Source organism: Episyrphus balteatus, chromosome 3, assembly GCF_945859705.1.
Source record: "Episyrphus balteatus chromosome 3, idEpiBalt1.1, whole genome shotgun sequence".
Lineage (NCBI taxonomy): Eukaryota > Metazoa > Arthropoda > Insecta > Diptera > Syrphidae > Episyrphus > Episyrphus balteatus.
In genome coordinates, this window is record NC_079136.1 from 64482115 (window position 1) to 65058830 (window position 576716).

General features: G+C 30.3%; 4 protein-coding genes, 2 long non-coding RNA genes and 2 other non-coding genes across 8 annotated transcripts; 5 read left to right on the plus strand and 3 right to left on the minus strand.

Moving 5' to 3' along the window:
- Positions 1–43752: 43752 nt before the first annotated feature.
- LOC129916533 (uncharacterized) lies at positions 43753–44951 on the plus strand. The gene is made up of 3 exons (XM_055996535.1): positions 43753–44044; positions 44108–44257; positions 44323–44951. Exons 1-3 carry the CDS (start codon positions 43970–43972, stop codon positions 44662–44664), a joined length of 567 nt encoding a protein of 188 aa, XP_055852510.1. The 5' UTR covers positions 43753–43969; the 3' UTR covers positions 44665–44951.
- A 4296-nt stretch (positions 44952–49247) lies between these two features.
- On the plus strand, positions 49248–50736 carry LOC129915822 (uncharacterized). The gene is made up of 3 exons (XM_055995511.1): positions 49248–49681; positions 49744–49893; positions 49947–50736. The coding sequence occupies exons 1-3, from the start codon at positions 49610–49612 to the stop codon at positions 50286–50288; spliced, it is 564 nt and encodes a 187-aa protein (XP_055851486.1). The 5' UTR covers positions 49248–49609; the 3' UTR covers positions 50289–50736.
- Positions 50737–53080: 2344 nt separating this feature from the next.
- LOC129915043 (uncharacterized) lies at positions 53081–53773 on the plus strand. The gene is made up of 3 exons (XM_055994498.1): positions 53081–53161; positions 53223–53372; positions 53432–53773. Exons 1-3 carry the CDS (start codon positions 53081–53083, stop codon positions 53771–53773), a joined length of 573 nt encoding a protein of 190 aa, XP_055850473.1.
- Positions 53774–159997: 106224 nt separating this feature from the next.
- On the minus strand, positions 159998–457930 carry LOC129916516 (alpha-2C adrenergic receptor). Its single transcript, XM_055996515.1, has 4 exons — positions 456607–457930; positions 243668–243838; positions 214700–215832; positions 159998–160225 (listed from the first exon to the last, which is right to left on the minus strand). Exons 1-3 carry the CDS (start codon positions 457453–457455, stop codon positions 214891–214893), a joined length of 1962 nt encoding a protein of 653 aa, XP_055852490.1. The 5' UTR covers positions 457456–457930; the 3' UTR covers positions 159998–160225; positions 214700–214890.
- Positions 253463–349451, minus strand: LOC129916518 (uncharacterized). Its single transcript, XR_008772486.1, has 4 exons — positions 349218–349451; positions 254747–254763; positions 254534–254647; positions 253463–254471 (listed from the first exon to the last, which is right to left on the minus strand). It is a non-coding gene; the product is annotated as an uncharacterized LOC129916518 (long non-coding RNA).
- On the plus strand, positions 310564–311871 carry LOC129916517 (uncharacterized). The gene is made up of 3 exons (XR_008772485.1): positions 310564–310676; positions 310751–310976; positions 311094–311871. It is a non-coding gene; the product is annotated as an uncharacterized LOC129916517 (long non-coding RNA).
- A 13034-nt stretch (positions 457931–470964) lies between the features above and the next one.
- Trnas-gcu (transfer RNA serine (anticodon GCU)) lies at positions 470965–471046 on the plus strand. Its single transcript has one exon. It is a non-coding gene; the product is annotated as a tRNA-Ser (tRNA).
- A 3390-nt stretch (positions 471047–474436) lies between these two features.
- Trnas-gcu (transfer RNA serine (anticodon GCU)) lies at positions 474437–474518 on the minus strand. Its single transcript has one exon. It is a non-coding gene; the product is annotated as a tRNA-Ser (tRNA).
- Positions 474519–576716: the final 102198 nt, after the last annotated feature.

Below are 576716 nucleotides of genomic sequence, written 5' to 3' on the forward strand. Positions count from 1 at the left end.
CTGTATAAGTTAATAAACGGTGCAAAAAAAAAAAAGGATTTCTATCCAAAAGTACTGAGATAACAATCATTATACTAACTTAAGTCCAAATTGCCATTTTCTCATGCCTATAAAGTACAATGAAACAACATCATCACATTTTCGTTGGGTTTTTTTTTCTCATTATAGTCACACAACCAATCTGTCAAAGAACTCAACACACGTTTAGAGAGGATTTTTATCTTTGCTATACCTGTCTTCTTCACATCAGGCATATCAATAAATTGCTGTTATTTCCTGCTTTCTGCTTTTTTGTTTTTGGGAGAAGTCGTATATATTTTCTGCAATGAACGAAAGAAAGGTTTGTTGTAATGTTAAATTGCTTGAGAATACTGATGGGACTTTGTCGTCGTCGTCTTCGTTGAATGAAGCACGTTATCTTATTTTCAAGATATAATACGTTACGTATTATAATCTTCTTAGCCAATAGTGTGACAGTGACAAATACAATACATTACCTGTGTTCTGTTCACGTTTGCTGCTTTTCCCCTTATATTATTGCTGTTTTTGCTGATGTGTGTGTGTGTGTGTGGTAATCTTGATGTGAAGGTGATTCACTGCATTTTGTTTAATATGATATCATTTATTTAAACCTGATGGTGAATGTGAATTTGGACAACATTGAATGAATAATATTGTAATGAATATAATTAACACGTAGAGAAAAAGGTCAAAGGACATCTTATTTTAGGTTTGTCGATGAAAGTTATCCGTTTTTGAAATTTAATTTCTGACGATTAATTATATAAAACTTGCTTATCAATGATATGAACGGAAGCCTTCAGATGTAGAGCCACGGACAGAGAAATAGTACATCTAATGGAACAAATATTAAAACAAATCTAAAAAAGTTTGATACAAAATATGGGCCGGAACCAAAATTTTACTCCAGAAAAAAAGGGGTTTAATCTGTGATCTTAATAATAAATGTATAAGAATCCAACAGATATTTCGCAATAATTGAAATGTTCAAGGAAAATGGTGTACAACGCAATATGGTTATAGCTGATCCTCTGGTGAAAGTTTAAAATAAAATTCAAAACTAAGAATAACTTCAGCATTTTGAGTAGACTTTTAAGAAGACGACTCCAATGATGCTCAAATATTTGGACGCATTAGCAGGAAAGATGTATCAACTAACAACCAGTTTTTATTAAACTTTAGTAAAGTTGATAGGCATGGCAAAAGGAGAACTTTATACAAGTTGGAGCCTTTATAACAATATCCTCCTAAGTCTATAAGAAGGTGAAATGAAGCTTTACCGAAGCACTACCGAAGCTTTACTGAATCTGTTTTTCTTGACTGTTGCTTGCTCAGTCTTTTTGCTGAAATATCAAATCAGAAATACCTAGCTGAACAAAATGGAAAGTTTTTTTTTAATATTGTCCAAACAATAGAAAACGGTGCACTTAGAATTTCTGCTGTTCTTTCATCTTTGGAAATGATCAATGATGGGAAAACTGTCATTGCCACCGGAGAAGCTGTTCAATAAATAGCTTAGGATCTTAGGAATCAAGGGGCACGGTAGTGCCCAGCCAAGTTCTCTAGCAACTTTGGCACTACACCCTTATTTACAGGAAACAACTCAGGCCATTTTCGACCCCCCTCTAACTTCCACACCAAAGATGCTAGAAATTTCAAACTCACTACATTTGTTGAGCTCGTCAAAACCAAACACCTCACAAAATTTCAGCCTCCTACGATGAGTAGTTTCTGAGATATAGGGCTTCAAAAATCGCAAAAACCGTAACTGACTCACTGACTCACTGACAGATCATCAAAATTATGGAGAACTTCCCGATATCGTAGAAACTTGAAATTTTACACGGTGATAGGACTTGTGGTGTATACAAAGGAAAAAATCGAAAATTTGAGATTTTCAATTCAGGGGGCGTGGCATCCGCCCATTTCCGCTGAATTTTCATCATATATTATAGAGCACTTCTGATTATCGTAGAATCTTGAAATTTGGTAGAATAGTAGAGCTGGTAGTTTATACAAAGGAAAAAATTTAAAACTTGAGAATTTCAGCCAGGGGGCGTGGCAACCGCCCATTTCCGCTGAATTTTCATAAATTATTATAGAGCACTTCTGATTGTCGTAGAATCTTGAAATTTAGTGGAATGGTGGTGCTGGTAGTTTACACAAAGGAAAAAATTTAAAATTTGAGAATTTCAGCAAGGGGGCGTGGCAACCGCCCACTCCCGCTGAATTTTCATTAAATATTATAGAGCACTTCTGTATGTCGTAGAATCTTGAAATTTGGTAGAATGGTGGAGCTGGTAGTTTACACAAAGTAAAAAATTTAAAATTTGAGAATTTCAGCCAGGGGGCGTGGCAACCGCCCATTTCCGCTGAATTTTCATAAATTATTATAGAGCACTTCTGATTGTCGTAAATCTTGAAATTTGGTAGAATGGTGGTGCTGGTAGTTTACACAAAGGAAAAAATTTAAAATTTGAGAATTTCAGCCATTGGGCGTGGCAACCGCCCATTCCCGCTGAATTTTCATCAAATATTATAGAGCACTTCTGTATGTCGTAGAATCTTGAAATTTGGTAGAATGGTGGAGCTGGTAGTTTACACAAAGGAAAAAATTTAAAGTTTGAGAATTTCAGGCAGGGGGCGTGGCAACCACCCATTTTCACTGAATTTTCATCAAATAAAGAGATTTTATATTCTACAGCCATACCTTGCAAAAAGTAGTGAAATCACAACAAAAACATTACTGTTAAAAAAAGAGCCAAGTTCTCCTATGTTGAAATTATGCTGGCACAAAAAGTACTGAGATATAAAAGTGTACCAAGTTCTAAAGTTTGGGTTCAAATTCGTATCAATAAAATTTTGATTGTTTACTTGGCAATTTTTGAAATAACTTTAAAAATCGATGGTTAAGAAAAATTGTCAAGAGAACAATCAAAATTTTATTGATGCGAATTTGAACCCAAACTTTAGAACTTGGTACACTTTTATATCTCAGTACTTTTTGTGCCAGCATAATTTCAACATAGGAGAACTTGGCTCTTTTTTTAACAGTAATGTTTTTGTTGTGATCATACATTACCTGGAACGTTAGAGGAAGGTAGAATAGAGAATATGTGCATAGTAAAGAGGAACTTAATTAAGTCGTAGGAGGACAGGAGCTCTAAATGAAATTGAAGACATGTCTAATATCAGCGACACCTATACCGATCTTCAAATTACATCGACTCCCATGTTAATTAAAAAACGTTTGAAAGAATTTTAATTTTTATATGTATTTATAATTTTATTTCTTAAATCCTTGTAGTTTCATTGCACAATAATTGTACGATGGATAAATTTTCATACCTCAACTTATTGAGAAACAATATGGAACCATTTGCATTTCATGTATGATAAGGGCTCAAAAATGCAGCGAAGATTGTAAAGGAGTCACTAACCACTGAGACGTTTTGACTTGGCAAGCACAAAGTTCGGATCCCAATCCCATAGAAAATCTATGGAATGATGTTAAGATTAAGATACGGCAACCAAAAATTTAAAAATTTTGAGGAACTTGGGATCGGAATTCAAGAAACGTGGAACTCTATTCTCCAGTGTAGGTGCTAAACATTTTTAGGCCACTCGACAGCTGACTCACATAATGTGTTTTGAAATACGAAATGGAAATAAAATTATAAGGCGAAATCCAACGTGTTTTTCGTCACGATATTGCAGACCGATAAGCATACTTTTTGAGCAAGAAAATGATTCGTTAATCTTGTCCAAAAAAAAAAAACAAAAAAATTGATGCCGAAATACAAAGTCTTCTACCATCGTTAATGATGAAGATTTCTCTTCTTCTTCTTCTTCTTCCTTTTTCTCGGCGCTCTTATGATCTCGATGTCGAGGGGATCATAACCTTCAAACGTTTCTGCTTCACACTAGTGATCCGCCTGTGGGGTTCGCCGGGTTGACCTCAGAAATCGGCGGCAAGCCTCCCGGTTTTGTATTGTTCCGTTTCTGAGGCCAACTGAATGTTGGTGTTTTTGCATTTGCTTGTACCAGGAGTTTTTAGGACTGCCTTTCTTTTTATTTCGTGTTGGAACTTTATATGATATTGCTTTTTTGACGGGGTTCTCAGGATCTCTCCTTTGAACATGGCAATACCAACTGAGTCGGTCGTGTTCAATTTTTTGGGAGATGGTATTTTTAACATGAAGGCTTCCTCGGATCTTTGTACTTCTAATTCTATCAAGCTTTGTTACTCCTGCTGTCATGCGAAGCATCTTCATCTCAGCTCCCGTTAACTTACTCTCATACTTTTTGTACATTGTCCAACATTGTGAACCGTATGTGAGTGCTGGACGCACAACTGCGGTGTAGAGCCTTCCTTTCAGCTTAGGGGGCATTTTTCGATCACAGAAGATAGCAGAATTTTCCCGCCACTTCATCCACCCTACGCTTACGCGATGATTGATATCGTCATCACAAGTACCTTCGTTATTTATCATAGACCCCAGATATTTAAACTTTTCACACTTGGGAAGCACTACACCATTCAAATAAATTCAATAAATGATGAAGATTTCTCTGTCCATTATAATTTAATTTTTTGTATGATTGATGGAAAAAATTGTACCTAACACTCTTGTAGGCTCTTGCACTCTTGCTCGAAAATGCTAATTGTGTCATGGTACAAGGAATTCAACGATTTAAGTTGCATTATAGAAAAACCAATCTGTGAACAATTTTTGACCTTTGGAACGTCTGTTCTTCACATGTGGATCTAAAAGTATGACCTATTGCTGCATGTTTTCTTCAAGCTGCCATTGATGCAATGGAGAACCACAAACATGTTCATTGAAACTTCCATTAAAGAGCAAAAACAAAAAATTCAAAATGAATTTAGAAGACGAACTGGTCTCATAAATGACCAGCCTTAAAATCTGTAGTGGATAATAACTCAGAAAGATTCTTCAGCCTGGAAAACAAAGTTGAATTGCTTTTTAAACATTTTATTGATCTGGAAGGTAATTTAGATAAAATAGAAAAAGTTATAGATTCCAATAGTAGAGCTGTATCACTTAACACTCTTAGCAGTGATAAAAACCACTCCAAAGTTGTTAAATCGTTAAATAACTTAGACAATACCCTTAATGAGGTATTGGATAGTAAAATTAATAAAATTAATTCAGAAAATTTAAAAAATTCGCGGCTTTTAATAAAAATTGATGAAAATTTGACTTTGATTAATAAAAATATTAATAATCACAATACATTTAATAACTCAACTAATAACAAAATTTCTGAATCCGTTCTCAAACTTTCAAATGAAGTTGAGAATTTATTAACAATAAGCAATAATAATTTTGATGAAAGCAACAATCATTTCGCAGCTTTGGAGAATGAGTTAAAAAGTACCAAAGATAGTTTAAATAAATTGATCAATATTGAAATTTCTAATTCCACGATTCCCACTACCAACCAAACTTCGGTCAATGCTCTTGAAAACCCTGTTTCAATGTCTATTCAGGAAGAAATGCAGTTTCATGTTCACAACAATAATCTTACAATAAACACTGAAAGTTTATCTAATAATAACATCAATGTAAACTCAATTCAAACTCAAAACCCAACCAACATCACTTTGCCTATTGCTAATACTAATTCTCCAGTAAACATATTTCAACCTAGAGTTGTACCCTGTCCCAAAAATATATTTATCTCTAAATTTGATATTTCAACATCTCATACAGACATTTTAGATCACATTAAGTCTGTCCTTATTAAAAATAACGTTTCTAATGACCTAAACTTAGTGAAATGTAAAAACATTACTAGGTCTAATGGAAGAGTAGCATCATTTAAAGTTTCAGTTCCCGAACCTATGTTTAATTTGTTGATGCACCCTTCATCATGGCCTGATAACACATTTATTCAAGAATTTGTAAACAAAAACACACAAGGGTCAAAAATCCATTTAAATGCAGCTCCAAAAAACTAATATGCTTGTCCCTTTATTATCAAAATGTAAGGGGACTCCGCTCCAAAGCTTCTGATGTATTCTTAAAGTCGCAAGAGCTTCCTTTTGATGTTTTTGCTTTAAGCGAAACTAATTTAACTAATGATTTTAATAGTAATGAATTTTTTTCATCAGACTATAATGTTTACCGTAAAGATGGTCAGTTAGAATTAGGGAATAGGTCTGGAAGAGGGGTTCTTATTGCTGTTAACACTAGTTACGACAGTTCTCTGATTGAAATTCCTAATACCGAAAACATTGAAATGATTTGTGTAAAAATTAAACTTATGCGAAAAAACATTTATATTATGTGCTGCTATTTGCGACCTTGCAGCCCCATCGAAACTTATCAAAATCTCATTAATGCAGTTGACTTCTTGGATGACACTATTGAAGTTCATGATAACTTATTGGTCCTAGGTGATTTTAATCTTCCTAATCTGTCGTGGTCAAAGTCCGATGATGACTCACATTTTATTGCAACTAACGCAACAACCGAAAAAGAAACTTTATTCACTGATAATCTGTCTGATTGCGGCTTACTTCAGATTAGCGATATAAAAAATAACTTGAATAGGCAACTCGATCTGATCTTCTCCAATGATGCTCATAACTGCATCGTAAAGGAAAGTAACCTTATTCTCTCAACTATTGACCTGTATCATCCACCACTATGCTTAAGTTTCGCCTATGAACATTGTAACTCAGAAGTAGAGTCTGAAAAACAATATTGTTTTAATTTCCGGAAGGCTAACTTTAACAAACTGAATGAGCTTCTAAGTAATATAAATTTTGATCTTATTTTAAATAGTGTCAACGATAGTATCGATAGTTTAACCACCAATTTTTACGTAGCCATTTTCGAATGTTTTTACCAGTCAGTACCATATTCACAAAAGAAAAATATGTCTTCTTCACCCCCATGGTATTCAAAGGAGCTTCGTTCTCTACGCAACTCCCGAAACGCTCTATGGAAGAAATATTTAAGATCTAGATCAGACATGGATTTTTCTCTTTATATGGATGTAAGCAATGAATTTTCGAGCCTTTCAAAACTTCTCTACGATGACTACATCAATCAAATGCAAATTGATTTAATTTCAAACCCTAAGCGTTTTTGGCAATTTATTAATCTAAAAAGAAAGTCAGACGGTTATCCTAATACCTTAAATTATTTAAATCACTCTTCTAGTGATTCTAAAGTTATAACTAATTTATTTGCCAATTTTTTCAGTCTTGCGTTTTCTGATAGTAACTTTGTGCCTGATAGTAACTATTTCACCTACATGAATAACTGTTACCAAACATCTTTAGTATCAATTAATATTACTGTTGAAGACGTGATACAAAAAATTCATAAACTTAAGAATGATTTCTCATCGGGTCCTGATGGCTTGCCCGCGATTGTACTAAAAAATTGTGTAGCCCATTTAGCCTCACCTATTGCCACTCTGTTTCAAAAATCCATAACTCTAGGGTTTTTTCCATCAATCTGGAAGGATTCATTCATCATCCCTATTCACAAAAAGGGATGCAAAAGTGATATTGCTAACTATAGACCAATTGCCAAATTATCGTGCATCCCAAAACTTTTTGAAAGTATTATCTTCGACACACTATATTTTAATTGTAAATCATTGTTTTCAGCCAGACAACACGGTTTTCTGAAAGGCAAATCTACGACCACTAATTTAACCGAGTTTGTATCGTACACTTTGAAATCATTAGAAAATAAGAACGAAGTTGATGTCATTGCTACAGACTTTAGCAAGGCGTTTGATAGAATATCACATAAAATTATATCGTTTAAACTTAAAGCTCTAGGATTTCCTCCCGGTTTTATTCAATGGATGAATTCATACCTTTATAATCGTAAATATCAAGTACTTTTTAGATCTTCAATCTCAGATCCATTTATTGCAAAGTCGGGCGTCCCACAAGGAAGTCATTTAGGCCCCATAATTTTTATTTTGACAATCAATGACGTAGAATCAGTCATTCAGCATTGTGAAGTCTCTACGTACGCAGATGATATGAAAATCTTTAGGACAATTTCATCGTCAAACGACCCTTTGCTTTTGCAAATTGATTTAGACAATTTCTTTGTTTGGTGTCAGAAAAATAACTTAGATCTTAATGTTGAAAAATGCCAAGCAATCACATATTCCCGCAAACGACTCCGTCCTCCACCACGTGACTATTTTATCAATGAATGTATTGTTTCAAGAGTAACAACCATTAAGGATTTGGGTGTAATTTGTGATAATGAACTTAACTTCAGATCCCACTATGACAATATTATATCTAGGGCTAATTCTGCTTTAGGTTTCGTCAAGCGCTGGTCTAAAGAGTTTTCTGACCCTTACGTTACGAAATCACTTTATACCACGTTTGTGAGGCCTTTACTTGAATATGCTAGCCAAGTCTGGTCCCCTTATCACCAAGTCCACATCAAGAGAATTGAAGCAGTACAGCGTAGATTCCTCCGTTTTGCCTTAAGAGGACTTCCGTGGGTTGATAATTTCAACTTGCCCCCTTATCAAGAACGTTTGCAACTCATTAACTTACAATCTTTAGAAAAACGTCGCGAAGTTGCCGATGTTATTTTCATACACCAAATTTTATGTAATGTAATTGAAAACTCCACCCTCCTCGAGCAAATTAGTTTTAACGTAAGTTCCTATTCTCTCAGAACGACCCCGCAATTTCATCAAGCTCTTCATAGAACTGATTATGGCAAAAATGAACCGATTACGAGAATGTTAAGGAATGTTAATAAAAATTGTAATATTTTTGATTGTAATAACAGCAAGATCACACAAAAAAACCTACTATATGGTATTTCATAGCCCTCTTGGACCTAAAGATTAGTAAAGATTAGTAAATAGTGAAATAGTAAAAGAGAAACTGAAACTGGACTTTTTATTTTTTTTACTGATCTAACAAGTGCATAAGCATGCTTTTTTATTTTATTTATTGTTTTTTTTTCTACACTTTTTTAATTTTTTTACTTATTTTTAAATTTTAACTTTATTTAATACTTTATTTTAATTCTTTTTCTATATGGTTGTATGTTTCCCCATGCTCCCATATAGTTACATATTTATTTTTACATTTTGTATCTGCTTGTAATAAGCAGCCCCGCTCTTATCTCGTGTTTATTTTTTTTCTTCAAAAAACTCTAATTTAAGTGCCGATATGACTAGCCACCGCAAGTGCCATCATACTCGGTGTAAATGGACCCCAGCGCGTGCGGTATCTGGGGGGGAAAGAGGCGTGGGATAATTTAACCAGGATTTTGGGAACACTAATAATGGAAATACGAATAGGCGATTTTTCTAAAATACGCAAATATCATCACTGGGATTGACGTTATCAGACGTTTTCATGTTAATATATCTAGTCTAAGAGCCGGCAGCATATTTTGGCAGTTTTGATATAACCGAAATTCGAGTGTGCACATATCTAGATATGCACTACAGTATGTCAACGGAACAAGTCTGGCAGTGATCTTTTTCAGCTTTCCCTTGCCAGACGCATCCAAAGTGCAGCAAAAAATCAATTTTTGGCGTTTTGGTATAACCGCATAAATGATACACCAAAAAATCATAAAAAATCCCCTGATTTCGAATCTGTGGGTACCGCAAGTTTCTTTTTCAGCTTTCCCCCCGCCAGACCGCTTTAAAGCATTTTTAAGTGCATTTTTCTAATAAAAACCCTGATTACTTATTTTCTGTTAGGTATAACCGTATGATGATAACAAATTAATATTCTATGTCTATTCCAGGTCTAGAAAATATAATTTTAAGCCAGCTATTTTTCAGCCTTCCCTCTGCCAGACGCATCCAAAGTGCAGTCAAAAATCAACTTTTGGCGTTTTACTAGGTATTACACCAATAAATGATACACCAAAAAATCATAAAAAATCCCCTGATTTCGAATCTGTGGGTACCGCAAGTTTCTTTTTCAGCTTTCCCCCCCACCAGACCGCTTTAAAGCATTTTTAAGTGCATTTTTCTAATAAAAACCCTGATTACTTATTTGCTGTTAGGTATAACCGTATGATGTTAACAAATTAAAATTCTATGTCTATTCCTGGTTTAGAAAATATAAGTTTAAGCCAGATATTTTTCAGCCTTCCCTCTGCCAGACGCCCTTAAAGGTTTCCCAAACAGGTTTTTCCATAGAAAAAACACCTAGTTTCTGTTTTTTTTCTTATAAAATTGAAATAATATTTTTTTGTTTAGAGTAACCATATGATGGCCAAATATTAACTTTCTCTGCCTTTTCCTGATTTAGAAAATGTAAGTTTAAGCCAGTTTTGTTTCAGCCTACCCTCTGCCAGATGCCCTAAAAGGTATCTCAATAGTACGGGAAAGTTAGATTTTTCTATATGGCACATGGGGGTCTAAGAAAAAATCCGAAATGCATTTTGACTTCAGGGCTCGAAAGCAGTGGTACCACTTTACTTCAATTGAAGTAGATCTACTTCTTTTTTTCAAAAAAAATTAAAATCTACTTCCTACTTCGCACCATTACAAAAATATCAAAATCTACTTCATTTTAAAATCTCTTTTCCAATCTACTTCAAGTTATCAAAATATAAGCTAAATCTACTTATTTTTTTCAGAAAACCAAAAATTTGACTAAAAATGGTTATTAAACAATATATAAAAATACATTTACACCGAAAATATTTAGTTGGAAAGAATGCAATTTTTGTTTTTAGTTGTTTTTACTAAATAAATTATTTAACTTAAGTAAAAATAGAATTATTTTCTTTTAATATAGATTTTTTATAAAGAAAAGGATATTTTGAAATCTACTTCTCAATCTACTTCCATTTTTTCTTCAAATCTACTTCGACTTTTTTTCTGCAAGTGGTAACGCTGCTCGAAAGGCATAAAGACACGAGTCGTAAACCAAATTTTGTTCAATCGCACTAAGAGTCATTTGGCCGCCATTTTTTTTTAATTCAAATTTTGGCTTTTCACATAACTCGCGTATTTTTGAACCTACAAAAAAAACAATGTATGAAAAACTTGAAATAATTTAATTTTCTCAATATATGTTAAATAACATTTTTCGATTATCCCTTTGGTTTAAAAGTAAGGGTGTTTTTTTTTTTAAACACGTCAAAAAGTGATTTTCTTATTTTTGTCATATCTCTTTTACTTGAGCGTTTTAAAAAAAATGTGTTCGTTGTAAAAGTTGTAGATCTTTTAATTACCTTCATTTGTTACAATATTGGTTTTTCGATTTGACAGACCGTTTTCGATCTGTAGGCAAAAAACTTCAAAAAATTGCAATTTTTTGTATAGGGACAAACAAAATGATTCTTGGTGCGGTTGTACAAAATGTGGTTTTAGACTCTTTCGATCCCTGGGTTAAGCTCTTTCAATCCCTGAAGACAAAATGCATTTCGGATTTTTTCCCAGACCCCCATGTCCCATATAGAAAAATCTAACTTTCCCGTACTATTGAGATACCTTTTAGGGCATCTGGCAGAGGGTAGGCTGAAACAAAACTGGCTTAAACTTACATTTTCTAAATCAGGAAAAGGCAGAGAAAGTTAATATTTGGCCATCATATGGTTACTATAAACAAAAAAATATTATTTCAATTTTATAAGAAAAAACCAGAAACTAGGTGTTTTTTCTATGGAAAAACCTGTTTGGGAAACCTTTAAGGGCGTCTGGCAGAGGGAAGGCTGAAAAATATCTGGCTTAAACTTATATTTTCTAAACCAGGAATAGACATAGAATTTTAATTTGTTAACATCATACGGTTATACCTAACAGCAAATAAGTAATCAGGGTTTTTATTAGAAAAATGCACTTAAAAATGCTTTAAAGCGGTCTGGTGGGGGGAAAGCTGAAAAAGAAACTTGCGGTACCCACAGATTCGAAATCAGGGGATTTTTTATGATTTTTTGGTGTATCATTTATTGGTGTAATACCTAGTAAAACGCCAAAAGTTGATTTTTGACTGCACTTTGGATGCGTCTGGCAGAGGGAAGGCTGAAAAATAGCTGGCTTAAAATTATATTTTCTAGACCTGGAATAGACATAGAATATTAATTTGTTATCATCATACGGTTATACCTAACAGAAAATAAGTAATCAGGGTTTTTATTAGAAAAATGCACTTAAAAATGCTTTAAAGCGGTCTGGCGGGGGGAAAGCTGAAAAAGAAACTTGCGGTACCCACAGATTCGAAATCAGGGGATTTTTTATGATTTTTTGGTGTATCATTTATGCGGTTATACCAAAACGCCAAAAATTGATTTTTTGCTGCACTTTGGATGCGTCTGGCAAGGGAAAGCTGAAAAAGATCACTGCCAGACTTGTTCCGTTGATATACTGTGGTGCATATCTAGATATGTGCACACTCGAATTTCGGTTATATCAAAACTGCCAAAATATGCTGTCGGCTCTCGGTCTAATCCGTTGTGAACACTTTTCGAGTTTTCGAAAACTTTTTACGGTGTGAAAAGCCTATTAGACAGGTCGATCGTATACGGTATTATAAGACCCATGACCACCAGGTTTTTATTTGTACAACACCACACATGAAGTTTTTTTCGATTAACAATTCAGTTTTGTTTAGATTTTTACCTTTGTTTCTCTTTGCTTTGACTAATCCTAAACAATTTCATATCCCATAAAAAAATGGCTTGAATTGATCTGATGAATTGTCAACAATTTCCCTTTTCATCGCAATAAAAATCATTTTTGAATACCTTTGTTAGTACGGTGCTATCAATGAAATTTTTCTATTTAATTTTCAGTCCTCAATTCGAAGAATTTAATTTTATTTTCATTTCATTTTTTTTTGTATTCTTTCCTGTGAATGTGTGAAATAATTGTTGCGGGTGGGATTGATTGGTAAAATGAAATGAAAAATACAAATCAAATAAAATTACGAATTCACATTCCGGAAATTTATCACCATCATTCACTAAAAAACTGAAAAAAAAAAAAAAAATAAATAACGCGTGGAAAAAAAAATAACGAACAGGTAGGTTTTCAAACGAAAACAACAAAAGGGATGCAACCGAAATGAAACTTCTCTCTGCTCTCTCTCATTCCTGGAATTGATTCTGAATAAAAATAACTGTTCACAGCGAAACAATTGGCCCTGTTGAAACTAAAAAAATGATACAAAATAAAAAGGATAACAAAAAAAAAAAAAAAAAAACGAATAAAACACTCGCTATTCGAAATCCTTTTTATACTCCCTCCGACTAAAGACAAAAAAAAAAATCTCCTGAAAACAGAAAAATATACCAAACATACACCGCTGGCTGGGTGCAACAGGATCTTTTTTTTTTTTTATTTTGGACGTATAAACCCATTCAAACGTTCGTCGGGAGGAATTGCAAATTAATTTTTAAGTCAAGAGGGAACCATTTTTAGTTACAGCAGCTCTTTCCTTTGCTCCAGGAGTTTTTGAAACATTTCCTATTAAAAAGCTTGTTTTTTATTTTTTTTATTGGTAGTCTGAGCGTATTTCTGAATAATTTTTTGGCTTTTTTTTCTATCACAGGATATCAACTGAATAGATATGTAAATCTCTCTATGTTAGAATTCATATACAAAAAAATTAAACCAACTGATGTTTCAAGGATTTGAATATGAAAATCCTGAATGAAAAAAAAAGCAGACACAAATAAAAGGATTTGTACATGTTTGTGTAGTTTACATACACCTATGAAGTTTAACAATATTTTTTGACTTGCCAGTTGTAGGTTTTAATCTAGGTACCTTGCCCATGTAGATGCAATAGTATAGCTTAGCCATTTGGTTGCATCCTCACGTACAACATTGCTAATTGGATTAATCAAATGGTTCTGAATTTCAGGTTTGTAAACGTGCATTTTGACCTCAAAATGGCAACGACCGAACGATCGACATCGACATGACCGAGGACGAAAAAGGACACGACACCGACCGACACAATGATGATGAAGAACAATAAAAGGGCTAATGGCGTCGGGTTTTGTTTGTTGCACAACAAAAACGGAAACTGATGCCATTGATGATGAAATAACAAAGGCAAAGGTGGTGTAATTATTGCGTGTTTCGAGTTTAGTTGGGTGTGTTCCTGTTCAGTTCAGTGTTGTGTTGTGCTGTTGAACTGACGATAAGCTGAGAATAATTAAAACAACTACCAACAGCAAACGCATTGTATTGTATGTAATCAGAGTGAAATTGAAGCTGATGTTTTGAAAACATGAAAATTAAAAGAGTTAACTCTTTTATATTTTGTACTTTTGGGAGTTGTGTTGAATTATAAAAGGATTGTTTTTTAGTATAATTTAATAGACTTATGAACTTCAAAAGAACATGGATCAATGTTTCAAAACGTTAATATTTAATTCTCAAAAATGAACGTATTTAAATATTGGCATGCATTACACAACTTCTGTGTATTTCATTACAATAAGTCAAAAATAAATGGAATGGATTCTTTGTTAAACCTTAAATCTTCCAATAGCACAAGTTTTGTATATAAATTAAAAATCTAAATACTACAAGCAAACAAAAATCTATAAGTGAAGTTTTGTTAAGAAATTATGTATAATAGAAACGTAATTTTTATTGACATAAAATAAGATTTCGAAAAATCTCGAAAATTTTGTTTCCTAGATAGATTGACAGCTGTCAAATATCTAAGATTTGGTGATTTTTAGAGTATAGCTCCGTAAAAACAGTGAAAAAAAGCTAAATTTAACGTTTTTTGTTTCCTATCATTTTTGTTTGTTGAGCTTTCAAGAATGATATGAAAATATTAATGATATGAAAATATTAATTCATCATATAAATTGAATTCAAACTTAAAATTGTAGATACTTCAGAAAAAAATTCAAGTAAACTTTCTTAGGAGGAAAAAATAGTCATGTACGTATAACTATTTGGATAGTTAAAATCGGGATTACTATTTTAATAGTTAAAAAAAAGTTATTTATAACTCTTTTAATAGTCAGATGAAGGGATAACCTATATACTTACATACTTTTTCTAATGGAAGGGGAGTGGTCTACATTAGGCCGGAGGGGAAATTATATAAAAAACGACTCAAAATGAAATAAAAACATTTAATATGTTTGGCTAAAAAAAAGAAGAAAATATAAGAAAAATTGTCAAGACAATTCAATTCAATTCAATTTTGGTTTATTGAATTTGCTATTTACAATTGACTTAAAATCATGGTATAAAAAGAGAAGGTATGATCATTAGAAAAAACTCAGTATCGAGAACTGTCAAAACTTATGGCTACTTAAGGTTTTGACAGCCCAGCCCATTGAAATTTTTGTTGTAAACAAATTTGTCTTGGAAATTGTTGTTGCTTTTGACTTTGCCAAATGCCAAACGTCAAAACCTTATTACCCCGTTTTGTAAGATGGCGGCTCTAATGATCATACCTTGTCTTTTTATACCATGACTTAAAATAACTTATTTCTAAGATACATTGATAGATACAAAATTTTGTTGGCAGAAAGGGGGCCTAACGTTAAACAATGACAAAGTTATAGAATATAAACAAATATAATACATAGATAAACTTCATTTAAAAAGTCTGCTGTCTAGGTTGTCCTCGGGGTGTTCAGACCCGGATGTCCAGTTGTTGGGTTGGTTGAGTTGGGTTGGTTTGGTTGGCGTTTAGCCGCGGTAGTATGCCGACTGGGTGTCGGCGTAAAAATTAACTGCTTCTTCGTTGTCTATTAAAATTATGTGCTCATCCAGTATATCCAAAGCGCAAAGGTACCTAGGTTCCGGATGTCGTTGTTGGGCTGTCATTATTCTCATCAGCTGATTGGGGTGATTGGCGATATTTCCTACTAGTATCTTCGCCGATTGCAGTAGATACTTGTCCAGTGGTATGATTTTTGCTTCCTCGTAGAGTCGCTTGTTGCTATAGTATTTCTGATACTGTCGGTCGAAGATAAGTCCGGTTCACATTCTCAGTAATTTTCTCTCGAACATTTGTAGCTCCTTCATGGCTGTCTTGGAGATGGTTTACCATACCGGAAAGCTGTAGGCAATGACTGGTCGCTTGTAGATCAAGAGCAAGAGTTTCGTTGGTTGATTTAATCATGTTCTTCTTTTTATCAGAGTGTGAAGGCGATGGAAGGCAAAGTTGTCTTTTTTGAGGACCAAACGGGAGTGATTGTTGAATCTGAGGAGCTCGTTGAAGTTGATTCCTAAATACTTGGCTTTGCATTTGGCTGGCAATCTAGTTCCATCTAGAAGTGTCAATGTGATGCTTCTACAGCTTCCAGCCGATCGACTGTCTCGTTCTCCTGGTCGTCTAAGGCACAATAGTTCCGACTTGGATGAGTTTATTCGGATACCTCATTTACTCATACAGTTTCCGAATGTGAGCTTCGACTTTCCTGGCAGCTATTGTTGGCGTAAAGCAGGTTCTCGGACTCACTTGCAGTTGGTTGGTCTGACGTCAAGATGCTGTAAAGGAAGGGGCCAAGTTTGGATTTGGATTTCCGATCCTCTTCTTGCACAAAAAAAGTTTCTGGAAGAGAGAAAAGAAAAAATCATTTTAATTAGTGCTAAAGGAAAGCCTAGTAAATGAAGTATATGGATTAGGGCCTCTATCCATACGCTGTCAAATGCTTTCTCGACATCCTGAAAGCATGCGACGGTAACTTGTTTGTTGTTTAAAGCTGAGGTGATGTCTTCGTGGAACTTCATGAGCGTATGGAGTGTGGAGTGCTTCTCCCGAAAGCCGAACTTCCCGAAAGTGGAACTTCATGAGCGGATGCAGTGTGGAGTGCTTCTCCCGAAAGCCGAACTGCATGTCTGGGATGATGTTGTTATCGCTGCAATACTTTTTCAGTTTCCTGAGTGTCAGCTCTTCCAAGAGCTTCTTATTAAGATTGTTGAGAAGAGAGATTGGCCTGTAATTGGAGATCATGTTTATAGAACCTTTCTTAGGAATCGCCACAATTCTTGCAGTTTTCCATTTAATTGTCAAGATAATATTTGACAAATATCTACGGGCTTACCAGGACATGTGGCCCATCTCCGATTTGTTCGATGAGCTGCAATGGTTGCGGCGTGGTAATTTGTCTCTTAATATAAACAATTTCATAAATTTTTAACAATACATATATTTAATTTAATATTCATCTTATCAAATTATTGGGCCTCCCAAACCACATCCTTGGATTGGATCATTGCCTGCCGCGAAACTAGATAAAAAAATAATATAAGTACAAACCAATTAACCAACATTAAAAATAATTAAACTTACATTTCTGAAAAAAGCTCTATCCATTAGATTTTCCATTCTTTGAATTCTTTTTTTCAATTTCTTTTTTTCTTTTTTTTCGTCGATGTCGATGATACTGAAAATATTCATCAATTTTGCTGCTTCGGTACAACTTTTGACAAGAAGTGGATGTGAATTGTAAAATTTTTTCCAAACAAATCGATATACCAAAATTAGGTTTGGGTCTCATCAGATAGTGCTCAGTGCATACAGGCCTCTTCGTCATTATTTATTTATTTTTGACTTAAAGTACTAAATGAGCCATTTTTAGCCTGGAACCTTTAACTCATAAATAATAAAAAAAATACTCAAACTCAATACTAAAAAAAAGAATAAGAAGAGGTTTGTGTACGGCTTTTCATACTTGCAGGGAAGCTGCCTGTGTAATCAATTTAATATTGAAGGTTTTCATAGGCTGGAGTTATAGCTATTTCACGGGAACCAACCCGATCATCAGACTCCTTTCAGTGGTGCTAAGTCGCTTATGTTCAATTGATTATTTCAAAATTTCCCGAGTGAGGCTTGAATCTTATTTTAAAAAGGTTTTGTTTTAGTTAAACAGTGTGTAGATTTTTTTTCAAGATTGATAAATTAAACATTTATTTAACTTGCCAAGGTTCGATCAAAACCTAGAGGCAGTTCATACTAAGAAACATTTGAATAATAAAATGAGTATTAAAATATGTAGCTTAATTTATTTACAAATTTACTATAAAAGCACAGAGAAAAATATGACCCGCTAAAAACTAACAGATTGCCATTTTGTTTTACCGTCCATACATTTCATAAGGAAATCTTATTAAAATCAACGATTAATAAGGTTTTTTTAAGGAGATTTCTTATTATTTTTATAGAGAAAATCTTATTAAAATTTGACTGAAAAGTTGATTTTTTTTGCAACTTAGCACTAGAACAAAAATCGCGATCAATAATTTCATGGCAGGTTGGTTCAGGTGGTAAGGTGGGCGACTAATGATTTGAAGTCTCCAGTTCGATTCTCAGCCTGGTCATCGTTTTTTTTTATTTTTTTGCAGATTTTAAAACAATAAGGAAAACCCGATTGTTTTAATAAGGTTTCCTTCTTGGATGAAAACCATAGAGAAATCTTATTGTTTTTGTTCTATTTTATGTGGTCTATTTTTCTCTGTGCGACAGTCTTTTGACTTTCAAAAAGTATACATTCCTTAATTTTTAGTATTGACGTTGATATTAAATAGTATTTTTTGTTTTTTTTTGTATAATTTCCTCTACGGCATTGACGGGGTCGGAACTCGGGAGGAGATCCCTTTCGCAACGAAGGGATCAGTTTTCTAAAAAAAAAGCCAAGGAATTCCAAATAATGATTTTTTTCATAAAGTTTTATATACGTTTTGTTAACATTTTTGTATTATAAGAAAAAAAACAAAACTTTCCTTTTAATTAAAAAAAAAAAAAAAAAATCAAAATATTTGCATCTCATTTATTCTTTATAAGAAATACATCTACAATGCATGTGAAGAGGTGGACTATTAATAATCATTAAAATTAAAAAATTAAAAAAACATATACAAAATAAATGCCATGTATACTGTAAAAAAATTATGCCGTTCTTAGGAACGGAAAAATAAATTTTTGTTTTTGTAAAGAGTTAATTTGTGTGTATTTCTTTAAAAAGGTTGGTAATCAGGGTTAATTAAAGAATTGGGCAGTTTGATAAATATTTAGTAAATTTTTTTTAAATTCGTCACTTATAAGATGTTTCACTTCAATCGTTTATTTTTTATTACTACTGCTATCGCGCGACTTCTCCCCACGAAAATTCACTGTTAAGTGATCAAAGTTAAACTCGGTCTCGCATCGCATCGATTTAAACATTCGCATTTGAAGGCTAAACATTTTTGTTAGCTAGACCCTCTTTTTAAATTCTGCGGTATATTATCTAACGTTTAAAGGCCCCAACCCATAGAATCCGTTGCGTCCGTTCCGTCAATCCATCAGTTGAAGTTTGGGACAGAAAGGGGTGACCCATAGAATACGTCGTACGACGGATTGCTTTTTGACAGCTCACTTCAAATTCCGAGGTGTGTTCGATATTTTATCGCTGAATGTGCACTAAGGAAGTTCTGATGCAAGAAATTTTTAACTTTTATTGTTGTTCTTTTTTTTAATGAAATAAAATGCGTGACTATAGTCACGCATATATAGATTTCATGTAGGTACTTGCTCTTCAGTTAAAAACAATTTTTAATAACAGATTATCATTTGTAGATATGACTTTGGCAGTAAAATTGAACTCTACAACAGAATTTTAGTATTTAATTGATATAATTTATTAGATATATCATTAAATGTTACTTTTATTACATTTTCTTCACAAATAAACAATTAAAGTTCACAATTCATAAAATCGGAGAAGAAAAGAACACAGTTCTTAGTTCTGAAATTCCCCGGTGTGCACTCTAAAACAGAAAATTGAACAGATCTATTGTTGACAACCAATGTCAAAGCATTCGACGGATGAAAAAGTAGAAAGTTGGGCAACTTCTTCCGTCGAATCCGTCCGTCTCCGTCCGATCCGTCGCTTATGGGTCGCTTCCCATAAGAACGTGTGTATTTTATCGAGCTGTCAGTTGAAAACTTCGACGGAACGGACGCAACGGATTCTATGGGTTGGGCCCTTAACCCATATGAACAAAAACATTGGGAACAATAATGTTTCAGGTGAGCCGATCTGGAGCTTGGATTTTCGAAGTATGATATGAAAATAAATGGATTTAAAAAACAATTTCGTTTTCTTTATATAAATCAAGACCACTCACTAAGAAACTGTCGTTTGTTTTTTGCATTTGGAGTGAATTATGCAGTCACAATTTCTTCTCTAATTTTGCAATTCCATAGTAAACAATATATAAAGTTTTTGTCTTCAATTATTTTTCAAATAAAACGTTTAACCTATACTATTTTTGGCTATTAGTCAGTTCGGTGGCATAAATGGTTCGGGCGGATAAAACTTCTTTGATTCCAATTTATTTATTCCATTTAAGTGAACGACTAACTAAATTTCCTGTCGGCCTAATATTGTTTTTAAAGATGATTTATTGACCAATTTAGAGTTTATAATCGAAAGAAGTGGAAAAGATTAAAATCTTATATTCCTTTGGCTTTTTTGTTTTGTTTTGTTTTTGACTTATTGGGGATATACGGAGAAACTTTTCCGAGTTTTCCGGAAGCAATTTTTTGAATTAAAATTTCCTGTTTAGTAACTACCGGAGCAGTACAAATGTGACGGCTCTTACATTCAAGAACTGTCTGTAATTTTATAAAAAAAAAACAAATAAGGGTCAATAATTTACCTTAAGATTGGATTTTACAACTTATAAATTAAACTTCTTCTGGATAGTTTGACAATGTTATACCTAATTGTGGTCTTTTGACTTAAAATTCCTTTTACATAAAAGAATTTCGTACATATAAAGATTTTGTTTTTTCGCAATGAAGGTAAGTTGTAGAATTGTTTCTTCTACCGCTAAGATAGCTTTTAAAATAAAAAGAAAGCTTCTTTTACCGAAAGTCATTTGGCCAATTTTTTTAATGATTTTGTCCATCCCTTTTCTTTTATTTTCTCTAAAACTAACTTCATGTTTTCATGATGACTCTTTCATGTTATTCAAATTCTTTCGTTTTTTTTTTTTATTAAAGACAGCATTTAACTATTATTTTCACGGTCATTTCTTTATTGTCTTTATTGGTTTCAATAAAAGTGTTTATTATTAAAGGTGTTCTATAAATAATTAAATTAATTTATTTAACTTACTAACACGCTTATATGGTCCCAGACAGTTAGCGATAGCATTCAGTGTAATAGCTTTTCATTGCAGCAAAGTGCGCCCGGTTTTATAGCAATGTCGGCAAAACACGATAGAAGACACTCTCATTCAAATAAAAACCCATCATCACAACTGTGAATGTAAACAATGTGACTTAACGAACAGTGGATCGTGCCAATTAAGTGTCGGATGCACGCAGACTATTCGTGCCCTTTTATACCCAATTATAATTGTATACTCTCGTACATTTTGTGGCCTCTAATTTGTTCCTTTTTGACCAGACTCTGAAATAGTCCCCCTCTGTTGGTTGTTTCTACTAGTCTCCTAGGAGAGAGAATATTGATTTTATTTGAAAACATGAGTTTTGTGAAGTTTCATGTATCGAAATTGGATTTTATGTGAAACAAAGTTTTATTTATATGAAAATGAACTCAGATTCTGTTTTTTTGAAGTTATACTTCTTATGGGAGGGTGGGTATGAAAATTTACTTTTTGACAAGAATGTCAAAGGGATTATGACGCGATCACCCTGGGTAGCAGGGCTGTCGTTTCACCTTTAGAGTAGGCAGTACTTTAGTATTTAAAAATGCAGTACGCCGCAGTACGGCAAACATTAAACACACAACACGTTCCAAGTTACATGTTTCATGTGGCAAGTTGCATGTGGCAAGTTGCATGTGGCAAGTTGTATGTGGCAAGTTGCGTGTGGCAAGTTGCATGTGGCAAGTTGCGTGTGGCAAGTTGCATGTGGCAAGTTACATGTGGCAAGTTGCATGTGGCAAGTTGCATGTGGTAATTTCCGTGTGGCAAGTTGCCAGGGTTGCAAAAAGCTCATATTTCAGCTCAGCTCACAGCTCAGCTCAAATTTGAGCTAGGTACCATAGCTTAGCTCATTTGAGCTGAACTAAAGTGAGCTGAGCTGAAAGTGAGCGCCCCAACTTCCAACGCCTATATCTCGGAATTTTGAAGAAAATGAAAAAAAAATGTTTTGATGCCAAAAGGTAGCGGGGACTCTAACCTACATTTGGGTACAACTCTCATTCCTGTAGGTCCACGCGTTCTCAAACCGGGAGTACTTAAAGTAAAAAAAAAAAATAGGCACGATTCTGAAAAAATAGGCATGATGTGGCGGTTTAACATGGAAGGCGATTTTTTAAAAATCTGACAATGTGCAAAGCGTAGGCCCATGACACAAGCTATCATTTGGCATCACTCCCAAAAATTGCTCTCAAGCGGTTTAGCTTCCAGGATCGTTCAAAGATCCGGGGATTTTTCGAAAAATAATTTTACCCCAACTTTCAAACGCGATTTTCTCGGAATTTTGAAAAAAATCGAAAAACCGGATTATACCACTATCGGCTAGCTGAGAATATAAGCTTTCATATGGCACCACTCCTCTGTCTCTAGATCAAAGCGTTCCAACGCCTATATCGCGGAATTTTGAAGAAAATGAAAATAAAATTTTTTGATGCCAAAAGGTAGCGGGGACTTTAACCTACATTTGGGTACAATTCCCATCCCTGTAGGTCCACGCGTTCTCAAACCAGGAGAACTTAAAAGTAAAAAAAAAAAATAGGCACGATTCTGAAAAAATAGGCATGATGTGGCGGTTTAACATGGAAGGCGATTTTTTAAAAATCTGACAATGTGCAAAGCGTAGGCCCATGACACAAGCTATCATTTGGCATCACTCCCAAAAATTGCTCTTAAGCGGTTTAGCTTCCAGGATCGTTCAAAGATTCGGGGATTTTTCGAAAAATAATTTTACCCCAACTTTCAAACGCGATTTTCTCGGAATTTTGAAAAAAATCGAAAAACCGGATTGTACCGGAATTTTTTTTTATGATAAAAAAAGAAATATTTTACTAAAAAAATGGAAATATATTTACTATTAAAAAAACCAAGAGAAAAGATCACGAAAAATTATCTGTCTTATTTATAAAAATATCTATGTGTTAAAATAATTCCATTAATAACTAGAACCAAACATCTTAAGCTATGGTGTTTTATAAAAGTTTAAAATATCTTCATATTTCATTATGTGCTGAAGCACACACAATTCTCATAAAATTACCATATCGCACATTTTATGCGCAATTCATTTAATTTCGTTAAGCATATACCGTACGTTCTGAACCGCACAACATGAGTAAATTTCACAGACAGATGGACGCAAGGAGGATGAAAGAATTAATTTATTGTTCACTTGATAAAAATGTAAAAAACGAAGTGTGGATTAATTAATTTAATAATAGAAATTAAAAATATCAAATGAAATTCAAATATATATTCTGAATGAGAAGTATAACTTCAGTCGCGTGTACATGTGTACACACACTCTTTTTTTTTTTTTTACAACTCAAATTGCAGAACTTTTTTAAACAATGCAAAGAACTGAATAGAATCTTGATTATAGGTAGGTACATACTCATAGTCACAATGTTCTGTCAATGTAACAGCTCTCATTCATAGTATACTAATTGAAAGTGTTGGATTAGAAGAAAGTTATTCGGATATATTTTGTTTGAATAAGTTTAACTTTTAACAGATAAAATATTGAAATCAGGGAATCCCATAGTTTGAGCTATAATAATGCCCTCGTTCGTAGGTACAAATATCGTTATCTACCTCCATATACACTGAGGGAAAAAACAACTTAAAATCAACGAAAACCACGTTGATTCAATTTTTTTTCGGAATGATTTTGCGTTGAAGATGAAAATTTTAAAATCAAAGTAGAACATCATTAGTTTAAAGTGGTTTTCCGTTATAAAACATTTTTAAGTGAAAGTTGTTTCAACATTGAAAAAAAAAAGAAAAAATTGGCAGCCACTGGGGATCGAACCTACAATACAACCATTGGATCTCTATGCGAATGCTTTACCAACATGCTATCTCACTTTTGAAAGTGGTAAAATGCAACAAAAGCTGATAACCGACAAAAATAAAAACAATTCTTATGTTTTTTCAATTTTAATTTAAAGATGTTTCATTCATTTTAGTTTTTTCAACATTAAATCAACGTTGAACATATTACATTTTACGTTGCGTTTTTTCCCTTAGTGTACATATATTGTTCAAGAGGTATAGGTGTATTGGTTTCTGTATTACTTTCCTTATCAATTAATCATAATCAGATTCCATTAAAACTCAATCTTTATCAACAGTATTGAGGAAAAATAGGTAATTGTCGTCCTCTTTTTCCCAAGTAGAATATTGGTCGAAACTAGCTTTCTTGAAAAATTTTGTCGTCAGTGTCCCAAGCTTTTCCGATGGTGTTGACGCATTTCCTTTCAAACTCTGTGGCGATAGTGACATTTTAAATTTTAAATCACTCTAAAACCCAGGGGTTGAAATTTTGAATTTGAGGAAAAACTGGTAATTCAATAGACTTCAGCTTTTTTTGTAGGTCTTGAGGAAGTGCCAGACAATCGATCATAAAAAGTAAAATTTTCCTCTCATTTTATAAAAATTTTTCATCTTACTTTAAAATCCATTCTTCAAAAAGGTGTAAGGTCATGCACGCTTCGGAATTTGGTTTGTAATCAACAGGTAACCTTTTAACACCCCGAAAACAACGAGGTTTTTTTGCTTCTACCTATTAAAAGAATTTCAATATCCTGTTGCTGTGTTTTCCCCGTGACATTTTTCGTTTTTAAATGTAAATGTAAGCAATCCAGTTTCATCCGCATTAAAAATGTCTGTATTATTGTACTTTTCTAAGAAATGTTGCAAAATTTTAAACTTTAAGTAGACAAACTTCCAATTGGAATTTTTTTACCAGTAGATGTACATGGAGAAAAAAGACCACCTAATAATAAACGGATTCCATTTTCTTCCATAAATATAGGAAAACTTGGGTCATCTTTTTGATGATATCCCGGGACTTGTGAGTTACTCTTTCATCGCTGATTGACACGCTTATGGGCTTATTCGTCGAAGCCTTATTTTTGATCTTTTCTGGCCCGACTGAGCTGAGCTCTCTCTCTCCAACTTCTTTATCACCACAAAATCGAGAGAACTTAAATGAATGACTTGAATCTTCGGTTTAAGAAAATGTATGATCAATTTCACTTTGTTTACTTTTGTTTTCCATAAGCGACAAAAAAAACGAACCCTCCCTTTAAAAACGATTCGCGAGCGTTTGCTTCAGAAAAAACAGAAAAAGCATCGATAAGAATACGCTGTGGCTCAGGCACAACACTTTGAAAGAAGCATGAAGTTTCTAAGAAACAATTTTGAGCTTGCCAGCTCTAATTACAAGTTCGAAGTACATAGAAACCTACACCAAAACCATTTCTCAATGATTTCACTATTAGTTTTAATTTTTCATTCAAAACTATTCTTGGATTTCTCAAACAAGTTTCTCTGGAAAAAGGAATTCCACTTTTTTTTCTAAGGAACACGTATTATGTTCGTAAAGAATGATCTCTGTAACCCATCAGACCGTAACCAGAAGTTAGAGACCTACCTCCCTGCCTTTCCCTCCTTTCTGTCCCCGTACCGTACACACATAGCTCTATAAATTCTCATTCTTCATCATTTTCAAAAGGACCCTAGCTGATAACACTCTAGAATTAACTCTAATGGAGGATTACTTGCCCATGCAACAACTATCTAGAAAACGGAATATTATGCATGAGTTGGTCATTGGCTATTCCAGGAATAAAAAAAAGACCGACGAAAAGGAAAAAAAGGTATGCATGTAAATACCCAGTTCCTACATACAAACCCAGAAAGAAAGAAAATTGAAAACCTCTCTAGAAGAGCAAAAATCCTTTATAAAAAAATGTATAGTAAAATAAAAGGAAACAACAATAGTTCCAGTGGCAGAAAATCGATCGGCCAGAGGATACCGTTACAATCCCTCAGTACTCTGCAAGCTGATGAAACCTGATGATGGTATGACGATGGCGACTATGGCCAACTGGTGTAGGTGATGGGATGGTGTTGATGCTATAAGGTTTTTAAGGACATATCAAGGGTGGAGGGTCCGTCCTGCCTGCTCTCTGCTACTAGCAACGAAGAAAAACATGGGTTGGCCGATGTCATTGACAGCACTGCTCTTATAATACTGTCACCTTAAGTGGCGTGTTCGTACATTCCTCCATATATATTTGTGTGTGTATATGAGAGTACCTATAGCTGTAAAACCAGCTGCAAGGATGAACTACAATCTAAAACAGGATACAGGAATACTCGAGAGCTTGTCGCACCCTACGGCATCCATATATAGTAAAATGATGGGGCAGTGTTGTAATGCGAGTATGTCTCGCATGTATATCATGGTTTAATATATCGAACAAAAAAAAAAGAGAGTGGAGGAGCACATGACCAAGGACAACTAAAATAATCTCTGAGGGTTGATTGGATATAAAAATAAATTGCACGACTGGGGTCGCACGTACTTGCTCTTATGCTTAAAGTAACTATAATGTTAAAGCTTTTTATTCAAGAAATTTAAAATTTGATATTTTGAAGAAATTTCATAGTATAAAAAAATTAAATCTGTTTTTATAATTAACTAAACTCCGTTTTAAATTATCTTAAAAAAAAAAAACAAATATGCCATTTTATTTCTTGTATAAAAAGGTATTTTTAGAAAAAAATTTTCGAAAATTGTAGGAGCCGTTTTTTAAAAAAATAATTTTTTATATATAAACATTTTTTAACATTTTTCAAAAAAAAAGTTGGTATGCCATTTTGAAGAAATAATTAATTTACACATAAAAACTAAATTTCAAAATTTTTCATTGATCCATTTTGAAAAAATTGATTTTTCAAAAAAAAATTTTGAAAAATTTTTTAAAAAACCAAAAATGCGTTTTTTGAAAATTTTCTAAAAATTTAATATTATCTTTACTTACACACTTTTGTATAAAAATTTTCATTTAAATCGGGTTAATGTTGTACGAGATATTCAGAAACGAAAAAAACCGTTCTATGACAGGTACCGTTAATAACGGTACAAAAAATATTTTTTTTATTTAAAAAGTTGGCTCTTATGTGTAGTACTACACACAAAAATTTTAATCAAAATTGTAAGAGCCGTTTTTGAAAAAAATTAACTTTTTTATTTCCGTTACATGGCAGGTACCGTTAGTTTTGGTCATTAAAAAAAAATTTCAATTTCCCCTCTAGGGAATCACCAAAAACTGCTAACTACCAAGTTTGAACAAAATATCTTCACTCGTTTAGGCTGCAGCTCCAGATAGAGACAGACACACAGACAGACAGACAGACAGACAGACAGACAGACAGACAGACAGACAGAATTGCCGGACTCACTTTTTTGGCATTCTCCATCATCGTAATGTCATGTAAAATTGTTATCTCGAGTTCGATTTTTTTTACGAATCCTAAACTTGCCCTATAGTACCTATATCGCAAGTAAAAAGGTAAAATAGTAAGGAAAATACTCAGCTAAGGTAGGTTAAGTTCTTTTTTCTGTTTTGCTATCCTTTTTTTTTTGTACTGGGTTAGATAAAAAGGAGTTGATAGATGTGCTTGTGTGGTTTTCAAGGTGCTTGAGCAATCCGAAACTTGTACAGATTTAGAAAATGACAAAAACGACTTTGGTACAAAGGTAAATGGAGATGACCGTAAATGAGAGTAACCTTTAACTAAATTCCTTTTTTGTCGAAGAATGAAATACCATTTTTCAATATTTATAAAGCTGGCCAAAAACCATACGTTGACGACTATTGTAGCAGCCGGAAGGTTGGTTTCTGGAATTTAAGAACGCTGCTCGATGCTGGGAATGAAGAATCCTATATCTGAACGCTAGGTCTCGAAAAGAAGGTACATCTACAGAACTAAAAGCAACAATTGAAATTGGATGATAACTAGGTTGTTCATTGAGACAGGAAACTTCAAAGTGATATAGTTGGGTCTGATACCGTTGATAGGCTGCCTATTGTTTTATCATCATCTGGCGAAGAGCAATTATAAGGAGTTAAAAAAACAAATTCTGAGATAAGAATAGAACAATCAACAGGTGTACACTTGATTCTAGATCAGTTGGGTGTAAGTCGATATATTTGAAAACAGTGTGCGTGCTTTGATAGTGCAGCTACTAACACAGGTGACATTATAAGATAATTCTAAGTTCATTCTAAGTATAGAAGATCCCGCTATTGATCAAGCTTTGTCAGACATCACTGGGGATTCCTTAGTGAGGAATTCGTTGGAGAATATTTGAAGGTAAGATCTTTGTTACCTTAGTGATTAATTTTGAATATCTTAAAATACCGTTGAGAAGAAATAAAGCTTACCAACTTGATCGGTTCAAAATTTATTAGTATTTTAGTTCAAATTCATTCAATATTTATTTCCTTTTCGACAAGTACTCGTATAAAATTATAGTTTAGTAAAGTAGCAAATCATCAGTTTTTTTTAGGAGTTGTTCCAAGAAAAAATTTTCGTTAAAAAGTCGAGGAGCTATGAGTCATTCTCGTTGGATGTCAATATATTGTTTAAAAATATTCATTTTTTAGGAAGAATTCAAACTCAGAACTTATGAGATAAATAGGCTCCGAGTAATATGCAAGTTTATGATCATAAAATATGTAAAATAACAAATTGTTTTTAATAGAAGAATCGAGATGGTGGAAAGCCAAAAAATTCGAGATGGGAATATTTTGAAGAATTTTTGAAAAAAGATATGACAAATGACTGTGTTTATTTTGACAGGGTCAAGAGAGTTTATTGGCTTGAGGAAAAGGGTTATCTCAGATAAGCTCATTGCTATTTTGCAGCATCATAAGATGGATCAAAATGCTATATTCTGAATGGAAGAAGATTATCATTCAAATGAGAATGGGAATTTGGGACGCTATTCGATCAAATTAAAACCTTACTCCACACGAATGTTTATAGTAGGTATTGAAAATTGAAGAATATTCTCGAGTTTCTAACAATGCCGATGTTTGTGTATTTTTTTAAGGTGTGTGGATTCTAACTAGTTTATACCAGAGGGACCCAGAATTTTACTCTCCCGGAACAAAAATCTGTGGAAAATATAAATTTTAAAACGAGAACCAAGCTAATTAACAATTACTTATTGTGGTGTGAGCCTCCAATCAAAAGTCTCCACCAACGGATGCAGGAATATGAAGAGGCTCGAAAACAATTTTTTAATGAAGAAGTAACCTTACAGAAAATGTGACAATACAAAAAAGTAGAAATTATGAAAAAATGGCTTGGGGAAAAAAGTGCAATCATTAGACGTATAGGAAGGTTAATAAGCGACAGTTTTGTCAGTTTCAGAAGACAATAAATAGGCCATATGCCAAAGTAAATGGGGAAAAGATGGCGACCTTATTGACAGTCTATATCAAAGACATGACATCAATAGTGCTCAAGTTTTGCACATGATGAGTTTTATGAAAGCCGTTTTACTTAAAACATCCATTTATTGATTTTGAAAATACATACATATAAGCATTATTAATGATCTATGTATTAGATTGGGATTTAGTCGTGAGCAATTCTACACTATCTTGGAACAAAAACCATCCATACATAGTTTGCATGCAAAAACTTCTTAAGCCATTTATTTAATGCTATTGAGAAGTGGTGAAAGTAATGAGCGGATAGCTAAACGCTCATTCAAACTATTAGGAGAAGAGATTGCTTATATGCCTAGTTCGTGCTTAGACATCTGGGTTTCGATTGCATCCATACAAGATTGCTCCTTTAAAGAAATCTTTCAGTCAAGAATCTTTTATTTGGAAACCCTACTTTAACATTAGAAGGAAGAAAAAGCAATAGATATAAAAATGAATGGAACCTTCGAGTTACAGAAAAGCAGAATATTAAAAACTTACAGTTACGAAGGTTTGAAATTTTCAAATTTGTTATCTCGCCAACATCTCATCCAACACAACGCCACAAATTTCCGAATACAATTGTTGAAGTTCATGTCCGCATCGTATCATACTTTCACGAAATTGAAAAAGCAGCCGCTTAGGGAAAAATTCTTTCGAGAGCAAGCTCCTCCTCGTGTTCGAAGTCGGTAATAAAGTTACTTGGCTACGCATTTCCATTCCCTCTGATTCTGGAACTAGCGCAAGCGTCCGGAAGCACGTTTCCTTTGACTTGTTAGGGAGCAAGCAAAACATAAAAGCTAACACTTTGTTTTGGAATTGTCCGTGGATGACTCAAAGCTGGTAATATATTCGCGGACACACTTCGAAGGTGCCATCCTGCAGACACGTCAGAGTCACACACCGATAAAGTCTTGTCTAGTCGGAAAATTAACCGAATATAATTATTATCCTCATTGCCTGTGTCAGCTAACAAATACGGTTCCGGGGAACCTGTTTTTGTTACCTACAGTTCGGCAGGAAGATTTATTTCGGACCGGCTGTGAGGAATAGCTCTTGGTTGTTGCTGTCGATGCCGGGTATCAGCCTTTTCAAGCGATCTCAGCTTTGGGCCACGGATTGACGCTTCCACAGAAACTCCTTGCTTACAGTGTGCAACAAATCCGAGGAAGTGGTTGCCTTGACTTTTACAATTTGGGAGATACGAGCAACTACAAATAAAACTAGGGAAGGGCCGTGGTTATGCTCACTCAGCAAAACCACATTTCTTTCTCTCGAAACAACCCTTTCTCGACATTTGAAGCTCTTAAACTTCTCGCACCTCTAAAAAGTTTTTCCTTCATCCCCTCTGTACTTCACGTAAGCGTAAGCATACCATTCAAAGTGTAGCTTGTCTGTCCCCCTTTGTGGTTTAATAAAATCAACCATGATTTCTATATCCACAAAATTGAAAAAAAAACTTCGTAGCGAACCAACAAAAAATAATGCGTCCCTACTCTTTGAGACTTAAAAGAGAGTGAAAGAAATATTTAAAATAAATTTAAATTAAAAATGAAAAAGGGATCCCATTTCCCACTTTCTTGTATGTATTTAAATACCTCACTGTTCTTAGGATCTAAGAAATGCAAAAATTATGTCTGTGGATAAACTTATATTTAAGAAAATCATCAAAACTGTTTGGGTACAAAATTTCAAGTTTTGTACTAAAATTGTAAAAAATTTGAAGAATTTCTCGAGCATAGACTTTAACATTGGATCCAGAATTTAAAAAAATTTTCAGCTGATGGTCGAAACAAAATTGTCTATCTGCAAACATTTGTAAATAGATTCTTCATCCTTTGCATATTTTGCCAAACTGACAAACACATTCTTGAACTTCGCTTTAAGATAAAAACTGACTTAAAGGCACTATTTCATACGCAAATAAACCCTAAAACCAGGGTCCATAGAAGCTGCGATAATAAAATGAATATCCAAAACCACATGGCAAACCACGAAAGCTTATACTTCACCATAAATTGCTACACACATACATTTTCAGTATAAATATACAAATAGACAATTGCTAGCCGCAATTGAAATTCCAAATGACTCTCTGCTAGCAACAACAGAAAAGCATCCAAGTATCCACCAGTCCTCCAGACTATTATCAACCAACCAAACTGCCCTTAGTCTCTCTTTCTCTTTCTACCAATTAAAATCACACACAACGAACGAATTCAAAGAGGAAAGTTATTATTGCCTTATCACAAACCATCACACACATCGCCAAACGACTTTGTCCAGGTTTAACTGGCCACAATCCTGTTCATTTTGGTCACTTCGACCATCATCATCAGCAGCATCATCAGGAGGAGCTCCCAAATATTCAACTATATGCCCAAAGGCAAATACTAGAGATACACAACATGCAAAACTGGCACTGGCACCGTCTCACCATATACCGCATCATACTACCAAAACCACGTTCTGCACCAACAAAACTGCATTGGTTTTCTATACTAAACGAATACGATATATCTAAGAAGTATGTGGGTGAGGTATTTATAGAATCAACCTTCGTGCCGGGAGGCTAGAAGGCCAAAAACTCATACCTACCACATAAAAAAAAAGGACGACGACGACAACTATAGTTGGAATTCATTTCCACTTTGATACGATGTAGGATGATATGCAAACCAAATGCCAGGTGATCCTTCTGCGGTGTTAAACGATTACTATTCCTTGCCACTTCAACGACCCAGGTCTAGAACTTAACAATATCTATACCTATCGCCGTCGTTCTTGTCGTCGTTGGTTGTAGGGACACAAAAAAAACTTCGACCTTTTATGTGTCCCTCCTTGCATACGTGGTTGGGGAATTTTCACTAGATACGTTTTTAAGTTTACTTCCACGTGAGATAAATCTAACAATACCCTTGTGCAGATACAACATCATCACCTTATTCCTTTGTGAGACTAGACTATTTCCAAAGTGTATGCTATTCGAAGGCAACAATATTTTTCCCAACAGATTTTACCTCAGTATCACATCAACCAGGGTTTCCGATTTCTAGCATTTCTATTATAAAGTATTATTTTGCATTTTAACCTTTCTTTTCGTGATAAATGGTTTGTGGTTGTGAAATTAAGATTTTTTTCAAGGTTGAAAAAATAAATGATTTGTCTTCCAACAGCAGTATTGTTTTTGAGAATTCTCAAAACTTATATTTAAAAAATCTTCAGTTAAATTTAAAGCTCAATACATATTCTGAAGCAAGAAAAAAAGGATGTGGAACCATCCAAGGAAGATGCCGCATGTGAAATGTATTTTGTAAAAACGACAAGAAGGATTTCAGATGGTCGATATGAAGTTGGCCTTCCTTTTAAAGAGGGGATCTAGTAAAGAGACCTTAATTAGGCGTTTTGAATACACCATAACAGCTGATATAGAGAAGATGTATAGCCAAATTCTCGTACAAGAATCGGACCAATACTATCAACTGATTCTTTGGAGAGAAAGTCCTGAGGAACCCTTAAAAGTCTTCAAACTCAAGACGGTTACGTTTGGCACAGTTTTTGCACCTTACTTGCACTGAACCAAATCCTTACCTAAATACAACGAAAAAATTCGTTGAGCCAACGAAAATTCAACTAATTTTCAGCCGATGAAAAATTTAATTGGCTCAACGAAATGGCTTTCATAGGTAAATGAAGAACTTCATCAATTAACCAAAACTGTCGTATTTTAATGAAATTTTTCATACAAATTTTTGATCGAGAATTAATGAATTTTTACATCACTTTACGAAGTTTTTTCATCGATTAACGTAAAATTTAATTGAACACGGTGATATTTTTCGTTAGTCAATGTATTTTTTGATTAATTTATGAAAGGAACACTAAAGGCTTGGCCACACCGGAGGGTATGCGGTAGCGGTACGGGTAGCGGTGAGGGTACTTGTATGAAAAAAATTCCAAACTGACACATCAACGTTCAGGTGTGGAATTTTTTTAGTACAAATATCGTTACCGCTATACCGCATACCCTCCGGTGTGGCCAAGCCTTAAGTATGAAATGTATGAGAATCAATACAAATGATTTGGTTTTAACTAAGCGAAGCTCCGACAATATCGATGTTAGGCGCTTATTATAAAAAAAAGGAAGCAAACAGGGTCTATTCTATTACATCCGGATTTTTTTCAATAATATAATTGCATCATTATACCAAAATCGCCTTTTTCTGGGTTACAAGGTATTAGAACTACAGCGACGATATGAAGAATTTTCATAAGACAATAATTTATTTTCATAAGCTTATGAAAATTTTCGTTATTTAATGTAGAATTTATTATTCTACTTTCCACTTTTTTGTGAAATCAGTGATGTTTCTAAGATCAAAATGGTTTTCCAGTCGTTTGTTGCAGTAAGGGAATGATTCTTCAATTTTGTTTTATGGCTTGAACTTGTCCAATTTGGTGGAGTTGTTAACGCCAGGGCTACCTTTGCGCCTCTAAAGAGGCGTTTTTCCTCTTTTTTTCACCCAATCCACTTTCCCTACACTTTTTAAAAATTGTCAAAAAATCCCTTTTTTTGATATTTTGGTTCCTCTTTTTCCCCTATTTTAAAATTATGTACGTTTGATTAAAAAATTGACATATTTTTGAAAATCAAGGAAAATATGACCTAACGACGAAATAACGACTCAATTGTAAAAAAAAATATACGTTAATGTTGTTTAGCGCTGATTTGATTTTTATAAGCTTATATTTGATAAATTTTGTGTTCTTTTTTGAAGAAGTTATGCACATGCAATGTTTTTATAATATTCTGTTTTTAAAATTCGTCGGCATAAAGCTAAATTGTTCTAAATCCACTTTTTACCGAAAACGAGTTAATGATGCAGTTTTACTAATTTGAGGGTGCTCTTTCCGAATTTGAAAACTGTTTTTGTCAAAAAATTTCATTCCGCAGATAATATAATTTAATGGGACATAGAACATAGTATTCTTGATTGTTCTAAGTCCCATCATATTTTGTTCTAAGACCACTTTTTATTTAAGGAAAAAACGTACTTGTATAGGAATTGTTCTATGTCCAATTTTGGGTTTTTATTTTTAAAAATAGTATGCACCTACTAATGAGGTAAACTTGTATATTTTATTCAAGAAAAAAGAACAAACTTTATAAAAAACATAACTTGAATGGCAAACGAGCAGAAAACTGTCGTTGTAAACCAATTTGAAACTTAAAATCGTGCCTGTAAAATTTGCTTTTTGTGACATAGAACAATTTTGCTTTACGGCGACGAATTGTATGAACATAATACAATTTTAATTTTAAGAAATTGTGTTAAAAGGTTTGTGTTGCGGTTCGGAAAAGGCGCAAATGAGTTTATTCGTGTGACTGTCGTACTTAACTTATTCTATTTTCATATTTTTTTATTAGGGCCTCTTTTTTTTTTATCAAAATCCTCTTTTTTGGCCTCTTTTTGAAAATCTACGAAGGTAGACCTGGTTAACGCTGCTATTTATTCGTCAGTCGCGGCGCGTCGTAGAGAAATTTAATCGGATTGCAAAAAGGAACTCGATTGAGTAATGTCTGAAATTTCTATTTTAAAATCTACTGCAACTTGCTTTATTTTTATTTCTTAGTTTCAAGATTATCTTGTGTCATTGTATTTCTTAAACGATTTTGTATATACTTTAATTATTTTGAGAATGACCTTTCATATGCAACTTGAGTACAATATAAAGTCATGATGAATCTGTATCCGAGAAAAATAATGTGTATGTTTTTACATCGAAATAATAGCGCTGCAAAACATTAAAACAACATTTTAATTTTTAAGCAATTACGGCAGGTTTTTTTTTTTTTGTTTTTATGTGTTTCTTGGCTCTGGCGTTCCTCCTTCTCCTCCCATTCATCTTCACTATCATTGGAATTGGCCACGATGAAGCAAAGTGGATCAATTCTGATCGCAACTGCGCAGAAGTAACTTCGCAAAATTTCCTTAGTAATTTTGAATAAATTTATGTCATACACTTCGTCCTCGAACTTTTTTTAGCATTTGTTATGGGCTCGTTTGTAGCCACAAACATAATTCTGTGGGCCTTGAAAGATTCATAGGAGATCTTTAAAGGGAGCGCAATAGATTTATATTGACTTAAAAGGCCAGCAACCGAATTGAGGCATGGCGTGAGTGAATTTTATGAGAAAGTTTTCTTTTTAAAAATAGAATTTCCACGCTTTTAAGAAATGCTCAATATTAAGCCTTGAAAAACTAGTATATCGAATACCAATGTGCGTGATCTTAGGTTTCGACACAGCACACTTAGGACCTTGAAGAATGGAAAGTCCTTGTGTTTCCAAATCTTTTTTATGGGGAAACAAGCTTAAATTTAATGCAGGAATACCGATCCTTATTAGAGCTTTATGACAATCAATTCAAAAATAACGGCAACCCTACTTCAAATATTTAAAAAGAAGGCATATACCATACCACGCCTACTATATTTGAATTAGATACAAACAATTTCCTCGTTCATATAAATTTCAGTTGGAAGTCCTTTGTGAATTTTTAATAGATTTCCATTTTTTTTTCTTCCTCTGCTAGATATCCTGTTTCACTCGAAGAATATTTTTTTTTGCTCTACAAAGGAAAAGGGACTGTCGCGTCTCGTCCCAAAAAAAAAAAAAAAAAAAATAGAGAATATTTAGTTAATCCAAGAGTTTGTGCATTAAAAATCAATTGCATCCACTATACAACCAACGCACACGTTGGCAATAGCTTCCGTTTGCTTATAGATCATATCGATATAAAAGGCCTGGTGTAGATGGTTGCTGGCTTTTTTTTTTGTTACTAACCTGAGGCCAGACATTGAATGAAATCGAAAAAATGGTATCCTTAAAGTGAAGGCAAAAGTAGTATAGTTGCAGAGTTGATTGAGTTTTTCTATTGAATCCAGAAAAAGGTAGTTTGCTCAGCAGGAGAGAGAGCAGAATGAATGACTGGCTGGCTGGTATTGGCTCTCGGTCGAAGAAGGAGCAGCAAGCAAGAACTTAAACTTACCATGATGAAAACTGGAATTTAGCCAAGATGACTATCCATCCTTAGTCCTGGAGGCAAATTGAATCTGTCCGAAACAATCGTTTTCAGGTTGGACAGGTGAGAGAGGAGTTGGTTTGGTTATAGGTAGGTTTATATTGATGATGGTGAAGAGTGTTGGTGACTCTCCGGGCCACCACTCTATATAGGTACAAAAAGAGAGAAGATGAGAAAAAGTGTGGAAGTGGAAGCGTTTTAAAGGAAATAATCCTAATGAAGATTATTCGGATTGAATAGATTTCAACAAGAGAATGAGAGAGCGGGAGCAAAAGAGTGTTCCAAGCAATCTATTGTAATGAATGCAAACCGATGAATAAGTAATTGGATTGATTCATTTGAATTTTGATCGGATTAAGTCGATACCGGAGATGAGATTAAAGCATTTGAAAAGATTTTGCTCTATTCTATTTTCGATAATAAATTTTAATTCAATCGATTGTATTGTATTTTTAGTAAAAAAAACTGTTTTATTGATTGATTTTGATTTTAAATTTTGGTTTAAGTTGTTTATACTTCCAGTGGACTCTTGGCGTGTTGTCATTTGAAAAAATTGTCTGAAAATAATATTTTAAAGAAAAATACAAAAACAATACTTTGTAGTGAAGATACGGACGGTGGAGATTTTGACGATTCAGAACTTATGTGCTCCAGCATGTGCAGGAGATAATGTGGTGCCTGAAAATGCACCACATCTTGGAGCATCTTCAAATGTCGTCATGCGGTTGTCAGGAAATATTCTAGATGAAGTAAACCATCTTGTCTATTTTGAAAATTTTTTTACACGTCTATATGACTGCTTACATACCTAAGAAATCAAGGAATTTATAGCTTGGGAAGAACTCGATCAATTCGAGTTCCAAATATAAAAATATCAAACGAAGCGAACCTGGCGAAGCGCAAACTTGAGCGAGGTTACTGTGAAGAATAGCAGCGTTTTGTGGATGGACAACAAGAACATTCGGCTTCTATCAACTTGTTGTGGTGTAAAACCTTTTCTATCGAACGTGTTAAGCCCAGGACCTTCCACATCATCACGATGGGATAGAACAACGAAGGAGAAGATTAAAATTGACTTTCCGTTTATTATAACAGAGTATAATCTACATATGGGAGGTGTCAATCTAATGGATGGTCCTCTAGGTCGATATATTATCCATCGTATTTTATCCATCTTTTGGATGTAGCGATGGTAGGTAAATGCTTATACATCCTTTATCATGGGTCACACAAGGAAATCAACATAGAATTGCCAAATTTTCGGACAGAAGCCAAATCAAGATGTCAAGAGGTCGACCAGTGTCATTAAATCACCAATAAACCAACAAAAAATTTTACTTTCCGACTCCAGAAGTTCCAAATGACAATGTTGGTTATTGGTGCATATTTCATGACCGCAATGGTAAACAAACTTCCAAGCAACCGTGACGGGATGCAAATCGGAGACACAAGCCTATTGCACAAAATCATTTTGTCAAAATGTAAAATAAACCTTTGTAATTCCACCCCAAATTTATCAAATTATGACCTTTTATAAACGTTTAAATAAAATATTTTTAACAACCCATTATGTTGCTATTGTGTTACTTTTTTTTTCTTGACAAAATTTGAGCGCGCCTCAAGTCTATATTTCTTACCTTTAAAAGCTGAATACTTTTATGTATTGAAAAATTGATTACCGATTCGTGATTATTACATCCATTTAAGTTAAGGCAGTGTTTGTTGGAACTGGAGCTTCAGGATTCAGGGCTTTATCCCTTAAACTCTCAAGCTATTCCGGATCACTTTTTAAGCATTTCCGAATAGTCTGCAATTCAACCTCACCAATTAACGACTCTTCAATTCTTCATCCCGATTCGTTGGCATTTAAAGATATCCAACTTACAAGTCAGCTTTCAGACACAGCTCCTCTGCTTATAGCTGTCTCAGAACTCAGTATTCGAACTACAAGCTATGCCGCTCACTCTTGCAATCATTTAAAAATAATGAGACTCACACATAATCGTGCTTCAATAACCCTACGCAAAAAAAAAACTATTTCAAGAAATTTCACCACTTCCAAAGATTCCGATACAAAATTTTTCAAGGCGTAGGCAGTTCGCAGAAGTTTAAGCTACCCCTACTTCGATTACAAAGGAAGAATCTCCAAAAGTTAAAAAATAATTAAAAAATCTAAAAACTCGTAAGCGAATGTTGAGTTGGCTGTACCGGAGCTGGCTGAGGATTACTTAATCACCCTTTCACGTTTTGAATGAAAGTGTGTTCTTTGTTAAAGAAATGATAAAGAATTAATACCACAAAAAATGGTAATTCTCGGGTCGTTCTTAGATACAGCTACTTTTATCCGAACTTTGCACTGCGGTTGTGAAAAGCATGTTCTGTGCTCTCAAGGGGATTGAGCGTTGTTGTGATGCAGGAGCACAACCACGGTCCTTACCCAGTGCTCCCAGACTGTGCGAAATGAGGCAGCTACTTGCTCTGATCCTCCCAGAGCAGTAGTTGCAAGAATGATGCAAGGGGTTTCATCTGAAGCCATCATCCATGGGCCAAAAACATCATCCCTCCAAACGGTAAAACGGGAACGTCCTAGACGGGACCATAGAAGGCCCATCCCGGACACCCTGGCTGACATTATGATTGCCGCTGACCTGTGTATGACAAGAACTAAGGTCCCCCGAAATTTCTTGCTGGCGGACACAGGAAGCGGGCCCTTGAGTTAATAAGATCATAAATTGGAATGGAAAAAGCGCAGCCAAGGGTAATCGTCCTCGATTTTAAAAAGGCTGAGTACCATGGCTGGTACTTCCACTTCACTAAAGCGGTCCACAGAAAGATCGTAGAGTTGGGTATGGGGGCAAGGAGTGGAAACGATAGGGGGTGCTACATGTGCCTCAAGAAGTTTATGGCGTTATGCTTTTGTAATACCCCTGACATCCGGAATAGGTTCACTCTTTTGGTGGAGGAATTCCTCTCAAGGTTTGGTGTGTGACGTGTCGGTTATTAAAAATTCCTATTATTTACTGTATCGTTAAAAAACATTTATTGATAACAATTCTTTTTTTTTTATATTTAACCTTATACTGCAGATGAAAATGTGTCAAATTAAGAACATTTTTGCATAAAAATCAATGTTTAAATAATTCAAAAGTCCCTTAAGCTCTGATTCTAAGGCATCTGTTTATATGCCTGAAGAATTACTCCAACCTCTCCAGAGTTCACCATCAATTAAATAGTACAAAAAAAAAAAGAAAGAAATAACAAAAGTACAACAACTTATATAAATGGCAATTCCAACACAATAAAAACGACTCCCAAAAATTCCATAAGATAAAGCATAAACTATTTTACATACACCTTCTCTATCCGAAAATCAAGTAACACAATGTGCAAAGATATCTACTACCTTAAATTTTTCAACTGCGGTTGCCGGGCCCCGCATCTCATTTCAAAAACAGTATACGACCAAGAAAGTAGCAGCGCAAAGCAACTTAAAATTTACATACCTAATGATCTTTTGAATATGCATGCGGCACAAACAGGCACAGTCACGCAAAATGTCCTTAGAAGTTGTTTCAACTTGCTTTATTGCCAAAAAAAAAAAAAATTATCAACAACTTTCGCTGTCATTTTGCAAATTGCTTCTTCCTTTAACTCTCTCTATCTCGTTTTCTTTCATTCTTTCTCTTTCTTTAGGCCATGTTGTTGTGTTAGCATAACTACGCCTAAAAGGCCTTAAGCTACAGCATTTTGGATAATTTTCTCAGAATATTTGTTAGCTAAATTATACCAAAGACACGATGGAATTAACCGGAATTAGAAGAGAGCATAGAAATTTTCAAAATGAAAGGATGGTAACAGCACCCATTTTGAGAGTTTTTGACATATTGTGATGCTGCGACAAGAACAGGACCCACAACTTGTGCTCTTGTCAATCAGTGTGTGTTGTTAATTTCCAACAATGACATTGCCTATGTTCAAACATAATCTAACACCACATACTCACGACAGTTAACCTACTCTTCTGAAGCCTCAAAAACGATAGGTAATGGTAAAGGGGTCTGAAAAGTTTAGTTCGATATGATGGGTGGTAGGAGCTATTTATGTTGAACGGAGTTAGAAGGTGCGACACAGACGACGCCAACGGTGAAATATAATACAAGTTTAACAACTGATATACCAAATTTAAAATACGGAGGGGATTGGAATCAAAGACTGTTTCCTCGGAACATGACTTCATAATTACATAACATTTTGCATAAAAGGAGGGTGAATACTGAATACAATTAGCTCATTGCAAAAAGTTGTTCCACATTTGTTCTTCCCCCCTCGGATCGGAGGTAGAAGAAGAGGTAAGGTGTGAATAACTTTTTAGATGCCAACGCCCCAAACGCCAATCTAGTGACAGCAGTATCGTATAGGTAACACCTACACTTTCATATACACATACGTGAAACTTTGGGAGGTGAATAATTTTGATTTCTTGAGTAAGAATAACTTGGCGGCGTCATATTTATATACAAAAATACCTACCCCCAAATGTCATAATTATTCTCCTTTAAGGACGGATACCTTTTATAATTTTAGAGTTCCTTGAATAACATGAAATGGATTATTATTATTATTTGGGGAGCCGCGTATTGTCGTGTCGATTGTCGTCAACAAGTAGGGGGTTTTCATGTAAACAGGATGATGTTTTTGTATAGTGATAGAAGTGGTAGGTTATAAGAACAAACGAAAACTGTTTTAGTTTTTTGATTACACGTTGGTGGATTATACAGTCATTTTTTTCACTAAAGTTTAAGAATTTGAAAAAAAACTGGTTATGTTAATTTTGAGCGTTAGTTAGAAACAGCTGAACATAAACATACATATGTATGTAAATTTAAAGTGCTGTGAGCTAGGGGGCAATTAGCGATGGAGAAAGATAATACATATCACCAAAAACATTTTCAATGAGCTTTTGGTAGGATGTCCATCTGGGACATTTCTAAAAAGATAACATTGTGTTCCCGAGCCCGAGAACTTCGAAGAAAAAAAAGAAAAAAAAAACCAGGGGTGGAATCGGCTAAAATGATATTTGACTATCATATTTTTTACTATCAAATTTGATAGTCAACTATTTTTTATCTGTGTAAGGTGATCGTCTTTATCATTTTTAATTTTGGTTTAGTTGGTATCACTTCGGTTTGACATCTGTCAAACGTCATTAAATTAAAAAAAAAACAATGCAGAGTTTCAGTTTTTCACTTCCATAGCTACAATAATTGAGAAGACAATTATTAAAAACGTAAGTTAATATTTTTTAAAACGCTTAAAATAATAATTTATAACTTTAATATCTATCCAGCAAACACAACTCGAAAAGGATCGCTTACAAAGAATCCCACAAAATATTGTATAAACTTTGAATTCAGATGGCAGATCCAAAATGTGTATTATACTCATAAAAAGTATCTTATGTTATTCGAAAATTTTGTACGAGCACTAAATATTATTTCAAATTATTTTTTTTTGTGTACAAAGGTGTGATTGCACATTACTTTGAGTCGGGGATGTAAAATATAATTTAATTTGTTCCTCAAGTCTGACTCTTCTATTTTCTATTTCATATTCAGTTACTTTATTTTAATTTTGTAGTCTTAAAATAATTGCACAGGCACAAAAATATTCATTTTTCCCAAACAAAGTAAAAGCACCACGAAAACCATGAAAAAAATATGCCACAAATGTTAAATTGTATCAAATTGACACCTAAATAGGTGTCAGCTGAAAAAGTCAAAAAAATATGATAGTCACTTTTGACTATCATCTTACACAGACGAATTTTCTTGAATTTGACAGTCAACTATCAAAAATCATCTTACACGATTCCACCCCAGTAAAAGCACCTTAGCGTTTTTAATCGTCAACCGCACTCATACGAAAAATAAAATACTCCTTCATATTTCTATCCAACTGTTAAAAATAACCATCTATAATCTCATAATTTCAAATCAAATTGTAAAACTTTTTTTTTTATTTTGTCCAGTTAGATTGGCGATTTACCACACTGTGCGCAGAGTTAAAGTTTTGCAAATATAAACAATAAAAATTTATTGAAAAGAAGATAAATTAATTGAAATAAATAAAAGTTTAGTTTGAAAAAATGAGACCAAAAAAAGATCAGTGGGGAAAAAGAAATAGATCGCAACCAAAAAAGAGAACATGTTCTCTTTTAAAGAGATACGATGGACCCCCTAGCTCTTTACACACCTGGTAAAGAGAACAAAGAGCACAACTTAAAGTTTTTTTTCTCTATTTCCGTTTAAGATTTTTGAATACTCGTAAGCTAAATGTCGTTGCCGATTGCTGTTTAATTTTGTCCCCTTTAAGACCTACAAAAGTTAAAAACGCAAATGTAGTTGTCCCCTTTACCTAATCTAATGGGACTAGAGAAGAAAGGCCAATAAGACCCCTTAACGCCTTTATCTGCTAAAAGAAAATAAAAACATTCAAAAACGTCACTTAACTGACTTAACCCCTTCACATTCGCAACACTTCAAAATTGGAAAAAAGTAAGAGGCATTATTTTATACTTTATTCTAAATACTGGTTACCTAAAATTCAAGTGTTGAATAAAACAATTTTTTTATTTAATAAATTCGAAAATTGATGCTTAAAAAATATTTCGTTTGGGTATTGGATATATAGCTGTCAAAAATTTGCACCATGAACAATGCAGTTAAATTTTGTTCCCCTGTCAAAGGCGGTACGGCTAAATGTACCTACAATCTACCTACTGAAAGTTCAACAATACTGAAAGTGTACTAAACAATATGTTTACAATTTTGAAAACTAAAAATTTCGCGTTATAATTTTTAATTCGAACTTCAAAAACCAATTATATTTATATAAAACATGATGAATAAAAAAAACGTCTGGTTAAATAAACTAAACTTAACTAAAAAATGAACTACCTACTCTTAAATATACAATCAAATTAATATTTAATTTCTTTTTAAACTGAAATATACACCTATTTTATCAGATATAAATTGTTTAAAAAAATCCATTAATAAATAAACATACCTTGTTTGTTATTTTCTACTAGAGATGTATGACTAAAATACTAGAAAAACTTGCAGTACTATAGACAACTAGCAAAAAACTTAACAATATCCACTCATGATAAGCCCTTTTGTAGGTTTATAATTTAAATCAATCCAATTATTTTACAAACCGTAATTTAAATCATGTTTTCTTTTTTTTTTAACTTGTAAATAGAATTGATTCTACTTAAGATTAAATAATAATACAATATTAATTCATAACATACAAAAAGTCACACGTAAAAAAAAAAACTGTGATTAAATGCCTGTTACTAGACTAATTTAATTGATAAGTATTTTCATATATAAATCAGAAGACTGAGGTCAGTAACAGAAGCTATTTAAAATGTGTCGGCCATTTATTCTACTTAACGGTTTTATATTATGTATCTGGTCTGTAACAGTACATTGTAATGTTCAGGTATCTAAAACATAAATTCAAAATGTAGCCCAAGTTATTCGATAGAAATTAAATACTTTTCAGGATTGGGAGTATGTTTTTCTGCGAGTTGAAAGTAACACTACAAATGCTGATATTCTCGCGTTTAACCTGCGTCCAATACGAGTGAGTCGAGGAGTTTACGCACTTAATGGATCCATTTATACTGGCAAACCATTGGACGATACATATTTGGTAAATATCCAAAATTGCGTATTAAGAAATTTTATACCTAATGAAAAAGTATGAATTATTCACAGGTTGATTTTAAATTATATCGAAGTGAAACGGGAAGTAGTGATTATAAGGCAACACCATTTGGATTTTCGCAAACAACTTTTTATAATTTCATGACTAAGGTTTATGTTAAAATGTTGCAAGAAGATTTGAAAGACTGCACTAATGTACCTCATTTTGAAGGGGAATTCGAAGGACCTATGCCTCAGAACACTTATACATACAAAAATTGCGTAATTAGAACTGATGGTATGCCAGGACATTTGCAACCGGGAGTGTATAGAATAACAGCTCATTTCGTTGGTCCGGATGTTGAGATGTGGTTATCTTTATATTGTCAAGTTAATACTAAAGCAATGGTTTAGAAAAATGTATTTTATAGTAAAAATTTTGCACTTGGTCCTTAAAAGCTTTAATCACAGTGCGTTTATTATATTCTTTCCTTCAAGGTGTATTTTGTTAGAAACTGACTCTTTACCTTCCCTTATTCGGCTCCTTGTCTAAAATTCTCAAATTTTAAATTTTTTCTTTTGTATAAACTACCAGCTCTTCCATTCTATCAAATTTCAAAATTCTACGATAACCAGAAGTGCTCTATAATATTTAATGAATATTCAGCAGAATTTGGGCGGTTGCTACACCCCCTATCCAAAATTCACAAATTTTAAATTTTTTCCTTGGTATAACTTACTAGCTCTACCACCATTCCACCAAGTTTCAAGATTCTACGATAATCAGAAGTGCTCTTAAATATTTGATTTAAATTCAGCGAAAATGGGTGGTTACTATACTACGACCCCTGAATTGAAAATCTCAAATTTTTAAAAATTGAAAAAAAGAACAATACCTTCGAAGGGGTAAGTGTGCGCAATATGACCTGTTTTGGTTTTCTTAGAAAAACATAATTAATTTTATAAATATTAGTTATATTTTACTTGAATTTAAGAAGTCAAAACATGTATCCCTAATAATAATCAATTTACTTTTTTTATGTTCATCATATATTTTGCTTGTAATACATCTTCAAAGTCAAAAGTGCGCACACTTAGCACAAACGACTCTACATATGCAATAGGGTGTGTCAAAATGCTAAAGTATGGAATTTTCAAATGTAATAGCTTTTAGAAGTTGCATTGCTTATCAATATTAAATCCTGCGTTTACAATTTTCATTTTAATTAATATCTTTGGCTCGCTCAAAATATAGGAAGAAATTGAAAAAATTTTAATTTTTAGAGATTTTTGAATTATATGTTTGGATACAAAAACAAATATATTAAATATTCCTGGGTTATTTTTATTTTAAATTATTAAAAATATAGCTTTTCAATAAAAACTATAGTAAATTCTTTTCCAACATGGTGGCGCCCATTTTTTTGTTAGATACAGTAAAACCCGGATAAGTGCCTCTCGCTTAAGTGCCTTACCCGCATAAGTACCTTTGTTTTCTTAGAACCAACATTTTAAGGGTTTTTTCATACAAAATTCATCTTTTAAGTACCTCTCTATTAACTGCATTTCCCGCTTAATAACCTGGAATTTCAAATACTTATACATAGTTGAATTTACTTGCAAAAAATTCTTTTAAGTACACATTTGAAACTAGTTTGAAAAACTTCGTTTCCTAAAGCGCTTTAAAATTCAAAAATTCTACTAAAGGTAGAAATTAACTAGCTAGCTATTTTAAACTTTCAAAGAAATTTTGTTTTGTGAAGATTATGTTTTTATTAATCAAATATGTATTTTTATTATTAAATAAATATAGAGATAAGTGTCTATGAGCACTTAAGCGGATTCTTGTAAGTACCTTACCCGCTTTAGTGCCTATGAAAATGGGGCATTTACGGTGAGGTACTTATCCGGGTTTTACTGTATAAACAATTTGCTTTATAGATAAAAATTTATCAAGATAAAAGTTGTAGTTTGTAGAACATAAAACTTTCTAGAAGTTTGGCCTTAATAATTTTGATCAAAAATGAAAAATGTGTCCAGTTGTTTACTAAAATTAGTTTTTCGTTAGATCCAAGATGGTAGCTTTGGCTCGATTTCGATTATCTCTACCGTTATAGGAAAAAAAACTTTTTACAATTAATTTTTTTTCCAGTTCAGCATAATTTTTGTATTCAATTGGGCTTCAAATTCAAGAACTACAATAATAAGAGATTGATGATGGTGAAATTCCTTATGGTTATCAGTTAGTAAGATCTGCTGGTGAAATGCTTAGAAATGTTTAAATTTTCAAGGATATTTCCTATTTTTATAAATCAAATGAAAGCACAAAGAAATTCTTCAAGCTGTTTGCACTACTATTATACCTCTTAACTGGGGGAAAAAGTGTGATGTGAAATTAAATACGATCGTATTTGATTTAACGTTGAAAAAAAACCTTGAAACATATTTGTTTTAACGTTGAAACAAACCTTTTTTAAGTTAAAATATATTCATTTCTACATTGAAAAATTTTGTATAGCATTTTAAGTTGACCAACGCACGTTCATTAAAAGTGTAACATGGTAATATTTTTCAATTTATAATTTCAAGTTTTAAAGTTCGTATTGAAAGTGCAGCGTAGTTCTTTCAAAATTGATTCAGCCTTGTTTTTGAATCCCACCCAAGAAAAAATTTTTAAAGTGGAAACAATTTAGGATCAATGTAGGCCATATTTTTTGCTTGTTCAACACACGACTGTTAAAAGAAGTCTAATTTCGTGCAATTAAAATATACAATCGCTAGAAGCTAGATCAAAGCTTTCAAGGTACATACTCGTGTAAGTGAGAGCTTTGTAGGTACATACATATATGAATTAATTTCTATAGAATAGAGAGAACACGTTGAGTCAGATCCAATTTGAGCTATTTTTGAAATTTTAATTAAATGTGCTATTGTGAACTGATTCATCAAAAGAACACTTAGAAAAATTTTCATACTTTTAGGCAAATTACTCAATCATTAATTTGTTTTTTTTTTTTTACTTCAACAGGTGAAGTACAACCAACCGTAGTGAATATCATGATACACTGATGAAAAATAGGGAATCCATAAATTCCTCAATAATATATTTGGGGAAAGGGTGTTTATTTTTCGAGGGGTTGAGGTATATCTAGAACTAAAAAACTACTCTGGCAAACTTTACTAAAAATTGATAGGTATTACGAATAAAATAAGTCTCGTCCTTTTTTCATGTAAAAGGGTGTTTTTTTTCGGTGTAGACAAAATTTAGCTTTATTGCAATAGCTATTGGAGCAATCTAAAGTGTCATGGTTAAAATAATGTTTTGGATAGAAAAAAGTAAACTCTTCAATGAATGGAAACCAAAGCATTTCATAAATTTAAATTTCTAATTTATTTTGAGGGAAATAGAAATAAAAAATGAAATTTTAAATATAAAAAAAATATATATAAATTAAAGAAAAATTGGTTTCATAAAAATACAAAAAAAAAAACATAAACAAATTATATAAAAACAAAATATTTTCAATTAAAACTACGAAAACAAAATAATGAATATTCATATTTTTAATATTCAAATGAATATTATTACATGTGTTTTTTTAGCATTAGCTTTTCACAAAATTCTCATCTCAAATTGCTCATTCCCTAATCTATTATTTTTTTGGTGAATCGAGAAGGGTCACATAGGAAAACAATCACTCCACTGGGCTGACAAAGATCTCACTGATGGAAATGCTGAAGATCCTCTAAGCTCGACGAAAAACTTCATAGTTTCACTTTCTTGCTGAGCTTTTAAAATGAGTGAAGATATTACATTATCTATCTATCTATTGCTCGCAACATCACCAAAGTCATCGCTGCTGTTGTCCGAATCATCGTTTACAGAACGATCTGTTCTCGGACCTCTGGTAAGTCTCTGCGCTAGATTTTTAACTTTCTCCTGGATCGAGGAGATTTATCCATGTAATTTTAAAAACGAGGGTGCGTCATCGCAGCAGTTGCTGCACATCCACCTCTATCATTTACCTCGAAAAAGTCTTTGAATCGAGTTAATAAAGAATTTTTTAACTTTTCAACTACAGCACCAGTTCCCATTTTTTTTTTGCACGGTCAAAATAGTTGGCAGGAGACACCCGTATTGGCAGTTTTCCTCACCTTGTAGAATATCAATAGCTTTAGGGCAGGCCAAGAAAGGTAGCCAGCTATGTACTCAAAACCGCTACTTACAAACAACATCAATTTGTTGGATATAGAAATGAGTTCTCGAGTCAGGAGCTTGTCTTTCAACTCATAAATTTGGTTAAGACTATCAAACAAACTATTTCAGCGAGTACTGGGGGTTTTTTCAAACCTCTCTTCTTTTCGGTGATCCCAAGCATTTCCACAGAGCCTCACCTTTCTTTACCAAGTTAAAATGTATCAGTTTTGTGGATGGATGGATGGATGGATGTGAACTCTCAAACATAACTCAATCCCTCAAAAAAACTACCTTTTATAAAAAATATCTTTATCTTCCTCGCGCCTGCTGTCATCTAAAACTCTAATCTCCAATCCAGGAAACTTTTTTGACAAATTTCATCTGAGTGACAATTTTTTGCATTGCATTTTTGGGTCATTTTGCGGAATTTAATCACTTATGAAGTCTCGTTTTCTATTCCGAATGTAACTTTTTACAAAATTTAATCAAATTTTTCAAAGTCCTTACGTGACTGAATCCATAAGCCACTGAAGAGTGGATGAAGCCATGTGTGATATTAAATTCGAACAATCCGGTTCCGTTCCGATATAAAACAGTGTCCCTTAATTTTGCCCTTCCATCTCCGATCCATAGTAGCTTGATCAGGCTGCATTCAAAGGTTTACAAAGTTATAATTTTCCTTTGTAAACAAGTGATAATAATATTTGTATAAAAAAAATGCACGTGTTAGTTTTTAGTGGAACTCTAGAAATTATATATAGTTTTGAAAAAATGGCTAATTAAATTCATCATCAAATTAGTACCCATTTAATTTCATTTCAAATTGAAATATAAACAATGCACATCGAAGATAAATTGTTTTAAACAGCTCTTTTAAAAATTAACAAATCTAGTTTGTTACTTTGTGCATGAAATTTATGTCTAAAAAAATTGCCCTAGTTAAGAGGCGACCAAAATAAAACACACGATAATTCTTTTAAACTGTTTAATGGGATTGATTCTATTTAAGATTAATTAATAATAACACCTAATTAATTCATTAGATCCAAAAAGTACGTGATAACTGTAATAAAATGCCCCTAATTAGACTTAAATGATTGATAAGTAATTGCATATATAAATAAGAAGACCTCATTGAAGCCGGCAACAGAAGCCGTCAAAATGTGTCGGCCATCTATTCTACTTAACAGTTTTGCATTATGCATCTGGTCTGTTGCAGTATATTGTGTTCAGGTAAGAAATAAATTGAAATTATACTTATTTAAAGTTAAACCATTCAAATTTCATGCTTTAAGGATTGGGAATATGTTTTACTGCGTGTTGAATCAAACACTACAAATGCTGATCTTGTCAAATTTGATCTACGCCCAATGCGAGTCAGTCAAGGAGTTTACGCATGCAATGGAACCATTCTTGCTGGCAAAGACTTTGATAACAGTTATTCGGTGAATTAAAATATCTTATAAATGACAGTTTTTTAAAAATAAATAATTTTTAGGTTGATTTTAAATTATACCGAAGTGCATCGGGAAATAATGATTTCAAAGCGACTCCTTTCGGACTTCCAACAACAACTTTTTACAAATTCATGAATTCGATTTATATTAAAATGTTGCAAGAAGATTTGAAAGACTGCACCAATGTTCCTCAGTATAAAGGTGAATTCGAGGGACCTATGCTTGCAGGCCTTTATACATACAACAAGTGTGTAATATCAACTGATGGAATGCCAGGACACGGTCAACCTGGAGTTTATAGGGCAACTGGTCACTTTTTTGGCGATGATGTTGACGTGTGGATTTCTGTTTTCTTGGAAGTTTTCACTAAAGCAGTGATATAAAAAAAAGAACAAAAGCTTTAATACATAATATAAAAATAATAAAATTTGCACTTGGGTCCTTTAAAGCTTTAAAAACTGGATGTGTATTATTTTCTTTCTTGTGACATGAATTTATGGAGTTGACTATATTATGGCTAGATTTGCATGATGAAGAGCTCTTTGAAGATCTCCCTTAAAGTTTCCAATGGGGTTTAAGCCAGGGGACTGGGCCATAACTTTAACCCCATTGAGACGAAACCACTATTTTGTCTTCGGAGCTTCGGACTATTGTGTTTCGGGCCATTTTTTTGCTGGAAGACCCATTTTAGAGGCATTTCTTCTTAGTAACATAGCATTTTTCAAGATGTCGACATGAACATTTCGGTCCATAATCCCATCGATTTTGAATATTGAGCATATACTCTGTAATACGAAAAAAGTGTTTGGAGGTTTTCGTTGTATATTGTAGTAGGTATTCGATTTTCGGAGGACGTCTGCCAGTGCCACCATACAGAACAATTTTCGACTTATCCGCCCATAAAATATTTTGCCATTTTTCCACAGAAAAGGAAGCAAGTTTTCTAGCGACCTGCAAACGTTTTTTCTTATGATTGTTTGTAAGTAAAGGCGTTTTTCTTGGGCTACGTGCTGGTAATTTTGCTTCCTATAGCCTTTTTCGGTCATATTATTCACTTCCAAAATTTTGATTTGCCTGATTTGTACAGCTGATTTTTTTGGATCCAGTTTGGCTGACCTCACAATCTTTCTATCATCCTGGTATTTTGTTTCATGCACTTAAATTAGATAACTTTTTGATAAACTTGACACGTAGCAAAAATTCAGTTTTTTTCTCAAGGAAGTATATCTAAAATGAAATAAAGTTATAAACACGAAGAAGAGTCTAGAGTCTTGACTGATATAAGGCATGCATTAGTTGCAGAGAGATTACGGAAATCAAGAATAACTGAGCTCTGTTGGTGGAAAAATGAAGGATCTTCTTAAACTAATCTTGTGCTATTCCATGAGTTTTTTTCTGTTATTTGTACTTTTAGTCCGGTCAAAAATGTTTAAACGCAGAAATAATTATGGCATAAACCTGACAATTTAAACATTGCATTGAAAGCGTTGAAACATATCGTAAAAATGCCAAAAGTCCCCAAAAATCCCATGTATGCATACAAAGTTATCAGAGGTGCAATGTCAAAAACGTAGGTTTTTTATATAACTTTGAAACGGGAAGCTAGGTTTTGTATTTCCCTAAAAAAAAAGTAATAACAATGCAGTACTCACTCGAGCTTAAAATAGGGTTACCAGATGTATTTTGAAGAAACTAGTAATCGAGATGTAAAATCCCGGACTTTCCCGGACAAATAAGGACACAAAAAAGAGTACAAAACTAGGACAAAAGGAATGCATAGTTTTATAAAAACAAAAAAAAAACGGAACAATCTTTTCAAAATTTAACTAAAAATCACATCTTTAACCCTTGTTCCCGTAGCATTTTTTTCTTATTTTTTCACAAAAAAAAAATAAAAGTAAAAATTTTAGCTAATTTTACAAAAGTTGGAATGTAGTTACAGTAAAAAAAAAATTTAAAATTCCATTAAAATCCAATTGCTGAAAATTTTAAACGATTTAGAGCCAATTTTTCAATCTTCTGATAGAAGGTCAGTTAACTGTTCGACGAATAAAAATATTAGGCTCATAAACAATCAGATAAAAACATTGAATTTTTCAATCAAGAATATTTTATTCAAAAATATTTAAAATTAAACGTCATTTTTATTCATGATTGTTTTTGTTTTCTTGTGTTCCACTGTATTTTTTTTAAAAATTCTTTCAAAACAGCTTTGACAACTGACACAATATTTTTGTTGAGTTTATTCCTTAGAATAATTTTTATTCGTCTCTGATAGAAGCAGATAGTTTTATTCTAAGGAATAAGCTATATCTGCTTGTTGAAAAATTGATTTTTTCTCTATTTTTTCTAAATGACTGTTTAACTGACTATTGAAAAATTGGCCCTTAGTTAAATGCTAATAGAATTTTTAGTAAATTACTATTTAAGTTAAGAAATGGTCTTTTTGACTTAGCAACTTACTTAAGCGGCCTTATATTTTTCTTAAACGTTTAAAATTTTGCTACTTGAGTCTTACAATAAGGTACCTACTGTAATAAATAATAAAATTTAAATAAATTATTAAAATAAATTTTTGTTGGTCAGAGAATTCACTAACCAGTACCTCATACGCACATTTTTGAGTTTTGATTATATTGGAACAGAACACAAAAAAGAATTGAGCAGATAATAGACCAAAATAAAAACGCCTCGCTTTTAATTAACTCGATTCGTTTTTTAAATAAGGAATGAATTAAGAGTAGCATACAAAAAGTGAGATTTTTAAAGGCTTCAAAAGAGTACAATCCCGGACAATTGATAGAAACTATCATGGACGTCCCCCACAAAGCCAAAAAAGAGTACATGTCCGGGAAAACCCGGACGCATGGCAACCCTACTTAAAACTAAAATATAGGTATGATAAGCCCTTTTATAGGTTAAAATCAAATGAACTTATTTATCACTGCGTAGTTTAAAACATGTTTTCTTTTTTACAAACTTGTAAATGGAATTGATTCTAGTTAAGATTAATTTATTAGGTAATAAATCAAAATTAATTCATGACATTCAAAAAATTCGTTATAAAATGACTGTTATGTAAAAGCCTAACAAGATTTAAATAAGTATGATAAGTGATTGCATATAAATCAGAAGACCTCACTGCTCACTGTAGTTGGTAACAGAAGCTTTTAAAATGTATCGAGGTCTGCAATTTATACTATTCAACTATTTTGTATTATGTATCTGGTCTGTAAAAGTTAACAGTCATAAAACGGTAAAACATTAATAAAAAATATAGGTATATTAAGTTATTTCTTTAAAATTTCATTCTTAAGGATTGGGAATATGTTTTACTGCGTTTTGAATCTAACTCTACAAATCCTGATATTGCCAATTTTAATGTACGTACACTACGAGTAAGTCGAGGACTTTACGCTATCAATGGAACCTTATTTGTTGGTAAAGACCTGGACAATACATATTCGGTGAATATCTCAAATTTTGAGATTTTTAGATTTAAATATAAAATAAATTATATTTATAGGTTGATTTCAGAGTATACCGAAGTGCATCGGGAAATAGTGATTTCAAAGCAACTGCTTACGAAATTCCAACAACAACTTTTTACAAATTTATGACTTCGTTTTATGTTAAAATGGTGCAGAAAGATTTGCAAAATTGCTCCAATCTACCTCAGCATAAAGATGAATTCGAGGGACCTTTGACTGCAGGCGTTTATGAATGTAAGAAGTGCATAGTAACAAATGATCGAATGCCAGGACACGCTCAACCAGGATTGTATAAGTCAGTTATTCACTTATTCGGCGATGATATTGAGCTGTGGCTTTCTTTATATTTTGAAGTTAGTACCAAATCATTTATTTAAGAAAAAAAAAAAAAAAAACATAGAATATAATAAAAAAAATTGCACTTGGGTCCTTTAACGCTATAAAAACAGGATGTGTGTGTATCATTTTCTTTCTTTTGACAGGAGTTTCTTCCTTTTTTTTTAATTATTTTTAATTATTGGATAAACATGTTGTGTTCTTTGTTTCGTTTTCTAAAATAAATAGGAGTCCTTACTTTTTGTCACTTATATTTGACTTTTGCTGATCCTAGTCAGAGATACCCAGAAGGTGATCAGAAACTTTCAAACGTTTTACCCCCCCTCCCCCCCCCCCCCCCCCCTATCTTACAACTAAAAAACTTATATATCACTTAAAAAACCAACACGGAATACCATCAATATTATTTAGATATAAATGTAAGCAACTCAAATGCAAACAAGTTTTTCACAATATACATGCATTAAGAAAACCTATGGTAAAACATGAAAATATCGAACAAGTAGATATTAAAAGCACAAATAATGTTAATAATAAAAATGATCCCATAATTTTCGAAAACATATGTGAAATTTCTGAAATAGAAGTTGAGGATCCACTAGAAAATCTGAAATCTTACTGAAATTATGGGCAGTACTGTTCGAAATAATAAGGAATCTATTTAAATGCATGTGAAAATCTGGTTTAAATCATATGGAAAGTTTTTAAAAATTTAAACTTTCAATAAAATTTCCGTTGAATTTCAATAAGAAGTCCTACTGAAAATTACGTGAAATCATCTTGTACAATTCATGATAATTTTAATAAGATTTTCTAAGGTATCCGTTTCGGATGTAAACCATAGAGAAATATAATTGTTTTTGTTCTATTTTATGTGGTCTTGTTTTCTATGTGTATCTTTAAAGGCATCTTAAAATGGGTTGATTCTCAACTCAAAAAATATACAAATACCTATGTACCTTGTAATATCGAGAAAAGAACTAGACTGACTTATCATACTTTTCTTCCAAAAACTAAACGAAAACGCTTTAGAACACTTTTACTATTACCATTTGCCATGCTTCTCATGTCTTACTCGTACATCCAAAAGACATTTAAAACCAAGTCAATTATGGTAGGATGTAGACCGGAAAACCTGTTGTTTTTTAAACCACCAAAAGCTATATTTCACGTAAAAATAAAATTCTTTAGCTCGGTCTAAAACTAAAATAGAAACTAAGCCTTTTTATAGATCAAAATTGATCCAATTTATTTATCACTGTTTAGTTTAAATCATGTTTTCTTTTTTCCAAACTTGTTAATAAAATTGATTGAAGTTAAGATTAATTTATTAGGTAATAAAACAAAATTCATTCATGACATACAAAATATTCGTGATAACTGTTATGTAAAAGCCTAATTAGATTAAAATAAGTATGATAAGTAATTGCATATAAATCAGAAGACCTCACTGTAGTCGGCAACAGAAGCTTTTAAAATGAGTCGAAGTCGGCCATTTATTCTACTTAACTTTTTTTTATTATGTATCTGGTTTGTAACAGTGAATAGTACTATTACGGTAAAACATACAAATTAAAAATATTTCTAAAGTTATTTCTACAACATTTCATACTTTAAGGATTGGGAATATGTTTTACTGCGTGTTGAATCCAACACTTCAAATCCTGATATTGTCAATTTTAATCTACGCCCAATAAGAGTAAATCGAGGAGTTTACGCTCTCAATGGAAAAGGCTATATTGGCAAAGACCTGGACAATACATATTCGGTGAATATCTTTAATTACCTACATTATTTCAGAATTGAGTATCGAACAAATTATTATTTACAGGCTGAATTTCAAATATACCGAAGTTCAACGGGAAGTAATGATTACAAAGCAACTCCTTTGGGAATTTCAACAACAACTTTTTACAAATTCATGAATTCGGTTTATGTTAAAATGTTGCAGAAAGATTTTGAAAAATGCGCCAATACACCTCATACTCCAGTCAAAGCGTCGGAAAAAAGGGCTTCACCTTGCGATGAGAGGCACTGTCAGTTTTTATTTCATGGATCGATAGGGGTATATTTAAAAGGCTTAAACCCAATTTCTCACCACCTGATCATTCTTTTTAGCGGAGTTATTCACAAAAATGCATTTTTTGGGATATTTTACTTCTAAGCTAATATCTTTGCTCCAGATTATCGTAGACCAAAAAATAAACATACATTCTCTTCCTTATAATATTTTCTATCGTTGTATGTAATTCCATTGTATTTGAGTGAGTAAATATAAAAAGGCAGCCATTTAAAGTCAAATTCCTGTTGTTAAAAAACACATTTTTGTCATTATTTCGAAAAAAGCTTATATCATGACTGACATTTTTCTAACCTATTTTGTAGCCCTGTTCATGTCCTGCATTTTACAGAAAAAATGAGCTCTTTATCACCAAAGATGGCCGAGCTATTGATAAATGAACGCATGCAAAACCGGTGCGAAAACACCCAAAAATATCGTTTTTTGGGAATAACTCGACTTCAGAATGTCCTACGGCAAAAAATAAAGCAATGAATTGTTCGTTACAACATTTTCTATCAATTTAGTGCACATACTTTTTGTTGAAACAAATAAAAAATAAGTAATATTAAGTCAAAGTAGTTTTTTTGTTAAGCAAACTCTTGCCTTATTATTTTGCAAACGGTGCGAGTATTGGCTAAGAAAATAAAATATTATTGTAGTCCTTTAAATTATCTACAATTCAAAAAAAAATTTTGCTTTCTACGACCCACGGGAGCCGAGCTATTATAATTTTAAGAAAGCATTAATCCGTACGAAAATTCAAAAAAAATTCCCTTGTTTATGATTCGAATACTAGTTCTCAGTGAGAGGGGTTGTTTTCATTGTTTCTTATTATAACAGAATTTGTCTTATGTTTTTTCGTTGGTCATTTGGACCTTTTTTAAAAAATTAATTACTCGGCTCGTGTATGTCGTAGAGAGCTAATTTTTTTTTTTAATTTTAGATAATTTAAAGGACTACAATAATATTTTATTTTCTTAGCCAATACTCGCACCGTTTGCAAAATAATAAGGCAAGAGTTTGCTTAACAAAAAAACTACTTTGACTTAATATTACTTATTTTTTATTTGTTTCAACAAAAAGATTGTGCACTAAATTGATAGAAAATGTTGTAACGAACAATTCATTGCTTTATTTTTTGCCGTAGGACATTCTGAAGTCGAGTTATTCCCAAAAAACGATATTTTTGGGTGTTTTCGCACCGGTTTTGCATGCGTTCATTTATCAATAGCTCGGCCATCTTTGGTGATAAAGAGCTCATTTTTTCTGTAAAATGCAGGACATGAACAGGGCTACAAAATAGGTTAGAAAAATGTCAGTCATGATATAAGCTTTTTTCGAAATAATGACAAAAATGTGTTTTTTAACAACAGGAATTTGACTTTAAATGGCTGCCTTTTTATATTTACTCACTCAAATACAATGGAATTACATACGACCATAGAAAATATTATAAGGAAGAGAATGTATGTTTAGTTTTTGGTCTACGATAATCTGGAGCAAAGATATTAGCTTAGAAGTAAAATATCCCAAAAAATGCATTTTTGTGAATAACTCCGCTAAAAAGAATGATCAGGTGGTGAGAAATTGGGTTGAAGCCTTTTAAATATACCCCTATCGATTCATGAAATAAAAACAGACAGTGCCTCTCATCGCAAGGTCAAATGACGCTTTGACTGGAGTATCAGTATAAAGATGAATTCGAGGGACCTTTAACTGCAGCCCACTATGAATTCAAGAAGTGCATGATAACAACTGACGGAATGCCAGGACACCTTCAACCAGGAGTTTATAGGGCAACTGTTCACTTTTTCGGTGATGATGTTGAGATGTGGCTTTCTGCATTTTTTGAAGTTAACACTAAATCATTAATTTAAGAAAAAAACAAAAACATAGAATATAATAATAAAATTTGCACTTGGGTCCGTTAAAGCTATAGAAACAGGATGTGTACCAAACTCTATTTTTTGACAGCTTTTTTTCTTAAATTATTTTTAATAATATTACATTTTGTATATTTGTTTTTTGTCTCGTATTCCAAATTAAACTGGAGTCTTTACTTGTTGGCAGTCTTACTTGAATTTTTATTTTTCTGATCCTGTTCGATTAACTTCCTCTTCTTTCGGAAGCCTTTTGTCTATCAGTTAGATTTAGAAGGACTGGTGACTTTTTATTGATTCGATAAAATTAAGCTTTAAGGCTGTATTGCTTCATAATGCAATAAATAATGCCAATAAATATCCTTTAATTCATCTCGCATAGACGCATATTCAACAAATATAAACAAAAACTTTTAAATTATTAAGTTGCTGTTGGAAAAAATTGAGAGTTTCATGCCTGGAGTTAAATAGCAGAACCTTTAATTCATAGTGAAAAGATATTTCTACCATCACTCCACATTGAGCTAGGTCCGATGATGAAGGTTTCTCGGAGAAAATAAGATTATGCTCCACCCTCTTAAAACAATTACATAAAGGGTTTTTGAGAAGGTTTCAGCAAGAGAAATGCAAAATCATCTACATATCTGTGTATTCCCTGTTTAGTTCACTGAATCGAGATTCAGAGATGGTTCTACTGCTATGATGGTACACATTCTGAACTAAATTAGACGGAAATTCGACCAAAAATGTATTACCTTACTTTGATTTCTCAAAAGCCTATGAAAGAGTAAAACATTGCATTCTTTGCGAAGTTACTTTGGTTTTAGTGAAAGTGTTTTAAGACTTCTTGCAAGTTTTCTGAAGGATAGGTTACAAAGAGTACGTAACGTCAAGGTGTTCCTCAGGGCTCAATATTTGGTCCCATTCTTTTCGGCCTCCATATAAATGATTCAAACATCGATACTATATTTTCAAACAATAAAAACACGTCAACCAACATATCTCCGCGACAAACACAGACTTTCAGTATCAAACAGATCAACGTCAAATATTGCCACGCTTCTTAAGCCTGACCTCAAAAAGGCACTTTAAACCAAGCCAATTGTGGAAAGATGTAGACAGAAAGACCTGTTGTTTTATTAACTACTAAAAGCTATTCCTGAAAGCCATATTTCACATTAAAAACAAATCTGCACTGCAGAAAGACTGCAAAAAGCTCTCTTATAGATTAAAATTGAACCAATTTATTTATCACTGGTAATTTAAATCATGTTTTCTTTTTTACAAACCTGTTAATGGCATTGATTCTAGTTAAGATTAATTAATATGTAATAAAATAAAATTAAACCATGACAAAAATTCGTGATAAAAGTTACGTAAAAGCTTAACTAGATTTAAATAAGTATAGTAATTGCATATAAATCAGAAGGCCTCATTTTAGTCGGTAACAGAAGCTTTTAAAATGTATCGAAGTCGACCATTTGTTCTACTTAACTGTTTTGTATTATGTATCTGGTCTGCAATAGTAAATTTTAGTATTGTTAAGGTAAAATATAAATTAAAAAGGTTTCTAAAGTTATTTCTATAAAATTTCATGCTTTAAGGATTGGGAATATATTTTAGTGCGTTTTGAAACTAACACTTCAAATCCTGATATTTTCAATTGTAATATACGTCCACTACGAGTGAGTCGAGGATTATACGCTGTCAATGGAACTGCCCATATTGGCAAAGACCTGGACAATACATATTCGGAAGAAAAATATAAGGCCGCTTAAGTAAGTTGCTAAGTCAAAAAGACCATTTCTTAACTTAAATAGTAACTTACTAAAAATTCTATTAGCATTTAACTAAGGGCCAATTTTTCAATAGTCAGTTAAACAGTCATTTAGTACTTATTCCTAAGGATAGAGAAAAAATCAATTTTTCAACAAGCAGATAATATAGCTTATTCCTTAGAATAAAACTATCTGCTTCTTTCAGAGACGAATAAAAATTATTCTAAGGAATAATCTCAACAAAAATATTGTGTCAGTTGTCAAAGCTGTTTTGAAAGAATTTTGAAAAAAATACAGTGGAACACAAGAAAACAAAAACAATCATGAATAAAAAGACGTTTAATTTTAAATATTTTTGAATTTGACAATTTTTTTTTTTGTTATTCTGTAAAATAAATTATTCTTGATTAAAAAATTCAATGTTTTTATCTGATTGTTTATGAGCCTAATAACTTTATTCGTCGAACAGTTAACTGACTGTTTATTAGAAGATTGAAAAATTGGCTCTTAATCGTTTAAAATTTTGAGCAATTGGATTTTAATGGAATTTAAATATTTTTTTTACTGTAACTACATTCCAACTTTTGTAATATTATTATTGAAAAAAATAAGAAAAAAACGCTACGGGAACAAGGGTTAAAAATGTGATTTTTAGCTAAATTTTGAAAAGATTGTTCCGCTTTTTTTTTGTTTTTATAAAACTATGCATTCCTTTTGTCCTAGTTTTGTACTCTTTTTTGTGTCCTTATTTGTCCGGGAAGGTCCGGGATTTTACATCTCGATTACTAGTTTCGTCAAAATATATCTGGCAACCCTAAAGCAACTCCTTTTGGATTTCCAACAACAAATTTTTACAAATTTTTCAATATCTTTTATATTAAAATATTGCAGAAAGATTTGCAAGAATGCACCAATCTACCTCAGTATAAAGATGAATTCGAGGGACCTTTTCCTGCAGGCCACTATGAATGCAATAAGTGCATAATAGAAAATAATCGAATGCCATCAGGACACGTTCAACCAGGATTGTATAAGTCAATTATTCATTTTTTCGGCGATGATGTTGATGTGTGGCTTTCTTCATTTTTTGAAGTTATCCGCAAATCATTAATTTAACACAGAGTCTCCACTGAGCATACAGCTGCCCAACAACACAACCGCAATCCAATCCACAAACAGAACAATTTTTTTCGCTGGGCAAATTATGTCATGTCGTCTCATTTTATCATTCGTGTAGGTACATGTAAGGTTTTCTCTTGAATGTAGAGGTAAAATGACTCGTATTACTTCTACATTCAAGAAAAAACCTTACACGTACACGAAACGTCAGAATCATGCCCATGATTTGAACAACGCTCATGTCATGTTCAAAAAACGAGATTCTTCGACAAGATGTCGGTGTGGGCATGGATTTTTCTGCCTCCATTGGATTTCTTCAAGACATGTTCATGAACAGGGCATCGTTCATGCCCAGTGGAGACTCTGTGTAAGAAAAAAAGAAGATTGTAATAATAAAATTTGATCTTGGGTTTATTAAAGCTATTGAAACAGGATGTGTATCATTTTCTATCTTTTGACAGGAGTATTTTGTTTTTTACTTTGTCAACAATTGTCAACAATATAAATAAAATTGGATGGTTCATAAAAACAAAACTGGTTCACGCGAAATATATGACATTTGACATAGAAAAATCTAGTTGTAGAATGCGAACGTTTGAGTCATTTTTGTCAGCAGTAAATACTTCGATTTGAATTCTTTTAATGTGAACAAGATCTACATATGAATACCTTATATCTTTCTATTATATTTATCTATCAATTTCCTGGCAACTTAGTTTCTCGCAACTTAAACTCATTTTTTTCTCATCATATTTGTTCCATTCCTACCAGTAAACGTCTTTACACGTTTCTATATCAGAAATATCAATCCAATCTTTGCAGTCACAGTCACTGCAAAATATTTTTTCAGCATTTTTAGTTTAAGGAAATGTCAAACAAATTTTGAGCCGCTTTTTCTTTTCTTCAATTGAATATGATTCGGGGGATCAAGAATCAAAGCTTCGACAGTTTTTGTCTATCCTCCAACGACACTCGAATACTCGATCATCAAACAACGCTAGCCCTGCCAACAGTTCACTTAAATACCATAAATATCCCGAAAATTTGTGTATGCCAATTCTCCAATTTTGTTTTATTAATGGTTTCGTATTGGTTCAAGTCTTTAAGCATTTGGAAATCATTTAGTGGTTCCAAGGTTTGAAAGATGCTTTTATTTGCGCAGAGATGTTCTTTCGTGCTTAGTTTCGTCTTTTTCAAATGGATGAGCTAGATGCTAGAACAAGACCAAATAGTATTGTTGGGGCGTAGCCGTACCTTTTTTTGTTAGTTTTCCATTTTTATTTTGTTTTTTTTTTTGTTTAATTAAAAGAATTTTCCTTGGTTTGTTAAATTTATCATACTCTTTAATTTGAATTTTATAATTTTAGTTTTTCTTGAATACCTTATATTATTTTATTACTTTTGAAAATCAAGCGATTGGCTCAAAGTTCCTATAATATTTGACGCATTTCTTTTACTTGTTTTGGTACGATCAAGTTCAAGAGACAAGCAAACACCATATCAGTCATAGCTATTTTTTTTTTATTTATTTGTTCCGCCTTTTTCTCTGGTGGAATGAAGTTGAAGTCCTTATCATCATCATCATCATCATCAGAAAAATCATTCGGATCACGATCGCTCACGTCAGAATCCAATATTATCTGAGAGCTTACAAAATTCTCTACAAAAAAGATCTTAGTAGTTTTTTTCATATCTTCATAAAAATACTGATAGTAGAAGATCCCGCCATAGGACGACCTATCATCATTGTTACTTTTTACTTTGCCATCTTTACGATCGGATTGCACATAACAGAGATATGATGAACAAACTAGATTGGCGCCTATTTTTTTCAATATTGCCTATCTGGCCCTGGAGGTAGAGGTCAGGACTTTTACTATGTTCAATAGTAGGCCTTAATTTAGGTCTTTACCAATTTTCAGCTTTTACCTAATTAATTTAGCTATTTTTGCTAATTTGACTGGACTATTTAAGTAATAGGTTTAATAATGTTTTCTTTTTTCCAAACTTGTTAACAGAATTGATTGTAGTTAAGATTAACTATTGATAATTAAACAAAAATTAATTCATGACATACAAAAAAATCATAATAACTGTTATGTAGTACCCTTACTAGATTTAAATTAGTATAAATAAGACCTCACTGCAGTGGGTAACAAAAGCTTTTAGAATGTGTCGAGGTCGGCCATTCATTCTACTTAATTGTTTAGTATTATGTATCTGGTCTGTAACAGTAAATAGTTTTACTACGGTAAATCATAAATTAAAAATATTTCTAGAGTTATTAACACTAATTTCATTCATTAAGGATTGGGAATATGTCTTACTGCGTTTCGAATATAACACTTCAAATGCTGATATTGTCAATTTAAATGTACGCCCAATACGAGTGAGTCGAGGACTTTACGCTGTTAATGGAAATGGCTTTGTTGGCAAAGACTTGGACAATACATATTCGGTGAATATTTTAAATTACGGTTTTTCAGAATTGAGTATCGAATAAATTTATTACTTACAGATTGAAGTTAAAATATACCGAAGTGCATCGGGAAGCAGTGATTTCAAAGCAACTCCTTTCGGATTTCCAACAACAACTTATTACAAATTTATGACTATGTTTTATGTTAAAATGATGCAGAAAGATTTGCAAAAGTGCACCAATATACCGCAGTATAAGGATGAATTTGAGGGACCATTGCCTGCAGGCCTTTATACATACAACAAGTGCGTAATAACAACTGACAGAATGCCAGGACATATTCAACCAGGATTGTATAAAGCGACAGTGCACTTTTTCGGCGATGATGTTGAGTTGTGGTTTTCTGCATTTTTTGATGTTAGTTCCAAATCATTTGTTTGAGAAAAAAAAAAAAACAAAACAAATAAAATATTATAATAAAATTTGCACTAAGGTCCTTTAAATCTATTGAAACAGGATGTGTATCATATTCTTTCTTTTGACGGGAATTTCTTGGTGTCGATGAAACTCTCCTTAGCTAGATTATAAACTTTCTTTCGGGCCGATCAACACAAGTTGTATTTATTTATTGAGTCTCTATTCTGTCTGTCTGTCTCAATGTTAATATATCAATCAAAACTGCATACTTGTTTTGTGGGGCAATTTGATTTCAGATGTTGTTTAATTTTTTTTTGAAAAACGATTTTTATATAAAAAGTCTTAAAAATTTAAGCAACTTGAACTCTAAGAGCAAGTTCTTACGACCCAGTCGTGCATTTTATTTTTAATGAAAACATGTTATTAGAATTAGACCTTTGACAAAGTGGCTATTATAGGTTGAGGAAATTTTTGTTGAAAATTTTGCAGAATATGCCATTGGAAAGTTAATAAAAAAAAAGGCGTCGAATACCGATTTTTTGTTAGGCGTTTTAAAGAGTTTAACTAAAAGCCTGTTTGGAAAAGAAACTGTATGTAATCTTTTTTTCAAAAATCATTTTTTTTTAGAGTCAACGTAAGTTTAAATTAAACTAAAATTAAAACGGATTTTTCTAAGAAATGAATTCCCGCAGGACTGCTTGTGATCAGCGTTACCACTTGCAGAAAAAAAGTCGAAGTAGATTTGAAGAAAAAATGGAAGTAGATTGAGAAAAATCGAAGTAGATTTCAAAATATCCTATTTTTAATAAAAAATCTATTTAAAAAAAAATTATTCTCTTAAATTTATTTAAGTTAAATAATTTAATTAGTAAAAACAACTAAAACCAAAGTTTTGAATTCTTTCAAACTCCATATTTTCGGTATAATTATATTTCTATACATTATTTTATAATAATTTTTAGTGAAATATTTGGTTTTCTGCAAAAAGAAGTAGAATTGGCTTATATTTTGATAATTTGAAGTAGATTGGAACAGAGATTTTAAAATGAAGTAGATTTCGATATTTTTGTGATGGTGCGAAGTAGGAAGTAGATTTTAATTTTTTGAAGTGAAAACTTCTTTAGTATCGTAGTGATTTGAAACAAGATGAAACGAAAACGCGACACGACTTCAACTTGTTATAACTTTTTTGTTTTAATAGATAGATGAATGAAATTTGTACTGTAGATAGGTAATTAAATAAATTATAATTGTACAAAGTTTCAATTAATTTCATATTCAAAATTCGGAGATAACGGTAAAAAGATGTTCTTTTCCAACACACGTTATATCTTTTGATCTAGTGCACATACAAATTTGATTTAACTTTAATACGCATGCTGATAACATAACCTTTTATTTGATATATCACACATAACGTTACGTGCTCTACAAGTTACACAATCTTAAATTGAAAAAAAAATTAAAAATACCTCAAAACACCTGAGGAGATCTGTTGGCGATGACCAGCTACCAGTGTAGGAAGTACCGTAATCTCAGTCTGGAAATTCGACGTGGTTGACTTTAAAAAATTCTAACTTCTCTTGTAGACATCTTTGAAATAAGATAATTACATCATTATACAAGGTGAAACAACAAGCTTTCACATGGTATAAAATTTGTTATAGGTTGTCAAACAAAAAAATTGATTTAATAGCATGAGCACATAAAAATAAATGTTTCTTTTGCTTTTTAGATGAAATTTCATCGAGTTTAAAAAATTCTAGCTCTTTTTGTAGATGTCTTATAGACCTGATCGATATATATATTTTGAGCTAAGACAATAAGCTTTCAGATTGTGTAAAAATTTGTATAGGTTGTTAAGGAAAAAAATTGATTTAATAGCGTGAGAAGATAAAAATACGTGTTTTTTCGCTTTTTTTTGATGGAAATTGATCGAGTTCAAAAAATTCTAGCTCTTTTTGTAGATGTCTTATAGACCTGATCGATATATATAATTTGAGCTCTTACAATAAGCTTTCAGATGGTATAACATAGTTTGTTATATTTATAGTTTGTTAGGGAAAAAAGGATTCAATAGCGTGAGAAGATAAAATTACGTGTTTTTTTCGCTTTTTTTGATGAAAATGATTGTTTTCAATAAATTATTTTTATACTTTTTGCGCATTGTAAAAATTTTAGAATGGCTTTATTCTTTAGGAACATTTTGTAAGCTTTTTAATGGTTTTAACTTTTTTTTTTTTTCAAAAAAAAAATGATTTTTTAAGGTTTCACTTCTACCACGTGTGAATGCACACATGATTTTTTTTTTTTTTTTAAAGAAGTAGATTACTTCAATTGAAGTAAAGTGGTACCACTGCTTGTGATTAATATTTGCAAGGAAAAATTGAAAGATGAAAACCTTTGTGATGGATTGACACCTGTAGCTGTAGCTTAGCATAACGAAGAAAAAATAACAAAAATAATAAAAAATTATTAAAATTATTTTTATTTTAAGTGGAGCGATTGAATATAATTCAATTTTAAAGTTCAAGTGACCTCAACTCCAAATTTATAAGGCGTTTCGCCGTTACTAGGCGAAACGCTTTATAAATTTGGAGTTGAGGTCACTTGAATTTTAAAATTGAGCTGTAGCTTAGCTGTAAGCTCACTGGATTGTCTGAGAAAATTGTTTAAAGGATTGTAAAGGAGTTCAATGAGTTGGGAACAGTGCAGTCTCCTAAGAAAAAAAGACATCTTCGTCGCTTGGTGACCGACAAAGATACTATTGATTTTGAAGCAATTAAAATGATATATACGTTCCATATTTTCGGTTAGCAAGTTGTGTTGTGACCCTAGCAAGATTTATGATAAGCTTGGACTTGCATTCTGCAAAACATATCTTTGAAAAATAAAAACATAAAAAATAAGCGATTTAGATTTTAAAAACAAAAAATAACAGCAGCATAATTTATGAACGAGTAGACAATTGGACATACAACTTTTAAAATTTAACTACATTCGGAGGATAAGAGAGTTAAAAAAAAATGATACATATGTATATTGATGAAACATAGGTCCACAGATCACAAACAAATCAAGTTCGTGGACAAGGACTAAAAAAACAATCGGAAAAGGACTTCAGTTAATAAATTGCAAATGTTAAAAATTGAGCTTTATGATTTAATCCTTAGAAATAAAACCAGTCCTAAAGCATCTTATTGATGACATTATAAGGTCAGCGGACCATGAATTTCTACGATTGCCACTATTCAACCCCGACTTCAATCCTATTGAAAATTTATGGGGAATTGTCAAGTCACAAATAGCAGACAGAAATAACAGCTTTAAGTTGACTGACACTAAAATATTAGAGGAAGAATAATTTCAAAAAATAACTACTTAAGAATGGAGAAGCAATGAAAACACTTATTTATCATTTGAAACTAGTTGCGGAAATATTGTTATAAGACCAAAATATCCAGCTTTTATGACAACAATTCAAGTTCCGATAATGAATACAAAATATAAAACTGAATTGACATCGTTTTATTTGTATAACCGCTTTCTTAGAGCTGTAAAAAAATATTACGTCGGGAAAAATGAATATATTTAAACTGCATACTTTTTCAAAATATGTGCTTCCAAAATCTGGATTACGGGACCAAAATGAACTTTCAAGCTTTTATCAAAATATCTTATAAATCCAAATAAAAATGAGTGTTATGATTGTTTTGATAGAAAAAAAAAAATCCCACACAAAAAACTAGACTAACATAAAGGGCCAAATTCTTAGTTGTTGTTTAACTAAAACTAGAGTTTTTTTGAATACGCCCCAAAGTCTATAACTAAAATACATGATAAGTCCTATTATAGGTTAAAATCAAACCATTTTATTTATCACTGCGTGTTATTTAAGGCATGTTTTTTTACAAACTTGTTAATTGAATTGATTCAAGTTAAGATTAATTAATTTGAAAACAAAATTACTTCATGACATACAAAACATTCGTGATTACTTTTCTAATATACCTTAACTTGATTTAAATAATTGATAAGTATTTCCATAGGTATAAATCAGAAGACCTCACTGTAGTCGGTAACAGAAGCTTTAGGAATGTGTCGAAGTCTGCTCTTTATTCTATTCAACTGTTTTGTGTTTTGTGTCTGGTCTGTAAAAGTGTTTGGTCTTACGGTAAGACATAAATTACACTGTGCAAGTTTTTTGAAAAAAATTTTTGAGACAGGCGCGCGATTAACTGTTTCACCCTATTTCGGACCCGAGAAATCCATTGGCATCATTAGTTTTTCGATTTATCGGTACGACTTCGAACAAAATTTCGTTTGAAAGTTTTTTCAATTATTTTGAGAATTTTCCACTGTTTTTAGTCATTTTTCAATCAAAAACAATGTTTATATTGCTATTAATTCTGCTCAAACGTTATTTGCTACATTGTAAACAATTTTGAACAATTTATTTGAAAGTTTAGTGATTTTTTTTTGAAATTTTTAAAAAAAATCGGAATTTTTTACATTGTTATCGTTTTTTCGCACAAAAACAAAAACATGTTCTCTTTTGCACAAATACATAGCATGTTTTCCATTAAAAATTAATTTAACTGTTAATTTAGTGTTGGTTAAACTTTGACATAATATCGATAGCATCGATAACAAAAAAATATCGAGTATATCGATACTTCACAAAACTATCGATAGTTTCAATACTTCCAAATTATTTTACCACAAGGCTACCGATATTATCGATAGCTTTGAAATTAATTAAACACAATTTGAACTACAAGCTAAGTTTTCGTTTGACATTGGATGTAAACAACGAATTAACATAGTGTTTGGTAGATATCGATAGTTTCCATTGTCGATTGTATCGATAGTTTTAAGAAAAAATATCGGTAGCCTTGTGGTATAATAATTTGGAAGTATTGAAACTATCAATAGTTTTGTGAAGTATCGATATACTCGATATTTTTTTGTTATCGATGCTATCGATAGTATGTCAAAGTTTAACCAACACTAAATTAACAGTTAAATTAATTTTTAATGGAAAACATGCTATGTATTTGTGCAAAAGAGAACAAAAACAGCGAAAAAACGATAACAATGTAAAAAATTTCGATTTTTTTAAAAAAATTTTCAAAAAAAATCACTAAACTTTCAAATAAATTGTTCAAAATTGTTTACAATGTCTTTCTACTGGTAGCAAATAACGTTTGAGCAGAATTATTAGCAATATAAACAATGTTTTTGATTGAAAAATGACTAAAAACAGTGGAAAATTCTCAAAATAATTGAAAAAACTTTCAAAAAAAATTTTGTTCGAAGTCGTACCGATAAATCGAAAAACTAATGATGCCAATGTATTTCTCGGGTCCGAAATATGGCGAAACAGGTATTCGCGCTACTGTCAAGAATTTCGACTTGCACAGTGTTATAAATGTGTCTTAAGTTATTTCTACAAATTTCATAATTTCAGGATTGGGATTATGTTTTACAGCGAGTCGAAAGTAACACATCAAATGCTGACATTATCAATTGTAATCTACGTCCACTACGAGTGAGTCGAGGAGTTTACGCTTTCAATGGATCCATCTATACTGGCAAAGAATTGGACAATACATATTCGGTGAATATATTTAATTGTTATTTTTAGATTTTAATATAAAATAAATTATTAATTTAAAGGTTGATTTAAAAATATACCGAAGTGCATCGGGAAGCAGTGATTTCAAAGCAACTGCTTATGGAATTCCAAAAACTACTTTTTATAAATTCATGACTTCGATTTATGTTAAAATGTTGCAGAAAGATTTAAAAAAGTGCACCAATATACCTCAGTATAAAGATGAATTCCAAGGACCTTTGCCTGTGGGCAACTTTGTATACAATAAGTGCATAATATTAACTGATGGAATGCCAGGACACTTTCAACCAGGATTGTACAGGGCAACTATACACTTTCTTGGCGATGATGTTGAGATGTGGATTTCTTCATTTTTTGAAGTTAGTCCCAAATCATTATTTTAAGAAAAAAAAGATAAAGATAGTTAAATTTGCGCTTAGGTCCTTTTTTTTTAAATTTTTCAACAATTGCTTTAGTTTTTAATCAACGTTTTGTTCAAAAATATATGTAATTGTATCTATCACACCTATCGTGAGTGAGCTTTTAAAAATTACCGACAATTACGTACATTACAAAATCACTAATCTTGGTTGGCGTCATGACTAAGTGCGATCACAATAGCTACATACTTAGAAATATTTATCGCATATAAAAACCATAATAAATTTATTCATTGTGAAGGCAGCATGTGCACCAAAAGGTTGGGCCAGATTTAAATTTTAAACTTAAAAGTTCAAGAGCTTAAAAGGCAATGGAGATTAGTAAGACTGTTAAAGTTCATGTTCTTTTAGATCACATTGATGAATGTGGATGTATATCTTCTAAGTCAAAGTGGATTAAGCCTTTGGTCTGAGTAGGCTGGCCAATCGAGAGATATCGCATAAATATTATTAGGGACTCATTAAGAAAAATGTTTAAAGACATATTGTCAATTGTCTAGACATATTTACAACATTAATTACACTGGTTTACAGCCAAAATGGACCCTCAATGCCACTATTTTTTTTTTCTTACGTAGTTTGACCTCAGGGACACGGAAATCACTTTAAGAAAATTACGATGGATACGTTTTCGAGATTTAATTTTCCAAATTTGTATGTCATTATTTTTCCCAACATACATAGTATTCAAGCTGTACCTTGATTAATAAACGATCAATCTGAAAGAAACACCGGCATCTGAAAGCTGAATAAATAAGCAAGAAACACAACAACAACTTTTCTTTGTCACTTCAGATTTTTAAGTGCACTGTATCAAAACATTTTTTTAAAGGAAAAGTTTGCCAAAAAAATTACTTACTGAAAGAAAAAATCAAAATCTTTCGAGTCCTCATAGTTTTAAATTTGGCATGTGTAGTACACTTTTTGGCAAAGATAACAAGATAATTTTCTCCAAAATCTATGGATAAATCATAAAGATATGACCATTTTTGTAAAGATCAATATTTTTGACTCTTTTTGTTAGTTTTTGAGTTTTTGTCTATAACTCGAAAAGCAAGCCGAATTTGAAAATTTCGTGTAGGTAATTTTTTGTATTAAATTACCTATCAATTTGTATCCTTTTAGAAAAATTGAAAATTAAAATATTGTAAAAGACTTAAGAAAATATATTCAAAAAAGAAAAAAAAAAAACAAAATGTTTGATGTTTTTTTTACTAAATAGTATATTTTTTAACTTCTGAGCTTTAATAGATATTGAACATGTAACGGAGAAAAAAAAGATACTTTATTTTTCATCATAATGGCCATAAAAATTGAATACGGCTCAAATTGAATAAAATATAGAATCTCAAAATCTACTGTTTTTGGTGTTTTTGAGCCATTTTTCTTTAAAACATGTTTTAAAAAATGTTGATAGCAGTGGTTTTATTGTATGCATTCGTTCTTTAAAATTACTTCTTTATCATTAATTAAAACCATAAAACCACTTAATGCAAGAAATATTTTCAAAACTTAGAAAATATTAAACATATTAAAAAAAAAATAGTAAATTAATTTCATTTAAAACATTTTATGAAATTAAATAGTTTTGGGATTTAGGATAAAGAATATAATATGAGATTGTTTTTTTTAGAAAATAGAGGTATAAATTAATAAAGATAAAAAGATACAAAACTCTTGATTACAAGTTGTAAAATGTGATAAAGAAAAATGGTTCAAAAAGACCAAACACAGAAGATTTTGAAAAAGCCTAATGGTTATTTAAAATTGATAACAAGCTTAAAACTAAAATTTCACCATGTTTAAAATTGTGTTCAAAATAATGAAGGCGCAAAAAAGAAAACACACAAAATTTCCAAAAAACGGGGTTTAAATTGAGGTGGCAGGATATTTGCGAAAAACTGATTTTCGTGACCTTTTGACGCTTATAACTTTTCAAGCCGGCACGATGTTAATGTCGATTTTTCATATCTTCATTATGTAGTATGCCAAAATTCAGCCCACTATGAATTTTTCCGCAGATAAAACCTTAAATTACTAGACTATAACGAATATCAAAAATTAAAAAAAAAAAAAAAACACGTAAAAATAAAAAGTTTTGTTTCTGTTTAATTAATTTAATTTTAATTTAGAATTAACTTCAAAAAACACAGATACCCATACTTCACCTTCTTCGCCCCAGGACCGACTAGTTGCCCTATACAATCCGGGTTGACCGTGTCCAGGCATTGCTCCAGTTGAAATTATACACCTATTGAATGTATACAAGCCTTTTGGAAAAGGTCCTTCGAATGTATCTTTAAATACGGGTAAAGTAGTGCACTTTGCCAAGTCTTTTTGCAACATTTTAATATAAATCTTATTCATGAAATTATAAAAAGTTGTTGCTGGAAATTGGAAAGGAGTTGCTTTGAAATCACTATTTCCCGCTGCACTTCGGTACAGTTTTAATTCAACCTGTGAATAGAATTTATGTATTTTATTAAAATCTCATAAATTGCAATTGAAAATATTAACCGAGTAAGTGTTGTCAAAGTCTTGGCCACAAAAGATTGATCCATTTACTGCGTATACTCCTCGGCTCACTCGTATTGGGCGTAGGTTAATATTGACAATATCAGGATTTGAGGTGTTTGTTTCAATACGCAGTAAAACATATTCCCAATCCTTGAAACATGAAATGTGTGTATTGTTAAACTTTATAAATATATATTTTTAGCTTTAAACTGTTTTACCGTATAACTATGTACTGCAACAGACAAGATACATAATGCAAAAGCGTTAAGTAAAATAAATGGCCGACACATTTTGTAAAAAAAAAAATACCTTCTGTAAAAAATGGGATGACTGAGACATTTATATGAATTAACTTATCAGTTTTTAAAATCTTACCACGGTATTAACATTATATTATAGCTGGTATTACAATATAATATATTTATCTTAAGTTGTATCAATTCTATTAACAAGATATAAAACAACAAATTGCATAAATATATCATGCACTAATTATCTCATTACGTATATTTATAACAATTCTGTTAACAGAAGATGTATCTTAAATTATCTTATTACAACTTCAAATTTTATTTTAGGCTAGTTTAATTTATCCAGCAATTATTTACTACTTTACTTACAGCCGTCCACTTTCGAGTCTACGTAATACTTCCATCCATATAAAGTGGAATAGAATAGATGGCATTATGTCAGTCTTGTAAGAAGCTAGCCCGTTCATGAAACATTTAAGTTTGTGTGAAGAATGTTTATTCGAAATCGTAAATCCACATTGCATTTGAAGTTTAATACAGGACCTAGTCGCGTAGAAACGATATTAAAAGGCAAAGAATGCTATTTTTATTCGATATCAAGAAAGTTTAGAAATATCAGCTGTGAAAAGTGTTAGAACTTATCTAAATAACTGGAAGAAATTAAAATACAAAAATAAATAAAATAAGTATGAACCAGAATGTAGAAGTAAAACATAAAGCTGCGTCCACATTATGTGGATCAACACGCTTGGTCAACAAAGTGGAGTAGATATGGATGTGTTGATCATTGATTAACTTATCAGACAGACGGCTTTTCATTTGGCCGGATTATGTTTTGTGTTCACACTTATCAGGACAATTTTCATCAAAACCCATTTTTCAGCTAATTTTTACTGTATTTTCGCCTTTTCTTCTCTCAAATTAAAGAAAATAGGTGTATCCAGCGATGCCAACTGAGGCATAATTATGCCTTTTAGGCATAATTTTATTAGCTAAGGCATTGAGGCTTATTTTTTGCCAAAAAGGCATAATTTTTTTCTTTCTACTCTTGATTTATATTTTAAAACTTTCTTATAATTTTTTAAATATTTTGAAAACTTATATTTTCTATATCTTTTAAATAAAGTTTGTTCGAAATTTTATATACAGAATTTGTTTTTACCATTTAACTCTTGGTAGTGTTTAATTTTTGGAAGAATTTTGTTCACATTAATCACTTTTACTAGAAAAGAATCTAATTTAGTTGCTGTAAAAAGGTCTAAAACGCTTGCAAATAGGCTAATATTTTTTATTGGTGAAAAAAATTGGCCGCTAATTTCTTCCAATTATATATACATCCGGCAAACCGGACAGACGCTGTTTGGGTGTTCACACTATTAGCATCCGATCAGACCAAATGGCAGCTAATCTGTGCACCAATGTGAATCCCATAAATCATGAATTATTATTATTTTTTTTCCCAATATTTTTTAAAATAGTTTTTTTTATTATAATACCTTTAAAGTTTTGGAAGATAAAAACCTGTTATTTTTCTAAATTAAAAAAAAAAAGAAAATTGAAATATGTAGACAAGTTAAAAACCCAAAAAATTGATCTATTGAAATTTTAAAGAAAAATCAATATTACTGCTACTTAAACGTTTTAGGTACGAATTTTATTTGAAATCGAAAAAGTCATTTTGGAGAATAACAAATCCATTATTTTTATTTATTTTAAAAGTAGGACCTTATTTTCCCAAGTAAGCTTAAATTCTGGTCTTCAATGTCATGTCTGATTGTTATCTCGAGTTTGATTTTTTTTTTTAATCCTAAACTTTTCTTCGCAAATAAAAATTCAAAAAACGATAATTTATTAAAAGGACCGAAGCCTTCAAATACATTAAAAAGTAAAAATAAATTAACAGTATGATGAAACCCATTGGAAAAGGAGGTGAATATGATAAAAATGATAGGAAAAATAAATTACGGAGTTTTTAACGGTTTAAAAAAATGGTTTATCTCGATTACTTTAAAGTTTAAAACCACATGTCATATTGGAAAAAATTGTATGGCAAAGTTGTGGGTAATACAAATATTTACAAACTTTGGATTAACAATTTTTTTCAAATAACCTCAAAATTTATCAATTTATGTGGAAAATTCAAATAACCAAGTTTTTGGTTTTTCATGTTTTTCTTTTTCAAAATTTTTTTATTTTTTTACGAAATTTGGTGAAAACTTACCTTATTATGTCCCAAATCTACCCTGTTATTTATTTGATTTAAAAAAACTTATTTTGTCACCTTATTTTGACTTAATATCAAAAAAACACACTAATTTTCAATCGAAAATTCTCGTGTAAAATGTCAGCTTTTTTCAAAAAGTTGGTGGGCATTGTGTTCGTTGAAATCTCTACCTACTTTCTGGTGTAAACAAAAAATTATATTACGAAAAGCATTTAAAAGGCTACAAATTTAGATGCCAGCAAACCTATTATTTTTAATCATTTCAGATTCAGTCCGCTAACTTCAGACTTATTTTGGCGGAAAATTCAATATCTCAAAAACCTTGCGAGCTACAAATGCTTGGTTTGGGCAAGAAATTGCAATTTTTGAGATAAATTTTTTTATTCCGCCACAAAGTGTCCGCCAAATTAATAGAAATGTTCTTTTAATTTGGTTTTTAAATTGTTATTTTTGATGACATGTGTCATCAAAAATGTGAGCCGCCCATGGTGACTTGTCTTATGATTAGCTGTGCAGTGATTTGTAGAAAGGCTTATTTTTTGCAGTATCATGTATCGGCAAGCTTGCACACTTCATTAAAAGCGAAACTATTTCAAATTGTTAAGTTAAAAAATGTACACCATGTACCTACAGTAAATTCTAATAGTCAGTTTATCATGTGATCAAATAGTTAAATGAGTGTTAATATACATTACATGCAAAGTAGTAGTATATTTCTTGATGCATGAAATCAAAATGTACGAAAAAAAAACCAGAAAATTTCAAAAAAAAAACTTACAGAAATCAACACTTGCCGAAAACAAAAAAACATGATACAGCCCTTTTGTTATAAATTAAAATAAATAAAAATAACACTGGTCAACAAGGTTTTTGCCACAAGAACCAAAATATACTTTTCTAGTAGTTTTTGGGGTGCTGAATCCGAATCTGAAGTCAGAAAAATTTGATTGGCCTCCGTTTTTTAAATACATATTACCGTTAGAAAATGTCAAAAAACGTAATTTTGGCTGTTTTCGAGGTTGTGGAGTAATTCATTATAAACAAATTTGTTACGGTTATTATAACAACATATATTCTTCTTTCAAAAAATGTTTAAATCTTTCCGATATCTCTTTTATTGCCCGAGATATGAATGAAAATTACCCCACATGAAAACAGAATCTCGAAAATAGCCAAAATGACGTTTTTTTAGCATTTTATAACGGTAATATTTAAAAAAACGGAGGCCAATTAAATTTTTCTGGCTTCAGATTCGGATTTAGCACCCCAAAAACTACTAGAAAAGTATATTTTGGTCCTTGTGGCAAATAAAAAAAGTTAAATTTTGTTGACCAGTGTACCTAATTATCACAGTGTAACTAATATAATTCATGCTTTATTAACTTGTAAACAGAATTGATACACTTCAAGATTAACTAACATTACAGTATAATACTTCCTGATATACCAAATTTATGTTAACCTGGTATAATTTATAAAATATCTACATGCAGTTAGATTTTAAATAACTGATAAGAAATGTATTATATAAATCAAAAGGGCTAAGTGAGGTAGGTAACAGAAGCTTTTGAAATGTGTCGGTCATTTATTCTATTAAACGGTTTTGCATTGTTTATCTGGTCTGTTGCAGTATATTGTGTTACGGTAATACATAAATTTGAAACTTATCCAAAGTTAAACCATAAAATTCCTCCTTCAAGGATTGGGATCATGTTTTACTGCGTATTGAACGAAACACATCAAATGCTGATGTTGTGGATTTCAATATGCGCTCAATACGAGTGAGTCGGGGAGTTTACGCAGTCAATGGATCTGTAACACTTGGTCATGATATTGACGACTCTTATACGGTAAATAACTTGAATTGATTTAATATTCCAATAAAAAAAAGAAAATAATTTCCAGGTTGATTTGAAATTATATCGAAGTGCATCGGGAAGTAGTGATTTTAAAGCAACACATTTTGCAATTCCAGAAACAACTTTTTATAAATTCATGACTTCGATTTATGTGAAAATGTTGCAAAAAGATTTACTTCAATGCACCAATTTGCCTGAACATAAAGACAGTTTCGAAGGACCTTTGGCGAAAGGTACTTATGTATTCAACAAGTGTATAATAACAAATGAAGGAATGCCAGGACATGTTCAACCAGGATTGTATAGGGCAAGTGGGCATTTCAATGGCGATGATATCGAGTTGTATGTTTCAGTATATTTTGAAGTTAGTCCCAAGGCAATGGTTTAAAGAGAAACAAATTTGTCTGTTAAATTTTGCACTATAAGTCCTTTTTTATTTTTACTTATAATAAAAAGTTTGAATCGAATTGTTCCAGCTATATAAACAGGTCGTAAGTATATTATTTCTTTTCTTCCTTATTTTTTTAATTTAGACGTATTTTGGTGCAGGAAACTAACTTCACGGGAACTACCTTCAGCTGGAAAATAATTGGACTTACCTAGAAGCTAGTAACCACTGCATGTAAAAAACCAACTTCACTTTTTTGTGGGAATGAAGTTCACTTTTATGTGACGTTAACCCGCCTAAGCTGGGATTGGGATCAAAATTTCACGTTTTAAAAGCGTGTTTTCTGTTGCAAATTATTTTTGTTAGCTTATTATCTATCCGAAATTCGAAAATCTTATTTGATGAAAATCTTATGAGATGAGAGGTTGAGTGTCTCAAAAATCTGTAACTTTTTTGAATATTTGAATGAAATTTGGGACATATAATCTTGAATATGTAAGGAACTAATGTGTATACTTTTTTTACGGTTTATAAATTTTATAAGTAAAAAAAATTAGTTCAAATTAAAAAAAAAATAATATTATTTAAATTATTTTTTTTTTTCAATGAAGCAATCGAAAAAAGAAAAAAAAAACTGGTACGGCAGGGTTGCCATTGTTACTTTTTACTTCTTAAATTTAAAAATGAAATAAAACATTTTTCATAAAACTTATAATCCAAAACAATTCTCGTAGTCATAAATCAGTTAAGTTTTTTTGCGAAAAAAAAAAATTAAATACTAATAAAGTATTGTGAGTAAGATACCATAAATAATAGTTTAATAGTGTTATTGCGTAAAAGTGGATGTTTTGAAAATTGAGTCCATAAAATAGAAATAAAAAATGTAATTCATAATAAAAATAAATAAATAACAATAGAAAAATTAATGACCAAAAAAATTGAGTTTCTCAAACATTTCTAAGAAACAATACCTTAAAAAATTCAAAACAACAGAGCTTATAAGAAAACTTTATGTAGGTAATTTTCCAAACAATGTCTTCAGGACTTGCAAATAACTCCAAACAAATTTGGAAAGTACCACATGACATCTTCTATTCACAAAATTCTAATACAAGGTGTAAAGAAGCATTAAAACAAAAATAATTCAGAAGTACACCCTAAGTACTTCCATTACTAGGTTATTTCTAATAGTTCTTTAGCCTCGTCACACAATACTTTGGTTACATCTGTTTTTACTTTACCCAGACTAGATATACTGTGGCCACAATCCTTAACCGCCTAAGTCGAGATAGGAAAACGAGGAATTAACGATTTTATATTGCCTCCCTAGGGTAAACCTGCGCTTGCATAATTTATTTGATACGAAAAACTATTAGGGCAAAACAACCTAAGTCGAGTTAAGAAAAATTTCAGCAAATAGTGCAGCAAATTAATAAATGGCAAGCATTTTAGTGAGACGATCTCTAAAAAATCCTATCTCGACTTAGGCGGTTAAGGCTTGTGGCCACAGGCGATCAGATGTATAAAGTAATGTATGGAGCACATCTTCGTTCGTGGCTGACCTAGAAAATTTTCTAGCATGATGTAACCTAAACTTTTTATAGTGTTTGTTTCTTGCCTCCTGATGGGCATCTTCGGAGAGCTGCCCGATTGGCAAAATAGCAAAGTGCTCAATGATTTTTTCACCATGTATAAGAATTTTGTGAACAGAAGATGGCATATGGTACCAGTTGTACCTAGGGTATATTTGCCAAATTTGTTTGGATTTATTGCAAGTCCTGATGACGTTGTTTGTAAAATTATATATAGTTTTCTTATAAGGTCAATATCCACCCCCGTTATTTCCGCAGAAAATTGGTAATTTTGAAAAAACCTCCTGGCTGTATTCCCGTCATTGCTATTCCCTGAACACTGTCGAGGCTTATCGATATGCAAGCCGAGGACTTCACGAAATCGTGCTTGAACAACTTTTTTTTTTGTCTTCTTTGAATTTTTTGTTTTCAGCTGTGGTTGCTTTGCTGCCCATTCTTCAAAATTCAAATTATAAGAAATATGGAGGATCATCTCCATGCATCTTATCCACGCATGTAAAGTGGAGAGCCCATATTGGAAAGAGTTTTCATTTAAATTTCTTGTCCTTACCTTGACCAAATCATTCATTTGCTTAGGAGTGGCACCGCAAACAGAACAACAAGCTGAAGGGGATGTCTGGGTCAGGACTTGAGCGACCTTTCCATCGATCATGGTCAAAAGTAGATTATGTTATATTATGCGCGCCGCCGGCCGCCCGGGCCGCAAGAAAAATGTGTATAGCAGCGTTAGAATAACAACACTCAATTAAATTTTGTATGCCCCTTTTATTTTTGGTTTTATTCTAAGCTGGAGCTGGAGCCCTGATTTTATTGGTAATAACATGCATCTAGTTGGATCAACAATGGATTAGATCTGGTAAATCAAGTTTCTACCATTAGTATTAACAGAGAAATGATCATTTACATGAGTAAAGGTATGCCAAAGTTAGCGTTTTCTTAAATCTTCGCTGAGGCTTATCCACGCATGTAAAGTGGAGAGCCCATATTGGAAAGAGTTTTCATTTAAATTTCTTGTCCTTACCTTGACCAAATCATTCATTTGCTTAGGAGTGGCACCGCAAACAGAACAACAAGCTGAAGGGGATGTCTGGGTCAGGACTTGAGCGACCTTTCCATCGATCATGGTCAAAAGTAGATTATGTTATATTATGCGCGCCGCCGCCGGCCGCCCGGGCCGCAAGAAAAATGTGTATAGCAGCGTTAGAATAACAACACTCAATTAAATTTTGTATGCCCCTTTTATTTTTGGTTTTATTCTAAGCTGGAGCTGGAGCCCTGATTTTATTGGTAATAACATGCATCTAGTTGGATCAACAATGGATTAGATCTGGTAAATCAAGTTTCTACCATTAGTATTAACAGAGAAATGATCATTTACATGAGTAAAGGTATGCCAAAGTTAGCGTTTTCTTAAATCTTCGCTGAGGCCTGGCGATGATAAAGTCCAGACTAAATGGTCTGGCTTATTTTTTCCCGTATTCTCCATACATCAAACTACAACTTCCCTATATAAATTACACATTGCCTCAAATATTAATTGTGTTCTATGAAATACCCCCTGAGCCCTGAATACAATGGTGTAACTGTGGCTGTAGCTTGTAGCGCAAGTTGAAGAATTCTCAACTTTTTGCTCAGCTACGGCCAACTTTTGTTGCTGTTTCCCTCATTAAAATTTTGACAGTACTACAAGCTACAGCCACAGCTACACCATTGTATTCAGCCAGTAAATCTTCACATGTAAAACCAAGCACTTTATAATGCAGGATTTTTTTTCAAAAACTGATAGAAACGTTTTTCGTAATTTTTAAAAGGCATGCTTCAGTTTGGCAGTTTTTCTTCTTTATCTCGCAGGTGATTTCTAGTCAACTTTCACTGAACTTAGGGACTTGCATGTTGCAGGTATTTTCTGTGTACAGCTAGAATGCATTTGGTACCAATTATTTTTAAATCCTAAAGCACATTTTGGACTGCCTATTTCTAATTCATTTGATTGTTTACACATTGTATATATGGTTTTTGTTGTAAGTCAAGGCTTTAGTGAACGGTTTGTTTTTTTTTAAACATCAAACTACTCTCAGCTGACACTGGCAGATAAAAATGTTTGCATTCAAAGTCCTTCCAGATTTGTCCAAACAAGTAGTCCAGTCAAGTTATACTTTTGCTGAGAAATAATTCGCAACTGCAATTTGTACTCAAAATATGAAAGTACACTAGTACAGGAACTAAACCCCCCATTTTCCGAACAAATGTCTGGACGACTTTGGCCGCCATTTTGTTTTGAACAGTTTTGCGACTATCGCTTTTAGTTCGGCTAGTTTTGGTCTTAGAGAAAAATGTTATGAGACAAAGTTGTAGCAAATTTTATTTCCCACAAAAAATGTTAAGTAAGTTTTTATTCTAAAACCTACCATTTAGGAGTTATAATGAATTTCGTAAAATGCTATGCTCACTTATTTTTTATATTCACCATAACTTTTTTTTCAAACTTTTATTAAAAAATTGTTGTTATAAAAGTTAAAGAGCTACTAATTATCTATGTTTGTCTCATACTAAGTTTTTTTGTCCAAACAAAAATTCAATAAAAAAAAAATTTGCAAAAACAGGGTGATTTGAGTAAGTTGAGTTGAGACAAGAAAAAAATCGTACTGGAGGGGGGGTCTATTCCCCCCCATTTAGCCAGAAGGGGAAATTTTCTAAAAATAATGGCTTAATTTGGAAACAAAATTATTAAAAATCAACGGTAACACCTACAATAACGTGTTATAAGTTTTTGTGAAGATAAAAACTTTGTCTTGTATTTCGTTTTTGAATGAAGCTGTTTTATGAAATAGTTTTTGAAAAATTAATTTTCAAAATCGAAATTTTGAAAAGAAAATAAAAAAAAAAACTTTTTTTCAAAATTGTGTGTGATAAAGTTCTAAATTAGTTTTCGAATTTCAATTCTCTTATTTGTTTTCAATTAAATACAGAAAACTCGCTGCAAAAATGTCTTGTAGTTTTCGAGAAAGTAAAAAATAAACATAACCAACTTTGTTGCGGCGACATAAATATGATAAATATTAGGGATTTATACGTGCCCCCATGGAGTTTGGGAGACAAAGGGTAATTACTTTTGATTTTTTTCTTGGATCTGAGGAGTTACTACCTTTAATTAGTGTGTAGGTTTTTTAAAATACCCTTTTTTAAATCGTTTGTTTACATATTTGAGAGTATTTTTTAATAATAATAATAGAGTGCTTCGATAATAGAGTGCGTCAATATGAAAAACCATAGAAACCTAAGATAGTAGAAAACCGCTTGAATTGTTATTTTTTATTTCCCCAATTTGAAATATAACGTTGAAATCAAAGCAACACAAGAAAATGAAAAAGGATCTCAACCAACAATCCTAACGGGACGCTTTTTTTTTAAACCAGCAGCTACAGCTGCGGTTAAGAAAACTTAAGGCACAGATAATATAATCATACAGATATCTTGTCTGCTCAGAAAAATATGAATCATTTTTTTTTTTCTTTATAAGACGATTCTTACCAGACAAGGAGCTTTCAAAAATAAAGCTGAAAAAAGCTCTTTTTCAATTGGTAATTTTTTCTCACTCACTCTCATAGGAAAGAAGAGGTTTTTTTTTAAGAAAGAAGATGAGCGAGATGATTTTGTGTGTATTTACTGAATATTTTAAAGCTTTTGGAAAAGCTTTTTTTGGTCAATTTCAGTTTCTAAGGAATTTAGGACGATAGACGCTATTTTTTGTTGGCGAGACATCTAGGATATGATTTTTTTGTAGGACATTGTAAGTTTTTCACTATCATTATCGTTTAGAGTAAGTTCACGTCGGTCGTTTCTCGAGTAACTAAACTAAGTGATATTTTGTGATTGCAAAATTGTGAAACTAGTTTTGTGTGATATAGATATAATACAAAATATAATATACAAATAATAATAATAATTTATTAAAAACTGTGGAGTGTTGAAAATGAATTCGTGTTTCGTGTGTGAGAAAACTTTAAGTGAAGGTGATGTTGTTTTTGTGAAACAAAAAGGTATTTTGTCACTCCTTAATGCCGCGATAAAAAGAAAAGATACAAAAAATGAGGAGTTTCTCACAGGAACTCAAAATGTTTCAATGCACCCAACTTGCTGGAAAAATTACGTGAACCAAAGGATGATTGAAGCTGACTTGCGTAAAAAAAGGCTCAATTCAAGCCCAGCCCCAGATATTCAAGTTGAGCCAAACTTTTCTTACCAGACAACATGTTTATTTTGCGGTGAGTACATTGAAGAACATTTTTATAAACATAAACAAGTAAAATTCGTGACTAGCAATTCCTTAAGAGACAAAATTATTGCCACTTTAACCAACCGTGGTGATGATAAGGCACAAGCTCTCTTGTCTCGTGTCATTGATTGCACTGATTTGTCCGTTGTTGGTGCACGATATCACATGAAGTGCATTTTTACCATGTATCATGAAAAATCGGATCAATCGGCAGGACGACCATTTTCGACTGGAATAGACGCGGCAATGGATGATATTTATTCTTATCTTGAAAAACATTCTGAAGAATGTCAATTCAGCCTTCGCTTTCTTTCAAAGCAAATAACTCAAGAACCAAAACCAACATTAACCAACAAATAGACCCCCCCTCCAGTACGATTTTTTTCTTGTCTCAACTCAACTTACTCGAATCACCCTGTTTTTGCAAATTTTTTTTTATTGAATTTTTGTTTTAGTGAGGAAACGGCAACTCGGACAAAAAAACTTAGTATGAGACAAACATAGATAATTAGTAGCTCTTTAACTTTTATAACAACAATTTTTTAATAAAAGTTTGAAAAAAAAAGTTATGGTGAATATAAAAAATAAGTGAGCATAGCATTTTACGAAATTCATTATAACTCCTAAATGGTAGGTTTTAGAATAAAAACTTACTTAACATTTTTTGTGGGAAATAAAATTTGCTACAACTTTGTCTCATAACATTTTTCTCTAAGACCAAAACTAGCCGAACTACAAGCGATAGTCGCAAAACTGTTCAAAACAAAATGGCGGCCAAAGTCGTCCAGACATTTGTTCGGAAAATGGGGGGTTTAGTTCCTGTACTAGTGTACTTTCATATTTTTAGTCCGAATTGCAGTTGCGAATTATTTCTCAGACCTCCATACAACCAAATCTAAAATGACTGGACTACAAGGAACCAAAACTAAAATCTACTAAAATCTGTCTAAAGTAGAAAACCTACCTATTCTATAATACAAAGTGTGGACATGAACATAAAGGAAAACAAAATACGATGCTTCCACGCAAGATGCCCAGCACATGTATCTACACTCTTCTATACTGTGTACTTGGTACACACATCAAAAACATTCAATGATTGATGGACAACCACATGCTGGTGCTGCACAGATATTGAATGACAGCAGAAAGCTATATGGTGACAGTTTGTTTATGACTTATCCTTATTTGTGAACACAAAAACCGCTCCTCCACAAAATGCATTGAAAATCCTTCGCTAAAATCCTGGCTGAACTCGAACTCGATCCCGCACAAAACTTTTACTCCTCTTTACGTCATTGTCATCGTTGCGTTGTTGTTGTGGGTTGGTTGGTGTGTTCGTTGGAACTATACCCGCCATTAGAAAACATGGCGCACATATTATATACGACCAGGGTTCGGACTTCAGTTTCAAAATTTCGAAGCAGATTTGAAAAAAAAAGTGAAGTAGATCCTAAATTTCGGAAGTAGATTTCAAAATTAAACTTTCAGAACATTTATTTACAAAAATTTATTCTAAAAAAATTATTTTTCAACAAAATTATTTTTCTTTACTTTTTTTATTATGATCTTTTCCAAAAAACCTTTCTCATCTAGTGGTTGTAACGGTGCTTTGGGGTAAAACGGTTAATTTAGCATAATCTAACAAATTTTTGATCAGGAATTCTCCAAAATCAGTCAAAATTACTTTCATAAACTTTATTTATATCTTGAATTTGAAGAATAATTGACCTCCATTCATCTTTTGAGATTTCAGTTGAGCTTTATTTCTCAATGCCTCGACCAGATTTAAAATTGAAGTTAAATCCCTTTCTCTAAATTTATTATTTGAAAAATATTTTTCAATCAAAAAATAGAAGTAGATCCTGAAAAAGAGAAGTAGGGAAGTAGATTTTATTTTTTTCCCAAAATCGAAGTAAATCTACTTCGATCGAAGTAAAGTCCGAACCCTGTATACGACGTAAGTATATCTAAAACTGCAGCTGCCAAAAGCGGATTTCCTTTCACAAAACCAAAGCCCAAGGACAAACAACCAAAAATGGAGAAGCTTGAAGGATTCAACAAATGTTGCCCTCATAAGAGGATATTTTATATGAGGGTTGGATGTTCCAATGTTCTTCATGTGTGTGCTCTATGCAGTTGTTGGTGGTACATTATGCTTTGTGATTTATGTTTAACATAGTTTTTGCCAAACTCAAACAAAGCTGTTGCTGTGCAGAGTTTCAAACATTAGAATTTATAGTTCCCCCAGGTAGAATTTTGAAGAAGGTTAAAGTTTTATTTATTTCTTAAATATTTTGTGTTGAAAAAAATGCTGAGGGGGAACATTGATACGAGTAATGTACACTTTTTTTTAAAATATACTTATCCTTGAACAGAGGTCAAATACACGGGTCTTGTTGTCATGTTAAGTTTAAATCTGGATACTTTGTTTTAAGGTATGGCCGGAAGAATGGGAGATTATAAACAAACCCCAGGAGTGATTTGGATTTGTACCTGTTCATTACCCCTCCTAAAAAATTTACTATAGCTCTTATAAAAAGGGTTTTTAGAAAACTATGTTTATTAAAATACATGATGTTTTGTGTTGATATGACTAACTTACAACTATTTCTAAAAGATTTAAAAATGAAAATTAATCCACTATTCCTACTATCTTGTATTGGAGATTCAACGTTCAACACCCAAAAAGATGTCGAATTTAAGCAGCTTATCGAAAAGATCATCGAGTACAACTGGATTCTAGTCGAAATTATGATCCGAGTTTTTCCCAAGATTTTCCGTGTAAAATTCGACAAAACCATGATCAAAAATCTGTTTCCATTTCCACAAAGAATCGAGTACACACCCTGTAGAGCACAGTGGTGTCTTTTGGTTCTGGGAGGAACATCCGTGAGGTTTTTTCCACCCCCTTTCTCTTGGATCCTTATATCCTCTTAGCCAGGTTTTATTTGATGATAAATGCGATATGAATGCATCCGCGCAGCATCTAGGATTGGAGAAAGAAAAGCTAAATCAAAATTTGATTTATTTTCCGATCTTGCGAATATTTTATATCTCAAGCTGTCCAATCTAAGACCTTCTTCATAACTTCCATAAAGTGATATAAAAAATAGTTCGTCATTGATGAATAATGAAATCCCTCCAGCAAGTTCAGTTTTTTTTTTTTGCAGCGGTTGATGTGGTATCACAACCTGAGAAGGCATGAAGAAGAAGCAGACGACCGGCAATTATAGATATCTAAGTGGATGAAACATGATAGATAGTAGGTTTTTTTTATGGTTTCATCCATTTCAACCATTATTGTATAGCTCGGTTTCCAAAATATCAATGAAATTTGTTTAGTTCTTTTATTTTCCAGAAATTTTTCTTGTGATATTGTATTGTAGAAACTGAGTACTTATCAAATATCACTTATGTTGACATTTGGCTTTTGGTTCGTCTCAAACTCTGTTCTCGCAATTACTGCATCGTCAGAATATCCATCAAAAATCGTTGGAATAAAAGCAATGGATTAATAACAACAGGTGATTTATTAAATTCAATCGTGGTTGACATAGCACTAAAAGGTAGAACTTTGTATTTTCGGCTGTATGATGGGATTTAAAAAGTTCCTTTAATATTTGCCAATAATTTTTCACCAATTTTCATAGCTTGATGGCAGTTTATATAACCTACTCCTTAGGGTGGGTCAAAAAAATCGAAAATTTTTTTTTTGATTTGGTACTCCGAAAAATCGATTGCTAGACCCCTCTAGAATATACACACCAAATATGAGCTCTTTATATTAATGGGAAGGTCCTCCGCTTTGCAATTTTCCATTTTTACATCAAGCTTCTACTAAAAAAAAATTATTTTTTTATTAATTGACTTTTTAGCAAATTTCTTTTCATATTCTTGTAGGAAATTGAACGCTCTACAAAAAAGGCCTTATACACTTTTTTCGTTTATTTAACCGTTGAATAGATATTTGAGGTCCAAAAATCGAGAAAATCTTTAAAAATTCGTTTTTTGTTCTTAATTTTGTAACAAATTGAAAAATTATAATGATTAAACGCGGAAGACATATTCTTGTTGGAAATTGATTGCTCCACAAAAAAGGTCTTATTAACTTTTTTCATTAATCTAACCATTCTAAAGATATTCGAGGTCAAAGTTAAAAAAAAATATAAAAACATTTTATATTTTTAAAAAATTTCTAATTCACTGAAACTTCATTATTTTCAAATTAACAAGATATATTCTTGTAGGGGCTTAAATGTTCTACAAAAAATTCCTTGGAATCAAATTGATTGCTTTAACCGTTTAAAAGATATTCGTATCCAAACCAATGCTCACTGATTTCAATAGTTTTCTTATGACCCGTATGCATTGCGATTTGGATACGAATATCTTCTAAACGGTTAAAGCAATCAATTTCATTCCAAGGAATTTCTTGTAGAACGTTTAAGCCCCTACAAGAATATATCTTGCTAATTTGAAAATAATGAAGTTTCAATGAATTAGAAATTTTTTAAAAATATAAAATGTTTTTATATTTTTTTTTAACTTTGACCTCGAATATCTTTAGAATGGTTATATTAATGAAAAAAGTTAATAAGACCTTTTTTCTGGAGCAATCAATTTCCAACAAGAATATGTCTTGCGCGTTTAATCATTATAATTTTTCAATTTGTTACAAAATTAAGAACAAAAAACGAATTTTTAAAGATTTTCTCGATTTTTGGACCTCAAATATCTATTCAACGGTTAGATAAACGAAAAAAGTGTATAAGGCCTTTTTTGTAGAGCGTTCAATTTCCTACAAGAATATGAAAAGAAATTTGCTAAAAAGTCAATTAATAAAAAAATTATTTTTTTTTAGTAGAAGCTTGATGTAAAAATGGAAAATTGCAAAGCGGAGGACCTTCCCATTAATATAAAGAGCTCATATTTGGTGTGTATATTCTAGAGGGGTCTAGCAATCGATTTTTCGGAGTACCAATTAAAAAAAAAGAATTTCAATTTTTTTGACCCACCCTACTACTCCTGTATTAAAACATATAAGCTCCGATCGAATAACGAATGGATCGTCGCCTGTCGTGTCGTGGGGCCCAAACCAATGATAAATATTTTCTGCATCTTTATTGTACCGTTTAATACGCGTGTCTGGGTAATCAACGTGTTGTTGTTCCGAAGTACTCATTGAAACATTGCAATATGCTGCAACTGCATTCATTAATGCTTGTTGATAGAAATACAGCAGTTGTTTGTTGTTTTGTCTTTTTGCAATCTCCCTTAAAATCCAGCGAAAATCCAGGTTTCGCTAATTTTTTAAACTCATTAAGTAAGGAAGTCAAATTTAATAAAAAAAAGCCTAATTTGAATTTTAGTAAGAATATGCGCAAAAAATGTTTTTTTTTTTTTTGGAAATCGGCGTAGATTCGTCATTTTGATTGGGGCACATTCAACAGGTGCCGAATGTAACCCAGGTTTTCAAAAGTTTCCATTATTTTTAATTTTACAGATATGGTAGAGGAAAGAAAAAAGAATAGGAATCTTATAAACGAAGAAAAAGAATCCATCAAAAAAGCAATTAAGGACGTATTAAATAAAATCGAATCAATTTTATCTGAGTCAAGAAAATACGAATAAAAATGTCAGACCTTGCAATCAAGGCTTAAGAAACGAGATCCTTTGAAAGGATCATCGGAATACGAGGACGAAAATGAAATCAAGTTTCAATCCAAATACACACATCTAAACAAGTTTTCACAAAGGCTCAAGAAGTAGAACTAGTTGCGTATGTAAAAAAGTCCGCTTTTCACCACTTTGGTTTAACATATTCTTCAATTTCGAAAACTTGCGTATGAATTCACAATAAAAAATAAATTGCCACATCCAAGCAATTGGAGTACACTTAAAAAAAACTTCCCAAGATTGGCTTTTTGGATTTTTAAAGCAGAATCCGAGAAAATATAAGTGTTTCTCAAGTTAAAGCGCTAAATAAAGCAGCCACTGAGACCTACTTCATTTCGCATTTGCGTAGTGATCATTTTTTCACGAATGAAAAAAAAATATTACTCTCAAATGCGTCGTCAACCAGGATTGTTTATGAGAATTTTGCACATACAGTGGTCTAAGACGACGTGTAAAAGTTGTGTAAATAGTTTCCAAGATTCCACACGCGCTCCTGAGATCGAAACAGTTTCAAATGAAAAAAACTGATTGCCATGAAATTAAAAATTCAAACACAGGAAACGAATTTAGTTCTCAAAATGATCTTATCAATTTTAGACAAATAACACTGTGCTACTAAAAAAAAAACCCTCCACGATAGTGCGTGATCTGGATCTCTCATGGAGACAAGCAGAAATTTTGGGATCACGATTAAAACAATGGAATCTTGTGGAAAATGATTTCAAAATAACATCGTCAAGGAAAAGCATTGACCGGACCATATTCAACAACAATTTTGAAATTTATGGCGATGATGAAAACCTCGGTTATTGCAAAATTGTTTCAATGCTTTGATACAGAACATCAGTCGACAAATTGGCGGTTATTCGTCGATGGATCATGCAAAAGTAAGATTTTAATTTTGTAAAATAAGTGAGAATTCTCTGTAAACATTTTAACCCTTAATCTTACGTATGCTTTTTTTAGGTTTGAAAGCTGTGTTATTAAACAATGAAAATTAGTTCCCATCCCGCCATCCGTACATTTGGCATATGCTACCAATATGAAGGAGACATACGAAACTTTGGCGAAGATACTGAGAGTGATTAATTACTCAAAACATGAATGAGAAATCGTATCTGACCTCAAAGTTTTAACGCTTCTTTTTGGAATGCAAGGAGGTTATACCTACTAAATATCATTGCTATTTTTTTGAATGGGATAGCCGTGCAAGCAACCACTATGATCGACGAGAGTGGCCATTGCGAAAGTTTTTCAGAATTGGAAAAAGCAATGTTGTACAGATTCCATTAGTTAGAGCTGATAGTTATTTTACCACCATTGCACCTGAAACTAGGCTACATGAAGCAGTTCGTAAAAAAACTGGATAAAGACAGTGAAGATTTTTTCTATTTAAAAGTGACTTTTAATAAGCTTATTGAGGCCAAAATCAAAGAAGGTGTTAAATTTCAAATATCGAAAAATTTCATAGGAAGTAGCAAACAACTATTTGAAATCAAATAAACTTTTAAATTATTTCAAAATTGTTTGCATGTTTATAAAAATTTTCCATTATTGTGCATGGATATTTGTTGGACCGCAAATTCGAAAAATAATGAATGATGAACATTTTACAGAGAAGTTGAATGAGGTCGAAAGAAGAGCATGGTGGAGTTTCTTTTCTCTTTGTCATAACTTTTTGGGCAAAACAAGAAGTGACGACTACGTTGCCATCGTAAATGAATTTCTGGAAGCCTACGGAGATATGGGATGCAGTATGCAGAATGTCCATAAGAATTAATTTTTTGCTTTCGCATCTGGACTTTTTTCCATACAACCTCGGTAATTTCAGTGATGAACAAGGAGAAAGGTTTTATCAAAAAATGTCATCAATTGAACAGTGTTTTGATGGGAAAAATAAAATTCACATGTTAGCAGATTAGCTCCCTCAAACGCGAGTAGAGCGATTCTTATCTTAAACGACGAAGATCGGCTAAGCATTTTTAGTTAAGGTTTTATGTGTAAAAAAAAAATAATAATAAAATCATATGTATATAAAATAGACTGATTCTTGTTTTTACTCTAAAAGAAAACAAATGTATCCCAATTTTTTAAATTTAAATAAAAAATTGAGACAGATTCTTTGTACACACTAAATACGCACGATGGGCCATATTTTCTAGTTCCGACAAAATAGCGTAGATTTCGCAATTTTGGTCCAAGTGAAGCAAAAAATACACCAATTTGTTCGTAATTAAATGTTCTTTTAGAATATTACCTAAATGTATTTATTTGTTTTTTAATTATGCAATAAAAAATTGTTAAAGTTGAGAAAGAAATCACTTTTTCAAGGTTAATGCGATAAAAACCTATAACTAATTTATTTAAAGAATACATTGTTATACATCATTCAAAAGGTCAAACAATTCTCTTTCTAAATCATATAAATAAAATCGGTAAAAAAATGACTAAGATATTTACAGATTACCGCGTAGAGTCTGTAAAAACAGTTTTTTGTTTTTAATTAAAAAAAAAAAAAAAAAATAGATGGTTCCAAAAATATAACAAAAACATTTTTCTCGGTTATATTTTCAGTGTCGCACCGTGTAATTAACAATTTTTCAAATCAAGCATTATGCCATGAGAATAGTCCATTGTAATGTAACAAAATTACATAAAAATGCCTGTGATATTGTTGACACGGCCCTAACAATTAACAAATGTTGAACTTCTTGTAGAACAGGCCAAATTGAAATCTGAAATGATTCGATATTAGCAATGATTCTTGCATTTATGATCTTAAGCAATTGGACTCATCTATAAGAAACAACTGACTTTTTAAATGAAAAAAAGTAGGTATGTAAGTTCGATTTCAAAAAGTTTTGGTGGCAGATGGGGAAAAAAAATTGATTCTTTGAGCGGAACATATACAAGGATATTTTTGTTCAATGTACTTTTCAGTACATTCCTATTCTAAACACAATTAAGTCACTTTTTTTTTAAATGAGTCCTTTCAAAGAGTCTATTTTTCAAAAGAACATAATTATTGTAATGATGAACATTTGAATAATTTTTGGTTGTGGAAAAGCATTTAAATATAACACTTTTTTCTTAGAAAAACCTAATGCTACACAGTTTCAATTATTTTACGATGATTTTGAAGTAGTCAATCCTTTAGGTAGTAAAACAAATATTCAAAAAATGTCAAAAAATACATCTGGATGTAAAGAAATGTCAAAAATAAATACAAATCCATAATCAACCTAGTTAAATCCAAATAAATTTAAACTGCTCTCTGGAGGTCTGTTTAACTTTATAAAATTTATTTTTTCAGTGTTCAGTTGTTTTGTCAAGTATTTTGAAACGGAAAAATAAAGATAAATGCAAATTATACAAAATTTATTGAATATAATCGCATAATATTTTTTGAGTGAAAAATATGAACAACAAATCCTTGAAATTCGGATTTGAGCGATTGGATTTAAAATTAACTTTAATCCAAACTAAATCCAGAGTGAATAATATGGCCGTAAGACTAAGAGGCTCATGTAAGTCTGAGTCATGATATTTTGAGTAGTTGCAAATTGTGTTTTAGGCTTTGTTGAATCTTTTAGAGCAACATTTATTTGTGTCGTTTATGTTGTATGACTCGAACAGACACACAACTATCGTTTATTGAAGATCAAAGTCTTTTAAGTTCGTCAGCAGACTATGTATTTGGTGAAAACAAACATTATTCCAATTTAAGATTTAAAGTTACTCCAACCACATTAATAACAACAGAAATTTATTTATCAAGAGATTAAATGTATTTAAATTTTTTATTTATTTAAATGAAAATAAGTATATTACATTCTCGCATATTTTCCTATGAAAAACATTTAAATATACTGGATCAATTGCATAAAACTAATTTAAATCAATTTAAGTGGCTTTGTGAAAATATAGCCTATTAATTGGATAACTCATTTAATGTGCTCTGATAATGAGTTTTGAAGCAACTTCAAAAAAATATTTTTGCTCTTTGGACAATTATATTATAACTTTCATTTCAAAAACATTCGTTTTATTTTGTCGAATGTCACACTTAATGAACAATCACGCGTGTCGTATCGTATATTTCCTTTAAAACAAATAAATATTAAATTACATTTAAAAAACCACTGCCCATTCATTTTGTTTTGTATTTGCATTCTTTTTTTTTAATCATTTTGTTTTATTTTATTTTGTTTTTGAATTTCTTTGTATGCAAACAATGAAATTTAATTAAAGTGGAATTTCATATTATAACCCAATTAAATTTCCAATAATATAAACTTATATTCCACGTAGTTTGAGTTGATGCAATTTGGAAAAACAAAAAATTAAGCATGCTTGTAACGTACATAAATGCTACATTAATTGAATGGTATGACAAACTTTTGGAATATTTAAACTTTTTCTTTTTGTCGTGTAAAAATGTTCTCTCTCAGTCTGTCGAAAGAATTAACTTAATAGTTGTTTACTGCTAAGTAGAAAGTAGAAGTGGCATTATTTCCCTTTGTTATTTTCTTCTGAAATCAATGGAAGATTGTCAATCGTATAATTTTTGTGTTAAAATTTAAATGCAACTTTCTTTACCAGACTATTACAGAAATTTACTGATTGAACTTGGAATGTTAAACAAAAAAACACAAAGTGTCAGTATTAATTTTTGATTAAATTCTTACTGGTTTTTTTTTGGGACTTTCCTGGAAATTGTTTAATGAAGTTCAATTAAACAAAAATAAAATTTAAGACTATTTTTTTTTTTGTTTGACTAAAATATCTACCTTTTTGATTAAAAATTATTTCAAATATAAATTTTTTAATCAAATGAAGTATAATGAAACATATATTGAAATAATTCAATTGGATTGTAAAGTTGATATCAAATCTGATTAATATAAGTAGGTATATTACTGTATTAACAATTATAATTTACTTTGATATTTTTAAAATTAACATTCAACTTTGTTTAATGAGCTTGTGATGACAGATTTCATATAACTTAGTGGTTTTACTGGCATTAAATATAATGACATACATTTTAATAGAACCTACCTTATGGCATAATAGTTTGTGAGATGGAATTGTGTATCAAATTTATAGAATTAGGTAAGGCGAGGAGGTCTCGACATGTAGGAGGTTTCATCAAACTCAAATTTCTCCCTTCCTTTAAACTTGATTGAAACGATTACTTCCTATATTTAACGCGTCAAATTATACCTTATTATTTTCCTCTATTCTGTTTAATTATTTTTCTTGGTGTGTTCTTAAGCCATATTTTTTTTTTGCCACCGTTACAAATTTATTCATAATGTATTACCCCACATAAAAACATAACCTCGAAAGCAGCCAAAATTACGTTTTTTTACATTTTCTAACGGTAATATTTGAAAAACGGAGGCCAATAACAATTTTCTGACTTCAGCACATCAAAAACTACTAGAAAAGTATATTTTGGTTGTTGTGGCAAAAACCTTGTTGACCAGTGTAATTGTAATCATTTAACGTGAATATCAATGAGTAAATTTTCTAAATAAATTTATAAATTTTCTAGTGTTGAAGGAGGTTTCGGCATATTTTGCGTAGGAGGTTTAGTCAAAATGTCGGAACATCCTTATTTTATTCTTATAGTACGTTTTAGCTTTTTTTATATTAAAACTTGTATAACCTTTCAGTGAAAATAATAACAAACAAATAAGAAAGTAGGTATCCTGAGAAGACATTTTATAAGTTATGTAGCTGCTGGGGTCCCGGAGCAAAACCAAATTTGGGCCCCTTTGCTATTTATTTTTCCTTAGATAGGTATAAGAAAATGTAAGTTTCTTTTTATTCAACATTTTGTATCTTGTGTCGGTCAGTTTTTATTGCAATTTGAAGTTTGATAAGTGCACTTTTGGAGCGTTTTTTTCACCGGAGCTCCTTTTTTTTTACAAAACCTTGAATATTTTAAAAAGCGTTTGACTGACAAATTTGCAAATTTAAAATTTCTCAATTGGCTTAAGCAAACTTGAAGCTCACTTTTTGAATTTAAAATTGGAAAAAAATTTACTCGTAGGAGGTTAAAAATTAAATTTTGCACAGCAAATGAGCATAACTAGCTAGAGTTCTTGAGATTGAATTTTTCTGATTTCTCTATAAAGTTTCCGCAAAAGGAAGGCTTTTTGGAGATAACCAAATTGTGACTCTGTAAATATTACTTTTTTACTACCAATACTTCTTATTTATTTTCTTGAGTCAATGAAAAGAAAGATGATGGAATATAGCTGTTCCTATAAATTTGCCTGCATGTCTCTTATTTTGTTTTTGCGGTTTAGAAACCCTCTCAAATGATCACCTGCACCGTCTTGCAGTGGTTTTGAAATTGAAGCAATATTAATTTTTTTTTTAAATTTTTTCTGGCGGCCCAAAACATTTATTTTTTTAGGACCCAATAAAGGTTACTGGCCCCACCTATTGTGTGGTTAACCAAAAAGGCCCCTAATTTGAATTTCTTATGTTCCTAGTTATTCGTTGATAAGTAATTTTTCAAACTGACGGAACCTCCTATCGCATGATAAAACCTCCTACTTAAAATTCGGAACTTCCTACAGAGTAGGATGTTTCGTCAATTTTTCTTTATTTACTAATTTGTAATAAACTCTGATATGGTTGGTAATTTACTTTCTAAAATTTGTTTTTGTATGAGCTTAAACCTTAATAAAGTGCATTTTATGTAAATAGATGGTTATTTATAAAAGGAAGTTCTTAATTTTTGACAATACCCGTTAACGTGTCGAAACCTCCTCGCCCTACTATCTTCTTCTTCTCCATTATCGACGATAGTCATGATCTCGGATGGGGTCACAACTCTCCCACTCTACTGCTTCACACTACGGCTCCGCATGTGGGGTTCGCCGGGTTGACCTCAGGAAACGTCGGCAGGCTTCTCGATTTTGAATTGTTCCATGTCTAAGGCCAACTGAATGCAGTTGTCGTTGCATTTGTCTTCTCCATGAGTTCTTAGGCCTGCCTCTTCTTCGCGATTGCGTTGGAACGTCGTATGCGATCGCCTTTTGAACTGGGTTCTCAGGGTTTCTTCTTTGTACATGACAGTACCAGCTTAAACGGTCATGCTGTATTTTATCCAAGACGGTATTTTTGACGTGAAGACTTCCTCGGATTTTCTTGCTTCTTATTCGATCAAGCTTTGTTACTCCTGCTGTCATACGAAGCATCTTCATCTCTGCTGCTGTCAGTTTACTCTCATACGTTTTGTACATTGTCCAACATTGTGAACCGTATGTAAGTGCTGGGCGAACAACTGCAGTATAGAGCTTTCCTTTTAGTTTCGGGGGCATTTTTCGGTCACAGAAGATGGCAGAGTTTTCGCGCCACTTCATCCACCCTACACTTATTCGGTGGTTGATGTCGTCATCACAAGAAGCTTGGTTGTTGATCATAGATCCAAGGTATTTGAACTTTTCGCACTTGGGAAGTATTGTGCCATTCAGGTAAATGTCCGGAATAGGGCCGTCTGGGTCAGAAAATGGACAGCAGAGATATTCTGTCTTTTTCGCGCTTATCCGGTACCCACTTCCCTCCAGACCATCCACCCATACATCAAGTGCTCGTTGCAGGGATGTTGGATCTTCACTTATGATGGCGCCATCATCAGCAAAGAATAACTGACTCACTTTCGGATCCGTCACTTTTTCTTCAAGCAGAAAGTCAAGGACGGTAATAAAGAGCAAAGGACTCAGGACGCTTCCCTGGTGCACACCGACTTTAATTGGGAACTCTTCGGTGACTCCTGCGGGGCATTTTACCTTCGTTTTTACTTCCTCGTACATGTCCTTGATCATCCGCACGTAGATTTCCGGAACCCCTCGCTGTCTCAGGGACACCCATATCAGATCTCGTGGTTGTCTATCGAATGCCTTTTCGAAATCAACCAGCACAATATGCAAATCCTTCGAGGAATCACGGTGTTTTTCCATTCGGATTCTTAAACTCTGTATGGCATCTGTGGTTGATTTACCCGAGACAAACCCGCACTGGTCATCAGACAGCCGTATTATTTTTCGTAGTCGGCCGTCCAAAATCCGCTCAACGATCTTCATGGTGTGTGACATCAGCTTAATCGATCGGTAGTTATCACAGTTTCGTGTGTCCCCCTTTCCTTTGTAGATTGGGAGAAGGAAACTTTCTCTCCACTGATTTGGCATTTGGTCACCGCTAATGAGTTTGGAGATGAGAATCGTGAGCCATTTACACCCAATGTCTCCCATCTTCTTCCAGAACTCAGAGGGTATTTCGTCTGGACCAATCGCCTTTCCTTTCTTGGATTTTTCACCGCCACGCTAACTTCTTCGACTGTAAGGTCGGGTACTTCTTCTAAATTAGGTTCGGCTGTTGGAAAGTAAATCCTGGGAAATTGCTCATTTAGGAGTTCGTCACAATACTGTCGCCACCTGTGGAGAATTTTGTCGTCATTCATAAGTAGTAGGCCTTGAGCATCGTTAATGAACTTTGGTGAACGTATTTCCTGAGCATTCCTTCTCCTTTGAGCGGCAATTTTGAAGATAGCTGCACCCTTGTTCATCTTGGCATGTCGCAGTTCCTGGAGAGCCTGGTTTGCATCAGCAGCTGGATCAGATATTTCCCCAAGCTCGCGATACATGCTTTCCGTACTCTCTGCCTTATGCTGGGCGCATTTCTTCTTTGCTTCCTTCTTGTAGCGCTTGTAGTCCACTTCGAGTCGTGCTTTTTCATCTCTATTATGAGAGGGGCATTTGGACCAAGCTTGGAAAGCGGTCTTTTTCCTTGATATCACTGCTTTGACTTCATCGCTCCACCACCATGTTTCTTTTTCCCGTTGGTAGGTTCCTTTAGATGTTCCTAGCAGTGACCTCGCCTTCACCAAGCAAGTTCTTTGCAGAGAGTCCCACATATTTTGTACTCTGCACTCTTCGTTTTGTAATCTGCTGGTTGTCTCGCACAGATAATTTCTCATAACAGAGATGAATGCATCGCCTTTTTCCTTCTCCAGGTTGTACCACTTGATACCTCCGGTAGCCTCTCTTTGTTTGTTTGCCGCCTTCGTCTCCATAAAAAATTCTGTCAGTAGGAGACGGTGTTGCTGGGCGATCGCTTCTCCTAATATCACTTTGCAGTCTTTCACTAGCGGCTTCATGAAACTAGATACCAGATGGTAGTCGATCTGTGTTTCATTTCCACCGCTGCTATAAGTGATAAGGTGTCGGCTTTGTTTAATGAACATGGTATTCAACACTATAAGACCATGTGACCTGCACATGCTTAGAATTTCTTCGCCAGGAGGGTTTCTAGCTCCGAATCCAAGGCCACCATGGCAGTCCTCATAGTCTTCGTTGCCGTTCCCTAAATGTCCATTTAAATCTTTACCCACAAACAAAAGCTCTTCCTTTGGGATGTCTTTAATGAGGTTGTGGAAGTCTAGCCAGAATGCATCTTTTTCCACCTGCTCACATCCAATTTGGGGAGCATATGCACTGACTATATTCCACACCTTTCCTTCCATCACCAGTTTAAGAGACATCAATCGGTCACTGGACTTCGAAATGGCCAAAACGCTTCCAAGAAGCTTTTCCGCAAGGATGACACCGATTCCGTTTCTACCTTGCTCTGTTCCGTAGTAGAACATCTTGTATTGTTTTGTCTTGACGTCTAAGAAACGGGCTCTGTTTCCAGTGTTTCGCCACTTGGTTTCTTGGACGCACAAGATGTCCACTCGCCTCCTCTTCATCATCTCTTCTAATTCACAGCTTCGGCCGTTCATACTACCCACGTTCCAACTCGCGACTCTCAATTTTCTTCTAACCTCGTGCATTACTTTGCTAGCCCCCGGAATCCGTATAGCTCTGACCCGATTATTTCTAATCGGTCCAGGATCAGTACCGTGTGTAGCAGCGGTACTGCCTGGCGGGGTAGTGCTGTTCGTGTTAGCAAGTACTTCCATAATGCTCGAAATTTTTCGGAAAATTTCGCGAAACGTTTTTCGCAAATTGTCGACACTGGCATGCTCCTGTTTTTGTAATGTGATCGTCTTTTACTACGCCGGTGATCTCCAGTCGCCTAACCCAAGGAATTGCATGCACGCTTAATGGAAAGCTCTTAGATGTTGGTGTGTGTCGCTAGGCTCACCTTGATGTTATTTTGCCTAGATGTGATTTGCTCCTTATAGACCTGTGCTCTGAATATGTCGGAGTAGCTCATATAAGGGGTTCACCAAGTAGTTCGGCCTAACTGGAACTGGTGACGCTACCGTTGATTCTGTAAATGAATTCTTCCGCTACCGTCAATTGTTGGGAGTGCCTTGGTGGGAACACTCCTTCGTTGGGGGGGGGTAATTAGTAGCAACAGCCTACTCCGCTTCGACCTGTCGACCATGGGAGGCCCTTCTGCGAAAACAAGTTTCGCGATCGCATAGCTCTTAGCTTCATAGTAGTAGTCACCGTAAGCCCATCCGCCACGACAAGGCTTACCCCCATGGATGGGGGTAAGCAGAGTAAAAAATGCCTTTACCATAGGGTTGGCAGATATATTTGGACGAAACTAGTAATCGAGATGCAAAATCCCGGACTTTCCCGGACAAATAAGGACAAAAAAAAGAGTACAAAACTAGGACAAAAACAATGCATAATTTTATAAAAAAAATAACCGAACAATCCTTTTAACTAAAAATCACATTTTTAACCCTTGTTCCCGTAGCATTTTTTTCTTATTTTTTCACAAAAAAAAAAAAAAAAAAAAAAAACTCTGAGACAAAGTTTGGCCTTCTCGGTATAGTATTATAATAAACATTTGAGCTATAATACTACAAAAGTTGCAATGCAATTCCAGTTAAAAAATTTTTTAAAATTCCATTGAAAACCAATTGCGCAAAATTTTAAACGATTTAGTTAAATGCAAATAAAATTTTTAGTAAGTTACTAAGTAAAGAAATGGTCTTTTTGACTTAGCAACTTACTTAAAGCCATAACTACAATAACCTAAAAAGTGAAAAAGTGAGAAATTTACAAAAGTAAAAAATTTTTATTTCTTTTTAGCGCTATTTGTTTTAGGAAAAAACTAACAAAATTGTTTTTTTTTTTTTACCAAAAAATAAGCTTTCTGCATCATTATTTTTAATTTTGTGGTTGGAAAAACTGTCACAAAATGAGTTTGAAAATTTTCACTTTTTGACTTTTTGCAAAAAGTGGCCGTTGTAGTTATACCTCAAGTGGCTTTAGATTTTCCTTAATCGTTTAAAATTTTGCCATATTCTATATTTTTTGAGTTTTGATTATATTGGAACAGAATACAAAACAGAATTGAGTAGATAATAAACCAAAATAAAAACGCCTCGCTTTTAATGAACTCGATTCGTTTTTTGAATAATAAGGGCCAATTTTTCAATAGTCAGATTAACCTCAGAGCTTATTCCTAGGAATAAAAGTTTTTTTTTATATTGACATTTATTCTTATGATAGTCTAACTGGACGATTGAAAAATTAGGGCTAAATGAATTAAGAGTAGCATACAAGTAGTGAGATACTTAAAGGCTAGAAAAGAGTACAATCCCGGACAATTGATAGAAACTATCCCGGACGTCCCCCACACAGCCAAAAAAGAGTACATGTCCGGGAAAACCTGGACGCCTGGCAACCCTACTTTATTAAAAGATTAACGGAGATAAGAGGGCCGATGAAAAGGCGTGGGAGGACATCTCCAACAAAATGAGATAGATGATCAGTGACGGATTGTATCGAAAAATGGTGTAACTTGCGACATTGGTTCGTTAGGAGTTTAACGCAAACTCCTATTTCCACAAATTTGTTTTGCCTTTCATTAGAAAGAGTCCCAATACATCAATCAATGTTGAGCCGACTGCCGACACCAACGCAATTGGAAAATAAAAGTGCTCGAACAGTTCGAACGAAAGAGCTGTGTGTTCAAATGAAAAACGTGAGAATTGTGTGGAAACTATTGAGCCGCCGCCGCCGCGCCGCCACTTCCGCCTTCTGGTAATATTATAAAAAAGCAATTTCAGCTTGATTTCCTTAAACAAGCGAAGTCTCTTCGAAGAAAATATCACAGATGCGAAAGAGAAATTCACCCTCGTTTTTAAGCAAATCATAACAAAGGCAGGAAAATGAAAAAAAAAAAATATTTCATTACTGATAGCGACTTAAGTTTGCAACAACCAGCATACCAACTCAAACTTCCCGAGTGCCTCCAAGAAGTGTTTTTCGAAGTGGAGTAGTAATGTGTTACGTGTAGATAATATCCATTTTATTGTTAAAATAATATGAAAAACTGTTATTGTTTTCACTTTATCAGAATACGAAATTATGTTAGCTTTGAGCTGAATGATCTTCAAGATTGTGTAACCGTAACGGAACCAGTAATTGAAAAGGTAGCTGCCCGAAGGCGAAAGCTAGAACTGGTCTGAGTATAAACGAATCATTTTACGTTTATAATATTTAGAATAAAGAATCAGCATCTGCAATATGGAATAAACTAGAAATGCTCTGTAAAGACAATGGATTTGAAAGTCTAGAAAAGTTGCACTTTTACGAAAACTTATTTCCATTCGTCTTGAAAATTGCGAATCAATGACAGAGAACGTGAATTAGGAAGCATTAAAATTCCTATATCTGGAGAATGGATTGGTGCTTAAGTGCTCGCAGGTCTAGTCTAACAGAAAATGTCAAGCCTTTCATAATGGTTATTGAAGGTAGTATGAAATATATTACTGGTGAAAATATAAAAGCTAAGCTATTGGACTTCGAATGCAAGGAAAATAAAACAGAAAATATGTTGTCCAGAGCTCAGAAGAAAAGAGATAATCAAAACCAACAAAAAACTAATACTTCGATACTACGAACGTAAGAAAAAAGGACCTTTAGCTAAAAATTGTTATAAAAAGAGGTTGTTGGTATATCGATAGCGGGGCTTCACGACACGACACAAAACTTTCAACAAGAGCTTATTATCAAATATTGAAGAATATACCTATTAGCTATTTCAACTTCATTATAATATTGAACCTCATGTAAGGCCATATAGTCAAAATTTTAAAAAAATCGACGAATATTAAGAAAAAATTATAGACCTATCTTTCTACCTATATGTTTTTGAACCCGCTGAATCCGAATTTCAAATCCGTTTGGCCCGGTCACCCTCCAGTTTTGAGCTGTGACTGCATTTTGTTTGAAATTTTATGACTTTTTAGGGGTTTTTGCATTTTTCTCAAAACTGGAGGGTGACCAGACAAAACGGATTTAAAATTCGGATTCAAAAACATATGAAAAGATAGGTCCGATCTAAAGTACATGCCACTTTTTTTTGTGTGCCGGGGGTGATATCCACAGTGCCAGCACACAAAAAAAAAAGTTGTATGAGCTTAAACCGGACCTATCTTTTATTTTGGACCCGCTGAATACGAATTTCAAGTCTGTTTTGCCCGGTCACCCTCCACTTTTGAGAAAAACTAGAGTAAAAATGGAATTCCGCCGCACCACCGCTGCACCACGTCCGCACCGTTTCATTTTGAAAAAATTAAAAATATGAAAAAAATTCGCTGTACCAACGCCGCCGCACCACGACTGCAGCACGTCTGCACTATTTCATTTTGAATGAAAAATTCGGTGCACGACCGCCGCACCACGACTACAGCACGTCCGCACTATTTAATTTTGTATGAAAAAAATTCTATTCTCGTACTTATAAAAATGTTTAAGTCGTCTTCAATGTTATTTTGGCTTAAGTAACAACTTGCCAGTTCATGCAAACATGACTTGGTGGTCGAGTGGTTAAAGCGTTGGACTTCTAATTGAAAGTGCTCGGGTTCGAATCTCCTTCTCGTCGGTAGTGTTTTTTTTTTTTATTTCTCCAAATTTCAAAATTATGAATCATGGTGCGGCGAATTTTTCATACAAAATGAAATAGTGCGGAAGTGCTGCAGTCGTGGTGCGGCGTTCGTGCACCGAATTTTTCATTCAAAATGAAATAGTGCGGACGTGCTGCAGTCGTGGTGCGGCAGTGGGTGCGGCGAAAATTCCTGCAAACGGCGGTGGTGCAGCAGTGGTGCGTAGGGTTGCCAACTTTTTTAACAAGGAATAGAGTATATTTGCTTTCCGAGACGAAAAAAAAGAGTACATTTGAAAAAAGAAGAGTATCATTTATTTCAAGTCTTGAAAATTTATTTTTTTTTTGCTTCTTATAGTACATACATAACAATTTTTTGTTGTTTTTAAAATATGTGTATGACTAAACGTTCAAATTACAAATTCATATACATTAAGAGCTCATTTTTGATCAATTTCAACGAAGCCCTATTCCACTCCTCTCGCCACTTCATATTCAAGACCGAAAATACTCTCTCAGTGAATACTGAAGTGGCAAGAACAGATAGAATAATATGGCTTACAATATCGAAATAAAAATATATAAGAAGGTTTACTCAATTTTAAATACCTTGATATTTTACAAGAAAAAATCTAATATTTTGAGGTCTTAAACAAAACCAAGTAAAATAGAGAACAAAATTTGAATTAAAAAAAAAATTTAAATTTTAATAAAAAATTAAATTTTAAGTTTGACTAATATAAGAAACAAACACAAAACAAATAGGTCGTACTAAAACAACGACAAAAATTATAGTGTTTTGTACTCTCTAAATTACATTTTTTCAAATTTAGAAATTATAAGGTCGAATATTTTAAGCCTCATTCTTTTTTTCATTCAATTCTATCTTTAGAAATATGAAAGTCATCCACCAATTTGTAAACGTTAAAATGCTTATGTTTATGTGGTGGCACACTCAGCCTTAAGTAAAAAAAGAGTATTTTGACGTACTCTATCAGAGTTATAGATTATAGAGTACACATACGTGAAATAGAGTACAATACTCTTTTTTAGAGTACGGTTGGCAACCCTAGTGGTGCGGCGCTCAAGATTTTTTTCTTTAAAAATTCAATTTCTATTTTTACTCGGGAACCCCAAAAAAAAAAAACCCAAAAAAAGGCAAAAACTTTCTTTTTTTTGAGTTATTTGCATTTTAATTAAAACTGAAGGTTGACCTGGCCAAACGGACTTGAATTTTGGATTCAGCGAATTTCCTGGTTCCTGGTACATGATACTTTTTTTTGTGTGTGCCGGTATAATTGATGCCAAATTGGACAAAAATCGTATTGATCAGAGGCTGTCAATACAGCTGTCGACTATTAAAAAGGCTTATCTTCATAACCTATCATAGATAAATGTAGGAAACAAATACCTTATCAGCACGTTTTAGCCCCTTCGTTTGCAGGGTACTTTATCATAAGTCTCTATGCTCTAGCTTCAAACAAGTCTGGAGAAATTTCTTGAATATTATCTTTAATGACAACTTTACAGCAAATTTTCGTTAAGGAAAACTTGCTATACGTTTATATGGCATTATCCTCACATTTGATTCCTCCTCAAATTGAACAAATTCAATATACTTTAAAATCTCCACACATCTTTAAGACTAAACCTTCAAAATTACATTCCAACTCATGTTTACTTTTCCAATTCAGAACCAATGGTGGATCAAATCTCATGAGGAATCTAAAAAAAATACCCAATTCCACAAAAGAAAGGTGCTGCTAAAAAGACTGCCTGCTATCGAAAACGAAATTCGTTTATTCAATCGATATCTAATTAACTTAAAATTATGTGCACAAAATAAATATAAACTCAAAAAAAAAAATAGAACACAACAACAAATAACAGATATAAAAATAACACAAGTTAACAAAAAAAGCCTTCAACAATGTGTCTTGTCTGGTTTTTGGGGTTGAACGGTGAAGTGATGTGTGACCCGTCAAGTTTGTCTCGACGATGCGACGCGACGCATAACTGATGTGACAATGAGTCAATTGAGTGATTCGGATTTTGGGTAAAAAGAACAATTTTCACATAGGATTTTCCTTTTCCCTGTTGTGGGGAAAATTGTAGGGTTGGAACACAGCTCTTTGACTTTAACACCATGTAATAGCTAGAATCTGTGAACTGCCACCCCCTCTAACAATGCTGATGCCAACTCAAGCAACATATAGATATCCTGTCAGCCATTAAGAAGTTGTTATGTCTATTTTTGCACCAAAACAGCCATAGCGTGACAAATTTGCGGTTGGGGAATCCACTTAAAATGTCTAGAGGTAATCAGCAACGGCAACGTGTCGGGGGCGGCGGGCGGCGGGCGGCGTCTGACCAAAGTTCTTAGTGTCTGTTGTTAGAATTTTGGGTGCTACCGCACAACACTACCAAAAACCAATTACCTGTGGTTTATTATTCAAGAAGTTGACCGAATAATGGTAATAGCGGCGGGATATACACTCCACAGGCAACACAATAAAAAAGTAAAAAAAAAAAAGTAAAAGTTTTTCAACATCTCCGTCGTCGTCGCGTGATATTTCCAATCTTTAACTTGAGTCATAAAAAATGAAGAAAAAAAGTCTGCAAAGGAATAAGAATAGGAATTTATGGACCTAAAAGGAAAAAAAAAGTTGCAAAATATAAAATATTTATGATAAAATGTATAATTAAAGTGGGAATTGTACAATGGCTATTTTAAAGCATTAAAATGGTTTGGAATTTCGGCAGTTATTTTAAATAACATAAGCATAGAAAAGGGTCCATTGGTAACTGGTAAGTATAAGAGTTTATGTATTTTTATGGAAGGTTGTTTGGTCTTCAGCAGAGGGCAGAGCATTTGTAAGTTATTGGTTGGTTTTAGCCATATATAGGGTTGCGAACTTTTTTAAGAACGAATAGAGTATATTTGATTTCAGAAACGAAAAAAAAAGAGTACATTTAAAAAAAGAAGTGTACCATTCATTTCAAGTCTTGAGAATGTATTTTTTGGTATTTCTTGCATTATATAACAATATTTTTGTTATTTTTAAAATATGTGTATAACTCTAAACGGTCAAATTTAAAATTCATATATGTAAATTAAAGCTGAAACACAATCACGCTTTGCCAGACGCGTCATCGCGTTACGTTGAGAAATCCTCAAAGCGCGCTTCTGTCACTTTGACTTTGAACAGCTGATTTTAACATAAAATCTGCTGTCAAATAAAAAAAAACACAGTCACCCCCAAAAATATTGGTCCAAGTTTTTATTTTGATTTAAAATGTGGAAAAATGAAGAGGGATATTACTGCGTCCGAAAATACATAGAAATTTGTTTATTCTTTAATCCTATAGTTATAAAAAAAAAACCAATCAAAATAAATTGTTTTTTAAACAGAACAAACAATAAAACTCAGTCTACATTATTAAATTATTGTTGTTTTTAATACGTAAATTGTTTTGATTTAAAATATCTCGATGTCGTTTTTTTGTGCAAAATCTATATAGAGAAATTAAAAAACACACCTAGGTTTGCAATAATTTATTTTTTTTTATTCACATTTGGCGCAGTAATAATGTGGGTGACTGTAACTGTCTGATAAATGTCAGAAAGGTAGCAAAAGTTCAGTCTGGTTGAACTTTTGCTCGCTTTCTTACGTTTCCTTACGTTTGTCAAAAAAAGCGTACGTAAGAAAAGCGTCATTGTGGGAGGTTATACAGATTTCGTATGGGTGAACTTTTGGCAGTTGTCAAAATCGACGGCAAAGCGTGATTGTGTTTCAGCTTTTAAGAGCTCATTTTTGATCAATTTCAATGCAGCCCTATTCCTCTCATCTCACCACTTCATATTCATGACAAAAAATACTCTCTCAGTGAATGCTGAAGTTGTAAGAACAGATAGTACATAGCTCACAATTTTTGCAGTTACCAATATAATTCATCGAAATAAAAAGAAATAAGAAGGTTAACTAAAACAAAAATACCTTGATTTTTTACAAGAAAAAATCTAATGTTTTGAGGTCTTAAACAAAACAAAGTAAAATAGAGAACAAAATTTGAATTAAAAATAAATTAAACTAATATTTCTGAAAAAGTAAAAAATCCTTTTTAAACATAATATTTAAAACAATTTTTTGTAAAGAAAATAAAGGTATAAATATTCTATAAATTTTTTATTTCGATGAATTATGTATATTGAAAACAGCAAAAGTTAAACCAGTTCAAACATTGGAAAATCAAGAAAAATAGCATCAGTTGCGTTTCATATTTTTCTATTAAAAAAAACAAAGTTTAATTTTTTGAAAAAAGCTTACTCCTTCCTTTGATTCAATTTCATTCCAAAACAGAATCAAAAAAACTAAATTTTAAGTCTGACTAAGAAACATACTAAAACAACGACCAAAATTAAAGTGTTTTGTACTCTCTAAATCACAATTGTTCATATTTAGTATTTATAAGGTCGAATATTTTAAGCCTCGTTTTCTTTTTCATTCAATTACCTATCTTTAGAAATATGAAAGTTATCCACCAATTTGTAAACGTTAAGATGTTTATGTGGTTGTACACTTAGCCTTAAGTAAAAAAAGAGTATTTTGAGGTACTCTATCAGAGTTATAGATTATAGAGTACAAATACGTGAAATAGAGTACAATACTCTTTTTTAAAGTACGGTTGGCAACCCTAGCCATATACGAGTGAACGAAACCTGACTACTGACCAGGCAAAGTGAGCTATCTTATTTTTTGTTAGTAGATCGTTGTTTTGTAAAACATGCTTCGTTACGTTTTTTTTTTGAAAATTTTGATATTAACCGTCACAGTTTGTTTTGCTATTAAAAAACTTATCTTAGTTCCTTTCTCTCTATGAGTTGGTGAAAATACCCTTGAAAGTTATAACTTCCAAGAATGAAAGGGATCTTTCAGCTAAGTAGAGATGCACTTTTTCATGACATTGATAATCTTCGAGGCTTTGTCAATTCTCGCATTATGCTGTACCTATCTACCCCTCCCATACAAACTATCGAAAACATTTTCTGAGCTTTTTATCGATAACTTGTTAAGGAGCTTAAGGAGATTATTACTTATTATTTGGCGACATTTTCAAGACATTTAATAAAACAACATGTTACATGTACCTATGTATTTATTTCCAATAAAATTTTATTTATGGTAGTTGTGATTTGATTAAGCATAATAATTTTTCTGCTTTATTTTCATAATTTCGTTTAAGAGTAAATTGTTAGAGTTATTATTACGTATTTTTAATCTTAGGAAGTTATTCATGCCTATTACAGAAGACGCAGTGACTCACTCCCCGGGAATCTACTCGATCCGCAACCGAATCAAATTTTAATCTGTGAACTCCCCGGGATGAACTGTATTATCGATCCACGAAAACACACTAAACTGCTTACCGACATACGTCATTGTTGACACTTAGGTACATAACCAAATGTCATTCTATCACTTCTGCATCGGCGCGGCGGCTTCGGTAATACGAAATCTTGTGAAAGTGACTCTCACTCCCGCCGCAGTGCATCTGCGTCTTCGATAATAGGCATGAAGCATGATTATTTCCGAAAATTTTCTGTGATCACCAGAAGTATAGATACAAATTTACTTTGAAATTAGTTTTCGATATGAAAGTATTAACTGTTATTTCAGTAACAATGCATTTTTTTTTAATAAAAAAAAAAAACCATACCATATGATTGAATTTTCTTCCACGATACGAAAAAGTTAAGTTCAAAACGGTTTATATGTTTTGAAAATGGACTTTAAAATGCATAGTTTAAGATTTCAGAGCATAATTGTGGTAAGATGGATTCACAAAATCAATTATAAAGTTCAAGTGACCTCAATTCCGATGTTTTGGGCGATGTTTACCGACACTTATAAAACTCAGAGCGCATGAATATACTGTGAATTTTCTAAGGGAATTTGTTTATATTCAATCGCTCAACTTAAAATAAAAAATAATATTTATTATTGGCTGTGGGTCCTAAGTCCATTATTTACGGTTGTTATTACGATGTCCTTTCAAGTCATTATATAGGTCTCATTTTAATCAGTGCTGGGTTTTTTCTCCATATATATTTTTGAGCATTCTCCTTTTGGGACATAATTTTTCTTTCTTATCTTGAAAGGAAAATTTGTCCTTTCATTCTTCCATAAACAGGAATATTAACTTCAATTTCCTCCAAAGCACTACCCACCTTTTTAAGTACATAGTATACAAATATATGAAAATGATATATTTGATAGCCTTTCTCATGCAAAGTTGTTTCATAAAACTTATTTTTCGTTTTGTTTTTTATCTTGATTAAATGGCTTTCAAAAATTTTTTTTTTAGCGAAAGACTTTATGCCACATAATTTTTTATTTGAAAAGAAAGAAGCATTCGTGACTTTGACATTTTGCGTGTCAAATATTTTGACAGTTAAAATAAATTATTCAAGCGAAGTTAAATATGTGAATAAGCCCGCGGGGCTGCTAATTAAGTCGTGGTATTTAATGACTTAAATGAAGAAGGGAAGTTACTGCCACTGCTACTTACCTCCTGCTTTTATAGGAGGGTTAAGGTAAATACTTATTGTAAGCTAAATATTGTTCAACGAGAAAAGGTTAACAAGGTGCGATTGTTTTTAATGGTTGTTTTGTGGTTTTGAATTATTTGAATAACGAAAAAAAAAAAAAAAAAAAAATCACAAAACGGAAGGGTTCCGTTTAGTCAAGAGTGTAGTTATTTCAGGACTTAATTATAAAAGGAACCTTCATAAACATGAAAAAGAAAACAAAACTCTTTTCTCTTTAAGAGTTGATGAATGAATAAAACATCAGTTTGTATAAAGCTACAATTAGGTATGATTAAATATTGAAATTAATATCACCTATTGTTTGTAAGGACCTATACCTATGATTAAAAATAAAGAAAAAGCAAAAAAAAGCTGACTTCTTGTGGTAGGAGAAAATTACAAGAAATATGGAAATATCTTGGAAGTGGTTGAATAAAAAGTAAGAAAAAAGTTCCCTGTTTATTACATTAAAAGGCTTGGTTAACTCTTTTAATTAATTTTGTAACTGATGGCTTTCGATGATTTATGATTATGGTTAGGGAACCAAAGTCAAATTGCTTTGGACAAGAATGCTAAAAAAAATTCATTAACATGAATTTAGGATAATTTTAACAAGATTACAGAATAAATCAAAATAATTAAATAGGTAAAGGTAGAATATCGTTATGTAGGTAGCAATTTTATTTATAGTACAGAAAAATAAGTCAAACAAATAAGTAAACCTTGAAATGAATGCTTAGGTATAGAAATTTTGTTTTGCTGAAAGTCTTGATTTGGCCTTCTATGACTTAGGTACCTCAAAAGTCTAGAAAAATTTTATGTCCGCATGTCGTGAGGTTAATTTTTCTGAAAACTTGACTTAGTTTGGTTAAAAAATATCGAAAATCAATTTCAATTGTGAGTTTCACGTGAACAAGATTCCACCCGGAAAAAATGAATTTAACTTTTCCGCTATACTATAAGATCTGGGCGAAAAGTTGTTAGAACCCGAAAACTTCTCTTATTTTGAGGTAGGTAACATGCGAGGCAATCAACAGTTTTGTTCTCACTTAAACTTTGGTGAAGAAGAAGAAGCCATCAGCTAAGCGAAAAATGCTAATTCCCTTTGGGTGAAACTCGCAATAGTTATGTATTTAAATTCTGGATAGACAAAAAACAAAGTTTCAAAAAAATTAATTAGTCTGTTTTCAAAAATAAATTTTGATATTTTGTTTTAAAAATCCAAAAATATTTTTTATTAGTTTACTTAAAAATGGCAAATACACTTTTTAAACATTTGCCCCCCATATTTATAAACATTGTATAACTTTATACCTTGGAAAATGTGATCAAAAACCTTGTTTATTGTTGTTTTATAGCTGTCAAACTTATACACAAGAATAGATTGTCTTAACCCGAATAATGTGATTATTGTTTTTATGAAATAAAGCATTTTTTCAACAATTTGAAAAAAGTTATACAGTATAATCTAATAAATACGACTGTTGATTGACATAAAAAATAAAAAAAAAATCATGTGTGCAATTCACACGCGGTAGAAGTGAAACCTTTAAAAATATTTTTTCTTGAAAAAAAACCGAAAATATCTAACTTTTTTTTGTTTTATCACCTTTAAATCCATTTTTATGACAACTTAAAATAACTAGAACTAGAATTGTTTGAACCTAATCAGTTTTCTCAAAAAAAGCAAAAAAAAATCATTCTTTTTTTTTCTTCAAACACCATTAAATCCATTTTATTAAATGGCAACCTATAATAAATTTTATATCATCGATTTTATTATTTCATCTTTTAAATGACGCTTCAATTATATTTCGTGATGCCTACAAAAGAAGTAAGATTTTTTTAAAGTCAACCATGTCGAAATTTCAAACTGAGATTACTGTACTTCCTACACTGGTCATCGTCAACAGATCTCCACATATGCCCTTAATTATGAAAGTGGACTAAGTCACTCCTAAAAATGGCATCAAATCTAGCCTAAAAATAATTATTATTTAAGGGGTAAAGTTTATTTGAAAGCGAAATTGCAGTAAATAGACTTCTTTATTGCTCCTCTAGTGATTTCATAAAAGAAATATAATTAAATCGTTATAAGAAAATTATTATGTAAGTTTTTCTTCAACCAATGCAAAAAGTGACTTAGTCCACTTTCATAATCATAGGCACACATGTGTTTTGAGGTATTTTTCAATTTAAGATTGTGTAACTTGTAGAGCTCGTACAGTTAATTGTGATATATCAAATGAAAGGTTATGTTATCAGCATGCGTATTAAAGTTAAATAAGTTTGTATGTGCATCACATCAAAAGATATAACGTGTGTAGAAAAAGAACATCTTTTTACCGTTATCTCAGAATTTTGAATATGAAATTAATTGAAATTTTGTACATTTAGTTTATTTAATTATCTATTTACAGTACAAATTTTATTCATCTATCTATTAAAACAAAAAAGTTATAACAAGTTGAATGTTCGTGTCGCGTTTTCGTTTCATCTTGTTTCAAATCACTACGATACTAAAGAAGTTTTCACTTCAAAAATATTTTTGTTAAATCCTCTCAAGATTTTGGTTTTCCAATTTACCTACATGGAAAAAAATGAAACAACGCAATGTACAAAATTTACTAAAATTGATTTTTTTTGGGGTTTTAAATAGATTCATATTTACCTTAAAATGGAATACATATTACCTCTTGTAAACATTCAACCAATTTTAAACAACTTTGCAAAATATGTTGAACTCATTTCTAAGCGACTTGAATCTTATTTGTTAAGTAATTTGGACTAATTAAATGCAATCAAAAACTTGAAATCGATTTGAAAATAATTTCAAATTGGTTCTTGACTTGTTTTATTTTTTTTTTAATTAGCTTGTTGTTACAAATTTTGAGTCACTAGCTCATTTTTAGAAAGTTGTCTTAAATCAATTACAAATATTATAATTAAATTCAGCAATGTCCAAGAAAAGGATATTGGATATTGGTGTCATCATTTTTGTGTAGGAAAACTGCATCGTTATTTCTTATAAACATCACAATTCAAGCCAATAAGATTTTGAGGAACTTTTTATTTTATAAAATTCTTTAATACCTATTTGTAAAAATGATTTTTTTTTGTGGTTAATCTATCAACGTGATAAAGTTTTAATTTAAATGTCTAATTAATGCCACCAGCAAAAAAATGTTTACTTATCAAAGTAAACTAATTTTACATTTTATAAATATTTATACAAACACATAACAACACAACTTTAATTTGTAGCTTGTTGTAAATCTACCTTTAAATAAAACTTCAAATAAAAATAAAAAACATATACAATGTATTTTACTTTTAAAATATGTATATTATACATATTTTAAAAGTAAAATACAATAATTTTCCTGTCCGTTATGAAATTGAAAATTTACATTCCATTTTGGATATCTTTTATATTTTTTGTATACAATGCAATGATATGAATAATTTAAATGTCAGCAAAAAACAAAAAAAACTGAAGCCTGTCAATGTTCACCAAGATACTATTTGTATTTTTGTTTGCTTTTATTATTATTATTTTTTTCAATTTTTTTTTTGCAAAAAAACAATACAAGTTGAACGATAAATAGACCTTGTTAAATTTCCATGCAATTTTGATTTTATTTCGCTTAAGCTTGAGTGAACAATTTTATTATTATTTTCGTTACATATTCATTCATTTGTTGTTGTTGTGCGAGCGTAAAACTATGAATTATTTCGTCTGCAAATGCAAATAATACATTTTGATTGTTTTGGGTATTAAAATTATTGTTGCTTTGTTTAATGGCGGGAATTCGAACTATAAATTCTGAATTAATGAATAATGGCAATGACGTGAGTAGTATGCGGTCCAAATATATACAGGGTGTCCCACAGTCACCGCCCCAAATGAAAACCATGGATTCCTGAGGTCATTTTAAGTCGAAAAACTTAAGAGGTAATTTTCTCGTTTTCGTCCCGTTTTCGAGTTACCACGGTTTTTATGATTTTTGCTCTCTTGTCCTTTAAATGGCCTTATCTTTGCCAAACTAAGTTTGATTGGAAAGATTTTTTTTACAACCAATCAAGAAATTATTACAGTTTCAGTTTGTCTCAAAACTTTTTTTCTGCGGATAACCATTTTTCCACAATTTTGCATCAAACACAATTTTCTTCGTTTTTTAAGTTGTTTTTTACACTTTCACATCATTTAAGTCAAAAAAACACGTTAATGAGTATTAATTTTGTCTGCTTTTTATTAAAGCCCAGTTTATTTTCATAAAAAAAAATAAGTTTTATTTCATAAAAAAGGCTACTGAAAGTAATTTAAAAAAATAAACAAACTGAGTGAATTAAAAAAAAAATAATTTTTAAATACAAAATTTATTTAAATGAATGAAAACTTTTTCTGAGCTTTATCTATTTGTTCTTTTCTTAACCACAATAGCTCAGAAAAAGTTTTTAATTCATTTAAATTAATTTTTTATTAAAAAATTATTTTTTTTTAATTCACTCAGTTTGTTTATTTTTTTAAATTACTTTCAGTAGCCTTTTTTATGAAATAAAACTTATTTTTTTTTATGAAAATAAACTGGGCTTTAATAAAAAGCACACAAAATTAATACTCATTAACGTGTTTTTTTGACTTAAATGATATGAAAGTGTAAAAAACAACTTAAAAAACGAAGAAAATTGTGTTTGATGCAAAATTGTGGAAAAATGGTTATCCGCAGAAAAAAAGTTTTGAGACAAACTTAAACTGTAATAATTTCTTGATTGGTTGTAAAAAAAATCTTTCCAATCAAACTTAGTTTGGCAAAGATAAGGCCAGTTAAAGGACAAGAGAGCAAAAATCATAAAAACCGTGGTAACTCGAAAACGGGACGAAAACGAGAAAATTACCTCTTAAGTTTTTCGACCTAAAATGACCTCAGGAATCCATGGTTTTCATTTGGGGCGGTGACTGTGGGACACCCTGTATATAAAAATTGATTTAATACTTAAACAAAAAAATTTATATACAAATAATGTGATTTTGATATTTTATTTTATATTTAATTTGAATATTTTGACGAAAAAAAATAAATAAATAATTGGGAATTATTATTTGTATCCAATTTAGGATTAAATGAATTAGAATAAACAAGTATTTTTGGGTAAAAAATTGATTAACTTTTTAAAGCAAAATTAGTTTAAAATTGATTTATGTATGTTATAAAAATATTTGTTTTTTTTTATATTTTATTTAACTCATCTAAAATAAATTATGATTGATTTTTTTTTCTGCTATGTGTCATAATATAATGTATTTTTTTTTTTGCTAAATTAATTTTCGAATTGATTAGGAAAAAAAAAAAATAAAAACTCCGACAGGGGGCAACTGTGTTATTTTATGATTCAATCAAATGATAATTTAAAAATATATTCAACCTTTAAGAATAATTTTATAGTTAATTGATTTAAAGGAAATCTACGAGTTAGAGTTAAAAGAAAAAATGACAAATATGTAACTAATTTTGTCATCCCTTTGTAGTTTGATCGAGAAAGAACATTTTTGAAATGCCGAGCTAAAGCATATAAAGTGAATAAAAAAAAAAATAATAATAAAATTATGTATGTTGGGGCCTACAAATATGGGAACCCTATTCTAAAGTGAAAAGCAATATCAAACAATTTTTACTTGCGATATAGGTACTATATATCAAGTTATGTATTCGTACAAAAAAAAAAAGTTGAGATAACATTTTTCCATGACATTACGATGGTAGACAATGCCAAAAAAGTGGGTCCCGGAAGTCCGTCTGTCTGTCTGTCTGTCTGTCTGTCAGTCTGTCAGTCTGTCAGTCTGTCTGTCTGTCTGTATAAGGAGCTACAGCCTAAACGGATGGACCGATTAATGTCAAACTTGGTATGTAGCGTTATTTGGCGACTCTCCAGAGGGGTTTTTGGAATTAATTTTTTTGGACCAAAAATAACGGTACTTGTCATATACCGATTTTAGTAAAATTGGAATATCTCGAAAACGGCTCCAACGATTTTGTTTAAAAAATTCAAATGTTAGTTTTAAGCTAAGGTCTATCTTTCAATGAAAAAATTTTTTTTTGAAAATCATTATTAACGGTACCTGCCATAGAACCGTTTTTTTCAAATCCGATTATCTCCGAAACTGCTTATTCGATTTCAACGAAACTTTTTGTGAAGAAGCATTTATATAATCTAAATATACGCCAAAAATAAAATTAAAAAAAAAAATATTTTTGGATTTTTAAAAAAATTTTGAAAATTTTTTTTTGAAAAATCAAATTTTCGAAAACGGGACATTGAATTTTTTTGAAATTTGGTTTTTAGATGTTGATTACTGATTTCTACAAAATGGCATACCAATTTTATTTTAAAACTTTTTTTCCAAAAAATTATTTATAAAAAATTAGTTTTTTAAAAAACGGCTCTAACGATTTTGAAAATTTTTTTTCTAAAAATGCATGTTAATATATCAATCAAAACTGCATATTTGTTTTGGAGGGCAATTTAATTTCAGATTTTATTTTATTTTTTTTAAAAAACGAATTTTATTTTTTTTTCCAGATTTCTATATAAAAAGTCTTAAAAATTTAAGCAACTTTAACTCTAAGAGCAAGTACGTGCGACCCCAGTCGTGCAATTTATTTTAACCGGAGTAGGTATAACGCTAAAAGTGTTTTTATTGAAATTTTTAAGGTAAAAGAGGGTCTTGGTCTCACCTAATATCTTTTAAATGTTTTAGTTCTTAACTTTTTTGGAATAATTTTTTTTACCAAATATAACGGTACCTGTCATATACCGATTTTGGAAAAGTTTAATTTTCTCAAAAACGCTTTTTTTTTTCTTTATACAGGATCTCTCTTTTAATGAAAATTTTTCGAAAATCATGACAGAACCTTTCTTTCCAAAACAACTCATTCAATTTTAATGAAATTTTTATACAAAAGCATTAATTTATAAAATTTTAATATACCTACCAAAGCCAAAAATAATTTTCAAAAATTAAATATTTTTTTTTTGAAAAATCTAATTTTTGAAAACAGGATATTTATTTTTTTTTGTGAAATTTTGGTTTAAGGTGTTGTCAATAATCGCTACAAAATGGCATACCAACTTTATTTCAAAACTTTTTTTTTTCTAAAAATTATTTATAAGAAAATATTTAAAAAAAAAACGACAGTTTTGAAATTTTTTTGTTCTAAAAATGCATGATTAAACTGCATTTAATCTCTTTTACAAAGAGATCAAAATTGAATGAAAATACTACCAAAAGCTCAATTTCATGCTCTGAAATCTTTTCATCAACATAGACGTTTTTTGAAAATTCGTTCAACAAAGTAACGTGTTTTTTAAAGAAATGGTAAGAATTTCTTGTGTGTTATGGTACTTCTTTTATTTCCCTAAACATGACCATGGCCATTTCCCTCCCACTCTTATATATAAAAGACTTTTGTTTAATTTAAAAATAAACACAATAAAATATTTTTCTAGCTTCAACTAAATAAAAAAAAAAACAAAAGGTCTTTGTCTAAGAGTCTTACTTAGTTCAAAAAAACATAAAACTTAAACAAAAAACCACATTCTAAAAGTATACCTTGCCGCCGCTCGTCGACGACGTTGCTTAAATTAATTAAATAATTACTCAAGACAAAATAAAGTTTAAACTAAACAATAAAAAAAAAAAAAAAATAAACAATTAAAAATCTTCTGCACAACGACGACGTTTATTATTATATTTTTGCCGCAAGCACTAAAATATAGCAAAGGGTGTCTGTTTGAAATTTACGAGCTCTCATGAAAAAGAGGGTTACCTTAATTAGTTACATTAATTTTTCATACCTATCCAACAATAATGCATTAACCAAGCAGAAGCACACTATAATATAGCTTTTATGAAGCTATACACAATACACGTTACCATGAGCCTTGCTCCTTATAAAATATTATACAAAAAAAAATAAAATAAAAGTAATACACAAAATTTTACATTTTGTTGTGAAGAGTTCGCCTGCAGCGCCTTGTGTATATCCTTTTATGATGGTGAATCCTGTTTGTGCACTGCTGTTTAAATGCATGCATACATCTGCTAATAATAATATAATTGACCTAGTTGTTCATTCCAAATTAACGTCGTGTTTCGCTAAATTGATTCCAAAGAACAAATTTTACACAGCCAACTTGAGCAGATAATATTGTATGTTGTTGTACGTGTCGTCGTCCTCGACGACGCGACGTACATTTTATACATAATGACTTACAAATTTATTTAACGCGAAGTCTTGTGCTTTTAGAACCAGCTAAATGGCCTTGAGAAGGATGACCGTTTATCCTTTTTGATATTATAACATTATTTGTTGGTCCATGTTTACTATTTACAAGGAGTTGTGCTATGCTTAATCTGTCTGGGTATAGATGAATTTTATCTCTGACACTATACGAACGAAATTTTCCTTTTATCTCCTTTTCTTTTTCTCATAGTTTGAGTTTTAAGGGATCGTAGAAGGAGAAGGAAGGGGTATTCCTACCAAGGCGTTTTTAGAATCAACAGTATCGTCACCAGTTCCAGTTAGGCCGATTTACTTGGTGAATACCTTATATGGGCCACTACTCAGACCAGAGTTCGGACCTTGCTCTGATCGGAGCAAATTTGCTCCACTTTTGAGGGAAAAAACAATCTACTCCAACGATCGCTCCAATTTTTCGAGATTTACTACACTTTTTCCACACACAAAAATTGTTTACCTAAACTAACCTAATTAACCAGGGTCCCTGTTCTGTAATTTTATCACTGGCGATAAACGTTTTTCAACGTCTCTAAAATCCATTTTCTTGTACCTATAAATAAAGCCAAATTTCGTTCAAATTCAGAATTTATAAATTAAAAAGTTATGATTTTGAAACAAGTTTCTTTTATTTTGATGAGATAAAATGGGTTTTAAAGTCATTCAAAAATTTTATCACCACTGATAAAAGTTACAGAACTTGGGCACAGATTGGAATGTTTCAATTTGAAATTGTATTTATTTGAGAATTGCAAACACATTTTTGAACTACCACTTGCATTAATTAGGTTTCTATAAAGCAATACAAATTGGTCCAGGGTGAGTTTATCACATAAATAATTCTTTTTTATGAATTGTATTGATTTTAATATAAGACTTATTTCGTTTTCCATTAGCTCTCCGGAAGCGACCGGAATCATCCAGAAGCATTCTGAAAGTGTTTTATTCGCACGAACATCACAGAAAGAACGCTTTTCGGAATAAAAATTCTCTTCTTGATTTCAAAACAGAATTCACTGAAAATCACTTAATTCCAGTAATTTTTTATTTGCTTCACTTTTTGTTTACAAAAAATTGTTGTTTTCGTTTTTTTTTTTACTAAAGGACCCCGCACATTTTGTATGGGGAGTGGCCCTCGGTGAAATTGTCTGAAATTTTAGTATGTTGTTCTCTTGGACTCTTGATCGAAAGTCGATATGGGCAGAAAGTTGATAAATGAACAGTTTTTAAAATAACGGGTTTTTTCCGATGACTATCTCAAACCTTTTAAAAGGGATAGAATCCCTCTATATTGTGTTTTGCGCTTATTTTTTTAGTAGAATCCATAGGTTTTTAGGTTCGTTGAATCCGACTCCGAAGTCCATGTTGCCCCATCACTTCAGGTTTTCAAGATAACCTCAAATTTTTTGTTTGAACTGGGAGTGTGACAGTGCTAAATATTAGTTTATCGGGTCACTGGTTTTCGAGATAACATCAAAAAAGAAACGAACATCATCTGGCGTGATGGGGCAAAATGGACTTCGGATTCGGTTTCAGCGAGCCTAAAACCTATGGATTCCACTAAAAAATAGCGCAAAACACAATATAGAGAGTTACTATCCCTTTTAAAAGGTTTGAGAAAGTCATCGGAAAAAAAAACCCGTTATATTAAAAACTGTCCATTTTTCGACTTTCTGTCCATATCGACTTTTGATCAAGGGCTTGTGTCAAAAAAGAAATTTAAGGTTTTAATCAAAACTAACATTACGATGATGGAGGATTCGAAAAAAGTGGATCTCGCAATTCCGTCCGTGCGTCTGTATCCGTACGTCCATCTGTACACATTTCCACAGCCTAAACGGGTGGATGGATTTTCTTCAAATTTGGTACAGATGATTTTTATGGAATTCTGAAAGTTGTTTTATTTTATTTTTTTTTTTTTTTAATATTTCGCTTAGAAAGTGTACCTCCCATAAAAATTTTTCAATTTAAACCAAATAACTTTAAAACGGCTCTAACGATTTTGATCAAACTTTGTAGACGTAATTTTCCAAAAAATTCAAATGAAAAGAGGTTGTCTGTAAAGCCAGTTTGCGGACGATGATTTTACGTGATAACGTCGTAAGAAAACAGGTTGTGTGCTTTTGTTAAAAATGAGTCAATTGAAGCGTCTTCTTATTTCAAACAATCATAATTTACAAGAAAAAGCTAAAAAAGAACACCTTTTGTATTTTCTCATTATATTAATTTTTTTATTTTAAAAGCTTACAAAAAAAAATATGCAATTTAAAAGCCAAGTATTTTTTCTTAAGAATAAAACCATTTTTAAATTTTTACAATGCGCAGGAAGTATAAAATTAATTTATTGAAAACAATCATTTTCATCAAAAAAAGCAAAGAAAACCTATAATTTTATCTTCGCACGCTATTGAATCAATTTTTTTCAATGACAAACTATACAAAATTGTATACTGAAAGCTTATTGTCCTAGCTCAAAAAATATATATATATCAGGTCTATGAGACATCTACAAAAAAAGCTAGAATTTTTTGAACTCCATATATTTTCATCAAAAAAAGCATAAAAAACATTTATTTTTATGTTCTCATGATATAGAATTAATTTTTCTCAATGACAACCTATATTAAATTTTATATCATGTGAAAGCTTATTATTTCACCTTTCACATGACGGTTCCATCTTATTTCCAAGTTGCCTACAAGAAAAGTTAGAATTTTTTAAAGTCAACCATATCGAATTTCCAGACTGAGATTACGGTACTTCCTACACTGGTGACTGTTCATGTTCATGGGGCAACAGATCTCCACTGGTGTTTTGAGGTTTTTCGCAAGTTTCTTGATTTAACATTGTGTAGCTTGTAGTTAGTCTACCGTTATGTGTGATATACCAAATGAAAGGTAATTGTATACGGATGCTCATAAAAGTTTAATAAAATTTCTATCTGCTCTTGGTCAAAAGTTATAACCTGTTGAATTCTAAAATTTTATTTTACCTCAATATAAGTTCAAGTGACCTCAACTCCAAAAATTTATAAAGCGTTTCGCCCAGGTACGACAGTGGGCGAAAAGCTTTATAAATTTTTGGAGTTGAGGTCACTTGAACTTATATTGAATTATATTCAATCACTCCACTTAAAATAAAAAATAATTTTAATAATTTTTTATTATTTTTGTTATTTTTTTCTTCGTTATTTTATTTTACCGTTATCTCAAAATTATGTTTACGAAAATGATTGAAACTTCGCACACATATAGTCGTAGTCATGGTCTATCATTACTTCTCATACTTTATTCCTGTATCTATTAAAGAAAAAAAGATAAAAATAAAAAACGATGTAAATCGGTTAAAAACGGTTAAAAAACGTGTTTTTTAAAAACTTGTTTCTTCTGTTATTCAGTCAAAACTCACTAAACCATTCCAAGTTTTTGCACATGTATGCATAAAACCTACATGTCCTATAAGTTTGAGATTTTTTGAACGCTCCAAAAAAAAGCTAAAAATCAAAAATTATCCAAAAATACTCCTAAAAAACAAGGTTTTTTCAAAAATTCATATTTCGCAACTCAGAGTGTTGGAAAAAATCCGTATGAGACCATTAACTTTTTTTTCTCTCATCTTTCACCTGGCATCTTTAGAATTGTCAAACAAATTTCCTTTACCCAAAATCATCATTTTGTCATAGCACCAACACGTGTACAACGTTCAAACAAAACATTATAGCTTAGTTTCAAATTTTTTTAGAATTTTTTCTCAAATGCAGTTATTCTTAAATTAGTCTCATCTATATCTATAGCAAAAAAATCAATTCTCTACGACTTCGTGTTTAGATTTTAACCCAAATTTCATCTTTCCGTTTTACCCCTGTTTACCCTATTAAATGAAGGAATTTTTAAAAATCCTTCATTTGGATTAAGCTGTAGGTTATTATCTTTCAAATAAGCTATAGAAGATTTTTGTGTCTCTAATAGTTTATTTTTAATTTTGAATTGAAATTTTTTGCCGCACTGCGAAAGTGCGAGAGTGTAACGTTAGAAAATGGCGTCACTTTTTTGTGGTGGCTGTCATGGTTCATCGATTTATAAGACGTTATCACGTCAAAAAAAAATTGTTTTCATATAAAAAAAATGGCCCTAAATGTCGGCACTTTCCCAGCCTCAACTAAATTTCTTTAAAATTTATACAGGGTGTCCCAAAAGTAATGGATCAAACGAAATATGCTGATAGGCCAACTTTAGGGCTCTCAGAATTTGGTAACTTGTTCATCCCAAATCCTTACGGTTTTCGATTTAATGCAGTTTTTGTGAAATTTCGAAAAATCCCAACTTGGCAACAGTATTTTGCTTCCTCTGCCCATAATTGATTTTTGTTTTTCACAATTCTTTCACTAAAACATTGCCTAATAATAAGAAATAACTAATTAATCAAAATATTTTTTATTTCATATGCCATTTTGCTGCAAATTAATTAACAGTTCCATGTTTAATAAAAACTCAATTTCTTACTTTTATTTCAGAGCATCATCCCGAAAAAAATTTGTATGGTGTGACACTGGTTTATTATTTTAAAAACTTGCCGTGTTATTGCTGTTTTCAAAAATGTAAAAAAGTTTATAAAGTTAAAATTAGAACGAAAGATATTACAATTTGAATGCAACAAAACAGGGCTTTTCAGAGAAAAATAACAAAGAAAAATAAACACATTTTCTCGACTGTTGTTTGTTTATTTATTTTTGAATAAAAGCATTGAATAATTATATATAGAAGTGACACCGGAAAAAACGTCCGCTATGTTTTAGGGGTGGAGCCACAATCGTTTGAGGAGTGGCGCCACAATCGTTTTAGGATTGTGTATTCGATGGCCGAAAAATCCCTGAAAAGGACTTTTGGTTACTAAGTTACAACGGCAACACTTACAGTAATAAATGATACCATTTCCAAAAGGCAAAATTGTGCATTTGATTCTAATTTTTAAATAAATATAATATTACCAATAGTTTTTGAAATAATCGATTTCAAAGTTAAAAATAGGGGAAAAAAATTTTTTAAACTCATTTTATACTATTTTTGTCCAGACTGCGAATTTTAGTAAAAAAAATTACTCACACAGAAAACTGCCTCAATTAATTCCTTATCGAACCGTGAAAACTATATGTTTCTATGTCTTCTAGTTTTTGGGAAAATTGAAAAATTATTTTATCAGATTTTTCTTTTTTCAAAATATTTTTTGTTTTTATTTGTTTTTATTTTTCAATTTTCTCAAAAACTAGAAGACATAGAAACATATAGTTTTCACGGTTCGATAAGGAATTAATTGAGGCAGTTTTCTGTCTAAGTAATTTATTTACTAAAATTCACAGTCTGGACAAAAATAGTATAAAATGAGTTTTAAAAAATTTTGTTTCCCCTATTTTTAACTTTGAAATCGATTATTTCAAAAACTATTGGTAATATTATATTGATTTAAAAATTAGAATCAAATGCACAATTTTGCCCTTTGGAAATGGTATAATTTATTACTGTAAGTGCTGCCGTTGTTTTTTAATAATTTTTTTTTATTTTGATAATTTTTTTTTTTAGAAAAATGCCCCTCCCACCTAAACGGGGGAGATAGACCCCCCTCCCAAAGAAAAAAATGTTTGTATTGAGCTCCTCTACAAAAACTCTTCATCAAATCCTGGCGCCCAACTTATCCTACTACGTGCCGAAACAACTTTTTTGTTCTATACCTAAAAGTTCGAATTTCTGTATCTGGGATGAAATCGAAAATTTTTTTTTCTAAGCCAATTTTGAAGTGATTTTCATAAAAAATACCTCGATCAATTGGGAAATAGATATAGTTTGAGAATATATTTTTTAAATAGCATGTTGTTTTGAAAACATATACTTTAAATTGATGCCGAAGTTGGGCAAATGACAAAAAAAATTGAATTTTTGAACTTTGACATCTTATAAATTCTAAGTGGTTTAACCGAGTTACATGTTTTATACATTGTTAAAAAGGTATATTTATCTTCTATCAGAAACTGTTAAAAAGTCGAAAATGGGTAAAAAATTGTCGAAGCTAGAATTTTTTCAATGGGTGAAGGTCCAAATAACCGTTTTTTGCCCGTAACTCCAGATTTTGGGGGTGTTAGGGGATTTTCAAATAGCGTTTCGTATTCAGTGCGACTAGCTCTACAAAACCTGATAGGTCTCCGCCCGCGTATATTTTAAAACCTCATTTTTGTAACACCGTGTATTCAATGTAATTTAAAAAAATTTTTTTTTTCACAAATTTTGACTTTGGAATCAATTATTTCAAAAACTATTGATTGAAATGACTTGATTTAAAAATTAAAATTAAGTGTACAATTCTGGCTTTTGAAAAAAGTATCATTTGTTACTGTAAGTGTTGCCGTCGTTTTTTAATATTTTTTTTTTTTATTTTGAGTAATTTTTTAGAAAATTGTGTCTGGCAAGGTGTTGCAACCATCAAAACTGTCTGGCTCTTGAGGTAACATCTTTTCATAGGACCCCAAATAACATATAAAAAATTTAGCTGGTATACTATGACGAAAGTAGGGTCCTAATTTTTGCAAGTTAAGGGGTGTCTGGCAGGGGGAAACAACCGCCGTAGGTGTCTGGCAATGGACGACTAGACTTCTGAAGTTATCCTTAAGAAAATATAAAAAGATGAAGCGGTATACTATGACGAAAGTAAGGTCCTATTTTTTACACCTTTAGTACCGTTTACCTGCCAAAGCAACCACAACCCAGAATTAAAAAGTCCCTGGTCGTTCTTACCTCTATGGGGGGTATGCACAGACAAACTTTCAGCTGGTATAAAATAACGAAGGTCTGGCCGTCGTGGGCTCTTAGTCTATAACCACATTTACAATATTATTTATATTTGGTGTATTTGTATTAGTTTTGTTTTGTGCTAGTAGTGTGTTTGTTTATTTTTTGTTTCTGTAATATTGAAATTGAATTTATTTTAAATTTTTGTATTATTTTGAATTGAATATTTATTTTTGAATGTTTGATTCTTATGTATGTTTGGAAGGATTTTGTTTTTTGTTTTTATTAACGAGAAGAAGAAGATTTTCTTCAGTTATAGAAGTGTTTATTTAATTTTGATTAGGGTGCTTTTTGTAATAATATCTAGGCCAAAGTTGTAGTTCACATTGTTTGAATGTTTCACATGCACTGTGGCATATACTTACTATTTTCTTAAACCGCATAATGCAAGAGTAGGTAGGGATCAAGTTCATACAATATGGCCATATTTCACATTATTTTAAAGTATTTTAATACGATACGAAACAACCTCGTTTATTTGCTTAAACTGATTTATGTTTGCGAACAAGGACTCTAGATATACGGCTTTGTTCAAATTTGCAACTGCAAATAAAAATTAAAAGTTTTTATAAAATGTTAAATTTTGAAAAAAAAATCTTTTCGTACCATTTTTGGATACTTTTCTTTATTTTTAATTAAAACATTTTTGTTATCTAAAATTTAAACGATATTTATAAATAAAATGTTCAAATAAACTCAAAAGGTAAAAGGGCATATTTTGATCGCAAATGCAAGAAAATGTGGTTTTGGGATAGTTCCAATGATTTTTCTATTTCACCATTTGAAATAGAATACATTACATTACATTACATTACATATTAATCTAATCCGAAGATAAATCTACGGACTAGACACACACTACAGCTTCGGAAACTTAGTCCATTTTGCTGATACAGCACAAGACATTAATACAACAAAGAGAAAGACAAAGAAAGAAAGAACAACAGAAACACATATAACACATAACTACGTGGCACAGAGGGGGAGACATCGTTGACAATTGTCTCATGTTATCGCACAGGTGGCTTCAGTTAAGCTGGCGATTTAGAAAAAACTTCTGAGTCGACCGTTGGGTTCGAACCCACGATGTCTGGCTCTGAAGTCATCTACTCATTCCTCTGTGCCATGGCCACCTGCATATAAAATACATATTTGGTTCTAAGATTCTAAAACTAGAAGAATGTAGCTACATGCTTTTTATTTTGTCATGATATAGTCAAGCTATGCATTCGTACAAAAAAAAAGTTGAGATAACAATCAGACATGGGATTACTATAGCCCTGTTCCACTGGAGGTGGTAGTCTGCTAATAGTAGATTTTTTGTTTAATCTAGTACTATCATCCACCTAATAATGCTCTTCTTCCCGAGTGGATACGATTTGTATTGAATTCGTTGAAAGTGCGTTCCATTGAAAATCGCTAGTAAACTACTAGTAGTACTTTGCCACCTCCCAAAGGAACAGCTAAATGGATCTACCGAGTAACATCAAACTTGGTATGTAGCATTTTTTTGCAGAATCTCCATAGGGGTTTTTAGAACTAATTTTTTTTTATCAAAAATAACGATACCTGTCATAAACCAATTTCGGAAATGTTTAATTTTCTCGAAAACGGTACCAGTGATTTTGTTTAAAAAAATTATATAATAGTTTTTGGGCAATCATGGACATTTTTTAAAATTATTATTAACCTACCGTAGAACCGTGCCAAACTACCAATTTAATTTCAACGAATTTTTATACAAAAGCATTTATATAGTTTAGATATAAAACAGAAAGAAAATTTGGGAAAATAATAGTTTTTGGATTAGTAATTTCTACAAAATTGCATACCAATTTTATTTTTGAATTTTTTTTTTTTAAATTTATAAGGTTCCAACGATTTTGAAATTTTTTTTTCTAAAAATCTATCTTAGTAGAAAAAATCAAATCGAATTGGTACTTGTTTTGGAGCTATCACGAATTTTCTTTTGTTCCTTAAACTTTTTGGGCTAGTGTATAAAAACAACTCAGGTTAAAAGCTAATGCTCGGTTAAATTTTATGGTTATGAAACTCAAGTATTAAATTAAGCCGAGCTTTAGCCTTTAATCTGAGTATTAAATTGTTTATATTGGTTGAGAGAAATATGTATAATTCAGTTAAATATTTAAGTGAACCTTTAATTTGATTATTGGTAAGGCTCGTAGAAAATCAAATTTACTAATGATAAGCTTTGGTGAATTATAGTAATAATAGCCTAATAGTAAGTGAATGTACATATAAGAGTGGTCGAATGTTCGGTATTCGACCGAATCATTATTCGCAGCATCTCTAGTTGGTGCCGTTAAAAAATTTCAATTTCCCCTCCTTGGAATCAAAAATAAACAAAAAGTTTGAGCCAAAACGACTTATTGTTTTGAGCTCTTACCTCATTTAAATTATTACGTTGAGTTTTTCTTAACGTTTTTCTTTTTTTCTTTAAGGGCCATTAGCTGAAACGAACCTTAAATAATTCATGTTGAACATAAACTTTTAGGCTCTATTTTAACTTCGGCGTAAACTGTCACATAAGGATTTATGTTGTAATTAAATGCTTAAGTTTCGATTCAGCAAAAAAAGTCTCTAATTGTTACGCATTTCATAATATTCCAAAACAAAATATAATATAAAAAAAATAGCAATCTCTGTGGGGATACGAACTCAGAAAGCAAAATTAAACAGCAATCACCTTGTCACCTACGCTAATAGGACTATTGAAACAAGGGTAACTTTCATGCCCTATAAGCTATAACGTGCCTAGGATATACAACAATAATATTTAATTTTGTTCAAATTCTCGTCGTTAATAAAAAATTTCTTGTTTTTAGTTTCGAGTTACTATGGATACATTTATAATGTCAACTAACTTTTCAATATTTTTGTTTGATATTTGTGTAATTTTGTATGTATGAGTAAAATTTCCTTATTTTATTTTTACTTGCTCTATAGGGCAAGTATTGGTTTCGTGTCGAAAAAAAAAATTGAGGTTTTAATCAAAACCAACATTACGATGATGGAGAATTCCAAAAAAGTGGGTCTCGCAATTCCGTCCGTGCGTCTGTACGTCTGTGCGTCTGTGCGGTTGTGCGTCCATCTGTACACATTTCCACAGCCTAAACGGGTGGATGGATTTTCTTCAAATTTGGTACAGATGATTTTTATGGAATTCTGAAAGTTGGTTTTTTTTTGTTTTTTTATATCTCGTTTAGAACGTATACCTCCCATACAAAAAAATACGATATTACGAATTTCTCGAAAACGGCTCTAACGATTTTGATTAAACTTTGTATACGTAATATTTAAAGCAGTGGCAATAAAACTGCATTTTTATTTTTTCTCAAAAAAGTCAAATAACAAAAAAATTTTTTTTTCATTTAACATAATTTTGCCCTAAATGTCGGCTCTTCCCCAATATCAATTTTTTTTTTAAATATAGATCCAGCTTTTAAAATCTACAAGTAGACTAACATAAAAGTGCTTTGAGCTGCAAGAGCAAGTACGTGCGACCCCAGTCGTGCATTTTATTTCATTTATGTGTCGATACGATTTATTTTTGTTTGATATTTGTTTTATGTTTTATGTGTGAGTAAAATTTCCTTATTTTTTTTTTCTACTATAGGATGTCGACGTGTCGATACAATTTATTTTTATTTGATATTTGTTTTGTTACGTTTGTATTTGTGAAATTTCCTTTTTTAAAAACAAATTTTTGGAAAAATAATTTTCTAAGACAAGCCCCATTCTCTCTGGGGATTTTTTAGTACATCTGATTGCCGAAAAAAATAAAATTGTGTAGCGCTAGAAACTATCGGTGTCACTTCTATATATAATTATTCAATGATAAAAGACTCGATTTTTGTTTGTTATTTTGCTCTGAAAACCCCTGTTTTGTTGCATTCAAATTGTAATATCTTTCGTTCTAATTTCAACTTTATAAACTTTTTTACATTTTTGAAAACTGCAATAACACGGCAAGTTTTTAAAATAATAAACCAGTGTCACACCATACAAATTTTTTTCGGGATGATGCTCTGAAATAAAAGTAAGAAATTGAGTTTTTATTAAACATGGAACTGTTAATTAATTTGCAGCAAAATGGCATATGAAATAAAAAATATTTTGATTAATTAGTTATTTCTTATTATTAGGCAATGTTTTAGTGAAAGAATTGTAAAAAACAAAAATCAATTATGGGCAGAGGAAGCAAAATACTGTTGCCAAGTCGGGATTTTTCGAAATTTCACAAAAACTGCATTAAATCGAAAACCGTAAGGATTTGGGATGAACAAGTTACCAAATTCTGAGAGCCCTAAAGTTAGTCTATCAGCATATTTCGTTTGATCCATTACTTTTGGGACACCCTGTATAAAGGCAGCTTTTAAAATCTTCAAGTAACTTTCAACTGCAAGAAGTCATATCCAAATTAAAGTCCAATAAAACTGGAGCTAATGGCCTTATTGGCTAACCGGGATTGATGACCTGGTCCTAAGTATGTAGGTACCAATTTATCTGCCAAAAGTGGAACCTTAGAAATGTCCGCTCGATTCTTAAGAAAGAAGATCCTCTAAACAAACGGAAAAACAAAGATATCAGTGTCCTTAACATCGCTAATAATATCTTCTCTGCCGTATTCTGTAAACCTCTAAAGCCCTTCGTCAATAATTTGTTAGGAACTTATCAAATCAAAATAGAAACTGTTGTGGGCATAGAAGCAGAAGCGGTTCTTAAAATGTGTCTAAAAAGAAAAGCAATGCAGAAATCGGAAATAGCAGTTATTCATACAGTTGCTTAGAAGAAGATCAAAGATGATCATCACCGGGTTGATGTTTTCAGGACAAAGTTCCAATAAAAAATGAAACTCCAGTATCCAAAAAGCGCTTGGAATCCCTTGAGGTTTCGAGGCGTTGCTGTTAATGGGATCGGTTACATGCTTGGTGTCTTCACGGTTGCTTGATTTCGCAATATGCAATAGTGGACTTGTTTATGGTGCTTTGGTGAACGAGGTGCATACTGAATTGTCTTAAAATATCTTCCAGTTTAAAAAGTATTAGCATCGAAACAAAATTAGATAGCATAGAACATACTTTATGCGAAGTGAACACTGAACACCGCAGGATAAAATCAACCGCACTGGGAAAAAGCTTAAATTTTCAAGACTTTAGGTACCTATATTTTAGTCCTTGAAGTGCAAGTAAGTGCGACCTACTTAAATATTTATCTTTTCTTTATCTAGTTTCGTTTAAATTTGACAACTTTTTAATAGTCGCAAAAAAGTTCTTCTCCAAGAGAAAAATAAATTCAACCGCACCTTGCAGGATTATCATACTCCACCCAAGCTAACTCGGCATACAATAATTCTTGGTATCCAGCTAAGTTATAGTTTTCTTTTCTCTCTTTTAAATGAATCCCAAACGTAATTTCGTTCCCATATACCTCCAAAAACTACTGAGCGCAGAATCTAAAAGATTTATGTTTTCTTTTCGTGCCCCCCAGTGCAATGCTATAAAAAAAAAATGTGGCGGTCGACTCGACTCTTAACCAAGACGCACACCGGAAATGAGAATATCCATTCGACTTTGCATAATTTTAAAGCTTTTGTTTCTCTGCATAGTCTTTTATTTTTTCTTTTCTGTGCAATGCTTTAGGCTACCGGTGGGGTTTGACGGTAAGTAGTTAATTCCGCTACTGCTTCTAGCCAACCAACTATAATAGTCTATAGGTTCTCCTGCTGGCAAACCTAGCTCACTTTTGTGGGCAATTAAAATGCAATTATTCTGCCACTAAGACATTAAAGGAATTCATGCTATGCCATCATGGTGACGATGAAGGCGATACCAACGCTGGATGGTGACGCTGACGGAGATGGTGGTTGCGGGTGCTGCTATCAGAATAAATAGATATATATATCCTTTAGTTTCTGATGCCTTGGAATTTATATATATACAATGTACTTTAACTCGTACATAGAGCTATCTTTAGTTGGCTTTAATATCTCTCCCCGCGCGCGCACTATATCTGCAAAAGAGGAGGTAATTAAATTTTGACGTTGATAAAGTGGAGCTCTATCTAATGTGCATGCATCAGGGAACGGAAAGAACTATATCTGTAGTCTTTTCATTTTCATACAACCATGTGTATCACTTGTTGGGGGAATTAAAACTGATATCCTGGGCTAATAAAGGAATGTTAAAAAGTTTCGAAATTTGGAAATGATGTTAATAGCAGGAAACTTCTCTACGAAAACTATATAATCTTTTTTTTTTGTTTTACGTTTATAATGAATGTACTACGAGAGTAGAGGAAGATTGATGATAAATGTGGAATATGATTTCTCTTGTGAAGTTTTTGTGAGTTTTTTATCATTTGAATTATTTCAGAAGAATGAGAGAATATTTTAAGAACCACATCCTAACGAACGAACACGTTTGGGACACGTACGGGACATGTTCGGGAAACATTCGGGACATGTTCAGGACACATTCGGGACACGTTCGGGACACATTTGGGACACATTTGGGACACGTTTGGGACACGTTCGTGACACATTTGGGACACGTTTGGGACACGTTTGTGACACATTCGTGACACATTCGGGACACGTTCGAGACACGTTCGGGACACATTCCGGACACGTTTGGGAAACATTCGTGACACGTTCGGGACACATTCGGGACACGTTCATTACACATTCGGGACACGTTCATGACACATTCGGGACACATTCGTGACATGTTCGGGACACATTCGGAACACGTTCGGGACACATTCGGGACACATTTGGGACACGTTCGGGACACATTCGGGACATGTTGAGGACACATTCGGGACACATTTGGGACACATTTGGGACACATTTGGGACACATTTGGGACACATTCGGGACACATTCGGGACACATTTGGGACACGTTTGTGACACATTCGGGACACGTTCGAGACACGTTCGGGACACGTTTGGGACACATTCGGGACACGTTTGGGACACGTACGGGACAAATTTTGGTACACATTTTTTTTTAAAACATAGAATGAAACCTTTTCCAATAATCTAGGATGTATTTTTATACATTAAATTAGCTTTTGTTTTTTGTCTAATTTTTTAGAAGAAAATTGTCGTAGCTACATATTCCCTAAACGACGACTGCAGTAATTTTTTGTAGAAATTGTATGTCTCATTACGGTATTTTGTTACCCTTTTAATTACCTCGTTAACACATTTTATGTTTGTTTCAAAAAAATATATTTACCTTTATAATTCTTGTTTACGCCGCCATTATGCAGTTTTTTTTTTTTCTTTCTTATTTTTGAAACCAACAAAATTTTTGACTCATAGTTGCAATAAGAGTGTTAAAAAAAAATTATACAAAAAAAAAAGGAATAAACAAAATGCAAAAGGACGACTTTTTAATCCAGATAAGAGGTTTAATTAAACACAAGTGTTGCTCTGTATATGTACGTAAATGTAGTTTTTTCTGGGGGTAATATAAAGTTGCAGTGTCAGGATACAGATACTATATGCCCTTATACTTTAGCTGCAGGATGAAGGTAAATGAATTGCAAAAAGACTGGAGGCAACAAGGTTATACTATTGTTGCAATATACCAGGATATTAAACTTTATATGGCGCTGCTTGTGTGTGGATGTGCAAACAGCATTAATGAGATTTTTGTTGATGCTGCAGGCTGTGTAGTAAGGCATCTGATGATGATGATGATGAGTTTGAAGGTATGTGGGATATTATGCAGTTTTACAGACAGACAAACACATTGATTCAATCAATGTGGAATTATTTAATTAAATTCACTTCAAACAGATGATGACAAGTGCGAGCATATTCTGCTGAGATTGCTATGTGGCTTCAATAATATCAAAATTAAACACACAAAATTATGACTTTTGATAAATTGTAATTCTATAGGTATTGGACCTCTTAATCGTTACCAATAAAATAATTTAATTTATTATTGTGACTTCTTAAAATTACGAATTTTGAATTTTCAAAAATTTTCTCCAAATTCATCGAATGAGCCATCAAAAGAAAGGACTCTTTCTTAAGACACTATTCATAACTGAAAACTAGAAGTTTGTAGGAATTCGGGTCTAAAAAAAAGGAATTTTGAAAAATCCATCGAATGAGACATCAAATGAAAGGACTCTTTAGACACTATTCATAACTGAAAATCAAAAGTTTGTAGGACTTCGGGTTGCTGAATTACTTGCAATCGAAATATGGTCGTATACCGATTTTAGTAAAGTTGAAATTTCTCGAAAACGGCTTAAAGGATATTGTTAAAAAAATTAAAATATAAGTTTTAAGACAAGGTCTTTCTTTTAATGAAAAAAATTCTTTTTTCTTGAAAATCATTATTAACGGTACCTGCCATAGAACCGTTTTTTTTTCTCCGAAACTGCTTATTCGATTTCAACGAATTTTTTTTTTTGTTAAAAAGCATTTATGGCTTATGGCATGGGTCAAAATCATGGAGATGGGGAAATTTCGAGGATCGTATTCTTAAAAAATCAACTTTATTTTATGTCAAAAATTTCATGCTTAACAGAATACAAAAATGTATATTTTTCAATTTACCGCAAAACCCGAAAAAATTGGTACTAGAAAAACTTTCCTCGAAATGATGGTGATCTCTTTAAAATGACTTTAGAGGTCTAGACTACATAGTATAGTCTTATATAAAGATAGTAGGTCTTAAATAAATCAAATATAACTTCATTACTTGGTTCAGAGACCAATTTATACAAAAAAAAAAAAAATGCTTTTATGCACGTCCGTATATTACAGCCATACTTAGATAGGCTACTGATTAAAAAATATCAAAAAAATGTAAATTTATGAGTGTAAGACCACATTATTTTTTCACATTCTAAGGGCGTTCCCGAAAATGACGTTCCCGGAAATGACGTTTTGTCCTTAATTTATTTTTATTTTTTATGTCACAAAGTAGAACAAAATATTTTTGAGATAATATTGTTGTGGTCTCGATTTTGGAACATAATATAAATAAATATCACAAAAAAATTTAGTCTAAATATACCCCAAAACAAGCGTTCCCGGAATGACGGTCAATTGATGTACGATACATAAAAATGAAACTAAAATAAGTTTATAACTTACACTTAATATATTTATCCATCAAAATAAGTGTAGATTGATAAATCTATATAATAACAACTGCTTGCAGCACCATTTTTACGTTAGATGATTAAAATATTGACACTTTAAGAAATGTTGGTACGATGCGTCATTTTTCTTGGGACAAATTTTATTATAATGTATAAAAATGAACACAATATAATTTTTTTGTTTTTTTTTCTGTTTCAAATCACGTAAAAATTGTCAAAATTTTACTTTAAGTAAATCCTTATATTCAAAAAATTGTATTATTTATATTAATTGTAATTTTGTGTTTCAAATCACGTAAAAATTGTCCAAACTTATCTTTGAGTAAATTAAAAAAAAAAAAAAAAACAAAATATTGTATTATTTTATAACTAGGAATTTTTTTTTTAACAACTTATAAACTAGTAGTTAAAAAAAAATTATTCTAATATTTTTATTTAAATAAGTTTACATTTTCTTTTAAATTTATATTTTTTTTATCACTTATGAAATGTCAATTCAGGCAGGCGGCAGTCAATGCCATGTCCATATTCTTACGAAGACATTGAAATTTTTTGAAATTTTGGTTTTAGATGTTGATTGGTAATATCTTCAAAATGGTATCCAAATTTTATTTAATTTTTTTTTTTCAGAAAATGATTTATAAAAAAAAAATTTTTTTTTTTTTTTTAAATGGCTCTAACGATTTTGATTTTTTTCTTATAAAAATGCTTTTTAACCTTCTGTCGGCACACGGGTGCGAATTTGGCAGGACAAAAATTAAAAGTGGTCACAAAAAAGTGTCTTTATAATGTATTTATATATACAATATTCGAATTCCTCGGAATATTCTACTTCAATTTCATATGTGATTCTCTATAAAATAGTGAGACCGAAAAAAGTTCTAGCGACATGAAAAAGTATAAACCAAATTCGCAAAAAAGAGGTGTGCCTATAGAGGGTTAATAATATAATATCTTGTTTTGGGGTTCAATTTGATTTCATATATTGTTTTTTTCCTTTGGAAATCGAATTTTAAGTTTTTTTTTCAAATACATTTTCTAAGTTTTTATAGGTACCTATACATTTTAAAAGTTTTAGCAACTTGAACGCAAAGAGCAAGTTCATGCGACGCAGTCGTGCAGTTTATTTAAATAGTTTTTGAAAAATTCATTGTATTTCTTTAATTCTCGTCTATGTTGCACATTTACGTTAACCATAACTCAATAAATACGTTTCCAAAAAACAAATTTATCTATCCAATTCTTACGAAAATAAACTCCTTTATAAAAAAGTCAAAGTTTATTATTCAAAAACTCGTTTACTCTTAACCTGGGTAACAAAGGTAGAGATTATTATGTTCACATTTTAAATTGCCTTATAGCTGAAAACAAAATGTCAAAACTTTTTTGTTGCATTCTATAAGGTAATAAAATTTCTCAAATGAATTTCAAACCTTCCAGCACTTTTTCATTGTTGAATTTTGCTTTTTTGTCTCTCTCTCTCTCTCTCTCTCTTCATAAATTGCATTTTGAAAAATTTGAATAATAAAAAAGGGAGAAAAAACTTCTATTCAAAAACTTATAATTTTTTGACAATCTAAGTGCATTATCCAAGAATTTGCCATATTCTCTATTTGACTTTTCCCACAAGATGTAGCTACACGCAAAGTACAACACTGCAACCCACAATCATACTTTTTCTAAGAACTGACTCAAAAGTAGGTACTACATTTTCCACAAAAACAAAAAAAAAAATATCAATAATTTCAACGAGCGAGGATACGACGCATTCAGCAAATTCACTTTCGGCAAATGGCAATAACGATTTCAAAATGCTAATTTCAAAGTTTGTTCCAGCTTTTCTGCGTCAGAACTTATGGTTTTAATAGTTCAGAATTTAATGTTGTAAATAATGAGCGTTTACATTAAGAAGATGTAGACTTTAGAACTTTATATCAAATTGGAGTGCATTTCCAATACATTCAGCAATATTTTTTTAAAGATTAAAAGATTTTTAGCCAATTGAATTTTGGTACCCTCCAGAAAGTTCAAAAACAAATTAGTCAATGTCTTATCTTAACTTAAAATACAACATTATCATTTCAGACTATTTGTGACTTTTAGACAACTACTCATAAAATAATGTTCCAACAATTTTCCACTTCATTGGAATAGAAACGAAAAGGATATTTGAAATGACTGCATCAGAGATGAGGGGCCAGGGAAAAGCGAAGGGAGGGGGGATTTGATAAGATAGAATCAAAAGAAATAAGAATTATTGGAAAGCTCTTGAGAAAAAAAGTTCACCGCAGTGCACTTATAGATAAGTATTTGAACAAGAATAACGAGGTAAGTGCTTTCAATTACATCTATGATCTTCATCGTCTTGGGGCGGATTATTATCTTCGATTTTAATTTTGTTTTGTTTTTTTTTTTTTAAAGGCAAATAATCATGATGCAAAAAAATGTATGAAAGGTAAAATGTAAATCTTATTAGAGGCACATACGCTGACTTCAGCTATAAATCGTAGAGCTGTTTGTTTCACAGATGCTCTCCCATGGTCAACCGTTCGAATGGGAGCAATTTATTGATACTTTCACTGTTTTTTCTTTACACATCATACTGTCAGTATTTTTACATGACAACCTATAATAAATTTTATATCATTGGAAAGCTTATCATTTAAAAACATGCATCAACTATATCTGTACGACACCTACAAAAAAAGTTACAATTTTCAAAGACAACCATGTCAAAATTAAAACTGAGATTTTGGTACACTGGTGGCTGGTATTGGCAAATGATCTCCAGCAGGTGTTGTTCTCGCTTGTATCAATGCATGCAAGGTGCGTACAGTCGTACCATATACCTACATATACGTTAAGCGACTCACCCAAGTGGTTGGCGTCAGGTTTTTTCGTTACGAAATTTCTTGATTCGGTCCCCATGCTAAGAACCACAGTAAAATCTATGCAATAGCTTGAAAAATTATTAAGAAAAGAACGGATTTGGCTAAAAAATGGTGTTAAAGTAGCTTAGAACCAGGAGACGGACGTAAGATACTTTTTATCCCATGCTCGTGTGACGTGAAATAAAACGTGGTATAACAAAATACAAAACCAACTGACATAGAATAACAATTTTTGCTCTCAAATATTAGTATAGTTCCAAGGAAGGTTTCTATGATGAAAAAAAAAATGAAAGACTTTACCGAAAAGAACATAAAAATACAAACATTTTCAAAAAAAAAAAAAAAAAAAAAAACACTTAAAATTTGTATTCAAAATTTCAGTCTTTAAAAAAAACGGCAAATGGGAAAGTTGTTAAAAAAAGTGAGTTTACAAAAATAAAAAAATAAAAATAAAAAATAATATTCTTAATATTTCTTACACCATTAATAAATAAAAGAACGGCTGGACCGATGTTTATGGTCTTGAATTTTTTTTTGAGTCGTCTTCTTTCTGAATAGCAGAGAATAGATAGCAAATTTTTTATTTTTTAGATACCATAGTCGGCAATGAAAATAGAACTAGAACCAAACTATACTTTTCTAAAGTATTTTTGTGTGCTGAGTCCGAATCTGAAGTCAAAATTTCACTGGCACGTCACGTTTTTGAAATACTCGAATATTAACAGGTCAAAAAAGCGTTTTTTTTTTTGGGTACATTTGACGTTGAATTACACCCCAGTAAAATATTTTTTTTTTTTGCAAATCTTCTTATGCAATCTTAAAACGCAATATTATATCGTTCTAAATATATTTACATTTTTTGCAAAATTATTTTTTTCTCAAAAATATTGGAAAAAGAAATTTATGATATCTCAAAATCATAGTACATATCATAATGAATGGTTTTTTTTTTGTATCCAAATTCCAGTTTGCGACTTCTGATTTGGAAAAATTGAGGAAAAATGTATTTTTTTGATTACCTAAACATCAAAAAGAACTTCATTGAAAATTAGTTTTTGAGACTTTATAGTGAAAATAGTGATGAGTATTGAGTATAGCTGAAAAACTAGACGTGATAGAACAAAACTGTAAACAGTTTTGAATTTAGCACACTAAAGTCAATTAAAATCACCTTACAAAGTTCTTGCTCCCTACTTTTTTTTATTTTTGCCGACCAGTGTTTTATTGAATCTCGAAATCTCTATATTGTATTAAAAAGTTAAATTATTTCCCACACTCTGTGGGTTTAATAAGTAATTCAAGAAATAAAATCTGTTTTTACCGACTTCCAAAAAGGAGGAGGTATTCAATTTGTCTGTATTTTTTTGTGTTTGTTACCTCACAACTTTGGACTGAATGAACCAATTTTGATAATTCTTTCATCATTTCAATTTCGTTCATTTTTGGCTATAGGAACTATTAGAAAAGCCATAAATTTATGGAAGTCGGTATTGTTTTTTTATTTTTGATAAAAATGATTATTATATTTAATTAAATACAGTTTTAAATGATCTTTGACACAAAACCAAGTAGCTATATAAAGAAAGAAAAATGTAAAAAAAGAAAATTTTTCATTATTTTCTATTTATATTTTGTGGACTTTGTGAATTACCAAATGCGTTTTGCCCAGGCACAACTCGATATTCATCGACCAAATTTTTGCGTCCTAGAAGGGTACAACTGCATCTATTTGGACTAGAAAGGTTATTTAAATTTTCAAACTGAATAAAAGCCAAGTTTGCCATTTGAATTCTTGCATAAAAAGGAATTTTTAGAAAAAAAATTTCGAAAATCGTTTGCGCCGTGTTTATACATAACAATACATATACAAATTTTCTAACGTTTTTAAATAAAAAGTTGGCAGGTATGGCATTTCAAAGAAAATATTATTCAATACATAAAAACGAAATGTCGATAAAATTCATCAACCTGTTTTGAAAACATATTTTTTTAAAACCCAAAAATGTGTTTTTTTTTTGAAATTTTTTAAAAAAATGTATATAACGTTTATTTTAATGTTTCTATTTTGGTTGAAATCTGCTTTGTGGGTTACGAGAAATTCATAAATAAAAAAAAAACCCTTCGATGAACCATGGCAGCCACCACAAAAAAGTGACGCCATTTTCTCCCGTTCCACTCTCGCACTTTCGCAGTGCGGCAAAAAATTTAAATTCAAAATTAAAAATAAACTATTAGAGGTAAAAAAATCTTCTATAGCTTATTTGAAAGATAATAACTTAAAGCTTAATACAAATGAAGGATTTTTTTTTAAAAATTCCGTCATTTAATAATGATCCTGAACTTTGCAGACAATTTGTCTGCTGAGGTTTGGACAGCCACCAAAGTCGCAAAACTGGTCTGATTTTGAAAAATTAAACGGCATTCGCTTCGTTAAATAAAAATCTAGGGGCGATATTTTTTAGTTTTTTTTTATTTGTCTTAACAAAAAAGTTATGGCCAAAAAACGCAAAACCCACCAAAAAATTAATTTAAAAATTTTTGGACTTTCGTCACCACTGTAATAATGGACACATTTTTATAAAATAAACGCCATTCGCTTCGTTAAATAAAAATACAATTTTTTGGTGGGTTTTGCGTTTTTTGGCCATAACTTTTTTGTTAAGACAAATAAAAAAAAACTAAAAAATATCGCCCCTAGATTTTTATTTAACGAAGCGAATGGCGTTTATTTTATGAAAATGGGTCCATTATTACAGTGGTGACGAAAGTCCAAAAATTTTGAAATTAATTTTTTGGTGGGTTTTGCGTTTTTTGGCCATAACTTTTTTGTTAAGACAAATAAAAAAAAACTAAAAAATATCGCCCCTAGATTTTTATTTAACGAAGCGAATGGCGTTTAGTTTTTAGAAATGTGTCGATTATTACAGTGGTGACGAAAGTCCAAAAATTTTTAATTTAATTTTTTGGTGGGTTTTGCGTTTTTTGGCCAAAAATTTTTTTGTTAAGACAAATAAAAAAAAACTAAAAAATATCGCCCCTAGATTTTTATTTAACGAAGCGAATGGCGTTTAGTTTTTAGAAATGTGTCCATTATTACAGTGGTGACGAAAGTCCAAAAATTTTTAAATTAATTTTTTGGTGGGTTTTGCGTTTTTTGGCCATAACTTTTTTGTTAAGACAAATAAAAAAAAACTAAAAAATATCGCCCCTAGATTTTTATTTAACGAAGCGAATGGCGTTTATTTTATAAAAATGTGTCCATTATTACAGTGGTGACGAAAGTCCAAAAATTTTGAAATTAATTTTTTGGTGGGTTTTGCGTTTTTTGGCCATAACTTTTTTGTTAAGACAAATAAAAAAAAACTAAAAAATATCGCCCCTAGATTTTTATTTAACGAAGCGAATGCCGTTTAATTTTTCAAAATCAGACCAGTTTTGCGACTTTGGTGGCTGTCCAAACCTCAGCAGACAAATTGTCTGCAAAGTTCAGGATCATATTTAATAGGGTAAACAGGGGTAAAACGGAAAGATGAAGTTTGGGCTAAAATCTAAACGCGAAGTTGTAGAGAGTTGATTTTTTTTGTTTTAGAAAGATAAAACTAATTTTAGAATAACTGCATTTAAGAAAAAATTCTAAAAAATGTTGAAACTAAAATACAACGTTTTGTTTGAACGTTGTACAGGTGTTGGGGCTATGAAAAAATGATGATTTTGGGTAGGGGAAAGTTTTTTGGCAATGATGAGGGAAAAAAAAATTTAGGCGATACGGATTTTTTTCCAACACTCTGCGTTTCGACATATGAATTTTTGAAAAACACCTTGTTTTTTAGGGGTATTTTTGGAGAGTTTTTGATTTTTAGCTTTTTTTTGGAGCGTTTAAAAAATCTTATACTTATAGGACATGTAGGTTTTTTTTATATATTGTCAAACAAAAAAAAAGATTAAATAGCGTTAGGACATAAAAATAAATGTTTTTTTTTATTTACTTTTTTTTAATGAAATTTGATCTAGTTCAAAAAATTCTAGCTCTTTTTGTAGATGTGTCATAGACCTGTTCGATATATATATTTTGAGCTAAGACAATCAGCTTTTAGATAATATAAAATTATATAAAAAATGTAATTAATGACGTGAGAAGATAAAAATTCATGTTTTATTTTGCTTTTTTTGATGAAAATAATTGTTTTCAATAAATTATTTTTATACTTTTTGCGCATTGTAAAAATTTTAAAATGGTTTTATTCTTAAGAAGAAATACTTGGCTTTTAAATTGCATAATTTTTTTTGTAAGCTTTTAAAATAAAAAAAAATTAATATAATGAGAAAATAAAAAAGGTATTTTTTTTTTAGCTTTTTCTTGTAAATTATGATTGTTTGAAATAAGTAAACGCTTCAAATGACTCATTTTAAACAAAAGCACACAACCTGTTTTCTGACGACGTTATCACGTAAAATCATCGTCCGAAAACCGGCTTTACAGACAACCTCTTTTTTGTATTCCAAAATTTGGCTCTATTGTTTATCGTTAGAGCCGTTTTTAAAAAAAAACTTAACTTTTCTATTACCGTTATGTGACAGGTCCGTTAGTTTTGGTCCTTAAAGCTGTGACGTGAAATAACGCCTTACTAACTTATTTGAAATGAGACCTATTTATTTCTGCGAGAAAATTATTTCCCCATTAAAAGCAAAAATTCGCTTGTTTACATCGTTTATTAAAATTTTGTTTTTCTAATACCTTAAAAAGTTTCGTGAATCGTGACAATGCGCTTATTTTATACAATTCTTTGTAATGATTTAAAAAAAAAGAGAGTATGAAAATAAAAAAATATAATAGTTTTATACCAACCGTAAATCCATCAAAGCAAATGTGAATATATTAAAAATATAAATTAAACAGAATTCCCAACATCCTGTGCTGTTGGTCTGTATGTAAAAAAACTTATTTCCATCATATTCCTGTCCTCATATAAAATCGTTTGAACATTAATTTATTCATTGTTTTATTTCCCCTGATGGAGAAACTCTTTGGCCCCAGTTTGCTGACTGCTGAGTTGTATGATGCTATACAAAAGTTATTAGTAAAACGCAGCAGCAGGTACCTATATAAAATATACCTTTGTAAAATTATGATCATCTTTTGTTATTTTACTTTCCAACAAAAACCATTAAATGTGTTTTGTTTTAATATTCCAGCCAGTAGCCGCCAGTAGCAATAAACCAAACTATGTCATGGTTTTTCACTATACGAATATAACTCGTAGGTTATAACTTACATTGTTTCCAAATTGAATTCATATTTTTGTTTAATTTTTAAATGCTCAATCATGCTTTCATAATATTCCTGTTCTCATGTTTTTAGCTTGAGGCTTTTTTTTCAATTTTACCAAAATGAAAACCAAACAACATTGTTTTTCTTTTTCATTTTTTTTTTTTTTATTTGCATGGAAATGTTAATTTTTATGGAATTATTTCTGTTAAAATAATTCTTTGGTCAATATAATGTAGGTATATGTGCTGAAAAATATAAAGGTAAAAAGCCTTATACATTTTGTTAACAACACACAAAAATGTTTTGAGGCAATATTTTTCTGTAGACAGGTCATGGTCGATCGGGTATTTTGATGTTTTGATTTCATTAAAAATGGACTAGATATATTATAGGAGGTCATCTACAAAAAAAATATATTTAATGCTGAAAAGTTATTCATTTTTGATCTTATTGTTCTTAGTTCACTTTTACAATGATGTTAGGTATGACGTATACGTACGGTGACCATATTTCTAGATGCGAAACCCGGGACAGATAAAAAATTCGTTGGATCGTTTTGAAAATATTGATTTTTTTAAAATGAATTATTTTTTTAAAATGAATTTTCATAATTTCCTTATTTTGATACGATGATTTCTTAGACGATTTGATGGGAGCCTTTTTAATTGAAATCATTTAAGCCGTTTCCGAAATCAAGAAAGCGGATTTATAATAGGTACCTACTGTTAATCTTCTTCTTCCTTTTTCTCGGCGCTGTTATGATCTCGATGTCGAGGGGATCATAACTATCCCACGTAACTGCTTCACACTAGTGATCCGCCTGTGGGGTTCGCCGGGTTGACCTCAGAAATCGGCGGCAAGCCTCCCGGTTTTGTATTGTTCCATTTCTAAGGCCAACTGAATGCTGGTGGTTTTGCATTTGCTTGTACCAGGAGTTTTTAGGCCTACCTTTCTTTCTATTTCGTACCTACTGTTAATAACTTCTAAAAAAATATTTTTTCAATAAAAAAATACTTTTCCTGCCATAGCTTTTCAACTCGACAAATACAAGCTGGAACTAAACAAAATGACAAAAAAATTTTAAAACTAAAGCCTAGTCTTGAAGTGAAACGAAAATTTTCATATAAAACCAGCACGACGAAATACGAAAATTCAGTTTTTTGATGCACATTTAAGCAGCTTAACCACCGAAATTCTTTACTGTGCTAAAATACAGTAGAGGAAATTCCCATAAAAACACATGGTTTTAAGGCATTTTTTGTTTGCTGAGTGCAAGTTAGCCATTTATTTTTATGAATTAAGAAAATGTACTGAAAGTTTTTAAAAAAAATATAAATTTATTCACTTTTAACTAAATTAAATAAAAGTTATTAACAAAAAAAGAGTGTGTGTACACATGTACACGCGACTGAAGTTATACTTCTCATTCAGTAAATGTAAATGAATTTCATTTGACATTTTTAATTTCTATTATTAAATTAATTAATCCACACTTCGTTTTTTTACATTTTTATCAAGTGAACAATAAATTAATTCTTTCATCCTCCTTGCGTCCATGTAGTTTTCAATTTATTCTGTGAAATTTACTCATGTTGTGCGGTTCAAAACGTACGGTATATGGTTAACGAAAGTAAATGAATTGCACATAAAATGTGCGATATGGTCATTTTATGAGAATTGTGTGTGCTTCAGCACTAGTAGTAGCAAAATGGAACTTGCAGGGTTGCTACAAAGCTCAAAAGTTAGCTGAGCTCAGCTCACAGCTCAGCTCAAATTTTGAGCTATGTACCATAGCTCAGCTCATTTGAGCTGAGCTGAAAGTGAGCTGAGCTGAAGGTTGAGCTGAGCTGTTGGGTGAGCTGAGCTGTTGGGTGAGCTAAGGTAAAGTGAGCTGAGCTGAGCTGTGATGGGTGAGAGGATACATTGATTTTTATTTGGAAAGTATAATGAAATATGAAGATATTTTAAACTTTTATAAAACACCATAGCTTAAGATGTTTGGTTCTAGTTATTAATGGAATTATTTTAACACATGGATATTTTTATAAATAAAACAGATAATTTTTCATGATCTTTTCTCTTGGTTTTTTTAATAGTTAATATATTTCTATTTTTTTAGTAAAATGTTTAATTTTTTATCATAAAAAAAAAATCCGGTACAATCCGGTTTTTGACTTTTTTCAAAATTCCGAGAAAATCGCGTTTGAAAGTTGGGGCAAATTTTTTTTTTCGAAAAATCCCCCAATCTTTGAACGCTCCTGGAAGCTAAACCGCTTGAGAGCAATTTTTGGGAGTGATGCCAAATGATAGCTTGTGTCATGGGCCTACGCTTTGCACATTGTCAGATTTAAAAAAAAATCGCCTTCCATGTTAAACCGCCACACCACGCCTATTTTTTCAGAATCGTGCCTATTTTTTTTTTTACTTTTAAGTTCTCCCGGTTTGAGAACGCGTGGACCTACAGGGATGGGAGTTGTACCCAAATGTAGGTTAGAGTCCCCGCTACCTTTTGGCATCAAAAATTTTATTTTCATTTTCTTCAAAATTCCGCGATATAGGCGTTGAAACGCTTTGATCTAGAGACAGGGGAGTGGTGCCATATGAAAGCTTATATTCTAAGCTACCCGATAGTGGTATAATCCGGTTTTTCGATTTTTTTCAAAATTCCGAGAAAATCGTGTTTGAAAGTTGGGGAAAAATTTTTTTTCGAAAAATCCCCGAATCTTTGAACGCTCCTGGAAGCTAAACATCTTGAGAGCAATTTTTGGGAGTGATGCCAAATGATAGCTTGTGTTATGGGCCTACGCTTTGCACATTGTCAGATTTTAAAAAAATCGCCTTCCATGTTAAACCGCCACATCATGCCTATTTTTTCAGAATCGTGCCTATTTTTTTTTTTTACTTTTAAGTTCTCCCAGTTTGAGAACGCGTGGACCTACAGGGATGGGAGTTGTACTAAAATGTAGGTTAGAGTCCCCGCTACCTTTTGGCATCAAAAAATTTTTTTTCATTTTCTTCAAAATTCCGAGATATAGGCGTTGGAAGTTGGGGCGCTCACTTTCAGCTCAGGTCAAATGAACTAAGCTATGGTACCTAGGGAGCTGAGCTAAAATGTGAGCTTTTTGCAACCCTGGCAACTTGCCACATGGAAATTACAACATGCAACTTGCCACATGCAACTTGCCACATGTAACTTGCCACATGCAACTTGCCACATGCAACTTGCCACACGCTACTTGCCACATACAACTTGCCACATGCAACTTGCCACATGCAACTTGAAACATACAACTTGCCACATGCAACTTGCCACATTACCCATGTAACTTGCAACGTGTTGTGTGTTTTATGTTTGCCGTACTGCGGCGTACTGCATTTTTAAATACTAAAGTACTGCCTACTATAAAGGTGAAACGACAGCCCTGCTACCCAGGGTGATCGCGTCATAATCCCTTTGACATTCTTGTCAAAAAGTAAATTTTCATACCCACCCTCCCATAAGAAGTATAACTTCAAAAACAAAAATTACTCAAAAAAAAGGAGGAAATTCCCATAAAAACACTTACATTTTTATTAAAAAATAACGGTTAATTGGTGATAAGAAAAGTGTTTTTGATAAAATCAATATTTTGTAGAGGCACCACTTGCTCTTACAACCGATATTATTCGCCTTGACATGGATTCCACAAGCCTTTCCAGTTCCGCGGTTGTAATTGCTGCCCATTGTTCAATGATTGCCTCTCGAATAGTGATGGGAACTATCGAATGATTTGAACTATCGATAGTTAGTAACTGAATGATTTGAACTATTCGATAGTTCATTCATTCATTCATTCGAATAAAAACTATCGAATAAAACTATCGAATAAACTATCGAATAAAAACTATCGAATAAACTATCGAATAAAAACTATCAAATAAACTATCGAATAAAAACTATCAAATATTCAGTTGCTATTTAAAAATAATATTTTATCAAGTTTTTCACTTTTCATCCGATTTCATTTTAAAGAAGCATCCATCATACATTGAAGTACATAATATAAAAATCGTAAAAAAAAAATAGTCGAGAAATGACCACTGGAAAAGATTTGTTTCCTTTTCTTACACTTTTTATTTTTGCTCGTCCACATGCAAAATTGCAAATATCAAAAGTATATACATACCTACCTACAATAATCCAAACCAACCACACAGTTGCATCATATTTTTGTCTAACCCATTCACAACCCTTTACAAAATCCACTTGTTGACACATATACCTGCTGTTTGTGCGTGCGCGAATGTTTTGCTTCTTCCGGCGCCATGTCTCGTCAAGTAATTGAAAAGATGGGTTTTCCCACTAATTAGGTTCATAAACTATACACTGGCTGAACAATGAACATGTTCCGCTTCCCAGGTCAAAGAGTTATTTTTTTCTCTTTTGTCACTTTTTTATGACACCGCACTGACCGACGGATAACTTCTTCTTTCATGCACCGTGTTGCCTTTCTTTTTCTTTTCTTTACCGCCTTTGTTTTGAAAATATGGGCACTCCAACATAAAACACATAAATTCAGTCCTGAAAAACTTTCAAGATATCATTTGGAAGATCGCACAATATGTGTATATCATTCATCTTCCTTCAGTCCTTCCTTCAAATGCAGATAAAATCATTTACAATTAAATTGTGAAATCAAGAGAAAAAGCAAATAGTAGAGAAATAAAATTATGACTGAATTAAAAAAAAAAAAAACAATCTAATAGACTGAAAGAAAACAGTATAATCCAGTTAAATAAGGGTTTAACCTCGGAATTAATGTTAGTAGAAATTTTTTTTGCTCAATATCTTCCTTTTGCCATTCTATAACATATCTCAAAAGTCTAGAAAAATCTCATGTCCGCTTGTCGCGATTTCAAGGTCAAATCGCGAAATGGAGATTTTCAAAATTAGCAAAAATAGGCTATGGTATTATATACACATATGATACATGATTTCAAGGTATTTTTTTAATGCTGATTCCAAAAAATTTAAAATCAAGACAATCTGACGTCTTTGGAAAAAGTTATACTTGTTTTTCATCTGTCAACTCATATTATTATAACAGTTGCAAACTTACTGCCGAAAAACCCTTAAAAGTTATGGTAGATGAACCAAATTTTGCATGAAGATTTTAGAATCCATCATTATTAAAAATCAAAACAGTCCCTTACAAAAAATATATATACCTACGATATAATGGTATTTTTTGATGGAGGGGCAAATTTTAGGATATGCACTAAAGAAGATTCTTGTTCTTCTTAGGAATAAGTGCTAATAGGCTAATTTTTTCATTTTAATCTTTGTTTGGATATTCTTTAACTACCCTCAAAAATCTAAAAATATCTCATGTCCGGGAGTCCTAATTTTCTTGGTTTGAAAATAAGGTGCAGATTTTAAAAAATTAATAAGAAAAGTTTAAATTTTTATATGTATACCAACATAAGCGACATGATTTAAAGGTATTTTTTAACACTAATTCCAACAAAACTCACAAACAAGTCAACCTGACCATCCCTGAAAAGTAATGCACCTTATTCATGTTGATCTGACACAAATATCTGAAGTGTAGTTTTCCAATTTTTTTAAATCTGCACCTTATTTTCAAACCAAGAAAATTAGGATTTTTTAGATTTTGAAGTTAGTTAAAGAGTATCCAAACAAAGATTAAAATGAAAAAATTAGCCTATTTGCACTTATTCCTAATATGAACAAGAATCTTCTTTAGTGCATATCTTAAAATTTGCCCCTCCATCAAAAAATACCATTATATCGTAGGTATATATATTTTTTGTAAGGGACTGTTTTGATTTTTAATAATGATGGATTCTAAAATCTTCATGCAAAATTTGGTTCATCTACCATAACTTTTAAGGGTTTTTCGGCAGTAAGTTTGCAACTGTTATAATAATATGAGTTGACAGATGAAAAACAAGTATAACTTTTTCCAAAGACGTCAGATTGTCTTGATTTTAAATTTTTTGGAATCAGCATTAAAAAATACCTTGAAATCATGTATCATATGTGTATATAATACCATAGCCTATTTTTGCTAATTTTGAAAATCTCCATTTCGCGATTTGACCTTGAAATCGCGACAAGCGGACATGAGATTTTTCTAGACTTTTGAGATATGTTATAGAATGGCAAAAGGAAGATATTGAGCAAAAAAAATTTCTACTAACATTCATTCCGAGATTTACCCCTTTTTTCTCCTTATTTTACTGTATTAGTAACTGAATATGAAAAAATTCGAATGAAAAAGCTATCGTTTGAAAAAACTATTCAAATGAAAAAACTATCGTTTGAAAAAACTATTCGAATGAAAAAACTATCGAATAAAAAAAACTATTCAAATGAAAAAACTATCGTTTGAAAAAACTATTCGAATGAAAAAACTATCGAATAAAAAACTATCGAACGAAAAAACTATTCGAATGAAAAAACTATCGAATGAAAAAACTATTCGAACGAAAAAACTATCTAATAAAAAACTATCGAACGAAAAAACTATTTGAATGAAAATAGTAACTAAATAAATTAATGAATAAATGATTTCAAACTATCGAATGAATGAATATTTTACAACTATCGATAGTTTGATAGTTTTTATTCGATAGTTCCCATCGCTAGTCTCGAAGCTCTTGAACGTTGTTAAATTGGCGCCCGTTGCCATAAACACGCCTGGATAGTATTCCCCAGAGATTCTCTATGGGATTTAAGTCGGGACTTCGAGACGGCCAGTCGAGAAATGTTATTTGTTTATCCTCAAAACAGTCTCTCATTCTTCGAGAGACGTGGATAGGAGCGTTATCCTGCTGGAAAATGAAGTCAGTTCCGCATAACTCTTCAGCTCTCTCAATTATAACTTCTTCTAACAACTCAGCATACATTTCTGAGTTCATCCTTCCAGGCACAAACGCCTGGCTTCACCTTTAGATGCAGCCCATAAGTCAGCGAGGCTTCATTTCGCTGGAAGTCACATAAGCTGGACCGAAGAGTGGAAAAAGGTTTTGTTTAGTGACGAAAAAAAGTTCAATTTGGATGGTCCGGATGGATTTCAGTCGTATTGGCATGACAAACGTCTTCAAGCTGAAGTGAGAATGAGTCGCAACTTCGGTGGTGGTAGCGTAATGGTTTGGGCAGCTTTTCCTGCAAATGGAAAGACTGAAATTGCGTTTGTGCCTGGAAGGATGAACTCAGAAATGTATGCTGAGTTGTTAGAAGAAGTTATAATTGAGAGAGCTGAAGAGTTATGCGGAACTGACTTCATTTTCCAGCAGGATAACGCTCCTATCCACGTCTCTCGAAGAATGAGAGACTGTTTTGAGGATAAACAAATAACATTTCTCGACTGGCCGTCTCGAAGTCCCGACTTAAATCCCATAGAGAATCTCTGGGGAATACTATCCAGGCGTGTTTATGGCAACGGGCGCCAATTTAACAACGTTCAAGAGCTTCGAGACTAGCGATGGGAACTATCGAATAAAAACTATCAAACTATCGATAGTTGTAAAATATTCATTCATTCGATAGTTTGAAATCATTTATTCATTAATTTATTTAGTTACTATTTTCATTCAAATAGTTTTTTCGTTCGATAGTTTTTTATTAGATAGTTTTTTCGTTCGAATAGTTTTTTCATTCGATAGTTTTTTCATTCGAATAGTTTTTTCGTTCGATAGTTTTTTATTCGATAGTTTTTTCATTCGAATAGTTTTTTCAAACGATAGTTTTTTCATTTGAATAGTTTTTTTTATTCGATAGTTTTTTCATTCGAATAGTTTTTTCAAACGATAGTTTTTTCATTTGAATAGTTTTTTCAAACGATAGCTTTTTCATTCGAATTTTTTCATATTCAGTTACTAATACAGTAAAATAAGGAGAAAAAAGGGGTAAATCTCGGAATGAATGTTAGTAGAAATTTTTTTTGCTCAATATCTTCCTTTTGCCATTCTATAACATATCTCAAAAGTCTAGAAAAATCTCATGTCCGCTTGTCGCGATTTCAAGGTCAAATCGCGAAATGGAGATTTTCAAAATTAGCAAAAATAGGCTATGGTATTATATACACATATGATACATGATTTCAAGGTATTTTTTAATGCTGATTCCAAAAAATTTAAAATCAAGACAATCTGACGTCTTTGGAAAAAGTTATACTTGTTTTTCATCTGTCAACTCATATTATTATAACAGTTGCAAACTTACTGCCGAAAAACCCTTAAAAGTTATGGTAGATGAACCAAATTTTGCATGAAGATTTTAGAATCCATCATTATTAAAAATCAAAACAGTCCCTTACAAAAAATATATATACCTACGATATAATGGTATTTTTTGATGGAGGGGCAAATTTTAAGATATGCACTAAAGAAGATTCTTGTTCATATTAGGAATAAGTGCAAATAGGCTAATTTTTTCATTTTAATCTTTGTTTGGATACTCTTTAACTAACTTCAAAATCTAAAAAATCCTAATTTTCTTGGTTTGAAAATAAGGTGCAGATTTAAAAAAATTGGAAAACTACACTTCAGATATTTGTGTCAGATCAACATGAATAAGGTGCATTACTTTTCAGGGATGGTCAGGTTGACTTGTTTGTGAGTTTTGTTGGAATTAGTGTTAAAAAATACCTTTAAATCATGTCGCTTATGTTGGTATACATATAAAAATTTAAACTTTTCTTATTAATTTTTTAAAATCTGCACCTTATTTTCAAACCAAGAAAATTAGGACTCCCGGACATGAGATATTTTTAGATTTTTGAGGGTAGTTAAAGAATATCCAAACAAAGATTAAAATGAAAAAATTAGCCTATTAGCACTTATTCCTAAGAAGAACAAGAATCTTCTTTAGTGCATATCCTAAAATTTGCCCCTCCATCAAAAAATACCATTATATCGTAGGTATATATATTTTTTGTAAGGGACTGTTTTGATTTTTAATAATGATGGATTCTAAAATCTTCATGCAAAATTTGGTTCATCTACCATAACTTTTAAGGGTTTTTCGGCAGTAAGTTTGCAACTGTTATAATAATATGAGTTGACAGATGAAAAACAAGTATAACTTTTTCCAAAGACGTCAGATTGTCTTGATTTTAAATTTTTTGGAATCAGCATTAAAAAAATACCTTGAAATCATGTATCATATGTGTATATAATACCATAGCCTATTTTTGCTAATTTTGAAAATCTCCATTTCGCGATTTGACCTTGAAATCGCGACAAGCGGACATGAGATTTTTCTAGACTTTTGAGATATGTTATAGAATGGCAAAAGGAAGATATTGAGCAAAAAAAATTTCTACTAACATTAATTCCGAGGTTAAACCCTTATTTAACTGGATTATACTGTTTTCTTTCAGTCTATTAGATTGTTTTTTTTTTTTTTAATTCAGTCATAATTTTATTTCTCTACTATTTGCTTTTTCTCTTGATTTCACAATTTAATTGTAAATGATTTTATCTGCATTTGAAGGAAGGACTGAAGGAAGATGAATGATATACACATATTGTGCGATCTTCCAAATGATATCTTGAAAGTTTTTCAGGACTGAATTTATGTGTTTTATGTTGGAGTGCCCATATTTTCAAAACAAAGGCGGTAAAGAAAAGAAAAAGAAAGGCAACACGGTGCATGAAAGAAGAAGTTATCCGTCGGTCAGTGCGGTGTCATAAAAAAGTGACAAAAGAGAAAAAAATAACTCTTTGACCTGGGAAGCGGAACATGTTCATTGTTCAGCCAGTGTATAGTTTATGAACCTAATTAGTGGGAAAACCCATCTTTTCAATTACTTGACGAGACATGGCGCCGGAAGAAGCAAAACATTCGCGCACGCACAAACAGCAGGTATATGTGTCAACAAGTGGATTTTGTAAAGGGTTGTGAATGGGTTAGACAAAAATATGATGCAACTGTGTGGTTGGTTTGGATTATTGTAGGTAGGTATGTATATACTTTTGATATTTGCAATTTTGCATGTGGACGAGCAAAAATAAAAAGTGTAAGAAAAGGAAACAAATCTTTTCCAGTGGTCATTTCTCGACTATTTTTTTTTTACGATTTTTATATTATGTACTTCAATGTATGATGGATGCTTCTTTAAAATGAAATCGGATGAAAAGTGAAAAACTTGATAAAATATTATTTTTAAATAGCAACTGAATATTTGATAGTTTTTATTCGATAGTTTATTTGATAGTTTTTATTCGATAGTTTATTCGATAGTTTTTATTCGATAGTTTATTCGATAGTTTTATTCGATAGTTTTTATTCGAATGAATGAATGAATGAATGAACTATTCGATAGTTCAAATCATTCAGTTACTAACTATCGATAGTTCAAATCATTCGATAGTTCCCATCACTATCGAGAGGCAATCATTGAACAATGGGCAGCAATTACAACCGCGGAACTGGAAAGGCTTGTGGAATCCATGTCAAGGCGAATGATATCGGTTGTAAGAGCAAGTGGTGGCTCTACAAAATATTGATTTTATCAAAAACACTTTTCTTATCACCAATTAACCGTTATTTTTTAATAAAAATGTAAGTGTTTTTATGGGAATTTCCTCCTTTTTTTTGAGTAATTTTTGTTTTTTGTTAATAACTTTTATTTAATTTAGTTAAAAGTGAATAAATTTATATTTTTTTTAACAACTTTGAGTACATTTTCTTATTTCATAAAAATGAATGGCTAACTTACACTCAGCAAACAAAAAATGCCTTAAAACCATGTGTTTTTATGGGAATTTCCTCTACTGTATTTGGAGAGTTTTCAATCGTTGTTCACTGACATTTAACTGTCCAAGTAATTTTTCTTACTCTAAAAGAGTTTTTTGACTTTGGAGACTTATTAGAAAAGCTTTTAATTTAAATCAACCAAAGACTGTTTTTTCTTGTTTTCCGTACAAAATTTTTAAAATTTTGAATAAATAATCATTTTTATCAAAAAAAAAAAAAAAAAACAAAACCGACTTCCAGGGATCGAAACTAGGTTTTATGGTATTCTCATAGATTCTATATCCAGAACTGGACCACACTGCAAGCACCAGCTTTCCAATACAAAAAGAATTAATAAAATTGGTTCACTCCGTCCAAAGTTATGAGTTAACAAACATACAAAAATAAATACAACAAAATTCAGAAGAATTGAATACCTCCTCCTTTTTGGAAGTCGGTAAAAAAATCAGAAAATGTGCAAATACGGGACAATCACGGGACAAATTCCAAAATACGGGACACTTATACGTCCCGGGTTTCTTAAATAAAAACCCGGGACAAGCTGATGAAATACGGGACAGTCCCGGGTAAACCGGGACGGATGGTCACCGTACGTATACGGTATATAGGACTCTACGATTTTGTACAGAATTTTTTTGTTCTGTGGGACACGGCGCGTAGAAATTTCCAAGATTGTTCCTTCGTTTGACATCTCCTCTGATGTCATTTTGCGGTGTTCTTTATATACCGTTAAAAAAGTACTTCGTAACGCAATGTGATGGACCGTGACTTCAGAGGTCTAACCTACACCACATAAAAATATTTTTTCCAAAGGTACTGCCTCATTCACAAAGTCTCCAAGAGTATCGTTTTCACGAAGAAGCAAATTTAACTTAAGTCTTTCGAACTCGCAAAACTGTAACTTTATCTACTTCGAAACACTTTTTCTTAGACTTCTAGTATCAAAAAGCTGGCCAACTGACCAACTTGAGGTAGTTGTGTAAAATTAGTAACAAAGAATCGAATTGCGGTCAAAATTCTCGAAACTGAAATCCCGAAAACCTGAAATCCCGAAAGCTCAGTTTCCCGAAAATCCAAAATCCAGAAAACACAAAATTCCGAAAATCCAGACTCTCAAAAACAAAAAATCCCAATACCGAAATCCCTTAAAATTATATAAAATGAAAAAATTGCGCTATTTATTTTCATTTTAATATACAGCTCTATTCTGCTATTCGATTCACGTGAAAGTCTAAAATATGAAGTGTTTAAAACGTGGTTTAAATTAAATCAGACAATTTTTTTTCTATAGAATTTCTTAAACAGACGGGAAAACACTTTGCTATCGTAAGTTAGAAGTTTTTCAAAGCCAATTTGACATGATTAAGAAAGGGAATCCTTCGATTTACGTGAATCGAATAGCAGAATGCAGAATAAGGCTGCTGATAACACTGGCCAACAATTCTCAATTTTACAGAAAAATGTATATGTATCTAATTTTATAGATTTGGGTTCAGTAAAGTCAAAAACCATATTAGTTTCTTTCTAGCAGCTCTAATTTTTGAGATATTCAATTTTTCATATTTGGAGAATATTCATACTAATTTTTCAGTTTTCTTTATTTTGAGCGTTTATTTTCCAGAAAAATTTACAGTAAACCTAATGTATTTAGGGTCAGTTAACCTAAAAACCACATTCATTTATTTCTAGAAGCTCTATTTTTTGAAATATTTAAGTTTTCCACATTTTGGGGGTAATTTCGTACTAATTTTCAAGCAATGCTTATTTTAAATGTTTGTTAAGATTTTCCAGAAAACTTTTTGTCGAGCCTATTACATTTGGGCTTACCAAGATTAAAAATTACGCTGGTTGCTTTCTAGGAGCTCTAGTTTTTTAGATATTTTCATTTTTCACATTTTGGGTTGATATAATAATATTTTTTTTTTAGATTTTTTTATTACAAGCATTTTTAAAGTTTTGCTGGAAAAATTTATTTTTAATGTATTGTATTTCGGTTCAGTAAGTAAAATAAAAATACAAAAAAAAATTTTGTACATAAAAAAAAATTTACAAAAAAAAAATTGTATGAATTTCTATGCCTTTTTTATGTATGAATAACTTAAGAACTAGAGCTGCTAGAAAAAAACTAATGTTGTTTTTGGAATCAGCACCCTTAATTTAGTAAGAAATGATAAACAACGCTCTGGAAAATTTTTATGTGTTGACTGGATTCGGGACTGGATCATCAACTCATACTCATGAGTAAACTACCACTTCCAAGGAACAGGGCAGTTACTGTGTAGTACTTTGAACATGATTAAATGTTCTTATTGTGCTTGCAGAAATGTAGAGTTTTTTTTTTTGCAATTAAAGTTTCAGTCAACAGGCAATTTTGAAGAGTTTTTTCTTTTTTCTGTCTTATTTTCAGGATTTTTGGCTTTCTGGATTCAGAATTTCGGGATTGTGTCTGTTTCCCCAAAAGATCTTAGCATCAACTAATTTTAAAAGATTTTTTTTGTATAAAGTTCGTGAGCCAAGCCGTTTAGAGCACCTTGCATGCCACAAAGGTGCTGTTTTTCTTGAACATATCTTAGAACTGAGTATGAGTAACTTACCCCATGACATGACTAAATTTTTGTTGGAATCCTCAGATGTTCAAATTCGAATTGTTGTGCATTCTGAAATGTCTTGAAAGAAATAAAAGAATTTCTGTTTTTTTTAGGACATAATTTCTATATATTTATTTTAGTAATAAGAGCAATTTTTAAAATGTTTTTGTATTAATTTCTTTGTTTGGTGTCTTGAAGACTGTTTAACATATTGTAAATATCTAAAAACGTATTATAATGATTTTTCTCTTAGTTTTTTTTTTTTAATTTAATTCTTTTTATTTTTTCTCTTTTTTTAATTTTTAAATTTTAACTTTTACACCTTTTTTTCTTATATTCTTATAATATTGTTTTTGTTGTTGTTTCTTTAACGATATTTTCTTTTATACTTAAGTCATACTTAAAACCATGTAAGGAAAACTATTCATAAGTATCAATTGAATTTTTTTAAAACATTTTCTAGTGTTTTTATTATATATATATATATTTAATCTCGTGTTTTGTTTAAATATTTTGTATATATATTTTTTTTTGTTTTTTTATTTTATTTAATTCCTTTGACATTAAGTATACAAAGCTTAAATTGTATTTTGTGAAAACATTGTTGATTTTTTGTTTAAAATATTTTCGGTGTTTTTTTTTGTTCTTATTTTTTTTTTTGCTAAAATATAACATATATATATATATTTTATTAGAATGGTTTAGTATGTGATAATTCTTTTAAAAAGATTTTTTTGTTTTTTTTTTTTTTTTTGTACAAGAATTTACAATATATATACATAATTTTTACTTTACATAGTTTATGAATAGAAAAAGTACCTACTTAGGTTATATTATTTATATATTTTTAATGCATTTTTTTTTCTTTTGTTTTTAGACAGAAGATAACAATAATAATTGCTGTTAATGTATGTGATGTGCTTAGAACTATATATTTTTTTTGTTTTGTTTTATTTACATGCAATGAATTAAATTTAATTTATTAATAAAAACACACATTTAAGTAACTACTTATATAAAACTAACACTTAAATGATTTTATTTAAAATATAAGAAAAAATTGCTGTTTGCCTTTTTAGAATATGGTTTTTTTTTTTAAATACTTATATTTAATCGTTATTTTGTTTTTATTTCTTAAACATTTAATTAATTTACAGTTTTTATATATTTATTATTCATTCAATTTGAATAAAATGTTAAATGTTTTTTTTAATGAATTTTAAATGATATTTACAAATTAATTCTACTTTTCGTTTTTTTTTTAAGTTAGAAATGTATTTCAATTCTTCGTAGAAGTTTTGAGGTCCCAAATTGTTTCATTTTTTTTTTCAAATTTATTTTACAAAAATGAGGCATCAAAACTTTTTTTTTTGAAAATTGGTTTGATACACAAAATCTTTTTTATATCATACCATTTTTTTTTTTTGATTCTACTAAGCAAGCCGATAATCGGGCTCAGGATTATCGATTTAATTAAGTGAATCTTTTTGTTTTGGTTTTCAATATTTTTGTGGTTAACTGTTTTACAATGTAAAATAAAATTAATTTAATTAAATTAAAATGAGATGAAAAATTGTTTTTTTTTTTTTTTTTTTTAAGAAATAAATTAAGAAAAGTAATTTTTTTTCATATTCCATTAAATTGGGGGAGGAAACCTCTTTTAATTTATTTTTTTTTATGAAACGGTTTTAACATAGCACCATGAATTCGTTGTTTTATTTTGTTAAAAAAAAATAAGAACTTAAACAAAATTAAAGAATTTTTTTATTTAAAGTTTAAATATGATAAAATTGTTAAAAACAAATATAAAACAAAAAAGAATTGAAAAACAAAAATATTTTTTCTTAATTTTAAACACTGATGTGGTTTTTGTAATCCTTATACGAAAGTAAGTTCTTCTTCTTTCAAACACCTTTTATTTTTTTGTAGTGATTAGTTCTTAAAATAATTTCGAGAAGAGAAAGTTCAGAAAGGAATTCTTAATGTCCATTTCAACTTCAAGTAATGTTCAATTTAACTTATCCAAAAGTCAGAATAATTCTAAAAACCAAAGTGCTTTTTATTGTTAAATGATGAAAAACAGTTGTCTAAACAAGAAAGAATAAACCCGAAATGAATTTACATATCTTAAACTTTAAAATTTTCCAAAATCATTGGATGAATACCTTAATTATTTAATGAAAGTTGCCTGCCCTTTTTGAAATTCATCGAAACTTTCATTAGTCAGGGAGGTAGCGATAGTATTTAGCGTTTTTACCAATGAGGCTAATTTTCCATTTTTTCATAGTTTCATTATAAAAGATGAAAATGAGAGATAACAACCTTGATGAAGCAAATCAATAAAAATGAAGCGACATTAAAAAGTACGCCTGGGTCGCTCTTATTGTAACAGTTGCTTTGAATGGTAATTTGAATTCGTAATTTTGAAAATGATAATCGAATAATCGATAATCGTTTCACAGTTTGAGAATCTTCAAAGCTATTTTAAATCATGCCTGATTCAATATTTCCAAACAGTTTTAGGCTATTGATTATGTCGAAAAAAAAGGAGGTAAGGAAATTTTTTTTTTTTTAATTCATGGACTCGTTTTCAAAGAATTGATTTTTCAAAAATTAAAATTGTATTTTTTTTTTTGTTTAAATTCAGAAATGTATTTGTTCATGTAAAATCAGTTGAGTGTTTTTTTTTGTTTTTTTTTGAAGATAGTGAGAAATCAAAAAAACAATTGACATGTACCTTTTATTAATAACGGTTAATTTTTTCTAATTTATTTAATCAACATTTTTCGAGTCGTTTTTGAGAAAAATCAATTTTTGAATGTGGGGCATATGAGAGTACTAATAAGTGCTCGTCGTCATCGTATTCCCTATCATCCGTATTTTTGCACATTTGCAGAGCCATCTCTTTTCGAAAAGTATTGAAATACGGTACAATGAAGCATATTATGTCGTATGGAGAATACAAAAAATCCAAATCAAAAACTCAAAAAATTAAAAACAAAATTTTTTAAAATTCATAAATTACCAAAAATTCGAATTAAAAATATTAAAATCAGTTGGAAAAGTATATTTTGGTTCAACAAACAAATAAATATTCAATTCAGTTTTATTTTAAATTCTGTTCTTTTTATTATTTCATATTTTTTAACTGCACCTTAAAACATGTTTGGCATTTATGATTTAGTGTGATAAATTTCATTTCTTTTCGTTAGGAAATGGCCGTGCAGATCATTTTTGACACATAAAAGCTCCAAATAAGACACCACATTTCGATCGCCTAAGCTAAACGGGTGGTGGGTGATACAGATGACCCTTATAAAATTTTGAAAGAAGGTTCTTTTTAACATCTCATTTAGAGGGAATACCTTTTATACAACATTTTCGAGGTATTTCAATTTTCGACTGTTTTTTAATTAGGTCTATCTTTTGATGAGAAAAAACCTTTTTTTTTGTCGAAAATCATTTATTAACGTACAAACATACCTCCCATACAACTAGCTTTTTAGTTTCCCACAAACGAAAGATCAATTTCAATGATATTTTTTACACGAAAAAAGCTTTTACAAAGTTGATTTTTTTTTGAAAAATCTTCTTTTGAAGAGAATATTTTTTAATTTATTTTTTTTTTTTACTTTTACCAAATTTTGTATCAAAAGTTTTTAAACTTTAAACAACTTGAACTCAAAGAGCAACTTTGTGCAACCCAGCACGGTAATGACAAGCAGACTCTTCCAAAGCCTGAAATTCTATGTTACCTGTTAAATAAATGAGAGTAATTTACTTCCCTATCGTTTTGTAAGGATTTCGATATGTTTGAATCCGAAATCTGAAAAAACTGCGTGAGATTGTAAATTAAATTTAAAAATTTACTTCTATATTGCAATATTTTGAAAACGTGATATTTCAAATTTTTTTGACTTCAAATTCGTATTCATCCTATGAAATTTTAATTTTAGTTTTTTTTGCACTTTTTTTTTCTTTTTAATAATCATGATTTTTTACACCGAAATAAATATTCCTTGCACAGTTTTTTATGTCATTTTTTGTAAATTTTTAACATTTTTAATATTTTGTTTCCCATTTTAGAATAGACGTTTTCTTTTTCATTTGGATTCAGCTCATATCGTGAAAACAACGCCAAAACCACGATTTGCAAAATTGTAGTTTTGAGAACAACGGCTTCAAAGTTTTAAAAACACATTTTATGGAAACTCGTACAACGAAAATTGATAGTTTAGGCTTTTAGGCAACAGATGGAGGATCGGGATCGACGAAAATGCCAAAATACAGATTCGCGGTAAAGGATTTGTGCCGACGATGTGCATCAAAAAGTCCTTGCTCTGAACTATCATTTAAGCGGAACTTATCATCTGTGTCATAATCCATGAGTGGCATTTGCATCGGGGAAGCTAATAAAAATAATACCTAATATAAAAAAAAACAAGAAAATTTAAAAAGAATAAAGTTATAAATAAAATTAATAAAAAATAAAATTTTTAAATTAAAATTTAAAATAACAACAATAGGATCTTTGTTTGTATAACCATTAAAAAAAGATTTTAAAACATTAAGGTAAAATATTTTTGTTTTTAATTCAAAACTAAAATTAATAAATAAGAATATTAAAGAAAACTAAATTCAAAAATAGATAACCAAAACTTTTAAATGTAAGAAGCTTCTCCAATACTATTTCTTTTCTTTTTGAAAATTATTTACAATTAACGAATGTAATGTGCCTAAAAAATGTATGTTATGATTTTGATATTTGAGTTATACTTAATTTTAATGTTTTTTTTTTTTTAAGTTATATTTTTATTTTAGCGAGCGAAACCTATTTTTATACAAAGTAATAAATATATATATATGTAAAATGTTGCTCATTTAATCTTATGATATACATAAATAATTGAAAGAATAAATGAATAAATTATAACAATTTATTTTTATATATTTTGAAAGTTTTAATTTTAAATTTAATGTTAATTTTGTTTAAGATTAATTTTCCTATAGTAGATTTTTACTAATAATTATAGTATAACAATAGTGGAAGACTTCCGCTTATAATTAATAAAAAATAAAATCTATAAACATATTTATATGTGTATTTTTTTTTGTTCGTATTTTTTTGTGTTTTTTATTTTATAGTGAATATATGAAAAATAAAAATAAATTAATTTAAATTATTTTCATAAATTTAAAATTATGATTTTATAATTTAATATTTAAATTACACATAGCGAGTTCTTTTATATATATTTAATTTTTTTTTTTATAAATATTTTCTTATTTTATACATTTTTTTTTATAGAAATAGAAAATTTGTCGTTTTTTTTTATTAAAATTATTCAATTCAAATCATTTTCAGTCAGACAAGAGTTCAATTTTTTTTTTTTTTTTCATTAAATTGTGTTTTTTTTTTTTATTTTCTATCTACGGAAGTTATTTTTTTTTATTTATTTTTTTTTTTTTTGGAAACGATGTGAGTTATTTTTTTGGATGATTTTTTAAAAATTTTTTCTTGTAACAGTCAGTTAGATAGGTAATAGTATTTTTTTTATAGTGAATATTTTCTGTTTGTATCGATGGGATTCGGTGCTGCTTATAAAATAATTTTTTTTTTGTTTGTTGGCGCTGTAGTTGGAAGATACATTTTGTTGGAAAAAAGCGATTATGTTGTTGTTGTGTGAGAAGATTTTTTTGTTGCCTGGAAATAAATTAAAATAGAAAATAATATTTTTAAAAATTGCTTTTGTTCAAGGAAAAGATTAAAAATATTTATTGAAAATTGTATAATGTTGTTTACAGAATTCCAAGAACTCAAAAAATGATATCTCAATGAATACAGATTAATTATGTTTTTGGTAAACTCATCAAAGGACTCGACACATCATTTGTAAATGATTGATTATACAATACGTCCAGTTTTGTAAACACACACACACACACACACACAATAAGGATTGGTACACACATTATGAAGGAAAAATAAAATTAATGTTGGTAATGAAATTCAGATACAAAGTGTTTGTATCACGGTTAAAGCTATTCATTTGGACTTTGGACCACCTGGTGTTTTTATTTTATTTTTTTTTTCACTATCACGAATATATATAGTTTTTTGGTGAAGAAGTATTAATCAGTGTATTCATTTGTTTCATTAATGAAATTGAAATATATGCCAATGATAAATTAATGATGATTTTGTTCCCAAAGAAATTCTAATTAATTTTATCTCTCTCCTCTGTCTTGAATTGATATTGAAGAAAACCTTGCACAAAATTATATACGAAATTCAACTCAATGTGTGGATAGAAAAATTATGTACATTGTAAGTAGTTGTTTACACATTGATTTTAAAAATTAGATTGATGGGTTTTCAAACTATTGAAATGATTTTTTGGATTATTTTTTGATGTTATATTCAAAATGAATTGGAATAATAAGATATAGAAAAATATTGTTTATTATTATATCAATCAATTGGATTAAAGAAAATTAAAGTAGAAGAAGAAAAATTATATTAAACAGGAGAAAGTGTTTACATTATATTTGAAAAAAAAAAAAAATCGTAAAAAAAAATAGGTACCTCAAAAGCTTAAGATTAAATAAAATTGACGAATTAGTCTTAAGGTAAACATTTCTTTGAGGGTTAAAGTTTTTTATGTTAGTATTCATTATTATAATTTAAGAATATGTTTTTTAAAACAAAGAATTTTTGATTTTTTTTAAGTTTGTATAAAAAATTTTCAAACATTAAAAAAAAAAATGGTGTAGGTACTATTGTGGAGGAAATATTTTAAACCAAAACATAAAACGATATTTCAAGACCATTTAAAGGCTTGTTATGAAAATATTGATTTAAGAAATTCAAAATTATTTTTCTGAAAATTATATTCAATCTTAAAATAAGGTATACCAAAAACCTTTTTTTTAAATCGGTTTCATTTTCAACTAGATAGTTCTAGAAATGGATATACTGTTATTAACGGCTCCAAAAATATGTTTGTTATTTGAAAAGTAGGGCCTTATATTAAATTTAAAAGTTAATATTTATTAAAAATAAAAATTTGAAAAAACAAATACATACTAACATTTTGGTCATACGGCAAAAAAAATTCAATATTTCCTCAATGGAATAACCCACAACTATTAACTACAAAATTTTTAAAGTTGATCGAATGAGTGGTTAGGGCTGTAGCTTTTGAGACAGGCAGACCAGAATTTGTATGCATTCTCCATCATTGTAATGTTATTTGGAGTTCGATTTTTTGTACGCAACCTTAACTTGTCCTATGATATAGTATCTAACAAACAGTTTTAAAAAACGAAAAAATTTGATTTTTTTTTAAATCCAAAACTGTATTTTTCGCTTTTGTTTATTTTTTTTTTTTATTGAAATCAGTAAAATCGGTTACGAATAAATCAGAAATGATAAATGTCTGATTGTTTTCTCGAATTTCTATTCGAATCCTAAACTTGCCCAATAGCTCACGGAAATTAGTCAAAAAAAGGGCATCAAAACCCATTTTCGCGATTGATGAATATTTAACCATATACACTTAATCTGAGTGAGTTTCAATGTTTTGCAGTAAGAGTATCAACTCTAAAATGCACTTTCAAAGTACCTACATCATCATGTTCTTACAATTTCCAAAGAGGAACAATTAAATCGCTAAGAAAAACAAAGAACTAGAGATTTAAAACAAAAAAAAAATCAAGTCCAATAAACTCTTGCACCGTTTTTGCCCTCCTTTTAAAAATTTTAAAATACAAAAATAAGAACAGGTTTATCTCGTATCTGTTTTAAAGAAATAAATTTTTTATTTTCTCATTATATTAATTTTTTTATTATAAAAGCTTACAAAAAAAATTATGCAATTTAAAAGCCAAGTATTTCTTCTTAAGAATAAAATCATTTTTAAATTTTTACAATGCGCAAAAAGTATCAAAATAAAATTTATGGAATACAATCATTTTCATCAAAAAAAGCAAAAACAAACATTTATTTTTATGTTCTTAGGCTATGGAATAAAATTTTTTGTTTGACAACCTATACAAATATATATACCATGTGAAAGCTTATTATTTCACCTTTCATAAGACTTATCAATCTCATTTCAAAGATGCCTACAAGAGAATTTAGAATTTTTTAAAGTCAACCATGTCGAATTTCCAGACTGAGATTACGGTACTTCCCACTGTTCGGGCTGTTCGGGGGGCAACAGATCTCCACAGGTGTTTTGAGGTATTTCGCAAGTTTCTTGATTTAACATTGTATAGCTGGTAGTTAGTCTACCGTTATGTGTGATATACCAAATGAAAGGTAATTGTATCAGAATGCTCATAAAAGTTTAATAAAATTTCGAAGTCATGGTCTATCATTATTCCATATACTTTATTTCTGTATCTATTAAAGAAAAAAAGATAAAAATCGGTTAAAAACGGTCAAAAAACGTGTTTTTTAAAAACTTGTTTCTTCCGTTATTCAGTCAAAAACTCACTAAACGATTCCAAGTTCTTGCACATGTTTGCATAAGGCCTACATGTCCTATATGTTTGAGATTTTTTGAACGCTAAAAAAGCTAAAAATCAAAAATTACCCAAAAATACCAATACAAAACAAGGTGTTTTTCAAAAATTCATATTTCGAAACGCAGAGTGTTGGAAAAAAAAATCAGTATCAGAAACATAATTTTTCCCCTCATCTTGCAACTGGCACCTTTAGAATTTTCAAAAAAAATGTCCTTCATCCAAAATCATCATTTTGTAATAGCCCCAACACGTGTACAACATTCAAACAAAATGTTATAGCTTAGTTTCAAAATTTTTTAGAAGTTTTTCTTAAATGCCGTTATTCTTAAATTAATCTCATCTATCTATAGCAAAAAAAAAAGCAATTCTCTACAACTTCGCGTTTAGATTTTAGCCCAAATTTCATCTTTCCGTTTTAGCCCTGTTTACCCTATTAAATGACGGAATTTTTAAAAATCCTTCATTTGGATTAAGCTTTAGGTTATTATCTTTCAAATAAGCTATAGAAGATTTTTTATCTCTAATAGTTTATTTTTAATATTGAATTGAAATTTTTTGCCGCACTGCGAAAGTGCGAGAGTGTAACGTTAGAAAATGGCGTCACTTTTTTGTGGTGGCTGCCATGGTTCATCGATTTATAAGACGATATCACTTCAAAAAAAAAAAAAACACAATTTTACAAAACGTTAAATCTTATCTTACTATTTTATTAAGTCATAAGACTAGGCGGCCTTTATAATGAAAATGCAAACTATACCACAATGCTAACAGGCTCAGGTGCCACTACAACATAAGTCACGCTCAAATTCAATTGTTCCAAGGATTCATTCATTCAAACATTTTAAACTTATTATTATTATTATGACCCTCTTCCCTTTTCGAATTCCAAAAATCCATTTATTAATATTCGCATGCAGAAAGCAAGTACTTAATTTTAATTTTAAGAGCTCATATTTCGAAGGAATATTTTGTTTCAGTATTTCAAACAAAATTTGGAAACGGAAGTAAAAATCAAAATGGTAGCAAAAAAAAAAAAAAAAACACTCTAATCGTTGACTTTCCACGAAAAACTATCCACATATTGTAACAGATTTTTTTTTTAAGAACTATCACTATTTTTGCAAAATCGTCAAAAATTCGAAAAAGTGTTTTTTTTTTCCTGTTGTTTCCTTGTATTTTCGAAAGCTTGTAAGCTTAGGCTTTACTCTGCTTTCTAGATTGTGAGCCTTTCTCCTTGCTTTGCGTTCTTGTTCTTTCGAGATTTTGGACTTTATAGTTTTTGTCTTAATCAAATGTGGAGGTAAGTTAAATTATCATAAGTTTAAATTCGTTACTAAAGTAAATAAAAATGTTAAAAATCTGTCAATAAAAGCTACATGTTAAAAAACTTTCTTTCTTCTTAGACCGTTTAAAACCCAGTTTTGGGGTATTTTTACATAGAACGTCAAGCTGATATTCCTGCAAAAACATCGAATGAGTTTGAAAGCAACGTTTACTGATACCATGGTTGATATTTGTTTTGTTTTGATCAATATTACTATGATGCAAAAACATTTTCATCACAATAACAATTTCCAGAGGAAAATATTTTTCAAAAGTGTGATGAAAAAAAAAATTAATAAAAAAAAAAATAATAGTTTTTGTTTATCGAACTCAAAACTAATTAAGATAAAAAATAAACGATACAAAAAAAAAATTTGCAATGTTATCGATATAACAGAGAAGAGTAAATTTAAACCACAAAAAAAGAGTGTTTGTGTGGCTCTATGGTGAATAGCTGGATATTTTATGAATTTATTTTTTTTTTGTATCTCCTTTGGTCGATTAAATTTTTTTCCGTTGTATTTACGATGTGAAATACATTCATTTAAACGATTTCCATTTTTATTTTTGCCTTTTATGATCCTTCACGATGGCTATTTGCAAGTATTTGCATTTTAATTAAACTGCCTCGTCATATAAAGGGTTAACCATCAGTCTGCTATGAACTTTAACTGTTTTTCTTTTTTTGAAGTTATACTTCTTATGGGAGGGTGGGTATGAAAATTTACTTTTTGACAAGAATGTCAAAGGGATTATGACGCGATCACCCTGGGTAGCAGGGCTGTCGTTTCACCTTTAGAGTAGGCAGTACTTTAGTATTTAAAAATGTAGTACGCCGCAGTACGGCAAACATAAAACACACAACACGTTGCAAGTTACATGTTTCATGTGGCAAGTTGCATGTGGCAAGTCGTATGTGGCAAGTTGTATGTGGCAAGTTGCGTGTAGCAAGTTGCATGTGGCAAGTTGCGTGTGGCAAGTTGCGTGTGGCAAGTTACATGTGGCAAGTTGCATGTGGCAAGTTGCATGTGGTAATTTCCATGTGGCAAGTTGCCAGGGTTGCAAAAAGCTCACATTTCAGCTCAGCTCACAGCTCAGCTCAAATTTGAGCTAGGTACCATAGCTTAGCTCATTTGAGCTGAGCTGAAAGTGAGCTGAGCTGAAAGTGAGCGCCTCAACTTCCAACGCCTATATCTCGGAATTTTGAAAAAAATGAAAAAAAAAATTTTGATGCCAAAAGGTAGCGGGGACTCTAACCTACATTTGGGTACAACTCTCATTCCTGTAGGTCTACGCGTTCTCAAACCGGGAGAACTTAAAAGTAAAAAAAAAATAGGCACGATTCTGAAAAAATAGGCATGATGTGGCGGTTTAACATGGAAGGCGATTTTTTAAAAATCTGATAATGTGCAAAGCGTAGGCCCATGACACAAGCTATCATTTGGCATCACTCCCAAAAATTGCTCTCAAGCGGTTTAATTTCCAGGAGCGTTCAAAGATTCGGGGATTTTTCGAAAAAAGATTTTACCCCAACTTTCAAACGCGATTTTCTCGGAATTTTGAAAAAAATCGAAAAACCGGATTATACCACTATCGGCTAGCTGAGAATATAAGCTTTCATATGGCACCACTCCCCTGTCTCTAGATCAAAGCGTTCCAACGACTATATCGCGGAATTTTGAAGAAAATGAAAATAAAATTTTTTGATGCCAAAAGGTAGCGGCGACTTTAACCTACATTTGGGTACAATTCCCATCCCTGTAGGTCCAGGCGTTCTCAAACCGGGAGAACTTAAAAGTAAAAAAAAAATAGGCACGATTCTGAAAAAATAGGCATGATGTGGCGGTTTAACATGGAAGGCGATTTTTTATAAATCTGACAATGTGCAAAGCGTAGTCCCATGACACAAGCTATCATTTGGCATCACTCCCAAAAATTGCTCTCAAGCGGTTTAGCTTCCAGGAGCGTTCAAAGATTCGGGGATTTTTCGAACAAAGATTTTACCCCAACTTTCAAACGCGATTTTCTCGGAATTTTGAAGAAAATCGAAAAACCGGATTATACCACAATCGGGTAGCTGAGAATATAAGCTTTCATATGGCACCACTCCACTGTCTCTAGATCAAAGCGTTCAGCTCCCAGAAGTTTTTTCGCGCCCCCAACTTCCAACGCCTATATCGTGGAATTTTGAAGAAAATGAATAAAATTTTTGATGCCAAAAGATAGCGGGGACTCTAACCTACATTTGGGTACAACTCCCATTCCTGTAGGTTCACGCGTTCTCAAACCGGGAGAACTTAAAAGTAAAAAAAATAGGCGCGATTCTGAAAAAAAAGGCATGATGTGGTGGTTTAACATGGAAGGCGATTTTTTAAAAATCTGATAATGTGCAAAGCGTAGGCCCATGACACAAGCTATCATTTGGCATCACTCCCAAAAATTGCTCTAAAGCGATTTAGCTTTCAGGAGCGTTTAAAGATTCGGGGATTTTTCGAAAAAAAAATTTACCCCAACTTTCAAAACCGATTTTCTCGGAATTTTGAAAAAAGTCGTTAAGCGTATACCGTACGTTCTGAACCGCACAACATGTGTAAATTTCACAGAATAAATTGAAAACTACATGGACGCAAGGAGGATGAAAGAATTAATTTATTGTTCACTTGATAAAAATGTAAAAAAAATAAGTGGGGATTAATTACTTAATAATAGAAATTAAAAATATCAAATGAAATTCATTTACATAAAACTGAATGAGAAGTATAACTTCAGTCGCGTGTACATGTGTACACACACTCTTTTTTTGTTCATTTTTGGTTAATTTTTATTCGTTTATTTATTTTTTTTTCCTTTTACTAAGGATTGAACTATACTCTTGACAGTTCTGTGTGTCTGTTTTTTTTTTTTTTTGTAGACATGAAAACCAAAAAGGATCCATCATCGCCAATAAAGTACATACTCACCATATAATGGACTTAATATATGGCAAATATTTATATGGGTACTCTACGGTCACATACCTACCTCTACTCTACGTTATATCTGTCAGAGTACAAATTTTTTTTTTGTTGGTCACAAGCTTGCAGCTTTAAGTCACATAAAAGGGTTGACCATTGTGAAAGGATGGCAGGCTTGAGACAGGTGACAAATTATGTTAAAGCCCATTTCGACTGAATGAAATGAAATTAATTGCTACCAATAAACCTACGGGTGATGGGATATCATTTTAAAGCGAGGAAAATTTACAATTTACCTACATCAATTTAAAGGTAGACTCATTTAAAGGACATGCGAAGTGCTTTGCTAGCCATGCTTAAATTTTGTCCTTTTTTGTCCGGAACATTTTACGTCAGATAATTTTTTTTTTTTATTTTTGGTTCTTGAATAAATTTTAGGAAAATGCTAATTTAGGTTCATTTAGTTTTCAGTGGCATAGAAAATAATGTATTTTTGGAGTATAAAAAATGTTTGGACATGGTGTCTTACACCTACGTTAAAGTATAGTATAAATTAAAGAAAAACATTTTCAGGTAATACAAACTTGTTTAGTTTTGGAAACTGCACCTACCAAATTCTAGTTGAAATAATGAAATTCTTAGAACCTGAAGGCTTTGGTTGCAAACATTTTTAAAAGGTCGCCTTTGTGAGGCAAAATTGGAAAACGGATGAATTCCTCATAGAGAATAGAGTAAAAAAAAGTTGAATAAATAAACAAGAAACACTAGAATAACTTGATTGATTTTTTAAGAAAAATTTTTACAAACAAAATTTAATACTGAATAAATTTGAATCCTCATAGTCTTAAATTTTTCATATATGGTGAACTCTCTGGCAAAGATAACAAGATACTTTTCATCAAAATCTATGGATACCTTAGTTACAAAGATATTACAATTTTTGTAACGATCAAAATTTTCGACTCTTTTTGTTACTTTTTGAGTTTTTGTCTATAACTTGAAAAGCAAGCTGAATTTGAAAATTTCCTATCGATATGTATCCTTTTAAAATATTTTAAAATTAAAATACTGTAAAAAACTTAAGAAAAACTATTCAAAAACGAGAAAAAAACGACATTTATTGATGTTTTTAGTAAATAGTCTATTTTTATCCTTTCGGGATTTATAGATATTAAACATGTATAGTAGAAAAGAAAATACTTCATCTTTCAACATAATAGTATACAAAATTAAATACGGCTAAAATTGGAAAAAATACACACTTTCAAAATCTACTATTTTTGGTCTTTTTTAATCATTTTTCTTCAATTCCGAATTCATCTTAAAAAATCTTTTGCACTTCAATTCCGCTCTTTAAAACGTTTCAATTTACTCAGCAAGCCGTGCCCGTTCCCAATGCAAAGGGCAATCTAGATGCTCAGGCACCACAAGGTCCAAGCTCTATGATTGAGGGTAACGAACACGTCAACAAGCCCCAGCAGAAAGATTATTTCACTGGGGCTCAGAAGCGACGTATAGCTGCGCAGATAAGAGACGGCATTGAGCCCGAAGAAGCCAGGCGCAGAGAAAAGGCTAGATATGCTAAAATACTAGCAGACAAGCAGGCTGGCACATCGGTGCAACCAACTAACAAGGGCAAAAGGGAACGGTCAGCTGACAACTCCCCTGCAGGAGCAGCCTCGAAGAAGCATCGTGCTCACGAGAAGACCAGATTCAGCCCTAATACCAGCAAAGACAAGCCCAGCAGTGCCGCCAAAACTGGATCCAACCATGGAAAAGAAGGTAATCAATCACGACCAAGCACATCAGGGGGCTCCTATCGGGATGCCACAGCCCAATGTAAGGTCGCGATTATGCACTTTCTCCATCCTTTACAAACACTTACGGAGCGCGAAACCAAACTGGTCAGAAAAAGCGTTCTGGAAGAAATGGACAAAGCAGACAAAAACTGTCCAGCAATTAAGTTTGTAGCCGTCTCGGACAGAGACGGATGGCTCTCGTTTACCTGTCAGGACACAGAGACCAAAAAATGGCTCATGTCTACGGCAGAAAAAATAAAGCCATGGAAGGACGCAAAACTACGTGTCACTCAGGGCAACGATATACCCAAGCAACACGTTTGCGTTACTTATGTCCCGGAAGATGAAAATCTCACCAAAGACATTTTTCTAAATCGGCTTGGAAAACAAAACACCGATTTAAACACCAAAGGATGGAGAGTCCTCAGGATCATCAAAGAAAAAAGTGGCGGTCATCACGTCACTTTCTCTGTCGATGAGAAATCCAAGGACTCCATTCTGAAGTCAAAGTGCAAACTGTTCTTGAATTTCTCTCAGATCCAAATTAGGATCAAGGCAAACTCAAGACAGGAAGGCACTGGCACGCAAGGAAACAACAAGGGCGATAGTTCTAAGGACCTTGCAACAACAGAGGAAGCAAAAACAGATGCTCCTACAATCAGTGGGTCAACGGTAGAAGTTGCCAACCCCAGGAAGTCTAAGACGTCTGAAGACTTATCTCAGACCGACGAGACCCCTGGGGATAACTCTATCGCGGCACCTGGAACTGATACTGGCGCTCCTGCCAGTAAACCCGCTCAACAATAACATGGGATTGAGGTGTATCCAAATTAATCTGCAGCATGCGAAGGCTGCCTCGGCAGTACTAAGCCACAGATTCAATAAGGAACACCTTGATATAGCCTTTATCCAGGAACCTTACATAGTGAAAGACCAGATAAAAGGCCTATCAGGTGAGCTAATTTATGATTCTAGTAGTGAAGGTAGACCTAGAGCTTGCATTATGATAAATAAATCTATAATAACCATTCCTATTCCACAGTACACCAACAAGGACATGGTAGCAGCTATCATCCAGCTGCAGACCTCGGAGGGTAGGTCAGAAGCTGTCATCTGCTCAGCCTACCTGGCAGGGGATTCTGCCGACCTAAGCTTCACACCACTGCAGGATCTTATAGACTACTGTGGCAGAACAGGCCGGCAAATCATCATTAGTTGTGATGCTAACGCCCATCACACTGTATGGGGCAGCTCCAACATAAACAAAAGGGGTGAGTACCTTCTAGAATTCATTTTTAAAAATAATCTTGAAATCTTAAACTATGGGAATAGCCCTACCTTCATGAACAGAATCAGGGAAGAAGTCCTTGATCTCACCCTATCCACTTCATTCATAGGTAATGCTATACAAAACTGGCATGTTTCGACTGAAACATCAATGTCAGATCACCGGCAAATTTGCTTTGATATATGTATAGAATCAAAACTCCCCTTAACGTACAGACAACCGAGAGCGACGAACTGGGACGACTACTGCCTAGAAATCTCGCAAACGATCAGAAACTGTCCAAACAGCATCAGAGACATTGACAGCCTAGAAATAAGCTGCAACAGTCTTAATGCAACAATCACTACTGCCTACCATAACGCATGCCCAGAGAAAACGAAATCAGGCACACGAAAAACACCATGGTGGAATGCCAAGCTCTCAAAGCTAAGAACGCTGACCAGAAAACTATTCAACAAAGCCAAGCGCAATGGAGACTGGACCTCATACCGCACTTCTCTAACCAACTACAATACAGAGATTAGAAGAGCCAAAAGAGAATCATGGAAAAAGTTCTGCAATGATCTATCTGATATACAAAGCAGCGCTCGCATCCACAGAATTCTCGCTAAAGAGCACACTAATCATATTGGTCTCTTAAAAAACACGGATGGCACGCGTGCGGAAAATGGTCCAGATACGTTACAAATCCTTACGGACACTCACTTTCCAAACTCTGTAGTCATACCCTCAGATCTATCTAGTCCTTCTCCCCAGTTCAGGCTTACCAGACCAAACAGAGAGGATTGGAAAAGAGCAAGGGATATGTTCTATGAGGGAAATATAAAATGGGCAATAAATTCCTTCGACCCATATAAATCTCCCGGAGAAGATGGAATCTTTCCAGCACTCCTTCAGAAAGGAAATGAGTTAATTACACCTATGCTAATAAACATATTTAGAACAAGCTACGCATGGGGTTACTTACCAACAAGCTGGAAAGAAGTAACGGTCAAATTCATTCCTAAATCAGGACGAAGACCAACTGACCAAGCTAAATCCTTCAGACCAATTAGTCTTACCTCATTCTTCCTGAAACCAATGGAAAAGATACTAGACAGGCATATCAGGGACGGGCCATTGAAAACAACACCTCTTCACAACAACCAATATGCCTACCAGCCAGGAAAATCAACCACGCTTGCTCTTCAGGAATTAACAATGCGGATTGATAAATCCCTTAACGACAAAGAGACTGCAATAGGTTGCTTCCTAGACATTGAGGGTGCTTTCGATAACACTGATTATGCTCAAATACAACGCTGCATCCTCAGCACAGGGGTAGATCCTACCACATGCAGATGGATTCAACATATGCAGATGGATTCAACATATCTAGGGATTACCCTAGACGAAAAACTCAACTGGAACTCTCATATACAGAAAACCATTGACAAAGCCAGGACTGCCTTATGGACCAGCAAATGTCTAACTGGTAAAAACTGGGGTGCCAACCCCAAAATCTCTCGCTGGCTCTATACAGCCATTGCCAGACCAATTATAACATACGCTGCACCGGTCTGGTGGCATAAAACAAAACAAAAAACAGTACAAGCCAAGCTCAATAAACTACAAAGACTAGCTTGTATAAATATTACAGGAGCAATGAGAACAGCCCCCACAGCAGCGTTAGAAGTTATCACAGATCTACCACCACTCCATCTCCTACTAAAGAAAGAAGCCATGGTCAACGGCTACAGGCTCATCGCAGAAGATAACTCTAATTCCAAGATAATCCACTCTGATATTCTCACTGAATTAAATAGGGAAGAATTACTTAAAATATGTCTAGTAGACAATTGTCTCCCAAGATATAACTTCACCCAAAACTATAAGGTCACATTCCCCTCACGACATGAATGGGAACAGAACAGACCCATCTTCAATAGCGAGTCTCATGTATGGTACACAGATGGCTCCAAAACAAATGAAGGTGTTGGGGCCGGAGTATTCGGAATGAACACCAAAACTTATCTGCACCAGAGCATGGACAGCTTCAATTCCGTATTCCAAGCAGAGATATTCGCAATTGAACTCTGCCTCAGAGAAAACTTAAACAGAGCTGTAATAAACAAAAAAATTTATATTCTCTCTGACAGCAAGGCGGCACTCCAAGCTCTTAGGAGCAATGAAGTCACCTCAAAGCTGGTATGGGACTGTATACAACTTCTACACCAGCTTGCCAGTACAAACAGAGTTCAACTCATTTGGATACCTGGTCACAGCGGTCACGTTGGGAATGAAATAGCAGACACACTAGCCAGAAAAGGTTCCGCATCTACATTCATGATGCCAAGACCATTCTGTGGCATACCAACAAGCACTGCAAAACATTACATTAATAAATGGCTAAGAGATATGGCTAATCATTACTGGACGCATACGGAAGGTAACAGACAAGCCAAAAAATTTATACCAAACATCTCCCACGCCAGAACGAAACAACTCCTCACACTCACCAGGAGTCAGATTCGCATAACCACAGGCTTCCTTACTGGACACTGCTCAGTAAAAAAACATCTCAAGACCATGGGCATCACACAAGACGATACCTGCAGAATGTGTAACGAAGACGAAGAAACAGCAGAACACATATTGTGTCACTGTAATTGCTTAATCAATACACGTCGACGTCACCTCGGAGGGTATTATCTCGAAGCGGAAAACATTGCCGCTAGTTCACCCAAAAACATACTAAGTTTTCTAAACTCAGGATTTCTACGTGAACTCTAAAAAGAGGACATCACAATAGGCCCATCAGAGGCCGCAGTGATAAGGCGAATTATTCCCACCTCTCACCCTAATCTTAATCTTAATCTTACTCAGCAAAATTTTTGTGTTCAATGAATGAAATTTAAATATGATTGACAAAGGTTGTACATTATACTTCTGAAGTCATAAAAACTTTCCAGAAAATTCGTGATAAGACGTAAATGTCGCAATTTATTATTTCATCAAACTTAAAGTTTTTTAGCCTCTTGAAATATTTTCAACAAAATATTCGTTGAAAAAATATTCTTCGTGTCGGTTTTATTGAAGACTGTTAAACTTAAATTATCTTTTTTTTACGATGGAAATACAAAGTTGAAGGTTTTTCAACTCTTCATCGGTCACAACATCAAAAATGTTTGTACCTTGTGAGGAAAATTGTTGCTTTACGTGAAAATTATATTATACCTACACAAAAGAATTTACTACCACCAGCGCAGAGCAGAGCCATATAGTAATTTGGATGAATTGCGTTATTTCCAGGACTTTTACTTTTTCAAGCCACTTAACATTTCTGACACACACATGCAGCAGAAGTACAGTACAAAATTTTTCAAATAAACCTGAAACTAATAAAGTTCTTTAATGTCACCCAGCTCCTTTTTTTTTTTTTTTTTTTTTTTGATGAAATATTCATGCAATTTTCGGCACAAGTTTTAATTTTACTCACTTGTGCTTTTTTGGAATTACAAATTTTATATACTCTCGTATAAGTCACAACAGAAGCCGACAAGTCTGTCCATTCTTTCCGTTTTGTTGCTCGTTTTCTCTCCTCCTGCGCTGCGGTGCGGTACGGGTGTGGTGTAGGTGCATATTTTTATGTTTGCTTGCGCTATACTCTAATGCTGTGGTACGAGTAGGTATTTAATATAAAGAAGAGTAAAGTCCTTATAAAGCACAAGCTACCCCATAGAGGAATGAAAGGATATGAAAGTTGAAATTATTATATTTTTCCTGGCTAAAGAAGAGGATAAACTTTGTTTCTATGAAAATTACGATGCATTTGGAGAATTAATACAAAAAAAAAAAAAAAATGAGAAAACGGGTTTAGAATTGTAAATTTGGCCACCCATGGAATATGTTTTTGATTTGGTAGTAGGTTGTTGTAGCTAGTAGAGGTTCAGTCCCTCTTGTTTTGGGGCATATATAGAGAGAGTAACAAAGTTGCAAAGTGCAATCATTTCTTTTGAGCGTTCTTGTTCTTGTAATTTTTTATTTTTTTCATTTCCTTTTGGACTAAGTTTTTTAATTTTCTTTTTTTTTTGTAAGTAAAGTTAGAAAATATGTTAATGGAATTAAGTTGAATTTGCATTCATAATAAAAATGACCTTTCTTTTGAAAAAAAAAAAATGATAATGTAAACTGGACACTCATGTTAGTAGATAAGTTGGAGTGTTGCTAATGATGTTTATTCTGTTAGTTTTGCTTTGTGGTATTCGTACAAATAAATTTGGATTGGTAAATTAAACATGAACTTGACATAAAGTATAGGAAAAGAATATTTATGTACTAAAGGAATGAATTATGGAGTTGTGTGCCAATGTTTTTTTTTGGACTTTAGTAAGCTGCTCTGTCTGATTTGAGTATGATATTATCTATACGTCCAAGAAAAGAAAATTTTAGAACAAGAATCGATTGAAAATTTTAATGAGAGAGCCTTCAAATTTGGAAATATTGAACTTTTGTTGATTTTGATTTGCTTTTGGAAATACACAATATTTTGGGGCTCACTAATGAGCGTTTTGGTACCACACTGGTACCAAGAAATTTTATGGAAATAAAATCCATTCATGGAATCGAAGTAGATTAAGCACAGTACTTTTTAATTTTTGATAATGGCAAATCAAAATAACCAAGAAAATAAAAATCTGATAAAGAAAGTAGTTTTCCTATTTTTCAATTTTCTCAAAAACTAGAAGGCTTAACAACATATGTATGGTTTTCAGTATTTGATAAAGAATTTATTGAGGTAGCTTACATTATGGATTTAACCCGTATTGAAATCCATAGTCTTGACAAAAATAGTATTCAATGTATTTTTTCATACTTATTTTTCACAAATGTTTTGACTTTGAAATCGATTATTTCGAAAACAACTGATTAAATTAACTTGATTAAAAAACTTAAATTAAGTGTACAATTATAAATTTGGTATAAAGGTATCATTGATAACTGTAAGTGTTGCCGTTGTTTTTTAATATAACATAGACCTCGCCTGTCCCATAATAAAAAATTATTGTATTGAATACCTCTACAAAAAACCGGTTTTCAATCCTCGGCGCCCAAGTTATCGTACTCGAGTACTCTCGAAAAAAAAAAACCAGTTTACGGGGGGTATCTCGAGAAAGGAAGCTAATCCGATTTTGGTAAAAACGGATTATTATTGCTGAGGCCTTCAGGAACAAAGCCTCATTTTTAGTTTTTGTCGTCATTTTAGGTCAACCTTAAACTTGTTCAGGCTCACTGTGAAGCGGGAGTGCCCATTAAGTTCGTGTTATAGGGGCTTACACGAGAAAAATTATCGGTTGAAAACAACGTAAAACTCGTGTAAAATTTACAGAGAAGATTGCTAATAAAGCAAGCACCTGCAAACTACACGAGTCGACTCGGTTATTAAATGTTGTTTAATCTTACCCACTTTCTCGGTTAAATTTTAATTAAATCTCAAATTTTAACCCAAATTCTTGATCAATATAAACAAGTTAATCGGTTAAAATAACTTTCAAAAATGGTAATTTTAAACAATTTAACTTAACCGAGGCGACTACGTTGATTTTGAGCACCGAGAACTACGTAGTTTTTAGCCAAGACTACGTTATTTTTAACACATTTCATTTAACCCACTACTCGGTAGGTCCATTATTTTTCTGCGTGTATTCACGTGGCCAGTTTCAATTCAGTTTGGAATGTCTTAAGGGTGGAAGGAATAACGCTATTTTTTTCGGCTCAGGTCTTTTTTTTTTTGTGTTTTCCGGCTATCACATTAAAGTATTAAACTGATGTCAAATAATTTAAGAAAACAATGTTTTTTTCTTTTAATTTAGAGTTGTTTCTACTTTCTAGTAAAATCTGGGCAGATTCGGTACAAATTAAAAAAATCCTTTTATGTTTCTAAAATCAGAAAAAATTGAAAAAAAAAAAACAAATTGTTCATAGGTACAGATTTTAATTCGTAATGACCAAGTTATTTTTAATATTTAACGATAATAAAACTAGAAGTTTTTTTAAAATTATAATAGAAGATATTATTTTCTTTAATTTGACACCAATTTCATCCTTTAAGATAGAACTACATCAAAACATAAAAGCGAAAAAGTACAAAATAACAAAAACCAATTCATATTGAAAAGTTGAAGACTTTTTTTTGTATTTTTTCACTTTGTGATGTGTTGTAGGCTTCTCTACATAAAGTATAACCTGGAAAAAAATGTTGCACATACACCACAGTGAACTATGTTTTTATCTTTGAATATTTGAATATTTCTATCATTGAATTTAAAAACTAAAGTGAACCAAATGAAAGCAAAATATTAATATAAATAATTTGTATCAAGGGGCACGATAGCTCATAATGAACTATCGTGCCCCTTGATAGAAATCATTTATATTATACGATTTATGAATAGTGTTCTAGCCACTTTGATATTACTCCTTTTTTACATTCAGGCACCAACTGTCAATAATATTATAATCAGCAATTCAAAAAAAAAGCATCTTTAAAAATTTGAACAACTTATAAGCTTAGCTTATGAGGAATATACATATACAATTAATGTATATTTATAATTAAAACAAAGACCAAAAAGTACCAAAGTAGTAAAACACAATTTTATTTTTTGTTTAAGTTTGCACTTTTTTTTACTTTTTCTCTATTTATATTCATAAAAAATTGATTTAATTGGCGTTATATTGTTGCCAACTATGTTTTTATGAAAATAAATAGGAGAGAAATAAAAAAAGTTAAACTTAAACAAAAAATCCAAGAATTAGCATAAGGAAAGGTCTAAATTGTGTTTTACCACTTTGGTACTTTTTGGTCTTTGTTTTAATTAAAACATATTTTTTTTTTCATTGAATATGAACAGTTCTACATAAATCCAAGAGCGAACGTCTATTTGACATTCATTTAGTTAAATTTCTAACTTATGTACAGTTTTGAAAATGAAAATTCTGTTTACGCTTATTCTGTCCGCCATTTTGGAACCACCATTTTGAAAAATGAAATTTCATGACTTTTCATCAAGAAGTGAAAATGATTTTTGACGCCATAAAGCACCAAATGCACCACTGTGAGGCGAGCACAATGGTAAATAGTCAAAGCCAGCTAGACCGACAGATTTATGAATTTTCAGCAATTTATGACTTGATGATTGTGTCAACTTCATTTTATACTTCTTATTTGTTAAAAATAATAATTTATCAAAATGGTCCATAAAAATGAAAAAATTTCGTAAAAATAGGAATTTTGCATTATTTCAAAAAAATTTCAATACCCCAGAAGTCCGGAAGTCCTTACCCAATTTAAACAATTTTTTTAATTAATCGCTTACGAGAAATTCAGAAATAAAAAATCCCTCTATAGGAAATATCGTCAGAACAACGTTATTTGAAAAAAATAATCTTCGTTGCATGGCAGGTCCCATAAGTTTCTGTCATTAAAAAAAAATTTATTTCCGCTCTACGGGTGCACTCAAAATATATATTAAAGCAAGTATTCAAATTTTTGGAAGTTATTATTGAAAAAAAAAAACTTTTTTCAGCATCGCCACTTTATTTTTGATAACTTTCTATCACTAAATATCAAACGTTTTTCTATGGGACGACGCTGACTGAAAATTGCTTAAAGTCTTATGGCATTTTAATTGCTAAAAAGCTAAGAAGAGGCAAAATTAGTTCAGTGAATTAACTAATTTAGAACTCAAAGACATTGTAGGTTTTCAATTTGGAAGATATATTAGCCAATATAATAGAAACAAACAATTTTTGCTTTTTATTATATTTGTAGGTACCTATATAGAATCTTAACTGGAACACTTTAAAGGTTCAAAAACATTAATATTGGCTTGATGGACCAATTTAAAATTTTTAAACACTTCAACTACTGAAATTATAAAAGAAAAACTATTTAAAAGTATTTTTCTTGGAATAAAAAATAAAAAATAACTGTTACCAAGAAATCCCTTAAAAAATCCTTGCCTCCGCATCACCCTGTACTTTCATTTCCCTAACAATGCAAAGTGATTTTCATCAACAACAACAGTAATATAACCAGCAACAACTATAACAACTGGTTCATTCCCAAGAGTATTACCCTTTTTTTTTTTTGCAAGCCACATTCTGTTTCCTGTCAATGAAAATACGAGTAGAATGTACGTGTATATAGAACAAACTCAAACAAAACAAAAAATCCTTTTTCCTTTTTATCCATTTGAGTTTTTTTTTTTTTTTTTTTTTTTGTTATTTTCAAATGCAATCAGTTATCGCCTTGGAACTTATACCTAGGTACGGTACCTCTGCTATAGTTCTGAGGTCCACCGCTTCATCGCATTCATCTTCGTTTCCATCTCGTAAACGGGACGCAATATATTCGCTGGGTGCTTTGAATTTCAATAGATCCTTCTTCCAAACAGGTAGTACCAACCTACATACGTTTTTGTGTACTGAAAACTAAGGTACCACCCACTCGTGTGTACTTTTAGTTTTTTTTTTTTTTTTGTAACAAAAAATAAAACTTCTCCATAAACTAAACTCGTATACACCAATACTCGTAGACAATGCAAAAAAAAATTTTATTTCGCAAATGTGCAGCCAAGTGCTCGCAATCATAACATTCATTCTATAGAAATTTATATAAAGTATTACGGAAGCCGAAGCTATCAACTTGGTCAACAATGTTGGCACCAACCTTCAACCTAAAGTCCAGCCTGGCCTCATTCGTCCTTTCACCACATTCGCCTCTTCTTCAGCATACCACAATGCAGTTACTCATTTAATAGTACCACTACATTCTGATATATTTCTACATTCGCAGACAAATAAAAATGAAGCCAAATCGGATAGAAATAAAAAAAAGGACGAAATAAAAAAAAAAGATCCTGGCATTTGTGCTATTTTAATATTTCATTCAACGAAAAAATAAAGACCCACAGATGCTGAACTAAATAATATTCGAAATAATAATAGATTGGGTCAACTGTGATGGGCGTTTGGTGCAGAGGGAGCTGCTGCTGCTCTCTGTTTTGTTGAAGAGAGGTGAGGGTCATTCGACAACGTTCCTCTTGGTCCTTGTCGTCGGTAACTGTCGTCATCGTGTGGTTCGTATTCAAAACGCAAGGGAAGGAAAAAAAATAGGGGGTCTATTTTAGCTGGGGTTGTGGGTAAACTAGTGACTAGGACAACGACTATGCCGACGACGACGACGACGATGAATACGTAACGAATGCGGTAGGCTTGAAATACTGATTATGCAATATTTCACAATAACACAATACAAGTTAAATAAATTGTGATTTTTTTTTCTTCTCTGCTTGCTGTTTGCTTTTATCTGTGTACGGGTCTTCTTTTCAACGACGGTATACGCAGTCATTGTATTTGGGGAATTGAATGCGGGCATCTTCCGGTTTTGCGGAATATTTCGAAAGACATCCTGTTGTATAGGGTTGAATGTATGTCTATCTCCTCCTTTGAGATGTATAGTTTTCTTTTTTTTACGAGGACATTTAGAAAGGATTTTTTTCTTGTTCGATATAGATATTCAATATTCAAGAATTAAGGCTATGAAAATAGAAGAAGGTTTTTATGGAGAAAAACCGCAGTGAAGGGTATCCGTTTTCAAGTTTATTCAGATTTGAACTATGGAAGTAAGTCCTTAAACATTCGAGAATGTGAATTAAATTATGTTTTATTGTGCAAGACAACTTGAGCATAAAATTTTGACGTAGTTAAAGACTTAGATTCGAAAGAGGTAGATGATTGGTGCTTTCAAGAGAGCTTGTTAGGTTCCATAGAAAACGTAGAATTCAAAATTTGTCTACTCTCAAATAGAGGTCAATCTATAAAATATATGGTGCAGTCACGTACAGACAAATTACTCTTATTACTGTTAATATATCCAAATTAACTCGATCGAAGAGATTTCCATGACTAAGACATCATAGGACTTCGACAAACCTAATAAATTGAACTCCTTTTTTCAGATTAAAAGAAAGACACAAAAATGTCACGTACAGACAGGCAAAATCAAGCAAGCTATTGTATAGAGGTTGAAAAGCTTATGTTTTAACAAAACTATAAAATTTGATGTTAGCCCAGAAGCCCATACTTATGGTACATTTTCTGATTCAAATAAAAATAACTCGAAAAATTTATTAAAAACATATGAAAATTTTAACTTTTACGCTTAGAACTTAAATTTTTCTTTAGAATGCACCATATTTAGCTAACTGCTTACTGGATACGTATTTATCACGTTTGAAGTTTTAATTCCTGTTTAAATTATATAGAGAAAACTAAATTTTCTTGTTTACCCGAGTAAAAATGAAATTCCGCGGCACCACCGCTGCACCACGTCCGCAGCACTTTTTGACCGCCGCACCTACGCTGCACCACGTCCGCACCATGATCAAACATTTCTAAACCGCTCTACTACCGCTGCACCACTTCCACACCGTTTCATTTTGAAAAAATTTAAAAAAATCCGTGAACAACTGCTGCACCACGACTGCACCACGTCCGAACTATTTCATTTTGTATGAAAAAAATCCGTGAACAACTGCCGCACCACAACTGCACCACGTCCACATTACGACTGCACCACGCCCGCACCACGCCCGCACCATTTCATTTTGTATGAAAAAAATCCGTGAACAACTGCCGCACCACGACTGCACCTCGTCCGAACTATTTCATTTTGAATGAAAAATTCGGCGCACTACCGTGGTGCAGTCGTGTCACGTCTGCACCATTTCATTTTGAATGAAAAAAATTCTATTCTCCTACTTATACAAATAATGTTTAAGTCGTCTTCAAAGTTATTTTGACTTAGGTAAGTAACAAATTGCCAGGTTGTACAAACATGACTTGGTGGTCGAGTGGTTAAAGCGTTGGACTTCTAAATGAAAGTGCTATATGATATTTGGGTTCGAATCTCCTTCTCGTCGGTAGTTTTTTTTCTTTTATTTTTCAATAATCCAAAATGAAATGGTGCAGACGTGGTGCAGTCGTGGTGCGGCGGTAGTGCTCCTATATTTTCCACCAAATGGCTGTGGTGCGGTGGCCAGGATTTCTTTTTTTTTTTTTTCTTTAAAAATTCAATTTCTATTTTTACTAGGATAGATGGGATCACCCTGTAACCAAACCAAAATAAAATGCCAAACCATTAATAAGTTTCTCTTTGTAACAAAAGTTACCCATTGAAAGATTTTTCTGTACAAAAAAAAAATAAAAAAATTCTTAGATCCTGATTGAAGACGAAAGAATTCCTAACTGCTTTCGAAAGTTTATTTATGTAGTTGGTGTATGCAATTGGAAAGTTTCTTTTTTTTCACATAAAGATTAATTAGTGACTTGGGAATGTGTGAGAGAGATTTAGAAGAAAAGTGATGAGAAGTTGAATATGGATGTTGAGGGAGTTCTTATAGAAGATGGAATACTTACTAGTTACTGAATATGTTTGAGGTCAAAAAGAGTTTTGTCATCAAGTTAATTTAGTAAGACTTGTTCTTTCAAATCCCTTTTGTGATTGTGATGAAATGAACATAAATTTACATAAAACTTTCTTACTTTATCTACAATTTTTTAACTTTTCTTTTTGATGGCACAAAAATACTTTTAATTGCTCTTTCAAATTTATTTGGATTTAATTATTGACTTGTTTTGATTTCGTTGTTTTTTTGAGGTGTTTGAAATTTTACCAAAAGTTTGAAACTAATTGGTTTAGAAAGTAAGATCGAAATTGAATGTGCTGAAAGTTCAAAGATTCAACAAAGGAATTATTAGATTATTAAAAAAGTTATTTAAAAGATGTTTAGATATGAGCTTAGATCTTATAACCTTCTATTGTCAGGATGTTTCATCATGTAAAAAATTGTAAACATAATAATGTACGTAGTTGTAACGTTTTCTTTAACTTAAACAATGTGTTGTGGGAGATCCCTTGAGTGGTAATTGATTTTTCTTACGATAAAAATTAACGGCACTTTTCATATGACGAAAATGAAAAAAGTTGTTGTTCAAAAAACGGCTTTTACGATTTTGACTTAAAGAAATAGCATATTGTTGAACATCAGATTCCACTTTTAAAGTAAAAAAAAATGTTATGAACCCTTATTAATGCACCTGTAATATGACCATTTTCTTTATTTTTAACTTTCTCATAAGCGACTTAACCGATTTCAACGAAAAATTTTGGCACGGAAGCTTTTAAGTAATCTTAACTTAAAAACTTAGATCAATTTTCAAAAATAACAGTTTTAGTTAAAAACATTTAAAATATTACAAAAAAAAAAAACAATTAATGTATATTTTTGAAAAATATTCGAATTTTTTTACTTAATTTAAAATTATTTTCTAAATTTTATTTCTAAATTTTTTTTTACATGAAAAATTTTTTTTTTTAAAATAAAAAAAAACTTTCAAAAAATCTTTGTGATACAATAAAACTTCAATAAATTATTTATGTTTTCGTAATTTTAGAACCCACTTTTTATTCATTCTTTTAACATTTAATTTAAAATTAATGATGAAATTATACTTATACTTTTATTCTATAAAAAGTCCTAACACTATAAAAAAAACTTTTGCTTTAAGAGCAAGTACGTGTTACCCAGTCAGTGCATTTTTATTATAAAATTCGTGTCGATTTCAGATTTGTACTCATCAAATCCAAAACATTGAACTCTTAAATCTTAAATCTTGAAAAACACAATTTTATTGAGTTATAACAAGTTTTTATGCACACAGTTAGTATTTTAGACAGGGTTGTAAAAATATCAATTAAAAAAAAATGCATTTGAAATTACATTAGCTATTTAAACTATAATATTAAACCTAATTTAAGACCAAACATTCATAAATGTAAAAAATTTTACTAATATTAAAAAAAAAATTAATCTACACATTTTTTAATGCAGAAAGTTTTTTATTTGCAATAACATTTTTTTTGTTTAATGAAAATATTTGTATCTATTAACAATTAAAATTTTATTTTCAGTGCAAAAATTGTTCAATTGCACTAATTTTTATGACCCTGAACTTTGCAGACAATTTAACTGCTGGTTTTGGATTTCTGCCACTGCCGTAAAACTCAACTGATTTTCAAAAACTCAACGGCAATCGCTTTGTCTGAATAAATACTCGATACGTCATTTTTAAGTTTTTTTTTTATTTACCGTTTTTATGAAGTTTCGGCCAAAAGAGTCAGAAATACTCAAAAAAATTGTCGTCTAAAACTTCAGACCTCTGCCACTGCCTTAAAACTCAAGTGTTTTTCAAAAACTTAACGGCAATCGCTTCGTCTCAACAAATACTCTATAAGCCATTTTTTAGTTTTTTTTTTACCGTTTTTACGAAGTTTCGGCCAAAAGAGTCAAAATGCTCAAAAAAAAAGTGCCGTCTAAAACTTCAGACCAATTTTTTTCAGTTGCAATAAATATTTTTTTTCTACAATTTAAATTAAAAATTCATGATTAGTTTCCAAGAAAAGATTTTATTTAAGATGGTGAAATGTGTTCTACAAATGTTTCGACAATTTTTATAATCAATATCGATTTTGTGAGTCCACAATACACTAGTAGAGTGATGTACTTGACTTTACCTACAACTTCTACTAGTACGTTACGTGCATTCAAAATACTATCTACTTTTGCATAGCATTTGGCTGCGTGAAGATATAAGGTGGCAAAGCTAAAATTCGGATATAACACATCGAAATCTTTATAATCACAATTTTCAAAATCTCCGAAAAACTATCGAGGAAACCTCTTTTTTTTTTGTAACTAAATTACTAAATTATTTAAAACAGAAGTCTTAAAAATATCGATCAGGATTGTTAAATCTTAAATTAGTAATGTACAATAGTAATTTTTTTTTTTATACCTACCTACCATAAGTTGAAAAATTAAAAACAAAAATAGGATCTACCTACTCTACTTAAAAAATAAAAAAAAATATTTCAACTTCTGTTTCTTTTACCACCGATCCATCAACATTTATTTACCAATCTGAAACCACTTCCAAGTGCTAAAATCATAAACCAAGCAAAATACAATTATATATTTTTCTTGTTAAAATATGAACTTCAACAATTAAATAAATGTTACGCATACACCACAGTGACTTTTAAACTCATAAGGTTCCAAAACGTAGTTTTAAGCATACCTACAGTTAATTTATTAAAATAAAAAAAAAAAAACTGAAACCTGGCTTCTCTTACTAAATCAAGTTCTAAGATGTACGAAAGTCACTGTGGCGTATGCATAACATTTTATCATTGCCAAATAATATAACAACCAAATAATTTTTTTTTTTTAAATTTTCAGAACTTTTTTATGTAATTCAAAATTGTATAAATGTTGGATTATTTAAAAATAAGTCAACTTAAATAAGATTTCTGCCCAAAATCACAGAGACTGTAACGAGTATAGTATCTAGAAAATAAATAGATTTTTGAAAACTCAAATTTAAAATCCACTTACCAACCTCCTATATTTGGTTAACCTTTCATTTTAAGATATTAGCCTAACTCTTGAACTTTATTTTCATCCCCTTATATCCATTATTCTCCCCAAAAACTTGTGTGAAACCATTTAATTCAAATTAATATTTGTCTAAGAATTCCTACTTTCTGGTTTCGTAAGAAAAAACAAAAAAAAAAAAAAATTCAATATTTTGTTAACATAAGTCTTCAGTCAGAAGTCATAATATTGATTACTTTTGCATTTATAAAAATTTTATAAAAAAAAAAATTGAAACCCACAACTATGCAAAGGCACACACCGAACATTCACTGAACTCAACTCCGTTTCGAACGGTAGGTAAACGTGATTCCGAATTTTCGACGACGGGTGATACGGTACGATACGGATCCACTTCCAGAGATTGCATTTGAATTAAAATAAACTCAAGTTTTGCATCGGAATGATTTTATGCAAATTCAACATATGGTTCATTATACATTCCAAGGAACGAACGAAGGAATTTTTTTTTTTTTTGTGAAAAAAGCTAAAGCAGACATAGCAGCTGAGCTCTTGGCAAATATTGATTTCAATCTGTGTTTCATTTCGTAGCTTCAAGCTTCAAGCTTCAAACCGAACCATCATCATCATCAGAAGTACAGTATTGGTGGTACAAAAATACTTTATCACTTTATTGAATGATATTGAAAACTTTTCTAATGTTTAAAAGAGATGTTTTTTTTCTATCCTTACGAGTCCCTCCTTCGTCCAGTAACATTATATTGAGTCATGATGTATATCCTTGCTAGTATTATGCTCTTACCATTGAATTTACATGCTTTGTGGAAAATTTGTGTTCGAGCGCGGCAGCTTGACGAGGTAGGAATTTAATTTGCATTTTGTGTGTGTTATCCTTGATGTACCTTTATACAACTATATACGAAGGACCTGATATATGCGGGTTTTTTTTTTCCAAGTTGCGATTCGAGAGGATACCTAAAACCTGTGCTGTGCTAAAAAGACAGAAAAAGAGAACCCTGAAAGTTTTTTGTTGCCATGTAATGATGAAGGTAATATCAAATATTGAATTTATTATTTTGGAGCTCTTGTCAGAAGTCCAACATACTTTCAAAAGGACATTGAAGCTGTGTGTTGCTCGGCTTTTTGAGTGTGTGGCTAGGATATGGTATAACTACATAAGAGTTGTAAACAATACAGAAGCTGCTGGCTTAACATTGAAACTTGTATCAAGACACGACAGACACCTCATCCCCCAAAAAAACTGTGTCCATATACAATCTATATGCGGTGACATCCTGAATACTGTATATACAAAATAAGGACGATGAATGTAGGAGCTGTTTTTTTTTAGTTAGATCCGTGTTTTTTTGAAGTAAAAAACAAAAATTTATTCAGGAATAAAATGCGGTTTTCCTGTTTCGTGGTAGAGCAGAGAAAAAGACAGAGACACATTATGCAAATATAATCTTTGGAAACAATTTTAGGTTTTTCTTATTTTTTTTTTACTCTCAATTTTGTATCTAAAGTTTTGCAAAAATATTTGCATGAGGAAAACGAAATAAAAAAAATTATAAAACCATTTCCGTCCATTGCAGCTAAGTTTTGATAATGTTTTTTTTTTTTTTTTCTTACTTATTTTGTGTTTGTTAGAACTTGTGGAATTTTGGGACAAGAAATAACAACAAAAAAACAGGTATATTTATACTTATGTATAAGAATAGTGGTGGCTAAAGTTTTTGAAGAGTTTCAACACAAAAAAAATCATTTCCTGGCCAGAAAATTTAGTTTAACCACAAGAAAAAAAAAATTAAAATAAAAGACACCTGCCATTGAATTTCAATTGTTGCCAAAAAAATACAACGAAATACTATGGAAAAAGTTTTCTTAAAGGACATTGCAAGTTGTTGTCTTCGATTCATTGCATAACTTTCTAAACTTTGAAATAATATCAAAGTTAAGGAAATTTTGAAAAGGAGTGGTGAATGGTGTTGGTCCATATTGTTTTTTAGCGTGTGATTGTTTTTTTTTTTCAAAAACTACTGTTAAATTAATGTTTAAAGATTCAAGAAGAATTTAGAAAGTTATGAAATAAAAATTTTATGAAATGACAGTGATATCGGCAACGAGAAGTGGTAATTAACCTGAGAGAGTTGCATTTTGAAACAATGTTTTCTCAGATTTTTTCAGTTTATAATCAAATTACCCAAATTTTCGTTAACTTTCTTATAACATCAAAAAGGTTTAACATCTTACTTAAACAGTACTTCTGAATTAAAGATTTTAGCAAAATTTGACTCAAATAAAATACACGACTGGGTTTTTAAGACTTGAACGCTTTAAATAAAATTAATCTTAAAAATAAGTATGCAATTTAATTTCTTTTATTAATATGCATTTTCAGAAAAATTATTTTCAAAATCATTACAGCCGTTTTTTAAGAAACTTAATTTTTAAAAATAATTATTTTGGAAAAAAATGCCATTTTGTTTCAGTTATCTATTAATCAATACTTTAAAAATAAAATTTCAAAAATGTTCAATGTCCTGCAAAACAATAATTTTTTAAAAAATCTTAAAATTTATTTCATCAATTTTATTTCATTTGTATTTGAATTAGATTTATAATATAAATGTTAAACTGTATTAACTCTTATCCAGGATTCGAAAACTGGGTCACTCCGAACAGTGTCTAAACGTAAATAATTTCAATTTTGTGTGGATGTTATAATAAATTGTATCCAGAAAAAAAACCCAAAATTGGTCATAAGTAGGGATCGGATTTCCATGCAAATGCATGTTTTGCACCATGCACCAAATTATGTACCTATACGAATCAGGAGATTTCCTTTAAAATGGAATTCATATTTTGCATATTTTTTGCATATTTTACTATAAATGCATATTTTGCCTTTATTTGCATTTTGTTGGTATATTTTGAAAATAAATGTATTTTTTCGTGCATATTTTCCAAAACAAGGCAAAAATAACCAAATTGCAGGCTGCACATTTTTGAACAAAAGTGACTGAACTTCAATTGAAAAGAAGTCAAAAACGTAAGCAAGTACTGTGCAGACCAACGTTGTCCAAACTCATAAAAAAAATTAACTCCTACATGATGAAATGATAAATTGTATTTTGTATTATTTAGTAGTAAATTTTTTGAATTTTATTTATGTTTTTTTTAACAAACCTCAATGATTCCAAAAAGTTACATCTTTGATCTCGGAAATGGTTTCGCATAAAAATTTTCATAAAAGTAATGTAAAATGTTTTTATAATTTTAAAGAAATATTGATATTTTATAAAATTATATGGTTTTAAATGTATATTTTAAGTGCATATTTTTTATTTTTAAGAGCGTATTTTAAGCGCATATTTTTCATTTTTAAGTGCATGAAAATCCTATCCCTAGTCATAAGTCTAATGGACTATTAACTCACTTTTGTGGGTTAAAAGTCCACAAGTCAATTATGGGCTTACAACCCTTCCAAGTGTGTCAAAAATCCACAACAAATTAGAATGTTAATGGCGCTTTAAAAATATTTATTTGTTAGCAATTTGAAAACGCTCTATTTTTTTAAAGAATATTTTTATAAGATTTAAATTTTTTTTTTATTTTTTTTTTGAAAATTGTATGAATTATTTTTAGAAAACTGATGCTAGTTTCGTTTTAAAAACTTAAGTTTTTAAGTTTTTTAAAAACTCGCGCCAAATAAAGCAAATAAAGCTTTTTAAAGTATTGCACATACTTGGAAAATTGACGAGTGTCCAATTTTTTGAGAACTTAGTAAATTAATTTTCTAAAATTCGATCGAATTTTTTCGATATTTGCCTATTGAAACTATCTAAATTTCAAAACCAAAAAAAAGCCGCAAGTGCTCATGTTTATGGTTTTTCTTTTAATCACAGAGTTAAATCACAGAGTTATCCGAAAACTTCAGGCATTTTAGCCATACATACTAAAGGTGGTAGTCCTTAGTTTCTTTGAAGGCAACAGCAAATATGTATTTTAAGTATCTTCGAAATAATTTTTTTTTGTTTGCTTTTCTTCCTCAGAGTAAGTCATACAATTATGAAAATTTAGAAATTTAAAAACTCAGAAAATGAACAACTATACCCTCCTTTTAATTCATTTAAAAAAAAAATATATAAATGTTCATGGTCACCCTAACCATGAACCATGATGCTCAGAGGCATTGCTTTTAGGCAAATAAACTTCAAAAGCTGTTTCGTTTTCCAAGCATGTGACATTAGAAAAACAATGTCGACACATACAAAAACCCCAAACTCGAAAAAAAACCCCTAAACGCCCTTCGCCTCTTCAAAAAAAAAAACCCCACCCCAATTCTATCTCTTTCGTTCACTGACTGACAATAGTTGAATAGAACACGGAAGTGGTCACATTTTGTGTAGAAAATTAATTCTGATGCCTTGATGCCTGTGCAAATTGTGCTGAATAGATGATGGTAAACCATTTAAGTCCTCTGCACTTCGTTTCGTATATATCTACCAAAATATCTATAGTCCTTTTATTTTAGCTTAGAGGCACCACTATACTATACAATTGAATAGGGTGTGGGTATGATGGCCGTGTTGATGTATGAGTGAGTGCTGTTTTTATGGTGTTTTTGAAGGAATTTTGCTGAATGAAAATGGACAGAAACCTTTTTAGACGCTTTTAGAATCATTAAAAGTTTTAGAAAACAGAGAAAATACTGGGGTTTTAGAGTGTGCCTATATTCTTGATGCCGAAAAACTGAATTAAATTTCCATTAGTCACCATGATGTTGATGATGATGGTTTTGGCCTTTCTCATGTTGACATTTGAGTTATGTTTTGGAACTTGGATGTCAGATTTTGTATTTTAAAATTTTTTTCATCCCAAAAAGAGGTTCTTTAAACATTTTTTTTAGCGAATTTCTATTCCAAAGATTTATTTATATTAGTTAAACTTTGAAGAAGTTTTAATTTTGAGGTTGTAACAAATTGAAAAAAAAAAAAAAAATTCATTGGAAAATTGGAATAATCATTGTTTTTAAATGTCAATTAAAATGAAAAAAAAAAAAATTCCCCACAGGAAGTCAGAAAATTACACTTCCACATGACTGCAGCAAATTCACAAACAATTTTACGCCAGGAAAGAAAAAAAAAAACCTTGCAATAAATAACTTTGCTAGATTTATCATCGTTTACAAGATTAACTGCAACCGGAAATCCTTTAGCCGGAAAAGAAATATAAAGCAATTAAAAAATTGGAGGGAAAAATAAAAAAAAAATTGTATTAAAAGTGAAATAAAAAAAAAGCTATTTAAGCCCATATACGATTATTAGTCCTTAATTAAAATGTAAACGGTTTATTCGAAATAAAAAAAAAAAAAATAAAATTAAAAATAAAAATAAAATGTCGTAAATTTTAACAACCAGACAAAATTTATTTCATTTTCAAAATACCTTTATTTAAATTGCTAACTTTACCAAAAGCTGTATTCTTTAATGTATACAAAATAAATTGTAAACGATTAAAAACAAAAATTAAAATTAAAGCCCTTCATTAAAATAAATATTAAAATGTGTTAATTATTAGGATATGGTGGTTTGGCTGCTGTTTAATAGAATGTTTAGACCACGATTTAATCCTTATTAAGTACAAATACGTATAGAATTGAAAAAGTTTAAGCTTAATAGGATTAAAAATATAAATCGATATAGTCTTTAACTCCATCTGGCGAATTGACATTTTTCTAATTAAGGTTAATTAGATTGGTTATTATTTTTAACGTAGGTATATTAAATAAATATATATTTTTAAACTTAAAGGGGTGAATTCCGTGTAAAACATATTGTCCTTGCAGTTATCCTCTTTAAAATTATGTAAGGATTTATTTAGAATTTTGAGATTAGAGGAGATGACAAAACAAGATTAATCAATAATAATAATTTAATTAAATAAACTGTTGATATATCAAAATAAACAACAATACACCATGCATATCGTCTTAAATTTTGATTATATCTTAATTGGGGGAAGGATTAAGGTTATGAGAGCGTATATTAATTGCTCTGCATATCCTTGGGGATTATTTGCATAATACATAGAGTATTGAAGCATAACATATTTCATTATATAATTTGCAATGAGTTTTTTCATAAATTAATAATGTAAGCATAAATAGGGTCAATGTGGGTAAATGTAAACAATTTCATGTCTTTTTTTTCTTTCGACTTTAGATTTTTTTATGTTTTCACGGAACAACTTGAATGGTATCTTCAAATGCAAATATGAAATGATGGCAATTCTTCTTTATAAATATAAACAAATATTTCCCAAATTGTTTACATTACTGTCAAATATGGCATGTTTACAAATACCCCACCATGTTTGTGTTTTTTTGCAAATTCGGGGTAAATGTAAACGGTGGTATAAAATTTAGAATTTCCTCTTTATCATATCGTCCCGTTTCTGCTTGAACCTCGTAAGTACATTTTTTTAAAAGATTTTTTTTTCTGTTAAACATTGCTCTAAAACTTACAGATAGAATAGCTGCAAGGGTTTAAGTGTAGAAATAATTCAATTAATATGTCTAAAACATAACTTAATTTCCCTTTGTTCAATTCATATTTTTAATTTTGAGAAAAATGTATATTTATTTTAAGGAATGATAAAAATTTTTTTTGTAAATACGTGGTTCAGGCAGAAACGGGACGATATGGATAACAACTTGAAAAACGTTCAAGAAGGTATTTGACAAAAACTTTTTCAAATTCCAATAAAAGTTTTTGTTTTCTTCCTTTGATTCTTTATATAGGCGCCCAATATGCATCCTGAGCAGCTCTGAACGTAATATTTTTTGTTTTTTTTACGTCAAAGGCCGATTTTGCAACATCATCCACTGAAAATGATGGTGTTGGCTACTTTAAAATGTGACTCCGCGGCACTTTAGCAGTAGTAATTGACTTAAAATATGTTATTTTTATTAAAACCAATAATTTCACCAAAAATGTATGTTTATATTTACCCCCAGAATACGTTGTTTACATTTACCCATTATGAAAAATATTCTGGGGTAAATGTAAACACATGCAAATCGACATAAATGTCCTGTATTTTAAAATTTGCTTGTATCACATAGAATCTACATCAAAATTAAAAACAAAAAAATATTTGCAAATTATACTGACTTTATTGAATCTGCAAAAATATTTAATTTTTCTGAAAGACTAACGACTTGTTTGGCACTTTAAAAAATTATCTTTCACGGAAAATACGCTCGTCGAATGAATTCTCTCTTGACAGCAATGAGCTTGACGTATAAGTTAAAAGATACATGCGTCCGCGATTTGTACTTATGTATGCATCAAATAGATTTAACTGAAGCTTGTTATGAGCCATGTTTTCATTTACCCCTGTTTACATTTACCCACATTGACCCTACATTAATTAATATATGTACGCATTGCGTTGGACATTCTCGGCGTAATAAGATTACTTTTTTTTTTTTGTATATTCTTAAAACTGTTCGAGATTGAGTTTGTAAGAAAAGAAATAAATTATTTTGTTTGTTTTAAATAAAGACATTATTGAATTAAAACTTGTATTTTCAATATAATGGTGTTTCCATTTTTCATATGAAGATAATATTTGAGAGATTACGAAAATATATTAGAAAAAACTACAAACAAAATACAAAAAAAAAGAAATACACCGAAAAAAAAACCAATATCAATTTAACATTTTTTAAATATCAGCCAAAAATGCTCTATAAAATGTGTTTTATGATATATTTAAAATGTTAAAACAACATTTTTATTATCAAGATGATATTTAAGTGTCACATTTTGGAAATTTTTTTTGATATTTTATTATCATTTTTTTCATATCTATCAATTTCTCATTCCAAATTATTGAAAAATATTAAATAAAAAATTCTTAATGTGTACTAATTTAAAGGCGCTTTGTGTTTTTTCGAAGTAAAATGTATGATTTACTGAGAAAATTTGATTGGCACTAAGATTTTACTTCACATAGTTTGGGAGAAAATAACAAAACAATTATATCACCTATAATAGAAAAAATAATATCACCATTATTTTGTAAGGAATATTCCCTTTCAGTAATGTTTTGAAAAAAGAAAAAAAATTCTTAAAATAATAAAAATAATAAAAATGAAAAGGAAAGAAATAGGTTTCATTATAATAAACTAAAACGTAAAATCTAGTCAACATTGATATTTTAATTGTCAAAGTGAAATTTTCGCTATCCACTTAAACTTAAAAAAATGTCAAAATGATATTTTAATTGTAAAAGTGCAATTTTCACTATCCCACCTGAAATTAAAAAATGTCAAAATGATATGATAAAATATATAAATTGATATTTTAATTGTTGGACGACTTTTGTCACTGAAAAATGTTAATTTGATAGCTGTTATTATCAAATTTTTTTTTCGGTGATACAAATTTTGAATATAATAATTAAATGCTGTGCTACTAAACAACAAGAATTTAAACACTTTAATTCAAATTGTTAAATTTCAATGTTTTTTTTATCCAAAAATTAATTTTTTCAAAATTTTGTTCTTTGGCTTATATTATACCTACAGGGTACAGGGTGTCCCAAAAGTAATGGTTCAAACGAAATATGCTGATGGGCCAATATTTATTTATGGGGGAATAATTATATTTCCCTATTATTTTGCTTTTTAATATCTAAATCAGTAGTCCAAAACTAGAATTTACTTCAAATTACGTTAACCACTAAGATTTTGAAATATCATAAATTAATATTTCAAATATGTTTTAGAAAAAAATAATGTTGAAAAAAGAATAAACATATTAAAAACGATTAAATATGGCTTTTTGAGATTGCATAAATAGTTTAGTAAAAAACATTTTAACGGTGATTTTGCACTGAAGACGATAATTTTAAAATCAATGTAGAACATCGGTAGTTCAAAGTGGTTTGTAGTTATAAAATATCCTTAAATCAAAGTTGTTTCAACTTTGAAAAAAAGTATCAATTTTAATAAAAGAAAAAAGAAAAAATTGGAAGCCACTGGGGATCGATTTTACAACTCTTGGATCACTTGATAGCGAATGCTTTACCAACGTGCTATCTCACTGTTGGAAATTAGAGTGATAAAATGCAACAAAAGCTAAAGTCCGGCAAAAATTTTAGTTTTTTTTATGTTGTTTCAATTTGAATTTAAATATTTTTATGTTAATTTTTTCAACATTAAATCAACGTTGACCATGTTTCATTTTACGTTGCGTTTTTTTTTCCCTCAGTGTAGCTGGTAGGTATATACTGATAAAAACGGCTGCTTAAAGTTATATCGTCGCTTTCAAGGCAAAGTGGCATCAGTCAAAATTTGTCATTTTTGAGTTTAGAGCATAGAACTGATTTAAAAAAACGCAATTTTTCTGTGTAATCAGCGCTTTTCTACTTCTTCTAGTTCGCACGTTATGAAAAAGTGCCGCCGTTAATTTTCAAAAATATCCCTGTCGTTTTGTATACATTAATGGAATTTCTTTAGTTATGCCGTTGTCGTAGATAGGATTGGTTTTGTGTTTTCGAAGAAAACGGCACAACTAAGAATATGTCACATACATACGGGTGGCAATGGTGCAGTGGATGTAGTACTTGACTGCTAACCTGAAGGTTGTGGGTTCGAGCCCTACCTCAGGCAGCATTCTTTTCTTAATCCCCCAGCTTGGAAGCCACCCGTGGGACTATATGAGATATTAATCATCTTATTCTCAATTCACTGTACCAACAAAAATTCTTTCCTATCTTTCTATTCCTTCTAACTATGGCCGTGCAGTTGCATTTAAAAGACCTTAGGTCTTACAGGCATATAGTTAAATTATAAAAAAAAAAAAAAAAAAAAGAGCAACCCGGTAAGATTTTTTCATCATTTCGGCTTTTTTGTCGTATTAAACTGTTCATAAGTTCTGTTCTATAACTGAGTTAAAAAGATAAATTTAAATGAGTTTTTGTTTATGTTTTTCGTGAATATACCTATATGATAGAAAAATCATATTTTTTGTATCTTTTTCGTTATTAAATAAATAAAGTTGACTTAAAATTCCGACTTGAAAGCGCCGATATGTAAAAACATGTACAGAATAAAAATAAGAATCTTAGCAATGTTTTTTTTAATTTCATTTCAATCTGATTCAGACTCAAACAGAATAAACTCGTTTTGTTTAACAATTTATCCAAAACTAATTCGCATAGTTCAACTAGTCCATCAACTAAGAACATATCTGATTTCATTACCATTGTACGTGACTGAAAATATTTTTTTGCATTAAAATTACTTACATTAAATCCCCACCAAATTTATAGTTTTGGTTAACTAAACCACTACAATAAGAGATCCTTAATTGCAAGTTATACTAATGGAACTAATTACAATAATTCGTACAAATACACCCCACCGCCAGTTGCAACTAATGTTTGTAATTAAAGGCTTATAAATATTAAATGACTATGCAAACCAAAGGAAAACCATGGTTTTATCAACAATCACGCGTTTAACTTTTTACCAAATCGACATACATACAAATTAGAGTATATAGATACAACATTTATATTGATGTTAAGCCAAAATATTATATTCCAAAACGTAATTTGTTTTAATTAGTTATTCATGAATTTGTTGCAATTTGAGCATTAGAGCAGCACGTGCAAGTTTGCACAACACTCTAAAATAAATTTAAAATTCAAAACCCAATCCAATTTACATGTGGAATAATATAAACGGAATTTCGAATATCTCTAAACTCTTACACTTTGCAAAAACATATATAACATAAAGTAAACGTGTGCGTTTTCGATGCATTTATCGATTGTTTTATCCAAATCCTTTCTCTCCTTTCTCTTTGCCTCATATAAAAGTGCTTGAAAATAAAATTCCTGTTCAACACACACAAACATTATAGAGGCGAAAAGTGCTTTCATTTCAACAGTTGAGCCCTATTTGGGTAAAACTAAAACGGCTTTTTGCAATTTATTTCGACTACAATAAACAAAAACCGATTATACCACGTATACATACGTTTAGACTGTAGATGTTAGATGGCAGATAGATTTTAGATTTGCATTGAATCTGGAAATTGAAAATTCAATTAAAACCAACCACTGACGAACTGAGAGAGAGAGAGAGATAGAATAATGGCTTCAACTGCTTACAACGATCCTATTGTCGACAACGAGCATAGTGCAAGCCAACAAACACCAAGCCCCCGATAACCAAAACATTATGCCAACTTCAATTTGTTGCCATATCCGCAATGTGGATCCCCTAATTCGATTCGATTCGATTTTCTATTTCTGTTCTCTATCCTTTTTTTTTTGTGTTATTTTTGGTTTGTTTTTACTTTTTGGAATAATCAATTAAGCTAATATCAAATTTTACTTACACATACATATGCAAACATGGCTTTTAATAATAATTATTTGCAAAATTTCAATGTAAAACGAAAGGAAAAGAGGTAAATATTAATGTACTGCCTGTGGCAAAGTTTATTGTGATTTTATTTTCAAAATTTTTATTTTTGGGATTTTGATGACGGAAATTGGACGGGTTGGTCCAATAAATTTTACATCGACAAGGAGAGTGCGGTATTTTAATAAAATGCACGAGACAGGGTACATTCCACCCACCTTCTATATATTGCCTACAATTGCTAGAATTCTAAAGCTTTTATACAGAAAAATGTAAATCACTGAAAATGCACAATAATACATCTTTTCCAACTCATCTGAGAACTAATATAATGCTTCGAGAAAACTATAGGACCTCTCGAACAGTTATCCCTACAAGTAGCATCGTTGGTTTTGTTGCTAACTCGTCAATTGAATTTTGACTTGGTTGTTGGTTCTCCAGCTGAAATCTGTCAATCATCTAATTTGAACCCTTAAAAAAAGTTTACTCAATATGTATTGATTTTTTTGCTTAAATATTGGTAAAACGCCAGAAAAAACATCATTTCATTAAGATATCATTACGAGATCAAAGAAATTGGTCAACTCCTTAACTTTATGACGTAAAAATGACAGCAACATCTTTTTCAAGCATATCTTCAGGTTTACATATTGCATGCTTTACATATTGCAGGAAACGGTTCTCCTGCTATGCTATAGAAGATTTTGGGCATTGTACAGAGGAATTTTGGAATTAATTTTTTTTTTATACCAAAATGAACGGTACCTTTTAATGAAAACATTTTGAAGTGAAAACTTCTTTAGTATATCTTTTAATCTATGTATGCATGCTGATAATATAACCTATCGTTTGATATATCATACATAACGGTACATGCTCTACAAGTTACACAATCTTGAATTGAAAAACTTCAAAAATACCTTAAAACATCTACTGGGGAGATCTGTTGCCGATGACCAGCCACCAGTGTGTAGGAAGTACCGTAATCTCAGTTTGGACTTTCGACATGGTTGGTTTAAAAAATTCTTACTTTTTTTGTAGACATGGTAGAAATATGATTGAAACGTCATATAAAAGTTAAAATAATAAGCTTTCAGATGATATAAAATTATAAATTAGTTGTCATAAAAAAAAAATGGATTTACATAAATATGTTAGAAGAAAAAAAAATTTTTTTTTTCATAAAAAATGATTGTTTTGAATAAATTATTTTTATACTTTTTGCGCATTGTAAAAATTTAAGTATGGCTTTATTTTTTAGGAATAGATATTTGTAAGCTTTTAAACAGTGTATTTTTTTCTCAAGAAAAATGGTTTTTTAAGGTTTCACGTCTACCACGTTTTATTTTCTTAAATCGCTATTAGCGGTACCTCATATAACCGTTTTTAAAATTTTTCCCAAATACTTTGTTCAATCTTAGCAATTTTTTTTATGCAAAAGCATTTAAACTCCCTTAATATAAATCAAGAACACAATTTTGAAAAAAATAATTCTTGGATTAAAATTTTTTGATTGAAAAATTAAAATTTTGAAAACCTGACACTGCATTTTTTTGAAAATGTTGGTTTTTGGTGTTGATTAGTACTTGCTACAAAATGCCATACCACCGATTTTGATTTTGTTTTTCTAAAAATACATCATAGTAAAAAAAAAATAAACTGCATGCTATTTTTGGAGCTCAATTTTATATGTATTATTTTATTTGGCGTGTCGCTTTGTGAAACTTCTTTCTAGCAAGCGCCTTTATAATCCAGTCAAATAAGGGTTTAACCTCGGAATGAATTCTAATAGAAATTTTTTTTGCTCAATATTTTTATTTTGCCATTCTACCTCAAAAGTCTAGAAAAATCTCATGTCCGCAAGTCGCAATTTTCAAGGTCAAATCGCGAAGTGGAGATTTTCAATATTAAAAATAAAAGACAATGGTATTTAATAAACGTATGATATATGACTTCGAGGCAGAGCCGGATTAACCATGTCATGGGCCCCTAGGCAAAATAATTCTTGGGCCCTTTTCCGATGCTTTTTCAATATCATAAGCTATTTTTAAGTTAGGTTAGAAATTTGTGCAGGTAACTTACTAGAGACTAATCGGATATAATCTGGTGTCCTATCATGTCATTTTATAAATGTAAACTAAAAGTTTTGAAATAACTATTATAAATATTGCAGTGATATCTCAACAAAAAAATTTTAGCAGCTTGATGGTTCACAGATAATTTTAATTAACGATAAGTTATAAGAAAATGTCTTAGATTCAAAAGGTATAAGTAGGTATACCTATGCCGACTTTTCACGAGTCGATTTTAGCCACATGATATGTCTCACGTTTAAAGTCGACTCTAGTATGGGGATTGTCACTTTAGTCGCGTACGGCTTACGTTCACTAGGGCTGCCAGATAAAATTTAATTGATGTCGGGACAATAGGTCTTAAAAGTCGGGACAAATGGGGACACCAAAAAATTACTTGAAATCGAAAATTATTAAAAACAGATAAAAAGAATCACGTGTGTGATTGCAATATTTTCCTTGACTTATTTCCTACATTTTTGTGGATTTCACGCAAAAATATGAATTTTTCAAAATTTCATTTTTTGAAAACTAAACTTAGTCTCAATTTATTCACTCTCCATTTAATTCAAAGTCACCATATAAAATGGAAAGTTTTAATATTCGTATGCGATTTGAAAAATTTTTATTTTTTAATGGTGTCTTTAAACTTAATGGATAGTCAATACATTGGGCCTTATCCATAAAAAATCATCAACAAAAATGTCAATTGATGTATCTTTTAATAAATGTAGGCAACAATCTCAAATTTCCATAAAATTTAACGACGCGTCGCCTTTTAAAAAAAGAAGTTTTAAAAATTCTATGTGATTTGCCAGTTTTTTTTATTTGAGAGTTAATAAATTGAAGCTAAAAGCTTTTTTGCTTAAAATTTTTATTTTTTTTTCCCAAAGTTTTTGAAGGAAATCGGAATGTCGGGACAAAATCGGGACAGTTTGTAAATCGGGACAGATATCGGGACAGGGTCCAAATGTTGGGACTGTCCCCTTGAAATCGGGATGTCTGGCAGCCCTAACGTTCACTCGACTCGACTGACGCCGAAAAGCTTCGCCGCACGGCGAAAATCGACTCGTTATAAGTCGGCATTACGGTTTCATTATAAAACTGGAAAGAGAAATCATATGAAAAAGTTTCAATTTTGATTTTATTATTATAGCCAAGGAAAATTACTCAAAATATGGGCATGAAATCACATTTCTCAAAATTTTTTTTCATGGAATGTGTTTTGCTGGTTGTCCTTATCATAAAAATTAATTTGTTTGGCTGACAGGAGGTCGGGAGCAGCCGCCATCTTGGAAAAGAGATTGGTATCGTTTTTATTGAATAGCTCCATTGTTGTTCAAATAAACAAAAAATGACAAATTTAAGATTTATTAAAAATAAAATTATCCTAAAAAATGATATACAAACCAATTAGGTACGTGAGTTGATTAAATAAAATTTTATAATTTTCATACTACCCCAACAAACTTCGTCAGATATATGAAAAAATTCCATTTTGCTCCTACCTTGCGAGACAAACCCGCACTTTGACCAACTATAAAATTTTATTTAATTAACTCACGGAATTGGTTTTTATATTATTTTTTAGATAATTTTACTGTTAATAAATCTTACCTTTGTCAATTTTTGTTAAAATTAACAACAATAGAGCTATTCAATATAAACGATACCAATTTCTTTTCCAAAATCTTCGTGTAGAAGCAGACGTTAGAAATCATCAAATTTCTGTAGATTCTTAAGCTACAATACAAGTTGGGAACGTTTATTGGACAATTTTATCTAATATTATTTTGAGTAACTTTTCTGCATGCACAATCTCAGATTTTTCTGACATATTCACTGATTGCAACATGAAGAGCTTGAATGGCACCATCTCTAGCTAAACTCTGGTTCGATGTCGTTGGAATAATATTCGAATAGACCAGTAGGTAATAATAATGTTTTTTTTTAAGAAGAGATTTACAGTTTAAATATTAATGGTGAAGCACATGGGAAGAAGTAGTTTTTTTTTAATTTGTTGTATAAATATGATGAATTTTGATTTTAAATGTTGTAAAAAGAACGTTTGGTATTTAAACGTGGTATATTTTGAGCTGACTGTTTTCCCATTTTCTGGGTTGATTTTCCATTTTTCCCTAATCAAAAATACCGAAAAAATACAAATGTAACGCTGTTTTTTATTGAAATTTTTTTTGTTTCGTAGTCAGGGCGAGGGGCCCCTAGCTGAAGTGGGGCCCCTAGGCAGCTGCCTAGTTTGCCTTGAGGCTAATCCGGCACTGCTTCGAGGTATTTTTTAATGCAGATTCCAAAAAATCTAAAATCAAGGCAATGTCTGAAAAAAGTTATACCTCTTTTTCATCTGTGAACCCATATTATTATAACAGTTGCAAACTTATTACAGGAAAACCTTCAAAAGTTATGGTAGAGGAACCAAATTTAGCATGAAGGTTTTCATATCCATTATCATTAAGAATCAAAACAATCCAAGGAAAAAACATATATATCTATGAAAAAAGGTATTTTTTTTGGAAAGGGGGAAATTTTAGGACATGCACTAAAAAAAACACCCTGTACAATCTTGGAATAAGTGCTAATAGGCTAATTTCTTGGTTTCTATCTTTGCTTGGATATTTTATAGGTAACTTATGTCAAAAAATCTAATAAATAAATATTGAAAGTCATCAATTCATCAATCAATCCAACAATCAACCTATCAATGAATATTAGTCATTTGGTTAGAGTTTTATGGAAGTATTCTTTTGTGATTAAAATATTGAATGAATAAGAGTTTATTTCTGCTTAGCTCATACGTCTGTTTAGTTTATGACATGTCTGAAACATTCCATTAAAGATCAAAGCAAACAAAAATTCTTTTTTTTGAAAATGATATCTTTTCAAATATGTCAAAATTTGACAGAAAAAAATTCAAATTAATTAGTTAATTCCAATTAACTGAAAAGTTAATTACAAACTTGACGAAAAACAAAATAAGAGATCAATAAAATCTGTCGGCATTTTCTAAAAATTCCATCAGACCGCCACCATTCTGGCCACACAAAGAAATAAAAACCTGTCAAAACGTCAGAACACAAATCATCTCATTTCAATCTTTCCGCATGCCATCATTATTGCCATTGCCATATTGAGAGTATGCACAAACAAAAACATTGCCGCATGCAAGCGGCAAAAACCCACTCAATCAAAAATATTCATTAAATATATTTCAAAATATTTATAATTACCAGCTGTAAAATAGTAAATATTTCCTTCCACACAAAAGGATTCCGTAAAAATTTATTCCCAAAAGCTCATCAACATCATTCTCCACATTGGCATCTACATCGATTGAAAGAATTTCATTTTTGCCAATTATGATAATCGTCAATTATTATATATTACTGTGCGCGAGTCCCGTCTCGTCCCGTTCCGTTTCAATTGAATTCACTTGCCAAAAGCGAAATAATAGACGTATTGGATTTATTGGCCACTTGCCATAATGACTTGACTTGACTCTGTGCATTCGAAAGTGTGAAATATATCACAAACAACACAGAAACAGCACAGAGCTTAAAAGAATAAGAATGAGAAGAGAGTATCCTTCATCGGAATCTTGTGGTCGAATTAAATTATATTAACAGGATTTTCCTTCTTCCCCGTCCTTCTTCGTTTGCATTAGTCTATTTGGTTTGTAGAGCAGACGAATACCGCACCTAATCCCAAAGACTGCTGACATATTTATTTGTTTTTCTATACTTTACCCGCTTAGTCCGATCCACATCCCTTTACTCTGCTTCTGGCTCACTCGTTTTTATCTTTGCCAATAAATCAGTCATTAAAGATACAAAATTGCTCACCTAAAATGATGAAATGGAAACGGTTGAGTGTATTTTTAGAGGAGAGAGTCGACAAATTGCGCGAGATGCATTATTCTTAAGTTTACTATAACATGTGGCAAGTGTATTTTTAGATACAAGAAATGTCTACATTTAAGTAGTGATGGGAACTATCGAATGATTTGAACTATCGATACTTAGTTACTGAATGATTTGAACTTTAGAATAGTTTATTCATTCATTCATTTATTCATTCGAATAATAACTATCGAATAAAAACTATCGAATAAACTATCGAATGAACTATCGGATAAAAACTATCGAATAAAGTATTGAATAAAAACTATCGAATAAACTATCGAATAAAAATACTATTCGAATGAAAAAACTATCGTATAAAAAACCATTTGAATGAAAAAACTATAGATTAAGAAAAATATTCGAATGAAAAAACTATCGTTTAAGAAAACTATTTGAATGAAAAAACTATCGTTTAAGAAAAGTATTCGAATGAGAAAACTATCGAATATAAAACTATCGAATGAAAAAACTATTTGAATGAAAATAGTAACTAAATAAATGAATGAATAAGCCCTGATTTTTCAATCGTCAGTTAGACTATCAGAAAAATAAAAACTGCCAAATGTCAATATAAAAAAACTTTTATTCCTAGGAATAAGCTCTAACTGAGGTTTATCTGAGTATTGAAAAATTGGCCCTAAATGATTTCAAACTATCGAATGAATGAATATTTTACAACTATCGATAGTTTGATAGTTTTTATTCGATAGTTCCCATCACTACACTTAAGTGTATTTACAGTTTATGAATAAAAAATATGATGCAAATGCACAAGAGTGTGTTAAGTTCTATGAGAGGTCAAAAGTTTGTTTGACACAGGGTGTTATTGAGATTTAAAATGTTTGATTTGAAGCAAAAATTTTAATTTTTCAAGACTCTTCATGAACGCTCTTCATGAACGCTCTTCATGAACAAAAAGTAGTTAAAGTATGGTTACTATCTCAAGTAGCACACTTGTGTATAAATTGGTGTAAATTCATTAATTTTGGTGTAAAATTGAGAAAATTGAAAAAATATGGTGTATTTCTCAAAATTAGTGGTATAAAAATTATACCACTGTCTTTTCTGTACAAAATTTCAACATTTTTTTAAGATTCCGTGCAAAAAATACACCGATTTTCAGTTGTTTTTATAATATACCATTAATGGTGCATAAAATTATTTGATTCTGAAATCAACCAAAACGGTTTATTTTGTACACTCTGTTTGGTGTAGGAAGCACACCCTGTGGACATAAAATTCACCAAAATGCATATGTGGGAGACGCCATATTTTTCAATGGACGCCATTTAAAAATAGAAGACAGCGATTAATTATTTTATTAAAATAGTGTATTTATCGACCTAATAGTCCCGCATTCTTAGTTTTTTAGATTCATTATAAAAAAACTTTTCTTAAAAAAATGTAAAACAACACAAAAATTATAATTTTTGAAAAATGGATTCTTAAAATCGAAAAAAAAATCATTAATTCACTGACATTTTTCAGGCGCTCGATTTTTAGAGGGGGTAGCATCTTAAATTAGTAGATAGAATGTGTTTCGTTTTAAAATTTGGCAAACAAAATCATATTTAACCATTGGTTTCTTATGGCAATATTATGAAAGTGAATAAAAATTCATTTTCATTTATTTCATAAGAAATAGTGTGAATTAGAATTCATCAAACTGTTTGAGATAAAAAATAAACTTTGGTTCAAATTTTAAATCAGAATAATTTAAATGGTGTATTTTATCCATAGATTTACTGTGTATTTTTCAATTTCAAAGGGATAATTTTCACCAAAAACAGATCATTTAATATACCACTAGTGCCATTTATACACCAAAATCGGTATATTTTTTTAACCACCGGAGTTTATTTTATACGAAAAAATGGTGTATTTTTTATATTCAAAATGCATATCACGAAAGTGCAAAAAATACACCAAATATTTTGGTGTATCTTAGACTTTTGTGCTACTTGAGTATAATATCAACCATTTTATTCTCCTCACCATACACTCAACTTATTCTTCACTTTATCACTTTTGACATTGGGAGATGAGATATTGAGATCTTTTGACGTGATAACGTCTTATAAATCGATGAACCATGGCAGCCAACACAAAACAGTGACGCCATTTTCTCCCGTTCCACTCTCGCACTTTCGCAGTGCGCAAAAAATTTCAATTCAAAATTAAAAAAAAAACTATTAGAGATACAAAAATCTTCTTTAGCTTTTTTGAATGATAATAACCTAAAGCTTAATCCAAATGAAGGATTCTTAAAAATTCCGGCATTTAATAGGGTAAACAGGGGTAAAACGGAAAGATGAAGTCTTAGAGAGTTGATTTTTTTTGTTATAGATAGATAAAACTAATTTAAGAAACAAATCTAAAAAACTTTGAAACTAAGCTATAACGTTTTGTTTGAACGTTGTACACGTGTTGGGGCTATGACAAAATGATGATTTTGGGCAGGGGAAATTTTTTTTGACAATTCCAAAGGTGCCAAGTGAAAGATGAGGGAAAAAAAATTAGGCGTTTTTTTTTCCAGCACTCTGCGTTTCGAAATATAAATTTTTAAAAAACACTTTGTTTTTTAGGGGTATTTTTGGATAGTTTTTGATTTTTAGCTTTTTTTTGGAGTGTTTAAAAAACTTATATGACATGTAGGTTTTTGCCTTATGCATACATGTGTTAAGTCAACACAATTTTTGAAGTGAAAACTTCTTTAGTATCGAAGTGATTTGAAACACGATGAAACGAAAAAGCCACAGGAAAAATCAATTGATTATAACTTTTTTATTTTTATAGATAGACGAATGAAATTTATACTGTAGATTGGTAATAGAATAAACTATAATTGAACAAAATTTCAATTAATTTCATTTTCAAAATTCTGAGATAACTGTGAAAAAATGTTCTTTTTCTAAACACGTTATATATTTTGATCTAGAGCACATACTAGTTTGATTTAACTTTAATACGCTTGCTGATAATATTAGATACCTTTCTTTTGATATGTCACACATAACTGTACGTGCTCTACAAGTTACACAATCTTAAATTGAAAAACTTAAAAAATTACCTCAAAACACCTGTGGAGATCTGTTGCCGATGACCAGCCACCAGTAGTGTAGGAAGTACCGTAATCTCAGTTTTAAATTTCGAATTTTGTAGGTATCGTAGAAATAAGCGTCATATAAAAGGTGAAATAAGCTTTCAGACGATATAAATTTTTTTATAGGTTGTCATTTAAAAAAATGGATTTAATGGTGTTGGAAGAGAAAAAAGATTGATTTTTTTCTTTTATATTTGATGAAAACTGATTGGATTCAAAAAATTCTAGCTCTTTTTGTAGATGTTGTATAGACATATAAAATTTATTATAAGTTGTCATTAAAAAAATGGATTTAGTCGAGAATGAATGTATTGAATAAATTAATTATTTTTACACTTTTTTCGCATTGTAAAAATTTGCATAGGTATGTATGCCTTTATTCTTTAGGAAAATTTGTAACCTTTTTATTGGTGTATTTTTCTTCAAGAAAAACTATTTTTTAAGGTTTCACTTCTACCACGTGTGAATTGCACACATGATTTTTTTATTTAAGAACGTTCATTTTTTGGTCCACAGCATATGGATATTGAAAAAGGTCTTATAGATGATGTTTCTGCATCATTACTTTTTCAAAATAATAATAATTCAGATTTACAAAAAAAAATTGAAACTTGAATTTCAATTTTCCTCAAAACTACCTTTTCTGACTTAACCCCTTTGTACCCGGCGCCAAAGAAATATCAAAGACTTGATTTCATTTCTCAATGTGGTCTAAAAACAGCCTCCGGCTCGAGTTCTGAGCTGCTTTTCTATGTGCTAGTGCTGCGAGCAGGCTTTTAAATATGGTGAGCAACAAGTTTTCCGGGGTCTAGGCCGTGCCAATTGTTTTTTGAACCTTATACATTTTACAAATCCATTCATCTCTAGGTTACATGAGTTTCGATCAAAAAGGCAAATTCTGTGCTAATTTGGTCACCAAGCGATGTTGTGTTAACTGACTTCAAAAAAGGAAGAGATTTTCAATTCGACTGTTTTCAAACTCACGTAATGTTTCTAACCTCAGAAGTATCGACTTTGTGAATCGATTTAGATAATTCTTCTTTTATTTGATAGCTGGGGCCTCCTTTGTTGCCATTTCAATTTGGTCCAGTTTTTTTTTAATTTTAAAATTAAAATTTTTTTTTGTTAAATTTATAATTATGTATGTATTTGTTTTGACTCAGTTATAGAAATACATACATAAAACTTGATCTTATCGAGAAAAAATTTGCTTTTATTAGAAATTTACAAAAAACTAAAAAAATTAAATAATTTTGTGTCTTGTACCTACAACAAATTTTTTTTTATTTTTTTTTATTGTTGTATCCATTTAAAAAAAAAAATTAAATACAAAATTTTCGGAAAAAAATTGTTACATATGGCATTAAATGAAAATAATTTATGACACATAAAAACAAAATTTCAAAATAATTTGATTTCTTTTTTTTTTTTAGATCCAAAAATTTTTTTTGAATTTTTTTTGAAGACCGGTTAAGTCGTTTATGAAAAAGTTAAAAACATGTACCGTAACTAATAGTTGAAAAAATTGCTCTAAAAGTATGACTTTATTTGCTACAGTAACTACCTAAACGTATTTTTTTTTTTAATTAAAATCGCGAGGGACAAAAACCTTTTTGATTTTGGCAATGTAGCTTGAGAAAGAGACAAGAGACGATTTTGTTCAAGAATCCTTAACTTGTCCTAAATCGGAACCAAAAATTGAATAGGTTCGTTTCAGCCAGTCATAAATTTCATTAAATGAAGCTCACATAAAGAAATCTCACAAGCTTATACTTAATGCATGAAGAAATAAAATAAATAAGCAAATAACTGTAGGAAGTTATTTATTGACTAAAAATAAAATAATCTCAAGTAGCTATATTCACATTTAATTAAATTTCTCTTCAAGAATTATTCTTCCTCCAGTTTTTGAAGAAAAATATAAAATAAATACATATAAGTACGTATATATAATTTCATCCAAAATCAATAAACATTTGAAAACTCTCTGTCATATATACCAAATAAGTGTATTTCAAATAAATTCATCCATTTTATTATTATTTTCTATATCTCTCTTAAAAATGTAACGAAATAAAAAACCTTCCCACGCTGAGAAAATTTAATTAAAATGATTCAAATCGATATCCGCAAATAAATTCTTCTTATTTTATATAGAAAAAAATAAAAAAAATACATTTAAATAAATTCAATGCTTTAAAAATATATCCTAATTTTAAAGATGTTTTTCAAGGAAGAAATATCTAAGAAAAATAAAGATACTTTTATTCTATAAAAGCATGGTTTTTATCTATTTTTAGATAAATTCTTTTTTTTTTTTTGATATTTTTTTGAATGTCAGGATTAAACTAAGGACCTTTTTTATTCTTTTTGTTTAATTTTTGCTCTTTATTTCTATCGACGAAGCCTTTTTAATACGGAAATTCAAAGTGAAACCTTAGTGTTTCTGTCAAAGTTAAGATATTATATGTTCTTTGTTGTTGCCTTGAGACATCAATAAAACATACACACACACTTTTCTACTAATAGATAACTCCTACTGAATAAATCTTATACCTTTATTATGTTCATTTCTTGATAAAGAGCCAAGTTTTGTTTGATGGATACAAGGAAAACATATATAAATAAAATTGCCTTTCTCTTTTCCTTTGAATTTGCTAAACAATACTACTCTGTGGAAGACAATATACAGTATCAATATTGATAGATAGGAAATCTGCCTAAATTATCAATATTAAGGAGGCACTTTAAAAGCTCTACACTTATACATTATACATGTTTAATCTGAAAATCATTTCCTATCGATAATTGTTTTCCAAGCATCTTCCATAATATAAACAAGACAGACTAATAGTAAAGATAGGTATCCTCTCTCAGGACCACCATTGAGACAGATTGTCCTTTTTCCTCTTCGCCTTCTCCCACTTAAATAGAATTGAAGCATGTCTAATAAATAACTAAAAGAACAACAACAAAAACTGTATCAACTTTCATAAAATGTGTTGAGGCCTTTTCTTCTTGGATATTGCTTACAGTTTTCGAGAGAAGAGCAATGGACGAACTCTCTATGCCCCCAATAGACCATTATACTCGTTGATGGATACAAAATGGTACAAGTTAAGTAATAATCGTTACAGCCCCTATGCGGATGGATCAAACTTTTAAGAGAGAGGATGTTGTTTTGTTCTGCTTTGGTGTTTTGTATGAGTTTTCTCAAACCTTAGACAAATTTTCGATTGGAAAATTTACTACTAGTAGAAACCCCATTAAGAGTTATTTAGAGTTTTCTGAAGAAATTATAATCCTTTAAAATGAACCCATTAGCAATAAGAATATTGAGGCAATAAAGAACATGGATCATTCTTTAGTTTATAGTAATGTAAAAGTAGAGGGAGTACTACAAAAGTGTCTCCTTTATTATAGGTTTACGATAGATACTTTCTTGAATTTTGAATTTATTAAATTTCGATTTGGATTGACATTTCTTATGGATAATGCACAATTTAAATCAAATAATGTAAGGTGCTTCTTAATAATTATTTGAGGGTATCCTAACTTTATTTTAGAAATTTAAAGTTCAAGGAGCTAATTTTGTTAAGACTCATTTTGTAGAATGCAGTTTTGTTTATTGGCATAAAAACAAGAAATTCATATAAAAAAAAAACAAAATAAATTAAGAATTTAGAAATAAGACATAAATTGAATAGGTTATTTTGATAAGGGCTTAAATAAACTTTATAAATTTTCTTCAAGACAAACAAAAAATTTAAAACTTTTTTATATATAATATGTATTTGGTAAATGTATACATGAAAATAAAAATAAATAAGAAAAAATATAAAATTTATATTTATTAAGAAAAAACACTCTTTAAATCAAATCGAACTCCAAAAAAAGTATGCAATTTAATTTTTTATATGTATTTAAGATGCATTTGAAAAAAAAATGTATTTTCAAAATACTTGCTTGAGCCATTTTTTATAACACTAGTTTCATATAATATAAATAATTGAAAAAAAAAAATTTAATGAAATTGGTATTCCATTTAGTATTAATTTTGTCACAAATGTCACCTAGAATCAAAATTTCCAAAAAATTTTTAAAATTCAAAAATTATTTTTTCGAATTTTATTTTTGGCTTATATATATTTAAATTATATGAATGCATCTGTATAAGAAAATTCGATGAAAGTGTTTTTTTTTAGTTTGAGAGAAAATCCGATTTAAAAAAAACTCTTCTTTAGCATTAAAAAATAGACCCATATACATAAAAGCTAGAATTCGAATATTTCGAAAAAAAAAAAAAATTGTTGATGAGAAAATTAAACTTTTCCAAAATCCTTAATGAAATAAGGTGACTTTTCTTATACTTTAAAAATAAATTTTTTATTGTAAGCTTTAAGTCAAATTTATTTTTTTTTATAAAAGATAAAAATAAAATAAAATTGACTTTAAGCCTACAATAATAAATTTACCTTTTCAAAATCGGTATATATCAGGTACCGTTATTTTTGGTAAACAAAAAATTAACTCCAAAAACCCCTCAGGAGAGTCAATAAAAAACGCTATATACTAAGCATAGGATTTTAATGTGCTAGCGGGGCTCCGAACAGTGGTGACTTTGGTGCTTTTTGGCGTCAAAATTCATTTGCACGGCTATTTTTTGTTTAAAGAAAAGTCATGAAATTCGGAAGGATATTATCTAGTATGGAGAATACGAAAAAGCTGTCATTTTTTTTTCAAAATGGCAGCTCCAAAATGGCGGACAGAAAAAATTTTTTTTTTCAAAGCAGCAAATTCATGTCAAAAAGGTGTTCGGTGTTAGGTAAAGGTAGGTATAACTATTCAAAAATCAAAAGTTTTGAAAAAAAGTCCAAAAAGTGACAGATAAGTAAAACACACTTTTAGACCCCTTGCTACGCTATTTCATGGATTTTTTTATTAAGCATAATTTTGAGATTTTTCCTATTTTTTTTTTTCATAAAAATTGAACATATGGTTGCCAACTATATTTTGAAGTTATTAAGGTTAAATAAAACTGTGTTATTATTTTTTCGGCAACCATAAAGCCAAATAAATATATTTTTAGCATTTTACAACTACTTTTTTAAAGTTTTTTTTTTTTTAAGATTTTACCTGGGCCCCCGTTCTGTAACTTTATCACTGGCGATAAGCGTTTTTCAACGCCTCTAAAATACATTTTCTCCCATATACAGGGTGATTCAGGAGTAATGTGCCAAAAAGCTAGAGCGTGTAGGTTACGTCGAGACAAGAAAAAAATCGTATGGGAGGGGGGGGGTCTATTCCCCTTCGTTTAGCGGGGAGGGGCAATTTAAGAAAAAATTGACTTAATTTGGAAAAAAAATTATTAAAAATCAACTGTTATACTTACAATAACGTGCTATACCTTTTTGTAAAGCTAAAACATTAGACTTTTACAAAATTTTTAAACAAAGTCATTTCGAGGCACAGTTTTTGAAAAATTAATTTTCAAAATCAAAATTTTGAAAAAAAATTGGAAAAAAAATTTCAAACTAATTTTTTTCAAAATTTGATGTAATTAAGTACTAGTTTAGTTTTTAAAATTCGATGCTCTTATTTATTTTTAAACAAAAACAGAAAACCAGATTCAATAATACCTTGTCGTGTTTGAGATATTAACAAAAAACCAAAACTACTTTTTTCTAAAAAACCTCTTTATTTTCTGTTTTACGTGGCTGGACTTGTTGATAAATTAATTTAAGAAACATTAAACATTCGTCAATTATTTTTAAAACATTCAGACTTAAATAAGAATACAATATAGTGATACAATATTGGATTAACCCTGAATTGATAAACTTTTTTCATTGATAACACCTGAAAACTTACCTGACAATTTTTCTTACTATGTCTGGGGTGGGGTAGTGGAAATTGAATAACAAATAATAATGTACACCCAAAAGATTAATCGATGACAAGAGAAATGGCAAATACGAAGGAAAAATGATTCTCTTGAAACCTTTAAAAATCAAAGAATATGATTTAAAAAGTCCTTTTTTTTATTTTGAACTGCTTGCGCAAGTATTATTTTATTGTTTTTCATTAAAATAAAACAATTATACTGCCTTTAGACCCTTAGAGCCATTTCACACATCGCCGAAAACCGGCTCGGTTTCGGGTAAACGCCCCTTTTAGATTGTTGCAAAATACACAAAAGTGTATCTTACAACCTGCCAGAAGGGGCGTTTACCCGAAACCGAGCCGGTTTTCGGCGATGTGTGAAATGGCTCTTACATCAAGAATCCATGGGTAGCGAGCAACCCAGACATAGTATGAAAAATTCTCAGGTAAGTTTTCAGGTGTTATCAATGAAAAAAGTTGATCAATTCAGGGTTAATCCAATCCGGTATCACTTTATTGTATCCTTATTTAAGTCTGAATGTTTAAAAAATAATTGACGAATTGTAAATGTTTCATAAATTAATTTATCAACAAGTCCAGCTACGTAAAAACAGAATAAAGAGGTTTTTTAGAAAAAAGTCGTTCTGGTTTTTTATTAATTTCTCGAAAACGACAACATATTTTTAAATCTGGTTTTCTGTTTTTGTTTAAAAATAAATAAAAGCATCGAATTTTAAAAATTAAATTAGTACTTAATAACATGAAATTTTGAAAAAAATTAGTTTGAAATTTTTTTTTCCAATTTTTTTTTCAAAATTTTGATTTTAAAAATTAATTTTTCAAAAACTGTGCCATAAAATGGCTTTGTTTAAAAATTTTGTAAAAGACTAATGTTTTGGCCTTACAAAAAAGTATAGCCCGTTATTGTAACTATAACCGTTTAGACCGGGCGGCCACTGCAGAAACGCTCAACTCATCGAGCTAAAGAAAATTTCAAATGGGAAGTGAAAGAGGGCTATTAGTAGTTACGAAAACCACAGGTCTTCCCGTTCGCATCCTGGCACGATTGGCGTGGTAAAGTGCATTGTGCATCTCATAGAGTTAAAAGACAATATTGGTGTCAAATTGAAGGTGATATTGTCAGCTATCAAAATTCAGAGGTCTTCCGGGTGAAAGTCTGGCAGTTTTGTCATGCAGCCCGTTTTAAGGTTAGAAGCGATGAAAGTGAGTTTTTTCATAAAGTCTTGTTTTTTGGTATTTTGGTCGATGAGTTAAGGAGTTTTTTCGCTATAAAATAAAAATAAGAGTAATTAGCATTTAAATATAAAACGATGTTTTGGAAAAAGCTTGATAGATTACTAACAATGACCCAAAGTATATGCAAAACTACGAATATTTCACGAAAAAGTCTCAAATAATACGCTGCGCCCCTTACAACTTACCGAATTAAAAGGCGAATTTAATTTCAAATTAAAGCTAATAATGTCTTCTTTTGAAAACCAGAGGTCTTCCAAGCCAAAAATTGGAAGTTAGGTCACGCAGCTTGTTTTAAGGTTAGGAGCGTTTTTCTCTTATAACGTTCCCCCAGGCTGGGGGGGTGAAATGACAAGATGTGGCTTGGAAGACCTCTGGTTTTCAAAAAAGGACATTACTAGCTTTAATTTGAAATTAAATTCGCCTTTTAATTCGGTAAGTTGTAAGGGGCGCAGCGTATTATTTGAGACTTTTTCGTGAAATATTCGTAGTTTTGCATATACTTTGGGTCATTGTTAGTAATCTATCAAGCTTTTTCCAAAACATCGTTTTATATTTAAATGCTAATTACTCTTATTTTTATTTTATAGCGAAAAAACTCCTTAACTCATCGACCAAAATACCAAAAAACAAGACTTTATGAAAAAACTCACTTTCATCGCTTCTAACCTTAAAACGGGCTGCATGACAAAACTGCCAGACTTTCACCCGGAAGACCTCTGAATTTTGATAGCTGACAATATCACCTTCAATTTGACACCAATATTGTCTTTTAACTCTATGAGATGCACAATGCACTTTACCACGCCAATCGTGCCAGGATGCGAACGGGAAGACCTGTGGTTTTCGTAACTACTAATAGCCCTCTTTCACTTCCCATTTGAAATTTTCTTTAGCTCGATGAGTTGAGCATTTCTGCAGTGGCCGCCCGCTCTAGTTGATTTTTAATAATTTTTTTTCCAAATTAAGTAAATTTTTTTTTAAATTGCCCCTCCCCGCTAAACGAAGGGGAATAGACCCCTCCTCGCATACGATTTTTTTCTTGTCTCGACCTAACCTACACGCTCTAGCTTTTTGGCACATTACTCCTGAATCACCCTGTATAAAGCAAAATTTCTTTCAAATTCAGAGTTTTTGAATTAAGAAATTACGATTTTGATCGAAATTTCTTTTATTTCGATGAGATAAAATGGATTTTCAAGTCATTCAAATATTTTATCGCCAGTGATAAAAGTTACAGAACATGGGCAGTGGTGAAGGTTTTCCAAAGTACATACATACCATGAAATGTATAAGTTGTTTGGTGATCTGTGATGCACATTTTTGTTAATTACTATTTTCTTGTTAAGAATTCATTAATAAAACAATATTTATGCAACACAACTTTCAAAGAAACTTGGCCTCAAATTATAAAATTAGCATGGATAAGAAAATAATGAACAGCTTAAAAAATTAATATCTGATCAACCAAAATAGATATTAACATTTTTTAAACGCATTTATAAAGAATAACATTTTTTTCCAAAAATAAAGACCTTTACCAAGTTCCTCACATTAGTATTAACAGAGAAATTATAATTTACATGAGTATAGGTATGCCAAAGTAAGATTTTCTTAAATCTTCGCTGAGGCCTGGCGATGATAAAGTCCCGACTAAATGGTCTGGCTTATTTTTTCCAAACATCAAACTACAATATTTTTAAAATAGTATAAATGTTGTTTTAGACGCGCTACCCAGCAGCCAGGTGCCACCTCTTTGGTATTTTTTGGACTTTGTTTTAAAAATTTTTCGATTTTTTTTTTCATTGAATATGAACAATCATACCTAAACTCATGATCTTTCACCTTTTTTGACATGAATTTAGCCAAATTTCGAGCTTATATACTGTTTTGTAAAACACGATGCCACCAAGTCGCCATGTCGCTATGTCTTTTGCTTTTAAACTTTAATTAAAACTGACATAAATATTGGACAAATACATTTCCAATAAAATGTAACCTATATGTTTAGAATTCTCTAATTTCTGTATACTTTCAAAATAAGAATATTGTATATGATGTGTACATAAAATATAAACTTATGTTAAATTTGTATTCACTTACCACAAAACAACAGCACATATACACCAAAAACGGACCTCTTTTGTATGTTTGTAGATATTCGGAGCCGAAATGCCAATCTATCGCCGGTAATTGTACATTCCATAGCTCATAGGTGTGCCGCCCATAGCACGTTCCGTAGCCTTTTCGATACTGGCATGAACGCACCGGTAACAGCACACATAAGCCAAACATCACTTAAACAATATACGACGAAACGCCCTCCGAAAGTCTTTATTAAATATCGTATAGATGGCAGGATTCAAGGCCGAATTCATATACCCCAGCCAAAATGCAATCGCAAATGCTGAGTCCGGTATCGTACAATGTGTATTACAGGCAGGCATAAGGATATACAGAAAGAAAAACGGTAGCCAACAAGCGATAAAACTACCCATAATCAGCCCCAAAATTAGCGTTGCACGTTTCTCCTTTTTCCTCGCTATCCGACGTTTCTCCTTTTCAGGATCTCGAGGTTTTTGCACCTTGGGTATGGCCGGCTCCAGCTCAGCTGTTTCGGAGGGTTTGCTAACTTTGACTGCGGCTGTTTTCGCTTCATTTCGTCGCTGATTTTTGCGACCAAATATTGGCTGACACAGCCGAAATTTGAGCGGTTTCACAACCGCACATCGACTCACTACGCCCGAGTCCGAACTTGATGGATCGAATTCGCTAACCATGTCGGTGTCAATGCCAACGGAGAGTGCTCGACACCGACCTGCTATCACTGGTGATACTTTCAGTTCATTTGGGGAAGATGTTGTTAGACCGTTGTTATTCATCGGTCCGGCCTTTGTGGAATTGGACGTTGGTGATAAGCCTGATGGTGGTGGTAACGCATTGAATGCATTGTGCGTCGTCGCTATTGTGCTGACTTTTAGGGTTTCTTTGTCGTTGCCGTTCATCCCGCTATCGGGATGTGTTGAATAGGGCGGGGGTGGTTGGTGTGTCTCGACTTCGGCAGCCTCACTCGTTGATATATCGGAGGCTAGATCACAGGTGACTGTAGGAATGGCCATTATAGCATTTGGTTGGTTTTCGATTGTTGCTATTTGCCTTTGAATGTTCGCTGCTGATGTACCAGGCACACTTGGCATCGGAATTGTTCCCTTGGTGGATGTTGTGAAGCTTGTCATCTAGAAATAAATTAAAAAAATAGGAAAATAATAAATGAAATCATTATTTTTGAAATAAATTTTCAGTTGAATATTTAAAAACATATTTGTCATATATTTAAAAAATAATTCTTTATTCTAAAATAAAGTATGAAGTCGAAAAATGGGAGTGAAAAAGTCTTGTATAAATAATCTTTGTTTTATGATTAAAGTGTGATTATGTTTAAAAATGTTTTAAGTCATCATCACAATAAATTTCTAATATCGCACTTTTATTCCCAAGAGTTACTTACAAAGTCACCATATCATCTGCATGAAGCAGCAGCCTTAATTTTGAGGATTTCTATTTGGAGACCTTCTTCAAAAAGTCATCCAGATCGCTAATACAGAGCCCAAATAGAAGCGGTAATAGAAAGCAACCTTGTTTAACACCAAAACAGGTTTCAAAATATTCAGAAATCTCTTTTCGAGTATATTTGAGTTATACCAATAGAAACAATGAAACAAAATTAAACGCCTAATACGCATTGTTTTTCTAAAGCCCTTGATTTTCGAAATATGAATTTTGAAAAACAACAATTTTTACTTACGATTTAAGTTATATCAAAAAAAAATTGAGATGAAAATCAAACATGGCACAACGATGATAGAGAATGCGAAAAAAGTGGGTCTTTAAAGTCCGTCTGTTCGTTTGTCTGTCAGGATGTCTTTCGGTCTGTATAAGGAGTTACAGGCTAAACGGCTGAGCCGATATACTTCAAACTTGGTATGTACAGAGCAGTTTTTGGATCCCGTTCAAAATTAATTTTTTTGGACCAAATATAACGGTATCTGTCATATCGCAATTTTGAAAAAATTTTATTTTCTCAAAAACGGTTTTGATCAAAAAATTCAAATATGAATTAGTTTTGAAACAAGGTACCTACATATATCTTTTAATGATTTTTTTTTTTTCAAAAATCGTTTATAACAGTACCTCCCATAGAACCGTATTTTTAATTTCTGATAATCTCCTAAATTATGTTTTAATAAAAACATTTAAATTGCCCAAATATATTTTGAAAAACATAATTTTCGAAAACAATAATAATTGACACAAAATGGCGTGCCAAATTAGTTTTAAAACTTATTCTTTAAAAAAATATTTAAAAAAAAAATTGTTTTTTAAAAAACGACTCTAACGATTTAAAAATTTTTTTTCTAAAAAGTCGTATTAATAAAAGAAATCAAATTGCATACTTCTTTTGGGGCTCAATTTGTTTTCAGATGCTATTTTTGTACCTTTGAAAAACGACTTTTTTGTATTTTTTTCATATATAAATTTTCTAAGTTTCTATTTTAAAACTCTTAAAGCAAGTTCGTGCGACTCAGTCGTGCATTTTATTTATTGGTATTTTTGAGTTGTTTATTATATTAAGCAATTTTTGAAAGATTGCTTATAGATCAGATTGTTTTACGCACGTCTCAGTATTAAACAGTTTAAACAAAAAATATTCGAAAAATGTACTTCCCAAAAAAATTAGTCAACATATTTAAGCCAAGGCATACAGTTAAAAACATTACACTGTGATAGTTCAAAAAACCGACAGAGGGCTCTCATATCTACTTAATATAATTCGAGTATGCTGAACACGATGGCGGTGCTTAGTTTTTCTGGATTAGGTCAAATAAGAAAGATTTTTGCGTTTGAAATTTTGTTTGCACACGCCAAAACTGAGGGTATAAAACACCATATATTTTCCAATTTTTGATTTTTTATCGATGAAAAATGATGGATAATCTATTTTTTTGGAAGTATTATACGTAAAAGAAGTTATTTGAAAAAAAAATCTTTCGAAAAACTATTTAAATCATTATTTTATGGCAAAAAAACGTCGACTTTTCTTTCACTTTTTCTTACGAATAATACTAATAATAATAATAATACTTTTTTACGAATAATACTTCCGAAAAAATAGATTTTCCATCATTTTTCATCGATAAAAAATAAAAAATTGTAAATATATGGTGTTTTATACGCTCAGTTTTGGCATGTGCAAACAAAATTTCAAACGCAAAAATCTTTCTTATTTGACCTAATCCAGAAAAACTAAGTACGCCATCATGTTCAGCATACTCGAATTATCTTCAGTAGATATGAGAGCCCTCTGTCGGAAAAAAAGTTCCATTTTCGAACACAGTGTATTATCTTATATATAAAAATGAGTTCGTTTAGTGTGTGTGGCCGATAAACTCGCGTTTGGCTGGTCCGATTTTGGTAATTTTTTTTTTGTTTGAAAGGTATTAATATGTAGATGGTTTGTATAAAAAAAAAATAATACCTTTTCTTGCATCTTTACATAGCTGTCAATTTGTACGAGTAAAAAAACACTCTCGCTTTTTAAAAAATTTAACTTAGCTTAATTTGTAAACAAATTTATTAAGACAAACTTTCAAAATAATTATTAGTAAAACAAATAATTTTCAAAATTTACCTACATGTGTACATACGTACAGGTTCGCAGAAATGAACTTAATCATACTTTGTTGTGCCGAAGATTGTCTAATCAATATGCTGTGGATAGGATATGTATGCAAAATATCCTCTGCAGGCTTTATTTCCTTTTAAAAGACGCAATAACACCCACTTCAAAAAGTCATTAAGCCTCACGGTTGTTTTTTCATTCTGAATTTGAATAATAGGTAAGCACTTTCACTTGGAATAAGACACCCACCCTAAATACTATAGTGTGCCCAAGTAGGGGGGTTGCAGGGGGGCAGCATGTCCCCTATACCTTCCTCAAAGTGAAAATACAATTTTGTTGTTTTTCGATCTTATAAAGTGGGTCAATTAAAACTGGGAAAAATAAGAAAAGGTTAGGTATAACACACACGGGTGAAATTGGCATATTAAAAAGGAAATAAAGCCTGCAGGGATAGAAATTAAAGATCTTTTGTTGCCTGGATCGCCGCGCCGGCTGATAGGCATGATATAATGATATAATAGCGCATTTGTTTAAGATGAAGTTAAAATCATTAATGGATTTTATCATTAAACATAAAGGTTTAGTGAAAGTACAATGCTGGATGTACTCAGTAGAGTGGATTTACTGCATGCCCGCATTTTGATTTGGCTGCAGAAAAGTCTCCAAAACAATGTAGCTAAAACAACTTATATCTTGAGTTCCATAGATCGCATCGTCAAGGTTGGTGTCTTCAGGCTTAGGGGAAATGACAGAACATCAGTGTTTGTATTCAGAATGTGAATTTGTGTTAATTTAGCCTACTCACATTAATTGGAAAATTCGCGATATCTAATCTCCCAAAATCCATATAAGGCTGCGACTAAAAGCTGCCAGACTTTTGATTTCGTTATAAGGCTATAAATCTGCATACTCACATTTTGGTTATCACTCTATTCCCAAAATTTGCTGTAGGCTCTTAGACTAATAGTAATTCCCCGTGTGGTTGATGCAAAATGTTCGAAACGTTATCCAAGAGCTTTGATATCAGAAAAAGTTACTGGAACTGATGGATACCCTTTACATCATAGGCGTTCCACTCAAGAAAATGAGAAATCAATGATCGTGAAAGTGAAAAATGTGAATATTGAAGTTGTGCCATATTCACCGATATTATACAAGGCATTCAAAGCCAACATAAATTCGAGTATTGTAATTCTGTGAAGTCCATCAAATACATATGCAAATATGTGATAAAGGGCGCGATATAGCTTGTGTTGCATTAGAATCTTTTGAAAGGAATAACGAAATCACTATGTATCAAATAGAACGCTACATAAGCAGAAACGAAGCAGTTTGGCGAATTTTTTCGTTTCAAATACTTGAAATTTATCCAGCGCAGCGGTTCTTCATTGAGCAGTGCATTTGGAGAATGTATATTTTACATCTGAAGATTCTGCTTCAAGACTCAAGCACAGCGGAACCACCGCATGTAATTTTAACCGCATTTTTTTCGTTATGCAAGAAATGTTGTATATCAAAAAGCATTAGGTTCTATAAATTGGTTTCAAATTATTTTCAAAAAAGTTCAATTTTTACAAAAGTGCACTCAGCGAAGCGGGTGGGGGTTAGCTAGTCTTATATATAAAAATGAGTTCGTTAAGTGTGTGTGGCCGATAAACTCGAGTTTGGCTGGTCCGATTTTGGTAATTTTTTTTTTGTTTGAAAGGTATTAATATGTAGATGGTTTGTATCAAAAAAAATAATACCTTTTCTTCCATCTTTACATTGCTGTTAATTTGTACGAGTGAAGAAACACTCTCGATTTCTTAAAATTCTAACTTAGCTTAATTTGTTAATAAATTAATTAAGACAGGCTTCAAAATAATTATTAATTATTATCGTTTAAATCCTGACTTTAGCATTATTGTTAAGATAACATTACTCAGGATCAGCAAAAGCGTCGTCATTTAATCCACATTTGCAATACACACATTCTGATACTCGGTCTTATTTTTACAAAAAATATTGGAACAATGTTCGTGTTTAAATAAAAAAGTATAGTGGAAATGGGGTTCAAGACCGCCTATGGGGTCTGCCAGACGTCCCGATTAACAAAATGTCCCGATATTGTCCCGACATTCTGTTTTTTAATCTGTCTTTGTTTGAAATCGTTCGGCAAGAAAAAAATGTGACTGCGTAATGAATCACTATTGATGTGCAGCAATTTCAATTGATTTCGAGCAATCATATTCATCAAACATTTTGATCTTTTTTTTAAACCGTTAAAACAGAAATACAATGTTGAAATGTCAATGAAAAGTAAGTTTTTGAAACCTCAGATATAACACATTCATAATGGCTTTACCCTTGAAATTGATGAAAATGATTTTTGTTCTCTCTCGAAAACATTTAGCTGAGGTGACATTTTCTTCCTAAAAACATTTGCTACGTGTTGTTTCCCTTTTGGTGAAAATATATTACCACTTTTATTATTACATGTGTATAAATGAATAGTAAAACTACCGGCCCAAATTTACAAACATGTTTTTGAGATATTTTGTGGCGTCTTGATGTTTGTAAGCACTATAACTTTCGTTAGAGTTCAGACAATTGAAATCTGGTAAATGCCAAAAGCTTAGAATTTCCAAAATGAAAAACTTCCAGCTTTAGATAAAAAGCTGTTAGCAGGGAATTTTTACCATCCGAAAAAATGTATTAAATAAGTTTGTTTGGTGTCCCGATTTGTCCCGACTTTTAAAACCTGTTGTCCCGACATTAATATTATTTTATCTGGCGGCCCTAGGGCAAGACCATTTTTGTACTACGTTGTATGAAAAAAAGTAAAATTGGCAACACTTGCAATATAAAATACGTGCCTTTTAGTATAAACGAACACGTCTGTAAGTTTTACCAAGCTCAGTTAAGGCGCCGAAGAATTATGGTAAATTTTGTGATTTTTCATCAAATTGTTCATGTGTCATGTCAGTTGTATATATGTATATATACTCTACTACATTCGACCCCAGTACATCAGATATGATATGACTGGGGCAAGACTGCCCATGAGCGCAATTGTTAACATATTTTCACACAGGTTAAATTTTTTTTATAAATGAATCATTATTTTCAAAACATAATAAGTCCATGATTTAAAATTTTGCAGGAGAAGAAAAAAACGTTCTATTTTCTTTTGATGTGTGTAGCAAAATTTATAAAAAATATATTTTGTAGAACTTTTGCCTAGGTACAAAATACCGTTTCGTTTTTAATTTTTGGAGCGATAGTTCAAAAGATAAAAAAAAAAAACGCTTTTGGACTTATCATACTTTGAAAATATACGGATGTGAAATTACTTTTAAAATGGGTACACAATTTTGCTTTCATCTCCAGTCTATCACAAAATAGTATTTGAGATTAAAAAATAATGTATAATGTTCGGAGTGCTTCTTTAACTTTAAAGAAGCTTTAAACTTAAGATTTTCAGCCAGTAGCTTAATATAGCATTTACACATAAAAAGCTGTTGTTTATTTTCAAAAGATGATAAGTCCGGGACTTATCCTGTTTTTGATACTAAAAAAATATTTCGCTTAGCTGTAAGATCGGATATAGATGGAGTAGATACTACATTATTTTGAAGATAGACGTGGTTATCCCTAGAGTAACAATTTAGTCAAAAAAAAAACGAATTTTGAAAAAAAGTGGACTTATCATGTTTTGAAAATAAATGATTCAAATGCACTCAGCGAAGCGGGTGGGGTTAGCTAGTTGAATAATAAAAGAGAAATGTAGAGAATAAAGAGTCTAACAATTTTCAAATATATGTACGAGTAATTTCATTCATTAATGAAAATATAATACATCATTATAACCTCTTAAAATAATTTTATAATAAGTTAACCATGAGTATGGTGCTGTTGAAAATGCACATGAACTTTGCAGGTGGAAGGTAACCTTTCCATTTTATAATATCAAAGTAAAATTCTAAGTAAGATGTACCATTACAACTACCATTTACCACAAATAAAACACTTCATTTAATCTTACATCCTTTAAAAAGAAAGTTCATAGCCTTCACGCATTCAACATTCATGCAGCTAATAATTAAATAAAATACATGTTTGAGTTGCATGAACTTGCACTTAAATCAAATTTTTCAGCGTTTAAACACCAAAAATATTCAATTTTGTTCCAAATATCTCCTGAATTTTTTTAATACCAAAGTTTAAAAAAATACCTAAAATGGGATACAATACCTTCATTTTGAGGTTTATTCGGTCAAATAGATCGGCAGTATACAGAACTGCAAAAACTTGTATTATTTGTATTTTCATTTTTTTTTTTAAAGAAAAACTAATTAAAAAAAATAAATTGCACGACTGGGGTCGCACGTACTTGCTCTTATGCTTAAAGTAACTATAATGTTAAAGCTTTTTATTCAAGAAATTTAAAATTCGATATTTTGAAGAAATTTCATAAGTAGTATAAAAAAATTAAATCTGTTTTTATAATTAATAAAACTCCGTTTTAAAATATCTTAAAAAAAAAAACAAATATGCCATTTTATTTCTCGTATAAAAAGGTATTTTTAGAAAAAAAATTTTGAAAATTGTAGGAGCCGTTTTTTAAAAAAATAATTTTTTATATATAAAATTTTTTTAACATTTTTCAAAAAAAAAGTTGGTATGCCATTTTGAAGAAATAATTAATTTACACATAAAAACTAAATTTCAAAATTTTTCATTGATCCGTTTTCAAAAAATTGATTTTTCAAAAAAAAATTTTGAAATATTTTTTAAAAAACCAAAAATGCGTTTTTTTAAAATTTTCTAAAATTTTAATATTATCTTTACTTACACACTTTTGTATAAAAATTTTCATTTAAATCGGGTTAATTTTGTACGAGATATTTAGAAACGAAAAAAACCGTTCTATGACAGGTACCGTTAATAACGGTACAAAACATATTTTTTTTATTTAAAAAGTTGGCCCTTATGTGTAGTATTACACACAAAAATTTTAATCAAAATCGTTAGAGCCGTTTTTGAAAAAAATTAACTTTTCTATTTCCGTTATATGGCAGGTACCGTTAGTTTTGGTCATAAAAAAAAAATTTCAATTTCCCCTCTAGGGAATCACCAAAAACTGCTAACTACCAAGTTTGAAGAAAATCACTTCACTCGTTTAGGCTGCAGCTCCAGATAGAGACAGACGGACAGACAGACAGACAGACAGACAGACAGACAGAATTGCCGGACCCACTTTTTTGGCATTCTCCATCATCGTAATGTCATGTAAAATTGTTATCTCGAGTTCGACTTTTTTTACGAATCCTAAACTTGCCCTATAGTACCTATATCGCAAGTAAAAAATACGTATACACCTAGGTGACCCATTTCGATAGCATTTTGTTCATTAGGCTATATCTTGACCAATTCATTTTCGATTTTTAAGATTGAGGTATGCAATGAAAGGGAAAATAGCAACCAACCAATATTTGAAAATTATTAGATTGTTTGCATTATTGACATATAATTTTGCAAAACGAAACAGTTTAAATATAATTTCCATTATGCGTTCATGAACAAATCTATGTTTGATTTTTTTGCAAAAACAAGATTCGCCATTAGACAAAAAATACAAAAAACAACCTAAATATCAAGGTTGTCCTATCCTATACACAAAAAAAAAAAAACACACAGTCTATATCTATCTGTCATCGTTGTCGTCGTCGTCATTGCCATTGAATTCAAAGAGACAGCAACAACATGATAAACAAGCAAAAAGAAAAGAAAAAAAAAAAAGTAACAACTCGAAACTGTTTGCACCAATTATAGCGACAGGCAGTGCGTCATCAGTGGCAACAAAAACATCCTCCATGATGATGACGATGATGAAGAACCCATCCCCTGTGCTCTCTGTGAATGAACATCATCCCTACAGCCATCGTCCTGAATTATAATCAAGGCTTTTGCAGCATCATCATCATCATCATCGTTATTATAATACTATACTACATTCACCCTCCCACTTACACTACACTATGAAGCGCCCGTTCCCTTCGGCAACACAAGAAACTTCTTAAAAGGTGTGGCATAAACTGTACAAGTGGAGAGGGGGTGGAAGAGACAAGAGGGGGCAATAATGTTGGATGCCACCATTGTTGCTGCTAGCTGTCAATAACAGAAAAGCTCATTCACTCACGCACTCTTCCTCCACTTGCCTTCGGCTGCCTTCCCCGCACTTATAAATGTTGGAGTATATAGGATTTTGGCCATGAAGTGTTTGAAAGCCGATTAAATTTCATCTCCAAACTATATAGTCTGAGTCTGAGTTATCTCATGGATTTAATAAAGATTCCTTTGCTTGGAGCAGAATAAATTTCTCAAAAATACATAATCTACTATATTTTGTTCAAGACGAAATTCTTGCGTAGGGCGGCGGTGGACGGGCAAGTCCTGGTGAGGACGACACTGACTACGAGGACGATCTGATGAGGACCGATGCGATGATGTGATGATGAAAAAAGCGAAAGAACATACGCATACCAACAAAGTGCCTGGTATACATAATAAAAATTAAAGAGAATCTGAATTCTTAATATTGTGCGCATCCTTGCAGTTGTCAGATAAGGAATTCGATTCTTAAGAATTTACTAGAAGAATAAAAAAAAAAAAAAAAAACAACAAAAACAAAATATTCAAAAGTGTCTGAAGGCAAATTCCAAATGCCTTGATAATAAATTAATTTTTTTTTTTTTATTAATTTTCTTCTTCTTATTTTTTTTTTTGGGACAGCAGCATTAAGTGCTTTTTTGGATAAGACAGCAAGAAATTTTAATTAAACCATTTTCCTGGATATATGATTATAGCAAGTGAAAAACTTTTGGATAATCACACGAAATTTTGTTAGTAGTAAGCAGGAAGGTGTAGACTGTAGAGTGCAGTGTCGATTAGAGTATTGGATCAAATGCATGCAAGATTATAACAAAAAAATAGAAAATTTTGTTTAAATTCAGACATTTTTTGATCAAAACCAAAAAGTTTGTTATAAAGCAAAAACATTAAGCTTGACAGTTTAAAGCTGTTGTTGGATTTGATCGGCTGAATTAAGAAGATACCGATAAATAACACAGCCACAACAAAAACAAAAAAAAATAATAAAAGGTTCTGACCTGGAGTTGCGACTATGTTAATCATATTATAGTTTTTGGATCGCTGAATCCAGATTCGAAGTCAATTTTGCCAAATTTGTCACATCAGGTTTTCGAGACATCCTCAAAAAAATGTCAAAACAAAAAAAAAAAAAACAAAAGTTCTTATCTGGGGGTGCGAATATATTAGTCGTATGTTTTTTGGATCGCTTAAACCGAGTCCGAAGTCTATTTTGCCGTATCACGTCAGGTTTTTGAAATATCCTTAAAAAAATATCAAAACAAAAAAAAAGTTCTTATCTGACATTTTTTGAGGATATCTAAAAAACCTGACGTGATACGGCAAAATAGACTTCGGACTCGGTTTAAGAGATCCAAAAAACATTCGAATAATATATTCGCACCTCCAGATAAGAACTTTTGTTTTTTTGGTTTTGACATTTTTTTGAGGATATCTCGAAAACCTGACGTGATAGGGCAAAATTGACTTCGAATCTTGATTCAGCGATCCAAAAACTATATGATTAACATAGTCGCAACCCCAGGTCAGAACTTTTGATTTTTTTTGTGTGGCTGTCCCTACTAACAATTTTGCTTCTATAATGCTTTACAGAAGCAACAATTGCATCTGTAAAGCTTTATAGAACCAAAATTGTTTGACGGGGTGTAATGGTTTTGAAATTCATGCAAATTAAAATACACAGAGGAAAGTCTTGTGTTCCACATTCTTGCTGTACTGTAAAAGATATAATCTCTGTAGCTTTGTAGGACGACATGTTCAAAGTTAAGATAAAGGATTAAGTAAAGAATATTTATGCAATTATCTCTTTGCAATTTGCTAATTTACTTGGAAAGCTGGTGATGTGAAAACATTTTTTTTTTTTTTTTTTTTAAAAGAGCCAAGATCTCCTATGTTGATATTATGCTGGCACTAAAAGCACTTAGATATTAAAGTGTGCCAAGCTCTTAAGTTTGATTTTAAATTTGTATCAATTGAATTTTGACTGTTGAATTGGCAAGTTTTCAAATAACTTAAAAAATGGGTTACTAAATGAAAAATTGCCAAAAAAAAAAACAAACAAAATTTAATACCCAATATCTATTTTTAAAATATTTTTTTTGCATAAGTTTCTGCCAAGCTTCAAGATTCTACGATAGAAAGAAGTGCTCAATAATATTTGACGATAATTAATTGAAAAAAGATTGATACCCTGTCCACTGGATTAAATGTCTCAAAATTTAAATGTTTTCTTTTGTATAAATTACCACCTCTACCTTTTTATCAAGTTTCAAGATTCTATACGATAATCAGAAAGGCTACACATATCGTTGCCGCTGCCGGCTTCAAAGGGGTTAGGTCAGAAAATCCACTTTTCAAGCTTTGATCCGATAAGAATAAGCTCTATACTCTCCTTCATTCGGTATCAAAAACATAATTTCGTAAAAATAAACGGATCAATGTTCAAAAACTCATTGTTTTTCAAACATTTCTTAAAATTCAATCGCATTTTCTGGCAAACTATATTATATTCATGAATTAACCCCATTATATCCGATGGTAAAGAAATAATATACTATACATATAATGAAAATTCAGCGATAATGTCCGATAGCCACGCCCCCTTAATTGAAAATCTCAAATTTTCGATCTTTTCTTACATATACACCACTAACCCCATCACCTCGCCAAGTTTTACCAAGTTTCTAAGTTAAGGGGAAGTTCTTCATAATTTACGTTTTTTTTTTGATTTTTGAAGCTCTATATGTCTCAGAAACTACTCCTCCTAAGTAGATGAAATTTGTGAAGACTTTGTATTTGACTAGATCAAAAATTTCAGAAATTTCGGCCATTTTTGGTATAGAAGTTAGAGGGGGTTTGAAAATGACCTGAGTTATAACCTGGGCACTACCATGCCACTTGATTAAAAAAAATAATATTTTTTTTAAATTTTATTTTCTTTTTTTGACATTTTGAAATTAAGGCTACTTTCACATTTTTGTAAAAAAAATTTCAGTGGAATCGGTTACGTGACTTACCGAGTACTAGAAAGTTAGACATCATTTCGAAAGTAGGATGTTCTACGTCACAGAGCCGTTTTTTTTGTAAAGAAACATTTTTCTGTTTCGGTCATTTGGCAAGATTTTTTAATTTTGGCCCCAAAAAAACATGAAGTCTTAAAGAAATTTTAAATAACTTCATCCTTTTTAACCAGTGGAAATATGTACCTATAGATACAAAATAATTATTTTGAGCCTTCTGTGAGAACAGGAAGACAAAAAATGACCAAAACAGAATAAGATTTTCCGAGCCACATAAATATTGTATGATAAGAGGTAAGAAAAAAAAGTAGAAGAGACGCCACTTTGGAGGGCAACGCAACCACAACCATAGAAAAGCGTTTTCCACAAGCAGAAATAGTGTTTTTTTGAAGTTATACTTCTTATGGGAGGGTGAGTATGAAAATTTACTTTTTGACAAGAATGTCAAAGGGATTATGACGCGATCACCCTGGGTAGCAGGGCTGTCGTTTCACCTTTAGAGTAGGCAGTACTTTAGTATTTAAAAATGTTCGCCGCAGTACGGCAAACATAAAACACACAACACGTTGCAAGTTACATGTTTCATGTGGCAAGTTGCATGTGGCAAGTTGTATGTGGCAAGTTGCGTGTGGCAAGTTGCATGTGGCAAGCTGCATGTGGCAAGTTGCATGTGGCAAGTTGCATGTGGCAAGTTGCGTGTGGCAAGTTGCATGTGGCAAGCTGCATGTGGCAAGTTGCATGTGGCAAGTTGCATGTGGTAATTTCCATGTGGCAAGTTGCAAGGGTTGCAAAAAGCTCACATTTCAGCTCAGCTCAAATTTGAGCTAGGTACCATAGCTTAGCTCATTTGAGCTGAGCTGAAAGTGAGCGCCCCAACTTCCAACGCCTATATCTCGGAATTTTGAAGAAAATGAAAAAAAAATTTTTAGATGCCAAAAGGTAGCGGGGACTCTAACCTACATTTGGGTACAACTCCCATCCCTGTAGGTCCACGCGTTCTCAAACCGGGAGAATTTAAAAGTAAAAAAAAAATAGGCACGATTCTGAAAAAATAGGCATGATGTGGCGGTTTAACATGGAAGGCGATTTTTTAAAAATCTGACAATGTGCAAAGCGTAGGCCCATGACACAAGCTATCATTTGGCATCACTCCCAAAAATTGCTCTCAAGCGGTTTAGCTTCCAGGAGCGTTCAAAGATTCGGGGATTTTTCGAAAAAAAAATTTACCCCAACTTTCAAACGGGATTTTCTCGGAATTTTGAAAAAAGTCGAAAAACCGGATTGTACCGAAATTTTTTTTATGATAAAAAAAGAAATATTTTACTAAAAAAATAGACATATATTTACTATTAAAAAAACCAAGAGAAAAGATCACGAAAAATTATCTGTTTTATTTATAAAAATATCCATGTGTTAAAATAATTCCATTAATAACTAGAACCAAACATCTTAAGCTATGGTGTTTTATAAAAGTTTAAAATATCTTCATATTTCATTATACTTTCCAAATAAAAATCAATGTATCCTCTCACCCATCACAGCTATAAGATCACTTTACCTTAGCTCACCCAACAGCTCAGCTCAGCTCAACCATCAGCTCAGCTCACTTTCAGCTCAAATGAGCTGAGCTATGGTACATAGCTCAAAAGTGAGCTAGCTCAAAATTTAAGCTGAGCTGTGAGCTGAGCTCAGCTCACTTTTGAGCTTTGTAGCAACCCTGCAAGTTCCATATTACAACATAAGTAAATTTCACAGAATAAATTGAAAACTACATGGACGCAAGGAGGATGAAAGAATTAATTTATTGTTCACTTGATAAAAATGTAAAAAAACGAAGTGTGGATTAATTAATTTAATAATAGAAATTAAAAATATCAAATGAAATTCATTTACATATACTGAATGAGAAGTATAACTTCAGTCGCGTGTACATGTGTACACACACTCTTTTTTTTTATTGTGTGAAAGTTAAAAGACGCTAAGTTCTGGAATTGTTGTTTTGATAGAGGAAAGTAAAGTCTATATCCGGGGTGTGACTCTGGCAAAATATACATAGTGCGAGCTGAAGGGTGATCAAATGGGTTAAGCTATTTCTTAATGCAAATCTTTAGACAACTTTAAGGAGAACAACTACGGCGACCACATTGTGTTCATGAGTCATGACTGACAGTGTTACAAAATAATGTCAGGATTTGTAGTGGAACTCGGAAATTAATGTTACAAGATCTTTTTTTTGTAATTTAACTCGCAGTTAAAAATACTGGGTTGCATCAGTTAATACGTAATTGGAACAAAATCTATTCTACCAATTTCTACCTTAAACGACATTTCAATACATTCATTTATACTAAAAAAAAAAGTCAAAATATATTCTTTCATAAACTCTTCTCCTGTATCTTCACTTTAAACCATCACGTTCCATGTCTTTCTTATAAGCAAAATTAACTTCAGTAACAAGTATAAATTATCTGAATAGGTTTAAATCACTGAACTAAGCAGCTGCCTTTCCCTTAAAAACCATCAGCGACTTCCACATCGTTAGAAAAAAAATAAAACAAATTAAACCATAGATAACCGAATTATACACAACGATTGGGTGTGCCTGATGTGCATCAACCTCTTAAGCAATTTCCTTACTTTATTGGCTTGACTTGATAAAGTCAGAGCAAAAAGAGAGACAGTCGAAGCAGAAGCCAAATTGTGAGCATAAATCCAGGAAACTCAATCACCGCACCCACCATCACCACCGCCACCCTTTCCATCCCCTCCCTCCCTCCCTCCCTCCACCAACTCTATAACACCGTCATGGCATCATAAAAATCTAAATTCAATCTGGGAAAATGTATGACGGTACGTAGTCGTTTCCCAATACTTCCGCAATTTCCAGAAGATTGCACCAGTGTGCATTTGAAGCAAAATTGCAAAATGTACTCAAGTTCTCAATATGAACCTCTATATACCTTCTTTATAGAGGAGCATCAGCAACAGCAGTAGTAGTATCCGTACTCTTGCTTCTTTTGCGATACATAAAGACGAGAGACTTTGAGAAAATGGTTTTCGATTTTATACCCTCGGGGAATTTTGGAATCATTATGGAAGTGGGGTTTGGTTTTTTAGGAGTGGTGAGTGGGTGCAAGGCAGCGATAGAGGTATTCAAAAAGCATCACTGGCAAGAGATAGATGTACGAAAAGTTCAAATTAAAACTGATTCTCAAAATTGGATTTAATTAAGTGACACAACATTGGTTGTTGATTAAATAAAAATATGGTATCGTGTCATATTACTCTAAGGGGAATTTTGGAGTGAAATTTCAAAACAAGTATCTAATTGACTAGCTGTGGGGTTTATAGTTTAAACGTAGTTTTGATTTGAATTAACCGATTGAATGGAACATTAACAGTTCTCAGAATATGCATGTCTATTTCAAATAATTTTGAATTATAACATTCTAGAACTAAAATGATCAAATTTTGACATTTTCTCTCTTAGCTGAAAATGATTAAGTACTCACAGTCGGGATCTCTCGGGCCATCTGGAACGATATTTTTTGCTGAAGCTGAAGTTATATAGTAAGAGATCCTTCAATATGTTATTTATTTTCAAAAGAAGTGGGAGATCTGGAGATTTCATTAATTGAGATTTCATAAATGAGTAAAAAAAAGTAGAAACCAGGGGTCGAATTACGGCACACGATTACGATCATACGTTAACGTTTTGACTATTTCTGTCTCTATTTAATTATTAGAAAACGATAGGGACACATAGCAACCATTCGTTAACGAACGTATGCCGTAATTCGACCCCAGAATATGAATAGAATTTAAAGAGATCTTTTCTTTTGTTTTCTTTTTACTCGATGAATTTGGAGAAATTACAAAAAAATCCATATCTCTCCCTTGGATTTTTTCGAAAGGCAAAAAGAAAAAAAAAATAATTTGTAATTTGTTTACCTAAATGTAGAGGAACCAAAAATTCAAGAATATTTTGGTTTGCAGTTATGAATAGAGCTTAAAAGAGATCTTGAGGTCTCTTTTGATTTAGAGAAAAAAAAATTCACTTGTCCGGGTCCTCTACAGCTCAACTTACGCTTTCTAAAACAGTCTGGGATTATTAAGAAGATCACAGGCATTTAGTGCTTAAAAAAAATCATGTGTGCTATTCACACGTGGTTGAAGTGAAACCTTAAAAATCATTTAAAAAAAAATCCAACAAATATAACTTTTTTTTATTCCATCACTTTTTTTACATGACAACCTACAATAAATTTTATACCATCTGAAAGCTTATTGTTTTTGGTCAAAATATTTATATTGACCATGTCTATGCAACATCTAGAATTTTTTTAACCCAATTAGTTTTCATACAAAAAAGCAAAACAATCAATCTCTTTTCTCTTCTAAGGCCATTAAATCCATTTTTTAAAAGACAACCTATAATAAATTTTATATCATTATTATTTCACCTTTTATATGACCCTTCAATCATTATTTTTACCATGCCTACAAAAAAAGTAAGAATTTTTTAAAGCCAACCATGTCGAAATTTGTCTTTAGCTCAGAGCAAATACAATTTTTTTTACGAATGACAATACTTTGTATCAACTATAATATGTACCTAACTGCAGTCGATTCTTAATCCCACTAAAGCAAATGGTCATTAGAACTGTGTCGAAGCGAAAAACTTTACAATATCCTTTTTAAGTATTTTTTAGGAGAGGAATTAGTAGTTAAAAGTTTAAAATTCCGCGGCATCTTTAGTTTAAATTGCTTTAAAGAGTGATAAGTTGGTTGATATAAATTGCGAGCGTTAGCGATCAAGAACATTTTTTTGAAGAAACAAATTTTAACCATTGTTAGGCTTTATACAAAAAATTATTTCGTACAATTTTATATATAAAACATTGAAAAATGGACTTTTTTTCGCACTGAAATTTTGTAGCAGAAAATTGATAGGTATATTCTATCTATTGAGTTCTAAATGAAATTGACAATACTTAAAAACAAAAAAAATTTAATAATATAAGTTATTTGACATGAGCTAATTATACTTCACTTTGAAATTTAACAATAAACTGAAATTGTTTAATTTGAAACAAAAAAATAACGAAATGTTGTACATGTTGTACTACACTTTGAATAAATGGATACATTTATTTTCGCTTATATACCTACAGGATTTAAGCTTAACATAGAACAAAAGTGGGTAACAATAGGTCTGTTTAATGAAAAAAAATCTAGGACAGAACAAAACAGAGCAGCACAAGTTTGTAAATACTGTCAGAACAAGAAAGAACAGAAAAGTTCAACTTCGTATTTAGCAAGATTGACATGTTGTTTATATCAGTTGCAAAATTTGTAATTCAAAATAATTTCTTGAAATGATTTTTTACTAAAATAAATGATTTACTAGCACTTTTAACATTCCCGTTATCTTTTTTTTTTGTTATTTTTCAAAATCGTTAAGAAATTCGCTTTTAAAAATCTTATTTTCTCTTATTTCATCAAACAAACAGCTGTCAATTGACACTTTTAACTCACTTGCTCTACCCCAACAGTAGGAGCAAAAAAACTTGAACTTTTCTGTGCTGAAAAACTTCATGGAACATAAAATGACAGAATATAGAACAAGTTGGAGTGTGCTTTTTTTCATGAAACACAAAAACTTGTACTTTTTGGATATTTTCTGTACTTTTCTGTGCGAATCAGATTCATTAAACAGACCTAATAGTTGTGTTCACCGAGGATTTTTCTAAATCAGAACAGAATAGGACAGCACAGTTTCATGAGAAACGTCAGAACAAGTTAGAACAGTCATTCAAACATCAGTTGTCAAAATAAAAAAAAAAAAAAACAAATTGTAAATTATATGAATTTTTTGTTTATCGGTTTTGGTTTTTTTTTTTTTCTATTTTTTTGTGTTTTTACTGCGAAAAAAATAATTAAAAATTGTTTTTATTTATAAAAACCACGAGTACCCGAGAATAATTCGCACAATTAAATCAAAACAAAAAGAAAAAAATGACAGCTTTGCTTTTGACACTTCTCACGAGTCTGTTCTAACCTGATCTGACTCAAAAGCAAGAACAGAAAATCCTGTTCTAAACTGTTCTAGATTTGTCAATGAACAGCAAACTAGAACAGTTCAGCACAGAAAAAATCTCAATGAACAGCAAAAAGCTGTACTTTTCTGCCTAGAACAGTCCAGCACAGCGTCAGTGAACACAACTAATAACAAGCAACTGAAGATATCTCGGACAGCAGAAAAGATGTCAGAAAGATTTAAATAGATTTAACGGTAATATTTCAAAAACGAGATGTGATCGAATAAGTCTGTCTTTGGATTCGAGTTCGGCACACCGAAACCCTTTGAAAAATTATAGTTAAAGACTCGCCAACAAAAACCTTGCATAAATACTTGTGGTATTCAAAGGTTCTTAAAGAGCAATTTAAGGTGTTAACATGGTGCTTAAGAAAATGGGCACAGAGGCAAAAACTCATTTTTTGGAAAATCCCTTACCAAACGTTTTAATGGACCAAAATTTTTTTGTTTTCCTTTATAAAAACTTCATCGACAGCTTCTTTACAAAATTGGTAGAGACTTTAAAGAAGATTTTCAGGTAGTTAATCAAATCACTAAAATACAAAAACAAACCATTTAGTGCCACACGTATTAGACTTGTTCTTGTTAATAACACTGGTCAACAAAATTTAACTTTTTTTTGCCACAAGAACTAAAATATACTTTTCTAGTAGTTTTCGGGGTGCTGAATCCGAATCTGAAGTCAGAAAAATTTGATTGGCCTCCGTTTTTGAAATATTACCGTTATAAAATGCTAAAAAAACGTCATTTTGGCTGTTTTCGAGGCTCTGTTTTGATGTGGGGTAATTCATTATAAACAAGTTTGTAACGGTTATTATATCAACAGATATTCTTTTTTGAAAAACTGTTAACATTTTCCCGATATCTCTTTTATTTCTCGAGATATCTTAAGTTTCATTTAATAAGCCAAAGAGAAACTAAACTTAATCTAAAGTTTAAGTCACTGGTCACAGAATTTTTGCCACAAGAACCAAAGTATACTTTTCTGAAGGTTTTCGAGTTGCTGAACTCAAATCCGCAATCGAAAAAATTCTATTAGCCTCCGTTCTTGAAATATAACCGTTATAAAAAAAAACCTTTTTTTGCATTTTATAACGGTAATATTTGAAGAACGAAGGCTAATAGAATTTTTCTGATTTTGGATTCGAGTTCAGCAACCCAAAAACCTTCAGAATAGTATATTTTGATTCTTGTGGCAAAAAAAGTTTATTTCGGTTGGCCAGTGTTGTTTCTGATTCAAAGACCGCTACTTTAATTTTAAATATCTCGGGCAATAAAAGAGATATCGGAAAGATTTAAACATTTTTTGAAAGAATAAAACTAGCTCTTATAGGCACCATTACAAATTTATTCATAATAAATTACTCCACTTAAAAACATAACCTCGAAAACAGCCAAAATTACGTATTTAGACATTTTCTAACGGTAATATTTCAAAAACGAAGGCCAATCAAATTTTTCTGACTTCAGATTCGGATTAAGCACCCCAAAAACTACTAGAAAAGTATATTTTGGTTCTTGTGGCAAAAACCTTGTTGACCAGTGTAATATATCTTTTGATTTTCTGAAAAAAAATTTCGGGGGGGGGGAGGGTTAAACCCCCAACCACCCCCCCTAAATACGGCTATGCGTGGGCCTGATCCGTTTTGGCGTCTGTCCATTAGTGATACTGGCGATACTTCTTTAGAAAAACTTCTATTTTTTTCTTCAAGTCTGGTGATGTTTTTTGTACGAGCTCTTTTTTTAACAAGTAACTTCGGTGACTGGTAACTGTTATCAGACTATTCTTGTTCCTATCTTAGTAGGCAATTCTATCATTTCCATAGCTTTGGTCTTCCTTTCACTGTGGTTGGTTGGGTTCCAACTATTGTTCTATTTCGTAGGAATAACCAATAATTTGTTAATAATTTTCATGAAAGCTACTCTACTGATTTAAATGCTTTGAGTGTGGTGTACTCATTTACTACTTTTCGATGATCTAACGTACCTACAAATTTTATTTGATTTACCCCAAATTTGAATTTGTATTTTACAAAAATCCAAATTTTAAAGTAAATTATTTTTAAAGGAAGAAAATATTTTTTATGGACCTTTAAAAAAAAATTTCCTTTCATTGCCTGAAATAATTCATCGATTTAACGATCCATTTGGAAAGACTTTTAACTTTTTTTTGCAATCCCCAATATTTACCTTTCTGCTAATACAAAATACCTACAAAAAATAAAAGTTTACTCTCATAAAATGATTCACACACAGCACCATGTGAGGAATATTGGCAGGTTTTTTTTTTTTTATAAATCATCTCCACATTTCCTCCCAGAAAAACCATCGAACTTTAAAAAAAAAATAAGAACAAATATAAACAATAACTTCCTTGACAGCATTTTCCATTAACCCACAAGACGTTAGATACACAAAAGAATCTTGCAAACTTATATCAAAGTAAATTTACTGTAGATATTTACGCCAAACACATAAACAAAGAAACCGACAGAAAGAAAGAAAACAAAAAACATAAAATACCTTTAAAAGCCCCAGCCAATACCTTCCAATGGACTTGGTGTTTTTTCATTTTTTTTTCGCCAAACATTTTCTGCTTCATTTTTCAATGGTTATGGTTGTACTTTTCTGCCAAGGATATCATATCTCAAACAAAAGCATCTCTTTATACCCTCTTCGCGTCTTAAAATGCTGGCTTGCTGGAGGATGAACGATATAGAAGAAGAGGCAGGAAGATTGTTGAACAACAATTCGAATATCCTTGGAATAGCTACGTTTGGCATTATTCTCGCGTTTTATGGTTTCGAACGAACGAAAGAGTCTTTGTGTGACACTTTTTTGAGTAGGTTTTGTAAAGCATAGAAAGTACAGCAGCCAGCTGTTCAATATTTTTGTATACAAAAAATACAGAGAAAAGCTAAAATGCCTACCGAAGAGCATTTTGAGTCTCATTCAGACAAAAGAACAAGGAAATATTATATGAATCCTTAACAAAAGCACAACATTCGTGCATTATGTGTTCGTGTCCTTCGGGGCTTCGACAACGATATTATACGAGAAAAAAGCAGGAGGATGGACAAAAAAAAAAGGATCTTAGAGGCCAGGCAACATAAAATTAAATTCATTCGCTTCAAAATTATATATGTATTCCCCCTCGCTCGTTTCTCTCTCACTCTCTCATTATGCCAAAATGCATGTTGTGCTATTTATAGTTCATTAACTTAACGAACGATACTAAAACTCTGGCGGATGTTGAATGTCGGCCATGGTCATGAGAGGATGTGGAAGTGGATAATTTTTTTTTTTGTCGATTCATTTTTTAAGGAATCTCATTTTTCTGTCGAAGATGTACTTGGTCGTGTATATAAATATATACTCGTACGTTAGCCAGATGTTTTGAATTTTTTTTTTTTTTTTCATTTTATTGATTTTTGTTTCGTTCCTTGTTACTATTTTATTTTTATTTTTTACTTTTTTTTTTAGTAGTTTTTTGTTAAATGCCCTAGTTTTTGTCGATTTTTTTTTTGCTATTTTTATTACGTAGTTTTAATTTCAGAGTGATTGGAAGACGAGAGAGTCCTTTAGAGAGGATGAATGAGGAATAAAGAAGTAAAATAAACTATACCATTTCTACGAACTGCACGAACTAGCAGATGTATAGACTGCATATTTGCATTTTTATGAGCTTCAATGTTTTATAATTTATTGTGTGGAAATTTATGTATTCTGGTCATGAAAAGTCCTTATTTTTTTTTTTTTTTTTTATTTTTAAGTTCTATAAAGGATGAAGTATTAAACACAGATTTTTTTATAATTTTTTTTATACGTTAAATAAAACCAACTACTAATAACAGAATCCTTACAAATTATTATTTTTCTTTTTCATTTTTAAAAGTTTGGACGAAATTTAGATTCAGGTTTGGATGAATTTACTTGAAAGAAAATAGAAATTCAAAAACTAAAATTTTAGGAAAAATTACATTTTCACTTGAAATGATTCATGGACATGTTCCAAGAAAAAATCGTAATACATGAATATGGGTTTTTATTATGATTTTATATAAAGAAAAATGATTTTTGATTTATTAGCTTCATTAAATTGAGTATTTTATAAAGCGAAACAAATACGTATTAAAATTCAATTATGTTCAATAAAAGAAAAAGATTTGTATGGGTTTTAAAAAAATGCATTTTTAAAGAAAAACAAAATATTTATAGCAAATAAAAAAAAAATGCATTAAAAAAAATATTTATTGCAACCAAAAAATATTTGAGTTAAAAAAAATATATTTATTGCAAATAAAAATATAATGTATTAAAAAAATTATTGCAAAAAAAAATTGCAAACAAAAATTTCTGCATTGAAAAAAGATTCAATGCAAAATGTGTGCATTAAATATTTTTTTTTAATATTCGTCGAATTTTTTACAATTTTATCTTTTTCAGCTACAATATTGAACGTAAATGGTCAAATAGTCAAAATTGTAAGAAATTCGACGAATATTAAAGCAAAAATATTTAGTGCCAACATTTTCATTGAATTTTTTTTCTTCAATGCAGCAAATTTTTCGTATTCATTCAATCAAATTTTTTTGCAATAAAATTTATTTTTAAAGCAAAATATTTTTATTTACCTACAGTAAATATTTAGGAATGCGCCTAAAAATAAATATTAAATAGCTTTTTGTTTGAATTTTTGCATTTATATACAAAAATAAATTATTTAAACTTTTTTTTTACTGCGTAAATTTCGAAATAACTAAGCAAATTATGAATTTATTGAATTTTTAAAAAATACGTGTTTTATTATAGCTAAAGCCCTTTCGATTGACATTATTAATTTTAAAATTTACGATGGTGGGTTACAAGGGGTTAAATAACAATGCCCCAGGTTTTTAAACCAGCTTATAAGTGATTTTCTTCTTGAGTTGTTACACCCGGCTTCGAGAAACTACCATGTTTTAAAATTAGCATTAGGTACTCGTGTATCAGAACAAACTCGGACATTTTCATTAAAAACGCTAAAGCTATACTCCAGACAAACTATTTATTGGCAAAGCAGGCCTGGCTTTGGTTATACAGTTCAAAAACTACTTTCAAAATTTCTTATTTTCTCAAAAGAACAAGCCCTTCAAATTCGTGAAATTGTCGTGAACAAGAAAAAATGAATTTCACTTTTACCCTATTTTGAGTTCCAGGAACTTTTTTTTCAACGAATATGCTAGTCATTCGACAGATTTTTTCACCTAAATTTTGGCAGCGAACAAGAAAAACAGTACGCTTGGGACACTTCTTGTAGTTTTTAAAGCAATTGTAAAGAACATCCAGTCTTAAAATGTCCATATTTTGACGGAGCCTTGAGATAAAATTGACATTATACAGCATTTGATGGAAACCAGTTTTCAGAGAAAATTTTCGCTTTTTTGATCTTTATTATGACTTTTTGCCAAAGAAAAAAAGTTGCAGGGTTAAACTTTTGTTACGATAATGTTAAATTGGTTTGATCATTAAAAAAAAATCGATAAAAATTGATAGAAACACAACAAAAAGTGTTCTGCTTAAAAAAACACTGGAGATGAAAACACTGCAGCATGGGATGCAACATGCAACCCATGCCAAAGTACCCATTCTCCGTTTAAGGTTGGATGCAAGTTTGAAGTAAAGGATTTTCGCAGTTTAAACTTAATTTAAGTGAATCTTCAAGTTTTTATCTTCAAATCGTAAGATTTCATAGTATCTCACAAGTTCTATAATAACCATTATTTTAATGACTTCATTTTCTGTAGTTGAATAGATACCTATGTGTATATAATTTCACTCCATATTCAAAACATGTAAATAAATTAAACCATATCACAATCTACATCTACCTATTTCCCTCCCAAGTGTATTTTCTAATTTTATACAGTTAGATAGTAACACAGGTCAAATAATATGCTCTTAAGCTGACAACTATTATTTCTTCATGTCTTTGTTTCGCCCAATGATAGCATTTCTCTGTTACAATAATAATTATATAAATAACTGTATTGTGTACATTCGAAGCAAGTAATTTCATTATTTATTAAGGACTAATTTAGGTATATAGTCATAGGCGTACAACAGATTAAGTGCAGTGGGTATAACTTGTTCCCCTTTGGGTTAATTGTTTACCATGTTAATAAATATTGTTCTTTTGATTCATATATTTGGTTTTGTATTGAGTTATTAAAGAAACATTTGGATATTAAATAAAAGATATTGACTGCCCATATGTTAAAGTGGTCATGTGGTAAAAAAAATAACAAATAATATAATTAGTGAAGAAATTAATTAATTACAATATTAAGGTAGCACTTTATTTGAAAAATTAGGTAAGATAAACTAATAATTATATTTATCCGTTAAGTAAATATTAGGTTTAATGCATTAACTAATAAAATTGACTTTAAAAAAAAAAAAATATCCAAAATCAGTTTTCTTTTTAGATATTGAAGGGAGTGAAGTTTCACTTTTTGGTATTTCGTTAATATTTTAGCGAATTACCTATACAAAAATCATTTGCCACAAAATTATCACATTTCCCACAAAATAAGACTCAGTTAAATTTTTTTTTATCTCAAAAGCCCCAATAAATCTAATTTGGTTTTTACTCACCATATTGAAAAAATGCAAAACCATAGCATTTTTATAGATTTGATTTGACTTTATTAAGGAGTTATTAAAGTGTCAAAACAAACTTTTATATAAGCTTAATTAAGTGACCCAGGCCATATGACTCTATTTTCACAAAAAAAAAACCTTTTATTCATTTCTTCACAATACAATTATTTATTGGAAAATTTTTAAATATTGAGTGATGCATAGGAATCATAAAAAATAATAAATGATTTTACTTGAAAAATTATAAAAATAACCCTAGTTTATAATTTTATTTATTTCCTATTGCTAGTATTGAGTATTTTTTATTCATATCTACAGCCCATTGTCATAGACTAGGTCCTGCAAGAGTAAATTTTGCCAACTTAGATCATACAAATCAGTACAAAACAAGTCCAAATATTTATTCAATACTAACAAAACCTTGGCCTGCTTAAGGCTCAAGCTTCAGTACTTTCCAATTGAAAAAAAAAAAAAAAAAAATAGCCAACGCTAAACTTCTTTTTGCGTTTTCAATTTTTTGCAAAAATTTAAAACTAATGTCTTCTTTTGTCTCTAAATTCAGATTTCTTTCTATTAACATAAAAAATATTTCAAATACCTACCTTAAATGCTGATTTTTGACAAATTATTTCTCAAACAACGAATTTTGCGGCTATGTGAAGTAAGCTAAAAAAGTGTAAAAATATTACTCTTACCACTTTTTTCAATTAACCATGATAATTCCCACAAATTTCATCATTGTTTTCCTTCTTACTTCGTTGTTGATGTTTTCCTTCTTATAACGCAAAAATTTATGTTTTTTTGTCATAACTTTTGAAATTCTTAAAATTTGAATTTTTAAAAATCTTGAATATTAAATTTTTTAAATTAAATTTTCATTAACAATATATTTTTTTTAAATCCTTTTCGACATATCGTGCAAGCAGAGTAGCGTAAAATTAAAAAAAAAATTACTCTACAACGTGGCAACCTGGCAACCCTATGCCCTATGTAGTTTCTAAATGGTGAGTACCTATGAATGATATGTTTTTTTTTTTGTTTTTCTCGTATCTACTTTGAACGTGTTGCTCCCATACAAAATTTTTAAATTATTGCAAATTTTTCGATAACGACTGTTAAGATTTTGATTAAATTTTGCAAACGTTATATGTTTAAAGGAATTGCAATAAAACTGTATATTCGGTTTTTCTTAGAAAAGTTAAATAAAATTTTTTTTTAACAATTTTTATTTTTTTCTATCTGTTGGCTCTCACCATATTTCCTTAAAATTTATAAAGGGACAGTTTATCTTGAAAAAAATTTCAATTTGAGTAGAACTGTAGTGTGTTAGCTTATTGCAACTGATTTTTGAACAATTCTGAGAAAATAACTTTTTTTTTCTTTTTTTTTTTGACGGGAGGAATTCTTCAAAAGACACTTGGCAGTATTCGACACCAAGTAGTGTGGAACTCTTAACCACTAAAACCACCTCTTTATCAGGACCAATCTTGAGAGATCGACATCAGATTTTTCTTTCTTAACTTTGTAAAATCACTTTGGGATAAGTTTAAACTGAGAAAATAACTAATATGGATCTTTATAAGGCCAAACACATATTTTTTTATTGTGTTTGCTTTGCTCACCACTTTATTAAATTTCTTTTCCTTTGAGTATCTTTTTTTTTTTGAAATATTGAAGTATAATTCCAAATCAAACACAAACATTTATTGTGTTCAGGATACAAATTCACAGAAAAATCCTTTTTGGCAGCCAATCAGAATAATATGAATTTATTCATTTCAAAGTATGTAAAGGTAAACCAAAATTTATTTGAAACGAATTTTTTTTTCCATAGAAACTACAATTAAAGATTTCGAAAGGAAAATATTTTTGTTTGAATTGAAAGATTTTCTCTAAAATCATACACTTATGTATGTATTTATATTTAATAGTTTATGAATTAAATATAATTTCGCTTTAAGATACTTTTTTTTTCCTAGCAAAAGTTTGTATTTATCTTAAAATTTTGCTAATCAGTAGGTACTTCCCATGTCAAATTTAAACTGACCATTACATTATGTTAATGATTACAAAATGGATCACAAATTTTAACTGTTTAAGTTTAACAAAAAAAAAAAAAGAAGTAGATTGCAAAAAAAAAAAATTGTTACACATACACCACAGTGACCGTTTAAATTTGAATTCTAAAAATTAATACAAAACCTGCTACCAATGAAACAAAAATTGAAAATAATTGCGATTTATTAAATAATTATCTTTGTTCTTTTAAATGAAAATAATATTGAACAGTGTTGCCATTTCAAATTGCAAAAAAAAAAATTAACAAAGACTTGAGAAAAATCTCTATTTTAGCTTCAATAATGAATCCCACCTTATTTAATTTTTTCTTAAAACCTTAAATACATATTTAGTTCAAACATTTTAAACCCCTTTTTTCTCTTCTCGAAAACAAATTGCTGGCGCCTATGGCAAAAGTCAGAATACAATATCCATTTCTACAGAGGTCATTGTGATTTTTTTATTCTCTACCTACAATTGTGAATTGTGATACTCACTTTTAACGTACAAAAATATATATGTAAGGGTACAACAATAGAAGCAAAAGCAACATTGGAATGCACTATACGTTTTACCCAATGGACAGATTTAGAAGAATGTATGACCACACCATACAAATGTATTATTTGCCACCTGCCACATCTCAAGATCTAGGTGAAAAGCTTTTTGGAATTTTTTTTTGTTTTTTTTTTTCTTTCTTTTTTGTTGGAGAAGGTACATGCCATGTAGCGATGAAATATTGCGTAGTAGATTTAAGGGAAATAAATAAATAATTGAATGTATTTTGTGTTGTGTTCTGCACGAGAGACAATGGTAACGATAAATCTACGTTCCAGATATAGAATGTGGCATTTATTTGAAGCTTCAATGTAGTACTTTTGTGTGTCCCTATCCATGTCCATTGTCCATAGTGGGGGTGTCAGTTTCGTAAGAATAATGAAGGCATTGTGGTGGAATGGGTCTCTTGGTGGATTTTGGTTTGGGTTGGGTCAGAATCGAAAAATTGATTACCGATAAGATTTTATTCATTACCCTTGGGGGAGATTCCGAAGATACTAAAAGAATCTTCTTCTGTTTGGTGCCATTTCTAGGAAGAAAAATTAATTATTCTAAAAACGTTTTAATTTTTTAAGATTTGTGTTTGTATAAGTCTCAACAGATGGATAACAAATTCGATTGAAAGAAGAGACAGAGTGTGTTCCTTAGAAGTTTGAAATTAAATTTTTCCTAGAAAATGTCACATTATAGATTCCACATGTTTTTTTTTTTTTTTTTTTTTAGAATATATATCGTTTTTCACATTTAATTTGAATTTATTTTTTTCTCTATTAAATTATAAATGACAAAAAATGTTTTAATGATTTTTGTTCTAATGATATTAATGTAGGTATAAGTAAAAAAAATGATTTTGGTTTACATGCCTGATATTTTACCTGCTCGTTGGGTGGTTTCCTTGGTTGTTTTTTAATACCTCGTCTCGCTCTAGCTTTTGCCGCAAAATATATTCGAATATATACAAATACCATTATACAACTAGGAATGTAGAATGATCCTAATGCTGAATATAAAACGTAACCAATGTCTTCACTTAGCTGAAAATGAAAAGAAAAAAAAATATTATTAACAAAAAATAGATAGTATTAAATTTTTAATATTTAAGATAGGACATTTTTATTAAGATTTAATTAAAAATAAAAGTGTTGGAGTGAAAACTTCTTTAGTATCGTAGTGATTTCAAACAAGATGAAACGAAAACGCGACACGAACATTCAACTTGTTATAACTTTTTTGTTTTAATAGATAGATGAATTTGAATTTGTAGATAGGTAATTAAATAAACTATAAACGTACAAAATTTCAATTAATTTCATATTCAAAATTCTGAGATAACGGTAAAAAGATGTTCTTTTTCTACACACGTTATATCTTTTGATCTAGTGCATATACAAATTTGATTTAATACGCATGCTGATAACATAACCTTTCATTTGATATATCACAATCAACTGTACGAGCTCTACAAGTTACACAATCTTAAATTGAAAAACTTGAAAAATACCTCAAAACACCTGAAATTTCGACATAGTTGGCTTTAAACAATTCTTATTTTTTTTCCAGGCATGGTAGAAATATGATCATATTAAAGGTGAAATAACCTTTCAGATGATATAAAAATTACTATAGGTTGTCATTTGAAAAAATATATTTAATGGTGTTAAAAAAGAAAAAATATTGATTTTTTTGCTTTTTTGATGAAAAGTGGTTTGGTTTGAAAAAAAATAAGCTCTTTTTTTAGATGTTGTATAGACAAGGACGATATAAATATTTTGAGCTGAAACAATAAGCTTTCAGATGATATAAAATTAATATAAAGGTTGTCATATAAAAAACATTTATTTAAAGGAGATAGAATAAAAAATAGGTAGATTTTTTCTTTTTTTTCAAGAAAAATAATTTTTAAGGTTTCACTTCTACCACGTGTGAATTGCACACATGACTTTTTTTTCTTACTAGACCAATAAATATAAATAACATCAAGTTGTGAGGAATTTGGTTATATTGAGATACAACAAAAATTATTTGGATATTTTATCTATTATAATTACGATGACCATATTTCTTTAAGCCAAACCCGGGACGGATAAAAAAATCGTAAGATCGTTTTGAAATTATGGATTTTTCAAAAAAAAAAAAATTTTAATTTTTTTAAATGAGTTTTCATAATTTTTCCTTTTTTTGATATTAAGATTTCCTAAACGATTTTTCAAGAAAATGGTTTTTTAATAATGTCTGTTTATAACTTCTAAAAAAAATATTTTTTTAATCAAAATCGGGATAGCTGTTTTTTAACATTTTTATTTAAATGGTTTTGAAATTGTATGAAACTTAACACAAATTTTAACATGTCCTTAAAAGTTTTGAAACTTATCTGGGTTCTTTACTCTTCCATTTGTTGTTCTTTATTCGAAAACATTTTTCCTGGTGTACAAACCTGACAAACAGAAGCTGGAACTAAATAATAGACGAACATTTAAAAAATAAACTAAAGCCTAGTCTAAAGGCAAAACGATTTTGAATTTTCATACAAAACCAGCACAACGAAATCGTAAACGAAAATTTTGCTTTTCGTTGCACAGTAGGCAGCTTAGGCAACGAAATTCTTACCTGTGCTAGAATATATGGAGAGTTTTTAATCGTTTTTTTTTTTACTTTTTTACTTTAGACTTAGAAAATTTTTCGTTTTGATTCAGCAGCGTACTAGAAAAATTTTAATTTCCAATAACTGTTTTCTTGTTTTCCGTACAAAGTATTTAAAATATTGAATACAAAAATCAGAAAATGTGCAAATACGGGACAATCACGGGACAAATTACAAAATACGGGACACTTATACGTCCCGGGTTTCTTAAATAAAAACCCGGGACAAGCTGTAGAAATACGGGACAGTCCCGGGTAAACCGGGACGGATGGTCACCGTAATTATAATGAATTTCTAATTTTATTTTTCTAAATATTTTTTGAAATTTGTTTTTGCACAAAAATTACCACGACACCAAATGTTATAGAAACATATAACGTTTAAATCTTCATACAATTTTTTACTTGGGAAAGGAGCCCAATTCGAATTGTTCGTTCTATTTATTTTGAAAATATATTGAATTTTTATGAGTATTTAGATCTTTGTGCATCCAACAATAGGGAAACAAAAACCAACCATACTCTTAGTATACAAAGATATTTGATTTGTAGCATTTGTTAAAATGGTATAAAAAATTTAAAATAACTAGCCCTGAATAAGATTGTAAAACACAGTCGAAACATCGGATTAAAACGTAGACAAATATGTATATTAACCAAAGGTACCTCAAGCCCACTTAGGTCCAATTTATTCACTCTCCATTAAATTTAAAGTCTCCATTAAAAATGAAAAATCTGTCAAATCGCATACAAATTTTAAAATTTCCCTTTTTAAATGGCGACTTTAAATTTAATGGAGTGTGAATAAATTGGACCTTAGAATTGAATGTATAATTTGTTTTCAACATTAAATTTCATTTGTTTTACTAAGATGCATTTATAAAAAAAATTCAAAATCGTTAGAGCCGTTTTTTAAAAAAACTAATTTTTTTATAAATTATTTTATGGAAAAAAAGTTCTAAAATAAAATTGGTATGCCAATTTGTAAAGATAACTAATCAGCATCTAAAACCCAAATTTCAAAAAAATTCAATGTCCCGTTTTCGAAAATTTGATTTTTCAATAAAAAAATTTTTAATTTTCATATAAAATCCAAAAATTATTGTTTTTTTTTTTAATTTTATTTTGAATTAAAATATATTTAAATAATATAAATAGCCCAGGGAAATTAGTAAATTAAATCGCATTTTTCGCGGGACAACATTTTTCAGGGTTTGGGTGGTTGTCCTTATCATAAAAGTCAATTTGTTGGGATAATTGGAGGTCGGGAGCAGCCGCGCGCCGTCTGGGAAAAGAGATTGGTATCGTTTTTATTGTATAGCTCCATTGTTATTCATTTTAACAAAAAATGACAATGATAAAACTTTTTAACAATAAAATTATCTAAAAAATGATATGCAAACCGTGGGTTGATTTTATAGTTCGTCACAGTGCGGGTTTGTCTTGCAAGGTAGGGACAAAATGACACTTTTTCATATATCTGGCGAAATTTTGATTTGTTTGGGTAGTCCTTGAAGAATGACCTATAAAATGAGCTTTCAATCGTTATTGTAATCATCGTATTGTAAAAGTAATCTAACGTCGAAATTTTCTATGTACTAGTCAAAAATGAGAAAAAAGCAAGTTTCCTGCTACAAGGCCAAGCTAATTTTGGGAGTAGAGTTATAACCAAAATATATGTACGCAATTTTGTAGCCATACGCATTTTAATATCGAATTTAAAGGTCTGACAATACTGATTTTAATACGGTTTTCAGGGGGTTAAATAACGCAAGTTTTCCAGTTAATGGGAATGGGCTAAATTTGCACTATTCATTTTTCCAAAATCTGAACATATCAATCTCAAGATGCAGTTATTAGAACTCAAGATTATGTATAAGTTTTTTTAACTAACAATATCGGACTTTTCAGTTCAAAATAAACAAACAAAAATTCAAACACAAAAGTCTCTAAAATATCGTTTAAATGCAATCATTAGTTTACGAGAAAATCAGATAGAAAAAAAAAACGGTTCTATATTAGGTACCGTTAATAATGAAAATCGTTGGAGTAATTTTTGGAAAAAAGCTTTTCCAAAATCAGTATTTACCTATATCGCAAGTCAAAACGTTGTTTTTTGCATTTTCAAAAACGGAAGCTGATTGAATTTTTCTGACTTTCTGATTCAAGTCAAAACCTTTAGAAAAGTATAATTAGGTTTCAGCAAGAAAAACCTTGAATAACAAGTGTTATCTATTCCTGATTTTTCGTGTTTCAAGTGTTCTATTTAGGGTTTTGAACTGAACACAAGGCACTTATGTAGTTGGATTCAAAATTTAAGTAGCAACTTAATGGGATTTTTCATTGGCATATGCATTACTTAGCATCTTCATTTTGAATTGTATTCGCTATGGTGTTCAAAGTTTCTTATCAGGGACCAATTTAATGCCAAACTCATTATTTTTTACTTATTAAATTTTTATTAAAGATGTAAGTTATTAGGTATAAAAAAAAAAACAAACAAAATCTAAAATTTTGAAAGTTTGAAAGCTTTAAGTATTTACTATGTTAAATATTTTTTATTGAAAAGAAATTTCAATTATACGACACAATAACAGCTAGCTTTTTTTTTGCAAATTAGAGAAAAAAAAAAACATGATTTTAAAGGAATTTTCTAACAGTTAAATTAGAAACGTTCAATTACAAATTATAAAAAAAAAACTATTAAAACTACAAAAAAAAATTAAATCAATTGAACATGTGTGGTATAAATCCCTCACACCACAAACCTTCCCTATTTTAGAAATCAATTACATTCAACATGAAAAAAAAATTTCCATTTCACCAATAGTCAACAATAAAGCTAACATATCCTCCATCAAATTCAAATACTCGTACAAAAAACATACACAAAAATAAACAATATAAAGTAAAATAAAAAAAAACTAAAAAATTGTGAAGAGGTAATGCAATATTGGAATATACAATAAAATCATCACTTTACCCTTTTTTCATCATCGATTTACGAGAATATACATAAAATGATTTTCAATTGAAAAGTCATCATCATCATCATCCACCAGCTTCCACTCCCAACTTATCACAGCACAGGTGGTGGTCGTATACTGCAGTCACTAGGATTCAAATTCAAACACCAGAATTCAACAAAAAACCCATTGTAATACCTACAACAACTACTCTATACTCTGTGCTTGCTGGACACTCTAAAGAATTTTCAATTCAATTTTCAATTATCCTTTTCACAATGGAGATCATTGGCAAAACCTACATATATCCACACATTGCACACAAAAAACTGTATTCGCTTTTATCATCATATTAATGGTGTATGTCTGGCATGCAATATAATATGTTTGTATGTGTGCAATGTGCCAGGTAAGGATCTCTAGTTAACACTTGAAATGACAGAATATTTACATCTATTGGTGCATATTTTACATTGTTCGTTTTATATGAGCACACTGCGGGGGGACCTCTGGAATTGTTGAAAGGTTGTTATCGAAGCTTTAGCGAGTTGTAATCCATACTCTTACCTTTTTTAGTTTGAATATCCTTTATCTGGCGGATTTATATATTTTCACTTAAAGGACGATTTTCGTATGGTGAGGTTTTCACTACCTTAGGTCATAAGTCTTGGATAAAAATTTATCCATTTAAAAAAAAAAATGTTACCCTCATGAAAAGTAGCAAAAAGTTTGCTTTTGGGGTATGAAACAGTATCAAAAAAGTCTATAAAAAAATTGGGTTGAAGGGTGTTTTTTTTCGCGGAAAAGAGGGAAGGGTTGAAAGTCAAAAATAAAGAGCAAAAAAAATGTTTGTGGTTTATAATGATATGACACTTATTTTTAAGGAATATTTTTATACTGAATATAATGGCTTTTTGGGACCAATTACAGATTTAATTTTCTCTTCGAAAGAAACACCCTTTTATTTAAAATTTGTCTATAAAAACTGTTTATTCTCACTTTCTATTACAAATGCAATGATTTTACCAAAATATAGGGTGACCCGTCAATTTTGTTTTCTCTCATTTTTAAACCTGATATTCTTTTGGACACTTTAGATTCTTGTGTCCAATTTCAAAAGTAACATAATTGCTGAGTTTCAATAGGGTATCACTATTATTACTTAGTTTTTTTTTTACATCTAAATTTATATTACATTTAAAAAAAAAAACACTTTTTCACAAGAAACAAAAAAGGTATAGACTTATTTTATTCGAAATTCCTATGGATAAGACAACATTTTTCATAAATTTCGTAAGTATATCTTTTATAACATTGACTTTACAATACTTTTCGCGGATTTTCCTTATTTCCCCCACAAGAGAAAAAACACACTTTCACCTTACATATTTTTATAGACTGCCAAGATTCTTAGTTTCTGTTATAAATAAAACATTTGTACCAATTCCTATAGGTGTAACATTTTTATCCCAGGTTTTGTGGAACTAGTTCTGAATTTGATAATTTCATAAAAAAAAAAAACACCCTTTTACACAAGATAATTTTGTAGCCTCTGTAGATTTTTAGTTCTTATAACAAAAAAAATTTACATATTCACCAAGTTTAAAAAATTAACAAAATTTATATCAGCTGTTATGATACCTTTCTCACACATAACTCAACACCTAAAAAAAAAAACACCCTTTCACCAAAAATATTTTTAAGAACTTTGTGGATACTTTATTAAAAAACCAGCATCCTGGTTTTTGATCAGCAATAACTTTTCTTAGAGCAATCGTTTTGACTTTATTTTAATGTTATTAGATTTAGCATTAAAAAAAAAATTAAAAGCATGTGTCATATCATTATATTCCACAAACAATTTGTTTCACTATATTTTTGACCCCCTCCTTCTTTTCCGCAAAAAAACTCCCTTTTAGCCAAATTTTTTTCATAGAATTTTTTTATCCTTATTTCTTATTCTTACGGCAAACTTTTGGACAAATTTCATGAGGGTAACAATTTTGTTTACATTTGCTGATTTTTTGTACTATTTTACCAGGAAGACTTTTAATATATTGTAAGGACCTGTTGAAAAAGGAACAAGGACGAAATCCAAAAATATGTCGCTAAAATACCGAAGTTAAAAAGATTTACGTTGATATTATGGAACTATGACGCCTTCTTTTCTGGAAGAGTATATTGTCAAGGATTTACTTTGTATTATTGATTTTAATTACCAGGACTATCCTTCACAAGTTAAACAAGCTTAAAAAAGTTGATATAACTTGTTATCACAATCGAGTCGATTTTTTTTTTTTGTTTAACATAAAAAAAATCCAACCAATAAACGAAACCGATCCAATATTGTCCTTTTTATCCCCGTTAAACATAACTTTATAGGTATTCGCTTCTTTTTTTTTTGTGTTGATACCAGGATACATGTGTAGGTGGTACCCACAGATAAAATGAAAAAGGTTGTCAGTTGTTGCTCGGCAAAATTTACGGAAATGCAATATCGATTTATTATCCCGATGATGTCGGGACGCGATGACAACATAATTTTCCGCAAGTCCTTGTTCAGAATGTATGTATACCAGGTGTACCCACGTTTACCGGATGAAGCCTGCCAGAAGTCTCCTCTTCCCTGTCGGCCGATTTCTCGGCTATCCCACGCTTACCTGTTTGATGTTCCTTTTTTTTTGTAGGTACATTCACCACCAAATGACTGGTATACCAAAATGTATATATCGGCTTAAATGCACACGTATAAAAGGTATCTTTCGGAAATCCCATTAAATTTAATGTAGATATACCCGCAGTTCAATAGATTTTTATTTTATTTTGTTTTCTTCTTGTTTATCTGTTGATCGGGCGTGTAACTACTTGCCTTTGCCTTTGCTACCGACGAACATTGAGAACATTTTTATTTGAGTTTTTCTTTTTCAATAAAAAAAAAACGTTTAAAGGACACACCACCCGAGTGAGTAAGGTAAAGGAATTGCAAAGGACAATTTTAACTCTTTTTAAAAAATCCGCAAAAAGAGGAAGGAAACTTAAAAAAAAAAAAAATAAAATAAAAATAAATAAATAGTAAAAAAATAAAGCTATTTTTGCGAGGTAAAACGTGTTTAAGATATCCTTAGTGGCAGTTACCCCAACTTTATAGAAAAACATCATAAAGGTGTGTGCGTTTCAAAGGAAAATAATAATGCATCTCTAATTAGGTAGAAGAGAGAAAGCTATCAAAGGATAAAGATGGGGGTTAAAAACAGTTACAAAAGCAAGTACATTTTTATATAAATAGATTTATTGTACTAGAACACGTGTAGAATCTAGATTGTAAATATAAGTAGTATACATAAAAACATTTAGGGGTAAAATTAGAGAAGCGTGTAGAAAAAATTGAGAATTTTGACTGTGAGATATAGATCCTTAGCTTAATATTAATATTTGGTGTGTTATTTGTGTGTTTTGCAAATCAATTATGAAGTTTTTTTAAAACAATTCACTCTTTTTGGGTATGAATTTAAACCGCTCGATACACCATACACCACAGTTACCGTCTAATCTAGATTAAGTAATGTAACCAGGGCAAGTTTAAGAACTCGAGATAACAACCAGTCATGATATTACGATGGTAGAGAATGCGAAAAAAGTGGGTCTAATAATTCTGTCTATCTACCCGTCTGTCAGTCTGTATCTATCTTAAACTTGAGTATAAACTACTGAATAAATGTTTTCAAGCGTTGAAGTTATGAAATTTTTTGAGCTTTTCTAGAAATGAAATTGAAAAAAATTAAGCGTTCGTCACATTCCCAAAATTCTGAATCCAGATTTCGGGTTTTCTACATTTCTAGATTTTCGGAATTTTGGGTTTTTGAGATATCTTTTTTTGGGATTTTGACCTCAACCGTAAAATTAATGGTACCTGACATTTTCTCAAAACGTCTCTAACAATATTGATTAAAATGTTTGTGTGTTGTGTGCTAAATATTAACCATTTCACTAACGGTACCTACATTTTAAAGATTCGTTTGTTTATATATTTTCTTTATTTTGAATTTTTTTTTTCATAAATTTAAATTATAATTTAAAACAGGTAAAATATTTTAATATTATTAACAATCTAATGTTGCTATTGAAATTAAAAATAAAATACATACTCGTAAATGAATCAGTTTATTCCTGCGAATTTATTTACACAAAATCGTTTTAATGAAAAATAATTACTTACATTTTCGAAAAATAGTTTTTGAATTTTGAAAAATCAGTTTTTTATAATAACACTGGTTTACAGACTAAATGGACTATTTTTTTCTAACGTACTTAGACCTCAGAGACTCGTAAATCACATTAAAAAAAATTACGACGCATACGTTTACGAGATATGATTTATAAAATGTTTTTGTTATTGTTTTTCGAAGCTTACTGAGTATTGGGGCTTTATCTTGAGTAATAAATGACCAATTTGAAAAGAAGAACCGGCACCTGAAAGCTGAATACATAAGCAAGAAACACTAGAATAACTTTGCTGGGTAACTTCAGATATTTAAGTGAAATGTATCGAAGCATTTAAAAAAATTGATTTTTTTAAAGGAATTTTTTTGACAACAAAATTTCTTACTCAAAGAGAAAAATCGACATTTTTGATGTTCTTACACTTTGAGCATTGAACTTATGAAGGAGAAAAGAAGATATTTTATTTTTTACCATGATGGCCACAAAATGTGGATACCATTAAAATTGGATAAAATATGGACTTTCAAAATGTACTGTTTTTTGGTGTTTTTTGAACAATTTTTCTAAAGTGTCTATAAGAATATCATGGTTTAAAGGGTGTTTTTTTGAGTGAAAACAAATTTTTTTTTTCCACCCTACTGAAAATTTGGGATAGAAAGCCAGAATAAAGAGTTTTCAAAAAAAAAAAAAATTAGATGAAAGGGTGTTTTTTCAAAGAGACAGTAAAATCTAAAATTGGTACCAAAAAGTAAATAATTCGTATCAAACTTCTAAGAACTTAAGTATAAACGTTCAATTTGTCATCGAGACCAAAAATAAAATGAATCATTGGCTTCTTGGGACCAATTTTAGATTTTACTGCCTCTTCGAAAAAGACACCCTTTTCTCTTCATTTTTTTTTGAAAACTCTTTATTCTTGCTCTCTATATTATGTGTTTTAGCTGTATTAATATGTGAAACCATAACAGATGAATGATGGATGATCTTTACAAAAAAAAAACTATCTTATTTCTCCAAAGCTATGTGGTCCTATTTTAAATCACTAAAAAATACCTTGGATTATCTAAAAATATGCCAAATGTGGGTAGATTATTATAAGTACATCAATAAAACGATGTGAAACCAACATTTAATTTAAAAGTTATCCAACAGATGTCCCAAGGTTTTATGATCTTACTAAACACTTGATATAAATACCTCTTTCTATTTAATCTTTAGAAAAACATTTTTGTCTTTTTATCAAAGGTCAAACATTCTTTTGTAACAATATTATTGCTTTTTAATGAACTTGATGTTTCTAAGAAGACCCTCCTTAAAAAAAGTTCTACTACAAATTTTGTGTTCAGTGATTCTTTTTATTGCACAAACCGTTTAAAGTTCTATAAACCACACTTTTTTATTGAAACATATTTTCTCCTTAAAATGGTCTTCTACTCTTCCCAGAAAAAATCTTGTTGATTTTGAACCTTTTTGTGTTCAAGCAAATTATACCTTTTTTTTTGTTGCTTGTCTTTTTGTTTATGTCGTTTTCCGTCAGATGTCCATTTTATTGTCCTTGCTCCTTTCAACAATAGATAGAGAAAGCAGATAGGCAAAAACAACAACAACATCAAGAACAAAATAATATATATAAAAAAAAACTTAACGAATTATCTTTTATTTACAAAATTTGTTTTCAATTTTCTTTGTGAAGTTTATCTCGTCGTCGTCGTTGGGAGCAGTGGCAGAAGGCGGCGCGGTAGCGGCCTCGAGGACTTGAAGCTCGCTCATTCGTTTTTCGGTTGCCTTGTCTGTTTTTGAATCTTAACATGAAAATCTTATTATCCATCCAAATGGTAAGCTGTAAGTGAAAAAGGAAGAATGAAAACGAAAAATTGTTTACACAATAAGGAAGTTTTATACTCTTCATTCGGAAATTGAAGAACTTTTTTAATGGAATAAGAAAAAAAAAAAGTTAAACGTGCGGGCAGGCCAGAAGCTTCCATCTTCTTGTCGACTTGTATTCAATTTAAAATACTTTTTTTTTCAAAAAAAAAATCAAACAAAAAAAAAAGAGGAAAAAAAACAAGCCGTTAGATGTATTTCTAAGTTTTTTTTAAACAAAAATTGATTTACCTTGTCTAAGTGCTTTCCTGTTGATAATGAAATGTTTGACCCAGTTATATTGGCAGTTTTATTTAATTTTAACATTTTCATTTTCGATGCATGTAATTAAGAAAAGTTTTTTTTTTTGAATTTTATAAAGTTACACAAAGCAGTTAGTAGAGTTCAATTTTATGGAGACCTTAAGTTAGTCTAATGTGGAAGTTTTGGATTTTTCCATCGACTTTTTCTTAATGGAACAAAAGTTTGCAAAAATAAGTTTAACATGTTTGAAAATTGTGAATACAATTTTGTATGTGTGTTCTTTTTTTTTTTTTTTTTAATATTTTTGAATTAAGGTTTTACTGAAGAAAAAAGAGACAACAGTAGAAAGGAGCGATTTGGAAATATGGGAGAATAGGGTTCTGAAGTTTTACCAGAAGGATAAATATGCCTCATGTCACGAAAGAGACCTATAACCTATAAGGAAGAAAATAGACATGTCACGTTTTGGCAAAATCCAGAGATCATTTTTGTCTCCTAGCGAAAATGATGTCAAAGATCTTAAGATCAAATCAGTGGATACTGGTCAGTATCATAATTCATAATAATTTCATTTGATATGCCATTCGAGTTTCATTTTGCTGTGCATTAGCCATCCTTTAAATGGAGTTATAAGGTTATTGAAAATATGCAGTGAGAATTTGGAAAGTCTTAGCTTAAGCATTTTTAAGATTTAAAAAAAACTGACTGCATATTATTGTATTTTCGCGGTGGCAACAATGTTGTGAATCCATACAAAAAGATTTGAACAAAGTAGAAAAATAGAAAAATATATCTTTGAAAATTTAGATTGGATAAAAAGTAAAGTCAGTTCAAAAGAGTATTATTTTCATCTATGGATAAATTTAATGTAAAAGTGGATCACTATGGTGTATGCGTAATATTTTTCATAGAACATTTTTTAAGAAAAAAACAAATTTTAATCGCTTTAAAAATAATTCTTTGATGCCGGGTACAAAGGGGTTAAGTCAAAAAACTCGATTTTCGGATTTTTATTGGACTTCAGTCAGGTTTTTTTTCTCTTTCGTTTGGTCCTATCGCCATAGCTCTAGCGTATCTCCTTCTGTTAGAAATGATTCGGTACAAAGGGTTTAAGTCAAAATTTTTTTTAATTGTATGGTACTAATGGCGTAAGTTGACTTAAGTTCTTTGTTTTTGCATTCATTTTGATTTTGATTGATTGATCCTAAAGCGTTAAGTCAAGAGGAAGAAAAAAAACGAAAAGCGATTTTTCTACTGTATTATACTATTTCAAAAAGAATTTTCACATTTGGTAATTAATCACATTAATGTTTCCAACTTTCTTGTTATCAATGCAAACAAAAATTTTTCTTGACTTAACACCTTTGGACCAAGTTTATTTTTGAAGACTAAATGGCTCTAAAGTGTTAGGTAAGTCAACACAAATTTTTTTTTAAAACTGTCATTTTCTGGTCAACGGCATATGGATATTAAAATAGATCTTATAAATGATGTTTCTACATCATTACTTTTTAAAAATAATAATATTCAGATTTACAAACAAAAATTGAAACTTCAATTTCATTTTCCTCAAAACTACATTTTCTGACTTAACACCTTTATACCCGGCGCCAAAGAATTTTGTGTGTTTATTCTGTGATATTTTGAGTACATGAGTGTACTTTGATTAATAACAAATACAAATAAATTGCACAACTGGGGCGCACAAACTTACTCTTAGAGTTCAAGTTGCTAAAGTATTTAATAGTTTTTATATGGAAATTTAGAAAATGTTGATGAAAAAAAAAACATTCGTTTTTCAGAAGAAAAAAAAAAACAACATCTAAAATCGAATTGAGCTCTTTCTTATTAAGATGCATTTTTAGATTTTGTTTATCGTTTATTTAATGGTTTTTTGTTTTTACTAACTTGTTTATAAATACATACATTTTTGAAAAAAAAAAAAAATAAAATAACATTTTTACGCCATTCTGTAGAAATAACTCATCAACACTTAAAACCAAAATTTCCAAAAAAATCTAATGTAACGTTTTCAAAAATTTGATTTTTCAAAAAACAAAAATTTCTAAAAATAGAGACTTAGAAAAAATACAAACTAGCTAGGTACTTGCAATATAGGTTCTATGGGCCAAGTTAAAAATTCGTAAAAAATCGCACTTGAGATAGTTAACAGACATGACATTACGATAAGAATGTAAAAACATTTTAATAGCCTTATTTTAAAAATTAAGAAAAATTTTCATAAAATTAAATTTTGGATTTTTAAAAAATATTTCAATTTTCAAATTTTTTTAAAGAACAATTTTTTTTAAAAAATGGATCAATGAATTAACTTGAAATTTAGTTTGAATATTTAGAAAAATAATTTCTTCAAATGGGATACCAAATATTAAAAAAAAAAATTCGAAAATTGTCATACCTACTAAAAAGAATTATTTAAGAAAAAAGAATTTTCAAAAAAATTCAAAAATGTTTGGTTGTATAAGAAATCAAATGGCATACTTCATTTCAAACAATTTAAAAATGTGTTTTCGTATTAATTTTAACATTAACTTTTTGTATATGTTAGATTTAAGCTGAACTTAATTTCATTTTAATTTGAATTTTCATCCTAAAAATAAAAATAAAATAAAATGAAAATTCAAGAATTATCGTCAGACTTCACCTTTGCTTGCAGTTTAACATACTTATTTCCAACAGTAAGATAGAGTGATGGTGATGGGAAAACATTTGTGATTTCTTTTAAATTTGCACATTTAAGTAATAAAACATATGGACAGTAAAACAATAAGGCAATCTGTTAATTTGTAGGTGATCGTATTTTTCACGAAACAGTCGTTAAGAAAACAATGAAGAATACACACAATTACCAGAATCAAATAAAATTTATAAATCTATCCCACTTCAATTTTGAGACAAAGAAAAAAAAAATAGAAAATAAAACAAAAAATAAAAAAAAATATTACGTGATAACTTAACTCAAGGTGTTCATTCTTCAAGACAATATTGATACTTAACTTTCACAGAATATATGTATATAAATTCATAGCGAAAATAAGACCAATTTTATATATTCCATCATATTATTTTCATCAGCCAAGTTTTTTTTTTTTATACACAACACACTTACTTACCATCTTCAAATCAATTAACAGAAAATTTAATTTCAACAACGCATTCATGGTAATTTGACACTTTTCATGCTTAAAAGCATTACTTTATACTTGCCAAGAAGAGTAGGTACCAATATACTCTATCCCCTCTCAACAACAAGCTATATAAAACAACCTACACAAGGACATAAGACAAGCGGAATTGTATGTATATAAAAATATTGAGGAAATGCCAAATGAGAAGAAGATGAAAAATAATAAAAAACCATCTGTCGGTAACACCAGACCAGCAGGATTGACGTTGAAAGAAAATTAAATCAAGCCTCCTCATTACGATTATCATCACCATGCCGATGCCAATGCGATGGAAGATGGTGGTACTGTGGTATATAAGTTATAAGGGGGCTATGCCTCAGACAACATCCCCTTAAAACAAACCCCCACACTTCACGCCCGCCGCCTGCCACTCAGCAATTTTATGGTGTTTCGGTGATGAATTTGGCTTGGCGGCGGTTATGGTGACGGTAGCCCGGTAGCCGGGGGGGGAGTTATTATGTTGGAGTTCAAATACGCCAAAGAATGAGAATATGTCCTGGATTTTCAAGGTTTTTAATTTTATTTTCTCTGCAAACAGAACAGCCCTCTTGGCTCTCTCTCAGCTCTCTCCGGCTCTCTCAGTGAGAAGCTTATGGCCTCTTCTACTTCCATAATAATCATTATCATCTTGCTCCTGGAAATAATACTCTGCTCCTCTGCTGCTTCTGGTCCTGGTGTGTGTTTAAAATTCACAACTCGAAGTGGATTGGGCGTTCTGTGAAATATTTTGCTTAGCGGGATGGTTGACGATGCGAGATGCGATGGTGATTTCAATCGAATGGCATTGGCGCAGAATTTAATTGGAACATTTTCGAATCGAGTTTCCTGAAATGAGTCGATAATGATGGTGTGCGGTAGCGGTGCGGTGGTTCGAGGTGGGGTGGATGATGTTCTCTGTTCGTCGTCGATGACGGCAGCGGCGGGCGGTGCGGTGGTGACGGTGACGGTGGTTTCTCGCGGAATGGATGAGATGGTTTTGTTGGTCTGTAATTATTTGCAAATTATTAATTATTCCCCTTCATTAGACTTTGAGAAATGGATTTTTGTTTTGTTTGAACTTTTGCGAAACTTAAATTTTTCGCTTTTTTGTGATGTGTATACGACGACGAGGACAAGCGACGAATAACGATTAATCACAAATTGGAATTTGTTCTTGCTTGCAAAGAGTGAAATTGTTCTTGAAGTTTTTCTTTGCCTTTTTTTTTAATCTTAAAATGGCTTTAACTTAGTTGTGTGTGTGTGTTTGGATATAATTTGTTGCCATATTGAAAATGCCAGAGGGCAAGTTAGTGGTGAGTTGATGCTGTATTTTTTGTTCCTGATTGAAGAGAAATTTTCGTGTTTCAAATTTTTTTTTCCATATACATTTTGTTTGTTTTTTTCTTGAAAAACCCACATTATGCTGAAAAAGTGTAGGTATTTTTTTTTAAATTGTTTTCGTTCATCAACATTTCGTTCATGACATTTTTCAAGGAATATGTCAAAATTCGAGAATTTGTGGGCTTAGGATTCCACAAAGTCTATCCACATTTGTTTTTCTGTTTGTTTTCCTAATAAGAAGGATTTTTAAAATCTAAATTTAAAATCTGAAGTTTACTAAAATATCATTAAGCGAAAAAAAATTCACGGTCACTGACGTAATCAAATTTCAACATAATTTATCACTAGTTTATCACTAACCAGCTTCTAGGTACGTATGTACAATCAAGTTTGTTAAGGTCTTCCGACTCATTTAGGTCTCATGCGGTTCATTGTGATACCACAAAAGATTAGGTATTAATGAGTTACTAGTCAAACCAATCGGAGCTTCTTATGAATAGGGATAGACTTTTTTACGTCTTTTACACTGGATAACTATTATTTTTAGGAAGAATTCTCCTAGATGAAATTTTTTTTTATTGGAAAGAGCAGGTCATTTGTTGATGTTGAACTGTTTTCTCTTCTCCTTTGTCCATGTAACTATTTTTATTTAATCTTGTAATAGAAAATTTGTTAAAATACTTATAATTTTTCCTTTAACTCTTTGTGAAGTTGATCAAAACGCTCATTTATATTATAGAAAAATTAGGAATTATGTTATACATGGAATAAAATCCGATTTCTTCTCACATTTGAGTTTAAAAACAAAATATCTACCTTTTTTGCATGTACATCTTGTAGGTCTCTAAGCCTGTTCATTTTTTTTAATCAATCGAAGAGCACTCACACATTCAAAATATCACAAAATTAACAGTCAAAATCATTTCAATGGAAAATAGTACACATACACCATAGTGACCCACTTTTACATACAAAATGACATAGACAAATGATATAGTTGAAAATTCTCTTTTCGAAAAGACTCAAATACTTTTTTAACCTCCTATTTTAATTAACAAAAAAAATATTTTAATGGTTTTTCAAATAATAGCTCATGGCGTAAGTTATGAACGATATTTAAGAGAAAATGAAAACGTAATATTTCAAGCACTAAAAAATTATTTATGAAAATAAAGAATATTTAATATAAAAAAAATCATGTGTGCAATTCACACGTGAGGGAAGTGAAACCTTAAAAAATGATTTTTCACCTATAATAAATTTTATATCACCCGAAAGCTTTTTGTTTCAGCTCAAAATATTTTTATCGACCATGTCTATACAACATCTACAAAAAGAGCTAGAATTTTTTGAAACCAATCAATTTTTTCATCAAAAAAGTACAAAAATCATTTTTTTTCTCTCATTAAATCTATTTTTTTAAATGACAACCTATGATAAATTTTATATCATCTGAAAGCTTATTTCATTTTTTATATGACGTATCAATCATATTTCTATCATGCCTACAAAAAAAGTAAGAATTTTTTAAAGCCAACTATGTCCAAACTTGAAACTGAGATTACGGTACTTCCTACACTGACTGGTGGTTGGTCATCGGCAACAGATCTCCACAGGTGTTTTGAGGTATTTTTCAATTTTTTTCAATTTAAGATTGTGTAACTTGTAGAGCACGTACCGTTATGTGTGATATATCAAAAGGTTATGTTATCAGCATGTGTATTAAAGTTAAATCAAATTTTTTTGTGCACTAGATCAAAAGATATAACGTGTGTAGTAGAAAAAGAATATCTTTGTACCGTTATCTTAGAATTTTGAACATGAAATTGTACAATTATATTTATTTATTATATTTATTTATTTAATTACCTATTTACCAGTACAAATTTCATTCATCTATCTATTAAAACAAAAAAGTTATAACAAGTTGAATGTTGGTATCGCGTTTTCGTTTTATCTTGTTTCAAAACACTGCGATTCTAAAGAAGTTTTCACTTCAAAAAATTGAATTTCGGGATAATTGATACGTAGTTTTGTAACATTTATTCTAATTACTATTCTAAAGCTTAAAAATACCGTTTAAATCAAAAAGATATCTTTAATATAAAAGTTTTAAGAAGTGAAACTATAGTATCATAAGAATGACGTTTTCCAAAAGTTGGAAAATTACCATGGATGAACTTCCTTAAAGTCCTAGAAAACATCCTGACGAAGCTTAAGCAAATTCAAAGTGTTGCAACAACGATTTTTCCACTTTTAGACGTTTTTCCAACGACTTTATATTCTTTAAATACTTCACATTTCCAATGACCTTGCCTAGATTAACGGCTAATGCGACGGGTGGTTTCTCATTAAAATTAAAAGTACTATTACACCAGTAAATAAGTACTATTATACTGGTAAGCAACTGGTTTATGTTTTATGAAGTTTCTCAACTGAGTTTTAGTAATTTGGTACGCTGCGCTGATTAAAATCTATTGTTTCTATTGTTTGTGATTTTATTTAATAATATATGTAGGTACACAAAAAAATTACTTAAAACATGTTTGGCATAGAAAAATAAAATTTTTCTCATTTGACCTATTTTCCAAATGTCATTTGGTTAAGTCCTCTTGGTTTCAAGCAAATTATTTTACACATTATATTTCGACATAATTCATATGCCTTTCCTTTTCAAAATAAATCAAGATTTAAATTTTTACAAGCAAAAAATTAAATGCCTCAAAGTTCACTCTACAACCTTGTCTCTTCATCCATCGTAATAAAAATACCAACTTAATGATTGATAACAATCTTTAACTTAACTTTTCTTTATAGGTTATAATGTTTTTACCAACACAAATACATACATTCATATACCTACAACCAACAATAATATCAACATAAATTTATTTATATCAAAATGAGGTTTCTTAATTCCAAAATTCGTTCCAAAAAAAAAAATAACGAAAAACGAATAAAAGACGAAAAACTTTTATAGCTTGTCACAAAGATCCAAAATACAAAAAAAAAAAAAAAACACTGAATTAATTCTTGTAATGAGGCAATTAGGCATCCAGAGTCTATATCACTATAACGACAGCAAACAAAAAAACAGGGGCAAAACAGGATGAAGGATTACCTTCATGACACAGTCGGGTGAAGCTCAAGGTCATTTGTATAATTGCATGTTGTGTCCTTTTGTGTTGAAACTCTCTTAAATCATTATTATTTTGTCTGAAAAGGGACTCCTTTCGTCCTCGTTGAAGACAACATTCGTTCCACTTTGATTCTGTTTTCAGCGATAAAAATCTTCCAAAATTAAATTTCCACTGACAGAACACATCCAAAGGCAAAACTAAACGAAAAAGGCAACCTAGCAAGTGTTTGAATGCACAGAATCTACTGGTATACAAAATACATTATTATATGTATTGTCTACTGCGATGTGCTGGCACAGAAATGAAAATCCTGCTTAATAATTTTTCGTCCTTTAGTTTTTATATCATTTTGTGCTCGATGAGCTTTTAGAAACAGGACGACAAGAGAGAGGTAAATTAAAATGTTGGCAAGCACAATTTCAAGGCGGTCTGTGTTTTTAGCTCCTTTTTATATTATTTGTCCGCGTATTTTCTTAATTTGTTTTGTCTTTTTGTAATGAATTGTATTTCAAGAAAATCAAAGGGATGAGATTTTACAACGTTTTAACATCAGGGCGAGGGACAAATTGCCCTGAAGGGGAATCTTCTTGGAGTGATGGATGTTTTTTTTTTTTGCATTAATTAAACTTCAAACAAAGCTTACCTTCATAAATGTCCTTCCTTGAAATATAAGAAAACCATTAACTTTGAAGAATAAAAACAGAAACCCTCGATCGTTAACAACCAATTTATTAAATTTAATCAAATTAAAAAAAAAAAAAATATCTCAACATTATCGTTTTCTTAAAAAATAAACGACAAAACAAAACAAAATTCCATTAATGCATTAGTGGATAAATATATTGGAGAAACTCCCAGCTTGAAAAAAAAGACATTATTTGATCCTAGTTAAGTTGACTCATCATGATGATGTGCAAAGATAACTTGCCTTCGTTGCCCCAACCGCAAATGTAATCACTTGCGGAATTGTCATTGCCATTAAACCACATAAACTTTCTCATCCATTTACCTAAATCTTAATGACTTTCCAACAACGTCCTGGTGGATAGGAAAAACCCACAAGAATTTCTCTGTACATTGTACACATCCTCCTTTTGCCCCCTCTACCCCTAAATTCTTCTTTTGCTGCTTTCAATTCACATCCACCATAACCAACTCTCCATCAATGTTAGTTCTTTGGATGACAACATTAATTTCATTCATTTTGCCCCTCCTTTGAGCCTCTTCCCTGCTTGCTTATTCAATTTGGATAGATTTTTTTTTTCCATCTTAAATGCTAAACTATTTCGTTGACTAAACGAAAAATAGGGGGCAGAAATAAATCGATAAAAAAAAATAACTTTTTTTGTCTTAAATCCACAGGATTCACAAAAAAAAAAAAAAAAAACTTAAATATCCTTCGCAATATTCTTTTCACTTTTAATATAAATCCTCTTTTGCGGAGGCCAATATGCTGCCTTCTTCTCTTCTTTTTATCATATTTGTTGTTGTTATTGGTCGGAAGGATAGCATTTCCAGATGTCAACTTCTCCAAGAAGGAACATTTCAAAGGCTCTGTGAACTACCAACAAACAAACACACACAGAAAGAGAAATGTCAATAACCAAATCCTAGTGTCCAGTCTTGCATTCGAGTCATCAACATCTTTCTCCTTCTTTTTGGATTCGACTGTGACCGACTCGTATGCTTTTGTACAGGATCAACAAAAAAAGGATATATTGTATATGTTTGTTTATGGGATCAGTTCATGGTTAGGTGCATTAAACGAATGGGTTTTTGGGTTCAATTGAATTCTCTCTTGGCCCGCAATGGATCTGTGTGTTGTGATGTATATTGAAAATGAAGTTCTTTTCATGCCTAGGAGCAGCAAGTACATTATTTGTGTATATAAAATGCTCGTCTATGAGGACAAAGTTAATAATTGGTTTATAAATAGTTTAATTGAAATTTTGTTTGATGAATGCAAGAGTATAATATAAATATATTTGCAGTTGAAGAAAACCAAGATAGAGTATACCTACCTATTTTGATTAAAAATAATAAAATAAAGAGTATTCTTAAATGAGTTGGCTTAAAATATCATTTGTAGGAACTTTCATGGACATTTTTGATTTTAAACGAAAACATTAAACAAATTAAGTTTTTGAAATATAGAGACTCTATATTTTCTAATAATATTTCTTTTATCTTTGTGAAAGTTATTTTATGAAGAAATATTTGGATGTGGTTGAGATTTGTACAATGATATTTTGTAACGAAGCGTCACACTTTCCTTTCCACCGCAAACCAATTTAATTAAAGCTGTATGGAAACCAACCATCCCGGACTATAAACCCGAAACCAAATTTATAAAACGTCCCGGACTATGCCATCAACAGCAACAAAAAGAAATCAAATTAATTAAAACTATTTGGCAACCGCCCATCCCGGACTATAAAACCGATACCGAAACAACTGAACGTCCCGGATTATGCCATCAATAGCAACAACACAAACACGACAACATACATTTTGTTTTATACTCAAAACTATTGTTATTATTAATTTAACTTTAATTTTACCGTTTAATTTTATAGAGTTCACACTTGCTTTGTGTAAAAATATTACTAAGTAGATGTAAGAATTTCCGAATAAACCAGAGATCTTTTGAATCTACTTCGAGTAGACGATTTCTCCCTCAATACATCTATTTAAGCCATAATAAGATATACCGTATTGTTGTAAATTTTTGAATGTTGGCAAGTTTCCGTTTTTAAGGTAGCTAGGTAGATTTAGCGTCTCTTTCCGAGTCCCCCTTCTCACCTTGAGTTAAGGGCATTACTTCCGACCGTTAGTCATAATTTCCGTCTCTATCCAAAGCCACCATCTCATTTGGAGTTTGGTCATAAAGCCACCATCTCATTTGGAGTTTGGTCATAATCCCCGAAGCCACCATCTCATTTGGAGTTTGGTCATAATTCCCGAAGCCACCATCTCACTTGGAGTTTGGTCATAATTCCCAAAGCCACCATCTCGTTTGGAGTTTGGTCATAATTCCCGAAACCACCATCTCATTTGGAGTTTGGTCAAAATACCCGTCTCTATCCGAAGCCACCATCTCATTTGGAGTTTGGTCATAATTCCCAAACCACCATCTCACTCTGAGTTTGGTCATAATAGCATATTTTCGTCACCGTAGGGTTTATTTCTTCTATCTCCGTCCGAGATCCCCCTGCTCTCTTGGAGTATTGGGCATTATTTTTAAGTAGTATATAAGTTTTATATATAATTCTTATTTAAAGAAAGTAGAGAACAATAAAGAACGATTCTATACTGAAAATAAAGAATTTGGGTTTTTGTTTTCTTCTATAGCCGAGTTTTACTGTGCTTTCTTCGGCAAAACCCTGGAACCGGCGAGCTTACCTCAGCCTTTGATAAAAAAGCATCACAATTTCTCTACAACTATGTAGATTAGGGTGGGTCAAAAAAATTGAAATTCTTTTTTTTTGATTTGGTACACCTCTAGAATATACACACCAAATATGAGCTCTTAATATTAATGGGAAGGTCCTCCGCTTCGCAATTTTGCATTTTTACATCAAGCTTCTACTAAAAAAAAAACTTTTTTTTTTTAAATCGACTTTTTAGCAAATTTCTTTACATATCTTCTAAACGGTTAAAGCAATCAAGTTGATTCTGAGGAATTTTTTATAGAACGTTTAAGCCCCTACAAGAATATATCTTGTTAATTTGAAAATTTTTAAAAGTAAAAAATGATTTTATATTTTTTTTTTATTTTGACGTCGAATATCTTTAGAATGGTTAGATTAATGAAAAAAGTTATCAGGACCTTTTTGTGGAACAAGAACATGTCTTGTGCGTTTGATGATTATAATTTTTCAATTTGTTACAAAATTTAGAACAAAAAACGAATTTTTAAAGATTTTCTTGATTTTTGGACCTCAAATATCTATTAAACGGTTAGATAAACGAAAAATGTGTTTAAGGCCTTTTTTGTAGAGCGTTCAATTTCCTACAAGAATATGTGAAGACATTTGCTAAAAGTCGATTTATTGTGTATATTCTAGAGGTGTCTAGCAATCGATTTTTCGGAGTACCAAATCAAGAAAAAGAATTTCTGTTTTTTTTACCCACCCTAATGTAGATATATGTAAATACTAAATAATATTATTGTTATTGCTTGCCCGTGCCGTCGGTATGTAACATTGTTTGATTACTATAAAATTGGATTTTTATTTTTTTGACTTCGAGTTCAAAGTCAAAAATAAACATTTTCAATCAATTTAAAAAATATACAAAGTTTAAAATGCAAATCGAAAAACTAATCATTTGCTAAAGATACAAAGTTCGTAAATCTACTGTTTGCCAAAAAAAAAAAAAAAAAAAATATGGAATAACTTGTTAATTAAATAGCCAAAAAGACAATAAAAATCATAAAAAATGTATGAGCTAATAAGTATTTGAAAAGAATGTCCTGAACGTTTTTCAAAAATTTTATTGTTAAATGAGCGTAATATTTTTCCGACATCCATGCCAAATAGCAAAAAGGTATAATAAAAAACACTTTTTTTTTACTTTTGAAGATTTTGCAAAATATTTAAATTAGAACAATTAGAACAAAATTTTGATTTTTTTTTGTTAAAATATAAAAAATTGAAGGTAAAAAATTAAATAAAAATATGTTTTTAAAACTTTATTTTTGAAAATTTTGATTAAATTTTACATTTCAAAATAATAAGAAATATCTGTCAGGAAGTTTTGAATAAAATTGGTTTATCTTTTTGTCAGTGTTGTGTCGGTTTCTTACATCGATTTTTTAGAGGGTTTTTTTTACATGTAAAAAATGTAAAATACTCATTGATTTTGAGCAATTTGGGTTGATGAAACGGGCAAATTTAATAACCTTAAGGTATAATTTCGAAAGTTTACTACGTTTTATTTCAGCCGTGGTCCAAAAAACATCACATTTTTCAATCAGTCCACTTTTTTAAAATTATAAAAATTAGGACATTCTTCAATGCTCTCTCTCCTGACAAATTTCTTAGAAGAAAGTTAAAGTTATTTTGTTTTTGACAGAATTTTACTGTAGAAAAATGGATACAAATAATATAGAGAAAGAGCATAATCCGTGTTGTGAAAGGTTTGCAAAAAAATTTTGTATTGGATTTGAGGAGCACAAAATTCAACTCTTCGATGTTTATTGTTTATGGAACTGGAATTTCATAACTTGTTTTCACTAGAGCCCAAGTGAGATAATTTTACAAACTAATTCATTTTGAATGTCAAATCGTAAGTGAAATTCCTTTCAAATGAGATAATTTGCGAAATTATCTTATTTGGGCTCATTAAAAAAAAAAAACAGAACATTAATGGTTTTGGAAATATTTTTTAATTAATTTTGATTTACATAATATACGTTTATTAGAATTCAATGCCGCAAAATGAAATGATTTAAACAAAATATTATGTACTTCGAATGGCAACCCTGTTGAAATGAATGTGTTTTTTTACCTTTTTATACTGTTTTTTACGTTTTTTACATTTTTCTTCACAAAAAGTGTTAAAAATCACTTTTTTACACAAAATCGCCCATCAGTGCTTTTGATGAAATATACAATACCTATTAACTAAAAAAGGTCAATTTTTGCAAAAAAAAAAAAAAAACGAAACGCCATATTTACGTTCTCCGAATCTATTGAGAAAAACTAAAAACGCAGTTTTTATTAGAATTACTAAGACGAACATTAAATTTTATCTAAATCATCTGAGAGTTTTTGATAAAATTACATTGCCTCGAAAACGTTATGTGAGAGATATGCGTTAAAAAGGAGACATTGCAAAATTCAGGGAAACCGACGAAGTTACAAATACCAGAGTTACGGGCGACAGAGTTACGAGCGTGAAAGTTACGCGAAACCGAAGTTACGAAAAACTAGAGTTACGAATTCTAAAGTTATGTTAAGCTATGACATGTGATTTTTGGGTTGGCAACAATTGCGATTAACGATATGGAATTATGGAAATACAAAAAAGAGATTAACATTTTTCTCATTGGTCAGAACTAAATGAGTAAAGCGAAAATGGGTGTTATTTAATCTTGTAAAATTTTGATTCTATAGGTATAGATATACATATATGGTTTTGTTTTTGTGAGAAGATCGCAAAATCGTTGAAATAGAAAAAAAAACATAAGTATACTTATGTAAGTTTGAGGGACATAATTGAAATTAACTTCTTATAAGAATATATTTGCACCTACGTATCCATATTCTCTTATTTATGTTTCCATAATTCCATATCGTTCCTCGCAATTGTTGCCAACCCAAAAATCACATGTCATAACTTAACATAACTTTAGAATTCGTAACTCTAGTTTTTCGTAACTTCGGTTTCGCGTAACTTTGACGGCCGTAACTCTGTCGCGCGTAACTCTGTTATTCGTAACTTCGTTACCATTTCAAAAATTCAGAATGGAATCCACGAACTGGCTCTTATAGTTCAAGTTGCTTAAATTTTCCAGACTTTTTTTTTTTATATAATTTGGTAAATGTAGCTATTTGAAAATAAAAAAAAAAACATTAAATTCGGTAAACTAACATTTTAGTTTTTTTTTTTTGAAATGAAACCAATAAAAGAAATAATTGTAAAAGTAAAAATGTAAACAATTAATTTTTTTCACTTTTGAAAATTTAATTGATAAAAAAGACAAAAGGCAGCATTTTTGCAAATATGTAGGGTCAATGTGGGTAAATGTAAACAGGGGTAAATGAAAACATGGCTCATAACAAGCTTCAGTTAAATCTATTTGATGCATACATAAGAACAAATCGCGGACGCATGTATCTTTTAACTTATACGTCAAGCTCATTGCTGTCAAGAGAGAATTCATTCGACGAGCGTATTTTCCGTGAAAGATAATTTTTTAAAGTGCCAAACAAGTCGTTAGTCTTTCAGAAAAATTAAATATTTTTGCAGATTCAATAAAGTCAGTATAATTTGCAAATATTTTTTTGTTTTTAATTTTGATGTAGATTCTATGTGATACAAGCAAATTTTAAAATACAGGACATTTATGTCGATTTGCATGTGTTTACATTTACCCCAGAATATTTTTCATAATGGGTAAATGTAAACAACGTATTCTGGGGGTAAATATAAACATACATTTTTGGTGAAATTATTGGTTTTAATAAAAATAACATATTTTAAGTCAATTACTACTGCTAAAGTGCCGCGGAGTCACATTTTAAAGTAGCCAACACCATCATTTTCAGTGGATGATGTTGCAAAATCGGCCTTTGACGTAAAAAAACAAAAAATATTACGTTCAGAGCTGCTCAGGATGCATATTGGGCGCCTATATAAAGAATCAAAGGAAGAAAACAAAAACTTTTATTGGAATTTGAAAAAGTTTTTGTCAAATACCTTCTTGAACGTTTTTCAAGTCGTTATCCATATGATAAAGAGGAAATTCTAAATTTTATACCACCGTTTACATTTACCCCGAATTTGCAAAAAAACACAAACATGGTGGGGTATTTGTAAACATGCCATATTTGACAGTAATGTAAACAATTGGGGAAATATTTGTTTATATTTATAAAGAAGAATTGCCATCATTTCATATTTGCATTTGAAGATACCATTCAAGTTGTTCCGTGAAAACATAAAAAAATCTAAAGTCGAAAGAAAAAAAAGACATGAAATTGTTTACATTTACCCACATTGACCCTATGTGTATTGTGTAAATATGTTTTTTTGTTCTTATGTTTTTGTTCATATAACTTTAATGTTTTGTTTTTTTTTTTCTTAAGTTGATTCCTATTTGTCTTTACAATTTATTAACAAGGTAAACACCATAAAGAAAGAGAAAACAAAATAAAATTGTTAGCTTCAATTTGTATGCTCGTACTATCATATTATATGCCTAAAGATTTTATACTGTCATATAAATTTTAGTCTAGGAGAGGATATCTTATGTCTATGTATTCATACTAAAGACAACGGTTTATTTGTCATAAAGTTTTTATTTTTACGACAGAGTAGGTAGGTAGATACATTTTCTGTTATTTTTTTTTACAGTAAAATATATGTATATAAGAGAGATATATAAATTTCTTTAAGTTTTACTTCCCAAAGGCACCATACAGAGAGATGTCCTAAGTCCTTGTGCAGTTCTTATTTTTATCTCAAAAGAATGTCCTGGATTGTGGCGAGTGTTAGTGTCAGGTAGTACTTTTCTAAGAGAAGACTTTAATATATTTTTTTTTATATAGTAGGTACCAACTCACATATACATAAAAATACAAAAAACATACACTGCCAGACAGAATTTAATACAAAAGGACATTTCAAAAGAGTCTGGGTAAATGCATAAAATAAACTTTTTTCTTAGAAAGTATAGTGTATTGTGTTTTTGCGGTCATAACGCAGTGACAGAAAAAAGTGTGATGAAAAAATTAAACTTTAATAAAAATCCACAGTGTTGGAATTAAATTTACTGTTGTGTATTTTAATATTTAATGGATATGGTCGTTTTTAGTATCTTAATAATATATTTATGTACTTAACTTATAAAAAAAACTTCAAACATGAACTTTAAAAACATATTTTGAATATTGTATTAAATTAAAAATTGATAAACTTTAGTGATATTATTGGATGAAATGAGCTACAGAATGAAGTGACCGAATTAAAATGACAAAATGAAGTATTGGCTAATAACACTGTGGTACACTCAAAATATACGCGGGCGGAAACCTATCACATTTTGTAGAGCTAGTTTCACTGATTACGAGATTAGGAGTTTTTAAAAACACCCTAACACCCCAAAAAAAAGGGGTTAGGGTAAAAAAACGGGTTTTTGGACCTTCAGCCATTGAAAAAAATCATAAACAATGTATAAAACATGTGAAGATTCCAGGCTCCAGGAGAACAACGGCACATGTCGTAAGTAAAAAAGGAAAATAATGAGGTCTTGTAGTTTTACTGAGCACTATATGATAGCATCCTTACTTTTCGAAAACAAATGTAAGGCTTGCTAAAAAAATTAATAAATAATTTGCTTTTAGTAGGGGAAGGTGGCCTAAAATGGCCCCCCCTAAGGAAAATGTCCTATATCTCGAAAAACAGTAACATTCAAACTTAAATGCTATAAACTTTTCAAAGTTTAATATATTCCTCTCACATATTTTTCTTTTGCGAGTTAAAAAAATTGCAAAAATTATTTAATTTTTTTAATTTCCAAGACTTCTACAAATTTCACTAATCAAATTTACCCGGGTAAAATGGCACACTGTCCAAATATACGTGATTTTAAATGCAAAATTGAGCCAAAGGGCTCCTTTTCCATTTTCTTGGAACAAGTGGTGCTTAATCCCCCCAGATCTTTCTACGAGTCATTCAATATCCAGTTCATGTTGGTTGCTCGTCTCGTTACTGTAGTTTTTGCAACTTTGAATGTTTTTGATGCTTTTTTTTCCAGATTTTTGACAAAATCAAGGGCTTTCCGCTCATCTCTGTACTTCGTTTATATTTAGCAACTATTTTCACTTTAAAAAAATTAAAAAGTACAAGAAAGTATAAAATAGCATGTGAAAGTAAGTATGCCATTTTACCCGAGCACTAAGTGGGCCATTTTGCCCATTTTGAGTTTTTTGAATTTAATTTTTACACCAAAAAAATTAAAATCGTTTTAAACCACTTATGTATTTCAGTAAATTAATAAGAAATACTTCATGCTTACATACATTAACTTCTATTTCCAAAATACAATGTTTTTCATACTTTTTTTTTGCAAAAAAAATTTCACAAAACTTTAACGATTGTATTTTTTAAGGTAGATAGAGACAGTTTGACCTGTCAAATTTCAAATAATGGCTTGAAGTTTCTGAAATTTCGTATTATGTTGGTTTTGCTAGATAAACTAAAGAATCGCGTTCACAAAACTTTCTAATTATTTTCGATTCTACGATTTCTAGCAAGGGGTCCATTTTACCTTGGGGTGCCATTTAAGGCCACTTTCCCCTACTAAGTTGTATGGAAAACAAAATTTTAAATTGCATTTTTCTCGGAATGAGTTGAAATGGACTTGGGCTGTTTTTCCGCTGGAACCTTCATGCGGTTTGGTTAAACCACCTACAAATTACAAGCTGACAAAGTTAAGAAATTCGATTATTTTCATTTAGAACTTATTTTTTCAGAATAGCATACCTACTAAATATTAAAAAAAAAAAATTGTAAAAAAGGTTCCTACAATTTTTGAAAAAAAAAATCCAATTTTTTTTTCTATACAAAAAATTGCCAATCCGGTTTTCAGAAGGCAAAAGTTGAACAAGTTGAATGAAAGGGGAAAAATAAATTGCCCACAAAAAAATTGGTGGAAAGGGGGTGGGTGGGCGAAAAAGTGGGGTGGGTGTCAAAAATCATGGTTTTTTACGATTTATGGCAAAATTAGACGTGCTATCGAAAAAAGTCAAATGCAAATGTTGTAGGTAGTATAAATGTCTACAAGTTTTACTCAAACAATTTTTTTCTATAACCTCAAAAATATTGAAAAAAATGCAAAAATACGATTTTTTGATTTTTTATTTTCATCTTTTACAAAAAAAGTTGGATTTTATAACAAAACTTAGTTAAAAATTACTTTGTTATATTTTCTATCTATTAAAAATGTTTTTTGAGCAAAAAGTGAATTTTTGGATTTTTAAGATTGATTTTTCCGTAAATGACAGTAATATTGGCGAGAAATAATTTTCCATAGAAACCAAATTATACTTTTCTAATGGTAATTGACCTTTTTAATTTGAATCAAGCACTAGAATAGCTCTTACAGGCAAAGTTTTTGAGATATTGAATTTTGAACGTCCAAAACACTATTTTTCTGATTTTTGGCATGGTAATATGTCAAAAACGTGATGTGATAGAATTTTTCTGACTTCGGATTCAAGCTCAGCGAACCAAAAACCATTAGAAAAATATAATTCGATTTCTATAAAAAAAATGTTTTGACTAGTGAAATCGAACAAAGCATTCGATTTTTTCTGCCCTGTTTGTGATTGGATATTTAAAAACTGCTTAACTGTACCTGTACCTACATATTTATAATAGTTTAAGCTGCAGGTTGATTATGAATTTGATTATGAATCTGTTTACGTGATATTGCAATCTATAATACACTTCTATCGAGAAATGAAACATGAGATTCATCGAATTCGTTCCAGAGATCACAAAATCTCTTTGGGAACATTGACGTTTTGATCGATAGTTCAATATTTAAAGCTACGTGTAAGACGATCAGCCTGAGTTCCCTTTCGAAAGTGTTGTTTTGTCACAAAGATTTATCTGACAAAGTCAAACGAAGAATATAAGAGTAAATTATACTGCCTCAATTTTCGGATAATCGTAACGTCTTTTCCAAAAAATTGTGAAGAAAGTTTAGGCACAGTTCAGCTCTCTGGGTTGCAAAAGTCGATACGATTTGACTTTTTTCGATGCACTTGGCTTGGCTAAAGTACACAAATACAGTTTTACTAAATTCGATACGGTTTTGTCCTTCCGTTTAAATCACTTTAAAAGGTATACTATATCAATTTTTTTACTTGCGATATAGGTACTATATAAATCAAGTTATGCATTCGTAAAAAATAAAAAAGTTGAGATAACATTTTTTCATGACATTACGATGGTAGACAATGCCAAAAAAGTGGGTCCCGGAAGTCCGTCTGTCTGTCTGTCTGTCAGTCTGTCTGTCTGTAAACGAAGCTACAGCCTAAACGGATAGACCGATTAATGTCAAACTTGGTATGTAGCGTTATTTGGCGACTCTCCAGAGGGGTTTTTGGAATTAATTTTTTTGGACCAAAAATAACGGTACTTTTCATTTAAGTAAAATTGAAATATCTCGAAAACGGCTCCAACGATTTTGTTTAAAAAATTCAAATGTTAGTTTTAAGTTAAGGTTTATCTTTTAATAAAAATTTTTTTTTGAAAATCATTATTAACGGTACCTGCCATAGAACCGTTTTTTTCAAATTCGATTATCTCCGAAACTGCTTATTCGATTTCAACGAAACTTTTTGTGAAGAAGCATTTATATAATTTAAATATAAACCAAAAATAAGATTTGGATTTTTAAAAAACTTTTGAACATTTTTTTTTTGAAAAATCAAATTTTCAAAAACGGGACATTGAATTTTTTTGAAATTTTATTTTTAGATGTTGATTAGTGATTCTACAAAATGGCATACCAATTTTATTTAAAATTTTTTTTTTTTTCAAATTTCTATTTAAAAACTCTTAAAAATTTAAGCAACTTTAACTCTAAGAGCAAGTTCGTGCGACCCAGTCGGGCATTTTATTTAAATTCTACTAAGATATTGTTAAAACTGCAATATTAGTCAACAACATTCAACGGTCAAGGGTGAATTTAAAATCTTTATTTAATTTTTTTCGAAGAAATAAAATTTGCTTTAAGGGACATTGGCACAGTTTAGGTTTTTAATTTTTTAATTTTTTTTGGAAAAATTACCTTAATTTTCATAGCTATTGATTATAAGATTAAAGCCTATATTTTGAAGTTATATACACCTGCATGAAATCTGCAAATTTACATATTTAATCACGAAAGGTTATTTTGATAAGACCAAAGTTTTGAGTTGCAATGAAACATCAGTGTTTTGCAGTTGTAAACGACTTTTTCCTTATCACAGTAACAAAGAGCAAAATAAAAAATGCTCTCAAAAGTTTTTCCGAATTTTTGAAAAAAAAAAAAAATATTTTAGTTTTTGGTTAATACTAAAATAAATTTGTCGAATGTTTCTTTAATAAAATTTGAAAGATTCAAAAAGTACAATTCGATACAATTATTAATTCACTTTCGATACAATGCTCAAAGACGATTTTTCATCCTTCAGCTGCAGAGTTGTAAACGTTTCCATAATTAAGATGTATCTACGATTTATAAAACTTCATTTTCTTTATGGCCATGGGCCATTGGCCACCCAATACCTTCAAACTTTTGATAGAAAAATTACCGCTTTGTTTGTTATATTCATCTGCAAATGATCATTATAAGTTGCCGGGATAATCGTTTTTACTTGTCAAAAAAAAAAAAAAAAAAAAACTGAAAACTATCATGATGTATGTTTTTTAAAGTCAAGGTAAATTAAAAAAAAGTGAAAAAAGTAAACTTCTCACACTAAAACAGCAATTGAAAACCTCAAACAATTAAGTTAAAAAAATCTTTCACTGAAAAGCTTAATGTAAACTTCCTGTTAAAGTAGAGATTACTCTGTTTTGTTCCTTTTTAATCCATCGCATAAGACTTTTCAAAAATATTTAAGTACATAACAGCATTTTTCTCATTATCACACAATTCCATATTAAAAGAGAAAGAAAGAAAAGTTCAAAATGAAATGTATTCATAGGGTAAATTATGTTAAAGAACTCTGACTGATGGGAAAGTGAATGCAAACATTCGCCGCCGTTCGCTCGTCGTCGTCATCATCGTTTAGCCCAGAAAAGTGCACATACGCCCCAGTGCCTCTGTTGGATACACAAAAGAGGTAAACAATTTGCAAGAATATTCTCGTATAGAGTAAACTTGCTCCCAACCAAACACTCATACAAAAAAAAATTAAAAAAAAAAAAAACATAACTCAAGCCAGTCGTGCGAAATCGAAAAATAACGAGTAAAAATAAGAACTTCAAGTTACTTGCTTGGTTTTTTGCTCAGAGTATTTGGAAGGTTTGCTGTGAAAACTTCAGGGGAACGATGAATGTTAGCATATTCCTTGGTAGGATGTTTTTTTTTTTTTTTGGAATTTTATTAATAACAATAGTGCTCCAAAGTGCATGTGGGGAAACTTAGCAAAAAATGCATTTTATAGTCAGAGGTTGAGAGGTAGCGGTGATTTTTTAATGCCAGAAACGATGAGTTTTCAAGGTATACCTCTGTGTGTGGTTGGTGGCTGCCTGCGGTGAAATGGGTGGCTTTTTAAGGAAAATTGCGGTTGAGGTGTGCCTGTGAACGTGGGAACCCGGTCGATGGCACTTAAATTCCATTCCGACACTTAAACAGCTAGAAGTGTTCGTTATTTTAAAAGAAGTCACACTCTCCCGCAAGAAGTATGAAATCATAAAAAAAAAAAAAAAAAAAATGGAAAACTAAAAATGCATATTAAATTTTAATATTTTACATTTTTTCTACTTAAGTGGTTAGAGGTTGGTTGTTAGAATGTGAAGGTGCCCACTTGTTTGGTGCAAATGCATGAAAATTCTTTTTTTTCACACATAAACTTCTTGATTTGAAGGAGGTTTCGTTTTGATTATATTCTTTTTAAATTATTCCACATGAATAGATAAAAAGTGTAAGTTAATAATAGAAAGATTTTGTACTCAAGACTGATAAAGGTTTTTAAGCATATTTGTGCATTATTTGTATTGAACGGTTCTTTGTTAGCTCTTCTGAATTCGAGTTCTGAAATCTATTTGTTGACAGTATTGAAGATTTAAAGTTTTACATTTTAAAGTGATGACACCAAAAATGATTTCAACGTTATTTATGGAACATGGACGTCTTGTGTCAAAAGACAATTAGTTCAACAGTTCAACACCCTGAACTTCTCATTCTATAATATCTATGCGATAAGCTGTCTTAATTTGGATTTGCCTTCATATGATTTAGCCTTTAAGATGAAATTGCAAACCAAACCAAAAAGCTTATAGCCAATATCTTTTCCTCCACGTCGTTTTGAAATTTTTTAATTGACTGTCATTATCAAGGGCACGATAGTCTCCAAGCAAGTTCTCTAGAAACTTCGCATACTGAAGCCATTTCTGATCCCCAATCTAACTTCTATACCAAAGAAGCCAGAAATTCAGAACATTTCTGCTACTTATAGCATAAATAGTTCCTGAGTGAAGAGCACAAATCATAAAAATCGTAACTGACTCACGCACTCAAGGACTGATCATCACAATTATGGAGCACTTTGCGTTATCGTAGAAACTTGAAATTTTGCACAATGATAGTGAAAAAACTACCCGTTTTCGCTGAATTTTTATTAAATATTTCAGATTATCTCAGAATATTGTAAAATCTTGAAACTCGGTAGAATGATCGAACTGGATGTTAGTACAGAAGAAAAATTTTAAAACTGAATTTCTTTCCCAGGGGAGCCCTGTGCGCCAGTGGCGTATTGAGGGGGGGCTCAGGGGGCTCAAGTCCCCCCCCCCCCAAGCCTCCAAAATCATGTTACTATTTAGCTGATTTCATCATAATCTACATGATTAACTGAAACTTCTTCGTAAATCGTAGAGATTTAGATGCAGCTCAATGATCGAGCCCCCTCCAAATTCTAAAATGGTTGTTTGTGTTTGTTTGAGTAAGTGCCTTAGTTGACGTTGAGGTTTGGGATTTTCAGGATTATAGTCCAATTCAGAATTCTTCAAATAGTTTGTTTGGTATTTTGACGTCGAATTACATCACCGTTAAATTTTGCAAAGCTTCTTATGCAATCACGTCGTATTTTATTGTCTTGAGTATATTACTTTTTTTCAAAAATAATATTTTTCTGGAAGATATTGGAAATACAAATTTTTTATAGCTCAATATCTTATAGTGGTCAACATAACTAATGGTTTATTTAAGCAAATTCCAGTTTGTGCTTCTGATTTGTATTAAAAAAGGAACATATTATTAAAAAATATATATTTCGGATTAAACATCAAGAGAATGACATTGAAAATTAGTTTTTGAGACTTTTACGTTCTGCATTTCACTTTTTGAGCATTCACTTGCGTTGCCGATAGTGAAATTAGGTGTTCTAAATTTTTTCGCTCATTTAGATTTTCTGATCGAATTCAATTCGATTTGTTTCTGCTCGTGAACTTGGTATCTTTTTCAATGAATCTCCAATTTTTGGACAAAATATTATCAAAACTTATATTTTTTTTGTTTTGTAATGTTTATTTGTTGTTAATTTAATACAAAATACATAAAACACATGAGGCATGAAATATCATAATTCATCACTGCCTCTGTGTTTGCAACCTCTTTCGCTTTACACTTTATCTAATTCATTTTTCTTTGAAAATTTGCAATAATATCGCCCACGTTCTGCATTTCACTTACATATTTCATATGTCTCGCATAATTTGACTTCTTATTTTTTCTTTTAAATTCTGCTTTATTCCAATAAAGTTGCCAATAAAATTGCATCCATGTTCAAAGTAGCAGTGATTTAACTTTAGAAACAAAATAAAAATGGATAATCCTTTAGTTTTGACAGTTCGAAGCATTTTCGAAGTTTTCGAAATCGATCGAAGATCAATTTCAGGTGAAATTGAAAAGTGATGCCAGTTTACTTTCGGTCGAATTGCGGAAATATAGGCATTTATACCGAAAAAAGTGATGAGTATAGCTCAAAAACTAGACGTGGTAGGAATAAATCTGTAAACAGTTTTGAATTCAGCACATGAAAAAGTTCGAACGAAAAAATGTTTTTTTTTAAAGACTACTAAACACATTGCTGTTTGTGTAAAATGTTTGGGATACAAGAACTTGGAAAAAAAGCTACTTCGAATGTGAAAGGAGGAGACAGTAGTACGAAGTTGTCGGGAGCAGTAAAATGCTACTATACGACTTTCAGTACCGCAGCACAGCGCTTTTCTCTCGATCAAAGATGAATAAAAAAGAGACAAATTTGTAGTACATTAACTTATCAAAAATTTTTGAAAAATTTTCCAGCCCCCCCCCCCCAAATTTTTTTCTGGATACGCCACTGCGTGTGCGCCCATTTTTAATAACACTGTGTTACTATCAAAATATATATAAGCGGGTGGAGGCCTATCACGTTTTGTAGAGCTCGTTGCACTGATTACGAAACGTTGTTTAAGAACTCAAATAATAATTACACTGTGATAGTTCGTTTTTGCAACAGAGCGGAGACACATCGATTCTAGTTAATTCGAGTATGCTGAATTCAGTGGTGGCAACCGTTTTGAAAGTTTGGCTCAGGTTTTCGAGATATTTCGAAAATAAAATCTTAGGTCGGGACTATTATACTGATAATTTCTAAAAATTAAGTTTTTTTTAAGCCAGTTTTTAGTTTAGAGAAAAGCTTTTCCTGTATATAGCTATATATTTAACACTATTCCAACCTAGATTGTTATGTTTCGGTCGCTTACAAAGCATTTTTTGAACAAAAACTTCACTTGTTCATGTTTTTTTTAATTTTTTTTTGACTTTCAAAGCCTTTAATATGGATGCAAATTGAGTTTAAAAAAGGGTTACTTATAATTTGTTGGTCCTAAATAACTACCCAAAATGGGATTTTTTCCGATAACCGACTGTTTGAGGTCTTAAGTAGAGGTTATTTCCTTTAGGAATTAAGTGATATTTATGGTTTATTAAATCTTAATAGAAAATGTTTGGGTTTAAAACAGGTTTTAAATAGTGCCAAATGTTCGACTCGGGTTGCTTTAAAAATTATTTTCTGATGTTTTTTCTTGAATTTTTTTTTTAATTTTCTATAATACCCGATGGTATTTTTTCGTTAACATGTTCGCTGTTGACTTTGGAGACTTCAAAATTTTTCGTTTCGCTTCAGCTGCGTACTAGGCTTTACTAATGTTTTTAACACCGTTAAATCTTTTATTTTGCAGCTTAAGAAAACTTTTAAGCCACTACCAAAATGTATCCATTTAATATTCAACATGTGTGGATGTCAAAAATTTGTCTTGAACAAACAGCCTAAAATCAATTTTTGGTTATTTCTAAATATTTTTTACAAACCATCAGTGAGAGAAAAGTCCTTTAGTCATTTAACTCGCTTACGCTAGCACGTTAAAAAAAATTTTACTCGGTCTGAGCTAACCCCTCCCGAAGTAAAATCCTAGCTACGGCTATGAGGTAGGTACAGGCATTACTTCTAGTCCATTTTGGGTTTGATTTCTTTAAAGCGTCAATTTATTAAAAAGAAAAAGAAAACATTTTCAGCCGCTGCGCTGGGAATCGAACCTACAACTCTTGGGTCACTAGGCGAATGCTTTACAAAAGCTGAAGTCCGACAAAAATAAAAAAAATTTCTTAAGTTGTTTCAATTTTAATTTAAAGATATTTCATGTTAGTTTTTTTCAACATTAAATCAACTTTGAACATATTACATTTTACGTTGCGGTTTTTCCCTCAGTGTAAGTTCAAAAGCAGCGAAATTGTTTTACCAATTTGACCAATTGTAATTGAAGTTGATCAATAGCAAAATTTACAATGCATTTCTAAATTATACACCTTCTGATATACTGGGTTTTGTCAGTAACAAAATAAGCGTAGAAGGACTGTCTATGAGGCTTGAAATTTGGAATGACTAGGAATAGTGGGTCAAAAAGGAGAAAAGAGCACCAAGGAAGTGAACATGAAAAAGAAGTGGCCAAGTCAATTGTGTGATGCTATGGCAGGGTAAATTTTCAAACAAACAGATCGCACTGCCTTGTCCATTCCTATCGAATGTTAAATTAACAAAGCATGTTTTCATTACGGCCAGTCTTACGTGAATTTGTGTACCTATTATAGAGCCCCTATTGCACGTGTACCTACACATTCTACACGTGTATTCAAATTATTACGTGCTCAACTACATGCATTTAAATTTACCTACACGTGTACCTATTTAAATTTACACAAGTAAATATTATTCCAATTTGTGGATTTAATTTAATTTTTTTTTTTTATAATATATCTACTCAAAGTATCTTTTAATTTATAATGTGAAAGAATTTATTACTAAATCCCATAACAGACTGTTTAGGTCAAGGTCAAATTGCATTCCTCTAATATTGATTGAATTGTTTATTTATCGAAAACTGCTAAAGTGTTATATTTTTTTGCCGAAAAATGAAAGATGATTCATGAAATATTATGCCCATCACTATTACTCGAGCTGCAACCATCAGTTTCTCAGCGATTTTTTATTGAAAAAAAAAAACTTAAAAAAATATATATAGGTTCACACAACACACGACTACGACGTACGTCGTCGTGTCGGTGACGACATTGACTGATAGAATCAGACTTGGCATAAATTTCTATTTTTCCACCTTGACTCGGTTCGGTTCGGATATGGTTGAACTCTTAAATCAGGACGAAAAAGACTTGTTTATCTCACACGAAATAATATCTTCTCCTTTAATAAATTGACGCCATCTATTATTCTTAAAGTGAATTATTCAAATTTGTTTTCACACCTTTCTGGTTGGCTTGTGCAGGCAAAAAGGCAGGCCAAGCCAACAGGCACAGGTAAAACAAATTTTCTTTTTCAAACAAAAGATATTTATAAGAAAAAAAAAAAAATACTTTGCACACATAAATTCTTAAATTTTTGTAAGTATGTGAGCCCAACAAAAAAACACTAAGAAAGAATCTCCTCGAATGAGTTATTGTTCCTCACGTTTATCTACCTACTGTCAAGGTTTTCCTATTGGAATATTGAATAATTTTTTTCATTTCTTTTTTTTTTCTAAATATATTTAATTTGGAATTGTGCCAAAAATTGAAATTATGTGTTTATGTATATTTGTTGTGTTTTGAGAGTAATTAAATTGTGCACTTAGGATAATTAATGGTTGAAGGTAAAAATAGGAGACTTTTTGCATTCTTACATTTTATATTATTTAAACAAATCTTGACATGAGAATTGCTCGTTTATAATCGTTTTTCTTTAGAGAATATAAATATTTTTATAAGAATTTCAATAGTCTTTTGATAATTTCAATGTTTGATTTAAGTGATTAATTGGGTCAATTTTGTTTGAAGGTGGTAAAGAAAAGTAAATAAAAAAATCAATAATTTTGTGGTTTTAAGAAAGATAAAAGTGGCGCCCAATTGGAAATGCATATGGTTAGCCATTTGTTATAGAATAATATATTGGGAAATTTTCTCAATATAAATAAGATCAATAACCAAAAGGTTTTGCGTAATATCAGGTAGTGTAGGAGTTCAAAGAGCATTTGTTTTCAATCTCTAAGATAAACACTTCAAAGTAAAAAATGCTGTTTTTTTCTTGAACAATTCAGAAGTTTTGCTTACCATTAATAAAATTTTGTTTCATTAGTTCACTTACCTAGAAAGAAAAAATAAAAGGAAATATAAGTTGATTGTTTAAAGAATGCAATTATTTTAAAGAAGTTTTTTTTTTTTTGTCAGAAATAATTGAATATAAATTAAGTCAATATCTTATCCCAGTCTTCCTCTTCATGTATCAAAAATCTATGTGTTTCCAATCATTATTCTTGTCCAATGCTAAATTTATGTTTCATTTAACCACTTTTCATGAATACAATAATAAAAAAAATAAGGTTGCGGAAACCAATAAGTTGTGTTATATTTCAGAAAACCGGCAGCAGGTACAAGTCTATAAAAGATTATCATAGGCATGAAAACTGAAAATAGTTAGCATTTTTACTCTTTTGATAGATAATTTCTAGGTATCTTTTTACACCTAATATTTTTACCAGCAAAAAAAAGTAATTGGCTTTTTATGTACAGTCTTTTTTGAACATCAAAAGAAAAATTTAAGTCAACAAATAAAAAAAAAAATTAAAAAAAAAAATAAAATAAAGTTTCACTCAAAAAAGTAGAAAAACCTATATTTTTATTTGAAGGGCGAAATGCCTCTGGACGACAGCTTTTTCAATAATTTTTTTTGGAAACCCAAAAGCATTTATTGAAATATGAAAAAGTATATGATATTATTTACACTATGCAGTATTGATAGAATTATTTTGAAGTAAAAAAAAAAAACAAAATGACGGTTCTACAGCTCTATAAAGTTGACGCCTCTAGTTTGCGCCGTGCAATGCCCAGGTCCAGAAAATTATTTATAATCAAAAAAGAAATTTTTTTCAATAAAATATATTTATACATGAACCTAAATTTAGTAAAAAAAAGTGTAAATTAAAAATTAGAGACCAAAAAAAGGAAAAAACACAATGTTTTCTTATAAACAAATTGTTAAAAAAAATATTTATTGTAAAAATTTTATTGAACTTTTAGGTTCATGCAATGGCCAATGAACTAACGAGTAATTTGCAATTTATTTGAAGTCGATAGCCTCATTAATTTAGCCGTTGCACGGTGCGAAAAAAAACGCCTTTCGAGAAAAACGCATTTAAAGATTTCGTTTTCACTGTGGTAGGTTCGGAGCGCATGGGTTTCGGGACTATCTAGGGTCTTTTGAGGCTTCATTTAAGGCTAACCACTGAAAATAGTTTCTTCGGTTGATAAATTAATTTAGGTACTAGACAATAAAAAAAAATAAAGCAAAAAACAAAAATTCTAGAGGGATTTCCCCCCTTAAGAAAATTTTAACAAATAAAATATACAGGGTGTCCCGGAATGAGATAAGAACATTTTGAGGGATGATTCTTGGGAATATTTTAAGAATAAAATTATTCTACAGTAACTCTCTATCAAGAAGAAGAAGAAGAAAACGTAGCTAAACAAGAATTTATTTTTGTCTAATGGACTTTATGAAATAAATTCAATTTGATGTTTTGTTTTGACCTTTTAGGTGCACGAATTTAATCAAATTATCTTAAAATATTATAGTTTAAAGTGAGTTTTCACTGTAAAATATATGTGTTGGTAATCGTAAACTACAAATTTTGCGTATGTAAGAAGGGTACAACAGCATCTTACTGATGAGCCCAACTGTTGTGTCTGTAACTCTCTATTTGCAAAGTTGATACCGTTTAGCGATTATAAGAAAACGCTTACTTTGGTATGACTTTACTCATGCTAATGTTAATAACTCCATTAATACTTATGATAGAAACTTCATTAATGTCTTGATTTTTGGAAGAAATGCTTTTCAATTTCAATATTCCCAATAAAATCCTTAAAACGGGCTCAAAAAATCAAAGAGCACTTTTTAAATAACTGTCGTAACTAAGTCTTAAACAGAAATAAACTAAAACTAAAAAAATAAATTTTTAATTCTTACCCATTTTTGACTAAAGCAAACACACATTTTTTAGAGATTTTTCCTGGTGCAGGTTTTCCTAAATATCATAAAATCTATGAGTTTTCTGGCAAACTTGTAAACAAATTTTTTGTTCGTTAGATATTGTTTTCTTCATAAGAAAAAATTTATAAAACACAATGTTTATCATACATTTATCGAAAAAAATCGCCCCCAAAGTCAAAAATTATCATGGGTAAGAAAAAAGCAATTCCCTTTAAAAAAGCAATAAAAAAAGATATTTACAAATTAAGGTTAAAGTCTATAAAGTTTCGAGTTTTTGGAACAAATAGTTTGGTTGGAATTTAAAACTGATTTAACAAGGTCCGAAATCCCTTGTTATTCCCATAAGAAATTTCAACCGCTTAGAGGCATGGGTTAGAATTATGTTAGAGACTTCAAACTTTGGGAATATTTTTTTGTATTTATTCCCAACCAAACAAATTTAAATTTTTTTTTAACTAACGACGAAATATACGAAATAAAAGTCATAATTTCATATATTTTGAACTTTAAGTTTGAATAACTTCAGTGGGGTTGACTCTATGAAAAAATGTCTTGAAAACTTTTTGTAGAGCACTCAATAAACTATAAGATTCATATTTCAGTTAGTTTTTACAATGCTTTTTTTGTATAAAACTACAAAAATAAGATAAAAGACAATTTTTTCCAGTGTTATTTATATGGATATGAGAAAATGTTAAGCTTGTTTTTTATTTGAAAAAAAAAAAACGTTGCTTTAAAATGACACAGCCTAATGTACAAAGTTTAAGTTCAATAGGATAATTGGAGGAAGGCTAAAATTGATTTGGGGTGTTTTGACCCCCAATGGACCTCCCCAAGGTCCGCACCACCAAAATATTGTGTCGTCACCTAAACTACATATATGTACAAAGTTTCATACGATAATTGGAAGTGGGTCAAAATTTTGTTCAAAGAGTTTATTATATTATTCTTAGTTAGTTAGTTAGTTAAAAGTGAAGCTATAATGAAATCGTATTAAAAATGATTTTAAGATCGATATTTCCGTAAATAGCAATATGCCAGATTTTTCCATAGCGAATTTTTACTACTTATGTAATGGATTTTGACTTTCTTAATCCGAGTCAATATCTATCAGAATTGCTCTTACGTGCAAAGCTTTTGATACATTGGACTTTAAACTTCCAAAGCAATTTTCTACTTTTGACAGAAATCATTAAAAACCCAAATTTTGATTTCTGCTTTAAAGTCATCTAATTCCATATTAAATAACAAATTTTCTTTTTAAAACTTTCATTTTGAACCATATTTCGTTATTAAAGTTTTTTTTTTCAAGTCCTTAAAGCCTTTTATTATACAACATCCACTCTCTAATGATAAAAAGTTATGTATGTACATTGCGTAGGTACTTACCTAAATCCATTTATATAAATTTCAAAAACATTCACTTTTACCCTTAATAAAATGCAGTTAATCTCTTTAGCCCCTTTTCAATGTTGTGGCAAGGACTTGACATTATTATAAATAAAAAAAAAAAAAAAACAAACACACTCTTCGCATTTGACTTTTAACATAACGAGTATTTTTGGAACATTTCAAATATATATTTATGTACAAAAAATTTATTTTACGGATAATAAACCCTTTAAAGGACTACCGTTTTGTTATTATACTCTTAATATTTAGGCAGTATAGCTTTAAAAGCATTACCAGTTTGAAAAAAAAAAACAAAATTAATATAATAAAGGACATAGCTGGGTTTTGTGAAATTGATTTTAGAAAGTTAAATTTTAAGTCCGATGGTTTTTTTCAAGATAAACCCTTTAAACTTTATAATCAAAGATGTGCTTATTTAAACCTTTATTATTAACTCCCCAAATAACAATCGACATCCACTTCTCGTGACTATTTCAGTAAAAAAATCACATAAAAAATCTATTATAGTAATACAAAACAGCGTAAGACTATGAAAAATTAATCTTCGTCACGTAAGAGTTCATATCCACTTCTAACACAAAGTTAGAGATCACGTGCGAACGATCGAAATTGATCAAAGTCTGAATAAGAAGTGGTGTATTACAATTACTCCAAAATGTGATAGGTCTTTGTTAAAACACAGAGTCTTTATTCGATTTTCCAGATTATCAGCTGCTGTTTACCAATTTCGTCTTGTAAATTACCTTCTTCGAGTTCGATTTACCACTTTCGGCTGCGATTTAACAGGTGCAACACAATTCACGAGTTTTGGTTGCTATTTGCTCTTGATGTGATGTACCAGGACCATTTGCAAATTATCGGTCTTGGCTGTCACTTAAAAACTTTTGACGGAAATAACAAGCGATTTACCAATTTCATCTGCGATTAACGATTTAACAGTTTTGGCTGATTTTTTCAAGTTTTGGCTGTGATTTGCTTCGGCTACGATTAAACTGATTCATGTGTGAATTATCAGCTTTGGATTTGGCTTAACAGCTGTTGATGCAAGTTAACAGGTCTGAAGGCAAATTTACAGCTTTGAAAGTAAACTATAAATCTCGGCTGCGATTTACTTATTCTCGATGCGTTAAGTCAGCTCTCAATAAAATTTACCTTGAAAAAAATAACGATCTGTTATATTTAATCAGAATATATGTAGTTAGATCTGCCACAAATAAAGTTAAATCTACCAGAAATATAGTTAAATCTACCAGAAATAAAGTTAAATCTAACAGAAATATAGTTGAATCTACCGGAAGTAAAGTTATTCCTATGTTTTTTTTCTCTACAACAAGTACAAACGGTATCTTCTTCAAGTTGCGTATAAGAGGACACCTGGACGGAATAATTTAAAAGACCTTAAACTAAAGTTTCTTGTACTTCCTTTGGACCCTGGTTAAGCCGGGTGAGCTAACCTCAGCCTAAGACCCAAACTACATCACACTCCAATGTGTCAGTTAGATGAAGAAAAATTTCATCAAAAAATATTTCCATTTTTCTGTGGTTGTTACATTTTCCATTTATGATGGTTAAATCCTAAAAATCTTTTTTTTTTTTTGCGAGAATTGCATAACTTATCCTTAGAGCACCTGTAAAAGAGAGAAAAAAAAGACCTCCCGGTCGATTTAGAACCTTTCTTCTGTTGGCATACAGCGAAAAAGTGTAATCACACTCGCGTGGACCGAAAAAAGGACACACAACATTGAAATTTATTCTTGTAGCGGTGACAGTGGTTTATGGCTGAGAGGATGGTGGCAGTGTTTTGTGGGATTGCAAAACCGGGTAATGCTATGCTTTGGACTTGCTGCAATACGCACAGTGTTACCCCGTATTGTGCTTGTGGCGGGCTGTGTCGGTCGTGGTCGATGCCATTGTTTGGTATATCTCGCTGTGTATTGGTCTAACAGCATAAATATTTGTTGAATTTTAATGGTTAGCCAACGGCAGCGGTAATGGTAAGGTGGTGATGGTGGAGGTTGGTATAATAACAGCGGGCTTGGTTGGTATCTGTTTTAGGTCGTTTTGCACGCGTTAAGGATACACATAACCAGTCTCATATGTTTTGTAATAGGGATATCTCTATATTCTAACCTAGTTGTAATTATTATTATACCCACGTAATTATGGAGCAGTCAACACATACACACACACATTTAGTCCTCTTGTGCTTGGCTACCAAACAAGATTATGTTACTTAGAGGCCGTAATCATAATCATAGGGATTTTGGGAAGCTGGTAGAAAGGCAAATACCTTTTATATGTTGGACTTGGAGAGCAAAATATCCGGACAAAGTAATTATGCGGTTCGGATAGTGAGAGAGAGAGAGTCGTAACCCTCTTATTCGGATAAACAAGAATTTGTGTATATATTTTGTCTTGGTATTATTATGACCGTATACTCTATAATTCCCTTCGAGAAAATTATGATATTTACAAACTCAAAAAGGAGACAATTATTAATTTTTGTGTCGACCAGGACAATCTATATTGCGGGTTTATATTTGTGTCTAATTTAAATTACCCCAAAATCTGTGACACGTTGTCGGTGTTTTTTACCCTCTCGTACAAAATCATGGGGAAGAAAGGGGGTACGTTTCATCCATCAGTAAAGAGTCTAATATTAGTGAAGGTGTTCGAATCCTTGATATAACAACGCACATTTTCATCGTTTTGCTACTTAAAATGGTGCAGAAGCAGATGGGAATCCTTTTTTTGTGTCTCCTCTTATAGGCAAAGAGATTTTGCGTATACATATGCCTGATGAGTAGGTATCTCATTCAAAATGCTCTGCACCATAATAATAGATGATGATGATGATGAGGAGACACACAAAGGCAATGAGGCTTGTGATGTGATTGTGTGCACCTGCTTGAGGTGTTAAGTTTTCCAGAATGCGTGTGAGGCAATAACTAGCGCTAATTATCACCATTTCCTACTCTTGTATATGCCATCATGACTGTTGAATGATGTGCTTTGGGGAAGTTTTTTTTTTTTTTTTTTTTTTTTGAAAATATAGGTGATGTCGCATAAGCTTGTCATTAAAAATGTTTGATGTGGGAAGAAGAGTGAATAGCTTGTATTTGGGTAAGCTCTATATCAAGCAAAATTAATGTTTAATGGTTTTTCATTTTAAATTGTTTACTTTTTATTCAAAATATCTACTTTGTGCGATTTAAAAATTTGTTTTGACTTAAAAAAGGATTTTATTTGCAGTTAGTTTTTTTTTTTTGAAACAAAATCAAAATAAGCAAAACAAATCCTTGTAGATTTAAATTAAATCAGAGGCTCGAGCAAAATGAAAGCTAATTATGCATACATCGCACTCTTATCAGCGAGGTCTTGGAATTACACCACTTTCCGACAGTTTTGAAAGGATTACTGTGCAGGATAGGTTGTTTTTAAGAGAAAAAAATATCAGAATCGACCAGTTCCAGTAGCATATACGAAAGCAGCACCACAGGACTCCTGATCAGTGAAGTCATCAAAATCATCCTAAAAGTAAGGATAGATGAATCACCATAATATGCGTCTACTTCAAATGAAATTCCACCACCAGAAACATCCAAAGTGATAATTTTAAATGCGATATATAATATTTCGGATGGAAGGATACAATTATAAGAAAGTTGACACCGATTAGATATTAACAGTGTCCAACTTCGTCAATTTCTATGAAGTATTGATACAATTTTTTTGAAGTAAAATAAAAACAAAATGGGGTCTCTACAGCTCTTTAAAGTTGGCGTCTACAGTTTGCGCCGTGCAATGCCCAAGTCCAGAAAATTATTTATAATTAAAAAAGAAATTTTTTTCCAATAAAATATACTTATACGCATTGCATGAACCTAAATTTAGTAAAAACAAGTGTAAAATAAAATTAGAGACCAAAAAAACGAAAATTGTTTTTTTTATAAAAAAATTGTTAAAAAAAAATATTTATTGTAAAAATTATAATAAACTTTTAACGAATAATTTGCATTTTATTTCAAATCGATAGCTTCATTAGTTTTTGAGTTACGTTGCACGGCGCGGAAAAAAACGCATTTCGAGAAAAATGCGTTTAAAATTTTCGTTTTCGTACTGTGGTAGGTTCGGAGCGCGTAGGTTTCGGGACTATCTAGGGACTTTTGAGGCTTCATTTGAGGCTAAGACCACTGAAAATAGTTCTTCGGTTGATAAATGAATTTATTACGCAAAAAAAAAAAAAATGCAAAAATAAAAAATTCCAGAGGGATTTCCCCCCTTAAAATGGGCTTACGGATGTCTTCCCAAACCGTACAAACCGGATTACTTGCGTAGGATGTTACAATAAGACTTGATAGAGGTTGTAATAACATGTTGAATTTATGCATAAAAAAAATTTTATTGAATTTTATTTGACTATTTTTGTTTTCCTTTGATTATTTCTATTTTGCATTTTCTAATTTTTATTTAAAAAAAAGTTGAGATAACATTTTTTTGTAATGCGTTACAAACTTTGCATATCTGAGAGATATAAACTTTGCATACTTATACGTGAAAAACATTGCATACTTACAAGATGAAAACATTGCATACCCACAAGAACCCCTTGGAACAGGTCTTATAAATGCCTTGTGCCACTTGAAAATACAAGGCTTCTTTAGAAAGGTTCAAACTGGTCTTATAAAAGCCTTTTTTAACTGATATTTACAAGCCTCTTTCTAAACACTTCTAGATAGCCTTAAGGAAATCTACTTTTTACCAAAATGGTTCACTTGCGTAAGTAAGCCTTAAACTAATTATAAAAACTATAGCTTGTCGAATCGAACAAAATGGACCTTATGCAAGCTTCATTCTTTGAGCATGTTTTTTCCGATAATGTTCGGCAGATGAGTAGGTCATCGCCTCCTGTTTTAAATAGCTCGGCAGTAAGGTCGTTTGCCAGCTCCAGCAACCTTATTGGATTTAAGTTTGGATATGACTTCCCTCACTTCGACCAATTTAGGGTGACAGAAATGTAGGCTTTCATATTGTCAACTTAGAATGGTGCCAATGACCCGTTTGTCTCATCATCATTATTATTGCATAGGAAGCCATTGTTTCTCCTTTTCTTTTTGTTCTGGTGGCGGTGGACTTTTTTAAGATTATGATACTATTGGAGCCTTTGCCTCTTTACTCCGTTTGCAAAAGTTCGTTATCAGTGAATCCGTCCTCATCTAAGGCTTGTCGTTGTTGCAAAATTTTCTTCAGTAAATGATTTCTTTAGACCGGAGTTTTTAAATTTAATTAAATATGTTTATTCGTTGATAACCATTAGATTACACATTTTATTGAAAGAAACGCATAAATCATGTCCTTTTTTTTTACTGATTTCTTTGTTCAACGAAATTCATCTGGCTTAATTTGAAGCAGAAAAATAATAAAATAATCAAACAATTAAAGATTCAATTTCTTCTTCTTCTCGTGTCAGTCGTAAATCCACTTTGGAATTAATTGGCAAGAAGAAAGGAATTATAAGCTTTCAACCACCACAATCATTGATTGCATCTTATATATATATAGTCTTCTCTGCTTTCCTTTGGTTGTTATCTTTCATTCCAAGAAAACATATAAAAGAAAACAAAGATACATACATATAAGTATTTCTTCTACTTATAGATTTTTAGATACGTTGAAATACTTTCTATATAGAAGAACAAAGCCACAGCCTGTTGAATCAGGCCATCCATTTGCCTTTCTCGTGACATGTGGTTAGGTTATACGTTATCATTTTAATCGATTCTCCATTTACTACTAATCATACATGTAAGCTATTTGTGGTATTTATTATATCCATGCTCCATGCACACATACAACAGTCATTTTCTATAATCATATATGTAGCTTATAGGCTAGAAGTGTATATAGATTCCAATCTTATATAAAATAGAGAAAACCAGGAAGAAAAACAATATATTTTCCTTATAGGTATCTCTCACACCCGAAACATGTGCAAAATTTAATGAAATTTTCTACTTTTACCCTGCTTGAAGGCTTACCCACAAAAAGATGAAATCATATTGCCCTTTAACTAAACTATATAATAATATTACACAGTACACAAAAGAGGTTTCGACCTCGATAATGTAATCTTTGTTCACATCGCGTCACTTGTCATCATTTCCTAGATGTTGTCCATATTTTGAGAGAAACTTACGAAGACACGTGACTTCGATGACCCACCGCCGCCGGCCGCCGGCCGACGGACTTTTACCCATAAATCTTTATTAGGGTTACAATAGACCATCAAACATGTGTGTGCGTTATTATTATATCTTGTAGTGTTTTTAGCTTGTCTTTATAGTATAAAGATGTATACAAACCTATAATGGACCTTAAAAAAAAAAAATAAACACGGGTTATAATGTTTTTACTACGAAAAAGTAACTAAACTAGACACGGTTACATAACATTTAGTCAGAAGATTTAAGTATTATTTTCACATCCACTTATCACCTCATACATTCAATCACCAATATCAGACAGACAGGAAATTTTCTTGAAGATAAATTAAATATTAATGACTGCTGGAAGATGGATCTACTTTCAGTTCAACTCGAACAACAACTCGATGAGGGAGGCAAGCATTCATAAGGATTTAAATTATAATGAACACTATTTTTGTCGTAATTGACCGCAAACTCTTTAGTGCAAGGGGTTTGCAAGAAATCTGCATGTTCCTTACCTTTAAAACGTAGCTCAAAAATCATTTGGTCATCATATCCGAATCGAAGCCAACCTTCCTAAGAACCCATTCAACACTTTATTTCTTTCTGACCTCAAACTTGGTTTTTTTTATGGAACTACGTCTGCACGACTCTAACCAGCCAGACTTGTATTTGATTTTTAACTTTTTAGAACAGGTAATTTTTAAAGGCAGTTTTGTACATTCATGGTAACGGTAAAGGTAAAAAAATTGTGTTCCGAATAATGATTAAATGGTTTACAATGGAACTAGAAAAAGTTGAAAGCGATGTTTCGACTAATTTTGAATTTTATAAGAGGTCAAAATGATTCAAACCATGAAGCTCTCCTGTTGTCTATGAACCTTCAATCCTACAAAAACCACCAACAACCATCATGAAGATGAGTCCAGCGTACTTGAAAACCAGAAGCAAGGGAATACTTTCAATGATAAATATCAACATCTTCGTGTGTTTATTTAGAACCTCAACTACTATGGACAGGGATTAAAGAAGCGGCATTGAAATTTTTTACTATATCATTTTTACTAATATTTTTACTAAAAAGCATAGTTGGCAACCATATAACCCCAAAATATTCAATTTTTTTATGAAACATCATATAGAAAATATGTCAAAATTGTGCTCATATAAAAAAAAACAAACTTTTGACTTTTTGACGTGATAACGTCTTATAAATTGATGAACAATGGCAGCCAACACAAAAAAGTAACGCCATTTTCTAACGTTCCACTCTCGCGGCAAAAATTTTGCGGCAAAAATTTCAATTTAAAATTAAAAATAAACTATTAGAGATACAAAAATCTTCTATAGCTTATTTGAAAGATAATAACCTAAAGCTTAATCCAAATGAAGGATTTTTAAAAATTCCGTCATTTAATAGGGTAAACAGGGGTAAAACGGAAAGATGAAATTTGGGCTAAAATCTAAACGCTAAATCTAAAAGTTGTAGAGAGTTGATTTTTTTGCTATAGATAGATGAGACTAATGTAAGAATAACTGCATTTAAAAAGAATTCTTAAAAATTTTTAAACTAAGCAATAACGTTTTGTTTGAACGTTGTACACGTGTTGGGGCTATGACAAAATGATGATTTTGGGTAAAGGAAATTTTTTTTTGACAATTCTAAAGTTGCCAGGTAAAAGATGAGGGAAAAATAAGTAGGCATCTGATACGTATTTTTTCCAACACTCTGCGTTTCGAAATATGAATTTTTGAAAAACACCTTGTTTTTTAGGTGTATTTTTGGGTAGTTTTTGATTTGGAGCGTTCAAAAAATTTTAACTTATAGAACATGTAGTTTTTGCCCTTATGTATACATGTGCAAAAAATTGGAATCGTTGAGTGAGTTTTGACTGCATAACGGAAGAAACAAGTTTTAAAAAAACACGTTTTTTGACCGTTTTTAACCGATTTTCATGGTTTTCTATTTTTACCTTTTTTTTTAATAGATACAGGAATAAAGTATATGGAGTAATGATAGACCATGACCACACAGAGAAAAATATGACCAGCTAAAAACTAACAGATTGCCATATTGTTTTACCGTCCATACATTTCATAAAGAAATCTTATTAAAATCAACGATTAATAAGGTTTTTTTAAGGAGATTATTATTTTTATAGAGAAAATCTTATTAAAATTTGACTGAAAAGTTGATTTTTTTTGCAACTTAACACTAGAACAAAAATCGCGATCAGTATTTTCATGGCAGGTTGGTTCAGGTGGTAAGGTGGGTGACTAATGATTTGAAGTCTCCAATTCGATTCCCAGCCTGGTCATCGTTTTTTTTATTTTTTTGCAGATTTTAAAACAATAAGGAAAACCCGATTGTTTTAATAAGGTTTCCTTCTTCGATGAAAACCATAGAGAAATCTTATTGTTTTTGTTCTATTTTATGTGGTCTATTTTTCTCTGTGCACGACTAAATGTGAGCGAAGTTTCAATCACTTTCGTAAACACAATTTTGAGATAACGATAAAATAAATTTTAGAATTCAACACGTTATAACTTTTGACCAAGAGCAGATAAAAATTTTATTAAATTTTTATGACCATCCTGATACATTTACCTTTTATTTGGTATATAACACATAGCGGTAAACCAACTAGAAGCTACACAATGTTAAATCAAGAAACTTGCAAATAACCTCAAATTACCAGTGGAGATCTGTTGCCCCCCGAACAGCCACCAGTGTGGGAAGTACCGTAATCTCAATCTGAATATTCGACATGGTTGACTTAAAAAAATTCTAACTTCTCTTGTAGGGATCTTTGAAATGAGATTGATACGTCATATTAAAGGTGAAATAATAAGCTTTCACATTTATAGGTCGTCAAACAAAAAAATTGATTCCATAGCGTGAAAACATTTTTTAATGAAATTTGATCGAGTTCAAAAAATTCTAGCTCTTTTTGTAGATGTCTCATAGACCTGATATATATATATATTTTGAGCTAAGACAATAAGCTTTCAGATGGTAATTAGGTTGTTAGGGAAAAAAATGTAATTAATGACGTGAGAAGATAAAAATTCATGTTTTTTTTTGCTTTTTTTTGATGAAAATGATAATAAATTATTTTTATACTTTTTGCGCATTGTAAAAATTTAAAATTGCATAATTTTTTTCGTTAGCTTCTAAAATAAAAAAAATAATATAATGAGAAAATAAAAAAAGTCAATTTGGAGCCATTTTTGAACATATTATAATTTTAATATAATTTTATACCTAAATAAAATGTTTACAGAGCCACTGTACAAAACAATTAAAAAAAAAAAATTGCTTATGACTTTTGCCACTAGAGGGTTCTATAAATTTATTTGGTGCCTCGTCTTATATCTATTAACCAACGGACAATCCAGACGCTTCCAATGATATCTCATTTGATGAGTTGCGATTTGTTGTTCAGGATCTATAATGTCACATATGAACATTATATCGACTTATATACCGTTCAAACACCTATTCTTCCATTTGGATTTTGCAGTAGTGAAGTAATTCGGAGCTGATAGGTATTAGAAAAAACTCCGTGCTCCGAAGCATGTCAAATAAAAATAAGTAATTTTCCAAAAACACTTATTAAATGTTACTCATACACCATAGTGAACAAAATAAACAAAAATAAACTAGCGATAAATTTGGAAAATAATTGAAAATACGAGAGAGGTTTAATATTTGGCTATTAATATCTTAGTAAAAAAAATTAAAAGATAAATTAGATACCTAAAATAATTTGATCTAAATTTATCATTAATGATAAATGATTAATTAAACTGAATGTTAATATAAATGATTAGTGCATATATTTTAATATATTGTTTCTTCGACTAATGATATCATTTCTGATCCTTATACATGATAACTAAAAAAAAAACTCTGTACCAAATATTCACATTACAAAAAAATGTGTATTGTCCTTAATTTCCCTAATGGAAATAAATACTTTTTTTTTGTAACTGTTATATATATGAAGATATATAAACTAAAAAAAAAAATGTGTTGTAAACATGTTAACCAGCACATTATCCTAAACAAAAAAAGAAAACCATTATCATACAACAACATACACAACATTATCCATGGATGAAAATTCTGTTTTATTTTTTCTATCAATTTTTTTCTTTCTTTTTTTCTGGAGATAAAGCAATGTGAAAAGTAGATTTCAGAGATGCTTTAAGTGTGAATAAAAAAAGATAATATAAATAAAAGTTGTTAACGAGCCTATGTTTTGTCTTCCAGTGTCATTTGTATTAATTTGGCTAATGTATTTTTAGGGGGGGAAAAAAATAATACAACAAAATTATAATGCTCTAGCGTGGTAAAGCTTATTGTCTTTTTACTTAACTAACTTTTTTTTCTTTGACTTTGTAATGGTTTTAACTGCGAGGCAACAACAATTACCACTAGCGCCATCGCAGTTACCAGTGGCAGTTAGTAGAATAAATATGGATAAACAAAATACAACTAAACACCTTCAAAAGTCTCCTCTTTAACATTAAGGATTCAAAGTTGATTTTAACTTGGTAAATTATTCAATGCAATTAAATAAGATTAATGGGGATGAAATCAAATGATTAGCATAGTTAATTGGTTCAATGTAATTAAGGCGTTAAAAGCCTTTTTAATTTTCTTTTATGTTAAAAGATATACAAAAATGTTGGTTAACACTTTGTCATGAATTAAGTTTACAAGAAAGAGAGCGATTGGGATCTGAAATTAGGTTGTTTTTTTTTTGTCGTTTCTTTTCATAGGAAAAGAAAAAGTTTTTTTTTGTGTTCTTAATTGAGGGTTATTTTTATCAAGGACCGACTTTATAGACAAATTTCTTTGTAAGACGTATATAAAAGTCCATTTTTTTGTGAGAGAAGTTTTTGGGCTTTAATATCAAATGATTTGAAATGTTTTACTACCTACTAGATTTTGTTTCTAAATACAATTTTGTGTATAGTCCTAATGACGTCAACAATACCCTTAGAAGAGTATAACAAATAATGCAAAACGAGTAAGTAGTGTGTGTGGAGTGGAGTGTGAGAATATTTTATTTGATTAAGTGTATCCATATTTTGGTCACGTACGTTTTTCTACTCTTGGACTATACACATCATCAAAATAAAATCCAAATGGAAGGGATATTTTATACATACCTATATGAAATAGAGAATTAGAGTAAGGATATTATGAAAAATAGAGAAATAGAAATGTTGGAAAACTTTGAGTAGAACAATCTATGTGTATGACCTAGTTTTGTGTTGTTTAATTACAAACATTGAACGTGACAGAAGAGACAAAAGTTCAAAGTTCCCAGATTCATCCAGGCAGTAAAATATTAAGTCTGTCTTTAAAGAAAGTTTATAGATATTTTGCCCAAAGAAATACTGAAATTGAGTAAAGTAATCTTTTTTTTTTATTAAATCATAGCTATTTCAAAATTTAATAAAAATTGTGATATGGTAAAAATATTAAATTCAATGACGAAAATTTCAAAGTTAGTGGTTTTCATGTTAAAGTTTAATTTCAATGGAAAATTAAGGTGTAATATATAATATGGAAGTTTAAATATAAGACATCGATGGAAATTGGTTTGAATTGCTTAATATAGAGGAATTTATAAGTAATAGATATCGCATTTTATGTCAATTTATCTAAACCAAAGCGGAAGAGAATATTATTTTGTAGAATATTAGTGAAGTCAAATCATCAGAGCCGATCTCTAAATTCCAGGAATTGTTTTTCGATGAAATTAGTGGCAGTTATAGGGTAGTATAAGGGAAATGTATTCACATTGCGGTTCCTCTTCTATTCTATTTAAGGAACTAAATGTTAATAAATTCGTTGAAGGGAACCTTATATTTTGTTATACGGAGAATAAGTTTAACTTTTACAATCTAAAAAAGTTCAGCTGGAGTGTTAAGGATAAAGAGATTAGAACTGGAAACAAAAGCGCTATTTAGAATTTTGTCTTAAAGTTAAAGAACAACAAAAAATACTGTTTAAGTATTTTACTAGGCAGGCATTTCAGTGAAATTATAAATAATTTATACTTAAATTTGTACAATGCGCAAAAAGTATAAACATAATTTATTCAAAACAATCATTTTTAATGAAAAAAAAAAAAAAAATTAGTTTAAAAATTTTTTTTTTCTTTTCTAACACCATTTTTTAAAATGACAACCTATAATAAACTCTATATCATTTAAAAGCTTATTATTTCACATTTTATATGACGCTTCAATCATATTTCTACGATGCCTAAAAAAGAAGTGAGAATTTTTTAAAGTCAACCAAGTCGAAATTTCAAACTGAGATTACGGTACTTCCTACACTGGTGGCTGGTGGCTGGTCATGGTTAACAGATCTCTTCATGTGTTTTGATGTATTTTTCAAGTTTTTCAATTTAAGATTGTGTGACTTGTGGAGCATGTACATGAAAGGTAACATTTTACAAAAAAAAAACAACATATTTTCACTGTTATCTCAGGACTTTGAATATGAAATTATTTGAAATTTTGTACAATAATAGTTTATTCTATTACCTACCTATAGTATAAATTTCATTCATCTATCTATAAAAACAAAAAGTTATAATCGATTAATTTTTCCTGTCGCTTTTTCGTTTCATCTTGTTTCAAATCACTACGATACTAAAGAAGTTTTCACTTCAAAAAAAATTTTCACAATAGCACCTTGTAAAACAACTAGCTCAACGTCACTTAGTTTTAAATACTTTTCCTTTAAATTTTCTACTCATTTTTGAAAAATAATTCACCAATAATCATTGTTATCAAAAAACAAAACCGACTTCAATGGATTAAAACTGGATTTTATGGTTTTTCTAATAGTTGTTTCTACTGAATAAAATTGAAATGGAACCACACTGCAGGCCCCAGCTTTCCAATACAAAAAGAATTATCAAATTTGTAATGAAAACAATAAATTAATCAATTTACATCTAAAAATTTTTTTTTGTTTCCTAAAATTATACACTTTTCAAAATTTACATATAAAACACTTAGATATTCTAACATAAAATACGTGCAACCCAGTTGTGCATCTTTTATACACATTATTCTATTGGTTGTGCGGAGGTGTATCATATGCATAACAATGCTTCCATGATTTCGATTTTTCTTAAAGCATTATGCAAATATTCAAACCCATCCTTATAGAAAAATGTTATAATCAGGGATGGGACTTTGCTGCAATTGCAGTAGATCTACTGCATTTTTTTCAAGAAACATATCTACTGCCTTTAAATAAAATCTACTGCACTTTTTGTTTTAAAATAAATCAGCGATTTTCATGTGAACAAGATTTCACCCGAAAAAAATCAATTTTTCAATTTTACTTTTACCCTATTATAAGTTCCGTGCGGAAAGTTGTTCACGTTCAGAAAACTCCCCGTAGTTTGAACTTTTTTTCAGGTAATGAGTGAGGTATTCGACAGGTCTTTTCTAACTAAAATTTTAGTAACGCACAAGGAACTAGTTTTGCCGAAAATATAAATTCCATTCCATGCGAACAAAAATGTTTCGGGTTCACGTGAATCTCATGTTAAAATGTTATGAACATATTATTTTTGTTTGATCGTATTTCTGATTGCAGTCAATGCATACATTTGTCTTTTGTTCTTTTTTTGTTATATTTCCTTAAAAAGAAATAAATGTTGAGTTTTTGTTAATTTTTATGAAATTTTATACAAATATAAAAATCTACTGCGATAAAAATGAATCTACTGCGTTATTTGTTCAAATCTACTTCGACATTTTTTTCAAAAAGTCCCATCCCTGGTTATAATCAATAAAGAAATTCCAAAAGGACGTTATTAAAAGAGAAAAAAAAAACAAGCAAAAAAAAATATGCAAAGAATATTAAACGTTGAAATATGCCAACAACTGGATGGTATTCGTATATAGTAAACGCACAAGGACATTCATACACTTTTTCTTCTTTACACCCAGACATGCGGAATGCTATAAGAATGGTAAACGAGTAAAGAAAAAAAGAGAGTTTTTTCTTCATCGTTACTTCTTCTATACTAGACATTATATCACTTCTTATGCATATCTAATGATAATGAGGTTAAATTCTAAAATTTTTTTTTCTGTTGGTTCTTCAAGTTAAAAAAAGTTTAAATATGCATTTTTGATTTAAACACAAAAATCTGAATACCTGAATTTTAAAGTTACTCAAAATGGGTAATTCGATAAGGATTATTTTATTATTCTTACAATTTTTCAATATTTTACAAGAAACAATTCGCTTTTAGAAAGGTTAAGCATCTTTGACTGCTATTAACATTAGGAATTAAAGCAATTAGGGAAAAACAGCATGTTTTTTTGTTCGAAATTGTTAGCTCAAAATTCCCTTTACTCATGTTCAAAAATTTCCAACAAAATTCCATTTCTTGACTTTTTACTCCAAACAAATAGGTCTTCTGCTCTAAGGTACTTAAAATCTAATCCTCAATGTGCACTGCACCACCACTTAAAAAAAAAAACCCTCTTCAAGAAAGAAAAACATGTGACGTTAAAAAATCTTAGTAGCATAGCAAGGATACTAGTTGGCTCATTTTGCAAACATTTTGTCAAATCTTCTTCTATCCACCATACTTAAAAAAAAAAAAAAAAAACTGAAGTGTGCGTCTTCAAATGACGCTCCTGCTCATCCTTTCTTGAATCCATTGTGTGTGTGTGTGTAAAATTCCATGGAAAGTTTCTCTGCATAGTTTATGTATTTAAAAAGGATCAGGTTACTTTAAGGACTATGAACGGATCAACCAAACGAGAACCCCCTAATGTATTATAGTATAGAAGAAGCAAGGATACACAAGGATAAAGTTTCTATATGCTCTTCTAAGATTTTTGTTTTCATACTGTTTGTGTCTTGAGTGAGGAGAGGATGTATGTTTTGGTTTTCCTGTATAGTTATCCTTTTTCCTCATAAGGATATCAACAAAAGATGGAAAATTGCTTTGGAAATCTTCTAATGAAGTCAATGGAAAGTTTCCAAAAACTTTATTCTTCTTCATTATTTTCTTTTTTTTTTTTATAAAAATGACCAAAAAAGTTCCAATTGAAGATGTTTTGTCCAATTTTGAAAATTGTAATTGCAAATTGGAAAAATGCACAAGACATTCTGTCGACGACAACAATGCACGGTGAGAATATAAAACGGATAAAGCGAATCAAAGGTAATCTTCATGATACTCATTTTATTTCCTCAAAAAAAAACAAAAAAAAAAACAAAAAAAGATTCTTAAAATCAACTTGAAAATGTTTTTCCAATTCCATAAGATCATCTTCAATCTATGAAGGGAGAAAAACAAAAAAAAAAAAAAAAAATAGAAAACAAAAATAAATGGAACCTTTAAGCGAAGGATATGGCAAGAATTCTAAATTGAATTTTCCCATTTACAATTTCCTTGCTTTGATGAGAACGTATAGAGAGAGGACGAGCAGAAGAAATCCATTGCATCGCATCGTTGTCAAGCTTTAAAGATAAAGAAGAAAATGATTGCAAAAGGATATGGCGCGGCAGCAGCGTCAAAACGAATATGAAGTGAGGGAAGAAATGTTGGGTCCTTTTGTGCGCACAAAAAGGGATTTAACATAATTTTTGGAAAAACGTGATTGTGTTAAAATTGAGATTTTTCCGCTGCGCTTTGTCTTTATATATAGTCAAGGACGCATTGAATGAGAAACTGTTGAAGATTTATATTTTCTATAGAAAATGAAAAATAAAATGGATACCCTTGAGCAAAATTTCTGTTTTTAATCCTTTTTGTTGACTGTAGCGAGAGAGTATAAATCTTATTAATTTACCAATTATTTTAAAATGCGCTTTTGTTTTTTTCTTGAATAAGTAAAATGCAATTTTTTCTTTTTTTTTTGATTCACTTGATTTTTAAAAGCATCAACAAAGTATTTAACTAATTAAGAAAGATAGCGTTTTCTTTAAAAATTCAGGTTCTTCAAAATGGAAAAAGGAAATCATTTTATAGTTAGCAAACAAAGGAGCTTGAGTTTCGTTTCTTGATTGAAATATTTTTAAGTAATAACCATGAAAAGAATTTGTTTCAACACAAAAGGGGTTTTTTTTTACGGATCGTTTACTGCATTGGAAGTTGTTAACTTTTGCAACAGTTGTTTTATTTTTTTTTTAATGTAAAGCATAGAGTTTTGATCTAAGATTTTGAAAGTTTATATTTTTTTAAAGAAAAGTATTTTGTTTGTGAACTGGAATGAATAAATGGATGAGCAGAGAGTTAACGTGGCTTTTTGACACAAATTTTGACAAAAAGTTATGAATAATTAACAAGTCCCAGATAGAACTTTTATAACTAACGATTCTTGGAATGAAATTATCAGTTTTTTTTTTTGTTTCTTGTCTATTCTTCTGGGCAAAAATTACCGTAAATTCGAAAACGATACTCTATCATTTTTTGTCCCTAAATCCAGATTTTGGTGGTATTTTGAAAAACAAAGTAGGTATGCAGTTTTAATGTATTCAATATGCCCTACAAAACGTATTAAGTCACGCAAAAAATATTTTCAAATTTCGGTTTTTTTTGTTAAACAGTGTATGGAAATGTAAAAATCTGTAAGTCTTCTAAAATACACAGGAGCGAAAAACTGAGTTAAATCAAAAATTTATCACATATCTACGTGTCGAGTTATTTTTTTTGCTCAAAAACGGTTGACAAAAAATTCTTACTTAAAAAAAAAAATAACTCAAAATTTCTCGAATATTTGAAGTTTGATTGCTAGCAAAAAATTAAAGATACGTTTCTTAAAAAATTGTTATTTACGTTACATTTGTACAAAAAAAAAGTTTACAAACAAAAAAAAAACATGACATGACGATTATAGTTTTTTTTCAAAAATCTTTATCAACAGCACATTTTTTTTTTTTAATCTGATTTTCTCCCAAGCGATTTGCTTAATTTCAATGAAATTTAAAAAAGCACTTATATAACTTTTTTTTATAGGTAAACCAAAAATAAAATTTTGAAAAAAAATAATTTTTGGATTAAAAAATAAATTGAATTTTTCTTTTTTTTTCGTAAAATCGAACATTGAATTTTTTTCGAAATTTTTATTTTTGGTGGTTAGTTATTAAATGCTACAAAATGGCATAACAACTTTTTTTTTCAAAAAATGATTTATAAAAAATTAGTTTAAAAAAAACGACTTTAATGATTTTTTTTTATTTGATTTTTTTTTTTTTCTAAAAATGCATGAAAATTGACTGCTTACTTTTCAATTTCATTTAAAGCGTTCTTTTCCATCATTTAAAGAACAATTTTTTTATTTTCCTTTATTTTCATATATAATGTATGTACCAAATTTGTATAAGAAAGTAAAAAAAATTAATTTTTAGTATAACGGATTTAAAATGCGGGTTATAGGTACCTAGAATTAAAAAAAACTAAAATTGAATTTTATCTTTTATTTTTTTTTTCTTAAAAAACACTTACATTCTTAAGATTTGCAAAAATTTGTAAAGCATTGAATTTCCAACTAAAATAAATTTAAAATAAGAATAGAAAATCTTATATGATTAAAAAAAATGAAGTTTGGTTGGCATCAAAATTTTTAGCTTAAAAAAAAACTTACTTCAAAACTTTCCAAAAAATGAAGCTTATTGAATGCTAATTTTCTACGCTTAGATTAGTTTTAAAACTCTAATGAGCTAATTTTAATTTTAAGTTTAAAAAGTGCATGTTCGGTTTGCTTAAGCGTTTACAAAAATTTTTGAAAACTTTGTATTGGCAGTAATTTACGCTTTTCAATTCCAACATAAAAATTATTTTTGAATCAAATCCGAATTTTATACCTAAGCCGGAATCTTTTTTTAAATATTCGTGGTGTTTAAAATTTAGCTCAAAGTTTGTAATCACTTGAACCCAGGATGAAACACAGAAAAATCGATTTTGTAGCTCCATTTAGATTTATTTTAATTCAAGTATTTACTCAACGTGTTTACCTACGGTCTCATACTTTGTGGAGGCAGTGGCAAGCAATCTTTTGTCAATTTTCAATAACACATTTGACAAATGGAGTTCCGTGGTAACCGTCTTGCTTGTCCGCAAGTCATAATTTAGTTTACTGTACATTAATTTGGGTCTGACTCGACTAAAAATAGAAATTGAATTTTTAAAGAAAAAAATAAAACAAACATTTCATTTTGAATAAAAAAATTCGGTGCACCACCGCTACACCACGACTGCACCACGTCCGCACCATTTCATTTTGTATGAAAAAAATCGCTGAACCATGATACATAATTTTGGATTATTGAAAAATCAGAAAAAAAACTACCGACTCCTTCTACCGTCGGACTTCTAATCGGGTTTGAATTTCCTTCTAAACCCGATTAGAAGTCCGACGCTTTAACCATTCGACCACCAAGTTAGTCATGTTTGTACGAACTGGCAATTTGTTGCTAACTTTGAAGACGACCTAAACATTTGTATAAGTACGAGAATAGAGTTTTTGAGCATGATGCAGAAGTGGTGCGGCAGTGGTGCACCGAATTTTTCTTTCAAAATGAAATGGTGTGGATGTGTTGCAGAGGTGGTGCGGCGGTTTCGAAATTTTTAAAATGGTGCAGACGTGGTGCAGCGGTGGTGCGGTGGGATTCCATTTTTACTCGGGGAAAATACAAATATATTTTTATAACAAATTAGTTAAAAAACTAAACCCTAACTATTCTTGAATCAGAGGCTGTTAAAACCAGAAAACAAGAAAATATTTGTATCTGTTGGAGAGTTTCCACAAAAGGCTATAATCTTAACTCCTTGTAAAAAACAGACATACATATGACCTAATATTTCTCGCGTTCTAATTTTTTTCTCAAATCCTCAACTTGCCCTATAGCACCTACATTTGCCAAGTTGAAAAAAAAATAAACTCATTCGCAATCGTTCTAATGGAATCCATTGTACTTGTGTGTTCCCTGTTTTTTTTTTGTTTTTGCCATACCTACAAAACGAAGAATTCCAGACTGCCACCTTCAAGCCATATACACTCGATTTTTTAAAGGACACCATGATAAGCCCTCCGTAGTGGAAACCAAACCAAACCAAAACCCACCCACCTACTCCTACATTTAAATGTTTGCCGGTAATTATGGCAAAGATGATGGTTGGGTTTGGTAATGGTTTGGTCTATGGGTTTGGGTGTGTAGGTGTAGCAATAGCAACACTAAGTTGAAAACGTATAAAAGGTGCTAAAGTACACTCAACGTCACGGGTGTTAAAAGAAATGGCATCCTCGTGCCAGATTATATATATAAAGGACACCAACCAAATAGAGCCTCTATGTTTGTGTGTCGATGTCATGAGAGGTTGTAGGCGTCAACGTAGGGGTTGGTTGTATTGTAAAAAACAATAAAATGTTTCATTAAAAATACTGGCAAAAATGTATCCGAAACATTCGCATTACTATGAGATGAAATTTTCTTCTAAGGGTTAAAATGCCATGGCAATGGCATGAAGTCGGTTTTCAAAAAAGGTTATAACGTTTGTGCCAGAATATCACGCAATGGCAAAGAACAGCTGCCTTTTTAGAGTTAGCTAGCTTAAACCTCACATGCCTTCAAGCTTCTTCTGTTAAAGCTGCTAAAATCTACGATATTGATGATGACGACTATGTCGATGTTGAGCGAAGCGTTTTTAAGGAGAGAGCGAGTTTTTGGTAAATGTTTTTATACAGAATATTATATGAAGGGATAATAAGGCTAATTTAAACATCCAAAAATATGGAAGATTTAGTTAGGGATGGTTGGATGGTGTCGGTGATTATAGTTATGATATTTTTTTTTTTTTCCAAAAGTATATGTACCTACGGAAGTCCTCGAAAGGTGCTTGGGGATATTTAAAAGCCTGCAAAGTTTCCCAAAATATTATAGAGAATAGGAAGGTAACTGTTAGTAATATGTTTTTGATGCAGGAAAGCTGTTTTCAGAACCTACATGGGGCTATGAAAACAAATTCCTTTTGTTATCTTTGTTGAAATAGCTTAGCTTAAAGGTGAATATGTGTTGTATGGTAAGCGTACGTATTCGCACTGGGATTAAATAGAGGATGTGAATAAGTAGAAAAAGATGATAAAAGTTTAGTTTATAGGATAGGTTGTTAGAGGCGCGTTTTGGGGGTCCTTTTTAATGGGGGAATGATTTAATAAAATAAAAAAAAAAAACTTTTATGTTTGTATACCTAATACCTTTATTTTTTTTACTTTTTATTAAAGTTTTTGAGTCTTTTTAAGGGAGAAAAAATAATAGAAAATAACAAGCATTTTCAAAGTCTTAATAGTCGACTTAAAGCTAATTAGCATAAATATCTTTAGGTAAAAAAAAAAAGACACTGATGTTTTTTTTTTTTTTTTGAAATTCATCTACCAAACCCTCTTTGACTTTATATTTCCAATTCGTTATCCTCTTAGTCTTAAAAGCCAAATCAAGCAAAAAAAAAAAAAATACCCTCTCTGAGATAGTTGATGACAAAAGAAAAAGAGAAAAGTTCAACTGTCCAAATAACATGCTGCCGTTTTTTTCTTTTTTATCTTTGTTTTTTTTTTTCACTTTTCTCAATTTCACCAACTTGACCTTATAGTACTACTGTTTTTAGAGACCATTGGATTACCTTTGAGGCTTTGAATGGCCTTTGAATGTGTTTCTTTTGCACATCACGTTTCTTTTATTTTTTTTTTTATTTTTCACAAAATGCATATCAAAAGAGGCCAACACCGGGAAAGCATTTCCTGTGTTTGCTCAAAGTGGAAGTGACTTTGACAAAGAGCGAATGAAAAAGACTATACAGAAAAATATTTAGGCATGGCATCGCTGTCATCGTCATCGTCAACCAAAAATGGGCAAAAGTGACAATGTTTTTTTTGCTGTTTTGGAATATACTGACAGGATTTTGTTCGTTATAAGGATTTAAGGAGTAAAAAGGTTCAAAAGCTAGATGGAAAGGAAAAAATGTTAAGTAAAAGCATAATGGTTATGCAGATAAATTATTTTTGAAAAAAAATGTATTTTATTTTTAAAAGCCTACTTTGATGATATATCAAAAAAAGAAAAAATATTATCAAAAATAGATAAAGCTTCTTATTTATTTTGATTTTTGTTTATTTACAAGGAAGTTGTCATGAAAGTTTTTGTATTTAATTGACTAAATGGAAAGAAATATTCTCATAAGCAAACTGAAATATAACTGAAATAAGGGAGGAAGATTCTTTGGCTCAGATTGACCTAATTTCATCAAAATTCTTAACATAAAAAAGGAAAACAATACAAAACCTTAGGGAAAGGATTTTCTTTGAAATGTACACTGATTAAAAGAACTTAGAAATAAAATAACCTTGGTTCTTGGTAGTAATTTTTTTTTTTTGAAGTAACAAAACATTTCCGATACATAAAAGGTAAAACTGAAATTTGGTTTATAATCATTTTCGCTTTTTGATCATCTTTCCCGAAAAATATTTCTGTTCAAGTTTTAAAATTCCCAACAAAATTAATTAAGTCGCAAAATATACTTCAAATGCTTTTTATTGCTAAACGTTATTGAGACAGATATATTTTGGCCTATATCCTAAACAAAATTAGCCAAATTTTTAAATACTCTAAAATAGACATTATAGTATTTTCTGTTGTTCAGAATAATGTATTAGTTCCTAAATATTAAATTCGGTCACAATTAACGACAGCGATAAGCTTGGAAAACAAACCTTAACAAGTTCTCAATTTTTCAAATTCATGCTATTGACCTGAAGTATCTGTTTTTTTTTTTTTTTTTTTAATAAATCTTTAATTTATTTAATTTTCCTAAATTAAAAAAAAATGCCATTTTGAAAATAATAGTAATAATAAATAAAAAAAGTTTCAAAAAATTCATAGTTCATGATTTTGCAAAAAAAAAATTATCTATTTTCAATTTTTCTTAATTTCAACATAAAGGTCAAGGTTGTTTTTTTAAATATTCTCGTTGAAATACGTTAAGTCGTTTTAGAGAAAAAGATTTATTCTATTATTTTGTTTTATTTCAAAAGGAGAGCCGTAGTTACAGTGAGTGTTTTTTTTGTTTTATTTAAAATCGTTAGATCCGTTTTTGAAAAAAAACAACATTTTTCAAATAGCCCAAAACTCTTTGCAACTGAACTTTAAGTTTGGGTTGCAGCTCAAGATAGAGACAGTCATTCACATTCTCTATATATGTACGTAAGTTCATGTCTGGTATTAAGCTCGAGTTTGATTTTTTGTACGAATCTAAAAAAAACAAAACAAAAAAAACAAAAAATAGTACGTATACGCCCATGTGTACCTACTAAAAAGTAAATTATTTTCAACTTTTAGGGTTATCTATTTATTATGTTTTTTCTAGGTTAAAATGAATACCTTTATAAAAACACACACAGTTTTTAAAGTTTTTCATTTTAAAATTTATTATGTTAGGTATACAATACATAGGTACCTATACTATACATAGGTATACAATAAGGCCAGGGTCGATAATTTTTGAAAAATAAAAGAAAAAAAATAACAGCAGGATGAAACTCATTGGAAAATGAGGTGAAGGTGATAAAAATTAAAGGAAAAATAAATTACGGGCGAGCCGAGTTCGGGAAGTGGATGGGTTGAGTTTTGAATGGTAAAAAATGGTATATCTCGATTCCCGGCAAAACTACAAGTCCCATGGAAAAAACAGTTTTATTGCAAGGTTTTATGTAATAAAAGATCTACTTTTTTCACAATAACCTCAAATTTTATGTGAAAAATTCAAATAAAGGAGTTTTTGGTTTTTTAGTTTTATCTCTTTCAAAAAAAAAAAATTTTCTACGAAATTTTGTGAAAACTTACCTTATTACGCCGCGCCCTTAATATATTGTAATTTATTTGATTTAAAAAATTAATTTTTTCACTTTATTTTGACTAAATGTAAAAAAAAAACAAACTAATTTTAAATCGAAAACACTCATGCCAAAATATTAGCTTTTTTCAAAAAGTCGATGGGCAACAACAACTTTTCCATACAAATTTTTTCCAAAGGACTTGTAATTTTGCCGGAAATCGAGATATACCATTTTTTACCATTAAAAACTCAACCCATTCACTTTCCGAACTTGGCTGCTTGGCTCGCCCGTAATTTATGTTTCCTTTTATTTTTATCATATTCACCTCCTTTTCCAAGGGATTTCATCGTAACTACTGTTATTTTTTTTACTTTTTAATGTTTTTGAAGGCTTCGGCCCTGGCCTAAATGTATATTATAGGTACATGTTTCCAAAATTATTTTTTTTTTTGCAGACTTAAAAAAAGGACTGCACACGAATGACTTTGTTTTTTTTTTTTGTTGGAATTGTAGCATAGTGGCCAAAAATCATATTTATAATTGTTGGAAGAGTCTTTGGGTATTATTTCTATCTCAAGGTGTGCTTTTTCTAAGATCAACATTTTGTATGCCTTTTATTTATCTACTTTTTTCGTTAGGTTCTGCAATTTTTAATAAATTAAATTTTTAGCAACGATGAAGATGCTGCATCGTTGTTCTCATAAATTTGACGGTGGCGGGCGGGCTGTTATACCTACATATATCGAAGATATCATTAGTGAAAACTGCCAGGCTTTGAAGTAAATGATTTAAGTCTCTGAACGAGGTAGGTATGCCATTCAGTTTCTGGTACCAATAAGAAAGAATTTTTGTAAATGCGTTCTAAAAATTGTTGGAACCGTTTTTTTAAAAAGAATAATGTTTACACAAATCTTTAAACATTCTTTAAGGACTTATTTTCAATTTGATTTTTTAATTAAAAAAAATGTGTTTTTTATTAATTATGTACATACATACAAATTGTTTTTAATTTAATGCTTTTGTAAAAAATTTAATTGCTTACGAGGAAAGCTAGAACTACAAGGCCAACGAAATCAGCCAAGGATTTAACTCTCATACGTGAAAATGACGTCAAAATCTTTTCCAACAGTGTCATAAAGTATGATCGATCACAAAAACTGCTGTCAACCTGTTGACAGGTAATATAATATCACGCTGACAAACAGTTTTGGGTTTTGACATTGATGACGAGTTATCAGAGTGAAGACGTCAGAGATTTAACGCAATTACCAATTTCGTTGACTGATGAAAAAAAATTAAACAAACTTATTTGCTTCAGTGTACAAACCATCTTCAAAAGACCACGTTATACGTGCGCGCACCCACAAATACCCTTACCCATTTCAAAAATTAATGAATCCTTTCTTTTTTTCAATCTTATGTATACCCTTGAAGCTAAAAACAAAGAAATCAAAGTCTTTGTTGAATAAAAAAAAAAAATCACTCAATTCACATTTTCACAGAAACGAAAAAAAAAAATAAAAGTCAAATATTAAATCAATTCCAAACGTTTTTCCTTTTGTGTATCCTTTTCGTTTATTTAAGTTCCTTTTTTTTTTGCTCTTCATCTACTCCTTTATTGATTAATGGCCTGATGGAATGAATTTACAGCCCAACAAAAACTGAAATACCAAGTAAGTACCTACGAAAAATTTAATATTTATTTACAAGAAGGTATATATAAAATATCCACAAAAAATAAATGTATACCAGCTATTAATAATGTTTTTATTGTCCTTTTGCTGTAGGTACCAAATGTGCTAAACAGTGGTACAAATTTTAACAAAAAATTGAAAATTATTATTTTTTTATTTTAAATTAATAATGACAAATTTAAAGCAGTTGAGCAAGATTTTAGCAAAAATTTGATGTTTTGAATTTTTTAAATTTTTACTCAATTTGTCCTACTGTAGTAAACAGTGTAAATATTGGACTGGGAAGAGAGTCTACATCCGAAGAAATAACATCGAAAGTGTAAATAAATTTCTATTCCGGTCTACCTTCTAACTCTGTCTCCTACAATAACACTTAAATCCCCTCCCCTTCTTTCCCCTCCCTTTATTTTTTTTTTCATTTTTGTTTTCTTAATAGAAACGCTAAAAATAACAAGAAAAAAAAGGTTCATTCCACCAGCCAACAGCCAGTAGCCAACGAGTCAGCTTGCTAAAGGACACAAAAGGATAACACAACACCAAGTAATGGAATAAATTCATTTGCAGGCTCTTTTCAAAAGTTGTGTGAGAGACTTTACCTGGGTTTGGTCTGAGGATGGAATTTCGCAGCACAATATTGCTTATCCCAACACCAACAAACACCCTCAGAAGCAAGTAAACCAGAACCAAAAAAAAAAAAAAAAACAAAAAAAATATATACAAAGTCCAAATGCCATTAAGACTTTAGGGATGCCAAAGACAAGGCAACATCTTGGCGTTGGGCTTAACTGTTTATATTTTTCTCTGACGGTACCTACATTTTGTATATGCCAACTCCTATACCTTATTGGACCGCGTGTCGCGTCAAAGAATTCGAAAAACAGAGAGAGAGAGAGCGACAAAAGTTGTTAAAATGAGAAAGAAGAACCATTTTTTTTGGAACCAAGGCGAGCGAGCTCTCCATAAATTATTAAGAGATTTGCCAAAGATTTACCCAATTTATAGACAAGAGGCACAGGGGGATGCTTTATTGCTTGGGCAATTCTTCTTTTACACGTCCATTATGCTTGACGCAGTCATTCCTTAAATAGCCCCAATGAATATCCCCTTAAGGCGACCAACCGACACACAGCGAGAGGGACCAGAGGGACTTGGCGGATCTTCCTATCTGGAATATAATTGATAAATCACTTTGCATTATCCACTTTAAAGGTTAATCCACATCTTGCTAAAGGTAAAATTTTTACTTTAGGTTCGATATTGTATATTTTTTCTTTCAGGGTAAAAAAACAAACACTCATGAAATTCACTTCGCTGTATAAATGAGTGCGAGTTTTTCAATAAAATTGTTTTAAACACAGATGGTTTCGTATGGAGATTATAAGTACTTGGGTTTACTTCATACGTTTTTGTACCTATTTATTTTGAGAGAAGCCTTGGTGGTTTAATAATAATAATAATTAAGAAGAATTTTTATGGAGTTTTGTTGGGTTGTAGTTGGGTATTTTTGAAATATGGTAAAGTTTAACTGAACGAGTTTTACTTAAAACATGTCGGTAGGGATAACTTTACTTCTGGTATATTTAATCATAAAATATAGTTAAATTTACCATTAATTAGTTACATTTACCAGACACAAGGTTATTACTACGTTATTTTCTCTCTGCGTAATTTTGTCTACTGATCAAAAGAATGTTTGATCTTAGGACCTTTAAAGCTTTTAGCTTAAATAATACAACATTATAAACCCAATTTAGGCTTATTGCAGCATTGTAAAAAAAAAAAAACAAATATTTGTATTTATAACAATGATGACATATTATTGCCTTACAGTGACACTCTTATGATCATAGTTCAAGAAACCCAATATAACCTTGTTCAATGAATGAAAAAAATAAAATGTTTAACGTTAACCTTTTTTTTCATCGCACATCATCATAATTTACGAGTCGATAAAAACTAGTAGTCCATAAAAAAAAATTTGTTTATCTGCAATACTTGAGAAAAATCATCAAAATCCTCAAAGGAGAAGGTGTTTTCTTTTTCACTATAAAACCAAAGAGTTTATGAACATTGAATATTCAACAAATGTTGCAAACATTTTATTAGTTTCTATATTGAGGTTAATATGAAATTTGGCACTCTGGTGAAAATGTCTCACACACAGTCTGTTTATATTCGCCTTTATTATGTCTAGGTATTTGAATATTGAAGGTCACACAGAGTAAGTAAATTCATATTTTTTTTTTTTATAAACATATGCAAGGAATGAGATAGGATACATTTAATTTGGTACCAGGAGAACTTTGTTTTGGATTCATTTGATACTTTTTAAGAAGTACCACAAAAAAAATAGTTTTATTATTTTTTTATATACCTATACGAGTAAATACTTTGAAATTACTTTGGGTACACTATTGTAACAAGCAGTTTTATAAGTTCAAGTAAGTGTGTTTTGAGTTTTTGACACACAGATTGGAGTCAAAAAGAAATAAAAAAGTCAGAAAAAAATGTTTTTATTTTCAGAAATGGCAGAGCAGGACAAATATTTCTTTGTAATAGATAGTGATTTGAAAAAAGACATAACAATTAATTGTTGCTAAACATTATTAAAGGCACATTAATTAAGCTTTCTGCATGTTTCTAAAAACGACGTCAAACTTTTGGAGACTTTTTCAATTTTTTTATTTTTCAAACAAGATAATTTAGTATCAAAACCAATATGATTTTAATAACAATCCAACAATATTTGGTTGAATTAATGCAATGGAAGCTTCTAAATGTTGCCGAAAATTATTTTTTAAGAGCACGGAGTATTTGAAGACATTTGGATCAAAACTGATTAAAATTGAAACAAACTAAAAAGTGATTTTGAGAGATAGTTAAATTAACTAATCGACCTACATATTTTTGATTGTTTTTGTATTTTTTATTTCTTGCTTTTTTTTAGGACTTTCAAAAGTTGAGTTTTAATTTTTGTAAATTTTGACGAGGCATGGTTTTTAAACTTTTGAAAAATATCGTCAAAATTATAATTTTTCTAAAATAATGCCGACGTAATTTGTATGAATTGCCTGCTTGTCAGGTTAAATGAAAGATTAAAGCATTTTATTTTTTGAATATTTATTTTTTTTTTGAATATTGTGTTTTTATGTTTTAAATAATTTCTAACAATTTTTAAAAAAGAATAATAATTTTTGATCAACATGATTGAAGACGGAGAAGTAAATTTGATAATGCAATATATACCTACTATTAGTAATAATGAGGAAATCAATGATAATGTGCAGCTTTTAGAGGATTTAAACATGTTCCCAAATGAATTTAGAAGTAAAATTGAGCTAGAATGCAGGTTTCGTGAATAAAAATCATCCTACGATGAACCGGAAGTCTATTTTGTACCAAATGATCCAAGCAATGTATCAACATCCCAAAACGTCGCTTCAACTTCTAAAAAAGAATCTACATGAACATGTCTTTATTATGAGTTAGGGGAAAGTGGCCTAAAATGGCACCCCAAGGTAAAATGGCCCCCTGGCTAGAAATCGTAGAATCAAAAATACTTAGAAAGTTTTATGAACGCGATTCTTTAGTATATCTGGCAAAACCAATATATACGAAATTTCAGCAACTTAAAGCTATTATTTGAAATTTGACAGGTCAAACTGTCTCTATCCACCTCAAAAACTACACTCGTTATAATTTTGTGAAATTTTTTTTGCAAAAAAAAAGTATAAAAAACATTGTATTTTGGAAAAAGCAGTTAATGTATGAACGCATGAAGTATTTCTTATTAATTTACTGAAATAAGTTGGTTTAAAACGATTTTAAATTTTTTGGTGCAAGAATTAAATTGAAAAAACTCAAAATGGGCAAAATGGCCTACTTAGTGCTCGGGTAAAATGGCATACCTTTTTCACATGCCATTTTAAATTTTTTTTCACATTTTCATTTTTTAAAGTGAAAATAGTTGCTATTTATGAACGATGTACAGAGAGGAAGTCCTGGACTGAGGTAAGCCCTTGATTCCGTCAAAAAACCTGGAAAAAAGCATCCAAAACATTCAAAGTTGCAAAAACTACAGAAACGAGACGAGCAACCAACATGAACTGGGTTTTAAATGACTCGGTGAAAGATCTGGGCGGATTAAGCACCACTTGTTCCAAGAAAATGGCAAAGGAGCCCTTTGACTCAATTTCGCATTTAAAATAACGTATGTTTGGACAGTGTGCCATTTTACCCGGGTAAATTTGATCAGTGAAATTTGTACACGTCTTGAAAATTAAAAAAATTAAATACTTTTTGGAACTTTTTTAACTCGCTAATGAAAAAAATGTGAGAGTAATATATTAAACTTTGAAAAGTATATAGCATTTAAGTTTGAATGCTACTGTTTTTCGAGATACAGGACATTTTCCTTAGGGGGGCCATTTTAGGCCACCTTCCCCTACTGAATGGTCAAAAAGCCATCGTGTTGAATTAAAAAAAAAAAAAACAACAGACGTGTCAAGTGAAATATACGCGTAATTTATGACAAAATTTTTAAGTTAATAGTATTTATATCATTCAGAATTAATTATTTTCTTAAAAGAGTATAAGAGTAAGAGTTTACCTTTTCTATTTTTCTAACAAGTAATTTCAGTCCTCTGCAAACGTCAACATTTAATGTAATGCAGACAAGTGATTTTTGCGTTTTTTAGCATTTGGATAGGGTTGCCGAGTACTTGTGTGCATTTGCGGGGTGGCTGCGGACATTTTTTAGATAGAAGAGAGTCTAAGCTAAACATGATGTATTTTACAGCCTTTAACTCTATCAAATATTATACACTTTGGCCTAAAAACAAGTTATTTTAGTGTTTTTTTTTAGCATTTAAGTAGGGTTGCCGAGTACTTGTGTGGATTTGCTTTCTAGTGCATAAAATGTTATACTGTTTTGTTCAAAGAAGATTTTTATCAGTGTTGTTTTCATTTGGATGGGGTTGCCACATTTGTAGGGTTACTCTTTATATTATTTTATTATTTTTTTTTTTTTACTATTTTGACTTTCGTTTGACATTTTTTTATCTGGCCAAACAACAAAGATATGAATGTATTAGTTATGTGACAATTTTTCCTTTAAAATAGGGTTGCCACTTGGAAGTTCCCATTTTATAAGTGGTAACCCTATTTTTTTATTTTCAGTATCAACTTATCTTTCATTTGACAATAATTTTAACCTCTAACACTATGAGCTAAGTAACTCGACGGTCGCCGCTTGGACTATAAGTTTTTATACAATTTATTGTGTCCACTGCGGTAGTTTTGGGGCAAAGTTACCCATGCAGTGGCAAATTAACCCCTTTGTACGTTATTTAGTTTATAAATTTATCATTTCGTTTTTACATATTAAATTTTGTTGTCCTTTTAAAAATATTTTTGTTCTTTCAAACAATTTTTCTCTTTCTATAAATGGCATATTAAGTTGTATTTGGAGACTTGTTATTGGTTACCTGATGTGGCCCCACAGATTTTGTTGATTTATTTTTCGTTTGCAAGTGTTCTTAAGTGTCCTAAGAAAAGTCAAGTTGCCCCCAATAGCTTGAGCATTTCCTATTTTTTTTTTTTTTCAACACAACTCTATTCTGATAAAAGTATCTTTATACCTACCTTGATTTAATAGAAGATAGCTTTTCAAAAATTTAATCCAAAATAAAAAAAAAAAAATTCTTTTAAAATTAGAACAAGAGTCCTTTAAACTAATAAGAATAATTGAAGTGCAAATTTAAATTCCACCACAGCTTCATTAAATCACAAAAAAAAAAAAAAACAAAAATCCGTCAAAAGAACACTTAATTGGTCTACGATGTTCTCCATTCAGATGAATTCATTTCAATTCTAATTACTGTGATTACAAGCTCAAGTCATTAACTTCACGAGTAGGTACTATATAAAAGTACATATATATGTACCTACCTCCACTCATGGATGTCTTGTCTACATACTAAGCTTTTGAGTACAAAAGTATATACATATACATATTAAGATTCATATCGCATATTCATGCCAGTGTTTACACGCATTAAATTTGAATAATGTTAAAATTACACAAAAACGCCATCCAAATGAATTTTATTTTCAAAAAAAATTAAAAAAACAATCTTTGTAGAAAAAAAAGGCAAAAATCTTTGATTTATGTCTTGAGTTTAATTCTCTTTGTCGGATTTCGTTATCTAAATTATATTTTACTCACTTCGACAAAAAATAAAGCCATGAATTATGTATAAATTGTACACACTCTAAATAAACAAAAAAAATATAACAAACTCAAAATCATCTAACAGAAAAAAAAGGACCTCAACTTGGCGTTTGCAGAGATGATAAACTCCTAAATCCTTTTCGGAAACAAATATCCTGTAAAGTAATGTTGGGTTGGGTCATTAAATCAGACGGAATAAATCCTTTGCGCCCGAAATAACAAAAGGCAATTCGATACTTTATTATTCATGTTTGCATTTTTTTTTTTTTACTCTTTTTTTATTTAACTTTTTCTCAATTTTTTTCTTTTTTTCGTTTTTCATATTATGATGAAGGGTATAGAGATCTCTACCCGTTTACATACCTAACCTATACCTGCGTTTTATAAGATTGGGTGGAATATAAAATACCCAGCAAATCATTGTTATCTATGAATTCAGCGCATAGAATAGATATTTTGTTAAACCTATTTGAAATAATTTATATGCATGCATAGAACGCTTTATGTCGAAAAGTCATTCGTCAGTTTTAGAGGCGGGAAATGTAAACGAGTGAGAATCTATGAAAAGTAACGACATGAAAACGGTTTATATCCAAAAATAAAAATTGTTATTCGAATGACAGAATAAAAATACTATTTATTTTTTTTTTATTGTAAATATTTTGGAATATTAAGGCGGTGTGGTTGAGTTTAGGTTTGAATGATGTTTAACTTAACATTTTGACCCTAAATTCAATACATAAACGGGTGGAACACTGTTTTGTGGAGAACAGAATAAAGATATACATGTCAAAATATGTGTGTGAAAATACGCATTTGTACCCAAATAAAATGTGAGCCACAACAGTCAAACATGACAAACCTAAGGATGATAGAGAATGCGAAAAATATTTGATCCGAAATTTTGGAGGTATGTTTGTCTGGCTGTCTTTTTGTGTTCTTATGTGTCTGTATATGGAGCTAAACGGATAGATCGATCCACTACAAACTCAATCTGAGAGTTATTTATAAATCAATTTTATTCAATTTTTTTTTTTGGAATAAGTGCTTTTTTCAATATACTAAAAAAATAGTTTTTAATACTTCTATTTTATTATAAAGTTTTAAATTAGTTTTTTATTAGTTTTTGATATTTTTGAATTAAAAACCTTATTTTGAATAAAAAAAAAAACATTAAAATGTAATCTATTAATACAAGAAATTTTGATTAAAAACTTATTCCTGGGCATTTAAACAAGAATTGAAGTTAAATTGAAATTAAATACTCATCCATTTTTAATACAACATTATTAAATTTATATCAAACTGTATTAAAAATCTAATCGACTGCATGAGCCATTTTGAAAAATCACCTACAATATTTTGTAAAAAAAAAAAAAAAAAATTCATTTGGTAGATCAAAAAAAAATTTGAGTTTGTACTAATTTTAAGGCACTTTGTGGTTTTTTTTGATGGAGACTTTGTGTACACAATTATTATTATGCTGCCACAAAGTAACCCAATGAATTTGCGACATTTTAAAAACGAGCTTATAAAAAAGTAAAGGAACAGGATATATTCCAGCACCACTCTTCATTCAAAAAAATTCCATGTTTTCAGTAAAACTCTATTAGTCAAAGAGTGTAAAAAAAATTCTGTCATAAAGTCACACCGTTTTGCTGTATTTTTCGGTGAACCAAAACAACTTTTCTTAAAAAAAAATAATTTTTTTTTAATTCTAGTCGAATATTGTTTTGGCTTGAGATTAGAATTGTACATATCAAAACCTATTAGAAAAATTAAGTACCTTCAATTTTGTTGAGCTATAGCCCAACCAACCAATTTCGAAAATATAAATTTTATTTTAAGGGCCAAATTTAATGGGACCTGCCATTTGACTATAAGAGAAAAGCTTTTTTTTTCTCAAAAACGGTCTTACTATTTATTAAAAAAAAATATTTTTCGAACTTTTATTGACGTTACCATTCATAGAACAATTTTCTTGATGTCTAATTTAACTAACTAAGAGCTAATTTTTCAACAGCCACATAAACTCCAGGTAAGGCTTATTCCTACGAATAAACACTTTTTTTATATTGACTTTATTCATCTGAAGGAACTGTGTAATAAAAAATATGTATGTTTAGATCTTTCAAAATACATATTTCAATTTTTTTTTTTAATCAAATTTCAAAATTCCAAATTTTTGAAACTCGGAATTCCAAATATTTTTTTGAGAACTGTTTCAAAACTTTTTGTTTAAAAAAAATATTCCTTAAAAAATGGCTTCAATGAATTTCAAGAAAAAAATATAAATATTTTTTAGTAGGTATACAAGAATCCGTTTGGAAACATTAAAAAATTAAACTTTTTTTATAAGAGCAACCCATTGGTATATATTTCTTAAAGGATTTAAAATATTTTTCCCATACATTTTTAATTTTTTGTTTTTAAAAACTTCTTGTTTAGTAAGAAATTAAGAGCATTTGAAAAAGAATTTGAAAAAATACATTTTTAATGAAAATAAAAATATTCTTTTATATTAAAATGCATATAATAATAATAAAGATAAAATAAATTCCTACGAAAAAAGCTTAAATATTCTAAGCAACATTTTTCATTAGAGCAAGTTCGTTCCACCCATGCTAGAAAGCAACATGCAAACCGTCTTCAACAAAACTTTTTTCATATTTTGGTTTTTGGATCTATCTTATTGCAACAACTTTCAAATTAAACTAAGAAGTTTAACTTAAAAATTTGTAAATTTAAATTCATTTAAAATGAAAATAAATTTTCGTAGTAAAAAAAAAGAAATTATTTAGTTGGCTTTTTCACATGACAACACATTTTTTTATTTTGGTTTTCTTTCTAAAAAGAAGGATGACAGTTTTTAAAAACAAACAAAAATACATAAATTTAAATATTTTATGAATGTACAAAAACCTGTTGCAATAATTTAAAATAAACCCTAGTTATTTATTCAAAAAAAAAATTCTATTTCCCCATAAAACAAATTACCACTCCTTTCTCCTCTAAAGTAGATAAACTCCCTCACATTTTTTTCTATCCTTAACTTTGACCTCGTTTTTTTTTTCTTTTTTTTTTGTTTCAATTTATACGCTTTCGTCTCCATTTTCAAGGTCATTTTACACAGAGATGACGTTAAAACTAAAACCATACAAAAAACCGTTAGCATATTTCTCTCTCTCTCTCTCTCTCTAACTCACCCACACACTACTCTACTAGGCCATGTGAATTCACCATTGAAATTGAAACTGTCTCGTTGTGCGGCAATGTCCTCCATAAACATACACAAACACTCTCCATAAAAATTTATATAAAATAAAAATAAAATGAAAAAAAAAAAAACTTTTTTTCACTTTGGAAATAAAATAAATGAAGGAGCAATTTATTTTAAGTATCTATCACGCTCGTTTTTAGTCAACCACCCTTCCACGCCCTCATCCACCACCCGCCTTGCAATGTTGTTCCGCTTTTTGCTCACCCGGATGATGGCTAGCGCTGATGCTGCTGGGTTGTTTGGTTTGATATGTAGCTCACTGGTTGGGGTTTTTGTGGGATCGATAAACTGTCAAACGAATGTATACAACAAAAAAATAAGAGCAAAAGTAAAACCAAAAATAAAATGGAGTAGATATAAAAAAAAACAAGTAAAAATAAAAAAATAAGAATAAAATATACGAGTAACTTCTTCACCCCATATTAAACTCTATGTCATTTGATTAGGGTCTTTTATAAAAAGGTTCTCCATCAAAGTCTTATCTACTTGGTGGAATATTTAACTAAGAGAATTCTAACAATTTTATGGATTTTTTGATTAATCTAAAAAAAGTGGTCGTTTGTAAAGTCGGTTTACGAACGATAATTTTACGTGATAACGTCATTAGAAAATAGGTTGTGTGCTTTTGTAAAAAAAAAAAAAAAATGATCTAAAAATTATTTATTTGTCAACTTCTTGTAAAAAAATGTATAAGATAATAATAATTCTTATTGTAAATTACTTAAGCTTCAGATTAAGACATTACAAATTTATATCTGTATGTTTTGTAGGAAAACGGTATTACTTTTTGAATCCAATCATTATTTACAAGAAAAAGCTTAAAAAAAAAATTATCTTTTTTATTTCTTTTCTCATTGTATCAATTTTTGTATATGAAAAGGTAAGAAAAAAAAACTACACAATTGAAAAGCTTACCAATTTTCCTAAAGAATAAAGCCATTATTAAATTTTTACAATGCACAAAGAGTATAAAAATAATTTATTGAAATCTATAATTTTTGAAAAGCAAAAAAATATTTGTATCTTCTCACACCATTAAATCCATTTTTTTCTATGACAACTTATAATAAATTTTATATTATCTAAAAGCTTTTTGTTTCAGCTTAAAAAATTCATATCGACCATGCCATCACGATATCTACAAAAAAGCTAGATTTTTTTTGAACCCAATCCGTTTTCTAAGGAAGAAAAAATAATAAAAATTATTTTTATTTTAAGTGGAGCAAAACAATCATATAATTTTATCTTCTTAGGCTATTAAATCAATTTTTTTTACGAGAACATATAGTAAATTTTATACCATGTAAAATCTTATTATTTCACCTTACATATGACGCTTCAATCGTATTTCTACGATGCCGATGCCTACAAAAAAAGTAAGAATTTTTCGAAATTTCAAATTGAAAATTTTGAATACGAAATTAACTGTACAAATATATAATCTATTTCCAGTATAAATTTCATTCATTTATCTGTTAAAAAAACAAAGATAACAATAAAAAACGGTTAAAAACGGTCAAAGAACTTGGGACCAAAAAACTTGTTTTTCCCGTTATTTGATTAAAAATCATTAAAACTATATACGTACTATATGTTCTTTAAGATTGAAATTTTTTAAACACTCCAAAACACCCCGCAAAAATACCCCTAAAAAGTATGTAAGTGTTTTTCAAAAATTCATATTTCGAAACGCAGAAAATTAAAAAATAATCCATATATAATATAACCACCACTTTGTCAAAGGTCTACCTTATGGTTTAGTTTTAAAAAACCATTTATAACTTGGTTTTGAAATTTAAAAAAAAAATTCAATACCATTCCTAAGTAACAATTTTACTTGCATAAGGTCCATTTTCTTCGATTTGGCAAGCTATAGTTTGTATACTTTTAGTTTAAGGCTTACTTACGCAAATCATCTATTTTGGAAATAAAGGAGGTCTCCTTAAGGCTATCTCGAAGTGTTTAGAAGAAGCCTTGTATAAGAAATTTATAAGACCTGTTTGAACCGTTCTAAAGAAGCCTTGTATTTTCAAGTGACAGAAGGCTTTCATAAGACCTGTTCCAAGAGGTTCTTGTAAGTATGCAATGTTTTCATCTCATAAGTATGCAATGTTTTTCACCAGTAAGTATGCAAAGCATTTATCCTGCAGATATGCAATGTTTGTAACGCTTTAGAAAAAAACATTGCATTTTTATGTGAGGTTTGAATTAGCCCCCTTTTCCACTCATCTTTAATATTCGAGTATGGTATGGTAAGGTGCTGGCTTGGTATGCAGAGGTACGTGGGATCGATTAGATAAAAAAATGTGTTCTTTTTCAATTAAAATAATATTCCTACCATTTCAGAACAACAGAAAAAGCAGTAGAATTTCCGAAAAAGGAGAAAAAACAAAATGGAAGAAATGAAAAAAATAAAATAAATTGAAATAAAATAAAAAGTAGAAAATGAAACCAGAAAAAATCAAAAGAAAATAAAAAAAATTAAATAAAATTCAATAAATTCTTTTTTTTATGCATAAATTCAACATTTTCTACAACACCTTCAACAACTTCTATAAGTTCTTATTATAACAGCCTACGCAAGTGCATTAAATAAACCCTCTGCAGGAAGACCTCCGTAAGGCCATTGTAAGCTGTTTGTCACAAGCTATTAGCTTGTGGATTACCTATGAAGGAAAGTCCCATGCAATTTCGGTAAAATGCGCCAAAATGATTTGTATAAGACCTGTCCTTCTTGTTATGAAAGCCAAAAAATAGCTTGCATTGACCCTTATTAAAGCTGAATTGTTACTTGGGTTGTCAGCCTTACAATAAATTTATCTATAGATTAAAAAAATTCAACTTTCTACAACGTCGCGTTTAGAACTATTTCAATTTTGCTTTACCCCTATTTACCCTATTAAATGATTGAATTTTTAAAAATCCGTTACTACTATTTAATTTTATGTTATTACCTTTCAAATAAGCTATAGAAAATTTTTGTATCTCCAATAGTTTATTTTTAATTTTGAATTGAAATTTTTGAGATGGAACGTGGATTCTGCCATGGTTCATAGTCAAAAGGTTCTAAATCCAAATATTATCTATACTTGGTGGAATATTTAATCAAGAGAATCCCGACACTTGTGATTTTTTTTCATAAATCTTTAAGGTCTTAAAGAAATTTAAGAAAATTGCATTTTTTTGTATAGAGAATAAGACCTCAATCTAACGACATGGAGTGTACATATCCGAGTACTGGGGATAAACCGTGTTTTGCAATACAAAACATACAATTTATTTCACTCGCAATATTGCACTATATCGCATCACAAAGTACTCTTGTATTCGTCTATTTTTAATGAACCGATGCGAGAGCAGAAGCATAAAACCACCATGACCATTGGCCATCTCCATCTCCAAAAACCCCAACAACACACTCCAAACTCCATATCGTCCATCTACCATCATCTGTTATAGGTATACAGCAATCAGAGGAAACTTTTATTAGGTCCTGCGGTTCTTGTACATGGTTCGGGATCCTTCTGCAAAAAACCTGCTACTGTATACCGTCTATTATGTTGTGTTGTTTGGTTGCGCATATTATTCTTGTTTGCTGACTACTGGTGATACATTTACACACAAACATAAATGCCTGTGGTTTTTAGCTTCGATAGAAATATAATAATCACGCAGACCACTTGCTGGTCCGCCATTTTTCACGCCCCAAAAAATGCCACTAATGGTTTTTGTTAAGGGAGAGTGAGGGAAGTAGGAAAATATAGCCTTTCAATTGCCGATATCCCTTTTTAAAATACAGGAAAAAGCATTGTTGTGAGTGGTAGGATAGAGAAATATTTTTGAGGGAGACTTCGAGAAAAGGTGTATAGTCATTGAGGAGAGATTTAAAGCACATTTTCTTAAACTTTAACGTTTGGAAAACCGAATTTTTAGATGATGATAGAAAATAAACGTTGCGTAAAGTGGTTTTCTATTTTGTTGTTATATATTTTTTTTTGTGTTCTGCCACTTAATGGAGGTTTTTTGTATTCTAAAAAATGGGAGTTGTGTTGTAAAACAGAAAGTTTTTGGAGGATTTGTTTCGTAACTTTTTAAACAGTTGAGTTAGCTAATTGCGTTTTAAGAGCTTGCGGATAGACATGCGAGGGAAAGAATTTACATTTTTAATGATTGACTTGATATAATGTAACTACCTTATTCAAAAAACGTGGGCATTTTAGACCCAAATAAATTTGTTTAACATCTGTGGTTACAGTGTATTGCCGAAAAATTCTGTACCTATTTGTTAAAACTTATCATATTGGCCAAATTTAAAATTCCTATTAAAACAAATCTAAATGAAAATAATAATAAGATAACAAGAAGATAACAAGTAGATAACAAGAAGATAGCAAGAAGATAACAAGAAGATAACAATTATTAGAGAATGTAAAAAAGTGAATTAACCATCTTTTGTCAGAAATTTAAGTTTCTATCTAAAGCACCATCCTAAATAACTGTAGTAATTTGTTTCAAACTCGGTATGTGAGGGTCCTAAAACCTACTTTTGTAATTAAAAACTAATTTTGAACCATTTATTAATGGTTTTGTTTTGACTTCACACTTTCACATAAATGAAAACGATTTTTTTTAATAAAAACGTATGAAAAACCGTAATATTGGGTAAAAGCTGATCAAAAGTCTAAAATAAAAAATGAAGCATAACATGAACATGAACATGGAATTCAGAGTCGTCACTCAAGTAAAAATTTTACTCAAGTGAACATTTGCTCACGCGTTTGGCCCACTTTAGCTACTCGTTACGTTAAGAAAAGGAATAAGGGTTTCTTTGATTTTAGCTTATGAATACCAACTGAAGAAATTTTTAAGTAAATGCGTGAGCGAATAGGGTAAGCGGGGGTACATTTGACACCGAGACACATTTGACTTTGCGTTTTTCGGTATGATCGTGCCCTTAATAAACAAAAGATTGGTTGAAGAATGAAGCTTGATTTGATCTAAAGAAATTTTGTGAAATTTCGCAGTCTTTCATTAACTTTTCGCGGAGTAGAACGTGTTTTCGTGTTTTCTGTATATCTGATCTAATTTTTGACCACAGGTATGTAAGCGATTTCCGAACCTAATAAAAACATTTTTTTAATGGTGAATCAATATTTTAATAGCACTTTGCTTAAAGTTACATAAGGAAATTAAAACCAGCTTTGTAAAAAAAAAGTATTAGTTATTGAAAAAAAAAGAAAAACAGTTATAAGGCTCCTTCGGGGCACCTTTGACTTTTGCAATGTACGCACAGTTTTACGTTGATTTTAGGGAATTATATATACGTCGATTAATTTTGATTAAGATTTAAATGGAGGGATTTTTTGAAATATTTTATGGTTTTTTGTTTTTTCTTCTTCTTTTTAGAAAATGAATTTTTTTTTTGGGGCCTACGCTTTGCACATTATCAGATTTTTAAAAAATCGCCTTTCATGTTAAACCACCACATCATGCCTTTTTTCAGAATCGTGCCTATTTTTTTACTTTTAAATTCTCCCGGTTTGAGAACGCGTGGACCTACAGGGATGGGAGTTGTACCCAAATGTAGGTTAGAGTCCCTGCTACCTTTTGGCATCAAACATTTTATTTTCATTTTCTTCAAAATTTCGCGATATAGGCGTTGGAAGTTGGGAGCGCGAAAAAACTTCTGGGAGCTGAACGCTTTGATCTAGAGACAGGGAAGTGGTGCCATATGAAAGCTTATATTCTCAGCTACCCGGTAGTGGTATAATCCGGTTTTTCGATTTTTTGAAGTTATACTTCTTATGGGAGGGTGGGTATGAAAATTTACTTTTTGACAAGAATGTCAAAGGGATTATGACGCGATCACCCTGGGTAGCAGGGCTGTCGTTTCACCTTTAGAGTAGGCAGTACTTTAGTATTTAAAAATGCAGTACGCCGCAGTACGGTAACATGTTTCATGTGGCAAGTTGTATGTGGCAAGTTGCATGTGGCAAGATGCATGTGGCAAGTTGTATGTGGCAAGTTGCATGTGGCAAGCTGCATGTGGCAAGTTGCGTCTGGCAAGTTGCATGTGGCAAGTTGCGTGTGGCAAGTTGCGTGTGGCAAGTTGCATGTGGCAAGTTACATGTGGCAAGTTGCATGTGGCAAGTTGTATGTGATAATTTCCATGTGGCAAGTTGCCAGAGTTGAAAAAAGCTCACATTTCAGCTCAGCTCAAATTTGAGCTAGGTACCATAGCTTAGCTCATTTGAGCTGAGCAGGAAGTGAGCTTAGCTGAAAGTGAGAGCCACAACTTCCAACGCCTATATCTAGAAATTTTTAAGAAAATGAAAAAAATTTGTTTGATGCCAAAAGGTAGCGGGGACTCTAACCTACATTTCGGTACAACTCTCATCCCTGTAGGTCCACGCGTTCTCAAACCGGGAGAACTTAAAAGTAAAAAAAAAAATAGACACGATTCTGAAAAAAAAAGCATGATGTGGTGGTTTAACATGGAAGGCGATTTTTTAAAAATCTGATAATGTGCAAAGCGTAGGCCCATGACACAAGCTATCATTTGACATCACTCCCGAAAATTGCTCTCAAGCGGTTAAGCTTCCAGGAGCGTTCAAAGATTCGCGGATTTTTCGAAAAAAAAAATTTATCCAAACTTTCAAACGCGATTTTCTCGGAATTTTGAAAAAAAAATCGAAAAACCGGATTACACCACTATCGGATAGCTGAGAATATAAGCTTTCATATGGCACCACTCCCCTGTCTCTAGATCAAAGCGTTCCAACGCCTATATCTCGGAATTTTGAAGAAAATGAAAAAAAAAATTGTTTGATGCCAAAAGGTAGCGGGGACTCTAACCTACATTTGGGTACAACTCTCATCCCTGTAGGTCCACGCGTTCTCAAACCGGGAGAACTTAAAAGTAAAAAAAAAATTGGCACGATTCTGAAAAAATAAGCATGATGTGGCGGTTTAACATGGAAGGCGATTTTTAAAAAATTTGACAATGTGCAAAGCGTAGGCCCATGACACAAGCTATCATTTGACATCACTCCCGAAAATTGCTCTCAAGCGGTTTAGCTTCCAGGAGCGTTCAAAGATTCGGGGATTTTTGGAAAAAAAATTTTACCCCAACTTTCAAACGCGATTTTCTCGGAATTTTGAAAAAAATCGAAAAACCGGATTACACCACTATCGGATAGCTGAGAATATAAGCTTTCATATGGCACCACTCCCCTGTCTCTAGATCAAAGCGTTCCAACGCCTATATCGCGGAATTTTGAAGAAAATGAAAATAAAATGTTTGATGCCAAAAGGTAGCGGGGACTCTAACCTACATTTGGGTACAACTCCCATCCCTGTAGGTCCACGCGTTCTCAAACTGGGAGAACTTAAAAGTAAAAAAAAAATAGGCACGATTCTGAAAAAATAGGCATGATGTGGCGGTTTAACATGGAAGGCGATTTTTAAAAAATTTGACAATGTGCAAAGCGTAGGCCCATGACACAAGCTATCATTTGACATCGCTCCCGAAAATTGCTCTCAAGCGGTTTAGCTTCCAGGAGCGTTCAAAGATTCGGGGATTTTTCGAAAAAAAATTTTACCCCAACTTTCAAACGCGATTTTCTCGGAATTTTGAAAAAAATCGAAAAACCGGATTACACCACTATCGGGTAGCTGAGAATATAATGTCGTTTTCTATTGACGAATCTCAGAATGAGATTTGTGAATTTGACAGCTGAAAGGGGGGGTGAAGAGGGGAAATAGTGGACAAATCTCAGATTTCATGATCTATTTGCGTCCTGAGATTCAAAAAAATGACAAAAAAATGAATCTGAGATTCAAGAATCTGATTCTGGATTTTTATCAAGATTCACGCATACAAACACACGCACTTTCACACACACTCCTCTGTTTGACATTTGTCTGAACATTTGTTGTTGTTTTATTTTTTTTATACGCACAGATTTCGCACACAATTACAAAACTAGATTTCATATTCTATTTGCAGTGGAAAATCTGAGAATTTTACATAAAAATCTCAAAAGTCAATAGAAAACGACATAAGCTTTCATATGGCACCACTCCCCTGTCTCTAGATCAAAGCGTTCCAACGCCTATATCGCGGAATTTTGAAGAAAATGAAAATAAAATTTTTGATGCCAAAAGGTAGCGGGGACTCTAACCTACATTTGGGTACAACTCCCATCCCTGTAGGTCCACGCGTTCTCAAACTGGGAGAACTTAAAAGTAAAAAAAAAAAATAGGCACGATTCTGAAACAATAGGCATGATGTGGCGGTTTAACATGGAAGGCGATTTTTAAAAAATTTGACAATGTGCAAAGCGTAGGCCCATGACACAAGCTATCATTTGACATCACTCCCGAAAATTGCTCTCAAGCGGTTAAGCTTCCAGGAGCGTTCAAAGATTCGCGGATTTTTCGAAAAAAAAAATTTATCCAAACTTTCAAACGCGATTTTCTCGGAATTTTGAAAAAAAAATCGAAAAACCGGATTACACCACTATCGGATAGCTGAGAATATAAGCTTTCATATGGCACCACTCCCCTGTCTCTAGATCAAAGCGTTCCAACGCCTATATCGCGGAATTTTGAAGAAAATGAAAATAAAATGTTTGATGCCAAAAGGTAGCAGGGACTCTAACCTACATTTGGGTACAACTCCCATCCCTGTAGGTCCACGCGGTCTCAAACCGGGAGAACTTAAAAGTAAAAAAAATAGGCACGATTTTGAACAAAAGGCATGATGTGGCGGTTTAACATGGAAGGCGATTTTTTTAAAACCTTATAATGTGCAAAGCGTAGGCCCATGACACAAGCTATCATTTGGCATCACTCCCAAAATTTGCTCTCAAGTGGTTTAGCTACCAGGAGCGTTCAAAGATACGCTGATTTTTCGAAATTAAAAATTTACCCCAACTTTCAAACGCGATTTTCTCGGAATTTTGAAAAAAGTCGAAAAACCGGAAATATTTATATATATATATATTTAACTAAAAAATATAAACATATTTATTATTAAAAAAAAATAAAAAAAAAAAGAAAACGAAAAATTATCTGTTTTATTTATAAAAATATCCATGTGTTAAAATAATTCCATTAATAACTAGAACCAAACATCTTAAGCTATGGTGTTTTATAAAAGTTTAAAATATCTTCAAATTTCATTATACTTTCCAAATAAAAATCAATGTATCCTCTCACCCATCACAGCTCACTTTACCTTAGCTCACCCAACAGCTCAGCTCAGCTCACCGACAGTTCAGCTCACTTTCAGCTCAGCTCAAATGAGCTGGAGCTATGGTACATAGCTCCAGCTGAGCTGAGCTGAGCTGAGCTGAGCTGAGCTGTGAGCTGAGCTCAGCTCACTTTTGAGCTTTGTAGCAACCCTGCAAGTTTCATATTGCTACTACTAGTGCTGAAGCACACACAATTCTCATAAAATTACCATACCGCACATTTTATGCGCAATTCATTTACTTTCGTTAAGCGTATACCGTACGTTCTGAACCGCACAACATGTGTAAATTTCACAGAATAAATTGAAAACTACATGGACGCAAGGAGGATGAAAGAATTAATTTATTGTTCACTTGATAAAAATGTAAAAAAACGAAGTGTGGATTAATTAATTTAATAATAGAAATTAAAAATATCAAATGCAATTATTTACATATACTGAATGAGAAGTATAACTTCAGTCGCGTGTACATAAGTACACACACTCTTTTTTTTTCAAAATTCCGAGAAAATCGCCTTTGAAAGTTGGGGTAAAATTTTTTTTCGAAAAATCCCCGAATCTTTGAACGCTCCTAGAAGCTAAACCGCTTGAGAGCAATTTTTGGAGGTGATGCCAAATGATAGCTTGTGTCATGGGCCTACGCTTTGCACATTATCAGATTTTTAAAAAATCGCCTTCCATGTTAAACCACCACATCATGCTTTTTTTTTCAGAATCGTGTCTATTTTTTTGAAGTGAAAACTTCTTTAGTATCGTAGTGATTTGAAACAAAATGAAACGAAAACGCGACACGACTTCAACTTGTTATAACTTTTTTGTTTTAATAGATAGATGAATGAAATTTGTACTGTAGATAGGTAATTAAATAATATATTATTGTACAAAATTTCAATTAATTTCATATTCAAAATTCGGAGATAACGGTAAAAAGATGCTCTTTTCGAACACATGTTATATCTTTTGATCTAGTGCACATACAAATTTGATTTAACTTTAATACGCATGCTGCTAACATAACCTTTTATTTGATATATCACACATAACGTTGCGTGCTCTACAAGTTACACAATCTTAAATTGAAAAAAAATTAAAAATACCTCATAACACCTGTGGAGATCTGTTGGCGATGACGAGCTATCAGTGTAGGAAGTACCGTAATCTCAGTCTGGAAATTCGACATGGTTGACTTTAAAAAATTCTAACTTCTCTTGTAGACATCTTTGACATAAGATTTATACATCATTATACAAGGTGAAACAATAACTTTCACATGGTATAAAATTTTGTATACGTTGTCAAACAAAAAAATTGATTTAATAGCATGAGAACATAAAAATAAATGTTTTTTTTTGCTTTTTAGATGAAATTTCATCAAGTTAAAAAAATTCTAGCTCTTTTTGTAGATGTCTCATACACCTGATCGATATATATATTTTGAGCTAAGACAATAAGCTTTCCGATGGTGTAAAAATTTGTATAGGTTGTTTGGGAAAAAATGGATTTAATAGCGTGAGAAGATAAAAATACGTGTTTTTTTGCTTTTTTTGATGGAAATTGATCGAGTTCAAAAAATTCTAGCTCTTTTTGTAGATATCTCATAGAACTGATCGATATATATATTTTGAGCTTAGACAATAAGCTTTCAGATGATATAAGATTTATATAGGTTGTCATATAAAAAACATGGATTTGAAGGTGATAGAATAAAAATAGGTAGATTTTTTCTATTTTTTTATTTTTGCAAGAAAAATGATTTTTTAAGGTTTCACTTCTACCACGTGTGAATTGCACACATGATTTTTTTTTTTTTTTACTTTTAAGTTCTCCCGGTTTGAGAACGCGTGGACCTACAGGGATGAGAGTTGTACCGAAATGTAGGTTAGAGTCCCCGCTACCTTTTGGCATCAAACAATTTTTTTTTTCATTTTCTTCAAAATTCCGAGATATAGGCGTTGGAAGTTGGGGGCGCTCACTTTTAGCTCAGCTCACTTTCAGCTCAGCTCAAATGAGCTGAGCTATGGCACCTAGCTCAAAAGTGAGCTATCTCAAATTTGAGCTGAGCTGTGAGCTGAGCTGAAATGTGAGCTTTTTGCAACCCTGGCAACTTGCCACATGTAAATTACCACATGCAACTTGTCACATGCAACTTGCCACATACAACTTGCCACATGCAACTTGCCACATGCAACTTGCCACATGAAACATGTAACTTGTAACGTGTTGTGTGTTTTATGTTTGCCGTACAGCGGCGTACTGCATTTTTAAATACTAAAGTTCTGCCTACTCTAAAGGTGAAACGACAGCCCTGCTACCCAGGGTGATCGCGTCATAATCCCTATGACATTCTTGTCAAAAAGTAAATTTTCATACTCACCCTCCTATAAGAAGTACCTATAACTTCAAAAACTATTTAAAAACTGTGTTATTTCATTATTATAAGCAAGTTTTTGGTTTGTATTGATAATACCTAATTCCAAAGATTGTGTACTACCTACCTGTATTAGTTTTTTAGTAGTTAAAATCAGTGGCGTATCCAGAAAAAAATTTGGAGGGGGCTAGAAAATTTTTCAAACATTTTTTAGAGGGGTACGAAAAATTTTTCTCTCTATTTTATTCACCTTTGATCGAGAGTGAAGCGCTGTGCTGCGATACTGAAAGTGGTATAGTAGCATTTAACTGCTCTCGACGTCGACAGCTTCGTACTGCTGTCTCCTGTTTTTAAAGTTCTTGTTCCGCAATTCGACCGAAAGTGAATTGAAATCACTTTTAGATTTCACGTGAAATAAAATATCATATTCTTCATTTGGATCAATTTCAAAAACTTCGAAATTGCTTCGAACTGTCATAGCTGAAGGATCATCCTTTTTAATTTTGTTTCTGAAGTTAAATTATTACTGCTGGATGCAATTTTATCGGCAATTTTAATGAAAAAAAAAGAAGAATTCAAGAGAAAAAATAAGGAGACACAAATAAGTTATGATAATATTTTGTCTAAAAATTATAGATTCATTAAAAAAGGCACCAAATTTACAAACAGAAATAATGTGAATTGAATTCGATCAGAAAATCTAAATGAGTGAAAAATGCAGAAAGTGAAAGCCTAGAAACTAATTTTCCATTAAATTATTTTAGATGTTTAATTCGAAATATATATTTTTTCGTAATATGTTGCTTTTATAATCCGAATTCGAAGTCCAAACTGGCATTTGCTGAAAGAAACCATTAGTTACATATGTTGACCACTAAGATTTTGAGATATCAAATATTTCTATTTCCAATAGCTTTGAGAAGTATATAATTTTTGAAAAAAGTGTTTATCGAGATTGCATAAGAACTTTTGCAAAATTACACGGTGATGATATTCGACGTACGTATTATATTAAAAAGTGATCTGAAGAATTTCGAATTGGACTTAAATCCGAAAAAAACCACCCAACCCCCAGCTACAGCTAAGGCTCTTACTCAAACAAACACAAATAGCCGTTTCAGAACTTGGAGGGGGCTCGAGCATGTGAGCTGCCTCTAAATCTATAAGATTTACGAACAAGTTTCAGTGAAGCATATACATTACAATGAAATTATGTAAAAAATAACATGATCTGGAAGGCTTGGGGGGGGCTTGAGCCCCCTGAGCCCCCCCCTCAATACGCCACTGGTTAAAATATATAGTATTTAACTGTCGATCTCTGTTTTTCTTTTATTTTACATTTATATATCGTCAGCGTAAAGCAAAATTGTACTTAACATACGATTTCTTAAAGACTTAGAACATTTTTGCTTTACGCCGACGATATAATGTTAAAAGCGCTTTTTAAAAATTTCATTTAAAAGACATAATGAACATATTTAAAACCAATTTAGTACATTCATTGGTCAGAGATAGAAATGTCAATCCCCAAGCATTAACGTAAGTCTAATTCTAGTACCTACATAATGACTAATAAAAGCTGAAAACTAAATTTTATCAGCACTTATTGAAAAAAAAAGATATACATAATTGTTCATTTATTGTCAAAAACGAAAGCGAGTAAAACATCGCAAAAAAAAATAAATAAAATACTTCGTTATATTTTATTCATGAATGATAGAGAATGTTATGCAAACTTAGATAATTTTTGTGATTACAAAAAATATCAACAATCCCAAAAACAGCCACAACAAACAAACCAAAAAAAAAAAAAAAAAAAATAAAATAAAATATCATCAAAAACATTTCATCTTGTCTCTTTGAATTATCTCTCTTAAAGCGACAATCAAATTTATCTTTCAAACTAAATACCCCATGTTCCTTCTATTACTAGATTCTTAATGAAAAGATGAGATTTCTACTTAAATACACAACCGAAGGAACCAACAAAACAACGCCAACGTAGCGTAGGCTCACAAACTCATCAACAAGAAAATCTCTTTTAGTTTGGGTTAAATCCAAAGTAAAATGATGACAGAAAATGAATAAGAACAAGAGAAGGACATTTTTCTTTTTCAACTCAACTCATCTTTTTTTGGAGCATCAAAACTAATTCACGTACCTAATGCCAAATGGTTTGCCATTACTTAGGCCATTCTATTCCATTACGTGAAATTCAGTTCCATCTATACGCCTTTATTTCATTCTTTTTTTGTTTTGTTCTTTGTTTTCTTATTCATTTTGTATCATTTATTTTTGCGTCCTTGGAACTCTCTGATTAAAGTTGATTTTGGTTGTTGAATTGAAGGTGAATATTGCCAGGTGGAACGTGGAAATGTAATAATTTCACAATTAATTCAAAAATTTGATACCGAAAGCAACGTAGAAATTAAATAAATGCAGATTGCTTCTTAACTGCGAAAAATTTATCTATAAATCCTTGGTCAATGATCAACAGTGAAGCAAAAAAAAACAAAAAAAAACAAATAATTCAAAACTGTGGACCATTGATCCACAAATTGAAATCTAAGGAAAAATTATTCAAACTAAATTTTTGCTCATTCGAGGATCGAGGATCATTTGTTTGTTGGTCCTATGAAAGTCAATAGAAAGAGATCAAATCTTCGAAAACATGTTTCGAAATAGGTATGCATGTAAATTTTTGAAAGAGACTGTCAAAATGTTTATGTAATGGATTATCTTCATTTGTGAAATTTGACCAAATATCCAGTTTTCCAAAATGCATTTGGATCTTTTCTTAAAGAATAACCTTTCTCAATCAATATATACTGAAGATCACTTAACATTTCGTTTTCCCAGTTAACACCAAAGAATTCCAATTTCCAATTAACAAAACTAACCAAATTGTGCTCACACTCTCCGTCATAATTATTAAGTCGTGAGTTGGGCTGGCGTTATACAGCTTTTGTCTAAAAAGAGTGACTGAAATTATTATTTTTTGATTTTTGTATGGAAAGGGAATTCACAAAAAGCTGTTGAGGGTGTTATAAAAATCTTTATGGATGGTAGAGAAGTTAAGAAAAAAGTGGTTTCTGTCATACCGTTCTTCGTGACATCGCTGGTCTGTTCGCAGTTTTTCTGTATGTATTTTGTAAAAATCATATCTTTGTAGTATGATCAAATGAGAAAATTTTTGAAATGTCACACAAAAGCCTAATGTACAAAAGCGGAATGTAGGCCTACAAATTGGCAACCCTATTTAAATTAAAAACAAAACAAAAAACACATCAAAAAGTCTTTTTTGACCAAAAGAGTAGGTAATTACCTACAAACTTTTGTTAACATTCCCTTCTTTCTTAAAATTGTTGGTTGCCACATCAAAAATACGGGCATGTACTTGACAACCCTACGCAAATGGTTAGAAATACCGAACAAATATTTCTTAAGAAAAATGTATGGTATTTAATAGCGTTAAAGGCCAAAAAATAACATAAAATATCACACATTTTGCTCCAGTATTTTTACTCTATCTTAGCATTTGCGTAGGTTGCAAAGTACTTTCCCGTATTTTTGATGTGGCAACCGACAATTTTAAGAAAGAAGGGAATGTTAACAAAAGTTTGTAGGTAATTACCTATTCTTTTGGTCAAAAAAGACTTTTTGATGTGTTTTTTGTTTTGTTTTTAATTTAAATAGGGTTGCCAATTTGTAGGCCTACATTCCGAATATTATTTTATTAATTTTTCACTATTTAGGCTTTTGTGTGACATTTCAAAAATTTTCTCATTTGATCATACTACAAAGATATGTTATATGTCATCTTTTCTTTTAAAATAGCGTTGCCACCTAGAAGTTCCAATTTTAAAAGCGGTAACCCTACTTTTTCATTTTCTCTATCAACTTATCTTTCTTTTGACACCAATTTGAACCCGTAACCTCGTGAGCTTAGTAAGTCTACGGCCGTTTCTCCGAATATTGCCTATTCTTACCCTACTCTACATTTATGTCTATAACTTTTTTCACACAGCGAATTGAAGTTTGTCGCCATACAAACAATTGATGTACGCAAAAATACCTTTTCAATGACATATGACTCATCATTATTGGTCTCAGGGCCAGCTCCCATACATAAATTACCATTGTCCTTTGTCAAGTTATACCAAGTAACTCTAAAACGGCTCTAACGATTTTGATTAAACTTTGCCGACGTAATATTCAAAGCAATTTTAATAAAACTGCATTTTTAGTTTTTCTCAAAAAATTTTGCCTTAAATATCGGCTCTTCCCCAAACATCAACAAAATTTCTTTAAAATTTACATAGAGGCAGCTCTTTAAATCTACAAATAAACTAACATAAAAGTGTTTTGAACTGCAAGAGCAAGTATGTGCGACGTGCATTTTTTTTTTATTTTGTGGTCATATTTCAAGAAAAATATCTGCTTACGAGATTTTGAAATAATGAGCATAAATCTTCAAATTGAAAAAAAAAAATTGTCACACTTATGGAACTTGCCAAAAAGTTTGCTTTTGGGATAAGAACCAAAAGGACAAAAAAAGTTTATAAAAAAAGTTGTGTGGAAGGGTGTTTTTTCGCGGACAAGAGGGAGGGGGTGAAGGTCAAAAATATACCTACTGAAAAAATCTTGTTTGTCGCATACCATCATACACTGAGGGAAAAAACAACTTAAAATCAACGAAAATCACGTTGATTCAACTATTTTTCGGAATGGTTTTGCGTTGAAGACGAAGATTTTAAAATCAAAGTAGAACATCGTTAGTTTAAAGTGGTTTCCCGTTATAAAACAACTTTAAAACAAAGTTGTTTCAACTTTAAAAAAAGCATCAATTTATTAAAAACAAAGAAAAAATGGGCAGCCGCTGGGAATCGAGCCTACAACTCTTGGGTTACTAGGCGAATGCTTTTCCAACGTGCTATCTCACTGTTGAAAATTAGAGTGATAAAATGCAAACAAAAGCTGAAGTTAGACAAAAAATTTTATTTTGAAGAAGTTTCATGTTAATTTTTTCAACATTAATTAATCAACGTTGAACATTTTACATTTTAGGTTGCGTTTTTTCCCTCAGTGTATGACACATGTTTTCAAGGTATTTTTTGATGCTGAATCTAATGACATAAAAATAAAGTCAATACGATTGCTTTAAGGAAAGTTACTGCCGATTAAAAACAAGGGTGCTTGTTTTTTGACTTCAACATGAAAAATATAACCGAAACATATGTGAAAAACATGCTACACTGATGAAATTCGGTATGAAGGTTCAAGATAAAGCAGGGACAAAGTACTTATAAAGTTTTTAAAAATATTTTTGATGAAAAGGTGTTTTTTGGTGGGTTGAGTTGTGTCTGAGAAAGGTATCATAACCTTCTATGCCTTATAATATCCGAGAAAATTGAAAATAAGAAAATTACTTTTTTATCAGATTTTCATTTTCTTAACTATTTTCGCTTATATTCTGAAGAATTCTGAAGAAAATTGCATTCACCCAAACTCGCACCCTTCCCAAATCCTATAAAAGTGTGCCCAAGCTGGGAGTTTGCAAGGGGGCATACTGCTTGCAAGCATTATGTTTATGTAAACACGAAAACAGCTAAAAAATACAAATCTGATAAAAAGTAGTTTTTTAATTTTCAATTGTCTCAAAAACAAGAAGGCATAGAAACATATAATTTTCAGAATTTGATTAAAAATTAATTGAGGCAGTTTATTTCTTTGATTAATTTCATATTTAAATTTACAGTCTTGGTTAAAATAGTATTTAATGTGTATTTATTTTATTTTTTTTTTCCTAAATTTTGACTTTGAAGTTGATTATTTCGAGAACAATTAATTGCAATAATTTGATTTAAAAATTAGAATCAAGTGTACAATTCTGGCTTTTGAAAAAGGTATCATTCATAACTGTAAGTGTTGCCGTTGTTTTTTAATAATTTTTTTTTGTATTTAACGTGATATTTTAGAAAATTGCCCCTCCTGACTAAATGGGGAGAGACGGACCCTTCCTCCCAAAGTAAAAAATTATTGTATTAAACTCCTCTACAAAATACCGTTATCAATTCTTGTCGCCTAAGAACTTTTGATTTTTATTCCAAATTGTCCCGATTAGAAATACAAAAATATGAATAACTTTTGAAAAGGAGCAGCTAGGATTTCAATTCCAACGGATTTTGCACGTATAATCATCAACAAATACAACCCAACTTGCAGTTTTTGTCGACATTTTTGTACAACCTATCGATGCTTCCTGCCCACCGTGAACAGCTGACATATATTTTATTAATTTTTTAAACTTGATTAAAAAGTTTTGTTTGGTATAAGAATTAAGAATCCATAAAGTGTACAAAATTATCTTGAGTGAAAGGGTTTTTTTTTTTTAAAGATATGATGAAATTCGGAATTAGTACCACAAAAACTGGGAAAAAATTGTTACATCAATGAAAATTGGTACAAATGTTTGATTTATAACCGAAACCAAAAATCTAAGTAGTCTATAAAAATATTTTAGGTGAAAGGGTGTTTTTTTTTTTTTGGGAAATAAGGGAAATCTGCGATAAGTCCGATAAAATCAATGGTATAAAAGTTATCCTCACGAAATTTATTTAAAATGTTTCGCATGGGAATTGCGAAAAAAAAATTTAGGTGAAGGGGTGTATTTTTCGATTCGTGTAGAACGTCTAAGAACTTAAGTATAAACGTTTTATTTGTCATCAAACCCAAAAATAAAATGAATCATTGGCTTTTTGGGACCAATTACAGATTTTACTGTCTCTACGAAAAAAACACCCTTTCACCTAAATTAAAAATATAAAATAAAAATATAAAATATACCAAATCAATGTTAAACTCAAATTGCATCCATATTAAAGGCTTTGAAAGTCAAAAAAAAAAAATTTTTTTTAATGAAAAAGTGAAGTTTTTGTTTAAAAAATGCTTTGTAAGCGACCGAAACATAACAATCTAGGTTGGAATAGTGTTAAACATATAGCTTTATAATTTCTAATTTAGATTTAAACGCGCTCTAAATTGAATTCTTTTAATATAGCCACATAAACATCAGTTAAGGCTTATTCCTTTTTTTTATATTGACATTGATTCTACCGATAGTCTAGTCTAACTGACGATTGAAAAATCAGGGCTTAATTTAATTTATCACTTAAAACTTAGAGTTATTTGTTAAAAAAAAATATACGAACCTAGAAAACATAAAACCTAATGAATCCGCTCTATACGACTAAATCACTGTGCATTATTTAAACCTTATCCTGGAAAAATGATCCATTTACTCTTTTTGCTTGACTATCTAAAATCTTAACTTTGGAATTTATTTCTTCAAAACTCCATAACCTTTTAAGTACAAGATATAACTAACTCCTCCATTGAACTGAACCGTTACAAACCCTACATTTTCCATGATCTCCAAATTCAATCTTCATTTTATAAAGCTTTTATGACAAAAAATATTAATTTAACTGATGCATATCTGGCTTAATCATTCAACTCCTATATATTTTTCCAAGATAACGATTATCTAAAGCCTTTTTGTGGCAAAATTCACCTGAACTTTTAACAGCATAGAAATGCTAAAGGTGGAAATGCTGTATTTGGACTTGGCTGCTTCAGCTTCCACTGGCTTCTCTGGATGATTGTTTTTGTTTTTCATCTCATGGGATTTTCTCCGTTGGTTTGCTTTTGTTCAACCCGGATGTTGTGGCCATTAAGCTTGCTCAAAATTCCCTTCGTACTGATAAGTATCTTACAGCTGCCAATTTGCGGAAGGGTTTGCTCTATTTCAACCCCAACTAACCCCTTCATACCTCCTGTGCTACTTTACTAGCACACTCGTATAGAAATGTTACATCGTCGTTGGTCGGTTTGCTTGTGTTCAAATGATAAATTAGAGCCTTCAGGTTTCGCTCATTACCCATTCGCAGGAAAAACCTCCTCTGGTAGTGGTTTTCTAGCCTGCTGGTGATGGTTGGATCGGGATGTTCAGTTCAGATACGCCATAGCAGATAGGCTACTTATTTATTTACTTCGCTTAGTGCCTTCGAATGTTTACCCCCAAAAAAAACAAAAACAACAACAAAACGACAACCTTGCCAACCAAAAAAAAACAAAAACGAAAACGTGTCTTCGGCTAATGGATTCGGATTTGGGATTATTTGGAGCCTGCACGCGAAAAGCTCGTTTCATAGGTTGTGTTCTGGCGGTCGGTGGTGCTGGCTGTTACTGGAGTTGAGTATCTTTCTGACTGATGGTAGTGGTGAGCCGATTGTCACAGATTGTGCGTTCTGCAAAGCACTTTTGCGAGCAGCCAGCAGCAACCATTCCTATACCGACTATACTGCTTTTTCAGCTAGTAGTACAGTTGTTCGAAAAGTGGCTATGTTGGAAACTAATGAATTGGAAATGAAACATCTCTCCCTTGATGTGGTTTATTTCCGTACAAATTTAATGGCGGTGATGATCCTGGAAGCTGTTATAGTGCGACTCTATATGGCTGGTTAGAGTTTGAACTTGTTCGCTATTTCATTTATATGGTAAATTTGTATATGTGTGAATGAATGTGAGACGTGGCTTGTGATGTGGCTAACACGAAAACTTGTACCAAATTCTTCAACGATTTGTTGGTGCGCACCACGAATTTCGGTTTTAGCTATATCGTCTCTCTCTCTCTCTCTCTCTCTCTCTCTCTCTCTCTCTCTGTCTCTAAATGTGTACGACGACGACGGACGTGATGAACGATTGATGTTAATATGGTTTCTGTGGCAGAAGACACACCAAGAGTAATCGTTTTTGAAAGCAGCTTTCACTTAGATTGTTAATGTTTTTTGGCGGCGGAAATAACTTTGGTGTAGTTTATTTTAATCAAGAGTCCTTGTTTTTCAACGGCAGCGGTGTGGCGGCAACGGAGCACATTTTCGGTTAGAATTTGAAATATGTTTATAATAGATGTTATATCCTTTATACCTATAGCTATCAACTTGTACATTATGACGTTTCGTGTTCGTTTCGAACGGGTTACGAGGGGTAACGAGTTACGAGAGGAGAAGCGTTGAAAATATGTGGCTTTTTGGAAGAACTTTTTGGTATAATTTTTCACTTCAACATGCATTGTGCGTGAGTATATTGCCATCATAAATTTTAAGTTTTGTTTGAAAATGTTTTTTTGGAGGAATAATAAATTTATTAGTCAACGAATATTATAGGTATATAGAGAGATAAGAAACTGATGGGAAATTTAACAATTTAGAAAATTTAACCCCAAAAATAGAAATAGAACACTTTAGCACTTACCAACTCAGTTCATTATACAAATATTCTTGATAAGTTAAATGTCAAACGTTTTGAAGACTTACCTGAAAGAAAAAAAAAAGATTATTAGTTTGGAAATTTTAACATTTAAATAGAGAAAAAAAAACTATATAATTCTAGTTTGGGGGAAGAGATAAATTGCAAGAATTGTTAGACACGTTTTTGAAAAATTTCAAACATTATTAAGAAGTAGTATATCAAAATTAAAATTTCAGAAAAATCGACTTTAACAAAATTTTTGTCAAATTAAGGTTACAAATTTAACCTAGCTAATCGCTGTATTGGAGGTTAAACCAACCTCTGCTAAGACCTGTATGGGCTGGACGCTTCAGCGCCGATGTTTGACGATGTCTATAAAACTGACGTTTTATAGAACACATTTCATCGGTGAATCTTCTTCTCCCATACATCGTACGTAGGATCTTCTATTCGAGTATATCAAGAATTCAAGAGAGCTTTTATCAACCCACAACACAGTCCACGCCATTCGTTAGGACTATAGCATGATGAAGATTTCTCAAAGCATATAATTGGTTTTCTGTTATAGGGCCTTATTTCTATATTGCTTTTCAAGCCCATAGAAACAGCTATTATACGCGCGGCCGATTGTCACGATCTAACAAAATCTTTTAGGGTAGAGTTGCTAGTAGCCGGCCCCTTAAGGATTCTCTCCTTCGAATAATTCTTGAAATAAAATGTACTTTATTTAATAATTTTTCGATATGGTTAAAAAAATAGTTAATAATAGTTCCCAAAAATATTTTATTTAAGTTTTTGTATAAAAAAAGTCCCATTCTCCTAAATCCGGCCTTTGTTTCCAATTTCCGGCCACTGAATTTATAAGGTCAAGCTTAAATAAATTGAATGTTTTTTATTTAAATTTTTTGTGTTTTAAGAATTTAGAAACAGTTTTGATTGTTAATAAGTTATAACATTAAGCCCTGATTTTTCAATCGTCAGTTAGGCTATCAGAGGAATAAATGTTAATATAAAAAAAACTTTTATTCCTAGGAATAACCTCTAACTGAGGTTTATCTGACTATTGAAAAATTGGCCATAAATGATTTAAAAATGTATTTATTTTTCCCCATTTTTTAAACTTTTATCAATAAAAGGGGGCCGAATACAGGAAACTCTTGAATTTCAAAGCTTTTTTTGTGTTCTATCTCCGGCCCCCCTTAAAATTACCAAAACTCACATCTTTTTCCTATTTAAAACCTACTTTATTTGAAGAATAATATATAATTAATAAGAAAAACAACATTTAAAAGCATTAGCTCTGAAATTGTTTTCACAAAACACTGATTACGATAGTGGGTTTCGGCAGTAAAATTACAAAAAAACCATACCCGATTGGATCACTTCACAAAAAGTTATTTTTTCTAAGAAAACTGGATAACAAGAATAATAAGAATATTGTTATTTAAGGAGGGACATTTAAAAGAACAGGATAAGAGCAAAAATTTGAAATAAATCCTACGAAATCACGAGTTATAACGATTTTTCTGAAAGATGACCGGCTACTGGAGAGGGCCGGAATTAGGCAACTCTACCCTATTTGAATCGACTCTAGTTTATGACAGGGTGTACTTCAACTTCTCTTTCTCATAGTATACTTATGTTGTAAGTAAGAAAAAGAAGCAATGAAAAAGAAGCAAGTCCGAAAACAAGACAGTTTACGAAAGTAATGTTCGAAAATTCGATCAAATGGCACCAACACAGAACAGAATTCTACTTAGAAAAATAAGAATACAGTGGTAGGTATAGTGTGTGAAGTAAGCCCTACTTCTTTTGAAATTGTTAATTTCGAAAAATGTTTCAGGTTGTTCCCAATTTGTTCCAAATTTGGTTTTAGAAAATTTTTGAAAAAAAATAGGCTTTAGAGCAATAAAACCGTTTTTGAAACAGGCCCTTTTTTCGAATATGGAATTTTTAAAAGTTCAAAATTTTTTACCTCTAAGTTCAATATTTCGAAAGTAGGGCCGAAAACAAAAACAAATTCTAGCCCTAGAACAACTTTGGAACAAGTGTTGGATTTTTGAAATTTGAAAAAAAAAGTATCGAATTTAAAGTTATGAAAAATGAAATGTTTTTAGCTTGTGTTTATCGTTTGCTTCTCCGTCAGTTTAAAAAAAGAATTAAGTATTCTATTTGTTTGAATAATTTTAACGGAATATAAAACAAACGAATAATTTTGTAACTTTTAAAATATAAAAAGTATGGGGTTCAATACAAAATCTTTTCGAAATATTGAACTAAAGGGTGCAAACATTTTGGACATTGTTAGGAACAACTTCTTAAGCCCGAAACATTTTTTTAAAATTCAACTTTCGAAAAAAAAAGAGGAGAGTGAGGTAAAATATGTAATTTTTTTGTTGCTCCTAAACTCCCATTTTTGAAAATTAAAATCGGGAACAACCTGCAACAATTTCAAAATTAACAATTTCAAAAAAGGGAGGCTAACTAACAGTCTTGGAGTTACGAGGTCAGTCCTGAGGATTTAAAAACAACTCTAAGCTGAAGGATGGTAAGACCCAAGATGAACCAAGATAACAATCATACACTTCTTGGCAGAACAATCTATTTAGTATGAATGGTAACCAGTGTTTTAAGTATTTAAAACTGCAATACTCCAACTAAGTCATAAAAACTTGTAAGGTAGCCGAAGATCAAAAAGAAGTTAACAATCAAAAGAAGTTAAGATCTAGTGGACTTAAAAGAGACGTTAAGTCCTCTTAAAACTTTAATATACAAGCATAATTGTCGGTTATATAATGTGTTTTCGATGAGATAAATTCTTCGTCGACCAAATCTTCTTTTTATTTTTGAAAAAAAAATCAGGACTTTCAAATCCATTTTTTTTTATCGACTTTAAAACTACTTTTTGGACAAAGCAGTCAAAGGTACAGCTTGATCGCTTAATTGTGGCCTACAATTTAAAACTGACCTCAACCAATATGTTGTTCATTTATTGATGTAAGTTATTTAAAGACACAAAACCAAGACAGCTTATACAAGTTTATGTCTAATTAAAATTAAATTGAATCGTTTGAAAACAACATTATTTTTATTGTAAAAATGACAAAAGCTTTTAAAAGCTTATCAATACTGTCTACTAGAGTTCCTACGTTTGTTCAAGTTGACGATATATACCTACGTACCAACACAAAATCATGTATAAAGGGTTTTCGAGACAGTGATTTAGGTTGAGGTTAATAAATCCAATTAACTATATAGACATTTTGTCACAATTACTCTCCTCTGCTGATATGTGAGTGACATGTGAAGGGAACACTCTTGTGTGATGAAATACTGATTTAATGGTCTAGGCTTTTTTGGTCAACCCTTTCTCTCATAAATTTTCTAGTTAGGTTGTATTAACAAAAAAAAAAAAGAAAGAAAAACATACCCTGGATCAAGTTAATACCCAAATAAGAACTTCATATTCCCATCAGCTTTTTGTATCTCCCTACAAAAGCAGAGAGGGGTTGCTAATAGCTTTTAGATTTCTATAAATGTAAGAGTAGATGGGTTTGGAACAGATAACAGTTTTGTTGTTTACCTACTGACTATACTACTCTATAGATTCATATAGAATTCGGGATAATCCTTTGCTTTCTAAAAAGGGCCAAGAGAATATAATAAAAATGAAACAAAATATACTAACTAGAAGGGCGCATTAGAAGAATTTTTTTTTTTTTATTTTTTTCGTTTATATCCTGCATTCGTCCTTTATACATATATTTCCTTTTTAAATCCTCTGACAGGTCTCAGGTAAGCACATGAAAATTTCAAGAAGTTAAGTTCTCTGGTAATTTTTTATTTTTTTTTTTTTATTTTATAATTCTCTTCTTGATGTTGATGTGAATTACCCAAATTTGCCGCCAGGAGTGAATTCAAGCAAAATAATGTTCGCACTTTTTGTGTTGAAGATATAATATATTATAAAGACGTTGACTCACATATACACACCCACAAAAATTATGAATACTTAAGTCGTTTCCATTCAAGTTAAGCAAAGTGTGACTAATTTACAATTTAAAACGATTTCGGTTAACAAAATAACAGAGGAGAAAGGTACTCTCTCGTAGTAGGTAAATATGAGAACAAAAAAAAAAAAAAAAACTTGAAAACTTGGAACTGGATAAGTGAAAGGATCGACTTTAATTTAAAGGCAAAGGACTATATAGAAACCTATTATTTTGTGGAAAAAGTTTATGCCGAAAAGAAAACTGTGGGTTTTGGTCCTGACAGAAGCTTATCCCCAAAAGTAAAAGGACCAGAATGCTTATTTTTATGGGAAAAGTTTTTCGGTAGAAATTCCCTAGAAATTAATAAACGTAGATAGGTACTACTAAGCTAGGGTACCTACTATACTATACCTACTTCCGACTTAGTTTTCGATATTTTTTGAATAATATTCTTAATTCTTTTCTAAAGAAAAAATTATTTTGTGGTAGAGGGCATAGTTAATACCTTACCCAAAAGCATTAATACTAAACTTCTGTAGATTTATAATTTTTTAAAAGGAAGTATTTTTATCGTTTAAAGTTTGTGTTGAATATTTAAATGTACTTGAAGACTTTTAACTCGAAACTACATTAAAAAATCAAAATGTTTCAAATTTTGTTGGAATCATTTTGAATTTAAAGACTGTTGATATTGTAAAATAAAATTTTGTGTGCGAACTTTTAGAGTAGTTCGAATGATTTCGCAATTTTGAATTTCAAAATATATTCCGATTCAAAGATGTTTCTTCTTCATCTCTAGTCTCTATCATTACATTTAGATACGGATCGTAAGTGATTTCGAATTATTTTAGTCAAAAACTCTGTTGAAAAATTTTTTGTACGCACAAATTATTGACAAAGTTCCTTACATCTCAGTTTAAGTATATTTTCACTCGGGCGTACTCAACCTTAACATTTTTCTGAATTCTAAACAATTTTTTTTAGTTGAGAAGACACTTTGTTTTTCTAACATTCGGAGACAGATATGCAGATATCTGCGGACCAAAGTCTCGAAACATGTTTTAGTTTACATATATATGAGTTAATAGTGAACATATTATGCATTTAGATAAAAAAAAAATACAAATCTTTTTGTTTTTTGGATTTTCTTAAAAATACCCCTAGTAAAAAAAAAATATTGTTTTTTAAATTTCCTCCAAATCAACAGTGTTAGACATCACAAAAAAGGTCTCTTTAAGGACTATTCATTACTGAAAACTAAAAGTTTCTTGAAATTCTTGTCTCTGAGATATTTCCAAACAAACATTGTTTTTTTTCTTATAAATTCGTATCTCTACGGCATTTTGCCACAAATTAATTAACAGTTCGAAGTTTTCATAAAACTTTGAAACTCTGAAACCTTGGAAACTGGATTATTATTTTAAAAATGTACCCTGCTATAGCAGAGGTTTTCAAAGATGAAATAAGAGCAACAAATTTAAAAAATGTTTGAAAATTTGTATGTATAAAAAATCTACATCTTTAAAAAACAAAAATAGTTCTAAGGATTTTCAAAAAAAAAAAAAAAGACTTCGTTTGGAGTCGAAACTACATAAAGTGATATTTTTGTAGTTAAAAAAGTTTAATATTTTATTTTAATTTACAAAAACATTTTTTTTTTTACAAATTTTAACATACAAATCTTTAAAATTCTAAGCAACTCTCAAAGAGCAAGTACGTGTGACTCAGCCATCCTGTACCTACCATTATTTTCAAATTAATTTTCGGTAATATTATAAATGCACTGAAAAAATGTCGCATTTTTATAAGATGCCTTTTCTCATTTAAGGGATTTTTCATATTTTTTCCAAAATTTTCGTTGAACGTCTTAAACTCATGGAACTGTCAAAAAGGTTTGCCCTTCTAGGTCTGCAAAAACAAGAACTAATAGTGAAAGGAGTGTGAACCGTCCAGATACTACGACTTTTCAAAGCCTAAAATTAAGCATTTATTTATAAAAAAATAATAAAAAAAAAAATGCAAAAAAAAATTTTTAAATAAATTTGAGCTTCAGAAAAATATGCCGTTGAATTTTCATTATTATGAATTATGATGAATTTTCAAATCCAGGGTTGTAAAAAACCATTTGCTTTTTAATGCATTTGCTTTCTATTTTAAATTAATAAAAAAAAAAATAATTAAAAAAAAAAAAAATGCAAACAAAAAATTTTTAATAAATTTGAGCTTCAGAAAAATATGCCGTTGAATTTTCATTATTATGATGAATTTTCAAATCCAGGGTTGTAAAAAACTATTTGCTTTTTAATGCATTTGCTTAATTCAAATAAAACAAAATTCCATAAAAAAATAAACTATTACATCCAAAATATGTTGCAATAAAAATAAACAATAAACAAATTGCATTGAAAATATATTTTTTATTGCACATAAAAATATTGTGGAGGAAAAAAAATGTTATTGTAAATAATAATATAAATATAATATTCGCTGAATTTCTTACACTTTTGACTATTTCACCGTACATACGTCAAATAGTCAAAACTTTAAGAATTTCGTAATTAAAAAAAAAATATTGAATACAATTTGCATTGATTATTTTTCCAATGCAGTAACATTTTTTTTAATGCAAACATTTTTTATATGGAATACAAATTTTATTATCAATGTAATTTTTTTTATTCAATTGTAGTAGCAATTTGTTTTTAATGCAATACATTTTTTATTTTTTAATGGACATTTTTGAATATCCATAAATTGTTATTTTAAATGCAAATGCACTCTTTTAATTGATAATTTACAACTCTGCTCAAATTACAATTGCTAAATTACCAGCAAATTAACTATTGCTATAGCAAGCATCGTCTTGCGACCAAAGACGCAGCGCAAGTTAAAATGTATCCAAACGAAATTTGTTCAACAATATTGTGGAGAGGAGACCAGGGAATATTTTTAAGAACAATAATTTCATAATAACTATAGCATTTTTTTTCAATTAAGTTTAATAGACATTATTTTCACACATCATTGAATGAAACATAATGATTTCTATGTTTTTGATTTGTGGGTATTTCGTGTTTTGGATAAAAGTAAAAGTATTTTCATGTTCATGTCGATAAACAATAATATAATTGCGAAAAATTACTTAAAACGTCGTTAACCTTTCAATTTCAAATACATTTCTGTAATTTGTTGAACATTCTATAAGTTAAATTTATTATTTTTATATTTTCTTTTTTGTGAGATTTATGTTTTTTTATGGGCTATACAAAAATTCCTCTGAAATTTAGCAAGAATGTAACATTTCTAATTGAAAATAAGCTTCATAAAAATAAAAACAAATATTTCAAAAGGTAAAATTTTGAATTTAAACTTGAACTAAAATAAAGCATAAATAACCACATCTTTAGAAATTGTGAAAAAAGTTAAACCTTAAATATTTAGGTATTTGTGGATTTCATAATAAATTTTGAAAGTTTCATAGAAATAGTTGGAGGAACTTAAATTTGGTAAACCTTTTTTAATCAATAAAACATCAAACATCATCAAAGTTCACCCATAAACTTGTGAATAATAAACAACAACAAAAAGAAAGAAAAAAGAATATAAAACTCTATTGCCCTTGGAGTAGTTCATCATTGAAAACCTAATTTACTGCCAAATTCCAAGACCACACAATAAAATTCCCAGATGTTTATTTGCCACATCACCTTTTTTTTTCTTTAAGATAAAGCTCAAATCTTTTTCATAACAAAAGAAAAGCCCCAGCAGTGATTTTCATCTCTCAATGATTGGGAAAAAGAAACAAAAAAAAAAAAATAGTCTTCTATTTCTGGCACTCATCCAAAATCGGATGTCATTAGAGAACGTCAAATCGAATAAGTAGATATGAACCGTATAGAGTATTCAGTCGAAGGAGGAAGTAGAAAAATAGTAGAGAAGGAAACATCTTCTATGAAAAAGGCCAAATCCAAAGCTAAAGCCAAAAACCTTAAACAAGATACAATTATCTCTCTGTTTCTATTCGATGTGGAAATGAAAAGGATCTCTTGACTATAACGAAGTTAGGGATTTCATTATTTTGTTTTGTTTCAACAAAATGTGTACTAGAAAATCTTACCTTTTGAATTTTGTCTCGCACTCTCTTTTACAATCGACACAAGCTTCGGTCGCCCTTTTGTTAGTTAGATGGGAAATAATGTTTTCCCCAAATAAATTGACTCTACTTGTTCTGTAGGAGGTCTAGGAGGCAAAAATTAAGGCAAGAAACCCAGGACAAAATTTATTAATATTGATTTTTGGAAATAGTTAAGTTTTAGAAACTATTAAGGAAAAAGTAAGACAAACAAAGTATGTTAGGAAGGCACAATAAGTATTAATGAGGTGTTTTATTTTTATTGGTATTAAATTTGATGCTTTAAATGGTGTTGTATTTCAAGGACTTTATAGAAAAAAATTATTAAATATTGGTATGACAACAAATCAATTGGAGAAAATTGCTTATGAAACAATAAATCTCATGGTTACAATTCTTTTAACTTTTCGAACATACCTTTTTAATAATGATAGAAAGAGAAGAATCAGTATAGATGCAATATGTTGTACTTGACTCTTCTTCAGTTTTGGGTGGAAACTTAAGATTTTGTATGTTTTGTCGTTTTTTATATTCTTATTTCTTGAATAAATATCTATAAGAAAAAGCGAAGTTTTCTTGCTGAAGAAGAATTATGAATCAATTCATACGTCTTTCAGAAAATCAATGTGTTCTCGAATTTTTGAAGATTTAAAAAAAAAAAAATTTTGAGAAAATATCAATTTTAGAGTAGTTCTAAAGTTTTTCTGTGTGAGCTCAATAGTTTGGTAAAAAAAAAACTTATTAAACGATGGGACATAAACCTATATGAACTGATGGCATTATCATATTGTATTTGATTTACAAACTTCTTGTGGTCAGTCATAATACAGAATGAGCATGTCCAAGTGGAGCGTAGTAATCAATGAACATTCTAAGTTCTCAGCCTTGAGTATCGATTGGAAAATTGTTATCAAAGGAAACTTTCTATCGGCCGATAGTTTAGTCGAGCTCTAAATCAGTATACAAATATATTCGATGGAAAATTTTTATTTAAATTTTCATTTGCTTCTTGATAATCGGCAAATTACACTGGCCAACAATTTTCAACTTTTTAAAATTTTCCAGAAAGATTTAGGTCTAATTTTATGGATTTGGGTCCAGTAAGCTCAAAAATCATATTGGTTTTTTTCTAGCAGCTCTAGTTTTTGAAATATTTAATTTTTCATTTTTGGAGAATATTCATACTAATTTTTCAGTTTTCCTTATTTTGAGCGTTTATTAGAATTTTTCAGAAAAATTTATATGAATGTATTTAGGGTCAGTAAACCTAAAAATCACATTCATATATTTCTAGGAGCTCTATTTTTTGAAATATTTAAGTTTTCAAGATTTTATTTTATTTTATTTTATTTTATTTTATTTTATTTTAGGTATTTTATTTTATTTTATTTTATTTTATTATTACAAGCGTTTTTAAAGTTTTGTTGGAAAAATTTGTTTTGAATGTAATGTATTTCGGTTCAGTAAGTAAAATAAAAATACAAAAAATTTTTTTTTAAATAAAAAAAAATTTAACAAAAAAAAATTTATGAATTTCTTGAATAATTTAAAAACTAGAGCTGCTAGAAAAAAACTAATGTTATTTTGGGAATCAGCTAAATTTAGTAAGAAATGAAAAATTTTGTGTGTTGTTCAGTGTAATCGGCCGCCTATCTACCTTCTTTGTATTATATTTTATTTTGGAGTCAGGGCCGGATTTAAAGGTGTGGAGGCCCCGGGGCAACAAAAAAGTGGTGGCCTCTTCTCCATTCTTATTACTGACCAAGTAAAATGAACATTTATTTTGGTCCAGCATTTTCAATAAAATTCACTTTGAATCGAAGTAAAGTACCGTTAAAAGGAGTGAATTTGTGACTAAAACATGACTTTGGACCAGCTCTGTAGAACTATGCAAATACAATTGCTATTTTATTTGATAGAAAGTCTCTGTAAACATAAGGGGCTTATTGATAGTCGTTTTTATACGCCAGTTTATCTTAGACTGGGGTTTATCCAATGATATTTGATTAAGATGAACTCCAGTCTTTCTTAGAAGCAGCTTATACAGTGTCTATGAAAATGATTCAATATTTGCATCCATTTAATATGGAAGGAAATATAAGTCTTTGCATAATATTTGACTAATAAAATTGAAATTTTATCGACTCAGGAAGAAAATTATTGCAATAAAAGAAGTTTAACACACTCTTAGAAAAATCATAGTAATAAGAAAAAATACCATTTTCTTCACTCCACTGTATGTACCCTTAGAGTTTAAATAAAATAGAATCTATGCAGTTGAAAAAATTTGGTGTCATATGATTTATCTTATTCTTACAAACAATTCCAATTCAGAGATATTCGGCTACATCTAGCAGCTAAATCAACTTTTACAGTCTGGATATAAATATTTAAAAAAAAGAAAAAACGATTCATAAATTTTTGAATAAACCCAAAACAAGAATTCATAATGCTTAATGTTTAAGAATTGATAAGTTGAAAGGTTTTTTAATTTTTAATCAATTTAACAAAATTTTATGTAGAGTTAGCAATTGACAGTTAACGGGTTAGCAGGTTTTCACTCAAAGCCTACGAATACCTTAAAAATAGAGAATGAACTGTCATACAAATTTTTTTTTCTTTAAGATAAGGAAAGAGATCATATAGCAAAGTAGCACATAATAAATACAGTATCTTCTCGATTAACGCAACTCATAGATTTTCGCAACACCTCAATTTTTATCATTGTTGACGCAATAATCGCAACTCTTCTAAAAAAATTGACTCGATAAGTGCAACTTTCAGTACCAAAATTCGATGAACTGAACAAAATTTAACCCTTATTGAAAAAATTTTGATGGTTCAAAAACTGCGAGATATATCAATTTTAAAAATCTAACAAACTAAGGGCCAGTTTGTTCACAGTCGATTATCTTTTAATCAAAGATTATTCCATAGAAAAATCCTTGATTAAAAGATAATCAAGTGTGAACAAACTGGCCCTAAAAAATCCAAACAAAAATATCCTATTTTATTCAAAATAAAATAATTAAATTTGTGTAAAGAACTAAACATACGTTATTACGTACTTTTCCCCTAAATCCGGCCCTGGTTGGAGTAATACAGGTAAGTGGCACATTTCTTAAATGTGTTTTAATACAGAATCTTACAGAAAGTTACACATTAAATCCACTATTATTGGACCTGATTGGTTATCAAAAACATAGGTAATCCAAAGACAGTTTCATCTGAAATAAAAGTACTAAATGACTGCAGAGATTTCATGTACAAAAAAAAATCAATCTTGCAATCAAAACTACCATAACAATAATGTACAATTAAAAAAAAGTGAATTTTTTGATACGTCGTCATTTTGTCTTATCATAGAGCTAAATTCTAAATTGCAGAAAAATTTTCTTGCAATTTAGTGCCAATTATATCTATAACGGATATAATTGCAATTATTTTAATGATAAATGTGCTGCATTTTATTTTTCGAAAACTCGAAATTATTTCAAAATAAAAAAAATCACCTTCTGTGAATAAAAAAATGAATTAAAAGACTGAGAAATGTTTATTTATGATTTACGTTAACCACGAATATATAAATGTAGCCCTATTAGTTCATTATAATGTTATAAGTCGAATAAATTGTGGGTCACTGTGGTGTATGCGTAACTTTTTTATGTACAGAAAAACATTAAAAAAAACTAACACAAAACTGTTAATTTTGGATAAATAATCTAACCAACTTATTTTTCTTGAACATAAATAAAAGTAAGAAAATCTCAACATACCGTCATACGTCAAAAAAAAGTCCTGGACATTATACACTAGGAACGACTAAAATGGTACTATCATGATTAAAAAAGAAGCCTTGAGAACTTAGTTGAAAAGGCAATAGCTCAAGTAAAGAGAACCATTAAGAAGCTTGCCCAAAAACTCTTGGAAAAAATAAATGCAATCAATTGGACTCAGACATAAATATATTAAGAATTGATAGGCTTGGCCATGATTTTTTAGATCAACCCGGTGCGGAGAACCCAACATATGTATGGAAAAGAAATAAAATGCACGACTGGGGTCGCACGTACTTGCTCTTGCAGTTTAAAACACTTTTATGTTAGTTTACTTGTAGATTTTAAGAGCTGCCTCTATAATCTTTTTTTGAAAAAAATAAAAATGCAGTTTTATTGCAATTGCTTTGACTATTACGTTTGAAAAGTTTAATCAAAATCGTTAGAGCAGTTTTCGAGTTATTTGGTTTGAATTGAAAAATTTGTATGAGAGGTACACTTTCTAAGCGAGATATAAAAAAACAAAAAAAAAAACAACTTTCAGAATTCCATAAAAAATCATCTGTACCAAATTTGAAGAAAATCCGTCCACCCGTTTAGGCTGTGGAAATGTGTACAGATGGACGCGCAACCGCACAGACGCACGGACGCACAGACGCACAGACGTACAGACGCACGGACGGAATTGCGAGACCCACTTTTTTGGAATTCTCCATCATCGTAATGTTGGTTTTGATTAAAACCTCAATTTTTTTTTCGACACGAAACCAATACTTGCCCTATAGAGCAAGTAAAAAACACTATGCACAATTAATATCTAATATTTAGTTTACTTTTCGAAATGATATAGGAATTATGTTGAGCAGGGTATTTGGCAACTTTATGTACTAACACCATTTATCCGTATTATTACTGAAATAGTTATTTTTAATGAAAAGATATGCTTCTGAAAATTAATATGTTGTCAGAAAAAAAAATTAAAAAAAAATCAATTATGGTTAAAACGTCGCGTCGTGTCAGTTTGTTTGCTTTAAAAAAATAGATGTCATAATACTAATACCAAACATTATATACCTATGAGTTATCAAGCACAAATTCATCAGGTTTCTAAATAATATAACAATCAGTAAATATCAATTTAAACGTTCCATACACGTTCACCAAATGAACTAATTCCGTTATATTCCAAATCATTCACTTTAATCTAATTTAATGTCAGTAAATGTGTGTAAATTGATAAACAATTCATTTATTGGATATTGGGTCATCTAATATAATCATAAAGCTTTAATATGTTCTTGTTTTCGTTACTAAAACAAAACACAAACACGCCACCTACTTATAATATGATCAAGCTAATAAGGTATCGCTCCATCGAAAACACACTGCCTTTTTTTTTTTTCTTTTTTTCTAGGTAATCCAACTTCATTTTATTCTCATCACGTTCTCATTTTGGATAAAATAACAAACAAAAAAAAAAGTAAAATAGCAACGAACTAAGAAACAAAAGAAACAATATTAAATGAATCCTGAATCACAGCTTCACGCTGCTTATTAAAGTCGCAAAAAAAAACCTCATCATCCATGCACACACACTTCATCAGATGTCGACTTTCGACAACGAGGACGAAAACAACGACAAAAAAAAAAACAAGATTTGTACGACGACAATGTCTTTGTGGTCTTCGTCGTCGTCGTCGTCGTCTTTTTCGCTGAAGTCATTCTCTCGTTGGTTCTTTGGAAAATGGTTGATGGTAAAGCGAGGAAAAATCACCCGTCGTGCTTTTTATTAAAGTCACATGATACGTGTTCCAATTCATTTTCAATTTCCGGACACCTTAAAGTCCCTGATTTTCCTCTTTGCATCATTAAAGACACAAAGGAGCAACAATGACGAGAAAACAAAAACCTAGCACAGAGCCTTAATGGCACAGGTTTTCAACAGTTCTATATGGATAGGTAAAAGGTATACTTACTTGCCTACCTTCCTACTATACTTTTCTACAAAAATTTATGTGGTGATAATAGAAAGGACATTTTCTCTTTATCTCCCCTTTATCCTTCTCGTCGACAACATTGTCGTCATCGTCACAATACGCTAGGTTTTTTTTTTTTTTTTGCTCTTGCCAAAAATAAAAGTGTAATTTTCTACTTCGTCCTCCATTCAATTTCTCAAGGATATATAGCTACCGCTTGCTTGCGTCAAGGACTACCGAGAAGGATAGGCCTCATTTCCGATAGAAGCAAGTCGACCATTACGACATGTTTTTTTCTCTCCAAAACGAAACCTGAATGTGTATTTTATATACGTCGGTCGTCGTCGTCTTGGCCGCGTATATCCTTTTCAAGAATATGAGCTTCTATTACCTCGAAATCATCAACATCATCCAGAAGGCAGTGTGATATAGGCAAATGGTATGAGAGTATATTACATATTATTGCTGAAGTGACAAAGAGGATAGAATATTTATGTATGAGTGTCGTCCATTTGGACTTAATTTGGCTTTGCCTTTATAACAATAATATCTGGGAAATGAAGGACATCGGAAACTGGCTGATATTACAGGCCGGACTGTGACTATAAGTATAAATGTAAAGAACCAAAACCAGTTGCAAGAAATGAATAGTGGATGCTTTATATTTTTTAATAAAAAATACCAGACACACATTCATGAATACCAACACAAAAAAAAAATAAATATAAAAAAGGACGAAAATGTAAGAGGGTTAGTCTAACAATGCTTTATTGAGTCTATATGTGTTTGTATATTTTTTGTAAAAGTGTTTTTTTTTCTGTCTGCCTAACATTAGCAATATTTTTTTGTTATACAAAAGTTACTTTTGGAAATTTATTATCAAATTTTAGAGTAGACAGCACAGCTTTAAGCCATTTCTATAGTAAATTTTGAATGTGGGAAATTGTGTTGGCACAATAAATATTGCTGATGTCGTACATTTTGTTGGTTGAGAGCATTTATATATACAGTAAGAAAATAAAAGACAATTATGCTGACTTAAAGAAAAAACAATTTGAACTGAACTGTCTCTCTGACAGTTTTATTTGGTGGAATTTGTATATATTTCAACAGATCTGACACAAAATTTAATTGGTTATAAATTATTTTAGGTCAATAAAATGGGCGCAACAAGTAGAATACTTAAATAAGTTTTGTTTGAATAAGGCCTTGAATTCTTTAAGTGATTGTGTGGTTAATTCTTAGTACCCCATGGAGCAATATTTAGTGTGATTTACTATTAGGTACTCTAAAGATTTTTTTTTTAGGGATACTGCCTCTAACAAAGAATTGACAAAGCGTCCAAGAGTATCATTATAATGAAAAACTGGATTTAGCAGTAAATTGTAAGTCCTTCCATTCATGCAAAATAATAATGCACACACAACAAAGGTTGAGAGTTGTTAATAAATAGATATACATAAGTCGGTGTTAATATAGAAGGAAGAAATAAGCTTGATTGGTTCTTAAAATCTTCTTAGTTCCAAATAAAATTCTTCTAAAATTCTTCTTAAAAAGTCATTATATTTTCGAGAGACGGACACAATCCCGAAAATTTTATTCCAGAAAACCAAGAATTCTGAAAATCCCAAGTCAAGAAAAGTCAGAATCCCGAAAAACAAAGATCCCAAAACCCCAAAATCCAGAAAATAAAACAGAAAAAGTAAAAAGCACTTCAAAATTGTCTGTTCACTAAAACTTTAATTGAGACATAAAATAAAACACCAATTTAATAATAATTTAAACATACATATAACTTAAATATTAAAACTCACAATTGTATTGATTTTAGTTCAACTTTTTTTTCCACTTAGGTAACTCAATTTCACAACTCAATTTCGGAAACCACCTTATTGTGGTGGTTGAAATCATGCTCAAAAAGAGATATTAACGGAAAAATATTATAATGTGATACCCTTTTGTTTTTTACGTGTTTACTTCTTAATTTTGTAGGTAGTTAGGATTATTTTTCGAAATCGAGATCACGAAAAATTATATAAAATGAAAAATTTGTGCAAATTTTTGATTTTGTATAATTTTTCTGGATTTCGGGATCCCATTTGGAATTTTGGATTTTGGGTTTCTGATTCTGGATTTTCGGGATTTGAGGTTTTCTGGATTTTCCGGATTTTGGGATTTCGGTTTTCGAGTATTGTGTGATTCCAAACCCATATTTTCTTTGCTCTTCCAAAGTTTTCTTTAATTCTTCTTTACTTCTTCTTGACTTCTTTTATATTAAACAGATTAAATATTCACAAAATAAAGAAGTATTTATGTATGAATTAAGAAGAAATGAATTAAACAATCATGAAAAGAATTTCTGATTACTAGTCCAGTGCATTTATGATGTTCATATATGGGCGACCCAGCAGTTTGTACCACCCCCAAATTTTGTTTGCTCATTCGATAGAACATTGGCTGAATATCATAATTCATAACCCTAATTTTTCGCACTCGCGAAATTCACCTTTCGGTCGCCATCTTGGATTTTAGTTCTTGTTGAATATCTCGATTTCTATTTATCCTACATAAAAGTTGTGTATTTAAGAAACGTAGGTAATTAAATTTCGCGTTTTTTATGTTAAGAACACTTTTTCGATATTCTGAATATTAAAAAAGTTACAAGCCAAAAAAGTAAAAAAAACCGAAAAAAATGACAATTTTAAAGATTTGAGAACTTAGGGTAAAAGCGGGTGAGATGGCATACCTTTTTTGTTTTTGTCATATTTTTCAAAATAAACCACATTTCATATTTCTAACAATGCAAAAATGTTCTATATTCAATATCCAACGTATTGTTTGTTTTACAGAATTTTATATTTTAAATTTATATTTTTAAATTAATATAGAAAAAAAGTTAAAAAAAAACCATCTCCCCCTATAGGGTGGGTGAGATGGCGCATGAGTTTGTTTTAGGTCAAATTGCCAAATTCATTGCACAAATGGTTGAACGATGTGAAAAAGTCAAGCACCAATGCATGCTGTATAATAGATTGCAACTAGTCGTCTTTTTTATAAAATTTGAACTTGGCTGAATTACTTAAAAAAAATATTTTGAGGGTGATATGGCACAGGCTAAAACTATACTCAATTAAAAAATTCTAGTAGGGAATGCGCCATTTCACCCGCAAAAAACTGCGCCATCTCACCTTTTTCGCATAACTCATATTCGTGAGCACCCATAAAAAGCAGATAGAACTACAGCTCAGATCTCACACGCAATGCATAACTTATACTCTCTTGTATGTATTGGTGTATCAAGGGCATCTAAGATCCCAACGACTCACAATATATCGGAACAAAAAAAAAGGGCGAAAAAAAAAATTCAAAAAAAATCATCACATGATTTGCTTTGAATTTTTTTTTATTTTTTGTATCACAGATAAAGAAACGATTACTGGCTACTTCGATTTAAAATATTTAAAGAAAGCTAAAAATATTTTTTGTACATTTTTAGAGCAATAAATGTAAAAGATATTTAAAGTGCGCCAACTCACCCGCCGCGCCATATCACCCGCTTTTACCCTATTATCAAAATTATGAAAAAACGTATCGAAAAAAGATTATTCGCCTTAAAATTCTCTACAACTCTGCTATACAACTTTTTTTTATATCGCTATAATTAATAAAGTTATTAATACTTTTTTGTTAAAAAATACCCCTTTTTTTACAAAATGAAGAGACTTAAATATAAAAAAATTGCAGGTCCTGAATTTTCTCTTGTAATATAAAGCTATGAAATACTCACTAATCATTTAAAATTCAAGATTTGGTAGAAACAAAAATTAAGAAAAAAGTAAAGATAAAAACACAAACAAAAGAGAGCATTTTTAACAAAAAAAAGTATTAATAACTTTTGTAGCGATAGAAAAAAAAGTTCTATAGCAGAGTTGTAGAGAATTTTAAGGTAAATAATCTTATCTCGGAAGGATTTTTCATAATTCTGATAAAAAGTGCTCAAAACTTTAAAATTGTCACTTTTTTCTGTTTTTTTTTTTTACTTTTTTGGCTTGTAACTTTTTTAATATTCAGAATATCGAAAAAAAAGTTCTTAACATAAAAGAAGCGAAATTTAATTACCTACGTTTCTTAAATACACAACTTTTATGTAGGATAAATAGAAATCGAGATATTCAACAAGAACTAAAATCCAAGATGGCGGCCGAAAGGTGAATTTCGCGAGTGCGAAAAATCAGGGTTATGAATTATGATATTCAGCCAATGTTCTATCGAATGAGCATAAAAAATGTGGGGGTGGTACAAACTGCTGGGTTAAATTATAAATGCACTGGACTATACTATAAAAGTCTGTATAATTTTATTAGCAATAGTATTATAAGACATAATATCTTCTCCAGTTTTTATATTAAAATCCTTTTTGATACAACTAGATTTATTAATTGCACCAGATTGATTTTTTGTACTTTGTTATTATAAAACAAATTTAGTTGATACAATTTTGTGCTTAATTTTTAGGCTGGATACTATGGAATATCACTACGAACCAGTTAGAGAATATAAAATTTTCTATACTTTAAGTGCAACGTATGTTAGGACCAAAACTTTAAATACATCACGACAAAAATTGGAAATTCGTCCCAGTTGGTCGAAAAGAAAATTTATATGGGACCTGAGCTAAAAACGTACAACTTTTAGACAGGTGAAGTCTATGTAAAGTGTTTGTTTGTGAATCAAATTGATTTTCGTTGAATTTAAATTGTGATTTTCCCTTTGTAAACTTTTTAAGAATTTTTTTAAAGAAAATAATTCAAAAGTTTTAAAAGAAAAATCTAAAAGCAATATTTGAATAGAAGTTAATGTATGTTACCACACACGCATTAAAAGTTACAAGGATTAATCAAACAAATTAATGATTAAACCAAACTTTCTAACTTGCATCCTTAAAAAAACAAAAAAAGAAAACAATTAATTAAATTCATCCAACTGATTTATTACCTTAATTACAAATATTGTTTTACCGTCTTTCAAATACATTCAAGAGTTTTATAACATACGTGTATCCAGAATCTTTTTAAAACACTAATCGGGGTATCAATTTTCTCAGTTTTCTCTCTAAAAACACACATCTAATGGCGTTAATTGCAATACTTAGTTCCTTAACTCACTCCACCAAAAAGTGTTGAAAATGTGTAATAATGATACCTTTTCATCATTACCCCGCAGGGGTAAGGTATTCCTTGAAACCCCATTCTACTCTACCACATTATAATTATATAACTTTTTTTGAGACCAACTTTTTGAAATAACAAACGAACAAGCGAAAATTTCCCAACAAAAACCTGCTAAAATTTCCTAAACAAACGTTCCTTATGTTAGTTAAAGGTATACCAAAATGTAAATAAGTATACGTATAAAGGTTTTTATAGTACAAAAAATAAATTTATAAAAAAAAACTAGGAAATATATCTACAACACCATTGCTAATACAAAATTGGCACGTTTCACCTACTTGCACGACTTGTTTGTTATTCAAACTCGACAAAAGCCACAAATTGAAGCAAACTTTCGTTTCACTTAATTGATGCGATTAAAATTTGTTCCCCAACACCGAACACCGAACCATCATCAACCATTCTCCAACTCTCACGCTGCTGGTGCTGTTTTCCAACACTCTGTCAAGAGTTACGCGAAAGTAGGTATAAAAACACACACCCTATTTAGACCTTCAGCACCCATTTTGCCTGCCTAGGATGATGTGAAAGCAAATATAATTACAATTTGCGAAATGTTCACTAGAGCCAGGAAATTGCTATTATTAAAATGTTGCAATGCAAACACCACTAGCAACATCCATTTCCGCCTACGCTACGCTACGTTCCGCAAAGACTGCCAAAAAAGAGTGTTGCTACTGCTTCACTCTGTAAAGCGGAAGTGACAGCGATATGTATACTGGCATTTCCGCCAAACGGAAACCTCACTCACCCCAGTGAGTGTGAGAACTGATTATCGCAATGCCATATATAAACAAAACTATTCAATTCAGCCAGGAGTCTTGCGGGAGATAGTTGTGTGCAAAAAAAAAAAAAAAACAAACCCACAATTATATACGCCCTCAAACTTGTTACACTCCCCTTCGTAATTCGTGGTACCTTTATTTATAATGCATTCTATTTGGGAAGCCAATTTTGAATTGGAGGAGTAACTTAAAGTAAATTAGTAATTCAGAACGGTTTTCTAATCAACAAGATCATTACGTGGGATTTATGATTTCAGCTTGCAATTTTCTATAAGATAACGAACGATAACCTAGTTCTGGCATATAGTAATTATAAAAGCACTTCTTCATGCATCCTGGGTGTAGACAACTCGAATTGAAGGAGGAATTTTGGAGAATTCTTCTTTTAAGGGTGGCCAGATTACAGGGTTGAATAATAAATTTTGTATGCGGTTCCGGAAAGGATTTATGTTTTGCTTATTTTGAGTTTTGCTCTAAGACAGAGAAAAAAAAATAAAATAAATTACCTAATATGAAAAAGTATTTAGCTCTAGTCTAGGTTTCCTGGGAATATTTATTATGCATTGGGGAAGTTTTTAAACTTTTGCAATTTATTTAATAGCTTTTAATGTTCTCATTTTTGATAAGTGAAGATAAGAGTTTTTTTTTCGATCCATAATCTTGTTGGAAAGAAAAGGTGTTTTGAAAACAATTAACTTTTTTTAGGGGTGATGAAAGGTTCATAATAGAAATGTATACCTGCACAATTTGGGCTATCCACGAATCAAGGCATTTTTGTATGTCTTCATATGAGTCAGACTTGCTTCCATCAAACGAAACAAGAACAAATAGAACGGGACATTTTTTTGGGAATAAAACGGGTATAATGAAAAATCTCCCATTTAACGGGATTAAGAAAATGAAAATGAGCTTCAAATACCTCGATTTTGAATCATTCCGAATGCATGCCATAACTTGAGAGTGGTTTGGCGGTTTTTTATCGGATTCTAAACATAATGCCTCCTATCTAGTGTTTTGGAGGATTTTGTATTCCAATTAAATGTTTTCACCCATCCAAGAGTATTTCGTCCCTTTTTTGCGTTAACCACGTAACTGCAATTTCTTAAAATATTTTGCTTGCTGCTAAGCAATGCTGAAGTACTTAAAAAAAAAACTAGATATTTGTTATTTATAAGTTTGTTTATAAAAAAGGAAATTTTTACACACAGAAGGAAACAAATATCACACAAAAATATTGAGACAGCAACTGGCACAATTTAAACATTTCAAATCGAATTAAAAAAATCAAAAGGTTAAAATGGCGTGGTTTTAAAAATTATTTCTTTTCTCGTGGCCTTTTTTGTAAAGAAATGTTACTTTTTTGTCCTTTTTCAAACTTAGCATTGACGTCGGCCAAAGTATATACCAATTATAAGCGTTTTCATAAATCATTGACAAATTATACAAACTTTGGATATAGAGACTTATTGTTAAGCAATTTTTTTCTAAGAATAATATTATATCCAAAAACCACCTCTTAAATGAGCCAAAATACTATTTAGTGCCTAAAAAGTTGTCCCTTTAGTTGAATTTCTTTTTTCTTGAAGAAAAAAAAAAATAGTAGAAAAACTAGGTATATTAAGTTATAAAATTAACTTTATTAACATTTACGAGTTTGAAACCGAAATTTGGATTGAATTGCTTGCAAATCACGGTAACATTGTAGTTTATCTTGGTAACGCAGTGGTATTAAAAGTTTTAAAACTGATTTTTGGTTATAAGCTATTAAGAATATTTAAATGAAGTAAAATTTTCTGTGATTTAAATTACGTTGTTCCTATAATTTCAAATAGGAATACACTGAAAATAATAAATTTCGTAAAATTACAAAAATCGTTTCATACACTACATTTTCGTTGGCCCAACGAAACTTTAGTTGGGTCAACGAAAATATGTAATTATTTCGTAATATGAAAACCTTCATCAATTAATGAAAAAGTTTCATACACTTTTTCTCCCTTTTAGTGACAAAAAATCCAATTTAATTTAAAGATTCATCAATTAACGAAAAATTTCATACTCATTTTAAAGAATAAAAATGAGAATTTTTTCCTTACTTTATCAAAGTTTTAATTAAGTAACGAAAAAATTCATTAACTTATGAAATTCAACATTAACTAACGAAAATCTTCATAAACTTATGAAAATTCTTCATATACTAATGAAATATTACATCGGCTTATGAAAAAAATACATCAGTTAACGAAAAAAAATCGTTGCCTTACAAAAAAAAAAAAAACGTAGACTTGGGTGCTTTTCTGTTTTAATGATTAAAAATTTAATCTTGCTGGATATAGTTCACATAAGGTTTTTGTTTAAAAATCTATGTAAGTTGAGCTGAATATAAAAAATATTTGCGTATTGACAAGGTGTCTCACGATAAGTCGGACTCATCAGTTGACTTAAATGAGCTCTACCGGGTCGAAACGCCAATTTTTGATTTGGACTATATTAAATTAATAATTTAACAAGTCCCATAAAAAAATAGAATTAATGCAACGAAAAGTTTAGTTAGCTAACAAATATTTTTTCGTAATTTAATAAAAATGTTCATTAAATTTACGAAAAAATTCGTTAGCTAACGAAAGTTCTTTCATAAATTAATCAAAAAATACATTGACTAACGAAAAATATCACCGTGGTTAATTAAATTTTACGTTAATCGATGAAAAATTTCGTAAAGTGATGTAAAAATTCATTAACTCTCGATCAAAAATTTGTATGAAAAATTTCATTAAAATACTACAGTTTTCGTTGATTGATGAAGTTCTTCATTAAAGTATGAAAGCCATTTCGTTGAGCCAATTAAATTTTTCATCGGCTGAAAATTAATTAAATTTTCGTTGGCTCAACGAATTTTTTCGTTGTATTTACGTAAGGATTTGGTTCAGTGTAGTGATCCGCCTCTGGGGTTCGCCGGGTTGACCTCAGAAATCGGCGGCAAGCCTCCCGGTTTCGTATTGTTCCGTTTCTGAGGCCAACTGAATGCTGGTGTTTTTGCATTTGCTTGTACCAGGAGTTTTTAGGCCTACCTTTCTTTTTATTTAAATATATAAAATTTAAAAATATAAACTAAAAATATAAAATTCTCTAAAACATAATTATACGTTGGATATTGAATATAGAACATTTTTGCGTTGTTAGAAATATGAAATGTGGTTTACTTTGAAAAATATGCCAAAAACAAAAAAGGTATGCCATCTCATCCGTTTTTACCCTACAATTTTGGAAAAATATATTTGAATTTATTTTTTTTTTTTTTTTTAATTTTGAGTTTGAAAATTAGTTTTTCATAAACTATATCATAAAATAGCTTTATTTAAAATCAAAATAAAAGATGATATTTTCGAGCTTACAAAAAAGTATAGAGCAAGTTATTGTAGGTATGACAATTGATTTTAAATATATTTTTTCCAATTAAATTGCCCCTCCCGGATAAATGGGGGCAATAGAACCTCTTCCCAGACTATTTTTTCTTGTTTCGCAACCCAACCTACATGCTCTAGCTTTTTAGCACATTTCTCCTGAATCACACTACCTATTATAAAAAATAAAATTTCTCAAACATTTGGGTCGTCTTTAACCCATGTTGTTCACACTTAAATACTGCCAGACAATGAGTTCTTGTCCAACTCCCAATGACCTTTCGATTGATATTACCACATTCTTTAGATGACTTTTGATTCATTACGTCGTTGGACCGTTTAAAACAATGGAACTTTTATTTTAATCAAATATTATGTCTTCAGTAATTGTTCAATTTAATTAAAAAACACAAAACTACAAAAAGTGCTGCAAAACTTAATAAATTGAAAGTAATTCCATGAATTCAATTACTTAGGTATATTTCATTTAAGAATATATCTTGTCCAATATTGTTTTTGAAATCAATTAAAAGAAAACTTGAGTTGAGTTATATTCGAAGGAACAAAATTGCTATAAACTTAAATATATATACCACATACCTTTACTATCATACGTATAAACATATCTATATGATGTATATATGTATTATATCCTGTCTAAAACTTTTGTTCATTTCTTCTTTTATGATGTTGAAATTTTCCAACTCTCCAAACATCAGAAAGAGAGATATAAATCTTTTCGTTTCGATAGTCGAACCGAACGAAAGCCTGAAGTCGAAGTGTTGATCTAAAGAGGCACTTTTAAAAATTGATTTTCAATCATAATACTCTACTCTCACACAATAGAGATGGACAGAGGAAGAAGCGTATAGAACGAAAAAGTTTTAACGGTCATCAAGTATGAAGTATGCCAGAAAATTAGATGTTCATGGGGAGGAGTATAGTTTGGTGTGGAGTTTTGAAAAGAAAAACTTTTTTTTTTTTGTGCTGGTGCTGGCTTCTGTTCTGTTTTCAACAATAGTAGAGGAAATGAATACTTTGAGTATCATGATAACAAAATATTTATCTTATGGATTCATATTAGAAAAAAGCCTTTTATGTGTGTGTATTTTGTTTGGTTTCGATTTTTTTTTTATTTCAATTTTTTTTTTTTTTGAATAGTTTTTGTAACCATGAGCCATGAGTTTTTTTGAGTTAAAACTATATTGTGTGCAAAGAAAGGTTTCCTTCACATATTCGATAAAAGTTTGTTCCGTAGTTTAATGAGTTTTTTTTTTTTTTTATTTTACACAACCTTTCTCTAAAGATTTAATACCAAAGCGGCTCTTCCATGGAACTATAAGTCTTCCTTCATATTTGATTTTCGCTTTGATCCTTGAAATCAATGTTGAAAAATTGGGTTCTACTATCATTGTAGTGACCATCCTCATACTACAAACGCAAAAAATAAGTTTTTGCAAAATATGAAACCAACAAAATATTTTGAAGAAAATGGAAGAGTTTCTCTTTTTATTCATGCTACTTACATTTTGCAAAAAATAAATTTTCCTTTAAAGTTTCAACCATTATGCTATGGTTATAGTGCGCAGCATTAATAACGCTTTCTCTAATAATAATATATGTAAAAAAATATTATAATATCGTTCGGCTTTGGCTCGCTGAAATCGGTTGAAGTTGTTAAGAAAAAAAGGATTCTATATGAAATAAAATGCACGACTGGGTCGCACGAACTTGCTCTTAGAGTTAAAGTTGCTTAAATTTTTAAGACTTTTTATATAGAAATTTGGAAAAAAAAATTCGTTTTTTTTTTAAATAAAATAAAATCTGAAATTAAGTTGCCCTCCAAAACAAGTATGCAGTTTTGATCGATATATTAAGATGCATTTTTAGAAAAAAAATTTTCAAAATCGTTAGAGCCGTTTTTTAAAAAACAAATTTTTTATAAATAATTTTTTGGAAAAAAACCTAAATTTCAAAAAATTTCAATGTCCCGTTTTTGAAAATTTGATTTTTCAAACAAAATTTTTTTAAAATCCAAAAATTATTTTTTTCAAAATTTTATTTTTGGCTTATATTTAAATTATATAAATGCTTCTTCACAAAAAGTTTCGTTGAAATCGAATAAGCAGTTTCGGAGATAATCGGATTTGAAAAAAATGGTTCTATGGCAGGTACCTACTGTTAATAATGATTTTGAAAAAAAAAATTTTCATTGGAAGATAGACCTTAGCTTAAATTTAACATTTGAATTTTTTAAACAAAATCGTAAGAGCCGTTTTTGAGCAATTTCAACTTTACTTAAATCGGTATATGACAAGTACCGTTATTTTTGGTCCAAAAAATTAATTCCAAAAACCCCTCTGGAGAGTCGCCAAATAACGCTACATACCAAGTTTGACATTAATCGGTCCATCCGTTTAGGCTGTAGCTCCTTATACAGACAGACAGACAGACTGACTGACAGACAGACAGACGGACTTCCGGGACCCACTTTTTTGGCATTGTCTACCATCGTAATGTCATGGAAAAATGTTATCTCAACTTTTTTTTTGTACGAATGCATAACTTGATATAAATAGTACCTATATCGCAAGTAAAAATGATTTTTTTTTCAACAAATAGAAGCTTAAAAGTTGTTTTCTTGGAATTATCTTTCAGGAGAAATCCTTCAAATATTTAATATATTTTTTTTGTATTCAAACGGCGCAGTTAAAAAAAACATATATTACAAAAATCTCTAAAAATCCAAATTTCTTCGATTTCTTCCTGTATTTTGAGCGAGCCAAAGATATAAATAAATATGAGAATTGTAAACTCAGAATTTAATTTTAATAAGCAATGCAACTTTTAAAAGCTATTATATTTGAAAATTCCATAATTTAGCATTTTGACACACCCTTGTACAGATTGAAATTCGGAAAAACGAATATGGAAACAATTAAATCTACCTCTGGGCTTTTCAAAAAATCGTTTTTTTTTTGTTTTTATTATAATATGTATTTTAAATAATTTAAAACATAAGGCAGTTTTCATCTCATACATTTCGCGTTTATATACGAGAATGCCCCCTGACGTTTCTGAACACGACTATTCTTCACTTAAAATGCGGACCTGCTTAAAAAGTAACACTGGCTTACAACCAAAATTGGCACTTAATATCCCAATTTTTTCCTAACGTATTTGTAACAATTCGACTTCTTTATAGGGCCAATTTATGAGCCTTAATTAAATTTTGAAATTTATCGTTTTAGTTAAAAGCGTTGTTAAACTATTGACACTTTTAAAGTATACATCATTAAAAATTCATTTAATTCACTCCGCTTTAGTTACAGTCTTTACTTTTAATGGAAACTTTAAATTTAAATCTCCATTAAAAATATGGTAGGGTTTGTTTTATTTTTTTGAAAAAAAAAAAAAAACTGTCAAAAGCTACGATTTTGTCAATTTATAGATTTGAAGAATAAAAAAATATAAAAAACATAAAAACTATGGTCCGTAAGTATTTTGCAGCTAAAACTCCAGGCTAAAACTCACAGACACGGTTATATTGCAATTTTTTGAGTTGCTTGAGTTGAGTTGCAGCCTCTCAACCCTGATTAGTTTTACTATTCGTGTTTTTTTTTTTTTTTTTAAGCGGTGAAGATATTTTCATTAATTTCTTAGAATTTTGTGTCTATCAAAAATATTAAACAAAGTGTTTTCCATTTAACCCTCATACTCATAGATATCAAAAATTTCTGGCAAGCCTACAAAACTAATAATGTATAGTCTAAACTATTTTTTCAAACAAAATATTTATTTGGTAATAAATGAAATGGCATTCGACGCGAGTTTCGAACGGAGAGTTAATAAATAGAAATCCTGTTTAAAATCTCCATTTACTCTAAAAATCCCTCTTAAAAGGGCGTTTTAACTAAAAGGACTTTTAAATTTAATGCTCAATCAGTTAATAATGTCAATCGTCAAAAAATGCTTAAAAGAGACTGAGTTTTAATTTTGAAATAGCCATTTTTAACGACGATTTTAAATTTAATGGAGAGTCAATAAGCTGGGTCCTAGTCATTTCTCAAGTTTTTGTAAATAACTTGAAAAGCAAGTCGAATTTGAAAGTTTTAATTTTGTAAAATTTTTTATTAAATTTTCTAACAACAGAGATCCTTTTATAAGTAAAAAAAAAATAAATATTGTAATAAAAATTAAGAAAAACTATTTAAAAAACAAGAGAAAAAAAATACTAATAAAGTATAGGTACGTACATGTAATAACTATTCCTATGTTCGTGACCTTCTTTGAATAAACAAAAATCGTTAGAGTCGTTATGGAGATATTTTCAATAAAATGGAATCTAAACCCTAGTTTACCGCACACATAATGACCAATCCCTGGGGTTCGCGAGAACCCTACAACTTTATTCACATGGAATTGTTTATTATTTGCCAAAGAAACAAACAAATTCTGCTTTTCAAAATTCTGCGATTTGATCAAAATTCTGCTAATTCTGTTTTTTTTTTTTTTAACTTTCACAAATATTTTTCAAAAAGCATAGACTTATTACTCACAATTTTATACCCTGAAAACGACGACATTCTCTGTCATGCTAATATCTTATTTTTTTTTGGAAATTTAAAAACATGCCAGATGCCTGGTAACCTGGAAATGTACTAAAGATTGCTTTCAATTTAAAAAATAATCTTAAAAATGCGTTTTTTCGAGCAGCTTTAAAGTAGTGAAACTATGTGCATTTTAAATTTGAAAAGAAAATTTAAAATAAACTCATAACCAAATAAATACTAATGATCAATTTAGATGTATTTAAACTATGTAATGTGCATTTTTTTTATTCTAGTCAAAGAGTTAAAAAATATATAAAATCCTTAAAAATATTTTCTTTTTATATAAATTTTTATTATAACCCTTAAACAGGCCCAAAAGTAATACAAAATCATGCTGTTGACAGCGGATTTTTTTTGGCCCTTCTTTCAAAACAGTAAAGCTATGAATTAATATGGTACTTTGTTCCAGTAGGGCAAACTATAATCGTTAACACAAAAAGCTGCAATAAAAACAAAACAAACAAAAAAAAAAAGTTATCGAAACGAAAATTTGCTTATTTCAACCCTTAATGTCCTGATATTATCCCCACTTTTGCAAGAAAAAACAAAAATTGCAAACAGCCTTAAGCTATATCTCCCCCAATTTAGCCTTAACCTAGTCGATTCAATTGAAAACTCTTTGGATCGGATTGGATCCTTTTGCTTTTCCTTTAATGTCCCATTAGACATGTTTACAAATATCTCGCTCTTTTATCTCGTTTAACGAAAAACCAAATAGAAAAAAAAAAAAAAAAAAACAGAGAAAAAGGATTCAGTTGAGCCCTTAAAACATTAACCCTACTCTTCGACAATCATTTGTGCCCGTCTTCAATGTCATCGTCATAGTCTTCTTCATCGTCGTTGTCAACGATTTCTGAAGAACGCTAATCCCATTTATCTGCTGAATAAATACATAAATAATTTACCATTCAAAAAATCTTCAATGTAAATGTTCCAATTTAGGTTTTTTTTTTTTCATTTGTATCGAAAATTGTAATATATATTTTTAGCAAAGGAACTGGGTCCGGGATTTATAAGTGGGCATATATTTATATGGCATGCAAATATTTAAAAAAATAAAAACTTTCCGACACATGTCCTTTACAAGTTCCCCAGTTGGTTCAAATATAACCTCTAGAAATCGTTCAACATACACCAAAACAAGGAAACAACTAAACAAATGGCTTCATGTCGTTCTCATTTTCCTAGGGGCAATCCTTTTTTTTTTTTATTCTACTTTTTTGGGACACAAAATCAACATTTGACAGGAGTACAAATAGGAAGTACTATTGCCTAATGCCAAACTTCGGAAACTGTCCTCTTAACCTATTCATGTTTTAGTCTCCCTCAAACTATGAATGTTTATTTTTTTGTGTGCTCTGGTTCTTTTGAATTAATCTTTTTATCTCCTGTTTATCTCGACCTGCTTATTAAATTTGAAAAATAAAACTTCCTTACAAAACTATACAACAGCTCTGAGAGCTGCCAACCATCATTCGTCGTCGTCGTCCCCTCTTTCCACTTGGGGTTTTATATGTTTGAAAAATGAAACCCTTAAGCATTGGCATTGATGGCGGCATAGATTTGTCCACATGACATTTGAGCCATAACCCAACACACATGTGGCTCCCCCTTTTGGGAGTATACCTAATACTACATCACCGTGTCAGTCGTTGGTTGATGGTCGGTCCACATCATATGAGAAGAAAAGATTTCTTTTTCTATATAATTTAATATTTTTTTTAACTCATTTTTTTTTTTGTGTAAAAATGGCTAACGTTTTTTTTTTTTAGCCCAGAGCAGAAGTTTTACATGAGAATCAAAAACAGATACTACGACTTTTTAGATTTTGTTTACATACCTAAGGTGCTTGGAGGCATCAAATTTTTCTACTAGAAGGACAAAAAGTATACACGATTGGGTCGAAGGAGCTTGTTCTTTTAGGATGACAATTCCTTTGGGGTTTTTTTTAGAAGAAAAACTGAGAAATGAATTTGAGTTGATATAGGTTTTGGTACACAAAACCTAACAAAAAACTAAGACAATCAGATTATGATGCTTCTTGATTGTAGAAAGGGTGGTGAATAAAGTAGGCATAGAAGATTAATATCCTGCTTTTTTATAATCTTTGAACAACAACAACATCTTGAAGGTGCTACCACCAAGTGTTTTTATGGCTAGAGTTACAGTACTGTTTCACGGATGCCAATCCGATCATCAGACTCCTTTAATTCCATTTTGTGTGTGGTGCTTGGTCTAGTAATTTTTTCATTTGATTTGAAAAACTTCTTCCGTCACACTTGAGTATTGAACCTAGACCAAGCGAGTTCAGAAGCCAGTACACTACGCACTGCGCTACCTCGCCCACGTGGTTAGCTTCACCCAATTGCAGGTTTTCTTAGTTTATCAACATGCAAATGAATAGACTTAGCATTTTTACTAGCTCCTTCAAGTATGATTATTGTTTGTTCGGCTCTTTCATGTTTTTCTCCATAGTCTTAAGCATAGCAACAATTCGTTTGCATATACGAAAGTAGGAAAGTGATTAGAAAGATGTTAGGCGCGGGCCCTGATTATTTTTCATCATATTATGTTTACAGTTTTTTCGTATGTTTCCATACTTTGCAGTGACTGCTTTTTTTGTTCCGTCAATTCCATTATAATCTTTGAACAACAACAACATCTTGAAGGTGCTACCACCAAGTGTTTTTATGGCTAGAGTTACAGTACTGTTTCACGGATGCCAATCCGATCATCAGACTCCTTTAATTCCATTTTGTGTGTGGTGCTTGGTCTAGTAATTTTTTCATTTGATTTGAAAAACTTCTTCCGTCACACTTGAGTATTGAACCTTTTTTACTTGATAACTTGAGGTTTAACAAATTTGAATACATCAAAGAGTTAAAAGTATTTTCAGCCTCAATATAGTCGGAAAATAATTTTGTTATAACATAGAATTTTTCTCCCACTTTTTTTAAAAACGTGATTTGGTCCGAAGTTTCCGTAACAAGTAGTAATTTGAACAAAAAAGTATTCAGGATCAAAGTACCTAAAAGAAAATATAATTTCATTTTTATTCTGTGCAGTGGCGGATTTCGGGGGAGGGGGTCGTAGTGGATTTTTTGTTGTTGTTAAAATACCAATTTAAAAAAATGCATTTGATATTTACAAAAAAAAAAATATTTATTGCAAATAAAAAAAAAATTGAATTTAAAAAATATTTATTGGAACTGATAAATATTTTATTTTCAAATATTTTACATTAAAAAAATTTATGCAGAAAATTTTTTTTAAGTCAAATAGCAATTTTCATTTGCGACAAAAATTTTTTAATACAATTGTTTTTATTTCCAATAAATATTTTTTTTTAAATCTTTAATGGAAAGCAAATGAATTAAAAACTAAAACATTTTTAATAGATAGAAAACATAACAAAGTAATTTTTAACTAAGTTTTGTTAAAATCCAAATATTTTTGTAAAAGATAAAAATAAAAAATCTAAAAATCGTATTTTTGAATTTTTTTCAATATTTTTGAGGTTATAGAAAAAAATTGTTCGAGCAAAAGACATTTATACTACCTACAACTTTTGCATTTGACTTTTTTCGATAGGACGTCTAATTTTGAAAGAAATCGTAAAAAACCATGATTTTTGACACCCACCCCACTTTTTCGCCCACCCACCCCCTTTCCCCCACTTTTTTTGTGGGCAATTTATTTTTCCCCTTTCATATACCATTTATCCTAAATTTTCCCACCACCCATATGCTGCTAATAATTTTTTTATTTTCAAAAATTATTGGAACTGGTCTATAGTGCAGAGCACTGTATTATGGAATCTCTTTAGTTTAAAAAGTGATGTAAAATATTTGTTTAAGTTTCAAAAATGTTTTAAAATTTTTATTTTTCTATTTTTGGTAAGGTTTATATTAAAAAAAAAAACTATATTTAAATGTTAAACATTCTTTGAAGTTAAAAAATAAATTTAAGTAAAAAAAACATCTTTGAATTTTGTCTTCTTAAATTTTATTTTAATTAAATTGAAGAATTCGATCAATTTCTTAAAAAATATGCCAAGGTTTTCTTCAAAAACAACACACTTCCTTAATTTATAATTGTTTTTTCAAAATATTTTCCCAACATAAACGTTTTTTTTTTTAAACAAAAATTATAAAAAAAATTCTAAACAAAATACCTATAAGTACTCTCACTTTTAAACGCATAATTAAAACATAAATCTTTTTGTTTTCTTAATTTTTCTTTCTGAATAAACAAAAATCAATTTTTGTATTCAAATCTCAAAAAAAACCCATAAATAAACAAACACATGGATACATAATCAATTTGTTATTTCACGCACTTAATATTTTGAATTTCAAGACACGTCAAGTAATCTTTTTTTTCGGTTGAACGTACAGCACACATACCATGTTACCATATATTTTATATTTCCTTCTTTCAATGAAGTGTCAATAACTATACATTTTTAAGACAAGGTCGATATTTTTAGAAGAAAAAAAAAAAAATAAATTTTGTTTTCTATTTTCTACGAAAACAAATATTTGAATATTTTAACCTCAGGTTTTTTGATTATCGAACAAAATATCATGTGGATGAAGATGATACTATGCAGAGCAACGAGAGCACACACGTACTGAACGTAAACAAATCACGCAATGTGCGTCTTGTCTATGTCAATTTGTTTCATCTTAAAAAAAAAAGTATTTCATTAATTGAATTTTTAAAATAACTTTATTAAGGCATGAAAAATATGCGTAAAATAAACAGAAATAAATATTTAGATTGAATTCATATATGTATGCATATGTATTATTCGTCTTAAATTGTTAACGAAATTCACTTTGTTTTTTCATGTCGCTAGAACTTTTTTCGGTCTCACTATTTTATAGAGAATCATATATGAAATTAATGTAGAATTTTCCAAGCAATTCGAATATTGTAATCATAATTCCAAACAAATGTATTTTCACCCTTATAAAGACACTTTTTTGTGACCACTTTTTTTTTTTCCTGCCAAATTCGCACCCGTGTTCCAACAGAGGGTTAATTATTGTTCACTTTGGCATTGTTTTGAAATAAAACTGGATATTGATAACATTTTTGAAAAAAATGCATTTTTTTAAAGCAGTTTAAAAAAAAAAAATTAATACCTTTTAGTGTGCAACTCGAAACCTTTATTTTAAGAAACTATTATAGTTAAAGGAAATGATCTAGAAAAAATTGCGACACTTATGACTTTCACTAAACGGTAACTGTGGTGTATGTACATTATCTTATTTTGAAAGAAATATTTTTAGGACTTGCAAAATAAGGAGGGTAATAAATTTATGATGCGAAATGACTGCGCTTCAAAAAATGCAAATAGCTGCTTCACTACAAACCGATATTAAAAAAGCGTTAAAAAAATAATGGAAAGCGACATTTCGATGATGTTCGAGAGAATCGATCAGTGATCAGTGTTATAACCTCTCTAGTAGAGAAAATATGTTTGAAAAACACCTGCCAAAATATGTGAATTATATTCTATTTTAGGACGGACGGATTAAGGCCAAATCAGAAGGGGTAAAGGATTTCCTACACCTTTTGAGAGAACCCAAGCAATAAGCAACTTTTTTGTCATCTTGAAAAATGTAGTCCGTCAAACGAAGATCATCACTTTTACACATAGGTACCAAATTTTGATAGTTTTTTTGGTTTCACTAAAACACATGCAATGGGGATACATTGCATTTCAACAACATAAGACAGAATTGACTTTTCGAAGCTTTGAATTCAACTCAGTTTTTACATCGACAATTCTATCAAGATTAAAATTCTAAGGAATTATCATTTCCCTCTACATCCAAAGAGCAGGCAAGTCAAATTGGAAACGAATATAAAAGAAGCTAAGGACTGAGTCATCAGCAAAAAAAATTCAGTAAATTGGAAGTTTTATAAACGAGATACCAATATAAGAAATAGAGTCGGAGACAGAATGTAACCCTGAGGCACATCAGCATTTATGTATGTAGTGAATATCAGGTTTTATTTTCTACAAAACAGTGTACAAATTGGTTTCACTTTTTGGTGATGTATGCCGTCAAATCGCCAGTGGAATTGTTGTTACGAAAGTCGTACTGCCGGTCATTTAGAAGCTTTCCTTTTTTCGAGATATTTCATAGGTTGACGGTTAATCAAGGTTTCCTTGACCTAAGAAAAAAAAAGACGTTTATGTATTGGACTTTAATTGCAAAGGAATGAAGGTTAACTCTTTTTAATGCAAAGGTTGGATAAATGAGTTTTTGCAGGTACTCAGAAAGTGAAATTTGAGATGTAGGTAGCTTTCACAACATAGAAGAACACCTCTTTAGAATAATAGTGGGGATACCATTTAGAATAATGGATATTAACTCTCGCTACCGTGTGAGTACACAATTTACACTCTCAAGTAACAGATATTTCTGGCCCGTTTGAACTTGAATTGATTTTCTAAGACTCTACGGTCGTATTTATATTTTCGAAAAAAATCTTCTGTCACTATTATCAGCTGGAAATGAACCACTAATTTTTTTGAGGTGATACAATTTATTTTAGAGCACGGAAAAAACGGACCACATAAAATTAAGCGGATCCCACGTTAAATTAAGCTGATTTCTGGATGTTTTTTTTTTTTGCTAAGTTGACTTTCACCTTAAATTAAGGTGACAAATCACATTAATTTCTTGAATGTGCAAATAAAAAAAAAAAAGAAGTGGGGATCGAACCTTCAACTGTTGGGTCACTAGTGAGTGCCTTACCATCGTGCTATCTCACTGTTGGAAATAAGCATGATGTTTTTTTTTTAAGATGAACAATCACATTAAAATAAAGTTCACATTAAATTTAACTGAGTTTAAGTGGAATCACCTTATTTTAAGCGGATATCATCTTATTTTAAGGTGGTGAAATTTAATGTGTGCATCATCTTATTTTAAGGTGCCCTTTTTTTCTCCGTGTGAGGATTAAAATGGTGGAAAGGCTGAAAAATAATTCAAGAGAATTTATTTAGGATTTTTTTTTTTTTTTGACGACTAATGTAGTTGACGAATATCTCAATTTTGTCTATTTTCTACAATACAGCTTCCCAAGTTTTGACTTGGACATCTAAAAACAGTTATATAAAAACAAAACAAGTTGCAAGAAAGTTTGTTTTGAAGAGGATCAATCTTCATTAATAATAATCTTTAACAAGTTTTTCTTAAACAAAAGATTTATAGTCCGTTTAATGGACATTTTTTAAGTTCCTTTTTAATGGACTTTAGAGCTCTCTTTTTTTTTTCTATAATTCGACTAGTACATAGTTGAGCTTCCTAAAACCTCTCCACTGAACCACATAGAACCCCAGATGTTCTTTCTATTTTTTTTTCTTTATAGTATTTGTCAAGACCCAAAAAATCTATATGAAAAATTGAATAAAAAACCTAAAATGTCAACATCAATCATGTTTCAAAGAAAGAAAGGACAAAAAACAACACACATTAATCTATAAGGCCAGAGGAAATGTCAAAAAATAAATAAAAATGTTAAACTAATCTTTTTCTTTTAGCAGTAGCACAACAAATATTAAATAAAATTGATTGAAAAAAAACTAACTGATTTTTTTTTTCTTTTATGTATCCTTGTTTTGGTATTTTTTTTTTTTTTATTATTTTGCAGCTGTGCAGTCTTAATCGTAATTCATCCATTGATATTTTATATATCAACAACAAAAAAAAAAAAAAATCGAAGATATATAACATACCAATAAAAAAAGAAAGAAAAAAAAAACTGCGTAAATTGTCGCGCAGGCTATATTATTTTGGGGGCATTATTAATGATTTATGATTTCATGGTCCATGAAAGCTCATATCATGCTTGAACATTCCTTCTTCACAAAAAAATATTTCATCAATTTTAATATCAACAACAAACGACACCAAAAAAAAAAATAAAGAAATTTATATTAGATATCAACCAGAAAAAAAAAACATCCACCATTTTTTTTTTATTACTCTAAAAAATTCTTTCAAACCTTTTTTTGGAATGGGATATGATTTCAAGTCACACTTAATTTGGTATTATTTAAAGGAATAATGTACTTTCGACAAAAAAAAATTCCCATTTAAATACCAACACTCAGCTAAATAATAATATTCTTCTTGTTCACATGTGATTCTTTTATTGAATTTTGCGAATTTAACTCAATTTAGTGGATCACATTGGAGTTACGAAAACAACATTACGGCACATAAATTCCTAAATTTAGTCGGAAGCCTCCTTCTTTTTTTTTTTTTTTTTTTTTTGTTTTTTATTGTATTTTTTTTTTCTACACACACAAGCTCATTCACTTATTTTTTAAGTGATCTCCTTTAGCAAATCCTGCCTCGCACAAAGAGAAACAATTCGTGCATCAATTCGATTCATAAAAATCTATACAAATAAATTTATTCGGCTGGAGGGGTTTTTTTTTTTTGTTTCTTCTGCTGTGTGGTGGGATGGAATGAAGGTTTTTTTTGTGGGTGGTTTTGTTGTTGTTGTTGGTATATGTAAAAGATCCCCAAGTGCTCTTTCATGTAAACGCAATTGAATCACCTCAAGGGCGTTCAACATCAGGAGCAACATACTACTACTACCAAGGTGCCAGGATACCATATCGCCTGGCACAGTTTTAATATTTTATGGAGGGGGTGGGGGGGATGCCAAAAAAAAGAAAGAAAATGGTATCCCCGCAGCCAAGCTCATCCCCTAAGAAAATATACAACAACAAAATAAAAAATACACACGCATATCAATCACTTAGCACATTGGCTACATAAAAATTTCGCAAAAAACGCGACAGTCACTATCGATAAAAATTTATTAGAAGAATTTCACCGATAGATAAAATTGTTTTTTGTTTTGCAAGGCCAAACTTGAATTGGATCTATAAAAAACGCAAGACCTTGGAAACGAGTCTTGCCGAATCGATTATGATGAGTTTTTTTTTTATAGATTTTATGATAGTTTCATTTATTTAAATGAATGTTTGAAACTTGAATGGTTTTTCGATTCTGAGTTAGGTACCTTGGAAACAATAAAACTAAAATATTAAATTTGATTTTTTTTTTTTTTTCATTAATACGGATTCATCTTGTTTAGTTTTTGTTTTACTAGGGAATTAAAGATTTCTTTTCAAGTGGTTGTAACGAGTATTTGAATTTAGTTTTCAAACTTTATTACCTATAATCATTTTCATTTTCTGCTGCTACTATAATACTCCATCTGAAGATGTTACCGATATGGCAGGTCCTTCAAGATAGCACCCACACAACGAAATTTCCAAAATCCAGAGTATGAAGGAGTTTTTTGCTACTTTGTTGGTAATTAAATGCTCGAATCTTGACCTTCCACGATTTGACCTCCAAATGCATTTCAAAAATGACCGCACAGAGAATAGAATGTTATCAAATTTAAAGGCTTTTCTTAACGCTCTTTCAATAAGGTTCAATTTAACTTTTGAATCAATTTCCTTCGTGTTCAAAATGCATTGCGGAACTTGTGGAACATATGATATCAATTATCAAGATAGCACCCATACACCTTTTAGAGATTTTAAGGGGCAAAGGTTGGATCAAAAAATTCAAGATTGGAGCAATAAATTGCCAACAAACTTGCAACAAGTTCCTGCATACTCAGATTTTGGAAAATTCGTTGTGTGGGGTGCTATCTTAATTAATTTACGTATTTATTTTTTATTTATCTATATTAACGGATCTCGATATGAGGCGTTCAGAATAATAAATGGGTCAAACTCACTTCTCTATAAATTGGATGTTTTAAGGTCTTAATAACACTGGTCGGCAACGAAAATGGAACTTGAACCAAACTATACTTTTCTAAAGGACTTTTGTGTGCTGATTCCGAATTTGAAGTCAAAATTTCGCTGGCACGTCAAGTTTTCGAAATATTTAAATTATATCAGGTCAAAAACGCGTTTTTTTGGTACTTTTGGCGTTGAATGTCATCACCGTTAAATTTTTTTTCGCAAAACTACATATGCAATATTCAAAAGCCATATTTTATCGTCTTAAATATACGTTTATTTTTATTTTCAAAATTATTTTTTTCTAAAAGATATGTGGTATAGAAAGGTATGATATCTCAAAATCTTGGTGGTTAAGGTAACTTATGGTTTTTGAAGCAGATTTGAAGTAAATTTCAGTTTTCGACTCCTTAATTCGGTTGAAAAAATAGCAAAATATTACGGAAAAATAATATTTTTAGATCAAATGTCAAAAAACATTTCATTTAAAGTTAGTTTTTGGGACTTTGTAGCTAAAATTTTGATGAGCAAAGCTCAAAAACTAGACGTGATGGAAAAAATCTGTAAACTGTTTTGAATTCAGCACACTCAAGTTTATTAAAATCACCTTACAGAGTTCTTGCTCTCTACTTTTTTTGTTTTTTTGCCGACCAGTGTAATTAAGCGCTTGATTTTGTAATAAAAAGAATGGAAGGAACGATATTTAAAAAAATTTTGTTTAAAAAACTTCCTTTAGTTCCTGAGAAGGAGCTTCTTAAAGTTCTGTTTAATGCATAAATTTCAAAGGGACTTGTCCCAATATTATTCTGATAGCAGGTGGCCATGGCACAGAGGAATAGATGGATGACTTCAGAGCCAGACATCGTGGGTTCAAACCCAGCGGTCGGCTCAGAAGTTTTTTCTAAATCGCCAGCTTAACTGAAGCCACCTGTGCGATAACATGAGACAATTTTCAACTATGTCTCCTCCTCTGTGCCACGTAGTTCAGTGTTGTATGTTCTTCTCTCGTTCTTTCTCTCTTTGTCTTTCTGTGTTGTATTAATGTCTTGTGTTGTATCAGCAAAATGGACCTAGATTCCGAAGCTGCAGTGTTTCTAGTCCGGAGATTTATCTTCAGACTAGTTTAATATGTAATGTAATGTAATGTAATTATTCTGATATGTAGGTATACATATGCAGTGGCGTATTGAGGGGGGGGGGCTCAGGGGGCTCAAGCCCCCCCCCCCCCCCCCCAAGCCTTCAAGATCATGTTTTTATTTAGCTGATTTCACCATAATGTACATGATTAACTGAAACTTATTCGTAAATCTTAGAGATTTAGATTCAACACAGATGCTCGAGCCCCCTTCAAATTCTAAAACGGCTGTTTGGGTTTGTTTGAGTAAAAGCCTTAGCTGACGATGAGGGTTGTGATAATTTTTTTTTCAGATTTTAGTCCAATTCCGAATTCTTTAGATAATTTTTTATAGTATTTTGACGTCCAATTACATCACCGTTAAATTTTTGCAAAACTTATTATGCAATCTCAAAACGCCGTATTTGATCATTTATTTACTTTTTTTTTAATAATATTTTTTTCAATGATATTAGAAATAGAAATTTTTGATATCTCAGGTTTCTTTAAGAAAATTGCAGTTTGCGCTTCCGATTTGGATTAAAGAGCAACATATTACGAAAAAACATATATATTTTGGAATTTCATTCAAAATTAGTTTTAGAGACTTTCACGTTCTGCATTTCACTTTTTGCGTATTAACTTGCCGAGAGTGAAATAGGTGTTCTGCATTTTTTCACTCATTTAGACTTTCTAATCAATTTCTAATTCAATTCACTATGTTTCTGTTCGTAAATTTAGGGGCCTTTTTCAATGAATCTGCAATTGCAGTAATTTCACTTTAGAAACAAAATAAAAATGGAACATCCTTCAGTTTTGACAGTTAGAAGCAATTTCGAAGTTTTCGAAACCGATCGAAATGAAGAATATTAATATTTCATTTCACGTGCCGTATATAACGAAAATATTGATGAGTATAGCCCAAAAACTCTTGACGTGATAGGAATAAATCTGTAAACAGTTTTGGATTCAGCACATGACAAAGTTCGAACGAAATAAAGAGTTTTTTTTTAAGGATGACTCAACTCCTTGCTGTTTGTGGAACATGTTTGGGACACAAGAACTTTGAAAAAACACTAGGCACTCTGAATGTGAAAGGAGGAGACAGTAGTACGAATCTTTCGAGTCGAGAGCAGTATAATGCTACTATACCACTTTCAGTACCGCAGCACAGCGTTTAGCTCTCGATCAAAGATTAATAAAAAGAAATTAGCATTTTTTCGCACATTTACCCTCTAAAAAATTTTTGAAAAATTTTCCAGCCCCCTCCAAATTTTTTTCTGGATACGCCACTGTACATATGTATGTAGACTGAGTTTTATTATTATCTCTTTTAGAAAAGAATGTATTTTAATCGATTTTGCTTTTATTACAGACTAGATGAATATTTTTCAATACATTTTATTTATTTCTTCTCGATTTTTTCCACTCAAGACAAAATTTGCACCAATTCAATTTGTGAGTGACTGTATATCACGCAAAAAGGAATATATTTAGGTAGAGCCTGAGTGTTAGTATGTTTTTCTAGTACCTATGTTTTTCTCATTTATCTCTAAATTATAAAAATGACAATTAAACCCTTGAGACTTACAGCCCTTCAATTCATAAATTTTTAATTGTGTAAATTCAGAATAAGTCACTCTTAGCTAAGTTAATTAGTTAAAATATTTGGTTACTCAGTGTTTTCTTGCTTTTTTTTATGAAAATCAATACATTATTTTGAAGGATTTTTGAATTTACTTGAAACTTTCTTTTTATCTGTATAGATTAATTATTTCTACAGAATTTCCTACCAATTTTTTTGAAAATGAATTTTTATTTTAAAAATGGCTCCAACATTTGAAAAAAAAAAACCTATACAAAATTCTTTGTTGGTATTTTCGTCCTTAAAAAAAACAGCTTTCAATACTTACCTAATATTGTTTTGTTTTTTAAATAATAATAAAATAAATACAAATTATTACTTTATCATTAAAGTAAGCTTTACTTACGACCCAGTCGGACATTTTACTAAAGCAAGTTATTTATTTTTAGAACAATTTTTGTTTTACTTTAAGATAATAATCATTTTTAGCAAAAAACAAAACCGACTTCCATGGATCAAAACTGGGTTTTATGGTTTTTAAAATAGTTCCTATGGCTAAAAGTGAACGAAATTGAAATGGGACCACACTGCAGCCACCAGCTTTCCAATACAAAAAGAATTATCAAAATTGGTTCACTCAGTCCAAAGTTATGCGGTAACAAACATAAAAAAAAAAATACAGACGAATGCCTCCTCCTTTTTGGAAGTCGGTAAAAAAAATATTAGTTTCTTTGAATTCGGTTCAGGGACGATAGTTTTAACTGATAAAGTCATAAAAAAATAGATCATGAAGTAAAAAAACATTTGTAAATTTCAAATGTCAAATATTTATATTAATTTATTTTTCTTTCAAACGAAATCTTTCAAATTGTTCAAAAATGGTAAAGTTCAAGCAATTAATAGGGAAGTTGGTTTCCAAAATATTTTAAGTAAGTATGAAAATTAATTAGAAAATTTAATTCGGAAAACAATATTTTATTTCAAAAAGTAAAAAAAACATTTGAGTTTTTAAATATTCGTGTAGGTATTAGTGCTTTTTCAGTGAATTCCGATTTTAAATCGAGAAGAGTATTTCTCTTCTGAGAACCGTTTTGGCTGCCATTTATATGCCAAAAAAACAGTTTTAGAAGACTTCTTAATTCTTCCGGAAGCTTCTGGATGTCCAATCGAAAACGACATAATTTTCTCATAAAATATCTAAACAATTTCAAAGAAAATTTGAATTTCAAGAAAAATTTTCAAATGAATTATTTTTTAATTTTTTTTAATTTCAAATTCTGTTTTTGAAAAATCAATATCTTTGAAACGAATCTATATGAATTATCTTGTAATTTGATACTTTGTCCAGAATGGCATAGAAATATGGTTTTAATTTTTCATTGCAATAAAAATAAATATTCTCTGTTTTTTTTTCTTTGATTTTTAGGTAACACTTGTTCCCTACCAAAATATTCATATTAGGCATATACTACGACATAAGTAAACCTACCTTCCTATATGAAAATTATCAAAACTGCTTGCAGAGTGCTAAAATTAAACTTCAGATTTTTTTCAGATCTTAAGGTGAAGTAAAGTACCACCGATTTCAATGAACATTTTTGAATTATAATGAAATTAATTTTATGTCGATGTAGGTAACTAGGGCGAATGCGTAACATTTTCTTCTATAGAAAAATTTCAACAGTTAATATATGTATACCATTTTCTGTTACTGAGTTTAAATGGGGACAACGAAGTTCTTGTATTAAAAAAAAATCATAAACTTGACAAATTCACCTTTATCCATAAATTTAAGTACCAACACTGAATCAGGAAGTAACAGTTTGAGAGGTAAAATTGAAACAATTTTTTCGTTTGTTTTTGTCTTCTTCCTGGGTTTCCTTCCATCAACCAAAAAACGTGTTCTCTCATCATCATCCATATTCTTCTTTTTAAAAGAAAATCGCTATTGAAAATTCAAATTCTGTTTGATTCTTCGGATGATTTGATATTGTTAAGAGTGTGTGTGTGTGTGTGTGTAGTAGTAGGGTCAGGATGGACGGGAGATGAAGGGCAAAAGCTTTAAAGGCGTTCGGTAAATTGTTTCACTTGAAGCGCAGTCTTTTCTCTTCCTTCCTTACACCAACCCAAAATAAGAAAATATTAAAAGAAAAAAAAAATATGATGCGCCATCGATAAAAGATTCTTGGAACCTGTAAGCTATGACAACCAAAGTGACACAAAGAAAAGAACGAATTTTCTTCTTGTTTACAAAAAAAAAGACGGGATTTTGTACTAAATAAAAAAAGAAAGAAAGAATATATAAAAAAATATTGAGCTGGGAAACGATGATGATGACGATTTACAAGGTTCTGTATTTTCCTTTATAAAACAAAACAAAAAATGAACATAAAAGGGAATATCGATGAAGAAATGGGCTGGTTGCTATTTTTGAAAATGTTTATCGAAAAAAATTTTATAGAATAGAAAATCCGGAAGCTAATAGAATTTGTCATTTTATTTTATTTTTTTTTTCTTTGCTTTTTTATTTGTCCTTGGAAATTTTGTTTAATAAAATAAACCAGAAGCAGGTTGATGTTATTGACAAACTTAAATGTCTTCGTGTAGCATGTTGTAAACATGCTTTCATTTCACCTTAAATAAAATATTGTATCACTTGGTTTATTAAATTTATTTATTTATTTAGAATGTTTTTCAATTTATCTTCTTTAAGAAATTGAGGTTTTTGTATACAACTCTTATACAATTGAGTTCTACTTACTAATTAAACAGTCTTGTCATAGAGGAGAAGTAAACTTACCTGAAAGAAAAAAAAAAATTGTTTATTTAATAATAGTCAATTATTTGTATTGAAATAATTAAATAAGACAGTTAAATTGTTAAAAATTAATTTTATTTTTATTAAAAACTAGCTGTGAAATATTTCTGGCTTACTACCAATTAAGTAATGCAATTGCACATTTGAGCGAAATTAAACGATTTTTCTCGTGTATAGATTTTCTTGAGATTTTGCCCCACTGTAAAACTCTTTTGTTTTTCTTCTCACTTGATTACAACAATACAAAAAAATAGTCAGTGAAAGAAAAAGTATTTTCCAAACGTGAAAAATTTAACAACGGATTGAATTAACATGCAAAACTAGACGAAGTAAAACTAAATGAAGAATAGGTATTTATCGGTAATACTGTGTTACAAAAATCAGGTTTTAAAATATACCTATCACGTTTTGTAGAGCTAGTCGCACTGATTACGAAACGGTATTTAAAAAGTCCCTTACACCCCCAAAATCTGGAGTTAGGTGCAAAAATTCTAGCTTCGTCAAATTTTTACCCATTTTTGATTTTTTTATAGTTTCTGATAGAAGATCATTTTCAAATATGTATAAAACATGTGATTCAGTTAAACCACCTAGAATTTATAAGCTGTCAAAGCTCAAAAATTCCATTTTTTTTGTCATTTTCCCAACTTCGACATCAATTTAAAGTAGGTAGGTATATGTTTTCAAAACAACTCATGCTGTTTTAAAAATATATTCTTAAATAATATTCATTTCCAAATAAAACGAGGTATTTTTAATGAAAATCAGTTCAAAATTGGCTTAGAAAACAAAATTTTACGATTTCAACAAAGGCACAGGAATTCGAAGGTTTGGGCATCGAACAAAAATGTTATTTTAGCACGTAGTACGATAACTTGGGCGCCAGGATTTGATAACGGTTTTTTGTAGAGGAGTTCAATACAATCATTTTTTTCTGTGGGAGGGGGTCTATCTCCCCCTCTTTAAGAGGGAGAGGTAATTTTCTAAAAATAATATTAAAATAAAAAAAAACTATTAAAAACAACGGCAATACTTACAGTTATTAATGATACCATTTCCGAAATGCAGAATTTTACATTTAATTTGAATTTTTAAATCAATATATTTCAACCAATAGTTTTTGAAATAATCGATTTCAAAGTTAAAAATGGCCGAAATAAAATTTTAAAAAACTCATTAATTATTATTTTTGTAGAGACTGTGAATTTTAATAAAAAATTGACTCATGTAGAAAATTGTCTCAATTGATTCCTTATCAAACAGTGAAAACTATATGCTTCTCTGATTTCTAGGTTTTGAGAAAATTGAAAAATAAAAAAAAAATAATTTAAAAAAAGAAAAAATCTGATAAAATTATTTTTCAAATTAACGGAAAAATGGAATTCATGGACAGTTTTTCTCCTGCAAAAAAAAAACTTCCTTGGAATTTTTTAAAAATTACATTAATTTATCCAATAGTTTTTGAGTTAAGCCATTATAGTAAACACATTTCTCAAATGATTTTCTATAAATCAGAAAAAATATATGTATAATATAAAAATATATTATAATAAACTTAAAATTGAAATAGAAAATGACTGAGAGGAGCTACAAAATAGATTTTTGCACAACAAATTTTGTTTTGCAAAGCTTCAATTTCTAGAAAAGAAAAAAAAAATTCAAAATTACATATGAAATTGAGTCTTATTTTAGCGGAATATTGAATAACAAAAAAATAAATCGAACATAAAAATCGAGGTTCTTTGATTTTTTTTTTTAATTTCGCATTTTTTTGGATTTTGAAAGGTTACTTTTGAGCTATCTTTTTAAAACATAATCATGAATATTTTAAAAACGCTTTAAGCTACAAAATTGAAGTTTATAATAAAAATAATGTAATCAAAAGTTACAATTAATGGCAAAAGAAAAAAACTTAAAAAAGTGATTTTTAAAAAATGTCTCCACTGGCCTGGTCAAACCGGAAGTCCACTTCTGAAACTTTAAGTTGAAATAAAAAATGACTGGATTGAGCTACAAAATTAATGTTTGTGCAACAAAAATTAGCATTTAATTGGCTAAAATTTTGGGCATCAAAAAAATATTAATTTTCCTACTTTCGTCCGCTAACTTTGAATTTTGAATATCGAAAAAAAAACTGTGTAGGCTACAAAAACCAAGTTTATGGAATTGAAAAGCATTTAAAAAGCTACAAATTTGGAGGTCAACTTAACTTAATAATTTTAATCATTTCAGAATTTGTTTGCTAACTTCAGACTTATTTTAGTGGGCAATTCAATAATTACACTGGTCAACAAAATTTAACTTTTTTTTTGCCACAAGAACCAAAATATACTTTTCTAGTAGTTTTTGGGGTGCTGAATCCGAATCTGAAGTCAGAAAAATTTGATTGGGCTTCGTTTTTGAAATATTACCGTTAGAAAAAGTAAAAAAACGTAATTTTGGCTGTTTTCGAGGTTCTATTTTTATGTGGGGTAATTCATTATAAACAAATTTGTAACGGTTATTATAAGAACAGATATTCTTCTTTTAAAAACTTTTAAAATTTTCCCGATATCTCTTTTATTGCTCGAGATATCTTAAGTTTCATTTAATAAGTCGAAGAGAAACTAAACTTAATCTAAAGTTTAAGTCACTGGTCGCAGAATTTTTGCCACAAGAACCAAAATATACTTTTCTGAAGGGATTCGAGTTGCTGAACTCAAATCCGCAATCGGAAAAATTCTATTAGCCTCCGTTCTTGAAATATAACCGTTATAAAAAAAACCCTTTTTTGCATTTTATAACGGTAATATTTTAAGAACGAAGGCTAATAAAATTTTTCTGATTGTGGATTCGAGTTCAGCAACCCAAAAACCTTCAGAAAAGTATATTTTGATTCTTGTGGCAAACAAATGGAATTTGGTTGGCCAGTGTTCTCAAGTAGCACACTTGTGTATAAATTGGTGTAAATTCATTAATTTTGGTGTAAAATTGAGAAAATTGAAAAAATATGGTGTATTTCTCAAAATGAGTGGTATAAAAATTATACCACTGTCTTTTCTGTACAAAATTTCAACAGTTTTTTAAGATTCCGTGCAAAAAATACACCGATATTCAGTTGTTTTTATAATATACCATTAATGGTGCATAAAATTATTTGATTCTGAAATCAACCAAAACGGTTTATTTTGTACACTCTGTTTGGTGTAGGAAGCACACCCTGTGGACATAAAATTCACCAAAATGCATATGTGGGAGACGCCATATTTTTCAATGGACGCCATTTAAAAATAGAAGACAGCGATTAATTATTTTATTAAAATAGTAAATTTATCGACCTAATAGTCCCGCATTCTTAGTTTTTTCGATTCATTATAAAATAACTTTTCTTAAAAAAATGTAAAACAACACAAAAATTATAATTTTTGAAAAATGGATTCTTAAAATCGAAAAAAAAATCATTAATTCACTGACATTTTTGAGGCGCTCGATTTTTAGAGGGGGTAGCATCTAAAATTAGTAGATAGAATGTGTTTCGTTTTAAAATTTGGCAAACAAAATCATATTTAACCATTGGTTTCTTATGGCAATATTATGAAAGTGATTAAAAATTCATTTTCATTTATTTCATAAGAAATGGTGTGAATTAGAATTCATCAAACTGTTTGAGATAAAAAATAAACTTTGGTTCAAATTTTAAATCAGAATAATTTAAATGGTGTATTTTATCCATAGATTTATTGTGTATTTTTCAATTTCAAAGGGATAATTTTCACCAAAAACAGATCATTTAATATACCACTAGTGCCATTTATACACCAAAATCGGTATATTTTTTTAACCACCGGAGTTTATTTTATACGAGAAAATGGTGTATTTTTTATATTCAAAATGCATATCACGAAAGTGCAAAAAATACACCAAATAGTTTGGTGTATCTTAGACTTTTGTGCTACTTGAGTTGTTTCTGATTCAAAGACCGCTACTTAAATTTTAAATATCTCGGGCAATAAAAGAGATATCGGAAAGATTTCAACATTTTTTGAAAGAATAAAACTAGCTCTTATAGGCACCGTTACAAATTTATTCACAATTAGTTACTCTACATAAAAACATAACCTCGAAAACAGCCAAAATTACGTTTTTTGACATTTTCTAACTGTTATATTTCAAAAACGAAAGCCAATCAAATTTTTCTGACTTCAGATTCGGATTCAGCACCCTAAAAACTACTAGAAAAGTATATTTGGGTTCTTGTGGCAAAAACCTTGTTTACCAGTGTTATTGAATTATAATTAAAAATTATGCGAGCTTGAAATTTTTGGTTTTGCGCAACAAATTAGTATTTAATTAGCTACAATCAATGAGATTAGGTAATTGTTTATGATTCCGCCACAAAGTGTCCGCTAAAGTAAGGGACGTTTTTTTATAAGATAGTTTTTTCATTCGAATGGTTTTTTTATTCGATAGTTAATTCGATAGTCTTTATTCGATAGGTAGTTTATTCGATAGTTTTTATTCGCTAGTTTTATTTGCTAGTTTTTATTCGAATGAATAAATGAATGAATGAATAAACTATTTGATAGTTCAAATCATTCGATAGTTCCCATCACTAAGATATCCCCCGTAAAAATTAACCAAGAGTTTAAACTAAAAGTTAGTGCGCACCAAAAAACAACACACAACAACAATAGAAACTAGGAAACAGAATACGACGTTTTTTTTCAACACAACTATGAAGAAGAAAACGACGAAACGAAGAAACGACTTAAAAATAACAACAGTTTTCGTCCTTAAAAATAAATTAGAACTCATTAAGTAGGATCAGGCGTATTTAAACGAAACCTTTTAATAACAGAGAGATACGTGTTATGTCGTCATCAATCTAACGTTTTTCAACTTCAGTCCGTTTCGGGGAATAATCCTTGCTTAAGAACCTAAACGCCTCCTTATATACATTTATCTTTAACAACATTACCAAACTTCACACCATGTGACTCATAAGTCTTGTATTTTACCTTCTTTAATAATAATTATACCCAAAAACCATTCCCATTAAATTTTTCAAAACAAGACAAAAAAAAAAAACTTCTTAAATTCAATTCAAACTTTAGCCTCCCTTCATTATTTAGTAGAGGCTACTAAAAATGGTTTTTAAAACCATCAACATTTCAAGTAGGTACTCTCATTTTAGACTTTATGCTAAAAGGGTTTATGCCTGTGTTTTACCTTTTATTCATTAAATAAAATTAAATATATTTTTTTGAGAAAAAAAAAAAACTTAAAATAATAATTTGGGTCGGGATGCGAACAAAAAATTTTTTTTTTAATCAGAAATCATTTCAGTTCTGTGCTGCTTGATAATTACGTTCGCATGGTAGCTCCTTTATATAAATTGAAGAGACCATAGAAGAAAAAAAGCCAGAAAGCCATTTTTAGGAGGGGATTTTGAAAGGCGAAAAAAAAAGTAAGAAATGAACCCTACTTTGAATGAGTGCTTAGAAACGTATTGTTTCATAATTAAATTAAGGGTTAGCAGAAAGCATGAATAATTTCTGCATATTTTTTTTTCTGCTGGACTGCGAACCAAACTCAAAGGATTATTTATCTTTTTCAATCTTAAGTTTAACTTTTTTGTTGGCTTGTTAAATTTAGCTCGAAAAAGGTTTTGTATAATGACCAATTTAGAATGTTTAGGTTAATTATACTATATTTTTTTGTGACAAACTCACTCATTCGCTTAACAAAAAAAAAAAGTTCTAACTTGTTGTTTATTTATAAAAAGAACCATTTAGAATGGCGTTTGTGTTTTTGACACATTTTGGTTTCCCATAAAATCCCTTAACAAAAAAAAAAAAAGATTAAAATACTCAACCAAAAAATTCAACTGAAGAATTCAAAAACACATTATGTTTATGTAAATTTCGTTTTATGTCAATAATTCCTCTAATCTAAAATAAAAAAAGAGATAAAACAATTTTGTTATTTTTTGATTTATTGAAATATTCCACAAGGAGCGGTCTTTTATAAGTATGTGATTTTTCTTTAGAAAACAACAAATATATTTAAATCTTTTTGAATTTTATTTTATTTTTTTTTATTTTGTTTTTGAATGACTGATCTAACAAACGACTGACGACAAAAGAAATGCTCATTGAATTGTTTCTGGCGAATTTGTTAGATTGCAAGGAAATAACATTATTCAGTTGAATGGTTGAAGGGACAAATCTTCAACATCAGCAAACACGTGTCTTCTTTTATTGAATATACGAAAATTCAAATTAGCTATGGAATTATTCTAAAAATACGTGCTTTTTTTTTTTAAACGTAGTTGATATTCAAAATAAATAAATAAAAAAAAAAAAAACAAGTATTGTGTAAGCAAATGCCAAAGAGCTATAATATTTTTCTTGGAAAAAAATGAAATTAAATAAGAATTTGACCAATATTATCATCGTTGACAGACACATTTCTTAGAATCTTGCCATTTACTTCAAGCAACAGTTTAGAGGACGCTCATTTCGTTACTTTTATAAAACACATTTAATTCTTAAAATAATAAATTTTTTTTTATTTAAAGGAAACCCATAAAATGTTGAGTTTAAACGAGCTTGGGGGAACTTTAGCGAGAATAATTTTAAATTGATGTAGGACAAGGACAACCAAACAAGGATTTTATTTTTATCAAAAGTTTATGTACTAGGAAGGTTTAAAAGTTACAGATTAAACTAGTTTAAACTGAAAACAATTGACTAATGCCAGTGAAACCTTGCTAGTACCGATTCCATGGGTTCAAATTCACCATATGGGTTCCTAGAAAAATGATACTAACTTAAGGGTCAAAATCATGGAAGTGGGGAGCTTCGAGGTTCGAATTATTAAAAAATCAACTTTGTATGACTTCTAATGAAACGGATACTCACTTTATAACAATCATTTAATATATACATATACCTACATCCATAAAAATAGGTGTGCATTGTTAAATCTATAGCTATAAAGCGAATTTTAAAGACAGTTTGCACCATTGTACAATATACATATGGACCACAACGCGAAATTTGTCGGGTTTATGATTATTTGTAGGTTACACAAATTCCAAATGATCAAATTACCCAAAAGAAAGCGAAAAAAAAAGGTTTCTACTTCGAAAATTAGTGAGTGTTTCTAAGTTACTTCAAAATGAATAAAAAAAATATGGAAATACAGGATCAAACAAAACTTGAGATTTGTCATTATGAAATATATTTTTTGGTTCCATTCGACTTGCTCCAATAATATTAGTTTGAGTAGAATTTATTAAGCTTAATATCAAAAAAACAAAATGATATAAGTATTTCTAATTAAAAACAGAATTCGAACGCACTATTTTAATGTAACGTAACAGTCTCTCTCAATACCTAAAAAGTTTTTTGGGTAAGAATTCATTCACTATAAACAAGTTAATTGCTCAAATATGTCTTTGTTAATTCAGAACATAATTTTGTAACATACCTAACAGTTTTTTTTTCCATATGGGTATGCAAAAAATTAGTTTAGGTTCCTTTAAGGTTATTTTTCAATCCGGAAAATTTTATTTGTGCCTGAACAATCATATTTATCTCTTTAATGATTACTTAAAGCTTTTCAAAAGCGTATTTATCATTTTGATACTTGTATAAGCATTTTTCCGACACCGAATTATTCAAAAAAATGTTTTTTTTTTATAATGGCTGTGTTCCTTTGGGCTCAGCAAAGTGCTTTTTAGTACTTCGGAATCCATTCAAAGACATTTTTTCTATAGAAGAAATGGAGTTGAATACCCCCAGAAGTACTTAACAGTAGATACTTAATCCCAAGGGAACACAGCTAATAAACTCACAAATTTCAGGTTACTACTATGTACCTATCTAAGAGATGAATAGATTTTTGAAGAGATTTTAAACAGTACAATTAACGTGGAAGCATAACCTCCTGATGAAAAAATCATTAGAATTTTTCCAAAATCATTAGATTTTTTCCAAAATCAATAGATTTTTTTTCCAAAATCACGGTTTTTTATATTTTTTTTTAAATTTCTCAAAATCACGGTTTTTGATATTTTTTGTTTTGAAGTTACTTAATAATATATCGTGATATAGTATTTTTGATTTCGATTCCCTGCTCAAAATACATATTTTTTTTTTAATACAAAATTTTATCAAATCGACAAGAAAATAGTTTTGTTTGTTACTTCAATATGTGTAACAGTCCGAACATTTTTCCACTCAATAGGTTTAAAAACACATTTTTTGCTGTAATAAAAATTTTGATAAATAGTTCCATTCTTAACCTCAAGAATGGTGTATCATAATGTTTAAAACAGTTCATTAGAAGAGCAAAATTTTTCTATAAAGTAGGGCAACCTCAAAATCTACTTCTAAAATTATGATTAACATTTCGAAATTACAATGCGTATAGTATTTTTTAGACAACTTTTTATTAAAATGCAAATATTTATTGAGAATATTTAATTATGTTTGTTAGACATGCACAAATTTTTCAAGAAAATTTTGTATAAGTGGTATTTGAAAAATCAGTTCTTCAATTATGGTGAAATAGAAATGAAAACTTTTCTTTCTATCACAAGCAGCTCAATTTAACTATGTTTTGAGGCAGGAGTTTTGTTTTGAAACGATCTGAAAGTGTTTTATACAAATGACCAATATTTTAAACACTTGAGCTCGAATAACTTTTTTAACTGAAGTGACATTTTTGGAAAGTTTTGGAAAATCATTTTTTCAGAATCAAAATCTGCAAGTTATGTGAAGAGGATTCACTATTGTCACTAGGCAATTTCGGTGATAGAAGATTTAATGCAATTTTGTTATAAGAACTTTTATGTTGGCTTAAAACTATTTTAGAATAAAAACAGAATTTTTATTAAGAGAATATGTATTTCAAAATTAATTGTTAAATGTTTATGAAAACTATTTCAATATTTTAGAAAACAAAATAGTTTTCTAATGATTTAATTCAGATCTAAGTGTTTTTCAAAAAAATACTTTTAGGCCCAATTTATTCACACTCTATTAAATTTAAAGTCTCCATTAGAAACGAAAAAAATTAAAATTTGTATGCGATTTGACAGGTTTTTAATGGAAACTTTAAATTTAATGGGGTTCGACATTTAATTTTACCTTAATTATTTTTTTAAATCCATAAAAAAATAACAAAGGAAAAAAGCAAATCAATATTCAAACTATGCTGCTTTATTTCATAAAGACATACAAATAGAAAACAAATAAATAATAAAAAATAATAAAAATAATTTTATTAAAATTGAATAGGAAACAAAGTTTAAAAATTGGGCTCACAAAAAAAAAATATAAAAACGTTCGAAAATTCAAATAATTTTTTTTTTAACTAAGAAATCAAATTAATATTTCATAATGAAAAATACGAGTATGCTGTATATTTAAAAACTATGTAATTTTTTTTGGAACAAAAGGTTCACAAAAGATACTGACTACTGAGGCCATATAATTTTCAAACGTGTTAAATCAGGCTAATCCGCTTGAAAATCATAAATTTTCAAAATAATTAAATATAAAAAAAAAATTAATTAGGTATATATAAATTGTCTGTTTTACAAAAAAAAAATATATAAAATATTCAAAACCACTTTACTTTTTCCTATTTTTATTTGAAAATATATTGGTATCTACAATCTACCTACAAATTTCACTTAAAAACAAAAATATATTCAATTTCTCGATGTTTGTCAAGTGTTTTTGCTACACAGCCTTTAGCCATGAAATTAAGTACGTGCGATTCAGCCGTGCATTTTATTATTTTATTTGTTATAAAACGTTTATGTTCATTTATCCCTGCTTTTATCTCTGAATATTTGCAGGATGTCTCGCAATGTAATGGAAAAGCCATTTGTTCTTTTGCAATTTTAAAATCTTCAATTTACAAAATAACAGACAAAAAAACAGACAAAAAAACCCAAAACACGAAAAGCATCCATTTCTGGTATTTACAAATTGAATCACAATTCACAACCAGTGATTATTGGACTGTGTGTGCTGGTTGACATTTTTCATTTATTTATATTTTATTTTTTATATTATTTTCTTGTTTTTTTTTTTTTGTAAAATTGCTCAAGTACTGGTACGAAACAACGCTGTCAAGTAGTAGTAGCATTGCATAGTATAGTACTTGTACTTGGGAAAAAAATAAATTATTCCAGTCATGTTTTCAATTATTTTTTGGGTTTCATTTTTTTGTGCGTACATTTATTAAAAAAAAAAAAAAACAGCTATTGCATATATTTACCAACAAATGCTGACATCGATTATTTAAATTTATAGCGTTTTTGTGTCCCTTTGACTAAATAAAAACAATGGTATTGGTCATTAGGGGTTTTTTTTTTGTATTTTCTTGTGTTTGTGTAAAAACTGTGTATAGCCTAGCTTTACACAAAACAAGGAATATGCAAAAAAGCACTTATTAAGAGTATAAAAGAGAATTGTTCTCATTTGAAATTCATAAATACGATCTTTTAATTGGACATTGTAGGCTTGAGATGACAGCTCTTTGATATTTTCATGAAAATTGGATTTCAAGAGGATTATTTATTGTTAGTGGGTATTTGGGGGAGATTTTTTTATTTGTGACCTTTGATTTTTTTTAGCCAATGTCATTGTTAACAAGGTGGGCTTAGAATGGGACAAGAGTTTTTTTTTTATTAAAAATTTAGGCATGATTAGCTGTCATTTGGGGTAAGATTATTTGAATATATTGGCAATAGAATATGTTTTGTTTATATGTTTTATGCAGTGTTGTAAAAAATCATTTTTTTAATGCATTAAAAGTTTTCATTAAAAAAAAATTGCATTGCAACTGTAAAATATTTGCATTAAAAAAATGTTATTGCAAATAAAAAATTTGCTGCATTACAAAAAAAAATAAAAAAAAAAAATCAATGCAAAATTTATGCATTAAATATTTTTTTTTTTTAAATAGGTTTTCGTCGAATTTCTTACTATTTTGATAATTATTAGGCTTTACATTAGGTTAAATATTATAGTTGAAATAGCTAATGTATAAAATAGCCAAAATGGTAAGAAATTTGACGAATATTAAAAACAAAAATATTTAATTGCAATAACAATTTTTTCAATGTAAAATATTTTTAGCTGCAATAATTTTTTTCAATGCAAATATTTTCCAGTTGCAGCAATTTTTTTTTTAGCAAATTTTTGTATTTTCAATAAATACACAGAGAAAAATATGACCCGCTAAAAACTAACAGATTGCCATATTGTTTTACCGTCCATACATTTTATAAGGAAATCTTATTAAAATCAACGATTAATAAGGTTTTTTTAAGGAGATTTCTTATTATTTTTATAGAGAAAATCTTATTAAAATTTGACTGAAAAGTTGATTTTTTTTTGCAACTTAACACTAGAACAAAAATCGCGATCAATATTTTCATGGCAGGTTGGTTCAGGTGGTAAGGTGGGCGACTAATGATTTGAAGTCTCCAGTTCGATTCCCAGCCTGGTCATCGTTTTTTTTATTTTTTTGCAGATTTTAAAACAATAAGGAAAACCCGATTGTTTTAATAAGGTTTCCTTCTTGGATGAAAACCATAGAGAAATCTTATTGTTTTTGTTCTATTTTATGTGGTCTATTTTTCTCTGTGTATTTTTTTTTTTTAATTTCAATTTTTTTTTATTGAATTGATATTTTTATAACCCTAGTAGGTAGGTACTATGTACTTATAAGAATAATGCATAGTTTATTTTTTTCAAAGAAGGTAAAATTAATTGAATCATTTAATTGTCATTTACAGACTCTTGAGGAAGGCAAATACTGAAGATGGCCGCAGGACGTGAGATAACGTAGGAAACACCCCAACTTTCGAAAAACAGGACGCAGAGGCATTATATCAGATGTGACCTCCGCTACGGGCGTCGCATTCGTAAAAATCAAGAAATGGAGAGTAATCGAGAACTATACACGTACAGATAGCGACCACCAGATAGGTATATAGTTTTTAACCTGAACGGTAGCCAACGACCGCTAAACCATCTAAGTAAGAAATTTTTTTGGAATAAAAAAAAAAAAATTTCCTTTTTTTTTTGGCCAAAAGTCAATAATTCGAAAACCGACCAATACATTTGTTTGAAACTTTGTTTATTTTTTCTTTTGTGGATTAACATTTTTTTTTTTTTTAATGAAAATTATTAAAAAAATTTATTTACAAGACACTACTTTTTGTTAAATTTTCTCCAACAATTTTCAATTTTTTTTTTACTAAAAATTCTTTGTTACTAAATTGCATAAAAGATATTCAATATTGGAGTTCAAAACAATTAAAAAAGTGTTTTTGTAATTTCGAAAACAAATTTTTAATTAATTTTTTAACTTTTTTTTTATTTATCATAAAATTATGTAAATTAAAAATATTTATTATTCATTTATTTTCTAATGAATTTTAACATAAAAAACTCTAATATTCTGATATTCTGAACTACTTTTTCTATAAGAGGGTAAGTGCGACCCAGCGTCGTGCTATTTATTTTTCTTATTTTAGTTTATTAACTATATATTTCAAGTTAGCATAAATTGCGGATTGCAATTAGTTAAATCCTTCGAGAAAGTTTAAAACATAAATTTAAAAAAAAAAAACTGGGCAGCTAGTAAAAGACGGCTACATACAGTATGTAGTCTATGTTTTATAAAGATTTTTTTTTTTTTAATTTTGTCACCGCTCAAAACATTTTTTTTTTAATTTTTAAAGCGGCCGTTTTGAATGTATTGAATTTTCTAAATCCATTTCGAATTTTAATGCAGAAGCTTGATTTTACAAAATATTCTAACCTCATCTTCCCTTTTCGCCATTTTTCAAAACGATGAAAACGAGGGTTTTCCATTGTTCAAATTCATAACCTGACAAAAGATTGGATCTGAAATCAAGGGATCAAAGGTCCTTATAAAAATTAAAAATAGTATATATTTTCATAAATTTTTCGAGAACTTCTTCAATAAGCGAAACAAAGTTTTGTTTTTTTTGAGATTTTTTGTGGACATCTACTGTTTCTAGAGACTTTTTAACCCAATAATTTATTCCTTTCAAGATATTAACTGTTATATTTTAGTATATACTCACTTTTACAAAAGCTATCTTATATTGTTATTTCCATTACCCCAGCAAGACATTACTTGCAGCACATAACATTCCCTAAATTATATAAATGTCTTCGATAAAGAAAGTTCATAGCTTTTCCAATATTTACTGTGTCTGAAACCCTTTTTGGTCACAATTTAAAATCTTTATCCTATAGCAAAAAAATAATGGTTCAATTACGATTTATTAAGGTAGGTGTCTTTCTCAATAATAATATATAGCATTGGCGTTATATCCTCCCTATATTTATTTAATATTATAAAGGATCAAGGCTAGAAGTGTTCTTAACTATCTTTAATGACTTTTTTTTATCGTTAACTGGAATTCCATGGAATAAAAATAAAAGGCATGGCTTATCGTTTGCGATGTTTTATGAATTTATCAGTGACATTCTATAGCTGGTATCCTTTCGTGTCCTTTTTTTTTTTTTCTTTTTCATTTCGTTTCGTGCGTGTCAGTTAAAGTTTTTTATTCCCTCTATCGCTATATTAAGTTTTTTCTAACTTTCCATTCAATTCAAACATCTTTCATGAACTTCATACCTATATTTTTCTATTGTAGGTAGAACAAGAACACACAGGACCAAGTCTAATATATATATTTTCTTGATAAAAGTTTTCACATTTTTCTTTCTCGGTGTTAGATGGTGGTGGTGTTGTAGGTAGGTTGGTTTGTTATACGCACACGTGTATGTGCTTATTAATTAAATTCCTTTATTACAGTAAACAAAACAGTAAGAAAGTGTTTTCAAAAAATGCACACACAATAAATATTAAACAAGGAAAATACTTGTTCGAGTATTTAAGTGCAAAATCATGATGAGAATTTTTCTTGTTTTTCTTTTTTGTTTTTCATTTTTATCCTTGCTACTTCCTGCCGCATCCTTATTTTTTTTTTTTTGTTCTTTTTGTTTGTCAGTTAAATGTGTATGGGGGGAGTCTAAAAAATGTAAGGAAAATGTAAAGTTAAAGAATTGCAATTACATTGCATATAAATAGGGAATGATGTAGCATTACAATGGATAAAAGTTCTTTTCTTTTTTTTATCTTTTTTTTTTAAGAATTCAAGTGTATACAGAGAATGCATTTAAGCAAAATCATCCTTGGTTAGGTTTCTAGGTAATTGTGGTAGTACCATTTAGAAGTAACATTCAAGAAAATTAAAAATAAATACAAAAAAAAAAATAGAAATACAAATACAAATACATTATGCATATAATACAGTTTGGAATGAACAAAGTTATCTCGTGGTATACACACAATAATGTGAGTAGTTTTTAAAACTTGCAAGTAGTTGGAACATGGTATTCTACTGAAGTGTACATGAGTACTATATAGTAAGAAAGGAGTATGGTTGTGGTTTTTATTATTCTAGAATTACAACACGATAGCCTCATTTACCACATTAGTTCTGCATGCTGACCAAATGAACTTCTATACACAGGATTCTCTGTTTAAAATGGTTATGTGGATTACTTTTAGAGAAATGAATTACCCAGAAGGAATTTCAATTTGAAACTTTAAGAACTTAAAATAACTGGCATATCGGTCGACAGTTTGGTTTGCAATTGAAATAACAAAAATGTTTCAGTATTAAAGGAAATTTTAATTTTAATCTCTAAAAAACGATGTTTTTAATATTACAAAAACACCTTTTCAAATATTATGAACTCCAAACAAAAAATGCAATTTAATTAAAATTAAATTTTTTTGAACACGGTTAAAAATTCTGTCGTAGTTTTTAATACAAAATTTGGACAAAAATTATTAATTTTTAATATTGCGATTTTATTACACAGCTTTTTAATAATTTTATTAATTTCAAATACCTACAAAAAATTAAAATGTATTTAGTAGTTTCAAATACAAAACATTTATATGTAATCAAAAGTATTGTATTATAAGCAAATTTGAATTAAAAACTAATTCCTTTGCATTTAAATTATAACTTTAAGAAACTGGTTAAGAATTGAAATTAAATAGGTACTAGTCTTGTATATTTTTAGTACAAGAAAATCAAATTTAAATCAAAATGTATTCAAAACGTAAACAAAAATTGAAGCTATTTTAAAAAAGAAAAACATTTTTTTTTTGTGCCTGGATTTAGGGTTGTCGCTATGCCTGAAAAAGTACCTATACAAAACTACTTTGGTTTAGAAAAATGCATTTGGTAACCTTTTTTCTGATAAAATATAAAATATCTGAATTTGCACTATTTTGAAGGCGCTTTGTGATTTTTAGAAGTTAATTACTGACAAAATTTGGTCGGCAATAAGGTTTCTCTCCACATAGTTTGTGAAAAAAAAAAAAAATAAAAGAGATAATATCTAATATCACCATCATTATATTTATGATGAATAATAATTTTCAGAAATGTTTTGTTTCATTTAAAAGAAGTAAGAAAGAAAATAATTAAAATAATAAAAAATAATATAGTAGAGTAACTAAAGCAAATTATTAGGGAACCCGGCCGAACAGCTCTGATTTTGACGATTTTTTTTTTTCAAACGTAGGTAATTAAAAATACTTTAAAGTCTATAAATTGAAAATTGCCGGTGTTGCCGTATTGTTTTTTTAAATTAAAAGGAAATTTTTTTTAACAAAACCATTTTGTTTTGCTTAAATTTCATAAAACAAATGATAGCAAAAGATTCTCTAGGTAATTTAAGGAAAATATAAGTAAGGGGCAATCTAACATTCTGACCTCAAACAAAAAAAAAATATTTTGAAAACAACGGCAACACCTACACTATTTTAAAATACATTTTTAAAAAGCCAGAAGCTCATTCTTATCTCTTAAATTTCAATCCACTAAATTTAATCAAGACTTTTTGAAAAAATGGTTCTCAAACTCAGAATTAAAAAAAAAAATGTTATTAGAAAAATTTAAAATGACTTTTTTCCAAACTTTTTCTAATAAAATATGAATTTATTTAAAAAAAATTTTTGGCCATAAACATTATCAGTTGAATTTCGAAGCAAAAAAGGTAAAATATATCACACTTTTGAAAAAAAAATGAAAAATTACTTCAATTCCAATGGTTTTTTTTTTATTAAAACTGAATTTTTGCATTGAAATAATTAATTTTCTCAAAGACTGTGGTAAATAGGAACTTTAAATTTTTGCTATTTAACTTTCAACAGTAAGGGTTATTAAATGAATAAAAAATAATTTTATGTTTAGATGTTGAACTTTAAAAAAAGAATAAGTTACATTTTTTTTCAAAACTTTTATTAAAAAAAGTTCTTCGAAAATGAAATACTTTTTAATTTTTTTCATAAACCGTAATACATATTGCACAGTGAGCCTGAACAAGTTTAAGGTTGACCTAAAATGACGACAAAAACTAAAGATGAGGCTTTGTTCCTGAAGGCCTCAGCAATAATAATCCGTTTTTACCAAAATCGGATTAGCTTCCTCTTTCGAGATACCCCCCTTAAATGTGTTTTTTTCGAGAAAAATTCATATCAACGCAAGGCTCGACTACGATAACTTAGGCGCCGAGAATTGAAAACTTTTTTTAGTAGAGGTATTCAATACAATCATTTTTGGTCTTGGGAGGGAGGGTCTATGTCTCCCCTCTAGGCGGGAGGGGCAGTTTTCTAAAAAATCAAGCAAAAAATTATTAAAAAACAATGGCAACACTTACAGTTAGGAATGATACCTTTTTCAAAAGCTAGAATTGTACACTTAATTAAAGTTTTTAAACCAAGTTATTTTAAACAGTTGTTTTCGAAATAATCGATTCCAAAGTCAACAATTGTGAAAAAGAAGTTTAAAAAAAAATACATTGAATACTATTTTGTCAAGACTTTGGGTTTCATTACGGGATAAATTGATAAAGTAAACTACCTCAATAAATTCTTTATCAAATACTGAAAACCATATGTTTCTATGCCTTCTAGTTTTTGAGAAAATTGAAAAATAGGAAAACTACTTTCTTTATCAGGCTCACTAATGAGCGTTCTGGTACCACACTGGTACTAAGAAATTTTATTTTTAAGGTCCAATTTTAAATGGAAATAAAACAAATTCAGTATTTGATAAGGAATTTATTGAGGTAGTTTACTTTATCAATTTACCCCGTAATGAAACCCAAAGTCTTGACAAAATAGTATTCAATGTATTTTTTTTAAACTTCTTTTTCAAAATTGTTGACTTTGGAATCGATTATTTCGAAAACAACTGTTTAAAATAACTTGTTTTAAAAACTTTAATTAAGTGTACAATTCTAGCTTTTGAAAAAGGTATCATTCCTAACTGTAAGTGTTGCCATTGTTTTTTAATAATTTTTTGTTTGATTTTTTAGAAAACTGCCCCTCCCGCCTAAAGGGGGGGCATAGACCCTCCCTCCCAAGACCAAAAATGATTGTATTGAATACCTCAACTAAAAACCGTTTTCAATTCTCGGCGCCTAAGTTATCGTACTCGAGCCTTGCGTTGATATAAATTTTTCTCGAAAAAAACACGTTTAAGGGGGGTATCTCGAAAAAGGAAGCTAATCCGATTTTGGTAAAAACGGATTATTATTGCTGAGGCCTTCAGGAACAAAGCCTCATCTTTAGTTTTTGTCGTCATTTTAGGTCAACATTAAACTTGTTCAGGCTCACTGTGATTGACATTTCCTTTTATAATTTGAAATCATAATAAATGCGGCCAAAAAATTTGAAAATAAATGCATTTTATATTACGACCAAGTTTAAAAAACGACATTTTAAATTTTTTTCAATAATTTTTTTTTTTTCAAAAATCTGAGTTCAATTACCATTCTTTCAAAAGCCGTTCATTCAATTAACTTAATTTTAATTTTACATGTATGACTAAGCTTCTAGCTTTTAAAAAATTTATATTTGAATATTGTAGGTGTTGCCATTGTGTTCAAATATTTTTTTTTGTGTTTGAAGTCAATTAATTAGAAAATTGCATCTATCGCTTGAACTATGGAAGACTGTCCCTCACTCCCATTTTTTTTTTCCTTGAATTTCCTAGACAATCTTTTGGCATCAATTAATTTATGAAATTTAAGAAAAATTTTTGAAAAAAATTTGTTTTTGTTCACAAAAATCTTCAATTAAATTTAAAAAATCAAAACGGCAACACCGGCAATTTTTAATCTATAGACTTTAAAGTATTTTTAATTACCGACGTTTGAAAAAAAAGATCATCAAAATCTAAGCTGTTCGGCCGGGTTCCCTAATATTGCCAATTTTTGATCTTTAGTTACTCCACTAATAATACAAAAGAAAAAGAAAGAAATATCATTATAATAAACTGAAATTTTAAATTTAAGAATACGTCCTTTCAATAAATTTTGTATAAGACTCAAAAATGTATACAATCAAAGTATTAAATTTAAAAAAAAATGTTTGGTGTTGCCTAATATTTAAGCCAAATTTCGTAGAATTTACACCAAAAATTTTTAACCGTGTAGGGGGGTTTATAAGGAAAATATCAATAGACACATAAAAACAAAGTTTCAAGCAAATTCATTTTAAAAATATTGATATTTCAAAAAAAAACTTTTGACCTTTTATAAAAAAATCTACATAAAAATATAATATTGTTTTCAAAAATGTTTGTACAAAAAAAAAAATTCCTTGAAATTAAGTCGTTTATGCGTGAAGCAAAGGCATAGTGCGTTAACATGAAAAATATATCAAGGATGCAGGATTTCGATATTTTTGCTATTTTTGTCAATTAGTATCTTAAAATGTGTTTAAACTTTTCTTAATAAATGCAAATTTAGTGTCATATGACAGATCATGTTATGAGAAATAAGTCTTCCAAATTTGAGCTTAATATGAATAATAGTTTTATTTTTGTACAAGGTCAACCGAATCTAAAAGGATTAATTTCTACAACCTAATCATATTTTTAAAAAATCACTTAAAAAAAATGGTACGTGCTAGAATTTTTTTGAAACCAGATTTAGATTCAGGAAATTCAAATCTTTTATAATTTCAAAAAATTATTTTCACACCAGTGTTTCTATTCTATCAAAATTAATTTAGCCTTCAAAGAAGTTCTCATGATCAAAATAGCTACCGCTTCAATTTTAAGTGCACAGTTATATAAGTTGATTAGATTCGACCATTCGGATAATAGACGAGTCTTTTGTATTGGAAAATTCCTTCTTATTTCTTCTCCTATTGGAGTAAAAACTAAGCCTTAATTCTATCGTTATATTAAATTGCACAATCCCTTCTCTGTATTATTTGTATTAAAAAACCCTAAGATGGTTAAAAAAAACTGTCCCATCCACTTAAAAAACTATCACACCTTAATCAGAATGAGAATAGTTTAAATAAAAAAAAGTTTCTATGTTGATTTTAATTTTAAACAACATGAAAAATAATTAAATTAACATTCTTCTCACACAATGAATTCTTTAGTTCAATTTAAATTCAAAGATAAGCAATCATCCTATCAGATCCTATCTTTGAATATCTTCTCTTTATGTTTTTTTACAAAAAATAAAAATTGTTCCTCTTTCATTATGTGTGGTTTTTCTAACAGTATCATCATCTACCACATATTCGATACCTTTCACAACTTGTGTGTGCTCATTCGATTATGCAATCCCAAAGTTTATATTATCGGAATAATAAAGTAGATAAGAAGGGTTATTCACACACAGAATTCTCAACTATGCCGAAACCTTTCAATACATTTTATATTTTTTTTTTTATATAACAGTTTTTTTTTGTCCATCTTCTCTTCTCTTTTTTCACTTTATGCTAAACACGCCCAAAGATAATATACTCAAAGGCATTCATATTCCTGACCCTTATCCGAAACACACAAAAAAAAGGAACAATAAAAAAAATACCCGCATACAGATTTGAGTTTAAAAAAAAAAAAAATTAAAAAAAAAAAATAAATACCAAAATTTTCGAAACCCACAAAAACCACTGAAAATAATCTATTCTTTGATATTTTATATATCCTTGAAATGCCCGAAAGGGCCCAATTGAAATGCCAAGAACACGCAACCCATATGTATACTATAAAAGGAAATGTGCAAGCTCACTCAAAAATAAAAGGACTCGCCGAGCATTATAATCTGCTTAAAAATACTCGAAATTTGATATAAAAGGATTTCATCTTTCCATTTTCTTAACTCTATACATCTATAGTTTTTTTTTTGTTGTTGTTTGTAATTCACACGACTCAATCCTAATCTTATACTTTTTTTTATTAACAAGAAAGAACAAACTGAAAAACTAAATACATGACTGAATTCTATGATATTCCTTTTCTTTTATGTCTAAAACGTCAACAATGGGTTATATATTTCAAGGACTCGACTTATAAAATGTATCAAACTCGGTTGCATGGGTTTGCTTTTGAAGAAAGATTTTTTTAGAATTAAAACTGTAAGATTTTGAGAAAGCAAGAATTAAAAACAGGAAAACCAAAAAAAGCATAAAAATTGTTTAATTTGCTTTTGGGTACATGATCCATTAATCCAACTCAATCAAATCAAACTCAACTAACGCATAATTATAAAACATAACTAAAACTCTTAAAACGTGCTTACTTACTACACAGTTCTTACTGAAAATTGGCTTCGACCAAGAAACTATTTAAAAGACTTATTTTGTAAGTTCTACTATCCTAACAGAAACATATGCCTACTTGGTTTTTTTTTTTTTTAAACTTTAAGTTTCTCTTTTGTAATTGTTTTTTTCTCTTGCCAATAGTCATCATAAAATGAACACTAGTAATCAGTTATTTTTATGAACAGAGCACCAGTAAAAACTGTTAACAAAAAAAAAGTTACTCATACACCATAGTGACCCATTTCGATATTAGTTCATATGATAAGCAATTTCTTTGAAAATTTTCTTTTGTTGAATAAAATTAAGATTGCAAACGAAAGAAAAATATTTGTTGTAGGTATGTACCTTAATATCGATAATTTCTCGTAAGAATGTATTAAGCGACATTTCTAAAATTGTTTAGGAATAAAAAAAAAAAAAAAAAAAACAATATTATTTTATTTTTTCGAGGAAACTTATGAGTTGCACAATTTTATTTTCTGTCTAGTTTTACTTGCATTCATAAAAGGGTAGCGAATCCCGAACAATGGCATTTAAGTAATTGCATATTTCTGAATCAAAAAATCATTTTTGAAAAAAAAATTCATAAAGTATCTGGTATCAATCGCTTTCATCTTTGCAACCTTCCAAAAAATAATTTCTTGCAAAGTAAAAGCGCCAAGTAAATTTGCAAGAGTGTATAGGCTTTTACATTTCTTTTACTTGCGATATAGGAAGGTACTACAGGGCAAGTTTAGGATGATATATGATGATGGAGAATGCCAAAAAAGTGGGTCCAGCAATTCTGTCTGTCTGTCCGTCTGTGTGTACCTCAAGCTACAGGCTACAGCCTAAACTAATGGAGCGATTTTCTTCACACTTGGTAGTTAACAGTTCTGGGTGATTCCCTAGAGGACAAATTTAATTTTATTTAGGACCAAAACTAACGGTAAATGTCATATAACGGAAATAGAAAAGGTAATTTTATTTAAAAACGGCTCTGACGATTTTGATTAAAATTGTTGGGTGTACTGTAACACATAAAAGCTTTTTTTGATTTATGAATTTCTCGTAAACGACACAGCAGACTTCAACCAAAATTTTTATACAGGACCTTTAAAATCGTTACCTATTTAAATAAAAAAAAAAAACAAATTTTTGGATTTAAAAACATTTCAATTTTTTTTTTTAAATCAATTTTTTGGAAACGGGTTGATAAATTTTATTGAAATTTCGTTTTTTTGTGTTGAATAATTTTTTCCTAAAAATGGCATACCAACTTTTTTTTTTAATGTTAGAAAATTTATATACATAGAAAATAATTTTTTTTTAAAACGACTCTAACGATTTTCAATTTCTTTTTTTTTAATTTTTTTATAAATATTTTAAAGTTCCTCAAAAATTTCAAATTTTAAAATTTTAAACTTTTACCATAAGAGTAGGAGCGTGCAACCCCAGTCGTGCAATTTATTGCATTGTTGTATTTTATATTTCGAAATAATTCATCGAACCGCTTTCAAAAAATTGATTTTTCGAATTAAATTATAAAATTTAATGTCGAGTTGGAAATTTTGTTACATTTTAACATTACGGTTACATAAATGTTTTGTATGAAAATTTTCGTTTGAATCTGGTAAAAAATGCGCGAGAAAAAATAGGGTAATCAAACAAAAACAATAAGTTGTTAAGTGTCTTGAAAGAAAAAAGGGATTTTTGTACTATGGACTAAAAATTGGCAATTTGTGTGAACAGAATGGACCAAATTCGAACCATGAATCGGGTATATCGCTGTCAAAATTACAAATAAAGAATTTACTTTGGTGCTGTGCAGACACTAACACAAAACCAAACTCTATTTTAGTTTTTTTTTTAATTGCTTTTTAATTTTGCTCTAAAATAACAAAGACAAAAGTAAAACTGTTTTTTTTTTTTTTTTTGGAATTAATAAGAAAACAGGTTAAATAAGTAATAAATACTCTTTTATAAATCGAAACCATGAGTAATTGTTCTTGGATGCAGTTCTTACAGAGAACTATAAATTATTGTTTAGCAATTTTATGCTCTTGCAATTCCAAAAAATTCTTATGGAAAATAAAAATTTAAGGCCCAAATATAATTCGGAAATAACTCGTATTCTATAATGCCCCAAAATCCATATTGTAAGGTCACAAGAAGTTATTGCTTTGTCATTGTCGTTAGGTAGATATGTTAGGTAAGGAAATTTCTGTAATCTACAATCTTAAATAGAATTTACGTAACATATGAAATATTTAGCATACGCACACAATCATAAATAAATGTCATTTTCATGTAATGCCATACCAATGTCTTACGTAGTCTTACGATACGACTACAAACGATGACGACAACGACTGTTAGTAACATTCGAAGACATAAATTCACATGAATTGGGATTCTTGTCAAATATTACAGGAAAGTCAAAGGAATTACTTTACTTGTAGAAACACAAAGCATGCTTGAAATTTTGTTCCTTGACTTCTATGTCCTCCATTCCCATCCTAAATGTCCTTTGTTCCTATCCTAACAACATTTAACTTATAAAGAAGAATATTCTCCCTCTAACAGAAAATTTAATGAAAATGATTGAAGAGGGACGTCAAAGTCAAGTGCAGTGTTCTACTAATCTTATGTGTATAGGTGATGACCTTCCATTTGCACATCAGCCATCATCTTGACTATAAATTGTCTCCTTTTGATCCTTATCCAACCACAAAGATTTATATGAAATGACACAACGACTATGACGACGACGAACGTTTCTTAAATTGTTTAACAAGAAGATTATGTAATTTTGGGAATGGTTTTATCTCTCTATTTCTGTCTCTTTCACTACTGTAATGTGCAAATATGCATACATAGGTACTTTGTATATGTGTTTAATTTCATGAACAATGCTCTTCCTAACCATCATAATATTTTCATTCCATCTTACCCAAGCGATTCTAGAATAGAATGATGCTAATGCTTTTGGGTTTTCGGAGGTTAAGGAAGCCGTTGCATGCGGAATTTTTCCCTCGAGCCATTCAACGTTATTCGTTTATAATAATTAAAAAAAAAATAATAATAATGAAATTATGTTCACAAGATATTTCCATGTACCATGTAGCCAGAGGAATATTTTTCTCTTTTTCCATGGAATTTTGTCCTCAGAATGAATAATTTAGAGGACATGTTTTGTAAGACATACAAATAATTGCTCTCAGAGTGATAACAACAAAATTAAAAAGAATTTTTTTTTTTGCAAGATGGAATTCTAATTTTGTTATTTTTTGGATTTTTTAATTAATTTTTTTCTTAAAGGAAAGTAAAATGAAACATCTTAAATATTTTTGAAGGTTTTGCGCTTTTTAACATTAAAGAATTTTTATTTTATAAATAGATAGAAAAGATATGAGAGTAACAAGTAAAAAAACTCGCAATAAGAAAAAAACTGCAGAATTATATACACACAAAAATTCAATTTATCTTCAAAGTTCAAAAACAAAAAAATATTATCAGTGATGGGAATTCCATCAATTTTATTATTCCTGAAAATTTATTTTATATTAAGAAAACCATCCCAATTTGTAATTGCTATCAAATTAATTTTATGATATTGAGGTCATATACGAGAATTAACGAAGTATACCTAAATTATACATATAAAAACAATATTTTCTTAATCCTCTTTCATTGACTGACCTTGCCAAAAGCTTAAGGGAATTTAACTGCCCTAATTTCCTATTTGTATTTCTGCGTGTACGAGAATCAAGCCAAAATGGTTGTTAAAATGTCTGTACACAAAAACAAAAACAAAACAAAATAGGTTATTCGCATAAAACATAAATCAGGCAATTAATGAAAACCTATACCATACAAATTTGTTTCGCAGGAGTTTTCTGGTTCTTAAGGTGAATTTCACCATATGCTATGCTGGACTTGCAAATTAAGTAGACAGGAAACTTTTATACAAATGAATGGAAAATTGAACAAATAGAGCTGTCAAGACAAAGTAACACTAAGTTTATTCATTTAATTTTACCTCAATTTTGAGCCCACGACGACAGTCCCAAAATTATTTTATCCGTGATAAGAAATAATCAAGATTTCGTCTTTGGGATAGAACTACATACGTAAATCGACATTGCTGATTGCAACCAAATTTTTTTTTAAATGAAACGCTAAAATAATAAATATGTATTGTATATCCAAATTTACAAAATTTTCAAAAAACATATTTTTGAATATGTTTAAAAAATATTTAAATTTTCTTTTTCAAAAATCAATTTTTTTAAAAACGGGTTGATGAATTTTATAATATTAAAAAAAAAATTTTTTTAAAACGGCTCTAACGAATTTCAAAAACTCCTTTTTATACGTGAATTCCAACGGCATTCTTGGCTTTAAGTAACAGATCATTTGTTTAATTAATTACACTGGCCGGCAAAATTTATCTTTTTTTTTCTCCTTCAAATAATTTTTTAAAATTATGAAAGATTTGACTTTCCTGAATCTAAATCAGAAAAATTCTAGCACATACCATTTTTTTTTTATGATTTTTTAAAAATATGAGTAGATTATAGAAAATAACCCTTTTAGATTCGGTTGACCTTGTACAAAAATAAAACTATTATTCATATTAAGCTCAAGTTTGGAATACTTATTTCTTATAACATAATCTGTCATATGACACCAAATTTGCATTTATTAAAAAAAGTTTAAACACATTTTACGATACTAAATGACAAAAACAGTAAAAACATAATAAAATACATTAAAAGAGATTTGTACGTGTTTTGTTATTTTACATACTATTTTTCTATTTAGAAATATTTTATTTGTAATAAACCATTCGATAAACTGCCTTCAGATTTGTTTCTCCTAGAAAAAAAGTATATTTTTTTTTAAAAGTTTTTGTGCTGAGTTAGAATCCGAAGTCAAGTCAGGATTTTTAGATATTTGCATTAAAGGATCACAAAATCAAGGTTTTTTTTTTTAGAAAATCTCAAAAAAACTACTATATCTCAAAAACCAGAGCTGACCAAAATTTTTTGAGTTCGGATTGAAAATCAGCACACTAAAATCCATTAGAAAAGTATACTTTTGTTCTTGGGAGAAAGATATATGAATTTTTAGAGATCAGTTTCTTTATGTTAAGATATGCCAAACCTACTAAACTTACTTAAATTAAGACATCTCGGAGAAGAAAAGAGATATTGAAAAGATTGAAACTGAACTTGAAAGAAAAAAATAAGTTCTTTCCTTCAATAACAATTTTAATTGAAAAAGTTTACATTATGCCAAAATATAATTAAAAACAGCAACAAAATGGGTTTTGGAAATTCTCTAACGGGAATAACTAAGAAATTCTACCTTCGGATTCGGAATCAGAATACAAAAATCCTTTAGAAAAGTATAGTTTTATCAAAAGGAGACCAGTGTTATTAAAACAAATTTTATTATTTTTACATTGTATATGGAATTCCTTAAAGAAATCAATTTTGTTAAAAAAAAGCTTTTACTTTTTAAGAGCAAATACGACTGGGTCGTGAATTTTATTTATTTTATTTCTCCTAAAAAATCGTGTTTTTTTAGTTGTGACACTATTTTTCTCAAAGAGTGATATTACCTTTCCGTTTTCTGATTTCGACTTACAATAAATATGACGAAAAATAAATATGAAAACAAATCTGAAAAAAGAAAGGTTAAAGGAGAATGGGCAAGTTTATATGGAACGTGGACGTTAAGCGGCCAGGAATGGATTTGTTATTTTTTGATGTAATTAAGGTTTACATATATTGTGCAGAAGTTTTATGCTTGTGACGTACTTCAAAAGCGGATAAAATGCATTTTTGCATTTAACACTTTATATAGATTATCTCACTGTTATAACTTAATCGTGTATTTTAAGTGCAAAATATGATACTCTGTCATTTTCCCTTTGTCTGAATACCTTTATCTTGAATATCCAACCACTAGAACCCAAAGTATTAGCAATTTAAAACAACAATTTCAAGCCTATTTTGAAAGTTTTGTTGTTCAATTTTTAGTTAGTTTGAATTGTTTGAAAACTTTCGAACAAAATCTTGAAGTGGTTGTCTCAAAAATCTTATATTATGAGTTCTATTGGTCGGATTTTCATGATTTATGTCTTCACACTCAGGGATAATGACAGAGCATCATATTTTATGTTCCAAATAAAAATATAAATCAATTTGTCATTCATACATTGAACAATGCATTAACAATACTAATACTGCATTATCTTGCGTTCTTAATGCAATACAGCGAAACGTCTATAGTAATAGTTTTTCCTATGTTATAATTCTTTCATTTGATACCAATTTCATTAATGGCCGCTCAACGTCCAAAATGCCCATTCTCCTTTTTTTAATAATTTTTTTTTCAACATTCTGAGTTAGAGTATCAGTTTTTCAACAAATACTCATTCAATTTACATCATTTGAATTTTACAGCTAGGATTATGGTTCTGGCTTTTTAAAAATGTATTTACTTATTTGTAGGTGCCTATACTAATATTGTAGGTGTTGTCGTTTTCTTCTACCACTTAAATAGTTGAAAATTATCGCTCACAACCGCATAGTATTTTTTCTTAAACAAACTAGATAATCTTTTGGTATCATTTTATTTTTGAAATGTAAACAAAATTTTTGAAAAAATGGTCATAAAAATATTAATTAAAATTTTTAAAAAGTATTTTTAATTACCGACTTTTGAAAAAAAAAAATCATAAAAATCGAAGCTGTTCGGACGGGATTCCTATCTTTATCTATAGCTGATAACATCAACATGTAGATGTAGTTCCTTTCTTATCAAAATGGCAAGAAGCAAGATTTTTCAAAAAGACTTAAGTCAAGTTTGTGTGTGCATAATGGAATACAAAGAAAATTCAAAGAAAGTTCTTTATAGATCTAAGACCTCGGATCAACTCAGACTTAAATGAGGCCCACAAAAGAGCAGTTATATCAAAATTGTAGTAACTATCACAAATTGGGTTTCTTTGAAGCCTCCATTCCTATATAAATATCTGAAAACCTCCTGGACCCTGCTTTAAAAAAAGTCAATGTTAATTGTATTCCTTGTGAAATTCTCCAATCATCTGCGTTCCGAAAAATCTGTGCACTACATAAACCATTCGAAGGTCTAAACTGCTATTCTACTCGAACTAAAGCTGTAGGCCAACAAAAAAAAAAAAAAAAAAAACAGGCAAGGAAACTGGGTAAATTGATACGCAGATCGCAGAAAAAGCAAATCCGAGTAATAACAGTGCCAAATGGCCAATATATCCACTAATTGCTACTCCAAGAGGAAACTCTAGAAATTATATGTCGTCGTCCGTGTTCGTTTTGCGTTTTGTTGTTGGTGGGCACGGTCGTTGTCCTCGACGCATACGTTTCCAGTTTCTAGCGGTTTTATCGAGAAAATTGTTGTTCTGAACAGGCTTATGACAGATCCAAATATACGAACAACTCTTGATCTGGGTTACAATATCTCTTCATCTGCTCCAGCCCCCCCATTAAAAAGAGAGGAGGTGTTCTTTATTTTGTCGTTGATTCTGATAAAAGTGGTTTTGAGTGTGTCCTGATTTTTTTTTTTAACTTTTTTTTTATATTTTATTTGGATTTGTGTTTCGTCTTTGCTTTTTCATTTGAGTTGATGGCAAATTTTATGTTTGTCTTTTGTTTTCTGCGTATTTTTTTGTGTCTTTTTTATTTCTGTACCATGAGTGGGAAATAAAAGGGCGGCGGCGGTATATTATGGGGGTTAAGCATTAGGGGTAGTTATCGTAATTTCTATTCCTGGGTACTTTTGTGTTTTTATCCTTGGGGTTGTTAGATTCATTAGAAATTAGGGACAATTTTCTGCCTCAGTGATTGCAAATATTGTGTCAGAGGAAAAAAGAGAAAAAAATGATGATGGGTATTGCGATGGTGGCGACAACAAAGCTGTCTGGTAAAGGCGGACAATTAATTTGCGTTAATTTTTTTTTTTTTTTCAAAAAAAAAAAACTCAGCAGGAGTCCTTGTGAAAGAGTAGGAGAAGCAAAGCATTAGTTATTAACTTTTGAATGAAACAAATACCATCCAGGACGACCTTTAACTTAAATGTAGATATGTATGTAGTTGTGGGGAGAAAAGGCCAAAATCAAAACAAACTGTAAGTACAATCAATTACATCTGTGGAGTTCAATTCTCATTAAGATGGCTTTACGGATGATTGGGCAATGAATTAAGGTCTCTGCCATTAAGCCATTTTGCGGACAGACATTATACTCTCCTACATTTATATTATATATTTGTTTGTGTTGGTATGCGTAGTCTGTTGGGATGAATTGGATTAATTGATTGTGCTTAATTATACGTACATGTGAAAGTGAACAGGTGTGTACAGAGCAAGAGATACACTCTCTCTGAGATGATGATGGTATTTACTTAGTAAGTATGCGAAGATAGATAAGAAAAATTAATAGGATCCTGGCCAAAGGTACTTTAAACGATGAGTAAATATATATAAAGAACTTGTACCATGATGATTGCTCTGGCTCTGCTGTGTGTATATAATTTGAACCATCATCATCGAAAAGAAAAAAGGTAAACACACGTATCCTTAGTTTTTTTTTTTTTGGGAGTTTTTGTTTTGTTTTATTCTCATTCTTTTTATCCTAAAAGATAATAAAGAAACAAATGAAAGACTTGAGATCGTTAGGTCAAATTGTTTGGTTAAGAAAAGAAATAAAAAGTCTTATTTGAGAAATGAGTATAAGAGTTGATGACAGTTGTTGGGTTATATGGAGTAGATAATAAAAGGAAATTCTTTCTCTGTGTTTCTTTAAGTTTTTTTTTTGTTTTTTTTTTTTTTTTTTGTTTTCTTTTAGCCTATTTAAGATTTTTTTTTCTCTCTTTTTGTAGGGTTAATTTTGGTAAGAGTTTGAAAATTAAAGCTTTAATTTGTTTTGGGTTAAATTCTTTAGTATTTTAATAAAAGTTTTGTTTTTGACAAAGAAAGTTGCACTCATTGGGCAGGATTAAACTAAAAACTTAACAAATAAAGTTTGTCACACACATATTTTTGAAAAAAAAAGTTGAGTTTTTTTAGAGTGAAATTAAAGTTAACCCAAAGTCTACTCATCTATTTTGATAAGTTAACTTTTTAGGTTTTTAGAATCTATATGCATTAATCCTGTGCTAACAGAAAAAGTTGACTTTGTTACGATTTCTGGCAAAACAAAAAAAATTGAAAATACATTAACAAAAAAATCGACAACTCTTATTTAGATAGTATTTTTATACCTATAGCTCAATAATATTGAGAAAATTGTCAAAAACTAAATAATTATTGATTTTTAATTTGTTTTAATTTTTAACAAAAAATAGTCAAACATTTATAAAATTTTATTTTTCAAGTCAGCCTAAATTTTGTTAAAAGAAAATGAAAAGTTTTTCTATTTCTCAAAATTTTTTTTTGGAAAAATAAATCAAAAAAGTTGAAAAAAAAATTTTTCAGTTTTTTGAGAAATCATAAATTTAGTTGGTTTATATTTTTGCTAAAAAAAATGCTTTGCAAAAGAAAAATTCGAAGTAGCTTGTTTGTTTCCTACAAAAAAATACAGACGCAGATGATGTGTTATAAAGAATTTTTGGAACTTGTACCTACCATTTGCCAACATAATACTACTACTTATAGTACAGTAAAATAGTACTAGAAATTAATAAGATAAAACAAAATCGTTACCCTCGTAGACCGAGAGCGCACAGAAAATTTTGGAAGTGGAGTGATAACCAAAATGTGAGTATGCAGTTTTATAGCCTTGTGCGTTACGAATTCAAAAGTCTGGCAGCTTTAAATTTCAGCCTTATATGATTTTCGGGAGGTTAAATATCGTGAGTTTTCTAATTAATGTGAGTAGGCTAAATTGACTCAAATTCATATTCTGAATATAAGGACTGATGCTCTGTAATTTGCCTTAAGCCAAAAGTTTTCACTAAGCTAGAAAATAACCTTCCTCACACATAACTCAACGACTCAAAAAACACTCGTTCACACCTTTTTATTCTTCTTTTTTAATGACTATTTTACCTGTTCCTACTTTTAAATAAACAGAAAATTGTTGCATTTTATGAGTTTTACATAAATAATTGTTTGATTTGATAGTTTAATTTGGGTTGTAGATAGAATGTTTTCCCTTAAAAAAAAAAAAAAAAACAAGTATACGCCCAAGTGAACCTAGAAGTTTCTGTATTTCTTGTCGTTTCTTTCTTTTAAGACTGCAAATTTTGGCCACTATACTGTTAAATAGAATTCCCCTCCCTGCACTTCTGCCCCACTTCTCCCTCCCAATTTTTCCAATCAATATTTTTCAACTCTTTAAAATGATTCCAAAAACCTGTAAGATCAAGAAATATTCACTTTACATATTTTGAAAATTTCATGTTCGATGCTCTGTATTAATTTTTTGAGGAGATAGCGGGTTTAAAAAGCTTCGAATTGGTTTTTTTTTTCAAAATTTAACACCAAAGATGTAATTTCAGAATTAAACCTTAAATTCAGTATTTTATGTGTCAAAATATCTAATGTTTAATTAATTAAAGGCTCAATTACCCATTTTACACCTTTTTAGCCCTTTCAAAATTTAAATTTTTGGTGGTCCGAGAGTGAAGGTGTGTAGGAAAAAAATATTCGACTTGAAGTTTCAAACAATTTAAACATTTATTGCAATTTTTTTCTTGTATGCATTACTTCAATTTTGTAAATTTACTTTGGCTATTTTTCAAAATTACACCGTATCTCTTTTGGAACTAAAAAAAACCTACGTTTAAAATTGTATGTAAGCAATAGAATTTTTTAATTTAAACTATGCAGAAGTAATGCAATAACTTGTGTTCTATAGAAAGCAAACAAAGAGAAATTTTTATAATTTCTATGCCTTGGATTATGTGCCATTGATACTGCATTTCTCTAACTTCCCATTTAGCCAGAATGAAATTGGAATAAGGAAAGGAACTTTTTTTTTAGTTTATCTTTCTTTGGAAAAAATATTTTTTCTAGAAATTTGCACTCTCCGAATCACTTCATTGGTATTGAACTTTTTGTAGAATTTTACTTCTTATTATATTAGTGAACTTGCATAATTTTGTTGCTCAAGTGTAAAAGCCGGTAGCAGTTAGCAAAGGAAAACTGAAACAAACAATATTGTGACATGATTTGCAAAATACATTAAATTGAATCTAAGGAACCGGAGTGTCTAAAATAAAAAAACAGTTAAAAAAAAATTAAATTTTATTTCCTTTCTTTTTAAAGCTGCAGGCTACCTTCGTCTAATTATTTCTTTAGAATAATTTTCTCCTTTCTTCTTTCCAGATATGTATGTATGTAATTTGCATTTTCTCATTTTCTTCCTTGAATTGCATTGTAAAGGTTTTTGTAAGACAAAAAATAGAAAAAAAAAATAAAAACTAATCATTTCATGCTTTTTGTTCACTCTTATTGCATCATCTTTGTTTTTTTTACATTTTCAAGGATAACCTAGTTAAGTTGCTGCTATAACTATTTTAATTCTTTGTTTCTGGTGTTTTTATTAAAAAAAAAAAGTTTAAAAAAAAATAGATTGAAACAATATTGTTCCTTTCTATTGTAAGTATTAAATCTAGAAAAGAAGACACATCTAAGCTTTAGGCAGAAATTGTGTTTTTAATCGACTTTTTCTCTAGAAATTTAGAAGAACAAATTTGAATATAAATTTTTGCTCCAGGATATTCCCATGTCAGTGAGACAATAGTTTGACAAAATTTACAAAAATATTTCCACTTAAGAGAGTGTCGACATTGCAAACGAATCGCGGAATTACCACGGTTGTAAAATAGCTACAAATTGGTTATTTTGTAACTGCGGATAAATTTTTGGTAAAAAACAAGCACTAAAATCAATTCAAAGATTATTTCTAATATATGTTTATTCTTTTAACTCGGTATTTCAAAATTCTAGGCTAAAAAATTGGTTTAAAAAAAAATTTCTTTTTCAAAACAAGTTTTAAAATAAAGCTTATTTTTTTAAATTTAAAAACTTAAATTTTTTGTAAAAAATGTTTGTAATTTTAAGCTTACAAAAAAATAATTTGAAAAAACATGCGTTATTTATTAAGCTTCAAGCTATTTATTAAATACTAGAGTCCTTAAAACCCCCATAATTTCAAAACACACACAAACACTTAAACATATGCTTTGCTTATGCTCAATTGTACTCATCCTAAAAATGTTACACACAATCATCATTAAATTCTATACAAATAGAAATCATTTTCTTTTTATACTTTATTTGTAAATGACAACACATTCATTGTAGAAATTAGTCCTTGGAACTTTTATTTATTTTTTTTTCTTGTTGTTTTTGTTGTTTGCTGTATCCGTTTCATGTATTTTATTGTTCGTTTAGAAAATATCTGCTCATCAATCATAATAACTCACACATCTAACTCGCATGAAACTAATTTTGCTGCCAATAAACGAACACACATACACACAGGACATATTCGTATACAACATAAATGTGCGTATGAAATCTACACTGTAAGGATATAATAGAAATATATATTTATGAATATTTTCTTATTATTATTATTATTAAACCACACATTCTGACAATATTCGCCTCGCAACGCACATGGCAACGCATTTAAATAGGAACAACATAAACATATCCTTAACTTCCCTTTCCTTCATCTGTACTTCGTATCTATATAAATTCTAGAATTTGTGTATATATATTCATTATAAAAGGACCTAATATGCAAAGCTTGGTTATTATTCTTTTGCCACACAGGGTGACTCATAATACGGAATTTTCGAAAATTTGCGTATCCTAGTACAAAATCTTAAAACCAAATTTTCTACTTTCTTTCTATTTCGTATGAAATATAATATCCCTCTTCCCCTAAAAACATTGGTATACTCATATATTTTGTCTAGAAAATCAAGACTTGATATAGCTTCAAATCGGATATCCCATGTGTGTAAACTTTTTCATACCTCAATGATGCTTGCCGACGACGACGATATCGAGGGAGAGAGAAGAAAATTTTCTTTTGTTAAACCTTGAATTTCTTCTGACAGGCAAAAATATAGGTTGCAACCTTTTTAATGATTTTTTTTTTTTCTCTTTTTTTTTTGCACAGCATAAAAACTTTCTTTTGCAGCTTAATAGAATTTTCGCAAAGTATAAAAAAAAAATTCACGCACAAAAGAACAGAACCAACAAAAAAAAAGGAGAAAAGTGTAAAAAAAAAATACATCAGAAATACCATCAAATGTACAAAAATATTAACGCAACTAAGAACAAAAAATAATAAAAATGTATTTCACATCCTCTCTCACCGACCAATGGGGTTTTGCAAGGATATGGTTGAGGGAGGATTGTTACTTTTAGTTCCATGGGAGAATAAATCACGCAAAAGACTACGAAACGGAAGAATGCCTTTGTTATTTCCAGCAGCAGCAGAACTTCATTTCATGATGAATTGCGTACAATAATAAAACAAAAATAAAAATAACACAAACAAAAATAATACAGTTAAGTGCACGAAAGCGTTGCAAGGTCTTGCTTTCTTTGCTTTGATTTTAATAAATAATAATTAATGTAAACATAATCGGTAAAGAATATTTTAAACTATATACATATATTTTATTATGTTGGAGTGAAAATGGTTAATTTTGTTTTGTAACGCGAGAATGTTAATTTAATATTGACTATAAACCAAACTAATTGACATCATCATAAGTCAACTGTATTTTTAGGACAGTAAAAAAAATTCAACAACAAAACATTTGTTTTAGGACCAAAATCAACGGTTCTTGCCATACCACCAAAACGGAAAAGGTGTTTTTTTTTTCAAAAACGGGTCCAACGATTAAAATGTTTAACTTAATGTTACGTAGAAAATAAGACCTTAAGCATGGAATGTACAGAACAGTTGTACCGATTGTCGTACAAAATTTGGATCGCATACAATGATTCTATTGTGTGTCTGCTCCAAAATTATCTCCTGTACAATATCGCACAGTCGAATACTGTGCCGATTGAAAAGAAGAGGTAGAAAGCCATAGCTTATATGGAGGTTGCTCCGTTATTAATGGTTCCTATCATAGAGCCTTTTTCTTGGTAGGTATCTAACTTTCTCGTAAACGACGCACATTGGAGTATTTGCAGTAAAAACCTGGTCATAAGTCGATTTTCTGAAAATCAAAATTGACACCAAAAAGTTTGGCAAAGTGGGTGCAAAATAAACATGTGTCAATATGCTGCACTCATTTTTTTGTTTTGCGATCGTGTCTTGTTAAAAAATGAGTTCAAAGTTAACTGTTACATCTAGGTACCTCATTTTTATTTGAATGCGAAGTATTTTGGTAAGTGTTATTCTATATGCGATATCGAAGTGTTGTGACAGAAATCTAAAAAAATTGAAATGGAGAATTCTTCTTCAGTTATTTATTAACGATATTAATAAAGTTTTGAAAATGTTATAGATGGTTTTTTCTATTTTAATGCGGGCTTAGAACTAGTATCTAAAAACTTGATATTTTTGATAAGTTATTATTTGAACTTTAATGATTTTGTTTTAGTATACCCCGTTATTCTGCGATGAATTGAAACTTATGAGTTAGTTTATATATTCTTTAACACAATGCAACAAAAATTGGGTGCTCTTAGGTGCTCTTTAGAGAATCGAGGGTCAATTAGTTTTTCACTTTCTGATAGAAAATACTCCTTACTTTATGCAACGTTTTTTATTTTTAAATTTAATTTACTGATGTTATTAGTGTATTGTATTTTGGGTGATCTTAATTAAGGTTGGGGAAGAGAGAAAAGAAACTGAGAATTGCGTATTAGGGATGAGGAAAAAAATTTGAGAAAAATAATGTCGACAGGCGGAGTACAGGCCATTAATCAATTTTTTTTAGTTTTTGGTAAAAAAATAAAAATAACAAAAACTAGGTTTATATTGTATTTTCTTGTAGGAATACTCATTTTAAACAGAAATAGTAACAAAAACCACGAAAAATAATTTTGGCCAGGTTTTTGATGACAATACTCCTATGCGTTCGCGATTTGATTGCTTGATACACAACTTGCGCATCTGAAATTTTGGAAAAACCTATTTTTACTCATATTTAATTGTATGCTGTGATAACTTGCCTCAAAAGATTATGCTTAGGCGAATGGTAGGTCAAACAAGGAAGGTTCAAGTCACGGTTGTTTACACAATTTATTTTTTCTATTCCGTTTTAAAAGAAGAACCTTTATGATTTTAAAATTGTCGTGTTTAGTTCTGATTTTACTTTGACTAACAGTGTTTTTTTATCATTTTATTACGTTTTTGTTTTTGCATATTGGAGATTTTTGGGGATTTGGAGAAAATGGGAGAAAAAATTATTTATTGGAGATTTTGTCCATTGGATGCCTTTCCCCATGGAGATTTTGTCCATGGGGTCAAAAATTTTCTGGAGATTTTATCCGATTGAGATTTTATTTTTTGGAGATAGTGTAGGTTTCCCTAAAAAACTATTTAAAATAATCTTTTTTATCAAAAAACAAAACCGACTTCCATGGATAAAAACTGGGTTTTATGGTTTTTCTAATAGTTAATATGGCTATAACTGAACGAAATTGAAATGGGACCACATTGCAGCCACCAGCTTTCCAATTCAAAAAGAATTATCAAAATTGGTTCACTCCGTAAAAAGTTATGCGGTAACAAACATAAAAAAAAAAAAAAAATACAGACGAATTGAATACCTCCTCCTTTTTGGAAGTCGGTAAAAAATTAGTTTTATATGCGTAATTAAGGAGTTTTATTGAAACATCTTAGTTGTTGTCATGTTTTTAAATAGTTTTTAGGTAACTTCAAATATCTTAAGTTACATTCTACTTACATACCATTTCCAAAAGGCAAAATTGTGCATTTGATTCTAATTTTTAAATCAATATAATATTACCAATAGTTTTTGAAATAATCGATTTCAAAGTTAAAAATAGGGAACAAAAAATTTTTTTTAATTCATTTTATACTATTTTTGTCCAGACTGCGAATTTTAGTAAAAAAACTACTTAGTCAGAAAACTGCCTCAATTGATTCCTTATCGAACCGTGAAAACTATATGTTTCTATGTCTTCTAGTTTTTGGGAAAATTGAAAAATTATTTTATCAGATTTTTCTTTTTTCAAAATATTTTTTGTTTTTATTTGTTTTTATTTTTCAATTTTCTCAAAAACTAGAAGACATAGAAACATATAGTTTTCACTGTTCGATAAGGAATCAATTGAGGCAGTTTTCTGTCTAAGTAATTTATTTACTAAAATTCACATTCTGGACAAAAATAGTATAAAATGAGTTTTAAAAAAAATTTTTTCCCCTATTTTAAACTTTGAAATCGATTATTTCAAAAACTATTGGTAATATTATATTGATTTAATAATCATTTTTAGCAAAAAAACAGAACCGACTTCCATGGCTCAAAACTGGGTTTTATGATTTTTAAAATAGTTCCTATGGCTAAATGCAGATGAAATTGAAATGGGACCACACTGCAGCCACCAGCTTTCTAATACAAAAAGAATTATCAAAATTGGTTCACTCAGTTCAAAGTTATGCGGTAACAAACATAAAAAAAAAAAAAAAAAAAAAAAAAAAAAATACAGACGAATTGAATACCTCCTCCTTTTTGGAAGTCGGTAAAAAAGGTTCAAACGTTAAGATAAAAATTCTTTAACAAAAGAGCAAGTATATGTATCAGTCGTTACATATAAAACAGACCAAATTGGTTATGACATTCTGCTCTCTAGGGGCGAGTTCTGCAGATAGAGTCACGAAATTTGGTATAAATGTAGAACTTGACCTTGCGAGCTCGAATATTGACAAAATCCGAAATCGACACTTTTTGAATTGTGCCACAATATTTCTCAACTTGCGATATGTGCATTTATTCTATGAAAACAACATTTTAACATTTTACCATTTCGAGGTGAACAGGATGAATAGCTATACAAATTCGCATTTGAGGCTTTCCTTTTATCTTGAACCAAACACCTGTACTGAAGAGTTATAAAAACGAATACGATACGACTCCAATTAAATAATTGAGCTTATAGTTATTGGGTCCAGAAATCAGTTGGTACCGATTTGAATACTATTTTTAAAACTTGGACTCTGCAGAGAAATTAACCATTAATTTAAACAATTTTAATATCTTTGTTAAAAGCGATTTACACAAGTTGGGTTGAAGATCCTCCTAAGAAAACATGGTCAGCGTATTCAATTATTCCATTGAATAATTCGTTGGCCAAAATGTATACCTTTCGGCAGGTCTCGATCTCGATATAAAATAAGTTTAAACATTCTGATTTAATGAAATGTTTATGAAACAATTTAAACTTCATAACCGCTTTAGTTTTGTAACTTATTACAAATTCTATTCAATTTATCACTTTTAAAGACAAACCAACAAAAAAACATTGTTCACATATTCTACTCTGCTCCTTATAAAGTTTGTCTTTCCAACATCATTACCAATATTGTTCAACACTTTTGAATTACTATTTAGTTTTGTTTCCCTTTGACACCATTATCATTTCTCTTTTTCAAAAAAAAAGCAAAAAAAAAAGACAAAAATCACAAAAAATAAACGAAGACAAAGAAAAGAAGAATAACAGGAAGGAAACCATTTGTTCTTCCTTTTTCATGGTTTTAATTTACAATACACAGAAGCTACATCAATAACGTTTCCTTTTGGCTTACGGCAAACGACAATAGCACAAACACGCGGCGGCAGCATCGGCATAGTGTTGTACATCTTTATATCTATAAAGATGTATCCTTTTTGGTTTATCTGTAAGAGTATTTTTTTCCTCTCTCCACACCGCAGCAGCATTGTTTTTTGCTAGCTAGAGAAGAACTATGTTGCTTGCTGCTGCCGCCACCACTTAAACTTAATGAAAGTGCAAATTAAATATGCAGTGATTTAGATTTCCGTTTGTGCTTTGTTTGTTTTGCTCCTTTTTTTTTTTCTTTCTTCGTGTCTTCTATCTTCTTTTTTTTATAGTTTAAGCTTCCCAGATGAAAAAATGGGCGTAGATAGATATATTATGTAGGAACTAGGAACCCTATATATTTGTTTGATCTTCTTTTTTTTATTTTCTAATTTTTTTTTTTTCTTGCCACTAAACCCGGAAATGAGATCATGGAAAATAAAATGCACGACTGGGTCGCACGTACTTGCTCTTGTAGTTCAAAGCATCTTTATCTTAAATATCTATTGGAAATTTAAGATTTTGTGAAGAAAAAAAAAAATAAAAACAAAAAAAAAAATGGAAAGTTAAAAAAATTCAATTTTTTAAAAATTTTTTGAAAAACTTTTTTTTTAATTTTTTTTTACATTTTACACTTCAATACCTATGATGTCTGTAAATTTTGAAAAAATTGACTTATGCTTTGATGAAATATATGGACTTAAAAAACATGTCAATTTTTGAAAAACGGCAACGCCATATTTCCGCTCTTGGCATTTTTTGAGAAAAACTAAAAACGCAGTTTTGTTGGAATCAATAAGAGTACTGCGCACACCAAATTTAAACGAAATCGTTAGAGCCGTTTTCGAGAAATTTGAAATACCTCGAAAACGTTATATGGAAGATATGCGTTAAATTGGAGATATTAAAAAAATAAAAAAAACGGACCTAGGGAATTACGTAAAAATCATCTGTACTAAGTTTCAAGCAAATCCATCCACCCGTTTAGGCCCTAGCTCGATGTACAGATGGACGCACAGACGCACAGACGCACAGACCGACGGACGGCATGACGAAAACCACTTTTTTGATCTTCTCCATCATCGTAATGTTGGTTTTGATGAAAACCTCGATTTTTTTTTTTCTACACGAAACCAATACTTGCCCTATAGAGCAAGTAAAAAGTAGAAGAAAAAAAAAATAAAAAGAACAAACAAGGACATAGAAGTGAAAAAAGAAACACTTTCCGTAATTCTTATGTTTGCCATAAACATAAACATCTTTTCATAAAGTTTTTTGACATTATAGAAGAGCCTTTAAGTTGAAAGCTTGATGTTTTTGAAAAGTTGGGAAGTTTTGATTGGAAGTTTTTTTTCTTGTTTTTTTTTTTTTATGTGAATGTGATGTATAGGGAGTGAAAAAAAGTCTTCAAAGTGCTGGAGTACGCCTACTTTATTAGGAGTAGGAAATAAGATCGGAAAATTGAAAAAATAGAAGGAAAAATGGTTTGCATAGGAAATAAGTTCAGAATTTTGAGACAGATTTTTAAAAGGAATTTATTTGTCATTTTCTTTATTTTAAATTGAATATTTTCTTTTGGACAAATGCTCACACCATAAATGTCCTTTGAAACAAGGTAATTTAACCATCTTCCAACTAATAGCATTCATTTGAAAGCTTCTCCCATTTTATGAATGTCTAAACAATTTGGTACATTTTTCTAACTAGCCAATCAATATCATTCATTACAACACATTCATGCAAAAAAAAAACCCTTACAGCCATTATATGTTAGATTCTGTGCCATTATTTTTGCTCACCACATTAAGTAAGCTGGTATAAGACCTTGCATTTTTTCAGCAAAAAAAAAATATAATAATAAAGAATACTGCCTCACATTACAGAAACAAAAAAATATATGGAATGTCGTTAATCCTGAGTGCTAGTTTTTTTTTTTTGTGCTTGCTTTATGGGATAAGTATTGGTTTTGTCCTTAAATGAATTTCTTGAGTATAAAGTACTATTTTATGCTCAGTGCTTTACTTTAAGTCAAGTAAAAATATTTTGGATCTTGGATTTGTTATCGAACGTTGTTTTAATTTTACGAAAATCGCTGAAATGAAAGGTTAGGTTTTTATCAATTTTATGAAGAGATGAATCCAATCAGAATTAACTCTGAATTTTTTTAAATAACAGGAGCAAGTACTTACGACCTAGTTGTTGAATTTATTTTTCATCATCATTGTCAAGCAGGATGCCATTACATATTTGCTTTTCTCTTTTTTTTTCAAGTTATTGTTTTTTTTTTTTTTTTGCATTTTGCATGTATGGAGGAGTAGGTAGTGGTTATGTTTGCAAAGGTTTTAACGCTGCAACTTTAACAAAACAAAGCAAAACCATTATTACATTTTTTTTTACAAATGCAGACGTGTTTTTATTCTATATTTACACATTTTTTTTAAATAAAAGTTAAAAAAAAAATAAACTGCATGCTGTAATTTAAAATAATATGAACATGTGTCATATAATTCAATTCACACGTGGTAGAAGTGAAACCTGCAAAAAAAAAAGAAAAAATCTACCTATTTTTTATTCTATCTCCTTTAAATACATGTTTTTTAGAAGACAACCTATATTAATTTTATATTAACTGAAAGCTTATTGTTTCAGCTCAAAATATTTATATCGTCCATGTCTATACAACATCTACAAAAAGAGCTTATTTTTTTCAACCCAAATCACTTTTTATCAAAAAAGCAAAAAAAAAATCAATCTTTTTTCTCTTTTAACACCATTAAATATATTTTTTTAAATGACAACTTATACTAAATTTTATATTATCTGAAAGGTTTTTTCACCTTTTATATGACGTATGAATCATATTTCCACCATGCCTAGAAAAAAAATAAGAATTTTTTAAAGCCAACTATGTCGAAATTTCAAGCTGAGATTACGGCACTTCCTACACTGGTCATCGTCAACAGATCCCCACAGGTGTTTTGAGGTATTTTTCAAGTTTTTCAATTTAAGATTGTGTAACTTGTAGAGCTTGCACAGTTAATTGTGATATATCAAATGAAAGGTTATGTTATCAGCATGCGTATTAAGGTTAAATCAAATTTGTATGTGCACTAGATTAAAAGATATAACGTGCATAGAAAAAGAACTTCTTTTTACCGTTATCTCAGAATTTTGAATATGAAATTAATTGAAATTTTTAATTAACTATCTACAGTACAAATTTCATTTATCTATCTATTAAAACAAAACAGTTATAACAAGTTGAATGTTCGTGTCGCGTTTTCGTTTCATCTTTTCTCAAATCACTACTATACTAAAGAAGTTTTCACTTCAAAAAGAAAATTTGTGGAGAAGTTTGCATTTATTACAGTAGCTCAATTTAAGAGGAATCCAAATCATCTACAGAGGGGTAAATTTATATGACTATCCTGACTAACAATTTTGCTTCTAAAAAGCTTTACAGATGTATCTGTTGCTTCTGTAAAGCTTTAAATCACCAACATTGTTAGCTGGGATGCGCTAAAGAATATGTTCATTTTTTTACAGAATCAAGAATGGCATCACGATGAAAAATAATGCTAAAAAAGTGGGTCCCCCAAGTCCGTCTTTCTGTCCTTTTGTATAAGGATAAGGAGCTACGACGCTCTTAACAGGTTGAATGATTCTCTTCAAACTTAGTAAAAAGTAGAAGAAGTGTGCTAAAGAGCGATTTTTAAAGAGCAGTAGCAGAATATACAAAAAGCAGCGAATAATAACTGCTATTTAATCACTCGTTAAATAATAGCAGTTAAATCCGAAAATTATTCTTTCAATAACTTTCTGATTTGAAATATAATTGAAAATATGGAATACAAAATAAATAAAAGTAAGATATCATTTTCGAATTTTTTAGTAAGAGATACTCTTTGAATGCCTGCATTGAAACTCCTATATTTCGTCATCATCATACCTACACAGAGAAAAATAGACCACATAAAATAGAACAAAAACAATAAGATTTCTCTATGGTTTTCATCCAAGAAGGAAACCTTATTAAAACAATCGGGTTTTCCTTATTGTTTTAAAATCTGCAAAAAAATAAAAAAAACGATGACCAGGCTGGGAATCGAACGGAGACTTCAAATCATTAGTCGCCCACCTTACCACCTGAACCAACCTGCCATGAAAATATTGATCGCGATTTTTGTTCTAGTGCTAAGTTGCAAAAAAAAATCAACTTTTCAGTCAAATTTTAATAAGATTTTCTCTATAAAAATAATAAGAAATCTCCTTAAAAAAACCTTATTAATCGTTGATTTTAATAAGATTTCCTTATGAAATGTATGGACGGTAAAACAATATGGCAATCTGTTAGTTTTTAGCGGGTCATATTTTTCTCTGTGTATTTAACTTTTTCTCTACACTTTTTAGATATGAAGAAAAGAATGCTCACAAAACAGCATTGACATTTTAAAGAGCCTAGAACATTTTCTGAAAAAGAGCAGTAAAGTTTTAAAAAACAAAGAACAGCAGTTTTGCTTATAAAAGCATGATTATGATTGTAAATATAATTTAAAAAAAACTTAGAAAATTAGATTGGTTTAGATTTTTGTAAGACTGAAGACTGAGCAGTGAGCAGCTATACTAGAAAGCAATCAAAACTGTTTACCTCTCAGTAGAGGAGCAGAGTAATTGAAAGCAGCAGCTATCGCAATAGCAGCTTCAGTTCTAGTATGTAGCAGTTTTTGATTACGTTCTTGTATTGGAATTATTTTTTTATGACCAAAATAACGGTATCTGTAATATAAAAATTTAAAAAAAGTATAGTCTTCTCGAAAACGGCTGCAAAGAATTTTTGATGAAAAAAAGTTTCTTTTTGAAAAATGGTTTGTTAAATTTTATTACCTTAAATTATGTAGCTTATAATTTTAATAAAAACTGAAATTTTGATTTTTTTTTTTTAAATCAATTTTTTTAAATATTGGGTTTAGATGTTACATCATTATTACTTTATGGCATACCACTCAATTTTTTTTTTTTTTTTTCAATAAATTATTTATGAGAAATTAGTTTTTTTTTGTTTTGAATTACTAATTTTAAGCATAAAATTTATTAAAAAGTTAGTACATACATACATACAGTTACCTAATTTGTATATACTTAAATGTGCAACGTACTTGCTCTTATGGTAAAAGTTACTTAGGTCCATTTTCTTCACTCGGAGTTGAACATAACTTGAGAATTTTTAATATAAAAAAAATTTTTAATATAAAAATTCTCAAGTTTTGTTCAACTCCGAGTGAAGAAAATGGACCTAAGTATATTAAAGGTTTTCATTGAATGTATTTGTATTTTTTGAAAATTGTAGCTTTTCAAAAAAACAAATCATTATTTGTAAAAAAAATCCAATATTAAAAAAAAATTATTTATCCTCATATTTAACAAACTTTTAAGAAATTTGTCATAAAATTTTTCTTTAAATTACCGATTTTTAAAACTATTTGAAAAATTGCCAAGCAAACAATCAACATTTTATTTATACAAATTTAAAGCCAAGCTTTAGAACTTGGTACACTTTTACATTTCAGTACTTTTTGTGCCAGCATAACTTCAACATAGGAGAACTTAGCTCCTTTTTTAACTGTAATGTTTTTGTTGTGATTTCACTACTTTTTGCAAGGCATTGCTGTAGAACTTAAAATCTGTATAATTGATGAACACTCAGAGAAAATGGGCGGTTACCACGCCCCCTGTCTAAAATTCTCAAATTTTAGTTTTTTTCTTTTGTTTAAACTACCAGGTCTACCATTCTACCAAATTCTAAGGTTCTACGACAGTTAGAAATGCTCTATAATATTTGATGAAAATTCAGCAGAAATGGGCGGTTGCCACGCCCCCTATCCAAAATTCTCAAAGTTTAAATTTTTTAATTGGTATAACTTACTAGCTTTACCATTCTACCAAGTTTCAAAATTCTACGATAATCAGAAGTGCTCTAAAATAATTGATGACAATTCAGCGAAAATGGGCGGTTACCACGCCCCCTGAATTGAAAATCTCAAATTTTTGTATGCACCTCAATCCCCATCGCTGTGCCAAATTACAAGTTTCTACGATAACGGGAAGTTCTCCATAATTTTGATGATCTGTCAGTGAGTGAATCAGTCAGTCAGTTACGGTTTTTCAGATTTTCGAAGCGCTATATCTCAGGAACTACTCATCTTAGGCAGCTGAAATTTTGTAAGGAGTTTGTTTTCGACTAGTTCAACAAATGGAGCGAGTTTAAAATTTCTGACATATTTGGTATAGAAGTTAAAGGGGGGTCGAAAATGGCCTGAGTTTTTTCCTGCAAATAACGGTGTAGTGCCCAGTTGCTAGCGAACTTGGCTGGACACTACCGTGCCCCTTGATTTAATATTATTTTCCTTTCAAAAATGTACTGCAAATGAGACCACTATTATAGAATTCTCCTTGTAACGAGATAGAGGTTTATAGGTATGGCCATAAAATGAAATATTAAAGTATTCAAAAGATGTACTTGCAAAACCTATTGGAATGAATAGATACACTATAAACTATTTTGAAGCAACTTGTATAGGTAAGTCAAATTCAAAGAAAACCACATTATATGGATTCGGGTTCCACATTGCTCCCCTCTTTTTTTTAAAATTTACTCTTGCAACATTTTGAAAGTAAATAATACTGAAAGTAGGAGTATTTTTAAAAACATAAATATTTTGAAATGATATGAAATTACATTCTCGTATACCTATTTGCAAAAAATTTTTTATAAAGAATTCTAGTCACCTGTTTAATACAACTATCAATACCAAGAAAAGACTTAAAATTTTATATAGCAATAATAAAAACATAAAATATGAAACTAAAAAAGATATACATATATTTCATCGAAATAGCTATAAAAATGAAAAGTAAATAGGAATAGAAATTCGATTCCGAAAAAAAAAACAATAAATATGCTACATAATAATCATAAATTTCATAATAAAATAGATTTACTGTTAAAATATGCAAAAAAACAAATAAAATCACACAGTTAAAATATTCAAATTTGATGTTTTTCGAAAATAAAATTACTGCCATTTTCATATTTGCAATGAAAAAAAAAAAAAGATTGATTTAACTTTTAGTTTGTATAAGAATTTGTCAAATCCTAAGTAAATGTGCAATTTATTTTCAAGTGTCGCATTTTTCTCGTAACATACGTATTTTTTTTTTACATCATCGATGACCTTTCCTTAAGAATGATGATTTTCTTCGTAAGTGGTAATCGATCCGATATCCTTGCCTCATATCCTGAATTTTTTTTTTTTTTTGTATAAAGAAGAACTAGTAACAAAAAACTCAGGAATATAATACATATCTACATAAAGTTTATGTCTATATACCTACACTTTACACAGTAAAAAGGACAAGCTATGGAAAGTGTATCTATATATTTTTTTTTTGTTCGCTCTGAATATCCTGGATATCAAATTCATCATAATTTATTTCGCCCGGAGTCAGATTGTCGCACACGATGGCATGAAGAAGAGAAGATATGGGGAAAAGGCTTATTCTTGAAAAAAAAGGATATTTCTCGGCTTAAAGGAAACTGACGCTTTATGCCAAAATAATTGGCACACAAAAAAAAGGAGTATAGTAGTTTGCTTTTTATATACATGCAAATATTTTGAAAATTGGAACATGTTCGATTTGCATTTAAATACACTTTATAAATTTCTTTTTTTTTATCGATATAGTAAAAAATAAAATATCTACAGATTTTAGATTTTTTCTTAGAATTGGTTTTTAGGTAGGTATTTATTTTTTGTTCACTCTTTTTTTCCTAAAGCACCATGGTAACAAAACGTCAATCAAAAGTGAGTTGGGATTGAATATAGAACTTTCATCATTAAAAACATATTTTTTTTTTGTTCAGCTTGTCATATAATTATTTTTTTCTGTTTGAATAGCTTTGGAAGTTTTATGAACAAGATTTAATCTTCCAAAAGCCTTTTTTTTTTGCTCAAAGAACTACTAGACTGCAACTATTTAATTGATTTAATGATTCATAAAATGAAAGGTAGGTACAGTTAGTTAAGGAGGGGTTTTAAAGTTGGAATACAATTTTTTATTTCAGGGTAAAGAGAAGAGTTTTTATATGTTGCACGTGTTTTATATCAAATGAAATATTTTTGAAACATATTGTACGTGATTTCGAGGGTATTTTTAATACCTGATCTAATCAAACCAAATCCAAAATAATTTGACCATCATGTATAGAAAAGTTTTTGGAATTCATTTTGTTGTTTTTTTTTTCATATACCAATTTTTGATAAGTTTCTCAACAATTTTCTCAAAACTGATTTTGATTACAAAATTCAAGTAATAGCTTTTTGACAATGTCTATATGTTTTAATAAAGAAAAATCCAAAAACCGTTATTAACGGTAGGTTCCTCCCATAGAAACATTTTCTTAAATTTCTGACAATCTTCCAAAATACTGGTTCAATTTTAACGAATTTTTATACAAAAACAAAATTTTGAAAAAAATTATTTTTGGTAGAAAATTGGAAATCAAATTTTTGAAAATTTGACTTTGAATTTTTTTTTAAATTTTGGTTTTAGGTGTTGATTAAAAAAACCTCTGTTTGATGAACTAAATATACCTACGTCTCATATAAATCCATTAAACCACCCAGAAACCAAAACACCTTGACCATGAAATAAAAGTTTACGTACGTAATAATACAAAACTCTTTCTAATTATAAAACATTAATTTGTTTGTCTACATAAAGTTAACAGAACAATGCGCTTCCCCAAATGCATTGTGTAACACGACACCTTCCAACTGGAAACTGCGATCGACTATATGACTATATGACACACACCGGAGTACTTGAGTGCAGGTCACCATACGATCAGCAAAATTAAAACATAGCGTTACCTAGATTGCAATTGTCATGAGCATGATACACAATTAAAATTCTATGACGAGTGGAATATGAGACACAAATTTTATTTTTTGTATTTATTATGATCATTGTGGAACCTTGTACTTGAACATTGTTGCTTAAGTAATAAGGCTTTATATAATTACACATGTTCAAATAAATAAAAAAATATTTAAAATTGTGCCCGCAGCTAGTGTTGCCAGAATATTTTCAACTTTAGAAAATGCACTAATTCGGACCTTATTCTTTTATATAAGGAGAATTGTTTGAGCATATTTAGCAACGGTTTCTATAAGGAATACTTTCCATCTTTCAAGACCTTTTTAAATCTTTCCAATATCTTTTTTACTTACTGAGATATCCTCAGTTGTTTGGCATATTATATCACCGTTGACATTTTATAAAGTCATTATTTCCTTTATGATATTATATCGTCGCCCTAGTATTGAAGTGCCGTACCTATACGCCAAATTGCACTTTTTGAACAGGTTTTCGAGGTTGCTCTTTTCAAATCTGTTATCCGCTTTTTTTCTATCTTTTATCGTTGCAGAGATACTCACTATTCTTTTGACAAAGACAACAAATTTTGGCATTTACGTCGAATTTTTCATGCAAGTTACGAACATTTTGAGAATTGTTTTGAAGTACGTCTTACATCGTTTATGTTTTTTTTTTGACGTACGTGTATGAATAAAGAAACTTCTTATTTTCATGGCGTATACGACAAACTCATTTTGGGCAAAAATTTAAATATTTTGAAAACCAAACGAATTTCAGATGTCCAATAACATGTATATAAAAGATACATTTTAACTATATATCATACTAAAAAATCAAAAAACGCCAGCGGTTAGTTCTTTCGCAATAACCTTCCGAACATTTAAATTCGATTTCCCAAAAATGCAAAAAAACGGCATATACGGCACTTCAATACTAGGGGGACGATATGAGGCCAAACCTACTTAGTTTATTAGATATCTTAAATATCTCGGGCAATAAAAAAGATATTGAAAAGATTTAAACAGGTAATGAAAGATAGAAAACAGTTCTTAAAGAAACCATTACTAAATACACAGAGAAAAATAGACCACATAAAATAGAACAAAAACAATAAGATTTCTCTATGGTTTTCATCCAAGAAGGAAACCTTATTAAAACAATCGGGTTTTCCTTATTGTTTTATAATCTGCAAAAAAATAAAAAAAACGATGACCAGGCTGGGAATCGAACTGGAGACTTCAAATCATAAGTCGCACACCTTACCACCTGAACCAACCTGCCATGAAAATATTGATCGCGATTTTTGTTCTAGTGCTAACTTGCAAAAAAAATCAACTTTTCAGTCAAATTTTAATAAGATTTTCTCTATAAAAATAATAAGAAATCTCCTTAAAAAAACCTTATTAATCGTTGATTTTAATAAGATTTCCTTATGAAATGTATGAACGGTAAAACAATATGGCAATCTGTTAGTTTTTAGCGGGTCATATTTTTCTCTGTGTATGCTCAAAATTTTCCTTAAATAAAAGAATAAGGTCCGGAGTACTTAAAAAAACGTTTTTTTTGCATTTTCTAAGGGTAATATTTCAAAAACGGTTGCTGATTGGTTTTCTTTGACTTCGGATTCGAGTTCAGCACACCAAAAAGTTTCAGAAAAATAGCCGCTTTCAAAAATGGTCCAAAAAACGCAAAACATTTTTGTGGCATACCTAATTTTTTTTTTAAATTTTCAAATAGGTAGCTTATCAGACTTCAATTATAATTATTATTATAAAATTTTAATTTTATTTAATTATAAAAAATTAAATTTAAAATGAAAATCAAATGAAAAATGTATGCAAATTGGTTGTCCGTAACACATTTTTGGTGGATTTTTGCTATAAAATGCTTTGATTTTAAAGGAGCCCGAAATCGCAAAGTTCAAACTTAAAAGGGCCAAAAACCGAAAAATCAAAATTTTAAGGAGCGAATTAAAAGTTCAAGGAGCCTGTTTGGCAACACTGCCCCCAGCAAGAAATAATACCTAATACAATGCATTATTATGCGAAAAAGAACTTAATGTTAGGTACTATTGTCTAGTTTAAAGTACCTCAATTTATTTGTAACTTTTTAAATAAATTGGTTAGAGGGAATAATCTAATAATTTATAATCATCAACTTTATGATGAGATCTTTCAAAAAGAATATATTCCTTCTTCATCGTGGTGATTAAGTAGATAAAAAAAAACCGTCGATATGTCCTCTCCGTCACTTTGGAATGTACGATTTGTAAATTTGAAGGTATTAAAGTTATAGTTTTCATTTTGTCTTCCAATCTTGTAGTATCAACAATAAAAATGTGCAAAGTGTTTATGGGTAAGATATTACTGGTACTAAGATTATCTATTACTGCTTTACTTTTTGTTACCAGTTTCTTATAGCATTTTAGATAAAATTCGTTTTGATTACTTGTCTTAGATTTATACGTCTCCCAATATATCACCATAATTTGAAGCTTCTAACTCTAATTTGAACTAATTTTTACTTTCTTTATAAATCAAGTAGCTATTGGTTTCGAGGTTTTAATCAAAACAGCATTACGATAATGGAGATGATCATACCGTTTTCGAGGTATTGAAATTTTCTCGAAAACGGTTTAAACGATTTTGATCACATTTGACGTACGTAATAGTCTTATGATTTTAACAAAACTGCGTTTTTAGTTTTTCTCAAAAAATGTGGAGAACGGATATATGGCGTTGCCGTTTTTTGCAAAAAATTGACATATTTTTTAGGTTCATATATTTCATCAAATCATAATCCAATTTTATTCAAAATTTACAGACAAGTATTTCTTATCAAGTGTAAAATTTAAAAAATAAAGGAAAAATTTGAAAAAAAAACTTGAAAAATTTTTTTTTTCTCAAAACAAAACAAAATCTTAAATTTTTTAAGATAAAGATGTATTAAAAGACCAAGTACATACGACTCAGCCGTCCATTTTTTTTGCTTTCTTTCCTGCGTTTTTAGAAAAATAAAATGTTGCTTTTTAATTTTTGTTATAACGGTTTTTATTAATTTACTAATTTAAAATTATTAAATTTTATTTTGAAGTTGCTATATAAGAGAACTTAATTCTACCTATGTATTTATAAATAAAACATTTTTAGTTAAGTAACGCATAAGTTTTACGATCAGTTTTTGTATAAACTGTCACAAATATTGAAATTTAATTGTAACCATTCTATATTAACTTGACAAAATTTTGATTAAAATACCTACTCTAATAAGGCATCAAAAATTATTTTGACTCAAAACCATTATTATGAAAAGATGAAAATTCTTCAGCACAACAAGAAAAAAAATATGAGTGAAAACTTATCGAAAATAATGATACCTACACTAATAAAATTTAGCACAGTTGTTCCTTTTGTCATACAAATAAAGAATAAAAAAGAGTTCAGTTTTATTTTTTACGTGAGAAGGAACTGGAGGTATAATTATTTAGAACAAAAAGAGTTCATTTAAATATTTAAAATGAAATGTGGTTTTTTCAAATCGAACGGAAAATTATTTTTATATTGGAGGTATGAAATTATACTCAGCAAAACAAACTTTCTTATTTTGTGAACAATTAAAGTTAAACCTTATTGTACAAAAGATTTGTATTATTCCTCGTCAATTTGTATCGATATCTCTAATAACAATAGGTATATCAACAATACATCAGAGTCTCATATCTTTCTAAGAAAAAAAAAAAACTAAAATAAATATTGAAAAGGATTCACAAATGTAGGTAATCATAACTCACAACCCCATGAGTATGTGTAAATTGTAAAAGAAAAAAAAAAAAAAAAAAATCCTGTCTGTGAAATGTCCGAATAAATCTCAGCACATATCATTTATTAAGGATTCAATCCTTTTTCTCTGTTATGTTAAGCCAAAATCCTCACAATCTAAATCATATACATATACAATTTTTAACATCGTTTCTTTACATATCTTTACACAATGATATGTAAATATGTTCACAAAGCAAATCTTGTATATATTGCCATTTGTTTAAGATTTCGATGTTATCCTTAATAAAAAATTATGTCTTATTTTTTTGTTCAGAGCATATACGAAAAAAAAATCATTTTTAAAACAGATTGCTTTTGCCCACATGACGCAAAAGTGTCACTCAAATTTCCACATCAATAGTCATAAGAATTCTTACAAGGATACCTTTTCTATTAGTTTTTTTTTTTTTCTTTTTCAACACTGTCTCTTTCTATTTTCTCTATGTGCTTTTTTCTAAGGATATTTATGGGTGTCAGACAAATAAAAAATAGGTATACATTTGCCAAGGATATGTGTGAGATGAAAAGAATTTATAAATTTTAAATTGATGTCCTTTTCAGCATATTTTTGCAAAAAGTTTATGAATGAAAACTTTTATTATGTTTCGTTTTTGTTTTGTTTCGTATTTTATTTTTTTCTTGTGTTTTGTTATTTGTTTAACAGTTTGTTTGAAAATGAAAAAAAAAAAACTATCTCCGACACAATAGAAAAGTATTGGTATGTATCCGGAAATAGTTTGAGGGTGTTTGTTTATATTTGATGGCACTGATATTTATTTTTAAGCTGCATAACGTTTCCTTTATGTGTAAACACATAAAATGTATCCTTTTTTAAGTTATTTTATGGAATTCCTATAATCATTTTTGGATTTATAATTTAAATTCGAAAAATAAATTTGTAATTTAAATTTAGGTAATTAAAATAGAACATTATCTAAATACATATGAAACGAAAAAAAAGTTACGCATACGCCACAGTTACCCGTTCAATATTAAAAAATTGTAGGTATATGAGATAAAACTGATTAGCATTTTTAGCAGAACTATTTCAACAGAACACTGTCAAAGTTAAAGACTTTGATTTTGAAAATAAAATAAAGATTAAAAATATGACTTGAAAATTGTTGTCTTCAAAATTAAATTTAATTTTTGAAAAATATTTGCTAATCGCAAATTTCAAAAACTTCTTACTGATTGACATTTAATAAATGTATGGTATAATCTCATGGTTCAAAATGTATCTTACAAGGCTATTGAATATTCAAGAGTAATTAAGTGGGACACACTAATGTGTGAATGAGAATTTCCATAAAAAAGGAAACTAAAGACAATACGGAGCCTTGAAGCAAACAAACTAACCATAAACTAATGTCGTTTTCGATTGGCTCTCCGGAAGCATCCGGAATCATTCAGAACCCTTCTGAAAGTGTTTTATTCGCATTCAGGAAACGAGTTTTAAATTTAGTGTCGATCTATGTAGTTCTGTACTATGTAAGAAAACTTGTTTCTAAAACAAAACTATTGGTCATTCTCCTAATAACTCAAAATTCGTGAGTTTTTAGTTATAAGTTATTACAGTATTCAAGTAAATGAGCGTTATGTTTGTGTCCAATGAATCAAATCGGGATGCTAATCGAAAACATTTTTTGTTTAAAATAGCTTTGAAAATAGTAACATGTAAACGTTTTCTTCTGAAGTTATTTGTCGTTTTACAATCAACTTTTATTAACCCTTTCGGAATCAGCGTTACTCTCATGTAACATTTTTTTAAAAATTCGTAAAAAATAATAAATTAAACAAATTTTTAGGTTACGATGGCTTAATTGAAAGATAATAATGCCTAGTTACTGGATTATTACAAAAAGTTAGTCAAATATCATACCTTTAATTTTTTTTTATCGAGAAAGGGACTGAAATTCATATTTTTTTTTTTTGCAAAAAAATTTTTTTTAAATACCTATGGTCATAATTTTGTAAAAAAGATATAAAAAATGTTAATGCAGAAAGTGTTTTGTTTTTTGCTTAGAAGAAGTAGCATACATTATAGTTTCATAAAAAGTTATTTTCTCAGCTCTCCGACTTTTTTTGGTGGTCATAGGCAGTGCATGTTACTTACATGTAACATGAGAAAAACACATTAGTTTTGCTATTTATTATTTTGGAAAATATGTAACTTTTTGCTATTAATATTTCTTAGTTGTGATGTTTTTGACCCGATAATACCGAAAAAACATTTTTTAATATTGATTTTCATAGCTTGGGTTCGAAAGGTTTAATGTCTTGAAACTCATTTATTTATGAATAGTTTAATTGTCTAATGTCTAATTCGAGGAAGAAATATAAATTTTGATTTACTTTTCTAGCATCTAGCGCTAATAATACGTGCACCTATTTGTATTTCAAAGCGGCAATTTACATATTTTCGTGAAATCACCGAGTGTGATTTTCAAATAGTCTATCATTTCTCATGCTTTTTAGCACGTAGAAACCTTATGCTAGAAACACATATTGTTAGCTTTCATTTTTCCCAAAAAAAGGTTCAAAACTATTGACTAATAGTGGCATATTGATGAAAATGTTACTGTTACCTACTATTTTATTAAATGCACCTGTGGGTATTTTTAATAATGTATTGAGCTCCTATTCGATGCAGAAAAGTTGCAATTAGCATAAGAGTCATTATCTAAACAAGATGTAATAAAATTGAAACAATTTCAACTTCTGAAGGACAAAATTCTCACTAACCCTGTATTTTTATATATTTGAGAATCAATATTAAAGAAACCATTAAACCAATAAGAGACAGTTGCAGGCTAATAAAATCAATATTAGCTTTAAGGCTGTTTTTTATTATCGTTTTTGTCAAAAAAAATTACCAGGATTATATGATTTTATTATTACCAGGATTATATACCAGGATTTAAAATCGAGCCTTTTCTTTGTTTAGGTATATGTATTATACTATACAGTTAGTAAAACACAGGTTTCTCTAATTCTTGCCATATAAAATTGTTCCCGGATCAAAAAGATGAGCAGGTGTAAAATAAGAAAAGAAAAGAACTATGTTGTGTAATTTTAATTGACTTTAGTGTGCTTACCACTAAAATTTTGAAATATCGTAAATTTCTATTTCTAACATCTTTGATAAAAAATAAATAAATTTATAAAGAAATAAATATAATACCATCTAATATAGAATATAAAATATACGTCTTGAGATTAAACAATTTGTTTTCCAAAAAATTTAACGGCGATATGGTAGTCGACGTCAAAAGTAACCAACCTTGTTTTTGAACTTTCCATATTCAAGTATTTCGCAACATGACAGGCAATGGTAATTTGGATTTCGGCACACGAAAATTATTTATAAAAAAGTATGGTTTGGTTCGTTTCAGAACCGTGTAAATTAGATTTTAGATTTTTGGAAAAACGTTAAGATTTCAAAAATTCTTGGGCACCTTGTAAACCTTGAAATAGCCTTATAATAATAAAAAATAATACGTTGAATTAGGTATAATATTTTGAGCCATTGTTTATGAACTGTTGGGACACCTTTTTAAGATATACACCCGTATTCTGCTATTCGATTCACGTGAATCAAAAGATTTCCTTCCTTTACCACGTCAACATGGCTTTGAAAAAACGCTTAATTTCGAAAGCAAAACGTTGTTTCCGTTTGTTTTAGAAATTTTAAAGAAAAAAAAATTATTTAAGTTTAATTTTAACCCCCATTTAAACGCTTCTTATTTTAGACTTTCACGTGAATCGAATAGTAGAATACAGGTAGTAAACAAAAAATTGCTTTTCACTTAATCAAAAAGCAAGTAAACGGATCCATTGCTAAATGATTGATAAACATACAGGGTTTCTATAACTACCAAATACCTTTTCTCGGTTTGCACACTAAAAATAAGAACTTTTTAATGTTCTCACACATTAGTTCTCACCCCTAGGAACAATTCCGTCACCATTATTGTAGTGCTCTTAACATCGTAAAAAAGTACTCATACACCCGTGTGACCAAAGTGTTTGATTCACTTGAATTGATGTTTTTATGCGTTTTTTATTAAAAAAAAAGTAGTTTTTATATTGATTGTACTAACTTTACGTTCGACATAACAAACAATCATTGAAAAAAAAAATTTATATTTCAAAACCTACATATAAAATATGAACTGTCTCATATTTCTTTAATTATTTCCGTCTTCATGTAAATTTAAATTTTTTTTCATCCTTACAAATTTACCAAAAAAAATCCTATGCATACCTAAATAAAATCCGTCATTATTTTCGTTTTTGAAAATTCATTTTTTAATTTTATTTTAAGTAAATAACAAAGAGACATACATATATTCAAATGCCAAATAATCCTAACACACTTATTTAATTCAAAATGTTAAGTGCTGCCACTAAAATATTGAAATGAAATTTTACTCATAGGCCCACTTAAGCCATAGTAAAATATAATAATAATCCTCCTTTTTAACAATTTTATTCAAATTGCATAGCGATTGACCAAAAAATATAAAAATCCTTTTAAATTGAAGAGCTCAACTAATATTGGATTTTTTGTTTTCTGTCATTGTTCGCTAATGGTTCCTAAAATAGGACGAACGACGACGACGGACGTTCAATGACGGCGATGACGTCGAATGTCGTCGAAAAAGAAAAATGGCTGGATTTCATTCTTTTATCTACGAACAGATCAAGGACACACTTCTTCAGGACATTAATTTGCATAAGACCGCAAATACTGAGTTAAATATAATGTATGTTTGTGTGTGTGTGTAGCGTAGAGGTATTGTTCGCGGTTCATCCTTTTTTTATTTCTTCGACTCAGACTCAACTCTTTTTCTTTATTCGTTCGGAATGATTTTGTTAAAATTGAAAAATGAGCCAAAGAAAAGGAAAAAATTAATTCCCTTTTCGCTTTTGCATTTTGCGCGCGCTAAACGTTGACAATTCTTTCATTAAAGGAGTTCAAGGCGGAAATGGTGGTCATCCATTTGCTATGTTTTATCGTTGATGTTTTCTTTTTTTTTTTCTTTAATTCTGTTTCTTCTGTTTGTTTTGTGTTTTATTTTTTTTTTATTTTAGTATACTTAATGAGAATTTTTAATGCGTCGCGTGTCCTTTTTTTCTTGTTTGCTTTTGTTTAAGGACAAAGTTATGAATATTTTTTAGAAGTGGTTATTACCATTTTTTTTCCTATTTCTTTCGTTTTTTTTTATAGATATTGTTCACACAGCATTTATTTTATATAATCTTAATTGGCATTGTCAGAGGAAAAAGTCATGAAAAATTACTTAAGTCAGTCAAGAGATGAATAAAGACGGCGGCGGCGGTGGCTGGCGGCAGCAGCGGGCGGCAACCAAACTGCCTTTTCATTCATTTATGGACTTTTAAGCCGCACAATTTTGAATGGCCAAGGACATTTTATGAGCTATGTTGCTATTAGATATCTTGAAGGAAAATGCTTTTTGTTTGTGTTTTATGGGAGTGATTTACTTTTGAATTTATCTGCCCTTTGCACAATTGAGCAAGAAAAAATAATAATAGAATATAAAATCCATTGTTAGAAAATTATGAATAGGTAAAATGTAAGAAAAATAAAAAAGAAGCTAAAAAAAAGGTCGTGTTCATTTAAAAATTGAATTGAAAATTGAAGTGGATAACAAGTGAATAATGGAAGTTAAAAAAAAAAAAGAAAGAAAGGCATCGGAAGTGAAATATGAAATAAGGTCAAGTCATTGGCTATCTGATGGGATATTTACTTTTGAAAAGCTGATGTATTGTGTGACATATTAATTGCTTCTTCAAGCATAAATAAACAAAAATTTGTTTTGCTTGAGATAAAGGAAGGTTTTTAGAAAACCTTCTTCGAAATATAGATGTTTTTTTCAATGAAAAAAAAAATCTTATGGATTTTAATAAAAAGGAGACAACTTTTTTTTTTTAATTAGGTATTACTCTTGTTTACATTCAAAATAGAAACTAAATTAAGAATGCATAGATTTTTGAGAAATTATTTTTACAGTTTTTGGCGTTTTTTTCCAAGCTTTATTAATATTAGTCGGGCTATGCCTTGAATGATAAATATGAATAAAAACCGGTACTTTATTGCTTAACCTTCTACCACATACTAACCCATATATGGTTTATCGATTTCATATGGATTTATTTCCGTTATATTGCACCAAATCTCAAAAAGAAAAAACTATAATAAAACTATGTCTATTTTTTTATAATAAACCGGTTTTTATTATCAGTGAGAGAGTCCTGATTTTGAAATAAACTAATTGTTTCAAGAGTGCAAGTGCAAGTCAGTCAATAAAAGTGGGTTCTTTTCAAGTGTTTTTTTTGTAATAAAGAAGTTAGTTGCATCCAATTAAAAATATGTTTCGTATGTACGTTTTTTCCAAAACACCATATATGGGTTATCATGCGTTGGTGACTTACATTACTGATTTTTGCAGGATTTTTATTTTTTTTGTAAAATGAATTCGAAGACTTTCTATAGACAAAGTAAGTGTGAAAATAAATGCTATAACTGGTGATGGCTTTCGAAGTGATGACGATCTAGCTTCAGATTCTGGCCCCTTTTTAACATCAAACAAGCCATATACGAGCACTTAGGCAAATCTGTAAAACCTACAATGTCACTAAAAAGAGGACGACCTTCAACTTTGGCAGGTGATCAAAGCAGAGATGGAACAAAACAAAGTTGAGGGAGTTATACAAGTCACGGAAGTCCATCCCCATCTTATCCCGAAACTTCAATTCACTCACAACATCAACCAAGGGCAAAAGTCGACCATATCCCTGAATAGCAAAAAAAAAAGCCAATATGTAAAATTTGCGGAATGAAGACGTACATAATGTGAAAAAAATGGAATGTGTTCTTCTGCTACAATGATACAAGAAAGAGTTTGAATAAATTCCATGAATAGGAAGAGTCCATTGTAATAAAAACATACTTTACAAAACATACCTTGAATGCATACTAAACCATATATGGGTTATTAATTTTCTGCAGGAAATCGCCTTACTGCATACTAACCCATATATGGTTTATTTTTCTAAAAATGTATATACATATATATACAAAAATAAAAATTTCTATGTAATACCTTTTTTCAACCCCTACAAAGCTAAAAAATTGTAAAAAAAATTTTATATCTCTTCGTTCATAACTCATGCAGTAGAGGGTTAAAAAAATAAGCAAGAAATAAAAAATAATTTTCACCTTTTAACAAGTGGTGATAATCCGTTTTTTAGTTTTATAAACGAATATATAAAAAATTGTCGTAAGATATAAGCTATTAAAATTTATTGACATTTCGTTTTAAAGTCTTAATTTGTAATTGCCATAAGGTAACAAACAAATTTAATTTTTAGATTTTTTGTTTTCAAAAAATTGTTCTAAATTGTTCCTTGTTTTAGATTAAATTCCTTTAAGAAGCTGATTTTTTTTTTTTTTTCGCTATATAATTCTTTGCCGCCGGGTACAAAGAGGTTAAATCATAAATGATAGTTTGCCAGAAAATGCGAAGTTGAGCTAATCGATGAATTTTTGAGCATTGATCCTCTTATTTTTACAGAAAAGTGTTGTTCTCAATTTATGTTTTTGATATCAAATAAAAGAGAAAAAATAGGTTATTCTTATTTCATCGAAACCCGAAAAGAGCAATTTTGTAACTTAGCCCCTTTGTACCCGGCGGCAAAGAATTGTGACGAGATGACATTCTGACCATTTGCGTTAACGATCCTTATGAAACATTTAAAATGTTTGTAATGTAGGTTTTGATGTTTTAAAAATGGCCGATTTATTTACATAAATCCAGTAGAGCGTATGTATTTTGATTAAAAATACTTTAAACCTTTTTCAAAATAAAACTTTTTCAAACCCCTATCAGTACCTAAAAATTGTAGTTTCTGTGGAATAAAATTTGTCTAATGTCAATATGATTATTTTTTTCAAGATATTTGAGTTATTTTAGAACTTTTTTTAAAACCGCAATAATAAAGGAAAAACGCTGATTGATTTTTTAAAAAAATCACACAAAACTATATTAAATAATTTAGTAAATAATAGAAATTTAATACTAACTGTTGAAATTATTCTATGGAAAAATCTTACGCCTACGCAACAGTGTCCCTTTTTAGTATAAAACTGATGTGGTTAAAAGATTTTAAATTTTAAATGCATGACAAAAAAATAACCATCACATCAAAATAGAATTTCTTAGTGATTTTCCAATTCGAACGACTTCACAGCATGTTTAATAGCAATAAACATAATTATGTAGTAGTTAAAGGTTTTAAGTCACATCCTAGGGACGAAAATCAAATTTCCAAAATTCAAATGTTTGAAACCGTTTCTATGTTTTTTAAGAACCGTTTTCTTTGACGACTTAACCGCCTTCAGCTTAAATATTTGGACAAAAGTAACCATAAATTTCAGAAAAACGTATTTTTGGATAGAAAAATCTGTTTCATTAATTTTTTGTATTTTTGAAAATTTAACTTTTTGGAAATAATTTTGAAACATTTTTGTTGTTATTTTTTTATTTATAATTTATTACAAACAACGAACAATAAATTACATATGTATATTTTCTTTAAAAAATATTTTAAAATTTCTATCTGGAAAAATTAAAAACGATTTTAATGATTTTAAATATTTTTTTTTCTAAAAAATATATTTGAAAAAGAAATTACCTGATCGGTCTATTTTCTAAAATATAGGTACATAAATTCTTTTGTACTGTTACTCTTATTAACTGATCATTTAACATTTAACTTTTAAAAGAGTTGCTGGATTAGGCAAACAACTCTTTTCTATTTTTTTTGTGCAAATTAGCTTGCAACTTGCAAAAAACACACTCATTGTTTTACTTATCATAAGATTTACTACGCTTTTCCTTGAAATCTAAAACAAAAGATTCCTATTATAGACTTCATCTCTGAAAAATCACACAGCAAAAGTTACAATTTCATTTGTTCTCCATGGCAATTCAAACTCGTCTACAATTATTATTTTCCTCTTCTTTTTGTTTTCCTTCGAAAATCCTAATGAAGCTTATTAAACAAACTTCAAATAAATCAACTTCCCTTGTGGAACTGGAACCAAAAGACGTTTTGTGTTTGTGTATATAGCTAGTTTCGAAAATACTCATATTCCTGAAAATGAAACATTATCCTGTCGCTCTCTTTTTATAGAGAAAAAAAAATACAAGATAAAACTAGCTCTACTATAAAGGATTCTTAATAAGTATTAACATTAGTTCCACCTGACTGCATCACAAAAATATATAAATGCTCTCTCTCTCTCTTTTTGTCTTTATACAAACGCTATACGAACGTTATACAAACGTTATACAAACGTTTTGCAAAGAGTTTATCGCATATATCCAAGGCAAAAGTATAGTAGGAATATATGTATAACCAAAGATTGAGATGAGAAGTGTGCACCCAAGCAAAGCCAATTCTATAAACATTGAAGAAGAACTGGGTTTAAGGTAGGTCGGTTGGTAGAAAGAAAGGTAGAAGTAAAAGTATTTCCTTGCCTGGCAAAGAATCGGACCAAAAGCGTTTACGCCAGATTAAAACGCATTAAGTTTAAGTGCTGGAAGAAAAACTTCTTAAAGTTGTTCATCTTTAACGCGCCGCACTGTTGCTTTAAGAATCCTTTTCCTGGCACTCCTTTTTTCTTCTTTCAATTTTCGTTCTTCATCTTCAAGTTGGATAGGATCTCTCTCTATGCTCTGGCTGGGCTTTGGCTGCTGATGGTGTTAGATGTTGGGTGTTGGTGTTGTGGTGGTAGTGTGGCGAGTTAGTTGGCTGCTAAATGCGCATATAAACAAACAGCAAATATATTCACAAGAAACCAACAAAACAAGACACCATCAAAGCAGAGAGTTGCTGGCTGGCTCTGGGTCTCGGTTTCTAGAATTGGAATAAATGTAGTGAAAGGTGGAATGATGAAGAAGATGGTGAAAGAAAGACAGCAACAAAATAAAAAAAAAAAGGACATACAAGGTAAAGTGGCATGAATATAAAAATCCTAAGATAGAGACAGCAGACTATGTGAAACGGAACCGGATAATTCAGATTATTAAAAGTTTTTCCTCAAGAGTGGATTTTCACATCAAAAAAATAAAAAAAAAAAAAGTTTTCTTTTTCTCGTGTATTATCCTGGGACAGAAGGAGTCTTGTGCTCTCTATTACGCTCGTGCTTATGTGTAATTTATCTGCTTTTCATGAGTTCCAAAGAAGAACCGTTATTTTTTTGTTTTTTTCTTGTATTTTTAATTTTTTTTGTTTTATTTTTAAAGGTTTTATAGGAATATTAAGGCTGTCTTTTTTTCTGGTTGTTTTTAGCCTTTAATAAGATGAACTGAGTTTTGTGGAAATTTGTTTATCACAAAAAAATAAATACATTTTACACTCAACTGTATGTGTACCCTAAAGGAGGAGTATAGATAAATTAATTTGAAGCCTTGTAAGCTGGGTAATCTCTGAATTATTTATGTATAATTTTTAATTCAGATAGATTTTTTTTGTCTAAAGGATCTTGTTAAGAGAGATTTTGTTTTGGAGTGCTTCTTAAATCATATAAAAAAAAAGAAAGGATATTCATTTGTGGGATTGAGATGTGTTTGGGTCTAAACAAATATTGTCGGTTTAAAGAAATTTAAAACGTAGGTAGCTATATAGTTTTTCAGTTGATCCTTATGATTTATTCATATTCATAAGAATTTTTGTTGAAATAGACATTTCTCTAAGGATTTTGTTTCCACTGGGACTCATTTTTGATTTCAGAACTCGTGTCAGAATTTTGTGTAAGGCAATAAAACTTATTAAATTTAACACTAAAATGTACTTTTTCAAAAAAGAAAAATTAGAAAAAAAATATTCTAAATAATCGCAAGAGTTAATTATTAAATGACTTAGTATTTACATCAGGATTTAATTGGGTTGGGTATTTTTAAATAAAGTCAGTTTCAAGTATAATAAATTGCTGTCTTGTTAACAAAAAAAAAAAAAATAGAAGCTAATTCCCAGGATAAAAATTAATAAATATTACCTTTTTATTAATTACAAAAAAATGACACGCACGTTTATACCGTCGTTGTTGGTTGGAGACTTCGTGAAAGGTTTAGTAATAAGAGTTTTCCTGCTAAAATACTTCATAATGGAAGAAAAATTATTTCTACAGTCATTTTAGCTATAGTTTTTAGCGTGTTAGATGAAAATAAATAAGTATTTATTGTTTGTAATAGAGGGAAAATTCTATATTTACCAAATAGGTTTAGCACTCATTTAATGAATTTGAAATATTTTCAAATGTTTTATATTTATGTTTAGAACATTAATTTGTATTCAATTAAAAATTAAAAAAGCATCGTCATAATATAAATGGCACACTCATTTTATCGGCAAATAAGTTCTTTACAAATTATTCCTTGAGATGAAAATTTTCCGAAAAAAAAAACAAACAAACGCAAAATTTCACTAATAATCATTTTACCCACACAACATTAGTATTGGGTGCACTCTGACTCATTATGACTTCAAGTTGAATAAATTAAGCGAAGTGGTTAGTAAATTCTTTTAAAGATAATTTTAAAACTAACTAAAAATGTGTTGTGAAATGAAAATCGATCCAACGCACATAGGAGTATTTTCATCAAAAACCTGGCCATAATTATTTTTTGTGTTTTTAATTATTATTTCTGTTTAAAATGAATATTTCTACAAGAAAATACGATATAAACCTAATTTTTGGTATTTTTATTTTTTCATCAAAAATTCATATATTTGAATAATAGCCTGTACTCCGCTTGTCGACATTATTTTTCTAAAATTTTTTTCCACATTTCTAATACGCAATTCTCTGTTTCTTTTCTCTCTTCCCCAACTTTAATTAAGATCACCAAAAATAAAATACCTACACTATTAACATCAGTAAATTTAATTTAAAAATAAAAAACATTGCATAAAGTAAGGAGTATTTTCTATCACAAAGTGAAAAACTAATTTACCCTCAATTCTCTAAAGAGCACGTAAGAGCACCCAATTTGTGTTGCATTGGGTTAAAGAATATATAAACTTACTCATAAGTTTCAATTCCTCGCAGAATAACGGGGTATACCTACTAAAACAAAATCATTAAAGTTCAAGTAATAACTTAACAAAAATAACAAGTTTTTATATACATGTTCTAAGCCCGAATTCAAATAGAAAACGCCATCTAATAATTCCAAAACTGTATTAATAACGTTAATAAATAACTGAATTTATTTTTTTTTAGATTTCTATCACAACACTTCCATATCGCATATTGAATAACACTTACCAAAGTACTTCGCATTGAAATAAAAATGAGGTACCTTGATGTAACAGTTAACTTTGAACTCATTTTTTAACAAGACACGATCGAAAAACAAAGAAATTAATGCAGGTTATTGACACATGTTTATTTTGCACCCCCTTAGACAACTTTTTTGGTGTCAATTTTGATTTTCAGAAAATCGACTTTTGACCAGGTTTTTACTGCAAACACTCCAATGTGCAACGTCCTTTTAAAGATGGCGACACCGATCGGCCTAACAAATTGTATTTTATAATAAAGCTATGTACCCAAACATATTCAATGAAAAATAATTTTGTCCCGCGAAAAAAAGGATTTCATGAGCATTTGTTGACTGGATTGATTGCAATATCTATTCGTAAATTGTTTTCAGTTCCTTTTTATTACAAAAATGCAACACCCCAAAAAGCACGTATACACCTAAGTGTCCCGTTGACGACTTTCAAACATAGGAGATAGATTATTCATTGGAAAGAGAAATGAATTATTTGAAGTTTTGTAAGAATCTTTATAAAGTATGGAAACACGATTTTTTCCTTGAAATTTAAAAGTATATCATAATGAATACACAATTTAGTACTTACATATATTATGAATAATATAATATAATACTTTCACAATTATTAAAAAAAAAATAAATAAATAACTTGAAAATGACATTATTATGATTGACTTTGTTGTGTATTTAAAAGATAAGAGCAGTATCATGATTGATGACTTTGCTAAACACTTCAAAATATCCTAATTTATTTAATATTAAAAGCCCATGAGGAGATATTTTTGATTACTGACGTATATTAAAATGTTCATATATATATTATGTTTAAACTTCAATTAACAGAATTCAATTCAATATTGTCATTATTTCAAAGTAAACACTTTTGAAAACCAAAAGTATACAAACAAATATTAATATCTATAAATATGTGGGTTGTACTCTAGGGTGGGTCAAAATACAATTTTTTGGATTTTCAAAAAGGCTCAGCGATTAAAAGTTGCTAAATGGTTCGGTTAGCGTATAAGTAAAATTTCATTTCATTATTTTAACTTTAAGTGCCTCCGGATTGTGGGTTAATTTTTGAAAAAGCTGATTTTTGCCTAAAAACCACACATGCTTTGCTTAATTGATTATTATCTCATTTCTTATAAAATCTAATTCAAGAGCATGTGCCAAAAACCTTAAGCGTGTAGGTTGGGTCCGGACAAGAAAAAAATCGTATTGGAGGGGATTAATATTCGCCCCCGTTTAGTCAGGAGTGGCAATTTTCTAAAAAAAAATTATTTAATTAGGAAAAATTATTATTAAAAATCAACGGTTGTACCTACAACAACATATTATTCCTTTTTTGTTAAGCCCAAAATCTCTTTTTTATTTTGCTTTCAAATAAAGCTGTTTTATAAAACAGTTTTTTAAAAAGTAATTAATTTTCAAAATCAAAATTTTGAAAAAAAATTTTATTAAATTTGCGAACTAATTTTTTTTTTAATTTGATATGATTAAGTACTATTTAAGTTTTCAAAATTCAATGATCTTATTTGTTTGTAAGCAAAAACAGAAAACCGGATGCAAAAATGTTTTGTCGTTTTTGAGAAATTAAAAAAAAAAAAACCAAAACTACATTTTTCTAAGACTTGTTAATTAATTTATGAAACATTATATCTTTCTTTTATTATTTTTAAGGGGATACCACGCCTCCAAGGTAGAAAATCGTAAGTTTGAATATGTTTCCTTTGCATTAACTACAATTCTACCAAGTTTCAAGATTCTAGGGTATTCAGAAGTATACTTTTTAATAATCGATATTAATTCTGCCAAAATGGGCGGTTACCACGCCCCCTGAATGTAAAATTTCAATTTTTCGATTTTTTTCCTTTTATGTACTTCAAGATCCATGACCATAACAAGTTTCTATGAAAACTAAAAGTTTGCCATAATTTTTATCATATGTTAGTTAGTGTGTTAGTGAGTAAATCAGCTACTCTTTTTGCGATTTTTTAAGGCCTTTTACTCAGAAACTACTAATCCTATGTAGCTGGAAGTTTTTGAGGAGCTTGATTTGGACTATGTTAACAAATAAAACGAGTTTGAAATGTTGACATTATTGAAACAAAAGTTAGAATGGTTCGAAAAAGGCCTGAGTTTTTTCCTAAGGCTTTAGGACCAAAGTTCATAGAGAACTTGGCTGGGCAACCGGAGGCAGAAGATAAAGTCTGATTATAACCAAACTTTATGTTATTGTTCTATTCACAGTTTGGCACCTTTTCATCACTGTGCCCGTAAAAAAATCAGCAAAAAAAATTTCTCCATACATCTGTGACCCAGCCTATTGTACTCCTACATGTACCTACTATTTTGTATATAAAACACTGTTTGACCTATAGATTTATAACAATTTGTGACAAAAAAATATACAATTGTCGGGACCAAACAATAAGGAATAATTTGATTTTCAATGTCTGTATTGGCAGATGTTTTTGGTCAAAATCTAAGGAACTAGCAAAGCGTGTTAATAGTAATAGAAATTTTGAAAAAAGGGTTCTTTTACAAAGATCCTTAAATCGTGATTCAACCTATTTTATTTTATTTATCAATTTATGTTTGGAAAGATTTCTATACATAATTTCGATTTTTAAAAAACTATTATTTTTAATTATTTTTTTTTTACTCTTCACTTCAAGAATAGTAGCTAATTTTTCTCAATTTTGTTACAATTTATTTATAAATTTCTTTAAAATATTAAATTGCAAAAAAGAATGTGAAAAAGAAAAAAAGTATGTATTATGTATTTATTCTTTTTCGAATAATTCGAAAAATATTATGTATAATAAATATAAAATTTAATAACTAAAGGATGCCTCAGAACAAGTGCTCTTCTTAAATTGTATTTCTTTTTTTTTCGTGGCATATCCGATATATGACAGCTCAAACCTACAAACTACAATGTTGTCAGATGATAAAAAAAAAAAATAAAAACAATCAAATAAAAAAGGAAATTGTGAAAAATGCAGCCAATTAGCTTCCTTCAATGAATAGAGAAAATTCTTAAAAAATTGTAACCTGAAGTGGTTAATTTTTTGTACAAATGAACATTTGGTGTTTTATTGCATCCGCCATTTTGAAAAACACGTATTATTCACTCGGTCTTACCGAGAGTTCCATTAGTATCGTAGATTTACTACCAATCCTGGGAAAAATATAACAAACTCTATCTTTAATGGAAAATATTATTTAAAACTATAGACAGTTTATTAATGTCAAAGGGGAATAATGAAGGATCTTTTAAAATAATGGTTCTACCTACTAACTCGGGAGTTAGTTTTTGTCGGAGTTTTCTTTGTAAGAAATTTGAGTTTAATAGTCGGATTTGCATTATTCAATCTGGACAAAATCTTATATTACATAAAAATGTACATTACTACGCTTCGTCACTTTTGTTCATTTTTAAAACTTTACCTACATATTATATTTTACTAATCTAGATTCATGCACTCTAACGCGAGACGGGAGCGTATCGGAATCCCGCTTATTAAAATCCCGTTTTTCGTAAATTCCGAAAAAAAAGTTTCAAAATCCCGTCTACTAAAACACCGATTTTTTAATTCCCGTCTTCTGAAATTCCGCTTATTTAAAATCCCGATCAATTATGATCCCGCATTTTAAAATTCCGTCAAATCCCGCAAATCCCGTTTTTTTTTTTTTACAAAATACATGCTTAATGCATAAATAAAAAAAAATCATAAGAAATAGACGAACCCAACCCACGCGAGACACTTATGTGTGTATATAATACCATTGTCTATTATTGCTTATTTCGAAAATCTAAATTTCGCGGTTTGATCTTGAAAATGGTGACTTGCGGACTTTTCTAGACTTTTGAGGTAAGTTATAGAATGCCAAAACGGGAGCGTATCGGAATCCCGCTTTTTAAAATCCCGTTTTTCGAAAATCCCGAAAAAAAGTTTCAAAATCCCGTTTACTTACCGCTTTTTTAAATCCCGTTTTCTGAAATCCCGCATTTTAAAATCCCGTCAAATTCCGAAAATCCCGATTTTTTTTACAAAATACATGCTTAATTCACAAATAAAAAAATCATAAGAAATAGACAAAAACTTAGTAAAACTGATTTTTTGCGTAGTAAACCCCACACAATATGTACCTGCAACACATTATGAAAACGGTATTTCTTTTATAAGAACATAAAATGATTAAAGCCTTAAATTGAGTTCACAAATAAAAGAAATTTCATTTATTTAAATATCAAAATTGTTGAAATGCATCCAAATATAAGTTGAATTATATTTAAATGAAATTTCTTTTGATTATGTAGTGTGTACTTAATTTAAGATGTTGTGATCATTTTATGTTATTATTAATCTATTTGATTATCACGATTTGATTGTTCTTCTGAAACTTTAAAGTAATAGACCGAGAGCCGACAGCATATTTTGGCAGTTTTGATATAACCGAAATTCGAGTGTGCACATATCTAGATATGCACCACAGTATATCAACGGAACAAGTCTGGCAGTGATCTTTTTCAGCTTTCCCTTGCCAGACGCATCCAAAGTGCAGCAAAAAATCAATTTTTGGCGTTTTGGTATAACCGAATAAATGATACACCAAAAAATCATAAAAAATCCCCTGATTTCGAATCTGTGGGTACCGCAAGTTTCTTTTTCAGCTTTCCCCCCGCCAGACCGCTTTAAAGCATTTTTAAGTGCATTTTTCTAATAAAAAACCTAATTACTTATTTTCTGTTAGGTATAACCGTATGATGGTAACAAATTAATATTCTATGTCTATTCCAGGTCCAGAAAATATAATTTTTAGCCAGCTATTTTTCAGCCTTCCCTCTGCCAGACGCATCCAAAGTGCAGTCAAAAATCAACTTTTGGCGTTTTACTAGGTATTACCCCAATAAATGATACACCAAAAAATCATAAAAAATCCCCTGATTTCAAAAATGTGGGTACCGCAAGTTTCTTTTTCGGCTTTCCCCCCGCCAGACCGCTTTAAAGCATTTTTAAGTGCATTTTTCTAATAAAAACCCTGATTACTTATTTTCTGTTAGGTATAACTGTATGATGGTAGCAAATTAATATTCTATGTTTATTCCAGGTCTAGAAAATATAATTTTAAGCCAGCTATTTTTCAGCCTTCCCTCTGCCAGACGCATCCAAAGTGCAGTCAAAAACCAACTTTTGGCGTTTTTCTAGGTATTACCCCAATAAATGATACACCAAAAAATCATAAAAAATCCCCTGATTTCAAAAATGTGGGTACCAGAAGTTTTTTTTTAGCTTACGCCCCGCCAGACCGCTTTGAAGCATTTTGAAATGCATTTTTCTAATAAAAAACCTAATAGCTTATTTTCTGTTGGGTATAACCGTATGATGGTAACAAATTAAAATTCTATGTCTATTCCTGGTTTAGAAAATATAAGTTTAAGCCAGATATTTTTCAGCCTTCCCTCTGCCAGACGCCCTTAAAGGTTTCCCAAACAGGTTTTTCCATAGAAAAAACACCTAGTTTCTGTTTCTTCTTATAAAATTGAAATAATATTTTTTTGTTTAGAGTAACCATATGATGGCCAAATATTAACTTTCTCTGCCTTTTCCTGATTTAGAAAATGTAAGTTTAAGCCAGTTTTGTTTCAGCCTACCCTCTGCCAGAGGCCCTAAAAGGTATCTCAATAGTACGGGAAAGTTAGATTTTGCTATATGGGGCATGGGGGTCTGGGAAAAAATCCGAAATGCATTTTGTCTTCAGGGATTAAAAGAGCATAAACCCAGGGATCGAAAGAGTCTAAAACCACATTTTGTACAACCGCACCAAGAATCATTTTGTTTGTCCCTATACAAAAAATTGCAATTTTTTGAAGTTTTTTGCCTACAGATCGAAAACGGTCTGTCAAATCGAAAAACCAATATTGTAACAAATGAAGGTAATTAAAAGATCTACAACTTTTACAACGAACAAATTTTTTTAAAAACGCTCAAGTAAAAGAGATATGACAAAAATAAGAAAATCACTTTTTGACGTGTTTAAAAAAAACACCCTAACTTTTAAACCAAAGGGATAAAAATGTTATTTAACATATATTGTAGAAAATTAAATTATTTCAAGTTTGTCATACATTGTTTTTTTTGTAGGTTCAAAAATACGCGAGTTATGTAAAAAACTTAAATTTATATTAAAAAAAAATGGCGGCCAAATGACTCTTAGTGCGATTGAACAAAATTTGGTTTACGACTCGTGTCTTTATGCCTTTCAAGCCCTGAAATCAAAATGCATTTCGGATTTTTTCCCAGACCCCCATGCCCCATATAGCAAAATCTAACTTTCCCGTACTATTGAGATACCTTTTAGGGCCTCTGGCAGAGGGTAGGCTGAAACAAAACTGGCTTAAACTTACATTTTCTAAATCAGGAAAAGGCAGAGAAAGTTAATATTTGGCCATCATATGGTTACTCTAAACAAAAAAATATTATTTCAATTTTATAAGAAGAAACAGAAACTAGGTGTTTTTTCTATGGAAAAACCTGTTTGGGAAACCTTTAAGGGCGTCTGGCAGAGGGAAGGCTGAAAAATATCTGGCTTAAACTTATATTTTCTAAACCAGGAATAGACATAGAATTTTAATTTGTTACCATCATACGGTTATACCCAACAGAAAATAAGCTATTAGGTTTTTTATTAGAAAAATGCATTTCAAAATGCTTCAAAGCGGTCTGGCGGGGCGAAAGCTAAAAAAAAACTTCTGGTACCCACATTTTTGAAATCAGGGGATTTTTTATGATTTTTTGGTGTATCATTTATTGGGGTAATACCTAGAAAAACGCCAAAAGTTGGTTTTTGACTGCACTTTGGATGCGTCTGGCAGAGGGAAGGCTGAAAAATAGCTGGCTTAAAATTATATTTTCTAGACCTGGAATAAACATAGAATATTAATTTGCTACCATCATACAGTTATACCTAACAGAAAATAAGTAATCAGGGTTTTTATTAGAAAAATGCACTTAAAAATGCTTTAAAGCGGTCTGGCGGGGGGAAAGCCGAAAAAGAAACTTGCGGTACCCACATTTTTGAAATCAGGGGATTTTTTATGATTTTTTGGTGTATCATTTATTGGGGTAATACCTAGTAAAACGCCAAAAGTTGATTTTTGACTGCACTTTGGATGCGTCTGGCAGAGGGAAGGCTGAAAAATAGCTGGCTAAAAATTATATTTTCTGGACCTGGAATAGACATAGAATATTAATTTGTTACCATCATACGGTTATACCTAACAGAAAATAAGTAATTAGGTTTTTTATTAGAAAAATGCACTTAAAAATGCTTTAAAGCGGTCTGGCGGGGGGAAAGCTGAAAAAGAAACTTGCGGTACCCACAGATTCGAAATCAGGGGATTTTTTATGATTTTTTGGTGTATCATTTATTCGGTTATACCCAAACGCCAAAAATTGATTTTTTGCTGCACTTTGGATGCGTCTGGCAAGGGAAAGCTGAAAAAGATCACTGCCAGACTTGTTCCGTTGATATACTGTGGTGCATATCTAGATATGTGCACACTCGAATTTCGGTTATATCAAAACTGCCAAAATATGCTGCCGGCTCTTAGACTATAAATATGAGTTTGTTAATTGATTTCTTTTTAGTATCACATTCCTTACTTTTTCTTATTCTTTTTATATATTATATTTTTTGTTAAAGGTTTTAATTAAATGCGTTTAGAACAATTTGTTTTAGTATCCCGATTTTGCAAGCAAAACTAGTTGTTTTATTTTAAAAAATCGCGCGATTTTTTAAAATAAAACAACTAGTTTTGCTTGCAAAGTCGGGATAGTAAAAAACGGGATTATAAAAATCGGGATTTTAAAAAGCGGGAATAAAAAAGCGGGATAATGAAAAACGGGATTTTAAAAGCGGGATTTTAAAAAATGGGAATATAAAAAGCGGGATATCGAACCCAACCCTGCCAAAACGAAGATATTGACCAAAATCAAATTTTTATTAGCATTAATTCCGAGGTTAAACCCTTATTTGACTGGGCTTAAAGTCAAATTTAAAAATTAAGTAAGTAATTTAGTATCGATAACATTCTTCTTTTCATATAAATTTAGAAAAATTATTTCATAGTAAACTTTTGCCCTATATAAAGCCAATCTAATAAAATACTCCTTAGACTATCTACTGAATAAATATCCTCTAAACATCACTCAACGAATAATGTTTCATTTCACTTTATAAAATAGAATTTCGCATGTCTTAAAATATCTAGTTGAAAATAAATAAATCGAATTTATACTATTTTCCGCCAATTTTTCTCTCTCAGTTCCTTTCACGACTTCCACTTATGTCTGGTATAACAAAAATTCAATATTATTTATTGCCACTCAACCACCTGTGGAATAATCATTCACAATTCAGAACAGAACCCATATATATATAATACCCATATCGTCTACGTTTGCTCTTGAAAAATGTCAAAAGTTCACTTTGACAAGGAATATTTATATAAATCCTCGTCCTATCAAAGAATATATCCCCCAAGAGATAAGACTGAATATATAATAAAAAATCTATCTCACTTAAATAAAATTCTATAAATAAATAAAAAAAAAAAAAGGAAAACTTACCGCACATTGAGGCAAATTGCCTTCCGGTCGTTTCACCTTCCATCCCAATAACGGTGGTATACATATCAATCCCGACATTATCCACACCGATGCAATCATCAATGCCGCCCTAGCCGGTGTCCTTGATTTCAAATATTCAACCGCTTTCGTTATACTCCAATAACGATCTAACGATATTAAACACAAATTCATTATCGATGCCGTACACAACAATACATCCATTGCCGAATGTATATCACACCACCAACTACCAAATATCCAATAACCCATTAATTCATTAGCCAATGAAAATGGCATTATTATTAAACCCAAAAAGAAATCCGCCACTGCCAACGAGGCTATGAACCAATTTTGTATGTTCTTCAACGATTTCTCGGTTGCTATCGCTATTATCACCAACATATTTCCCACTACAATAATAATCATTAGTATCGTAACGATTATCGACGCGATAATAATGTGCGTCAATGTATAGCCACTTGGATAAGTATCATTGTATTGTATCGTGGTCGTTACATTACCGTTAGGCGTATTGTTGTTGGTGAAGAAATAATTACTATTTGTATTGAAGTTGTTGTTGATAAATAGCAGGGTATCGTTGAAGGATAATGTGGTTGTGCCATAAATGGCAGATGACAATGATGGATCTGGAGATGATCCTGATCCATATGCTGTTGATATTGTTGTTGAAGCGGCGGTTATGTTGTTGTTATTGGTGAATTGTTGTTGATAATCCGTTGGACTTGACGGACTTGATGAGAATATTGCCAAGAAATCATCGGTACTAATGTTACCGGTGTTTATGTTGCTATTAATATTTGCCGATGCAAATTGTTGCATGTAATCCATTTTTTTTGTTGTATTTTTTGTGAAATTTTTTTATGTTTAGATGAGTGTAACTTTCTTATACGGTGGACGTTTTAATTGATTTTTTATTTTATTTTGTTTATTATGAAATTCTATACAAAGTCAGATAGATAGGTGGGAGGGAGCGTGTGTTGTTCAACAATATTATTGCTTATCTGTTTTGGTTAACTTATTTTATTAGTTTTATTATCGGATTTTTTTTTTTTTTTTTGTGAACTCTACTTAAAAAATATATATAAATTTATACTCTTCGAAACGCCTCCTCTGAATTTTTTTCTTCTCTCCTATTTTTTCTTAAAGATATTTTATAACTTCTCCTTCGATATTTTGTTTTGTTTCCTTTTTTTTGTTAATTAACTCTGATTGGTCCCGACGAATTCGGTTTGATAAATTATACTTTTTTTTTTAAAATAAATAATTTTATATTTAACATTTAGATATTTTTGTTTTTATTATTTTTTTTTTTTTTTTATATAAAGCGAAATTGGATATAATCTTATTAATTAATTTTCTAATTTTTTGATTAAATATTTTGATTTGTTTTTTTAAAATTTTCCGTATAGATTAAATTTTTTTGATTTTATTTAATAATTTTATTTTACATTTATTTATTTTTAATGTTTTTTCAGTTTTTTTTTTATTTTTATTTTGTTGAAATCTTTACCCGTGTCTATCCGACTTTTCGATTGCTGTTTTAAAAACCAATTTTTTTTTTTATTCAAAAAATATGGTTTTAAATAGCTTTTATGTACATTGTTTTTAATTTTTTTTTTTTTAGAATTTTTATATTTACAATTAATTTTACTAAAAATGTTTACAAATTTTTATATATCTAATTGTGGATTCATTGAAGATGATGGTGATGATGCTTGTGTTGTTGCTGGTTGTTGTTGTTGTTGTGCTGTAGCACGACGATGTGCATTATTTCGAACAATTTTACAACGACAAATACAATTACAATTATGTACGACACGATGACAACGTAGTACAGCGATAAATTGGAAGATTAATTCAATTTGGCACATTATTTTACAAGAGTGTATTTTTGTTTTTTTTTTTTTAATTAATTTATGAGACAAAATTCCATTGAAATAAACCGTGAAAGTGAGCGATATAATAGCTAAGAAGGTGATGATATTATTTTAACAAACAACAATTTTTAAAATGATTTTTATTTATAGTTTTTATTTTTTTTTTTTTTTTTATTATTTGGTTCATGTAATTTCTTTTGTTAAAGCAATGCGATTACATCTGGCAGAATTGGCATTGTCTGTTGGGCGCCACTTACAGTGGCCCATCGTACTTTCTTTAATAACGAAATTAATATTTATTAAGATTTTAATCGAACTTTTAATAAAATTATTAATGAAAAATTTTTGTTGTTCTTTTTATTTTGTTGTAGTTCCTGTCACAACATTTATAAAACCGCACGTTTTACAACAAAAAAAAAATCTTCACAGGAACTTTATATTATCCTTTTTTTTTGTAATAGGATATAATTATTTTAGATGGAATTTTGCGTTTATTTGCATAATTTCTTTTTTTTTTAATTAGATTTTATATTTATTTTTCTTTGAAGAAAAAAAAAAAAACAAACAAAACAAATACTAATTTCCAAAGGATTCAGATCCTTTGGTAACACACGCACAATTCTTAATGAAATACACTGATACACTTTAGATACTTTTATATCTAAAAAAAAAATTATATTCACTTCGAAAGGAAAATTTTCACAGAATTTTCTTTCGAGAGATTTGAGAAGAAGAAGAAGAAAAACTCGCGCGAATCACGACCATACCACACACGAACAAACGAGAGATATCTACATTTGTAAGGACTAACAAGAAAAAAATAAATGAAGAAAAAAAGTTGCAAGGATTCAAGTCAAAGGAACAACATTCAATTTTGTTTTTTAGTTTTTTTTTGCTTAATTTTAATTTTAATTAAATATCTTTTTTATTTTTGTTGATAAATTTAAATATAGAAGAAGAAGGATTTTTTTTTTTCAATAAGCAATAAAAAAAACAACAACTCTATTCTATACTCAAACGAGACGAAGAAGAGAGACGTGTGTGTCCGTGTTATAATATATTTTATAAGAAAGACATTCGAACCGGGCGAATATTACATCTTAACTGAATCCATAAGATTGGAAAATGAAAATCATGCCCCAAAAGATATAGATACTTGATGTTTTGTTGAGTATCCATGTGTTGATCCACAGAGTATTTTCATTTTTTTTTTCCGTTTCGATTTTTTTTTTGGTTCGTTTGTATTTACTCTGAGTTCGTATAGTGGTTCCGTATTTTGTGTACACACGGATTTTCCATAAGGTTTTCCACTTGTTTTTACTATTGCTTTGCTAGGTTGCAGTTACGATTGGTGTTTCGCTGGTTTTTTTGCTTTGGTTTGGAAAATACGTTCCACAATAGAATACACGGGGCGAAAAAGCTTTAATGGAAGAGCTTTTTGTTTGCTCTATTGGAAAATTCTCTCAAATAAATACTCTTTAAGTTGGGATTTTAATTCTCTTTAGAAGAAAATTTAATTTATAATTGTGCTTTTTTGGGGGATGAAAAGAAAGAAGAAATATTTTGAAAAATAAAAAGAGAAAGTGCTGATGGCCTATTGCCCTAGAACTATACCTACCATAATGTGGCATACATTAATATCGTACTAGAACAAATATTGAAGAATTTGTGTTTGATAGAGGTTATAGGTAGGCGCATGAGTGTTTGTTTTGTTTACAAAAATTTTTTGCTTACAGAGAAAATTTGTTGTAATGAAATGAATTTATATATTTTTTTTGTAAATGTGTATGAGTGTAGGTCAGTTTTTTTCTTTCGTTTTGACTGACGTCAAAAAATTTGTGGAAGGTATTTTGAGATAGTGGATGGTATTGATATTGATGTTGTTGCCAGTTTAAATTGTGGTATGAATTTAAAAAAAAAGAAGATTCAACTAAAATTTTTTCTTTTTAAATTTGAAAATCAGCTCGGTAATTATTAAGAATTGCTAATTGGTTATTAGAATCAACCGTGAACTATGGCGTATACGTAACATTTTTTTTTTTTTTGTAAAAAAATAATATTTTTAGTTGAAAATAGTTTACCTTTGTGGATCATTTTCTGACCATGAACATATACACTATACCTACAGGGTGTCCCAGAATAAGAAAACAAGTTTAACAAGAAAAAAAAAATGTAATAAACGCTTTATATCCTTAATTTGGCATGCCTTTACTCAAGTTAATGATATTTTCTCTGTTAATAATAGTGGCACAAAGTTGGTAAAAGACATTATTTTTATAAGAAATATTCTTTTTAAATGCGATTACAAATTTTTAATATTTTTTTTTTTTTTTTTTGTTGCTCATATATTAGTTTTTAAATCTGTTCATTTTTTCTCGCCCATGATGATTTTTGACTTTGAGAACGCTTTTCTTCGAGAACTATGTTATAAACACAGTGTTTTATAAAATGTATTTTTTGAAAAAAAGTGGTTGTCTGTAAAATCGGTTTACGGTTGATAATTTTACGTGATAACTTCATAATAAAACAGGTTTTGGGCTTTTGTTAACTAAAAAATAATTTCCATCACCCAAAAATTCATTTTTGTTTTATACATATAACAACCTATAATAATTTTATACCATCTGAAAGCCTATTATTTCAGCTCAAAATATTTATATCGATCATGTCTGTGCGACTTCTACAAAAAGAGCTAGAATTTTTTGAACCCAATCAGTTTTCATCAAAAAATGCAAAAATATCTTTTTTATCTTCTCACGCTATTAAACTACTTTTTTTTTCCTTTTTAATTTTATATCATAAGAAAGCTTATTATTTCACCTTTCATATGACGCTTCAATCATATTTCTACGATGTCTACAAAAAAAGTTAGAATTTTTTAAAGCCTACCATGTCGAAATGTAGTAAATGTCCTCTTATGTGTGATATATCAAATGAGAGGTAATGTTATTAGCATGCTCAATAAAGTTAAATAAAATTTTTATCTGCTCAAGATCAAAAGAAATAACGTGGTGAATAATAGAACTTTATTTTACCGTTATCTCAAAATTGTGACTACAAAATTAATTAAAATTTTTCACAATATAGTCCATCTATTGTCTACCTACCTACCTATTACAGTATAAATTTCATTCATTAATCTGTTGAAGAAAAAATATATAAAAATAAAAAACGGTTAAAAACGGTCAAAAAACTTGGGACAAAAAAACTTGTTTTTCCCGTTATTCGGTAAAAATAATTTAAGAATACTAATTTTTTGCACATGCATTAGCACGGCCATAAACTATTTTTTCTAAAAGTTTGAGATTTTTTGAACGCTACGAAAAATGTATAAAAATAAAAACCGTATCAAAACCCTAAATTTATTTTTTATTATCTTTTGAATGACGTTTTTCAAGTTGTCAGTAAAAATGTTAACTACCTATAATCACTAAAAAAACCATTTATAAGTTGGTTTTGAAATTTTTTTAAAATTTTGTTCAATACTAATGTCAGCTAACCTATTGATTTAAAAAAAATTCAACTTTTTACAGCATCGCGTTTAGAAAATAGCCACTTTTTTTCAATTTTGTTTTACCCCTATTAACCCTATTAAATGACAAATTTTTTTAAAATCCTTCAAATTTATTCAACTATGGGTTATTATCTTTCAAATAAGCTATAGAAGATTTTTGTATCTCTACTAGTTTATTTTTAATTTTTAATTGAAATTTTTGTCGCACTGCTAAAAATTTCAAATGGAACGGGAGAAAATGGCGTCACTTTTTCGTGGTGGCTGCCATGGTCCATCGATTTATAAGACGTTATCACGTCAAAAAAAAAAAAAAAAAAACAAACAATAATAAAGAAAAAAGTGATTCAAAAGTTTACCACAATACATACATTCTATGATACATATTTGGAAAAACATACACCATTTAAAATCTTTTTTGGTTTAGTTTTTAAAGGCTAAGAATACAATATTTAATTTTGTTGTTTAAGATAAGTTTCAAAACAAGGATATGTTTTCCCACTATTTATTCATAAGCCTATGGTAAAAAGGAACCCTCAAACTATTACTTTTGGAGTATACTCATATTAAGCTTATTTTATCTTTCAAAAAATCAGCACTTTACTACTGCAAAAAATACAAACTCAGTTTTGAAAAAAATATTTTTTTTATACTATCTACACTGCCCATAATCTCGTAAAGGCCCTAACTACACTTTTCTTACTTCTGAGTTATAGAGGGAAACAGTAAATCTTATATCGCAATTTCCATATAAAAATGAAAAAAATCAAAAGTGCACTTTGAATTTTCCGACGTATTTGAAGACCTAGGCTAAAAAAATAAATGTGGATATTAGAGTGGACCAAAAAAATCATTTTTTCATTATTTTGATTTGCTCTACCGATAACTTGTTTTCTCGACACAAAATAATGCTACCCTAATTTTTCCAGAATTTTTCGATGATGTTTAGGGGTTGCGCGCACCCCTTTTATAAAAAAAATAAGCTCTTTTAGTTTTTAATTTTTTTAAAGCTTAAATAATTTTTTAATCGAAAAGCTGTTTGAGGGAAAAGTATTGAGTATCAATAGATCTACTTACATCAATTTTTCTTTTTTCAAAAAAAAATATTTTTGACTGATTCCCAGGCGTTAGAAGTCGAAATTACTGGCAAATGCTGGGAAAAAAGCCTAAAAACTATGTTTTACTGTTGTTTATAACGGTTAAAATTATTTTTATCGTATTCCTCATCAAATTTACTTTAAAAACCGTGCTTTTATATTGCTAAATTCTTCTTAGATTGATAAAAGAAAAATAATTTTTAAAAAAGATCGTACCAAAACAAGTGAAGGAAAAATGGGGGAGGGTACTATATCTTGCGCAACGAGATTTGATAACAGTATTTTGTAGAGGAGTTAAATACGATCATTTTTCATTATGGGAGGGATGGTCTATCTGGCTCCGTTTAGGCGGGAATGGCAATTTTCTAAAAAATTACTTAAAATGATAAAAAATATATTAAAATACAATGGCAACACTTACAGTTATGAATGATAGCTTTTTCAAAAGCTGGAACTGTACACTTTATTCTAATTTTGAAGTAAAGTTATTTCAATAAATTTTTTTTGAAATAATCGATTAAAAAGTAAAAAATTGGGAAAAAAAAGGTTAAAAAACACGTTAAATACTGTTTTTTGTCAATTGTGGATTACAATACAAAAAATGGCTGATAAAATAAAGTGTCACAATTGATTCCTTATCAAATACTGAAGTCCATAAGTTTTAATACTTTCTAGTTTTTGATAAAGTTGAAAAATAAAAAAAACTTCTTTTTTATCAGACCTACTCGAGATCGTCCTTCTGGTTCCACGAAATTTTATTTTGATAACTATCCATATTTTTTAATGATGTTGTTGTTAATGCAGCGCCTTATAATATTGAATATCGGATATGTTTTTTGATGGTGGCAAAAATATTAAAAACAGCCATAAAAATTATGATCTGATAAAAAGAATTTGTTTTATTTTTCAATTTTCTCAAAAACTAGAAAGCAATAAAACATATGGACTTTAGTATTTGATAAGGAATCAATTGTGACACTTTATTTTATCAGCCATTTTTTGTATTGTAATCCACAATTGACAAAAAACAGTATTTAACGTGTTTTTTAACCTTTTTTTTCCCAATTTTTTACTTTTTAATCGATTATTTCAAAAAAAATTTATTGAAATAACTTTACTTCAAAATTAGAATAAAGTGTACAGTTCCAGCTTTTGAAAAAGCTATCATTCATAACTGTAAGTGTTGCCATTGTATTTTAATATATTTTTTATCATTTTAAGTAATTTTTTAGAAAATTGCCATTCCCGCCTAAACGGAGCCAGATAGACCACCCCTCCCATAATGAAAAATGATCGTATTTAACTCCTCTACAAAATACTGTTATCAAATCTCGTCGCGCAAGATATAGTACCCTCCCCCATTTTTCCTTCACTTGTTTTGGTACGATCTTTTTTAAAAATTATTTTTCTTTTATCAATCTAAGAAGAATTTAGCAATATAAAAGCACGGTTTTTAAAGTAAATTTGATGAGGAATACGATAAAAATAATTTTAACCGTTATAAACAACAGTAAAACATAGTTTTTAGGCTTTTTTCCCAGCATTTGCCAGTAATTTCGACTTCTAACGCCTGGGAATCAGTCAAAAATATTTTTTTTTGAAAAAAGAAAAATTGATGTAAGTAGATCTATTGATACTCAATACTTTTCCCTCAAACAGCTTTTCGATTAAAAAATTATTTAAGCTTTAAAAAAATTAAAAACTAAAAGAGCTTATTTTTTTTATAAAAGGGGTGCGCGCAACCCCTAAACATCATCGAAAAATTCTGAAAAAATTAGGGTAGCATTATTTTGTGTCGAGAAAACAAGTTTTCGGTAGAGCAAATCAAAATAATGAAATATAATTTTTTTGGTCCACCCTAGTGGATATCTCAGAGACAATGCCCTAACGCCAAAAATGCAAAAAAAATCAAAATCGAAAATTTTGTAGTTAGGGCCTTTACGAGATTATGGGCAGTACAGTCCATTGTATTAGGGTTGTGCAAAAAAGTGATATTTTCTTTAAAACTGATGCAGGAAGTTTAAATTTTTTAAAGCAATTGGTAGGAGAGGAGGGTTATTCAAAGTTTGATAGCAAAATTAAAAATTGAGAAAACTTAAGATTTGTACATAAAAGCTCGAAACAGAGTGATCATTTTATGCTACGAATTTTTAAAATTATACAGGGTGTCCCACAGTCACCGCCCCAAACGAAAACCATGGATTCCTGAGGTCATTTTAAGTCGAAAAACTTAAGAGGTAATTTTCTCGTTTTCGTCCCGTTTTCGAGTTACCACGGTTTTTATGATTTTTGTTCTCTTTTCCCTTATCTGGCTTTATCTTTGCCAAACTACCTTTGATTTGAAAAATTTTTTTTACAACCAATCAAGAATTTATTACAGTTTTAGTTTGTCTCAAAACTTTTTTTTCTGCGGACAACCGTTTCTCCACAATTTTGCATCAAACACAATTTTCTTCGTTTTTTAAGTTGTTTTTTACACTTTCATATCATTTAAGTCAAAAAAACACGTTAATGAGTATTAATTTTTTGTGCTTTTTATTAAAGCCCAGTTTATTTTCATAAAAAAAATAAGTTTTATTTCATAAAAAAGGCAACTGAAATTAATTAAAAAAAATAAACAAACTGAGTGAATTAAAAAAAAAAAATAATTTTTAAATACAAAATTTATTTAAATGAATTAAAACTTTTTCTGAGCTTTATTTATTTGTTTTTTTCTTAACCACAATAGCTCAGAAAAAGTTTTTAATTCATTTAAATTAATTTTTTATTTAAAAATTATTTTTTTTTTAATTCACTCAGTTTGTTTATTTTTTTTTAATTACTTTCAGTAGCCTTTTTTATGAAATAAAACTTATTTTTTTTATGAAAATAAACTGGGCTTTAATAAAAAGCACAAAAAATTAATACTCATTAACGTGTTTTTTTGACTTAAATGATATGAAAGTGTAAAAAACAACTTAAAAAACGAAGAAAATTGTGTTTGATGCCAAATTGTGGAGAAACGGTTGTCCGCAGAAAAAAAAGTTTTGAGACAAACTAAAACTGTAATAAATTCTTGATTGGTTGTAAAAAAAAATTTTCAAATCAAACGTAGTTTGGCAAAGATAAAGCTAGATAAGGGAAAAGAGAACAAAAATCATAAAAACCGTGGTAACTCGAAAACGGGACGAAAACGAGAAAATTACCTCTTAAGTTTTTCGACTTAAAATGACCTCAGGAATCCATGGTTTTCGTTTGGGGCGGTGACTGTGGGACACCCTGTATATTTTTTTTTTTTTTTTTGATAATTGTCACCACCTACCCTATCTTTCGTTTTCGTTTCCACGTTGACTTTGAGACACCCTGTGTATAGAGGTTTATATGTAAATTAGTGTGGTCCACGTTATAAGGCAAAAAAATAAACCATATAATTCATTAGTTCCCCACCCATTATTTTGCTACAGATATATCAATACCAACATATGCTGAAAGTTTTAGCCCTCAAAACTAAAAGGAAGAGGGCGCTCATCAGCTTTGGAATATTAGACTTTGTTACCCTTACCTTACCCCTAATATCTGATTATATCGTATTAGGACTTGGCTTGAGGTTGGAATTTGGATTAAACATGATAAGCAAGCATGTTCCCGACAACAAAGTAAATGATTTTCATGTTTCTTTGGCTTTGAGTCATTAGCTCGTATTTCACTGATTAATTCTGTTTTGATAACTTAAAGCAAAAAATTCTTACAGATGAATTTAAATGAACAAAAATTATTATCTGTGAAAATATCACTTAACTATTGGTTTTTTATGAAAAACTTTGCCACATCATAACTTAATTCACTTGATAAATCAAAACAAGAGTTAATTACTAGGAATGAGGACCCAGCTATACCAGCATCTGAGCAAAAATTTTGAGCCTGCTGAGCGCCCACTTACACTTCACCTAAAAAGCTGAAATTTCACGTGTGTAATACAAAACACATATGCAACCAATTTTTGAGTGGGGTACAACGGAAATGTAAAAACCAACAAATTGGACCACCCTAATGTATATATTTATTACATATTTCTTACTTAATTTATTAAAATTAAAGTTAAATTTTTAAAATATACTATTAAAATGTTAAAATTAACTCATTTTTATTAAAAATTTTATTTAAATATCTTAATTCTTCCAATTTTTCCTTTTAAATTTATTTTCTGTTTTTAATCTAGCGCTTTCATTTTAAAATGCTCTTCACTTTATGTATATAATAATATATAAGACATATACCAGAAAAATGGCAAGTATAAACTTCGTATTTTTGTTATATAGTCCTTACTTTACGATTTATCTAATAAAAACATTTACTACTTTTTATTTATGCATTATCATCAAATGTCACTTCATTTCTCATATCAATAAATGTCTGACTAATTGTTTTGCCAGCCACACTTTCAGTTAATTTAGCATTTAAATTAGTCAATGAAATGTAATCTTCTTCTTTGAGAGTTGATTGATTTTCATTGAACTTTATTGTAGATAGTGTTTGATAAAATTGAAAAAAATTCAAATAAACAAAAATATTTTTTTTTTTTTTTTAATGTACCTACAAAGTAGCGTAACGGGTACAATGGTTGGCACCCCTAAGCATGCGAATTACTCTCGCATTTAAAGAGTAAAGAATATGTTTTATATGTCAAAGAATTAAAGAATTTCTGACTTGAAAGTTATTAGAAAAAAATGTTAAAAAAAAACAAAGACTATTTTTAAAATATTAAAATAGGAAAAGCTACTCAAAAGGTACAATCATTGGCACCCAGGTACAATTGTTGGCACCCGAGGGTACAATTATTGGCACCCTCAGTATACAAGTGTTTTTCATGATAGTTTTTATCAAAGTTTAGTTAAAAACAGTTTAATATAACAAAAAATCTTCATTTAACGTACATAATTAAAAAAAAAAGTAAATAAAATCTACTGGCTCTTGCATTTCAAATTACATACTTTTATCTTAGATAATTTTTTGAAATTAAATCTTTTTTTAAGTTTAAATTTAACTAAAAATTATATCATTTTCGCAAAAAAGAGAAACGTCATATTTCTGCTGTACAATTTTTTTGAGCAAAACTAAACACGCTTTTTTGTTAGAATTTTTTTAGAACATTTCGTTCGCCAAATTTAATCGAAATCGTTGGAGCCGTTTTAGAGAAAATTGCAATATCTCGAAAACTTTATATAGGAGATATCCCTTAAGAACGATATATTAAAATAAAATAAAATAAAATAAAATAAAATAAAATAAAATAAAATAAAATAAAATAAAATAAAATAAAATAAAATAAAATAAAATAAAATAAAATAAAATAAAATAAAATAAAATAAAATAAAATAAAATAAAATAAAATAAAATAAAATAAAATAAAATAAAATAAAATAAAATAAAATAAAATAAAATAAAAACGGGTCTTGCAAATCACGTACAAATCGTCTGTAACGAGTTTTTGGCAAATCTATCAATCCTTTTGAGATCTTTTTTCCCCATTTTTCAAACATAAACTTATAACGGATACACGGTGTAATTATTGGCAGTCTTACAGGTACAATTATTGGCAGTGCCAACGATTGATGTCACAAAGTACGCATTATTGGCACCCCCCTGCCAATAATAAAACCACTACTTTATATGTGACCAATTATTGACACCACTTTTTAATTAATTTGAACATATTTTTTATATAAAAAACAATTACAAATATTTAATTTATTATATTGTTAAGCTAAAAAAATAAATCTTCATCCAAAAACTCAAAAAATAGTTAAAAACGGACAGTTACCAATATTCAGTTTATTTCTCCTTAGAGGGAACACTGTTTTTTTTTGCACTTTTTTCATGAAATTAGAACGCCTTTACTTTTTTACTTATTAAAAGAAACTGAGAATGAAATAGACCTAAATAAAAATGCAGAATTGTAGAGAATTAATACATTTTATGAAAAAAAAACATTATTTTTTTCCTGGGCATAGTAGTTTTTGTGAAATGCTTTATTGCATAAAGGGTGCCAATAATTGGTACAAAAATCGGGGGTGCCAACCATTGTACCCCTTACGCTATATAGGTACATATCATTGTGCAAATATAAGAAAAAAAGAAAAATATTTCCATTTGTATCGATATTTGTATCAATTATTGCCTTTGTTTTTAGTCCAGCTAAATTAGTAAAATATATATCTAAAAAAAAATTGCTAAGGAGAATTTTACTGTTTTATTTTAAAGAGTACCTACCTCTTTGGCAGGGGCGTACACACCATTGGGGCAAGTGGGGCGGTTCCCCGGGGCCCCCAACACGCCAGGGCCCCGTAAGGAGACAATGAATCACTTCGGACACAAGAGGGACAAATTATATTTTTCAATGAATTGGTAGCCAGCCACATAATATTTCATCTAAAAAAATATATATATATATACATATATAACTAAGGGGTCCCAAAAAAATAAATTGCTTTTTGAAAGAAAAATTACATATTATCTTGGGGCCCCAAAAAATATAACTTGCATAATCTTAGCGACCAACAAATGATAGATATATCAGGGGCCCCAAAAAAAATAAGTGGGCGTATACGTAACTTTTTATTTGTTCTTATTTTCTATATGAAAGGGGCCCCAAAATTTAGCCTTTTCCCGGGGCCCCGACAACTCAACGTACGCCTCTGCTCTTGGGGATTCTAAAACCACAAATTTAGAACAAAATAACGTCTATTAAAATAACTTTTTATTAATAAGAGCTATCAAAAATTTTGTCATAACAAACACTCTAGGAAATGTTATTTCCTTTAAAAGTTACAAATTATTGCTCTACGACAGATAACGGCCGAGAAAATCAATTTATTATGTGTTATTTTTTCAGCTTTTTTCAAAAAAGCGGGCGACGACGCATAGGATTATTTTGTTCGAACTTTGTGGTTTTAGAATCACCAAATAGTACTCTTTAAAATAAAACAATAAAATTCTCCTTAGCAATTTTTGTAGATATTTTCGATTTTCGTGTCTAATTTTACTGGACTAATTAGGAAAAAAAATGCAACTAATTATCTAATTAGTCCAGTAAAATTAGACACGAAAATCGAAAATATCTACAAAAATTGCTAAGGAGAATTTTATTGTTTTATTTTAAAGAGTACTATTTGGGGATTCTAAAACCACAAAGTTCGAACAAAATAACCCTCTGTTTCAAAAATTAAAGTTTTAAAAGGAAAAAATTCGTTCTGTCAAGTTTTCGAGATAAAAACGCATTTTGAAGTCATTGATGTTACATGTTACATCCTTCAAAACAATAAATTATTAAACTCTGATAGTATTGAGAAATTATAAACCAAGACTATGAAATCAAATGAACACAACCTAACAATTATTCAAGATGAGAATATTTTCTTGGTAGGTACATACTTTTTGTACAATCTACTACGATTTTTCGTCTACTATTCTTACTGAACTATGAATAAATCGTTTTACTCTGAATCCAAATTAGAATTTTCTAAAAAAAAAAAAAATAAAAGATATCTGAAAAAATATTCTTCCCCGTTGGGATTGAACCAACGACTTCCCGCTTCACAAGCAAGACACTTACCACTGAGCCACTGTTTGATATAATCTTGGTTAGCGTAGAGTGCAATTGAACAAATTGATAGTAAGATTCATACATTGTCTATTTTATCCAAAGAAAAATGCATCTTATTATATGCACCTTTTGTACTCATGGATATAACCTTGTGATTGATTTTCAGCATAACTACTCGAGTCCGTTTGTGAGGATATGTGATATTAAAAACATCGCACTATAAAAGTTTAAGAAAACCCCATATTAAACCCTTTATAATTAACGATACATGACGAGGTGGCCGAGTGGTTAAGGCGTTGGACTGCTAATCCAATGTGCTCTGCACGCGTGGGTTCGAATCCCATCCTCGTCGAACTTTGTTTTTTACTCCATATTTTGAAAAAAAAATCAAATTTTTGGAAATATAATAAAAGAGATTTATTCTTATTCCAAAAAATCTTATAGGATTTCCTTATTTGTTCTACTTTATTATTGAGTAGAATTTTCACATGAATCTTGGTCTGAATTTCTTTCTATTTTGAACTCTTTTGGGTTTTCCATTTACTTTAAATGTTTTTTTAAGGTTTTCATTTTTCAATCTCTTTCTTAATTCGTAATTTTTCTTTTTTTTTTTTTTTTTGAAATCCAGCTACATTTCAATTTCCATTTTTGAAATCTTGAAATTGAAATTTGAAACCAAATCGAAAGGAATTTCACTTTCACATTTGGTACCGTATCAGGCACCACAGAGAGACGTACATACGTACACCTTAATCCGCAACGTCATATATTGGACTTTTCATCTCTCTCGCTCTTCATGCCAAAAGATATCTTTCCCAGAATTAAACCCCCAAAAAATTTTATCCCAAACAATGATTCCGACTGACTCGTTCACTTGGACGTCTTTTACGACTGGAATTCAATTTCCTTCAATCTATCGATTTGGAATTTCATTGCATCACATGGTGTTGGAGTCTGGGTTGCCATTGAATTTTTTTTTGTAAGATACAAAAACATTTTTAAACACAAATTTTTAATGCAAAGAACACAGATTTAAGACTGTTAAATTTCATTTACTCCTGTAAGATTTCTAAACCAAGTTTATATGAGCATTTTGTAACATTTAAAAAATAAAGTATGCTTATAGGAGCATTTTGAAGGCAATATTCCTAAATTAAAACTTCTTCCACTCCTATAAGGGCACCACGGTGTTGGAATCAGGGTTAAATTTACTCCAATAAGCTTTCTAAACCATGTTTACATGATCATTTTATAATAAAAAAATAAAAAAAATAGTTTACTTATAGGAGGTTTGTGGAGAAAATATTCACTCCTATAAGAACTTCACTCCTGTTGCGAGGTAAAAAAAGCATTACAGTTTGAGTCAGGGTTACATTTACTCCAATAAGCTTTCTAAGCCATGTTTACATGATCATTTTATAATTAAAAAAAAAAAAAAAATAGTATACTTATAGGAGTTTTGTGGAGAAAATATTCACTCCTATAAGAACTTCACTCCTGTTGGGAGGTAAAAAAAGCATTACAGTTTGAGTCAGGGTTACATTTACTCCAATAAGCTTTCTAAGCCATGTTTACATGATCATTTTATAATTTAAAAAAAAAAAAAAAAAAATAGTATACTTATAGGAGTTTTGTGGAGAAAATATTCACTCCTATAAGAACTTCACTCCTGTTGGGAGGTAAAAAAAGCATTACAGTTTGAGTCAGGGTTACATTTACTATAATAAGCTTTCTAAGCCATGTTTACATGATCATTTTATAATAAAAAAAAAAAAAAATAGTATACTTATAGGAGTTTTGTGGAGAAAATATTCACTCCTATAAGAACTTCACTCATGTTGCGAGGTAAAAAAAAGCATTACAGTTTAGAGTCAGGGTTACATTTACTCCAATAAGCTTTCTAAACCATGTTTACATGATCATTTTATAATTTAAAAAAAAAAAAAAAAATAGTATACTTATAGGAGTTTTGTGGAGAAAATATTCACTCCTATAAGAACTTCACTCCTGTTGCGAGGTAAAAAAAGCATTACAGTTTAGAGTCAGGGTTACATTTACTCCAATAAGCTTTCTAAACCATGTTTACATGATCATTTTATAATTAAAAAAAATAAAAAATAGTATACTTATAGGAGTTTTGTGGAAAAAATATTCACTCCAATAAGAACTTCACTCCTGTTGGGAGGTAAAAAAAGCATTACAGTTTAGAGTTCAGGGTTACATTTACTCCAATAAGCTTTCTAAACCATGTTTACATGATCATTTTATAATTAAAAAAAAAAAAAATAGTATACTTATAGGAGTTTTGTGGGGAAAATATTCACTCCTATAAGAACTTTACTCCTGCTGGGAGTTAAAGAAGCCTTATGGAAGTAACTGAACATTGTCATGAGGGTAACTCTGGTTGTAGCTTTAGATATCAACTATCAACCCTTCAACTTTTGTCGTCTACATCGTCCTTTGGTTAGGTCGGTCGGTTCGGTGGATTCCATCAGCTTTAACATCATTGTAGCATGCGTGCTGCGGCTGCTACTATATTTCGGTACACTCAGCTACTAAGTACATATAGATACAACTCGATATACCTACTCTATATAGGAGCAAATTCGATTTCGAAAATGTAATTTATGGAGTAAAGGTAACTTGGCTCCTCGATCAATTCTTTTATATTACGGATGAATGCAACAGCAATGTCGATTGCCGGAGGTATCAAGTTATATCTTTTGTTCCGTCTCGATTCTCGATGTGCCACAAGCCAAGGAAATTTGTCTAAAATCCATTCTACTTGTTGTTTTTTTTTTTTTTTTTTTGATGGGCTACAATGCCTGACATTTTGGCATAGAGGATATGTGTGTGATTGAAGTTCTCAATTATTTCGTTTCATATAGTTTCAATATACTCGTATATACCATCAAAATGTATGAGAGAGTTTTTGAATATCGATGATAGGAAGGATATTACCCATATCGGTTTATATATGTATGTTTTACCAGAGATATAGACGATGTCATATCTCTCTTGTTGTCTCTTTATTATCCATGACATTAATGGAATATTTGTATATATGGAAAATTCTTCGTATATAATAGCTTTAGGGCTGTGATGGGAGCTTGTCAATAAAGCCGATTTTGGTGATGTTTGATTCAATCGCTTGCAAATGGTAAGAGGCTTTAAACAAAGTATTCCTTCTTATATTGTCGTCTATATCTACACTCAATTGAAGAATATACTGTGAATAAAATCAAATGCAATCCGATTTGTTAACCGCATCAGTTTTGAAGCCTATCTTCGTGCTGTGTATATAGTACATTTTGGTGCTTATTGATTTAAAGATGTTTTAAAGTTCTTTTGCAGTCTGGGTTTTGGAATATATAGGAAGTATAGTTAAAATTATGGTGTTTAAAATTGATTTCGAATTTGAAACAAAACGTTTATGCAAACTTTAAGGTTCGATTTAAGTTTTCGTTCTGCTAAAAAACTTTAGGATCTGATTCAACCACGAATTGCATGAGTCTTAACTTCAATGTGTTTAATTGGGCACTCTTCGCTAGCCAAAAATAAGTCAAACGGTGGCTCAGTGGTAAAAGCTTAGCACGAGAAGAAAGTGATCGCTGGTTCAACCTCGATGCAGGACATTTTTTTTTTTCATTGATTATCCCATGTTTCGAGGAAATTCCATTAATTAAGCAGTCTGTCTTTAACTTATATATTTACGTTTTTATTATTGAAATAAAAAAAAATACGACGAGGATGGGATTCGAACCCACGCGTGCAGAGCACATTGGATTAGCAGTCCAACGCCTTAACCACTCGGCCACCTCGTCTCTTCCTCTTATCTTCATTTTGTATCTTTGTGACAAGGGATTGTTGTACTTAGTTGTACTGACTTTCTCCCAAATGACAAGACAGATTTCGATGAAATTGAAATAATTTTTGAGAGTTAAATTTATATTTCACCTATCGAACAAAATTGAAAACAAAAAATAGTAAAATTTTATAATCAATTTTTTTTGAAAAAAAAACTTCATCCAATTTACTTGATTTACATTAAAAAAGATAAGAACAAACATCTGGTTTTTAAAAAATATATGTCTTAGGCCCAATTTATTCACACTCTATTATATTAAAAGTTGCCATTTAATAGGGGACATAACAAAATTTGTATGACAAATTTCTCATTTTTAATGGCGACTTTAAATTTAATAGAGGGTCAATAAACTGGGTCCTTGTATCTACCTACTACTTTTTTTCGTTTCATCTATCGTTCTTTTTTTTGTCATTTCAATTAAACAGAATATTATTGTTGTATCTTCAGCCAGAAATAGAAGAAAGCACTTGCCAATAGACCTAGTTCTTATAGAATCACCGGAGTCATCGAGAAAGCTCTCGAAGTAAAAAAAAAATTGCTTGCGGTCTTTTTAAATAAGTCTCAAGTTTTTAACAAAGTGTGTTATTGTGAGGCTTGTTTACGAATGCTGAAGTAAGCTTTGGGGGGTTCCAGGATTCTTCCCAAAAAGTAAACAATAAAACTTGGGTTTGAACATTCCGATCTCCAGTTTAAGAAACAGCCTTATTTTGAAGTATTTGTATTTAATTATTCACTTCTTTACTCATTAATTTTATTTACAACGTTTAATTCAAGTTTCTTGTACAAATAACAAGATATTTCACATAATTATGTCCCCAGTACGCAAACCGGAGAGAAATCTGCTTGGAGAAACTCGAAAGAAAAGTCTGTTCTTTGCTAATGGAAACCCTTATCTTATTCTTCTTCTTCCTTTTTCTCGGCGCTGTTATAATCTCGATGTCGAGGGGATCATAACCTTCCCACGTTACTGCTTCACACTAGTGATCCGCCTGTGGGGTTCGCCGGGTTGACCTCAGAAATCGGCGGCAAGCCTCCCGGTTTTGTATTGTTCCGTTTCTGAGGCCAACTGAATGCTGGTGTTTTTGCATTTGCTTGTACCAGGAGTTTTTAGGCCTACCTTTCTTATTATTTCGTGTTGGAACGTTGTATGATATTGCTTTTTTGACGGGGTTCTCAGGATCTCTCCTTTGAACATGGCAATACCAACTGAGTCGGTCGTGTTCAATGGAAACCCTTATGTTGGTACTATATGATAATATTCTTATTCTAGAATCTATTGTAATCTACCTGGCTTGGTTTTTGAATCCCTGATCTAAGCGGGCTACTTTTTAACTGTTTTAGGACCAACAATTCACGAAAAAGTTTCCTAAGAAGATCTGTCGCTCTACTTATATGTTATGGAAAAAACTCACTGTGAACTGTAAAAAAGCTAAAAGTAAAAATTGATTGAAGGCTTGGGGTCAAAATCCCGAAAACCGGAATCCCGTAAATCAAGAAAACTCAAAATTTAGAAAATTCAAATCCCAAAAATCCAATAAACTCAAAATCCTGAACACCCAGAATCCCGAAAACCCAAAATTATGAATTAGACCAGGGTCGATAATTTTTGAAACCAAAAAAAATCATAGTAGGATGAAACCCATTGGAAAAGGAGGTGAACATGATGAAAATTAAAGGAAAAATAAATTACGGGCGAGCCGAGTTCGGGAAGTGAGTGGGTTGAGTTTTTACACCGAAAAAAAAAACCAATATCAATTTAACATTTTTTAATTATCAAATTAACATTTTTTAAATATCAGCCAAAAATGCTCTATAAAATGTGTTTTATGATATTTAAAATGTTGAAACAACATTTTTATTATCAGGATGATATTTAAATGTCACATTTTGGAAATTCTTTTTGATATTTTATTATCATTTTTTCATATCAATTTCTCATTCCAAATTATTGAAAAATATTAAATAAAAAATTCTTAATGTGTACTAATTTAAAGGCGCTTTGTGTTTTTTCGAAGTAAAATGTATGATTTACTGAGAAAATTTGATCGGCACTAAGATTTTACTTCACATAGTTTGGGAGAAAATAACAAAACAATTACATATATCACCTATAATAAAAAAAAATAATATCACCATTATTTTGTAAAGAATATTCCCTATCAGTAATGTTTTGAAAAAAGAAAGAAAATTCTTAAAATAATAAAAATAATAAAAATGAAAAGGAAAGAAATAGGTTTCATTATAATAAACTAAAACGTAAAATCTAGTCAACATTGATATTTTAGTTGTCAAAGTGAAATTTTCACTATCCACTTAAACTTAAAAAAATGTCAAAATGATATTTTAATTGTCAAAGTGAAATTTTCACTATCCCACCTGAAATTAAAAAATGTCAAAATGATATGATAAAATATCGAAATTGATATTTTAATTGTTGGACGACTTTTGTCACTGAAAAATGTTAATTTGATAGCTGTTATTATCAAATTTTTTTTTCGGTGTAATGGTAAAAAATGGTATATCTCGATTTCCGGCAAAACTACAAATCCTATAGAAAAAAGTTGTATGGCAAAGTTGTAGGTAATAAAAAGATCTACAACTTTTGCACCAACAATTTTTTCACATAACCTCAAAATTTATGTGAAAAATTCAAAAAACCGAGTTTTTGGTTTTTTATTTTTATCTTTTTCCAAAACAAAAATTTTTCTACGAAATTTGGTGAAAACTTACCTTATTATGTCCCAAATACACTGTAATTTATTTGATTTAAAATATTAATTTGTTCACCTTATTTTGACTTAATACCAAAAAAACACCCTAATTTTCAATCGAAAATTCACGTGTCAAAATATCAGCTTTTTTCAAAAAGTCGGTAGGTATTTCGTTTGTTAAAATGTTTTTTTTCTGATGGTGTAAAAAAAATTTTACATTAGTATGCTATAGAACATGTTCTAGTAAAATTCAAAAAAATGAAAAAAGCTTGAATTCGAAAAAATTTTATATCATTGTTTACAATTTTGGCCTATTTATTCAAATTTACACTTTAATTACTCAAAAAACGTAAGATTTCATGTAACATTGATTAATCTTACGTTTTTTTGAGTAATTAAAGTGTAAATTTAAATAAATAGGCAAAAATTGTAAACAATGATACAAATTTTTTTTCGAATTCAAGCTTTTTTAATTTTTTGAATTTTACTAGAACATGTTCTATAGTAGGTATACTAATGTAAAATTTTTTTTACACCATCAGAAAATAGACATTTTAATGAACGAAATGCCCACCGACTTTTTGAAAAAAGCTGATATTTTGACACTTGAATTTTCGATTGAAAATTAGGGTGTTTTTTTGGTATTAAGACAAAATAAGGTGAACAAATTAATATTTTAAATCAAATAAATTACAGTGTATTTGGAACATAATAAGGTAAGTTTTACCAAATTTCGTAGAAAAATTTTTGTTTTTGAAAAAGATAAAAATAAAAAACCAAAAACTCGGTTTTTTGAATTTTTCACATAAATTTTGAGGTTATGTGAAAAAATTGTTGATACAAAAGTTGTAGATCTTTTTATTACCTACAACTTTGCCATACATTTTTTTTCTATGAATTTGTAGTTTTGCCGGAAATCGAGATATACCATTTTTTACCATTAAAAACTCAACCCACCCACTTCCCGAACTCGGCTCGCCCGTAATTTATTTTTCATTTCATTCTTATCATATTCCCCTCCTTTTCCAATGGGTTTCATCCTACTATGATTTTTTTGTACTTTTTAATGTTTTTGAAGGCATCGGCACTGGTCTAAATGGGATCCCAAAATCCTGAAAAATTTTATAAAATAAGAATTTTGGCCAAATTTTTCATTTTATATAATTCTTCAGGAATTCGGGATCCCATTAGGGATTTTGGGTTTTCGAAGATAATGTAACCAAAATATAAGATACTAAACAAACATTTGATAAGCATTGGAAATAGATTTTTCGTTTAAGTTTTTTTATTCATATTTTCTCTAATCTCTTAACTATTCTCAAGCTTAAATAAATAATTGGAATTATTATTTTTAGTGTCCGTTTCTTTAATAGTTCAGTATAAATTGTATCCAGGAATGTTACTTAGGTACCTACTTTCCTTTTTTACATAAAATGTATGAACATTGGTTTACTTTTTCTGGGGCAACCCTTTTTCCCTTTACAGCAATCATATAAAAACAATCTTAATGCTGATGATGCTTTCTTCAATTATTTCAAACAAAATTTCAAACTTCAACGGATGTGGATAATCACTTGAGAAATCCTTTTGGGAATTCCAATCATTCCCTCAAAACGAAAGATCCAATTATCAACCTTGTTAAAATGTTCATCCATTCTTCTATTTCTATGTATATCTCTCCGAAGATAAGATTAAATTTGATTTCACTTTTTCCAAAAAAAAATCTCCAACAAAAAATCTAAAAATCTTTCGGAAACTTCTATAATAATTGACTATTTTAATCCTGTTGGAATCCAAAACCGAAAAATTTTAGGTTCCACCTCCGCATTTACCGTTTTGCTTTGTCTTAAAACAAAACGAAAACAAAAAACAAATCATTTATGCTATTGTGTTTCCATCTGCCAGACTCGGCTCCACGGGAACATTAGTATGGGATTGAATGGAAAGTCTGTTGGTAGACGAATTGCATTAGCCACTCTCTGTCCCTAAATTTTGCTGCAGCATGCCACCATTTTCAACCATCACCGTCTCCAAATTCGTGTCGTCGTTGTTCCCAGCATAAAGGTACTACACACAGAAACACGGAAATGTTGTTAGGGATATAGTATTTTTTGGACGAAGTGCAGAAGAAGACAAATCGGAACAGCATACAAAAGCCATTCTAAGGCAGTCGTTAGAATAATTGTTGTTACCCATAAAGACAATTCTCTCGTGGATAAAGCAAATTAAAATTTTCCATTTGCTTTGCGTTCAAACAAACCTCATTCCAAGTGTTCTACGAGAGTACATTCTAGCTTTTAAGTTCAACCCTTGGCTTGGATCTACAGCTGCTTCTCTATGTAACAGAGATAGCACAGATACAAAAAGAGAGAGAAAAAGACATGCAGGAAAATACTTACTGAATAGTGCATATTTCGTTCACTATGCAATTTTTCTATTTGTACTGTTTTAAAATCTTTAATCGTTTCACTGTAAAGTATCCTTCTTGTATCTTGTATTCTAGATAAAGTGGATAAGGCAACAGACAGCAAGGACCGTTTTTTTTTTTTTTTTTTTAAGTCCAACATACTTTCGTGAGAGTCTACATATAACTATTTGTATCGTTTCTGTTTCACAGTCTCTTGCAGCTCAAACGGGATAAGAGAAAGACAATGTTTGCTTTGAAAACCATCATGTTGCCTCTTTAGTGTTCACCTTTGAAAAAAAAAAATATTTCACCAATTGGATTAAAAGTCTATACGATCAATTAATTTTTACTAAATTTCATTGATTTAAGAAAGTTTGAATAAAACTTAGAGGAATTCAATAGCCAAAAGGCTAGGCAACAGTTAAGGAAAGTAGAAAATCTCATAAAACACGTAGGTACCTACTCATCAAAAAAGATTCCACAATAGATTCAAAAACCGTAAGATTTATCAATGTTACATGAAATCTTACGGTTTTTGAGTAATTAAAGTACAAATTTTAATAAATAGGCCAAAATTGTAAACAATGATAAATACAAATTTTCGAATTCAAGCTTTTTTCATTTTACGAGAACATGTACCATAGAATAGTAATTTAAATTTTTGTTTACACCATAAAAAAGTAGACATTTTAACGAACGAAATGCCCAATGACTTTTTGAAAAAAAAAGTTGATATTTTGTCACGTGAGATTTCGATTAAAAATTATGGTATTTTTTTGATATTAAGTCAACATAAGGTGAAAAAATAAATATTTAAAATCAAATAAATTACAATGGTATTTGGGGCATAATAAGGTAAGTTTTCAGAAAATTTCGTAGAAAAAAATTTCTATTTTTGAAAAAAGATAAAAATAAAAAACAAAAACCTCGGTTATTTGAATTTTTCACATAACTTTTGAGGTTATGTGAAAAAATTGTCGATACAAAAGTCGACCTAGATCTTTTTATTACCTACAACTTTGCCATACAATTTTTTTCCATAGGACTTGTAGTTTTGCCGGAAATCTAGATATACAATTTTTTACCATTAAAAACTCAACCCACCCACTTCCCGAACTTGGCTCGCCCGTAATTTATTTTTCCTTTCATTTTTTATCATATTCACCTCCTTTTCCAATGGGTTTCATCCTACTTTGATTTTTTTTTACTTTTAAATGTTTTTGCAGGCTTCGGCACTGATCTAAAAATATTTGCATTAAAAAAATATTTGCTGCAACAAAAAATATTTTGCAGCAAAAAAATGTTATTGCAACTAAAAAAAAAAATGCATTAAAAAAAATTTGTAAAAAAAAATGTTATTGCAACTAAAAAATATTATTTGCGTTGAAAATAAATTTTTTCTGCAAATAAAAATATTTTGTATTAACAAAAAAATGTTAAAGTTTTATGTTTTATTTGGGCTTTAATGATCTTTATTTTTGGATGCAATTAATGAAACACTAATTCATCTTTTTGTTACCTTTACGTTTTGCCGGATTCTTAACAGCTCCTTAGGGGATTTTTTTTAAATTTGACTAATATAACCAAAAATACAATTACAAATTAGATTTATAGGGAGCATATTTAAATGTTTTGCAAATAAAAAAATTTCTGCATTGAAAAAAAAAATCAATGCAAAAAGTGTGTATTAAATTTTTTTAAGTGAAAACTTCTTTAGTATCGTAGTGATTTGAAACAAGATGAAACGAAAACGCGACACGACTTCAACTTGTTATAACTTTTTTGTTTTAATAGATAGATGAATGAAGTTTGTACTGTAGATAGGTAATTAAATAAGTTATAATTGTACAAAATTTCAATTAATTTCATATTCAAAATTCGGAGATAACGGTAAAAAGACGTTCTTTTCCAACACTCGTTATATCTTTTGATCTAGTGCACATACAAATTTGATTTAACTTTAATACGCATGCTGATACCATAATCTTTTATTTGATATATCACACATAACGTTACGTGCTCTACAAGTTACACAATCTTAAATTGAAAATTTAAAAATACCTCAAAACACCTGTGGAGATCTGTTGGCGATGACCAGCTACCAGTGTAGGAAGTACCGTAATCTCAGTCTGGAAATTCGACATGGTTGACTTTAAAAAATTCTAACTTCTCTTGTAGACATCTTTGAAATAAGATTTATGCATCATTATACAAGATAAAACAATAAGCTTTCACATGGTATAAAATTTTTTATAGGTTGTCAAACTAAAAAATTGATTTAATAGCATGAGAACATAAAAATAAATGTTTTTTTTTGCTTTTTGGATGAAATTTCATCGAGTTTAAAAAATTCTAGCTCTTTTTGTAGATGTCTCATCGACCTGATCGATATATATTTTTTGAGCTTGGACAATAAGCTTTTAGATGGTGTAAAATTTTTTATAGGTTGTTAGGGAAAAAATGCATTTAATAGCGTGAGAAGACAAAAATACGTGTTTTTTCGCTCGAAAAAAGGATTTACAAAAAAATAATTGAAATAAGACTTTAAAGAGTGTGTTTGTTTTGCGGCGTGTCGTCTCCCCATTGTCAAGATCTCTAGATCTTTGAAACGAATATTCATCCTTAACCTTTGATTTGACGACTTTCTTACAAAAGAGTTCAGTGTTCATTCATTATTTCTGCCTATCTTTGACATAAAGTAGGACTGACAGGATTAGTGTTTTTTTACAGCAAAAATTTAGTCTTCCGAGTAAGGTATTTTGAGCTTATTTGTTGTACCAAACCAAACTAACAGCGATTTTCTAGCCGTTTAATTACGTTAATTTTCCAATGACGACGCTGTCGATGTCGTCCGCCATTTTTAAAGTTTCTGATCGCTTGTAGCAAGAGAATACACCGTAATATTTCTTTGAAGTTCTTTGATTTGCTTGTATCAGTTGATGAATTTTTCATCTGGGGTAAAGGATAACAGCTTAATGATCCACTGGTGAAAGTAGTTGCGTACATATAGTCTGGATAAAAATCAAGCATTAGTCTTGTGGAAAGCACTTCTTGCCGGTGCATGAGAACACATGAAATATTTGTAGTGTTGACATCTTCAGTCTCTAACAATTGAAGGTTATTTGTTCAAATGGTCTCCCTAATTTTCTTCTATATTTTTATTTACTTGGAGTATTTTCCTTTTTTTTTCTTGAAGGATCCAATAGTTTTATCTCTTTTTTCCTACAACAAAGTCGATGAGTCTGATTCTGTACCCTAAGGATGGTATTCTTTATATCTTCCAACCAGGGCCGTAGCCAGAATTGAATTTAAGGTAGGGCATCGGTTGTTAAAGGTAGGGCGGTGTTAAAATTTGTCTGATGACAAAACAAAAATCAAAAATATTTCAAAAAAGGGGCACGAGAAAAATAAGTAATCCCAACTTAAAATAACAAAGAAAAAACAAAAACGAAAATAACAACACCGAAACATTTGATGAACATTAGGGTGGGTCAAAAAAATCGAAATTCTTTTTTTTGAATTGGTACTCCGAAAAATCGATTGCTAGACCCCTCTAGAATATACACACCAAATATGAGCTCTTTATATTAATGGGAAGGTCCTCCGCTTTGCAATTTTCCATTTTTACATCAAGCTTCTACTAAAAAAAAAATAATTTTTTTATTAATTGACTTTTTAGCAAATTTCTTTTCATATTCTTGTAGGAAATTGAACGCTCTACAAAAAAGGCCTAATACACTTTTTTCGTTTATCTAACCGTTGGAATAGATATTTGAGGTCCAAAAATCGAGAAAATCTTTAAAAATTCGTTTTTTGTTCTTAATTTTGTAACAAATTGAAAAATTATAATGATCAAACGCGCAAGACATATTCTTGTTGAAAATTGATTGCTCCACAAAAAAGGTCTTATTTACTTTTTTCATTAATCTAACCATTCTAAAGATATTCGAGGTCAAAGTTAAAAAAAAATATAAAAACATTTTATATTTTTAAAAAATTTCTAATTCACTGAAACTTCATTATTTTCAAATTAGCAAGATATATTCTTGTAGGGGCTTAAACGTTCTACAAAAAATTCCTTGGAACGAAATTGATTGCTTTAACCGTTTAGAAGATATTTGTATCCAAACCAATGCTCACTGATTTTAAATAGTTTTCTTATGACCCGTATGCATTGCGATTTGGATACGAAAATTCTATCGTTACATGAATACCCTTCATATTTTGTAAACGATCAGTTGGTGGAAGTGTCAACGTATTTTATATGGTTCACATACTACATTTTAATAAATAGGGAAAAACGTGTGCTAAATATGCCACGGCACGAAGAACCTAATTCAACAATTGTCATTTTTATCGAAAAAAAATAAAACCGTCTTCTATGGATCCATCGATTTATGGTTTTCTCATGGGTTCTATAGTCAGAACTGCACAAAATTTTAATTTAACCACACTGCATGGTTTGCAGCTTTTAATGTTAGTTCTTGTTCAATCTCATTGAATCAAATAATGTTTTTGAAAGTAAGTAGGCAATTTTGAAGATAGGATACTAAGGTAAGACACTGTTAACGTTAAGGCATCAACCCTCTAAGAGTAAATTAGCTTAAAAAAAAGCCGTAGCTCTAAAAACGTCTTAGCTTCAAAAATGTACTACATACCTTAAAAAATTCCCTACCTTTAATGACTTTTAATATGGATTTTCATGCTATTTTAAAAATATTCTTATTTCAAAAGTGCTCTAACTTATTTTAAATACCTACAAATTATTTTCAAAATAAGGCAATTTTCAAATAAGGCCCTTTGTGAATGTATAGGGGGTAGGGCACCTTTTCAAACTATGGAATTTGAAGGTAGGGCAATTTTAATGAAAGGGCATTAAGGTAAGACACTTTTTAAGGGCATTTTCATTCTACCTTGAAAAACGCCCAAAGAGTAGATAACCTGGCTTCAAATAAGCCGTTGCTCCAAAAACGTCTTAAATTCAAAAATGCCCTACCTTGAAAACTCCCTACCTTCAATAACTTTAAGTTTGGCTTTTCACGCTATTTAAAAAGATTGTCTTACTTCAAAATAAGTTTAAAAATAATTTATTTTCAAAATAGTGCATTTTTCAAATAAGGTCTTTTTTTAAGGTAGGGCATCTTTTAAAACTAGAGAATTTGAAGGTAGGGCATTGCCCTTCAATGCCCCCCCTGGCTACGGGCCTGCTTCCAACAAAATCGTCCATGCACAAAATTTATTCCACTTCAAAACGTTTTAATTAATTAAATTTTAAAATATTCAACCTACTATATTTTTGGTGAAATTTCTTTCTTTTCATTTCTAAACTCATTTGGGAAGATGAGGATGGAAGACAGTTTGAGTTTTGTATATATATTCATCGTCTTATCATCTTGAAGGTGCACTTTTTATTTCTTCTATATCTTCTATATTCCCTGAACGAACTCCTGATTCATTTCGTTTTTCTACTGTTTTGCTGTTCAACTGTGCATTGTAGCAGGAGCACTAGCAGCATACAACATGTTATGGAGATGAAACATACTGCAACTCTATATAGTTCTGCACTCTGCCATGTTTGCCATGTTGATTTAACGATGCTGACGTGTAAATTGTTTGCCATAAAAATAGTTTCTTGAATTTCTCTCTCGGCGGACTTGATAACTTGCAAGTTGCAACTTCAGTGTGTCAGAATTTAGAACTAAAGAAAAAGACTAAAGTATGTTGTGTACTCTGGTTGGGTAGGTATACAGTGCATTGTGCCTTGAAGAGTGGCAGGCATCAGGCAAAAGCATCAAGGACAAGGAGTATCTCTACGATCTACCTCTATGATGATACGAAATAGAAGAAGAAGAAGAACTAACATTGTTGTAGAAGTGGCAGTGACGGTATAGTGATGGCAAGGTGTCAGCGAGGACACATTTCCACTTTCCACAAACTTACTAAAAAAAACACACACACAACAATTTGAGTCAACCTCTTTCGTGGATGGTTTCTCGATGCTTAAACATTTTACGGAACCAACATAAAGCACTTTCCCGAGTAAACGTTGTCCTTGCCAAAGGATTGTTGTACTTTATACAAGGAATTTATTTTTTTTTTTGTCAGCACCCGAGACCGAACTGAACTTTTGCAATATTACGAGAATGTGTACCTATTTTTCTATTTTTATGGAGGGACCTGAGGTTCTCTCCCATCAAATCACTGATGCATCCTTCTCCTCCTATATCGTATGTGTAAGTTTTGTTCTAAAAGAATTCCTGTTCTTTTTTTGAAAATTTTATTTTGTTTGGAATAACAAAACACTAAGGTGTAGAAGAATAGAAGACTCTTGTATATCTCTATTTTGTTAGTATGTGAGTGATGCATTTCGGGAGAAATGATAGAGTAAGCTATCAAAATGAGGGAAGCGGATTACTCTGCCATGCGAGATGTGCGATGGATCCAAATGACAAGGTAGATGGGTGAATGTATATGTTTTTTGAACAATTTATGGGTTCAAGTTCTATAGAGTAATATAGAATTGCGACTTATGTATACGAATGTTTTTCATGCTGGACTAAATTTACTGTGCTAAGCTTTCAAAACAACTTTTTCACTATAAATGATGTTTTTGGGGAGAAAATACTGAATTTTATTATTCTTCGTAACAACAGTTTCTTTTAAACTTGTTAAATGATTATTTTGTATTACTTTTTTTTTTATTGAAAAACAGTCAACGCTATTAAAATAAGCTAGCTTCATTATTTCTAAAATTTGGTAAATAAGATACAAATTTGTTGATTAAAAAGAATTCATAATTTGATTTGCAATGAAAATTTTTTTTTATTCCAAAAAACTTACGCCATTGAAAACTTACGTCATGAAGTAAAAAAACGATGGGACATTTTCAAATAAGATTAGATTTGATTTCGAAGTTTAAAAATATAATTTTATACCCAATTACAATGTTAAAAATTTGATAAAAATCTATGACCTCACGTTCTTGAGATATAAGAAGTTCAAAATGAATTTTTAACTTCGAAACGTGACATCATACACATAGGCGGATTTAGGGGGGGGGGCACGGGGGCACGTGCCCCCCCCCAGAACTTAAAGTTCATACTTAAAGGAAATCAAACTATAAGAGTTTTGAAAATATATGAATAATAACAGAAAGAACTTGAGTAAAATTCTTGTCTATTTCTGGCTGAAAATGCGAATTTTGTTGATTGTTTCATCCCTTTCCCATGAAAAGCTCCACCTCACAAATAAATAAACGATTTTTCGATTTAAAAAAAAGTGAATTTTCAAAGTGATTTTGGTGAAAAATTTTGATATGGACATCGAATGACATTGAATGATATAAAAAAAATAATTGTACCTATATGCAACTCTATTTTTTCATACAGAGGGGTTAAAAAATTTGCACTTTTTTCGTTGTTTTTTTTCAACATTAGTGTTTTTAAAATAGCGGAACACGTCACAAAATTGCATAAACTATACGTTATAGAACTGCAATATATGTAGAACAAACTTGCATTTCAGAAGTTTGCCCAAGTTTGCACCCCGAAAATAAAGACCCCTTGAAAAAAAACTCCTCAAAAGCGACCCTTACTTATAGATTTTTATAAATATTATTTTATTGAGCAAATTTCTCCAGGGATACCTCTAAAAATATGTAAAAATAATAGTGTTCCAAATTTCAAAAGAATCGGTGCAGTAGTTTTGAAGTTATGAGGAGCACCGGCGTTGAAAACATTAGTTGTGGGGATAACGATTTAAAGTTTTGAACTCTGGACTAAAAGACTAAAACGTTCCTAAGGGTAGTATTAAAATACTTATAACTTGGTCAATTTGGCTCCAAGAGACCTACGATTTGAACACAATATTCTTGAGGTATAAAACAATTTAACCCCTTGCAGCCCCATGTGACATTTCTGTAACAAACCGAAAAAGATTGCATAAAAGCTCTACAAACTATTTTTTTTTCTTTTGAAGCTTCTAATATTATAATCTTTAAGTATTGCTTTATCGAAATAGTACTTCAAATTTCTAATAAATAGCACCAATAGTTTTTAATTGACAGTTAATGTTGAAAGTTGGGCTTTTTTTGAAAATAAGCAAATTTGTATAAAAACTACGAAATTCAGAAAAAAAATAGTTTTTATTAGTAAACCCCACGGGGTTTTATTTTTGGATTTTAAGAAAGTGCCTAAAAATTAATATTAGATAGTTTTTTGCTTGAATTTTTGAATTTTTATATAAAAATAAATTATTTAAACTTTTTTTTACTCCCAAAATATCGAAATAACTAAGTAAATAATGACTTTATTGAATTTTTAAAAAAATACGTGTTTTATTAAAGATAAAGGCCAATCGATTGACTTATTAATTTTTAAATTTACGACCTTGGGTTACAAAAGGTTAATGCAAATAAAAAAAAAAAAACTGGGTTTCCCGGCAAAAAAGTAGGATTCAGTTTTTTTGTTATTCTTAGGAACTTTAATATTTATTAGAATGAAGTCTTTAGTATTTGACTAAAAACTACTAGGTCATTAACTAATGGTATAATTATGTCCATAATATTGCAAAATTTTATACAAAATCAATTACCTAAAAAACAACGTAAACATTTTTTTTTTCAAAATTTCATCTTTAAAACTTAATTTCTCAAAATCTATTTGGTGAAACAACTTAAGTCAAAAAATTAAACAAAGAAAAGATTACTAACTTCAATATAGCACAGAATTGTACGTGCATTTTCTGATTTTTTATATTTTTTTTTCTTCCGGCTAATCCAGGAGTAAGAGGGTTAGCACTTAAGTGGCTTTTACTGTAACAAGAAAATGAAAATTTTTCCTTCCGAATAACTTTTTGGTCATTTGGTACCTATTTGATGTGGGAAATGTGCCTAAATATTTTTGGCCAGGTTTTAGACCACTGTGGGTCGTTAAAATTTTCTGCTTGTTAGTCAGTCGTATGGTACTTCACTTTATTTCTAACTGTTATTGCTGTTTTTTTTTGCCAATCCGTCCCTTGTGCCCCCCCCCCAGAAAAAAATCCTGGATCCGCCCCTGATCATACATATTTTTCTGACTGCGAACCGTATATGTAGAAAAACATAACGCTTTTAATTTACAACTCCAATGCTCAATTTATACAGAGGTACTCCATTAAAGTGTCCATTTTATAGTAGAGTAACTAAAGCAAATTATTAGGGAACTCGGCCGAAGAGCTCTGATTTTGACGATTTTTTTTTTTTCAAACGTAGGTAATTAAAAATACTTTAAAGTCTATAGATTGAAAATTGCCGACGTTGCCGCATTGTTTTTTAAAATTAAAATTAAATTTTTTTTGAACAAACCCATTTTTTTGCTTAAATTTCATAAAACAAATGATAGCAAAAGATTCTCTAGGTAATTTAAGGAAAAAAAAATATAAGGGAGTAAGGGACAATCTTTCATCGTTTAAGCGATAGATACAAACAAAATTATTTTGAAAACAACGGCAACACCTACAATATTTTGAAATACATTTTTAAAAAGCCAAAAGCTTATTCTTATCTCTTAAATTTATATCCACTAAATTAAATTAAGAGTTTTTGGAAAAATGGTCCTCAAACTCAGAGTTAAAAAAAAAATGTTATTAAAAAAATTTAAAATGACTTTTTTCCAAACTTTTTCTAATAAAATATGAATTTATTTAAAAGAAAATGTTTAGCCATAAATATTATCAGTTGAATTTCGAAGCAGAAAAGGCAATATATATTACACTTTTGAAAAATTACTTAAAAAATTACTTTAATTTCAATGGTTTTTTTTTGATAAAAACTGAATTTTTGCATTGAAATAATTAATTTTTTCAAAGACTTTGGTAAATAAGAACTTTAAATTTGTGTGCTATTTAACTTTTAACAGTAAGGGTTATTAAATGAATAAAAAATAATTTTATATTTAGATGTTGAACTTTAAAAAAAAAAATAAGTTACATTTTTTTTCAAAACTTCTTATTAAAAAAAGTTCTGCGAAAATGAAATACTTTTTAATTTTTTTTTCATAAACCGTAATACATATTCAATTGACATTTCCTTTTATAATTTCAATTCATAATAAATGCGGCCAAAAAAATTTGAAAATAAATGCATTTTATATTACGAAAAAGTTTTAAAAACGACATGTTAAAATTATTTCAATAATTTTTTTTTTTCAAAATCTGAGTTCAGTTACCATTCTTTCAAAAGCCCTTACTTCAATTAACTTAATTTAAATTTTTAAAATATGACTAAGCTTCCAGCTTTTTAAAAATGTATATTTAAATATTGTTGTGTTCAAATATTTTTTTTTTGTGTTTGTAGTCAATTAGTAAGAAAATTGCATCTATCGCTTGAACGATGGAAGATTGTCCTTCACTCCCTCATGGTTTTTTTCCTTCGAATTTCCTAGACAATCTTTTGGCATCAATTAATTTATGAAATTTAAGAAAAATTTTTGAAAAAAAATTCACAAAAATCTTCAATTAAATTTAAAAAATCAAAACGGCAACACCAACAATTTTTAAACTATAGACTTTAAAGTATTTTTAATTACCGACGTTTAAAAAAAAAGATCATCAAAATCTAAGGTGTTCGGCCGGGTTCCCTAATATTGACAATTTTTGAGCTTTAGTTACTCCACTATTAAACGAAAAATTTTAAAATTTGTATGCGATTTGACAGATTTTAAGTTTTAATGGGGGTTTTAAATATGATGGAGAGTGAATAAATTCCGCCTAATTGAGTCATGTAACGCTTTGTTACAGTGACTAAATTTTTAACACATTTGAAATCGGCGTTATTTTTTTGTATGTATGTATATGTTTTATGACCTTTGTATGTATAGTTTTATATTTGGTTTACGGGTTGTATGTAGGTTGATCTACAGCCCGTAAACCAAATATGTATAAAAGTTATTTCTTTTAACTATGGAGTTCATTTTTTGCTTACTTTAGTTCATGTAATTGTATTGCGAATTTTCCTTTAGTTTCAAACTTTTTTTTTTGTCAATTAGACTTCTTTGATTCGTAAAGAACTTTTAAACTTACACATTGTAGGTATTTATCAACTAACACTTGCTTAACCATAGTCCATACACTCTGTAGCGGCTGTTTCGTTGCGATATCTTGTTTGTGGGATATATAGCCCTTGTTACACCACAGAGAATAGAAAACACTATACCTTAACCCACATCCACGCATATTCGACTTGCAATATAATGACAAGGCAATCCGAATCCTAAAACGCAATCATTAGTCCAGCCAGTGTGAATTTACATTCAATCATTACTCGCATGTACATATGCGGTTAATAGATGTAATTCATCCTGCGGGTTGCTGCTTTAGGCTTCAAATTCTGGTTAAAGTAAGGCTATCCAGCTGAAATAGCCAAATCCAACTCATAATGTTTCACTAATCTTATCCATATTTGATGCAAACCCAACCCATACCTACAAACACACATCCATATCGCATCTCTAACGGATATTCGCTGTTCGCCATTATGCAATTACATATAAATCGATAGAATTATAATAGAGCTAGAGGGTGGTAAATGGTGATGGGATGGTGGTTCCAAATATGTAATTACATGTCTAATTGCATTTGCTGGGGCTTACACTGGCAAAATTGTGGTCAAAGGATTAGCTATTCAGTGCGGCATGCACTTTATGTAAGTTTTGGGTGATGTTTTATGCCTTCGGAGAAGATAGATTATTTTGATAAATCCAGTTGGCAGCCTTTGAATTTGAATCAATTTTGTATATATGAGGCTTTCGCTTTAGGCCCTTTAGGGCCCTTACTAGAGACAATGTAATTTGCAAAAGCAAATAAATAGAGATTTATAATAATAATTATTGATAAATAATCATTATAAATTCAGCCCCAAATCGGATTGCCATTATACCAATTAGGCTGTGTAAAATTTGTTAAAACACAATATTGATGACATCATGGATTACGTGAGTGTGCATGTGGCATATAGAAATGTTTTAATCATTGACTTGTGTGTAAAATTAAATGCGCTTTTGCTTTTAGAGTCTTTGTCATTTTGTTATTTGTTATTTCATTATAATTTATATAAAAGGACCAAAAAGAGATGAATTTTATTCACTGAAAAATCTATCTATCTATAGTTTTTACGCCATCATGGATTTTATTGGTATTTATTCATTTTGGTTTCACTTTAAATTATGTTTCTTTTAACCCGAAAAATCCATAAATTACTTATGAATTTCAATTTTATTTTATGCAGTTGATAATTCATAATTCTGGGAAATTTGGGGGAGATGCATGCAGCCAGCATATCATGCAAAATATGAATCTAAATTTTGAAAATTAGTGTTATTGCACTAAAACCACATAGATATTATTATACGCTTTTGACAGCCAATTGAATTTGAAAATTAATAACTTGGACTCAAATTGCTTTTCCGGAAATTACATATATGTATGTAGATATGTTAACGAATGAGTGTAACATGTTTTTTATGTCAATTCCGCTTAAAAAATGATTTTTAATTGATATCTATAGCTTAATGATTTACGTTAATGATTTGGGGAAAAGTAAAATATTAGTTTCTGGATAAATCTCAAAAACCTGCGATTTTGTTTGCAGGACAGTTTATTTATTGGAAAAATTAAACACATCAGCCTTAATGTTAATTAATAAATATTTTATTTAAATTCAAAATACCTACTTTTCAAACTAATAAACTGAAAATACGGTGACCATATTTTTAGGAGCGGAACCCGGGACAGATAAAAATTCTTTAGATAATTTTGAAAAAAAATAAATATATACCTAAATAAATAATAAATTGAGTTTTCATAATTTTTCCTAATTTTGATATCAAGCTTTCTTAAAGTATTTTATGGGAAAATTTTCGTTTGTTCACAGTCTTTTTTTTTTTTTTAATCAAGGATTATTCCATAGAAAAATCTTTGATTAAAAAATAATCGAGTGTTAACAAACCGGTCATAGTCGTTTACGAGGAAATCAGAAATTAAGAAAAGGGTACTGTTAAATAAATTATAAAAAAATATTTCTTAACATTTTTATTTTATTTTAAATGATTTTGAAATTTTGTCATATTTAATTCAACTTTTAAAATGTTATTTTTTGAAATTTAGCTTTCATATGTTTTTCATTATTCGAAGAAAAATTTTTCTGGTGTAGCTTTTCAACCTGACAAACCACAAGCTGGAACTAAATAATTGACGAAAAATGTTTAAAAACTAATACTTTTATTCAAAAAATAAAAAAACTTTTGTTTTCCAACCACTGTTTTCTTGTTTTCGATGCAAAAAGTATTTAAAATTTTGAATACACAAATAAGAGAATTTTGAAATACGGGACAATCACGGCACAAATTAAAAAATACGGGACACTTATACGTCCCGGGTTTATTAAATAAAAACCAGGGACAAACTATAAGTATATTACAAACCGTAAGTATAGATAAACTGGCAGTTAAAACATTTCCAATGATTTGATCATCAACTTTAGAAGAAAAACAACTAAATGTCCCGGAAAAACTGATTCAAATGCCGAATTGTTGTACAGGTGTACAACAATTGTACACCTGTTTATTTCAACAATTTCAAAATTTTATTTTTTCAGAATTTTATTTTTAATTTATATTAAAGCTATATAGTAAATGCTTTTTTTAATAAAAACTTCATTGAAATTGAATTAGTGGCTTGTAGACCAGTGAACAAAATTTTTGAAAAAAAAAATTACTACCAGCAGAAAATTTGATATCTGAAAAACTTGGCACGTTATAGAGACATTTTAGTACTAGATTCAAATTCAGAATGTCAAAGGCCATTAGAAAAGTATAATTTGGTGTTTTGTGGAAAAAATTTTCTCGCCAATATTACTGTAATTTTTTAAAAAAATTGATTTTGAAAATCGTATTTTTGTTGTTTCAATTTTTATCAATATTTTTTCTGAAATAAAAGTGCAATTTTTCTACATAGCCTAAAAAAATGTTTTAATCTTAATGAAGGAATTTCAAACATTTCAAAAATCAAAAATTTTTCGGTAACTTTTTTGATTAAAATTAATATTAAAAATTAATAAAAAATAATATTTTGGTAAAACAAAAATAAAGTAAGTAATATTTTCTTAAAATCAAACCATCAAAAACCAATAAATCTCATTTTTTTTAATTTTTCTTAATATTTCTGAGGTTATTTAAAAAAAAGGTAAAAGTTTTTTTTTATCCCAATTTATTTTTTCCCTTTCATATACTATTTATCCAAAATTTTCCTATCAACCTTATGCTGCTAATAATTTTTTTCAACTTTAGTTCCTTATACAGGCAGACAGACGAACTTGCGAGACCCACTTTTGTCGTTATTTGCAGTCTTCGAATTGAAAAAAGTGATTACATGTTGAAGTTGTAGTAGGGAAAAAAAAAACTATCGATGCGAAAAAACATAGAAGCGTGTACAAAAAATAATAATTATATCATATCAATTTTAATAATAAAATATTTTAAGTTTATAAATTTTAGTAAATGTTTTTGCGCGCGTCTTGTGCTCTGTATCTTTGGGGGCCCTTATATCCCGGAGGCCCTGTTCCATGGATACAGCTGATACAGTGCACATAGGAGTATTTGCAGTAAAAACCTGGTTATAAGTCGATTTTCTGAAAATCAAAATTGACACCAAACAGTTTGGCAAAGTGGGTGCAAAATAAACATGTGTCAATATCCTGCACTCATTTTTTGTTTTTCGATCGTGTCTTGTTAAAAAAAATGAGTTCAGAGTTAGATAACTGTTATACCTACCTCATTTTTATTTGAATGCGAAGTATTTTGGTAAGTGTTATTCTATATGCGATATCGAAGTGTTGTGACAGAAATCTTAATAAAATTTAAATGGAGAATTCTTCAGTTATTTATTAACGATATTAATAAAGTTTTGAAAATGTTAGATGGTTTTTTCTATTTTAATGCGGGCTTAGAACTTGTATCTAAAAACTTGATATTTTTGTTAAATTATTATTTGAACTTTAATGATTTTGTTTTAGTATACCCCGTTATTCTGCGATGAATTGAAACTTATGGGTTAGTTTACATTTTCTTTAACACAATGCAACAAAAATTGGGTGCTCTTACGTGCTCTTTAGAGAATTGAGGGTCAATTAGTTATTCACTATCTGATAGAAAATACTCCTTACTTTATGCAACGTTTTTTATTTTTAAATTAAATGTATTGATGTTATTAGTGTATTTTATTTTGGGTGATCTTAATTAAGGTTGGGGAAGAGAGAAAAGAAACTGAGAATTGCGTATTAGGGATGAGGAAAAAAAATTGAGAAAAATAATGACGACAGGCGGAGTATACAGGCCTTCAATCAAATTTTTGAGTTTTTGATAAAAAAAAAAATAAAAATAACAAAAACTAGGTTTATATTGTATTTTCTTGTAGGAATACTCATTTTAAACAGAAATAATAACAAAAACCACGAAAAATAATTATGGCCAAGTTGTTGATGACAATACTCCTATGTGCAGCGGTAGCTACGCCCCTGCCTATGGATAGAGTCCCAAGCATGAAAAGGTCACATAAGCTGTTCCCTATAGACCAGTGCTCTGTTAACGCCTGAATAGCCTTTATAAAAATTAAACAAGTTTCGCGATCGCATTTGCATCCGTGCTAAGCAAAAATGGCATAGCTATATCCATTTTTGAAGTTTTGAGATAAATGCATTTAACTGACAAGGGAAAGAGTTGAGAATTGTATAGTGCTCAATTTCAAAAGAGATTTTAAGCAACTTGTAGATTCCTATAGTAGAAAACTTATATTTTTACTTGTGATATAGGTATTAGGTAATGTACAGAGGACTATGTTGAGTTGCCGGCGCCCCGGGGCAAGACCACATTTTTGGGGCCCCTTTGATATAGGAAATAAAAACAAACAAAAAAGTACGTATTCGCCTTCCTTTTTTTTTTGGCCCCTGATTTATCATTTCTTGATCGCTAAAATTATTCAAGTAACAATTTTTGGAGCCCTAAGACAATATATAATTTTTGTTGGGCCCCTTTTTCTTAAATGAAATATAGTATGTAGCTGACTACCTATTTCCACACTGAAGAATATAATTTGTCTTTCTCGTGTCCGAAGTGATTCATGTCAAATATCTTATCTTTTTGCTAACGAACTTTCTGCATTGTCTCCGGTCGGGGCCTTGGCGTGTCAGGGGCCCCGGGGCACAGCCCCATTTGCCCCAATGGTATGTACGCCCCTAGTAATGTACCTACTATAATAGGGCATATTTAGGATTCGTAAAAAAAAAATTAACTCGAGATAACGATACCTGCAATAAAACAGAAACAGAAAAATAATTTTTTTTCCAAAAACGGCTCATTTGATATTATTTTTGTATGTAATACATGTTATAAATAAAATTAATGGAGCGGCGGGTGATGCAGCCCGTTTTAAGTTTAGAAGCGCTAAACAAGAATTTTTAGCTAAAGTCTTGTTTTTGGTGGTGCACAATGCACTTCAGCACACCAATCGTGCCAGGATGCGGACGAGAAGACCTGTAGTTTTCATAACTACTAATAGCCCTCTTTCACTTCAAATTTGAAATTTTCTTTAGCTCGAAAAGCAACGTTTCTGCAATGGCCGCCCGGTCTATAATCTTTTAAGATAAAAAAATATTTTTTGCACCTTTATTAACGGTATCTGCCATAGAATCGTTTTATTGGTTTGTGAATATCTCGCACATGACTAACCCGATTTCAACGAAAATTTGTATGCAAAATTAAAATTTTAAAGAACATTTTCAAAAACCACATTTTCGGAATTTTTGAAAAATATATTTTTTTGGTTGAAAAATAAATGATAAATTTTTTTAGTGAAATATTTCAAAATTTATTATTTATTTATTATTTCTTCAAAATGGCGTACCAATTTTTTTTTTGAAAAATGTTGGAAAATGTTCATATAGGTACATACATATAAAAAATTAATTTTTAAACAATGGCTCTAACGATTTTCAAATTTTTTTTTTCTAGAAATCTGAATCTGAATTTTTGTATATAAAGAATTTAGATATGGCATACTTCGTTTTTTGATCGAAGTTATTACAAACCAATTTTGCGTTTTTTTTTACATTATCAAAAATGCTTTAAGAACATCAAATTATAATTTTCCTTAATATTTTTTTTCATTAGAACCTTTAAAATAAGAGCTAAAATAAGTGCATTTTATTTCAAATATTGTCGTGTTGCTAGTTAAAATTTTACATGCTCGATAAGTGTTATAAACAAACGCTTCAATGAGAGTATCTTCAATTTTACTTAACAAATGCAAATCGAAAAAATAATATTTTATGCCAGCCTTGGCAATATTTTTTTATATCAAACAGAAGTTTTTTTGTATTTGAAAAAAAAAAAAAAAAAAAACAGAAAAAAAGTATCTTTGGGTCGCATAATAACTTATGCACAGAACAATAATCAAAAAAAGTCTCTTCTATCAAACAATCGAATCCCTGTCTCCAAGTACACAGAGACACCATAGAAATACCACCTCGAATGGATATCTTCAAAAATTGGCACTAAAATGATCATAAAAACCATTCTTTGAAAGTATCTTTTTGAGCTTTGAATGTTGATTTACATAAAATTATTATTCGTGTGGTTGTCGTAGAGAGTTCGTTGCGAATGTGACGAGTTGATTTTACTTTTCTTGGTTTTTATTTTATATCATTTCTTTTTTTTTTCTTTTTTTTGAAAAGTTTCTTTATTTCTTCCCAAAACCAAAACTTTTTATTTTGTGGCAATAGTCTGACAATTCATATTTTATGTATCAATTCCAAAGACCACTTCGCCTTTATGATTCAATTTGGAAATCCATTGCAAGGATATAGTCATATTTTCTATGGAAACCGGAAATAGCTGTATGTACCAATATATAGCTTCGTCCTATATATAAAGTAATACAAACTTGAACCTAAGCCAAATAACTGTGATATACCTAAAGATACACTTGAGGTATTTTTTTTTTTTTTTGTGAAAGTCTAGAAATATTTGTATGAATGTACAAAATTCTTAGGGTACTTTACGAGGGAAAAAAGGGTAGTTTTATGGGTAAATTTATCTTTTTGTGATCTTAACCACTCAGTAGGAGGATATGTTGTTTGATTTATTTTCTATTTTAGCTGAGAGCAAAGAGAGACAAAAAAAAACAAGGATGTAAAAGGACTATATTGATGAGGATCCGGATCTGATTATATTAAATGTTTGGTAAAAGTACTGGAAAAGTATTTGATGAGGCACACAAAAATATTTGAAAGTATAAAAATGAAAGCAGATTGTTTGCAAAAGTTAACTTTATATTTTGAGTTTTTTTTTTAACCTTTCTAATGAGAATTATTGTGGGATGGAATGTGTTTGTCGAATATTCAAAAATCATTAGGAGACTGTTGCTTGAAAAGATATAAATAGCAATTATTAGGGTCAAACAGACAGGGTTATGGAAAGTGACAAATAAACAAAACAATTTCTACGAGCTTCTACATTACGAATTTGAAAATATTTTTTAAATCGATTTTGAAATTTGTTTGGCATTTAAATTTAAAAATTTACAAAATCTATAGGATACGCTAACTATTCTGCATTACTCATTTATTTGAAAGACAAAATCTGCGGGTACTGTTTATTAGATACTTTTTGTTTTTCTTTAAACTTATGCAAAAAATGATCGGAGGACAATTTTTTAACTTGGGATATCTAAATGAAGGTACTCTAGGACGAGTTAGGGACTTGTAAAAAATAAATTTTGATTAAAATTTTTATGTGGAATGGTGGTATTTTGGAAATAAAAAAAAAAATTTATTTTTTTTTGTATTGGAAAGCTGGTACCTGCAGTGTGATCCCATTTCATCATCAATTTCGTTCAGTTTTGGCTAAAGGAACTATGAAAAAAAAAAATATAAAACCCAGTTTTGGTGCGTGGAAGTCGGTTTTGTTTTTTTGTTAAAAATGATTATTTAATGCAAATAATTGTAAATTTGCAATAAATTATTTTTTAATTAAAAATTAATGGCAAAAGGTAAATCAGATTGAAACAAAAAAAGATTCCTACTTAGTTTCTCGAAAACTTCTCTTTTTTGTTATACCTAAATAAAATGAAAAATTCCATTTTTTGCTATTTTTTTTTTTTTTTGTTTTTGTATGAGTAAGAAAAATATCATGTTTACCTTGTTTATGAAAAGAAAACCTTCAAAATTAGGAATTTTGTTCATTTTATTTTGATTTTTTAATAAAATAAGAAGAAAAATAAAATCTTATGATAACGAAGCAAAAAATAATGATTTCTTTTATAATTCAATTTTTAATTTCAACTCCAAAGCGTTTCGCCCAGTTTCGACAGTATGGGCTCATCAGTTAGATCTGTTGTACCCTTACTAAAACGCCTTTGTTTTCCTACACTTTATAAAACTCTCAGCATGAATATACTGTGAATTTTAATATTCAATTGCTCCACTTAAATTTTCCTATTAATACAGTCAGATAAGGTGAAAAAAGGGGTAGATCTCGGAATAAATGCTAATAGAAATTTTTTTTGCTCATTACCTTTGTTTTAGAAAAATCTCATGTCTGCAAGTCGCGATTTAAGGCTTAAATCGCGAAATTTAGATTTTCGAAATAAGCAATAAAAGACAATCGTATTATATGCAATGCACATATGATACATGATTTCGAGGTATTTTTTAATGCTGATTCCAAAAAATCTAAAATCAAGGCAATCTGATTTTGCATGAAGGTTTTCATATCCATTATCATAAAGAATCAAAAAAATGGAATGAAAAAAACATACATACCTATCTATGAAAAATTGGTATTTTTTGAGAAAAGGGGAAATTTTGGGATATACACTTGTGGACATGAGATTTTTTTTAGATTTTTAAAATAAGTAATAGAATATCCAAACAAAGATAGAAACCAAAAAATAGCCTATTAGCACCAATTCCCAGGCTGTACGAGGATGTTTTTTAGTGCATATTCTAAAATGTCCCCTTTTCTCAAAAAATACCATTTTTTCATACATATGAATGTTTTTTCCATTGCATTGTTTTGATTCTTAATGATAATGGATACGAAAACCTCCATGCAAATTTTGGTTCTTCTACCATAACTTTTAAGGGGTTTTCGGTAGTATAATAATATGGGTTGACAGATGAAAAACAGGTATAACTTTTTTCAGAGACGTCAGATTGCCTTGATTTTAGATTTTTTGGAATTAGCGTTAAAAAATAACTCGAAATCATGTATCATATGTGCATAGAATACCATTTTCTTTTATTGCTTATTTCGAAAATCTAAATTTCGCGGTTTGAGCCTAAAATCGCGACTTGCGGACATGAGATTTTTCTAGACTTTTGAGGTATGTTATAGAATGCCAAAACGAAGGTATTGAGCAAAAAAAATTTCCATTAGCATTCATTCCGAGGTTGAACCCTTATTTGACTGGATTATATAACTTTTCCATCAATCATTTTTGTCAAGAATCCAAAATAGCGATATATTTACTTATAAACTTATTTTATCCTTAAATTCAAGATGGAGTTTATCCCGAAAAACTTGGTTTTCTATCAAGAAAATTTCACGACTAAATTTTTTGATTAATTTATTACGACTAGGCTATTAGGTTAATTTAATTTGGTTGTATCTCTTAAACATCTTAAACCATTAAATGAATTTTGAAATCCAAATTATCAGGGATTCGAATTGAGAAGATTATAGTATGGGTATACACGATATATACCTACATGCATAAGCATTGGTATACTTCTATATTTTTAGATTTAGATTTGAATCTAAGCTCTTGTAATCTGTAACTGTTTTGAAATGATTGAAATTGATTTCTGATTTTTCATCTTGAAGAATTTAACTACAATAGGCTTTCTTTTGTAATGCCATTCAAATCCTCAACAAATTTGCCAAGATATCGACTTTTTAAATGGCTTATCCGATATTAACATCCTTCCAAAATGCCTACATATGTGTTTGAACTTCTAGGTATCCAAAAAAAAAAAAAAAAAACATTTTCATTGGATTTTTTTTTTTCTGAAAATAATGAAATTATAATTATTTTTTCCACTTCACCACCAGCAATTTAAACTTCTTAATTTAAGGCTCCAAAATCTCATCGTAATTCCAAAAAAACATTATCAATAAGTTAACACAAAAATAAAAATAAAAATATTCTCTCGCGTTCTTACGCTTATTTGCACATTCGAATGAAAATCCTGCCACATATTCGTTCAAATTCAATTTAAAGTGTCTGCAAACTGTGATAAAAAAAAACCTGCCAATTATTCAAAACACATGTTATCTTGATAAGTATGCTCCCTTCTTCCGTCTATCAAACACACACTCATATGCACGAGAGACTCAACAACTTTTGAATTTTATTTACACAAATAAATATCCTTCTTAAACCACAGGATAATTCTAAATCAACAATATGCCTTTGAGGGGGAACATACTAAATGAAAAAAAAATCTGCAAAAACAGGAAGGAATCAATCTTCACCTTTTCTGCAACATCGATGTATAATTTTTTTTTTCAAAGAAGGGGGAGTCCCCAAAAAAAAACAGAAAATCAAGCATCCTTGATTCCTTTCTTGAGGTTTTTTTTAAGGTTGACAAAAAACTCTCACTCCTTCTATTCCTTCCATTTATTTTTTCTATTTCTCTTGGGTAAAAGAAAAGAATGCGTGCGTGAAGTGAAGTAAAGGCGTTTTATCCCACCACAAACAACACAAAAAGACAGTTAGCATCCGATAGGATATATTCTCTAAAAAAAAATATCAAAATTCCTATTTAGCAATATCAACATAATATTTGCAAACATTTCCCTAGACACATACGAAACCTTCCCTCAGGGGAGTTATTTTGCAATTTAACCCTTGATTTGTATCGTCAACAGGGACCAACAAAAAAAAAAGGACACACACAAAAAAGTAACCTCAAACCTTGAAATATCATCCTGATCCTTGGTCATGTATTTAATTTGGGGTGACCATATTGACAGGGATTTGCTGTTAAGGAAAACTGATTCCTTAAAGTGGAATCATATTTTATGTAAAAGACCTCGAAAATTGTATTTGGTTTTCTTTTAAGGGGGTAAGAAAGCCAAATAAATACTAGGTTTTTGAAGTGAAGAGATATTTGCAAGTAGGTCAATAGCATACGATTGGTTTATTAGCAAGAAAATGCGTCTCTTGATTGTTTCAACTTGAAAACTTAACTTGATTCAAGAGTTGAAATTGAGGTCTTAAGCTTAGTTGTGTAACTGAAAATTAATAATAAATTCATTAAGGAAATGTACCTACTTACATAAATCTTAAAAGGCTAACAATCATTTTCACCAAAGACCTTTTTTTCGCGCTCAGACCATTTCGGTTATATTTATTAAATTTCTAATTTCAAAAATTACATCTTAAAATTAAATAAATAGAGTATGGGAACAGACCCCCAAGAGGAGTAGGTTGAGCTGCTTGGGCCTCTGGGCAAGACTTTAGTTGAGGGCCTTTTGTTGTCTTTATTTTTCCTTCTAAGAAAATGTATGGAATTTATTTATTTTTAATTTTTAAATTTTGAAAATTCTTCACAAACAGTTGAAAATTTTATTAAAAAGCGGAATAACTTTCTGTATAATGATTTTAAAATGTTTGAACTTGTTATTGCAAATAGGCAATAGCCCTTAGGAATAGACCCGAATTTAGCGATAACTCTATTTTAACAAAAAAAAAAAAAATATATGTACATACATCTCACTTCCAAATTTAAAAACGCTATGATTTTAAAATCAACTTAGTTACAGTTGAAGTGTTTCTTATCCAATTCCAAGTTTAGAAGTAAGATGTACCTATGTTTTATTATGCTACATATTATTTTTTTTTTGTTGCTAAAATCGAGTGTTGTAGATTCGAATCTATTCCAAAGTGCAAATGAGTTTTATACTAATAGACAAAAGAATTAATTAAAATAATCCTGTATTAATTTAAGAAAAAAAAAATGGTTTAAGAGACTTTTTTTTTAAACTTTTCAGTTCTGAATTTTTTTTCATATATTGTTTTTTTTTTTTTTGAAACTGGAAACATTCGCTCTCATTTTACTTATAAATATATTTATTGAAAAAAAAACATGTTGCAAATATCCAAGAGGATATCATTTTATTTATTTTGGGGCCCCTGCCCTGTGTGGAAAAGCTCACAAAAGATCACCTGTGATTTTGGAATTGAAATAATTTAAGTTTGTATTTGGAATTTACAAAATCCATTTAATTTGTACAGGGGTCCGATAATGTGACGTACAAGCAAGACCCGAGGACAAGTAGTAAGGTACGCGAAAAACCCTTTAATTTGTATTTATTCTGTTTCTGTTGATTCAAATCTTTAAGATAGATATCTTAGGTGAAAATAAGGAAACGGAGTGCACATCATAGGTATCTGTTTGTTTCGTTGTTTATTTCCTGTTTCTTCCCTAAATACAATCTAGCGTGGGGCCCTGGCATTTGTAGGTGGGGACCCCGGGGAAGTTCCCCGGTGCAAGGGTATGCACAATTGTACACCCCTGGGGTCCCAAACCTTATCACTTCTTATATAATTATAAATATAACTTTTGAAATAGTTAGAGTAAGGTCCTGCATTTGTTAAACGGGCCAATTTTCTTTATTTGAAATTTGTATTTGTACTTGTTTTTAACATGTTATTTATGTATTTTTATTTTGTAACTAGGGGATGGCTAATGGCCCGGGTGGCGATCGCCAAGTCAGTTATATGGCCAGTCCGACCCTGTAAGTGTGCATAAAAAGTTTTAATGTCAAAAATGTTGGTTTTTAATATATAACTTTGAAACGAGGGTCGCACGAACTTTCTCTTAAGGGTAAATTTGATAAATTTTGTAAGACTTTTTATTTATAAAAAGAAACAAAAATTTAAAAAAAAAACTTAAATGTCACGTTTTCTAAACCTTGATTTTTCAAAAAAAAAAAAAAAAAAATTTCAAGTTTTTTTTTTAAATCCAAATATTTTTTTTTCTAAATTTTATTTTTTATTTATACTAAGGCTATATTAAAATATTTAAAATTGAAACAGTTATTTGGGATATCTTAAGACATTTTAAAAAAGGTTCTATGGCAGGTACTTTTTCCAGCGTTGTAAACCTTGTTTTCATAGAAAATACAAAGGATAAATTTGGAAACTTGAAAATTCTTAAGGAAAGTGCCCAAAAACTGGGTCAGTTTTACGTTCGAAGAGGACAATATTTTAACAAATAGGGGCAGCAATGGTTGCTGTTCAATGTTAGTACGCAAAGTTAAACATTCCGCTTCGTCTCCAGACCTGAATCCTATTGAGCACCTATGGGTTAATGTAGAAAAAAGGTTCGTCAGCATACAATAGCCAACATCAAAAACCTCAAAAGGATCTTACTTGACGAATGGAACAAAATTTCTCCAGATAGCTTGTCCATTCGATTAGAAACACATATTGCAGGAAGTGGTCACGAACAGAGGAGGTCCTACTAGTCAAACATTTATTTTTTCCTTAAGTAAAGTGACTTTTATTTAGTTTTTTCAACGAAAACTAGTCCTTTTTTATCCTTTTTGTACTATGAATTTTTTTATTTTAATTTTTCAAATAAAAATGTTATAATTGTGTTAAAAAAATATTTATTATATACTCTCTTTCATTCTTGGTACTATACAAAAAATTTCGATATCTTAAACTTAATATTTTAAGGAAAAAATTAAAAAAATTGTAGCTGTGCGGAGACTTTTTGGACCATGTGTAGATATACTTTCAATTTTTTTTTTTTTTGAAAAAATTAATTTTTTTTTTGTTTTTATTAAAAAATAAATGTTTTTGAAATTTTTGTTTTCTGTGTTCAGTAATAATTTCTTAATGATATCATACCAAATAAATTTTTTCACAATAGCTATTCTAAAAAAAAAGGTCTAAAAATTCTTTGTTACATACAAAAAATTAAATTTCAGGCTTACTATGGAGATTTAAACCATTTGAAAGCGTGTTTTTGTTATTTAAAAACGATTTTGAATTCATTTTTACTTTTAAGATTAAATTATAAAATTAATAATAAAATAAAATTAAAGGAGAATTCATCCATCCAATATGTAATCATTTGGCAACCCTACTCAAATGCTGAAATATACTAAGAACAATAATTTTTGAGCCGAAATGTATGGCATTTGATAGTTTGATAGAGATCATCTTCTACCTAAAAATATCGGGTGTCATTTTTGAAATACAAGTAGGTACGCGAAAAATGTAAAAAAGAAAAAAAAAATTAGTAAACTTTATAATTAACACAGTCGAGTTATTAAAAATTTGGTCACTCCACTACAAAAACAAAAAACATGCGTATCTATTTGTCTACTTACTCGCATGGTTATTTTTTTTTTTCACCCCTTATCCATCATCTCGATCATCATCCCATCCACATTCGAATATTAACAAACTTCCGATTCGAAAAAAAAAAAAAAAAACAAACAAATAATAGCCCGCCGCCGCCGCCGCCGCCGCCGCCACCGATTCAAATAGAAAAACTTTCAACGTCATTTGGGACAACACAAAAAAAAACGGATATATGCCGCAGGATAAGCTCAAAAGAAAAGAGTCATATTTATAGTGACTCTGAAAAAGAGGTAATTGGATTCATGCGATTCATTACCGCAGACTTCCAATTTGGTTTTATTTATTCGAGAAACACTGAATTTTTCGCTACTTTCAAAAAGAGCTATAGAAAACTGTATCCTTCCACTTGAGTTATATTCATAGAGTCTACCCAAAGGAACAGTTCAGCTGATTCGCAGTTTCAACCTAAACAATCGTAAGCCTACAGGCGGAATTTTTCACTCAAAATTGTGGTTTCATCCTGTTCGATATGCCTTTTAGTTATTTTTTTTGGGTCTTCTTTGGTTTTTCTAATTCAACCAAACAACAGACTGTTTTGAATATTTTATCCTGTTGAAAAAAAAAGTAAAAAAAAAAAAACAATGAACTTCTATCGAAAAGATATAGAAGGTTCCAAATTGTTTCTTCGTTTCTTTTTGCATGTTTTTTTTCTTTTTTTTTTCTTTTTTGTTGTTGGTGGTTTTTGGTCCTGTTTCAATCTGAAATGATTGGAATTTTTCAGGAGTTATTCCTTCGGGTAGAGAAGAGAATGAATAATGCCTTTTCAACATTTAACATTTTTCATTCAAAGGACCTCTTTGTGATGGCAAGCAGCAGTAGCAAAAGGGTGGTTTAAAGACAAACAAAAGAAAAGTTTATAGCAGCTCCTCTAAACACTTGTTTGATCAGAGTTTCTTCTTCGTGTTTCTTTTTTTTTTTTTTTCTAATTTTTTATTTATTTTGATACATTTTTGGCGAAAGTCTTAAAAGGAATTCCGTGGAATCCACTAACTCTGTTTAATGCATTGTGTACTTTTTTTGTGTGTTTTTGTTTGGTAAAATGATTTGTGTGAACCAATAACAGTGCGGACTGCGGAGTTACAGGATATAATCGATAAAATAAAATTATATATTCTAATGGAGGAACCTATAACTCTTCTTTCACTTTTTATATGCTACCAACAAGCCGGTTTACAGATAAAGTGTTTGATAATATTTTTGGCTTTTGTGTGCGATGCATTTTGGAGAAAATTGAAATTATTATTTAATGGAGATTTATTAGTGCCAAGAGATATGCAATATGATGTAGGAGTCAGTCGGGGGTTGTAAAAAAAATTGAAATAATTTCATCATGATGTCATGAATTGCAGTAGAATTGATTCATTCATAGAATTACATTGCACATCTTTAGGGGCTTTTGAAGGAAATTATGCTTATAATATCGAAAAGAGTAAACAGGTATTTTGAATGAATTTTTACTAAAGATTATAATAATTATGCGAAAACAAAATATTTGTTATTATTATGTGCATTTTCATCATGAATATAAATGATTTAAGGGAAATTTTCTGGATTGTTAGTGTTTTTCTGCATCATTTCATTTCAAATAAGAATTTTCAAATAAAATGTCAACTTGCCCTAAGCATTTTTTGAATTCATAATTTGGATGAGTAGATAAATTTTATGCGTTTTTCATTTAAATATTAAGAATTGTTGTAAATGTTTGCAGGGCCGGATTCAAAGATGTGGGAGCAAAAAAGTTTGGGCTCCCTCTCAGCTAACTTATTTCCAAAATAAAATTAAGATTATTTTTGATAGTTTTAAATTTATAGGGAATAGAAAATAAATACCATAAAATAGTATGATTTTGTGACTCAAAGGTGGTTTTGTACCAGCGCTGTTTTTTTACCTTCAATTCCATTTTATCAATAATTTTACTTAAACATGGAATTTCTTTAAATGTGGAATTGTGCTGGGATGCTTTTCCAATCATTTCCTTGGGAATAGAATTAATATAAAATGACGAAATTCAAAATAGTTTATATTGAGCGTTTGAGTCAGATATCCAAAAAAAAATTTTTTCCTTTACTTTTTATCAGCTTATTTTTAGAAAGCCGCAAATTCATGGGGTTAGGTACTTTCGGCAAATTCAATTGCTAATTCATTTCACACAGAGTCTCAATCAAAATATTTATATCCATTTAATATTGAAGGAGAAAAAGTATTTCGTAATTATTTTCTTCAAATTTAAATTGTATCGACTCTGTAAGAGTAATAAAAAAAGTAAAAATAAAAAAATACTATTCTCTTCATTCCTATATGTGTTTCTTTTTAGCTTTTTTTCCTTTACTTTTTATCAGCTTATTTTTAGAAAGCCGCAAATTCATGGGGTTAGGTACTTTCGGCAAATTCAATTGCTAATTCATTTCACACAGAGTCTCAATCAAAATATTTATATCCATTTAATATTGAAGGAGAAAAAGTATTTCGTAATTAATTTCTTCAAATTTAAATTGTATCGACTCTGTAAGAGTAATAAAAAAAGTAAAAATAAAAAAATACTATTCTCTTCATTCCTATATGTGTTTCTTTTTAGCTTAAATAAAATTAAATTTATGCACTTGAAAACTTTGGATATTATATGCTTTACCTTATTCTTAGGAGAGATTAATTACAAATCTCATTTTGAATATGGATATCTTACATATTTCGAATTACTTTGCGACAAAGTTTGGATGCTTCCAGTTAAAAACGGGAATTTCTGATATATTAAGATAGTTTTTTGAATAGCTAATACTTTCAGAAACTCTCATACTAGGTTTTTATCTTTATGTACGTTGAGGTGAGCTTTCTAAGAAGATTTGAAAAAAAAAAAAAATTTTGACTAGTGAAATCGAACAAGGCATTCGATTTTTTGTTTGCCCTGTTCGATTTCACTAGTCAAAAATTTTTTTTTATAGAAATCAAAGTATATTTTTCTAATGGTTTTTTTGTGCGCTGAGGTCGAAACTGAAGTCAGAAAAATTCTATCACATCACGTTTTTGACATATTACCATGCCAAAAATCAGAAAAATAAAATTCAATATCTCAAAAACTTTGCACTTCAGAGCTATTCTAGTGCTTGATTCAAATTAAAAAGGTCAATGACCATAAGAAAAGTATAATTTGGTTTCTATGGAAAATTATTTCTCGCCAATATTACTGTCATTTATGGAAAAATCAATCTTAAAAATTGTTTTTTTTTGTTTTTTTCAATATTTTCTAAAACAAAAGTATAGTTTTTCCACACAATCCTTAAAAACGGTTTTAAGCTAAATAGGTAATTGCATTCCAAACTTTTCAAAAATCAAAAATTTTTTTCGGTAACTTTTTCGATTGAAAAATAGGCTATTTTTTTCAAATTAAATTCGTCAAAAATCCAAAAATTAACTTTTTGCTCAAAAAACATTTTTAATAGATAGAAAACATAACAAAGTAATTTTTAACCAAGTATTGTTAAAATCAAACTATTTTTGTAAAAGATAAAAATAAAAAATAAAAAAATCGTATTTCTGCATTTTTTTCAATATTTTTGTAGGTATAGAAAAAAATTGTTTGAGTAAAAGTTGTAGACATTTATACTACCTACATCTTTTGCATTTGACTTTTTGCGATAGGACGCACATAGGAGTATTCTGGTCGAAAAGCTGGACAAAAGTCGATTTTCTAAAAATCAAAATTTTAATTAAATTTTTTACAAAGCGGATGGTAAATATACAGGGGCTCATATGATGCACCTATTTTTTTTGTGGTAAATTGTGTGGAGTGACAAAACAAGTTCAAAGTCAGTTGTTTATTTTCTGAATTTTTTTTTAAATTTGTGGTGATTTGGTGAGCATTGTTAGGAGCTTGATTGTGAGCGAGTGTGCTTTTAAACATAAAATTTTCAAATTAAAAATAAAATTCCATTAAAGAGTAATTATGGAAATATTAAATGTTTTAAGTGCTTTGTTATAGTATACCCTATTATTCTGCCTTGAAACATAGATTTATAATAACTTTAATTTAATATCAAAAATTTGGGTGCGATTTTTTGCGATTAACGAAATAATTTGCGAATGAAATTTTCACTTTGAGTAAAAAACACTCATACGCACGTTTTTTTTACTGGTTGTTAACATTTTCCAGAAATTTTTGTTATTGAACTTGATGAACTTGGATTCAATAAGCCTTAAAATCACAATGGTTCCTTTCTAGAAGCTCTAATAATTTAGAATTTTTAATTTTTCACATTTTGGGTGTATGAAATTTCATACTATTTTTTTTAGTTTTTCTTATCACGAGCGTTTTTAAAGTTTTTTAACTTATTTACATAAAACCGCCTTTCATTGCATAAATAATAAATCCTAGCATAAATAAATTGTTTTACTTCAAAAAATAATTTTGTCCAGGTTTTTAATGTGGGACGTCTAATTTTGACAGAAATTGTAAAAAAAACATGATTTTTGACACATACCCCACTTTTTCGCCCACCCACCCCCTTTCCCCCAATTTTTTGTGGGCAATTTATTTTTCCCTTTCATATACCATTTATCCTAAATTTTCCCACCACCCTTATGCTGCTAATAATTTGTTCAACTTTATCCTTCTGATAACCGGATACTGGACTAAAGGTTCTTAGACCGTTTTTCACTTGGCAATACTGCTACTATAGATAGTCAATGAATAAAATCTTGACCTGTGCCATATCGTCATTTTGAGAAGAAAATCATCTAAATGTCCTTTTAAATTAACTGGCCACTACAAAACTACAAAAGTCCTTTCTATGTCTTTTTTAAGATTACAACATTTTTATGTCAAAATATTTTGAATTTTTTAAATTAATTCCTCATGGTGGAGAAATCAATTTTTTAGCGTTATAAACAGTTTTCAAAATTGTAAGAAAAATTTAAAAACCCAAAACAACTTTTAAAAATTAAAATTAAATTTTTTGAAAAAGGTCAAAAACGTTTTGTTTCGTTTCTAAGCCCCCGATTTTTGAAAAGTTTCACAAAAAAAAAAAAATCGAACTATTCCGCATCAAATCTTCAACAACTTTCAAAAATAACAATTTCAAAAAAAAAAACGGTTTTAACTTCACACACTCATATAAAAATACCCACAAATATAATTTTTTAATGAGTACCTATTATATCTACTATGAAACCTATGCCTACTATGACGTATAATGCGGTATGAAGCGGTTCATTGTCTTCAACTAAACAGGTTGCCCGCAACCCTTAATTGTGGGGAAAAAGTGAGAGCCTTTAAACAAGTTATAAGATTGAAAAAATGGATAGAGTTTCTTAGAGTGTCTTAGAAAACATCCATTTTACCATGCACACACCTCCGTCTTCATCTAAGATAGATTAAATCTGTCGTTGTTTGTCTCACGAAACTCTTATTTATGTCATCTTTTTTATTTATGCGTTCATATCTTTTGTTTACTTATTTTTTTACAATTAATTCAAGAACATATAAGTTCGTCTATTCTATTAACACAGTCACCATCTGTTTTTTTTTTTTACAAATTATTTCCGTGACCCAATTTCAAAAACAAACAAGTAACATAACACAAAAAAAAAAAAAAACAAAAAAAACAAAAACCAGGGTCACATTTGAGAAGTAAACAAAAATACAAATAACAAAAAAAAAATTATCAAACAAACAAAGCTTATGATGTTCAAACAAAACGAATTTGTAACACAAAAAAAAGCCAATAAAGAATACTACTTGACGTTTCGTTTCTCAATCATAAAAAATGACATGTCATTAAATAACGTTATTGACTTAGAATCATCCAACCCCAGAGCTAGCACTTCAAAAAATTTCACTTTAAGTACACTCACGAAAATCTCTGCTGGGCTACCATCAACATCAACACAAACACACAGAAAAAAAAAAAAACAAAGTTCACAAAACAAAAAGAAGAATAAGAAAGAAAGTAAAATGAAAAAAAAAAAAAAAACCAAGCCAATTTCGGGGTATTAACTCATTCTCTAAAGGGCCAAGTCGAGCGGAATGAAACTGAAAGGTAAATCTGTCAAATTGAATTTAAATCCATTCTGTCCCTTATTGCCTCCAATAAAACACCCCCAACCTACCCCAAATCTACCCCACAACTCAACCTGGTATATATTCTTCGCCGCTGTCGTCGTATGGTTCAAAAAGTGTTCATAGGAGGTCCTTTTGCAATATGCCAAAGTAAATTGAAAGCCCATTTTGATTTAGGTTTTTGGCCTCTCCTCTGCTACCGCCACCGACCGCCACCACTGTGTTATAACTGCTTTAAAGGCGCATGGAATGATATAAAGGTGGTCCTCCTTTTCTAGCAGAGCTCTGTCCTCAGATCGGTGCTGAGTCACAAAGATAAAACTTAAATTAGGGTAGAAGAGGTCGAAATATTTAACTTAACCACACACACACATCGATGCGGGTGGGTCGTTCGTCGGTCGTCTAACATTGTTTGCAAGCATTATTCTGGCCCGGTTTTGTTTAGTTCCTGTGTTTGGCCGCAACTTGCCCAGAAAAAGCTGTTTGCCAAAAGCCCTTCATTTTCCACCAAAAAACAAAGAAAGACCGAAGCGTTAACAAAGTCCGATCGAATTGAGCCTCTGAAATTCAATATCTATGCTATTTCAAAGGATCCGAGATTCCTAGAAGCCAGCCACGACACACAGAGCATTTGGAGAAATACTGGAAATACCTACTCTGTGCCGATATGCCAGGAGCAGCCGGTTGAGATTTTCGGTTCAGCAGGATAATCTATTTGAAATACCGTTGTGTTATTTGGCTGTGAAGTGGCGATGGCGGCGATGGCATTGGTGATGACGAGAGATTGTGGTGGGTTTTTTTGGGCTTGGAGCTGGGTGGAAGCACTACCAAATAAATTTTTGCGTCTTTTGTATAGTTGAGATTTTTTATTGGTAAGGGAAGTCACTAAAGTGACTTGCCGCGATTTGGGAAAAAAGCAAGGGTTTGGGGTAGGAATCCTGGAGAATATATGCGAAATCATTGTGTGTGACTTTGCCAACGAAAAGACTCTACGAGAACGAAAAATAAAAGAAGATGATTTCGACGGACGAAATGGAGGCTTCAGCACAATAGAGCAAAGCAATAAGCGAATATTGTATCCAAAGAGAGATGATTGTTATTTTTTTTGCTGCTGTTTTTGTCTGCTTCTTGGTTCGTTAAGAAAAAAAGCAGCAGGAAAAAAACATTAAACTTTTTTACCAACCATCTTCTTCTCAAGTGAAATTGAAAGAAGACACAATTGTAAACCGTTTGGGAGAATGAATGTTAACGCAACTCAGCGTGACGCACTCTAATGAAATGAGTGATAATTTCTTTTACACTCTAACTAACACACCAAAGGGAGTTTGTAGATGGTATAGCTTAATATGATGGAAGAAAGTCTTGTGTGTGTTCAGTGTTAGGTCCTGTCAATAAATAAAATGTGCTAATACAATTGGAAATAATTCTTTGTTTGCGTTGAGTTGACTGGTGCTTTGGAGATCTAATAAACTCTATTATTTATTAGTTTGTTAACTCTTGTGTTTGTTAACTCAGCTATATTAGAATCCATTGTCAACTTAATAGAAGGTTTTAGCTTTGTTCAATTGCTTATACAAACTAAAAGGGGGGGTCTAATTTAGTAATGGGAACTACCGAATAAAAACCATCAAACTATCGATAGTTGTAAAATATTCATTTATTCGATAGCTTTAAATCATTCATTCATTTAGTTACTATTTTCATTCGATTAGTTTTTTCATTCGATAGTTTTTTCATTCAAATAGTTTTTTTACACGATAGTTTTCTCTTTCAAATAGTTTTTTCGTTCGAATATTTTTTCTGATAGTTTTTAATCGATAGTTTGTTCGATAGTTTTTATCCGATAGTTTATTCGATAGTTAATTCGATAGTTTTTATTCGAATGAATAAAGGAATATATGAATGAACTATTCGACAGTTTATTCGATAGTTTTTATTCGATAGTTTTTTTCGATATTTTTTATTCGAATGAATAAATAAATGAACTATTCGACAGTTTATTCGATAGTTTTTTTTCGATAGTTCTTTTCGATAGTTTTTATTCGAATGAATAAAGGAATGAATGAATGAACTATTCGATAGTTCAAATTATTCAATTACTAACTATCGATAGTTCAAATCATTCCATAGTTCCCATAACTAGTCTAATTCCTTGAAGTGGAACATGCTTTGTGACATTCAAAGATGCTATATCAGAAATCCAGCCATTAAGTTCATTCATCATGTGCTGTTGTAGTGTTGAATGGATTTACGAAGCATTGTGGTATTACAAATTCTGGCCAACATTTCGGTTGTATGTTCCTGGTTCAGGTCCAAGCTTTATTAGCTACAGTCTCTTCTAGAATCTAGTGTTGTGTTTATGTTGAATGTCACATACCGCACCTCTAGATGATACTAAGGGATTATAATACGTATCGTGAATTTGTTGCTTTGAGTTTTTCAGCATTTTTTTGAGTCTAAAAACATGGTTTAAAACTGGAACAAAATACTCCTTTTCCTTATCTTATCCAAACTTATTGGGTTACCAGCTTTATCTAGTTTTGAGCTCCTGGCTCCTCTGGGCTCCTTTCAGAAAGCCCCAATCAGTGATTGGCCAGATTTATGTAGGTGGCCAAAATTGTTTTATGATTTACTTACCTGGTACGCTTACCAGAATAGCGCTAAATATATTTTATATTGAGTAAATAAAAGAATCATGATCGGGACGAGTCCGAAAATATAACAAAATAGCAAAATAGCATTTAAAATAAAAACAATGATTTTTTTAACTGGAAAAAGGTGCTTTTTTTAAATGGCCAAACAATATGACGAAAGTTAAAAATAAAATGAAGTTTTAATTTATTCAAAAGAAGCTTACATAATTTGTGCAAATCTATCATTTCACTTCGGTAAACAACTTTGCAAAAATTTAAGGGCTTTTTTAAGATATCTTGATAGCTTTGATTTGCAGGGGTGTTGAATTATTGATCATTGAATAACGCAGCAATCATCGCCTTAACGTTGGTTCCTTTCAGCACCGCAAAGTCTGAAGCGAGTATTCGTTGCCTTAAATTCTATCGCTAGCGAAAATTGCACTGTAGAGCACTAATTGCATTATGTGTAGAATTTTGGGTAGATGATTCCAGTATAAGGCTGGCTGCATCAATACGAAGGAAGTCAGCTTAATAGGCCTTAAATCATTTGGAGTTTCATGACTTCGCCTATATTTAATTTTTTGTATGAAAACCACATTTAAGTTAAGATAAAATTGTAAAAAAAAAAAACCCACAGCCAGTAAATAGCTAAGTACGTTTTTCAGATTTTGTAGAATAGCGGGGCCTTGGTGATTTGTATGGCGAGAAGCTGTTAATAGCCCAGGAAAGCTTATTCTTTGTTATAATTATCACGGTTAGCTAGTTGAGCACTTGATACCTACTTGCTTAGTTTCAGGGTTAACTGTCTTTGAAGTCCCTTAAATGGGTGGTCAGAGGCGTACGTTGAGTCACCGGGGTCCCGGAGCAAGACTAAATTTTGGGGCCCCTTTGATATTTGGGGGCCCTTAGATACAAAAAAAAGTACGTATACGCCATACATATTTTTTTTGTATGGATTATTTATTTTTAGGTTTATTTTAATGTTTTAATATGTTGGTAATGCACTTTGCTATACTTACTTAAAATTTCTATCATAAAAGTAGTAAATACTTCTACTAAGGGCCCCCAACATTAAATATTTAGAAACCCCTAAAATAAAAATTTTTTTAGCTTAGAATTGATTGTTCTTGGGGCCTCTGTTCTGAAGTAATATGTACACATTTGATTTTCCATCATCAAACATAGTTTATTTCATTTGGGGCCCCTGAAAAATTATTTTTGGGGCCTCACAATTAAGTGCTTAGAGGCCCCAAAAATATAATATAATTTTTTTGGAGCCAAGAATTAATAGGTATTGGTATTAATAAATGTTGGGGCCCCTGAATTGATATTTAATTTGCCATTTGATTGTTTTGAACCACTGAACTAATAGCTTTTGAGGATCCTCAAATAATATTTTTCATGCCATCAGAAAATTTGATGAATATTTTTGGGCCCTCAAATTAATATTTCATTGTCTCTCAACTAACGGGGTTCCTGAAAAATTATTTTTTGGTAACCTTCATATAATATTTTTGGAGCCCCGAAGTCATATTTTTTGGGGCTTCTAAAGCAATATTTAGTAATCCATCAACAAATGTAATTTAATTTAAAAAACAATTTATTGTTAATTTATTTTTTTTTTTTTTGACGCCCTGAAGTAAAGGCTTTTGGGGCCCCTGGCCTGAAGTTATTTGCTTTTTTGGGGCCCCTAATGTAATAACTTAAAGTAATATTTGGTATGCCATTAAAAAAATGTTTTTTTTGCTTTTTTGGGGCCTCTAATGTATTATTTGTGGTTGCAAAGATTTTTCAAGTAATATTTTTTGGGGCCCTAAGATAAAATTATAATTTTTTTTTAAAGCAGTTTATTTTTTTGGGGCAACTGGGGTAAACTTTTTTTTAAATCATTATATATTGTGTGGCTACCAATGCATTACACATTACACTGAATGACATAATTTGTCTTCCTTGTATCCGAAGTGATTCAAATACATTTTAGTTTACTTCGTAACTCAATTTATGCTAACAGTTTCCTTCTCTGCATTGTCTCTTGTGGGGGCCCTGGGGTCGGTCGGGGGCCCCGGGGCGCCGCCCCGCTTCCCCCAAGGGAGTGTACGTCCCTGTGGGTGGTCATCAAAGCTTTCAGAGTCTTGGTGCAGTTTTCATTTGAATTTCTTTTTAATCTTAAAACAAAACAACATATAACTTTGAAGACAAAAAAAAATCTCTTAAAAGTCTGTTTTATTTTATGTTGCCATAAACAGAGCTTAAATCATTGGTTTACACGTCATGGGTCATGTCCTATAAGGAGAATAACATTCACATTTTTTTTTTTGTAAGAATGCAAGACTGCATAGTTACTTAAAAATCAAATAAACTTCAAAGAATGAACAATCTCATCATCATGTTACGAAGCATTGTGTCGTTGTCATAGCTAAAAATTGTATTCATTTGTGCCTTTTGCCTAATAAAAATCTGGGTTAATGATTACACTTTCAATACATTTGGTATCTTGTCAACCAAAGGGTAGTAAAAACCCTCCAAAATGGTGACATCTGAGAATGACACTCGTCTCGGCTGTCACAATAAACATCAAAGCACACACACAAAAAAAAAGAACTTTTACTATGTTACATTTAACAGCGGTCGAATGGTTATGAGAGAGTAAGAATAAAATTCGGGGCCAGGGTTATATCATTTGAAATAAAAAAAAAAAAATAATAAGTAAAAGGGTTAGGTATATTCGTCAGTTCTAAACTCTGCATTATAAAAGGTTCATTTAAAGTTTATATTGTCCCGGAAAAACGATTACTTCTTATTAAAGTCCGAGAATGTCCCTATAACAATGTCCTCCCATTGAATTTCTTAAGTTTCATTCTTGGGGGCAAAGAGTTTTATTTTATCAAATAAATTTTATGTCTACGTGCGAACAACACAAATACATAGAAAAAAGCTCTCTTTTCTGTGTAAAAATTCAAATAGGAAACGAATGAAAAAAAAAAAAATTCCACTTTGGGTAACAATTGTACATTTGGTCGACCGGATTTTGGGTGGTGTTGGAGGTTGGACACACATTGTTTAACCATAAGAACGAGTTTAGTTCACTGGGATTTTTTAAACATTTTCTGGAAGAATTTGTGTATTATATGGATGTGAAAGGAAATAATAAATTTTAATTTTTTTTTCTCATATTTTATTGCGAATGTTCAGAAGCTGTTTGGTGGTTTTTCGTCAAAACAGTTTAAATAAATTTCAATTATTTTTTTTTTCATGAGAAAGTGACATTGAAAATTTTAAATGATGCAATAAATATTGAGTTTAAACTTGTGGATTTATTTGGAATAAAGAAAGAAAATTAATAAAGAGCTTCTTTAAAATTGACTTTAAAAGAAAACTGTAACTGAAACAGAACTCCCACCCAAAATGTCCTAAGACAAAGATAAATTTGACAACTCGTGTATAAATTTAATTCCGCATCAAAAAATTAGTAAACCTATTTTATCCAAAAAACAAAAATTTGTTTAAATTGTTTCTTTATGAGAGCTGGAAAAGAAAAATTAATCAAAAAATTATATAGTAGCTTTGACTATTAGAATTGAAAAGAAATCCATTTAATTTAAGCGGAAAATCATCTTATTTCTATGTGGCAACATTTAAATTTAAACAAAAAAGAAAACTGGCAGCCAGTGAAAGATAAACTGCAACTAAAGCTGGAGTCTGATAAAAATTTAATTTTTTTTTTTTTATTTTTTCAACTATCAAATTTTAAGTCGATTTTCACACAAATTTTAAATGATTAAATGTTTTAAAGAAAATATTTTAACATTAAGACGTTTGCACATAGAATTAAGACGGAAACTTTTCATAAAAAAAATATTAGGTATTGGCTTTTTGGGACCAATTACCAGATTTGACTGTCTTTTCAAAAAAAACCCTGTCACATAAATTTTTTTTATGAAAACTCTTTATTCTTGCTTTTTATCCCAAATTTAAAGTTTTTACCAAATTTCATTAGGGTGACCCATCATTTTTGTTTTCACTAAAAAAAACAGCCAACAGAAACATGATATTTTTATACACACTATAGATTCTTGTTTCTAATCTTAAAAGTAACATACACTGAACCAAAAAGGTACATAAAATTAATGAATTTTTACATTAAATTAATGCAAAAATTCATGGCAAATGAGCCAATGTAAAAATTCATTAAATTTAAGAATCTTTTTAAGAACAAATTCATAAGGGAATGAATCTTTCTTAAAAATTAAGAATAAGTTCTTAAATTTTAAGAATTCTGTTCATAAACGAATTCGAAAATTTTTGAATATGTAAGAAAAGTTTCTTAGATTTTAAGAAAAGTTTCTTAGATTTTTAAAAATGTTTCTTAGATTTTAAGAAAAGTTTCTTAGATTTTAAGAAAAAATTCTTAGATTTTAAGAAAAGTTTCTTACATTTTAAGATTATTTCTTAAATTTTATGATTTTTTTCATAAATTTCGTAAAAATTTAAATGAAATGTTGCATAAATTTTATGAAAAAAATCATAAAAACTAAGAATTTTTCTTGAAGTTGTATGATTGTTTTCATAAAATATAATACACTTTTCATTAAAATGTATGCATTTATTTATATAAATGCATATAATACATTACCATTTCCATTCCAAACCTTTAATTTGTTCCTAAAAAAAATTGTATCCCAAACAAACAAACAGCAAAAGAAAACATCGCAAAATCTAAAACAAAAAAAATGAAAATTGTTTATAAAAATAAAAGAAATTATTAAGTTTAAACGTTATAAAAATGTTTTATTGATCATTATCACTATGAACTTCACTATAAAGTTAATTTTTAATTTAATTTTACTTTTTTAATAGATGCATCATCTGAAAAGTACAAAAAAGTTTGTATTAGTAAAATGAATATGTACTATTTGGTTTAAAAAATTGAAATATAGCTAAAAGGTTAAATTATCTTTTACCTTATTGTAATCGGCAGCATTAGACTCTGGAGCTGAAAAAAAAAAAACAATACAGAATTGAATAAGTTGGGGCAAAATAAAAATATAAAGAATTTAGGAAGGTATCTACATCATATAGAATAATTTGAGAAATGTTTATAATATTAAGTCAAAACAAAATTTAAATATTTAGAGAAATAAAATAAAATTCAACACTTACTTACTAAATTCCAAAGTCCAAAGTTGAAGATTACGTTTCTGCCTCCTTATTTCACAAAAATATCAAATCACGATTTTTAATTTTAAAATATGCACCTATAACAAAAAAAAAATTAAAATATGTTTAATATATAAAAGAAAGCAATTTTTAACATTCTATGTTTTTATACTTATCTGAGTATATGGGAAAGAGGCGACCACCAATATTTTACACTGTTAAATGTACTTATACTCTTCAACATTGTCTACATGGTTGAAATGCTTAACACTGTTTATAATAAATATTGTCTTTTATTCACAAACTTTTATAACTTATTTCGGCAACGACCGTCCACTTTGAATATCAGATTTTAAATTAAATCCTCAAAGAAATCTTTCTGAGGCATAGATTCAGAACAACAGTTATTATTTTTTAGATTGATGAAAAAGTACATAGATTTTAAGAAAATATACTTAAAAACTCAAAACGTAAGAATTTTTTCATAAATTATAAGTATACTTTCATAATATTTAATGAATTAATTCTTAAATCTTGGAAAAATATGAATTTCGAACTTAAAAAGTATGAACAGATTCTTAAATTTTAAGAATAAGTTCTTAATACCGAATACAGGATAACGGTAAAATATTCGTTATTTTTCGATTAATGAAAAAATACATTCTTTTTAAGAAAAAATACTTAAAATTACAAAATTTATGAACTTCTTACAAATGTAATTTTTAAAATAGATTTTTTCAATTTTAGAAGGGAAAAAACGTCAATTATAAAAATTATTTTAACTCATAATACAAATTAATGCAAAATAATAGTGAATTTAGTTTATAAAGGTATGTACAGATTCTAAAATTCAGCAAAAAAATCTTTCCAATTGGATCTAGAAATTTATGAATTTATTCATAAACTTTCGTATTCGTTCTTAAAAAAAATTCATAAAAATATTTTCCATAGGAAAATTTTTATGAAAACTGATTCTTAAATTTTATGAATCTTTCTTAAAACTAAACTTTTTTTTTAAGAATTTGTGCTTAAATTTAATGAATTTTTCTTAAAAATGTATGAATTTTCATAGAGATTCATAGTTTTAAAGAATAATACTTTTTTCAGTGTAATTGCTGAATTTCAATAGGGTAGCACTAATATTACTTTAGTGTTACATACTTTTTCAAGTATACCTAACCATATTTTCTCTGCACGTAAAAAAGACACCCTTTCACATGGAAAAAAATTATAGAGAAAGAGAACATATTTAATGAATTTCGTAAGGGTACCTTTTATACCATTGATTTTATCGGATTGATAGCGGATTTTCCTTATTTCCCTTACCTTAACCTAAAATATTTGTAAGACTGTTTGGGTTCTTGTTTTCTGTTATAAATGAAACATTTTTAACCAATTTTCATTGATGTAAAAATTTGTTCCAAGTTTTTGTGGGAATTCCGAATTTCATCATTTCTTAAATAAAAAAACACCCTTTCACTCAAGATAATTTTGTACACTTTATTGAATCTTAATTCTTATACCAACCAAAACTTTGTTCACTATTAGTTAGGAATTTATTGATTAAATTGTAACGAAACATAATGGGTTATCGTGGTGTATGAGTAACATTTTAATTGTAATTTTTCTTAATGCTAATATTTTTCAGTTCTTCTTATCTTTTTTTTTCATTCTTTCTTTTTTACTTGCTCTATAGGGCAAGAATTGGTTTCATGTCACAAAAAAAATTCAACGAATTTTTATACAAAAGTATTTATAAATGATAATAATCAGAAATAAAATTTTGTAACAAATAATTTTTGGATTTAAAAAAAAAATTGATATTTTTTTTTTTTGAAAAATCAAATTTTCGAAAACCGGACATTGATTTTTTTTTGAAATTTTATTTGTAGATGTTGATTAGTAATTTCCACAAAATTGCATTCCAAATTTATTTTTAATTTTGTTTTCATAAATCGTTTTAAAAAAAATAATTTTTTTTAAAAACGGCTCTAACGTTTTTTAAATTTTTTTTTTCTAAAAATGAATCTTTAAAAGAAATCAAATTGCATATTGGAGCTCAATTTGCTTTCAAATTTTGTTTTTTACCTTTAAAAAACGAATTTTTTGTTTATTTTTTATTGTAGATTATACTGAATTGAATGATAGAATTTATTCAATTTTATACTTATATTAAAAAAAAAAACTTGAACTAAAAATTATGAAAAAGGCCAAGTTTGACAAAAAAAAAAACAAGATAAAATCGTAACTTTTATAAGGTCACAAACAAATATTTATATGTTTACTAACTTTTTTTAATTTTTTTTTAGATGACTTCAACCCTTGCTCGCGATATTTAATGATTTATGGTTTCTTTATAATCCACTACTGATATGAATGGTTAAACATATTTAATGTTGTGGTAGGGCTTTTGTGAACTTTATCTTTGGTCCCTATGCTTATAAGTGATAGTAATCAACTTGCTCCATTACACTTGTCGCCTTTGTGGCAGTAAGCTGCTTTCCAGTGGAAAGAGTTCGCACTTAAACGAGGCAATCACTTGAGATTATGACTTACAACAACTTTGTAGGCGTAAAAAGATGTTATAGGTATTCGGTGTTTCCACTAAAACATTGTTCGACAAGTTGTAAAATTTTCAATCCCAAAAATTTTAACAAGAAACATGTTAAGTTTATACTTTTTCTCTCTTGAGAGAGCCCAAGTTGGCAATAAAAACTTTTCTCACCACAAAGAATTCCAAAAATATATTTCTCAAGAATTCTGAAAGATGAAAACAATAAGTACTTTCCCACTTTACATCCAGATAGATAAAATGTCTACATTTTGCAATTAAAAAATAAAGTGCCTTTGCCTTGTTTTTGTTGAACCTTAAGGCGCTTTGAGTGTATAATATGCATGCAACCGTTTTATGATAATATGCTAATTTATTCAATTTAATTTACGATACCCCCCAAAAATAACAAGGATATCTCAATAAAATTCATCTTCTTATAAAACACACATACGTATCTTTTTTTGTATACATTTCACCTCTGTGTATCTTTGACCGCAACAGAAAAGAGTGAGAGGTATTTGTATCATAATAAAAAGCACCCCCAAGGCATACTATAAGCAATACACTTTTTTTTTGTAAATAAAAAATAACAAAAAATGGAAAAATTAAGTAGATACTTTGTATATTTTATATATTACAACCCTTGGTGAGCTCGCTTCCTCTCAAGGCACACAAATACCACATCCACACATCCTTTTTTTCCATGCGACACATTCTAAGAGGTTTTTCGAGGAAATCTTTTACCGACACAAAAAAGGATCGAGTTAATTTTTCATAAAAAAAAAAAAAAAAAATAAACCATAACCACTGTGAAAATATATTTATACTTTATTTAAATTATTTTCTTGAAATATTTTTTAAATGGCTTTTTTGGTATTTCTCAATGCAAATCTTAAAATCTGATAAGAATTTATGTTCACAAACAAGAAGCAACATACAACAGCCTTATAGTCCAGTCGTTTCGTAAAAACGTCTTAAAAGAACTTGTACTTCCTTAACAATTATTTTGAGTTATTGCAATTTTGGCTTTAAAAAATTCTAACTTTTCTTGTAGGCATCGTAGAAATATGATTGAAGCGTCATATGAAAGGTAAAATAATAAACTTTCTTATGATATAAAATTTAATATAAGTTGTCATAGAAAACATTGATTTAATGGCGTAAGAAGATAAAAAAGATTGATATTTTTGCTTTTTGGATGAAAACTGATAAAGTTAAAAAAACTCAATTTTTTTGTAGACGTCGCACAGACATAAGCGATATAAATATTTTGAGCTGAAATAATAGGCTTTCAGATAGTATAAAATTTATTATACCTTGTTTTATTAAAAAAAAATGGATTTTTGGGTGATGGAAGTGATTTTTTCACTTTTTTCATAACAAATGATTGTTTCTAAACTAAAATTTTCGTATCTTGTCAGATAGCCGAGTTATTGTAAACAGGGGCGTATACAGGTTTACTTCTTGGGGGGGGTCATGCCAAAATTTTTGGCACAACAATTTTGATAGGTGGAAAATGTGATAGTTGAATCGAACAAAAACGAAATGTGATTCGCTTGCTTCCATTGAATAATTTGCCTAAAAGCAACTATGTATATATTTTTTCCGTTAGCCTAAAGTAATTTTAAAAGTTACAATAAAAAATAAAATCTTTTTTTATGTAATAAACAGTGGTAACTTTTGAATTAAAAGTCTTCTTAACCTCAGGCAAACGGATCGCATTTGAAAATAATTTTGTTTTTTAATTTTGTTTTAAAATTGAATGAAAAAATTTAGTTTGGAGTTTGATACACCAAATCGAGCTAAGAAAAAACTTAAAAGAAAATAAAGTTTCTTCTTTGTTTTATATACTGATGAAAATGACACTCGGTTTCGTGACTACACGGTGCTATTACACCTTATAGAGCAAGATCCCAGGGCCGCCAGACATTACTTATTTTCTCAAGAAAAAAATGTATGGAATTACGTAGTGCTAGGACATACTATTAGCGTATGGATACTGGCTATCTTGTGCCGACGGCCATTTTACCGGTAACAGGTGCTAAAGGTATACGAAAAATACGTACTTACTTTTCTTATTTTCTCAAGGCTGATTTTTATATATGATACTCGGGGAACTAATTTAATAATTTTTGTAAGCTGCCAGACCCATCGGATGGGCCTAACACCTTGCCAGACACGCATAATAGGAAACAGGAAAGTTAGATTTTATTATATGGAGGTCTGGGAAAAAATTAATAAAACATTTTGACTTCAGGACTCAAAAGAGTATCAAGACACGCGAAAACCACATTTTGAACAATCGCATCTAGAGTCATTTGGCCGCCATTTTGTTTTTTTAATAAAAATTGCAATTTTTCACATAACTCACGTATTTTTGAATCTACAGAAAAAAAATGTATAGCAAACTTAAAAATAATTTAATTTACTACAATATATGTTAAATTACTTTTTTCGATTATACCTTCGGTTTAATAGTTGAGGTGGTTTTTTTTTTTTGAAACCATATTTTCGTCATATCTCTTTTATTTGAGCTTTTTTGAAAATTTATTTGGAGTAAAAGTTGTAGATCTTTTTATTACCTTCAGTTATTACATTAACGGTTTTTCGATTTGACAGACCGTTTTTGGTCTATAGGAAAAAACTTCAAAAAGGCTGCAGTTTTTTAATATAGGAAAAAGGTTCTAGTACAGGGTAATTTGCACTAGATGTAACAACAACCTAGCGTGTAGGTTGCACTCAGACAAGAACAAAATCGTATAAATAACACTGCCAGACCCATTTCGACAGCTATTTTTTTTGCCAGACACCTTAAAGCTTTGAAAAAAATAGTTTAACTTTACTTTTTTTTCTTTAAATACTGTTTAAACATAAATTTTCCAAATATATGTAATGAAAAACACTTTTTTAACTTAACAACGATTTGTTCATCATTTTCATTATGAGTTTAAAGGTAGGTGGTATAATATTTTTAATAATGTGGTATTATTAAGCATAAACATTTTACTTCAATACTACGGAAGATCCATTAGATTATTAATATAACAAATCTAACGAAACTTTGTTATAAAACTCCTTTACAAACATGCTCACGCTGGCGCTGTTACACATAGGGGGTATTTGTGCGTGTCTGGCAAGGTGTTAGGCCCATCCGATGGGTCTGGCAGCTTACAAAAATTATTGAATTAGTTCCCCGAGTATCATATATAAAAATCAGCCCTGAGAAAATAAGAAAAGTAAGTACTTATTTTTCGTACCTTTAGCACCTGTTACCGGTAAAATGGCCGTCGGCACAAGATAGTTAGTATCCATACACTAATAGTATGTCCTAGCACTACGTAATTTAATACATTTTTTCTTGAGAAAATAAGTAATGTCTGGCGGCCCTGGGATCTTGGACTATTAAAGATAATTTTTGAATAAATTACCTCAGTACAGACAATATTAAAAATTAATTGTCTAATTTTTGGTTTAAATAATTTTTTGTTGTATTGTTTTCGTATTAGAAGTGACACAAAAATGTAAAATTTTCGGGGTGGTCGTGAATTTTTTCTTGTTATAACTTAAACAGTTTTGGGCGTGCAAAAAAAACATAATATAAATGTAAATTTAGATTTGTACAAAAATTATGATAAGATTTTTTCGGTTAGATGAACCTTAATCGAGAAAAAAATGTAATATTGACGACTATCTCCGAAAATTTTACCTACATTTTTTCGTTGAAAACTTTTTATACGGAAACATTACAAAAAAAAAGTTTTTTAATTAAAAAAAAACAAATAGAGAAGCTTTGAGTTCTTGGGGGGGGTCATAACCCCGTGACCCCCCCCTTGTATACGCCGTTGATTGTAAAAAAGAAACAATATTATCCCTGTTTTCAAAATGGCGGAAAAGCTCATAGGAAATCTTGGTTGAAAACTTCAATTTAAGATTTTCTAAGCATCTTCTACGTCATATCCAAATTTTTGGTTTCTCGGTTCATTTGTATTTCCAAATGTTTAGGTATAATGACTGGACTATTATAACCCCAGACTATTTCTATATCAATCCAAATCCATTCTACTTATACACCTAGAAAGATTATATCCTTTTGATATCACGTGAGAGGTGTGAGAGAGTGAGTTCACAGAGGTTTACCTTGAGTTTGATAATCTTTTTCAAGTTTACATCTTGACTATAAAAGGACTAAGAGGAGATATAATATAGGATACAATTATTTTGTTTTTGTGGCTAAGAATATGAACTGGGGCATATTGAAATTTAGTGTTTTTCGATAAAGTTGAAATATATAGATGATGCTTTGAGGGCGAATTTGTGGTTTTTGAATAGAACCTGATATTAATCACAAAAATATAGGACAGATGCGGTTTAATTCTGGAAAGTTCTTAGTTTCATAATAAAATCTTGAGGTGAGATAAATTTTTTCATGTTTATATCGATAAACACCTATCTTGGGTATCAATTATTTTTAATAAATAAATAAAATGGCAACAAGAAGATTATATAAAGGGACAACTATAATAGGCATGAGCTCTGAACAGCACGGTATTATGCTTAACGAAAATTGAACGAACCACGGATAGCAGTGCCAAAAAAACACAGCTTATATGTTTTTTAAAAAGTATAAAAATGATTTCTTGAAATCACACACTTTTCATGAAAAAAAGCGAAAAAATTTACTTTTGTTTCTTTACACATTATATTGTCAATATTTTTACATGACAACCTTTAATAAATTTTATATCATTGAAAAGCTTATCATTTAGCCTTTAAAAACATGCATCAACCATATCTGTACTACAGTTAGATACACGTTAATCAAACCACCCAAGTGCCTGGCGTCAGGTTTTTAGTTGCGAAATTTCTTGATTCGGTACCCATCCATGCCAAGCCCGAGATAAAATCTATGCAATAGCTTTAAAATTCTATAAAGGCTTTTCTGTCCACCACTTTGGAACCAGCATTGCGGAAGAACCAAAAGTTGGAAGATTTTTCTTATTTCTCATACTACTGTAATATGCTTCAGTGTCCCAAATGCACCACTGTGCGGCAAGGGAAATTATAAATAAGTAGTCAAAGTAATTCAGCGAGGACATGACTTTCACTGATTGTGTCAACTGAATTTTTGCTTCTTATTTGGTTTAAATAATAATTTACCAAATAGTCTATAAAAATAAAAAAAAAAAAAAATATCTTAAAAAATTATGAATTTTGCCATATTTAAAAAAATTTCAAAATGCATGTGAGTGCGACCGGAATCCTTACCCAATTTGAACACCTTTTTTTCTACTTAATATTAAACTCATATAAAATTTGTCTAAATATTTTCTTAAATACCATTTTTTTAAATTAATAAACCGATTTTGATTATTTTTTAAACCCTTCTTTGTATTCACCATTCACAACTTTTAAACGCTATAAGGATTTTAGATTCGAAAAGAACAGTTTTTTGACCCACAATAATATCCATTTCAAAATATAGCTCAAAAAACTCATCTACTTTTAATCAGCCCGCAGTTTTGGTACCCCGCATTTTAACAGTATGATCGAAAATGATCTTGCAGCGGCACGTAGGTATATCCATTTGAACCCTGCTTCTAAGCAGTCTTCTCCCACTAATGATTCTAAAAATTCTTTTTAGGTATCTACCTATTATCCTAATTTGTTAAGTCTTGTGCCTGGTGTTGTATTTTGATATTTTATTTAGGCTGTTGTTTGATGTTTTCGAAAGTGCTAGAGCTGCCAGGTTTGCGTCGATCCTGACCATTGCTACAATGGCAATTATTGGCAATAATATATTTGCCATTTCTTCTAGTTCATGATTTTTTTCTCTAAAGGACACTTTATTAAAGAACCTTGCGTGATTTATAACTACTGGACAAGCAAGACGCTTCTAACAATACTTCATTTGTCAAATAATGTCAAGTTGTTGAGAAGTTATGAGGGAACATACATTCCCAAGTACCTACAAAAAAAAAAAAAAAAACAAAAAATTACTGAATTACTGAGAATTTCGCAAATGGGATAATCAAGGTTATTGTATCTTCAACCAATTCATAAGAAAAAAAAAGACAGTCCAAGTCCAAACTTTTGGGTCAGAATTGTAAATTCCATTGGATTTCTAGCAATAGCCAGTTTTTTTCTTACGTAAAAAAAAAAACGAAAATAAAAATACATTTTAAACACTTTTTATTAAAACATTTCCATTTCATTTGAAAAATTAAAAATTTTTACAAATAAAAACTTATTTTTTTTGATATTTTTTAAAATTTAATTTCTGGTAGCAGCTCAACCAGCAGCAGGAGCTGCTGTTGTAGTTGTTGTAGTTGCTGCAGTTGTTGTAGTTGGCGTTGTAGTCGATGTGGTTGTTGATTCAGTTGTAGTTGTTGTAGTTGTCGGTTCGGTTGTAGTTGTTGTAGTTGTTATGCAAAGTCTTGATCCCCAAGCACATAGTTTATCTTGCCAAAAAGGCAAACGAAAAAATAAGCCTTCTGATGACTGAACAACTAATAATCCAATAACAAAAATTAAAAATACTTTTGATGAATTCATCTTGATAGACTTTAGAATTTGAATAATATTTTTTTCACGAAATTATTCTCTTTTATACAAAAATTGCTTAAAATAGTTTGGGTATGTTTTTCTGTCAAACAAAATCTCCAATTAGTGAAGAAGGTTAGCAAACTACCCATAGCCGTATTTAGGGGGGGGGGGGGTTTTGGGTGTTTAACCCCCCCCCGAATTTTTTTTTTCAGAAAATCAAAAGATACCTATATTATAAACATATACAAGTCTAATATGTGCAGCACTAAATGATTTGTTTTTGTATTTTAGTGATTTGATTTACCTATATGAAAATCTCCCTTAAAATCACTACCAATTTTGCATCGTTGCAGAAGCTGTCGATGAAGTTTGTATTAAGGAAAACAAAAATTGTTTGGTCCATTACAAAGAGTTTTTATCTCTTTGACCATTTCCTTAAGCACTATGTTAACACCTTAAAATGCTCTTTTAAGAACCCTTTAAATACCACAAGTACTTATGCAGGGTTTTTGGTGCCGAGACTAAACTATGCTTTTTCAAAGGGTTTCGGTTACCGAACTCGAATCCAAAGACGGACTTATTCGATCACATCTCGTTTTTGAAATATTACCCTTAAATCTATTTAAATCTTTCAGACATCTTTTCTACTGTCCTAGATATCTTCAGTTGCTTATTACCCACTTTTGTTCTATGTTAACCTTAAATCCAGTATGTAAGCGAAAATAAATGTATCGATTTATTCAGAGACTGTAGTACCTACCAACGCTAGGAAATAACCTCGAAAACTGGTAAAAAGCGGGATTTTCGATTTTCTAACGGGAATATCTCAAAAACGCGATGTGATAGAATTTTTCTGAGTTCGGATTCGAGCTCAGCATATAAAAAACCTTTAGAAAAGTATATCTTGGTTTCTGTAACAAAAACCTTGTTGGCCATACTCAAAATAAAAAAAATGCGATTATACTTTTGCAATGGAAGAAAAACTTGTTTTTATTTCTAAAAATTATAAGAGAAAGTAACGGGACATATTGTTCTTCTCAATATTCTTGTTTTTTGATCCCCTTTAACAAAAAAATAGTAGGGTGTGTTGCAATACTCGGTTTTATATAAATAGCATTTTTATATGGGGCGATTATAATTTTGCAAAGCACTGTATTTACAACATTTCGTTATTCTTTTGTTTCAAATTATAAAATTAAACAATTTCAGTTTATTGTTAAATTTCAAAAAGAAGTATAACACTGGTCAACAAAATTAAACTTCTTTTTTGTTACAGAAACCAGGTTATACTCTTCTATAGGTTTTTTGTGTGCTGAGCTCGAAACCGAAGTCAGAAAAATTTGATCACATCACGTTTTTGAGATATTCCCGTTAGAAAATCGAAAATGCCGCTTTTTACCAGTTTTCAGGGTTAGTTTTTAGCGTTTACTTATTTTTTTTAAATTGAATTTGTAACAGTTTCTAAAAGAATTAAGTTTTGTCTCTCTAAATCCGTTTAAATCTTTTAAATATCTATTTTCTTCCTCGAGAAATCATAACTTGAAATCAAAGTGTTTGGGGCATCATTCTGTACCAATAGCTTTCAAATTTTGACACAATTCTTTTAGAAACTGTTACAAATTTAATTTAAACAAAAATACGTAAACGCTAAAAAATAACTTTGAAAACTGGTAAAAATCGGCATTTTCGATTTTCTAACGGGAATATCTCAAAAACGTGATGTGATCGAATTTTTCTGACTTCGGTTTCGAGCTCAGCCTATAGAAAAGTATACCCTGGTTTCTGTGACAAAAACCTAGTTGACCAGTGTAATTAGCTCATGTCAAACAACTTGGATTATTTAAAATTTTGGTTTTTAAGTATTGCTAATTTCATTTAAAACTCAATAGATAGAATGTACCTGTCAATTTTCTGCTACAAAATTTCAGTGCAAGAAAAAGTCCATTTTTCAATTAAATTGTACGAAATAATTTTTTTTATAAAGCCTTAGAATGGTTAAAATTTGTTTCTTAAAAAAATTTTCTTCCTCGCTAACGCTCGCAATTTATATCAACCAACTTATCACTCTTTGTACCTACAAAACTAGAGATGCCACTGAATATTCGGCCATTTTTAAATTCGTTTACCGTAAGCAGGGCTTTTTTAAACTTTTAACTACGAATTCCTCTCCTAAAAAATACTTAAAAAGGATATTGGCAAATTTAGCAAATTTAGGATATTTGATTTAGCGGGATTTAGAATCGACTGCAGTTACATATAGTTGATACAAAGTATTGTGATTTCTAAAAAAAAAATTTGTTTGGTCTGAGCTAACCCCCCCCCCCGAAATGAAATCCTAGCTACGACTATGAAACTACCTTCTAATCAAAAACATTTTCTAATTTTCTTTGAATGAAATTAAATTGATTGTTCTCCATCTCCATACAACGCATGTAATGATTTTGTGTTTGCTGTAGTTTTTGAACTTTAGTTTTCAGCCTAAGTTGATTTAAATGATGACCTTAACTTTAATGATGACCTTTGGGGTTTAATTAGAACTTTTTGAGCTAAATGTGAATTTCTGTTCCGTAAGCCATATTCATCTAAAGTCATTCAGGAATTTTATAGAAAAACTTGCAACTTGAGACATTTCTGTCCATGAGTTTCAAATCCAGCAATCTAAGTTGTTACACTATTTTTATTTTGAGTGACTGCAAGCGTAGAAGAGCTTAAAAACCAGTTGCATATTTTTGTTTTAAAGCATCCATGTCCTTTGTATATAAAATCTATAGTACTATCATAAAGTGCAATTTTTTAGTTTGTTCGTTACCTGAGTGGTCGCGAGGGCGCTTAGATCGAATTAATAATGGGAGTAAGGAGATGAGATATACATTTCTGTTTGAAATTTGACATATTTTTTAGTTCGTTCGCTAGCTTACTTTTTTGGTGGCGCTGTTTTTTTTTTTCATGATAGTACTATAGATTTTATATACAAAGTCCATGTCTAGGCACAAACCAAACAGATCAATAAGCTAAGGTATGTAAGAAAGGGCTTTCTTTGCTACCCAGTTAATTTATTCGGACTAAGATGTAAATCTTTGTTGGGTGTTCTTTTTTGGTGGGAGAATATTTTTTTCTTGCCCTTATTGGCAGGTAAATTCTCGAATGAAATAGATTTTTAAAATTGTGCCTTTAAACGCAAGCAGAAACATAATTGCATTGAAATGCTTTGTTAGAAATTTAAGTAATTAATATCTCATGCTTTGAATTTATATCCCAGTTTTTTTTTTTTACGTGAAAACGTCTTATAAATCGATGAACCATGGCAGCATCCACGAAAAAGTGACGCCATTTTCTCCCGTTCCGCCTGAAATTTTTAGCAGTGTATCATTAATTGCAATTAAAAATAAACTATTAGAGATACAAAAATTTTCTATAGCTTATTTGAAAGTTTATAAATAACCTAATAGTCGATGAGGGTAGGTCGTCCTATGCGGGAACTTCTACTATAAAGTTGATTTTCAAAAACTTAATCATTTAATAGGGTAAATAGGGGTAAAAAGATATTGCAAAAAAGTTGCTATTTCTTAAACGCGACGTCGTAGAAAGTTGAGTTTTTTTTTGTAATCGATAAATAAATTTATTGTAAGGCTGACAAAGGTATTGAAAAATTTCAAAAACATGAGATAGGCCTTCGACAAAGTAGTAATTACGGGTAGGGGAATTTTTTTTTACAGAAACTTGAGTTATAACAATGGAAAGTTATGAAATATGAAATTTTTTTAAAACACCTAGTTTTTTGGGGTAACATCAAGTGTTTTTTTTTTTTATTTTTTTGAATTTTTATAATCGTTCAAAAAATTTCAAACTTATGGGTCAAAATTATGGAGTTGAGAAATTTTGAGGACCGAATTCTTAAAAAATCAACTTTGTTTTATGATAAAAATTTCATGCTCAAGTGTTCGCTTTAGGTATTTATTTTATTTATTTATTTTTTTCAGAGATCGAAAATAAGTCTCAACCTTCTCAAAGGTCTTTCGGTCTTTCAATAACAGTTATTTGTTGAGATTTTTATTTATGATTGCTCTATAACCGGTTTACTAAAAAAAAATCATGTGTGCAATTCACACGTGGTGGAAGGAAACCTTTAAAAATCATTTTTCTTGCAAAAAAAAAAAATCGATAACATTACCTTTTTTTATTCCATCATCTTTAAATCCATTTTTTTATGTGACAACCTATGATACAGTTTATATCATCTGAAAGCTTATTGTTTATTATTTTTATCGATCATGTCTATAAAACATTTACAAAAAGAACTAGAAATTTTTGAACCCAATCAGTTTTCATCAAAAAAGCTAAAATATCAATCTTTTTTCTCTTCTAACACCATTAAATCCATTTTTTTAAATGACAACCTATTATAAAATGTATATCATCTGAAATCTTATTATTTTACCTTTTATATGACGCTTCAATCATATTTCTACCATGCCTACAAAAAAAGGAAGAATTTTTTAAAACCAACCATTGTCGAAAATTCAAACTGAGACCTACAAAATTAGGTGTTTTTCAAGATTTCATATTTCAGTGCTTTTGAAAAAAACAACATAACAACTTAGATTGCTGAATTTGAAACACATGAACAGAAATGTCTCAAGTTGCAAGTTTTTCTATAAAATTCCTGAATGACTTTAGATGAATATTGCTTACGGAAGAGAAATTAACAAGTTCTAATTAAACCCCAAACAAAATTAAGTTAAGGTCATCATTTAAATCAACTTAGGCTAATAACTATAAAGTTCAAAAACTACAGCAAACACAAACTCATTACATGCGTTTTATGGAGATGGAGAACAATCAATTTAATTTCATTCAAAGAAATGTAGTTTGCTAACCTTCTTCACTAATTACTGGAGATTTTGTTTGACAGAAAAACATACCCAAACTATTTTAAGCAATTTTTGTATAAAAGAGAATAATTTCGTGAAAAAAATATTATTCAAATTCTAAAGTCTATCAAGATGAATTCATCAAAAGTATTTTTAATTTTTGTTATTGGATTATTAGTTGTTCAGTCATCAGAAGGCTTATTTTTTCGTTTGCCTTTTTGGCAAGATAAACTATGTGCTTGGGGATCAAGACTTTGCATAACAACTACAACAACTACAACCGAACCGACAACTACAACAACTACAACTGCATCAACAACCACATCGACTACAACGCCAACTACAACAACTGCAGCAACTACAACAACTACAACAGCAGCTCCTGCTGCTGGTTGAGCTGCTACCAGAAATTAAATTTTGAAAAATATCAAAAAAATAAGTTTTTATTTGTAAAAATTTTTAATTTTTTGAATGAAATGGAAATGTTTTAATAAAAAGTGTTTAAAATGTATTTTTATTTTCGTTTTGGTTTTTTGACGTGAGAAAAAGAAAAATTTCTATTGCTTGAAATCCAATGGAATTGAGTATTCTGACCCAAAAGTTTGAACCAAGTCCAAATTTCTTTTGTTTTTTACTTATGAATTGGTTGAAAATACAAAAACCTTGATTTTGCCCATTTGCGAAATTCTCCACTTGCTCGCCATCTTGGATTTTAGTTTTTAAAAATTTCTTGGCTTCCTTTGAACCTAAGATAGTTCATCAACAAAGTGATAAAAAAAAATAATTATACGTTCTATGAAAAATTAAAAATTTTATCAAAGGCCACCCACTTTTGGAAGGGGTAAAGTGGTTTCAGTAATTTTTTTTTGTACTTGGGAATGTACGTTCCCTCATAACTTCTCAACAATTTGACATTATTTGACAAATGAAGTATTTTTAGAAGCGTCTTGTTTGTCCAGTCGTTATAGATCAAGCAAAATTCTTTAATAAAGTGTCCTTTAGAGAAAAAAGTCATGAAATGAAAAAAAAAAAATGGAAAAATAAATTATTGCCATTGTAGCAATAGTCTATTCCACTATCTTGCCTATTTAAAGCATTTTTCCAAATCGAGATCAAAATCAAATAATAGACTTCGAGTAAAATTTTTTTTTTTTTTTTATTTTCTTAAACTTAAATCTTATAATTTTTTTCCTTTGAATTTGTTCAGAAGCCTTAGACCAAGATTTCGATAGCCATTTTTTTTTTTAAATAGTTATAACGTCTTCTTCTCTAATTAGAACTTGGTGTTGTTGACGATGTCGATGATGTCGAAGAAGACGTTGATGTTGATGTAGATGTTGAAGTTGTTGTTTCTTCGGTTGTTGTTGTTGTATCATCAGCCTCAGTTGTTGTTGTTAAACAAAGTGATGATCCCATTTCACATAGTTTTTCTTGAATTTTAGGTTTCAAAACAATATGACCAATAATACATCCTTCTGAGGGTATTATTGGGAGTATAGAGATCATACCAATAAGGCAAAATATGATCAATTTTTTAGAAATCATTTTTAAGGTAAAAAAAAGGCTATAAGGCTATATAATTGAAACTGAATTGACAAGACGAAAATGCATACCTTTTATATATCAAGAACAAGTAACAAAAATTCTAATTTCAAAGCCCAATAGAAGAAAAGCAGTTGAACAAACATTACGAGATCGATAGTTTATGGAAGTTCAGTGCAACTTGGTTCAATTTGGTGTCAGATAAATATTGACAATATGACAATTTAGTGCAGTTGAATTGGACTCAAGGGCATTATCTTTTTGAACTATATTTGTATTTGTTAAGATATCTGATGTCACAAAAAGTAATAAGAATTATATAATTATAGTGCATGTTATTCAACAGTTTGTTCCAGTAGTTTTGTTTTGATTATTTCGCTCAGTTTATATGAACTTAGCGAATCGAAAATAAGTTTATATATTATTGCTTTTTTGCATAGTAACGTCAGTTTAATTTTTGTTGCTTCGATAGATTTTTTTTTTTTTTTTTCGTATTTCGCTAAGTTCATATCAACTTAGCGAAACGAATCAAATAGCAAAAGTAATAGAGCAACAATATCCATGCTGTCGCAACTAGTTAGCAACAAAATAGTAACAAAATATAAAATTAGTTTGAATTCGCTAATTTGATATAAACTTAGCGAAACTCTTAAAAAAAAAAACTATCAGACCATAATAATATAAATTGACATTACCTACTATGAAGCAACAAAATATAAAATTATTTTGTATTCGCTAAGTTCATATAAACTGAGCGAAATAACCAAAACTTGAAAAATGCTGGAGCAAAAAAATTATAATCGGGGATGCGATTCACTAAGTTCGAACGTACTGAGCGAAAAATTTCAATAATACCAAAACTAACGGAGCAAACAAAATTAAATTTGTCGTAACGAATTAGAAACAAAATATGGACCTAGTTTGGATCCGATTCAGGGGGATATGTTTCGCTAAGTTCATATAAACACATTTTAAAGAGCATTTTTGGCTGATATTTAAAAAATGTTAATTTCAAATTTAAAAAATGTTAAATTGATATTGGTTTTTTTTTGGTGTAGTTTTAAGCTATTGGAAATTTCTTTTTTTTTTTCTTCCTTCTTTTTTTTCAAGGAAGTTGAAATATGAATGGTTTAATTATGTACTTTTTTGCCATTTTTATATATCTATACATTGAGTCTATTGCTGAAGGGCAGAACAACTAGGTATAAGTTACCTTAATGCTGGGAAATTGTGCAGAACACAATAGTTCAAGTATTTGTGTAACATATTTTAGGGTAATATTGCCCTACCTAAATGTTCAAAATTTTTTATACAAATTTAGTAAAAGTAAATTTAAAAAATATAAAATTCGTTCTTTGAATAAAAAAAAATGAAAAAATACGCTTTTATAAATATAATATAAATTATTTCATTGACTTATTGGAAATGGTAAGATCAAAAACCGTCGAGCGCTTTGTTTAAACTTTTGAAGTTCTACAAGCGACAAAAATGCCCCCTCTGCTTTTTGATCAAACTATTTCCAATAAGCCAATTAAATTATTTTATAGTTTTTAGTGCGTGATAAAAGCGTATTTAGTTGGTTAGTTAGTTAGTTAGTTAGTTAGTTAGTTAGTTAGTTAGTTAGTTAGTTAGTTAGTTACTTAGTTAGTTAGTTAGTTAGTTAGTTAGTTAGTTAGTTAGTTAGTTAGTTAGTTAGTTAGTTAGTTAGTTAGTTAGTTAGTTAGTTAGTTAGTTAGTTAGTTAGTTAGTTAGTTAGTTAGTTAGTTAGTTAGTTAGTTAGTTAGTTAGTTAGTTAGTTAGTTAGTTAGTTAGTTAGTTAGTTAGTTAGTTAGTTAGTTAGTTAGTTAGTTAGTTAGTTAGTTAGTTAGTTAGTTAGTTAGTTAGTTAGTTAGTTAGTTGAACAGAATATGTTTTTTAAACTAATTTTTTATAAATAATTAGAAAAAAAAAGTTTTTAAATAAATTTGGTACGCCAATTTGTAGCAATAAAAAAAATACCAAAATCAAAAATATTCAAAGTCCCATTTTCGAGAATTCAAAATTTCAATTTAAATTTTTTTTTAATCCAAAATTTTTTAATTCATATAAAAACTATAAAACTGCTTTAATTTAAAAAAAATTCCGTTAAAAACACTGGCACACAAAAAAAATCCGAATTTCAAGGCTGTGACTGCATTTTGTTTGAATTTTTATGACTTTTTTGGAGTTTTTTGCATTTTACTCAAAACTGGAGGGTGACAGGGCCAAACGGACGGGAAATTGCGATTCACCGTACCCAAAAACATATACAAAGATAAGCCTGGTTCCTGGTACATGAAATTAACCAAAAATTTTGGTAAAAAATCAGATTAAAAAAAAAAACTGTTATAGGAGGTAAGTACCTTCTTTTAAAACCGATTTTTGAAAAAAAAAACTATTTTCAATAAGTTATCTAATTTTTAACAAAAAAAAAAAAAAACATAAAAAAGACAATAATGGCTTTCAAGTTCATAAATTCTTCAACTCAAAAACTTCTGTTAACCTATTTTAAAACCCTATTGCTTCACATAAGGATTTGTTCAAACATTTACTTACATTTCGATCAAATCAACAAATTTCAATTGATGCAAGACCAAACCCAATAGGCTCTTGAAACAAAAAAAAAATCTAGGTTACATCTTGCATTTCTTCATTTTTTAGATTCAGCTTAGTGCACCTGTTCTCTATGTTTGTTTATACTATTCAAATTTGGGCCATTCCATTTTTTAGTATAAAAAGAATAATTTCCAACACTTTATCATCAGTTCAACTTTAACAATCAAATCAAAATGTTTTCAACTAAAGTTATTATTTTCTGTCTAATTGGCATTATTTTAACATTACAAATATCACAATCGGAAGGATCAATTTTTGGTCATTTAATGATGGGTTCTAAAGTTCAAGAAAAATTTTGTTCATTTTGTACAACAACAACTACCGAGGCAGCTGATACTACTACTACTACAGAAGAAACAACATCGACATCAACATCAACTTCAACATCAACATCTACTTCGACATCATCATCGACTTCAACAACTCCAGGTACTAACCGGTAGAGAAGAATTTTCTCTTCTTAACGTGACCAGGCAGAAAAGGACAGAATTATCGAATTATTGAATAAAAATAAAAATTGTATTTTTGAAAATTAGTGTTTTTTTTTTTTTTAATTCGGATCAATTAGTTTCTTAACCAGGGTTGTAAAAAAATAATTTTTTTTATGCATTTGTGTTCCATTACAAATAAAAAAAAAAATAACAACTGAAAAATATTTGCACAAAAAAAAAATATTTATTGCAAATAAGACAATTTTGCATTAAAAAAAATATTTATTGCAAATAAAAAAAAAAATTGCATTAAAAAAAATGTTATTAAAATAAACTGAAAAATATTTGCATAAGCTATATATTGCAAGTACAAAAATTCTGCATTAAAAAAAAAATTGTATTGCAAATAAAAATTTTCTGCATTGAAAAAAAAAAATTCATTAAATTAAATATTAAATATTTTTTTTAATATTCGTTGAATTTCTTATAATTTTGGCTATTTGAACAAACATAAGCTATTTTAACTATATTATTGAACCTAATGTATGGTCAAATACTGAAAATTGTAACAACATTCAAGGAATATAAGAAAAAAATTTAATGCATACAATTTGCATTGAATTTTTTTTTTTTTTCAATGCAGACAATTTTTTTTATTTGCAATAAATATTTTCAGATGCAGTAAACATTTTTTTTTCCAGCTCAATTTTTACTTGCGATATAGGTACTTATATCGAGTTTTGCATTTTGGGAATTAATTAATTTTTGTAGACCAAAAATAACGGTACTTGCCATAGAACTATTTTTTAAAAATTAAATTTTCTCAAAAACGACTCCTACGATTTTGATCAAAAAATTCAAGTACATATTAGTTTTGAGACAAGGTCTATCTTTTGATGAAAAAAAGTTGTTTTTTTTTCAAAATCGTTATTACCGGTACCTCCCATAGAACGGTTTTTTAAATTTCTTACTGTCTCCCAAATTATTTCTTTAATTAAAACGAATTTTTTTTTTATACAAAAACATTTAAAATAAAATTTAAAAAAAAAAATGTTTGGATTTAAAAAAAAAACTTTGTAGGTACCTACCTAATTTTTTTTTTTTTTTTTTTTTTTTTTTTTGAAAAATCGACTTTTCGAAAACGGGATATTAATTTTTTTGAAATTTTGGTTTTAGATGTTGAATATTAATTGCCACACAATGGTATACCAAATTAATTTTTAAACTTATTTTTTCAAAAAATGATTTTAAAAAAATAAGTTTAAAAAAAAAAACTAAACCGCATACTCTTCTTGGAGCTCAATTTCATTTAAAGGCGGTTTTTTTTTTCATTTGAAGAACAAATTTGTTGTTTTTTTTCATACATATAAATTTACCAAAATTTTTTTTATAAATGTCTTAGAAATTTTAGTAATTTGTATTCAAGATCAAGTACGTGCAACCCAGTCGTGCATTTTATTTTTTTTTTAGTTGCAATAAATACATTATTTTCTTAAATCCGAAGTCCTACTCTCCTAAATATCTGTCTCTAAATCCCCTGCTAAATGCATCAAGTCAACTTGGCTCGCAGTGGTAAAAATATAATTGAAGAAAAAGCAAATGCAAAATTTTGACATATTTCTTTCTAAAGTCTTAACAAAACTTAAAAAAATATCTTACGAAAATATTTTTCCAAAGAATTTCAATTTTTTCAAACTTACACATATAACCCTCTTATCTTCAAAAACAGATATTCGAATCATTATTAACTTATACCTATTCTTTAAAACTTACAAAAAAAAAAAAAAACTAAAAATAAACCTCAGCTAACACCTGTTCTGTCAAAAAAAAAAAGCAAAAAAAGGTCAAAAGAAAAAGCTGAAAGTTTTTAAGTGACAAACTAATCTCGTAGAAATGTTGAATGCAATTACGCCTTCATGACACAAAGGATTCGTGTGATATCACAAAAAAAAAAATTATTCTGTCATCCATACCAAAGTGCCGTCCGCCCTTTTAAAACCTTTACCTATTATTTTCTGAAGAAAACCCTCTCTAACCTTGCTACCTATAACTTTACAAACTCAACCCCAACTAACCAAAAAAAAAAAACAAAAAACAAAAGAAAGACTTTCTCTAGGTATATATAAAGTGCCCAGATGACACGTTCCTTTTTTCATACTCTTCGGACACCGGCTTTCAATTTGTGAAAAAGTTTTATTCTTATCCTCTCGAACCCGCAGCACAGCACACACCAGCAAATCCCTCTCTACACTACCTGGGTCTCTCTATAAACCGTCTTCGAACCAAAAAGTGTTGCTGACAACAAATTGAATATTTCAACTAAATTTGGTTTACCTCTCTCTGACCAGTTTCTCTGGTTTTTTTTTTTTTGTATTATTCTTTTAAAGTGAATCAAGGAAAGAAAATTGACGAAATGGAAACACGTTCCTTCAACAATCCACACCCACCATCATTTCCACCGGATATCCACTACTCCCACCACTCAGCACAGTTATTTTGTAATTTTTCACCAGATTGTCCTGTTTTGTGTGTGACAGCCAAAACAACAATTACATGTTTTCCACTAAATCTTGTTGCTTGTGTAGCAGATTTTAAATAGATCGGGCTCCGGCAGCGCGTTGGGCGCCATTTATATATAGCTTCACCATTCTCTCATTTGCCATTAATAAATTTTATTTTTGGAAATTTTATATACTCTTACTTTGGATGATTCTTCTTTTCTTCCTTTTGGACACTATCCTACATACCTCTTCTTCTGCTCTTTTAACATGTCGTTCATCTCCTGATTGCCTGCTTTTTCTTGTCTTTGTCGATTTTCATCGCGTCATTGTCCTTTACTAAAAGGCGACGAAGCGAATGAAATAATATAAATTTCAATTCAATACGTTTTTTTTGTCTTCTTCCAACATTTACAATGTGGATGCTTTTATATGGCCGAGTTGCCCATTATCACTTTATACTTCACAGAGCAATACAAATACATACAAGCAAGTGTAAAAAAGGACTAACTTAGAGCTAAGAACAATCTATTTGAGCATGTGAGATGATAAATTGTGAAGAATCAGAAAAGTTTAATTGGTTTACTTGTCCTGTGTCTGTACGTGACGTTTAGATTGACTTAAAATATAAAACAATGAAAAGGCAGATTTGTCTGTACGTTAAAATGCAATGCATTTATAAATTTGTTATTTAAACTATGTTTAAGTAAATCTACGATACACATTTATAAGATAAGAAATCTTATAATACAGTACTTAAGCTAAAGATTAAAACCTTACTTATTTAGTATGCTTTAAAGAAAAACGGGAAAACTTTCTCAAATTTTTTTTTTTTTATATGAAAACCTTACAAAAAAATTATATAATTAAAAAGCTTACTATTTCTTCTTAAGAAAAAATACATATTTAAATTTTTACTATGCGAAAAAGGTATACAAAAAATTATTAAAAACAATAATTTTTTATGAAAAAAGTGAAAAATTCAAACTTTTTTTCTTTCATCTCTAAAAAATCCATTCTTTTCTATGAAAACCTATAACAAATTTTATTACATCTGAAAGCCTATCGTTTCAGCTCAAAATATTCACATCAACCATGTCTTTACGATATCTACAATAATGTTTTAAAATAAAATTGGTATGCCATTTTGTAGAACTCACTAATCAATATCTAAAACCAAAATTTCAAAAAAAATTCAATGTCCCGTTTTCGAAAATTTGATTTTTCAAAAAACAAAAATTTTTAAATTTATTGCCAGAAAAACTCAGTATTCCTTGATGAATCTCCAAATCTTTAAGAGTAACTCCTTTTTCTTTTATACCAAAAATACTTTTACTCGTAATAAAGGTTACATCAGTAAACAGGGTTCAGAATCTCAAAAATCCCGAAAATCCAGAATTCCAAAGTCCCGAAAACTCAAAATAACTACAAAAATCGAAATCACGAAAAATTATATAATATAAACATATACAAAATTTGCTCAGGTTAGTTATACAACACACAACTAACGCAACAGTAAGTTATACAACATTATCATTGGTGAGTCTTCAAAACCGTCTTCGACTGAAGATAACATTTAGACAAGTTTTAAGAGTCATTCTTCTTAAACTGAATTTTAAAACAAAAGATTTTTTTGTATGTAGGTATAGATCGATTCATTTTATTTTTCAAAGCATTTTTCTGTTTTTTGATTAATAGTTTTAACTATTTCTTCTATTTTCGGTGGCCGGTGTTGTACTCGATGTTGATGATGTGGATGTTGAAGTTGAAGTTGATGTCGAAGTAGATGTCGATGTTGACGTTGATGTCGAACTAGATGTTGATGATGTAGTACTTGTAGTCTTACACCATTTACCTTTACCTTTGGCACACATTTTTTCTCTGATCATAGAAAATATGAAACCCTCCGAAGATTGGACGACTAAAAGTCCAATCAGGCAAAAAATAACTAATACTTTTGAAGTAAGCATTTTGCTCGTAATAGATTATACCGAATTGAATGATACAACTGAATTATACTTCTCACTTAAAATTAATCTTCTTTTATACCAAAAAAATGAAGTAAAGAAGAGTTAAGGCCCTTATCTGTAAGATGTAATTTTGAAATAATATTTATAATTATTTGCATAAAAAGTCATATTTTTTTCAAAATATAGAATAATATTACAAACATTAGAAGCCCTAGTTTTTTTTTGACAAACAATGATAATTCAAATGGTTAAACAAAAAAACCTTAAGGTCAGGTAGTAATAAAATAAAGATAAGGTTACATCATTTACATATCTTAAAATATTCACAATTTAGAAAAACCACATTATCTTTTACTTTTATCCAATTGCTGGGAAATAACAAAAAAATAAGAAAAGAAAGACAAATTTTGATGATAGACAGACATAGTTTTGATTTATTTTCTAATCTTAAATCAAAATAAAAAAAGTTAAAAAAAATAAGGATTTTATTTAACAAGGTCTTAACTAGGGTTGTAAAAATATCAATTAAAAAAAAAATGCATTTGCATTAAGAGAAAAATATTTATTGCAAATCAAACAAATTTGCATTGAAAACAAAATTTTGACTATTTAACAATACATTAGGTTCAATGTTATAGTTGATATATCTTATGCATGAAATTCGACGAATATAAAAAAAAATATTTAATGCACGCAAACATTTTGCATTTAATTCTTTTTTATTCAATGCAGAAATTTTTTTAAATGCAAGAAAAATTTTTTTCAATGCAAAATATTTTTATTTGCAAGTAATTTTTTTTTAATGCAAATATTTTTTTCAGTTGCAATAAAAAAACTTTTTTTTAATGCACATTTTTTTCCAGTTGCAATATTTTTCAAATTTTTACTTGCGATATACACTCAGTCACAAAAGTAAGTATACATCCCTAACTTTGTTTAACCAGGACCACTAAAAAAAATTGTACTAAAATACATATTTACAAAAAAAAATTGTCAAATAAAACAATACTAAATGAAAAACTGACAAAAAACTAATCACAAACAAGGAGACTAAGTTACCCACACCAAAAGTTAGCAAAAACTGCCGTTTTTACCAGTACAAGCTTTTTGATAGGATTTTGTTATTTTTTATCTTTCTCCAAATTTTACCAGGTCCATCTGAGTATAGTACACTTCGTCTTACGTGCATATGAGTTATTGATGTAGCAAAAGTTCTAGAAAACCGGGAAAAGAAGTAGATCCGAAAAGAAAGGAAGGTAGGTACCTACTGGTAAAAATGGCAGTGAATCGTTTATGGTATGGGGGTTTTTGCTAACTTTTGGTGTGGGTAACTTGGTCTAATTGAGGAAACAATTTATGGGTATTCTTTTTTAGATATATTAAAGACAAACCTGCACCAGAGTGTCGAATAATTAGGCTAAGATGGATTGTTTATCTTCAATAAAGGTAACGACCCTAAGCAAAACTCGGTCTTTTTGAGTGAATTTTTGCTTAGAAACTTTCAAAACCAGATCCAAACGCCAAAGTGTTGTAAAATCAATGCCTTCAAGTGAGTTTGACCTCGCCAAGTGTTGGGGGTAGCCTAAAATGTATTAATTCCTATAAAAAATAAGGTATTAATACATTTAACATCGATTTTTATAGTTTTTTTTCTTCTCTGTATACCTACTTACTTTTGTAATGCGAAGTTTTGTACTGTGTTTAGTTTTTTGTCAGTTTTTCATTTAGTATTGTTTTATTTGACAATTTTTTTTTTTGTAAATATGTAGGCAATGATTAATGAAATAAAACCACATTTAAATTTTTTTCGAAAATGTGATTTTTTTTTAGCGGTCTTGGTTAAACAAAGTTAGGGATGTATACTTACTTTTGTGACTGAGTGTATAATATATAATATATACAGGGTGTCCGATAGAAAATGGATAATCCTGAAATGGCTGAAAGGTACACTTTTGACTGTTCTGAAACCGAATAGAAAAAGTTTCTATCGCAACCAGTTTAGAAAATATTAGCTTTTTTTCGTTCAGTGTACTTTAAATTTCATCATCTTACTTTTTCTTTAACCACAACCACGAATGAATGAATTTTATAAATTTCTTATTTTTATAATTTTCTACAATAATTGGCTCACTACATAAGAAGTTAAAAGTTTTTATAACTTTCCTTTAAAAAAATTTTGAAATTTGTTTTTCGATACAAAATGTGAAAAAAAAATTTTTATGAAAATTTTCAAACACCTGTGGTATAAAAAAAATCCATAGGAACATAGGTGGCCAACTTTTTTAAAAATATGCGCGTCCAAAGGGGATTGCAGAATGGTAAAAGTTTTTATCAAATCTATAGTTACTAGGAAGTTAGCCTATTAATTTAATAAATTATTTTAACTGTAAAATCTTAAATTTTTCACATTGCTGCCACAAATGCATGGATTCCATCAGTTTTTTTAATCAGTCATATTTTACAATAATTTTTCTTACACATAGCTATTAAAAAAGAGTTATAGCTGTAAAAATTTGAAAAATTTGAAAAAAATGGAAACTGGAAAAAAATGTGCATTAAAAAAAAGTTTTTTTTATTGCAACTGAAAAAAATATTTGCATTAAAAAAATTTATTGCAGATAAAAATATTTTGCATTAAAAAAATTTGTCTTGCATTCAAAAAAATGTCTGCATTGAAAAAAAAAAAACAATTAAATGCAAAATGTGTGCGTGCATTTTTTTTTATATTTTTTGTCGAATTTCTTTAAATTTTGACTAGGTACTTGACCATGAATAAGCTACATATGTCAACTATAACATTGAACCTAATGTATTGTTAAATAGTCAAAATTTTGTTTTCAATGCAAATTTGTTTTATTTCCAATGAATATTTTTCTCTTAATGCAAATGCATTTTTTTTTTATTGATATTTTTACAACTCTGGTTAAGACCTTGTTAAATAAAATCCTTAATTTTTTTAACTTTTTTTATTTTGATTTAAGATTAGAAAATAGACAGACAGAGTCTATCATCAAAATTTGTCTTTCTTTTCTTATTTTTTTGTTATTTCCCAGCAATTGGATAAAAGTAAAAGATAACGTGGCTTTTCTAAATAGTGAATATTTTAAGATATGTAAATGATGTAACCTTATCTTTATTTTATTACTACCTGACCTTAAGATTTTTTTGGTTTTTTTTGTTTTACTATCCGAATTATCATTGTTTATCCAAAAAAAACTAGGGCTGCTAATGTTTGTAATATTATTCTTTATTTTGAAAAAAAAAAAAATATGACTTTTTATACAAATAATTATAAATATTATTTCAAAATTACATCTTACAGATAAGGGCCTTAACTCTTCTTTACTTCATTTTTTTGGTATAAAAGAAGATTAATTTTAAGTGAGAAGTATAATTCAGTTGTATCATTCAATTCGGTATAATCTATTACGAGCAAAATGCTTACTTCAAAAGTATTAGTTATTTTTTGCCTGATTGGACTTTTAGTCGTCCAATCTTCGGAGGGTTTCATATTTTCTATGATCAGAGAAAAAATGTGTGCCAAAGGTAAAGGTAAATGGTGTAAGACTACAAGTACTACATCATCAACATCTAGTTCGACATCAACGTCAACATCGACATCTACTTCGACATCAACTTCAACTTCAACATCCACATCATCAACATCGAGTACAACACCGGCCACCGAAAATAGAAGAAAAGGTTAAAACTATTAATAAAAAAAAAAAAAAAGAAAAATGCTTTGAAAAATAAAATGAAACGATCTACAAAAAAAATCTTTTGTTTTAAAATTCAGTTTAAGAAGAATGACTCTTAAAAACTTGTCAAAATATTATCTTCAGTTGAAGATGGTTTTGAAGATTCACCAATGATAATGTTGTATAACTTACTGTTGCGTTGGTTGTGTGTTGTATAACAACTAAACTGCGCAAATTTTGTATTTTTTTTTGTATTTTATATAATTTTTCGTTTCATTTAGTTTTATTGAAACTTTTTGTGGTTTCATTAAAAATTTTTTAGAAAAACCTTCTTTTTTGTTTTAATTTCTATAATCTTTTTAACCTTAAAAATAAATCTATAGAAAGCTCTTCACTTTAATGGTTATTTACATGGTAACGAAGTAACGATATGTTTTAAGCTTCCTTCCTCATCCTTACGTTAATTATCAAACTTTTATCTTTAACAAGAAAACGAAATGAAACTTTATTTGGTAGATATTATTCTCCCAAGTGATTGTATATCTTCAGTTTTTTTTTTTTAAGTTTAATTTTAATATTTAATGTGAATATGTTTCCCTTAACCCTAAAACTTTTCATCAAAGGTCTTTAAACATTAACCAAAAAATTTGGTATAGTTACAAAGGTTATTTATTTTTACTTTAAGATTTTTTCTAATGAAATCTGACCCTTTCAATAATTTATATTTTTCATACATATCTTTTTTAAACGATTGAACGAATTTTACTCATATTTTGAGTTTTCTTCTTTGCACACTGAAAATTTCGTTTTCTGATGTTACTTTGCATAAGTGCTAAATGAAAGGCATTTCGAAGTTCTAAGGGCAAATAGTTTGGTGAAATTACTTTTAGAATATCATGAATGAGATAGCCTTTTTTTTACTTTAAATAATTAATCTATTGGTGTACTTTTTGTCCGAGGTAAAAATATTAATACAGTTATAAAGTGGGGTAGATAGAGGCTAGCTATAACTTCCAAGAATCAAATACGATCCATGCATTTACATTTGGCTACTTTTGGGAAAAACAATTCAAGGTTCAGATTTTTTTTTTTTTTTCAAAAACCATACGTCTTTTTTTCTTGAAAATTGTATGACTTATGAAGAACAAAATTGTTAGTTCAATAATGTTAAAATCATTTAGATAATAATTACAAATAGAAGTAGACAATCTGATAATATTTAAAAAAAAAAAAAAAAATGAAAAAAAATTTGTTTCGTATTGAATAGACAATTTTGAATAAAACAATTTTGAATAAAAACTCTTGAACGAATTTGTTCTATTTTAGCTCTGGAGCTCCGGTCTATTAAACAGACTATAATTAGGCTTTGAAATATAGAAAATAAAAAAAATAATAAAAATTAAAATTATAGGCCATAAAATAATCAAACTCTCATAGAAACAAACAAAAATTATACAATGTAAAGATTTTTTTTCTAAGGCTGAGGTTAGCTCGCAGGACCCCAAGGTTTTCCCCAAGAAAGCAAAGTAAAACTCTGGTAAAGAAGAACACGAACTCTTTACAATTATCAATTTCAATATTATCTTTTATTTGTATCGGGAAAGGGTCGTTATTTTGTATTCCAAAATTCTATATGACCAAAATTCTTTATCTCAATAAAAAATTCTATATGAACATGAACATAATTCTGTATTCCATTTTTCTGCTTTTCTATTATTCTGTATTTCCAAATCCCAAATTCGGTTTTCAAAATTCTGCAAATCCAATATTCTGCTTTCTGGAATTCTATGTACTTCAAACCTATACGTTTTTATCTTGCCTTTTGGACAATTTATATTCAATTACCAAATTAAGTTTATAACAGTGTATTAAAAGACTTTACAAAAAGATTCTTGGCTAAATATTATTCGTATTTTGGTATTCAAGGTATGTCATTCAAATTCAATCCAATAGGTAGCTGTAAGCCATATGCAAATTGATTTTACAAAGAAAAAACAAAAAATCTGTACTTTAAAATTCTGTAACTAATAAAAGAAAAATCGTTTTGATAATGAAAAAAAGTGCGCACTTTTTTTCATTATAAAAACAATTTTTCTTTTATCATTTACAGAATTTTGAAATCCAGAATTTAGTAATTACAGAATTTTAGAATGCATAATTTTTAATTTACAGAATTTTAAAATACAAAATTTTGAACTTACAGAATTTTAAAATACAAAATTTTGATATCCGAATTTCGGCACATACAGAATTTCGACTCCAACCCATTTATATTAAAAAAGGTCTTAATCACTAGATTCATATAATGATGTTACTATAGCGGAATAATACGTTCTATCACAAGTTTTGGGAGGTGGCCCAAGATTTGTTAATGCAGAGAAACTATGAGTTGAGAGGTAGCCCAAGATTTAATAGTTGCCAAGGGGGTACAAGTTTGAGAGGTAGCCCACAAGACTTGCAGAAGAACAACGATTTGGGAAGTTGTCCAATAGTAGCGGAGGGAATTTACAAGTTTGAGAGGTGGCCCAAGACTTTATAGTACGGAAGAACTATTAGTTGAGAGGTAACGCAAGACCAGGGTGTCCATTTGGGACCTTTCTAAAAAGAGAACATTTTGCTCTAAAACAGCAAAAAAAAGAGAACATCGAAGAAAAAAAGATCATGCAAGCAAGCAAATATTTTTTTTTTTTCGTATCATTAAGATAAGAATACAAATTTGTTTTTTTCCAAGCAGGTATACTTAATAAACAGGTAGAGATTGTAGAACACACTTTAATAGCGATAAAAAAATAAATTTGCTAAAAAATAAACGCGCTCGTGATCCGTGAGGAAAAAGAAAGTGAACCTAAAATAAATCGCAAACAAAAAAAGAGAACATGTTCTCTTTTAAAGAGATACGATGGATACCCTACCCAAGACTCAATAGTTCCAAATATGAAGGGAAACAACGGCGGATCCAGGGGGGGGGGGCACGTGCCCTCCCCCCAGAACTTAAAGTTCATACTTAAAGGAAATCAAACTATAAGAGTTTTTAAAATATATGAATAATAACAGAAAGAACTTGAGTGAAACTCTTGTCTATTTCTGGCTGAAAATGCGAATTTTATTGTTTGTTGCATCCCTTTCCCATGAAAAATTCCACCTCACAAATAAATAAACGGCTATTTGTTGGGTACACACGAATTTTTTTTTTTTCGATTTAAAAAAAAGTGAATTTTCAAAGTGATTTTGGTGAAAAATTTTGATATGGACATCGAATGACATTGAATGATATTCTAAAAAAAAAATTATTGTATATGCGACTCTATTTTTTCATACGGAGGGGTTAAAAAATTTGCACTTTTCTCTTTGTTTTTTTTTAACATTAGTGTTTTTAAAATAGCGGAATACGCCACAACATTGCATAAACTTTATATTATAGAACTGCTGGATATGTAGAACAAACTTACATTTCAGAAGTTTGCCCAAGCTTGCACCCCGAAAATAAAGACCCCTTGAAAAAAACTCCTCAAAAGCAACCCTTACTTATAGATTTTTATAAATATTATTTTGTTGAGAAAATTTCTCCAGGGATACCTTTAAAAATATGTAAAAAAAATAGTGTTCCAAATTTCAAAAGAATCGGTGCAGAAGTTTTGAAGTTATGAGGAGCACCGGCGTTGAAAACATTAGTTGTGGGGATAACGATTCAAAGTTTTGAACTCTGGACTAAAAGACTAAAACGTTCGTAAGCGAAGTATTAAAATACTCATAACTTGGTCAATTTGGCTCCAAGAGACCTACAATTTGAACACAATATTCTTGAGATATAAAACAATTTAACCCCTTGTAGCCCCATGTGACATTTCTGTAACAAACCGAAAAAGATTGCATAAAAGCTCTACAAACTATTTTTTTTCTTTTGAAGCTTCTAATATAATCTTTAAGTATTGCTTTATAGAAATAGTACCTACTTCAAATTTCTAATAAATAGCACCAATAGTTTTTAATTGACAGTTAATGTTGAAAGTTGGGCTTTTTTTGAAAATAAGCTAATTTGTATAAAAACTACGAAATTCAGAAAAAAAATAGTTTTTGTTAGTAAACCCCACGGGGTTTTATTTTTGGATTTTAGGAAAGTGCCTAAAAATTAATATTAGATAGTTTTTTGCTTGAATTTTTGAATTTTTATATAAAAATAAATTATTTAAACTTTTTTTTACTCCCAAAATATCGAAATAACTAAGTAAATAATGACTTTATTGAATTTTTAAAAAATACGTGTTTTATTAAAGATAAAGGCCAATCGATTGACTTATTAATTTTTAAATTTACGACCTTGGGTTACAAAAGGTTAATGCAAATAAAAAAAAAAAACTGGGTTTCCCGGCAAAAAAGTATGATTCAGTTTTTTTTGTTATTCTTAGGAACTTTAATATTTATTAGAATGAAGTCTTTAGTATTTGACTAAAAACTACTAGGTCATTAACTAATGGTATAATTATGTCCATAATATTGCAAAATTTTATACAAAATCAATTAAAAAACGTTAACATTTTTTTTTTTTTTTTTCAAAATTTCATCTTTAAAACTTAATTTCTCAAAAACTATTTGATGAAACAACTTAAGTCAAAAAATAAAATAAAGAATAGATTACTAACTTTAATATAGCACAGGATTGTACGTGCATTTTCTGATTTTTTATATTTGTTTTCTCCCGCCTAATCCAGGGGTAAGTGGGTAAGCACGTAAGTGGCTTTTACTGTAACAAGAAAATGAAAATTTTTCCTTCCGAATAACTTTTTGGTCATTTGGTACCTATTTGATGTGGGAAATGTGCCTAAATATTTTTGGCCAGGTTTTAGACCACTGTGGGTCGTTAAAATTTTCTGCTTGCTAGTCAGTCGTATGGTACTTCACTTTATTTCTAACTGTTATTGCTGTTTTTTTGCCAATCCGTCCCTTGTGCCCCCCCCCAGAAAAAAATCCTGGATCCGCCCCTGAAGGGAAACTCTACTGAATATATTTTTATAATGAAAATTACAAATTATTTTCAGAATTGATGAGCTTGGATTTTCATTTTTCATTGAAAATTCACTTTTAATTATAATAATTTTGGTTAAAATTAAGTGTGAATTATAACACTGGTTTACAAAATTAAACTTTTTTTTTTGTTGCCGAATCAAAAGTATACTTTTCTGAAGGTTTTCGCTGTGCTAACCTCGAATGCGAAGTCAACTTCCATTTTTGAAATATTACTAGATATGCTCAAACAATTTTCCTTATAAAAAAGAATAAGGTCCGAAGAACTCAAAAAACGTTTTTTTGCATTTTCTAACGGTAATATTATATCAAAAACGGGAGCTGATTAGTTGTTTCGGATTCGAGTTCAGCACACCGAAAACCTTCAGAAAAGTATATTTTTGTTTCGGCAACAAAACCCTTGAAAACCAGTGTTATTACCTTCTGAAGATGGCTTTAAAGACCAAAGATAAATAAAATAATTCTATTAGGTATTGGCCCAGCGACTCTACTTTTTATGATGGTTCAAATTTCACCCAATTTTTTTTTTTTTTTTATTTTCCACTGCCATCTTCATCCATCTAACACGGTCTTGGTTTTACACGTACTCTTTTAAATAACACGTCACCAACTTCCTGATAAATGTTGACACCTTTTTTGATAAACAAATATTTTGAATTCAATTGGATGTGCCACAATCATTAGAAATCCACATCATCTCATATGCCACTGCCAACCAACGCTGGTTGCTGGCTGTCAATTAAACTCGAATACTACTCACTCATGTCAAAAAATATACTGTTTGCCAATTTGTCAGTGCTCAGTGGCATTCGTAAAAAATAACAAATAATAAAGCATCCAAATATAAATGAAACGAAACTCTCTGCAATTGTGGAGAATATTCTGTTGGTTATGTATGAAATGAACTTTTTCTCGTTCCGCCATATCGATGTTTGCTTGATTTAATCTATCTAACTACTTGCTAGTGCTCGTTCATCAAAGTGTCAGTGCAAACTATTAATTATATGTGTTCCTTTCCTTTTGCCTCATTGTGAGTTTAACGAAGAAAACTACTTTATTCCGTCAACCCAGCTCCCAGCCAACAGTGCCACTATACTAAAACTACTTGCCTTCCATTTCCGATATTATCCACAGAACGAGTATGTGAATGGTTTGTGTAAGTTAGGGGCTCTGTTGTAGAGGGAGCAAGTGACAAGGACGAGAGAATTCATATCTAACTCATTTTTTGTACTACCCCCTCATTGAATTCCCCTCTGCTTAACCGAAGTGAAGTCCCCGATCGACACACACAAAACTGTGAAACTTTTCACACAAAATGTTGTTGCTGATGAAAACTGAATTCGGTTGAAAAGTTGAACCATGTTTTTTAAGAGGAGCCGCAGCTGCACACAAAAACTAAACTATCGAGTTGGATTGATGTATGTATAACAAAATAGAATCCGAAGAGGGTAATCAATAATCACGTCAGAAGTGGGATCTCAAAATATAATAAACTCCAAAAAACCAGTGCAGTCAAACCCGCTTAAGTGAAACGGCAAAATGTCACAATTTCTCTTTCACTTAAGCGGGTTTTTCTCTTAAACGAACCTCTTTTAAATGAAAAAAGATTTTTGGGGATGACAAAAGTGTTTCAGATAAGCGGATTTTTCTCTTAAGAGGGTTTCTTTAAGCGGGTTTTACTGTATACCAAATAAATACCAACTACCCCCGCCAATCCCACACGTGGCCAGATTGCTATATGAACTTCTCGATTCTCGAATTTACTGCAGAACGCGAGCGACGAGTAAAATTGATTACACTATGTCACCATGTTTTATGGCTGACATTAATTTCATTCTCATTTCAACTGTAAAATTATTTATTTTGAGATGTGAAGCTTCTTTCTTCAGCCTCTGGCAGTGAGTTGGAATTGGAAGCTGCCATCACTGACTGCCTTCACCACGATAACACAATGGCAAAGGCAATACATTTTTCTCATATCACACAGACTTTTCATACTTTGCATAATTGGTGGAGGAGGCATCACAGAAGAGAGATATCATATTAACTCAGGGGAATGAGATGTGCCACACAATGAGTCGAGAATCTGTTTTTGCCAATATTTTTTCAGTGAAATTAACTTGCATTCGCACTGTGGTGGTAATTACCTATATGGATTCACCAATAATATTTTTGTTGGAAAATAATTCCAATTATAAGGACCAAATTGATGGGAAATATAAATATGCACCTGACTGAAATAAAACAATTATAGGATGAAAAGGAAAAGGAATAATCAAACCTAAAGATATTACCGACAGGGCAAACATTTTATCTGAGTGATTTTGTTTTTCAGTTTGTTCAGTTTGAAGGAATCATGAACACGATCCTAAGAAAGCTCGAAAATTCAGATTGAGAACGGTCAAAACATGATATTCTTCCGCCAATGATGGATTGAATATCAGACATGTTTCGCTGATACTTACTAAAAATCAGGACACTGTGCTTAACTGCAAAAATTCAATTTTTTACAACCACAAAAAACCGGATGTATTTATTTTTGAATCACTTTTTTCAGTTTTACGTGTTTTTCTTTTAAAATTGCACCTCCCGCCTAAAAGAGGAGACATAGACCCCACCTCTCATACGATTTTTTTCTTGCCTGAGTTTCTATATACAAAAATTGCAATTTCTTTTTTTGAAGTTTTTGCCTTCAGATCAGAAACGGTCTGTCAAATCGAAAAACCGTTAAGGTAAAAAAGATCTACAACTTTTACTGCAAACTAATTTTCAAAAAAAAAAGCTCAAATACAAGAGATATGACACAAAATAAAGAAAATCACCCTTTAACGTGTTTAAATAAAAAAACACCCTAACTCTTAAACCGAAGGGATAATCGAGAAAAGTTATTTAACATAATACCATAAATCATAACTGTTACGAACTTTTAAAGGAACAGTTTACTCCAAAAATCGGTAAGGCTTTTGGGCCAAACAAAATGCAATGCACTCGAGAGCTTTGAAAAAAAAAAAAAAAAAAAAAAATAGAAGACATCGTGTGCCCATGATTCTTGTATCAAGGGGCACGGTAGTGCCCAGCCAAGTTCTCTAGCAACTTTGGCACTACACCCTTATTTACAGGAAACAACTCAGGCCATTTTCGACCCCCCTCTAACTTCCACACCAAAGATGCCAAAAATTTCAAACTCGCTACATTTGTTGAGCTTGCCGAACCCAAATTCCTCACAAAATTTCAGCTTCCTACGATGAGTAGTTTCTGAGATAAAGGACTTCAAAAATCGCGAAAACCGTAACTGACTCACTGACTCACTGACAGATCATCAAAATTATGGAGACCTTCCCGCTATCGTAGAAACTTGAAATTTTACATGGTGATAGGACTTGTGGAGTATACAAAGGAAAAAATCGAAAATTTGAGATTTTCAATTCAGGGGGCGTGGTAACCGCCCATTTTCGCCGAATTTTCATCAATTATTATAGAGCACTTCTGATTATCGTAGAATCTTGAAATTTGGTAGAATGGTAGAGCGGATAGTTTATACAAAGGAAAAAGTTTAAAATTTGAGAATTTCAGCCAGGGGGCGTGGCAACCGCCCATTTTCACTGAATTTTCATCAAATATAGAGATTTTCAATTCTACAGCCATACCTTGCAAAAAGTAGTGAAATCACAACAAAAACATTACTGTTAAAAAAAGAGCCAAGTTATCCTTTGTTGAAATTATGCTGGCACAAAAAGTATTGAGATATAAAAGTGTACCAAGTTCTAAAGTTTGGGTTCAAATTCGTATCAAAAAAATTTTGATTGTTTACTTGGCAAAGGAGATGGCACATTTTTGGGCCCAGTGTGTTCACTTACGAAATGGGTATCAAATGAAAGGTGACGGTAAGCACATTACGTGGGTAAAATATTTTCAAATTCGTTAGTGGGGTTTTGGAGATATTTGAGTTTGAAGTTTCGGATTTCAAAATCAAGATTTCAGCTATTTTTGCGATCAATTAATCGTAGAATGCGTAGAAAGGACTTTTTAGATTAGAAATTAGTTAATCTTTCTTTTTCTAGTACATCATTTTTCTCTAGGAGTTATACTTTCAGAGTAACAGAACCGCAAAGTATCTCATTCTCAGTAATTCCGCACTTAACTCTAAGGGTTGTTTAAAATATTTAAAATATCAAAAAACACACAATTTTCGGTAGTGTAACTCTGAAATTATAACTCCTAGAGAAAAATGATGTACTAGAAAAAGAAAGATTAACTAATTTCCAATCTAAAAAGTCCTCTCTAGTTTTCTGTCCGACCAGTCGTTCTCGAGATATTGAGACAAATGCGTTTTTCAAAATGGCGGTCGCCCCACAAGACCAAACAATACGCAATCTGAGATTTGTACTTGGGATAAACCCCTCTTCAATACTGCATTCAAACTTAGCTGACGTCATAGCTTTTTCCAGATTTTTCCCCATTGACTGAACTATAGTTTCTATTCTTATTATTTAATAGGCATATTTCAGCGCGTTTTTGTGTATTTTGCTTATTATAAGGTTTTTGTATGTTTTATAGAACTATTTTATGTATAGAATTAAAGGTAACACATTAAGCTATCGAAAAATTACAAAAAAAAAGTGCATGTCACCTGAATATTTTGATATTTCGATGTGCCAAATGCCTCGCTTAAAAAAATCACCTTTTGAGAAGTAAATACCTAATATGTATTTTTTTTTTTAACAAAGAAAAAAACTTTTGATACAGATTTATAGACAAGAGAAATACCTTTTATTTGATACCAATATTATTTTTGTACACCCATTATTACGCATTCTACGATTAATTGTTCGAAAAATTAGCTGAAATCTTGTGTGAAATCCGAAACTTCAAACTCAAATATCTCCAAAACCCCACTAACGAATTTGAAAATATTTTACCCACGTAATGTGCTTACCGTCACCTTTCATTTGATACCAATTTCGTTAGTGACACTGGGCCCAAGCTCCATAGAAAAATGTGCCATCTCCTTTTTGAAATAACTTTAAAAATCGGTATTTAAAACAAAAATTTTCAAGTAAGCAATCAAAATTTTATTGATACGAATTTGAACCCAAGCTTTAGAACTTGGTACACTTTTATATCTCAATACTTTTTGTGCCAGCATAATTTCAACATAGGATAACTTGGCTCTTTTTTTAACAGTAATGTTTTTGTTGTGATCCTCTTGTTCTAATCTACGAAGGGAAGGGTAAACGCGAAGCTGTCATATTTACGTTCGATTAAACTAATGTCACATACATTAAAATTGTTGAGCTAGTCCTGGATAGAATACTGCATTTGATCTTTGATGACCATTAGACACTAGTGTGTGGTTGTGGTGTGTTGTGTCACAGGTAAGATGACCAAAGATGCAATCAAAAGTGTTGGAAACAAAAAGACGTCCCTTACTTTGGCGGACACTTTGTGGCGGAATCAAAAAAAAAAATTATCTCATTAATTGTAGGTAATTAAATGCTAATTTGTTGCGCAAACCAAAAATTTGTAGTTCGCATACCTAGTTTTTGTATTATTGAATTTTCCGCTAAAATAAGTCTGAAGTTAGCGGACAAAATCTGAAATGATTGAAATTAATGAGTTAAGTTGACCTCCAAATTTGTAGCTTTTTAAATACTTTTCAATTACATAAACTTGGCTTTTGTTGCTTGAACAGTTTTTTGTTATTCAAAATTCCGCTAAAATAAGACTGAAGTTAGCGAACGAAAGTAGGAAAATTAATATTTTTTTGATGCCCAAAATTGTAGCTACTTAAATGCTAATTTGTTGCGCAAAAATTAATTTTGTAGCTCCTCTCAGTCATTTTCTATTTCAATTTGAAGTTCCGGTTCGCCTTACCAATGCCCGAAACTTTAAAAAAGATTTTTGCGCAACGATATTTTGTTTTGCAAAGCTACAATTTCTAGAAAAGAAAAATATTAAAAAATTCAAATTTTTTGAAAATTTTGACCGTTACATATGAAATTGAGTCTTATTTTAACGGAATATTGAATAACAAAAAAAAAACTAAACGAGCTACAAAATCGAGGTTTTTGGATTTCGTCTTAGTCTAGGTTACTTCAAATTTGTGCAAAAATTTTTTTTTGAATTTCGCATTTTTTTGGATTCTGAGCTATCTTTTTACAACAAAATCTTGAATATTTCAAATACGGTTTGAACTCCAAATTGGGGTTTATATCAAAAATAAAGTATTCAAAAGGTACAATTATTGGAAAAAGAAAAAACTTAAAAAAGTGATTTTTTTTAAAAAAGTCTCCACTGGCCTCATGAAACCGGAAGTGCACTTCTGAAACTTTAAGTTGAAATAAAAAATGACTGGGTGGAGCTACAAAATTAATTTTTGCGCAACAAATTAGCATTTAAGTAGCTTCAATTTTTGGGCATCAAAAAAATATTAATTTTCCTACTTTCGTCCGCTAATTTCAGTCTTATTTTAGCGGAATTTTGAATAACAAAAAAACTGTTCAAGCTACAAAAACCAAGTTTATGTTTATGTTTAGCTACAAATTTGGAGGTCAACTAAACTCATTAATTTCAATCATTTCAGATTTTGTCCGCTAACTTCAGACTTATTTTAGCGGAAAATTCAAAAACTATGCGAGCTACAAATTGTGAATTGTTAAATACAACTGATTAAAAAAACTGATGGAATCCATACATTTGTGGCAGCAAGTGAAAAACTTAAGAATTTACAGTTAAAATAATTTACTAAATTATGTTGGTTATTGGTACCAATAACTTCCTAGTTACTCTAGATTTGATAAAAAACTTTTACCATTCTGCAATTCCCTTTCTACCCGCATATTTTTAAAAAAGTTGGCCACCTACGTTCCTATAGAAATTCATTTATTCGTGGTTGTGGTGAACGATAACGTAGGGTGATGAAATTTATAATACACTGAACGAAAAAAAGCTAATATTTTCTAAACTGGTTGCGATAAATATTTTTTCTATTTGGTTTTAGTATACAGTCATAAGTTTAGCTATCATCTATTTCAGGCTTATCCATTTTTTACCGGACACCCTGTATAATATAATTAGAAACCTTCCACCATCTTAGGGGGCCAGGGTTATGTAAAAATAGAGAACTGAAATTTTACAGAATTTTTACTTGCGATATAGGTACTATATATCAAGTTATGCATTCGTACAAAAAAAAAAGTTGAGATAACATTTTTCCATGACATTACGATGGTAGACAATGCCAAAAAAGTGGGTCCCGGAAGTCCGTCTGTCTGTCTGTCAGTCTGTCAGTCAGTCTGTCAGTCTGTCAGTCTGTCAGTCTGTCAGTCTGTCAGTCTGTCAGTCTGTCAGTCTGTCAGTCTGTCAGTCTGTCAGTCTGTCAGTCTGTCAGTCTGTCAGTCTGTCAGTCTGTCAGTCTGTCAGTCTGTCAGTCTGTCAGTCTGTCAGTCTGTCAGTCTGTCAGTCTGTCAGTCTGTCAGTCTGTCAGTCTGTCAGTCTGTCAGTCTGTCAGTCTGTCAGTCTGTCAGTCTGTCAGTCTGTCAGTCTGTCAGTCTGTCAGTCTGTCAGTCTGTCAGTCTGTCAGTCTGTCAGTCTGTCAGTTTGTCAGTCTGTCAGTCTGTCAGTCTGTCTGTCTGTCTGTCTGTCTGTATAAGGAGCTACAGCCTAAACGGATGCACCGATTAATGTCAAACTTGGTATGTAGCGTTATTTGGCGACTCTCCAGAGGGGTTTTTGTAATTAATTTGTTTGGACAAAAAATAACGGTACTTGTCATATACCGATTTTAGTAAAATTGAAATATCTCAAAAACGGCTCCAACGATTTTGTTTAAAAAATTCAAATGTTAGTTTTAAGCTAATGTCTATCTTCCAATGAAAAAAAAGAGTGTGTGTACACATGTACACGCGACTGAAGTTATACTTCTCATTCAGTATTATGTAAATGAATTTCATTTGATATTTTTAATTTCTATTATTAAGTAATTAATCCACACTTAGTTTTTTTTACATTTTTATTAAGTGAACAATAAATTAATTCTTTCATCCTCCTTGAATCCATGTAATTTTCAATTTATTCTGTGAAATTTACTCATGTTGTGCGGTTCAGAACGTACGGTATATGCTTAACGAAAGTAAATGAATTGCGCATAAAATGTGCGATATGGTAATTTTATGAGAATTGTGTGTGCTTCAGCACTAGTAGTAGCAATATGGAACTTGCAGGGTTGCTACAAAGCTAAAAAGTGAGCTGAGCTCAGCTCACAGCTCAGCTCAAATTTTGAGCTAGCTCACTTTTGAGCTATGTACCATAGCTCAGCTCAGTTGAGCTGAGCTGAAAGTGAGCTGAGCTGATGGTTGAGCTGAGCTGATGGTTGAGATGAGCTGTTGGCTGAGCTGTGATGGGTGAGAGGATACATTGATTTTTATTTGGAAAGTATAATGAAATATGAAGATATTTTAAACTTTTATAAAACACCATAGCTTAAGATGTTTGGTTTTAGTTATTAATGGAATTATTTTAACACATGGATATTTTTATAAATAAAACAGATAATTTTTCGTGATCTTTTTTCTTGGTTTTTTTAATAGTAAATATATTTCTATTTTTTTTTAGTAAAATATTTCTTTTTTTATCATAAAAAAAAATTCCGGTACAATCCGGTTTTCGACTTTTTTCAAAATTCCGAGAAAATCACCTTTGAAAGTTGGGGTAAATTTTTTTTTCGAAAAATCCCCGAATCTTTGAACGCTCCTTGAAGCTAAACCGCTTGAGAGCAATTTTTGGGAGCGATGCCAAATGATAGCTTGTGTCATGGGCCTACGCTTTGCACATTATTAGATTTTTAAAAAATCGCCTTCCATGTTAAACCGCCACATCATGCCTATTTTATCAGAATCGTGCCTATTTTTTTTTTTACTTTTAAGTTCTCCCGGTTTGAGAACGCGTGGACCTACAGGGATGGGAGTTGTACCCAAATGTAGGTTAGAGTCCCCGCTACCTTTTGGAATCAAAAAATTTTTTTTCATTTTCTTCAAAATTCCGCGATATAGGCGTTGGAACGCTTTGATCTAGAGACAGGGGAGTGGTGCCATATGAAAGCTTATATTCTCAGCTACCCGATAGTGGTATAATCCGGTTTTTCGATTTTTTTTTTAAAATTCCGAGAAAATCGCCTTTGAAAGTTGGGGTAAAATTTTTTTTCGAAAAATCCCCGAATCTTTGAACGCTTATGGAAGCTAAACCTCTTGAGAGCAATTTTTGGGAGTGATGCTAAATGATAGCTTGTGTCATGGGCCTACGCTTTGCACATTATCAGATTTTTAAAAAATCGCCTTCCATGTTAAACCGCCACATCATGCATATTTTATCAGAATCGTGCCTATTTTTTTTTTTAATTTTAAGTTCTCCCGGTTTGAGAACGCGTGGACCTACAGGGATGAGAGTTGTACCCAAATGTAGGTTAGAGTCCCCGCTACCTTTTGGCATCAAAAAATTTTTTTTTCATTTTCTTCAAAATTCCGAGATATAGGCATTGGAAGTTGGGGGCTAGCTCAAATTTGAGCTGAGCTGTGAGCTGAGCTGAAATGTGAGCTTTTTACAACCCTGGCAACTTGCCACATGGAAATTACCACATGCAACTTGCCACATGCAGCTTGCCACATGCAACTTGCCACACGCAGCTTGCCACATACAACTTGCCACATGCAACTTGCCACATGCAACTTGCCACATACAACTTGCCACACGCAACTTGCCACATACAACTTGCCACATGCAACTTGCCACATGCAACTTGCCACATACAACTTGCCACATGCATTTTGCCACATGAAACATGTAACTTGCAACGTGTTGTGTGTTTTATGTTTGCCGTACTGCGGCGTACTGCATTTTTAAATACTAAAGTACTGCCTACTTTAAAGGTGAAACGACAGCCCTGCTACCCAGGGTGATCGCGTCATAATCCCTTTGACATTCTTGTCAAAAAGTAAATTTTCATACTCACCCTCCCATAAGAAGTATAACTTCAAAAAATTTTTTTGAAAATCATTATTAACGGTACCTGCCATAGAACCGTTTTTTTCAAATCCGATTATTTCGGAAACTTCTTATTCGATTTCAACGAAACTTTTTGTGAAGAAGCATTTATATAATATAAATATAAACCAAAAATAAAATTTTGAAAAAAATAATTTTTGGATTTTTAAAAAAAATTTGAAATTTTTTTTTTGAAAAATCAAATTTTCGAAAACGGGAGATTGAATTTTTTTGAAGTTTTGTTTTTAGATGTTGATTAGTGATTTCTGCAAAATGGCATACCAATTTTATTTTAAAACTTTTTTTCCAAAAAATTATTTATAAAAAATTAGTTTTTTAAAAAACGGCTCTAACGATTTTGAAAATTTTTTGTCTAAAAATGCATGTTAATATATCAATCAAAACTGCATACTTGTTTTGGAGGGCAATTTAAATACATATAAAAAGTCTTAAAAATTTAAGCAACTTTAACTCTAAGAGCAAGTACGTGCGACCCCAGTCGTGCAATTTATTTAAAATGTTTTAGTCGAAGTTCAACAATAACTTTTATAAAGACTGGCCTAATCTATAATTGTATGCATCTGTTTACATTAATATCGAACGAAATCCTTACGAATTTCTTGCAGCTTCATTTATAAGTGACTTTAAACGCTCTTTCCAAATCCTGCGGTAAACTGATGATGGTTTCACTACACTAAAACCCTAATAAGAGAAGCATCGAAGATACCTGATTTTTTTTTAAGACCAGACAGGTTCACACAAATTTTCAAAAAATTATTAACATTTAAATTATTATTGCTTGCTTGTGCTAAAATTAATATTGAAGATACCAAAATTTCCCAAGAAACTTTTCACGAGCTACCTTTTCCATCGATTTCCCATCTCATTAAATTAAGCATTCCAAATTTATTTTATATGAATTCTTCTCAAAATTTGATTACCAATTTTTAGCTCAAAAACAATTAAATTCTTCCAATCGATTAGATTTATTAATGTTCAAAGGTGCAAAACTTCTTCTTCTTCTGTTTCGTTTGATGATTAAAAACTCACTTAATGAAAATTACGAGCTAGGTATATACCAAATAACAAAAATTATCATGTTAACATGCAACAAGAATTATTTAACATATTTCGTACGAAATATACGTGATAACTTTATTATACCAAGAAACTCATTAATCTTATTATCATACCCCAGAAAAAGCAGAAGATACAAAATAGAATATTGTTCTTCTTTATATTCTTTATAAAAACCACCTCCACTCTTCCCAAACACACTTTAAGGATTCTTCTTATTCTGATATCGAAGGTAACTTTAGTTGCACTATTAATTTTTTAAGAATTTCAATAAATTTCTTTATTGCAAGACAAAAGCAGGAGGTTATGGTTACATATCTCATGAAACATGAAAAATTGAAGAATTATTAAAGTGTGGTAATTAGTTTCTTTTAGTTTTGGAAAGAATAATTTGATAATTCAAAAGTTCAAAAGAAAAACACTTTAAATTGTGTTATTTCATCAAACATTTCTTAGTCCTGAAACACTTTGCCGAAAGAAGGATAAAAGTTTAAAAAGCTCAATAAAAAATATTAAGATCTTAGTTTCAAAACCATCAAATTCTTAATAAGATTCCTTTTGTAAACGACTTAAGCCAATATTGTCAATATGGACTTAACGGAATGTGCCAATTGTTTTTACCATCATTTTGATGACAATGACAACATTTTTATTTCATCTGCACTTATGTATACCTTCTTTCTATCTCTCCTCAAAAATTCAAAATAACCAACAAAATGACACAATTTTCATGATCCAAAACAAAAAAAAAAAAAAAAAATAAACATTTTTTGTATCTCGCAAGAATTTTGTGCCATTTCCTTGTGTGCTTCATTGTCATAGACAAAAGAAAAGTGAACATAATACCCAACATATTTTTGTTGGTAATAAAAAAAAATTCTCTCGAGTGCCATCACAATATTAAACTCGAAGAAAAAACAAATTTAAATAAAAATCTGCAATTCTCTTAATATTTTCCCTGGCGCACTAAAACTCAACTCTAAGTGTACCAACGACCAAAATGTTTCTTCAAATTTGTTTCTAAATCGCATGTTATTGTCATTCAGGATCGAGAATTCTTAAAAAAAAAAAAAATACAACAAAACAAAACAAAGCCATCGCCATTGTCATTGCCATTTTTGCCATCAAGGAAAAAGAAAAAAAGGAAGGAAACATTTCTCTGTGAATATAGAAGAACGCCACAGTGCACACATCAGGCAGGATTCAGGATGAAAGTTTATCTCAAGAAATGTTCTTCTCTCAAGCACATGCGGTGAGATTTATTGCCCCACCGAGATCAACTGACGACAGCAAATTCTTCCTTTTGTTCATCTATCCCAATCATTTTGTATGGCTCACCACTTAACTATAAATACCAGATTGGCATATATTTGAGGTCGTTTCGAAGTTTGTTGATGGCTTAAAGCATTCTTATACCGAAATATAAGAGAGAGATAGATAGAGTGTTGGGAATTAACCTTCACGCACTTCGCACTTTTACCATTGATGATATAGAAAAGAATGAAGGACGAATTGCTGCTTGGCCAAGTTTTATAACAAGGACGAAGGATGCGTGTTTATTTTACTGGTGGTAATTTTATGAGTTCTTATTTTATATTTTGCGCAGGATCTTTTGTGGAAGATAATATTCGTTTTTCTATAATTTGGAACAAATAAAAATGAGGTAAGATAGATTTCTAAAGACACAAAGGCTATATTTGCATTATACCTACCTTTAGTTCAGTTAAATGAATAACGTCATAGGTATCATGAATTTTACAAAACTTTGTTTAAATAATTTTTGAAGTTTGCAAAAACACTTCCTATTTAGTACATTATTATTATTACATAAATATACAAAAGATTTGCATTCGAAACGGAGTTATCTAAACAAAAAATTAAACTTACACTCTTAGTTAAATTTTTGTCAGTAAATTTATGGGATCGGGTCAAAATTCTGCTTTTCAAAATTCTGCTTTTTTAACGAAAATTCAGTCTGCTATTTTTCTAATCTGCTTTTCAAAATTCTGCTTTTTAAAATTCTGCTTTTCAAAATTCTGCCAGCATTATACTTGAACAAAAATATTCTGCCAATTCTGTTTTTTTGTGTAGCATATGCGCTGACTAAAGAAAAATACACCTTTAATGTAATTCAACATTGGTACTTTCCTAACTTTTTTTGTTTAAGTGCATAGACTGACTTACTTTCTTTCAAATAAAATCTATAACTTATTGGAACCGAAGTTGTTTGATACAAGATATTCCTTTTTTTATTCAAATGTTTGAATATTCATCTTTATTTGACAAATTAAAAAATTTTGAATTATTTTCGGGAATGTTTAGTATAAAAAACCTTTAAAAGCGCGCGCTTTTTAACAGTTTCCAAACCCTTTTTTAATTTTTTGCAGAATTTTGAAAAACAGAATTATGAAAAGCAGAACTTTGAAAAACAGAAAATTGAAAAACAGAATTATGAAAAGCAGAACTTTGAAAAACAGAATATTGAAAAACAGAATTTTGAAAAGCAGAATTTTGACAAAAGAATTTTGACCCCGGCAGAATTTTGACCACAACCCTAAATTTATTTGATTTTTACAGGGTTTGAAAAATGTGCCCAAATTTACGCTTTGAGCCTAGTACGCTGCTGCTGCTGATACTACACAAAAATCATATAGGTACAATAAAAACAGCGCAACAAAATCGTAAACGAAAAATTTCGTTTTGCATTACGCTGTTCGACACAGCGTGGTCGATTTTGAGTCACTAGGTGGACTTAAATCTTTTGTATGTCTTATTGGCTTTGAATATTATTTTTAATGTGATAACGTCTTACAAATCGATGAACCCTGGTCTCCCGTTCTTCCCGTGCCTGTTAGCAGTTTTTTCACCTTAGCTGCTATATTCATTCATTATCAATGTACAGCTTAAACTATTACCTACACTGGTTTACAAGGGTTGTTGTTGCCCAAACAAAAATATACTTTTCTGAAGGTTTTCGGTGTCCTGAACTCGAATCCGAAGTTAAAAAAAATTAATCAGCTCCCGGTTTTGAAACATTACCGTTAGAAGATGCAAAAAAACATTTTTTTGGGTACTTCGGACCTTATTCTATTATATAAGGAAAATTGTTTGAACATATTTAGTAACGGTTTCTATAAGAACTGTTTTCCATCTTTCAATGCCTGTTTAAATCTTTCTGATGTCTTTTTTATTGCCCGAGATATCTTTAATTCGAAAAAATATTTCTTTTTCCCAAATTTTTGACCGTTTTCGAGCCCTTTTGACTGTTTTTTATTTATATTTTTTTCGTTTTGATAGATATATTAATTAAATTAACAGGAAATATAAATAAAAGCCAGGACTATATTTGTGCAAAATTTCAATCATTTTCATAGTCACGTTTTTGAGATAACGGTAAAAAGATAGTCTTTTTTTTGACACGTAATATCTTTTTACATAGAGCATTTATAAATTTGATTTATTTTTATTTTGAAAAGAGATAATATAACCTTTCATTTCATATATCACACATAACAGTTCATGCTCTACAAGCTAGACAATCTTGAAAAATGTCCTTCCGTAAAAAAATGGTCACCTTAAAAAGAGCGGATTGGTACCTGAAAGAGACGAAAAAAATAGTTTGCGGCAGTTTTCGGCACTTAATTTTAGCATCAAATTAAAGGTAATGATTCAAACTACAAAATATAAAAAATTCACCATGGCACTCTTCGGCACTTTTTTTTAATCGTCCAAGAAGTAAAAAACAAACATCTAAAAACTATCAAAAAAATGCCTTGAAACATTCAGTTAATAAAAATATAATCCGACTTTTTTTTTACAAAAAACAAATTAAATTTAAAAATATATACCACTAGCATTTTCTGACATTTTTTTGTTCAACTCAATTACTCACTTTTATCATAAACTATCACTTTGTAAACACCTGTTAACTCGCGGACGTTAAAATAGAGAGTGAGGAAATCATAAATGGTTACATTGAGATGCGTCCCATGAATAAAATAACGGAATCAAAAAATTATTTTTGGTGTTTTTTGTTGTTTAAGAATATTTACTTTCGGCCTAACGGTATTTTTTATGTTGACAACAACTTTTTTTTCGACTTTTGACCAGCTACGATGTACTGAATCGACTAGTGTGCAGCTTACCTAATTGAAAAGTCTCCACTTCTTTTTCGCACACAAACAATTGCAGAGGACATTAGAAATATTCATGCCAACGCCAACGTTGTAAACTTTAGGTAAACCTGGTAAAATAGTAAATATAGGGCACGAACTATCAAACCTATAAAAACTGTTGACACATGGTTAGCAACTCCTAGATGTCAGGAACCTCAATATTTGTTAACGTCCAAAAACCATTTAATTGCAAAGTTGTTTTTGTAATTTTCGTGAAAAAAAATGTTAAATAGAAAAACAATGCAACATGGCGAATTTCTCAAACAGGCAGTAAAAATTACTTTTTCGACAAAAAAAAAATGATATGATTTCTGAGAAATGAGCTTTGAAATAAAATAATTTGAAATTTTAAAATTTAAATCAAATGATTTCCATCTTATTTTTACAAAATTAGTTCTTTTTTCCATTTGGAAAGGTCAGAAACTAGGGAAACTTAAAAATGCATATGTTGAATTCAGTTAAAGTAAGGCCCTATGAGTCCTATATTGTCTTAATTTTTACGATGCCTAGATGACTAATAAAAATTAAATAATTTAATGACCAGGCTAGAGACACGGACGTGACGACACGCACTATGCAACCAAGTTTGGCTATTTTTGATACAGAGGGTTGAACCTAAAAAATGCTATTTTAAGTACTTGGCGCAAAATTGCCGCAAGATTTTTATCTTCATTCATTTAGAGGATACTTTACTGAGTATAATACAATAAAACCCCTAGAGAGCCTTTGAGGTGTAAAAAAAAATTTCTTCCACACTTGGAAAATCACGAATAAAAAAACACAATAAAAACAAATTTAAATACCTTGACGAGTGTTTTTATCAATTATTGAATTAATTTTTTACCGCACAAAGAGTAATACAAATTACAAGATGATTTTTCAGCAAGAAAAAAAAAATTAAACTTGACAATGTTTGGCGCTCTATAACTTTTGGTCAATGGTCATTGGTCAATTGGTCAATGCAAATAATTTGGATGCAGTATAAGAAGCTTTATGTATTATTTCATATATTCGATTTCCATGGATCACTACTTCGAAATATGTACTCAAAGAAAAATGTCAAATATTAGTAGCAGGTGGCAGTAGTTGGAAGTTTCATTTAGATAATACTGGGTTAATCATGTTAGTTTATTGCAAACTCCATGTTTCAACGTGAACACTATATAGATGATTGAAAAAAATCAACATGATTAGATATTACTTGATTTAACAAGATTTTTTATCTTGGTGTTGTGGTAGGCAGAAAAACTTCATAGATTCGATCACTTATTTAAATTCGTGAAGAAGTTTTTCATATTAATTTAGAATAAAAGGGTAAGGTTAGGTTGGTCCAGCTCATGGTAAAATGTTGGCCCCCCGAGTAGAAATGGAATTCCGCCGCACCACCGCTGCACTACGTCCGCAGCACTTTTGACCGCCGGACCTTAGCTGCATCACGTCCGCACTATGATCAAACATTTCTAAACCGCCTTACCACCGCTGCACCACGTCCGCACCGTTTCATTTTGAAAAAATGAAAAATATGAAAATCGTGAAAAAAATATGTACCAACGCCGCGCCGCCGCCGCACCACGACTGCAGCACGTCTGCACTATTTACTTTTGTATGAATTCCTGCAAACGGCGGTGGTGCGGCGGTCAAGATTTTTTTTTGTTTAAAAATTCAATTTCTATTTTTACTCGGGCCCCGACGTCTACAAGTTGTTGTCGTTTTATTTAAGCCTTCAATAGTATAAAAAAAAAACATTTAGTTTTTGATCTCAGCTTCTTATAGAAAGTTTTCTTCAATCTTTATTTAGAGAAATTCTTTTTCCGATAACTCTCCCTTGACCTTGAGCACATCTGAATTCTCCCTATCATAATAATTTATATCACATTAATCATTTGAACATCTGTTTCATAGTCCAACCACCACCATACACAATCTGACTGACTACATCAATAATAAATACTTTGGACGCTAGAGGTGGTAACAACTGGCAAATCATCATCAACTTTTTTTTTCCATTGTTCCAAAATGCCCATATAATACGTTTTTGGTTTTTTTTTGTTTGGCGATTTTTTCGCTAAAGTAATGGCCCACTACTATGCAATATGCGAAATAATAAAAAAAAGAAAGTTCGTTTTTTTTTGCTCCTTTAATGGTCAATATTTTCTACTACTACTTCGCATATCACATATGCGATTTCCCAGCGATGCACGATAGAGTCTTGTTTCTTTACACTGCGACGAACGATGACTAGGACGATGAATAATGGCGTAAGGATTTTACGTTTTTTTTTTCCTGCAGGATTTCCTCTTCTATGCTTCTCCACGAAATCCTTCATTCATTGTTCATGACATGGAATTGTGTGAATTTTTCTTTTATATTGCTACGTGATTAGAGCTCTTTCATTGCCTTTTTTTTTTTGTTGGTGGGGGCATATTTATACACTGCGAAGCTTGGAGGTTTGAGCTTCGAGCGTTAAGATCCTTTCTTGAGAGAGTATATAGAAGCGGAGTAAGGAAAAAAATAGAGGATACAAGGGTTGGTGTTGTCCTAGAAAATTGAAATAAAATTCACGTTCCTTTGGAATTATTAAGAAATTATTAATAAACATGAGACATGCAAAGGAAATATTTCCTCGTCTGCCGCTAGCGTCGCTGCTGCTGCGCCGCCACCATCACAGTCAACGAAAAAGCTTGTATATATAGTCTTCGTCGTCATCGTCTACTTTATTTTCTTCATCTTTGTCTTGTCTATTCAGTATTTTCATATTGCGCTTTTTTCTCAATCTCATAATGTATATGCACATAACAAGCATAAGTAAAGGGCCATTGTTAAGAGGACCTTCTTCTTTTGGGGGGGGGGGGGGGGGGGGGGGGGGTTGGAAATAGTTTTAACGAGTGTCAAAGGATATATGATTTGTATTGTCTACTGGGTCCATTCTCAACGTTAATATAAAAACCGCAGAGGGTAGACAAAATTTCATAAAATATTAAGTAACCGCTTTTGGAGTGTGTACAAGGGCCCAGACGTATAATGTCTTTGTAGGTTATGGTTTTTAAAATAAGCTTAATTATTTAACGCTATAGGTATAAGTTTTTTAGAGAGCATTGTTAAAGAATTAAGATTAGATTTGGTAGAGTCTCTTTTGAAAAATTATGTGAATATAATTCGATTTCACTAGTAAAAAGTATTTTTTGTATAGAAATCAAAGTATATTTTTCTAGCAGTTTTTTGAGCGCTGAGCTCGAGTCCGAAGTCAGAATTCTTTATGATATTCTTAATATTCCAAAATTTTCAAAAATCAAAAATTTTTTTGTTTCAAAAATAGGCTATTTTTTCAAATTAAATTCGTCAAAAAATAAACTTTATTCTTAAAAAAATTTTGAAATAGATAAAAAACATAAGAAAGTAATTTTGAACCAAGTTTTGGTAAAATCCAACCATTTTGTAAAAGATAAAAATAAAAAATAAATAAATCGTATTTTTTGCATTTTTTTTTCAATGTTTTTGAGGTTATATAAAAAAATTGTTCGAGTAAATGTTGTAGAAACTTTTACTATCTACAACTTTTGTATTTAAATTTTTTCGATAGGGGGTCTACTTTTGACAGAAATCGTAAGAAACCACGATTTTTGACACCCACCGCACTTTTTCGCACACCCCATACTTTTTCGACCACCCACACCCTTTCCCCCAATTTGTTTGAGGGCAATTTATTTTTCCCCTTTCATATACCATATTTATCCTAAATTTTTCAACCACCCATATGCTGCTAATAATTTTTTTTGACGTGATAACGTCTTATAACTGTGGCAATAAGGAAAAACAACATAAGTCAGTTTTTACAACTTTTCAGGAGAGCGTTTTGAAAGTTTGGCTTCCCGTAAGAAGTCAAGTCGATTTAATCGATGAACCATGGCAGCCACCACAAAAAAGTGACGCCATTTTCTAACGTTACACTCTCGCACTTTCGCAGTGCGGCAAAAAATTTCAATTAAAAATTAAAAATAAACTATTAGAGATACAAAAATCTTCTTTAGCTTATTTGAAAGATAATAAAAGATAATAATAATAAGCTAAATCCAAATGAATGATTTTTAAAAATTCCGTCATTTAATAGGGTCGAAGTCGTAGAGAATTGATTTTTTGTTGCTATAGGTAGATGAGATTAATTTAAGAATAACTGCATTTAAGAAAAAATTCCAAAAAATTTTTAAACTAAGCTATAACGTTTTGTTTGAATGTTGTACACGTGTTGGGGCTATGACAAAATGATGATTTTGGGTAAAGGAAATTTTTTTTGACAATTCTAAAGATGCCAAGTGAAAGATGAGGGAAAAAAAATTAGGAGTCTCATACGGATTTTTTTCCAACACTCTGCGTTTCGAAATATGAATCGTTGAAAAACACCTTGTTTTTTAGGGGTATTTTTTGGGTAATTTTTGATTTTTAGCTTTTTTTTGGAGAGTTCAAAACTTATAGAACATGTAGGTTTTGGCCTTATGCATTCATGTGCAAAAACTTGGAAACGTTTAGTGAGTTTTGATTGAATAACGGAAGAAACAAGTTTTTAAAAAACACTTTTTTTGACCTTTTTAACCGATTTTCATCGTTTTTTATTTTTATCTTTTTTTCTTTAATAGATACAGGAATAAAGTATATAGAGTAATGATAGACCATAACTACGACTATATGTGTAGTTATGGTCTACAATACATTTTCTACATTTTCGTAAACACAATTTTGAGATAACGGTAAAATAAAATTTTAGAATTTAACAGGTTATAACTTTTGACCAAGAGCAGATAGAAATTGTATTAAACTTATGAGCATCCTGATATAATTACCTTTCATTTGGTATATCACACATAACGATAGACTAACTACAAGCTACACAATGTTAAATCAAGAAACTTGCGAAAAACCTCAAAACACCAGTGGAGATCTGTTGCCCCCCGAACAGCCACCAGTGTGGGAAGTACCGTAATCTCAGTCTGGAAATTCGACATGGTTGACTTTAAAAAATTCTAACTTCTGTTGTAGGCATCTTTGAAATGAGATTGATACGTCATTTGAAAGGTGAAATAATAAGCTTTCACATGGTAAATTTGTTTATAGATTGTCAAACAAAAAAATTGATTCCATAGCCTGAGAACATAAAAATAAATGTTTTTTTGTGCTTTTTTTAATGAAATTTGAACGAGTTAAAAAAATTCTAGCTCTTTTTGTAGATGTCTCAAAGACCTGATCGATATATATATTTTGAGCTAAGACAATAAGCTTTCAGATGGTATACAATTTCTTATAGGTTGTTACAGAAAAAAATAGAATTAAGATAAAAGATAAAAATTCATGTTATTTTTGCTTTTTTTATGAAAATGATTGTTTTCAATAAATTATATTTTTATACTTTTTGCGCATTGTAAAAATTTTAAAATAGTTTTATTCTTAAGAAGAAATACTTGGCATAATTTTTTTTTTGTAACTTCTAAAATAAAAAAAATAATGTAATGAGACAATTAAAAAGGTATTTTTTTTTAGCTTTTTCTTGTAAATTATGATTGTTTGAGGTAAGTAAAAGCACACAACCTGTTTTCTGACGACGTTATCACGTAAAATCAACGTCCGTAAACCGGCTTTACAGACCACCTCTTTTTTTTTTCAAAATAAAAAGTAATTATGATAATATTACAGTGTAATATAAAAGTATATCAGGGTAAATTTTGTAGCTTTTTATATTTTCTTAAATTGCATGAACTTCCTTTTTAAAGCTACAACCGCTAAAATAAGACGAAAATAAGAAAAGTATTATTTTATTACTTTCGAATTTGTAGCTTATAAAATGCTTAAGCTATGAATACACGGTCAACGAAATCGGTCAACGCGTTGACTCTCTGACGTCAAGAAAAAATTCATATTCTCTCTGTCATCTCACCGTCAACGTTCACAGTGTCAATGCATAAAGCATGGAATACACGATACAATCATCGCACACGATTTGCGTCGTACCGATATCGTTACCAATATCGAAAGAAAGCACATAAACCATGCGATTCACTAACGATTTCATTAACTGTCAAACAATTTTTCTCATTTTTATCCATTATTTGGTTGTTTGTTAAAAAAAAAATTATATAATATCAAAAACTAAATCAATGGTGAGTTGACAGCGCACACACGGTACCACCCCAATCTAATCAATCGCATACTACCTCTTGTTTTCCATCCTCAGCATTCGACCGTGCGATATGGGTACAGCGGCTACCTCGGTGCACACATACGATGCAATTATCGAATGCGATTCAAATTTTGTACGATAATCGGTACGATAATTGCACCGTGTATTCCATGCTTAAAACATTGACTATCACACGATTGACACTATTGCGTTAACGTTGTCCTAAATTACGTTGACGCGCAGGTGTGTAAATGTGACGTTTACTTAGCAGTGTCAACGCGTTGACTCGCAAAACTTTGTTGATCTCATTGTTTAACACAAAGCAAAAATTTAAATTTTCCAAAAATGTTTTGTAAAAAAAAAGCGGAGAAAATGAGATTTGAAAAAAGCTCTCATAGAAAAATTAAACGAAATGTAAATATTTATTTGTATGTACAAATGGTTTTTGGTTTTTTGTAAAAAAGAAATTTTTGCATCCAAGATGGATGCCATGGCCATACTGAAAAGATTTTTTTTGTTAAAAAAAAAAAGGTGAAATGACCAAAACGGTACACCATTCAAACAAACGCTCTACAAAAAATGTTCCCAATTCAACTTTCATCACATTTCTTTACAAAAAACAATGTCAATCTTAAACGATGACACGGTATTAAATTCTGCCCCGTCAACGCTGGAACAGGGTCATTGCGATGACACTCAGTCCTAAAACACTGTCAACGCGTCCCAATGGCATTGACAGAAAGATTACACGGTCATCGAAAATAGTCAATGCGTTGACCCAAAAATGTGTGTCAACGCGTGTGTCATCGTACCCGTCAACGCAATGACAGCAGTTTTCGTTGACGATCACACGACGTGACACTCTTCGGTGAGATTGTGACGTCATTTTTACGTCAGAGAGTCAACGCGTTGACCAATTTAAAAGGTGCTTTTTTAAATATCAAAAAAATGTGAAACTGAAACATTTCATCGCCCCAGAATTGAGGAGCGTTTTTTCAAAACTCAACAAGTGCATTTTTCAAATTTTTCAGGAGAAGGTTTTTTCTTTCCCATTTGAATACAAAGTCGAATTTTCAAAAAGTAGAAATGAGGAGTTTTTCTTTCTTGAACAGCTAATCGACAGGCTTAATTGCTATTTCAATATTTGGGAAGATTCGTCCGTATTTTGAACACGAAAACACCGAGTTTTTTCAAAACGCAACAAATACAGGTTTTTGTTGAGTTTTGCAAAAACGTTTATTTTTCTTTTAAATAAATAGATAGATAAATTAGTATTAAAAATCTTATTTATTAAAGAAATAAATACATTGCAATGAACTTATAATAATATTAACTAAAATAAATATTGAATAAAAAAAAAACATTATTTTTAATCGCCATAGCGTCTTTCCATATCCTCTGTGGACTCCTTAGCGTTTGCGGAGAGAACAGTTTCATAGAAGTCCTTGGCATCATCCGGAATAATAAAAAATTTCATTAGCTTCTGTACGTCAGTCATCTTTTTTTCCGAAACTTTGTTTTCTGGGGCAACTTTTTAAAATTGGCAGTTTTTGGACACGCTGAAAAAACTGGCTTTTCAGAGGTGCATCCGTTACAGGAGATCCGCTGAAGGTGTCACTGACAGATAATGCTACTTTATTTCCCGTCTTTTCGTAGTATATCACTCTAGCTTATTTTAAAAGGCAACTTTGACCTTATAAGTTTTTTTTTTAATCCAGCTTGTAGTCGCACACGGTCCAGTCTTTTCCGATTTTTCTTACGGTTTCAATATTTTGAAGAACGTTGTAATATTCTTCAGGAGAAATGATGACTTCTTTCTTCCTATATTCCTTTTCCACTCGTCCAAACACACGATCTGGTGGCATGTAACTGTGACCTGTTATTGGAAAATAGTGGTTTATATTTTTGAACATTTTGCTTTTTTCCAGAAAAGAGCATAGTGCAATGGGAGCGGTACGATTGATCGCAAACTAAAATCTCTAATAACGAAATCTCGCATTTTTTAAAATTTCACGCAAAACAAAATTTCGCATTTTTAAAATCTTACATAAGAAAATCTCGCATTTTCAAAATCCCGCAAACCAAAATTTCGCATTTTTAGAAAAAATCTCGCTTCTGCATAAAATTCTCGCTATAACAAAATCTCGCACCACAAAAATCTCGCATTGTAAAACTCGACAAAATCGATTGAATTAAGTCCTTTTAATCCTTAATCCAGTTGATCTTGAACACTATAAAATAGAAGTCTAATATGCATATAACAAACTTTTACCTTTTCTATCCTTTTCTCATAAATAAACAACAAAAAATAACAAAAACAAAACACAATAAACTCCCAGGAAAGTCATTTAATTGAAAAATAAATTACTTCAATAGTTACAAACAAAAAGTAAAGATAATATACATAATTCCATACAAAAACAATAATTTTAAGATAGCGAGAGGTTTTGAGCTATGCTTCGCAAGTAATCAATTTTTGAAAGTTGAAGTCGTTTTTTATGTGTATTTTGTAAAGATGTATTGCGAATAACGGTTTTATTCCTTCGTTTAGCATTTCTATTGGATCCCGATTGCTGCAGCTTAAATTTTCCATAGAACTAAACTCTCGACAATAAATTTACATTACAGCTGTAGAGAGAGTGATGCCAACTTACTGACTGTTTATTTACAAATAACGGCATCTTTTTAGATGTAGCAAAATACAATTTTGTTTTTCTCGCTCTTAAAATCAACAGTTACCTATGTTTTTTGTTGATAGGTTTAATACAATGATTACAATTTAAAGTAGTAAGCAAGTAGATTATGCATAGGTAATATCAGACAGACTTACAATCTCGCATTGAAATAAAATATTTATTAATTCGCGCACGCGAATCAATAAATATTTTATTTCAATGCGAGATTTTAAATTGCGAGATTTTAGTTTCCGAGATTTTAATGTTGCGAGCTTTCGTTAAGCGAGATTTTGTAATTGCGAGATTTCGATATAAGAGATTTCATAATGCGAGATTTTAAGATGCGAGATTTTAAAAACGAGATTTTAAAATGCGGTCAATCGTACCCAACCCTAGTGCAATCATCAAAATCGTGTTTTTATTTTGAGAAGCACAAGAGTCAGAAAAAAGACGTAGTTTTTTTGGCTTTGGCCCAGATTGAGTCTTTAGGCTTCCTTCAAGCTTTTTTAAGTATAGTCCACAACGATGGATGCTACTTCGTTTGCTCCTCTTGGGCCATCCGTCTCCAGCCAAGTATAAAACGTTACGTTTTCTTTATCTTGGCTTTCCATGTGGTTGACGATTCCCATGTTGTAAAGCCACACTTGTCTTGTCTTTGCACGTTGATATCTGGACATCATACTCTTTTCATGCCGAACATGTGTCCGTGTGCAGATTAAATTCCGAGTAAAAAATCTTTTTATATTTGGATAGACTGCACTTTTGTTTTCCAGTTTTCTCTTGTTCCGATACAAAAATATTGAACATTTTTTTGAGAGTCAGCTCTGGTGGAAGATAGCTTCTTTTGGATTTTTTTCTTTCTGGATTCGGCAGTAGAAAGATGAAATGTGAGTTCCAACAGCAGTTGTTATTTCAGAATCAACGGGTTTAGCCCTGTTTCCTCCTCGTCGCTCTCTTGGGATGCCCATTTCATGCCCATATAATAATAACACGGTGTAACACTCAAAATATACGCGGGCGGAGACCTATCAGGTTTTGTAGAGCTAGTCGCACTGAATACGAAACGGTATTTGAAAATCCCCTAACACCCCCAAAATCTGGAGTTACGGGCAAAAAACGGTTTTTTGGACCTTCATCCATTGAAAAAATTCTAGCTTCGACAATTTTTTACCCATTTTCGATTTTTTTACAGTTTCTGATAGAAGATAAATATACTTTTTTAACAATGTATAAAACATGTAACTCGGTTAAACCACTTAGAATTTATAAGCTGTCAAAGTTCAAAAATTCAATTTTTTTTGTCATTTGCCCAACTTCGGCATCAATTTAAAGTATATGTTTTCAAAACAACATGCTATTTAAAAAATATATTCTAAAACTATATCTATTTCCCAATTGATCGAGGTATTTTTTATGAAAATCACTTCAAAATTGGCTTAGAAAAAAAAAATTTTCGATTTCAACCCAGATACAGAAATTGGAACTTTTAGGTATAGAACAAAAATGTTGTTTCGGCACGTAGTAGGATAAGTTGGGCGCCAGGATTTGATGAAAGGTTTTTGTAGAGGAGCTCAATACAAACATTTTTTTTCTTTGGGAGGGGGGTCTATCTCCCCCCGTTTAGGTGGGAGGGGGCATTTTTCTAAAAAAAAAATTATCAAAATAAAAAAAAATTATTAAAAAACAACGGCAACACTTACAGTAATAAATGATACCATTTCCAAAAGGCAAAATTGTGCATTTAATTCTAATTTTTAATTCTGTATCAGATTTCCGCTTTATCTTTCTTTAGAATTGTTTTGTGCCATTCCCAATTTTTTGGGGGTTTGA

Excerpts from the sequence above, each read along its gene's own strand:
- LOC129916533 (XM_055996535.1), top strand. The coding sequence starts at position 43,970 with ATGTGTCGGCCATTTATTCTACTTAACGGTTTTATATTATGTATCTGG. Across the intron at positions 44,045-44,107 it reads CAGTACATTGTAATGTTCAG|GATTGGGAGTATGTTTTTCT; the intron begins GTATCTAAAACA and ends AATACTTTTCAG. Across the intron at positions 44,258-44,322 it reads CATTGGACGATACATATTTG|GTTGATTTTAAATTATATCG; the intron begins GTAAATATCCAA and ends AATTATTCACAG.
- LOC129915822 (XM_055995511.1), top strand. The coding sequence starts at position 49,610 with ATGTGTCGGCCATCTATTCTACTTAACAGTTTTGCATTATGCATCTGG. Across the intron at positions 49,682-49,743 it reads TTGCAGTATATTGTGTTCAG|GATTGGGAATATGTTTTACT; the intron begins GTAAGAAATAAA and ends TCATGCTTTAAG. Across the intron at positions 49,894-49,946 it reads ACTTTGATAACAGTTATTCG|GTTGATTTTAAATTATACCG; the intron begins GTGAATTAAAAT and ends AATAATTTTTAG.
- LOC129915043 (XM_055994498.1), top strand. The coding sequence starts at position 53,081 with ATGTATCGAGGTCTGCAATTTATACTATTCAACTATTTTGTATTATGT. Across the intron at positions 53,162-53,222 it reads AAGTTAACAGTCATAAAACG|GATTGGGAATATGTTTTACT; the intron begins GTAAAACATTAA and ends TTCATTCTTAAG. Across the intron at positions 53,373-53,431 it reads ACCTGGACAATACATATTCG|GTTGATTTCAGAGTATACCG; the intron begins GTGAATATCTCA and ends TTATATTTATAG.
- LOC129916516 (XM_055996515.1), bottom strand. The coding sequence starts at position 457,455 with ATGGATTACATGCAACAATTTGCATCGGCAAATATTAATAGCAACATA. Across the intron at positions 243,839-456,606 it reads GCAATTTGCCTCAATGTGCG|CTAAGTGAAGACATTGGTTA; the intron begins GTAAGTTTTCCT and ends TTTCATTTTCAG. Across the intron at positions 215,833-243,667 it reads ACGAGCAGGTAAAATATCAG|ATGACAAGCTTCACAACATC; the intron begins GCATGTAAACCA and ends ATTTATTTCTAG.